Source organism: Tympanuchus pallidicinctus, unplaced genomic scaffold, assembly GCF_026119805.1.
Source record: "Tympanuchus pallidicinctus isolate F22 unplaced genomic scaffold, pur_lepc_1.0 scaffold7, whole genome shotgun sequence".
Taxonomy (NCBI): domain Eukaryota; kingdom Metazoa; phylum Chordata; class Aves; order Galliformes; family Phasianidae; genus Tympanuchus; species Tympanuchus pallidicinctus.
Window position 1 is genome coordinate 20,799,631 of NW_026294791.1, and position 576,716 is coordinate 21,376,346.

Sequence of the window (576,716 nt, forward strand, 5' to 3'; positions counted from 1 at the left end):
AGGCATCAAGATAAGTAAGAGATGAAGGGAGGGCATCGTGCACTTTTTAGGCTTAGGTTGTCAGTGAAGCTGCTAAGCGTGACAGGTTTTTGGTTCAGGTACTAGTTTCTAGGAAACACTTTGGTAAACAACTTTGAAGTCAAAATGAAAAATTACAGCCCGAGTGCTTTTTATTTTTTGCTTTTATCCCGCGTACCTTCATGACTGCACTAGTCCATTTAAATGGCAAAGCAGTGCTGAATGCAAACAGCCTCCTTCTGCAGGCTGTCTCCACAGTTCAATTACCAGTGCTTTAACAGTGCTAATTAGCATTCCTCAGAGCTAGATCTCTTTGAGTGACAGGTAACCATGGAGAGTCACAGTCCTGTAGGTGATCAGCAAGAGTCTGACTTTTCTTTTTAATTAAAAATTAGAAATGCCTTAAACAAAAATAATAATTCACTGATTTATGCTATTATCCCAGGGTTGCCAGGCTGGTGAGAATAACAATAGCGTTGTAAAAATGAAACAATCTTTAAATGAATAGACAGGGACGACAGAAAGGAGAGCGGGTTTATTATCAGCAACAAGAGAATGTACTCGTAATGATGGTACAAAATAGTAGACACTTCTCCAGAGAGTTGGCATGGAGACCAGAAGTAGGACACTTCCCTGAATGTGGGATGGGATTGCCCCACTTTATTTTAGTTTTTAATAAGACAGATAGATAAATGCTGAGTTTGTAGCACAAATAGAAATTTCACAGGGATATGCTTTCAGAAAAACTTCACCATGAGCTACATTGAGAGATAATATTGCATCTGGTACATGTGAGAGCCAAGACTGGAAATTGAATTAGCCAGCTAATCAATTAGTGAAAATTGTTTTCAATGCAGCTATGCCATTTTCCGCCCACTAATGATCTAACTCTTTCCAGAAATGGACTCTAGCAGCAAAAAAAAATTTAAAAAATCTTAGTCATATATTTGAAAATTGCTGTGGGTCCAGCAGTGTTGACCCAACCTAATTGTAATATTATTCATCAACAAATAATGATGAAAATTTTAGGCTGAGCTTGCCAAAGATGGGAGGTGGGATATATGCACATCCACAATTATGAAATACCTTCCAAGACCAAGTCATCTCAACACTTCTTAATTACCTGTAGACTCTTGATGACAGCGATCACCTGTCAGAAAATAAGGGATGACTGAGCAAAAATTGTTTAAACGATGAGCTCAGTTGAGAAAGATAACCACTGTTTGCCAGTATAATCATGACTGTAAACTCTGAAGCATTAATTACTCCTTTAAGGAGATTATTTAAACCTCCCCTATACATTTTTCTTTTCTATACACACACACAAAAAGCTGAATCATTATGGCTTTGTCTATTATACATGTCTTTACATCTTTATGAAAGAACCCTTGCTAGGAAAATTTATGTAGTATCTTTACAGAAAGGAACTAAAGTAATTAGCTGCCCCACAATAGTACTATTTTCTTTTAAAATCAGAACGGTAACCAAAAAGAGTTGATTTCTACAAATTTGTGGAGAAATATTTTCAAAAACAAATTGCAATTTAACACATCCGAGTTAGATTCTCATCTTACCATTTTTAAATGTAGAGAACTCACTAGTAACATCAGTATCTAATTTTCAGCTCATTTGCTAGATGTTTAAGCTTACAAATTGATAACAAAAAAAAATATCTATTTATGGTTGACAGGATGGGCACGTAGCCAGGGCTCATCACTTTTTTTGTGAAGTCTATAATACAGGCAAATAAAGGGAAAAATAAAAAGATTTTTTAAGAAAAGCGTCTCTGCACGGATCTGATATTATCTTTGTTTTCTACAATATTTATTACAACATCAACCAACGAGAGATACTTTTTTTTTTTCCAACTGCACTGACTGTCCTGAACTTGTTATTTTGGAAGGAGAAGTTCTGCAGGCAAAAGAATCAGGGAGCTGCCTTTGTGCCATCAGGAGATCGATCAGTGACCCAGTTTCTGCAAGGAAGCTTCTCAGCAGAGCTGGGATGACTGAGCTCATTCCGCCTCAGCCTGCCCTGACGGCTCTCAGTAGATGTGCTTCGATTCTACACTAGTTACCTACATGTTGTTTTTGTTGCTGATGTTGAGGTTTTTGTTTTGTTTTTTTTACGTCGTCATCTTCTTATCACCTTCATATTTCAAGGCAATAATAAACCACAATCAATAAAATCACTCAGAATTAAAGTCTGCCTTCAAGACCATATTCCTCACCTTGTTTTCTGCTTTCCTTCATCTCTACTGCAAGCAAGAGAAAGAGATGGCTTACACAGCAATGGCACAGGAAAACAAATTCACCAGTCTCTGAAGTAGTAACACTCTTGTCCTTGTTCATGGAATTAAACTCTATTCTTATGGATCTGCTAAACTATTGCTTAGTTAAACAGAACCTGGATTTCAGCAACTACAGAAATCACACCCCTGCCAGCAAGTTCTAAATTTGAAGATCAAAAAGCATGCAGTGTTGAGAGAAATAACCTTCTCCAAGTCTAAAGAACTTTCTACAAAAGGATTTCATTATTTTAAAGAAAATTAAACATCTTCAGTATTACGGTGTCCATTAATACAGTTTCTATCCTGCTCACTTCCCTCACGTAAATAACTACATCTCAGAAAGATTAGGTTTTCAACTATTAGTTATCCTCTAATCCTCTATCCATCCTTAGTTGTCTCAAGAATACTTTGCCTGCATGTTGGAAACTGTTGAAATATAATCGCTAAGAAGATACAATCCAGCTTTTACAGGATCAAATCCCATTCAAACAATGAAACAAGCTCCTGGATAACTCCTAGCTGAGGGATGCAGCCTGCTAACAGTGGAGCTGATAAATTCCCCTACAAACGGCTACCAGAATTTCTCAGCCAAGTCTCCTGATAGGACAGCCTCAATGGCTTGCCCTCTTACTGCACAGTAAGAAGCGTTGCTAGCTGTAATCTCTTGATTTCTTGTTCAAAATCTTTGATGAGATCATGATTGCTCTCATCCTTCCTGAAATCAATATAAGCAATCAGACTGCCTTCAATAGAACATGTACCAAGACTGAAATCTGCTCCTTTTACCAATTCAGTGATCGATTTTGTCAGATATTTCAGTATTAGTAAATATTTATAAAATTTCAGAGTTTTATGTAAGCTATTATTTCTCCTCTTCCCTGACAGGAACCCTCTGGCTACGAAACCGAGTGGCATTTTTCTGAAACCACACTCTGCTGCTTTTCTTTCAACTCTTACCTCAGTCAGCTTAAAAACACAACTAACCTCAGCCCAGACTGGTCTGTCCATTAGTCTACTTGTAGGCAGGCATCCAATTGTCAAAAAAACAACACTTCCTTTTTTTTCTTTTCCTCCCTCTTCCATTAAGGGATGCCCAAGTCTTCACCTGCATTAGACTGTGGAGAAGGCTCCCAAAGCAGGTGCCCTCACAGGTGGCAATTCACACAGCACCCCATCCCTGCTGGAAAGCTCATTTGGCTTTCATCATTTCTTCACTGTTTTGAAACATTTACCATTTGATACAGCTCATTTTCTGAATCACAATACTGAGAGTAGTGTAAGTCTGCTGTTTAGAGTCCCTCTGGATGAGTGGATAATTATATAGCTGAAAACATTTCCTTCAAGATAAAAAGCAAAACGCACTGAAACATTCAATTATTTAAGTGAAAAAAAATTGCTTCAGTGAAAAACAGTGCATGACAAAAAAAAACTAATAGGAAGCTACACACAGGTTTGTGGTTTACCACTGTTTACACAGCATGCGATTCCGAGCAGCATCTTTCTTCCCACACGTGAGGCCATGAGCCCAGCACGCAGAGCTGCACCAGTCAGTCCCCATCCCACAGTGCTGGCTGGCTGCCACACACCAGGGCAACTCTGCCACTTGCTGAAAGCAGTTTGGCTGCCGGGATCCAAAGAGCATAGCTGGCACATATACCTAGGCCCCTCAGGCTCAGCACTGAGCCATGCACCAGAATGGTCATCTCTTAACCTATGTTACACTGAGCGATACTTCCCTTAGCCTCAGGAGCATCTCAGAAGCAGATCTGCTGTGGGTGCAAAGCAATGGATTCACCTTGATCTCAACACAGATGCAACATGAGAGGCCACAAGTGAAGCGTGGCACTCTCTTATTCACCTTGCTGCTAAAATTCAGGTTAGGCCAATCTTTGAATTCTTTGAACGGTCACAAAGGTGACCAACAGAATGGATTAATGATCCACTCTTAGGCTCCTTTGTGAACACATGCACATCAGTCGTGCTGCGTTTTAGTGGCTGTTTAAACACACAGCAGGATGAAAGGAAGCAATACAAGTTAGACGTTCACAAAATAACTTCTCTCTCTCTTTTTGAAAGAAGTTCTTGGAAAAGCTGCTCTCCTATGCAGCAGCCCTACCTAGCTCAGCTACTTCCTTAAAACTCAGCATTACAACAGGAGATTACCATGCCGCCCAACGTCTGTGCTGCATCTCAACACTCATAAGAATGGAACAGGTGTTCATAATGACAGAAAGCATATTGAGCAGTTTCCTTCAGCAGCAAAGAGTACAAAACACATGTGAAAGCCTGTAACAAGTAGGACATCCTTCTTTTTTTTTTTTACCAAAAAAAACAATTATTCACAAATAAATGAGAGCTTCACAAGTTCACATATGGAATACTCACACAAGTAGCTGTGTACATACCACAAGAATTTCAAGTGCACAGAGGCTAAATCTGACTTCCAGTGATGTTAAAAAGGTGTTTGCTACTTATTTCAATGGGCCATAAGTGATTTGATATTCAGGAGAATGGAACAGAATGTTTTTCTCTCTCACATACCAATGGAGCATCCTGCAAAGAAAGGATGTATTGCTTTGTTCCAGCTAAAGGGAAATAGTTAATGAGTGAATAAGCATCATCTAAATGGACAGATCCTCGCTGACTTCTCCAGGCTTCTGATCAAGCCTCAAAAGAGCAGCTATTTCTCTCTGATAAAGCAAGGAATCAATGCCGTCTCCCAGCGGTACTCTAAATAATTCAATATTTTGTCTCAGATCATTTCCTAAGACAAACGATGAGGCTGTTGTTTAAGCGGGCAATCCCCCGAAGTGACAGCCCTTGCCACATCCCACCTCCCGTGCTGCACACAGCCAGTGTCCACACGACCCACAGGAGCCAAGGGCCCGCTCGCCCTACTCAGCACTGCATGCGGTGCGTTCCTCCCCCCGTGGGCTGAGGGACACGCAGGGACTGGGCTCCATCTAAAGAAATGTCTGCGCTGTGACATTTCTTTTAAGAAGCAAATTTTGTTTTTCTCTGCTTGAAATCACTCTTTTCTCCTTCTATTTGCATGACTCATTCTGGTGGGTGCAAACAGGCAACAGCTGCAATGCTGATTGTGTTGTTTACCTACAGCCAAGGGTACTCTCACTATTCTGCTATGTGGATGTTTTATAGAGCAAAACACAGCACGGAACGATCTTGTTTTTGAGCTCTTTCGTTTCGCATGAAAAACAAATTTTTAAGAAGCAGAGCAGCATTACACTGAGGAAGCATCCTCCAGACCAAAGCAAAACCTTGCTAATATTCCCTCCCATGATCAGGTGGCCTTCTGCACATTAATCCCTGGCTACTGCACACTGGAGGTTGCTATGAGCTGCATATGGACAGCTAAAGCATGAGCTGCTGTTTTAGCACCACCCCTACATCTCAGCAGCACCCAGCCCTGCCTGTGACCTCATTGGCTTTCAGCCACTGCAGAATACCAGGGATGCATTCTACCCATTTGCACCAAAGGACAACAATTTGCAATAAGCCTTTTTAAGGGTAGGGGGAAGAAAATGTGCTTCTTCACTCCCACCAGGCAGTTCCGCAGCCCCAGCTGCAGTTGGTGCAACTCTCCCATCCCTCTCACTTCTGATTGAGTTGCAGCCACGGGGAGCATCTCGCAGCAGCACCTCTGCTGAGTGCAGACGTGGCAGTTCCAGCACAGCCGCTCCCTTCCATTCCCAGCACAGCCTCATCTTTCCTCATTATCTATGCAGAAATACTCACCAATATTAAACACGCTCCTATTTCCAGGAGGCAGGCACAAGCAGGTCTCCCACCTTCGTTTGCTGCCTTTCCCCTGAGCAGCATTATGGAGATCATCACCTCCTAAGAGTAGGCAGAACCTCGTGTGCCAGTCCCAAGACCTCCTCTTGCTCCTCCACAAATCCTAGAGATCTCCCTACAAAGAGCAGGGCCCGGCTCCCACCGGCAGCTAGTCCCCAAGGGCAGAAAGCACATGGCTCAGCACTACCACAGACAGACAAAGGTCTTTTCTTCCATTCAAGTATTTCAGCATTTGAGATTATATTTGCTAAACTGAGCTGATACTTAGACAAAAAGACTCAGAATATTTCTGACTTTTCCTTGCCAAAAAGTGCTCTTTGGTTTTCGAAAGGTATCAGTACATTCAGGAATGAGGAAAGTTGAAGACAAACAATAACAGCCAACACCAACCAGAAACTTAGTCTGAGAAAAAAATATCACTAGAAAGATGAACATGCCAGGAATTTCCATTGTTACTTTTGCATAATGGTCAACTGAATCACCTGCATTTCTGGACAAGGCTCCCCACAAGGCCGTGGCACACCGCTAGCTTTGTCATTGCTTCCTGCAAGAACTCTCCCAAACCTTCCAGCTCCAATTCCTCCTCCCAAGCCAATTTTTCATTAAACAATGTATCACACTACCAAGGGGTATTTGGCAAAGTACCACCTTTAGCACTGACAGGACAAAAAAGATAAATCGCTCTGATTTGCTGCATGTATCTATGAAGATGACTTAATATTTAACATCACTCACTTGAATGGCCATAACAATGCTTCAGGAGTTCACTCTACAACTAAAGCAACAATGTGAATTCCTTGTTTTAATTAGCATTACATTAATTTATTGTAATAGAAATGCTCAGATCCCACAGGGAGCACACTTACCGGGGATGACATCGCATACAGCTCTCAGCCTCATCACCCCAGGCTGGGGGATGCTCAGCAGCCGGGTGCTTCTCCCCGAGCCAGCCCCACACGGGCACTCACAGTGCTGCCCATGCCAGTGCAGCTCTGCCATCGGGTCCCACGCAGGCAGGAGCTGTGCACGGGTCCTTGGATTACATGCTTGCTGTCGCTGCCTCCATAACTTTTCAGAAGCTGGAGGAGCCTTTGCAATTTAATTGGTGCTGACACCTTTTGAAGCAATGCCCGGAGGCGCAAGGTCATTGTCTGCTCTTCCCTGCCTTTCTGGGGCTGCCTGCATTCGGCTGCCCTGCAGCCCGCCGTGCTGCGCTGGCCCCTGCACTCTACATTCATGTTTGTGCTTGTACCGCATCCCCTTACAAGGACCCTTGTTAAACGCCCAGCAGGCAGCACTGAATAGAGATTTTGACTATCTGGGATTTGAAGGCCTCTAGCAATAACAGAGAAAGCCCTGAGCACACAAAAGTATCCCAGTAGCAGTGGGGCGTTAACGTAATCACGCATTTATACCACGGGACCTCAGGACCATGCTCCTCACTGTTGATTCACCAGCTATTAAGTGCTGGTAATTAGGTGGTTTCCCGTGACTTCTCTTTCCTGGGATTCACCAGTTATTCTCTTCCATATGTCCCTTTTTCCCAGAGCAGTTCTATATCCTCTCACGTGCAACAAGCTGGGCAGATGGCACCATGTGCCAGGTTCAGAGCAGCCAAAGCCCAATCAAGGCAAGTGAAAAGGTTTGGCATGGCATTCCTGGAGCTGCCTGGGAAACCTGGATTTCATAAATCTGTTGGGCTCCCCTGGCCACATGATGGCAATCGCACTTCTCCAGGCTCAGCCCCTAAGCACACTCCTAGGGAAAACGGATGGAATCACGTATTCATCCAGCACAGGAGGCAGCCACTGGCAGCTCTATAGAACCATCTCCCACAGTCAACCACAAGAATCACCCAAGTATGGAACATAAAGAGCATTCTGCATGCTGACAAAGCCACGCTCAGCATGAATAAAGGTCTCACCTTTCTTAATGCACTTCAAAATCCTTTTTCCATCATTCCAAATGCTTTTCCTCTGGCACAGCAGATGGATCTTCCTGGAAGTACTTCAAAGTCAAACAACGTGGGGAAAACAAGCCTTCAGGCACACTGCTGAGGCCAGGCTGGCCTGGGTACAGACACGGCAGAGTTACACAGAAACTACCATAGATGACAGGTATGTTGTTCCAGTGAGCTTAATGCAAATAATGCCCAGAAGAGCTTTCAGCCAGAACAAGTTCTTGCAGCACAGCAGGCTGTGCCAGGCTTCCTTTCAGATGGCATAGAAAAAGATCACCTGCAGAATAGGAATATCCTGGGGTTCCACCAGGGGTAAAAATTTGCTGCACTAAGTTGCTGGCCATCAGCTGACCACAGCCAGAGGTGTCTACAGTTGCCTGAAAGATCCCTGCAGCCGAACTAAGAGAACACATTGGAGCAGAACCCTGCCTGTCTTCCGTTTTAAACATCTTCCACACATGGAGCCAGCAGGAGCAGATAGCAACAGAAAAATAAAGCTACTCTAGACCAACAACTCTATCATGCAAGTTCAGTTCAAGCTGTTCCTTGCAATGATGAGGCTAAAATTAAGACCCTACACTCATGGAGGCAAGGACATTGCAGAGTTCATTACAAAGTTGAATACTAGGTTCCAACTGCCCTTGTGCCCTTTCATTTAGCAGCCTTCAGTAAAAGTTTTCTTCCATCATTGCATTCAGAGTTGGATCCATGCAAACTTTCGATATCATGTCAGTATCTGAAGGGGGCTGCAAGAAGGAATGGGACAGACTCTTCAGCAGAGTATGTTGTGATAGGGCACACTGAAGTGGTTTCAAACCACAAGAGAGGAGATTTACACTGGGTATCAGGAACAAGTTTCTCTACATTAAGAGCGGTGAGGCACCAGAAGGGGTTGCTCAGAGAGGTGGGAGATACCCAAGGTCAGGCTGGATGAGTGCCTGACAGAGTCAAAAGTGTCCCTGTTCACTGCAGGGAAATTAAACTAGATGACCTATAAGGATCCCTTCCCAACTCAAACTATTCTATGATATGTAGGAAAAGTTCTATTCCAGAAGCAAAATGGTCGTTTAAAGTATCTGCTGTTTCTTTAATCAATTAGCACAAAGCACCAGAACTGCTCCCACTGCTAGAAATGCGTTCTCACCTGAACACGATGCTCATCTGAAAATAAAAGGACATGGAGAAAAAAAAAAGCAGTTGTATTTCAGAAATTTTCACTATCTTCTTTCTGCAAATTATTTTATTACTGTCATTATTAATTTTAACTCTGCTGCCTTTTCTCTGAGATGGGAAGAGCACACACTATTTAAGGACTTCCACATCCAGGATTTGCTCAGCTGAAAGATGCTTCTATCCCTCCTTCCTCTGACACGCATTACTTGGGAGCTCTCATGCACTGAGAAAGATACTACCCTTCCCCCCCCTTGCCAAGCTCCAGGGAACAAAAAAGACTGGACCTGTTCTCTTTAGCAGCCAGCAAGGACAGATTATCTTTAGGTACAACCCACATCCAACATAGCACAAATGTTTCCCCAACATCTGCTACCCCTGCCTGTATCCCAGGGGCTAAATAGTTGTGCAAGATATGGTCATTTTAGGGAGACCAGGACTAAAGAAGTAAAACTAAACATTTTGGTGTATTTATAATACGGCTTAACTCTTGCCTGGGTCGGATTTACATCTGTCCCCATTGTCTTCTAGGAATTCACCTCTGATTTACAGTACAGTGAAGATGAAACCATCCATGTGAGGCTAATTATCAAAAGAGCAATGCTGATCCAGGCGTCAGAGCAGGGGATTAAAAATCCCCCAGCTGATTGGCCACATTTCAAAATCCTTTCCTCTCTGTACCCCACATTTGCTTTGTATTAAAGCACAAAATAAATAATAAAAAAATAATGCCATGTTTACTCAGCGCACAAGGTAGCTGTAAAATTTAATTAGTCACTGTAACTTAGCCTGCTGAGATTTTTAAATGAAAGCCCCATAAAAATGCAAAGTTTCCTACAAAGAAAGCCCCTCAAAACTGCCCAACTTCCTGCTTTTGTATTGTTCGTTATGGGATCAATGGCTGGACACTGCCTGCAGTTCTGATTCAGCAAATTACTTGGAAATACTTCAGCCAATGGACACCGAAGCATGCATCGATATGGCTGACTTGGGACAAACTTAAACTGGTGCCCTAAAGACTGTCTGCTTCTGTATTTCTCACCCCCTTTCCAAGCAAGTCCAAACTACCAAGCAACCCATCCTTTCCCATTCTCAGATTCCCAGTTGCAGCTCTAGTCAGTCAAACAAAGCACAAGCCCTACTTAGCCATATAGTCACAAGCCAATAATCCCCACAGATCCCACTCCTTTTAAATCAGATGAGCTAGATGAGAGCAAATACCCTCTTTGTCCTAAATTATAACCTTAAATAAAGATTGAGGACATAGGGTTGGGATGAGCACAGAACTATCTCGCTACGCGCACATTTTACTCCTCCAATCTCAACACAAACACCCACTGCTTAATTTGTCAGTTACAGGGCAAAGAAGACAAGGAAGAGAGCCCTCGGTGTGGCACAATAGCAGGGGTAGGTTTCTATGGATCAACTGCCAGCCACAACGCCGCGTCCTTTGGCTGGCAGGCATGAAGGACCACACGGCCTCCTCACCACCTGATGGACTGGGAACCTCGTGAGGGACTCAAGAGTGCAGGAGATGGAGTAGTGCATGCTTTCATCTTTCTCTTTTACAATCCTTCTCTCCCCGTTTACGTATGACGTTTTAGAGATTGAGCTTTGTTACAAACTGTTAGCCCAAGGCAGTGGATTTGGGAAGTGAGATTTAATGGAAAGACAGAGCACAAGAAAGTGCGAACAACTGAAACTACATGTGATATTAGTGGTTTGTTGTTGAAGGGATTTCTGTTTGGATTGTAGATCAGACAGTTGCCTTGATGTACCGCAATGAAAATCAGCACCCAATGTGCCTGGAGACAAACCACTGAACTGTCAAAAAACACTTTTTTCTTTTTATCTCCCAGAATGTGAAATGAAAAGTCCCCACTCACCCACCACACAAAAAACACAGCTCTGCAATCACAGTGCTGTGCAGTTCTGCACTACAGAAAATAACACCACTCCCCCCATAAGCACCAGTGTGAGTCATCTCCGTATCCAATTGTACAGATATATAGTCACACTTCTTGACACTGCAGAGCCTACTGCAAGCAATCCCATCACTGCTAATGACCAAGAGTCACAGAAGTACCCATTTGGATTGACCAGCTGTCAACCTACCCAGCAATTCTACTGAATTCTATTTTTATTCTGCATTTTCTTCCATGTAGTAGAGAAGAACAAGGCATTTGCTAAGTATATTGTGATCTGTATGTGACCGATTTGCTTAGCTGTGCTGAAGCATCCACTGGTGTCCATGTAAGCTCCCTACCCACCGGTACCCACACATTCACTCCAGCTGAGGGCAGGGACTGGGGCTTACACAGCATGCCATGATCTGAAAACGATATGATGCTTGTCCTGCTTACAGTGCTCATCTTTGGCAGAGCTTGTGCATGCAAATTGTGCAATGACTTCTCAGAAACCAACAAAACTGTTCATTTAAGCAGCATAAAACAATCTACAAGTGCCAAGAATTTCTCTAGTCTCCTAACTAGTTACAGCTCTTAACTACCGAGATGAGGAGACTGGAACAATGGAAATGTCTTCAAAAATCCACACAGAGAATACGGAAAGGAGAGCTGGGGACATTCAGAAACAGTCAATCTCTTTGATGGCATGCCAGTCTCACTCAAATGCTTCAGTTTGAATGAAGATGAGCAGTCATGCAATGCTATGAGATCCCGCATGGCACTTGTTCAAGTTTACTTCCAACACGCCAACGTGGGAACCACTGTGTTGCAATTAGTTTTGCAGGCAAATCATGAACTGCATTAGATGACTGACTAGTCTTGCAGGAGTTCTACAGCTGAACAAAATTAAAAATACTACCTACAACTTGTTAAAATAGCTCTTTTTGTCCCTTTAATTGTGAGAGGACTAGCTGTGAGGCTTGCTTCCTGTCAAATAAATTCTTTTCCACTCAGAGGCAAACCCAACTGTGTACCAGGAGAGCCTTGGAATGGAAACAGCTGAGGAACAGAAGTCCCAGTTGTGAGGAGCTGAGGACTTAAGCCAAATGGAAATGTTGTTTTCCTTATTAAATTAATCAGTTTACAAAATACAAGATTATAGAAGGAAAGCTGAGTTCTCCTTGTTAAATATTTACCATTAAATCTCTGCAGGGATTCCTACCATAAGTCCGATCCTGGCTGGAACTGAAGAATTAGAGAATTACAGTGAGATATTTCCTGCCCCACAGTACATGCAATGCCTCCAGGGAGGGACAGAAATCTCTGCCCTGAAGACAGCATTAAAGATGGAAGTGCCTTCTCTCTCTCTCTCTCTCTCTCTCTCTGAGTAGGTTCCTCTTCACCTCTACTTCATTGATTTTTATTGAATTACTTCACATGAAAACTGAAGTTCTTAGGGCAACGTTTTTAAAGATATTAAACTGAATTTGAATACACAACTTAATTTTCAAACTTACAGGCTACTTTTAATGTGCTTAAAAGTCCATTTCAACTTCTGCTAAAATTGTTTTTTGCAAGCCTTTTTAGGCCATTTGTAGAACTATTTCATATTTTGTCTCCCCATGTTTTCAATGACACAAAAATTCAGAATGAACTAAAGCAAGGCTTCTAAGGTCCTTAAAGCAGATAGAAGGGAACACACAAATAAAAATCACAATCACATCTGAGTAGAAAAGCATTTGAAAAAAAATGTTATAATTAATCCAGCATCCAAAAGGGCAGTTGTCAAACACTTAGGAGATGACTGAAAGATGGACAACTCCGTAAGGGTTCTCTGTAAGGATTTGCCAGATTTGAGGCAACCTGACAAGCTCACCAGTAGGCAACGAGGGTATTCACTTTGTCCACGACATACCTTTCTACTCTAGCTCAAGCAAAACACCACACCGTTAGAACACTGTCACATCACTTTCATGCTCAAAGCAAGAACTCATGGACCAGCTGCATTCCTCCAGGGCAGCAGCAACGAGAAAGAACCAAAACAAAAGGGCACTGGTGAAGACAACAGAGGAGGACTACAAAATCCAACAGCTCGGCTGACAAATTGTATGTCACGCTGTGTTCAGTAGGCTGATATTCTGAGCAGTCTGGGTCACCCAAAGCAAGTGTTTAATCTTTTTTATTTCTACAGGAAAATAATGTAAAGAAGGAACAAGTGTCTGAGAAGGCCAACAGGATGCCAGAGAGGATGACTAATGTTTTGGTTACTGCCACAGGTCGCTCTGGTAACCACGGCGGATTCCAGGAATGCCTTCACACACAGTTCTTGCACATTAACAAAGCTTAAACTTGTAGCATGTTTAGGTTTCATATAGTTCAGGCACACCTCTTTGTAAATAGGCCGTGTCACTTTTAGTAGAAATACTCGTTCTCAAAACAAGTCGAAATAAGGCTGTTAGCATGACTTCAAACACAAAAATAAAGCCTTCCCATCATTCCAGTAAATAGAGAATTTCTGTGGCTGTCAGACCTCACAGTGCAGCCCCCAAAACTATGTCCAAGCATTGCAGTCCTAGAACATGGACGTAGGAGGGAAGGGGTTTGGGGCCCCAAAGGTTTTAAGTGCCTTAAGAGCTTTTTCACAGCTAGTTTTAGATGGGTCCATCTGTTTCCATCTAGTCAAGGCTTCTACCCAACACAGAGTGAAATAATGCATTCAAAAGTGGCTCCTACACAAAAGCAGTATTACGCTTCAGAGTTGGTAGTGTTCACTGAAAGCAGGAGGTTGTAGCATCAGGAACCTAAGCAGTCATCTTTTTTTTTTTTTTTTCTTCTCCCAAGGTTGCCTTGCCTGCAGCACACTCTGCTTTCCTCCAGTCAACTAAGCACTGAAGTACTCAGACAACCCTGAAGTACTGTACACAAGGCAAGCATAAAAACTGGTGTAGGACTTGACCCACTGCCACCAACCTGACTTTTAATCTGGTGCCTGATACCATTCCAGGGACCAGGCAGAGTTCATTTCTGTTAATTAATGAGACAGCATCAGCAGGAGGAAAGAGGTACTCAGTGATCTTATGGTTCTCTTCATTACTGTGGCGCTACACACAGAAAGATTAGGGTCAGAACAGCATCAGAATCTAATTTCTGACCTTCAATTTAAAACATGCAATGGCCACTTTTTCTCCTCTATCTCTCCATCATTTCAAGCCAGCGCTGTCTGTTCTTCCTGCTTGACTGGTGCTACACGGAGTGAACAGAAATTCCTAATGAGCAAAGCCCATGTGCAGAATAACTTCAACTGCCTGGCCTAGACCCTGGATGTGGGAAATGCAACAGGAGCGCCCTTAAAGAGCATCAAAGGTTCATTCTACCAAAGCAAGGATAAAGCATGCTGAAAAATAACACTCGCTAAACTTATTTTAACAAGCAGAAGATACCAGACTTTGCACCATCAGTCCTGAATCTTTCACTAGCACTTGGAGGCGTAGCAGGAAAATGAAGCCCCAACTCAAACTTCCAGAATTAACCGCTCAATTTGCATGGCAATCCAATGATAGACATTTATCAACATTTCTTAGGGAAAGCACGATGATATAATGGAGAATCGATCACTGTTGAAAGTAAAACAGAAGGGCAAAATAAAAGGCCTCCACCTGCTTTTAATTTGAGCCCACACCACAAGGGAGAAGTTAAAACTCATAGGTATATATGCTCCTTTGAAAGGCTAGGTTTGTGCCTGAACAAAAGAAAGTGGCTTTTCACTTACCTCCTACGGTATCAAAGAGCCCATTAAAAACCAGTAAAATATTATGAAGCTTTTTCCCTTTGTGAGAAAGTGCAATTAATATCCTTCAGCAGATGATTATTGATTTTTATAAAGCAATTTACAGGCTTCTAAAGTCATGATTATTCAACCCTCTGGGTGCCAGAAAGGAAGAGTTTTCAGAAATAAGGATCGCATGCTCATTTCCACATCAGCACGGCCAGAATTTACAGACTTCTGATTTTTTTTTGCCCCCAGGATATTTTTTGCTATTGTTGATGCTGCAGTGCTCCAGCACAGGATTAACCCTTTTATTCCCTCCCACTCGAGTCAGATTTTTTTTGTGACCTGTTCTTGAAGTATATCGCCTGTCAGATATTCTTCCTCTACTGGCGGCTGGCGGGTTGGATGCTCAGCAGAGTAGACTTCATGTCAGAAAATCAGCAGCTGCTCATATATCACACTGGTCATTAGTAGAGGATCATTCTGGACCTTTGCCCACAGCACCTTGCTATGGCAAGAGAAGGGCTATAAAACCCTAGGCCCTGTCAGCTGTTGTCATTTAGGTGAGAATTTATCAGGTCTCAGAGTGCCCTCTGACTGGATTATTATGAATAATGAATGAAGCTTTATGCCACACTGAGGCGTTAATAAGACTGGGATGACTGGGAGAAATTCAGTACAGCATCATAGCGGTAACTTTCTGAGAGCAAGTACACAGCTGGTGGGCTCACTGGGTTTAGCTTATGGTGGATACTGCCACTGAAACGAGGAGCTCATTTAATTATTAAGCAAGCAGCACAATGCTCCTGGTGTAGCCGATGGCTGGTATTACTGACCCGCTCATGGAGAGCCTTCAACTAAAGGTTTTCAACCCTCTAACCAAATTCATTCTGCTTTTAAGTAGCTGAATTAGCAACAGCCCCCCAAACACAAATGCTAATCTTCATAATTATATTTAACCCACCTCGAAAAAAAAAGAAGTAACAATAATTCTCTAAAATCTCCTAGCACAGAAGAAGTCTATCCTGTTGGTGGTACTCCAGGGACGTTAATCAGGATTACTGATGTTCATCCTTACACTTCCTCAGTCCATTCAATACTTACCCCTACAGCACAAAAAATGAGAAGGAAGGAGACAAAAAGGCAGCCACCGACCTAACGAGGGGAAAAAGAAGGCAAAAAAAGGCAGATGCACAGCAGAGACGATTGGCAATAATCACCCTCCTGGTGCAGCAGTTCCAGCTGCACTCCTGAGGACCGAGACCACCAAGCTGACAAGCATTCAAGGCTGTCATTTATCTTGGTACCAGGATTGCAAGGAAAATGGTTTTATAGGGCAAGACATACTTTTACAGACTCTTTATTATCTTAGGTGCATAGTATCATTAAAACATTACGACTATCTCGTATTACCACGTCCTCAGCAAAAGTGGCACAGTCTGTTTCAAACAAAGATGTTGTCTCATAACTAATTTTCTTTTAGCTTTTTTTGCCTTTGATCTGGCATGCAGCCTCCAGGAAATCCTTGCTAATGCTGGGCAGGTCCCACTTCTTCTGAGCAGCCTCCGAGAGGAGCATGTAACACACGAGGAGCGCACTGGCTAATTACTCAGGCAGCTCTAGGGCTTGGCCTAACTCTGATACCAACTTCTCAATTACATGTTTTTGTACAATCAAACCACCACTGCTAAATTATTAGCAGAGAGAAACTTACTCTTTTTAGAAGAAAAAGGCTTTTGGCAAGGGCTGGATGCAGAAAACACTTTGCTGATAAAGGTCACTTTTCAGTTCAACAGCACAAGCAGAAGTGGAAGAGAGTAAGGGTGGCACAAGCCATGGCTCCCAGCAGGCTGAGAGCCAGGCACTGAGCTGCTGGGCAGCTCCCACACACAGCCAGTGTCCCAACCAACGTGGGCACGTGCTCACAGCAGCACCTCCACCTGACATACAGCCACAGTAGGTAGCACTGGAAGCTCCTGCTCCAACAGATCTGTCAACGCCACCATCCTAGATGTTAATCCTAATGCTAAACTTTTAAATATGGGCATAGGACAGCAGCCCTCCAAACAAATATTGGGTAAATTCAAAAGCCTTAGCTTGTCCTAGCTTAATGCTTTGGAAAGTGTTGCTCTTCCTGCTTCTTGGCCTTAGTTTTTTGGATCTGACCCTCAGAAAATTTGCTTATCAACACAGTATTCAAAATGTTAATTTGTTTACTTAAATTAAATTTGACCAAAATTTAAAGAAATAAGCCCACTCCAGATAATAAAGCTACCTGGATCCTTGCATATTTCCCTTTTCCCATATTTTTGCCAGTTTTTTTCCAAAAACAAAAATACAAAGATGACAACTCTAATTTCTTTAGCACATATATCTAAAAAATGTAATATATTTCCTTCTCATTTTTTATGGCTAGCTATCTCTTCTTCTAACAAAGCCTCACATCATCTCAAACTCTAAAACTGCACTGTGCAACTCCTAGTGAAACACTCCTACAGATTTTTCCTTTCACTAGATTTTAAATACTGACCATTAACATAACTCATCATATATTTAAAGGATTCAAATGTCTTTACATTTGTCCTGCTTCAATCTAGAACGCCTGATACTTGCATTCCATCATTTTTGTTAGGTGCAGGGAATTTACAGGCAGCATCATACCCACGACTGTTTTTTTTTTCAGAATTGAAGGCCTTTTCACTGATCAGCCCTTCTCACAATGAGTCAAAGAATGTAAATAATTTATGTTTGATTTCACATTGGTAAAATAAACTCTGAAAAGCTTAGAAAGCTGGGAATCAGAAAAACTGAGTTTTCACTCGTTTTTCATTCAATTACCTCTGACTTCAGATGATTTTCATAGAGGCAGGAAAATTTCTCTGTTCACACCACTTCTTAGAAAGCCTCCACTTTTGTTAAGAACAGACACAGTCCTGTGATGAGAGTGGGAGTAAAAAGCAAAGCTTCCACTCTCATTGCAAACTGAATCACCAAAGCCAGGGTTTGGGTCTTTCTACGTATATACATATATATTCATTTTTTAATTAATTAATTTTTTAAACAGGGCCTGTAGGAGTCAGCACAACAACAGGAACCAGGCATTCACCATCTTTCAGTTTCCTGTGTCACACTGTCCTTCTGGAGCTGGGCTGTTTGTCACGCTGATGGTTGATAACACCTCATTTCCACAGAAGTGTGCTGCGGGCTTCCCTATTCCTCTTCCTCATTTCCTATTACTGCCTCATCTGGCCCAGCTTCCCCACATGAAGCCCAGGCACAGTGAGCACTGCTCGGCCCATCTCAGACACACGGCGAGGTGCTGATGGCTGCCACAGGGTTTGGTTTGACCAAGGTCTTTGCTTTGAGACCTGAGTTACAGCAGCATCCTACAGTGCTCCAGCCTTGCACCTTCCTCTGTCCCCCTCACCTTCCAAGCCATCCTGCTTCCCCACAGCTTCATCTGTCTTCTACAGCAAATTCCATTCATGGATTCTACTTCATTCCATTGAAACTATGCTTACAAGGCAGGCCTGCAAACGTCCTGGGCACCATTGCTGACTGCACAGCACGGGGGGGCATCAGAGGCCCCACAGAGAACATAAGCACCTGCATCACCCTCCGCTTCCCAGCTTTCTAAAGAAGTGGCACTTTGGATACCAAGCATTTGCTTGGAGCTCACTTATAAATCCTGGAACATCTTAAGTTGGAAGGGAACCACAAAGATCAGAAACTCCAACCCCTGGCTCCACACGGCACCACCCAAAATCCAAACCCAACATCTGAGAGCGGTGACCAGACGACCCTTGAACTCTGGCACTTGGGGCCATGCCTGCTGGTACAGGACCTTCCCCTGACCCCCACCTGACCCTCCTGACACAGCTGCATTCCCTCGGGCCCAGTCGCTGTCACAGAGCAGAGCTCAGTGCTGCCCCTCCCCTCCCTGGGAGGAGCCGCAGCCGCCATGAGGCCTCCCCTCAGCTCCCCTGCTCTGGGCTGAGCAAACCCAGGAGCCTCAGCTGCTCCTCACACACCTCGTCCTCCAGAGCATTCTCCATCTTTACAGCCCCTCTTTGGACATTCTGAAATAGCTTTATGTTCTTCTTACACTGTTGTACTCACACTGCACCAAGTGTTTGAGGCGAGGCTGCACAGTGCAGAGCAGAGCGGGAAAACCCCTTCCTTCACCCCACAGCAGTGCTGAGCCTGGTGCTCTCCAGGACACAGCTGGCATCTGCTCTAGTTAAACTTCACATGGTTGGTATGGCCACTCTTATCCATTGAAATCTCTCTGCAAGGTTTCTCTTTCCCAGAGGGAGTCAGCAGCTCCTCCCAGTTCACTATCATACACAAGCTTACTTAGAATAACTTCACTAAATACATGAAAATTGAGTTACTCAAAGCACTCAGGTGCTCCCTGCCCACATGAGCAGTGCGCTGTGCAGAGTTCCTACCTAGGAGCAATCTCCCTTTGTCCTCGTGTGCCACCACTAGAATGGATCCAATACCTCTGAGAAAACAGCCGGCCCCCAGCTCATAGCTCACACACACATGCTGGGACACCTCTCCTTGGGAATAAGAGTGCCTGCGAGCACCCAGGACAATTGATCCAGCCAGGACCCACCATCCCTTTGGCAGGTAACTTCCACCAGTGACAACTAGGCAGATTCAGGACACAAAGCTTCCTGCCGTGCCCGGTGCCTTACAGCAGAGGCTATGCAGCTGTTTCTGGCAGGAGGGCTCAGCACTGCTCCACATGCAGGAGCTCTATGGCTCTCCCTGGACCAAGAGAGTAACAGAGATCAAGTTTAGCTGAGTTCTTCCCACTGCACACAGTGCTTTCAGGGCCTCAAAGCAGAAAGCACAATTATAAACTCTCATCCCAGAAGAAAAACATACTGCTGCAGCTCCACTGCAGTAGAAGAGGTCAAAGTCAGCACTTACTACATTTTTTGGCCGTTCGGAACTTTACTTTCTCCTGTTTGCTGGAGCTATTTCCTTAGTACATCTAGATTTTGTGAATGCAAATTCTTGTGCACTCTGCTGTTGGGCACACTTCGGTTTGTGCTAGGAATGAAGCTGCAGGCAGCCACGCTCACATCTCCCATTTTAGAACGGAGGGCTGTTCTGGCAGGGAGAAAGCACATTTTTTAACTTTGAGGCTGTGTGATACAGAAGCACTGATGTAACAGCCCTTTAATTGTAATTGAGCTAACAAATACATCTAAAAATACTAACACTAGCTAACCAGCTTTATTTTATTATCAGCAATAATGAGGAGCAACCCGTTCATTTTAAAACCTGAGGTATACACAGTGAAGTTAATAAGAACCCAGAGTTAATTAAAATAACAGTTAGAGCATCTTATCGATTTTCAGCTTCCTCCAGCTATTTTTTCTCTGCAGTAATTTTGTTGCACATACCGTAGTGATCTCGCAGCTTCTAAGGAGAGCGATCATTTCCATTTAAAAGCTGAATTTATTTTACTATGATTGAGCAAAACATGCTGCTTTAACTATCTCTCTGGTTTATTACTATTTTACGTCTCATTTATTTCATTTATGCTATTTTCTAAAGCTCGAAAACATTTTTCAAGCTTAAAATTTCTCCAAACTTGCATTAGGAGAGTCCAGGATAGATGGAAGAAAGGAATAGTCTTAACCAGCCTATATTTTGTATGTGCTAATTCAAGGTTCTGTTCTGGAAAAGAATTTTTTTTTTTTTTCCTAAATTTATTTCCAACTACTTTTGTTTTCCTTGTGGGACCTTTGAAACACTATATTGCTACTTTTCATGTTTTTTATTTGCCCTCTGGAACAATAAAGGCTCAAAGGTTCATAAATATGCATCCTGTAAATGTATTATGCTGACAAAGTGTTGCTCAGATAGCTGCTCTTGCCTTTAGGGAATGAATAAGTTTACAGCATGCTTAAACAACAGCATAAGGGAAAGACAGTGAGAGGGAGAGCTGTGTCAGCGTGTGGGCTGAAAATGGAACAAAAGAGATATCCCAAATGCACAGAGAGCACAGAAAACAAAGTTCGATAAGAAACCCACCTCGTGCTGTGGAGCAAGGTGTAGCGGGGGGCTGAAGGTATCAGTACTGCTTTGAAGGGGTATCACAGATTTTTTTCCAGGAAGACTAGCAGCCAAGTTATCATAAAGTACCCACTTGTGTTTGCTAATTTTGGCGTGTGAGTTCAGGATAACTCCTTTGTTCCTCTCCTGGAACAGGGCAGGGGTCCACGTCAGGGTTAATTCTCTTCCCACCAGACGCAGACCTAACTCTGCTTCATTCACCTCTGGCTTGCTGGAAGCTTAAGGCTTACGCTCATCAATATGGATGCTCTTGGTAGAAAGAAAACACTTACCAATGAAAAATATCACTTAAACACACCTCCAAATTGGCATATTGATTAGCATTGCTACGCTAGTAGGTTTTGACAGGTAAGTTTTGCGAATGGCTGAATTAGAAAGGATAAGCAATACACTTAGATGTGAAATAAAAGTCACTAACAACCCTTCCATCACATTCTTAATATCAGACATTTCTTAAATGCTGGGAGTTCACATTCAGGTTTAGGAGCAGGGGCAGCAGGGAGACATCACAAACAGCAAAATGTCACTTGCAGTGCTACACACCAAGCTGCCATAAACTTAGAGACAGAAACATTTCCCAGTGATGCTTCCCAATCCTGAACAGTCAACACACAGTCAACAGAGTTCAACTTACACCCATCTGCATTTGACAGTATGCATAGAGACAAGCTATGCCTCTGCTCTTCACAGGATGGTAACTTCTGCAGTTATATCTGCACTTACAGCTAAACAAACACACCAGTATCACAAGGCTACAGGTGGTCTCCTAGACCTACAGCTCTTATGTCCCTATGTTTTTGTACAGGTAAAATCCTCACTGATGAAGTAGCCAACTAGTTAGGATTTCTGATTTCCTCATAACCTTTGAGCTTCTGGCTTGATGTCTTTTCAACAAACATATTTTCCTGCTCTACCACGTAGCCTTGTGCCTGGTTCTTTTTTTGGCAGTGTTTTGGGATCGTCTGTCATGTGCGTCAATATGGCTGCAAAAATTCTTCTTTGTGGCCTGAGATTGTTCTCCAACTAATCATGTCCTTCAAAGCCTTGGTCTCCTTCATTCTTTTTACTCTTCCACTCTATACTGCACCTCTATTAGGCCAGGAGAAATATCGAAAGCTTCTCAATATTTCTTTCCTACAACCTTTACATTTTTATTTTGTTTTCTCTGCTCAACCATGAACAACCACCATTTCCAACGTAAGATTTAGGCGGCTGCTTTTAGTTATGTAAACATTTAATGATGCTCTCAACTGTTAAGCATTAACACTGCGTTACACAATTCTCAAAAACATTCCTAATTCAGTCAAAATCCAGCCAGAAAGTCCTTCGTTAATTGTGTAATATTAAGAAAACCACGTAAGTCTAATGTGAAGTTGTTCCCTCCAGAGAAGCCAGGGTTCTGCAAAATTTAAAATCAAGCTATGCACCACCAAAACCATCATGAATACTGCTGCCCAGTGCCCAGCAAAACCTCAGGCTGCAAAGCGGGTTTTGGTGTTTGAAAACCCAGCACTCAAATGCACCCTCAGACACCCCTAGCACTCATCCAACACTCCTCTGACACACATGTAAAGTTAGAAACACAACCACCACAAAAAAAGGTTTCTCTTATCTTTACAGTTGTTTTTTCTGCTCTGTTCACCAGGATTGTTTCCATCCTGATTTTTCTTTGCTGACACTTGCGTAAATTTTCCGTTTTCCTTAGTTAAAATGAACAAGTTTGCCATTTTTGATGTACTACACCTAAAACTGAAATGACGGCCCAGTACTTCGCAACCCTTTTCAGGCAGTGCTTTGGATTTCATGTACCACAGCCCCATAACCAACAGCCAGCCTGCAGAATGCTGAATAAAAACAGCATTCTCCTCGCTTAAGGGTAGAGCAACCATTCTCCTACTAAAGCAGGGCCAGTAAGTTTTCTTACAAGTTTATCCTGAAGTAATTAAAAGATAAACTTGCAAAATATAATAGCATATATCCAGAATAAGTTTGGGAAAAATAACACACGAAAAATCTCACTAGATAATATTAAAAGAGCTTTAATCTATGTTCTCAGAGCAAACCCCAACACCCATTCAACTGGCAAATTAACTTAGTAACTCCTACATGCTCTTGTGTAAATGAGTGTGATCCAGCAGGAGCCGAGCAGCTTCACACCACAGCATGTGCTTTGCTCCCCCTGGAATGGGGCTGACTGCAAATGAAGGATGAACTGCAGTCTTTCCACTAGTTCATTTATGCCCACCGCTTGTAAAAAAATCTTCCCAATATGGACAGGGCTAGATTTTACATTAAAGTCATATGGAAAAAATCCTTGTCAATCAAACTAGTATGAGGGAAGGGGAAATGTAATAACTTGTCTGGCAGCCAGGTTGCATTCAACAGCAGAAGAAAGGGAAGAGTCCTAGAACTAGGAGGGAGAAAAGAAGCAGGCTCTGGGGCTATTCAAGCCAGAGACAGACATACTGTGAGGGTTTCCAACAGAAAGATAACAGAACAAGACAGGGGATACAGATGCACATGCATTCTGCGTCTCTCCTATAGATCTAATTTAATAAAGCACAATTGATGATCATTTTTTCTTTTCCTTTTTTTTTTTTTTTTTTTTTTAATCTATTATTAGGTTTTTCAAGCGTGCAAGTGTTTCTTAATCAAAAGAACAGTTCCATACAGCTCTTGACATCAAAGGACAGCTTTTCCAAAGCTATTACAGTATCAAAGTAATATTCTGTGCAGAATCTAAGGTGAACCACTGGAATAATCCTTCTGGGATAGAGATAAAAAATGCTGCATTCAACGTTGCCCAGAAGCATCCAAAGCAATCTATCAAAAAGGCCATAAAAATATTGGGCCACACTTACTTGATGCATGTACTTGCCACTGCTATTATTTTCCTCCATTTTCCCTTTGTCTGCTTAGCCACTAATCTTGCCTTTGTCTGAAAGTTCCCGCTACATATATGAAAGTAACAGCACTGATTAGCAACTCACAGGAGGAAATGACCTCTGATGTGCTTCAAATCCATAAACCTTTTATATAGTTGAATCATATTATGAAGGAAAAAAAAAGGTGTTGCGGCAAAAACAGCAGTGTAGCAGTAGCACTAAGGTGAGACTGCCTGATATTAGCAATCCTTTTCATCTGCCCTTAACAGATTTTCAGCATGCTCAAGTCAGCTATTACTAACTTCTCTTCTGCTTATACTACGTGCATTTAATAGTAAACCTTACTCAACTGGAGGAGTTAGTTTGATCATTTCGCTAAGCTTGGTCAGCCGCCCCACCACCAACTTAACCACCCGCAGTGCGATGCGCAGACTTCTCCCTTCCACAGAAGTGAAATGCTGCTTTACTTGCACAACAGATGAGCGGTTTGGTTTCAGGGCAGTTGAGCAAAACTTGGGCTGGGGGAGCAGAGAGGAGGTAAAGAGCAGTAAAGAGAGGTTAGCAAGCACTTGCATCTGATAACAGCTCCCTGAACTTAACATCTGGGAACATTTTCATCCTTTGCAAACTTGTAAAACGTTATAGTATTTTAGACAGTGGGAGTTCATTTCCAAAAGAAATTTTAACAGTACAAAGAGACCACAAAATCCATTCCTTACTGGTACGTGGGGTTCTCTGATACTTAATTCCTAGTTTATTTCAATATTACCTTAGTGGTTCTCCATTTATTTGCTTACAATATTTTGAGAATATTTTAAACACCAAATTTTAGCAGGCTGAGTACACACATATGGAAAAGCTGTATCTAACAAATCCTCACAATTAAGGGATAAATTTGGGCAGTTGTTGGGAAGACACTGATGAGAAATGTTTTCCTTGACTGCCTAATGAGACCAGCATGAGAAGCAGAAAAAACTTCCCTGTGTGTGCCCAAGCCTGCTATCGAAACACGTCTAGGAAAAACATCTCACAGAGGAAGATGCAGTGCTTGCTGTTCCCACCCACAGGACTCTGGCTGGTGGTACAAGGGGGCTGCAGCATTCCCACTCTAGGAAGGCAGCAGGGGGGCTGGCAGCCTATGGGGTGGGATGCTGTGCTGTGGTGCCTTCCAAGCAGCCAGGACAACTAAGCTGGAGCACTGCATGCTTCCTCCTCCTTCTCTAGCAGGACAGCTCAAGCTGCATTGAAAAATGTTAAATGAGACCAGCAAAGGTTTGCAGCAGTAAGCAAGCAGTAAAAAATTCCAGCATGGGCAATATACAAGGAGCTGAGCCACAAAGACCAACACATTGATTGTGTTGTGAAAACTCTTTGTAACCAAGCTTCACTTAAAAACACAAATGGAAAAATACCCATATTTTTTTTAATACATTCATACATTACTGCATGAAGGCTGTCCACGATCTGGGCAATTAACAGCTGCTCCTGCTGCAAAGGACTATTTTTAAAAAGCAGTGTTAGCGATCAGATAAGTATACCTCTGTGACTGCTAGCCTTGCTAACACTGTTCCAAAGCCTAAAACAACCACATGATCACATGGAAAAATGCAACCCAAACCTGCTGCGACCCGCTTCTTAAAAATGGGCATGATACTGCCTTTCTTCCAGTCACCAAGGTCATCACCTGACTGCCATGATTTTTCAAATCTCACTGAGAGCAGCTTGGCAATCACATCAGCCAAAATCATGGAAAATACTGCTTTCTTATCCAGCTTCACTTTGTTCCCAAATTTATGAGTTAACTGCAGAAAGACATACCTGCAGAAAGACTTTTGACATTAAGCTTCTACATCAGATAAAGCAAATTCCAAAATACAAGAGTCAGCCTGCAGAGTTAACACTGCAGAGGCCATCTGGAAGACATCCTGCTCTATCTCAAGATCCCAACTTAGCATGCTTCATCCAAGTGTGAAGCAGAAGAGCAGCTCATCATCTGAGCAGCTCACAGGACGAGAACAAGCTGCAAGGGAGCTTCTGAGCCAGCTAGGTGAGCTAGGCTATTCCACCTCATAACTTCAGGAAAAAAAAAAAATACAGTAGTCCAGGGGAATAAATTGCTAAGGATTTGTTATCATGCAGTTCTAGAGGGATCAAAAATTGAGAAACTTATTCATTAATAGCTCTCTTTAAATCCATGCACAAGCATTTGTGCTTTTGAACAATATGAACTAAGTTATCCTTGTGCTTGAAACTAAGTACTGGAATCATATTGTGTAATCAAAAAAACAAGCCATCTAGGAAACTGTACTGAACTGAGCTGTTCTTTGTAAAAATACATATGCTTATTTACTTTGCATTTACTAGAGGCCACAGCACTAATCATCATCTGCATGCGTAGTGCCTCATATTTCATTCAAGAAAGCAATCAATCTTAAGTAACACATGGAATTATTTATCACAGGTAAAATGTTTCAGCCACAACATTCACAATACTTCAAATACAGCGTAGATTAAATAGTAAGAGGAAACCAAACAGCTCTGGGGAGAAGACAGAAGGAAGCAGTTACAGGAAGCGATTTCTATCCTATGGAAAATGCCATTTTGCCTCCTGTATATTTGAGAGACTCATGTATTCTCTTATTTCCTCTGCTTCACTTGTCTACACGATGACAAGTGATGCCCAACTACTTTGGCATATCATATTGCTTTGTGTCATTCCACCACCTGCCAATGCCAGTGGCCCATCAAGCCTGAGAAATCAAAAGAAGCCATTTCTGGAAACTGAGGAGGAGAAAAAAAGGAAATAGAAAAATAGAAAGTCATTTTGTATTAGTGAATAGACGGAGAAATATTGACCTGTAAAAGTAAGCAAGATTGAGCAAGTATAAATCTCATGTGCAGATTCAAGAATTTAAAGGCATTTCAGCGTATGTGTATTAAATGTCTATGTGGAAGATTCTATCTACGTAAGAATAAATATGATTCTGCAAAACACTGTTGTTCTTCACCCTGTTGTCTTATGTTTTGGAAAAAAAAGCAGAAGAAACAACACGTTTTAATAAGCAGATGTTACAAAAGCAAGCCGTTATCTTTGCTGGCAATAATAAAAAGAAGTGTCTCAAAATTAAAAAAAAAAAAAAAAAAAAGGAAAAAAATCTATGCTTGGGTCCCCATTTGTTCTTCAAGGTTAGTCCTGAATCAGAGAAATATACCTTATATAACCGTAGAAAAACTGTTCTATAGTCCACATCTATCAACAAAATTTCCTTTCAGAAAAAAAGAAAAATATTTGCTTTGTTCTGCAGTGAATATTAATGGACAAAATACTGACACAGCAAGTGCACCAGTACTCGCCACATGACAACAATTGCTGCAAGAGGTGCTATCCACTGGGTAGCTCTTCTGTAACTTGCAATGCTGTACAGGTATTCTTCCTCCTGATGCTGAGCCCTAATAGGTATCTCCACCCAGACAAATTTTTCCACTCCATGTCCTGCATACCATGGCTCTCAATGTCCTTGATAGCTTTCAGGTGCATGCTATGCTTTGTAATGCACTCTTCATGGCCCAGATCAGTAGCAAAAAACCCGCTTGTGACCGAGGCTCCCAGTTCAACTTCTGTGGAACTGGGACAGTAACTCAGTAGTTCTCGATGTTGCCAGACGCTCAGAATGGAAAGGGATTGTCACGTCTCACTGGGAGGTGAAGAGAAATCACGAAAGCCATCTCATCCTCAAGTTGCAGCAGAAGCACACAAGCACATGAGAAAAAAGCAGAAAATTACTAGGAGACCAAGTACAAGGTTACCAAGCCAGATGCTGCGAAAAGGGCATAACACTGAAAGGAAAGCTTGTCAAAGCGAAGAAAAAGCACAGGAAAAAAAAATAAAAAAAATCACAGAATGGAGCAGAGCCACGAGGCAAAAGGCAGAAATGAAAGTTGAGCACGGTGTGAAATGCAGAATCCCACAGAAATTGGGGACACTAAAAAAAACAAAAAACAAAAAATCCCAGAAGCACTGTAGGAACTGGCTACGCTCCAGAAACAGCAGAAACCAAAGCTACAAATACATAAGAGGAGGGCAGAATCTGCAGGGTTTGCATGCTGCTCCAAAGTAGCTGGACTCCTCTATGACTCCTGCTCACTTACACAATTTATTGTGAAGCACTACATCTGGGAACACCTGCCTGGTGTACAATGGAAATGCTTATCACATAAGTTGCACAGAAAAATAAAACGGAAACAAAATTAAGCAGGTCTGCATACCGAGAGCTGTTAAGGTAGAAAATGTTCACATTCCTCCACAAGGAATTAAAAACAGGCTTAAAAACAGCTTTCAAGCATTTTTTTCGCATCTCTGGTTTAAGAGCATCTACAATATCCATATCCAAACATTAAATGCTGAACGCATGTGAATCATCAGATCATTTACTGTGTCTAAATATGGGCATCCATAGGATCCAATAAAAAGATCCCCTACCTCAACTACATTTAGGACTTTTAGCTATTTTAGAAACGTAGAGTCACTGCAGTGATACAAGTAATTTTTCTCCTCTTCCCTTTCTGAACTGTCAGGATAACATTTGTTCAACAGAAGTATGTTTGCATGCTGCTCCAAAGTAGGCCAAAAGCTTACAAGAAGTGTTTGAGTCCAAAGTAATAACTTCTTATGGCTCTTAACAGAGTTCTGAATAAATAAAGTTCCTGCCCAAGTTGGTAATGCAGCCACTAATTAACTCCTACAAAGATGACCCCATGCTTCTGCTGTCACTACTGGCCTCAGCAACACCACTAACCCTGTACACTGCTACAGCTTATATTAGTAAACTGCAGCTTTAAGAAAAGAACATTTCAATTAAGGCTTATCTTATGAAAAAATCCCAACATAAGAAAAAAATATATATATGTATATAAAAAACACCTACAGTGCTTTACTATGCGAATAACAGAACAGTGACCTGTGAGCTGGAGCACAGCTGACAGAGCCCCCATGATGGCACTTCCACATTCAATATGCTTTGGCTGCTGACTTGTGTGTCAGGCAAAAATTGTCCTTGGCACACACTGCTCAGCTAGATGGCCACAGCTCTCCAAAACTGCTCATTCAGGAGTCGGTACCCTAGTAGCCAAACAGTAAGACCAACACTACAGGACAGACCTACACACCCATTGTACCTTAAAGTATCTGCAAGGAGTGAGCTCAGAAATACTACCTGCATCCATCTGTAAACTAACCACAGTGGATCCAATTAGCACAATGTTAGTTTGTGTTACAGTTTGATTCTGTACGTTTGTTTGCTGGTTTTTTTTGATAAATATTTCAACAGAAAATAGCCCCAAGACTAGAACATTTTTATTACATGGCAATTACATAAAATGGTCTGCAAAGAGGCACGTACATGCTTCCAACTCACATCCTTCAGCAGAGCAAAAACAATTCCGATACTACTCTACAGCAGTGTACACTCATCGCAAGGTACACAAACATTATATTAAGGGAATCATGCCTCTCCAAGGACGTTTTCATGGATTAAATGTCAGGAATGAAATATCGCATTTCAACTTTGTTAGGACCTTAAAGAATGAATATGAAGACAAATATTGAGAGGTCTGAAGAAAACAATCGATTCCATTTAATTTCAACTCTGAGGCACTTAATGCAGTCAAACAAAGAATTTGTACTTTAGTTTCTTATTAGATAAAACTAAGAAGTTACTTTAAGAAATAACATTGACCGTATTTTGAGTCTATGAGAATGGCAGAACTTATGGCTTAAAAGGAAGAAATGTTTTAAGATGGCATCTTAAAAACAGAAATTTCAGCTCCAGTACTGTATAACAAAATTCAGTTATAACATACCATTCTTTTCAGAGTTCCATAGATAGTCAGAACTGACCAGTCAGCAAGAACCAAGATGGGGAGAAGTCCAAGAGAAGCCCACAAAGCAGGCAGAAGTTACACACCTGGAAGGTGCTCTACTGCAGGCAAACCGCTGCCACAGTTCAGCACACCACAAAGGCTCTTCTATTAGATGATGGACTATACACCATACAGACAATGTCCTCATATAGATGTGCCATTTTGGTACAGTGAGATTCTGATCAGGATTATGGCATTTGATCCCCATTCTATTAATCAATTCTGATCACATTCAATTCAAAATTCTCACAGAAAAGAAATATAAATCATTAATGCAAAATACACACGAAGTTCCCATATCACACAGTACTAGAATATCTAAACTGTCTTTATAAAAGCTTACATAAGTTTTTAGATTCATCAATGCTATTAAGGAGAACATACAAGCCAAGACTGACAACAACAATAAAATGGGAAGAATTTCAAAAGAACTTGTTTCATTTTGTGGATATTAACTGAACGTCACCTGTTCCTGTCCATCTAGAACTATCATCACCAACCAGTGCAGGTCCTGAGAGACAAAAGAATTTTCATTAAAAATATAATTCCACAAATACATTGCTCAGAATCCTAAGCATTTCATTATTTAAAAAAAAAAACAAAAAACACTTAGAAAAACATTATGGCTCAAACCAACCCTCTGTGACATGACTGCTTTCCAAATAATGCACACTGCTGGAGTTTCACAAGGCTTGTCTGGGATGCCTTGCTGTGAGGGACATCCAAACGCTGCAGCAACAGAAAGCCAATGACAGAGATGGGTCACCTGCATGACCCTTTGCCCTCATAGCACGAACTGACAACTTGCATTGAACTGCCCACTGCTTCTGAAAACTCCAGGCAAATGGGTCATTTCTTCCAAGTGGTTATCCTCGGAGAGAAGTAAGCAATGGGGGAGGAAATGCTGTGGCCCAGAGGCCCTGTGCAGGCTGGTTGATCAATGGGCAGTGTCAGCAGGCTTCCATTTAATGATGCTCAAACTAGCACCAGCCGTGCTAACAGCCATGCTTACCACTGATACCCACACACAGGAAACAGCATTCTGGAAAGACCAAATAATTGCCTTATTTTTGCAGTATAAGGATTTTATTTACTTATTTATTTATTTTAAGGTGTAAGCCTTACATTTCATGTACGTAAAGATCAGTCCTTAGATTTTAACCATGAGAACATGAACACATTCACAACAGCACAATGCAGCAGTCAGGAACAGCAAGTACATCTGGGTCACTACTATAACTTACAAAGCCCTCCTATAAAGGAGCATGCAGCACTTTGCAAGCCTTGCTACTACATATACACAAGTGTATATAAAATTATCATTTTACATTAGGGGGTTTTAAGTATATTTTTAAATGAATAAGTTTTTGGTAAACTAACAGGGAAACATCATATATTCAAGCTCCTATTTAATTCATCCATTTATCTATGTAGAACTAAAAAGACAAGCAACAAAAGCAACTAATTATTGCTTTACTTGATGTAATTTTTTTTTTAAATCTCCAGTGCTTGTTTCCAAAAACTTATCTTGCTTTCCTCTATATTTAAACCACACTCATCAGATGAGTATTCATAAGTGGGACACAGCACAGTTGTAAGTACAGTTCCAGTGAAGATGATAAAGTAATTGGCAATACATGAGAGAGTGTTCTTTCTCCATCTTTTCTACTTCTGTAAGCAAGCAAAAAAATTCTCAAAAACAGCAACAAAAAAAAATAACACAGGAAAGTACAGAAACAGGACAGATTTTGTAGGTATGTCCTATGTCTACAATTATACCATGATTGAGCTGTTTAAGTCATCCTAAAATCAAACTAGCCCTGAATTGGAACACCTGGACATAGAAAACAAACACCTGGACTATAGAAAACAAACAACCGTTCATTGTTAATCAAATTACCAAATTGCTATTTAATCAACTGCCCATGCAAACTACCTACAAAAACCCCCATCTGAGGAAAGGTTTCTCAGTCATTCTACATTTTGGCCTCTCTCTTAAAAACCTGCTCCAAATAAAGGACAAGCAGCCATCCCTTGGAACTCTTAACTGTGTTAAGAGTGGGCTGTAGCTGGAGACTTTCGTATTTCCAAAGTCTGCTGCTACGGCACAGCACATAACACTAGAAAGCTCACTGCAATGTGAATGCTTTAAGAGCCCTTTCTCCCTGAAAGCCCATTAAAACTGATCATCAGAAAGCTGTCTTGTACCTGTCTAGCAGAGCTTCTGCCCTGGAAGAAACTCCCACCAGCTACAAGTGGAACCCTTACAGCTGTAACAGCAGGGTCTTCCTGACTTCTACAATAGACTTGGAATCCAGTTTCCTCCTCTCCAATGAGAGAAAGCACAGAAGGAACTATTTTAATCCTTCTGATAGATCACAGTATAGAAAAATTATGCTCTAATTTAACTGTGTTAGAATAAGCAAACAAAGAAGTATTATTGCTATGAATACATAATGAATACTGCATAATTATATATCCTTAAAAGATACTCTTCCATAAGAGTAAAGGTCTGAAACATTTGCAATTCCTTTATTTTTTAAGCTTTTGAACCACATCAAGTCACCACAAATAACTGAACATCAGCTGAAGTTCCACCACAGCCAACTTGACATACATAGAAATGCATGCTGACAAGGTCCCTCTAACTCTCTTCTATCTCACAACCAGAGGTTCTGACCTACACAGCTCATGCAGGCAAGCAGAGGGGCACATACAGCTTCACCTCAGACCAGTACCTGCCTGGAAGCAAATGCTGCACAGGGGATGCTGGGATAACACCTCCTTGTCCATCCACCTCTGCTTTCCTCTGCATTCCACGGCTGTGGAATGAGGTAAGAAAAGAACCCCAGCTGCCAGACAGCTGTGATGCTCCACTATCAAGTCAACAAGTCCATACCTTGTTAAGTAAAAGCTCCAGTACAAACGTGACACACAGACACCACCTCCATCCCATAAATCTATCTTTTTTTAAAGATCATCTCCTAAGATCAAGAAGGAATTATTGTTTTAAGGAAATCATCTCATTAAGAGTGATTTTTCCTGTCAAATTTGTAAGCATACATCATACATCATTTGCTTCCAAGAAATTTGTTGTCAGAAGTTTCACGCATTGCTATCCCATTGAACACCTGGGAAAATATGCCAAAACTCCCCTGAAAACCACCCTTCACCCACCCCAAAGTCATTCCAGCCCCAAATCTCAGATTTGATCCATCTCTTCAGGCAAGTTTCCAACCAGCACCTAAGGATAGAGAATAGAGTCCCCATAATCAATAATTATTCAGATGCACATTGACTTCTTTCTTTCTACCAGTGGTCCGTTACCTCTCCTGAGGGATGCTCCAGAAGACAGAAACACCAAGTTACATCCAGGATCTTGAATCCCCTGCTTCACCAAGATGGGCAGAACAATACTCTGTTGGGAAACATCTAGCAGGTTTAGAAATTAAGTACTGATGGCATCCAAGTAGTAAATGTCACAGAACATTCAAATTTTTACTGCCTCAAATTTTTATTTACACTCCAGGAAAATGAATACAGTGTACATGTCATACAGGATACATATTTACTACACACACATTTGTTAGCCATCCGAGAAAATGAAATACCACTGAATGAAATGAAGCAATTTGTTTCAGTATTTGACTTACCTGTTTTATAGTACAAATAACATTTGAAGAAAAGTATGAGAACAAACAGCCAAGATCCGAAACTGAGAAGTGTGACAAACTCAGGAAAACGACGCTTATGGTGAGGCTAGATAAGCTTTTGGCATGTGGCTCAGAGAAGCCACACAATCTCCATCTCTGGACATTTACAACCCATCTCCCAAGTGGTTGGGAGGTTTTAAAGACCTTAATGGCTGAAGCCCAGAGCCCTGTTCCAAACTCAGCACTGATCCTGCTCTTAGCAGGAGTCTGGACTAGGGACCTCTCCATCGTACCACAACAGTGAAACTATAAGGAAGGACTCCATGTACCTAATTTCTTATGCTTTTATTTCCACACATCAAAAGATTTCTATCACACAAAAATGGTAAGGCCTCCACACATTACTAAAGCAGTTGTAAAAGAACAAATTCAACACTAGTAGGACATAACACAAACTGGCAACAAAAAAGAAACAAGAACTCAACACACACTATAAAAGAACCTGCTTTTTGCCAACCAGAAACTGATCCTCTCTAAGTAAAGAAAATTTACTATGGTGCAAATAAGTAGTTACTACATAGGTTGCTTCAAAAGTAATGCCTCCTATTTACTTCCATGGACATAATAGATAGGAAGAGCACGATGATACTATCTGATAGAGGGGCCATATTTTCCACGTAGAGGAATTCAGTGACACATCTTTGATTCACACGCACTTTCATGTCAGACACCATTTTGCCCCACTGCTGTCACACAGCAACAAAATATCACAGAAAATCGCAGGGAAGTTTCAGCCATACCACCAACATCCACAACACAGAACAGCAACTAAGAGAAACCCCTGTAAGAGAGGGACAGCATCGAAGAGGAGCACCACACCATACACTCATACACTGCACCCAGCCAGTGAAGCTGTGAAGTACATTCTTACTTTAAAAACAAAGGTAAATGCACTGCAACCAGGCTGCTGTAACACAAGAGAATAACTGTTAGCTGTACGTGCAGAAATAGAACAAGATAGAGTTAGATAAGGTTCAGAAATGAAAGACAAAACCTGCAACTGAAGTGGTAGAAAACAAAATCATGGCCCAAACTTAAGAACCTTTGAGGTTCCAGCTCTGAAGTTGTAAAACAGGATCAAATTTGCAAAACTGATCCGCCATAAAAACACAAAACAGTTGGTAATGACACAGATTCCTTCTTCAGCACATGAAACAGCTAAAGGCCAAGGACCACTGTTTACTCTTGTCAATTTTGATACTTCGAAGGGTGGAACAGAAGTCCAAAATGACACAGAAGTTACAATGGTAAAGATAAAAGGACAGTGAAGAGAGGTGGAATCTGGTACTGCTGACTTGAGAGACATATGACCAGCAGACATATCAGAGAGAGAAAGACTGTGGTCTGAGAAGATAGAAATGCAAATAAAATCATCAGGGACGTTGGAAAATGTCTAGAGGGAGTTTGGAATAAAAATTAGATCTTTGAATCAACAGGTTAAAAACTGGCCAAAGAGTCAAGAAATCATCCAGGGATTAAATTGTGAGAGAATCTAACTGGGGAAGGGGGCACTGGATCTTTGGAATACTTGAATCACAGGGCAAAACAAAAGACATGAAAACAAAAACAGAGAGGACATTCAGATACATAAAATAAGGGGATGCTACATGGGGGACAAAGGAAAAAAGTATTAAACAGAGAAGTAGTTAAGATGAGGGGAGCCACACACTTCAAGATGAGAGTAGAAGAAATTTGGTTGCTTGTGAAGGAGTCATTCATGAAAGTCGATCAAGAAAAGAGTAAATGAAAAGAGCTGAAGAAATTAAAGGGACAAACTCTCACAGGTGAGAGGCAGAGGCCTGGTTCAGAAACAGATTCTAAGAAAGCAGAACAACTTGGGGAAGAAGAAAAACAAACACATAAAACCTAAAATGAAAAGCAAACCTGAAAGCAAACTCACCAAGAAAAAAAAGACGCGACCCAAGTGGTTAAAAAGTCCATTTGGAAGGAGAATTAGAACAGGTAAGGCGGAGCTCAGTCTTCAGCAATATTCAGAATAACAAGAATGGAAATTAAGAAATAACATGAAAAGATGTCTAGGGAAGGTATTAGAGACAGGGCATTGCGAGAAGCAACCAAAGAAACCACATACAGAGAAGCAGACAGAGATGAAAATAAAGACCAGTGAGTCAAAGGAGGTAAGGCCACTGAAGGAAGGAAGCAGCTGAGAAAAGTAAGAGTCAGAAAGGTTAATAGACTGGAGATCCCAAAAGGAGTGAGTGACAGGGTAAAGGAGAGACAAAGACAGATATGCTGAAAGAGAGCAGGTAGTGATCAGAGAAAAGGAATTTAAAAATGAGAGATAATAAAGCACACAATATTTAGTAAAGATGAGGTCATGGGAATGATGAAGGCTGTGAAAACATCTGTCTAAAACAAGAAATCAAAGTGGCAGCTAGAAAAACTGAATGAAGAACAATGGAGCTAAGCAGTGATCAAAACAAAAAAAACAACAGTGAGCTTGCCTATGGTTACAGATAAAATTTGAAAAGGCAAGAATGGGTGGATTTTAGCAAAGTCACAAAGAAAAAATGGAACTATTGGTCATTTGGAAAAAAAGAACTTCAAGTTTGAAAGAGAGAAGAAGAGACAACAGAGAAGATGAAGCAGAGGCAATGAATGAATACGAAAATCAACAACAAAAACCTGAGGAACAAGACTTATGGAAAGGAGTGAAGACTGGAAAAAATCCTTTAAAATCTCTATTTGAGTCACATTTGGCAATTAAGTAACACATCACTGGGTATGACCAGCACCTGTATTTCCCCCCTTCAGTGATCTCAGCAGGAAAATTTAGTTATTCATCCAGACCAAACCAAAGATCAGAACCCAGAAGATCAGCACTGTCACTGGCTATTAGCTGATATAGGGACGTGGCAGGATTGGAAAAACATCAGATTGCCAAAATGGTATTAAAATTATGGGGGGGGGGAAAGCTATTTCAACTCTGCTATTCAGCACCTATACTTCCAGACTGAATTATCCCTCCACAAAACACGAGCTGAAGGCCCTTGTTGTCTTCCTCTCACATAAACCTCTGGTTTCTAAAAGCACAAATACCTGACACAGCAATTGCCATCGGCATTCAAATTCAGCCATTAAGATTCTGTTCTCGCTGGCTAACTGCCAAGACAGAGACCGAGCGGATGGTTTGTTGAAAGCAAACATCACTGCACTTTTGGGTCCCATTCAGAGATAGCTGAGAACCACTGGCAACAGAAGTCCCTTTCCATTTCCAAGACTCTGTCAACAATTTCACTCTTTATGGCTGTCTTAATCGTGTGCATGAATAAAACACTAGCCTGCTCAGACACATCTAATGCTGCATTTCATCTTCCTGTATATTGGCATGTTTTTAAAGTTTCAGCTCATTACAAGAAGAACACATACTTCTACTGCCTGCTCATACAACGAGGAACTGGATCACTGAAGTTGAAGAGAACTGGGAAAAATACGTTAAGTCTGTCCTACCAAAACAAAGACATACAAAAAAAAAAGCACAGCACATGATTTATAGATACCTTACTGATTCCCACTTATTCATTGTGAGCAAACAAATTCACTCAAAATTACTGAAATTCCATAAAAAAAGAAATAATGCTTTCTAAACAGGAGCTGACAGGAGCTCAAAAAAGCTGGCGTCACAAATAGGAGCTCTTCCTTATTCTTAGCCCTTCTAGGTATTTCCATATTGTTTCAGAGTAATTTTAGATAAAAGCACAGTTTATAATTCATTATGAAAATATCTTCTGCAGTGTTTCTAGATACAATTTTTGACAAATGGTATGATAAAGTTTTTGGATGTACCTTCTACCATTACAATTCTAGAACACTCACCTATAATTAAATACTGGAAACAGTGAACTGCAGCAACTACAGTAGCATATCTGTAATAAGAAAAGTGGGAAAAATATCACAGAAGCACTGTTATTTTTACACTATAATTGATACCTCTATGCTTTATTTTTATTAGGCTACTGCACAGCAGGGGAGCTTTCAAGATAGTAGATGAGATTTTAATGCAATGTCATTCCAAGCACAAAGTTCAGTCATGAAACACATTAATACTGTAGTAGTACTGAAATAAAAGGGGGTGCAAGTCAGACCATTCTCCTTAGAAATATAACAGGTTCATTTTAAAGAAAACAAACATGTAATGGCATAGTTTTAAATAAATAGTGTCAAACCTCACCAACAACAAAGGATAAAAAATAGAATGACGTTTCTATAACAGGAAACATTTTATAAAATGTACACTACACATGGAATTATTACAAGATTGTTTTCATACATTACTAGGTGCTTATAGGATGGATTCTAGAACCTCGGTTACACCAGCAATTCTGTTAACCCACACAGACTTCTCAAATACAAACCTCGGTACCCGAGTCATTTGTACCATTTATTCTACAGTTTTAAAAACAGAAACAACTACTTCTTTTACTCAGCACAAAATTTAATCAGCAATACAAAAAATCTACATCCACACCAATGAAACATTTGCTAACTTTTAACTCATCGTTTCTTTATTCCGCATATCCTTCCAGAAAAGGAGAAAAAAAAAAAAAAATCTATCATTGGTTACTTTCAGGCAAAGTAATAATACTCGATGCATGATATTAGATGCAGATAGCCTGATTGAGTTGGTTTTTTGTCAGTGACTTTGCAATATTCTAGCCCATTTCAGAGAACGACTGGAGCACTTGTGCATCTTAAAAACTAATCGCAGCAGTCAAGCAAGCACTGTGCTGCCTTTGTCAATACAAACCATTTCACTCTGACATCTGAACTAGAATATAACCATCATTTGTTTAAAACACAGTTATCAGATAATACACAAATGGAAATATAGAGGTTTTTAAACACAAACCAAGGTTTCTGAAACACTTTCTTCCTGTACATTGTTCCACTGGAGTCCTACAAGACTGGATCAAGTAAATATGGCAGCAAGAAGGAAAATTAAAGACTTGTTCTACCAAGTCTGGAAATTAAAACAACAACAGAAAAACAATGTACTAAGATGAAGACGTGGCACACACTTTTTAAAAACTCCTACATTTTAGCATACAGAATTTCCACAGTATTTCTAATTAAAAAAAATAAAAATAAAAAAAACCCACCTACTCTAAGCACAGCTGACCTAACTCCAGATTTCCCACATTTGGATATTCTTTGGGCATTACATCTAATAAAACGCTGCACAGAGAAAAAAAAAAACAGAACAAAAAGTGTAGGGAACTGACTACATCTAGAAACTGTGTTGTGTGGATATACGTATTGCTATTTTCTCTAAACTAACTTCTTTTTACCCACATAAGAAAAAGGTTTAACTGTCAGTAGCAACTTCTTAGCAATCTCATTGGTAAGAACTCTGTTTTGACAGTTGTGTATTCTGAAAGCGTTTAGTCTTGATATTCAAGAAATTTGAGTCCTATCTCTATTTTTGAACTCCCTTTTTCCTTTAACAATGAAAACATTATTAAGCATACCAGAGAGGTTTTAACACAATACTGTGAATCTCCTTTTAAATAATGAAGTATTTTGCATCAATAATTATTTCCGAAATAAGTGGCAACTTTCTTTGAAACATAAATGCTAAAATTTACTTTTGCTAAATATAAAGCTACTTCTTAGGATACGATATACAAAATCTGATATCTGTGAAGAATATATTGTGCTTTAGTACACAGCCATATATTTTCCAAAAAGATTTTGGTATTTTAAAAGCATTTTTAAATACAGTATTGGAAAGTCAAATTATTTTAAATACAAAAGTCTACAAACAGTGACATTCACAGGAATAGAAACTGGTTACTTAAAGATCGCATCTTTTAATCAGATCTTCTAATACATGTTAGCCTCAAAAGAACGCTATCCACTACAAGCAGCATCTGCATGGTTTTAACACTCAGCTATGCACACTCACATTGCCCCAGGGCTGTGCTGTACAAGGCTATTGAAAATGATCAAACTGCAGAATCAACACCTTAAATTCTCCCATAAAACCTCCAACAGACGTTTTATGTGCATTATGACAGAATAGCAAAATGAAAAGGGACGTTAAAACAATTTCAGTGTATGGTTTTTTTCCACTAACTATTTTTGCGTCACATTTGGCAAGCACAGAACTAATCAGGTCATCTGTCTACTCACGTGCTGAGAACTGCAAACTATAATTCGGTATAAAATATACTAACCTTCTATAATAATTATACCCCCTTTAGAACTAAGATTAAAATAAACATAACTGTGCAGATTCATATTTCCTATAAATTACTAAAAAGGTGAGAGATTCAGACATTTTGCTTATACATAAGCCTAATATCTGTATCCTGTGCAAAAGTGCAACCGTGTTTTAGAACTGAGGCCCAACTGAACCCATTCATTGGTAAAGAAAACATCCTTAAACTCACTTAATGTGGAAAACAGCGGCTCTCAGTATCTTTTGAAGTTATGCTTTACATATTTAAATCTGTTAAAACTGCAAGTTGGTAAAAAGTAAAAAAAAAATAAAACATTGACGTTCGTATATAAATGGGTTTACAAAGCACAACAGTAAGCTTCAAATAATTACATTTCTGTAATGCAAAGAGGTGGGATGATTTATTTAAAATACTTGAACATTTCTGATCTTCGGGATCTGATGTCTGTTTAGCTGCTCGCAGTGTGTGCATGCATACGTTTCGCTACATCATAGACATAGGTTATGTCTGGTCGCTTCTCCGGATCCGGGTTGATGCACATATTAACTAATTGTCGCAGCTAGGAGAGGAAAATAACATGTAAGAAAGCCAACAATCCTGCCAAGTAGTATTTACGCATTCTCAAATTCAAATTGAAAAGACTGGCAACAATTAGCCCAGCACAGCAACTCTGCATGAACACACACTCAGCACTCTCTCTCAACACATACTGCACACAGTTTTATGCAAGCATGTATGCAAAACTCAATTTATTTTTTTAAAACATTTTATACTATTGCCAGAAAAAAATATGAACATAAAAAGTAATGAGGAGACCTAAGTTCAAATTCTTCCAACATATAACTTCAAATGTGCATGTAACTTCATTATACATCATTTAAATGGCAAGTCCTAATAAAGCCAGTGAAGACTTCTTAATTTAAAACGTCCACTTTTGACTCAGTAAAATTCTGAACTTAAAAATCAAAGTAGGGAAAGTATTTTGAGGAAATATCACATTATGTTGGCCTCGGAAACATGATGCTGAAGTAAATAACATTTGGACTAAGTCCTGGTTTTTATTTGTAGGGCTGAGTTGTTAATTCTTCTTTATAGGAAGAAACAATTAATATGTTCACAGAAGCATTCTTAGGTGTGATTACTGAGAAAACCTAGTTCCTGCAACTTACAGAGTGACCTCATCACCATGATTATTCAAAGGCAACACAGACAAGCATATTCAAATGTGCCATCAGAGAGTTCCCTTCCTGCTTTGTATAAAAAGATCAAGAAGGATTTTAAATTCTAATTATACTCTCAGTTTTTCTGAAGATGAATTTCAATGCACTAGAGTAGGAAGTCCTGAAGTTGAAGGAAGAAACATTACATACAATTATTTACAACTTTGTTTGCAGAAATTGCAAACAGCACACACTGTACAGGTTCCTCCACAATTAATAATACAAAAACTGTCACTAAAACACTCTACTTCTTTAGTGAAGTGAAATTAATACTTATATATGAGATGATGAATTCTGAAGACAGCGATCAGATTGCAGATTTTACTTTAATGTTTCTCCTTTTGATGGATGGCCAGATCCAGCAACAGACCTGCTATTTGAACCTCAAATACGTTGAGTTTATCTGACTAACGGATTTTAAAAGCTATCACATTCCTTCTGGCAGGCAATAAATAGAAATATCATCACTGACAGGAAAAATTATTAGTCCATAGTAACGCCCAATTATTTGGGGAATAGAACACTGGAAATTATGAACTACCATAAAAAATAATTGCCAAAATGTAATAGAAGAAGTACAATAAGCTTCTGGAGAAGCAGCAGCTGGGTGACAGTTACCAGCAGACACAGTATATTAGCAGAGCAACAGCTTGCCGTGCAACAGCTCATACAGCCTACATGACAAACAGGAAACACTTAACAACATCCAAAAACCCCAATCCTGAAATTAGCATCAAATATGTAAACATTTTAGAAAGAAAAAACAAATGTAATTTATCTGGGGAGTACAACATCGAATCTTGTACATATACACGTATCTTTATCTGTGAAGAGTTCCATCTGTTCAGTAGAACTGCATAGAGTAAATAAAGTCTTAGTAAAAGATTGTGAAGGACTGACACCTATAAAGCTATCATTAGAGGAATAACAGGATTCTCTCTTTTACCAGTAAATTGGCTGAAGGTAGAACAATACAAGTAGATCCTCCAATAAATTAACGTGCAAAAAGCTTGAGAAGTTGTATTTAGCTTCACTAGTCCACTTCACGTTTTTTAATTGCTGGCCTACAGTAACTGATTTTGTTTTCTAAACTGATCTTTTCCATTTTAAAAAATATTAAAACTAGTAAATAATTTGAGTCTGAAATTAAGTCATTAAACAGGATGCCTTCCTTTAGAGTTGCTTTGTTACTTCTGTTATAGAGCTTCAAAAGACAGCCATGGAGATTCAACGGTTACAAAGACACGAGCAAAATGGCATCGTTGCATTAGGAAAGGCTTTCATACCCTATTCATCTTTGTAAGCACACCTAAAGAGCCATCTACATGATGCCTTGACTGCAACTTGTGATTTACTAACCCTAACCAAAGTGATCATATAGCTGCTGCTGTCCAGATGCAAGAAAAGGTTTATGAGAATGTTATTAACAAGAGACAGCCGTGAATCTGTTTATTTAGAAATGCTTTTCTCAACACAGTACAAGAGATGAGCTCTATCAGTGGGGTAACAACCCCTTGCAATTATATCACAGTCAAATAAATGGCAGTCATCAATGTGGCTAACTTAAATGCTGCTCATTGCTAACACTGCTAAATCTCTTTCTCCCTCCCCTCCCCAGAATTTCAGTTGTAAGAGAGCATAGCAGAAAATAGTTACGCATGGAGATAGCCTTTCACAACTGAAAATGGGCTCCTGCTGGCTGCTAATGCTTGGCCATAGTATTACTTCTTAACTACCTACATGAGTAACTATCTGAATGAACCTGAGATCACTTGTCAGCCTCTCTAGTGCTAATGAAATTCTCATGAAGCAGAAAAGTATGACAGTACCACAGGAAGAGGCTCTGGGGTTCTCAAGTCAGACTACCACTACAGACAGAGTAATTTTTTTTAGCATTAACTAGCACAAACTGGCCAACAGGCAGAACAGACTTACGACTGAGCTGGAAGGAGCTCCTGTTGCATCCCCACATCCCCAAGCTGCAAACTTCTTTGGCTGCTTACTGTTCTTAACCTCCTCTGTGCACTTAGCACAATGACTGTGTTTAGCCTGGAGCTTAGCCTGACACTGGAGCAGTGGGATACACTTTCTTTAACTTTAGCAGGTTTTTCAGCTATGAAATAAACAATTATCGCTCAAGTCAGGAGAAGGGGAGGGGGAAACTCTAAGTACTGTGACAGGCAAGTGCTTGGCATTGTCACGCAACTGAGAAAGAAAACTTTTCGTATAAGAACTCTTGGATGACTAAAATAATAATAATAAACTCACCAACCTTACTCTGAATAAGAGACCTTCCTGAAACTCAGTGTTGGAAGGAATGCTGGCAACCCACACGGCAATTCTAGACCAGGGGCCTGGCTATGGACTTGTGAGGAAAAGCACCTCAGAGGGAAGACTGAAAGACTTCACCCACCATAAAAAGCAATGGAATGCTAATATTGGCTGACAGGATTTTATGAGTGTTGACTGGGGGCGGCAAGGGAGCCCCAGCTTTCAACTCCCTACAGTAAAACATATTTCTGTAAATACCGCTTACCCTGAACATCAGGGTTTCTTAAGGAATATTCAAGAACGGTGATACGTGAAGTTGTTAAAACATTCAAAAATCTTGGATAGTAACTCTTATTGCTCAACAAAGTTTGTGAAAACACTAGATTTCTAATCAAAAATTTATCTCATTAAAATTTACTTACGTTTACCCCAAAAAGCAATTGCCTAATACTTTGTAATGTGTTTACACTCCTACATCACAGGGTACAGCCATGAATGCTCAACAGAAGTGTTCTTTCAGAAAATTCTTCATTATAGAATATGTGAATATTATATAGATAGATATATAGATATAGAATATAGATTATAGAAGCTCCTGAACATTACTGCTCAGAATGTGCCCCCAGTTTGCTTAAAGAGTAGATCCCTAGCTTCCCAGTACAGATCATTTAGGAGAGTAAAACTATACAATAGACAATGCTTGCTCATTCCTTTCCTTTTAACTGTTTGTGCTAATAAAGCATTTTTCAGAAAAGACTTTTCTTCTTTTTAATTATACCTGGTGCAGTAACTAGCAAACATACATGGGCTTTTTTGCATACACTGTAGATAATGCAAGTTTTCACAGTGGAACAAAAGAAATGCTCTCAGTGCCATCTCTATAGCTCAGTTGATTACTTTTTTTAAGTTACTATTTCCACATCTATTACAGCTCTGAATCTCTCATTATATTTTAAAGTCGCTGGTGAATTTTATAACTACCTGGTTTACTCAAAGCATAGAAGTAAACGCCTGCTTTCAAATGAAGAAAATATAACCTGTGCTTTGCATATGCTTCCAACACTGAAAGCTACACAGAGGTAAGCAAAAGGTGGAACCTCTTTCCCTGTCCCAACTCCAAGACCTTCTATCTGGGCCAGGCTTTGATATCTGCCCCTTGGCTGGAAATCCGCATATCCAACTTCACACTTAGCTGCAGTGAAGTAGCCCCGCAGGCAGGCCAACTTCAACGAACCACTAGTGGTATCATCATTAAAATCCTGCTGAAGGTCACCATGGAAACCGCCTGCTGAGGTTTCACTGCTGCACTCGGCATCTCCTAATCAGCTACCATGTGAAATGCAAATGCAGACAGTCTGAAAATTAGTCAAGAAGAATAGAGGATGAGGATGCAGATATGTGAAATATTCATGCGCTTCATGGAAAAAGGAAGACAGCATGAATGACACAACAAAGAACGGCCCCTGACATTCTTGCTATCATTTTGCATTATTGTTCACACCCTACTGTATTTCTAGGCCTCCAGTTCTCGAGTTAGTTATAAGAACTGCCATATCTATGGTCTACAATAAATAGTAATTAAGAATGGCCAAGGTAAAATGACTAACTGGTAAACTCACAAAGCGGTTTATTGCACATATTACACAATAGATCAAAATCACCATCCTTCACAAAGTCATGGAATTATCTTTGTAGGTCCAGTTTTTGTTTCCCTAAACAGGAAAAATTGTCACTGTAAATACAACACAAAACACTGGGCAGTTATCTTTTATTAATAGTCCAATCACTGTCTTTGAAAGCAAAAAATTCAAGGTTCAGAATTACAATCCATATTCTGCAAGTGAAAATGCACAAAACCTTCTGTTTATTGGAAGGTATTTCAGTGCTGGTTTTTATTTGCGTTTTCCAAGTAACCTTTAATTCACATAGACTGAATTCAATTAGAATTGGTTACTAATATGCATCCTTTGCTTTACAGCTTCTATCAGTTCACCCTGTTCCTTTTAAAAGTGGGAAAGTTATTTCAAAACTAGCACGTTAGATCATTAACAAGCAAACATTTATGTTTTTTACTCTTGTTACTTTAAGAAAAATATTTAGTTTCTTTTCATTTTATTGCTTTAAAAAAAAGAGGAAGTATGCCCCTTAAATGCATTAATGACAGCAAAGAACTGCTATGCATCAACTTAAAACGTACCCCGCTGTGATATGCAGTTATATTATGCCTTGCTACATTTCTCTGAAATTTACTGTTAGTGCCCACCCTTTCTTGTAAAAGACCTGCCATTCAATCGTATCAAACAGTACTTCGTAGTTGTATAATGCAGATAAATGGGAACTAAATTCATTTTTACTAGTGAGCTAGATTGTATCGATTTTAATGTAAGCCTCTAGAGAAACAAAGTCAGTGCACTGATTGCTCAGCGTAAAAGTGTATGGTTGTGCTTTTAGAAAAGCATAATACATACGTAAGACTCAATCCCACTATGACGTGTAGTACATAATCATTGTGTATTTCCTTTTGAGCAAAGAAGCTCAATGAAATTAAGAAGCTAACAGGATGAAGTTTCCACCTTTAATCCCCCCAAAATTTTACACCATTTCAGGGAAATGTTTTGACAGAAACACTTCAGCAAGTTCAACAAGCAAACACTTACAGGCATCGTCTGCAAATAACATAAAACTACACAAGTTCATCACTACATTGGAAGCGTGCCAGCACTAAAATGAGCCCATAAAAAGGAAATTACTTACTTCTTCTGAATAGTGATCTGAAGGGAGAGGTGGATAGTCACACTGCTCTATCTTCTTGCACAGCGAGTACAAGTTCATTTTATCACCATAAAAGGGACTTTGCAGTGCAGCCATCTGTTTAAGGAAAATGTAGAGTTTTCTTTTGTGTTTTTAAGTGCACTTTTTGCCATAAAACCTGCAACACTAGCAAATCAACAGCAAATTTTAATGAATTCCTGTCACAGAGCTAAAATCAGAAGTTCCTTAACTATCAACGTAACCAGTCCACATACTTCCTCTGTGCTGTGCCTATCACAATCCTAATATTACAGTGCTTTAATTGTATACTGTAGCGACTGTATCAATAACGTATGTGGAAAAATTGGGTAATTCCACCTACTGCTGTCAGATAGGAAAGGCTTTGCACCACAGAAGGGGGACTTTCTTCTTTTGGAAGAAAACTTATCATTTATTAGAAAAACATTATCTGACCTAAAGCAATACTGCCTGGTAAGAATGCTGGATAACAATAGCAGGTTTTGCAGCATCTCACAGCTAGACCTGGGTAAAGTGCTGCAGGGCTCTGGTATTGTTTTGTGGGGTGGTTTTTCTTAATTAGAAGAGCTAACAAAGGTTACAAACATACCCTCATAATTCAATTTGTTATTCCACATCATTTCAAAAATTAATATTGCCACCCAAAACATCATTAGAGGTACAGAACGGACATCCATAGCTGTATTTTACAACTGTAATAGAAGAATGTAGGAATAGCTACTGGAGAACGCCTACACAAACAATCATCTTCTAAGCAGTATTAGTAAGCCTATGCTTGACTTCCAGACAACGTTAAAACTTGACATTTAAGGTGGAAACCAATGCTATGGCTAGCAGGATTACAAATCTTAAAATTCATTTAAAAACTCTCCATTCTGTTCAAAGCCTTCCAAGCCTTTGAACCGCAGCAGCATGAATGTTGCTTTGAGCACAGCGCTGCCCCAAAGTCAGTCACCCTTTTCTACATGTGCTAATAAGTTTGATTTTGGAAGGACAATGTGTACATTCCCCAGACAGGCAGAGTGTGTGTGAAACACGCTAGTCCATGCTGTGCTACTCAGTGAGCTTCAGCAGGGACAGGACAAGCTGAAAATGGCTCTCATCTGTCTTCTGGTCTTCCATATATCAGCTTAACTCTTTCATGTCTAAGCACCAATATCGCCGGGAAATACACGTGAAAAAAATGCCCGAATTCTCTAACCTTTGCCTGGTATCTAATAAAACATCTCACAAATAGTTTAGTACTTCTTCATACAAACTTCAAGTCAGAATAAATCGTATTAAAGCTCCCCAAGAGAACACAACGCTAACAGATCAATTCTACGCTCCGCCCAAACATTCTATAACCGTATTACCAAAACGCTGTTAATTTTGGGATTTACATGCTATTGTCTCTTACCTTAAAAAGAATGTTAAAAATGCAAGCTAAAGACCAAAAAAAGAAAGGAAAGAAAAGAAAAAAGAAAAGAAAAATCAACTGCAGGGTCTGTATGCATGCAGAAATTCTAAATAAATGCACAGATACTCATTTTTGTACTCTAGGTGTTCATTAAAAAGTACTTTTGTTTGAATGCTGCAGAGTGTTAAAAAAAATTCTGAATGTCCCCTAAGGAGTTAAAACAGGAATACTATATTTTCATGCATCTCCTGCTTTGACAGATGAAAAATGTCAACTGTCCTGTTTTTATTTTCAAGCTTTTGCACTATTCATCTGGTTCATTAGTGCATCTCGCTGCTGCCCCTGACAGCTGCTCGCCCTCTCCTCCCAGCAGCTGAATTTTTCAGGCTAATTTGATCCTCCACACTGAGACGATCGCTAGAATGATTGACTTGCTCCCTGACCTCCAGGGTCTGACTTTCCTGATTAGTATTCTGGGGGTGTCTGAGGGACGAAAGCCCACTGTCTGTCTTCAGGGCTGGTGGCAGCTCTCTCTCCTCTCTTTTTTTTTTCCTCCCTCTTTTTTTCTTTCTTTCTTTTTTTTTTTTGAACTGTAAGCCACCAACCTACAACCCTGTAAGGATGCAATTGCTACGCTGAACAATAAAAGGAAATGTGTAAAACCTACTTTTCCATGTAAAGGTCCATGTAGCAAAAGCACAGCATCTTGATTTTAATTAGTAAAGTCTACTTTGTTGCATATCAATTAAAACTCCAGTGGTAGTGTTTTTGAGGTTTCAAAACTACCAGGGGCTCTAAAATTCAGTCTAAAATATACTTTTTTGAGCTCCCACAGCTAGCACTGAATAACATACTGTTATGTGGGTTAGAAATAATGCTTTTAAAAAAAAAAATTATATGTTCTAGCAAATTAGCCTAATCTCAAGTGAAAACTTAAATGAAGAGAGTTTATCAGCAATTAAGCATTTATTCAGGTGATAAACATGCCACAGCTTTTCTCCAATTAAGCTAGAGAAAATACAGAGCACATAGCAAAATGAACAGAACGTGTTAAAACGCAAGCAGTAGATAAAACATGCATTGCAAAAAGAAACTGGTAATATACATCCTATGTATTGGACCATGCATGACTGAAGAACCTTAAGCAACTTCTTTTAAATAATAAAAAATTTAGCATATATTGAGATTAGTATACCTGAATTTCAAAATTACACCTCAGTGATAAACATCAAAACAAAATAAATAAAATCTGGGGTACTGCAGAACTAAACAGGATAAATATATCTCCAAAAATTTTAAAAACATAATAAAGATCTGTAGTATGAGACACTGCCATATATTAAATTACACAACACGTATCAATAGGAATTCTAATTGTTCTATTCTTAAAGAAAAAAAGTACCACATCAACTTAAATGCCACCCTGATGAAACATCAAAAAATAAGAACAGAAAGGTATTTGAAATGTTGAACTAGCAAATAAAATTAAGATGTTTAGTTATTTTGAAATTATTCTCTAGATCAAAGAACAAATTCATTTTTACATAGGTTTTTAACATGGTCTATCCAGCATCAAACAAAAAACCTGGGAAAAATAAAAAGAAATTTCAGAAAACGAGTACTGATTTCTGTCCAGCAGTTCCACAAAATTTCATGGAATGTAGAAGAAAATAATAACCCTAAAACATGCTTATCATATGTAATTTATTCCCTGAGATTTTCACTTCCTTCTAGATTAGAACAAAAACAACGTTGAAACCATTGAGGGGAAAAACCTGTAGCAATACTTAAAAATCCTCATTCACTTCTGTGCTACCTTTAGTCTTCTTACTTGTGCAAGTGTATAAAGTGGAACATGAAAATGGCAGTTGCACAGTCAGTGCTGGGGAACCTGAACACAGAATTATGTACCTGATTTTAACTCACCAGTACTTGGGCAAGTGTGATACTTAACTCTTGCAGATCGTCCCAGAGATCTACAGGCAACAGCCACACATGGATCTGTAAACTCTTCAGGACTGCAGTATGGCTATCCGCCCTTCTGGTCAACAAATGACACGCAAGTACTCTGAAGATGTAGTTGCCTTAGAAGCCTACCAGTTCTTCACACTTTCCTCTATTTGCATTTGCCCTATATATTGATTTCCCCAGAAGGTAACGAATATAACACCATTTATAATTATGGAAGCATCACCCACCAACCTCAACTGTGTTAGTGGAGGAATTACCCCATACTTCTGGTTTAGCTATATGGGAAGAAGTAGTTAGGAAAAAACAACACTGATTTTTGCACAGCGAAAGTAACTCCAAAGTTAAGTCAAGTTAGCAGATATAACTGTAGTCTACGCGATTTTTCATTTCTTTACTTAGGTTTCAAATCATTAAAAAAAAAATTACACGTTAGCTTTCAAAAGCATTAGTTGCATAGTTAAGTCAATCCCACTATTATTCAGAGCATTATTACCCAGACCATAAAATCCACACAGCCCACTGAAAGCATCTAAAAGAATTTTTACATCTGCTTGTCGTTATTCACTTCTTAACCCTTCAGTTATACCCAAAGAAATGGCTAAAAAAATCTTTGTAGCAAGCCCAGCCAAAGGACAGTCTCTAATAATACACAAATCTACTATTTCATATGTAGAAGTTACCATAAGAATTTCATTATTAAGGCAGATATTTAAGAGCTGACAAACATCTTTTCTAGAATACTATATACTTTTCTCAGCAGCAAAAAAATAGATCTTATAAGAGCATTCAGTATACTGGGGAAGGGTGCAGGGGGGAAAGTCTTATTACATTCACTCTATTATCAATATTACCTCATACAGCAGGCAGCCCAGAGACCAGATGTCAGATTTGAAGTTGTAACCATTTTCATGTATTCTCTCCGGAGACATATAATAAGGTGTACCAACTGCAATAAAAACCACAAGTATTTTTGAATAAAAAATTGTTATACAACAGTAAATGGTTTTCCTGATTAAGAAAGTAGGTTTTTTTTTTTTAAATTATCTTGCATAGTTTTCATTTCATACGTGCAATTTCAGCTCATAATTACAACTCTTCAGTTGGTGGAAATATCCACAAATTAGACTGGAATTTCATCCAGTGGAGCTTTACTTTCACTACAGATATCTAATTCTCAGAAATGTTCAGTTGCAGAATACTTACAAGTTATACCTTTAAAGAAGCATGAAAAGTTTCCAGAGTGAGGATTTTCTCCCAGGAAGATGCATAGTACACACACCTCCCTGCCTCGCTCCCCTTGAACCCATTGGCGCTGGCTAGAAATGAGAGCAGGTAGAAATTCTCTTCCATGGGCTTCGATATTTTTTTTTTCCTTTGGAGAATATATAAACCAGAAAAGGCTGCTTTTGAAACTACTAAGCACAGCTTAACTTGAATATCTGAAACCGAGCCCTGAAATCCAGACGTCCAGCATCCCAAAGAGAAAGGCTGGAAAACCTGGGGGCCAGCAGAAGCCGAGGGGCTGAGGAGCAACTTGGCCACCTGCCACAGATGCATGCTCTGCAAGGCATTTCCATCTCCCCAGCCCGTGGCTGCCCTGGCATAATCCTGCCTCAGAGCTGCAGGCCGCAGGGGCACATGGGCTGCTCTTGAAAAGCAGCGTTTCCTTGCTCTGTCTCAGAGCACATCTCCATTAGATGCTGCAGGACAGCTCTCCCCCTGCTTTTTATTAGCCCCTACCCAGCTGTGCCACAAGCTACCTGAAAAATAGCAATGGTGACAAATGTTTCAGTTCTCAAAAAAAAAAAAACACCTCAAAATATGAGCTTTGGTTTCTTACGTAACAGATCAGTACAAAAATAATTTTTAAGAAGTTGTGACAAATTACCTGGGTGGCAGCTTTCACGCACGGTCTCTAAACATTCTCCCTATATCCATCTCCAAAAAACAAACTACTCTCCAAAAGCAAAAAGAACACAGCTACAAAGGTTTTAATCTTCTGTGGAATATTTCCATAGGCACCAAATCTTGATGTTGAAATCCAAGTGAACTCGGTACAAATTGACCTTATTTCCCAATTTACCACCTGGCAACACAACCAGCAATTAACATCAACACTCTTACTGCAACCTACAGAAACAAATGCTATAACCTCGCACTGTTCTATTTAACACACATTATGAGGATTCCAATCTTTACAAGTTTCTGAATTAGCCTCATCTAGTCAGAATTTAACTCAAGGTGAATGACATGTAATGAATCTGTAATAGTTTGAAATCTGAATGATCTGACTAGAGCTTTAATCAGACTAATAACTATATTCTAATCATTTCCAAAAGATCACGGTTTTGACAACACATCCTACTGTTTATAAAGGCTGACATCTCAAAGCATACTATACTTTCTCAGGGGAAACAGAGCAGGAAAACTAAAAAGCAAACAACTTCCCCAGCTCATCCTGAGAAATGCAAAGCCATCTTCCCACAGCCCTGCCCACTGCTGCTGGAAAGCTGCAACTTCAACTGACACCCCTCATAGCACACTGGTGAAAGAGTCACTGAAAACTGATCTTGCAGCACAAAGGCAGGGACAGAGCTCATGCACTGCACCCTAGTGCTGACTTGGCTCCATAAACCTTTACAAGTAGAGGATGCAAGTCCCAGGAGAGCAGGTGTATCGCAGCCTCAAGCTCTGTGTTGGCGAGGCCGTGCTGTACAGCTGCTGGCTGAGACCAAGGGACATCAAGAGCTTAAAACAAGGAAGAGTGGGGAATGGCAACTCAAACTGATGGAGTGCTGCAAAACCATCCACTCTCGGGGGATTCTGGCATTTATCTACAGGCAAACAGCCTAGAGAGATGGCACTCTCCCACTGAAAGAACAGCCATTGGGATGGATGGTTTGCAACACTAATATAGCTCCAGAGCATCTAAAAGCAAAACAAAGCACTCAGCTATTCCAACGTATCAGCATTGGGAGTTTAAGAGATGTTTAATGACAGCTACCTTTAAACTGGAAACTAATTAAATCACATTTGGCTTGATACAGCTTTCACAGCTTTGCAGTCTGTACTGTACTCCTCCCTGGAAACCTTGCTTTTCCTCCTCCAGGGACTTGTAAGCCTGGGAACCTTTGAAAATTTTTTGCTGCATTCTGCACCTATTAATTAATGCACAATTTAGTGTATTCAGACGCTTTCCTGGCTGAATTCCTCTAATAAAGAACAAATGTAACAGTAATCTGGCTCCTAACTGGTTACAGAAGTAGTGCCTTCCTTGCGCTGAGCCATCAGCCAGGAACTGGCAGTGAGTAATGTGCCAGAAAGAGGCTTCACACGATCCACAGGGGGCAGCTGAAAACACGAAGGTTTGAAGGTTCAGAGCTTACCAAAAGCAAAGGTAATTTTAACCAGTAGCTCTGGGAAGCCTGCTGATACATTAGGGGTCTGATCTGACTGTGAAAGATTGATGATAGTGAAAAGGCTGAACAAATGCTATCATTTTACAGCGTTTAGCCTAGTGTAACACCTTAACTGCAACACAATCTGAAGCCCCCAATGACCAACAAGTGAAAGGAATAGAAATCACAGTTACGTAGCCACTGAAACCACAAAAACAACCTGAAGATCTACACATCATTACTACTTGTGAACTGTTTTGAAGAAAACACGGCACAAAAGATTCGTTACTCTGGCAGTCAGGAATTACTGAAGGCATTACAATGCCTCAGAACAGCAAGCAATCTGAGTACGAAGTGCAAGCGACCGCTTCATTTCATTACATGCTATTTTTCCTTCCTCAATCATTGCTGTGGGTTGTTCTTTTTCCTGTTAAGTAAAATACAGTATTACTATACAGTAAAGATGTAATTTTCTTTAGTGATCTAAAGAAACAAGTGGGATCACAGACAGAAAAAGAAGAGGTAACACATTAAGTTGCCGATGCTTCTAAAAAAGAAACCTGCAAACTTTAATACTCTGTTTACTGCATTTCTGCATCTCGAATAAACTACAGGTTTTAAATGTCATCTTGAAAATGACCAGATGAACTGCTTCCTCAGACCCTGCTGCTCCCTGCCTTTAAAGATGCTGCCGATCTCAAGAAATGTTTCTTGATGTAAGCCTACTGTTATCGAGATGGGGGATATAACAGAAACAGCGGTTATGAGGGACAAGGAAGCTGGATATGAGCAATCAGAGGCAAATAAACATTTATGAACAAGGGAGTTATGACAAACAGCCTATCACCTGCATGAATGCTTGAATCTAACATCTCAGTTAAAGGAGACTGCGTTCACTTGAAAAATAAATGCGTTGAGGAGGTGAAGCAAATACAGCAACTGGCTCCAAATACTATCAAACTTTTTTTTAACTGGGAGAAAAATCTGTCCAGCACATGCTAATATTATTTATGCAATGCAATGTAACAGCTGATTCAGAAGATGTTCACTAGATAAGCTCCATTGTCCTTAGTAATGAAATTTTGCTCATTGGAGAACATATCTGAGTTCAGGAAGGGGGCTGAAAACCACAAGAGTTACTGCAGTGATTTGACAGAACTGCAAAACAAGACTTCAGTTGAATGGATGGAAAAAAAACTAATTTCAGTAATCAAAACATAAATAAAACATAATAATCAAAACTTCATGTCCTGGAAGTCACAGGCATTTTATAATACATTCTTTTTCTTTCTTCTTTAAACATAGATAAAGTAGGCTTTTAAATCACAGAATCACAAGGTTGGAAATGACCTGCAAGACCATCTAGTCCAACCACCCTCCCATTCCTATTAGTACCACAAGCTACTAAACCAGATCTCAGAGCTCCTCATCCTGGTGCCTCTTGAACACTGCCAGGGATGGCGACTCCACCACCTCCTTGGGCAGGCAAAGTGCACTTAAAGCTCCTTTTCAACCACAGATACGAGGTCTAAAATAGCGCACTAATCCAAAGCAGTTTTGCAACCTAGCCTATATTATGCAAATAATCCAACTATAGAAATCATTACTGGATTATTTTATAGTGCAGAACTACAACATCACAACAACTCATCTTCAGCTTTCAGATTACAGTAGGAGACCTCAGGTTTTTGTACGTAAAATAGCGGCTGTTTTAATACAGCTTCTTAATGTGATGCTTCAGCTGGACATGTCCCCTGCTAGTGCTCCTGCACAAAGATGGTGCAAGTTGTCAGACCAGTGTGGCTTAGAATATGAAAGTGAGCTTCACAGCTAAATGGTGCTGCATGCCACCACCTCAGTAGGCTTTGACCACTCTGCTGAGTTAGAGGTCCACACATAAGAACAGTTCCTAATATTTTTACAAGGCGGTTGTTCTGTTGTTGCTTTTTATTCCCAATATCTTGCATGAGTTTACAATTAAATTTCTCATATCACATAAGGGCTGATCCTAAAGTAATGCCTCCTCTTTTATTCCATTGGCTCATGTTGGTGGCATGGCAACAGAGGTCAGATCTTCTCACCAATGTTCCATTACATACTGTTGCAATATGTAAAATGGTGCCCAACATGGAAGTAAAGGTGTGCCACTGAATTCTACACAGGGAACCCATCAGCATTCACTGACATTTACTGAACATGTCTGGAGACCAAGCAGGATGTGAGAGCAGAGAGGCAAGGGGTGGTGAGTTTCAACAGCGGGACAGCCATAAATATGAACTACTTTCAGAACAACCTACATAATTCCATGCTATTGACACAGGTACTATAGAAATGACAAGTTGCCAAGCCACTGATAGTCGTTTTCAATGACGTTGAGAGGATTACACATCTGTCTCTCTGCCCTGCAAGAAGGTATTCACATCATGGCAGTAGTGACAGCACACTGTGCAGTCATCTAACACTATCGCACCAGAGAACTGATTCTTTTTTTTTTCCCTATAAAGTGAACCACTGAAATATGGACTATTTTTAGATCCACTGAATGCTTAACAAAATTAAAAGCTACATTTTTCAAGTAATTCCATAAACTGCCCTGAGGATTGCCATTTCAAAGGGCATAAGGCCTGGCATTCAGCCACAAACAAAACCCACAACAAAAACCCACAATCATGGAGAAAGGTATAAGGACACGACTTACTGTATGTTTCTTTCTTACTTGGATTCTCTTCCTGACACTACTTTCCATGTAATGATTTCTGAAGCTAAGGAACTTGTCAAGCTCATAACAAATCAACAATACTAATCGTCTTCATTTCCTTGGCATTTTCATAGGAAAGATTTTTATTATTTTTATTATCAATAAGGTACGCACAAGCCATAACAGACTGCTTTGGTAGGCTGTACAGAAAGAGTTAAAAACACTGACAAACACTGTCCAGTTCAGGTTTTATTTTTTCCTCATCTGAATCAAATAGATTATCAGCAAGTATTTTAATTAACCAGTATTATTCATAATTAGCAGTTAGAAGCTGAAGCTAATGAAAATTTTAGTACATTTCTTTATTTCTGAAAGCCCGAATCTAGTTTGCTACTGAAATTTTTATAAAGCCAGTAAACAAGTATGAAGTGCTACACATGTTTGTAATTCACTATTTTCTGTGCACCAAAGGTTTATGGAACTGTAAAAAGATGCAGCTTCGGAAGACATTTCAGGAAAACCAGCATCAGAAACTGCATGAGAAAATAATTTGAAAGAACAGTCTCTCTAAGTGACATTATAAATCAGTGCAACTGTATCCATTGTAACCTAAGTCACGGCTCAACAAAACCTTTCTTCTAGGCTGAATTCTTATACTGGCTCATAATTAGGGGGGAAATGGGAAAAGAGATGAGGAAAAGGTAAATATAATAGTTCCTCTACCAAAGGCAGAACACAACATTAGGAAACAATGGCTTTTGTTGTTTGCTTGTTTCTCCCAGCTCCCTCCCTATATCAATGGATCCTGTATTCATAAGAGATGAATTTTAAGATATTTGGGTGGTTTCAGATTGTTGGTTTTTTTTTTTTTAAACAACCTCTCTTCTTTGCAACCGCTCCCCTGCAACAGGCCAAAATAAGCCATGGTTGAAGCAGATGGCTCCTCCTGAACTTCCTGACTTCTACCTCAGAACAGGTCTACACTTCTAACCTCACGCTGAATTCTACCTCAATTAGGATTTTCAGGTGCCTGCAAAATGTACTAAAAGAGCAGTTCCCTCTTCATGCTGCTCTTAATGCCCTTGTTTCATTAACAGGCAGTAGAAGGAGCCCAACTATGACAAATAAGAACTGCAGCCAGTGACAGCCACCAACCTGTCAGAGTAGCACAAACAGCAGCAGCACTTTCTCCATCATGCATTGAGCCACAGATTCATCTAAGATCTTTAGTGTTGGATCTGAACTTTTATGTGAAACTCAAATAACAAAAGCCTCATCACTGAATAATCACCTCCGTTTGTTAAAAAAAATCTCATTGAGCTGCATCTGATTTGATTTTACCTATCTGTATTCCACTGCTGATAAGGTCTTCTGTCTGCCTCCACGTCTTTTAAAATGATCAGGAAACAATTATAGACATTACCACCCATAGCGCTGCTCTTCCTGCATCTGGAAGTTCATTTCACACCCTCTGCAGTCAGTGTCCAAGGTTGAATTCAGCAATCATTAAGCAGGCAGCGCAGGGACAAAAAGCTAAAGATGCTACAAAACTACATAAGCAGACTGTAAACATTAAACCTAAAAAGATGCTGCTACTCCAGAAGAGAACAGGATCTTAAATTAAGGAAACCTCTTAGATTCCATCACTTGTTCATTCACTGTATTTAAAGCATCTGTCAAAGATTTCTTTCTCAGAAGCCACTCCAGACCCCAAATGCTCTCATACGTTATTCGAAAGATACAACAACTTCAACTAAATTTTTGCTTGGAAAATATACTGGAGTGTTTGTTTGAGGGTTTTTGTGTGTGTGTGTGTGTGTGTGCATGTGTGCGCACAACACAAAGAATAAATTTGGCATTTCAGAAACCTTTTGGATAGTTACAAAAATTTAATTTCTCCCTTTCAAAAATCATTATAGGACATAAAGTTCAATTCAGCACTCAACTTATTTAGCATAAATTGAGGAACTCCATCTTAAAATATTTTTTAAGAATTACCCTAACAAAAATAACAACATACAGTACCTGTAAAAATTAGATTAGTAGTCTTTCCACACGTCATTCTTAAGTTTGTAAGGATAAGAAGGAAGAAAATAAGAAGGCATTATGCACTGGACTTTTTGCCAAGCTGATCAGTAAATATTCAGTCAATTTCTGCAGACATTTGGAAGTTACCTATCATACGTTTTTATTTCTTTTAAGTTAGCAGGTGCTCCTCTTCCTGATTTTTCCAATTGCATCACCAACATGCCTTCAGTGCTATCCATACAATATACAAGCATAAGCAATTACCACATTCTTTTCATCAGTTTAAAGTTCCCTCAAATCAAAGAAACACGTATTGATTTTATTTTTTGCTATCATTTCTTAAAAAATGCTACTGAAATGGAGACTTATTTTGAGGCAGAAATTACTTTACATGATTCAAACAAACAGAAATAACTGTTTGCCTGAAAATGACAGCACCTCAGTGTTACAGCTTTCCTGTATTTAACATCTCTGCCCATTCTAGTTTTTCAGATAGCATTAGCTGCATCTAACACCTTTTTTTCTCCTCTCAGACGAATGGCCACAGCATTTTCACCATATCAAAATCCACCTTTTCTCCACCTGCCCCTCAGAAAAGCTTACCTAAAGAATGAGCAGCTGTGGTTTTCGAACTGAAAAATCGGCCAAGTCCAAGATCTCCAAGCTTTACTACTCCTGTAGCTGTAATGAACACATTAGCTGGCTTTATATCTGAAATAAATAAATACAAATAGAACTTTAACACTATGAAGTAGCAGAAAAAGCTATCGCTCTATTGATAATAAGCTGAATGACATCTTTCAGTATAGACAACACTATTTGACAGTGCTGCTCAGAAAAATTGAATCTCTTATTCCCAATTTCACAATAATCATTTTAGTTGTCCAAACAGCACGCAAGCAAAACATTTAAGAAAATGAAAAATATTAAAATCCAAAACTAACAAACAATAACACAACTCACCCGGTAAACACAGAAACATACACGAGTAAGTTGTGTTAACTTTATTCAATGAACTCCATTAGAACCATAAAAACTCTCATTTTGATCAAAATCACAGAAGAAAATGTTTCCATGAACATTTTTTTTGTCACTTTCGCCAGATTATCTGCAGCAGCAAGATGTTATTTAACTGAACAAAGGAACTCACTGATACTCTTTAACAGCCAACGTTAACAATAAATTAAAAAAAATAAAAAGATATACTCTGGAGAATGTTTATTTGAATTCTTCAGTGGAATTGGGCTAATCAAGTAGAAACAAAGAAAAATAATGATGTATTCCCCAGACAGTTTGTTTTTTTGTTTTTTACAAGCAATATTCTCTTTAAGTTTTCATCTAATCCTCTAGAGACAAGAGCAAAGATTTTTATTCTATGATTTTTAACTAAACTACCACCCTGTCAGCCTTTTAAATAAGGCCTATGCTTGTTTGGCAAGTGTCCTTAGCTCTTACCAAGCTCATAGGCACAACACACTGCAGCTCACAACTTAAAATCATGGAAGAGTGAGGACATTGCAGTTTGCATAAGATATAGGTGTAGTTAAAGTGACTGTTAATAACCATTCAAATGCCAGCACTCCAAGTTTCTAAAGTGGTAAAGTTCTCAGATTTAGAAAGGAAGACAAGAAATTTTGTTAAACTCCCTGACTTAATTTTCAGGACTCTAAGCCATGCTGGGCAAAACAGGTCAATAAAGACATCAGCTCGAGTTTAAAAACATTTCTGGTTTTGATGTATAATTATCTATAGATTTGCAAGAAAATCCAGTTAGTATTTCAGTTTAAAGAAACTCTTATTTTGAGCTGAAATAAACTCAAGTGAACTATTTTAGTCATAAAAGCATTAGAGAAAGATAGCTGTAACTTACAGAAAGAATCTACAGCTTTACATCCCCCCTCTAAAATTTGCACTTGCAGATACCCATACAAATGCACAGGGAAGAACAGAAGAACCACAAGGGAAAGCCATCTGGGGAGGGAGGTCCTGTGCATCTAAGTTCATCTTGCTAAAAGGTACAGCAACTTTGGCTGCAAGTGACGCAGCTCAGCAGTGATAGAAGGACAGGGCTTTTAGGCAGCTATCTGCATCCCAGGAGAAGGAAGACACCAAGTAAGGACATATAATTTCACCTCAAGTCCATACACAGCTTGTATGTCACAAACAGGAGGACTTCCAAGGCAAATTAAAAAAAAAAAAAAAAAAAAGTACATCTGAGAACCTGCTATACTACAATTTGTTTTCTTGGACTTGGACTTAGAAAGCAAAATGAAGACAACAAAAGGAGGAGACAGACAGCCATCCAGAGGCTTACAATGGGTAAAAGTGATTAAGAATCTGACAGGGATAACTGACAACTAGGAGCTGCTGGGACACACTACTTGACACAGAGACCACAAAGATCAGAGAGGAGCAGAGAAGAGGGGGAAAATGCTATTTGAAATTGCAGGTAAGTATACTTAGGAGAGAACTGGCAAACAGAGGACAGACAACATGAGCCAGCAAAATGAACTGAGCAAGAGAAGAGGCAGCAGCAGCAAGGTTTCCATTAGTTACAGAACTAGCACCGATTTTGAACGCTGAGTATCACAAGCTGCTGCTGCAAACAAATGCCCACCACAGCCAAGGAAACGCATGACTTCTGCCACACTTGGCTGTTCCTTACAAAACATTACAAAAACATACATTGTGTCAGCTGCTGATGATGATTCCACTGTGATTTTATTCAGTGTAACTTGCATAGAACCAGCTTAATTCCCCACACAGTAAAAGGCTTAGTTAAGACAAATGTTTGATCCTGTATTACCTCTATGCATAACACGACGAGAATGCATATGTTCCAACGCACTGCAAAGCTGGACAAAGTACTTCCAAACAGTTCTTTCAGGAATCAACCTCTTCTGTTTCTTAAAATGCTTAAAGAAAAAAAGATAGCGAATACCAGAATTTAAGATTGCATAAAGCAGCTGAACAAATACAAGTATAACATCCTTTATCTAAAACTCAAGTACAAAAGCAATTTAAAAGGTTTACTGAAAGATTTTTCCCTCAGTATTAAAGCATCTTTCATCGGTCTACACATTTAGAATCAGTAAACACGTATAACCATAACTACCATCAGCAGAATGGAACTGCTGCTCCCCCAGCCCTCCACATTCAGGACCAGTTAATAACAGTATTTGTGTGGCATGCCACAATTCTCAATGCAGAATGAAATGCGACCAGAACAGCCCAGCACTGAGTAAGTGACCACAGAACAAAGGTCTGATATAAAGGGAGGTGCACAGAACCTCCTGAATGAAATACTTCCTCACACCAACTTCCATTTCTCTGTCTTCCAAACGGCAGAAAAATAATGGTGGCACACAATCACAGAAAGATCACATTAGAGCAAATGAGGTTATCTAGTGCCGAAATAGAAAGGCGTACCAATCATTTCTGAAAATTCCACTGCAATCCAACTCTTGTTCAAATATTTCCCATCCCGTATGAACCACCATCACCAGTAATTGGTAACAGTTCAACAGCCCACTAGAACTTACAGGAAGTGCAATTATGCTCTGCCACACACATCTTCAGATATAATGCTCAGCAACTGAAGTAATACAGACCTCCAAAAACGCCTACTGAAAACCTGCAATTCAGACAGCACTACCTCATGTAAGTTTGGTCATTGTAATTTCTGCAGCTAAAGGTGAGAAGATTGGTAAACTGTTGCTCGCTTTGTCATTTTTTCAACAGAATCTAACAGATTGTACGCAGACAAAGAAAATATACAAACAGCATTAGTTAACTTACACGGAAATAAAAACACTCACATGTACTTTAATAGCTTGTATACACACATGTCACAATCACACACACCCTAAGTTGATACGACAAACATTTATTACCCTGGGAAAATAAAAATATTTTCATATACAATGTTAAAGTGTGCCACTGAGAAGTTGACAGCCGCATCTGCACATTACGGAGACGGGCACGAGTACAAGAAAAGCGTTTCTAAAGTAGCTGTTGTAAAATGCATCAGTCGTACAAAGGATCACAACATTTCACCAAAGTGGTGCTAGTTACAGGGATTATTTCAAAATGCATTTTCATTTAAATGAGGCAAAGAATATAAATCACTTGTTTAAATATAATTTTCTCAGTCTTGGACTGAATCCAAACAAACCCTGTGTATCTGTTCTCCCCATTGTAGGATTTGCATATCAGAAGATTGTTTGATGTCAACAGGAAGATGGAGACCAGGTTTCTTTTCATTTACAAACACGTACACAATACATGTAAGTGTATGCACATGAAAGCAAAGTTCCTTGATTTAAAATGCATTCTGAAATTACCATAATTATTATAACTAGTTATTTCATTTTAACATTCTCATTTTATTTATTTATTTTAACTGAAACCTAAGTAAAAGCAGTGATGAAACACCAATCACAACATGACTGAAACGGAAAGATCTTCCATTATGGATTTCTCTATCTATGTACTTAAAAAAAAAAGAAAAAAAAATACACTGATGGCTTTCAGGACAAGCAGCTGTACTCAGCCACCAACTGTAATGCTGTAGCTGACTGTACACCAAATCACCTGCTTCCATTCCCACAGTGCTGATGTGCAGTAAGTTGTTAAGATGCAGTCTCATCCTACAAAAGAGCTTAAAATCCTGTACAATTGTAATATCTTCTCTTTCTGAAAGCACCAATAATAATTTGTTAGCCCTGTAGATTGAGTCTTTACCGATATAAGATACCAGCACTGCTGAACAAGAAGAAAAAGGCATTTTCACTTGCATATATTGAAAAATAAAATTGTGCCTTTAAGATAAGCTGACTGAACACTGGTGAAAAGACTCCTCTATGAAGAACATACATTTTACAAAACTAGCAACTGAAACACATTGTATAGCTCCAGGAAACAGAGCTGGGAAAAAGAATCTCACTGTTGCTTGGAAGTTCACCTTCTAACAAGGAACATAAATCAATGAAATATGTGGTCAAATTTAAATGTATTTACACCAAACAGCATAATGAAATTTACTGCATGTGCTATCTGTAATCTAAGTAAGATCCTTTGCTCTCCTTTATTTAGGAAACAGTATGAAATGATAAACAGTTCTAATAGTTCTGTGCTCGGCCATTCTGTATAGGGAAGTCAAAAATACAGAAGACACATCAGCAAAAGATCAACATCCTTCACTGCAGCTGAGCACAGCAGCACCACAGGCAGTTTACTATTAAAACTAGCTTACTGCCCAGTGCTGTCATTTCCTAAGTCTAAGGTCCAAATATGCAAATAAGTCTCAACTTTTCCCTTCTCAGCACACGCACTGCTGTTACCCGCCCAAATTTCACCTCAGTAGAAAACACCCTGCCTGACACAAAGCCTTCAAGAAGCGCTCTTACGTCGACAGTCTATAGGCTGTTCTGTGTCCTACCTAAGGTTCAGAGGGCAGCCCTGCTGCCTCTCCAACCACACCTTACAGGGTGTAGCACAAATTAAGTAAAAAAACACAACCTAAAACCTTTGAGGTGAAAGAACTTTCTCAATATAGCAGAGACAGCAAAAAAGAGAACCACTGGTGCACGTGCACCAAAACCCTGGGCTCTGCTGCAAGCATCTGTTTTACCTGGTCAATAGAGAACAAAGGCACACTCAGGCAGCAGACTGCCCTCCCAGTAAGAATTTCTCATCTCAAAAGCTATAGCCCATATCTATACGTTTGAGAACAGAATCACACGGAACTACTTACAAGGTTTCTCAGAACGTTTGTAGAGATAAACCCACAATTCAGTCATTTCATAAAACAGGATTTTTTTTTTCTGGTGATAGATTTATTACTCAAATACCTTAAAAGAGCTTTAATGTAGGCATTTACATCTGGAGATTCTTCAGTCACATTCCCATGCCACTCCACCCCACTTTCTCCCTTTTTTATTTCTTTATTTAAAAAAAAAAAAAAAAAAGTCTTACTGAGCAGTTTCATCATGGGAAAAATGGAACTCTCTAGGTTTTCCCTAACAAACTGCTAAAAGCAAAAAAAGGAATACTCCCAAATGTTTCCAGCTAAATATAGCTACCTTGCACATAAACAGCATATGCCATTCAGTTTCTCGGAGACAAAGAAAAAAATCAAGCAAAGCATAGAAGGGGAATAAAAGTTTAGAGTCAGTACAAAAGCATGGAAGTATATTACACTGAGTTTCTAAAGTTGATCCTATAAAGGTCATATTCCAAAAGCTAAAGTAACAGCAACTAGCAAACGGTCTTATCTAGGCTCAGTGAGGGCAGTTCAGAGAATGAATACTTACGAAAGTGTGCTCAACTATGCTTCGTTTTTGTAAGAAAATTAAGAATTTCCTGCAGATGAACAAAGACAAGTGAGAACAGATGACTTCAACATAAGTGCAGATTTCAGGTATGCTTCGATATCAGTAGCCATACTTCTGAAGAAGTATTCAGTTCTGATGTTAGTGTGTCAAAGAATTTTAAAGGTGTGATTTAGGTTGCTTCAGACCTCACTAAACAGGAGGGTTTAAGAACCCAATTAGACTGAATTAGAAAGCAAGAGGCTTGTGAACATGTCTTGTAAAAAGACAATAAACTGATCGTGTGAACAGTTTTCGTCAAGTCAGTGTTAAAAAGTGTTCTGCTCCTAAATTACGTGAAACTAGTCTTCAAGATCATTCACTGCTCTTCTGCTGGGCATGCTCTAGGCTAGAGTTCTTAGCAACTTCTGCTCGCGATTCCTCAAGATTCTCTTAAAGTGCAGAATCACCTAGGTTGGAAAAGACCTTCAAGATCATCACATCCAGCCACCAACCTGACTCAACAAGTGCCATCACTAAACCATGTGCTTTAGTATCACATCCACAGATCTCTTAAATACCTCCAGGAACGGCAACTCCACTGCTTTATTGGTGCTAATGCTTGAACATCTTCTCCATGAAGAATTTCTTTCTCACACCCAATCGAAGCCTCCCCTGTTGCAACTTGCGACTATTTTCTCGTACCCTGTCATTTGTCATTTGAGAAAAGGGACTAACACCCTTCTTGCTGCAACCTGCTGCCACATAGCTGTAGGCAATGATTAGGCCTCCCCTAGCCCCAGTTCTCTCAGCAGCTCCTAATCTTTGTTTTCTAGTCCCTTTGCCAGTTTCTGCAGTCATTTGTGCACTAGCACTCCGAGGAACTGAGTAATATGATTTAGTGGGCATGGTGGTGATAGGCTGATGGTTTAATTACATGATCTCAGTGGTCTTTTCCAATCTTAACTAGCCTATATTTTAGCATCTCAGTATCCTTCTTGTAGTGAGGGACCCAAACATGAACATCACATTCAAGGTGCAGTCCTCACCTGTGCCACACACAAGGGGACAATCACTTCCCTAGGCTTGCTGGCCCCACTAGTTCTGATGCAGGCCAGGATGTCATCGGCCTTTTTGGCCACCTGGGCACACTGTCAGCTCCTGTAGAACAGTGGAAGTGGCAGGCTGGGCAGCTGAGATAGGTAATTCCAGAAGTACGGGCAGCAGTCTCACTGTGTAAATACAACAGACAAATCAGAACTGGCTAGGGTAGCTGTGTCACAATAGAAGGGTGAAGATTGATTCAAACATCTACGTGCTTCTGAGAGACTCATGTTTCTAGAAAGGGAGTTTCTACCTCTGTTATTTTCTATTTAAAAGGTCATATGGTTCTAGCAGGAAAGCAGTGTTCCAAAAGCCACTTTCAGCTCTGTTCACCAGAATGCCAGACTAGACAGGTCCTTCCTCTAAAAGAAATAACAATATCAAACACGAAAACCCACACAATTGAGATAGAAACATCTTCTCAAACACATTCTTCTTTCAAACACAGCTAAAACGAGGACAAGAACTTAAAAAAAAAAAAAAAAAAAAAAAAAAAAAAAAAAAAACCACAAATCTAGCACAAAAAAAGCACGTGTCAAAATTCAGGTGTTTCCACTTCTACTGTATATTTTTATGCTAATCATCTATTAATTGGACTGCTAATATGATTCCTGATTAAATTCCCTTGTGAGTTTGGACAAAAACCACTACAAACCCACCTTTGTACTCATCCAATCCTTTCCAAGGATTCATTTCATGTTTCCTTATAGTCTATCTATAATCACTGTGCTCTACCTAATATTATTGCTCACGCAAACAAAAAAAACCCCAAGAAGCTGCAGCATTCAGAGATAAAGATCACCTACAATAAGCAGGTCTACTTGCAGAGCCACTAAAATAAATTTCCAGTACTGAATCACTTTCATAGTCTCTGCAGTTACTGCTGAGCAGGGCTTCTTGAAACACGTACCTACATGTTTAAATCCAGCAGTATTTGTTTACGTACATTTCTCCCCAGTAAAAACCCTTGGGAAAACTGTTACTGCACGAAGAAGTGAAATTTGTGTTTGAATCATTATCTCTACCTCCTAATAAAAAGCAGTGGCGTGACACAGTAAATACAAAGGTTTCTTTTTTTCTTCATTCTACTACAATTACAGCAGACAAGTCTGAAATCTTTCCATGCTCAGCAAGTTACCTGCACAGCACAAACACTGACACTGCAAGTTTTGCAAATGAACTCAGTGAAAACCTAAAAAAAAAAAAAAGTCTTAAAGTATTGCTCGCAGGGCATCTCAAACAGGAAGAACACTAAAATCTATTTAGTTATCACCTTTCAATTCTCCCTTCTCTCTTAAGAAAAGTCAGGGAGACATGCAATTCTGATAGATAGCAGTGGGCAAAGGCAGAGATGAAACATCCCTAGCACTTCTGCTCCAGTCAGACCTACCTGAACAGCTTCATGCCATTTGACACCAAGTTAACTTTTTATTGATGACTGACACCATCACACTCCTTGAGAAAACCACCAGCATACACAACAGCTTCAGACGTGTGCTGTGAAGGGGACTGTTGCTAAGACAGAACAGTGCTGGTAGGCTCACCAGTTTAGCAGAAAATCTGCCCAATTACTGTCCCAGTGCACACACTGACAGCAGCTCTCCCTGTGCAGCACACACTGCAGGTTACATGAAGGTGGCAAGCTGCTGCTCCCCTTCCTGCTAACTGAGCACCTGCCAGACCACCCCATAATACACACGCATGTGGAGCAGGAGCTTACCAGAAACAGACTTCCTACCTCAGCAGGGCTCTGCTTTTTTTTTTTTTCTTCTCTATATTTTAATAGTATTTTGAAAAACGAATGCACAGAAGTACAAAAAAAGAAAAACCAAAGAACTTTAACTCCACGTTAAAGAACATGGAGAAAATAATACATGAATATTTGAGGCTTTTCTCAATGACATAATTCCAGGAGAATGCTGATCTGTTCTCTACCACAAAACAAAAGCATGTGCTAAACAGAAATACTACAACCTGCAGTCACTTCTTAAAACTGTTGTTTGCCAATCTTAATAAATCAGTATGGTGAAAAAAAAGTACAGAAACGTGCAAAAAAGAACAACTTACAGAAATACTATGTCCAATTCATGATGTCAGGCATTTGGAAATAAACACACCACACAAAAAATTAAAGCCAACATACTTTCTCCCTCTCAAGAACATTTGCAGTTACCAGTTTTTGTGCTGTTTGGTTTTTAACCATTATTTCAGAAGACCATTTTCTTGTTCATTCACGATACTCAGTTCATAAGCAAGTTCAACATGTCTGCAGGCTTTATTTAGTGCATCATTCAAACTCTGTTGTTGAGAAAAAAAGCTTCCTGCTATACAACCTTGGTGCATCAAAGTAATACAACAAACTTTGTGAAAGTTATCTTCACATATGGCCTTAAAAATGATCGCAGAATCATAGAATGGCCTGCGTTGAAAAAGGAGTACGATGATCATCGAGTTCCAACCCCCCTGCTGTGTGCAGGGTCGCCAACCACCAGACCAGGCAGCCCAGAGCCACATCCAGCCTGGCCTGGAAGATGATAAAATGGTAGCATCTCTGTTTTACTGATTAGAATAGGAAGAAACGAATCAAGATCAAAAGTGTTAATTACTTTTAGCACCAATCTTAAGCACCTACTTTTTGACATACTTTACACAACCGCTCAACTTCAAAGCAGTTTCTGCTCAGATCAGATGGAGCTGTGAACATTCAGTACTTATACAAAACAAACCCCAATTCTACCTTGATTATCAGAAATACAGAACAAGCAATTACAGTTCCCATCACAAAAGCAGCTCAAGCAGTTTATACAATATCCCTTATGAACAGCAGCACCAGAGGCCACGAGAAAGAACTGCCTCTGGAAAGCACTCAACTGTATTCACCACAAAACTTCTGTTTTCCTTGAATTCCCTGACTTGGAAACTACCACTGTAGCACAGGAGGCCGCACACAGAACTCATTACAGCACACACTGCACACAACCACAGTTCTCTCTAACAGTAGCTGCATCTGTAACACTGAATAGTGGTGCATCAAGGAAAAGCTAAACCTGTAAATTGCTGGAGCATAAAATATAGGTCATATTGTTTTCTAGCTTTGATTATTTGATTTTGCAGATTCCATGATGCTTCCTTAGGTTATATGCAATGCCCTCGATTTAAAATAAAAACAAAAAACACAAAAACAACAAAAAAGCAGGCTCTTCATCACACAGCAGCTCACCAGAGTTGGCACTTTTACAGCCACAGCTAGTGTAGGAGCTGACCAAGCAACTCGCGCAGCAAGTATCACCCCTCAGCAGGGAACAGCTGGGCACCACCAGCAGACATTTACATTTGCCAGCAGTAGCAGAACAGCCACGCTCCTCACCTGAAGGCCCATTCTGCTCCCCAGGTGGTGGTGCAGAGCAGGCTCCTCATGCCCCCATTACATTTGGACTACCTGTAACCCCTGCACAACCTGCCACTTCTCCACATCCCTCTCAGATCTGTCTCTTCATTTCTATCTCTTCATCCCATTTTCTCTGCTGTACGCAATCACTGCCCATTCCCAGCCAGGCTCTCTGTCTGCTGACAGCTTGTTTGTATCCCCAGGGTCCTTGCCCAGCCTGTCCCACTCTCTGGAAACACGCTACTCCTTCACTCAGCTGACTGGGTTCAACTCCAGAGTCCCATTTCTCCCAGTACATCACTCTTACTCCCACTGACATACTCAACAGTATCTCCCTAATGCCTTGTGCCATCATAACTGCCCAGTCTGCCTTTTCCCAAGAACTGCTCACCAGCTGCTCCCAGTTCACTTGCCTTCCCCAGTCTCAGTCTTAGTTGCTCTCTCCACTTCAGGAGAATTTGGTTGCTTTCCCAACCAACTCTCCTCTCCACCTGGTCTTTTGCCTTTCCCACGTTCAGCTCAGATTACTTTATGTTAGAAAGAATAAGTACCCTCTGAGAAATAGTGCAGTTTTAGCCTGTCCAGAACATCTGGAAAAGAGCTATTTCTGGCAAAGCAATTTCATTTCAGTCACCCATGCTATAGGTTGAAGCATTCATTCACTCAGGTGGTACGCAATGCTGTCAGCACTAGGAGATGCAAGAGGTCTGTGCAGCTCTCCATGGAGGGACGTCACCACCTTGGCTGCTGTGACCCAGCATTTCTGCAAAGCACATACAAACTCTTCTGTAAGTATTGAATTCAGGTGAGTTTTCACGGCCATTGTGGTAAGAAAAATCCACTTCTCAAGTTTTACATCTGATTCAATTCACAAGGGGCTACAGCATTTCAGACAAAATGCTTACTAGATTTTAAAACAAATAAACATCACATCTGGGCAGAATCATGGATTTTTCCTTAGTCTTCAACTAAATCACACTTTCTGGAAACACAGTCAGCTGGCATGGAACATTTTGGTATGAACTTGTTTTTGATTTGTCAGAACGAAACATGTTCACACACAGCTGGGTGGGCAGCACAATGCTGCAGCTGGAGCACTGCCACCCAAACTACACTGAAAACAGCACTGTTGTCCCACCAGTCTGCCAAACACAGAGGCCAACCATCTCCTACAACTGCTGCAACTGCCAATCAATACTCTGTATAAACAAGCAACAGCCAACCCATCTAGTCAGTTAGTAGCTGACAGTCTCCTGAGACACTAGGTCGTGCCCTGGGCAGAGGTAACAGCTGATCTGCTTTGTTCTGACCCTGCATCACTTCCTTCCACAACTGCTATCCCAGCTTTACACTCCCCTAAATCCTCCAATTAGCACAGCAAAAGAGATTTATCACTTTTGCAATTAAGGAAAAAAAAAAAAAAAAAAAATCAACTTATCACTAGCATGTGCTATCAGCATTCCCCATCACCTCACCCATACAGCATTCATGGTTGCAGTCATGGGGATTTGCAGCAGCTTCACGTTAGCAACATCAGCACTCTGGGCTGACAGAGCTGTCCGTGACTGAAGCAGCAATTCTGCTCCTCTTGAAATGAAAGCTGGCCCATAATGCTGTAGAAGCAAAGTAACAGACCAGCTCTGCTCTGAATCGTACCAAAAAGCCTGAGGTACGCCCTTAACACTGCAAATATGCTCCAAAACAGTTCATTCCCGATATATTTAGGCATGGGGAGAGGTGGAAAGGTGTGCATCCCAGGAGAGAACCTGCCTGATGCAATTTCACATAGCAAAGACCAAAATAACCGGAACAGGTGAAACGTCAAAATGATAATCAGCAAGACAAATAAAAAAGTCTAAACACAGATGAAGCCACGGCAACTCCACAAGCAGCAATTCAGACGTGCTACCTATGACTGTCACTGTTTTGATTGTCCTATTAAATATATAAATGCACACACACACCTTTGGTCAAGGACAAAGAACACACTGCCTCCAACTACAGAAACCTGAGAAATCAGTATGGAGCTCATACTGTTGAAGAATTTTATTATGTTTTAAAATATTTGTTTATTTTATTTAGATAGCAATGTTTATTTTCTTTAAATGTTACGTGGAAAAAAATACAACTGAATAATGGGTGAAGTGCACGGGTGACATTCGGTAGAATTTCATTTCTTTCTTTTTCTTAAGAAAGCTGCCAATGTTTTCAGCTTTTTAGATGAAAGCTTTCATGCTTGTTCCCAAAACATGATTAACTTCCTGAAGATCAGAATGATATATTCAGTTACCAGTTCGCTTTTTTTTTTTCCTGGAGCACTAAGATTTTTTGCCAGGAAATAGCTAAAAATATCTACAAAAGGGAAGCAGAGCTGAAAGTTCTTTACTTAAATTCTAAATAAAATATCCTAATTATTCTTCAATATTGTTCAAGTGCTATCATTTTAGCATCATCAGCACAGACTTTGCTCCCCAGTTCCAGTTACGTTTTTCTTTATTTTCTACTGATATATTCTGATACTGATACATTCTGATATATTTCCTTGGCTAATGCCATTAGGTTCGTTTATTTTTTTTTAATGGTATTTTCCTTATCCAATATATAGCAGCTGTTTTTTTAGTGGTTTCAAATTTATTTTTTCTTAAGTCCACAGTTTTGCCACCACAAAACAACCCTGTCACTGTGCTGTGCAGTCACTAACAGAACAGGAGATCAAGCCCCAAAGCTGCCTTACAACTTATTTTATATCACAACAAGAGGTGATGTTACATGGTAATACCAGGACTGTGACTACCCTTAACTCTGGGAGCAGTGTTATCTTAAGATTGCCACACTCCCCAGTAGAGATCACAGGTACTGACAGTCAGTAGATTGCAAGGAAGTGGAAGCAGACACAGCAGTTACTAATTACTTACTTTTAAAATCTTCAGTGCAACGCTATCCAGCAGTCAATCTTACAGACACAGAAGATTGGGACTTCTTCCTCCTTTCACCCTGCCTACACAAGGCTTGCTCAGCTTAGAGCTGTGTAAGTTTCAGTGCAATACCAATGCTAAGACAAACAACTGTTTCCCAAACTGACAGGGTCTGATTTTCTTCCCGTGTTGCTAACATGACATGTTCAAGAATGTGGCCATTAAAAACTAAGATAAAAAAACTCTCACTTTTGGACATTCTACTTTTGAGAAGAGAGGCTGTACAGAAATGCATCTATGTGAAAATGAGAGCAGGGTAATAAAGCAAAGCTCTTACTGAATTCCTGGATTAAATCGGAGTGGGGGGAGGAGGTAGAGGGAGAAAAGCAAATGTTCTTGTGATGCTCCTTATTTCATGATGAGATTTGTAAATGCCAATGCAGAGGTGTTTTTTTCCCTCCTCCATACATCAAATTCTATGAATTCTATTAGAATCCATTATTGGTCCCCAGTATGAATGCATCAAGTGATTTTCCTCAGTTGTCTACTCAATGGGGACAAAGAGAGTATTATTTACAGGTAACAAGAGGGACAGTACAAAAGCTGGACTGGGAGGACTTAGTTCATTAAGGGAAGAACTAAAGAATTCATTAAGGTGCCCTGTGAGCCACCACAGCTTTGCAAGCATTCTCTGATGTGCCAATAATGTAATAACAAATACCCAAGTAAACCAGTTAAGTAGTTTTCCTCATGTTAACACTAGTTTCAGTGTCATTCAAGCCACGGTCATTTACAATTATAAAAAACATGTTCCACCCCTGTTTCTACAAATCACACAGCAGCCAAATACCCAAACATTCCTCTGGGGGTGCCTCTACATCCTCTTGCAAACTTAGAGCAGCAGTCTAGCAATACTGGAAACCGAAGCACAGCTTGCTTGCTTAATAACACATTTACTTTAGTAACATGACAGGCAGACATTATGCTAGAAAGTTTTCTACATCATTACCTATTATTTATTTCTCGGGCAATTTTTACAATATTTTGTTCAAAAGACATTGTAACTGAAGCCCCCACACTTACACTGATATCATCCAAACAGTCTACCAATTCATTTTCTCCATAAGCAATATGAAGACTGAGCGCATTGTGACACCTCATACATATTTAATAATTGCCTGATAGGTTGTCATTAACATCAAACAGCAATCTAAGTTTGCTACATTAAACATGATCCTTGTGTTAAGAGGACAATCACAAACTGCCTCCAAGATGGAGCCGGTACGAAATACCCACTGACTTGGACAAGGGGTAACGAGGCCAACTGCACCGGAGGAGACATTATTCACACACTGGATTTAAACAACAAAAAAAAAATAAAGTGAAGGGGGAGAAAAAGCTTCAATGGGTCATAAGACCAGACATGCCATAAGGCAATCTCTCATGGAATACTCATATTAATAACTGTTGTGTCAAAACTGAACATTCAAAAGACAGACAAACCTGCCTTTATGTTTTATGAAATGTAACCCCACAAAATTAATAATTCATGAGACAAAGAAAAATATCAGATTCGTATACATATGAATACATATATATATACATATAAACAGAATACTGTCAACCTGTTTAGAACCAAATTTTGACTGTCCCACTGTACAGCTATCAATCTAGAAGACAACACTCTTCCAGAGTTCACAGAAATCAGCATGTAAGTCATTAAGAAAGAAAATAACATTCTCCCTTCATGTAGGTTCTCAAGGAAACAGGAGAACACTGCCTTGTACCCAGATGTTGCTGAAAAAATAGTAACTGACTGCTGTTATTCGTTCCCAGTGTTACGCTGTGTTGACAACAATAATGTTGGTACACTTTCTTGTGTGTGCACCAAGGGAACACAGTAAAACTGAGACTCAAAGGAAAAAGGGTAGGGAAGGAGGGGAGATGATTTTCAGATGACAATCAGATAAAAAAAGCTGGTTAAAACTTAATGTAAGTTTCAGCACATGAAGTTCAAACAACTTGGATAAACATTCTCAATCAGCCAGTGCTTAAGTAGAACAGAATAAAGCACTTAACCCATAATCCACAGCCACTACACATGATTTCAAGCAAATCATGAAATACATTTTCAAAACATTCGTTAGCCTCAAGATAAGTATTTAAGAAGACCTAGAAAACGATGTGGCCATTTCCATTTCAATCATTATTTTATTTGCTGAAGTGATTGGCAGTCAGAGCTGAAGATAAAGAAGCAACTACTTACTCCTTTTGACACCAGCCTTTTCTGCTTTCACGGCCATTATGAAGTATAGAAAAATGCAACTGTGCCAGAAATCAGGAAAGGCATCAAAAGGTACTGCTCAGAAAGGTGGTGACAGTGCTTTTCTTAAGGTTTTTCCTCTCCCCAGCTATAAGTGAAGTCTAGTTACCTGCACTTACATTGTGAGCAGCAGTGTTAAAAAAAACATACTTCCAAGCAAATCAATATAGGGTATGCACAAAAAAAAAACCAAAGGTCAGAATAACACTCCACATTTCTCCGCATTTCCTGCTATTTTTACCACATTCAACCCAGCAATGATCAGACAAAGAACAACCAAAGAAGTTCAGTATTGGTAAATTTTAGTAATTAAAAAAAAAAAAAAAAGTTAATTCCTACCTTTATCATTCTTGAGAGATCCCCAGCATCAGCTAATTCCAACACTATGTTCAGTTCGTTGTCTTCAATGAATGATGCATAGTACTTAATTACATTTGGATGATTCAGTTGCTAAGAAAGCAGATTTATAACGCACATCTTAGTGCCATGTCTTATCTCTTATCTCAGAATCTAACATTCTGATTTAGGCAAAAAAAAAAAAAAAAAACACCTAAAATTTACTACAGTAAGACATTTGTGCTTATAAGAAGCATTGACAGATAGGCACTTTGCGAGAACATGCAAGACTGCAAGAACATTGTGGCCATTTTAGGTTGACGTCGCACTGAAAGAAAAACAACTTCTTTAATTGCATCTATGCAACAGCATGCTAAAGCCATGTGAAACAGTCATTTTTTAAAAATCACTATGCACAAAACACTTATCTAGAATATTGTAATTTTAGTAATGTCTACATGAAAAGTTACATCATTTTCTTGGATTCACTTCTCAATGTTAACTCTCAAAGCAATTAAAGATTCCTGAAGTGAGACTTATAAAAGCTCTACTAAGTAGCAGTGGACACTTTCAAATATATCTGTAGAAAAAAAAAAAATGTACTTCAATGATAGCTGCAATTTTTTATTATTTTAAAACAAATCTTTTACCTTTAGAAGATCTATTTCTTTGATGCAGTCAGCACGGGCTTTGGCATCCATTAAATCAAATATCTGTGCATAAGAGATGAGATAAATTCATTAACTGATTAAATAGGACAATGAGTGATTTTTTTCTTTTTCTTTTTTTTTTTTTTTTTGTTTTTTTAACTCGCAGCATCTGCACAGCAGCTCAAGTTACACGCTCCATACATGACAAAAGGTAATACTGTAATCAGAAATACTCCAAATGCTCTCTGCGCAGTTGTTAACATTGCACTCCCCAAGTACTGATTTGCTGCTCTACCAATTCTTGCAGCCCCATTGTAGGAAACAGGAACATTGAAAGTACAAGTTTCCTGCCAGCTTAGCTGCCACCTCTACTCATCTGTTCAAATACATGGAAATAATTCAGCACCTATCCTTCAAGTCAGTTCTAATCCAGATGTCAGCTTCCTCTCCCATACCTCCCACACTATTATCAGAAACTGATTCTTTCTAAGGTTGAGCTAGCCCTTCTTCCCTAGTCGCTTGCTACAGCCTTCTGTCTCCATTTTAAAGACAGCATACACTTCTGTTCCCTCAGGATCAAAACTTCACTGTCACCTCTGATTCCTTCTCTTCCATTTCTTGCCCTTCAGCAAAGGAAGAAGTGATTTGAGTTCTGTAATTTGTTTACTACAGCGCTTTTTTCTAAACCCTTATCCGTCACCTTGGCTCTTACAGCCTTTTACAGTTCAGCATCTCTGTTCTTCATTTTTTTCCCCGCCTCCCATCTGCTTCAAATCACTCTGCAATCAATCTCATCTTTACTGAACAGTAAATTATGAACAAAACTGAGCAAAAATTTAAATTAACTTAACTGTGCAAGAGGTAATTTTTTTCCTGGCCATTAAGAATCCTTATGCACATTCTAGTGCCTACATTTGACATAAACTCCTTCTATCTTCACACCTGAAAACTTCCATGTACACAATCACAACTAATCCCAGATACAAAGAAAGAGACTAACAGTCCTTTGAGTACACAACACCCACACAAAAGCCCTACTGAAATGCCAAATCTGGAGATGGAAAAGAAGAAACGGGAGAGAAGGAAAGAAAACTACCAAGTGAGAAAGCAAATAAAAAAAATCTCACAACTACTTGTATACTGACACCAGGACAGTGGGTAATAAACATACTGAGCTGCATGTAACAAGAGCTCCTCCTCAAGCAGGAGGTTCTGGAGGCCATAACAGAAACAGCAGTGTAAGTCACAAGAAAGCAATGCTAACACTAAGAAATAAAGCAACTTCAGATGTAACAGGAAAGAGTACTGTATATGAAGCTATAGGTACAAGTATCAGAAGATAAACAACACATGGAAAAGACAGCAGAGTTTACTTATTAAGGTCAGGATCACATCTAGCCAAAGAGATGAAATCGTCTGCATCTGCTATAGATTGCAACTCTGAATAAAAAAACATCACCTTTTAATCATTTTGAAATATGCCAACAATCCTACCATTTGCTACAGTCGTGAAGGACTGTAATAACTTTCCTAGGAAGCTTGTAAATACTAGAGAAACATGTGACCCTCTAGTGACCCTCATTAACAGTGGGTCACTGGGAAGGCATGAGATCATAAATGGCTTTCCCAGCAAACTAAAAGACTAGCGAAAGGAAAAATGCACACATCTCTCCTCAAAACAATCCATTAAAGCATACTGGGTAGCAGGGGATGTAAAAGAGGATCAGTACAGGTGCATGTCTTGAAGTTCCACATGGAGCACTGGAACAGGCTGCCAAGGGCGGTTGTGGAGTCTCCTTCTCTGGAGATATTCAAGACTTGCCTGGACGCCTACCTCTGCGACCTGGTTTAGGGAATCTACTTTGGCACGGGGATTGGTCTCGATGATCTCCAGAGGTCCCTTCCAACCCCTACAATTCTGTGATTCTGTTGGCTAAGTTCTAGATACTGAGTTAAGAACATATCTTAAGAACGATGGAGGGATCCAGATGTGGGCATAGAGAACTCCAACACACTGGGGAGCCCTAATCAAAGCTGCAAACAGAATTTGGGACTGAAAACTGTACACAAGATCTACTCATAATGCTTAGAGGAATTATTCAAAGCACAATTTCAAAATTGAAAACCCAAAGATTGTCACTGTGTGAAGAAAGAAAAAAGGTAGTCTGCATCCACTAATGACTCTCTCAAGAAAACTCAATTCCTCACTCAATTCCTTATCTGACATTTCTGCTCCTTTTACCAAGAGCGTGCTTCATAAACTCTTTTCAGGGTGCAGAGTATTTCTAAGCAATTAAGCATCAATACTCTCTACTAAGTTTGCTTTGGAAACACACACTTCAATTTACTGTTCATGAATGTAGGATAACCAGCTCTATGCCAAACCTCTGCATGTTGCTATTCAACATTCCAAGCCCAGACATAACCCCAAAGGACTATAAGAATCACCTTCTAGAAATGCAGAAATCCGATTGCAAAGATATTAACTTCCTCCAATGAAAAGACTAAGAACAAAAACTAAGCAAACAAACAAACAAAAAAACAACCACCACGAGCCAGGTTAGCTCAAGAGAAGCTGCATGTGAGCACAACAAAAACCCTCTGCACTTCAACATCAGAAGGTAATTCAGCACTGAAGAACATCTCACGCCAGAAAACAGAAGCCCCAGTGAAAGAGGTTAAAAGCTTCAGAACATCCTTTCAAGCACAAGTCAAAACTAACATGAGGCACCTGGTAGGAATCAGAGCACCTGTTCTACAGGAATTGCAGGAGACAAGATTACAACACAGGTATCACTTCTCTCAGCTCTAACTTATTTTCTCTCTTTTAGCTATAGCAGCACACACCCAGCAGGCAAGTGACTGGTCTTCCCTGTACCTGCACTGTTACAGCTAGGTGACAGATTTGCACAACAAAGATCTAACAAAATTAAAGTGATTAATCTTTGGGACCATCAAAAAGCATTAATGACAGGCAGCCTGGAAGCATCCAGCACAGTGCAGTGGAGACGTGCTGAGGAGGAAAGAGCTGTCAGCCATCCTCCTCCTCCCAGCAAGGAGCTCTGGGCACTTGTGGTGGAAGTCTTTGAGGAGGTTTGCACAGGACTGCTGGGAGCCAGCAGTAACTACTGTAGTAATTACGCAGTGCTCACGCATGCAGTCTAGCTGGTCAGTAATAAATCCTGCTGCATCCTGATTAGATTATCAGGGCACTTGTTAGGCTAACAATAAATACTAGCTCTTAACTTCACTGACAACATCAGCATTAGCATAACTAAGGCTATAGGTGCGTTCTCACTAGTTTGTACAAACGGCACAAAGTGTAACCACAATGGTAGCTGGAATTTGTATTATTTTACCCTCATTTTCATTTTCAAGGACTATGGTAAGATTAACATTTCTACAAAGTAACTAACTGTTTGCTGTGGAAAACCTATTAAATACAACTTCTGCATATCAATATTTTTCCAATGCATCAGTTTTCACAGAGCATCATCAAAATGTCATTATGACAAGGGCTGTACCCTATTTAGCAATTCCTGAAAGCACTTCAGCAAACAGAGCTGGAGCAACGCGAGAGGACCTCTTCAAGCCCTCACCAAAACTGTTCCTTCCACATTCTAGAAGCATCAGCAGTACGGGCTGTCAGGAGATCCCAGTACTTACAGAACCACTCGTGATCTATTTTAAGGCACAGAACACAAACTGTTCCCTAGGCAGATGTGTAAACTAAACAAGGCGACTGCAATACGTGCAATCAGCTTCCTGAGTCCACTTCTTGCATGCAGGCTGACATACGCACCTACTGCTGCTCAAAGCTCTGTGCAAGGAGAAGGTTTCACAACTGCCACAAGAGAAAACATCAAGCCTTAGCTTCTAAGTGCAGACTGTATTTGCTCGATTACCAACTACCAATTTAACTCAACTTCTCAAGTAAAAATGAATGTGTCAGTGTCAATTTCAAATAGCACCACTTTCAAAACACGCTAAGATGGGAGCCTACTTCACTCCCCTGCTCTAGAAGAGGAATGCTTGCTCCTCCATCACTTCTGCAAGAAATCCTCTCCAGTACTAAGAAATGAATTTTTAGCCTCACTGTTTAAATGACTACTTAACCCATTTGTATCAAGTTTGATTTAAAATAGAAATACTTTAAAAGTATTTCTAAAGCAAAACACAAACATATCTGCTGCAACATAAACCTACAGACAAACAAGCAAAATAAAGACTCAAATGCACATAAATATTAAGAGAGAATACTGAACAGCAACAACGAGCATTACAGTATTTTGCCACTGCTGTGCTGAGACAATAGTGCTCCATAAAGTGTGAAATTACAAGTGCTTTCCTAAGATTAATTATCTCTAATTCAGGCCTGGAGTAGCAATCCACTGACAACCACAATGAATAATGAATGTTAGGCGCTGGATAAAAGGATGCATTGTTTACACCTCTAACATAGAGGTCTCCGATTTTTGAATGAAAGGGAAGAGAAGCCTAGGCAGAAACGTGAGGAATCTGCAATTCTGTTGAAACTCAGTTTCAGCAGATATTCTGAGTAGCTAAAGTTTATTTTTAAAAATACCACATTGAGCAAATATAACCTTACAGTCACTGCCCAGACACTTACATTCTTAAAATATACTATTTTAAGCAGTTTGTATTTAAGTTCATGCTAGTTTCACAGTTCACATCCCCATACAGCAAAACCAACTGTTCATCCACAGACCTGCCTGTATCGTAATGTACTGACCAATCACCAAGAGAACTGATATGCCATTCTAAGGACAGAGACTTAGTCAAACAGCAAAGAAACGGGGAGACTAGCAAAGGTTTACAGACACACAGACCCTTCCAATAGGGCTGAAATAGCTGGAGCATCTTACTAAGACCAATACCACTGAGAAGGATTGCCAAAAAAGTTAGTCCAGCCTAACACCCTTGAAGGAAAAGGTGGTATGTCAAGCAGTAGGGAAATCTAAGTGGAAAAGGTAACCATTTTAACTGATCAAGATCTTATCCTGTGGGACAAAGACTGCGTTTATAATGTGCCATAGAACCCATCATCTCCTCGCTGACTCCCATTTTTGGCATTCTGTAGCATTCTAAAATTTCATTTCCAGCCTTGGCTCTTGAGTATTTTTTGTAGGCTCCTGGCTAGAATGAAGACAAAAAGATCAGAGATAAAGCAAGTATAACTGTAGAACATCGCCTGTAGAACATCATCAGTAAATCACTGATAGCTGAGTAGGTTTTGTCCTTCAAGAACGAGATTTCTTCCAGAACCTAGCAGTTGCTTCCTTCCCTAAGGGACAGCTGGAGTTCTTACTGCCCACAATGTAGCTGTGATGATTCTTTGGTCAGGATTATTTACAGTAGTAGTAAACACATGCTGCTTCCCCATCAGGCTTGGCCTGTTCAGTCCACTTCAAACATCAGGCTGGAAAGTTACCAAGAAGCTCTTCAAATTTAGACTGTTGCATTCAAAACCTTCCATGTGGCTGATCTTCACCAATTTCTGTTTGGTTCAAAGTATTACTTCAACATTAAAGAAAGTGAAGCAATAAAGATTTGTCTTGTAATTCTAGTTTTACTTTGGTAATACTTCAACAGCATCTCAAAAACAGGGATCCATTGAAAAAGACAGAACCAGAATACTATATAAACCATCTCCTAATTACGAAGAGGCCAAGAACACACCAAGAAATGAAACAAAAAACAGTACAACCAGAAGAAAACACAACATTTTGTTGTTTTTTTAAGTTAATAGAAAGCAATTGCAAGTTCAACAGTTTTCACACTGCTACAGAATCAGCTGAAAACCAAACCAAGAATACTATTACTGCGTAGCATCTGGACTCAGAAGCAACAACGAATTCAGTGAGAGTGGTTTCTGTCACCATCTGCTTGTCCTTTCTCCCACAGCACGTTACCACCGCATGCTTCTGCACACACAGAGTTCTACGAATATCCGTTTCATAGATTAACATTTATATAACATTAATATAACATTTATCAACATTGTGCATACTGCAGCCAAATAAAATTTTAATAGCAGAAAATAAACATTCTTGTTGGAAAGCTTCATTAAAAATAAATAAATAATAATCAAAATTGGCAGTCTTATTGGAACAAATAGCATCCTGAGATCCAGTAACTCTAAGGCTAAGTGTAAGGTAGAGCAGAGCTTGTGGGCAAAGACAAACAGAGAACCACAGAAAGGGATTAACTATAGACTCAGCCTTGCCAGGAAAATGAAGCAGAGTTGGAGGTGCAAGACTTGCAAAAGTCAGAAATGCAGGCACGCAGTACTTAAGATGTGAGATGAAAAAGGAAGAAGAATGGGAAAAGTAGAAGAAAGCCCAGATCTCCATCTGGTTTTTGTTTGTTTGCTTTTCTAAACACAAAGTTAAAGGATTTAAGAGATATTGTCTCAATGGGGGAAAGTGGAAAAACCAAGCACAGGTCTAAAATACAGAGAAACAGAGTATGTCTCTCCTGATGAAAATAAGTTCTACTTTTCCCACTTGGTCTATACTAAGCTCTCATTAATGAAACACCAAACAAAGTGGTGTTTTAATTTTAAACAAGTGACTGAAATTTAAAGCATCATCATCATAGAGTAGACTGAGAGGAAATCCTCTAAAAAGCAATCACTTCTCACTAGAACTTCTATTAAAAACACATTTCATAACGAATTGACAGCGATTACCTAAAATAGCATTTCTAGGAAAATCTTAAGGAAAGCCACAAAAGCAGAGTAACAAGTTGGTCTCCTGTCCAAATAGAACCCCTTTAGATACCAACTACACAAGCCAACACAGCCATGCCAAACGATCAGTGACACATCTGACCTATCACCAAACATTTGAACTGCTGGTAACAATTCAAGATACGGTTAATATTTATTTTGCTTCCCCCTACAGGATACCCAAATCACACCTTCCATTCAAATAACTGTCTTCTACATGGAACCAGCCCTCATATGGAAAGTGATTTTACAGATCACATGGCATCAGCCCTCCTGATGTGCACTATTCAGGAACATTCACAGGATGCAGTTTGAAGGAAGCACAGTTTACATTGGATGCTTATAACTCTAGGATGAAGCCCTTGGAAAGAGCTGCAACACTTGACTCATTCCTTACTAGCCACCAATTCTACTTTTAGATATTTATTAGATGGTTTCTATAGCAGAGAAGCTACAAAGGTTGCGCTGAAAGTAATGCCTTCTGTTCTATTGTGTTGGCCCATGCAGTAAGAGGCAGCTAGTGGTGGGATTGCAATAGAGGCCAAACCTTCCCACCAATACTGTTCACTTTCATTGCCATGTGACAGAAGGCAGCAGATGGAACGTCTCACAATGGTGTCTGACATGGAAGTGCATATGAAACAGAGGTCTGTCACCAAATTCCTCCACATGGGAAAAACTGCACCCATTGATGTTGACCATTTCACAGAGACCAAACAGTGGATGCAGCAAAGTGAGGTGGTGGATGGTGTGCTTCAGAAGCAGGGCATAGCATGCATGCTGTTGATCATCACCAGTGAAAACACACAGGTTGTGGTGGGGACCGTATTGAAAGGAATGTTTTGTAGCTGAGAATTAGCTCTATCAAGTAGTATAAGTGTGCTCTCTCTCATCATTTCCATGTAAACTGATAGCAGGCATTACTTTCAGAGCAATCTACATAGTTCAGTCATCACCTAGGTAAGGACAGCACGATGTCTTCTTCATAGACAATTATTTATTTTTTTTCTGACATGAAAATTCAGCTTTATGCACTAACTTGAAATATCATTAATAGTACACACTATAATGTCTCTGTATTCTTAATGCAAACATTGTTATAAAAATTTCATAGTTAACAGTGAAAGGCTAGATTTTATGACTGTCTTCAAGCACCATGGCATTCACATCCTCCTTAATTGACATGCTTTTCAAGTCACATTTGACCTTTTCGGTTTCTCATGCACTGAAAATGAAGGAAGAATTAGCCTAATGTTTTAAGACTGTTGATCAAAGTTCTTAGAATATATTTCAGCTTTTGAAGTGGTATATATCTGGCAGTTTTCCCAGAAGGGGGAACCAAGCCTTTTTTTTTCCCCCCCTCTAAATGACCGCCCATTCTCACCCTGCGTCACAGTTCTGCAAAGCAGAAGAAATCATGGGAATGGAACAGAGAGTCAAGATATGGCAGGGAAATTTACAGCATACGCAACAGCACAGCAAAATAAAAATTATTACATTCCAAAAAGCACTAGAAAATGGTCTCTGAAACCTGACACACGTTGTTTGGCAATAAATTAATGTAACTAAATGTCCTTTGGGACCGATCGCAACCCTCCCTCAAGTAATAAGCTTGATATCTCTCAAGAGATCAGTACTGCAATGACAATTTAAGTTTCAATTTCAGAATTACACAAATTGCCAATGAATTTTTAAAGAAAACCCAGTAGAGTATTTTTAAGGGGAACAGTTTCAGAATAAAGATCAATAAGCCACTCCAAACAAAACACATTAGAAATAATACTTAACCCTCAGATCAAGCAATCTTTCATTTGCACGACAATAAAAAAGCAAGACTTTTTCCACTTAAATCATCACATAAAGTTGTTACTTTTTAAAAAAAAATAACTATCCACCAAGAACAAACTATCAGCCCTCCTAGTGCCTTATGCTAAGACTTACATGTTCATCATGTTTCCTGACATCAGTAACTTTATCAGTTTGCTGCTCTTCCGTCCTTTCCAACAGAACTGCTGTTGCACTACTATTTAAGCATTTAATCATGGAAACATTTGGGCCCTTAAGAACACAAAAATTCTGACCAATGTAATTCACTCAATTCCAATGTGCAGTTGCATTTATTTATTAACTACAGTCCTGAACATCGATGTATTATTCATGAAAAGATTAATTTGAACTCAGCTGTGTCCTGCAGTCTGAAGGAAGCACTGAGCTATGTCTTGAAGCACAGTTTCCGGTTCATTTATGTTCTATGCAATACTCAAGTCTTTTGAAACAAGAATTCATTTCAATTATGACAAGGTTGACTACGTATACACCTTGTTTGATTTAAGCACTTTTGGAGCATGATTGCTACCTGAAAATGACTTTCAAACAGCACCAGCTCTCAGCAACACTGAATCACGTTTTCAGTCTGTATAGTTCTGTATTGAGTCTTGTCATAAAATTTGAAAGCTCTTGATTTCTTATCTAGATTCTTCTAGATTCTTCTAGTATCTAGAAGTTAAGCATTTAGAAATTCATTAACGTCACAACCAAACAACGTACGCCTTTCAAATTTAACTGTATACTTTTGAGTACCTATAAATCACTGCTAGGCTTATACTTGACGTGTACTAAAAGTAAAGCAATCCTTACCTGAACCTTCTTCAGTGCTACCGGTACCCCATCCAACAGGCAGGTTGCTCTGTAAACTTCACTGAACTGGCCACGGCCAATCTTTTTCTCTATTCGGAAATTGGCAAGTGTATTATAGCCCATATCAGGTCGCAAGGCTTTCTAGAACAAACATTACAAAGAAGTTAGCATCACTTGCAGAAACAGATACCAGCTACACAGAGATCCCAATCCTCAAAAACACACAGTTCTAAGTGTTGTATTTAATTCAATAAGACAGGGGGGTTGGAGATTCATGATCCTTGAGGTCCCTTCCAACCCTGGCCATTCTGTGATTCTGTAATCACAGAAGGTGTAAAGAGCTGTTTGAAAATATACAGTTTGAATAATTAAATTTGCTTTATTCTATTATATTAGAACCTAAACTGTTCAAAGTAATAATACATTCTATGATACGTTCTTTCTAATGAAAGCATTCATTACTATTTTCTTTGACGAGAATTTAAAAGTGTTGCAATATATTTAAACAGGTAATAGAAGCAATAAGGGATCAGTTTGCATAACAGGATACTTATGCAGACACTTACGTAACTACACAATATGTTTTCATAGATACTTCTGTTGCTCCAGAAGTCAAAATATTAGGGCTCCTGTTTTGACAAAAGTGGTGTAGCATAACTGCACAAATGCACTCTACAACAAAAGACCTAGCTTAATGAGATATTTGTAGTGCTTTTAGGGAAAACATTGAAAGTTGCACACTGCTAAGATTTAAAATTCTCTACATAGAGCTGTAAGCTAGTGTTAAAACAGGCTTTATTTCAAAAGTATTGTGCACCTCCCATTTGAATCGGGAGTCGCAGCCTCTGTCTGCACAGTAACTTGACAAATATTAGCGTGAACCACTAAGGCAGTGTGACAACCGCATGCTGAGAGCAAAGTCTCACTAATGTGTTTTGGCATGCAGGTTTGTAATCACACATTTACATATGCAATGACCTACATTTGCATGTCAGATCACACACTGTCTTGCTTTATTAAGACCGGGCACCTCCCTGTGCTTGGCGGCCAGAGTGGCGAGAGAGGGCCAGAGGGCCGTGTTTTTTGGCAGTTGAGGGATGAACTGCCACCAAGGATTAGGCTGATATGGCCTGAGCATTAGACACTTCATTAGAGGTAATCTGTTTAACAGTGGGCAGTGTATGTAAACTTCACAGCCCATTTGCGGCACCTTTTCCCCCCCATGGCCTTTCTTCAAAGGGCAGCGTGGCTGAGTGACAGCTTGTCTCATCTGCTCCCTTGTCCTGTCATACAATTTAGATGTGGAGAGCTGACATGAGAAGCAACATAGCTGCACATCTCCAACCACCACTGGGTCTCGCCTGTCCGCAGTGCAATTTGTAGAGAAATGAGCCTGTGCAGGAGGAAGACTTCTTTCAGTCTGAGACCATAACAGAGCAGATTATGCACACTTCACTAATGATCACATTACACTTTATTCACTGAGTAAATCTGGGGACGCTTGGAATATCTCAACTCCCGTGCAAGAGATAATCTGTCTTACAACATCAAAATAATCTATGAGTCGCTTCCTCATCTCCAGTTTGTTTTCTAAACTTAAGCCAATCAGTGTACTAAAACTGCAAGAATATTTTCTTCTGTTTTGAGTACTCTTCAGTACATTTAATTTCTCAGCTATAATCTTGAGCATGGAAATAGCAGCAAGTAGGGAGAATATCAGTTTAAAATTTTCTGCAAGAAAGAATTAAGCGAAACAGGGTTATACACTAATTACTCAAGGCCCCGAGAGCTCATTTGTAGGACAAATAATTGAAGACAACCTTAAGCAGAGACTTTAGCACTCAGACCTGTTTCAGCCTCAGAAAAGCACCAGCACACACTTTTGCCAACAAGGCAAAGCGTACCTGGGTAAAGGCCGCGATAACGCAAGGATTCACTTAACTTCTGACACTATGCTAGACAGGAGCTCTCAAAGATGTGCTACATGGTATTTTTTCAAACTTGTGCACTTGTGTGCAATTGCCATCTCAATGATTCAAAAGCATCTAACTACCCAGAAAGTATCACTGAACTCCAGTAGTGAGCAAGGGAGGCAGACAATAAAATAGATGTCAAAAATCCAAGACTACTGAAAAAAACAGTGAAGTCTTTATTCACCAACTCTCACATCGTACAGCGCGCCCAGTGAACAATCCACACCAGCTCCTCTGGTGTGCAAGCCTCTGCAAGAGGTTCTCAACCTCCTTCGGAGAAGAAGCAGCTCAGGTGAGACCTTACTGGTCTCCATAACTCCTTGAAAGGAGGCTGTGGCAAGGCAGGGGGTGGCCTCTTCTCCAAGATAAAGCAAGATGGGAAAATGACCTTAAATAATGCCAGGGGAGGTTCAGGTTGGATATTATGAAAAACTTTGCTTAAAGAGCAATTGGACACTGGAATGGGCTGCCCAGGGAGGCGGTGGAGGTATTGAAGAAATGTTTGGATGCTGTATTAAGGGACATGGTTTAGTGGACAATATAGGCAGTAGGTGGATGATTGGACCATATGATCTCAGAAGTCTTTTCCAACCTTAACCATGATCCTGTGACTACTACAAGCTCCTCAACACTGCTCCATTTCTGTGTGTGGCAGAGCACTACAGCAAGACAAAGACTGATCTGGACTGAACAATAAATAAACAAATTCTATAAGACTTCCTATTATTTGCAGATTCAGCTTAAATGCAAAAAATTTCATCGCAGCAATTCAAATATTCCAATGATCAAGTAAGAGGGAAACTATTTCACGTAGACCAATTATACTCCTTGTAACAATAAAACTGAAAAGCTATTTTACTAGCATGAATTCCTAAACTGAATTTCTAGGTGAGAGCAGTATTTCCAAAGTGAACCAGTCCTCAAAAATGCATTTTTACAGGAATATCTGTAGTCATAGGGTAACTTGTGTACTTCACTGGCTATAATCTATGCTGTTAACGAGAACTACAAACATGGGCTTCAGCTTCAGAAAAAAAAACAGTACAGCTTTTATTTTTGAATTGTTGCCACAGTAAATAGTGTAAGTTACACCACCACAGGTTCTTGCAGTCTCGTACAAACATCTCCTAAAACTGTCAAACAGCAATATCCCAGTAATGTATGTCAACAGATCAGCTTTATCCTTCCTTCTACCAACAAATATTCCAAGACTGCATTTCTTACACATCTTCTTTCTAATAGAACTACATCTGCTGAGAATTTCTCCTGCCCAGTTTCAATAGGGAAAGGCACTAATTCACATCACTGGGAGATGTAAGAAAAGCAAGTTGAAGATATATCTGAAGTAAGTAAAGTAATTCAGTCCTTGTTTTGAAGCATGGAGTGTTTGACACTTAATCACCTCTCAGCAAAACTACTGCCTTTACCTTTCCCTCATTCTCCCTCTCCATGGTAGTGGAGTGGTAATGCAGTAAAACAAAAAAGTTTTCTATCAAACACAGGACTATCAACTGTATTTCAAGATCACCAAAATTACATTATACCTCTTCAAACCTTCCTTCCCTCTCCGTAAGGAATAATGTTTTCTAATTTCTCTATATAAGAACTGCTAGCCTCTGTTCTTGAGTAACTGTTCAGAAAAAAAAAAAAAAAGATACCTGTGGCTGAAATGGTGGAGCTGTGGGCCCCTGCATGCCTTGTGACTGCTCATCCATTCTATCAGGCAAAAGCGTCCTTTAAGACCTGAAAAGAGAAACATAAACAGTCATTACACTGTAATCCAATTATGCTGTAATTTACAAACAACAAAGCCAGCAGTAAAATTGAAGAACTAATATTCTCATTAGCATTCTTTAGTTTACCAACATCTAACTACTCCAGTTCTGCAGTTTGGAGAAGGAAGTTTACTTGTCTTCAGCTGTTCTATAAAACATATGTGAACATACTGGACAGGCTCCAAACACTTGGAAGACCAGAGCCATGCAAAGGCCCTGTCTGATGGAAGCTGCAACTCGCCACTCTTCAGAGGCACCAGGCCCTTGTCAAACTACAAACACCTGAGGCCAGCAGCTCAGACCTCTAGGAAGAGTAGGAGATAGCAGACCAGCAGAAGAGTTACAACTGCACACATGCTATTTAAGCTCTATTAATTTATCCACAGATTTTACATGGTAGGCAAGCAGAGGCAGGGAAGCAGGTGCAGCATCCAGCTTTACTGGTGCCTACAAGGAGCATCACGCTCTCTCTGCTCAGAAGAACACAATCACAGAATACAACAGAAACCTCACCAGCAGCCTTGAACACAAGCAATGGAATCAAGTCTTACGAAAGGAAGCCCCTCAACAACTGTTTCAACGCACACAAACACAAAGCACTGCTGTCTGCCACTTGATCAAACCTGGCAAGGCTTCCAGATTAATGAGAGAGACATCTGACTGCAAAACTATTCCAGCTTTTTGGTGTCCAACTGATTTACTTCCTGTTTCCAATCCTGGAAGTTCACTGCTGGTAACTCTTAAATCTTTACCACCAGGAAAATTCCTACGATAATTTTGATCAGATAAATCTGTATACTTCAAACACTGCAAGCATGCCTCCCTGCACACAGAGTTATTAATGTCCCACAAACCTTATTCTACAACTATCACACAAGATTTTCACCTAGCATTAAACTGAAGTTCAGCATGAAAGCATGCAAGCTGCTATCTCCTTTAAAACACAGACACAAAATAAATCTTCCCAGTAATTCCTTTTGACACTATTATAAGGGTTGAAATAGCTCCCAAGAGAAAACAGGGAACCTTAGACAAAGTTTTTTAAAGCTTATTGCAAAACATTTAAGAAATCCTAACAAACCACTCGTGTTCACAGCAACACCACTCTTACAGCATCACCCTGTTCACGCAGCTAATGGATCAAGTCATCACCGAGCAGCTTTGCAAAGTTTCTCGCCACACCGCAGCAGTGAGCTGAGCAGCAGGCAGGACGCACACAGCCAATCACTATTTGTCCTCTCTCCCATCAAAGCAGGCATCCCACCCATCTCAGTACCACTACCCACTCCCAGCAATCAGGGCTCACAGCAGCTTCCTCTTTGTATTCATAGTACTTCTTCATCAAGGATACAGTTTGGGGCTTTGGTTTCCCTATTAGCTGTAATTAATACAAAGATAAAAGAAATCCAAAGAAGCAATTTCAGGCGGGTCAGCAGAAAACGTGTGATCAAACTGATGCAGGAGGCAAAATAAACAAAGTAGAAATGGGAAGATTTCTAAAAATAATAGAGAGGAGACAAATAAGAAAACAGCTGGTGGACAGATGCTGCACAACTCTGCAACTTGCAACTTCCCAGCCAGCTGCAGGATGCCAGCGCTGACAGCCTCCTCCAGGCTCCACCACATCCCCTGGCAGCCTCCCTGCCACGGTGACACAACCACACTGAAAAACTTACTTAGCACAAGACTGCACCTCACTGCTTGCTTTTACAATGAAATAAAGAACTGAAAAGATAACAAACGTGTTCTACCACAGTGAGCAAGGAAGACATTAACTTCTGAGGTTTTTTGTTGCTTTTGTAGAGGAAAGGCAGAGATCAGTGATTCATGCCCATATACTGAAGTCCTTCTACATTTTTTTTTTTTTTTTTTTTTTTTTGACTGCATGACCGATTTGTATTATAGAGTAATCTGGCATTTTGATCACACAAAATGGTAAGGGTGCAAAACTCATCTCTTGTACCATTTCTCAATGCGGGCAAGAATTGGATTTTGCTGCTTGAAGACTGTTTTCACAGAGAGGCATGCCTTTCACCTTGACAATCAACCCATAACAGAGTAATACTTATTTGTATTTAAATTACAGATGATAATTTCTATTTTTCTGAAGATGTTTTTTCATGTTGTAATTTACTAGTGAAATGATGCTTGAAAATGCTGCCAAGTAGTTAGCACTCAAAACTAAAACGCTAATGCAAGCATTTAAACATAACAACATTCTCTTCTTGAAGCATGTCCCATGAGGATCTCCCTCTGCAAATCTACCACCTCCATACACAGTGGCTCCCGGAAAACCACCAACAGATGAAGTGAGAGGCAAAGCAGCTACACCACCAGCACCCAAAAAGCCAAATCTGACTAATATTACCAGATGTACTTAGGCTAATCATGCAGGAGTAAATGCCTCCCCGTCTTCACCACATGACTTATAAAGATGTATTCAATTAAAGAGTCTTCATCACCCTCAGAAGAGCAGGCCAGGGTGACAGAGCACTGCTGAATGTCATGCAGTGCAACGAAGAGGGGAATGGTATGCAGTGCGATAGACAAATACCCACAATCAGGAAAGCTGATTCAGACTGAACTGATGTAAATACGGGAAAACAACATAGGCAAGACAAAGAGGGAGACTGAGAATTTCCATTTTAATAAATACTCCAGAGTTCCTGAGAAATTAAACAAAACTGCAGGCAAATAATAGCTGGTGTAGCAGGAAGGCACACATACAGCCTCACCTTCTGCTTCAGCAGTACATGTCTTATGCTGTATGGCACAGCTACTCTTCCAGTTGGTGTGCCCTGGCCTCTAACTAAAGGTGAGACTACCAACGACTCTTAAAGAAACCAAAGCAGACAGCCTGCCCCTCTGCACCAACCACAGTTCTCTGCTACATCACGCTGGAGGATTGTTTTTAATTAACACTTGTAAAAAAGAAAAAGCTATCTGGGAAAAACGTGAAATCCTTGCAACTTTTTTCTTCACCACAACTAAGTCTTTACAAACAGGGAGAAGTTATCTCAGGAGACCAAGTGCTACACACCACCTAATTGCATGAAATGTGCCTTTTCAAATGCTATTTTCATAGCTCAAAGTCCATAAAAAATTGAAATGTATTTGCCAGAATTCAGACACTAACATCTTTGTCTTAACAGATGGCAGCACTACAACACAAAAATACACCACATTCCTGTAGAAAACATCACCATCAGCCATAGCAATACGTGGCTTCCATTACTACATGCTACAGACCATGATTTTTCAGTTTTGGACTTACCTGGAGACATTCAGTAATTGATGTCAAAGAATAAACAACATCTACACTTGAAAAATATAAATATACTTCAGTCAAAGGATTAATGAGTGTGGAAAATGTTAGTCATAGATTTAAGTACTCCACGTAACTGCTAACACGGCAGCACAAATTTACACTGCTCACAACGTGCTGGTCAGGTACAGTTACTTCAGTTTCTTTTCAAAAAGGATGCCATGTCCTTTGCTTAACTCTGGATTGCACTGTCAATCAAGGCAGGTATTTTTTAGGTTTTTTTTTTTTTTTTTTTTTAAATAATAAGTTCCCTTAGTTTTACTCATTGTTCGGTTTTGTTTGCTTGTTGTTCTCAAGGATGATTGCTTCTGGAGGGCCGAGGTCCATTTAACATCATATATACACTCTACTTTTAGGTCCGGAAGTTGGAGTCCTCTGCATCTAGTAAGCACTTCAAATGGCAAACCTTAGTGTCCTAAACTGGTCAGCCTGGTTGAAACCAAAGAACAGCACTCTGGAAACAACGGCTGTAGATTTCCAAACAGCCGCACCTTGCTGGGCCAGCCACACCGGCACGCCTTCCTCAGCACCCACCTACTGCTGACAGCATCAGAGGACACAGTGCAGCACACAGGCAGTACTCTCACAAGCTGCTCTTAGGACGCTGATGTGTCCCAAGCCCTCACGTCCTTGTTCCACCTCCAAAAGGCATAAGAAAACACCCTGGCAGTTTACCTAAAGGTCTGCTTTCTTACTTCAGATTGGGTGAGGTTTTGTTTGTTTTTTCCCTCCCTCTCCTCCAAATAGTGAACTGGAAGATGAAACCTAATGTGTTAACATACATTTCAAGAAGTTATTCACCCACCTCCATACCATTGGGATTCTAAGAATCATAATTAACATGGGTCTATTTAATGTGAAATGCAGGAGATCTTAATGAATTTTCTAGTGTCTTTTCATTAAATTATTCTTAACATAGGTCAAGAAAATGAAATTCAGTTATATATACACATGCTACTACACCATCCACTCAGAGTTGCACGGTCAGCTTTAAAAAAGCATTAAAAATTATTAAATATACTGGAACACTTGAAACGCTTAAAAAAAAAAAAAAAGGAAAAAAGCCAATCAATGCTGCTCCACTGCAGCTGGTTATGCTTGAGGCTTACAAACAGAGCACAATCAAAAAAGTATCTCCTGTTTCCTGCTCGAACACTACTGGACAGCAGCCAAGGCTTGCAAGACTTGCACAGGGCAGCTGATGCCAGGCTCACACAGAACTTAACAACCCCGAGCCAAACTGAAAGCTCAGGCTGTGATGCTGGAACAAGAAGTTTCAGCATTAGCTCGGGCACCAGAAGAACCAGGTGTGATGGAACTGAACAGCAGAGAGGGGGCTGCACTCCCACAGCCAGAGCTGGGGACTGGAAGGTGGGCAGGTGCTCACAGTACAGAAGGACCATTCAACTGCACTGAGGACTCTGCACTTCCTCTTGTAAAGACCAAAATACACAAACATTGCCTGTAACATGGGTTTTCACATACTCATATTTGCAATAAACTGATTAGGCTTCTGGACAAATTTATGCTCAGACAGCTTCAGTAAACAGCAAATTTTCCAAGGCTGACAGTGTAACATACAAACAGTGACACTGCACGTATCCATTGCTAACTAATTCTCCCTAGGACCTTTTTCATATGTTCCTACTTCCCTAGGAAGCATCTGAAAGATTAGAAGCATTTACAACAAGTACAATACTAAATAATTAGCAATAAACAGTTCTACCATCACCCACTCCTCTTTTCCAGGTCCTTTGCTCTGCCCAGCTCAAACTCACTGTACTTTTCACTGGTTTGCTACTATTAACAGAGTATGACAAACATACAGTCTGCAACATGCGTATTCTATGCTTATCATTTATTTAATGGCTTACTGATTATTTGAACTACTCATTCACTTGATGAATAAATATTTGACCACACCAATTTCTTTTTTTGCTAAGTTGGATATAAGTATTAATAAAGCAAAATGCATTTAAGTTGACACTCATTCAAACTCTGCCAAGAAGATCAAGGCCTTAATCAGCAAGGACTAAAGTCAACTCCACACTGGAAGAGCAAGTTAATCATGAGCACAGGGGGAGCCTGTAATTTACCCCAACTAACGTACATTATATACATGAACACACAGAGACACACATTATGCATATGCATCATAACATAAATACACACACATACACGTCTATCCATAATCATTTATAAATTATGCGTATAGACATACAGAATGATTACTATTACTAGCTAATGGTCATTAAAATGAAACATTTGTTTCACAATATAAAAAATGTCTACAGTGTGACAAAACCATATTCCTTGGTAAATTCTCTGCAAAAACATCAGTATCAGAAGAAAAACTGTGACCTCTTAAGTGGTAAATATGATTGAATATAGATGTATATATACACACAGGATTACCTTACAAAGTACTTCTGAAAGAGTTATACTTTGAATATACTATCAACTGAACTCTCCCCGTAGGATGGCAGCTCTGTGAGGACAAACTTGAAAGTGGAGGACAAAACTAATTATCAGCATTTGTTAAGTTAGAAGTAGTTATTAATTATCTACCTATGTGGAAGGAACTATTCTTTATTTTTACTTAAGGCAATCAACAAAATGAATTTGGGCTTAAATGTTTCGTTCCTTATGAGCTGTCCATTCCAAGCTCTACAGAAGCAGTCAAACATGCACAGTTAAGCTGGGTTAAGTGCTGGTTTTAGCAACAGCAATTTTAGCAGAAGCCAGCATACACAAATTATCTTTTTAATTACTTAAAAATAAAAATAAAAAAAATCAACAAATATAGTAAGTGATCACATACAGTTCTATCATCCATCCATCCACCCAGATTCATCAGGCACTCTTGTTTCTGACCCTGAAAGCACACGTTCCAGCCACTGCTGTTGCCCAGCCCCCAGGAGCTCCCAGTCAGTAGCCAGAAGAAAGGCCACACCTCACAGGCCCATCTCTCTTCCTCTCCCCCCACTGGCACAATGTAACAAGGATTTTCTATTCTCCTCCCTCTCCTTGCCAGTTGTGTCAGGCAGGCAGATTCCTTATCTTCCCAGCTGCTCCCAAAGGGAGCACTGCACTGACTCGCCCTTTTTCCAACTGTTGGCTATCTCATGACAACCAACTGAGGATGAGCCTCCATTTTCACTCGGTTTCTGTTCACCCACTAAGAAATCCAACTGCCGTTTCCTCATATGGAGTAGCCAGTTACAAAGAAATACTTCATTGCCTTCAAATGTTTTCCCCGTGACGCAATCTCAATTCATACACAGCCCTTGACCACACCACTACCAGCAGAACAGGCCCTTGGCACACACAGGGACAGCAGCCATCCCTGGGGCGCCTCCCTCCCTCCCCTCAGCCACACGCGCCAGGCCCTGCTCCCTGCCCTGGGAGGAACCAGTGTTCCTTTACTGGACCAGCCACAAACCAACCCTGTCAGGCAACTCCATTTTTTCTCCAGATCAGATCTAAAATCTTTCCCCTTGCAGACACAAGGATGGAATTGTGATAGCAGAAAAGAGACGGAAGATGCAGCTGGGGACAGAGCAGCCCTAATTTACATCAGTTAAACCTCTGGTCAAATCACTCCTCAAGCACAAAGCCAATCTAACAGCTCACAAGCACTTAAGGTCTTCCTTTCTTTTGCACACGATCCTGCTTAGCCATTCTGACCACCCCAGAACGTTTGCTGAGCTGGTTCAGCCCCAAATGCAGCCAGGCCCATGCTCCACAAGCAACACACGCTGAGCGAGGCACAGGGGAGGCTGCCAGAGCCTTCGGTCTGCTGAGCAAGAGCAGAGATAGGAAACAAGGGAGAGATCAGAGGGAAATGAACATCTTCCTTCTGGCAACAGTGAGTAACTGCATTAGCTCACATTTCATTTTAGTTCAGCCTTAGGTACAGATGATAAAAAGTATCAAATGATTAAAAAAAAAAAAAAAAAAAACAATAACAGGAAGGCAGCCGACACAGAGAGAACACAAGTTATTCAGTAGAAAGCCAAGAGTTTTGTCTGCAAAATACCATGCAGGTATGCAGGAGCGGGAAACAAAACATATGGTAACAAGTCCAAATGAAAAAAGAAAAAAAAAAAACCACAAGATTTTCAGAGAAAGGAAGTTAAGATGTGATTGGAAACCCTTAAAACCTAACCCTCCCCAGGCCAACACATGGGCAGGGTGATGAGATGGCCCTTCTCTTTAAAACATAACTTCAGTACACAATTTAAAACCTAAGCTACCTCCAAGATGATGAAATGAAGCAGCACACAGAATGGGAGCAGGAATACCAGCCAGACTCAAGAAGTTTTTCAGGATCCTCTCACACCGCCTCCTACTCCACAGCTCCCACAGCTGCAGTGACTGGTGTGAGATCCCCAGGCCCAGAAGCAGAGCACCAGCAGCCAGACACTTCACCTCTGCAGGACAATGCAAAGCTTCACAGCTGTTTCTGTATCTTACATTTAACCTCCGCCAGCAAAAATCTGCAAGATCCATTGCTGCTTTTGGAGTCTCCTCAATGACTAATTGTTTGTGCAGTGCGGTGTACGCAGGCTGCTCGCAGCTCCTGCTCCCAAGCCCCGGTTGTGTCCACAAACCTCACAAGCAGCCCACACACCTAACACAGAGTTCTGAATTCCACTCACGGCAAGTATTGGAAATTCACTGCTGTGAAGACAACTCCTTTTTTGGATCTGTTTTCAGATGAGGAAGAAAAGGGTACAGAAGAAGGGCCTCTACAGGCCAAACGCTATGCCTTTTCAAACTGCAAGCTTCTACTTCCTTATTATAGATTGAACATGAAGCTTACCTGTGATATTTTTGCCTTCCAGTTTTCAAGGAATCAATAGCTTTGTGACAGAGGATTAAAATGAACTGAAAAGGACCAGATCATCAACAGTGTAGCAGCTGGCTCCGCTTCTCCCAAAGACAAACATCTCAGCCACATGCTGAACTCCCAAGGCAATGTAAAGCAATTAATCTCGTCCAGCTACTAAATATAACAGTAATAACTGTGTTATAAATCATCCCAAGCAGATTAAAGCAAAGAGCCTTGAATGTAAGTTCCCAAATGCCACATGAATTAAATAGTCTATTTGAATTGGTACCTATAATCAGCAGTGAGAAGTCACTGGTATCAGAGAGCTAAACTATGCACAGTAAGACTCAAACATGCATACTATTTTCCTACAAGTTCTTCTTTTCAGAATCTTGTCGTTTTTTTTTTCTAACAAACTCCCATACATAAGCACATGTGTTCTGCCTGCCCCATAGGCAATAACGGCACTTGAAATACACTGCTTTCTAACTTCAGAAACAGAAGCTGAATTGTACTTACGTTTCAGACACACACGGGATTATCTTTAACAGAAAAGGTACATATTCTAGCAGTATTGCTTCTGTTCTGCTTTTTAGATAGCCTGACAAAAACAATCCTTTCAGTAAGTTTCTTAAGAAGGCAATGGAGAGTGATGCTGTACTGCACTGCAAGGCTGAAGTACTTCCTATGTGGCCAGCAGGGTTCAAACCAAGATAAATACAGGAAATGAGTGCTCTAAAGGCTGCCCCCATCACCACTTTGGAATTCCGACATTATTTTCATCTCTGGTGCACACTGTATACAACACAGCTGAACTGAACAATTTTTCTTGAACTTAATCACCGATAAACTCCTATGACTATTCACAGCGTTAACCTTTGCAAGCATATCTCCCCTCCTTGTCAGTTCTAAGCACTACTTCCTGGGAATCAGAAGGGACTTCCGGATAAGCTGCAAATAATGAACATTAGAAGTTACTACAGGTCACCCTTTCCCCAAAAAATTACCAAGATCAGGAGAATTCAACCATTCAGCACAGATGTTTGGAAGACTGTCAATCTTCCAAAGACAACAAGGGACCGATGGTGACGTGTCCAAATGCAGCAGAAACAAAGAAAAAGAACTGCTTACCTTTGAAAGGCCTCAGGTAGGCACAGATCTGTAGCAAGAGGTGCCCTTCCCTCCACTGCCAGCCCTTAAATGATGTCTGGGAAGGAGTGGATCCTGGCTCCAACCCTTCCAAGTCACCCAGGTACACTGCATGCACCTGAGCTCCCTTGGGTTGGCCCTGCCTTCCCACCAGGTGCTCAATCACCATCTCAGGCCATGACTTAGCATTTCCACTACAGCGATACAACCAAACGCAGAACTAATGTGAAGGCAAGATCCTATACTCAGTCTATTAAATATGCATTTTTCACATGCATGGGCAAACTGCCTCCCCAGAGCATCTCCATGAACAAATATAGCAGGCTAACTACATTCAGCTCAACTTTGGCACAATAAAAGGAAAATACAGGTGTACATCAGGCTCTGACAATTCAGAGGATACCACATGTTATAGCAAAACCACCGACTGACTTCATGTACTCTTTTTTGACTGTCTTAGGATAAATCTTTCACATGAGCTTCTCATATACTCATATGTCTTCAGCTAAACAACTCTAAACTTGTACTTATTCTTCCTTCTTTGGAAGGAATTTCCACTACAGTCATGAGACTCCATTTGCCTATTTCTTGTAGACCCTGGAAGGCACAACAGTAAGTCAATCAAAAACAGATTTTCAGTGGACTAAAGTTCCTGTTTTTTATTTCACATCCATTTTTTTTATTTTAGTTTTTATGTTGAATACAAGGTATCTACCATAAAAGCAGTATCTCTATCCTTCCACTGAAAGTCTCTGAGCATGCTTTGAAAATCCATCTACCCAAACATCAGATACTTCTAAATAAAACATCCTGAATACTTTGAAATTAAAGAACATGCAAGTGTGCTTTTGTGTTATTTCCTTCCAGTATCAAATATATATCACTGCAGGGCTTTAAATTCTTTCTTTAAAGCTGCTTGATGATACTTGCAAACTTCCCTCTTTCCACACAAGAAAAAACGATTTACCCTTCTTTTCTCCTGTTTTCCAGAGCACATGAACTAATCAGAGCATTCTACTGCATTTCATCCCTCTCGCAGCAGCACGAGTCAAAAACTTCAAATGCAGACACCTCTATAGTACTGCAACTCTAAGCTGTTTCCAAAGCAGCAACGAATGGAACATGTTTTAAAATTTCAGTCTTACAATTTAGTGGAGTTGCAAATATCCACATGACATCTATCTGACTGAAGTGCCTACCTTATGGAGCAATACGTTGTCCACTGTAACTTCAGACTAGTCACATAACTACATATAGGAAAGACATCCAGTCAATGAAGTTGCTACGCATGCATGACCTGAAAAATAACGCTACCATTCAATCTGAGAAAACAGTGCTGTGACAGTTACGTCGTGCAAGGCAGAATTGATGCCTCTCATGAAACTCAAAGCAGAAGCTCAAGTTCCAAAGAAGAGCATCTATTTTGAAGGGACAGTCTGTACAGACACAAGCCAAAGCTCGGAACAGGTGCACGCAGAACCAAAATCTGGCACTGTGCAAGGTAAACACGAAGCCACGGGGAAAAGATATTTACCGATCTAATTTTTATTATTATTATTATTTTATACTGACAGAGGATGCCCCGCTCCCAGCGCTTTTCAGCAGGCCTGCTTCTCCTGGTCTCACACAGCCACGCCGCCCACGCCCGGCAGCCTCAGCACAGCGCAGCCAACCCAAGGCGGAGCCGGCAGGCCGAGAGCAGCACCGCACCTGCGCCGTACACGGCCCGCAGCCAGGCGAGAGGAGCCAGGCGAGAGGGGACGGGCACCCGCAAGGAAACGCCGAGAGACACCACGAGCGGCTGCTCCTTCCGCGACACTACCCGAGGAGTCCAGCCCGAGGCGCACCGCCCCCGCCTCTCCCCGGCTCCCGAGTGACCCGGGAGCCGCTGCGGGACCTCGGCCCACCACGACCCCAGGGAGCCGCTTCCTCAAGAGCCGCCGCGACGCCCCTCGCCGCCCCGCAGGCGCCGACTGAGCGAAGGCGGCCCCGGGCCGGTTACTGCCCGCCACCATCCCGCCCCCGCCCGCAGAAAGTTTCTCTCCCCGGCCCACACCGCTCCCTCCCCGTACGACGGAGGGAGCGGCAGCCGCGCCGCCCAACGGCGCCGCGAGAACGAACCCCCACCGACCAATACGAGGCGGCGAGAGGCGGGACCCCGCGGTCCGCCCGCGCGACTCAGCGGGGGGAGCGCCTCCAGGCGGGCGGGCTCAGCCCCGCGCCTCCCGCCCCGGCCCCGCGGCGCCCCGCTCACCGGGAACCCGCCGCCGCCTTCGCCTGCTCCCGGCGCGGGGCTGGCCTCACCTCTTCCGGCTTCTCGGCAGCCGAAGCCGGGCCGCGGCTCGCGGCAGGCGCCTAGCGGGGCTGCTGGCCGCCGGCTCGGACGCCCGCTGCGGCCCCGACCTCCTCTCCGCCCCCCGCCGCTCCTGCCGGGCCCGTAAACATCCCGGCATCCCCGAGGATGGAGGCGGGGCGGCCGCCGGGCTCCGCCTCGCCCCGCCGCCCCCCTGCCGCCCGTGGCCGTGGGGCGCCCGGCGGCGGCTCGACGGGGCGGGCAGTGGTTTCCGTCGGACGCCTCACGGCCGGCCGGGCGGCTCTGCACCGCCGGCACTGGTGCGGTGCGGCTCGGCCCGGCGCAGCGGTAACGGGCTCGCGAAGGTTCTGAGGCACGGAGCGCTCGGACCTCGGTGGGCAGCGGCGCTGAAGGCACGGCGCTCGCCCGGCGAAGCCGCGCAGCAGAACAACATCAGTAGGCGCGCAGGCCTGTCTAATCAGGGCGCTGGTTCTGCGATCTGCCAGCAGCACCCGCCTGAAGCCTCGGCCCAGGCTGCTTTGGCGCACAATGGAAAGAGTACAAATTATACCGCACGATTTCTCAAGGAAGGTTACACGGCACTGTGATCAAATAGCTTCTTCCTAAGGTGAAGAAACCGTATGTAAAGGACAACTGTTTTTGTTTAAGTTGTACTGTATCAAAGTCTCTTGCAGAACAAATAAGGTATGGACCAGTGTGTCTGGAAAACGTCCATTCACCTCTCTGCAAAAGTACAGCCTGCTTGTGAGGTGGACCTCAGCCCTGAGACATCTGTGGGGTGTGCAAGGATAGAAACTCTCACAGTCAAAAAATACATTTTTCTTTACTGTCTCATTTCTCTGATGTTAGTACATTTATTAATGATTCTGCACATTTCCTCTTTATCATAGCAGTATGTCATCTGATGCTTTTAGCCACGTGGGTTTTTTGTTTTGTTTGAGCAAGATGTTATTTTTATATCCACTGCACTTACATTTTTACTCCTCAGTTTTCTCCATTTGTTATGTCACTGTAGCCACTGTTACTGCATTTCTACACTGTTCAGCTGTCTGAACCCAAACACTGTTTTAGGCTGATACTGCCAACTGCTGCATCTTCTTCTCTTTCCTGTATTCTAGCCTCATTTGGATAAAAAATGTCTGCTTCCATTTTCTTTTTGGTGCTTTGAGAACCCAAAGACTTAAAGCTGAATATGCTGCTTCAGTGAACCAAACATCATCATGGACATCAACAAGAGCCTTACAAAAAAAAAAAAAAAAAAAGGGGGGGGGGGGCTTTAATAAAATACTACACTTATTTTAAATAAAATACAAGTTTAAAATTTGCAGGGTGACAAAAACCTGCCATGTGCTATCAAAGTCAGTCTTCAGGCCTGTGCTGTACAAAGCTTTACTTGTAAAGGGATGTTTTCCTTTGCTTTTCAGTGCACATTTTCACTTTAATAAACCCATCTAACATTCCTGGTAATGGAGCCTTCACATCGTACAGAGTCAGAAGGGCAGAAAAGGCTCTGGAAGATTGACTAGCCTAAGGGGTTGTTAAGGAGCAGGCTCATCTCTGGTGATTCTCTTGGAGGCTGCAGGGGACACTGACTAACCAGCTAGCAAAGGCTTAGAGAAAACAGATGAAGACATTGGAATTAGGGGTCTGAGAGGAAGAACACAGCTCTTAGGTTTAGCCTTACCAGCTGCTGGAGGTGTGGCAAATGCTCCACACCTGGAATCAAGCAGGCCAGAGGCAGAAGGAAGGAGTTTAGCATACAGCTCCCTATACTGGAGCTAGTTAAGTTTGGTCCCTGCAGTTTGCCTTAGGTAATGTTTGTGGAGATAAAGGGCTCTCTTAGGACTGGCATTTTATTGGTATGTTAGTACCATCTTGTTCCACCTATTTTTTAATTATCCTTAGGTTAAAATTGCAAGTTAAGTGCACTGGTTTTGCATACTGAGAAAAAAGATAACTAAATAAGAGAGAATTGCAGAGATGGCAGAGAAAGATCCTGCGAATTACAGAAGGATCATAACCATATTTTCCCTAGGTATCATACTAGATGTGAGTTCTACAATATATATGGGAGAGTTATAGATGCCCCTCACTAATTCTAATTTGGGAGTTAATTTTGATCTTCCTTAACAGTCTGCAAGTAATGATATTGTAGCAATGCACATTCATCATTTACTGTTGAATTCGGTAGAGAAATATGTAACAACGTTGAACAGTTGGTAACTGCAGATTCTCATTTACAGATGCTTCCTAAGCTCTACTGGCAGATGTCACTGTCACTGATGCTGCGCTTCACCAGCCTCAGTATTGTTAATTAGTTAATCAACTTAAGAAAGCTCCATGAGTCTTTTTCTGGTCACTGAAATCTATTGGTATATATAAAAACTATAAACATGGCTACCATTCAGGGTATTATCTAAAATACCACATGATCATAAAAGGTATTATTTGCAATGGCAGTGTTGTGTGTTATTATCATTGAACCAGAAACGGTGGTCTTTGCCAGGATTTTGTTACCAGACTCGAAAGCAGTTAGAGACTTTTAGGCAATGACATTTAAGTCAAGCAAGGACTCAAACATTTAAACCTGCTCCCCAGGTGATTCCTTATGTGCTTCCTGCTACTCCTATTATCTAGGACTTCATCCATCGAGCTTCCTGAGATGTTCATTAACAGCATAAACTTTAGACTCAAGAAAAATACAGATTTCAAAACTTTAACAATTTCAGGCAAAAGAGCTCACTAGGGCAGAGAAGCTGGGAATAGATGTCGTTGGGGTCACAGATGTAAGAGGTAACATAACAGCTCAATGGTTAACAATTCTTCAGGTTCTTCAAATCAATAAACCGGAGGAAATTAATCAAAAGGAGCAACTGTTCACTCTAAAACCTTGAAGCCTGAATTTTCAGACTTAAAGTTTCCCTCTGTCCTGGTTCTTTGTTACTAATGGTAAAAAAGCTCATGTATCTACCTTTTTTGTGGCAGGGAAATTAGAAAGGTGTGATGGCCAGAGTGAAGAGAGATCAGTTCTCTCTGGGCTTGATAAATATTGCCATAGGATATTACGCCAATTTTAAATTCAATTCATTAGAGAAGCTCAGAGACCTCTTGGTTTGAATGAAGTAGGGCAGAAGGTTTCTGTATCAAAGAAGCATTCTAGAATCTTGATCACAATACATTCAAATTCAACGCCTTTGTAGAAGTGAAAGGGAACAAATAAATTTACCATAGGAACAGTGAACTTTGAAAAGATGGCTGCAAGACGTCAAGTAAGCTTGTCAGAAGCAAATTGAAAGTAAGAGCCAAAGGGGAAAGTGATCTGCGTTAGGATTGCTGAGCCTATCAACTGTGTCTATCAACTATCGAAGCTTCTGGAAGGAACGGCTGAAGACCAGTGGAGCTCTGCAGGAGAGTAACGGATAGTAGTAAAAAAGCACTCTTAAAATGTTGTGTTCAGATGAGGGAAACAGAAAGTAGCAAAAGCTCTGGCAATCTAAACGTAAAACTGTAAAAAGCAGGCCAAAAGCATTTCAAGGAAAATGTTGGTAATGGTATAAAAAGTAATTGTGAGACCTCTTCCAAAAACATCAGAAGCAGGAAACCTGCTGTGGTAGATGTTGTGAGGCCAAGTTTGACTGTGATTTAAAGACAAAGTTTTAAACAAGATAAGGCCAGAAAAAAAAACCTGGTGGCTTCAGTAAGTCTCATGAGACATTCCTGCTGGGGAGCCTGTCACACCGCACAGACATGCTGAAGCTTTTGGAAGGGTGAGGAATGGGGAAAGGGTGAGAAAACACAAGATGACTAAGTTTGCCAGTGATAAAAAATTGTACAGGAGATAATGTAGAAATGCAGGTACTTCAGAGAACTATGGACACAATCACTTAATGCTTTTTGCTCCAAATCCTTCAAGCATTTGGACAATACTGAGGAGGATTGAATTGCTTTTAACTGTTTTTTCCAAAGATGATTCTGCTCATCATTTTGAAGAGATGAACTCCATTCTAACGCAAATAGAGTTATTCCTTTTCATTTACCCATTACGGTTTTTAAAACATAGGATGATGGAACATGCAGTTATAAATCTAAAACGTGGAGGCTGACAACTCAGGTTTAAGGGCCATCAAAGAGCTCTGGACACTTAGCAGTATTGCTGTGCAGGGCTGTATAAACAAGTGTGAGAAACACTGAGTTTAAGGAACCTAAAGCTGTGGTGAAATTTCGCTTAGTAAGGAAATAGTGTTGTGAGCAAACAAAACACCTAAATTCTCCTGCTTTGCACACACACACCAAATTATTGTTTTAAATTTTAAATGCAGTAATTTGAAAGATTTTAGTCCTTCTTTCATTTAGGATCCCAAGACATTATTAATGCAGTGTGCTGTTTCTGATTTCTCCATAATTGTCACATGCAGAAAACTTTTGCCGCACAGACAGTACATGCACTAAAAGGAACAGTGAACTGAACCTTATTCTACTTTCAGATTGAGAACTACCCAAAATAGCATCTAAAATACATCCATCCAGTTTAAAAAAAAAATAAAAAAAAATCACAAAATATTTTTGTGAAATATCACAAAAATAAAGCACTGATATATGAGATTCAAACAACGAAGCCAAAAGAGGTCTTTTTTTAAGCAGGTCCTGGCGAGAATAGCAAGGCCTCACAAGGAGCCTAAATAACTCTTACTTGGAATATCTGTTCTGTTTAGAAATAACCATTGTGTACTCTAATGCATCAAGCTACTGTTGTTTAGTGGTTGGTTTTTTTTCCTTGTGTTTTGAATCTCACAAGATTGTTGGTCTCAGGAATTCTGTGGCAATGACAACATCGTATTCCCTTTAGGTATGTTTAAGTTTTTACCTTGGAAATGAATTGATTGCCCCGCTCTGAATGCCAGAGCCTGGCTGCTCGTACTTCTTGCAGCAGCACAAATTACCTAACTCATGTCCAGCAGCAGCCCTATGTGCATGAAGCTCTTTCACTGAAAACCAGAAACTTGTGTTATTCATATAAAAGGAACTCTTACAGAAGTTGTTAAGCCTTACAACTTTCAAATAACTGTTATGTCTGTTTGTATGAGGCAGTAGTGTTTACGATATGACACAGGATTAGAAACTGTCCCAAAGTCTATAAACATGCACTTGCCAATAAAAACTATAAACAGTACACTTGGTGTCACCAAGGCCCAGATTCTTAGTGTAAGTCAGTGTGGCTGCTCTGACTTTGGTGAAGTCACACTGATTTATGCAGTGGAAGAGTTGGGCCTTGGCTGTTGGATCCAGGAATGTTCTTTTAACCAGAAAAGAAAAAAAAAAAAATCACCTAAGTTTGTCCTTTCTTTCACTAAGTCATAGATTTCACAAAATGTGTTCTGCTTGAGTCATTATTACCATGAAGTTATAGTAAATTATTAATGAAAATCCAGATCTGCAACATTTTATGCCAAATAAAATAAATACCCGAGTGCTGAATCACATTAGCTTCGTTGGTGCCTAAACATTCAGACGCTGTGTCCAGAGAATGCACTGACACCTCAACCTTAACTTTTGTTGCTCCTCCCACCTGGCTAAATTCTTAGGTACACCAGCCATCCTCACCATTGTACACCTCAATGTCAAAGCCCTGAGGAGTTCATGGAAGATATATATGAAAATGATAGTACAGGTAAAATTTAGAACAAGCTCTGTAAAACATATGATATTTCCCAGTGGAAAATGATTGATAGGATAATGCATTTCCTGGCTGGTTAGCATACAAGTAAATCATGAAGCCACTGACCTCATGGAAGCTTTGCTGTTCTCCTCAGGGAGGTCACAACGTCATCCCAAACGTCCACCTGTAAAGCTGGCAAAATCAAACTGATGTCAATGAGTTTGGTTTAGGGCTGTTCTTTTTTGGCTTTTTTATCTCATCAGATAATATAGTCAGCAAGTGATAGGGGTATTGCTATTTAAAAAGCAGAGTGGGTTATAAAGGAGAATATTCAGACTTACTGCTAACCACTGCATCATGCCTGGTGATACAGCTGGACAGCTATTCAAAACACATATTGAGATCTTCTTTCTTACTGGAATTGAACAAAATTTACACCTTTGGAAAAGACAGCCTAAGGTTTGTAATTACTTAAACACCATTTAATTTTCATATTTAGTACCAATGCAAGATAAAAAGATTTCCATTTCTCTTGCAGGCTCTTTCCCCAGGAACTAATATAAATCTTTGCAAGTGTTCTGAACTGCAGCGTTACTTGATAAGCTTTGTTCAAGTAGCTTTATTCAGTCTTTCCATACAATCTTGATCAAGTTTCCTACTTCAGCTAGAAATAAAATGGAGAGAAAACAGCATTAGTTCTCCTAGCATCCTTCCTCTCAGCCTTTGTCACAACTAGTTAGAGTGTAATTCTACCAAACAGGAGTTGTCTCTCACCATGTCTTTGCACTTTGCCTAGTGGAATGGAGCCCACGCCTGCGCTGCAAAGTAAATGAATAATAATTTATGATGATGCTGGAAGGGTGTTGACAGAAGCAGAGCTAAAGGCACTAGTCGGGAATAACCACATTTATAGCAAAAATAACTATTGTCAGTCAAAAAAGCAAACTTAAGCTCCAGTGTTTAATCCTTATTAGCCAGAACTCCCAGTGGAAAGGACATGATTTTCTATAGTATTTTTTTTAGAATAGGGACTAGGGATTTTTCCCACCAACTTCAGTAGACTTTGAGCCAGATTTAGAAGAAAAAATCCACATAACAAGTGAAATAAATATTGCTGGCATTTTACAATAAAATGTAAGTGCATTTTATAGGTGGCTAGCAGCTTGTAATTACCCTTAGTAAAACTAATCCTTTCCCTGTGCTTATTAAAATGTTTCATGTTTCAACAAGCCGTGAAAAGGACTCGCTACCAATCTCTTTAACGCGCAGTGAAGCTGAGAAACATCCACCAGAGTCACAGTTCCCAGTGCCAGTCCTGCTTCCGTGCCTGCCGTTGGAATTCAAAGCCTCCAAGGGAATTAAAACTAACATATTAGTTCCTAATTAAATCCAAAAGGGGTGTGAAATGTAACCAAATAACTTTATGGTATTTCTTGGGAATACACTCTCAGGAGAATAAGGAAGGAGAAGTGGCTTTCATTAATAATTTTCCCTCTTCTAACACACAGAAAATATCTAATGTTCTCTTGACCCCCTTTTCATTTCTTCAAGGGGAGCATTTGACTCTTCAATCTTCCTGTTACAAATGTATTTTAAAAGTTGCTGCAGGTTTGTAATAATTCAGTAGGATAAGGAAGTACAGTCATCACTATTGCAGTCCTTTTTTCTTCAATTAGTATTTCTAATCACATTAGACGTGTTTTCAGTATCCAGAGAGGATGCCTGATCCCTACAGCTATCGTGAACCATTAGCTTTAATTAAAATTTACAAGTCTAATGTTGTTACATCTGCTAAAAGCATTAACTGCCATGTTAATTACCAAAATGTTAATGTTGCGTTAAAATATGAATGTTCCCTTTTGACAGTTCATCTGTGGCTTAATTATTTATTTTTGATAGAACATGTCCTAAAAAAAGGAAAAGGCATAAAAGTGGGTTGAAATAACAAGACATAATGGGATAACTACGTCTAAATGGAGAACTTACTACTTCAGAATACCAACTGTCAGCAGAAAATCAGCTGTATCTTCGCTAAGTGTCTCAAATAAATACATAGCACTCACGTCACGTCTGGGATATTATAGATAATCTGTGAAGTGTAAAACTTTAATCCCTGTAGTGAGCACCATCATCCTTGCAGCCCTACAATAGAAGCTTCCCCAAAACAGAATTTTACATCAAAAAGTTACGGAACCACTGAAGTTTCCACATAGAACTTTTTTCCAGAATATTCATCCATTTACAAAAGGAATTGTGTAGAATCCAGGCCCAAAGTTGCCGTATTCCCTCTACCAAGAAATCCGGATCACAGTGTAAGACTTCTAAAATTATTGTACTTAACAGATAATGCAAAACACTTGCAATGATTCATCTAAAGAAAAGTAAAACTGTGACTTGCTATATTTCATGGTAAGTTACTCCTCTACCGTAATATTCTCACAGACATACCTTGTCACTGAAATGAATAAATGAGAAAATCCTGTCAAACTGCGGTACTGATACTCTTTAGAATCTTTATCAGTGACACAGGTGATGAGATCAAATGCACCTTCAGCAAGTTTGCTGGTGACACCAAGCTGTGTGGTACAGCTGACGCCACAGAAGGAAGGGATGTCATCCAGAGGGAGCAGGACAGACTCAAAAAAGAGGCACGTGAAAACCTAATGAGGTTCAACAAGGCCAACTGCAAGGTGTTGCACTTGGCTTGGGGCAATCCCAGGTATGTGTGCAGACTGGGAGGAGAAGGCCCTGAGAGCAGCCCTGTTCAGAGGGACCTGGGGGTCCTGGTGGGTGAAAAGCTGAACATGACCAGCAGCATGCTCTTGCAGCCCAGAAGGCCAACTGTAACCTGGGCTGCATCAACAGGTTAGATGTTAGGAAAGAATTCTTCACTTAGGTGATGGTGCTGAGAATGCAGTATTTCAAATTATTACCCATTATTAACAGGTTTGATGGTTTTTCTCAGTTTTGGGCTTTTTGTTTGTTTGTTTTGCTGTTGTTTTGTTTTAAACAGCAGAAACTAGATATAAAGTTCCTTCTCATAACATGAAAAGGCCAGATTTGGGTAGATCACTGCAAGTTCTCAGTGGATTGCTGCCTGGAAGGACAGCAAGTGTGGAGTCACCTCCCTTGCTTCCTCCCAGCTAGCCCTTTTCTAATGCCTTACAATTACATTTCTAACGTAATGGATTTTCTCAGCTGTACGGGGAAGTCAGTAGCTTCACCCACAGAACAAGAGTTTTCTTGAAATATAACTGGAGCTCTTCCTTTAAGAGGTAGGCACTGTATCATTATTACTGGCTTCTCAGAGAAGTTGCATTCAGTTATCTTTTTTTCAAGCTGTCATGTAGGAAAGCTTACAGTGTTTGGAGAACTTCCTTGCTGTCCCCTTGCAGGACCATGGAAGCTATCAAGCAGACAGCAGGAATCTGTTCTCCAGCCACTGTCCCAACAGTAACAACAAAAAAAGACATTCAAGCTCTGAACAGCATTTTTTCCGAGATGGCTCTTCGGGTTACATTTTTTATTTATTCCTAAAGATTCTTCAGGGTCCAAAGTGATTGTAGAACAGCTGACTGGTCCTCAAAGGACTCCTTTTCTGCACATCTCTGCAACTGAAACACTGCCCGGCCCTCTTGCACCTGCTGCAGTTCTGCCCCACAAGGGGAGCTCTGCAACCACCTTTTGGTCTTTCTTTGCATCTTTAATTTTGTTTTCCCCTAAGAGCCAGGGGAGTGTGACCAGGTTGATAGCACTACTTTGCACAAGGCTCAGTCAGTACGAGACCCAAAGCTATGGCAGATTATGTTCCCAGAGGTGTGAGTCATATGGCACTGACATAAAGCAGGACTAAACATAGGAGTTACTCTGATTCCAAGGCTTTTGAAAACACTAGTTCAAACAGGAAATATTCCCAGTTAAAAATAATAGTTGTTATTTTGAAGAATTGTATGTTTGGAAGAAAATTCTTTCTAATAGTCTGCCAGAAGGCAACCCATCTCCTGGGCTTTATTTGCTTGTATAGATTACACTGCCTGCAGCAATACTTCTTAAAGTCAAGTTTACAGAAACTTCTGTTTCTCTTGGGGAGATGAATACCTTCCCAAGCTCATTATCTGGGAGCAATCAAACACCCCAGAAGAGACAACATATTTCAAACAATTGATTTGCAATTAATCTGATATTAACTGCTGTCTTGCAGGGCTCTAACAAAATACTTATTGCCAAGTTATGCATTTCTACCAGTCTTGGGACTGGAATTCCACCCCTCTTTTTGAAGTCTTCCAGTTCTTAACACATTTGAAAACTCCTTAACTTTTTTTTCCCCTAAGGAAAAACTGGAAACAGTTTTTATTTGGTTGCTTGTCATTATAAAGCAGAATGTGAAGGACTGCTGTACAACCACGGAAACACCAGGCCAACAAGGAGCTGCCCTGCTCATCTCTGCAGTAATCATAAATCCTCCTTATGAAATGGAAGTTAATCACACAGTATGATGCCCAGTAGTAGCTCCAGCACAAGTATTATCTTTTCTCAGGCATTCTGGCTAATGCAACTCAGGATTATTTTCAGGGATGTAGCATTAAAAAGCAGTGTCTGTACCCAGCAGGTTCCGATTTCTCAGGAAGTACACATCCTCTCAAAATTAGTAATATTTTGTTTAATAACAAAACCAACCTTAAAATTTGCAAGTGCCCTTTCTGTACTTTTTTTTTTTTTAACTGTGCATATACAGCTAGTTAAACGATAACTGAAGGATTTCTCTTGCTCCCTGCAGCTCCCTTTGGGTGGAGGATGCTTGTTAGAATGTGCTTTAATAGTGGCAACCAGCGTAGTGCACCATCCACCAAAAAAAAATTTAAAAAAAAAAAAAAAACACATTACTGAACTGTAAAAGCAGTGGGGTTTTAGTAATAGTTAATTAAAAGGCCAATGTAAAGGCATTATTTTATGGTCTCTTTCCAGATATGTTCACAAGAGTTTTTCCATCAGACAAAAACATCAAAAGGCAAGCTACACAGTTTTGCTGGGCATAACTTTTTGATAAATGTTTCTGAAAAGCAATGACAGCTTCAGCAATAAACCTTTCTTTGACCTTTCTTGTGAACATGCACACATTGTTGAATAAACACACTGCAAAGCACTGCACTCATAATTACAATGGAATTCATAAAATCTGTTACAAAATCACTTACTGCAAATCTAGATTTATTTTAATGAGAGCAAGACTGACTAACACACTGATTTGCCTACAGAGAAGTTCCACTTGATGGGTATGTTCATTCGTAGCACTGAGGACCTGATTTACATACCAGTGCACAATCCACATGTTTGATTTGGGCACAGGATTTATATCCCTTCCAGAAGAGTACCTGTCTGTTCATTATAGAGTATAGAGTATATGTTCGTTGTGTGTATTTATGTATCCTGTATGCATGTATGTATCTGCTTACATACTTGTGTACAATATCCTATGTGTAATTGTAATTAGCACAGCAGGTCAATCAATACTGAAAACAAAACTAAATAACTAACATTAAAGTTAATGGGAATTTTCATTCATTTCTGTAGACCAATGTTTCCCCTAAAAACTTGATTGTTACCTGGCACCACATTTCCTGTCCTAATTACTTATTCTTGTGCAATTACTTGAAGTAATGTTCTAGTGACACAAGCAGTGACACTGGACATTTAGCAGAAGTCTTCAATCATTCCCCAGATCTTAAGTTCATGCAAATCCATTGTAATTCTCAACTCTTGCAGTAACATAGCATCACCTGCACAAATCAGTGCCTTATTGTTTAGTGAACAAATCTTTTAGATCTTAAATCTTTGTTCTCCAGATCGTAAGCACTGAAATGCTTACAGCATCTCCTTATCTGCTCTACAATTCACAGCTCCTAAAGGCTAATGTGTAGGAATCATTTCATTTTTTCCTATGTTCTGCCTGAGGAGTATTAATCACTCCTCTATAAGTCTTATACTCACTGCATTCCAAAATACTTATTATCTCAAGGATTCCCATGAGCTATTTCATTCTCAAAAATTTAAGTATTTAATATTATTGCCCTATGCTATGTTAAAGTAAGTACTTGCATTAATTATTTCTTCCAGATATAGATGATTTAAGGTCACAGACTGCTACATATTCTGTACTTCATTTCTGGAGTTCCCAGAGCAGGCAATCCTGCAAGGACTTATAGTAGCTTCAGTGCTTCACATAAGAAAATAACCCTACATCCCATTTTAAAACTTAATGTTGTTTTGTGTATTTTACAGGATACCAAAGTACCTGCAGCATAGTGACAAAGTAGCCAACCACATGATAGAAACAGCAGACAGGAACACAGGTCATATGCAATTATGGCAATCTCTTACAGCGGGATTTAATGATAACATAGAAGCTGGATACTCTTTAAAAGAGTCACACACATCTGTACATGTATAATCTGCATGTCATTTACTGATGACAGGATTAGAGTAGCACAATGCTGCTATGCTTGCGCTGCTATTAGATGAGCCTGGACACACCAACTTACTACAAATCATAGGCAGATTTTTAGGACATGTGTTACTAAACATTCTAATTAAACATTCAAAACGCACCATCCTTGGCTATATGAACTTCACTCCTATGGATGGGCAAAAATATTCAAGACCCAACTCTAAAAGCCTTATGTTTCTTTTTTTAACCTTACAAGTCTCCCATTGCTTGGATTTGTTGTTCTAATCAGAGGAAAGTAGATACCTCCAGAGGGTTTTCCTTTATGAGGGAAAAAGTGGATCCACAGTTTTATTCCAGATATTTCCATGGACTGCTTTATGAGGCATAATACTACAGTTGAAAATGGATTTGGAGGCTTCGTGGTCCACACTCCTTAATAAAATATTTATGAATGGAATCTTCACCCCACAATATCTAATTCACATTAAACCAACAGTTACCTTCCTACTCCTCTTGCCACTCGCTTGCCTTTTTTTCCCCTAGTAAAAGTCATTTCAATTAGACCCAAGCAGCAGAATGAAATGCATATAGGTAGACTGACTATCCCCTGCTGTTCACTAATGACAATGTTCACAAAGCATGTTGTTCTTCTTTAACACCTTATTCCATCTGATTTCCTAAAGGCTGACAATTAAGTACTCTGAAAAACCTTGGTCTCCAAAGATAATTGTTGTAGCCTATTCACTTACTAAATATGGCTCTAAATACGTGGACCAAACCTTAATTATACAAACATCAAAGAATAGAACTCCAAAGAAACCAAACAAGGTACATTAATCTGCCCAGAAAAAAAATATTCTCTATTGTCAGTATTTCACACAAGTGAGGACAAATAGCTGCCAATTCAGAAAAAGTAAAAATCTGTTGTTCATATTTTTCTTATGAAAACATGGCTTGGCATCAGCATCACTGCTGCTTTATTATTTTCTATATCTGCTCCCTCCCCTATCATTCCTTACTAACTATAACCAGACTGCATCATAAAAATCTGTCTAATTCCTTATTCCTGTTGAAACTGGGAAAACAGGTCAGATTTTTTGACTAGATCTAAAAGATGCCCTCTTCCCCAGTACTATGTTTTGCAACAGTTCAAAACAAAAGTAGTTCAAAACAATTGAAGTATGGAAGAATTGGCCTTGTTTTCAGCTTGCACATTCTCCTGCAACAATAAATTTAAAGAAAGACAATTTGGCACTGAAAATCTGATTTTCTGACTTGGTCCTGATTGTCAGTGAAAAGGACAGTGTACACAGCCTTTAATAATGTGTTTTATGCAAGCGTGACAGAATAAAATTGTTTTCTCAAATATCTTTTAATTATTTCCCCACACAAACTACAGTTCACCGCTTATTTTCTCCCTAAAAAGAATACATGAGAACTCTTAGTTCTATTGAACAAACACTCAGTAAAAGGGGATACGACTCAGTAGTCTGGCATGGGAGGTATAAACACCAAGAACACCCATAAAATCTTGAGGAGCCTTGGTGGCTGCTATTACCTGAGAAGGAAAAGGGCTTCAGTTTGTCCCTTGGTTACAGAATGGCAGTCACCCAACACAATGATGCAGCACAGGAAGTCGTAAGGTAGCCTGAATGCATGGGGAACAGCGCATTCAGAGGTGGTAGCAATAGCCTTTTAATAAGTTAATGCAGCCTCAGGTGGAATATTGCAAGCTATTCCTTGTCATCCACTTTCAAGGAGGATTCATTGACCTAGATCAGAGACCACCAGTGTTACTAGGTGAGTGAATGCTTGGATGAAAGGGAGCAGCAAAAGTGAAAAATACATAAAATATCTAAGTATGTGTATGGGTTCTTGTCGCAAGAATTAAGTCTGGAAATCAAAAATGAGTAGGACTCTACTTCGAGTAATGGCATCATAAATTAAGAATTTAAAATACAGGCGTTGTGAAGGCTTTTAAAGCAACTGTGTGCTGTGATGCCATTCGGTCACTGATCCCAGATTCAGTAGCTCTTATGAACTTCAGTACTCAAACTCCCTCCGTTTAGCAGACCCTTAACAGAACCAGACTGAAATCCACTACTATAATCCTATATCAGCCTTACAGTTAATTAATCTTAGCAGTAATTAGAATGGCCATCAATAGTAGTAGGCTGCTCCTGCAACATAGGCCAAACTTCATAGTGCTTCACAAAAACCCACTCACCTGATAGGATGATACTCAAGACAAGGAAATACCAGGAGAGTTTATGATGAGAAGTGGTTATTAAATCATCTTTCTTAGTCTATATAACAAAGCAAATCAGAATGAGTTTCTTCCTCACAGACTGCTGGCTCTGAACTCCCTCTCCTGAACACTTGCCACTGCCTTAATAAATCCCAGAGACCATTGGGAGCAAGGTTTGGAAGCACTTCAGCAGATGAATTGCTTGCTAAAAATTGAAACCTCTGTTTGAAGAACATTCACGCCAATCTGACTCACGGAAGGACTGGAATCAGAGCCCCATTCTCTTTCCTGGACTCAGTTCAAATAGAGAGAAGTTGGAGAGAAAAGGTTTTCGTGGTTGGGGTACAAATCAACAGAACATGTGTGGAACATTGGTATGCATCTGCACAGATACAAGAAAAGAATTAACATTCATTCGAAGCTTCTTCTACTTTCTGACAGGTAATGATTGTTAATGGGGCTGACATTTCCTCTGTACAATCAAAACATATTCTTCAAAACCTATTGCATAATTAACATTACTTACACACATTTCACATCAAATAACATCAAATTAGAAAGACTTATGAGGCTAGAGAACAGCATCCTGAAAACATCTCATCCAGGTGTTACAAGTGACTGCTAATAACATACCCAGGAGCACACTGGCTTGTGTTTCTCAGACAGAGAGGTCCTCTCTCTGCTCCACCACTGCCAACAGAGAAAGGCTGCACACATGAGAGGAGTTACAGGGACATATCCTTTCTTCTTTCTGTCCTTTTGCCCAACAGAAATATTGAGTGTGCACAGAGAAAACACATTGCTGTGTTGGCCATCCATGGATGGCAGGAGAGGCAGGAGCAGGGTTCATCCACATTACTTTTAAATAAAAAGCTCCATCACTTGGTGATCATTACAACATGAGACAACGAGCCTCAGCCTTCTTGGCAAACCCAAAGGGGTGTGCACAGCTCTGAGGCTTGGAAGCAGGAGGCTGCCATCAAATAGTTGCTGGTATGCTAAATAAAAAAAGATCTAAATACAAAAATGAACCTTCCTCTTCTTGGAAACTTTGATGTTTCCAAACATCGATTCTGAATTAAACAAGGAAAAAAATAAAAGCGAGCTGAAAATACACTGTAGCGCCAAGCTTTTTTATGATTTTTTAATGCTCTGATGACAGATATATGAAAATGAGTGCAAACTGCACAGAAGAAAAAATAAAGCTTCAGTACAGAATTTGCATAGACAAAGAAGAAAGTATAATTTCATAGCACTGACAACAGCATAAGCACAGAATAACCTCCAGGAAAATTATTTTTGCAAAACACCAACATGTTTCACATGCTTCAGATTCTAATATGTCATTGTTAAATCAAAGAGCATTTTTTATTTTTTTTTCAAGCACATAGAAATGTTAAGGAACGTGAAGCAAATTATAACAGTATCAGCAAGGCTTGTAAAAAATATTAAATCACTTGTTTGCGTTATTTCTCGTTATCAAGCCAACAGATGAAATAGCCTATAGATTTCCACCACAGTACACAGCAATGCACAAAACAGGCTAATTGAACCTTGCATTAAGTTTTGAGTGTGCTTATACCTAATGTTTCAGATTATCCCTTTGTGAGGATCTCTGCGGATGGGTAGTATGCAGTCCTGTTTTCTTACAGTATCTGAGCAAGTCTTAATTTCACTTCATTCCATCTTGATTTCCTCTTCTAATTTTGCATTCCAAACATCAAAAAGCTTGAACTAAGTTTCAGGAGCTTTGCATGCTCGCAGGTTTTTAGTACTGAGGGTTTTTATACAGGATATTATTCGAGACTTGCTATAACATGTGAACTATGCAGGGATCTCAAGAACAGAAACACTATTAGGAAACTATTTAGGATTTTGATTATTTAAAATACTGCATTTACACTGCATAGAAATGGATCTTGACACAAGTTTTTATTTGGATATCTGCAATTGCATAGAAATTAAAGTCATTTTTGAACTTGATCAAAATATTGCAATATTTTTCACATACGTCAAATAGTTTTAAATAAGCTGCACATCATCCAGCTAGCAGCTGGGGCAGCATACTGTCACCGGCCATCGTGTATCCATACACTGTTAGGAGCACCATAATGAAAACAAAAATACAGTGCTCAGAATTGAACATTACAATTATATAGAAGATTGATCTCACGGAGTGAAGTTGCCATGTCTTACATTAGTGGAGCCACATCTTCCTTGTTTTTAGGTTTGCAGTGCAAACACACACCCTGTTCTCATCTGCCTTACTATATTCTCTTTCGAGTCTTCTCTATAGAGTGCTTTCCCTGCAGTACCATAGCACGTAGCAATACATTACTAGGCTGCCTCTGCTCTGAATTGACAATATTTGAAAGTGCTCTTAGTTACATTAGCTAACATGGGTAGAATCCTTGAAGATAAGCAGTGATATGAAGCTCACATGCAAGCAGCTTAGATGACTTCCCAAGTGGGCCACAGCCAACTGAGAAATAAGCAGTTTGTTGGGGTGTGTATGATAAAAGAAAAGAAAATACCACTTCTGTTGATACAAAGTCCCTACTTTTCTCATTTCCTTCCTGCTCCACAGTAGCTATACTTTGTTCCATAGGAGTTTCTCTGTTCACCTTTTATTTAGCACCAGAATTAGGGAATTTGGTATCCCTTAGAACATCCTGCAACATGTCACTGAGCAGCTACATTGTCTATTTCAGACCCACTGCCAGATGCATGCAGGGAAGTCTTGCTTTCCTTATATTTTATAAATTCTGCTTAATTTACCTAATCAGATCCAACCTGTGCAATCCCATTGAAAAATCCAGAAATGATTTTCGATAATCATGCAAGTGGGTTGATGGTTAACAGAAACGGAAGACAAAAGAGTGGTTTTCCTTGCTCTCCAAGCAAGGAAACATCCGTTAAGTTGTTACACCATGTGGTTTTTTTTGTTTTGTTTTGTTTTTTTTTTTTTTTTTAAGTCATGCTTTTTAGACTGCAATATTCTTTGATGGCTATTATGTTGCTATGGCAACTTGGAGTACTTCTTGTGGACCACTGTGCAAGGAACTACACACAACCAAAATGGTCCTTGCTGTAAATTTAGAAAATACTGAAAAGAGATGAGTAATTGGAAGAAAAAAGACAGATTATTGATCCACAGGATAGTACACAATATCACTCTATCAGACTAATAACTGACAGATGTATTGTAGATATCACAGTGAAGGAGAGATTTGAGGAAGGATGGAGCCTAAGGGCACAAAAGGGATTGTTTGAGTACGTTAGCTGGTGTCTGAACATGCATGTAGGGTTGTCAGAAGGCAGGAACTGCCATTTTTTAGTCATTAGCAAGATTGGTAGGATTGAACAATTTGCTAAAACCTGTGGCTAGTGCTGAATATTTGTGTTGTCGCTGACACTTTATCATTGGTTGTATTTTGTCAATTCCTTAACAACGCTACTTCCTTAGGAACTATTTTTTATAACTTTGCATCACTACGATCAAAACATCAGAAAGACTCCTACCAGACACCGATTCGCATGCTTGGCATTACATTTACCTGATTTCAGGTCTAGAATTTGGGTGTATTACTTCTCCACTTCAATGGTTGTCACCGCTTTCCTGAATATAAATTTCAGACTACAAAAAATCTGTCATTAAATTTTCAGATGTGCTTGGATTATTAAGTTTCAAAACCAAGCAGGAAGCAAATTAAGTGCTTCAAAAAAAAAAAAAAAAAACTATATCTGTCAGATTCAGAATTGTCAAATGCATTGCTAAAGACACTGTTTTTGCCATTTTCCTGTTTGCCTTTAATAACTTCTTTGAATAATGTTCAACTACATTTTCGTTCCTTGCTTTGTTTTTTTTCTGAGAGACAAATTAATCATTTATCTTGAATTTATGGGCACAAATCAAACAAATCTGTGCAAGCATGATACAGAGAGGAGGTTCTCAGCATTCCACAGCTGAACCCAGCAAGTGACAACTCACTACTTTTCTTGTGCTTCAGTATAATTTAGATACCTGTTCTGTAATTTTTGGCCCTATCCTATTACTGTGTGGAGAGTAGCCACACTTTCTGTATTTTTTCCTCAAACTTGTGTTAGAATAGCTGCCTCCCTAATCTGTACTGTTATTTTAAATATGATTTCTCAGAAGTAAATATGACAGAAGCAATGGTAAGAGAAAATCCATTTTCAAGCAGGCTTGTTGAGATTCTTGTGGCTGATCAACTTTACTGTCTTCCATTTTCTTTGAATATCAGCAATATAATCAACCTCTGCTAACAGGTGATCCATACTCATTTATCAGTTCATTGTTTATAGCCAGAATATGGTGGGATTTTTATTATCAAATACATTTGAGAATTGAAAGCACAAAGGCTGAAAATTGTCTTCCTGAAGGAAGCTGATCATGTTCTCCCAGCTGTTATGAGTTCATGATACTGACTCCAGCTAGAAGACATCAAGTCAGAACCACTCTTGCAGGCGGAGCACAGATGTTTTGCAGCAATGCCATTAGCAATATTATCAAGTCTGTTTTTGTGTTTAGCAAATATGAATGCTAGTATTTCAAAAGGGAAAAAGCAATATATTTTCTACTGCAAAAACATTCAATTCAGGGATGCAGTGAGGAATACACAGACCAAGTTGCAAAGTAGACCAAGAGGATTAATTTACAATTCTCAGACAACTTCTACGTGACTTCCACCACTGTTGATAAATGCATTTTTCATGAAATGTCTTAAACTCTTGCACAATCCTATCCAGTAGAAAGGCCTCAATAAAAGCTTCAGCTGAAGAACTGCAGGGTAGAACATCTGGGTGAGGAGGTCCTACATTTACTAGTTTCACTTTAAGAGGGGCATTTACATTAACCACAAAAGTCTCCTCAACACTGGTCCTTTCAAATACTTGTACTCCCAATCATTGTATATGAAATGCACAATTTCAGAGGTTGCTTATTGTTCCGGGACATCAGTGATTTATTTGTCAAATAAGAAAAAAAGGTTTCAGTTCAGAATATATAACAGGAATAAAACAGAACAGATCTCCCACAGAACAGCGGATATGCTGAATCTTTCAAAATAAATAAGTAAATAAATAACCCAGCAGCAAAATCTCCTCCTTGGCAAAAGGCTTAAGCATACTTCTATGGCACTGATTTGTCTGCTTATCTCCTGGCACTTTACAAGATACCAGTGATGGATGGCTGGTATTTCAGTGTCTGATTGCTCCTTCAGTTTCACAGTACACACACTAAGTGCAAAGTACTTGTTTCCTTCAGGTTCTTAAATTCTAATGTTTTCTCACTACCTGGTACCCTAATGATACTAATGATCTCTTCCCATAACTAGCTACCAGTTTTGAGTATATCACTAATAATCAATCCTCTCTCATTATTCCACCCACCCTGTTTGAAGTTTATCATATTGCAGAACATGAGAGTTCCTAAAATGCAACTCTGGATAACAAACTAAAATAAACACCAAAAAAGCTACATCTATTCATTTACATGTAATTAACAGGCTGCTTCTGTCACAGGAAATGATTACATGATATCCTACAGTGCTGAGAATTATCCAACCAAGCTTGCTGTTAGTGCAGGAACTTGAAAGTGATGGAAGCAGTTCATAAGTAAAGTAGGGGTAACACAGGAAATAAGTTCAAAGAATTGTGCAACGTGATCAGAATCATGAGAAAGAGAAACATTTTTAGCAGCTCCTTGGACAGATGTAAGAAAGGCAGAATTTCAGCAAGTATTTGCATAATCAAGGGATTTAACTGCAAGTTTCAGTTTTGTCAAAGAATAAAAATTTCAGTTAGTTGAGAAAAGATGTGCAAGACTCGTCCATCACTGAGGTGCTAGCATAGGAACACTGAGACAGTGATTGCTGTGTAATGGTTAATGACAGGCCAAAGGTTAATTTTTCTACAGTCATTGAAAAATGGAGAGAAGAACAGTATGATGAAAATACTAAGGGCTTGATTTTAGCCACCTGACACAAACTAAAATCCTAACAACCATAAGATTGTGTTAGAAAAGGCTAATGCTTTAGATTGGCTGAAGGGAAAGAGCTACAGAGTTGGAAGATATATCCACACATCACCTGCATAGCAGCTGTCCTTAAAATACAGGTCCCCAGTCACAAAAAGAGCTGAGAAAGAACAAAACCATTGAGGCGAGGTAGAACAAGTTTTAGGAGGAGCACCTACCAGTTTCAGAGACATTAACCACCATGAGATTCTGCTTGAATAAAGACCAGCAAATGCATTTTAGTTACAGGTAAGTTACAGAAGTGTACTGGAGAGGAAGCAGGATGAGACAAGTATTGTGTTCACATCTTCTCTTATAAGATAAAAGAAAAAACAAACACTTCGTATCCTTCCATATAAGATAATCATTCTCACTGACTGCCTCTCAGCTTCCTTAGTCTCATGACATTATATTGGTGCCTGAGGACCCAAGACTGATTATTGTTCAGTCCTACAATTTGAGAGCATTCATAACGAGCCCCAAAGCCCAACACTTAACATAGACCTATTTTCAGTGGAAGCACAGATGTGACAACTAAATGTGCTCTAAGACTTTTATTACAGGTTTTAATTTCTAATACTCTTCATGAGCTCATTTGCAGGTCTAGACCTATAATGCTTTGTTAGCTTGAACAGCTGTGTTTTTATGACTGGACTAGATCTGAATGAAAGTTTAAAGCTTGTGTGTAGTTATTGTATATGTCCAATTAATCTTCACTCTGCTAGAAAACGCCCCCCATCCCCTCTTTTGCTACCTCACAGTTCCCATGCTTGCTTTGGACTGAAGACCTGGCTCACACTTCAAGTTAACAAGGTTGAGGTACTGCACTAATAATCCCTAACATGTTTAAACAGATGTTTATAGCTGCTGGGGAGCATAAGCTCTTGTTTTAATTCATGAAGTTACTTGTTAAACTTGAGTAAGATATGTGGTTTCTGGTGATAAAGTATGATATTTGCTACATTTGATTGCTGGTATAAAAATGCCAACACCTGAAATGTCTCAAACTATTCAAAATGAATGACTGGCACACAAATAGGATTAAAACATCCATAGGAATACAGCAGAATCTTGTTCATGTTACATGTCCAAAAAAAAAGAGATCAGGACTTTGTGCCAGGTACCATACATGTTAGAACAAGGCATTTTCCCCAGCAATGGGCTAATAGTGCACAGCCAAAGACTCCTTCCATTAACAGGCAATAACTGAAACCTGGGCAGTCTACTTGTCTCATGCCACAGCTGATTGCAGACAGTACAGATCTGGGTGTATTCCAGGCCATTTCATCTTTCTGACACTCTGCCACACTTGGAACAGTATTCCCATTGTTCTTGAGCACACAGTTTATGTCAATAGACTTTAGGTTTTAGATTTGTATCTTCACTGCCCAATGCATACTTATATTGATGTTCAAAGGTTGCATGCTTGAAGCAGACCACTATCTGCTGATCAATCACAGCACAGTTGCCATAGTTGACATAGAGCAGCAGACTAGCACATATGCATTTCCCCATCAAATTATTTCTGTAAGATCACATCAGTATTCTTGAAATCTCATTACAAGTATTTGAGATACATATCAAATCAGAGCAAAGCATCAGAAAGGAATGTATACCAAAGATAGTAAGCATGTAACAATTTTCTGATAATTTGTCAGGGTAGATATATGAAAAAAAAAGTCCAACATTGGATTTGTAAAACCCGTATGAAGTTGTTTATTCAAAAAAGACCAATAAAAGAGTTCATTAACTCATTTGATTCATCAAATTGCTCTGCAGATGGCAATAACATTTATTTTCTATTTAAAGAGTGTCTCGCCTCATCATAATACTGCACGCTCCAACTTAACCAGAAACTTGGCAAGGAGAAAATGCTGTACTAGCACCAAGTAATCCCATATGAAATCCTGTCTCCCATCTTTCTTGCTTTTGCTATGCCAGAAATATTTTTAAAAGACCACAAAGTAGACTTGTCATATTTTACTATGAAACATTCACTCACTTTGGACACATGTGCCTGGAGACTACAGCAGCTGGCTCAGCCCAAGCAGCAGAACTTAGAGCTGCAGCAGTGGTTGCAGCTCTGCCCACCAGCAGTCACTGGCAGGTGGGATGTTTGCAGTACGTGTGTTCCTGCAGTGCCACAGGAACTCAGATGTGTTCCACACCTCCGGATGCAACTGCTTCTAAAGAATGTGATGGCCAGTGGACAGCAGACCCAGGGGACAGCAAGGAGCTGTGGATGGGCAAACAGCCCAAAAGAAAGATGAACTGCTTCAGCACAAAGACGAGGCTGCCCCTTCCTGGAAGCTCCTCTGAGCAGAACTGCAGGCAACCCTGAACCACGCACAGGTAACACTTAGGGTCTACAGGTTTGCTTCTTTTGCTTCCCAGCTGCCTTCCCAGGGTGAGCAGTTAGCAAAGGTAGGCTTTTTGTATGTGCTTACATGCTGTCCCTGTGGCAGCAAATTCAGAACAATCATCCTTCGACACTGTTTTAGCAAATCTGCAACTCCAGTTCTATTGCCATTGCTTTGAGCCAAAAAAGGAACTACCTTAACTTTTTGTGAAGCTCTCACTTCCCATAAACAGTCACTACACAAACATTTTCACAGTAAAATGTAATGGCCATTCAACATGCCTTCCCAAGATTCAAAATACATGCTGCTGCTAGGAACAAACCCCCTCGTGGAACAGAGCACAGGAGCTGAGAGGTTTGAAAAGAGACAAACATGCTCAGAATGGAGTTCAGTACATTTTCCCCTTCACAAGGAAGGGTCCTGAGGACAGCAGCCCAGATAATACACCATTTTTATAACGCACTAAAGCCTTACTTAACATGAGCACTGGGTGCCAGCACTCAGCAGCTCTCCTTGACCTGGCTTCTCTTCTAATTCAGTTGCTAAACAAATGCAAAATGACAATTCTTAACACAAAACTGAGATCACAGATGAAATTATTCCTTTGTTTAAGGTCTAGATGATAATAACTCTACCTCGTTTAAAATATCTTGAGAGATCATAGAAGCTTATGCCTGAGGCAGCAAAGAATAACAAAACTAAACATGATTCCTTCCTGTAAGGGTACTGGTGTAGTGCACCAGCAATGCCTCCATGGGACTGTTTTGTCATCAAAAATACATGCAAGAGCAAGTCCCCTGCTTGACTATACACAGCAATTTAACATCACCTCTCCCCCAGCAGTGACACAATCATAAACAGATTATCAAGTCCTGCGGTGTGATCAACAACAGATGTAAAATTAAGAGCTGACACCTTTAGCAGGTAGCTGAGCCTTACGGATCTTCTGCCAAACTTAATTTTTCACTTTCCAAAACCTTCCATACAACTCTTCTTAAACAGATATCACAAAGTTCTCTTTTCTATTCCTACCGTTAGTACTTGCGTTCTGTAAAAGTAGTATTCAGATGTTGTTTCGGTTAGAACAATTTGCCTTTTATACACCCTTGCCTTTGTTTCATTCTGTGCAGAACAATAGATCCATGAAACAGGTCGCCTTCATTTTTGTAGTCACAGCCTGATTTACAGCTCGCAACATGAACTAAGCCAAACACTTAAAACAGCAAATGAAGTTTTGTAACCGCCCTTTTCAGGAGATGTATCAGGAACAAAGACACACCCTAAAGGAACATTAAGGTCAAAAACCAGTAGCACAAGAAAGTGCAAAGGTAAAAGTCACATCTAAGGCATATCTGGTAGTAAAAGACATGTCACAGTGACTTAGTCCCCAGCTATTATCCAGGTAGCCTTACCAGGCTATTAACACAGAGAGGATGCTGCATGCAGTTCTTTCTCTTGGAGAAGCTCATTTGGTTTCACATTTCTGAATGATGAGAAAAGTAGGCTGAGCAGGAATTTAAACTGTCTCAACCGCAATGCTAGGCAGGCAAATATAAGTCTGTACCAAACAAATGCCCATCTAATCACTTTTCTTATGAAATAATACCAATCTAACAAAGCAAGAGGGATCGTGCATGGCTGTAAGGGTGCCTGTCAGCCCTTAAAGGCTTGTGTGTTGCAGGACATCTCAGAATACTTTGGAAGAATGACTGCTCTTTCTCCACCAGTACCAAGTTTTTAAATTGGTTCTTATATTCTGAAGACAACTTCATCCCCCAAGTTTAGAAGCAAACAGGGCTCAAATATTCTTTGTGAGTAATTCCAATTCTTCCGAAATAGACACGATGGGTAATGCACCTATTACACTGTGATGGCTAGCTCTTGTGGCATAGGGTACCAATGAATGCATCTATTCCCTTTGGGTGTAATTATATTTCATAAGCCACATCCTGGAGTTGCTGGTATAGATCCTCTTCAGATAAGTGTTTCTCTATCTTCCATGGGTTACAGTTGTATTTCTGCATTTTCTGAATTTTTGTATTTTTGGAAGAAAAAAAACAGGTATAGTATGACTGACAAGCATTGATGTGAGGATTTAGTTGTGCTATGTCAAGCTTCAAGTTTAGAGTTCAATCTAACCACAACATTATTGAAATATGACCCATCTTCCAAAACAAATTTCTTATCCTAAGTTTCTTTGCAGAATTTATACTTGACAGCTAAGTCTGTTAAAAACATATCTGTTCATTAAATTCTCTGTGGGGAGTAGAGTGCAAACCCATGTAAATCTCATTTGAATGTTAGAAACAAAGGTGGTACAATACCATATCTGTGTGTTTCATTGAAGATATTTAGTAGCTCCAGTATTAGAATAAACTTTCTTTTTTTTTAATAGCTGAAATAGCCTAATCACAAGCACAGGAAAAATTAAGGAAGGGCCAGAGAAAAGACAACAAAGTGAACAGTAATAAGATTGACTCCAAAATGACAGGAACATTGAGCCCTAGGCATCATGGTGGCCAAAACTTGACAGATAAGTTTTCATAATTGCATTGTTTGGAACACATAAAGTAAAATAGGTATCATCTGGCAGGGTTGCAGATGAATTCTATCTTGAAGTCACCTTCTCTCTCAATAACACTGAATTTCCACACCACTGTATGGCCAAGAAACAAGTAACAGAGCCATGCTGACAGCACAGTCATGTCAACCACATAAACCTATTATGCTACTTGGCTTTTTTTTTCTATAAAAAAAAAAAAAAGCATTTACTTTTCTTGTATTTTCTTCATAGATTGTTTTAATTGCTTTTTACTTTATATGGGAAAACTACTCTATAGGATTACTTGCTTGGAATCCTGTATTTAAATGTATTCTTCCTTGAAAATTTTTCTTTGTAATCTTGTTCCAGTCACTCCTCTGTACACACCTTTATACACCAATTTTGAACCTTGAAAATTCCTTAGATTTAACTGCAATTGAAGACTGTTCATGAAGTGGGCCATCAAGTCCAATGAATCTATAGATCATTTATATTAAAAAGAAATCAGAAACTGAAAACAAAACTGAGTTCCTTTGTAAGGAAAAATACAGTGGTGTTATAAAGTACAGTCAGTGAAGTACCATAGCAGATCAAAAGGTTATAAAATCAACCATTATAAAAAGGTGGCGATAACTATAGGCAAGTAGGAGAGAATATTGGAATGAAAAGGTGCTAATCCTTTTTAATATGCTTGGAACAAAAACTGGGAATTGCAATTAATGAATAAAACAGAATTGAGGGGAAAGGGGGAAGGCATAGCCATAAAAATCTCTTAACATGAGTTTGTCATTTCCTCTAGTGAATGATGGGGACCCAGACAAAAAGTGTTAGGTTTGATCTGTTTTGCTATACTTTTCCTTTGCAAAAACAAAAACAGAAATCTTGCTGACAGATTCAGGGCACACTTCACAGCAGTTGAAAGTGGTGACTGCTCTACTACTATTCCTTCCCATTCTGTTCTATTCACTTATGACTTCCATGACCTCTGTCTACACCTCCCAAAAACAATTCCAGTACACCTCACACAGGAAGGCAGTCCTAAACAAACTTATTTCCAGTTATTAAATAGCAGATAATCTAAAGCTGTCTCTTTTTTTAAACTGTTTTTCTGTACATTTATATGCTTTATCTGTTTGCTACTTATTTTCTTTTTCAATTAACCATTTTTTGTGTCACCTTCCACTCATCTCTAAGAAGTACTATACCCCAGTTACTCAAAATACTTTGGTAAGTCATAGCAGAAAGCTGCCACTAACCTTCAATCTTTCTGAGACATTTTACTCAGCGGGAATGAAATCATCTGTGCTTCTTCATTCATTAACAATTCCATGCAATGGCTGCCTACTAAGAATTATGCAGTGGTTTCCCTTCTCCAACCAGAGGCCTTAAAGTCAGTCCCAGAAATCTCATCTTCATTTGCATTATAGAATTGATCTCTGAAAAAGTACTTCCAATTCTCATCACTATTAGTTGCCATATTTCAACTGTTTCGTATCCTTTAGATGACAATAGACTCAGTTCACATTTCCAAAAGTCAGAACTACAAAATGCCTATATTTGGTAGAAAAGCATTACCAAACAGAATGAATCACAGATAAAAATGAAGTCAACTAATTGAGTTACTACTTCATTATCTTTGGGTCTTCCCAATTGTGATGGAAAAGAACATACTGATTCCAGATCTCATGATCTGCCAGTGGCTTTTATTTTTAATTCTCAAATTCTGTGCAGCATAAAGAAACAGCATGCTTCATAGCTGATCTGCGCATAAGGAGCTCTGTTCACTGAAGCAATGTATATGCAGACTGCCTTCTTTCAAGAAGCTTGAATACATTTAACTAGGAGTTTAAAAAACAGTAGAAAAATCACTTAATACTTTTGCACAGAATAAATTTATGCCAAGACTTGCACAGAACACTTCGAAGTCTTTTTAAAAACTCTCTCTCAGCACACTGAGAAAGGCTTCTCGTTTGAATGATCGATTTACTTTCACATTAGGGTATCAAGCAATGTGCTCTCCAGACTTGCTGTCTGGTACTAACGAGATTGAACAACTTAGTTTGCACCCCCAGGGCTGGAGACTTAACCACACTGAGGTTTTGGCCCACTTCCCTCAGTTTGTTATGATGGAGATGCAGCAGTCTGTCCTTCCTTCCCTCCATCTACCCCTAGCTGTTGCAGGCCTTGCTACCTCCCATGCACAGGAGAAGTACAAGTCATTGATTCTGGTGAAAAATAAGCCAAAGCTGTCATCATACAAAGGCAAGAGATGAGCCGAGCTCTATAGAAACTCCAGGGCTGAACTGCAAAAAAGTCTCATACCATTTCCTGTAAAGCAACAGGAAACAAAGCCACCCACCACCCCTGTCTGGCTGCTTCAACACCGTGTGCTGCGCTCCGGTGCCCGAGTGGGTCCAGTCCCCACAGCTGGGAACAACAGAAGGTGCAGTCACAAAGTGCTTCCATATGTTAATAATAACAGAGTAGCACTTCATCTTCCGTAAGTTGCTACCACAGCTTCTTGTCAAAAAAACTTTTTATATTTCACAAAATTTGAGTGCTTGGGCTGAACTGGGTAAGAAGCACAGTTTCAGTTGTCTGCCTCATGACTTCCGTATTCATTGCCTGGCAGAAAACAGAATCTTAAATCTTGCTAATTATGTGTAAATGCTGTAAAAACGGATTGACAAGTAGATGCCTCCCTCATGGAGAAGGCAGCCTGTGTATCTCAGTGTTTTAATTCCTACAAATCAGGTATTTACAGGCTGTTAATTCACACTCCTAAGTTTCTTATATCTTCACTCATATTCAAACTGGGTAAGAGTCTTCTTTAAGTACAGTAGCATTTTACCATCAGTAAGCCATAACATTACAGCCACAACATCTGCTTCCTGCAAAAAGCTCTAAAACATCTACATAGCACACATCTAATTCCAGGACTGCTACATAGTACACAACATTTAATAAAGGACCCTTACATATATTTCAGGTTTTTTACTTAATAATTCATCAAGTTTTGTATTAAGCTCAAAATTTAGTGCTCAAAACATGCTTCCTCTCCATCTAAGTCAGACCAGAGTCAACAGTTTACTGATTTGGAGAGAATAGAACGCTTCTAAGTTTTATTAAAAACCACAGAAGCATGTCTTATTTATAGTGGGAAGACTTACCTCTAGAAATGTTTTCTCGTCTTAACTACTTATTTAATTCTTTCTTCTGCCTGCATCAGGCAGGAATAAAACAGAATGAGAGCAAGAATTTGGTCCATTGAGCTTCAGTATCAGAGTAATTAGACAGATCAACACTATTGGAAAGTCATTACAACAGATTTGCAATGACAAAAGACCAATACAGTAGAAAGGAGCTACAAAAGAAAAGAAGAAGATTGCTCACCTGCATCAGAAGAGTCTAAGCCTGCAGGAGAACACTTCACCAAAGAGGAACCTCCAAAAAAAATCCTTCCCCTATAGCAGTCAGCCCTTAAATGAGCTCTAAGAGAGGCACAGCCAGTCTCCACCCCTTGCAGTCACACAGCTGAATTGCCTTCACCTGTGCTCCCAGAGCTGATCGGGGTCCTTTCCCCAGGTGCTCAATCAGTGCTTCAGCCCATGACTCAACAGTTACCATGCAAGTGTCATGCTTTAAAAGAACAAACAAATGAGAAGAAATAGATTTTGAAGTTCATCATGCGTAACCATTGGTGAGAATTTGGCCCACTGCTTTACCACCTATTTTACCATCTATTTGCTTCTGGCAATTGTCTACATCAGTGACTAAAGCATTTTTCCAGACTAATTATATGATGTGTATGTCTTTATAATGTTATAATATGACTCAAAAATATGTGATAAATTGAAGGATTGAGGCTCTCCCCTCTTCCCTCCCCCACCTTGTCTGATTCTTGTCATCCCGGTCGTTATCTTCTTATTTCTGAGATTTTTCGCTCTCCACCGAGCTCTTGGAAATTTCATAGCTGCTGGATAGATGCTATTGCCATATGACATGTTCAACCTTTAAAACAAATAATTTACTTTGAAAGTTGAACACTGTTAGAGTGATTAATTAGAGTGTTTACCACCAAGTTCTTCAAGCCTAAAATTGCTGTCATACTCTAAAACATGCAAGTGTAATAAAATTATGCTTATTTGCAAGGTCTCTAAAATGGACGGTATGGTTTTTCTGGCTTCTCATTCCTGTAGAAGCCTGTATGGATGGGTAGTTTGCAAAATAGCGCTCTCTGCTTTTACCTGACAGCTGCATTTGAAACAAGTAACAGATATCCACTGCATTGTTACCTGCCACTCCTATTTGTGTTTCTGTGGACAAGAATATCAGATCGGCAAACTCTGGTGGCCAAGCCACACAGGCAGGAAAGAAGCAAGCCAGACAGGGTGAGAAGTGTTCCTCAAGCCCCAGAGCAGGGAAGTGGCACCCTTCTGTTCCAAGACAGCTTGAGTCCATGTGGAGGGGGACACCAGATGAAAGGAAAACAGCATTCAAACAGCTGTTTCCTCCTGGCTGCAACAGTGCTACCCAAAACAATATAAACAGCTTTAGTTTACCAGTTTGAAAAGGGCTGAAAAAATGTAGAGCGTTGTGGCTCCACCAGATGTGCTGCAGTGAAAAGATGCATTCAGTCAGATCTAGTCTTGGGGAGATCATTTCCTCTGCTGGAGGCCCAAAGCCCCTCCGTCACTTATCCATATAAGCAGAGCTCTACTGCAGCACCAGAACGAGTAGACCAATAATACCAAAACTAGATCATAAGAATGAGCCATGCCAGAGCACTCTTCTCTCCCAAGCATCCTTTTTCCTTTAGGAATTTTATTACCATTTTTTCTGTTAATCAAGTTAGACACCACCAGCCCTCTCCTAACCAATTTCAAGCATCATACAAAAAAAGAATGTTTTGCTGCCTCAAGTATTTTCATTACAGAAGAGATAGGGAGAAAAAAAGCAGTGCCTTAGAAATTGCAACCAAGACTGGGCTTTTTAATCTCAATTTTTTCTTTAAGATCAAGTCACAACTCTTGCCTCTCAACTGAAAAGGCCTTTCTGTTAACAGTGTTTTGTGATTGAATTTGATAGTAAGTTTTTAAGTCATTTATCATGGCACCAGGCGTGGCTCTGAGCCTTAGAAACTAGTAGGCAGCTAACATCTACTGTTGGTGCTGTGACAATTTGAGATAAAAGCAGGAGAGACTTGCAGTTTTTCTGAGCTAGAACAGCTATGTTCCACTGTCAAAATAAAATAAAATTACAAAGTAAAATAATTGGTGTGATACATATTCTTGCAGCATATTTAAATAGCTACTAAGTACTTTTTAGCAGTTTGTACTTTATGTAATATCTAGAGTAGCAAAACAATGTTCTAGCTGAACATTGTTCCATATGATTTGATTTCTACCTCCCGGTAAAGCTTCTGGATAGGTTTGGGGTTCAAAATCTCTTCTGAAATGAAGAAAGCAGTCATTGCCTCCAACTATAAACGCTCTATTACTTCTATGGTATTTAGGACACTGAAAGAAAAGAGCCCATAGAAAAGGGCCAGGGTTTTTTAATGTCAGCGCAAGAGAATGTCATCATTTGTTTCACTTCAAATCTTTGAAAAATGAAGAATAGCCAACATTATCTCAATTATATATACCTTAAAAAAAAAAAAAAAGGAAAATTATTCTGTATTTTCTCTAAAATTATGTAAATATTGTGCAAGAATCACAAGTAAACTAACATATAAACAGCAGAGCAAGTTTCTATCTAACTTTGGCTTACTAATGATATTTACTTTGAGAAGATCCAACAAGGGTCAGTTTTGTGTCATAAGTATGCAGCCAATAAGCAGCTAAACCAGGCATGATAAGATTTCAGGCCAGAAAAATGCAAAATCCAACATGTAACTTCACAAACTCACCAGTTAATTTCCCTAAAAATTAAATGCTGTTGATAATCACAAAAAGTGATTTACAACCAATTTCTGATCCATCTGTTGCACTGAACTGTAATCGCCTAAACAAAGGTGGATGCTGCTTTTTTCTGACTAGAACTAGCATCTCGAAATGTCACTGTAATTCTTGTCACAGTCATCTTTCATTTAACATCAGATGAACTACTAAAGTCTCCTAGGCAATAGTTTAGAACTGCCTACAGTACTCTTCTTTGATTTTGTCTCTTTTACTACTGCTTAAAAAGACTCTTGGTTTTGTTTCTCCTGACCTCACACAAAACTTTTGTAGTATTTTTTGCAAGTTCAATATCAAAGTCTTTCTTCAGGAAAAAAAGAAGGAGGCTGAATTTGGACCTTCACATTGCCAAAGAAACAACAACATAGTAGCAAGACACAGGCACTGTCAAAGTATTTAAAGTTGGAATTCTTCAGAGACCTTTGTAAGAGAGAGAACAGAAAAATAACTTGATGTTACTGCACCCTGTGGGACTTCATTTTTGTTTTAAAACAGAAAATATTGTTCCTGAAGAAACAGCATATTGATTTGTATAATCTCTGAGTTATCAATCACTCTTTTATCAATTGAAAGTGAATGGTATACTTTTGGTGTCAGGGAAGCCTTCAGAGAAATATATCTTCTGAGAGACTGCAGGCATCAAAACTTATTTGTAAAATGTTTTGTCAAGAAACACGGGGCATGTTAGTAGGAACCAGTTCCAGTTTTCTGCCAGGACTACAAAACATGCGGCCATCCTAAACTACACAAAACAAAGATTTTGAAAGGTACACGGGGCAACTGCATCAGACTGTCTCATAGTGATAGGGAAAAAAAGTACTGCAGAAGTCAAACTGCAAGAAAACAACTAAGAAAGCCTTCAGTATAGACGGTATTGATCAAAGGGAATGAGGCAGAGAACTGTTTTTCAGATTTCTGACTATAAGGGAGGGAGGCATTCTAAGCCAAAAGTAGTTCTTTCTTGAAGCAGAACAGTTGATTCAACACTTGAATCAAGATCAGAATTTATTTTTGTAACTCTGCCTCTCAAGACCCAAAATCTATAGTCTAGACAGTAAGTCGTGTTCCACTGTTGTTCATTATGACAGATTGTTCCCATATTTCTTTTCAGCTCTGCATTGAAGCATGTGAAATCAACAGAAAAATACTTACTATGTCCACAGCATGCACCTTTCTGAAAATGAATAACCAAAGTATCACCTGAGGTACTGTCCTCGTGTTAATTTAGATTTGTACCCTCCTCAGAAAGGACTTAGGCTTCAGTACTTGGTTTGTAGTTGTCTCACCCTCTAGTGGTAGAGACGCCTTAGTTCTCACGGAGTAAGAAATGGGAGATTTTTTTTCCTTCAAGCTGACTGTGCTCAATTGCCTAATTACAGCACAGAACATAGAAATTGGTTTTTTTGTTTTTTTGTTTTTTATAGAGCTGCAGATCGTTGTCTTGTAAGTGTCCATCACTTCTAACAGAGTAATACAAAATGTGCTGTCCTGCAGGCACTGGGATGATTAAAAAGGTGTTAATGAAGGGTAGCTGTGTGCTCAGATGTACTTCTTCCGTTATGAGAATGACTGCTATTCAAACTTTCCTAGGCAACCACCATTAGTGGTAATATTATGCCACTGCCCAAAGGGTCTAATAGAAAGAGACGCTCTGCTTTCCTCTAAAAACTCAAATTCCTTATCGAATTATAATTTAATAACAGGAGGCAATATTTTATTTGGATCCTCTGGTAAATAAAGCACATTTTTAATGAAAATAGAATGTTGGCCAGATATCTGATGAAAATTTAATGTATTCAATCCTGCTTTTGAAAAAAATAAAAGAAACACCACAATTTTTGATAGCTTTAGCTCCCAGAGTAATTGATCTGGAGCTTTACAGGATTAGATCCTTTTAAAAGAATGGATTAAATCCTGACGGATTTCTGTTGGAAATAGTTTTTAATGTTTTTTTTATGTGTATGGTCAGACTGAAAGTAAACTGAGAAGACTTTGCTTTTTTCAAAGAAAATACAAGACATTGCCAATATTTAGTTACAAGCAGCCACTGACAGAATGGGAACTCTGGAGATGAGTCATCATTTCACAGTTAGTTCCAAGCATAATTTATTCTATTAAGAATCATAGAATTATTAAGGTTAGAGAAAAAGAAGTTCAGCCATCAACTCATCACCACCATGCCCACTAAGCTGTGTCCCCCAGTGCCATATTTAGAATTTCCTTGGATGCCTCCAGGGACAGTGACTCCACCACCTCCCTGTGCAGCCTGTTCCAATGCCTAACTAATAACTAATTAGTTAACTAATAACTAATAAATGTTTCCTAATATCCAACCTGAACTCCACGAGGCCACTACCTCTCATCCTATCACCTGGGAAAAGAGGCCAATCCCCACTTCGCTACCACGTCTTTTCAGGGAGTTGTAGAGAGTGATAAGGTCTCCCCTGAGCCTGTTCTCCATACTGAAAGATCTCAGTGCCCTCATCAAGAATGTCTTTTGTCGGTTTTGCTCCAGCTCAGGAGAGCCAAGAGTCCCATCACCAGTGCTCCATTCAATAAAACTCGGCAAGAGGGCAGTGTGTGGCTAACATAAGAGCTCCACCAGTAGCAAAGGCTACTCAGCAGCTCGTTGCAGTGCAGACTGAAAATGGAACATTAGATGCTAGGATAGGAAATCTGAGCATACTTCTCAAATCAAACATCCATATGCCAAGATGAAGATGGTAACATCCTGTTAAATCTGAACCAGAAATTGGCAAGCATACTGGTTTCAAAGAGGTACTGCTTAATCAACAGCTTAGATTACAGAAATGAGAGATCTTCAGTAAAAACTGAAGGCTTATCAAGTTTGCATAAAGTTGTCTAGAAGCAGATCAAAGAGGGAGCACTAGCTCTAGAAAGGTTCACAGGCAGAAACTAAGTCCCTACAGAAATGTGCCCAACAAAGTTATTAATGAATAAGTCTTCCTTTGGGAAATTATAAATATCTGTTTGCCTATTGGTTTAGGCAGCATAAACATCTGGAATCATATTTCCTTAATTAAAAAGTATGTCACTGCCACATTTTGCTAGCAGTCACCTGTCTGTGATGTCACTGTGGTGCAGCACAGTCACCATAGTGATGTTTCTGAATGTCCCAGTCCTCTCTTTGCTCCCCACACCACAGGAGCCACATGCTTCATCCTGCTGATGGCAGGACAAACCTCATAGTCTGGAGAAACACGGACAGAAATTCCTGAGTGAAGAATTGATCATTAAATTAATCATTAAATAATTAAACATTAAAATGGAGATATCTTTATCAGAAACACCAAGTGTTTCTGTTTCAGACATTAACTCGGCAGCCTCAGCTTTTTCTGTCCTTCAAGTACATGGTAAAGCAGATGCTCAGGATGCTGCCTTAGGATCTATAAAAGCAGAAAACACTTCTCAACGTTCATGTGAAGAAGCTTCCTCAAACAGACTACCTCTTAATCTCCCTGAGAAGTGCTCTGGCAAAGCCAATGACTTTGCATCCTTCTCCTTTCTGAAAAAACTCTGGGAAATTGTTGAAAGCAAGTACTTTCAGTCCATTTCGTGGGCTGATGATGGAAACTCTATAGTGATTGAGGAAACACTCTTCAAAAGGGAAGTGCTGGCAAGGAGAGGATGTCTGCAAATTTTCAGCATTGGCAGCATGAAAACTTTCATTCGTCAGCTTCATCTTCACGGATTCTTCATTATGGAAGGAGATTTGCCAAGATCTGCTTCACGTGCTAAATTCCAAGCAGACGAAGCAGCAGTTTCCACTTCTAGCAAGGTACATAGTCCACCTAGGGTCCCCCTACCCATGAAATACTCTTGGGACTAGTGGGATTGGGGATTGGTGGTCACTCAGTATAAATAAGATGCCTGAAAGTTGGTGGTATTTGGGTTTCTAAACCAACTGTTATGCTTTTGAAAATATTACATTTCTCTGCTGCTCTCAAATGTCAAGAGTTTAAGCAAGGGTAGTTACTACAATGGCTGCTCTGAAAGTAATGTCTCCCATTGAATTATGTTGCCCCGTAGTGTCAGAAGTGGGTTTACATGGTATGGCAGTAGAGGATGAACCTCCCACCCTGATATTCCATTAGACTTTCTTGTTATGTGACACATAACAGTAGACGGGCAGTCTGACAAAATGGCATCTGACGTGGACATGTATACGAAGCAATAGTGTGTCATTGAGTTCTTAAAGGCTGAAAAAATGGTTCTCCTTGACATTCATGGACACTTGCTCAACTTTTATGGAGACCAAACGCTGGATGTCAGCACAGCGTGTTGGTGGGTGGTGTGTTTCAGCAGTAGTAACAGAGACATGAATGAAGGCCTGGTTCTGGACAGCTGTGCAGATCTCTCCAAGCGTGGCAGTCAGGCTCTTGTTCATCTCAGGAAAAAAATACACCGATAATGGTGGTGGCTGTGTTGAAAGAGTGTTTTGTAGCTGAGAATTTATTCTATCAAATAGTTTTATTGTGCTTTATATCTGTTGTGGTTTCCAATGAAATAAACAGGAGGCATTACTTTCAGAGACCTTGTACTTAACAGAACTGTACCATAACATTTTATTCACAGGTATTCATGTCTAAAATGCCCCTGAGAGTCCTCTCTGCTTGTTTCTGGGATTCTAATTACTAGTTATTGTGTCTTTGTCTTTTCCAGTCTTGAAATGGTGGTGAGTAAATTTTCTCCTTTGCATTTTGTAGTTTCTCTACTATTACAACCCCTATTTCAAGAGAGATTATCCCCATCTGCTAAGAAGATTCAAGCGTAGTACTGGTATAAAAAAGAGAGCATCAGGTGCATTCTTGATGAACCTGGATTTGAAGGAGGGCCACCCGAGCAGAAGCCCTCTGAAGAAAAAAGCAGGCCCTGCTGCATCAGTGGGCACTGAGCTCCCTGGTAGCATCCACAATGCTGTTCTTGCTTCATCTGCTGCTTCTCTGTACCACATTGTGTCTTCTATACCAAACGGCCCTTTTCTACCAGGGCTGGGACCGGATACTGGAGCTGCAGGTGATGGGGTTGGACGTCAACACAATTTATTCTTCAGAAAGTATAGATGCTAAGTATCAAGTGAATATAGCAGTTCCAAAAATAAATTTTCTGAATATTTTCCAGTTGTCCTGTCCTGTTACTTCAGTTTGACAGTTACTCTCCCTGTGCCCAAGGACGGGGGCATGTCTTCAGGCAGTTTTCATTTCTCTGATCCTTTTAAAATAACCATTGTTATCCCTGCCCTCTAGGTTTTAGAAGACCTGCTAAATGCTATGCAGGCACTGTTTGAAGCAAGTCTGGTCCAAGGAATGATGCAAGCAGAGGGCATGCCAGTGGGCAGCTGGAGCTGTCTGAAATGCCTGATCCCCTTCCTTCTCTGCCCTTCCTCTCTGGGTAGATGCCATGATGGCACAGGGACAGGAGGCCTCTGATGAGCCATTCAGCTTGTGATGGTCCCTGGTGGTCACTGAGGTAAATTTAGCTACCTATGAGCAACACGTGCCTGGCACTGCCCTTCTGCTTACCAATCTGACCTCAGTGAGATTCTTGCAAATGAGTGGCTTCCAGCTGTGGGCAGCTTTTTGGTGCAAACATTCGTTTAATCTTGCTCCAACATAAGAGAGGTGAGCACTGATACCACACAGATGGGTGCTTTAGAAATATCAATAAAAAAAATTAAACAAGGGCATTTGAGCTGCTTGTGTCAAAACTTCCAACACTCAGAACGCCAGTCATCATGATTCTGGCTGACTTAAACTATACAAGAGTTAGCCAGTAGCCAAACTAATCCTTGCTTTGCATTCTGCAGAGCCACATTGCTGAGCACAACCAAGCATGGCCGTAGACCAAGACAGTTGAGCAACTGCTAATCAAATGAGCCAGAGGCCTTTGGCCATATTTTAGAGGAGGATGTATAAAGTACAAAACCACAGGAAGCAGTAGCTTACTTGCCAGTGTGCTAGCACATTTGCTAAAGCTGTTGTTTTACTATTCTTAAAAAGCTCTTAAAAAATCTTAATTCTTACTTGCGTGGCGATGCTGATATTCAGATACAGTTCAGATTCAGATACAGATACACATGAGAATGCATTTTTTCTTTTTTTTTTTTTTTTAATTAAGTATAGATAATTGTGCATTGTTATAATAGTCCATATTCCCCACTACCATGCTCCATTTCCTTTGTTCTTTGGAACTCGGCCTGACCTTGGCCAATTGGACTTCTTTCTTCACACCAGTACATGATAAATTTTTCTGAAGGTAAAATACAGAAAACTACAGCATTTTTATACATCCTGAAATTCTGCTGGCAAATGCGAACTCTTTCTAGTGGAGCAAATAAAAGTTTGCATCTATCACAGCTATAGGACTGTGAAGCATCCATAAGAAGCTTGACATTTTTTATGGTTGCTCCAGACACCCACGTCAGAACAACTAAGCAGGAATTGGAACAATGTGAAGAATCACTAAATCTAGAGAGCCCACATTGTAGACTTAGGAGGCGATATGGATTTAACAGCCCATGCAGCACATGATGCCAACACTACTATTTTAATTCCAAGTATTCTGTAGTATGTATACAGCTATCATCCAGGTCTTCAGAAACACTTCTGGAGAAAGCAAGCCTTCAGAGCATAACTGAAGGTCACAGAACCCAAGTTTAGGCTCTTACTGAATCTCTGACTTCGAAGCCAGAGTCTAACCTATTACCACACAGCTGGATGCAGTCGTTTCTGGCTATGTCTGAAATTGTGCAGCCACGTTGTCACACCATGTGATCTAGGGTGCAAATTCTGCCTTAGGTAAAACTAGTTCACTTAACCTACTGCCCTACTTGCTGAATACTTTCTCAATTTTCCTGTGTAGTTTAAAAGTGTCTAATAAAAATGTTTTACTTAATGTTTCCTCATATATAAGTCTCAAAGCTTAGATAATGGGAACCAGATGACAATAGCACATACAAGCGAACTCATTTTGTAGATACGAAGTAGCTTTTGGAAAAGTGATTGAATTCTTGTGAGTGGGATGGGTTTAATTACACCACAGACTTTGATCCTGTTTGCAATTCCAGTGTGAATTTGGGCAAAGCTTTACTGAAGTGATACAGTTACTGGCAAATTTAAAATAGGAAAAAGTGTTTCAAGATTCACAGCTGCAGCTGGAGGTCTCTGAGGAAAGAAGATGCTATAAGATAGGTGCTTAGAGCACACATGTTGTACCTGTGTATCAGACTCCCTCCTTTACTTTCTGCAGTCTACACAGTGAGTATTCCAGTCAAATAAGTCCATCAGAGAAGAACAGTGCAGTATCAGTGCACAGGGAACAAGCCATATAAAAGTTCAATATTATGCACTAATTTTAAGCATGTTTGATACATTTGCTATTGTACTAAGCATGTAAAAATATCCACATACTGGATTTCACTTTCAATAATGTCAAATTAATGATAATAGATGTACTGTAGCAACAGAATAGAAACACCCACATGCACGGGAGAGGTCTCCCAGCATCAGTGAGAGAACTGAAACAATTCCCTGCCTTTCAGAGCAGTAGACAGACACCTGATTAGTGCCTGTTGCACTGCTGCCTTTCATGAGCTACTGAACTTGAGGATTGCTGCAAGCAATGTTGAATAATTCCAATCATTTTCTTTCTCTGTGTAACAGCAGACACTCACCTATGATCTTATTTCCCTTCCAAACAATACATAGTGCAAAACCAGGATGAGGATCTGCTGATTGGAGTCTATAGGCCTGCTTGTCATGAAAGTTGCTCAAGTGTAATCACTGCCTAACTTGATTAATGACAGGAGTGGCATTGGTATGTGTATGGTCACAGTTAACAGACATTACGACAAAGGAACTTGCACACTGGACAGGACTATCTTCAGCAGAGCTGAGCCTCTGAACACTTCCACTCATTACTCACCATCACCTGAATTCAAGCATACAGCACTTCCTCCTGGGGAAGTCAGATATTTACCTGTTTGAGTTTCCTGTCATTATCATATCAGATCACAGAGGATTCGAGTTTACCTTGTACTAGGGTCAGAATAATTCTGCACATATTCTCAATTTCATCTGTATGTGACAGTGTAAGTAGAATGTTACAAAATATACTCTCCACGGCCACAGCTTCTGACATGAATGACTGGTCAGTTATCCAAATGGTTTTGCACAGGGGAAAAAAAAAAAGAAAAAAAGAAAAAAAGGAAAAAAAAAATAAAGGCTTTCTGGAAGATGTGAAAAGAAGCCTCTGTGAACAGGACTGCCATTAGTACTACAGGTGAAGAAGCACCTTAGGACACACTCTCCTATTAGCCAGGGAGGAGATGGTAGCCAGCATCCTGACACATGTCAGCATCAGCGTTGTGCAGGGAAGCAGTGATGCGGATATCAGCATGTGTTCCCACCACTGTTTGCTCTCACTGCATTTTACAGTTGGAGTCAATTGACAGTCACCACCCAAGGGAATTCATGCTCTGGGCAAGCCATTATTCTACTGAGGTGACCATGTGGAACTGCACAAGGAGGGTGGAACTGTGCTTTACATGCTGTTAGCATAGTTGTAAAAAGATTGTTGGATGCTGCTTCCCTTCAGAAGCCTTGAGTTGCTTGGATGTGTTTACCTAAAGGGAAGGAGCATGGAGCTCCTTTTGCTTGCGAGCAAGGAAATGAGGATTAAAAAAAAAAAAAAAAAACACAGAAATATTGGCTTCAGTTTGAAACCACAACCTTTTTGTACAATATTCAAAAAGCTGCCAAGGCTGGTTATTGCCCATTCTTTATAATGCTCAGACAAAAATAAATGAATAAATAAATAAATAAAAACTGTGCTTTGTATTCATACATCAGCAATAAATCCCAAAATCTTTTCATTCTTTTATCACTATCTGTCTCATACAACTACTTTAAAGTTGTGGTGAATGTTAAGCAACATAATTTAGAAGCACAGATGAAATAATGCCTGCTGTATCCTGGAATACCAGAATTAGGCCTTATCAGTGTATGTCAGTCAGCAAAATAAGCTGACATACGTACAGAATGTATTTCACATATATGACAGTGATGTATGTGCAAAACATTCAGGTTATAGTCTCCTCTTCTGACTATTTGTAGTCTTGACCATTTATACAGCAGCTTCCAACTATGCTAGTGCTAATTCCTAAGCGAATTTAAGCAACTGATAACAAAGCAAAATTCAGCAGCTATGCAGATTTAGCACCAGTACTCTAGCAACACGACGGAGAGCTTTTCTTTTAGAAAGAAACAGGGTTGCTAAAAACTATACATTAAACTGATTTTACAGTTTTATGCCTCTGTTCATCCTTAGTACTGCAAATAATTCCATTTAAATAAATTTCAGTAGTATCACAGAACAAGTTAAAGAAATGCATAAATATTTCCAGGATCGGGGTTATAGCATGTGGATGCAAGTTGGAAGAAGAAGAAGGAAGATAAGCTAGTTTTTCCATACGAGACTTCTACTGTGTGTTAGTATTATAGCGTGTTTCGTGAAGCTGCACAAGGCCAACAACTTTACCCAGCTTCCACAGCAAGCCATTCAAAGGTTTAGGACAGAAAGAAAGCTTCACCTCCTTGCTTTTGTCAGTTAATATTAGTAGTATGTGAACTTTAAAAAATATATTTAATGTATTTCAGGCTTGGGTTTTCTTGGTACCTGAGTGACACCTGGAAAGCAACGTGGCCTTGGCCTTGGAGAGTACGCCTCATGTGTGAGCACTGCAGTGTGTCAGCACCATGTGAGGGTTTTCCCTCAGTCCGCTGGAAGTGCTTTTCTCCCAGCCAAAGTGGAATCACATAACACTGGGAGAAGAAAATGTGTGTTACTTATTGCAGGTCATTCTAAATTGCCATTGTTCAGTTCACAACATTTCTACTCAGTGGACATAATCCCAGAAACTGTTTAATGTTCGCTGAATGACACCTCTGTGTGTTCCAGCGTTCCTCATTTAGCATCTCACTTGTATTTCCTTATCTCCTGGGCAACTATGAAGCTTTAAGCAGAAAGTGACTGACAAAGGCTTGGGGAAAAAAAGGCTTTTTCTTCTACTAGCATGTAGCTGCTTTTTTATTCTCAACTGGATAATTTTTTCCTCACAGTATAAAACTCAAAATACTTCGTACCTTTGAAGTTGTTTGTTTTGTTTTGTGTTTTACATGAAGAAGAATCCGTTCATCAGAGCAATTTCAGGAGAATGACCCCAAGTGACACCAGCTGGCCTCGGCAGTGACTGGCCCAGTGCCACACAGAGAAGAGCCAGGGGCAGCCAGCAGCACACCAAGGGACCTCAGGGGGCAGGAATCTTTTCTAGCATTTCCTCCTGAAGCAGCTTTCGTCAGCTTCATTAGCGCTGCCCTGAGAGGGAAAGTGAGGGGACTCGAGCTGCAGAAAGGAGCCATGAAGGAAAAAGAACTGACCAACCATTTAAGCCTTCCTTCTCTTACCTAAAGTCTGCCTCTCCCCGTCGTCGCCAGGCAGCAGTCGTGCTGGAGGCAGAGCCACAGGCAGGCTGAGGCACAGCGCAGCCCGCAGCGAGCAGTGAGGAGGCAGGCACTACAATGGCGCCTGGGCTGTGGGTGGTGATTTTGGCCTTTGCTGGTGTGTGAAATTTGGCTTAATACATAGTCGTGCCTCCCAAAAACTCTGATTGACATGGAAATAGTAGGGAAAGGGAGATGCAGGCAGCGGGCATTGGTTTGTGTGAAGACTCAGAATAAGAGCAGGAAACACAACTCAGGAGTGCTTCATTTTCTACTTTCTACCATTGTGGAGCTGCTTCTTTTTTCATCCTATGGAAGAGACAGTTTCTGAACAAAGGCTGTGTGAGGAAAGCAGCTGGGATAAGGTAAAGTCCATTTAGGGTGTGCTGGTGGCAACAGCTGTCACAGACCTGTGGTGCTGAGGTACTGCCTGTGGGATCCTGCGCAGACAGGATTACTTGTGTAAAAATGGTACAAATACTCCAGTACACTGAAAAATATACATATATATATTAGAGGATTCAACCGACTTGAGGTAAAAAAAAATCTGTAACAAAATATTTAACAGCAAAATTCTTCAGAGTGTGAAGGGAGAGGCCTGTCCGAACTGGTTCCTGGGGAGCCTAGTTTCCTCTGGTGCCTTTTGTTGTTCAAATAATCACAAAAAAATAAAACGTTACATACAAACAAAACCTTTGGGCATTTTCAGAACTGTTCTGAACTGAATCTGAGTTCTGCACAGCTGCTTTTTTTCTGTTTCGTTTTTCAGTTTTGCTAGAGGCTAAAAAGCACATTGAAAGACTCTATGATGAAATCCAAAGAAATTAATCATACTGCTCTTGATTTCACCAGATTTTATAAGTCAGTTCTTGAAATCACACTGAATTTAATACAGTTTGAAATAAGTTGCAGAGCCCAATTTTTAAGATTTTTACATTTGTACTTATGCTATGAGACAGCAGGATCTCAGTACTTGGGTGTCATTTGTAAATGATATAGGCACTCCAAGCCATATCGTATTTTATCACTTCCGTTTCAGTGGTAAGTTGTGATTTTGAGAGCTTGTCAATTTGAGTCCTTCCACAACCATTGCAGTAGTTTTAGGCTAGTGCTTTGAAGCGCTGATTTCTGATTATTACCTATAATAATCTGTGGCACATCAAATAGCAGAAGAAATTAACTCACTTGGAACAATTACATCATTGCTGTACTCAGAAAGTATTCCTGGGCAGATGATAACCTCTTTCTAATAGTTCACAATAAAAAGTAGCAGTAACTTCTTAATTTGTTCCAATGTGATTCACATTCCACACCATTAAAAAAAAAAAAAAAGAAAAAAAAAACCAACTTGTCCAAGGGTTTGATCATTAAGAAAAAAAATTACTAAATATGGTTAAAGATTATTTCAGTTAATATAGTGAAGGCTCAGGTAGCCTCACACTCAAAAAGAAAGGAATTTTCAAATAAAAATAAATAAGAAGCAAAAAGAAAGCAGTAAATTTTTTAAGACTGATATTAAGAGTCTGAATTGTGCAGTATTTCCTATCAAATATGCTTGCAGGCACACAGTGGCATTCATGCACTTCAGAGTGTCCATTTCAGTGCCTTCTCCAAAGCCCACTTTTTTTCATCAAGTCAAATAATACTGCACTGGGTAACCAGAAAAGAAGATGTGAGATACAGTCTATTCAATTGCAACAGCTGCATGACCAGTAATTATGAGAGTACCTTTGAAGATGAAAAGTATTCACCTGTGAGTGAATACTTTTTGGCTAGTTTCTAAGCTTATCTTGCCCCTTCTGCTAAGACTGCATACTTCGTTGGAGTGATGGGATATACATTTGTTTGGTCAAATCATCATATTAAGATACGATGCTGACGTTGTCAGTTTTCTTGCTGTTGTGTTTTATTTACTGTCATTAGGATATTGCATAAATAATATTTTGTTATTTTGCTGAGGTAATTATTCCTGAGAATTTCTTGTTATGGATTGTTCTCTACTGCATCTCAGTCATAGCACTGAGTTATATATGGCCACAGAAAGTGAGTTGGTCATTTATACTCAGCTGAGTACAAATTCCTGAAGGAAAAGGGTGAAGTAAGGATTCATAAGATGATAAATCACCACATTTCCCACTGTGACTGCTTACATTTCTAGTCCAATAACCATTTCTCAGGCTGTTCATTCCTGTGTTATTTATCTGCTGTATGCAGCAGTCTCATATACTCAAGACACTGTGCATCTGTTCAGACTCAGAAATCTGTATTGAAGTGCATAACCGAAGTACAAAAGAAAACATCTCACTTTTATTTTCTAGCACTAAAATAAGTACTGACATTTTTCTTAGCGTCACTTAAAGTCCAGTTGGAAGAGAGGGCAGAACAGAAAATAGCACTGATTTTTGTTAAGCTAGATTAGGACTTCAGTCTAGTCCCTCTGTTCCTAGCAGCAGCAAGTATCAGAAATTTCAAAGGACGCTTGCTCACAATTCCATTTCCAAAAGCAGAAACACACTTGTTCCAAAGCTGAGTGCAGCCAAGAAGGTATCATTTCTAATATTTATCACACTAGAAAAAATAGAATGCATTTAATATCATTTTTTATGATTAAAACTATTTGAAGAGTAAAACATTTATAGAGAAACATGCAGGCCACAAATTCAATGATTCCAGTGACTTTGCTTTTTTGGGTAATACAGGAAAAGCTGTATAGCAAAATAATCCATGCATGTAGATGTTTCAAGCACTAGTTTTTTGAACCAAAGCTATGGAAAAAAAAAAAAAAAAAAGCATACAAAAAAAGTGCAATTTCATAACCTAAAATTGCTTCGGATAAAATATTTTAGTTTGGAGGAACAACAAAATAAAAGTTATGACAACTGCTTTAGCTGAACGTGTAAGCCTGGAGAGTTACTTCCTATAGGTTTGAGTGACTTAAATAGATATGAAAGTACTAGTTATCTGAAGGCAAGACAAGGATATGTATATAGGTATGTGTCAAGATAAGTCTGCGTCAATTGAGAAGTGCAGGAGAATTGTTCAGCACTGCAGAATAACTGAATAAAGTCTCCAACACTATAATAGCTTCTGGAATTTCCAGTAGTATAATTTGTGTCCTGTATTTGGGTGAAGGAGGAAGAAATATTTTGAAGTCAATTGAATGCATGTGCCAGGTGCTTGCATTAGCAGCTCTCAAGAATGAAATCTAAAGAACAGAGCGGCATTGCTGTCCTATATATTCTATCTCATTCTGAAGGTTATGCTTTCTTAAGAGGCAAGAGAATAATTTAGTCTCTATGTTCATTCAGCTCCTGGCTCAAAGCCCGCAGGATCAGGGAGAGAAAATTCACCGATTCCAGTGAGCTCTGGTGTCAGCCTTCTGTCATTTGACCCAGCCCTGCAAACCATTCCTCTAGTGAATAATTCTGAGTCAGATGTTCTAGGAGTGCACAATTTGACTTCTTTTTTGAGACCAGAAGTGAAACGAAATGCTGCATCTAGCTGTGGGCATGCATCCACTAGGAAGAACCCTAGCACACTTCACTTCTGACAAGTGAAAGCTCAGGTTTGTCTTGTATTCTCTTAAATCTTGTCTGAAATTATTCCTTACTTTTCTTTCCGGTATAATGCTGCCCCTTCAACATGTTTACTCTCTAAATGCAAGGGACAGATATCGTTGTCTTGCAAAAAACCTTGGAATGGCAAATGCAGCTACTCATACGAATCAGAGCACTAAATGCAGGACTATCCCCAGACAAACAATAGCACTGTTAAGAAATGAAACCTTGATATCGTTAATCATCAAGGAGACACAAAATTCCCCTGGTTGCACTTTAATCAGTTAATTTAATTTTGCTGTTTACTTCAGTGGAGCTTGTTTTTCGTTGGGAGCGTTCAATTCATTTATTTTTCTAATTTAAATCAAATGAGAAAAGCAGCACATGGACAATAATTCAGATTGGAAATATGTTTGTAAGCATTAAAATGGTACAGAAGGATTCCAACTGACTAAAGAATGCAGTGATTTACAAAAGAAAAATTAGCAAGAGTAAGTTTTCTCAGTGCCCTAAACAACACCCTAGATCTTTACTGGGTTTAATAATTAATGTTCATAATATTTTCTTGTGGACAACACGGGGAAACCACATTATGGCTGAGATAGGAATGATCACTTTTCTGCATGGCCTCCTTTTCTGCAGCAATAAATGCACATAAGGCTCGGTTTAAGAATCTCACAGTATACTTAAATTTCTGATCAAGCTGATTTGAATTAAGTCCTCCATGCTAACCTTTTTAAACAGAACTTTACAACAGACTATAAAACTGTTGTTTAAACAATACTTCCCATAATTGCCACCAATAAATGATACCTTTTTATTGCCATTAGAACACTCTTGGTTACCAGTTTCCAGAGATCGCTGCAGTAATCTGTATGTAACTTTGTCTTATGTTGTTAATAACTGTATGGTTTTCTCTTTAGAATTCAGAAACTGGAAGAGCTTAAGAAAACATGCAAAATGCTGAGGATACACGTAAGTGAAATATTTAATGTCCATCATTCATAAAAGTTACATTGTTTACATAGGGTTCATTAGTATATAATAAAAATGTCATCTTAATGAAAGATTTTCTGGCAAGTTTTTATATGTTAATTTGTTTAACATACGCTTTGGCTATACAGCTAAATAGGAATATATTTTTAAAAAATCTTTCTGCAAATAGTTGCTTAACGCTTACAAAGCCTCATTACTAATAATTGGTTATTGTCACACTTGCTTGTCGCCTCGTAAAAATCATCTGCCTTTTAGACTGGGAATCTCAGGAGCAACTATTTGTAATGTACTTGCTCATTGCATAGTGACCTTGTAAACAGCTCAGGGATCCACAAATTATATCCATGTATTCTAAAAGTCATTGAGAGTTTTACATACTGCCTATGTTTTTGGATATGGAAGAAGAATTCGGGGTTGTTTTACTGCTGATGCCGATGGGATTTAAAAAAAAAAAAAAAAAAAGTGTCAGTTTTATACAGCAGGTTAAAAAAATAGAAGGTAAACACCAAAAGAAATACTTTTCGCTGTGTAACAGTATTGCTACCTCATTCTTTTTGATTTCATATATATAACGTGTTGGAACTGCGCTCTACTGCTTTTTTTTCAAAAGAAAAGTTTAAATTAGCTGGAACAATTAGCTAAGTGTTTACATAAAGTTAACTATGTTTGCATCAAATAAAATGTTTATTAATGAAAGCTATTATACAAGAAACATCAAAGAGAAATTCATCATACAGAAATGTACACTATATGTGACAGATGGAAAAGTGCATGCAGATTTGTCTCATTAAAAAAAAAAAAAGGATTCAGAAACAATAGTACTAAAGTTACTGGGTTTTGATTCCTATGATTTGGAATGAGTGAAAAGTTCTCTTTGAATTTACAAAAATCCATTCAACAGGTATGACTGGTACACACTAGCAAGCAAGTGGAATGAATGCACTCAGATTTTATTTTACAAGTACTTGTGCTTGACAAATGTGATATTTTTAAAGAAAAGTTTTCTTCGAATATGGGCTGGGTAGATTGCTGCCAGGTTGCTCTGGTTTTATACATAGTTTCTCTAAATTTGTTTTTAATACCACACAATTTGTTGAAGCCTCCAGTTCTGTTAATTAGACACCATAAAATAACATATGTTTTGTTAACATTCAGGAAATGACATCAAGTCTTTTATTTTTATTTTTTGGCTCGATAGATTTTTAAATGTATGATTATCATAACCTAATATTGTCTTTGTCTTCACTGCAGTGGATTTCCGATCAAACTTTTCCCCTTCTTTTAATACTTTAGGGAATTTTCAAACGTCGGGATGTTTGGCTGTAATGCCCCATGATTTGTTCTCCCTGAAAGAAATCATAGTGACAATTTATTAAACTACAGAGCAACCTGGCTTTTCGGGGTCTGCAATTCTAGTTTGTGTTCAATACACCTAGCATTAAATCTTGCTTCATTTCATCATACTATTTAGGTTATATTCGTCATGCAATTACTTTAGCTGCTAGCTTTCTGACTTTTTTAGAAGCCTATGCTGGGGTTTCCATATCAAATCAGTGGGGCATTACTTGGCATGTTCAAAAAAGGGGGTTAAGAGGCTAACATCTAAATCGCACCAGCAGTAGCACATACATTGAATAGGAAGAAATCAAAAACCTAAGAAGGGACCCTACTTTAGAATACTTAAAAGGCCGTGTTTGCATGTTTAATACCAATTGTTCGCAGGTACCGTAAAAGCAAAGAGACACTCCGGAACATGTAGGCTTTAAATTAAAAAATAATGATAATAAAAACTGATGGGAAATAATAACTCCTTAGATTCAAAATGGTTTATTCACACAAATTTAATAGGATATATCACAATTGTTTGGTCCATAAATATTTAGGGGAAATAGTTTCTATACAATGCATTTATCAATAAACAAAGAAACATGGACAATTTTGCTAGACCACTTACTGTACTATAAACACGAAGCTCAATATATAAGATTATTGGATTTATCAACTATATCTGAAAGAGTGCACAACTGCTTTCTATGACATGTTTGTCCCCTCTAACAGGATACACCATAAAAAGAGTTTCAGAAATAAGAGGTAAAACAGTACAAAACTAGTGAGGTGTCAAAAGGGCTTAAAACAGTTAATTTAACAAACAACACATATATCCTGATTTTTCACAAACTTACTCCCAAGGTATATCATAAGGCACATAGTAGAACTGAGTTTTAATTAGTCTACTTAATAAAGTAGATCTCTAGTACCATATATTGTTCTGTCAAAGAACAAAATTTATAAGTATCAATATTTTTACCTGTAAAAGTGTATTAATAAAGATCTCAGCCTTACCAAGGTTGTTTGGTCTGGTTAGTGGTAAATGCCCATAAGATAATAGAAATAGGAAAAGTCAAGATTTAATATCCGTAGAAGATGATAACCATACTTGCTAAATATATAATGGCAAACACACCTTTCCTCTATTACAGTGTTAACATCTCTTCCATCATCTTTTTTTTTTAAAAATAAGCTACTTTTCTGTGCTAATTTTCTAAAAACCCTGAGCAAAAATTACAATAATGCACTTTAATGTGGGCAGTGAACTGTCAATATGTAACCACACATTTATACAGCCAAAAAGGACACCTTTAAAATATATTAAATAGCCACTTTGACCACCAAAAAAGAGATTTGATGGTGTCTAAAAAGTGGGGTATATGTGCAAAGTTATTCTTAACAATCCACTAAAAGCAAGACATAGATCTTGACTGGTTTTTGTTCGGTTTTGTTTCTGAGACTCTCCACAATCTAATTGGTGTTCAACTACAATAAAAGGATACAAATGAACATTCACCACTGCCCAGACCATTCAGACTTTTAGCTTAAATAAAATTAAAAAAAAGAAAGTTTGCTATTGTAAACTAAGAAATGCATTGAGATCAGCATCCACAAGGCTTCTGAGTTTATCTGCTTCAAAATTATCTGCTGCCAATTCCCAATTTCGTAAGAATTTTTGCTAACATTTTTTTCCTTCTATACAAAGTTAAAAAAAAGTAAAGCGTATGTTAAAGATAGCAAGGAACTAAAGATTTTAATTTTGTGTGTTAAACAAAGAGTCTGATACAATCCCAGAAAACAGCTACAGTAAATTCAAAATAGTAATGAATAAATCGTACTAAAATCATGTTCCTTAAACATCTTAATAAATTATATTTTGCTTATTTCCATTTCCCTGAAAAACTGTGATTTATCAAAAGCTCCTTTAACAGTACACATGCTTGTGCATCGTTGGCAATCATTTCGGTGCTCGCTAAAGTAGCTGGACGACCCCTGTTTGCTTTAGTAGTACGGCACGGAGGCCGAGCAGCAAACTGTCCCCTTTTTTTTTTTAATTTAATTCTTAACCTGTGCCATTTGACTGCAGAGCAGAAGGAAAACCCCTCCCTGTGCAATATGTCAGATCAGAGGGACTCCCACCTCGAGCTGTTGCTCTGCTCTAACAATACCCTTACAGCAGCGAGCTCATTCCGCAAGGGCATTTCCCACCCTTGCCCTCCATAACTCGCAGAGGTGAGCTCGGAGACCCACATCCTCGGCTGTGCTGGATGGGCCCCACTCCAGGCCCCCACCAGGTGCAGCCCTCGGTGTGGGCTGGGTGCAGGGCTGAAGGGCAGCTCTGGGCCCCGTGGGGCTCCCAGCGTGCCCGGGGGGTCGGCCATGGCCCTAACGCGTTACAAAGAAGCACTGGGACTTGCGGTCTGGCTACGTCATCGATTTAATCCACGTTGTATTTATTTGTCTACATTTAAAAAATAAATCGTACAAAACTTTTAGATGTGTTATAAAAATAAAAGGAAATCTCGGGTTCTGGAAGTGAACATACAATCGTGAAAGCAGCATTCTTTTGTCTATGATTATACTGACTTTTAGCTGATTATCAGGGAGAGAAAAGAAACTTTTGGGCTTTGTAGTCGTAGTGGTATTCATGTTTTTTTCAAGATTGTGGAAATAAGTAACATACAATTTTAAGAGGCACTTATTAGAATGACTCAGAACTTCTCTTCGTTTGTCTGATGAATTAAAAAAATTTGAGTACAATTTATCAACAATAAATGTTCGTTTATTATAGCAACATATTACTTCAAACTCATTTGCCAAGTGGCTGCAGATGCTACACATCAAGCTGTTTATTTTCCCAAATATTTTGTGGGTTTGTTATTTTGTTTAAAAAAAAAAAAGGCTTGAAAATAATCAAAATAATAATAATAATAATAATAATAAAGAAGAAGAGTAAGAGTAAAAAAAAAAAAAAAAAAAAAAAAACGGCAATGTTAGAAAAGGTTCGTTAAGGTAGTTTGTGAGGGGCTCCCGGGTTCGTGGCTGTCCAAGTTAGAGGTCACTGATGTCACTACAGTGATAGTGGGATTGGTCAGGTCTGTTAAAGTGGTCGCAGTGCCGGGTGGAGTGAGAGCGCCGCTGTCTGCGGAGGGCGGTGCCGGAAGTGAGGTGCCGTCCGCTTTATCGACACCCCCATTCTCCTGCCGCAAAAGGTTCCTTCTGAATTTGGCTCTTGCGTTTTGAAACCAAACCTGCAAACCAATCCCAATGGATTTCTTTACCGATGCTTGTTTGTTTGTTTGATTGTTTGTATGTCTTTGTTCTTGCTTTTACGCCATCTTTTTGATGTTTGATTTGTGTGGCAAGTTGCCCACATCACTCTACAGCCTGGCTTGCTACTGGTGGTACCGGCTCACAGGCAGGCCCTGCACAAGGCCCGGGGCCCAGTGCCAAGTCCTGGGAAATCTGCTCGCTCACTCGCCCGACAGAGGCAACGTTTTGCATGGCCACTGGTGCTTGTTTCGCCTGGGGAGTTTTAGGGTCGAGACTCAAAGATGAAGGCAAAGGGTGAACGAGCAGATTTTGGCTAAGACTTAAAGTTTATCTTAATCATTTTAAAAGACTGACAAGGAAGGAGGGGAAATTACACTGTCCCTGTCATGCAGCTTGTTGATATCGGTTACCTAGTCCTTCTCTTTGGCAGGGTTCACTGAAAGTGTTTTAGGTGATTTGGAATACAGACAAGCAATCACTGCTAATAGATTCTCTTTGTCCCTAGATTAGTGCCCTTCTCTGCACACAGCTTACAACACATACCTCACTTTAACTTCTCTGAGCTAGCACACACCGTTACACAGATTTTGTTAATGTCATTTGCTGAGCTCTTTCACAGGGAAGTAACTTTGCTATGGAGGCCCTTGGTAGTACAAGGGAACAGGCTGATCCTGGAAGATCGTACTGGTCAAAGTTTGCCTCCTGTATATTGAGGATCTGCTCACTGAGGGGCCACGTTAACTGCCTCTCAAGAGCCCAAGGGCTTCACCCACTATGTGTAAAATGAGTAGATTTGCTACCTCTGTCCTTAATAAGATCAGCACATAGAGACTACAGATCCCAGGATGTCCCCCAGGTCATAGACTCTGGAGACAATTTCCTCATCTTGAGGATGCAACTACTTATAAATCACATTTCAGTATTTGGCTGCCTTCAGGTATACATTTGGCACTCCCGTCATGTAATACCACACCCCTCTGCACACCCACTAGGGACACACTAGCAAAAGTATTTATATATTGCTCTTGTTACACATATGGGAAATGCTATCGACTGGCAGCAGTAGGGGAAAATTCTGTCAAGCCTGCGATGGTGGCTTCTTACCTGCAAAACTCTCTTGGTCAGGCCTGTTTTCTGGGCAAGCTGCTTGAGGTCCTTGGCATCTGGGTTGTGGTTGATAGCAAAGTAGGACTTCATGGTACGAAGCTGGTGGTGTTTGAAGGAGGTGCGCATGCGCTTTGTCTTCTGGGATGGGGGATAAGGCTGCTGGTCTCTGTCCATGTGATCTGCCTCGTTCTCATTACAACCTGTTCAATAAATCAAGCAGTGAGTTAGTGGCTGTGCCGCATGGATGATAAAGGAATCAAGGCAACAATCATGGCTAAGGTACTATTTGGAGGGAAGGAAGCAAGCTAGAGAGCAAGAAAGGAAAGAAGCGCTAACATGGTGCAAGACTAAGTATAGATGTGATAATTAGATGAGACAAAAAAGAACTAGAAAATGACCTTTTCTTATACTTAAAACATGCTATGTCCCCTAGGCCGTTACCTACTAAGGACAGGCATAGAAAGTTATCTCTTCTTTGGCATTTATTTTCAAACAAGTCTTTTCCCTGTGGTGATGGTTTTGCTTTGGGCATCCAAAGAGTCATCTGAAATCTCATTGAGATTTTGAAATCTCACTCATTGAAACACTCTTAGCTTGAGAGAAGAATAAAGGTCAAGCCAGCATTCTGAATGTTCCTAAGCCTTCCTCCAAATCACAAGTACCTTTAAAAAAGATGTACAGCAGGAAAGTTTGTTATGACAGTTGATCAGGAAAGCAGAAAATCTGGATTTCTTTGCTGATAAAATAAATGGTTTCGGACTCTGCCTGAGATTTTAAGTGAATTTCTTGGAAACTTTTCCTCTGTAAAGCATCTCTAGAAAGTAGTTGGTCAAGGCTTGATTCAGGCCCTCCATCTCAGTCCCACCCAGCAGCAGCTCTTAGCTGATACTGATTAACAAGATTCCTGCAAGCAACCAAGTAAATAGTGGCTCCAAAATTTGAAAGACTTTCCCCAATTTCTCTGATTCCAGATTTCCAAAGCATCTGTGAAAGATTATTTTGTTCCAGATTGCACTTCTCTGGATGTGATTTTGTACCCTAGAGTGGCAGCTGTTCATGGACTTGTAGCATCACCACTCAGCACTGGGGAAAGACACGACAATATTGGAAAAAACAGAAGAAGAAGAAGAAAAACACCTGTTTTTTTTCTCTTTGGCTTAAAAACAATTGGATTACTTTCAGGATACCACTTTGTAATGATAGCTCACTTAAACAGGAGAAGATTGAACACACAATCATAGCAAGGAGTACTAATGACTGAACTGAATTGAAAAGAAGTCAGAATGTGTGTAAACTAGACCAAGATTCATTACTTGATCATTTGAATTTTTGAACAGCTCTTGGCTCTCAGATAGTGGATTATTTACTAGGGCAAGCTGATCCCAATTTCTCAAAAAAGAGAGGAGAGAAAGACGGAGAAGACAATAGAGAGACACTGATGTTGACAGAGCTAAAAACAGGCAAAACAACTTGAAACCAAGAGAAAATAGAAAGCTTCTTGAAGGTGTTTTCTCTTCTGAATTATAAGACAAGGCAACATGAACAGACACTGTTAAGACAACGCTTTGACAGAAAATCAGGTGAATATTTAATTATAGTTAGATTTGCTTCTAGTCTTTGTGAGAAGTCTGTCTGCACTTTCAAACAAAGCAAACTGACACTTCAGAAAGCACCAGGAGTCGAAATTTACCTTAAAAACAATTTCAGGATAGATTGGGATTTACATTTACTCCTTGTTTTCACAGGTAGTCACACTGCCTTCAGTCAAATTGTGTGGGTAGTAACTCATCAGCTGCCATAAAGCAGATCACCAGATTCAAACCTCAGGTTTTCCATCAGACATTTGTAAGCTGTTTGTGTGTTTCCTTTTCCTGGATCATGCAGGGGTATGGCAGCAAAGCAAACTTCCTCACGCTCCTCTGTCCTGCTTGCTGCTTTTTTTTCTTTTTTTTTTCTCTTTTCATCTGTGATCTACTTTGTTTGGACTTTCATTTTCAAGAGAAAGTAAGAATGGAGCTCGGAGCATTCTCAGACAACCCCTGTTCATGCAGTGATCAGATCCATCTCCCTTTTATAACAGCATTGTGTGGCTTTGCCACATCATCCTGCAGAACTTAATACCATTGCCTGGAGAACCAGGAGAAAGCAGAAAATTGGGCAAGATATTGTTGCTTATTTCATTGCAATGGGATCAGGGAGTTGCTAATTTAATTTTGCTTTGGAAAGAGCTAGAACTCTTTGCTTTCTACTGCCAAGAATTTTTCAAGTGAACTCTTCTTAGTTTTTCACACACACGTATTTATTATGAAGTAAAGTAAGCAGCTCTTGGAGCAACAGCTGTGTAAAATATTTTCCTAGGTAAATCTTCTTCACCCTCTCATTTCTATATCCTGTGAGCTGTAAGTCAACACAGTTGCCTCAAAATATATATCAATTCTATGATATAAGAGGTAATATAGAGAAAGCTTTGAATGTTTTAAGTAGTTTTGAATAGTTTCTTCCATTTTTTCACATTAATTGCAGACAGTTCACAAGCGCGAATGGCTTTAGCTCACAACATTTTGAGTTATTTATTGTTGTTTCCACTTTACAGCTGAGAAGCAGAAACCAAACTGCTAAACAACATGCAAAATAGAAAAGCTGTTGTAGGTGCCGCAGCAGAAGCCCATTTCCCACCCTGGCCCCATGCTTGGCTCCTCCACAACAAAACTCATGCACAGGTCTGAGCCTGATCATGGGGACTGTTTTTGACTATGCGGATTTTTGCGCACAGCTCTGTGGGGCTGTTGGCCTAATCAGGGTCAGCTGCACCAGTTGGCTTTAGAAGTCTGATTTGTTTCTGTAACGGCCTGCCATCCCAATGCAGCCAGCTTCGTCAGACCTCGCTTTACCTGGGGAGGGAAGTGCCCTGTTCCCAGGAAGCAGGGAGCTGTAGGAGCACACTTGGCATGAGCAGAGTCGGCTGGCGTGGAGCACACGGTCCAGGACAGACATGTGCTGGGGGCTGCAGGGTGTGAGGCATGCAGGGCTGTGCGGGCGTGCAGCAGGCTGCTATCCCTGGGAGATGGGATGTGGAAGGGAGGATGCCAGAGTGCAGGGCAAAGGATGGGAAACGCGTGTAGGAAGTGGCTGCCAATTATTGAGAAACTTTATCTTTCTCCTCTTTCAAGAAATAGTTCCATCCACTGCAACTCATTTCATAACTGTCAGAGGCTTGTTTTCCTCCCCTTGGATCTGCAGCACAGCAGGTCAATGGGCTGGACTCGTTTGCACCAGATGCATGCTTTTGCTGCAGGCTGTATTTTCTCAAGACCGTGTGTAAGCACTGGACACTGCTAGGTAATGCTTAAAGCAAAAAATACAGCCCAGCCAGATCAAATTCCTCAGCCATCTACATGAACCATAAGACATCAAATTAGAGCGGTCTTCTTTGTTTGTTTGTTCAAAATTAGGTGAGACCTCAATGAAATGGGCTATATTTTTATAGTGGGCAGTGGGTTTTAATCTCGCTTTGCAGTCAGTGAATCTTCCAACCGTTGTGGTTGTAATGAAGGAGACTTTCAGGACTCGCACCCAAAAACTGTGACCGCATTCACAAGTAATTCTCTGTTGAGTACGTCAGGGGTGTCTTATCATACCCACAACATTTCTGATCCTAATTCTAATGATAACTTATCCGTAGAAATAATTCTGTTTGGGGACCTGGGGAATTCGGGTGGCCAACTGAGAATTCGAGAGAGCGGGCAGATGGGGACCCCCCCTCCCCCCCCACCAGGGGCCGGCACTGAATGAACCGGGGCTGTGCCACAGGTTCGCTTTTCTTTAGCAGCTTTCAGGACTGATTGGAAACCGCTCCGTAGCCAGGGATTCCAATGTCATCTTCAATTAACAAGGAACAATTAGCGCAGTGATTACCCCAGCTCCAAGGTCTACGCATCAGAGGAGATGAAATAGCCTCGCACAGCCACCCCGTTCCCAGCCGCGGCCCGTCTCACAGCAGCCCCAGAGGACGTGCCGGGGAGGGCTGCAGTCTGCGCGGGGGGAGCCGTGGGCTGCTCACGGATCTCCGAGCAGCGGCCCGAACTGGGGCGGAGGGAGGGGGCTGAAACCGGCGCGGAGCTTCCCTGGCCGCCTGGGGCAGCCGCTGCCCGCTCCCTGCCCGCTGCCCCTTCCGGAGGCTGCTCTTCCTCCCCAAGCTTTTGGGGAGGCGGGGGCTTTCTGTTCGGGTTTGTCCTCTCTACTTTCGGCTTCCGTCTAACGAAACTCCTCTTAAAGCGCCTGATAGCGCGTAAATCTCCCTTCCCTCCAGCCCCTAGCACGGGGTGCTCGGGCACGGCGTGGGTACTGAAGTGGCGGAAAGAGAGGAAATTTAATAGAGTCTGACACTCGTTTCTTTCCTACCGTTAAGAGAGCAGAAACCGTTCCTGTTAATTACATTTGTTAAGGCTTCGTTATGGGGAACAACATTTATTCGTTGGCCTCTTGTGCAGTTTGATTGTTTATGTGCCAGTAAACCGGGATTGTTTCGCCTGGAGAGTTCAGTGCTATGAATCGGAGACCTGCTCTGACTGCCTGCACATCGTGCTGGCCACGTTCTAGCCTTCTTTTGCTCTACATTTTTTTTTTTTCTTCTGATCCTTTTGGACTCTTATACTTTGAAATCTAAATGATGACGTGTTTTCATTAATGAAACACAAATAATGGCAACGGTATCTCCAAGGTTTCTATAGAGAAAGGTGTGGTGTTTCTCTGCTTTTTCTGTTGTTTTTGTCTTTACCCTGGTAAGCGGCTAAGTTTGAGTGTTTGACATTAATGGGCACAGACAGCCTTTGAGGAGGGCTGCTGTTAGCTTTCCTGCAAAACTCCAACCCTCAGAGAGCCGTTGGTTTGATTTGCCAATAGTTACGCGAGCCGGGGCCCGGCTGAGCTCCCCACACACCACCCGGCCCAGGGGAAGCCCGAGAGCGTTCCGAGCCGAGGATGGGGTGGGGGGTAAGGGGGGGAAGCCGGGTGAGCTGCCCACCTGAGTTGTAGTTGACGATGTCCACTCCCAGGGCAGGGCTCTTTCGTTTCCTGGGCCTCCCCTTCTGCACAGTGCCCGTGCCGTTGAAGTAGGGCAGGGCCAGCCCTCCACTTTTGGCTGCCAACTCGGTGTAGCTCAGCTGAGGGGGGTATTCTCCTTGCAAAAGGGACTCGAAGTGGGCCCTGCAGTAAACCAGGTTGTCCTTCATGCCAAAGTGATCGCCCGTGGTCAGAGTCTTGTTACAGGTGGTGCAGGTGAAGCAGCTCAAGTGATAAACCGACTCCCTGGCTCTCATGACCATTTCAGAGGCTGAGATCCCAAGGTGGCAGCGGGCACATCTCTGCACGGAGAACCTTCTGAGGGAAACGAACGGTGGGCATCAACTAGAAAGGTCAAGGAAGACCTCGCCACGGCGCTGTCCGCCTCGCTCCTGCCGCGGGAGGTCGGCAAGGAGCCCGGGGCCGCGCACGTCCCTCCCCGCCCCGGGACGGCTCCCGCAGTCCCCGCAGACACCCGGCACCGCTGCCGTCGGGCAAACGCCTCGAGTTTTCTGCCCGGTTGACCTGTTCGCTTAGATCTTGCGGCGAGCAAAAGCTCCCCGCCGCCAGAGCGCGGAGAGAAACGCGGGAGGGGAGAAAACGAAGCGGCCCCATCCTTTCGGTCGTTTAGAGACCAGAAAGGCCGCGGAGGAGTGGAGGCTCCCTGGGGGAGCCGAAACGTTCGAGCGAACGGCCCCCGCTCAGCCCCAGCCGCCGTCTCCTCGGGGTTGGGCGAGGGGCATGGCTCCGCACGGTGCGGGCCTCGCCGCTGTCCGCCGCCCTTCGGCCGCTCCGCGCTGGGGATGCGGAGCTCGATGGTCGGAGGGAAAGTTTCCGCCGGGCCGCAGGCTGCGTTCCTGCGCTTACCCGGCGCGGCGGGAGCCCGAGGCTCGGCTCTTTCGTCCCTTCCCGTGCCGCCACGAGCTCGGCTCCCCCGGCCGCCCGCCCGGTGGGTAAACGCGCGAGACTTTTGTGAGGGGACGTGTGAGGGGGTAGCTGGCCGCAAAAAGCTATTTCGCGAGCATCCCGTGGGGAAGAAAAGAGCGGTTCGGTTCGTAATGCCTGGGGAGGGGACGTGATTTTGAACCCGTGAGAACTGATTGCTGTACCTGTAGTAATCCTCCTTGCAGTAAATACTGCCGTCCTTGGCAAAGCAGGTGAGTTCTGACTCCAAAGCCAGTTTACATTCACAGCACTTAAGACACCTGAGGTGCCATTGTTTGTCAACAGCCAGCAGGTAATATCTGTCTGAGATCTTCCCTCCACACCCGGCGCACAAAGCAGGCTTCTCGGGGCTCATAGGGGGCATGTTCTGCAAAACAACAGCGCAGGGATCAGACACGGAGCGGGGCGGCCTTGGGGCTGCACAAAGGGACCCTCTCGGGCCCGGGCCACCAAGTTCAGCTCACTGGGGTTCAGCTTTCGCGTTTGTCTCGTCACACCGCTCCTAACCAGCTCGTGTCTTTGCAGTATGTGAAAGCTGCTGATTAGGCCGCAGCGAGGGGAGAAAAGCAGATTCTTAGGGTTTCTGAAGTTTAAGTCAGTAGTTTCCCCATAGCTTTCACATTCTGATACTAGAATGCTCCCGAAGAATGGCGTTTTCAAGTAGAGAAACACCGTTTTGCCACACTAGAAGTTTATGGCAGAGGGTGCATGCTTGAATCAATTTTCTGGTAAATTTTCTCCATGCTTAGAACAGCCTAACCCTGTGCTAGGCAAAAGCAAACACTTTAAAGCAGAAATCAAAGAAAGATGACAGGTGGCGATGCGAGGGGCAGTGGTGGAGGACGCTCAGCGCCCCGCCGGGCAGGGACGCTGCCCGGGCTCAGCCCCACCGCGCGTCTCTCGGCCCGAAGCGGTGCGGGTTCCCGGGCAGCTCCGGGAGCGCCGCTCGGGACAAAGGCGGGTGGAGGAACCGCGGCAACAAAAGCTCGGCCGGGAGGCTCCGAGAGGCGCCTGCTGAGAAACGGACGGGAAAAAAACGCCCCGAACTTCTTGTTCGAAAGTCGCAACCGTTTTAAAGTTGCGACTCCGCGTTCATTTTTTAAATCTGAAGTCGTTTTCCTCGCCCCCTTTTACAGCAATTGAAAAAGCAAGTGGAATTTACATTGCAAATTCTCGCTGAACAAAGCGGGAGCTATTTAAGAGAGAGGAGAAGACCCCGCGGCTGAAGCGGCAAGGCGGGCTGCAGGCCGCTACTCTGTGCGCTGTTCCTCGTGCGCGGAGGGCGGAAGCCCCACAAAGTTGGGAAGAAAGGGATCCCGTTCTCCATCTGCCGTGACATTAATGAAAACCTCGGACCCGGCACTAGAAAGGGGAGATGCTACTAAACGGAATAACCGGCCGGTGCTGCGTTCGAAAAGAGCAGCACCTCCGTACCGGTCCCGCACTCGAGACCAAAAATGGTTACGAGCAACGAGCGGCCGCGGGTTGCGGGTCCGTCCGAAGGTGCCGGGGGGCACGGAGTGCGAGCAGCCTCGCAGCCTGCCTGCAGCCCCTCTCCCACGGGCACGGCGGCCGGACCGGGCTGCTGCTGCAGCGGCTTTACAAACGTCCCTGCTGCGATTTCACGCGTTGCCCCTTACTCCAGAAAGCACACGCGGCAGCAGTTGTGAAACAAACGACTAACGGAGCCCGGCACACGCAGCGCCCTGCGCTACAGCAACAGTGTCGGGGCTGTACAAGCGGGACAGGGGCAGGGCAGGACGGGGGCAGGCAAGCTCCCTTCCCCGAGGCCGAACTGCCCCGTGCGGGCCCACGCTCGCAGGGATCCCCCCTCCGGGAGGGCCGGCTGCTTTCTTACCGTTTCTCGGCCGTTCATCTGTCCCCCTTTAGCCAGGCGGGACTCGGTCTTGGATCGCCTCTCCATCTCCTCCATGATTCCTTGGATGTGGCCTCCGGAGATCCCGTGGAAAAGCATGGCTGGGGGACGGAAAGGACAAGTATTTTCTTCTGCTCTGCACCCCACTATTTCCATATACAGACCCCAGAGTCTTTAGATCATCCAAAATGTTTACACCGAGGCGCACGGCACAGGGAAGGAGGTTGCAATAGGAGCTTCTCTTTGCTCAAGCACCGAGGGCTTCCTGAAGGTGTGCGGAAAACAAACAAGGGGAAGAAAACGTAATAATAATTAGTTTGAAAAATCAAAGAAGAAAAACGAGCTAAAGGATCTGTTACTGTTCTGGAGAGCTGGGGCTCCTGACCGGAGAGACTCGGACCTGGGGCGGCAGAACCGGTCGGGAGAGGATATAGTTTTGAATACAAAGAAAGCAAAAAGAAGTGCTATTTTCAAGCAGTCCCTGGTTGCTTTAAAGTTCCCAGTGCCTGTAGGTTGGATTTGGGACTGCTGCCTTCCGGAGCTCTGTCCAATTTGTTAAGAGACTAAAGCCAGCCCATTTTTGATAATTTAGTAGGAGGAGTTCTCTCCCTTGAGCCGCCACTGATTTTTATTCAGACAACAAAGACCTGTCATACTCCTCTCAACCCCTAGTGATGGGCAAGCAGCGACAAACATCGCAGCCGGGCCTGTGGGTGGGGTGGGCTTTATTACCTCCCCCAAACGTCGAGTCCCGCGAGGCGGCGGCGGGGCCGGGCTCCCCGGGGCCACTCCGTACAGCGGGGACTCCGCGCCCGGGATCGGGGCTCCGAGAGCGGCTGCAGCCGGGGGCTCCGCTCGGGTCCCGAACGGTCCTCTGGCACAGCCCGCCCCACCGCCGCCGGGAGGCCCCCGCCCTCAGCCGAAACGGGACCTCGCCTCCCCCCGTCCCTCGCCACTCCGGCTGCCAGCGGTCATCGCGCGCAGGGGTCCGGGCGGCGCATTCCTTCCTGGCTAATCTCTCTCCTGCTCTCCCTCCTCTCCACTCCCCTTTTTCCTACTTACTTTTCACACTGCTCTTCCTCGCCTTTCCCTGGAACAGCTGCCGGCTGTTTCCTGACACCTCGATCCCTACCGAAGGATCTTCCTGGCGGCAGCTCCGCGCTCCCCGCTCCCTGGGGGACGCTCTACACCGAGCCCCAGCGCGGCCGCTGCAAGGAGTGCCCCAGCCCCCACTTCCTCTGCAAAGCATCCCATAGCCATCCTCGGGGGCTCCTCGAGTCACCTCTTCCCTGTAACCCAAGATCCAGGAGGCCGGTTTCCTCCCTTCTCTTTCTCCCTAAGTAGCTAAAATTAATGTTATTTGCAGATTGAATGTTGCTACATTCCTCCGAGTGCCAGAATACAGCTCATAAAACACAATTTCACACAAAGATGAAGTCAATCAAGTGAAATAAGCCGGGATTTTTTTTCTCTGTTGGCACACTAGACCCCGGACAGCAGGGCTGCTATTTACTGTAAGTAATGTAATTAGCCCTTTTGGATGGAAATCAATGCGTTGTATGTGCGTGTGTGTTTTAATAAGAGTAATAGCTATAAAATCGACGAAGCTCAAAGGGGTGAGGGAATCTCCCTTATAACGGGCAGAAACCCCCCACCAGCCGTGGAGTCCTGCAGAGCAGTCCCGGTTGAAGATGAAAAAGGGAAAAAAAAAAAAAAAAAAAAAAGAAAAGAAAAAAAAAAAAAAAAAAAAAAAAAAGAAGAAGAAGAAGAAAAAGAAAGAAAAGAAAGGGAAAAAAAAAAAAAACAAAAAACTGTAGAGGGGGAAAGAGGGGGGAGAAATGGGCTTTCCTTGGAGAAAACAAGTCAATTAGCACAATGAGCCATCAGGAAAAAATAAAGGAGGTGATTCGATCCGGGGGCCGGGAGCCGTTCCGGGCCCCCTCCCTCGCAGTGCCCCTCTGCCCTGCGGCCGAGCCCAGCCGGGCCGGGCCGGGCCGGGCCGCGCAGCCACTTCGTGGGAGCGGAGCGGCCCGGGAGGAAGGAGAGAGCGGGGAGCGCGGGCGGCCGGCGCCGGGGAGAGGGCTGGGAGCCCTCGGTAGGAGTTCTCGCCCGCGCACGGCCGTCCGGCTGCGCGCAGCCCTGCGCCTGCCCGGCGGGCGCCTGCGGTGAGGGCAACATCTCTTCTAGAGACGAGTTCAGTCATTGCGTGAAATATTTCCACTGTGGTGGCACGTTCAGGGTTTGGGTTGATTTGCTGCTAGCGTGTTTTTTTTCGTTTGTTTGTTTGTTTGTTTGTTTGTTATTTTTTTGTCCCAACGAAATGTTCCTTTATTCCCGTCCAGCTATTTTGTGGGGATCGCTGCCTGCCCCAGAGCAGAGAACAGTTTTGCGTTGTCTCCGCGCTTCCCCCCGCGCCGTGCAGCACAGGCGATGCTCGGGCATCCCCGAACCCCGTCCTCCCTGCGCGGTTCCTGCGTGTCCCTGCCGGTCCGGGCGCTCTGGGCAGCGACGTGCCGCAGGTGCGGGGCCGAGAGCCGCTCCTTGACAGCGCCGAGCCCGTCGGTACCGCATTGCCACCTCCGCCCGGGCTCGGCCGCTCCGTCAGGAATAATTGGGCAGGCTCGTAAGCAGTGTCAGGAACGACGGAACCTCCTCCAGGCGGGCGCGCTTAATTAATGAGAGGGCCCTTCCCTTCTGCTCCATCAGGTAGCGTTACGGATCCGCCGCTCCGCTAACGGAGGCCGGAGGTTTCTAAAGCTCTTACTGATGAATGTGTTGCTTACTTAAGGGGACATCAAAAGTTTGTTGCTAGCATCAGACGTGAGCTCTTCGTTTCCAAAAGCCCGCGGTAGCTCCCGGTACACCGGGCTCGCTGTCCTGGCACCGCTCCGCTGTGGGAGGGTGGTGAGGGCGCCCCGGGCCGGGCTCTGTGGGAGCCGCTGCCCTTCGAGCTGGGTAGGATAGCCCGCAACGGAGCATCTAAAGCCCAAATCGAGGTCTTCATCTCCTATGAAGCCATTCGCATTAGCACTTGGCCTCCGAACGCAGCTCCTCGTTGCGGCATGCAGCAGCGCTTTGGGAAGACATCAGATGGGCAACGTTCGAGGTGTTTCAGTCAGTGCAGGATTTTTCCTTCACTTAAGTACGTGCTCGGCCTTTGCAAAAGTCCCGAACAGTGAGATGGAGGGAGGGGGGGGGGTTCGGCCGTGGGACTCTGCAGACCGGGACAGCCCGCAGCCGCTCGGCCCGCCCTCCCCGGCCTGGCTTTGCCATCAGCTCCCCCCCTCCTCCGACACCCCCTCCCCCCCCCGCAGTCCCCCTGCGCTCCGGGCGGGCTGCGGCACGCGATGCCGGCACCGCTCCGCTATAGAGCTCTCATTCTTCTCGGCCACGGGCTCCAAGCTAAAGCCTATTACAGCGTGAACGATCCCGCGCTCAGTTCGGGGAATTTAGGACAACATCTACATGCGAATTAATAATTAACCAGCAATAATTAGAAGAGAGGGGAGGGCACTGCGGCGGGGAGGGAGCAGGGGACAGATTCAGCTCCCCCTCGTTGCGAGCCAGCGCCAGGAGCACGGCAGCGGGAGGGCACTGGGCTCTGTCCCGCTCGGGCACCTGAGCCCCGCTGACGCTGCCCGGCACATCGCGTCCGGAGGATCCGAACGCAGAAAAGGCGACAGCGAATGGCAGTGCTGCTGCCCGCGCCGGGCGCTGGGAGCCGGGTCTAGGTTCACAACCTATCGCTATTTTCTGCTCTGCCAGCTCGTTGCGGGGCACGGGGCTACTGCCGCTCCGCCTCGTCGCCCCGTGGAATCGGGCACACAAACAGAGAATTGGAGTAAAGTCGACTCTCTCGTAGGTGATACCAAAAGTAGCCAAGGTTGCTTTCTGCATTTAAATTGATTGCATTATATATATATATATATGTAATATCTTGGTACTGTTTCAAATTCCCCTCTGGCGCCCGTAATAACTTTTACCGTCACCGCCTCTCTCCAGTCCCGCACCCCCGGAGCAGAGCCGCTCGGGGTCAGCGCCGCGACACCCCGCACTGCTGCTCCTGGCCGGGCCGGTGCTGCTCGGGCACGTGTGGGGCTGCCCTACCAGCACAAAGCATCGGGCCGAAAAAAGCAAAACTCAGAGCGCCCGGTAATCCGAAAACGCGCACTGAGCCGCGTATTCATTTGCCGAAGGAGGTGATACTGAGATAACCGACCGCGATGAGCTTAGCGTGGCACTGCCAGGGACGCATCCCCGCGGCCAGGCAGCAGCGAGCAGGGCTGCGGATCGCGATGTGCGCGCAGCGGCTCTGCTCACCGCGGCGGAGCGCAGCCGGCAGCTCCTCGGCGGATTAACGGTAACCTCCATCGAACGCGCACTCCGGGTGTAATTTAGCCGTCGGAAAGTACCGTGTTTAGCTGCTTTTGGGAAGGATGCTCCTAAAGGCTACGTTCACGGACAGGTAAGGGGAGCCTTTCGTAGGAAGGAAAAAAATAAGATGAGAAAGAAAAAGGAATACAGAACACAGCTCCGTATTTATTAAAAAGAACGGCTCTGGCTTCCCACACTACTGTTTGTCCGGATTAAAACACCCGCACCGAACGCTGACTGCGAAAGCACCTGGGGTAACCACCATTCTGGGCTGTTGGTTTAAAAAAAAAAAAAAACACAACACGACGGCAAAGGAACACCCGCAAATGGCATCGTGAGGTCTGAATCGCCGCACCGCTTACAGGGGTTCATGCAGGACCTTACCTTGCGACCTTAGGAGCTTCTGCCCAAACTGTGCCCTCCTTTATGAGCGGCGAGGGCTGGGGTCTGGGTGGGGAGAGGCTCGGTGTTCAGCCGCGAGATGGAGGTGGGTCCTTCTCCCTGGCGGAGGATCCCTACGTTAATTAAAATAAACAAGCTGCTGCGTGGAAGGATTGTTTCCCTCTCCCCCTCTCGCCTCTCTCCCCCTCGCTACATCGCTTCTGATTCGGAATTGACGCGAATTTCTCACCTCTGACCCCCGCAGCACACGCGTTTACCTGCCTTTTCTTTGCTGCCCGCTTCAAAATATTTACTTCGAAACAAAACAAACAAATATTAATAAAAAGAACGAATGAAAACCAAACCGTCTCCCTCCCAGCTTTGGCCGCTTTGCTGGGTTTTCCTGCTTAGCTGTCTCAGCTCCTCAGTAATCAGGTGAGGTGTTAATGGGAGCCGGTTGTAAATAAAACTAATAAAGCAAAGAGCATATTAGGAAATTTAAAAAAGGCGAGGGCTGAGAGGCTGCTAAAAATATTGCGGTGAGTGGAGCGGTTCCCCATAGTGTCGCTTGCTTCGTTCTGTGCTTAATTCACTGCTGAGCGGCGAACCCCGTGTTGTTGCCATCTCGCTGCATTATTTTTTTTCCCCGAATCGTGCCGAACCAGCCGCGGACTGCAGCAACCCTTCCCACTTCTACAAAAAGCGACTCGAGAATGGAATCGCTAAACAGCAAACTTCAGCCTGATCTGATGTGATATGATATACGTACTCGCGGAGCAAGCTCGCTTTGCCAAACCCGATGAAACTGTGAGTTGTCATGCAATACTACGCAGTCAAACCTGGGATAATTGAAAAAGTGAACCCAATTTAACCCATTAGAATAAAATCAGATGCCAAGTTGAATCGGAATCATTGCTTCTTAGGTGACAGGACCGATGACAATTGATCCACCGACTCAAAACAACAGAAAAATAGAGGCTCGAGGCTCGCGTTTGACACCCGGAGCCGCTCTCCGCGCGGTTTGATGCCCGCCCGGCCTTCCCCGGGGCTTTTTCTGAGCTCCTGTGACAATCTCAGCTCCTCTCCCCTGAGCCGTGTGACCGCCAGGTCGATGTGGCCAGCTTGGTGATCTATTCATATAAAAAGAAAAGGGGGAAGGAAAAAAAAAAAAAAAAAAAAAAAAAAAAAGAGAGAAGGAAGAAGAAGGAAAGCCGGCAAGGGATGCTAACGATCTGCTCATGGAAAGGAACCGGGCGGAGGGCGGAGGCAGCACTCCGCTCCCTGGAAGCAGCGAGCGGGGCCCCTCCGGGAGCCGCGCCCGGAGCCCGCTCCGCCCCGCGGGTAGCAGAGGGGTCCCGCGGAGCGACAGCGCGCCCGGAGAAACACTCGTGGAGGTGTCGGAAGGGGAGAGGGGGGCAGCGCTGCTAGCGGAAGGAGAGCAGAGAAAGCCCCGCAGGGCGTGCCCAGTGCGCAGGTGACCTAGGGTGCGCTGTGCCGGCTGCGGGGCCGGGCCGGTTTGATCCCTCTGGTGACGGTAAATCGCTCCTCAGCGGGAAGTTTAAGCCGGGGCGGCCCTAGGGATAGAGCAGCCCGGGCTGGCGGCGGGGCGGCTGTTGCGTGGCGGCTCGGTGCCCGGCCCCGCTCCCTATAGCGCCCGAGGCGTCGACCCTGCTGCAGGGGCACGAGCCGGGCTATAGGAGAGCCACCTGCTGCCAGCGCCGTGCCCCTCACCGGAGGATCCCGCTGGCGACGGGAAGCGGGCCGAGGGTGCGGGCCCCGCGTTCGAGCACAGCCCCCAGTGCCCCTGGGAGTCCGGGCTCGCCTCGCCCGGCCTGCAGCCCCGTTGCTAACACGGCCGGGACAGACTTCAGCTCTAAAATGCACTTCTTTCCCGTCTGACGGACGTCAATATACAAACGAAATCCATTTGGATGTGTTCTGTTACCAGAAGGCTGCGCTGACGTTCAAATGATCTAAATCTTAGCATCTGGAAGCCTGTACGAGCTTCTTTTTGGAATTGGCTAAGAGACATTTCGTTCAATCGGAGCCGAGGCTGGAGCAAAATAGGACACCGAGCAACAGACAATAGTTTCCAGCCCAAACGAAACCTCCCGATTCGTCTGAAAGTACGCGGATGAAAAACGCCTCTCCGCGTAGCGCGGCCCGTCGTGCCCCCCGGCCAGTTCCGTAGCCGCGAGGTCGGGGCAGAGGGCCGGGGCCGCTCGGGGCTGGGCTTCTCCGCGGCTCTTGGAGCGCCGCCGCACATCAGCACCGCGGCGGGACGCGTCCCGGTGCCGCTCGGTCTGGGAGCTGATCTGAGGGAGATGCTGTGCCAGGCAGTAAGAGCAACAGCGCAGATAGCAGTGGCTGCAGTAAGAAATAGAGGGGCTGCCTTTTGCACGGAACAAAGGCGGGGGAGCGCCCGCTGAGGGTCTGTCCAACGCGCAGGAGGGCTCGGCACCTCCCGGCTGCTTGTAGATTTGTGTAGCATACTTTACACTTCGTATTATGCTTGCAAACAGAACATTTCTGTCTTCCAAAGCCTTTTACAAACTTGGACACTGATCAGATAGACGTTCAATCAAATACGAAGAATGTAAATCATTCAAGAACACAGTCCAATCTGCCCAGCCGGTCCTCCTCCCACCCCATCTCAGGGTAGGCGCTCAGCTCAGCACGGGTGTGTGGGGAAACCCAGGGCTGCCCCGGGTCAGACCCAGCTGGAAGCGTGGCCCAGCCCGGTCTGCTGCTCCCTGGTACCCGGTAGGGACGCAGCATCCTTGGGGAGCTGCGGGCTGGGCTCAGCCCTAGTAGCAAATCGCCCCTGGCGGCAGCTGTCCGTGAAAGCACTGCCTTCAGGTAGCACAGCACACAGTTCAGTATCGCTGTCCCTGACCCCTCCAAAAATCAACCCAAACTCCAGAGTGTACCCAAATTAGCAGTATTTCTTACATGTTGCACCGTACGCAATAGTGATGATAAATACACCCAAGGGATGTAAATTATCGCATACACCTGCTTTCCCGGCTTCTTTCCAAGTGAAATTCATGGTATGACCAGATACAATCCAACAAATGGATGAACCCGTTACTTGTAGTGCAAAAGAAAGAGGAGAGGTGATCAATAACGCTGTGCCAAAACACACGCACACACCGTTCAGTTGGTGCTTTATTGCAACAAAAGCGCAGTCACCGTGTGCCGGCTGCAGGCACGGCGCATGGCAGAGAGCTGGTGGTGGCAGCCACGTGGAGCTACAAGGTGTGCTCAGGTCCTGCAGCCGTTCTCGCTGAGTGCAGAGGCGTTCATGGTCACACATAGAAAAAAGAGTTGAAGCGCTTCTTTTTCGACTGGTCTCTTACGTTAACTTGCTCATATGGACACTGCAGAAGAAATAAAACAAGCCATTATTGCACTACTTAGTAATCAGTATGGAAAAGCCCGGCTCGGCTTATGGTTAACAGGAATTGTTAATGATATATAAATCATTTGATCTATTGTGCCCTCCAGACTAAAAGGAAAATAATGGCAACCCCAAGCAAATGGTCCTAATTAGCGTCCAAGAAACCACTTCCTAAATGTATCCTTCCAACTCATTCTAGTTTGACTGTCCAGAACAATCTTTTGTTCTTAAACTTCTTTATTTTGTATGTAACTGCAGAAATGCTGTGCATACTGCAGCTCCCAGAATAGCTCAGCTGAGAGCACAGCACGGCACTAGGAGCAGAGGGGAGAAAACACGATCCCGGGCTCTCAGTACATCTGTAACCATGTCCTGATCAATTGAAACTCTTTGTCCCCAAAGCCCTGTGTCCTGACAGTTCCCTTATAGGAAGAGAGAGATCTCACTGAAGAAACAAGTCTTTGCCACTCGGGCAGCAACTTTAAAAAGGAAAAGCTAAAGCAGAGCCACAATCAGCTCCACATATTTGAACTGTGTATCACATGCGCTCACTCCCTTTCTCCACTGCTCTCAGAGGGATCTTTAGGTTAAATGCACCATGGCCAGCCCCGTGTATACTGCACCCTGAGTGCTACCCACATGAAAGTTCAGGCACAGCTGTAACCAGAGCCTGCCTGGGGGATGATTGTGGCCTTGGCCTTGTCTGTACTGGAAGCGACAGAACTGGCGCTCCTTGGGTCTATGTATGTAAATCCACAGTTCTCATCAGATGGACCCTATTGCTTAATGACATTCACCCACTGTTCTACCAAATCCTGCACCTTATGTCACTTCTCCATCTTGCTACAAAACATAGCTTCTAAAGTTTGAAACAACATTCTGGAAAACCGAGCTATCTTTGAGACAAACCCCATCTCCCATCCCTGAAATGGGAATGCTTGTTGGACACAGGCTTTGTGATACGCTGCTTCTTGCCCTTGGCTGAGGGACTTGTGAAAGGGTACAGAACTTCCATAAACTAAGAGTCAGTCAAATAACTCCTGTGCAGGGCACTTCATGCTATTTCTAAGAGATAATGTCAATGGGAAATGCTCCAATATTTTAATTCTATGCCAATAACCTTCCCTGGACTTAACGTGTCTGAGATCCTCTCTAAGGCAGGGCAGAACACACATGTGCTACCAACTCCTGCTGCCCCAGCACCAATAACGTACAAGTCACAGGGATGGCGCCCAGGCGGGGCTGGGGGACACGGCTTGTACTCACATGTCTGCACGCAGAGCCACAGCATTTACCTCTCCGCAAGTGGGCGGCCTCGGTGAGCACCTGGTAGCCCGTGGCTGGGTCCACGTAGGTCTGCCGGCCCGCCTGGGGACAGACACACAGCTCAGCCCGGGCCGGATACAGGCAGCGCTTCCACTTCGGCTGCTTTCCCTTTCTGCGCTACTTCCTCTTCCCTTTCCGAATTCCAGCCTCTCGCATTTTACTTGTAAACCATCTCACGCAGTTATCGGACAGTGTCTAACATCTTTCACCGCTTAAGATCTCCTCGATCTGCAGCCTCGTCCGCTCCGAGCCCCGGGCCCCGCGCCGCACGCTTCCGCATGCAGAGCCCCCCGGGCCGGCCGTTGCCGGCCGCCACCGTCCGGGCCGCACTCGAGAGGCCCCGGAACGGCGCGGGGCGGACGCGGAGCCCCCACGGCGTCTGCGCGGCGCTGCCGAGAGGGGCGGCTCCTGCTCTGGGGCAGCGCTCTTCTTGGGCCCGTCGTCCGCGCGGCCTCCCTCGGCCCCAGTGCCACCCGCCCGGAGCCTCCGGCGGAGGGTCCTCGCGCACGCCCCGCTCTCACCGCAGCCGCCTCCCGGTGCAGCTCCACGATGCGCCACTCCAGCGCCGTCAGCTGCGGGGCCGGGGGACGCCCCGGAGGCGGCGGGCGGGCGGCGGCGGCCGCGGCGCTGCGAGCGGCTCCCGTGGCGGCTCCCGCGCCGGGCCGGGCGCTCAGGGACGGCCGCCGTGCGCTTCCGGGCACGGGGAGGGCGGGCGGGAGGCGAGTGGGGGCCTGTCCCGAGTCCCGGCTGTGCCCGGCGGGTGGCGGCTGCGAGAGGCGTGGAGGAGTTCGTGGGGCACGGCACGGGCAAGGCTGGTGGCAGTGTGTCCTTGTGCCCCTGTGTTTGGGTAACGTGTACAGATGGACGGTCACATCGTTCCCTTTCCGTGTTTCAGCACGGTCTCAGGTTGCACGTGGTGTTTGAGATCTGTGACGCACTCTCGCCTTTCACACCTCTCCTCGTGCTTTCAGCCCAGTCACCACCAAGCGCTTGCGGTTTCCCATATTCCTGTGCTGGGCTGCTTAGCTCTGGCCCCGAGGCCCTGGTTTCACCGAGCTCCTTCCCTCTGGCCACTGTCTCCGAGGAGCAGACCGCAAACCGGCAGTGCAGGAGCCCAGTGCCTCTCCCCGCCTTGTGCCTTTTGCTCGGCCTTCTCCAGTCTTGCGTACTATGTCCCATCTCTCCAGCCCCGAGGTCCCAGCTCCCCTCTTGCTTCCTTACCCATTTCCTTTCCAGGCAGCACTCGCCCTTTTGCACCCTTTTTTGGCCTTTCCAGACATGATAATTCTGGTGGGACCCCAACACAAACTGTTCAAAAGAAAAACTGGATGTGAAGTCACGTATTCCCCTGAATCTGGGCAGTCCAACTGAAATACCAGCTATCAAAGAGTTTGGCTGCACTTTCCAGCTGGCACAGCAGGATATAAGGATACATGGAAGCAGGGTTTGTTACCGTTTATGACTTGGCCAGTTCCAGAAATGTTTTCCCTTTGTGTGTGGCACAAGGCATACGCCCGAAGTATGTTGCTTTCAGTGTGTTGTCTCCTTGCCAAACATGCTGCTGCAGGGGACACGAGTGCTGCCTGAAGTCACTGCAATACTAATGTGATTCTCAGGAGCTCAGGGCAAGAGAGATGTAGGCTAGTTTTAAAGACAGTGCATTACTAGCTCCACCTTTGTGTCTATGGAAAAAGCTATTTCTCAGCAGCAGTAAATAATTCTAAGTAATTATTTTTAGGATGGAGTAACTGCGTTAAATCAAAATTTAATTTTATTTTTAAGTGCATGTAATGTTCTGTGGTACTTTCCAGGATCCAGAAGTGTACACAAACATAATGCCCAATCTGGGAGCTTGTTTTTTTTCCTAGGTCTGCCTTACATTCCATACAATAACTTATCACTCAAGAAAAACAATCCAGGAAGCCAGCAGCCGAACAACGCCATAATCTTAGTGCAGTAGAAGCTTAAATCTTCATGTATGACTGAATGTGCCACCTCTGTGTTTATGTGCCCAAGGCCTCACCAAGCTCAGTCCCACGTACCATGTCAGAAGAAGAGATGTCATTTACTGACCTCACAGCTCTGCAGCAGCCTTTGGGTGTCCAGCATAACTGCTTCTTGATGGCTGTGGAAATGGGAGCTTCCCACTAACTGGGAATCTAAATCTAAGCCCTTCATATCCTATTATTTGAATTACCCCCCAAAAAATAATCGTGGTATTCAGGATAGATATTTCAGTTGGGTTTGAATAATGACTGAGGAGGAACCATGGACAAGGAGTGCAGGATGACAGCTGCTTACTATGTTCTTACAGACTTAGTTGGTGGACAATGCAGTTTAGCACTTTTGACCATAAAAACCAATACTAATTTAACGAAATCTGTATTTACTAAAATCTCAGGAATGGAAGATGTGTTGTTTCTCAGCTTAGCAATGCATTTCACAGCTGGGTGAGCTGTACATTTCAGTTAACCAATGCAATGAAACAGGGCTTGTTTTGCAGATGTTGGTTCCAGTTCTTTAATCCTAGTCTCATGAAACTTCAGCAGCAGCTGACAATATCTCATTTTTCAAGGAAAAAAAAAAAAAAAGACAACACATTTGAAATGAGCAATCAATGGTATTTATTTATTCAAGACTGCCCTACATTCTGAGTGGGTAAGAAGGGACTGGTGAGCAAGGCCTTTGTCGTCCCCTTGGCTTGAAATGTCTGCAACTGGCAGACACTGTTCTGCTCTCACAGAATTGCCAGTGAGTGCTACTGAGATACAGAGCTTCGGATGGGCAATGCTGGCTGCTCGCTCTCAACACGTGGAAGGTCCTACCAGCAGACCTGGGGCTGGCTGGGAAATCCTGCATTTGTTGTGGCTTCTGCAGTGAGGGTCTTGAAGTCAGCTTCGATGACTGAATTCAAGGTGAAGTGTCACAACCAGAATCTGAAATGTGTATTTCGGTGGGAAGGAGTTGCCAAAGTTCGTTCTCAGCTGGCGGTACCTCCTGCTGGCTTTGTGTGTCTGAGCATGGTGATGGATTGTGCAGTGAGATGAGGGCTATGCCAATGGTCATATTTGCTATTGAGCATCTGGAGATTGTCAGGATATAAACTCCCCATTGCAGTGTAATGGTTCCTTTGAGATAATGGGAAGTTTTGAGGAGACAATGGGGAATTACATCCTCAAAGCTTTGGTGCACACAGAGATGTTGAGCTTATGTAGACGCATTGCAGAATGCACTATCTTGACAGCACGTTTTGGGGGGACTGGAAATGAGCATCACCTGTCAAGAATAATGTCCTCTGCATGGTTTCTTTTGTGGCATTTCAATGGAAATGTGTCTTTCTTTGCCACTTGGCCCCTTTGGACTCAGCACAGACAACCTGGACTTTGTATGTGTTTGTTTATGGGCTTCTCTTACATGTGACTTGAAAGCCACAGCACTAAGCATTTTTACCTCCTGTTCATTGTTTTCCCCTCAGTTGGCAGCCCTCCCAGCCCTGCAGTCCCTCAGTGGAGCCATGGTGACATCTTTTACATCACTCGGCCTTCTTCCTGGGGCTGCTGGGGGTTTTAGCCCTGAGTAATAGGAGTGCTCCCCACAGCTCTGCAATTTGCTCAGTGGAGCCTGTTCTCTTCTAGTGGCTGGCACTGACTTCTTTCTATATTTTTTCATGTGTTCTGTGGAAGACAGATCAGTATTTTCAAATCACACTTACAGACAGAAAACCATCTGCGACAGTCATTTGGAGAATACACAAAATATAGAGCTTATTGAGCATCTTTTAATAGACTCCGAGTTTTGTTATGAACTAACCTTTCTTTGAAAAGAATAAGAAAGTTTGGCTAAGTTTTTTAGTGAACCTTCTCACCATATCAGCTCTCTGTGCTAGACAATACAGGGGAGCATCGTGGGGGGCTGCGAAGCTGTCAGTGCAGCACTGAGTTCTCCCACTGCCGGTTTTGCAGGCAGCAATCAAGAAAAGGAAAGAGCGTGAAGGGAGATGCCGCTCAGTACATGCTCACTCACTGCTGCTCTTTTTTGCTCTCCTGATTTTTCCTTGTGTTATGTAAGCTTGTTGCCCGTGTCACTTGAATTCATGCACATTTATGGTGCTTAGTCGCTAATAGGAAAATACAGTTTTAGATCAGAGAGTAGCTAATGAATAAGAAGCACTTATTCAACAGTTGCTGATTGCAGTAATTTGTTATGTATGCTTGTGCAGTCAACAACAGACAAAATCATAGTATCAATACTAATTGAAATGCTGTATACAGTAGCATCCAGTGTGACTTGCTTCAGCCTTTGCTTTCTCCTGTGATTCATTGCTTTTTCCCTAGAACATATGGAGGGAGTCCATTGCAACCCATTTCTTTGCAAGGAGTCAGCAGTTTTGTTTGTATAAGGAACAAAGGAATGTAGAGGGCTCCACTTTGGAGGAGGGACTCTTTCATCTTCAAGTTGGATGAAGATTCTATTTCCTAGCTGAAAAAAGTCATCTTTTAAGACTTTTTCTTTAAATGTAGTAAATGAAAAAAAAAATAATTTGGGGGTACTTGTGGAAGACTTACAGATACCACATAATTTTAATTTAGTTTAATTAAGAAGGATGGAAGGAAGGAAGGAAGGAAGGAAGGAAGGAAGGAAGGAAGGAAGGAAGGAAGGAAGGAAGGAAGGAAGGAAGGAAGGAAGAGATGCAGTACTTCATAGGTATCTAGGACAATTTCTAGGACTAAAATAAGCAAAAAAAAAAAAAAAAAAAGTAACCTAGTAAAAACCTAATTCAGTCTACTTCAAACTAGTGTCAAATTTCTTATTTTCCTAAACCACAGCCTAAAGTAACATAAATCTGTTTTCTTCTAATATGCAGACAAATAAAATGATACAACTGTGCTTATCAGATAGGGTAATTCTGACAGCACTGACTTCTGCCAGGCTGGGAATATTATTTAGTGGTACATACATCAGAGATATAATCCATGTAACCTGGTATCTGTTGGCTGAAGCCACCTTCTTGGAGCCTATGAGAGTGTACATTTGTCTGTTGAGCCCTTTAAGCTCTGCAGAAGCAGGCAGGACTGTTCTATCACACCTAAAATCTCTTGCTTCTCAGCTGCTGCCTCCAGCAGTAGGTTGAGGTGTGGTAGCAGTTTGTTCACACTTGAGCACTTCTGAGATCTTCCTGCTGATTGTGTGGAGTTAGGTCTTTTCTAATGGGTTTCCACCTTATAAGATTGTCTTCCCCTTAATGCTTCTTGGTTACCTTTCTTGAAACCCTCAATCTCTGCTGGAATTGGGAAGGAAAAAGGTTGGAAGAAGCATGAAACAAGTCAGCTCTTCCATGTGAGCTGCTGCTGCTGCCTGCAGATGGCACAAGCCCGTGCAGTACCCAACCGAGCAGCACGTCTTGCTGCTCCTTCACAGTGTGGGGCAGCTGCTCCTGGACCTGCCAGGGTGCCTCTGCTCCTACATAATCCTTCCAATAATCTCTGTGCTTTCTTATCTTGAGGAGTTTCTTATCTTGAGAGTGGTTGCATTTAATTTTTTTCAAGCATTCACTGATAATATGGTGATTGAATTGATTTTTACATAGCATTCTTCAGAAGGGGATATCACTCTTGAAGCCTAAGGAATTATGAAATATAACTGTGGAGCCTTTCCTATACTTCTCTTTGCTCAGCCTGTGCCAAGCAGCAGCCCAGTGCTTTCATAGTCTGCCATGGAGCAGCTTCCTTTCAGCCCTCATTTGTTATGGCTTGGCAAGAGCTGGAAGCAATCCTCTTCATAGGATTTAAATGGTTAGTGTAAACATTAACAGACTAAGATATTTATTGCTTACACCTGGCAATAGTATATTAAGGAAAGTAGATTTTTTTTTTCCCCTACACTTAGAGCCATTTAGTAACAGAAATCCCCGTTAGCTTGGCTAATCCAGTGCCTTGTCTTCCTAACCTCTGCAGCCCCTGCTCCAGACCTGGTCTCCAGAGAGCTTTTCTCCCCTTCCTTGTTGCCGATGGGATGATAAGCCACCTGCCTGCCTGGATCAGTGAAATTCACTTAGTTCTCACTCAGAGGGATCAATATGTGCTAGTGGTGTATGGATTTCATGTGAAAACTGCCAGCTTGATACAGAAATATTTTTTTCCTTGGGGTAGTGCTCCAGGGTAGTATGCATCATGAGCTCTCTTGCTGGCTGTGTATATGGAAAAAAAAAACCAACAGCAGCCAACAATATTTTTGTATAGCAATAGTACTGTGTAACATAGGAAAGAAGAGTCTGTAATAGCAAGGTGAATGTTGTTATTTTCTTAAGGAGCACAGAGTGCATCTCTTACCTTTTTCTTGCCTTCCTAACTGCCTGTGCCTGCCTGTAACTGTTTAAAGACCTCATACCCTAGGGAAAGGTGTGAGATTTGAATTAAATGGATACCAAGGAACAATATTTTGTTTGTAACTATCTGTGACCTTCCTGCTTTTTCTCTGTCATTAGAAAAACAGAATAGAATTAGTTAAGTAGGAGTAAATGACTATTATCATAATATGTGGCAGATTAAGCGTCCTACGTCTTCCTACGTGCCTTAGAACTGCAGCGCTGGTTAGGGCAGTGCAAAATCACAAGAACACCAAAAGCACAGCAAAATAAGTAAGGCTGAAGACTTAGTCTCAGTTCAGTTAAAATTGCACAAGTGATTGTAAAAAAAAAAACATCTGAGTGGTATTTTCAGAGGTGAAATGCCTTTAGTTAGGAAAGTGCACTGTTGTGCTTGGGTTTTGACGGGAGAAAAAGGCTGATGGTATCAAGTGGGTGAATAGGAGAAATGGTATATCCTTCTTCTTGTTTTGTCTGGGCTTTGTACATACCAGTGATACAACTGGAAAGGAATAACCTACCTAAGCAAGCATTTTCCAGGCAAGGGGAACCTCTGGGGCATGAAGGTACTTGGAACAACGCAATCAAATCCCATTTGTGCCAAGGGTTTGGATGGGGTCAGTTGCTGGGCTTTCTGAACAGGTGCTTGAAAAATATGACAGTCTTCAGGAATCTGAAGGATACAAACAGCACACTTATTCTAAAAGGTTAAAAATAAGTGGGCAAAATAGCCAAAACCCGCTCTTCTCAGTATGAAAAAGTGTGGATACTTTCTAGATTTTTTTCCAGAAACTGAGCAGTGCACACTGTTTTTACTCCTTAGATACGATAGGTAAAAAATGTCCTAACTAATATGAATCCAAGCAGGACTTCGTGGTCAGGAGAAATGACATTTCAAAGTGCTGTGGAAACTGGCTGTGTTCCAGCCTGTTGCTCTTGAGTGCAGGATCAGTTGTTCCATGTTGGGCTACCTGCACTGTAGGTTCCCACATCTGAGCTGCCAGCTTGGCTTAGAATCAAGTTCTTGTAGTCTTCAACTACAGTTAATCTCTGTGAAACATCTGTCTTGCAATTTATGCTTTTAAAGTGATTATTTTCTGCATGGACTGTGGCCACTTCTGGCCCACTTACCTGTGGCTCTGGGATCTGCAGTTCAGGGGGTGCAGTGCCACCTTCCTCTTCCCTCCTGTTGTGCACAAAGTACACTGACAGCCTCATTTATGTGCATGGGATGTTTCACAATATACCACTTTGCTTCTGTAATTATAGTTTAACATTAAAAAGAATGCACTTTGCTCCCCATGCTTCTAGGGAGCTGTTCTGTGGCTGTGTTTCAGCCAGGCACTTCAGCCTTAGAATGAAAATATAATTATCTCAAAATAAGCAGCATTTCCTTAGCAGATGACATTTTGTGCATATGAGGTTGCTTGGTTTTCTGATGTTCACTGACCTGTGTACTTGCTTTCTTTTGTTGTTTGTCTGTTAGTAGCATGGCAGTGGCAATACACTTGGAGCACAGGTACAGTGGAGGGGAGGTGGATGGGCTGCCACAGGACTGGTGTCCTGTCACTGGAAGGGTTGGGAAGGGGCACAGCAACATGTGTGATAGGCTGGTAGCATTCAGCAAGGAGGAAAGGGAAGATTCATAATAGAAGAAGTGATGTTACCCAGTTGAAGTGAACTTATTAGGAGTGATTTTAAAATTCTGTGACGAACACACAGCTGCTGAAGCCAAGTGTAGGATTTCTTGCTGTGTAAGGGAGTCTTCCATGCTACGTTGGAACTGCTTGAGATGATAGGCTGGGTTCTGTGCATGTGTGTAGGGGCTCCCATAGGCTGTAGTGTTGGGACTGATGCAAGATGGAGGAGTGTACAGACTTAAAAGTTCACTCGTCTGTGGAAATCAAAGTCTAGCCTCTGGACTGTATGGATGGGATTTCAGAATGGTTTGACTATCAGATAGGATGAAGAAAAACAATGAATCAACACTAATATGCTATGGTTTTATATGCATCTGCTGACAGTAGTGGGTTTGGTCCTAAATTTTTATGTTGTAGGATCAGAATTAAGAAGAGTTTGTGCTTTAAATCTGAGCTTGTATACTCTATCAATTTGTATCACAAAGACTGTATTATTCAGACACAAGTTTTCACATTTAATATCATGTTACATATGTCCCTTGATGAACAAAGGACTGTAATGTAATTGGGTTCAACCATCACGTTAAACCCTCAAGAGAACAGAGTTCGAGCTGTTAATAAATTGCTCCCGAATTCCAGCATAAAATTGAAGGTTGGCAATTCCATCTGTTGTTTTAATAGAGATAGAGAATGATTACCTAAATATTTTAGCAAAGCTCAGCTGAGTAATGACCAAAGAGATGCGATGGGACATAATTATCTACAAAACTCAGCACTACTGACTCACTGTGATGGCACGATAAGACAAAAAAAACAGGGAATGATTCAAAAAACTTGGCTTTTTTTTTCCTGTCTACTTCCAGTCTTCCCCAGAAATCCTTCATTCTGGAGAAACCTACACACTGGATGGAGACTCTGTTTCATGTAAGGAGGTGTTACTGCTAAGACATGGCAAGGCCCAGCTGTGAGCTGAGCACCTCTCATCTCAAATATCTCGCTCTGAAGATGGTTATTTCAGAGCTTCCCCAGGTGTAGTGATGAGTGTACTTGGAGTAGCAATGGGATGAAGAAGATGGTAGCTGCTGCCTGGCTGTGCTTAAGGTGGGTGGTAGGAGGAGGGAGGAATAATTCGATAAGCAAGCAGAACTTGTACAGTAGGAGAGGTTTTTAATCAATAATACTTTCTTGTGATGTAAGTATTTCTCTTAGTCTTTCTTGGTTATTTTTTTTTAGTTCTTATTGAGGATTAACTTGCACTCATCTTAGTTTTTATAGGCACGCAGTACAGAAACTACAACTGCTGTGCTTGAAGCTGTAGTGTGGGTGAAGGCTGAGGGAGGATGGCGATGCTCTTTTTCACATGATTTTGCTGTGGGAGTGGTGGGAAGTGCTGAGCACTGACCGTGATTCCCCTTCTGCCTTTCCTTCTGGTGGCAGTGCCAGTGGCTCGGCTACCCTGGAAGAATGCTGGCTGTGATGACCATGAGCCATTTGCCTTTTGCTACAGCTGCAGAGCCTCTGCTTGCTACTGGGCTAAAGCTCAAGCAGGCAGCAGAGGATACCGCCCATCCAGGCGCATTCTGCCTGCATTACAAAGTACAAGCCTGCTTCCTAGGTGAGAGGATGGCAGGATTTCTTTCAATTAAAATTAAATTTGTGCTTCTATGCCAGGATGTACAACATTTTTGCATAACAGAAGGCTTCTTTGTTGAAGTGTATTCAAAGACTTTACAGTGTGAGGTTTAAAAATACATCGTATTGAATTTTCTAAAACCTCCACATTTTTGTAACTGGGTCAGCTATCCATTAATTCATACCCTTTATTGTAGAGATATTAGTATAGATTTTTTTTTTTCATAGCATTAATCTGCTGTAATGGGAATTTTTTTGCTTCTAAAATAAAAGCCCATTAAGCATTTTTTAGTTCATACAGAAATACAATAACGTGATAGCCTGATTAAAAGTTATTAAATCTGCTAATGGTGCACAGTGGCTAGGGGAGGACTGCTAGATAAACAAGGGAGAATTGCTCTATCAAATAACAATTAATTTATCCCCCCTCCCTGAATCTATCCTTAAGCAGACATCCCACTTCCTTGGCAGCATTTTTAGGAACAGATTAATGAAATGTGGGGAATGATTTACATATGAAAATTGCACATGTAATTTTTTTATATTTTGTAGTCATAGCAGACATAGGTGACAACCCAACTGCCTTTGAGTTTTTGCCAAAATGTAAATGTATCCTGTTGCGTTTGGTAAGTTAATGTGTGTCCAGAGGGAATGAGCAAGGATGGCAGAGAAATTCAGCTCTGTATACAACAGACTTGAACTGTTGGTTTCTGTGTCCCTTTTTTCTCCCTCCAGTGTTCCTGGGGCTGCAGATACACTGAGGCTGCACCACAGCCGCAGGAGCAGACCAAAAAATGAAAGTGCATTTTTTGACATGTCTTCTGCCATTGTGAGTGTTCCTATTCTGGTGGGGTTATAGCCAACGTCCCTTAAAGCATGCCAAGCCGCTCTCAGCCTTGGGTGCATCACTGCTGGACAGGAGATGGCATGGAGCAGCAGGGCTGTGGTGGCCCAGGCTGGCAGAGGGACATTCTGACTGAGGGCTGCACACCTGCAGCACCCAGTGCATGGGGGGGAAGTGCTGCAGATTTGAGCTGCATGGGAGAAGCAGTCTCCGCTCGGGAGCTCTGAGTGGTGTCAAGACAACTTCTGATTACAACCTAGCTTTTCCTCTGCAGAAAGACTTGCTGCTGTGGGAGGAAGCTGGGCTGGTATTTTGTCACCCATGGGTGGTGCCATTCCTGTGATAGAGATGGTGAATCTTCTCACATCACTTTAGGCTTCCTACAGAGAGCAGAGTCTGCGTGTCTGTACACATTGCCATACCTTGCTGGGGTCCCTTGCTGGTGCACATTGTGTGGCTACACTGCTGATCTCTACAGCAAATTGGATGTGCTTCAGTGGAGTTGCTCCAATTTATGCCTGAACAGAATTAGGCCTTCTACATGGGTTGGATTCAAATTATTGCTTGTCATGGCCACTGTGCAAAGTCATCTGATGTTAATTCATTGGGATACTGGGGATTGTCTGTGCTCTCAGCTTGTCTTTTACTATCAAAGAAATATCCCAAACTGAAACGTATCTGCTCTTGCGCAGCAGTTCCGGCCTCTTCCTGCAGCTCAGAGAAAGGGAGAATCTCTTGTAGCAAACAGTGAGCAGAAAAGAGGCTGCAAAGAGGATGTGAGTTGTAGAATGTTTAAAACTTATTCTGAGCAAAAGAAATAGCTTGTCAGTGCTTCTTGAAGATTATACGTACAACCATTTTGTGGGAGTTGCTGGGCTTAGGCAGCTGGAAAGCACTGTTTGGAGATATGTTTTCTATTGGCCAATTACTCTGCCTGTAAATGTCTTTTCATACCTTGTTTGCTGCAGCGTTACTTCTTACACTATGTTAGGGACCCTTTTGCTCTGTTTTGATTTTTCTTGGTCACCCGTGGGTGAAAATCTTAGAGAAAATGGTAACACAAGACTGTAACTTGGCTTGCAGGTCTAGAAGGGCTCTCCACAGAAAGCAAGATGAAACTTGGAATAGGGCTCACGAGTTCAACTTGATCCTGTCTATGACTCCTGTCACTCACTAAGGGAAATAAATGTGACTTATGAGTGACTGTATGTAACTGTTGAGTCATAGCCTGAACCACTGATTGAGCACCTGGGGAAAGGAACCATCCGCCCTGGGAGCACAGGTGAAGGCAGTTCAGCTGTGTGACTGCAAGGGGTGGAGCCTGGCTGCACCTCTCTTAGAGCTCATTTAAGGGCTGACTGGTAGTAGGGAAGGGTCTCTTGCTGGAGGTCTCCTCTTTGTGGGGTTTTCAACTGCGAGCCTAGGTATCCGGAGATGGGCAAGTTGTGCTTTTGTCTTTCCCTTGTAGTATCTTCCTATTGTGTTGTCCCCTTGTTTATTACTCTTTCTGTATTATCATTCCATTGTACTGATCTTTCTGATTGTTGCAGTGATGCTTCAAATAGTTTTTCTGAAGACAGAAATCATTTTGATGCTTTTTCTTTGTTATCAGATGGTGTAATACTGGAAGGTTAGATACACGTTATCAGTTACAAACTTCTGCTTTTGAAAGTTAATGAAAATTTTGGGGAAATTCTCCATATGAGCATTTTCAGACCTTCCTTCAGTCTGTGTTGTCATTTACGTGCTCCTGTCATGCTTTAAAGGACTGTTGTTTGAATTCTCTAAGAGCAGGAAAACTTCTAAATGGCTCAAGACATGTCAAAAGTGCACTTTTTCATACATAATGGCATAATTTATCTAAGACATGTATGTCGTGTAAAAATGTACTTACCAGAATACGTTGGTAAACAACAGTAATAATGTAAGACTTTTGCATTCTCTGTAAGAATTATTGTTTTTCTGATCCAATAATCTTAATAGTTTCTCCCCATTAAAGGAGGAAATGGAGGCTTCCAGTGGCTTCATTGTGCTCTTTTTCTCTTTGTTTCAGCCCTCAAGTCTTGGGGCTTGAGCAGGTTTGTAAGCTATGCTGCTGTTTTAACATTGGTGAATGATGAACTTCACTCATAGACTTCAGTAGGTGATCTCCTTTAAAATATTTGTAAAATTCAACATGTACCAGGAGTTGAAGCTTTATGAAGGCTGGTCAGTTTTTGTGAAGAGCTTTCAGGTTCTTCAGCATGGCACGCTGTAAAGATGCCTAGCATTCAGCAAGCAGGTCACAAAATCTAGTGTTGTAATTGAGTAATGACTCTAAAAATTCCAATGTTGCCTTTGCCTATTCCGGTCATCATCCCATTGACTCTCACTAGCCGTTCTGTCATTGATCTCTGGGGTTTTGTGGAGCAGTTAGTCATTCTGAATTAGCTAGCTCTGGCTTGCTTCAGGCTGAGGTAATGAATCTCAAGTTTTCTGAGTCCAGTCTAATGTGCTTGTAGGCTGTCTTTGCCACTGGTGGAAAGAATGAATCAAGAAGCTGACCTCCTTCTCTCTTTTTCTTTCTGTGGGCCTTTATGAATGTTGATTTTCTTCAATAAATGCAGGGGAGAGCCTGCAGTGAGCTTGAGTGCTATAGTAACTACTTAAGAAGTTGAATGCCTCCAGATTTGGATTGTTTAGTCAAGGCTGGAATCAAATCAGAAGCTTGCCTCAGGAGTGATTAAAATAAAAGTGAACTTCTGCTGTTAAGAAAATAAAAAACAACTGTTTTGAGTGATCTTCCACAGCAATGATCATCAAGGAAATGAGTGTTTCCAAGAGAATCTGTTTGGATGCACTCCCTGGAAATGGTGAGCTGTTACCTGTGTGCGGAGGCAGCTGAGTGCCTTGAGAAACTGGATGCTGCATGTCTGTGCCTTTATTCTCATCTGTAAAATGGTCTGGCAAAATCTGCTCAGCCCTAGAACTGACAAGCTTTGAAGCTTTTTGAAGCATTTAAGGTAACTTAATGTTGGAAGATAGAGAATGGTTGATATTGGGCTGTGGTTGTCCAGGTTAGATTAAGGTTTGGATGCCAGACTTCATCTGTAAGGTGAATTCCCATCCCATCTGGAATTAATGAATGCTGCAGAATGATAGATAAAATGTGTGCTTATACAGCATCACTGGATCTCTGCTCTATTAATAAAAATAGAAGGTGAGTGTAGAGGGCCCTGGCTTCTGGTTAGCATCTCAGCTGAATATGGGGTGGACAGGTAACCTTCTTTCTCCTGTGTCCATGGGAAGGGCAGATGAATCGCAGCCTGCCAGTGACACAGCTATGGAGTTAGTAGAAATGGGGATTATTCTGCTTCATAGTCGAGTTGAAGATCTGCTAGACAAAAATGTTTAGTTGAAAAATAAAAAGTGTAACACTAGTGCTAGAATCCTCCCTGAACCACTGCTAATCCTTCTAAAACTAAAAAAAGTTACCAAACAAGGAAGCCAAAAACAGAACCCAACATTTTAAGGCACACCCAGCCCTGGGCAAAACTGATTACAGCCTCAGCATCCGTTACACATTACAGGGTGCTCACTCTTATAGCTGCAGGTGATCTAGGAGCTCTATAGCAACAGCCTTGGAGCTTTTTCATTAAGTGTTGCACTATTTAAAAAAAAAAAAAAAAGTAGTTGCAGGGACCCACCGCGTATAAATGTAACTTCACAAAGTATTCAAAATTTTGGAACCTGAGCTTTTTTTGTGGTTAGACACTCTCCTGACAGATTTTTAGCAGGAAATGTTTTTTTCCTAGGTCCAGCTCCCAGCTGAAGGAGACAAGGAACAGTGGGTTACATGCAGTGCTCTGAGCAAAACAATTACACTGCACTGTGGCAGCTGGCAGCTGCCTATTGGCATGAGGGGAGCTGCCCAGCCTGGTAGTGCATTCAGGGCTCTCATACAAGAAATGAATTAGAGCTTATCAGATGTTCAAATTAATGTTTAGTTAGGGATGTCTGGGGATAAATCTCAACTGTATTTTCCATTCTGGGGGAAAATTGCTGCTGATATCACTATTAAAGCCACCAGCGCTTTTTACAGTGCTAGTGGTACTGAGCACCTTTTATAGCCCCCTTGGTGACATGGCAGCAGCAGGTTAGTTCTGCAGCCGTGCCCAGCCTGCTGAGATGGGATTTTGGTGCCCAGTGACATCCAGGCACTGCCCTGAGGGCAGTTACACAGCTCCTTGCTCTGTCAGCCGGTATGTAGGAAACTGACTGTGACATTTCTGCACTGGAACAGAATTAAGCGGTGAAATTTCAAAGCCGCCTGTGAAATACAGCGGTTTTTCAGCTTTGCTGTGTTATACGTGCAACTTAGCCTCCTTTTGGCCAGTGTGTGCTCCTTCTGAAGCAGGGGCTGGGCTGTATGTGTCTGTGCTGGGCCCAGCCTGGTAGCAAGGATGTCTATACCTTTCTCTGGAGCTCAGGAGACTGGTTTGGAAGGTGATGCCAGAGTGGAGTTCTGGTGATGCTCTGGGCGGTACTGCTGGGCCTTTCCCTTGCAGCTCCTCCCTCTGAGGACTGTTTTAGTCACATACAAAATAAGCTCCTCTTAAAACAGCAGCTCAGCTACTGCTTGGGCACTGTAATTTAACTGTTTTATGAAGAAACTACCAATAGAACTAATGCTTTCCTTTCAAGCCCACAGTTCTCAGCAGAGTCCCTTCCAACTCCTGTGGAAAACTCTCCTCACTCTGTGAGAATTGATCCTGCTGCTCCTCTGCCAGAGCTGGAAACTGCCTCCCTGGGTGGGTGCTGGCTCTGTTAAACAAGCTAACAAAAATCCTCTTGTTTTTATAAGCTTCTTCCATGTGAACATGCTCATTCACTATCAGGAAAAGTGCAGTTTACCTTTCTTCTCACCAGAACACCAGTGCTAGCACAAGGCTGCTAGGCTCCTCTTCCCTCCCCATGGTGGGATTAATTGAAGTCATGATACTTTGAGCTTTCTTCTTAAAAGGATCCCGATTGGTAAACATTAAGGTTTCTGAAAAGCTTATTAATTGGAGAATATGCCAGGACTCATAAAAATCACTTGTAATCCTTACCAACTTGAAAGGATGCTGGCTTGCAAGGTATGTGTAGGTGTGCTAAGAATCCTTGGTAATATGGAAGGTGAAATCTGGGCCTCTAAATCTGTGGAAAAAACTGCTGAATGCAATGCGAACCTTCCACTGTAAAATCAGAGGCATGCATTAAACTGTCAGGCTTTTGACACCTGGGGTTCATAAGAATTAACAGCAATTTGCTGGTGCAGAGTTGTTTTCCTGTTTTCTAGTGGCCATGAGAAGTACAAAGCCACTTACGCTATGTAGGTGCCTTTTTTTTTTTCCTTTTAAGCAATGAGAGATTTTGGGAATATGAATTCTGTATGTAGTGACAAAAGGAAGTGGTCACTCAGCCAGTGAAATGCTAAAACAAAAAGTAAATGATGACTTAAGGAAAGATTAAAGGCATGTAGTTCTCAAGCCATGTGGAGATTTCCATCTCTGTTGGAGTGATAACCCAATAGATAAGCCCAGTACTTGTGCAGGCTGCTTCCTTTCCTAGTTGGAAGAATCTGTCTCTGATTCTCCTGTCAGACCCTGGGGTAAGAAGTGCTTACCTGTGTCAGTTTTGTATTTACTTGCTTGTGTTGCAATCTAGAAAATGTGGCCTTGTTTCTAGTTGCTGAGCCTGAAATCCCAAGCTTGATCTTTGAGCTGGGCGGGCTGGCATGCCACGCAACCGCAGACACAGTGGTCAGTTTCACAGAGTCCCCCATGACAATGTAAATGTGAAAACCTTGCATAAGTTCTGAAATGTTGATTGGGTTGTTATTAAATAGGACACTGGAGACATCAGAGTCATTTGGCATTGACTTCATACTGGCATGTTTATACTCACAATTTTCTATTTATGATTATTTAGGAATAGGATCAGGAAATGGATATTGAAATATACTTGCCAAAAAGCAAGGATGACTGAAACAGATGACGTGATTCTTCAGAGTAATTTTGTGCAGTTGGGAAAATAAAGGAGTTATGTGTCAGTTATGTGAACTGAGGGATGAAAAGGCCAGAAAGCAGTATTATGAACAGCCTAATCCAGTCAGCAGCACTTGTGTACTGTGAGAGGTGGCAATGATAAACTTGGCTATGGAGAGCATAAAAAAAAAAAATTCTGCAGTGTAGAAGATGACGGTCCAGAATTACCAGGTTACTGGACTGAAATCAGAACTGAAGCTGGATGCCAGCAGGATCAGACACTTTGGCTCCACAGAAGAAAACTGGGCAAGCATAAAGATATTTTCATCCAAATGCCATGGCTTCAATCCCTGGATCTGGAAAAAAATAAGCTCAAGAACTCAGTTATTTTTTCCCCTGAAGATGTATTGTACAACTTGGTAAACTTGCAGGAAAGTGCATTTACTTATTAGGGTATTTAATGTAGGGCAGAGCAATAGGCTAAAGATAGGAGCCTGAGATGGAGGTCTGGAATGAACCTTTCTGTTGCTGTTTTGTGCTCTGTTTATCTCAAGCAACAACAATTGTTACCCTTTCATAGATAACAGAACTAGTTATGGATTTGCTCCCTCAGCCCCTAAAGCAAGGGCACTCAAATCTGTTCAAGAAAACTTACTTTCTCTCTAAACCTACATGAAGCCTGTTTGTTTTTAACCCATCTGCTTTGATGCTGGTTGTAGAAATTAAGGTAATAGCTGTCGTTACTACTGATTTCCAGGATAGTTGGGAAACTTGATCAACTGTTCTCACAGCCTTTGTTTTATTAAACTAGTTGGACTACTGACCTGTCTCTACTGGAAGGGCCTCACCTGGTATGGAACCACCTGTAAGTGGTTCTAGTTGTTGTTTTGACTACTTACAAAGCCCCTTTCTAAACTTTCCCCACTTACAAATTCCACTCAGATTTAGCACATTTCGTTTAAGCAGATTCTAAAACTCCTTTATGTATTTTTGCTTTCTTCAAGACAGCTTACTTAGCTTCTCTTCCTTACAGTTTGCTCCTTTGAAATACAAGTCATAGGTCTACGTTTGTTTCAATTTTCATTTAACCATTTTTAATTTATTTCCATTTGACTTCCAATTAATTAATTCAAAATGGTTTTGCATGTGCAACTTTTCTATAAAAACTTTTCAAATGTAAAGGTAAGGTAAATATAGCCTTGTTTGTCAACTCAATTATGATTTCATGAAGAAATTGGTCAGCTGCCATGTTTAGGAATAACTTTGACAGGTCACTAGAAGAAAATACTGGTTCTTATAAGCAAAGATGGCGCTTCATAGGGTTCTGTTGCTATCTGCTTTCTCATCATGAGAGAATGGATTTCAATGGCAGGTTATTTTGGTCATCTCTCTAGAACTTCTTGTACTTTTGTTTAAACAAAACTTTCAATTTCAATTGGTATCCTTATGTTTTCGTAGTTTATTTCAACATTGGTAGATAATTCTTAATAGTATTCTTTGACAAACACTATCTGTAGGTACATGGCTGAGTTAAGGTGACATGTTCCCCAGGTTTTCAATAACTGTATCTCGCATACGTCATCAGGAGGGACAGCACTGATCTCTGCTCTCTGGTGGCAGAGACAGGACCTGAGGTAATAACATGGAACTTTGAAAGGGAGAATCAGGTGGGAGATAGGGAAAGATTCTGCCCCAGAGGGCAGTGAGCATGGAATATGCTGCCCAGGGCCCCAAGCTGCTGGAGTTCAAGGAACATTTGGACGATGCTTGCAGACATAGGGTTCAGTTTTGGGTGGCCCTTTGTGGAGCCAGGGACTGGATTCAAAAATCTTTGTAGGTCCCTTCCAACTTGTGATTTTCTAAGATTTTGTGTTTAGTCACATTTTAGCAAGTTTTTCTTTACATTTCTTATATCATACAAATGACAGTAAAGACAGGCATTGATTTAAGCCACTGGAATCTTGATTTACAACCTGGGTGTTTAGTGTCAGTTAAGAAGTTAATCTTGATTGCTGTGCTTCTATGCATGGCAATCAAGTGGATCTGTCGGACGTGCAGCCTTGCTGACTGCAGAGTGAATATGTACTGCCAGAAGTTATCTATGGAAGTGAAGTCATTGGGTCAGGCCTCCAGCCATCACCAGTCATCTCTGCATGTGATCTGAAGTGGCCTTCGAATGACTTAAAATCTATTGGTGGTAATGAACTGTTTTAGACCATTGACCTAGTGGAAAGACCTACTAAACACTGAAGAGCAAGAGGAGTTACTTAAGTATTTACCGAAGTTCTGTTGAATTAAAATAAGCTGTTTTGCAGACAAAAAAAAAAAAGTAATTTTTTTGTGGTGGAGTTTGATGCTGACCTGAAACACTGGGGCAGAAATGGCATCAGTCTGGTCTGCAGTTGCCAGCATCTTGCCCTGTTCTGTACAATGAGTAGTTTAACCTCCCTGTTTTATGTTCTGTTTTTGGTGAATAAAATGTAATATTTGCTTTCTCATAAAGGTAGCATGTTGGGATTAGTTTCTGCAGGCGACTGAATTCAGCAGATGAGGAGCTTAATAAATCAGGCAACGTAGACGTGAATTGCAATCTGGACTCCTCCTTTGGGACTTCTTTGGAAGGCATGTACACTGAGATGTTTTCTCTTGGCTTATGGTACAGCAAAACTTCTGTATAAATATTAGCCAGTCTAACATTTTTAGCGTTTTTAATATGCCCTGTCTCTTACAGAGACTGATTGCTGACAAGATGATCAGAAAGTTGGGCTCTGAAGCATAGAATGCTTGTTCCCTATTGCTGTTGCTTAAGGTTAGTACTGATCTGCTGTTGTGATTATACATGTGGAGATGCAGCTGCAGGTTTACAGTGGAGCTCCTGTGCAGTGGTAGAAATCTCTTGGAATATATCTAATATATTAGTTTATTTCAAACAAAGAGGGCAGCTATTTGTGCTGCTTGTGGTCTTCATCATGGCTGTCAACTTGATATCCATTCAAATCAGCAGGGTAGAAAGGGTTCATAGCCTTGGGCATGCAGATGAAGCAGAGAAATCCAGACTTGGAGGCTGCCTGGCAGTGATGGGCTCCTCTGTGTGGCCACTGGAGAGTGGGAGCAAAGGCTGGGTGGTGAGTGGGAATTATGTCCAGATTTCCAGGCAGGGTTGCTTCTCTTTACCCATCTCTGCAGACCTGTAGTGTACTTCCTCACCATTAACAGTGAAAGTGAGCTGAGATGCACCTGAACTTGCCCTTGAGGATGATTTGTGTTGCATTGCATTGCCCTGGTCCACTTAGAAAAAGCTTTAATTACTGTGCCTAATTGGAGCCGATCTCTTGAGCCAAGATAAATGCTTAAGTTAAGATTCTAAGTGTGTAGTTATATTAGATAATTGGGATACTGGAGATATTCCTGAAAGTACTTATGCTTGTACTTGACCATAAGCTTGCGTGTAATTCCATTAACTGCGGTGGGACTGTATTTCTGAAGTGAACTACCACCTGTGTTTTTGGGAAGAGCAAACTACTAAGCTTTTCTGCATGCAGAATTTCATCCTGTGGCTTAGTCTTTGTGTATCATGCTGTAAATTTACCCTGAAGACTGCCATAAACTCAGTGCTTTTAAAGAGTATATTTGAAGAGCTCTAGTTGAGTCTCAAGGCAGTTATAATAGTGTGTGTTTGATTTACAGCATGCCATTGAATTAGAAGGGTATTTGAAAAAGGATTTATGTTAAAACAATGTAGACAGTGATTTAGAGTGTGGATTGTGGCCATAAGTATGGGCAAATCAGAAGAGTTTATTGCAGAAAACAGCTCGTTGCCTTCTGTGGAGAAAACACAAGAAGAAAACGTGGGAATTGTCAGCTTTGCTGACTATATCTGTCAACTAAAAATACTGGTCAACACATAGCTTCTCAAAGGAAAGTTGATTTTTCAGCAACATCGTGTGTAACCAGTACTGAATAGAATCATCAATGAGCTGGAACAGTGATTTGGAAGGGTGAGCCATAGAATCCAATCAGTCAGTTGGGACAAGGAGTCCAAGAAATATACTCTTGGAAAATGACAGAGCAGTCTGGCGAAAAGAGCTACAAAGTAGAGTAGAGCTGAGAATTTTGCCAAGTTCTTCATCAATACTGTGGTGGCTCCTGAATAGGCGCATGCCTTGACCCAGTAAGCGTTTGGGTTCTGTACAAAAATGCACATATGAAATCTTAAAATAATTCAAAATGTACTTTTTATAACTCTAGATCACTGTCAGTATTGTTTCTATAGTTTCTTATTGGAAGCTTAAAATGCAGAGCCAAAACATCATCTGGCATGGAACACCTGATTCCTGGGAAGATAGACTGATGGTAGTGATCTGGGGTTAGTAGATCTGGGGACAGGTCTTCAGCATTTTTCTGGCCTGCCTCTAAGTGCAGCCTGTTACCTTGAAATTAAGGTAATAAAAATAAAAACCACGAGACTGTTCTGAGAAATAGACAAAGGCTCAACATAACAGTTGGTTGTAATATTATCAGTGTTACAAGTGGATGTTAAAACATGCTTGTGTGTGCAAAGTGAAAACCGTGAAAACAGCAGACAAACTTGTGTCAGGAGAAAGAGGAAGGCCACAGTGACTCATTTGGTAACAAAGTGCATCTGAGCACAAACAGTTTCCTGTTGCTGCTTAAACACTTCAGTGTCTGAAGGTGCAGAGGATGGGAAGAGCGTTGCCATGTACAGCTTTCTGGTTTGGAATGCTCTCTGTTGCAAACAGCTAATTTTAGGGGTGCCAAATATAACAGTTGACCTCTTAGGTTTGGGGTTTTTTTTTCTTTCTTTTTTTTTTTTTTTTTTTTTTTTGGTGCTAGTGCTTAGGAAACAAACCATCAATGATCTTTGGCAGGAGCTTGGGTTGTGATTCCCTGCTGACATAACCTGGTCAGAAACCTTAGCCCACAAAAAGACCAGACATGAATGCTTACAGCCTACCGCCTCATCTTAAAATTCATCAGATTCACTGGGGAAGGCAGCCCTGCTGTGTAACAGCAGTGTCACGGGTGAAGTGTTTCACTCCCCAGGACTAGTCTGCAAGGATACAGTGAGCGAAAACTGATTCAAGACAAACTCTGAGGATAGAAATTTCTGTGCGGTGAAATGATGCATGGACTATGAAGGGGGTGGGGCAGCCTTAGCTAGGAGGCCAGGGGTAGCATTCTGAGCATCAAGAATGGGGTAAAGGTAACTGTCTCTTGGAAACCTGACAAAAAGACTTTTGTGTTCTCCTCTACTGTGCCCTGAAAGAGTGATGGCAGGAGCATTGGTGGCAGATTGAGGACAGGGAACTACCTGCAGGACTAATCTACCAACAGAAGAATATGGAAGAAATAAAAGCACTGAGGAAAATAATTCTGTCAGTATTTAGGGAAAAATGTCCCAAAATGGGATGCCTTGGGTAAGGCTGAATGGAATGTAGTCCAATCAAGATTCATTCTCTGAATGTCAAGATGGCTGAAGAAATGTAGTAGTATAAACCTCTTAACACAAAATGATTGCACAGTTTATGAACAAGAAAATATTCCATGAAGCATGAAATGCAGATTGGCTTTCTCTGGTAAATTTATTAACACTACAGGCAGAGAAGACACTTGGAGACTGCGAGTATTCCTTACACAGAAATAAATAGTGAAATCTGAATCATGGTAAGGACAGAAGAGTTCATTTAAAAAAAAAAAAAAAACACAATGTGGTGAATTTTCTACTTCTGCATATATTGCTGTTTTTTCTTGCCATATAAAAGCATACTGACTCTATTTTTTTGTCAGAAAGCTTTGACAAATTCCCCACTAGTTACTCTGTTTTCTTTCCCCAAGCACATGTTCTCACAGTGATGTTCCTGCAAGTTCCCTCTGTTAGAGGAAGGAGACAGCAAATGGCCAACATAGGAAGCAAGGCAGCAGAGAAAGAACTCATAAGCAGGTTGCAGGTCAGCTGTGCTGTCCCAGTTGCTCAGTATACTATTTGCCTTGCAGTACTGCTGTAGTACATATGTTTTCAATACAGCTTCTTCTAGAGCTGGGAGGAGATTGCAGATTTGGTTTTACAGCATCAAGGAAAAGCCTCTCTGTTGGCAGATACTTCCATCGCCTGGTTCTGCAAATACTTACTCTTGGATGCTTGACTGTGGAAACAGTTGCCAGGAAATGGGGGAGGGAATTATCTGAAGCCCCTTGCTTATCCCGAGTCAGTTGGCTGGTGTCAGTGGGTAACTTCTGGGGAAGTTCAGCAGAAATGCAGCTGTGGTAGCAGAGTCTGCAGTGCTGTGCCCCTTTAGCTGTGTTTCTGGGGCAGCATGCAGTTTGGGGGATATGAATCTCCTTGTAGGATAAAGGTGACTTGCATTGGTTCTCCTGAAAATGTCCAAATATGTCACAAATACTCACTGGCTTCCGTAGCAGGCCTGGGTTACTGGCTGATATGAATCTGTAACCACATGATAAGAGATGTAACTTACTCACTGATAACATGTAACGGAGGCGGTCTTTCAAAAGCAGCAGATGTGTAAGCACTTGGATCAGTTTGTGGACTCTACTGAGTATTTCAAGTGTCTCTTCCTGTGTCCACTATGAAATAGCTTATGTGACATGACAAGATTTATAACAGGGCATTTTGCACTGCATGTAGTTTGAATACACCAAAAACAAGCGGTGTTGCATCAGAATTGCAGTATGCCACATTTCAGGCAAAGCTAGAGGCTTTTGAAGGAGATCTTGCAGTTCCAGATGTGATTTTATTCGCTGATCTAGTGACTGGGAGTATCCTTCAGTTTTATTATGGAACAAAAGATAAATGAATTTTTCTCTCAGATTTCTTAATTATTTTGTTAACCATATTGAATGATAGATGAGACCTAATTGTTATTCCAAGTTTATAATTTGAAGAAAAAATTCTTTTGCAAAATTCTGCCTGCATTTTGTAACACATTTGAGGAACTCTCATATGGATTAGATCTCGTGAGTCTGCTAGTGGCTCATGTGCTCTCTGAGAAAGAAAAATGACACATTGTTTTGTAAAACTATTCTTTGTCTTCCCACTTGCCAAGCACAGTATATGTTACTTGAGGAAAAAATGAGTGCAAATAGTTTGTAGTTCAATAGGGAAAGTGGAACGAATGATTGAAATCGTGGTGTCGTGAGTCATTAATAGACGTGCTTATGTTAAGTGTAAATGATGGTACAGGGAATAGTTATTAAGCTATCAAAAATATTTTCACTTGGCAGATTTCAGATCAACTGATCCATACTCTGTGGAGCAGGCCCAACCCTGATGAACTTATACAAACTGAATGTTAATAATCAATGCCAGATGAGATGAGCAAACTGTGAGGCTCTGAATGATGAGCTTTTACAATGCTTTTTGAAATCACATAAATAATTCTTTGCCTTGGAAATAAGGTAAAGCCTGAACACAAAACTGTGTGTAACAGCTAGCATCAAAGGAGCTCAGGTGTTTGTAGAGCAGTATGAGCATGATGTTGGACCACTTGATACAATGCAGTAGTAATATGGACAAGATTCTAGGGTGTTTCTTGGGCTTTTTAGGATATTGCAAAAGAAAAAAAAAACAAAAAAAAAAAACAACAAAAACAGTTCTTGTAAATAAGCATTTTAAGATGATCCTTTAATGTAGCCAGTGAGTTGTCATGCACTGCTAAAGCTGGTTTTGGATAGTTCATTTAGAGATGAACTGCTTCAAGGATGGTAGTGATGAGAAGGATGTTGTGACCTTAATTCTTCAGAGCTAGAAACTCATGCAGGATGTAGAAGGGTGCTGCTTTCTTGACATCTCAAGGTCTTGCCATGAAGACTTGGTCTCATTGTGTCAGTCCCCACTGGTATGTTGGCAGCAGCTGTACAACAGTTTCTGCTGCGTGATGCTGTAGCATGTGCAATGAGTTCCATCTTCTCTTTCTCCTGAAGTGTTTGTGGGGCTATGGAGGTCTGACCGTGCAGCCTGTACCTCAGCTTCACTTGGGATGCAAATGCCAAGCCCTGCACTTGTGTGACTTCAGGAATGAGAAAGTGGGCTGTGCTGGGGAAGGCCAGATTGGGAGATGATGCCCTGCTGCTCGCTGCCACTTCAGGTCTGTGTTGGGGGCATGGAAGAAGTAACCAGAATCCGTTTCTGAACTGGTCAGCAGAGCAGGGTGGGGCTGAGAGAGTGATGCATGTGCATTGTTCCAGGAGCTGCTCCTGTTCTTCCTACTGGAGAGGAAGCTGTGGGGGAACCTCACTGCCATCTGCAGCGACCAAGAGAGGATGCAGGTCTTACAGAGCCAGACTTTCTTGAGCAGAGCACAGAGGTCATGAACGTAAGTTGAAACATGGGAAATTCCAGTGTGACACAGGAACCTTTTTTTCATGTGGAGGTGATAAAGCATTCAGTGGATAACCTGGCAGAGCTGCAGTATCTTTGCCTCTTGGGGTGCTTCCAACAGGATGAGGCCCTGAGCAGTTGCTCCACCAAAACATTCCCTTGGATGAGGTGACCTCTGGAGGTCCCTTTGCACCTGTGGCATTTAACATGGCAGGGAGATGTGTTGATGTGGTATGAGAGCTTAAGTATTACTAGATGTTTTCACTCAGTGATACTTCTAACTATCCCAGGAACACATAAGCATTCTGCTTCAGCATCTGTTAATAATATAGTAGAATATGAAGAAAATGACATTGTAATTGAATGATCGAGAAAAGCAACAGATGGAGAATTTTTGTGCAGAGTAAGAACAGTATGATTTAATTTCTATGCTTGTCTGGGCCCATGAGAACAAAACGGCCTGATTTTTGTGTGAGCCTTACAATGACATTTGAGAACTGCTGAGCAGCCTGTATTCCCAACAGTGAGGACTTGAAGCCCTACAAGATGGCGAGCAGGCTGGCTGCACTGAGGTATCTGCTGCCATCTTTCTGAATTCTCTCAAGCATATCTTCTCTAATGTCAAGTAGTGTAGAATATTACTGCTATTCTGCTCTTAAATTGGACCCATAGCTCCAGAGGTTTGAATAAGCAGCTGGACTTGTTCCAGTACTATCATCTGCTGCCCAAGGAAGTCCATTGGCTCTGCTTTGCTTGAGCTGTCATGCCCTTCTGACCGTCTTATTGTAGCCAGCTATTAACCTCAATCATCAGTAAGTATCCAGATAATCGTGGCAGTTTACTATATTAATTAACTACTGGAGATTACGCTCACATCTGCTGTGCTTTAGAATTGGGTATCTGATCCATTGCCATCTCAGTGATGACAAATAAATATGTAGGGATAAGTATATAGGGATCTAAAGCCATCTGTCTGAACTGTTTGTAGTTATCTTAGCATAAAGATAACTGGGTTGGTTGTCCTAGCGTGTATAAAGAAAGCCACAAAAGACATATGTCATATTCCAGTGATTTATTTGTGATCCAATTGCATGACTAAGAGTTACAGCAACAGAAGTGCAGGAAGTCTTCTCAGACACAGATTACACGGTGTCATGATTTTGTCTTCACGGAAACTATCTATGTTTATGTTACTGGAGGAAAGATTGCTTTTCCTAAGAAGAAACCTTGTTGCTAAATTATGTGATGCAATTAATTACAAATATAATACCTAAAGCAAAACACAAGTATCTCACCTAAGACACAGGCATCGTGGGCTCTATGTTCTGTCTGCTACATCACTAGCATGTAGGCTGGAGAGACTGCTGGACATTCTATAGGGAAAGCCTTAGAGTGCTTATGATTTTTTTTTCTGTATGCAAATAAATGTAACAGTTTGCCACATTGATTGGCTATTTAAGTCAAATGTTGCCTGTACATCTGGAAAACAGTGTTTTTTGGTGTAACAAATTTCCATACAAAACAGGCATCAATATACTGGTTTTCATAATGATGCGACTGCATACAGAAGGCCTTAATCCATGATAAACAAGCAGCTGGAAACAGTTGTTTTAATATTTGGAATTATCTGATTCACTGCTTTTTTTTTTTTTTTTTTTTTGTAGATACAACAGTATCTAAAATATCTTACACATTCCTTAGGTGCGTTTTAATGAAGCTCAGTTCCTAATCTTGTGTACATTTGGCCTTACTGCAAGAGGCCACATTCAAATTAAAGCAGAATTTTTTTATGGCTGCTAAAAGAAGTAAGTTTCACCAAATCACAGAATTGGAGGTGTTGGAAGAGGATCTGTGGTGATTGAGTCCAACCCTCTGCTAAGGCAGGTACCCTACAGCAGGTTACACAGGAGAGGACCGAGGCAAGTTTTCAATATTTCTTTAGAAGGAGACTCCACTGCCTCTCTGGGCAGCTTGTTCCAGTGCCCCATTATCCTAACTGTAAAGATGCTTTCCTCATGTTCATGAGGAACTTCCCATGTTCCAGTTTATGTTGATTACCCCCAGCCTGTAACTATGTGCATGGTTATTCCTCTCTTGGTGTAGGATTCTACTCTCGCTCTTGTGGAACCTCATCAGATTGCTCTGTGCCTAATTGTCCAGTCTTTCTAGGCCTTGTACGCCCTTCTAGTGTGTCAGGTTCAGGTTCATATCATTGTAGAAATTGCTGAGGTGTGTTCTATCCTTTCACCCAAGCCAGTAATGAAGATGTTGAGCAAGACCAGGTCCAGTACTGACCCCTGGGGAATGTCACTAGTTACAGTCCTCCATCTAGCCTCTGCCTCACTGATCACAACTCACTGAGCTGTGCTGGTCAGACGTTTCTCAATCCACCTCACCGCTTGCTCATCTGTTCCACACTTCATAACCTTATTTACAAGGAAGATGTGGAAGACACTGTTAAAAGCCTGGTCAAAGTCAGGGTACACAATTGCTGTCACTCTCACCTCATCTACGCATCTATCCTGCTTGTGAATTTGTAGAAGCCACCACATTGATCAAGCATGGCTTCTTCTTGGTAAATTCATGTTCACTACTTCTGATAACCATCTTCTCTTCCACTAGCATAGAAATGACCTCCAGAAAAAGCTGTTTCATTGCCCTCCCAGGGAAGGAGTCAAGTCTGACTGGCCTGTAGTTTTCTGGCTCCTTTTTCTTGCCTTTTTTGGAGACTGAAGTAACATTAGATTTGCTCAGGTAACTCCCTAGCCTCTGTGATGTTTCAAAAAAGACAGAGTGGTTCAGCAATCACTTCTGCCAACTCCCTCATCAGTTGTGAGTGTATCCTACCAGGGCCTATGGATTTGTTTGTATTGAGTTTGCCTAGATGATCGCTAGCCAGATCTTCCTCAACCAAGGACAAGAGTGCCTTTCTTGAATATAACTATAAAAACAGTTTTCAAATACAGCAAAAAAAATACCTTTCTCCATGGTAGTGCCAGATTAATCAGGTAGTGAACAACCCACAGCATTTAAAATACACATACAAAAAATGTGAGGAAATATTCTTGTCTAAAGAGAAAAATTGAATTAATTCAGCAAGAATATGTTCATGCTAAGAATGACCAGAATAAGTGATTTCCTTCTACACCACATGTTCTTGTTGAAAAGTACTGTCTGACCCCACTGCTCCACTGAAACATTCATGCTTTACTGGACATGCACATGACATCATCTGTAGACAGTGGAGCTAATAACAAAAGGTAATAAAGATCAGATTGAAGATTTAAAAGTACTATTTGCAAACAAACATTGAGTTAATATAGCTATATTGTAAACATTTAACCTTTTGAGCATGTTAGCTCTTCAAACTCAGGTCTGAGTGTACATTGATACAAATTTCCTCAGCCTCTCTGTTAAACTTACAATATGAAGTTTTGTTAATTACAATTTAAGTACGAGCTTATGATTTCAGAATCATAAGAAATGATATCGACACGCAGAAAATGCATAGAGGTCAGACTGCTGCTAAGCAGTGATTTTGTCTGTAACTAGTCATAGTGAAAGCACTCATTTTAAACTGGCTTGCTAATGCAATATGGCAAGTTTGACAGTTAGATCAGTTGGTCTGATTAAGAAGATTTGCTTTCTTGGGCTCTGTGTTAGGGCATATTGATTACAAAGCAGGGAGTCATTATTCCTATCTAAGTAGTGATCTCTCCCTGGGTGCTCACTGATTAATTAATGACTGTTTACCTGAGCAGCCTTGTTTGAGCAGGCTTTGCACGTAGCATTGCTGGGAGTCACTATCAAATACTGGGTTTTGGCATCCCTGCCTTTAAAGAAACTGTATTATGAAATGACTTGATGTAGATTTTTAAAATTTGTCTTCAGTACAATATTTTCTCTTAACTATTGTCTCCTACTAGTGTTATGGCTAAGAATTTTAATCAGTTTGTGAATTTGCGGGTTTAGAGGATTTTGCATGAGGAGATCACGTTGTCTCTGCATGTACAATTTGGGATGGGTATGCAACAAGATTCAGACAAAGGGGTGAGAAAATAACATCTGATCCTGTTAAATGAAAAGCATTCTCTGTGTGATTTTAGTACTCTGCTCTAAGAGATACTTTCCAAGTCTGTGAGATCTGATGAGATCATGACATCATTAGGAAATGTACTGGTAGCAGATGAGATAGCATTAAAACGAGTTAATCCTTGTGACGGCACGAAGACTAAAAGAGATCCCTGCATAGGCAGGCTCTGTGGCAAATGAAGAATTCTTGGTGCAAGATGCATGTTGTTCATCATACGAATTCGTGTCAGGAAATGTTTTGGTATAACCATACAATGGGAAATGTTATCTTTTCTGTTTTGCCACTTTTGACAAACTTGTTGATGTTCTCAGGGGGGACATTTTTTTTTTCACAAGCTCTGCTAACAGCGTTGTGTGAGAAATCCCTTTATTGGTTTCAGCAGCACATAAGAGGAAGGCTTTTTTTCTTTCTTTCTTTCTTTCCTTTTTTTCTCAGTAGTAATGTTTTACTATTGAATGAAGTGTACCTAACCAAGGAAGACTTCTGTAATACTTCAGATCCCTTGAGTAATGAAACACGTGTTCTGGCTTAGGGAGGTGATAAGAGATGATGGGAGCTCTCTTTTAACTCAGAACAGGATAGAGGGGGGAAAAAAAATCATGAAGCCATTAGGGATGGCAAATCTGACCTGACAGAGCTGGATTTAGGCAGTGATCCTTACCCCCCTCCCTGCCATTTCACAGGACTGCAGTAGTTTGTAGGGAAAAATCCTGTTCCCTACATTCCCTACAAGCTCCTCCCATGAAGCACACTTGCTTGCAGTTCATGTTGGGAGGATTAAATTCATCCCATGCTAAATGTCTAACAGAGAGCTTATTTCCTCAGGCTGTGATCTCTTCCCTTCTCTCTGTTCTCTTTACCCTGCCAAGATAAAATCACCAAATCTGTGTATGTAATGATTTCAGCTTTAAAAAAGTGGTGGGGTTCTCACGTAGCTCTTCTCACTTGCTCCATTCCCAAGTGGCACAATGTGTGGCCATTCCTTGTCTGTTTCTCATATCCCTTTTTGAGATCCAAACAGCACTCTGCACAACTTTTATAGACCCAAAGGCATGTGGTTTTGATTTGACAGAGGATGGCAGAGTGCTCCATATTAGAGAGGACGTGGATGCTTGTTTTTGAATTTTGTTTGGTGCTTTTCAACTATATCTCCTGTTGTTTCCATATTGAATTTGGTTGTAAACTAAAATACTTTAGGTTTGGGTATGTTGATCCTTGAGCGGGAGCGACCCTGACTCATTTCCATCCTCTCCTTATCTGATGCAGATGAATCAGGTTTTTGTCTGTTTTTCAGGCAAGCTCTTTCTTATTGAGATGCATTAATTAGTTTGGGAGAAAACTGAGTCTTGTTGGTCCAAATTGATTTATATCAGCACCTCTTTTTTTTCTGAGGGCATGGAAGAACTGAATTGTGGTTATATGTAGTTATATATCCATGACCTTTATGGCTACTCCTCTTCATTACAGCACTAAGAACATGAATAATTAGTATTCACTACTAGGTAACTACGGTTAAGGTTGAGGAGGAATCTGTATCTTTAAATCACAGTGCTTAGTTGCTCATACCTATAAAATCAATACTCATCCTCCCCCACCCTCTGCAAGTCCTCCTACAGCACTCCCTATGCTGACCTTTTAAGGAGAACTTAGGAGAGCTCAGCCATTATAAAGTTATACAAAATATAAAGGAAAATGCTTTGTATCTTCTGGGTTACCTGATAGAATGCTAACTCTGAAAAGCCTGAATATCGCTGGTTTTGTGTTCTAATTTGGAAAGGAAAAAAAAAACGTAAAGAAAAGTAAATGGGATGTTCAGAACTTCAGAGCATACTGCAGTCATACATTCTCTGCATAGCTATTCAAATTTTCTTTTGGTTTCTTCTTCTGCCTCAACCCTTCCCAGGGTTCAAACAAGGCAGGAAGAGGTGGTTTTGAACAGCAGCACTTCTCCTAAAACATGGTCTTTCATTAAGTAATTGTAATAAAGTAACTCTCTAGCTGCTGTGCCTGTAAGACAGTCTTGAAAACATGACCCAAGTGTAACCTGGGCATAGATGCCTCCTTCAGCTTTCAAGGAGTCTGAAAAAATGGCTCAGAGAGACGTGAGACTCATCTCCACAGTGGTCTGTCTCGTGTGCCCTCTCTTTGGCAGGTGCACTTTGCCTACTCTCACTGCTCTGGCAGACAAGGCATGAGGCCGAGTGGTGTCTTCTGAAGGTGCAGTCATTTTCCTCTCAGTGTCAAGGAGTCTATTTACTCTGGGAAAGAAACCCTACCTGTTTTCTTCCCAATTAAAGTAAGATACGTTCTGAGAGGTCTGACGATCATATCTGTGCAGACAGACACCCATCCTGTAGCTGCAGGGCCTCACCGCAGGTGCCCAACAGGCCTTCAGCCTCTCCTGTTGGAAGCAGCAGCAGCTTAGGAGGAGAGAGAAGGAAACTCAAAACAGCCTTAAAAAATATTTAATGTTATCTGAAATACTGAAGTCTTGGAAAACAGTCTGTAGTTGGAACACTTCAAAACTGAGATACTCTGTGAATAAAATGTCTTACTGTTTCAGTAATCACCAGATCCAAATTCATTTGAGCTAAATTGTTGGCTATTTCGGGCAGCAGTAACTTCTGAATTCTGCAAGCTTTGAAGGATGCACGGGGACTAAGACAGAGGGTGGAAGGGAGGCAAGAGGCACGTGCAGCAAGATTTGAGTCCTCTCCATCCCCACTTCCCTCTGGGCAGGATGTGGCCATCCTGTGCATCTGCACGTGAGTCCCAGCCTCCAACCTCCTATCTCCTTGCCTGAGAGTCCAGAGTCCTAGAAGACTTCTGCTAGTCCTAGCTGAGAAGCTGATTTTTACATCCGTGTGCCAAAGCTGCTTGCTGCAAGGGCCTCTCCTGTATGGTGCTGGGGTGATGATTTTTCTGAAAACAAGATGCTATATGAAATATATGATGATTTGTTAAGGATGGAAAACCCTGGACCCCTTCACGTACTTTAGCGGTTGTTGCAAATGCTGTCTGTTAAAGGTAGCCAAGAATTAATGTAAAATGGAGGCTGGAAAGTAAGTGCTTGAAAATCAAGGGAATCCCCACACTGAGATTTCTGCTGGAACTTCCAGTTGGTTTCACTCCACATTTTCTATGTTTTCTTATTATTTAGTCTATATCCTGTGAGGTGTGTAGGAAGTGCAATGAAGCCAAGACAATATTGCTTTGGAAAATCCAGTGCATGTAATTTCCTGGCTTTTGGTTTTTTTTTTTTTAATTTTTATTATATTTTTTTTTTCAGCCATAGTAACACATTAATGCTGTTTTATATGTTTAATATAGAATTGGCCCGAATTTTCCCTATTTTTTTTTTTCAACTGCCGGTGCAGGGATTGCTTTTTGGGGAGCAGTGCAGTGAGCAGCACTGTGCCTGTGGTCGGGCTGCGGGTGGTGTGCTGCTGGCTGCTGTGCTGCTGTGGGAGAGGCGGCGGTGGGAGTTTGACTCTCAGAGCATCGCAGGCAAACGCGGCTTGGAACGCACTCAAGGAGGATGTTATTTTTTTTTTTCTCCCTTTCCAAACTTACTGGGAGCGCCCGGGGGTATAAAGCTTTTCATGTGTGTTTACAGGGCAGTACGTTCTCTCCAATATTTCTTTCCACTGCATTACTTCTTCAGCAGTTTTGGAGAGCGTTTAGAACTCGGTAAAAAGCAAGGCCAAGCACATTACCGCGGGTTAAATTAAAATTTATGACCTTTAGCAAGACGAAATTAATTTTTCCTGTGAGTGGAGCGAATTCAAAGGGACAGGAAAGGAAGGGAAGGCAGCCGGGCAGGAGCGGAGCACGACCCCGGGCTCCCCTCGGGGCGCTGCCGTCCGCCGGCCCACGGGCTGCTGTTGCCCACGGGAGCAAAGGCCCCGGCAGCGAGGGAACACGGGGCAGCGTTCCGGAGCGCGGCGGCTCCGCGTGGAGCCCGTTCCGCACGCTCGCTCCGCACGCGGGGCCGGGCGGCACGGGGCTCGGGCGCGCGCCGAGGCGGCCGCACGTCCGGCCGACGGCGGCCTCGGTGGTTCCCCGGGCGGCCGCGGAGCTTCCTGGTTCCCAGAGGGTGCCGGAGCCGCGGCAACAGGAACTGAGAGACGGGGGGAGGAGGCGGTGCCGCCGCTCCGTGCAGTCGCGGCCCGAGCCGGGGGAGCGGAGCAGCCATGGGCCGCCGCCCGCCGCAGCAGCGCCGCCGCCCTCCGTGCTAAGGCGGCCCGGGCCGCAGGGAGAGGGCCGTCTCCTCCCCGCCGGGCGCGGGGCTTCTCCCTCGGGGGACGCCGGAGCGGCCGCCCGGGCCCGCGATGTGACCATGGACAGCAGGTTCAAGTGAGTGGGGGCGGCGGCGGGGGGCTCGGCGCAGCGGGTAGGCCTCGCGGGCCGCCGGGCGGGGGGGGAGGAGGCGCGGGGCAGCCCACCCGGCTGCGCGCGAGGGGCCGGGCGCGGCGCGGCCGCTGAGTGACAGCCGGGCGGGAGGCGGCGGGGCCGGGAGCTGGGGGCGAGGGCAGCAGGGTTGAGTGGCGGCGGCCCCGCTCCTGCCCCCGGCTCGCCCCGCCGCGGCCGCCGAAGGGAAGCGGCTCCGGGACGGGCGGGCGGCAGCCGGGGGCGGGTCGTGCCCTCGGGAGCCGCCCGCCGCGAGCGGCCGTGGAACGGTGGTGGTGCGGCGTGCCGCTGTACGGGCACAAAGGCCCCGCGCGCTGCCCGAGATCGATGCGCTCTGCGGCTTCGGCCTTTGTGCCGGCGCTGCGCTGCCGCAGGTGTGTGCGGCGGGCGAGAAACGGGCACGGGCCACCGTGCTGCCTCTCCGCTCCCTGCGCTGGAGCCGTCCCTTCACTAAGCGGGAGCTGAGAGATGTTACACGCGCATTCACGAACTGACAACAATCTGGATGCGGGGGGATGACGAATGAGTGGGCACAGAGTAGTAGCGGGGAAGGAAACGGCAGTCTGACAATTCTCAGATTACTCTAACACATTTTTGACACTTCTGAGCATAGTGGGATGTGAAGAGTAAACTTAGCAGTGGCTTTCTGGGGAGGCTGAGATGGTGTGGATGAGATGCTGCTGCATCCCTCGGTCTGCGCTTTGCGTGGTGGTGCTGCCCTGCCTCCTGCACCTGGCATGCTGTGGTGGGGCTGCCTGGAAACAAGGCAGGGGTAAATGACCTTAGCTTGGGAAACGTCACTTCTCCTAAAGGAAGGGTCTTGTGTCTGCTTTTCCAGACAGCCAGGCCTCATCAGTTCCACCGCAAACCTGCAGGGACAAAAGCTGGCTGTAGTACTGGAATACAGTGTTGAGATCCTGGGCTTGCGTTTCTGTAGCTCAGTGCAGGATCTGTCTGCATGATTTTCTCAACTAAATGCTTTAAAAAATGACACAAGTCTATAGGCAGGTTATGTTTCTCTAACCTCAGTTAGACTCTGACTGCGTATCCTAGTTGATGATGGTACTGAGGTCAGTAAAAGCGTGGCCTGAATCCATTAATTTGTGACAGCTGAGGTTTCCCCTCTAATCCTGAATTTCAGTCAGAACTCCCTTTAAAGAAACAACAGGGTATTAATTCACTGCACCCTTCAGTTTCAGTTCCAGAAACCTAGGCCCAAATTCTGTTTTTTTCACCTACCTCCAACCCTAGCTGACTTCAGTAGGGCATTACTCATGGAGGGAACTCAAGTGTGAGCTTTTAATGTGGTCAAATAGCTAATTGATATGGGTGCGGTTATACCACTTGTTTTTAATATAAATAGCAGTGCGCTGGGTAGAGAGAGAGCTCGATAGTACGGTCACGGCAGTTTGAGCTATTCCAATAACTGCTTGGTTTGGGATTAGGTTGGGCGTTCCTTGCAATTAGCGCTGCAGTTGTTACTGTCGGGTGTGTGCTGCTGCAAGGCGTTGGTGTGCGGGTGGGTGGCTGCTGCAGGGGTGGCTGGGGGATTAAGTGTGGTATGATGGAAACTCCAAAAAACCGTCTTGATGTATAAGGCAGTGGCATTATCATTAGACAAGCTAATCAGTATGTTTATCTTCCTTATGTTTGTTTTTTTTTCTTTTTTTAAGGCTGTACATGGCAGCATAGCTTGTTATTTCTAACCAATGCGGTTTCTAATTTTATTGACTTTTAATTTATTTTAATGTTTCCTGGAAAATTGAATAGAAAAAATGTAACGCTGTATGTGTGGTAACTGTTGAGTTACCTGAACTACTGACTGAGCACCTGGGGAAAGGACCCAGTCAGCCCTGGGAGCACAGGTGAAGGTAATTCACCTACGTGACTGGAGGGGGTGGAGCCTGGATGCACCCCTCTTAGAGTTCATTTAAGGGCTGACTGTCACTGGGGAAGGATCTCTGGTTGGAGGTCCTTCTCTTGTGGAGTTTTCCTTTGTGGCGCTCAATCTTTAAAGATGGGTGAGCAGTCCTTTCTTCTTTCCTTGTAACAGCTTCTTATTGTATTAGTCCCTTTGGCATTGAGCCTCTTGTATCACCTTTCCACCTTGTTGATCTTTCTGATTGCTATGCTGTGGAAAATGATTTATGTTGCCTGGAACAGCTATGTGAGTAATTGTTTGCTTTTTCTAGGGAGAATCCAGAACGTACCTTTGATTTGGTACTGAAGGTGAAATGCCAAGCATCTGAAAATGAAGGTAATAATGTACTGTGTTTGCCGATATCATAGAAATGAGATGGAAAAGGCTCATTTGTTTTTTTTCTCCAGTTATATTTAATGTTATGAAATGCTTTTGCTTTTGGATTGTGTTAGAAAATGACTGTGGTTGCCTTATTATTTTTTAAATCTACTAATATGTTAACTTAGTGCTGTCATCTTTTTATTGTTGTACGATCACTTTTGGTTGTCTGGTAGTAAAGCACTTTCATTCTGAGGGATTAACTTGCGAAACTTGGGCTCAAAGTGGAAATGGTACAGTTATTAAGGAAATGTGGATTTTATGACTTCATTTTATCAGAGAAATTGACCCCTGCCTGTCAGTGGACTGTTCATTTAGTCAGAGCTGTACTAGGAAGTAAGTTTTCTCTGGGATAACAGGAATAAACCTTTTCTGTAGCTTGCATTTGATAGATGCTTTGGCACAATACATGATGTAAGCAGCAGTGAGTTCTGACATGTGCTCATGTTAGCCACTGGTTTTGCATCTCTGCAGGTGTGCGGTGAGGAGCTCTTGTACTGTGGGATTTATCTGAGGGAAGCATTTTGCATCTCCTCTAAAGAGCTTGCTTGTGCTGAAATGGAAGTGACCTCTGTAACTTGCTTTGGGGGAATTCTGTTCATGTTATCGTCCAAGGTTGTTGGCCTTTTGGAAACACAGGGAGAGAAGTCTTGTTGGGGTCATGCTGTAGTCCTGTTAGCCTGTGACAGTTGTGTCTTAATCATGTTTGTAAGTACAATCAATTACACTTTCAAATTCCGTGTATTTATTATCCTGCTATGCTAATGGATGCTTTTTCCGGAGTTCACTACACTGAGTTAGAAGCCAACAGAAGCCCTTACATACTACACTTACATAACACCAAGCTACTCCTTTTTCCTTCTTCCTTCAAGCCAGCATTTCCATTAGTGGTGTAAAGGATACCTGCCTAATATGTCTATGAAGAATGTTTCTGTTGAAGCAAAACAGTTGGGGCTGTTTAGTTCTTTTCCTGGCAGTCCCAACAGGCTTTTCTGTACCTGCTGGATTGTATACTATCCATTATTGTTGTCTCAAGTTTCTCTGCTCTTTCCTCATAATACTGTTCTCATTCAGTTGTGGAATAACATTTCTGTCCTGCTGCAACCCTCAGTTATTTCCACATTTTTATGGTCAGTGACATCCTTCTGCTTATTGCCCGCCTCACTGATTTGCTGTTGGCACATCCATGGTTTGGGGGAGTTAAGTTGGCCTCCTTAGCTTGGATCATTCCTGTGTTGTGTTTTGTATCATGGTGTATGTCATCTTCCGCTTGCTTCCTTTTGTAATTTTTTATCTTGCTAAGTTCACAGGTTGCTTCTAGTCCCCATCTAGTACCCGTAGCAACACTGCTTCTTGCAGAGCGCCTTTAGCTGACATCCTTTCTTGGAGTCTCACTCAGGCTCAGTCTCTTCCTGAAGTTTTTTTTTTTTACTTGTCTTTTGCCCTTTCCTTCCTGAGAACCAATAACCCTCTGCCTCAACTGCTGTGTGGAACTGCCTTCTATTACTTGTGAGCTCTGGGTTGGATTGGTCCTCCTGTCTGCCCAGGCAAGCATGGTGTATTGGTTGTGGGCTGCCCTTCATGGAACAGCTTGGGCCTGCATGTGGCCATGAGCTGATCTGGCTTGGGGCTGCCTTTGTGGTTGTGAGTGGGTGCTTCATCTCTTACTCCACCTCTGATCACCATTCTCACAGCTCTGCTGGTTACTTGTGTTGGGGGGGTGGGGAGGGGTGGCGGCACAAGGAGGGATGCCAGCAACATCTGAGTCTGCGCTGTGTGACCAGAGAGAGGTTTGTAGGATTTCAGCAGCCTGGAGGTTGTATGGGTTCTTGTAAGAGTCCTCTGATGAGGACCTATGTGTGGTTTCTTTTTGCCAACCAGACCATGCTGGTGGAATGTTCTGGTTACCATTCTCGTGTACTTGGTGAGCCATGTGGAATTCTTAATTTATTTCACTTTATATCTAGTTCAGATAATGAACTTCCCAGTGAAGGCCTGACGTTACATTTACATGAGGTAGTGCAAGCACACTAATGTATGAAATCAATATATCCTAATGTTTTAACTGTTGAAGGGGATAGTGTAAGGGATACAAATGTTTTGTCTGCACTGCCCCTTCGGAAGCAAAGCACGAGGCTTGGTCATGCTAAACAGGGAGCTTTCAGCGCTGGTTTATTAGACGGCCTTACAAATTTGACAGTTACCCTGCATTGTAGGTCTTGCCTTTAAATAGATTTTCATGCTAGGATAATCTTTTGAATATATCATACTTGAAGACGTGATCCAGTCACCTGTTTCTTTGCTCGAGCCTTTATGTCTTATGAAAGAGATTTGTGTTTAAATAGGGGCTTTCTCCCTCGCATCCCATCTGCTCTTGTGCTTGATCCTGGAGCTATGTCAGGGCTGAGTTTGCGACATCACTGTCATCAGTGTTGCCGTGGAAATATTACAGCCATAAAATGATGATCTCTCCACATGAGCGAGCAGCAGGAGAAGCCGACTTAGTGGAGGGGAAGACCTTAACATGACCTATGTATCTTTGAGCCTTTTCTGTTCCAGCTTTGCTGTAATATGCATTCTCCTGAATTTTAATTTCCCTTTGCCAGCCTATAACTATTCTAACAAATAAAAATGGTGGTAGCTCTCCTGACTGTGAAGCTGTTAATAAGATGATGTTTTTATTAGCATGCAGTATGCCAGTGTTAATTGACACAGGGAAGAATTTTCTGGTTAAAATTAGTATGCTCTTTGGAAGAGTAATTTTAGGTAACTTCTTAATTAAAGCGGAGCTCTCAAAGAATGCTAATTTTTCCAGATCTGACAATGTCCCAGGGCTCTTCCTGCTCTAAAGGATCTTGCATACATGAAATGTAGCAGTGTTTATTTTTACTATGAAATGTGATCTTAAATCACTCCACTAATGATTTACTGCACTTTCTACTTGGTGTAGATGTTTAGACCTTGGATGTAGGTTAATATAAATGTATCTCTCCACATATGGCATGTAGCTATTGGCTAAAGGCTTAATGGTGCTACTGTGGCATTAGTTACAGTATTTCGGTGTCGGTTATCTGTTTTCTGCTGTGTAGGAGTTACTTAGTTGAGTATATATTTCTCAGTACCATGTTGTTGACTGAGCAGAAGATGCTTTGGGGCTGCTCTCTCTTGCTCTGCCTCTTTATGCTGTGGGAGAACACAATAATATTGCTAGACTTGAATGATTTTACTAGTTCTAAGCTTTTCTCATTTGTGGAGCTGTGGATAAGAGAGGGCTTCTTAAATATGCATTCCTGTGACTGAGGGCTACACTAAACTAGTAGTGTGGGTTTTGCTGTTGTTATAACCTTTGTTCTTTGCTTGTGTTACAGTAAAAAGGTAAGTTTATTAGGAGAGCTTAATGCTTTCTGCTCGCACGAAGCAGAACATGGTTCCCTTACCAGCTCAGGAGGTGGTGCTTACTCTATTTTCACTTTTGATATTACTCTGCTTCTAAGTATCTTCAAAGTTGCGTTTCAGCATAATGGTGAAGCATGTATTCCAAGGGGGGGAAATTAGACTTTGAGAAAGTCACATTGTAGCTCATGTCAAAGCTGCTAGTCCTCTGCAGCCTGGCCAGAATTGTAATCCTCAATTCAGGGCGTGTTGAAACATAGTAACTGAGCAGCCTGGCTTCTTTAGGGAATGCTTAAGGCAGCTCAGGGAGAAGTCAGGAGTGAGCTGAGCTCGGCTCCCCGTGCTTTGCTGTGTGGCAGGGAGGTGAGCTGCTCTAACAGCCCACTGCTTCAGCCACAGCTCTGGCCTGCAGTATCGGTAGTGCCGTACAGCAGAAGGTTGGATGTGGTCTCCCAGGCATCTGCAAGTTTTCATTAATGCTTTTCTTTGGGGGAACAACAAGCAAAATAACAGGTACAATATCTGCGTGTTCTAACATCAGCAGTTGGCCTTCTGTGTTAAACTGTGTCTGACAGAGCCTAAGGACCACTTGGAAGCAGATATAGAAACTAGAGTGCTTTAAGATTAGCATTGCTCTCTCTAGGCTGGGGAAAGAATTTACATGATCTTTGCTCTTTGGACTGAATGGTACTTCCTAAAAATCAGAAGTAATGCACTCTCATAGTTCTCTGGAGTGCATAGGCACGTGTGAGGCTGTTGGTCCATGATAGTACAGCAGCTGCACATAAAGCAGGATCATTCTGTAGCTGCCCTGTCTCTTTGAAGTGTTTTACTGCACCTGAGCTTAGGCATTGGCTAACCAAAGCAGCCTGCAGCTTTTTTTCTTTTATCATTACATTTTTAGTACGTGCCCTTCCGTAGTGGGAAGTAAATAACTTCTGGGAAATGGATGTTTCAGAGTTCTTTATATGGAATGTGCCCAGAGTAATAATTCCAGTGTTATATTTTGAATATTGCATCTTTATGCATATATAAGCATATGAATGTATATGCATGTGTACAACTGAAATTTTATTTTGGTTAAATATATATAAAGAGAAGTTTAGAGTTTAGAGTTGATAATACTACTAATTTTATACTCTCTACTGATTTAGTTGAAGCTGGCTTGCAGAAGCCCAACACAGACAATGCAAGTGGCACCTAGAAGTAGAAAGATGGCTCTAAGCAACAGTTGCTCTGAACAGAAAATTTTCTGCATTTTTGTCCATGGCTTCCCAAGAAGGAGTGACTCAAACTGGTTTTGGTTTATGTGGTTAAGAGCACAGTTTGCTGCACCATTTTCTTCAATTATAGCACGTACGCAAAGCAACAGAATTCTAGGCTTGAAAAGGCTCTGCTGAGAATGTGCTGTTAAGATTCAGGGAATTAAGGCACTGACGGTCTCAGTCTGAGTCCAGACTCTTTAGACCTGACTGAAGATGTTCAAATATTACTTGAAAACCATTTAGAAATAGTGGTTTGTTTTCTGTTAAACCTCGTTTGAACAAGGTTTGAAATTTGATTGCTTTACTTCTACTTCCTCTTTCAATGTTGTGGTGCCTCCTATACCTCTAGGGCTAGATGCACGATTTCTGGAGAAGGTGCCTTGATAGTTAGTGGTGAATTGCATGAATAACTCCTTGCCTGTACCAGAATGACAGTAAGTGTTAGTGATGCAAGATCTTTATGTTCTTTTTTCTTTAGTTGTTGTTCTTACGGCTTAATTTTCAAGGAAATGGGACATGGGTCCCATTTTCAAGGACACGGAAATGGGTTTAATTCTATACTGCTAGAGTTAAGAACTATCTGAATGAAATCCAGTAACTACAACAGAGATGCAGATGTCTTTGTATGGGGTTTTCAGTGGTTATCTATAAGGCACTAATATGACAGGTAGTTCCAGGAAGGTCCCAACTTTGGAGAATAAGTTTAATGTGGTTGGCAATGCTGTTTGTAGGTAACCTGTCTTACTTGGGTAGGGTTTTCATTAAGTGCCTTCCACAACTGATTGCAGGACTGTGGTAGAGCAAGCACTGTTTTAATTTTTGTTTTCAGTAGCTGTTTTCTTCACTCTAGAGAGGTGTTTACTAACCACAAACACTGTAAGCCTGTGGGTGTAATGTTCTGATCAGATAACTCTTTTCCTTTGCAGTATTTCTTTTATTATTTTTTTTTTTTCAGAGTATCACTTGAACCTGATTAGAAAGATAATTTTGTCACTTTAATGCATCACGAAGTCTGCAGGTTTGTTTTTTTTTTTTTAAAGCAGCCAGAACTTTTAATATAATCTTTCTGCATTGCCAACCCTCTTCACTGCTTTGGTCTACCCAAAGTTAGGCTCTCTAATATTGTTCAAGTATGTTTTGCTTTTCAAGAGATTATGGAGAGCAAATGCGCATTGCTATGAATTGTATAAACTTTCTTATAAGGCTCATATTTATTTGTAGTCTTGGACTTTCAAATATTTCATACCACATTAGAGTTCATTTGATGTTGATAGACGTTAAAGATGCTTAATTTGTACAGCGCCATTTTCCAACATGGGCTACCTGATGATAGTTCCAAATGCAGCTTTTGGATGTGAAAACTGAAGGCTTTCTTTCTGTACTCCGTAGCCATTTCATTAAATGTAACCACCCCAGTGACCCTGGTAACCTCATGTTGGATTTTCATGTTAGAGCCACTTCCACATAATGCTTTCTTATTTTGGCTGTTGAAATTTTCCAGTGGTGGTGCCCAAGAGGCTTGGAAGAGGGCACTTCATCTAGTCTGCTTTCTCCACAGGATTGTTGACTGGCCAGAGTGTTGCTCAGTCCATTGTTCAGCATGATACAGTTGTTTAGAGAGCAAATGCAGGTGTAATTATGGAGTTGGGGCTTTTTTTTTTTTTGTCAGTGCTAACAAAACCAGAGTATGTGAGCCTGAGTGTGGCTCAAGCTCCCTCATGTTCGTGCATGGAATGTCTGTGAAAGTTTAACAACTGGCAATCTTCTGTATAATTTAAAGCCCTCAGCTTGTGTCTAAATAAGTTTGTTAGACTCAAATTTCTTCCTTTTACTCTGAAGGTTCTTCAGAGTATGAACAGTGTTTTTGTGTATGCTTGGACTGTCACTAGTGAAGAGTGGGTGTTGTAGAATTGTGAGCAAAAGCAATTAAATCAACTTTGGTATTGCATGTATGATAAAGATAGGTGTTTTCATGTCTTTTCTCCTTTTCTTTCATTCCTCAGATGCTGAGAAAAGGAGGGCTAGTTACTCTAACCTTGTGCTTCTCACAGTAGCAAAAACGTGGAGGAAGCTCAATGCTGTTCTGTTTCATTTCCTATAGAATTTTTTTGCCAACTTAAAGAGATTCTTGAATGTATGCATAATGTGGAGGTGGGTGGAGATATGGACATGTGGGTGGAGGAATGGTGAGCGCGGCAGCAGGCCAAGGATGTGCTCCTCTTGCCTGTATGCCTTGCTGAGGAGAAGAGCCCTCGGAGCGGGTGGGTGGGCTGGGGCTGCAGGCAGTGTGGGGGGAGTTGGCAGCCTCCAGCTGTGGTGGCACAGATACTTATGTGCTGTAAGAATTTTGTATACAATGCAGTAGATTTGACATATAGTATTGAAAGTAAACATGAGCCCCAAATGGCAAATCATATTACGTGATGTAAGTCCATCAGTATAAAAGCTGAAACTCCTCTGCATTTCTCAATTTTGATTTTTTGTTTCATTTTGGTACTTCACTGCTTCAGACGGCTGCCTGGGGGGCAGTTTGCAGGCTTTTCAAATTGCCTGCATTCACAAGTGTTAAGAGTTCACAAATTTTTCTGGGCTCATGTCAGCGTGCCTCTGCCCTCCCACGCGCTGTGCAGTCCTGCTTGCACCAGTTTGTCATTTTTCTTGAGAAGATATGCTCTACTGATAGCTGTCCTTGTATGGAGTTAAATGGCTTGTCTTCTGTCTATGGGGGATTTGAAATCTCTAAAAACCTTTGTGAATTGGTTAAGCTTTCAAGGTTTGTAATGCTTTTTGCGAAGCCATACGCTACCTCTCTCTAGCAGTGACTTGACAAAGCTGAGGTGTGGGCTTTGTGTTTTGATTCACAGCTACGTTCTTTTTAGTTCTTTTTTCTTTCCCACTTGTAACTCTAGTAGCGGATGCGGTGTGTACATGCTCATCTTATAGCTTGGGAAAGATCATTCTGTTTGTAAATTCAGCAAAACGTGATCAGGACAATGAAGACAACTGCTCCATGGACTGCTAATAGAAAGCTTGAGAACAAGCAGCCCCCAAACAAAGGAAACTCTCTGAAGCCAAAGTAAGTTGTCCCAGGGAAGTGCTAGTTTTATTCTTTAAAATAACTCTGAGTAGTAAGGTAATCTGTGCATAGCACTTTTTTTTTTTTTTTTTTTTTTGCAATCAGTGTGTAAATAAACTCTTTTTTTTATATTAGTCGGCCTTGTAGTAACTCCAGGATCCAGGTAAAAGCATGGTATTTACTGGCACATACTAGAAATGGGAGCGTCTAAGTGTCAGGAAATAATAAAATGCTCTAAGCAGTAACTTCTATCTGCTTTTGATGTTTTCTGTGTGTTCTGGAGCTGTGGTTCTACATTTGGAACTAAACAAATTGTGCAGGCGAAGGCTTCTTATATCTCACGGTTCTAGTTTAGGAGAAGAGATTTAAAAACTTGATGGTGAACTTCATATGAAAGGAAGAGAAAAAGCAGAAGCGGTAAGGAGGGGAAAAGGTCTGAACAAGATTTGAGGTGTGGTGTTGGATTTCCTGAGCTAGGGAAGCCAAAGCAGCGCCTCAGTCAAGCTGTCTTCATCGGCAGACCTTGCAATCCTCGTATGAATGGTACTGTCCAAGTATGAAACTCTTAATTAGAAAAGGGACTTAAAGAACACCCTTGAATGACATTTGTTGCAGTTTGAACGCAGGTCTAATTTATTTTCAAGTTTGGGTGGGTATTCAGATGCAGATTATAATCTGGCTGAAAGTGCAAAATTGTTTCTGAAAAGATCACATGGGTTTCTAAGTTTACTTCAGATACGTCTCACTAACTTGCAAGGTTAATTTCAAGTTTTAACCATTATGAAGGAATAATCATCATAGCTAAGTATTTTGCTGTAGATATAACCTCTCACTGTTGTGTTTTTCCTTAAGCTCAGAAGGGGAAAGAGCAACAGGGATTAATTTTGCTTATATTCTAATAGGGAGTGAGAAATTCTTATTTATCTGACCTGAGATGCTGGTCATATAGAGGACTTATTGTGCCAATGGAATCTGTGTGCAACATGCACCCAGCAGCTGGTACAGCATGAGCAGGAAGCTGCTCACATGTGTTAAGGAAGCAGGAGCTGCTGGGCTTTCCAGGCTATCCAGTGGCTGTTATTTCATCTCCCAGCATTCATTTGAAATGGTTTAGTTTATTTATTAAAAATAAGCATATTACCAGATCTACAAACAAAATAAAATGCTTGAGTTGCTGTTGCTGTCTCCTGCCAGCTTCCCATAGCATGTTTCTGTGATGGCTTTTGGACCTGTGCTTACTTCAGAGTGCTGGAACTGTCTTTGTTCTTTGCTAAACTTCTGTCTATTATTTGAGGAGACGGATTCAACAGCGTAGCTGGAGCCTTCCAGTTCTCTGTTCATGCAGTAAAGCTCATCTCCTTGGGGGGAAACAGAACGGAAAGTTGGACCCCTGTCATTTGGGCTGATTATAAGGCATGGTGCATTTGGACATAAATTGTACGTGCAACATGAAAATACAAGATCCTGTGTAACGATACCAGATTGTTATCATGTGGTAACTTATAGATCTGAAAACAATTTATGATATCATATAATATGGGACATTCTGGAAAAAGACTTTGTCCAGGGAAGAGTTCATCTTCTGGATAGCTTCTTCCTGCTGTGGACGCTGCCTGACAAAAAGGGTCTTCCTTTCCTCAGAGTTGGTGAGTTGTTTGCTACTTCAGCTGTCCTGTCGCATCCCAGATAGCTGTGATGAGAAAGTGCTTGTATGCCAGGGCACATAAAATTAAATTGGTAAGTTGCTGAATATTCAGTTGCTGATGAGTAAATCCATTTTAGTCTGGTGGTGGGCCTGCCTCGTGTATTGGAGGTACATGCTCACATCTGTTTCTGTGTGGGGTCAGAGCCCTGCAATGCATTGCAAGAGCTGCCTTAATGATGCTGATGTATCAGCTGGGGAGACAAGTCAGCTCAAGTAAAACGTGTAGCTAGTAAGGAAGCTACTGGAAAAGAATTGCACATCATGATACAATATGCTGCATCTTATAGGAAGTTATTTATAATGTATTTGCTTGCATTTGGGTTATTATGATAGAAATCAGTGCTATGGAAACACAATGCGAATTAAAAAAAAAAAAAAACACAGAAAAGGAGCTTGGGTTAACTGCCTCTAAATGCCTGGTTGAAAAACATACATTGCTGTCTGAAAGCATTTTCTATTGTCAAATAAAAAAAAAAAAAAGAATTCAGCATGCCTTGAGTTCTCTGGCAAGCAGTGATGGTGACTATCTTCCTCTGCAATAAACAATTCTATGTGACATTGCTAGGTGCTGGCAGATTCAGCAAAAAAAAAAAAGCTTTGTCTTATGATATTTGTCAGACCTTGCAGTCCTTGGAGAAAATTTGCATTATTTATTCAACGATGAGCAAAACAGAAATGCTTTCAGCTCCTGTTATTGGGAAGAACGAAGAGCTCAACCAGATAAAACAATAGTAAAGGTAAGCTACTGGGAGTTTCATAGCCCCTGGAACCAGCTCAGGAGGTGAGCTGTTGCCAGCTATGGGACACTGCTCTCTGCAGCTCCCCTCTGGTGACAGCTATGCTCAGACAGAGCTGCCTGCAGGCTGCTGTGCCCAGCTTGGACTGGCACTGCTTTCCTGTGTGCTGCAAAATGCTCTGTGTGCTATCCTGCAACCTGATGGAGATGTTTTGTGATGAGTGCTTTCTTCAGCAGTGTTACCCAGCAGCCCTGTTGGCTTTTCAGTTTAATAGAGGATGCACTTCATGTACTGTCTCATGTTTAAGACCTCCTGTCGTTCAGCTGCAGGGAGTCAGTGTTCAGGATCACAGTTAGCCTGTGTCTGCAGTCACTTCAGAAAAGTGTGGCCTGGAGAGATCTTGTGGCTGTGTGGTGATCTGGTTGTGGGGTCTGTGCTGAGTAAATGTGTCTGTGTACAGGAGCTGCACGGTCTTAGTATGGGTGTTCTGGTTTGCTGTGGGAACTTAATGGGGCAGTGTAGGAGTCAGATTGTAGTGGCTCATGTTGTGCCTTAAAAGCCAGCAGAAGTGCATCCTGTACATTCTTCTTGTATCTTAATATAACAGGGCAACGAGGTGCTGATGGGTATTACTTCTGCTCCTGGGCCCATCAGCCCTAGGGGTTACCCAGCTGAGCACAAGCAGCGTGCTTTAGTTGTCAGCACACTTTGAAGCGTTTGTTCAGCAAGTGAGACACAAAGTCCTGCTAGGACAAAATGTGCCAGAAGAGCACAGACAATGGCTGCAAATGGAGTGATGTTTTGAAATGCTCTGCATGCAGTAAGACCAGTATGTCTTGGGTATTTTCTTTCTTGTTTTCTTTTTTTTAATTATGTTTATATATATATATATATATATATATATATATATATATATATATTTATATTTAGAACTATGTTTGGTAAATGTTGCTTTGGAGATGTGGAGGAGTGTATGTTCCTTAGCACAGCAGTTACTGCAGGCGCTCTGTGTCAGCAGGTCAGAACACAACATGAGTCATGGAGCAGATACAGACAGCCTGGCCTGAGATAGATGAGGAAGCAGCTAAGTGTTAGGGGAAGTGAGGAAGTACCTTTCTTGATGGATGTTTCAAAACCCCAATATATATCTTTTTTGAAGTCCCAGCAGTATGTATTTGATTAATCTATTTCACGGGGATATTAAAGTCATGTCATGTATGAAAATCAAATAGAAATTATAGCATTTGCGATGTGTTATCCTCAACTAATAATCCTGTGGCAGAATGCTAGTGATCCATTACAACAACATAATACATCATAGAAGGTGAAGAAAGCACATTTGAAACATAAATCAATAGTTCTAAAGTTTAATTACCCCATAATGCTCACTTTTATTCACCAAGATTTCTGGAGGTTTTTTTTAACTCTACAGTGTATCAACTAGACATAGTGGGATAATTTTCAATTTCATTAGGCTCTCCTAAAGGTAATGTTTACTATGTAACACTGATGGGAAAGTGGTTTGTTCAACAATAGAATCTGAAATTCTCAGGTGTCATAATTATTATATTCAAATGCAATGCATGGCAGTGAAACAATAATGTGCTTGCATGTACAACCCTGTTAAAAGTTACAGGTGTTGATTTTACATGCAGGTGTTTGGGTAACATCTACTTTTTGTATCATAAACTGCAGTCCTTGCTGTGGGCAATAGCGAATGATTCCTGTGCCCAGGAAGCTGATGATGTATCCCCAAGGCACAGTGGTACAGAATACCGTGTAACCCAGGGCATTGACCACCGTTGCTTTTGGAGGGTATTAAATAAATGGAGAAGTATTTTATAAGAGATGGATGAAATACCTTGTGAACTTGTAGGGTTAGGTACCTGAGTAAATATTAATAGGATACAAAATCTTCCAACTTTGGAGTATTTTTACAGAGCTGTCTCTGATTTTTTTATTTTTTTTTTCTTTTGAGTGTCCTGTTATTGTCCTTCCTTCCTCCTTGCATGTGGGAAGATTGATGTCTTCGTTTGGCTTAGCAACACCCGTGGGGAAAGGAAGAAAACACTCATTGTGAAGGCCAGGCATAATCTTATATGTCTGTTGAACACTAATGATGTTGATCTTCAGCCAAAGTGGGGGTGAAAAAAAAAAAATTGCAGAGAAGTAAAATGTATGTGTTACGGAGTGGTGGTGGTGCAAGCATCAGTGACCCCAGAAGAGGAAAAAAGAGGTAGGAAAGTTTATTTACAGTAAGGGTTGTGAGGCACTGAAGCACGTGGTGGATGTCCTGTCATTGGAGATACCCAAGGTCAGGTTGGATGGGCTCTGAGCACTTGATGGAGCTGTAGGTGTCCCTGTGCAGTGCAGAAGGGTTGGACTACATGTCTTTTAAGGATCCCTTCCAACTCAAATGATACTGTGAAAGAAAGCCACTATCCCATAGCTGAGAGTCAAAACTCAATAAGCTTCCCTGGTAACATGCGTCCAGGGGGAAATTTCAGATGAAAAGGGGGAAAAGCAGTGCTACATCTTTGAATAGCATTTTCCAGGAAATAGGTGCTTTGAGTTTGCACTGAGTGGCTAATAGCAATGTGTTTCTTGATAGTAGCTCTCTGGGACTGGCAGCACGTTCCTGTGCTCTGCTCTCTGAGCTAGCAGAAAGCAGCTGCTGGTGTTGTTGCTGCCCACATGCTGTGCTGGGGCAATGGAGTTACACTGCAGGCAACAGTTCCTGAAAGTGGTCTGGAGTAGTGGCTTGGGCTGGTTCTCCTTGCTTGGAAACTGAAATGCAAGTGTGTGACAGGAAAACTCGAGGTGTTCAGGGCTTACTGAAGAACTGTATTCAGTAACCTTTTTCTTCTTACAGTTAGCTAGGGGGCCTTGCAATGCTTGGAATGACTTGTGTTGTACCAGAGCTTAAAGTATTATGTCTTTGTAAATTTAGAATTCTAACTTCTGCTTTTATAAGCAGTTTTAGAGAGTATAACTGACTAGTTGAGATTAAAATGATTAAAGAGCCCCAAAAGAGATGGTAGTTAAGTAATACTTTGAGCATCTGTCAATCTTGACAAGGATTTTAGAGGTAAGACAATTAAATTCACCTAAACACCTGTGATGTTTCTAGCATGGTATGTGTATAATTAATTGCATCTAAGTAGATAATATGCTTGAACATGAAGTGTGAAAAAGCAACTGAAGTAATTCTATCTCTGAAGATAAGCAAAGCCGATGCTTAACAACATATGGATAAAGAAAGAGACAAAGTAGGCCAACCAAATCATATGTGCAGGGTGGCTCTTCAGTAAGAGTATGTTTGACTTGTAACTTTCTGTTGAAGAAATGTTCCTTATCACATTAGAAATGAGGTTTCAGCATTTTGCTCAGCAGCTTGGTGGAGTGCCCCCGTATCTTAGTGCGACTGGTTCCTCGTTTTTCCGTCTTCATGTTTTTGGTTTTAATTTTGGATGCAAGAGTACGTGGGAGGAAGTTGTGACTGGGGCTTTTTGTTAAAGATGCCGTGTAATTTGAAGGAAAACAAATCTATTCTTAAACTCGGCTTTTGTTTTGGCTTTGCTTAAAGATGAATTTTAATAGTGAATTGTCCTTGTATCCAACCTCAGTCTCCCTTGTTTTGCTTAGAAAGTGTTTCCCCTCGTCCTATCACAGCAGATCTTTCTCAAGAGTCTGTCCCCTTCTTTCTTCAAGCCCCTGTCTAGATATTGAAAGGTGTTGCTTCATATCACCTGAAAAAATAAAAGTTGCTTTTCTTTGCATGTGAGTTCTGTGGGCCTTTTTTTTTTTTCCTTAGCGTGTACACAGTCTCTCTATGAGTGTTATGTCTCTCTATGAATATTGTTACAGTGCCAGTCAATAAAAGCAGCTGAAGCCATGCAGTTGCAGTTCAGTGGTGTGGAGCATGGCCCCAGTTTGACAGAAATGTCTGGAAAACTTCTCCCATGGCATGGTGATCTCTGTCCTCCAGAAGTGACATCTAAATTACAGCTTGGACATGGCTGCTCCAACCTGTGAGCCCTTTTTGAAAGCAGGATTACCTGTCTGCAACAAAGTGCCTATGTCCACAGCTGAGGGTACCAGCCCACTCCTGCCCTGCTCCTCCCTGCTATGTTTGTGGTACCTGAGCACTTTTGTGCTCTCAGTTCCTATGGCAGCAGTGTGATGCTGTATAGTCTTTTGCCCTGTGCTTGAAAGCAAGTGTTCCATCCCTGTTACCCAAGGGAGAAGTGTGAGCTGCTGTTGAGTGGTACCCCCCTTTCTCATAGCAAGATGATCAATGTACAGAGCTGTGAAACAGGCACCACCAACCACAAACCACAGTTTTTTAGTTCTGTGTCTGTTTCTAAAGCTTCAAGTGAGTCGTTCATCTCATTGGCTATAGTGCATGTTTCCAGAACATTTTGTGCCTGTTTGGAGTCTGGCTATGGTGCTTATTGTGAGGTGAGTTATGGTGAGTAACTTCTGATCACTAGTTTTAGCTAGTTATTGCTAGAGGTGTTGGCAGCTGTCCTACCTAGCAGCCTTGTAGGTCTGATAGCAGCTATCCTTTGTGTGGTATGTGGTGCCCCATGGAAATGGAGAATGTTATCTCCCCTTTTCTTCCGTTCTTCCCAACACTTCTGCCTCCAGAGGTACTTGAGGCTCTTGCCATTCCCTTCCCATGGCAGTGCTGTGGTTTTGGTCCCAGGTTCTCCAGTCCTGCTGCTTTCCACTGATACTATGGCTGGGCCTGGGGGGTAGGTGGTAAGGGGCAGAAGTGACTTTTTTTTTCTATTATGATTTCCCAGTTTCTTGTTACGTCAAAAATGCATTAAAAAGCAAGTGTATGTAAGACAAGCAAACATCTTCATACTCCCCCATCAAACAACCCGCACCAGACAGCAATCCATCTGCCTCTTACTTTGGGGCATTCCATCTCTTTCCAAAATAGATTACTAAAACTGGTCGTGCGGATGTGTATCCTGTTGACTGTTCTCCTACCAAAGTGCAGTAAATTCTTGCTGGAATACACGTTCAAGAGAGCCTAAAAGAGATCCACAAAGATGCAAAAAACCCAATTTATCTGCAGTAATAAATTATTTCCAGTTTTCAAAGAATCACAAATGCATTTCCGTGTTTGAATGTTATTCAGAAATAGTTGTTTGGTTTTTTTTCCTGGCCTGCTTGTATGTTTTGTTTTGTTTTTTTTTTTAAGAGTGTGCTTCTATTTATTTTAGTCCACTTCAGCAGATTTCTTGTGTCTGTGTTATTTATGCAATAGAAATGGAAGTGTTATAAAGAAACAAAATATGAAAAAACACTGCAGTTATTTCCCAGAAAATGCCATGGTTTATTTGTACTCCATAGATTTTCTTTCTTGCTCAGTTCTTTTTTTATTTTTTTTTTTTTACAATGACAAGTAGTGTTGAGTGCTGTTCTGTATAGCAAAGTCCAAATAGTTCTGTTCTTTTAATTGCTGAAGAGAACTGAGACTGTGGGCAATACTGACGCAATGCTTTTGGTCCAGTCCAGAGAACACACTTGTCTTCCCATGTCTTAAGCTTCTTATTGGAGTGCTGCTAGTGAATATTAAGCTAAGCTCTGTAGATATCCATATGCTAGGTGCTGGATATAATTTAATAATCTGTGTATTATTTTAAAGACATGCATAAGCAATAGCTGCGTGCTAATAAAATGCAGTTACTGACCCATGAGTGAATTGATCCCTACAACTGTTTAAAGCTTAAGGCTCAAAGTTTTTCTCTTATCTTTCTGTTAAACAATGGAAAGTTTTACCGTATGTTCAAATAACGTCTTCATCAGGTTCCCTGCAGGATACCATAGTTAATTTTCAGTTGAGTGCTTTACAGGATTTTCTTTTTGCCGGCTGGTTGGGTGAAAGTCTAGACGCTGTGAGCCGGGGCGTTGGAGGCCTCACAATATAGTTATTGTGAATGGGAAGCAGGAGCAGCTTCCTCTGATGTACGGACTCGGTGCCCGAACCGGCCATACAAAGACACAGCTTTTGTTCTGGGGGATAGGGGCTAATCCGGGTGCTGCACACTGTGAAAAACCTTTTATAGAAGGGGGGGAAACTTGCCTTGGAGGTGAGAGGTCAGCAGTTTAACCTCTGACCATAGAATAAGAGACTGGGGAAGAATGGGATGAACAAGGGGAAAAAGTACTTCAAGTACTCTATTCTTTGTTTATCAAAAATGGGTCAAGCAAATGAGTGTCAGGAATGGTTACATGAGTTCTAATGGGACACAAGTGATTGTGGAGTTGTGCACCAGCTTAGCTGTGCCTTGCTGCAGTTTGTTGCTAGCATCTGTTCTCAGATGCCTGATCGAGACATCTCCATGTGAAAATCCGGTCACCAGCAAAGCACTACTGCTCTGCTCTCCAGCCTTGTGACCATTTTCTCTGCCTATGGAATGTTCTGGAACTGATGAAACAGCACAGTGCTTCTGGCCCTTCATGTTCGCGGTGCAATGCCTGCAGGTCGGCTTGTGACTGCAGGGCCTGGTGGGCAGCGGGGGAGCTGCTTCCCATCTCCACGCAAAGGGAGCATGCAGGCTTTCTCCTCTGATCTCACATTGGTATTATCAGTGCTGGGACTCCAGTTGCAATCCAATTAGAAATGATGGGAGTCATGTTAACTATAGTTAAGCCCTGTGTTTTCCCAGCTTTGCTGTTTGGGACCAATTGGTTCCGCTGCTCTTTAGATGGTCTGGCAGAGATACCAGCAGTGATTGGTGCCTTAATGCTCCCTGCCTGCTACACAGCCATTCCTTGTGCTTTACTATGTCCAGCCTGTGGGAAGCACGGCTTCCCTCCCTCCTGTCTCTCCCAGCACACCAAAAAAGCATGGAGGGCATAATGCCCTGCTGATGGAAGTTTTATACTTCACTGGCCAGAGACATGTTTTATATAAGAGTTAAATTCCAATTCCTGTTTCACACAAAGGGATTAAGCTCAGCTTTGTTGTTGACCCTCTTCATGTGTCACATCTTCAAACATTTGCTTATGACCTGGAGAGCTTAGGGCTCCTGCACTAAAGGAAGAGGCCAGCAAGGCCTGGCATTCCTGGCCAGCAGCTGCCTTCCCAGCACCCTGAGCTGCGTGGTGGTGAGTGCTGGGTGTCACTTGTGCCTGGGCACAGCTTCCTCTGACCCTTAGTAAGGCTCAGCCCTTTGGTTTGCAATGTCACAGGCATCTTTCTTCTTTCTTCTTTTTAATTATACTGGGGGTAAATGCCTCTGAAAGTTATTTCGTTCAGTGACTTGACGTGTCTTTGCATTCTTTAGAAATCATTTGGGTTTACCAACATCAAACTACAGTGTTTGTCAAATATGCAGAACAGTTTAATAACTCAATTTTAAAGGAAGTACTTTGGACTGAGCTGTTGCTGGGCATACCTTTGCTGTTTCTGTAGCTGGTTAGCGGAAGTAAAAGAACCCATTGTACTCTGCACTTTGTCTTGCTATGGTTAGTTCTGTGGCTTTTTCGACAATAAGCCTATGATACGATTTGCTGCGACCTGGGCTTTTCATATCTGATGGACTGAAATGATGTTCTCTGCTGACATGACTGCCATTTTTGCCTCTACAAAAGCAGCAGAAGTTTAAAAGGTCCATGCATTTGAGAGCAGGTGGCATTCCAGTGTTCTGTTTGAATTTGGAAAATGAGGTGCAGACTATTTTCCTATAATTATTTTTCCTGGAATAATTAAAAGCAATTTAAGCCTCTTCTGTACCCGTATGCAGGGTAATGCATTTCAGCTCCTTGTGCATTCTGTGTGTTGATGGCTGTTATTGCTATGCAGATATATAGGCATGTTCTGAAATATTAGCGTCAGATTTACTGGGTAAATTGATGGTTTTGTCGGAGACACAACCTTAATATATGCTGTTATTGATTTATGAAGAAATCATTCCTTATTCTTTCACATCAATAATAATACTAATATCTTTTTTTTTTTTTTGTGCTGGAGTTTTGACTAGTTGATATCTGGTGCATATTTATGCATTATGTATATTTTTCCCCTTCCTCCTGTCACTTTTTTTTTTTCAACTGACATCCTCTTTGGAAATTAAAATAAAGGCTTCCATTACTTAAGATGCAGAAACAGCCCCAACAGGTCGGTGTCCATCTTCGTATAGTCAGTGCTTCTCCATGTGCACAGATTGCCTCTGTCTTTGCTCTCAGTTCTGAGGGGCTTTGGGCACTGTGCTTTGCTTTGTGCCCAGCTGGCCAGCCCTGAATTGCTGCTCAGTGAGGGCCAGCTGTTTGCTTGGCAGGCTGCCTGGGCTGGAGAAGTTTCTCCTGATGCATGTTCTTATACTTCTAGGGCAGCTAGTTATAATGCAAACTGCTCAAAGCAGAGAGTTCTGGTGCTGCCTTCTGGAAAAGCCCAGTTTACAGAGGAGGTGCTGGGCTCTGACCCAATGTGGGACAAGTGTGTATTAGAGTTCTTTCTGTTCCCTGGACTGCCCAGTGCTGGTGTTCCAGTGCTGCTGCTCACACGGAGTCAGACATGCACAGCTGCTGGCTGGGTGACTTCCATGGAGAGCCTTTCTTAACATTTTCTTTGTTATCTATGGAAAAAAAAACACAAAACAAAACAGGGTTGGCAATTATCTGTAAGTGGCTTGGAAATGGCTGAAGTACCTTCAGTAGCTGCGCGCAGTGATCCTGAAGGAGACCTGTAGCTTCAGTGCGGGTGGGAAGGGGTTTTCATTTTTAGTTTGTTTTTCCTGGCCTTGGCTGCTGAGCTGTGAGCGCTTCATGACAGAGCGAGATCTCAGCTGATTGCAGGCCTGTTAGCTGCAGGAGTAATGCTGATCTCTGCGTAACAACCCCTTAACCTGCTTTTTGCCTTGTGTTCTTCTCCAAAGTTCAGTGTTGACTTTTAAAGATGGGTATGTGGAAAACGTCAAAACACTGATTTTCAGCAGTGTGCTGCCTGTCATGGAGCAGGGCTGAGTGCACTTGGGCCAGCCCTTGCATTTCGGTTGTTGTTGCTTCTTGCTTGCACAGGGCCTGTGGGACAGACGGCCCCTTGCTGTTGATAGTTCGATTACAGCACTCACCCACAGCTTCTGAGGAGTGCGAAGAGAAGAAATTGCTTTCTTAGGCAAGGTGTTTTCAATTCAATTCTCACCCATTAGCTCTGTTTGGTTAAGTTTTGAATTACTCCATCAGGTGACTGATGAGTTTATTTTTTTTTCTTCTCACAATGGTATTAAAATGGGCTTGGTATAAGACTGGGTGAAGGGGAAAAGTATAAAGATGAATACTTACCAGTGCTCTTTTTTTTTTTTTTTCTGTTCTAATGTATCAATGGCAATAAAGATAAAAAAAAAAATGAATACTGAATCAGAAGGGTCTAACAAACACCTATTTGACTACTTTGTGAGCTGCTTGTATACAAGATATAGGTAGTAGTTAAATGACATGATTCTTAGGATTTTTAGAGCTTTGTGTAGATGAGAATGTTTATGATTGTTTCAATTAAACTTCTAGCGTGGCTGCCTTGTAAAACTGAGATAGCTGGAGTAATGGAAGCTGCCATCCTTGGATGTGTTTGGGGTCACGAACCCAGGTGTGTGAGGAGTGGGGCACTGGCAGCCCTGAGCTGTGGGTGCTGCCCTGCTCTGCCCTGCCTGCTCCTCACCAGGAGCACATAGGAGGAACCTTGCTGTGCTGCTCAAGCAGGAAGTAGCACAAATAGTAACAAACAGAGGTGCTGATGACACCTTCTCCTGTTGTGAGGGAATTTCCAGGCACACTGCTTTTTTTCTTTAAGCAGAGGTTGCCCTCTTGTTTCTTTAGGGTGGGGGGGGAAGGGGGAAGGAGAAGAATCATAGAGATTTTGGTTTAATTCTTTGCTAATCTGTGCTTGAAGGGAGTTAGGAAGCAGTAACCCAGGCATCCATAAACTACTGGAGATATGGTTCACTTATGTAGCAGGAGTCATCTTGTTTTCCTCTGCGTGCAGTTTGTGGAGATTGCACACAGCAAGTCTAATGTGAGGCAAAACTGTGTGCCTGGGCAGCCAGCAGTGCCACAGCTGAGCAGTGTGGCTGTTATGCTGGGTCTTGCTGCTGCCTAGCTCACTGAGTAGGCCTGTTGTTTTGTGAGAAGGCACAGGGCCTTTGCTAGATCTTTCTCAAAATCAAGCTTGCAGCAGTAATACCACATAGCCTGCAGTATTTTCAAGTTCTTTGCCTTCATTTTAAAATAGGCAAGATGCTGCATGAAGTATCTGTTTTCAAGGAGGTGCAGAGTTACTTTCAAATCTGAGCTGGATGTAAAACTTGCAAATGTGAATGCTCTGAACCTTACTGTTTCCAGTTATTGCTCATCTCATGAGCTCACTACACCACATCTCTCACTGTCCAATTTTGAATACAGACTCTATGGCAGAAGAACAGAAACACCTTCTGTAAATGTGCCTTGAATGTTAGCAGTGACTTAAGGCAAACATGTTTCTTGTTCTTGTTCTTCTGCTACCACTTCAGTAAGTTCTTAGATCCTCAGTGATGTGAGCTGCAATTCACTCAGATTACATGGAAAAAATGGGAAAAGCAAGAATAATGCTGCAGGTCCAAATGACATGCAGTTGTTCCCACAATTCTAAGGACTTAGCAGGTAAAAGAAAGCCCTGCTTATTTTGCAAAAAGGCCAAATGGAAGCTGGACATATTCACTTGATCCGTGCACTGTCTGTGCAGTGAACTCTCACCCTGATTAAGGTCTTATCCCGAAGCATGGCTAATAGCATTGCAGCCTGGAGGACCCTTTCTTTCTATTCCTGGTAGCTGAAATGACTTTCCGCTCTGTCCTTCAGAAGTAACAAATTCTCGGGTAAAAAGGGATTGACCTGCAGCTTTGGAGGAGGTTTGAGTGGTGGCCAGACACTGGCCATCGATCTGATCATAAATGGGGAAAAAAAAAAAAACCTATCTTATTGCATGCTTTGAGTACTGGTGGGGAGTGCTGAGGAAATGCCAAGGAGCTGACAGGGCAGGCGCTTTGCAGAGTGGAGTGGGTATGCGTTGTGAGTTTTCCCATCCCGTTAGAAACAAGATTCTGAATTCCTGCAGATGTGACCCCACTGTCTTGAAGCTATCTAGTAAGATACTCATCTGACGAAAGACCTTGTTAAATCCTGAGCCATTTGTGAAATCACTGAGTAATTTGGTGCACTTGTATTATGGGGTATGTTGCAAGTGTAAGTCCTAGAGAAACTATTGTAAATCATGATAAAGTTTTCAACTTACTTGCAAGCCTACCTAACCCATGCTTGGCTACAGATAAAAGCAGCTTCTTTAGGAAAAGCTCCCCACTGGGAGGAAGGGATTTCCATCTTATCCACTTGGTAATTACTTGTCTGAGAGTCACTGGTACCAAACCATGCTGGCAAAGGCTTACAGGCACAACTGCTGGGAGGCAACTGCAGGAGGCTGCTGGCTTCTTCTTCCGTGTTTCCCTAGGACAGTGCTTAGTGTTTGTTAGTTGATGTTGTTTTCATTTAGAAAACACTTCAGTTTCCATGAGAGAAGTTAAAAGGAACTGCTGGAAGTCAGCTTTGAACAAGTCTTCTCTATCTCCAGTGGGAGTGAGGTACCTGTGCTGCCTGGGTGGCTCTGCAGTCAGTGGGAGGCAAGGCAGGAGCTGCTGGCTGGGCAGAGCTGAGGTGCTGGACCTTGTGTGGCAGGGCAGAACTCGGCACCTTGTGGAACGTGCTGCTGAGAACATGGCCTGGGTGCGCTTAAACACCTGGAAAAATCTCCATATATATTAACACATAGGTGCAAAAGGCAGCAGGTGTGGTGTGTGGAAGTGTGACCTGGGTGTGCCATGTCGGCACCTGGCTCATAGCTGCTTGCTGCAGTGCTGGGTGTTGCTGTGGGGGCACAGCAAGGGCAGTTTGGGGGATAAAGATCAGCGGCTGAAGGGGGGGGGGGGGGGGGGGGGGGAGGTAGAACTTGATACAACTTCCTAAGTGGGTTTCCTTTTGCTTTTTTTGAGAAGATGCTATGGGTATGGTTGCTTCTATAAGAAGTCCTCTATGAAACAGAGTGAGAAGAAACAGCATTCCGATGCAAGTTTACCTCCCCCCCGCAACATTTCTTTGATAAGCAAAAAATACCCAGACTATGAGGTCTGAATAGGAGCATACTTTCAAGTATTTTCTAGTGGCACCTTCATTTGCATGCTGTCTTTAATCTGTCAGGTTTCAAGTGCTGGGGAAGCTAGCGAGTGTTTCTTAGTTCTACTCCCCTATGAAGTTTCCTCAATGCATGCTGTCCTTGTTCTTTCTTTTGATGGCTGAGGCTCAGAAAACACTGCAGCTCCCTCACCATGTGTGCAGTGTCTCCCAACTCGCTGGCTGCAGCTGCTGGCTCCAGCTGGCCCCTGGTAGTGGGGGCTGAGCACTGCTGCCCCGTACTGTCCTTGAGCTGCACCCCATGTTTCTGCTGCCCTCCAGCCCTGTGCTTGCAGAGCTCTTGGTGAGTGGATTGGAAGCTGCTGTATGAGAGGGGTTTTTTCTGGAGATATCTCCACGCAAATGCTCTTTTTCTCCATCAGACTTCACGTGTGGGAAGGCTTGCATTGCACCTCATGTTTATCTGTTATTTTGTTTCTGAGTAACTTGTAGTTGTGAGATAATGTATTGATACAAAAGCATCATTGGAATTACTGTTGCCACTTACTGCCAAGCTGTTCTAAGCATGTGGCAGCCTTTTGACTTGGAAAAATCATGGCATTGCAAATTCAGAAAACTCTTTATTACTGACAACTACACTGTCTGTCAAAACCAGTTGTGCTCATAGCTCAGGTATGTTTATAAAGCAGTTCCCTGAGATCATGATAAATCATATTCAACTTTGTTAATTGTCTCCTATAAGCTTTACTTTGCTGCCTGCCTTTTTCTCCCTAAGTATTTTCCCAGCCCTGTGTCTCTTGACCCCATCTCTTCTTTCCCCTCTCAACGGATGGCTTTTTCCCCAGTGATTATCATTACAGCATCAGAGAAAATACAGCTGGAGGGATGCTGAGCAGTCATCTAGCCCCATCTTTCTGTCCCAAGACATGCCTATTTTTGCCTATCCTGCTCTGCAAAACCCACAGGGATGAAGGTTGTGCCTCTCCAGGCAGAATATTGAACTACTTAATTAATCTGTTTCATTTTTACTTCAAGTCTGTTTTTCTGTCTCAAATTATTCTGGGTTGTTATCAAGAGAATTACCTGAGATGATGTTTCTCAGCATGTGTTTGTAGTTTATGTTCCATTACCAAAAAGAATGTGTGCTAATTAGCTTACTCTGTTGTATTTTTGGATGATGCTTATAATCTATGATCTTAATGATGTTGAAGAGCATTCTTTAGATTATATTAACTGCTGAAACGTTGGGGAAAATTACCACTCGGTAAGCTTTGCCTCTTCTTATTTATTGTGGTTCTGAATACACTATGTTTCTGATTTACTCAGCCATAGAATCATTACTTAGATATTTTTTAGATTTGTTGCAAAAATTAAAATTTACTAAAAATGGCTTTCCTAATTACAAGGATCATCTAAAAATGCTTTTCTTTTTAAAAAGTGGGGGGAGGATTAGCTGTTTCTTGCTTCGCTCATGCTGCACATCTGCTTACTGAGAGATCTCTCTTGAAGCTGGCAAAGGTATGTTATCATCAAAATTAGATTACATTTAATTTTCATGACTGAGAATTTACAGCAGTGCTCATGTGAACATAGTGGAAGATTCGGATTGGAAAAAAATGCCTCAGTGTTTGCAGAACCATTGCTTTTCCTTTGGTTGCTGTTCCAGGTTGAGAAGCATGCTGCCCAGCCCAATCTCCTCTCTGTGCTACCCTTACAGGCTTTGGAGAGGAGCAGGACTATGGTGAGCTGCCCTTAGAGGCTTGTCTATTGTGGGCACAACACGCACTGATTCATGACTGCTAAATTTGAGAGCTCACTACATTTGTATCTGACTTAAACTTGGATCACTTGGGAAAGACACAGGACTTAATGTGACCAAAACAGAAAGTCCTCTGCACTGCTATGTACTATGAGGTTGGGGAACAAAATGATTTTTCCTACAGTCTGTAATGGCCTTTGCATACTTACTTACTGATACAGATAGTTTAGATGGCTACATGCGTCTTCTCATAGATTTCTGTGTAATCATGCAGGATCCCTCAAGCTCAGCTGCAGACATCTGCTCTGGTCTAGCAGTGCTGTGATACGGAGGACCTTGCTGTACCTGCACTGTTTACCCATTTCTGTGACTTATTGGCTTTGTAAGGAGACAGAGAAGGTGCAGCGTACCAAACTGTTATGGTAATTTAGACTGAATTCCTTTTTGAAAGTTGGGAGCTCTGTGTCATACCCGGCCATATCTAAAACATATTTGTTTTCAGGGCTGAGCATGAGGTACTGTAACTGTGCTGAGTGCTTGGTGAGCTTGCTTTTCCCTTCATTACTGTTAAGCATGTTCTGTTCTTCTGCTTTCCAGGATTCAGGAAAGTCTTTCTGCACTTCAGGAGAACTATTGCAGGGAAAAAGACCAGTGATTTAACCCATATTGCATTTCCTCCAGTAACATCAAGGCTTACTGAAGGTTATAGGGATGTTGGAGAGTGTACTGATAATTCAAAACGACAGAGAAATTGGAGGGCTGCATTTAGGATGTAATGCTGTTCTGTTGGGACAAGTATAACATACTGTGCTTCAACAGAAATAATGAGTATAAGGAGCAGAACAACTCATGGTGCAACAGTTCTCAGTAAGGAAATATATCAAATTACAGCTGACCACAAATGAGTAATCTCATGCTTGAAAAACAAAAAGTATTGCTGCAGTTTATTTAGATGAAACAGGAGAGGAAAAAAAAAAAAAAAAAAAAGCAATGTATCTTAGAGTAGCTGTGAAGTAATTCTGCTGTTCTGTTCATTTCTGATCCAAACCTTGGTTGAAAAGGTTCTGGAAAGTTATGAGATGTGGGGGCATTTGGTAGCAGTACATAGAAGGGTGAGACTGGTAGCTTATGGGGGGGGGGAGGGGGAAAACAAGCATTTTATGAAGAAAGCATAAAAGAATCTATGGTTGCTTAGCAATGGGCATAGAAGACTATGGAAGAGAGAGCATGACAGATCTCTGGAAGAAGAAAGCATAGTATTCTTCATGAGGAATAATGGCCTCAAATTGCACCTAGGAAGATTCTGGTTAGATTTTACTTAGAATTTTTGAATACTCAAGAGGAAGCTTTGGAACAGATTGCCTGGGAAAGCAGAGAGGTTGAAAATAAATAATCATATAGCATTCTTTCTAATGCTGAATTTTTAAATGCAGAACTGTATGACTTTAGACATCTACTGACCCCATATCCAAGTGGAGCAGACCCACAGGGTTCATTGAGTCCAACTCCTGGCTCCAAGCAGTGTGTGTTAGTCCATGCATCTGAGAGTGGTGTCCAAATGCTTTTTGAACTCTGGCATTTAGGGCCCAAGAGCTGGAGACACCTGAGCACCAGCCGTGCTTCCCAGCTCTGGTTTGGCAGGGTGGAGAGGGCAGATTTCTCTGGTGAGAGCAATGGATGGTTAGGAGGCACAGGGTGTGATCTGCTCACCAAATTAACTGTATTTACTGGGCTCACAGTAGGTATGATATTATCTATTCTATTGTTATATTTCTTAGTTAAAATGCTTTCTATTGAGCTTCTAAGATGGAATTATTCAACGTCTGATTTATTTGTATATGCTTAACCCAAATTTACTCACTGAAACTATTTATTTGCATAGGTGTTTGTGAGGGGAGGTTGTTCTGTGGTTATTATTCAGCATATGTACTTGAACTGACTGAAGCCTCATTTGATACTTAGAGTGAATTCTTTGTAACCTACTGTAGTAGTCTCCTTATTGTATGAGGACAAGATTTTTCCTGAAGCTTGCTGTAGGTATTGTAGCTCAGTGGGGTTTTTTTAGTCATCTTAAAGACTTTAAGTTACCTATTCTAAATGGATCCCTTTTCTCACGTTTTTAAACTAAACCTGGAGGTAAGGCACACGTGTGAGTCAAGGTTTTTCAAACTAAATGCTTTTTCTGGAGCCGAAACAACTTGCCAGCATTTCTTATTCTCCTCTCAAACTTAGATGAGATTATATGCAACTTTACTCTAGCATTGCTGAACTAGAAATTTTATGATAGCAAAATTTTAATTGCAACTCGTGACCTTTTAATTAAAACTTCAGAAATCAGAGGCTGTGTTGTGTCACTTCCTGCAGCCTTGTTGCAATGGTGTTCCACCTTGGAGGAGGGCTGAGGGCTGGAGCTGTCCTCTCAGTAACTACATAAAGATTCCATTAGATGCTCATGATTTATGAAGTAGCATGGAATGAGTGAATGCAGTGTGCAGCTGTGTGGGCTCTATTACCATACCATGCACTGCACGGCCACTCAGTACACCAAGTGATGCTCTTACAGGGCCCCACCAAGGAGTGGGTGATGCAAACAAAGAATGCTCAGGTTTTCCTAGCTTATGCTGAGTGTGGTCTGGTGTAAGAATAGTCAGTCTGGGTGCAGCAGACCTGAGAACTCTCGTATATGCTTACACACGCAGCGTATATACGCTTCATGTGTGCAGCCAACCATTTGTTCTTACCAGCACACTTGTGCAAAAATGGTGCCAAGTGCTTCTCCAAAGAAGTCTGGCAAAAGTGGGGAATAAGGAGAAATTTGGTTGTTCCTCAGCTGGCTGCAGCAACATCTATTTCTGAGTGATTCTCTTCCTCTCACCCGTAAAATGAACATAAAATTGTGACCTAACATTGCCAGATCAGATGGGGTATCTGGACAGTAATCCTCAGGGAAACAAGAATTCAGTCTTTGTAAACCTGCATTAAGTTGCAGAATTGGGTTTTGCTTACTCTTTTTATTTCTAAATCAGTACCATTTTGTTTATTCCTCTGTGGCACTTGTGCAAAGTTGACACAGATGTCAGATGCTGTCCGAGTCTGGTTCCAGATATAGAAACTAACATCAGCTTCCAAAACAAGCCCAGTCTCTGACTTGGGAAATTAAAAAGCTTCAGGATTTTATGATGGAGGTGCTACCGAGGGTTAAGGAACAGACAGAATGCAGTCACTTGAATTTTGAGGCACAAGCCCCACCAGATGTTCTAAAAAAGAAGTATTATGCATACTCGCTAAAATCACCAGCTGAATGCCAGTAATAACAGCCGCAAAACTCTGCTTGGGGCAGGTGGCAGATCTTGGAATATAGCTTTTGCTGGATATGCAGCACTGAATGAGTTTCTTGAGTTTAGGTAGGACTGTTTTCTTGAGTGTCGCCTGTTTTGTGCTTTCAGGAACCATGCAGAATGTTATCTTGATTATTATTTTCTGTTGACTTACCCAATTGTAATTGTACTGACGTGATACATAATGCCTTTTTGCCTGAAAGTAAAAGGAGAACACAGTGAAAATGAACATTGTACTTCAGTTCAGTGAAGGGGAATATACTTTCAGGTTCTTGTTTTTACTACTTCAAGAAGCACTGGGGAGCCCTCGTGTGAAATGAAGATTGCAAAAGGAGAGGACAGTGAGCTGTGGCCGTAGGTTTCGTGTCTGTTAGCAATTAGGGCTCCCAAAGAGGTAAGCGGAATTGCTGGCCTTGCTGCCAGTGTGCACAGCGTGCTCCAGTGAGACACTGCCCACTCCACAGGCATGTCATTGTGATGTGGAGACATGACTTATTTTCTGACCAAAAATAGTTACTTAGATCCAAGCTTTAGAAATTTCTGGGGTTATTCTTTGTTCCTGATTGTGACGTTCTAAAATCAAGCAGAGAGGTTTTAGTGTTGTAATTACTTCCTTTTCTGAAGATTGACGTTATGCTTCCACTGAGCAGTGAAAGGAATCCCCAAATTTCTCTTGAATTTTATGCAATAACTGTTTTGCAAACCAAAAGCATAAAAAATCCCCCACAACTCACCTTTGGTTTCATTATAATGTTGCTAAAATATTCAATAACTATTTATTATGGAAATGTTGTTAGCACCTGCCAAAACAATCTGCTCCGTGCCTAAGAAACACAGCTTTCAGCTGGCAATGTTTCGGCAGCCTTTCTCTCTGTGAGATGCTCAGCACACCTATTGGCTGAGAATAGCTCAGCGTTTCTCTATAGAAATTGCTATAGGTGGTAGAGAAGATCAGGGCAGAAGGAATGGGTAAAAACCAATAGGACCAACCACAGACCAAACTGGATTTCTGTGGCTGTAGCTTTCTGTCCCCCGTAATGCTTTGTCTCTCGCTTTTCTTTCTTGATTCTGCTCTCAAATGGAGGTTTTGGGGATACCGGTTTATTTGGTGCAGACCTGAAAAGGTTTCAATGGTTGGCATGAGCTTGGGGGGCTTCCTGGCCTGGTTTACTGCAGAAGAAAGGTGATTGCATGGCATCTGGAGCAAGGAGATGATTTACATCTAATAATTTTCTTTTTCATGGGGCTAAATCAGAACAAAAATGAGCTCACTAACGCTGAGGCCCTCAGCCTGGTTATTATCCAGATATGTCTGTGACTTATTTACATACAAGAAAAGTAAGGGGAAAAGCTTTTCTGTTCTAAGTGAGAACTGTATTTATTCTTTTAGTATACTTTTAGATGGAATGCTCTTCAGTTTTCTCTTGTTTCTAATCTTCCCCAGAAGTTTTTGTTCCCCCTTGTAGATGTAAGAAAGCTAATTGTCCAAATGCATGGATTTTCATAAAGAATGACTGTAGAACCTTTCTGTTGCTCTTAGGATTAAAAATGTGGCTATTTGACTGCTTATTGCAGAAACAGATTTTTACTAATTTTACTAAAATCTAAAATCTAAATTCAGTCTAAGTAAGGTTGAGTTGGTTGAGGTAAGTTTTAGATCATCTTCAGGGGCATTTTACGCTGTTGATTTGGCACCTGACCTGGAGCAAGGGGGGGATGCTTGTGGCCTGCTGTCCTCTGCAGCTGGCAAGTGTGGGCACTGCAGCTGTGAGCAGGGCAGCGGGATGTGAAAATATCATGTAGGGTATTTGTCCTTTAAAGCCTCAATTTGTAGCAGCAACCTTCTGTGTCTAGATGAAGATGAGTGGAAACCTCTGTACTTTGCCAGAAGTGGAGAAGTCTCCAGATCTGATGTGAAGTGCGGCACTCAGAAGGCTTCTGATTGATCAGGCAGTGCTAGCCGCAGAGACTGATGTGAGAAATAGAAATCTGGGTGTCTCACAGACATCAGCTCTTCCAAAGATGGGAATCCCAGGCCCCCTGCTGTAGCCTAAGGGCTTCCAAGCAGTTTCCTCTTGCTCAGGGCTTGCCCTGTTTTTTTGCCCCTGGAAACCTGGGGCTGCTGCCCACAGCACTGAGAGGGTCTGGAGTGTTCACCTGGCTTGCGCACGTGCACTGGTGGGAGTTGCAGAAATCACCCAGTTTCCAGGTGTTGTGGCTTGTGCCACACTGTTGGGAAGCAGGTAATTTCACTTCAGCATGGGAACAGCTAGTTGTGTTAATGGATGCTTCATGTGTGTATGTGATGCACTTTAGTGGGAGGGCATGAGGAAGATTTGGTATTGCAGGAGATGAGCAGCGTCTGGAAGATCAAGTGTATAATTCAGTGGTTGAGAAGTTGTGGTTCAGATTGCTGCGTTAGGTGCATTGACAATAATATTAATTACAGGTTAATGCATAGCCTGAACAGTAAGTGAGAGTTTTACTGTAATTAACAGTAAACATGAAACAATTGTAATAGATTAACGGAAGCTTTAAGGTATAATCTAAATGCTGTTTTTTAAATGGCTCGGAGTGGAAAAATATTCAAATGTGTCTTCTCTCCAATCTCTTCCTTGAGTCTTGGGTATGCTGGCACTGTCTTTAGATTTGCAAAGATCCCTATTCTGTACCTCACGGAGATGCTTGTTTTCCTCTTCATAGTACATAACTTTTTTTTTTTTTTTTTTTTTTTCAATGCTTGGATGAGACTTTGTATCATTTCATTTCTTAATTAAATTAAAATGTGAAAATTAAGTATGGGCTTAAAAACTGTAGTGGTCAGGTTGAAAAGAAGAGTTAAATATGGAAGCAGTTTGGTACATTGTACAACCTGCTCACCTGTGTGAAACAATAAACATAGTTTCATAAATATGAAATGCCTCTTTAATAATCCAGCATCTTCCGTAGTTTTCACCTACGTTTTTGTACTTGCCTCAGAGCTTGAAGCTAAGCTGACCCTCTCTTTAATATTAATGTACTCTGACTGTAATACTCTGTTCCTTTGCCTCTGATTAATGCTGTCTGTCAATTATTTACAGATCCAGTGGTACTGTGGAAGTTCCCGGAGGACTTTGGAGACCAGGTTGGAAACATGAGATTGAACTTTTTTTTTAATGTTAGAATAATGATAAAAATGCTCTCCTATTCAGCTACAGAAAGGCAGATGCTAATGATAGCGGTAAGGAAGTCTTCACCCAACTGGTGGCTCGGTGATTAGAATGCCTTTGTGACAGGAATACTCAATTGCAGTTTTCGAGCTCTGCATATTGTACTATTTCTATCACCCTGGTTTTTAGATAGCTCATTTTACAAGCTGTCTCTGTTGAGAGTGTGGTCTTGTTTAACCTGTCCTAATATTAAAAATGGGGGAAACGTATCAGACAAAACTTGTTAATATCAAGAAGCCAAATATTGTTATGAGCTTGTGTCAAAAGAACCCTATCAAAACAAGCAGGCAAAAAAGCTGAAGTCCTCCATAAGATTTGTTTTGTCATTTTAATGTCAGAACCGTTTCTCCCTTTAATCCTTGGCAATGCAGAATGGTGTATATTTGATGTTATTGTAGAGATGCCATAATTACTTAGTTTAAAAAAAGAATAAATTGTCAGCCCCTTATAAAAGTCAGTGCTCTACGCTTACTGAATTGGATAACACGAGTGCCCCAGCTTCTGGCTATGAATTAATCCTTATAGGAAAGTGTATACATGCAGGGCAGATGCATTGTTTCACTGTTCTAATAACAGCAATGCAGTTAACTAGGATTATTTTGCCTAGACTTTTCAAAATACTTGTATTTAAAATAAAAAAAAAAAGAAACTCTTAAGTTTGTATGTTCTGTGGTCTAAATTTCTATGTTATGATTATATGATTCTAAGTTTTTTATTATTTGAAAAACTTGGACATGAGTTTCTTCAATGGAAGTATTTGTTTTTCTAAAGAAAACGCATGAAAAGAATTAGAATGTGTCTGCATTTGCATTTGCATTTCTTTTAGACTGATACCAAATCCAACATATTCTTCATTGCTAGTGTCCCTGCAACAGATGATCTGAAAGATCATCAATTTTTTACACTAGATCTTGATTAATTGTTGACTTTTTTGTTTGTGTTTTTTTTTTTTTTTTAATCAATAATACAAGATTCTATATAGCCAGCCATAAGTTGATTCATGATGGAAAGGAATAAATATACAAGTGCAGAAGGTAGAATGTCTGGTTAGGGAATAGCATCAGTCAGAAATGTGTAGCTGTAAGATAGTGATAAATGGTATATGAGGAAAGTGTGCTCTAGTATGTTCTTAGCTTGACATTCAGTGAGTTTTGATAATTTTCCTAGCTGCAGGAGGATTGTCTTCATTGTGATTTAAATTCTTCTTTTCTGGTTTGTTTTATTATTTTTGTGTTGCTTAAGATAGACTTGATTTTAAAAAAAAAAAAAGTATGTATAAAGAGAAATGGAACTTATTCAGTGAGTCAAAGATTATTCAAAGAACAGCTGGTGTAGAAATATGATTAGAAGATGAAGCCCACTAAAAAATGGAAGGGAATCATATGGAGGTGCAATAGACATACCTAATCTGAAAAAAAAAAAGAGTCCTCAGGCAGTGATCTGCCTTTGAGCTCAGAAAAGCCTGTGCTTGCATGCTGAGTGGTATCAGGAATCCAGTACTTCAGGTAGATTGCTTCTCTTCCTGGAAAACAGTATGTTTTTCTCCTTTTCCTTACAAAGCAAATTTTTCTGCTGGAATTGCTGGATTTGAACAGAATGCATTGCAGCTTATGTAGTGAACCCTTGAGCTGAAAGATGGCTGTTCTGTGCGCATGTGTGCATATTGAAATCTGTAGGTTTGGACTGGAGATCTGTGCATCCACAGATATCATGGTTTTCTATAAATGAGCTGTCAGTAAAACTATCAAGAGTAATATCAATGGACATTTGGCAGAATATTTAAAAGAAAAAAGAGAATGTTCTCAACTCTATTTTTCTGTCATGTCTGTTTTAAATGTAAGATGCATGAGTTAGTTTTTGGATGTATCCCAAAGAATCGTCTTTCCTAAATCCAAGGGCTGTCTGTTTGCACAGTGATGTGATAACAGTGGGCAAAATATTTTCTTCTCTTCCTGCGTTTTTCTACAGTTTATCATGTCACCTTTTTGTTGCTTTCACAATGCAAAGAAAACTTGTCTATAACACTTTGATTTCTTCCTCTTCTTTCCCGCATTCTTCCTCTCAGTATGCCTCTCAGAACTTTCCAGTGCTTACTTGTTCCTATATCTGCCTTATTCTTGTGGCTAGTGTACGGTAGATCTTGATATGCTATCATACAGCAAAAGCTGAGTGAATGATGGAGGTGCAGGTTACTATTGCACTGGCATTAGACAAAAGTTGGAAAACACTGAAGAAATACTGAATAATCTTATTGTTGTAGGAAGAATGGAGGATTCTTGATTTGAGTGTATACAGGTTTTCAGTTTGAACGCTTAGTCCTCATCCCTATGTGAGATGTTGGGTTGTAGCTGTTTAATGTAATATTTTTATACTTCCCATGTGTATACCTACAGGTGTCTTGCATTTCCAAAACTCCTCTTGGAGTGGCTAGATGATAAGATGAATTTGTTTTAGTCTTGTAATTTTTGTGTTTATTCAAACAGCTTAGACCAGTATTTGATTTCAGCTCTGCAGGCTCACTTTCATAAGGAGGCCTACGCAGAGAAAACTAAAACATTACAATTTCTGGAAGAAAAAAAAATGAATTCTTAGAAATGAGGTACTTTTTAACGTGCTTTAGAGAAGCAGACCAAATTACAAGAAAAGCAAAAGAGAAGAAAACCCCCTTGCTTCCTGAATCAGATAGTTCATAACTATTTAAAAATGAAGTGTTACTGTGCAGAAAATGTCACCCAACACAGCTGAGATCTGCAAATGCTGCTGCGTTCACCTGGCAGTAGAGGTGGTAGCCAATGCCTTATTGATGTCTGATGTGCCTAGACACTACCAGTATGCCTCTGTTTGTAACTCTTCTGGAAATAAAAATACTCAAGCTCCTGGAAACTTCTGTGAGTTAAAATGTTTCTGGGCAAAGCATAGTACTGGCACCAGGAAAAGTCAAAAGAAGAGTGCTGAAAGTGCTGGGAGATGCTAGGAGTTCTTTCAGTTGCAGTGCATGTTTCTGATAGGTAAGTGGTGTGTGCAGCTGTGACTGTAGACACCAGTGTGGGGGACCAATCCTTAACTGTGAGGCAGCCGAGGGCAGTTTAGCACCGATGCACGGTGCATTTGGTAGTACCAGGAACAGCATGCTGACAGCCTGTTATAATGAGGAATTCAGTTCACTACTGTCATATGGGAGATAGTCCAAGCTTCTGTGTGTAATTTAAAAAAGAAAAATTGGTTTATTTTTCTTGAAAGATGGACAAAGATTAAGGAAAATCTGTACGCCAGGGTTTTCTGCCTCTTATGTTAGGCTTCATCCTTTTATCTTGTCTTAACCTGTAAGACATTTGAGGTTTAATGTTTCTTAGCAGCAGTAGTGCTTACAACTGTTTTAGCTGTGTAAAAACGCAGTAGCTTTTTTTAACCTTGCTGGTTACTCTCCCAAAATGATGTCTATCTGCAGTAAGTGCCAGAGTCTGTATATGGTTTATAGGAAAAACTGTTTCACTGAGTAGTTGTTTTTTTCCTCATTCAAGCTTCATAATAGCACAGTGATTTCTTTGGTCTGTGACTTCTCTGTTGGTGGAAAAAAGTCACACCTAAGAAGACAGTGCTAATAGCTAATATAGCAAGAAACTAGAGCCCACTTCCCTAATAAGGCTAGGAATGGTTGATTAATAAAGAGCTGAGGCTCTGCATTACATTGCTGTGTTGTAGACTTCATCCTTTCTGCTCCCACCCTTTGCTTCTCAGGTAAGGAAACTGAAACTGCTTTTTTGTGTCAGGCCTTTCCCATACCCTGCAGATGAGTAATCCATCTGGGTTAGGAATATTGCATCTCATCCGAGGCGTCTGTACTGTTTTCTACAAAGTTGCTGTAATTATCCTTGCATTGTTCTCTCATATCTTATGCATAGTTTTTATTTTTGTCATAGCTGATTATGTACAAGTAATTGCTGAAATGTGAGTAATAAGCCTTATTCCTTATCCTATGGTGAACCAGCTACTGAACACCCTTTTATTTGGATTTACATACATGTAAATCTATCCAGTGTAAATCAGATAATCCATGCAAATTACTGTATAAATATCTTTACTTATAAATGTGTGTCTGTAAATGCCAGTTGTTTAAGGACTAACTCTTGTCTTGTAAAGTTATATTTCAGTCTTCCTTCAACCGAAGAAATCTCACACTTTACTTTGAGTGTGTGTGTGAACTACTGAAAGTTAAGGCAAGTTTAAATGAATGTCTGGTCAGATTCCGAGTGTTCAGATTATTGCAGGACTGAAAATTCCATTGCATGGAGTATGATAGAAATTCTGTGAGCGAGGTAATCATGGAAAATACTGTATTATTCTTTGAAGGATTTAAAGTATAGCGTAAGTTTTACTAAAAAACTAAATCACAGCAAGTCTTGTTGTTTGGGGCAAAATAACTTGTGGAAGTCAGCTGTAATGATTCTGTGTTCCTGTATGCTGTCCTGAGAGAGCAGCGCCAGCCCAGCAGGTGTGAGGCCGTTGACATTCTTTTAAGGCTGCAAGCATGCTGTTAGGGGATGCATATCATGGTCTCCTTGCATTTGATGGCTTTGTTCTGTTATTCTGCTGAGGTACTAAATACGTTTCAAATGTTTATGTTAATTAGTTTGGTGCTTGTTTTTTTATTAGTAAATCATGGAAATGGTTTCAGGATTTTGTTGCTTGTGTATTAATAAACAGTTAGTATTTGGGTACGCTGGTATGAGAAAGGAGGAATCAATTACGTAGATTATTAATTTGCACAAGTACTTTTTTGTCTAAACATTACAAGTTCTTGCTTATTTTAGAATATCTATGGACTTGAATCCTGTAAATATCAGGAAAATGATTAACCCAACTGATGGCAACTTTGCGTGTTGCAAGTGAGCTCTGTCAAGTTAAAAGAACTTCCTGAGACTTTCTTACATTCATTTTTCCTGTTTGAAAAATACGTTCTTCTCCAGAGTATTGTGTCTGTATGGCAGCAATGATCTCCATATATGTGAATCAGTAGATAGACTACCAGCAGGAAAACATTCTGAGGTGTATTTAGAAATACAAGTGAACAGCTAAAACGTTTGAATGGAAGATATCTATCTTGTTCTGATAAATATTCTTCGGAATGACCACTCATCTAGGCATGCTGGGAACACCCAGAATTGCTGATACTTCAGCATCTCTCAAACTGTAAATATTCCTGAGTGACTTTAAAAAAAAAACAAACAAACAAAAAAAAAAAACAAAAAAAACCCATCCCAACAGACAGGATACGTCTTTACTGTGAGACTTTTATTTTTAAAAACGTAGCAGCCCAACACAGAAAACTTGAACTTTCTTGAAATTCTGAGAACAGGTGGCAACATCAAGTATACTTGTTGTCAGGATTGTAGCAGTTTGGTTTCATAGAGCTTTTAAGTTCAAGATGCTGATCAGCATATGGTACTGGCTAGCTGCATCTCTACCAGCTCTTTTGTTATCTTGTTATTGTTACAGGTCTTAATGACAGTTGTAAACCATAGTTCTGGATGCAGGGGTTAGTCCACCCTGGGGAGGAGAGGGAGAAACAGCAGTGTGGATTATGGAAATATGAATTGATCTAAAAAGCAGCTCTCTTGTAACAGAATGGGACTCAAAGAAAGACTGGGGAGAAGCTGGTGAAAAGACGATGGAATATGATGTGAAAATGATCATTTGAATGCTTTCCTTTTCATTCCCAGCTGCTGTGTTCTGGTGAAAAGACATGCATTTGTATATCTTAAGGCTGGGTGAAAAAGGGCCAGATGAATGGAATTACTTGTTAGATATGTTTTCATTTTGAGACAAATTATGTGCATTTTAATAGACTGTATGCATACGTTAGCCATTTTTGATCATACAGCTGTGATATTGGGGGACTACATTTTATTAAAAATGTTCCTTTCTGTTTGCTTAAATAAGTATAGTATTAATATTTGGCTGTCATTCAGATATAGCTTATCAGCTCACTGAAAATAACTGTTAGTGATTTGGCTTATTCTTGCCTTCTTCAGTGATGTGCCAAACCAAAGAAGAAAAGATTAATTGATGGCTGAAACAGTGATGACAATCATTTGGAACAGCCTCCAAAAAGGCTGCCAAACTGTCATGTATGATGTCATTGTTGACTGGCCTCGGTTGCCCTCAGAATATTCCAATCTTGTCACCTTATTTTGCATTATATGCTTACTTATATTCTCTCATCTACTTGCTTAGTTCCCTCAATGCATTTTATCTTCCTTATGGTGCTTCTGTTATACTTTTAGCATTGTTTTTGTCTGAAGCTTATTGCTGCTCTTTGAGGACTGTCCTAATTATCTCAGTCTCTTTTTATAGTAGGTACTGGATGTTATGTTCTTGAATCCAGCATTTAAGTCTTGAAGTGTTGCTTAAACTAATCAGTTTACATTTTGTGAAATGGAATAACTTCAATTTACTTTGTGTTTATATTAGGAAGGTGTCTGAGTCAAATATCGTGACCTAAGTGTGATGAAATCCAGGAACCAGTGCACTCTGGTCTCAAAGAAGGAGGCTGGTCACTGTCTTTGTCTGCAGCAAGACCAAGGGTTGTTGGTGGGCAGCTACTGAAGGGGTCCAGGCTGCAGCTCTGGGGCCATGGGCAAGGAATGAGGAAAGGTGAAGCGGCTCCAGGCCGGTGCTCAGGATGGAAGTCAACAATATATTTTTAAATTTTATGTAAGAATTATGTCTTGTGCTCTTTTTTTATGCGTGTATTTGCAAGGCTTTGTGAAATGGTGCACATGAATGAGTGAACTTCTTATTTGCTTTTTCTTACCTCAATTTGTTTCATCTGAGTCAGTCTGTGTACAGTTATTAGCAGAAATACAGTTGGTAATAGAAGATCACATCTGAGAAATAATCATCTCTGAAGTCATAGTGCATCCTGATGTCTGTTCTGTGTCCTTCAGTGGTAAGGCCACTGTTAGAGGAAACGCTGGGAAGTGCAATGCAGCTCTAGAGTGTTAGGCCAGTTAGGGTCAGGAACTGGGGAGAACTCCTTCAGTAGGAACGAGCAAGTGTGGTGTGGGGAATGTTTGAGTTAGGCCTGCGCACTCATGGTTCTGTCCTGCATGTAAGAGAAGCAGGCAGTGACTTTACTGCATGGGACAGCCTATGTTTCCTGGCCAGCTGTTGGATGTGGCTGCTTTCTCCTCAGAGCTGCTGGTGATGTTCTGCTGTGCTGCTGGCATTGGCTGAGCTGACCAAGTCTGTGTGCACTTGAGGAAATGATGAACTGATGGTGCTGCATTATGAACTATAGCAAAGGTGCAATGGCCCAGACTCAAATGATCCAGGCACTTCCAGCCACAGGTGAAATGAAATGAATGTGTACTACTCATTTCCTTGAGGAAAATTGCATGTACTTGTGTGTCAGTTGCTTTTATTTCTATGTGATCCATCTGTATCTGGTGCTACAAGAGAGATGCTATAGTTTGGTTGCTTTTTCTGTTCCTTCTTGTGGTTTTGTTGCTTCTTCTCTTTTGTTTTTTGATGCTGTCAATGACATTTGGATTTGTACTGAGTAACACTTTTTCTTGCAATTGTCTTTCATTGCTACTAGTGATTTTTGTTAAGCTGTTTTATAGTAAGCCTTAGAATTTGACCTGGAAAATGAGAAGTATGTTTCCTTCATGAAAATATCTCAAATAATAGTAATTATGAAACAATTCTCCCAGTGGTTCCTTAGAAACTGACTTCCTTTCCCAGTTCCTTTTCTTTTGGCCAAAGATCCTTCTAGCTTAGGAAATTCAGCCCATGTGCCAAATGGGTTTCACTACCCTTTTCACTACCATGTGGTTCATCTACTTCCGCTACTACACAGCAGTGAGCACTCCATTGTGCTTTAAATTTAGAGCCCGCTCAAGCGTTTAGCTCTTGGAACATCTCACATCATTTATCAGCATAAGTCACTGCTACAGATATTCTATTTGGATGCTATGCCAAGATCATTCATTCATTTATGTAGTACTTTGTATTAATTGCTTCTAAGGTTCTGAATTACAAAGAAAAATATAATTTCACCATAACTTGTGCTGTGCAGTGATTTTTTTGGGGGAAAATAAAAGATGGGAAGTTCTGATCCTAGAAGAGCATCACCTTTTTGCTGTGAGTCTAAGACAGCTGGTCTATTGAGCATTTAGGTAATGATGCTGTCACTGAAATTGTATACTAATAAAATGTCATTTATCTTATTCCCTACTATGTGATGATAGAAAACTTTCTGTCATACTTGTGTCATTTTTGTACAAAATGCAATGAACTTCAAGATAATGAATATTATCTTAAAAGTTAAATACACCCTCCATAGTATTTCATTTCAAGAGTGGAGATGGAAGAGCGCATTTCTTTTCCAATTTTCTCAGCTCTCTAACATGGTCTCTCTGTCCATGCATTTGATTGTTGCATGCCATACAACTGTTACACACCTAACATCAGAATGTATGCAGAAATATTTCTCTTGCTCACTTTCATCACCAGTTATTGGATAGATGGTAATATTTTAATCTATATTTACACGAACAAGAACTACCTTTGAGAAGAACAACATTGTTGATTTTTAGGTTCAGAGTTCCAGAAAAATTTAGGGTTCTTTAAGTGGGTAAATTAATCTGTGCTGAAGTTTTTATTGTCTTGGCTATTCTGTTATTTGTGACTGCACTCTCAATATCTGTATGCTACAGTGGACAGTAAGATATGACTTAGTTATAACTGGTTAATTGTTCCTGAACCTTATTGTGTAGATAAGTGGAGAATCCAAGGTTTTTTTAATTCAGTGAAAATCTCAGTTCTGAAACCTTAGGAAGCCTTATTCTTCAGTCTCTCAGTGTGGTAACGTCTTTTGAAGTACCAGAGTTAGTTAATGTATTTGTTCTTTTCTCCTTCTATAAAATGCCTTTGAGGGATGCTCTATACCCACTAGAATCTCAATACAGATCAACTGTGCCTGGATTGAATTAGGTGGCCAAAAATGTACACTATCTGCAACTTAATCTAAAAATCACAATTTAAAAAGCAGGTTTGTTCTGAGGGAGCTGGGATTGCCCATTGTGTTGTGGTGTTTTGTTTTTTTTTTTTAAATGTAGCACAGAAGTTCTTGTGTCATGCAGTTGGGTTACCCTGCCATTTTAAAACAGTTTTACTCATCCTTGGTGTTATGCTGTGAACGAAATGGTATTATATGCATATGACTTCCATGGGCCTACCCTATAATTACAACTAGCAAGCCAATTAGTAATAGCTATTAATTATTAATATCTCTTATGCTATTTCAGAGAGTTCTTCATAATTTGCCTTTAGACATAGAGGAAAATTTGAGAACTCCAAAGGAGAAAACCAATAAGGTTAACTACTTTGATCTTTCCAAGGTACAGAGTGGGACTCGTTTCTTAGCCTGGAAAATTTTGTTTCAAAGGATGTGTGAAAGTTGGAGAACGATGTTGCTTGTGCTTCAGAGACCTTGCACGAATCATACAGTGCTTTCCATTCTCTTTTTTACAAGAAACTTTGAAGTCCTGTAAATTCTGAGTCATATTTACACTTCATTTAACGAATGTAGAAGTGGTAGCTGAATTACTTCAAACTGGAGATTACTGAGTTTCACAGTTCAATGTTTTCAGAAAAGAAATATAAAAAGCATCCATGTAGTTGAATACAACCACGAAGTGCTGTACCTTAAGGTGCATTTTCTCAATTATTTCCCAAAAAGGTTTTGCACCTCCACCCTAAACTGTTTGCATTTGTCTTTTGTATTCTTTCCTTTATGTGTGTGTAAGAGGAATGTTCTGAAAGCAGCTGATAATTTTTTTTTTACTATGAAATTAGTAGATGATCAACAGAATGATGCATATTGCACATAAAGGTTAAAAATAGTTATGGAGGCCTGCTAGTAATTTCCATACTTTAAACTTGGATTTCTGTGAATGTGATTTAAGATGAAATTTTTTGTTATTCAAACCATTTGGGCCTTACTTTATTGTAGCTACTACTTTTTGATGAGATTTTTAGCAGTGGTAACAGCTAAGTCTTTGAAATATAACTACTGCTGCTAGCTTCACATGGGTCCCTGCTGTGGGTGTGTGCAGCTTCACAAAAAGGAAAAGGAAAAGTCAGCTGTGAGGACAGAGCAGCTTGCTTCTTCACGGACTGTTTTATGTAGGAGCATTAGAATTTCACCTTAGTAGAGCCATAATGATGAAGGGCTCAACGCTGCAAGATGCTAAGCAGTCTTACTTTGATTTAAGAATGAATCTAAATCTGTGCTTAACTTGAAGCATTTAAATATTCCCATTGAAGTTTCTGCTTTGAGTCAGAAATATGTCATGACAGTCTTAAATCTCAAGTAGATCACTTGTTTGTATGTTTGAACTGACATAAGGTAACTAAAAACCGTGGTACCAAATCGTGGGGAGAAAGTCCAAGAGAGTCAGTTGAGGATGCTAGGAGATGAACATGGAGATTGCAGTATGGAAGCTGGTAAGAGAGACTTTCTTCCCTGGATGGAAGACATTGAGAGAGAGGTGAATAGAGATAGGAGGTTCTTGGAAGAGTTTTGAAGGACAATTAGACGAAATACTAAAGCAGAATAGCAGCAGGTAGTTTTTTGTCAGTAAGGAAAGAAAGACAAACAGTGTTTAATAAAGTATATGCAATAAAGACAAGACAAAAAAAAAGAGAAGTTCCCCTTTTTGTGGGGGTGGAGGAGGGTCTTTAAAGAAGGAAGGTAGATAAATAAGGAGACAAGAACTAGGAAGTTATTGAGGAAGAAAACGTTTGAAGAAAAAGGATAGTGGGGGGGAAAAGGCACAAAAATGTTTTATCTAGGTTGATGACTATTTGATGTCTTAGAATTCAAGATAATAGACATAAGGATAAGTAGCTTTTTGAGCACTGATTAATGTGAATGTTTTTGTGCATCTTATTTGGATTGTGTCATTCCATAATTCAAATTGTATTGCATACTACCTATCTTATTTAGGCCTTTTCTTCCTGGGTATGCTGACATACCTATGGAGTGAACATGGTGTGACATAATCTTAGAAAGAGAATGTCCCCTTCTTGAGAGGTGCTGATGCAATAAGTAGAACAGATCTAGGTGGGGATCTAACTGCTTGGGGGTGGGTGTTATACTGCAGATAAATGCAGAAATAGTTGAAAGGAGGCAGGAGTTTTTCTGAAAGGCAGTGTCTAAATTGCCATTTTTGAAGTGATTCAGTATTCTGAATATCTTAAAATGTTCCAACTGGAGAATATCTTCAATCCCCTAACAGAGATTCACAAGAAAAAATTCAAGTTTCCTTTCCTCTTAAAAGTGAACTGCAGAATATTGCAAGCACAAAAAGTTACTGTGGAGAGTAGTTCCCCTGTCCTTCTAATTTCAGAAATTAATTATATTAAATGTCAATAATTAAATATTTCAGTAGTGTAGTATCTTGTAGTCAGCTTCATTTCTGGTGATTCATCAAGCTTTGTCTGCATTTAAAGAAAAAAGGAACCCGTTGAAGGGTGTAAGTTGAAGTGGGGGGGGAAAAAACTCATGAACTCACTCATACTTTTGTAGCGATGCACTAAATATGCTGGTCTGTAATATACATCAAGACTGGTGAAATCTTTCTAAAGAGACAGCTCTTCTACTTTCAGTTGCTGTGAGATACCCTCCAAAACTCACTGTACTTTACACAGCTACATGTTTGCAAATGGACCTGCCTGAGGTATCTGTTTCCATTTCCACTTAGCAAATTAACAGTCAGAGCCACATATGTGCTTGCTTCCCTAACCTGACGCAACCTCTGTGTGTGTGATGTCCTTTCTGCTTTGTGGGATGAAAACATAGAAAGGGAAACACATGGAGATTGTGGCTTCACTGAGTTAAGCAAGGCCTGTTGGGGGGGGTGGGGGTGGGGGGGGGCAGAATTCCTGCTGTTGCCTGACTAAGGGTACCAAGTTTTGAAATTCCAGTGCTTTGAAATTGCAGCCAGGGAAAGGTAAATTTGTTCTTAGCTGACGACTGCAGAGCATGAATCAAATAATTGTTTGCAGTTCTGATTATGAACTTCTGAAGATTTTCTTTTAGTTGAGTACGATATTAGAAATGAAAATGAGATTTTCCTCAGTGAGGAGTAAGGTGTGTATCTGGAATGTAATCTATCCATTAATTTTGCATAAGGGTAAGACTGAGTTGCTAGGACTTGTTTTCTAGGAAAATGGTGTGTGATTTTAGAAACATCATCTACTATCTTTTCCATTGCTTCTAAAATGATGATACACAGACCTTGCTGTTTGGGTTTAAAACAAACCGAGGAAAGCTGAATAAATCTGACTCTGTAAGTGTCTGTATTATCTCTGTGTGTAATCAGTGTGTAGGAACAGGCTTGGACTGTGTAGAGCAATTGGTGCAGTAATTAATAAACCCACTGGACCGTGAATGTGTGAGAGAGCAACTTGCTGCTGATATAGATAGCATATCTATTTTCTTAAATACTATTTTCTTAAATACTATTTCAATTTTTTTTTTTAAGCTTTGCGTCAGGGAAACAATATCATACCAACTGTAGTTGGTATGATATTGATTTTGTGGTTTTATTCTTTTCATTAGAGTTTGTGTAAGGAGTGAGATAGCAATCCTTTGACTTAGTAATTAAAATCAATTGTTTATATGACTGTATGTGTTTACTCAGTGCTTCAAAGCAAATACGTGCTCTTTAACTTGTTTTCTGCAGCATCTTTTTAGTTTCCTCTGTGCACACACCTTCCTTCCTGAAACAGTGGCTGTTTTCTTTTCTGAAACTAACACTGTGAGAGCCCAGAGTGGTGCTAATCATGAGGCAGTGTGAATGGAGGATAGCTTGCTTTCTGAAGATTTGACAACCTTTTGTTTTCAGATATTAACGCATGCTTTTATGAAGCTTTTAAAATAAAAGATGATAAATGCATTATGCTTTTTCAGAAGATGTGCGTTTTGACTCAAGAGTGAGTCCTGTCTGAGTTGTGGATCGGTGAAGACAATGGCTTGTTAGGAAGCAGAGCTCAATTCTGCTCAATAGAAAGGTTATTGACTTGAACTGCACACCGATAGTGACTGCTTATGTGGATATATGAATAACAGACATTTGCATTTTAAATCTGTCTGGAAGCATCTTGGGGGCATCTTATTTTTCCTCCATTTTAAAAATCTGGCTAACACCTGTAATTAAGGGGGAAAGCAGAGCCCTGGAAGCGAGGTAGGACTTGCAGCCATTGATCTGTGTAAACCCAGCTTACGCTGTCAGGGGAAAAGCAGTCAACTGCTGAGCTGCTTTGTCACTGACATAAGCTGGGAGAGGATTTTTTTTTTTGTCTGTGCTGTTTATACACCAGTCTATAGACCTGCTGGCTGCTTGAATTTTAAAGAGCGGAGAGGTTTAAAGACCGCTCCCTGAGGGATGCTGCCGCCAGTTGGGAAGCGAGCGGGGCCGCTCTGCAGGAGCTGAGCGTGTGCCGGGGGCGGCGTGAGGCCTTGCTGTCCTGTGGCCGGAGGCACGCGTCGTCTTTGGGTCACCGGCTGGGCTGCTGAGCTGCCCCTGGGCTTGGGGCTGGTTCTTCCTGTGGGATCGTTTATTCTGAGGGATGCGCTGGGAGGCTGGAGTGAATATGTTTCTGTAACCTGTTCTGAATCGTTTCTGAGATCAACAGGCAGCAAGCCCAACTCTCAGTAGTATGGAGAAAAGAACTTACTATAGTGTGATTATAGGTGCAGATTTGGAAGGAGAATTTGAGTTGAGATACTGAGGTCCCTTCCCAAAGCACACCGCGGTGTGCTCAGACCCCTCTCCTTCTGTGCTGGGGAAGCTGGATTCTCAAAGATTTCTTGAGCTCCCTTACGTGACATAGAAACTCTTGAAAATTGATTTCTTCATTCTGTACTATTAGTTCACATAGTGGAGCATCGTGTATCTTTAAGATGTTGCAGCTAACAATGTGTGTTGTATTTGAAGGATTCATTTCTGTCTCTTTCTTTCCCTGGACTTTTCAGCTCTCGCTGATTAACTTCCATGGGTTCTTTGTGTTTTACACTTACAACTGTTCCAGGCAGATGTTTGGAGCAAATAGTCATTGTGTGTGGGAATTTCAGTACATAGCTTCCCCTAATGGAAGCTGGCTGCTCAGCGCACAGTTGAACAGTGTTCAAGCAGGAGGGTACTAACATCCTTGATCCAGTTCTTAACCCCATCTGCATCTCTGCAGTCTGCTTGCCTTTTCCTGAGTGTGTGCACCTCGCAGGATGCCTTTATAAGCTCCAGCGTAGCCAGTATAGTCCTGTTGTTGGTCTCGTACAAAGAGAGAACCCTGTAGCTGTGCTGACCCATACAAATGCCATCTCTTGTCCCTTCTTAGCTCATGCGTGCCACAGAAGGTTTGTTTCCCAAGTTGAGTGTGACTGTTGGGAAAAACTGCTATTTCTGGGATCCTGTAAGATCGCTTTAATAATTTCTACTAACAAATCTGCAAATCACTTTTTCACCTAATGAAAAATTTTTACTAGCTTGGGAGCATTTTTATATCATAATTTATACCTTTATTTTTCACTAAACAACTTAGTAAATGCTGTGAGAGAGAGCAATGCTATTATATTATTGTACAAATATAGCTCCATCAGATTCCCTCCCTTTCCCTTTATGAACAGAGTTGCTTTCTTTTGAAAACCAAAGGGTTAATCATATAAATATCTCTCTTGGACCAGCAGAAGATTTCCACAATTTTCAGCGTTTGACCATGAGACATGTATAGAGTCGTTATACCTCTCTGTAATTCATTCTGCTGCCAACTTCATTCCCTTTTCTCTGCCTGCATTTTAATTGAAACAACATTTGTATTTTTGAGCCAGGATCTGTCAGAAGTCCCTGTGGCTAGTCTGTGGTACAAGTAGCAGCAGACGTGGCTTACCCATATGGTGTGGTGCTTCTTGTAAAATCCATATGGCCTTGTTGAGGGGAATCCCAGCGGGGATGTGAAGGGTGTTAATACCCTTCAGGCCAGGCCTTTCCCTCCTGGGGCTTCTACGGCATTGTCTTTGCAATCTGCCGAAGCACAAACTTAATTCCTTTTTAATAATCAATTATTTCAGTCCAGGAACGTGTACTGTATTTTTTTTTTTTTTTGCAATCATATGTTCCTCAAGTTTATTATTATTTTCTATGAATATTTCTGGATATTTGTTTTAAACCAATCTTCAGGGGAACTGCTAGCAAACAGAGATAAAAGCCTTTTCAAAATCCTAACCCTGTTTCCCTTGCATTTACAGGAAGTGCTGAACAGTGTTCCAAAGTTCTGCTTTCCTTTTGACGTCGAAAGGTATGTTGCAGTTATCATTGATTTAAACATTTTATAGGAAAGGGTATTTAGTGTGATAACAGGGAAATATTTAAAGGACAAATAAAAATACAGTACAGAAACATGCACCCATGGATGAACATCACAGCAAAACACAACTTTTCTGGAGTTGTAAGGGTATGTCTTTCAGGATAGAGCAATATTCCGCCTCTTGATTATATTTACTCCTGTAAATTATATATGCTCCTGTGTAATTGTTAACGTCTGTGTTACTATCAGCATATAATACAGTTTTGTTCAAGCAGCAGCCATCATAAAGTCACAAGTCTTTAGGATATAAATACCAGTACTGAAAATGTGTAGTTTGAGTTCAGAGAAATTAAAACTTTAATTACATGGAAGTAACTGAATGTGCAGCTGATTTTTCTTAGAGTAGACTTAAGAGCTAATTAATAATACATAATAATCTTACCTTTCTGGTATCCATTACAGTGTGGCATCCGTGTAATGATGCAATAATTTAAATGGTTTGTATAAAAATTTTATTAATTAAAACACTTATTTGAACTTGTCAAACTGATTAATGGTAATTAATCTATCACGCTCGCTTCTAAAACTTGCATTGTCCGAATCAGCAAAGATGGAGTTAAAAGCGTGATTTGCATAAGGAAGAAAGCTGCAGGCGGTAGGCAGGCTGAGCCGGCTGCAGGGCAGTGTTGGCAGCGCTGTGAGCGAGAGCCCTGCAACAGCGACTGGCAGTGTAGTGTCAGTAGTGTGGTGCAAGGCAGGGAGGGAGGCTTTACAGGAGAACATGGCACGTACAGACTGTCATAAGCACAACTTCTCTGAAGAAAACTAGGCTCATTTAGCCATATAGATGTTTAGTTGTTTGCATTTTGAACTGGCTAAACTTGCTGCCCTTCAAACTGTTTTGATGACCTAACCAGTGCTGTTCATGTTGGCTGTAAAACACTGAAGTCCTTAATGCGCTGGAGACATATGCAGTATATCTGTGTAAAGCTGATAAAGAAGATGAATAATGAAAATACAAATAGAGGATAACAGAAAAAGGTGAGGCTCCGCTGCTGCCATCCAGTGGCAAGAATTTTATCAGTGGCAGCAAATAATTATTTTCAAATAACTACTTCAGTGTTAGCTGTTTCTGTTTATTCATTCAGAAAGCACTTAGTTGCTTATATGAGGCTGATAAACTTAATCAGAATTCTGTGGGAATATATTACTTTAACTGAGTATCCAAATGATGGGGGGAAAAATGATACAAGTTATGTGATGTTTGTTGTTTGCCCTTTGTCCTTCTGCTTCCAAGTACTTTTTCACCTCCATATTTGACCAAAGAGCAGTGCTCTCAGACGGGAAACTTATATAATATCCATACACATTGGCAGTTGGACAGAAGCTGGGGTGATTTGTGGAAGCTGAGGTGCACGTTCCATTGACTGCTGACTGCTCAGCCTGCACGCAGCTGCCTCTGAAACCAGTTTCAGTACAAGTGGCTTCTGCTTGGCTGGGGTTGGGAGCTGGGCTGTTGGGACCTGTGAGGGAGTACAGGCAGTGTGGGGTCCTGGGAAGGGAAGGTACTTGGGCAGGGGAGGTGGGCTGAACTGCCGTGGGCAAAGAGACAGAAGTACTGGATGCCCATGCAAGAGTGTCTGCTGCTCTTAACTGTTTGGGAGGAATAATTTAGGGCTGTGTTGTGTTTATGCTATTCAGTTCAGACATTTTCTACTGTAAAGGCATGTTGCCACTTGAAAATAAACAATACAAAAACTGTATAGTTGTCTTTTACTTTCCTGGAGTTGGATATTTTTGTTTTGAAAAGTATGGGACCAATGCAGACAAGTATTGATAAATATGTTGCTGTAACTCCTTTCTGTGTTTGTTTTATTTTTAAAAGAATGCTGTAGGTGTGACAAACACCTAGTTTTTTTCTAGCCATAAACATGCTTTTCACTTGTCTGCTGAGCATTTATTTTCTCGCAGGGAGAACAACCACAGACCATACAGTGAGTGCCCCCAAGTATTTTACAGGCAGCTTCAGTGGCAAGTTCTGTACAGAAAGCTTTCATTGAAGAGAAAAGCCAAGTTTCTATTTCACAGGTTGAGCTCATTGTACTTTAGGGAATATAGTTTCTCAAACTGTATTGTGAGATCTATCAGTATATAAACCACTGAGAGCACTTTGTGATCCTTGTAAGAGCTAGGAAAGACTAGAGCAGAAGTGGTATTTCCACTGATGCTAGTGATTGAGGTATCTGGAATAAAAAAAAATGACTTCGTTCCATACTTTGCTTCTGGGCATTGTTGCATGCAGCGGAGTTTCAGGCAACAGTGTCCTTTTTATTAAATAGATAAACAAAACTCATTTAAATAATAAATCAATGTTCTTGAAATTATGAAAATAATGTAATTAAAGCCCTGTCAAATCCCAGTGGTAAGTCCATCGTCACATTTTCCTCTGCCTCACCTGTACTCAATTAGTGAATGAATTGAAAAGTGGATGAAGTGAGAATGTGTTTGATTTTGTTGTATTCACTATGCGGTGATCATGGACTAAGATCTGGATTTGATTCTATGTGATACTGCTTACATTATCTCACTAGAAATACAGACTTCCATTTGGATGTATGAAGTAGCCGTACACTATTTGTTTTAATTATCACAATTGCATACTGTGAATGGTGATTTAAAATCTGTGGGTAACTCCCATTAAATATAAGCTGAAAGTCAAGCCAAAAAGACACAATGGATGGCATGATGTGTTAACCATTACTTAAACTTTGAGATATATACATACATGTATATAAATAGAAAGCAAACACATAATTTTGTTACTAACACAGTACAGCTTACATTTTATGCTGAAGAGGATTAAGTACTGAATTCTGCCATAGAAGTTCTTGAGCATTTACCCCGAGAGCCTACATCTTTTTTTTTGCAACTAAATTGTTTTAGGATTCATGAATTACACAACTGCACAGTTTTTAAACTGTTCATTTGTTGATAGTCATGAATAAGTTCGCTTTTTCTCTGCTGTGGAATTCCTTTCTCTGTTTCTATTTGTAAGAAACAGGAGGATTGTACTTTTAAAAAATGTAGAGATTTTATCACTTCCTTCTAATATTTGCGAAGCTGATTTTTAAGTGTCAGAGAAAAACACCTTGTCTTTTTTGTTCTTTGTAACCTTCATGCAAACGCTACATGATTATTTTTCCTCTTCTTTCCCCTCAGTGATCTGTATTTTCACTCTCAACCTCAAACTCGTGTAACTTGCAGAGCCCCCACCTCACTCGCTAGCTGTGTTGGTAATTTTGTTGGATGATTGAGTGAGCATGCAGATGTTCTTCTCAGTCACAACTCAAAATCAATCTTAAATTTCACTGTCACAGTTTGACTCTTCAGTTTTTCTGCACTTTGATTCTCTTTCCTTTGTTCCCTCCTCCATAAATACTTCTGATCTCCCTTTCTTCTCCTCTGCTTTTTCCCCTTCAGGTTGTATTTCTTCTGTTGTTTGTGTAGTCCCTCTGTAGCCAAGACTTTGGAAGGTGTCTGTAGGACTAATATGGAGATAAGTGCCTTATTGATTTCACCTACTGTGCCCACCCAGTCACATGGTAAGGGCTATGTTGCAGAGCATAAGTGGCTCTGCTGCATGTGCTGTAGGAAGATTACTCGTTAGGTGTAGAGTATTGCTCAAGTACGTGAACTACTGTGCCTATTATTTAGCTCACAAACTATTCGAGTCAATGGCTAAACCATTTCTGTTGGTGTTTTGAGTAGCAATCTCTGGCTGTGGAGATGATTTGTGGCTTACAGAAATACTTAGTTAAAAAGTCAACAGATGAGAATAGAAAGTACTTAGCTAAGAATATATTTAACGTTTCAAGCTGTATAGATAAATTATAACATCTCCTGAACACTTGAGTCATTCCAGTCAATCTGCAGGATGAGTTAGAAACTCTGAAATGAAGTAGTAATCTTGTAAAACTGAGTTTTTTTTCACTCTATCTCATTGTATTATACACATATATGCCTACAATTTATATTATATATGAGAAAAATCTGTGTAAAGGCAGGAGGAACCCAAGTGGTGGAGTCATGATCACAGGGTGAGTTTAGAAGCAGAAACAATAGTTGTTGTTGGCGATAGTAATCAGTGGAAGAAAATGGCTCAAGCTGAGGTTGCAGAGTCCCCACTCCACCCCCATCAGCTGGTGCTTCCACCTTTACATCAATTCCAGCTTGAATCTCTTTCTCATTTTTCTCTGATTTGGGGAGAATTAGGGTCAGTGGTTGGTGTGCTTTACTTTTCAGTGTCAGATTTGGAGAAAAATACACTGAAATTTTTCAGTAGCAGTTGCCTGTAGTTAAGAACTGAGTAAGCTGAGTTAGTGAGTAAGAATTGTGCCTTGCTGGTCAAGCATATGTGTGTGACACACATAATTAATGTTACCTGTAACTTTGTGTTGTTTAAAAAATATTGACTGAAATCTTTTCTGCCATGCATGGTTTTTCATTGTTTGGAAACAGCAAAATCTCTCTGAAGTTCAAAGCCCTTTAGGAATTCCTAAGTGTGAAGGGCGATTCATTTCAAGCATACTGTGTCTCCTAAGTAGATAAATTTGGAAGAAGAGCAATTCTAATTAAGAATAAAGGATAAATGTGATGGTTAGACATATTGTTTTTCATTAGAAGAGATTTAATTCCTGCCTTAATCAGCTCTCTCAAGGCAGCCTTGAAATGCAGCCTGCACAATGGCTATAGTGTAAACAGAGTTCTTTAAAACAGCTCTTTACCTGCTCTGTGTGTACCAAAGAGCCTTTTCTGTATTCTGCTGATATTAGAAAATTTTTTAAAACTGCTTTTATTCATATAGTGAACTGTAATAGCCTTGAAAGAGCCCATTGTAGTCTGCAGAGTTAATAAGTGTTTACACACATTCTTTGCTACTGGTGATTTATTGTTGTTAAACTAAGATTAAATGTAAGCAGGCCATGCAGGAGCTGAAAGGAAGGGGGGGGGGGGGGGGGTGGGGGGAAGCAAGACAGAGGAATGAGGGAGGAGGAGGTCAGCGACAGTTTGCAGTAGCGTGCCTGTGCTGTCTCCCTGCAAGTGAGCAGGTTACTTGTTTTGAAGTAATCCACAGGCCTGAGTTCTGTTTAAAATAAATAAATTAAAAAAAATGTTGTGAATCTTGTTCAGTAGATCCTGTGCTCCATTGGAAAGTACGGGTAACATTTTGGTTGGGAAATTCTGGTAGGTAGGAATCGCGTTTATCTATGTTGATTTTCATCTTAAGGAAAATTGGTAGAAGCATCTTTGCTGTGATTTGGTAGTGTGGCCAAAGTCATGACTTGGCTTCAGAGGCATGGGACCTAAATACCATAGCTAAAACTTGTGCACATAAAAATATGCAACGGGTGTATTAAAACTATTGTGCTAGTGCTTCTTGAATGTTTTGTGTTGAGTTCAGACATTGACATTATCAATCTGTGTGGAAATACGCAGCCATCATTAGCTTGTTCTTCTATGGCTGGCATACAGTCAGTTTCAAGTCTGCTGAAGAGGGGCAAAAAAGCTGGCCTCCTTGCTGCCCTCAGGTCTTGCATGGAGCTTTTGAAGTAGCAACCTAGAGTGAAGTTGGTATTTGAAACTCTGATTAGAAAACATGCTGCAAATGACTGGTCTCTGGCTTTTGTTAGCTGTTCTTCTGAAGCAAATGAGACCAAATGCAAACTTGTTTGTGGAGGTTCAGCCTTGGAGCTTTTCTCATCTCGAGCATCCAGAATGTGCTGCTTGCAGCTCCTCCTAAAGTCTGTGGGATGCAGCTTTCAAGCTGGGCTGTTCTCACACCAACTGTGAAAATGCTGCATAGTCTCTCTTGAAGGGAAAATGTTGAGTTGGAGGTGGTGAGATGGCATTGGGATTGCCTCCTGCTGGACTGCCATAATTTGCCTGTGCTATTTTTAATAAAATCTCAGAATTAAATCATATTTGGTCTCATGCATTGAAATTTTTACATGTGCTTTAATTGCAGTACAGTATATTCTCCTTTGTCATCTTCCAGTGTTGAGAAGGGAGGAGATAAATGAAAGGAAGGGCTGCTTACTGGTGTTAGATTCTTTAGGCTAAGGAATTGTTTTTAAGCAATAGTGGAGCAGAGGCATACGGCATGTGTGTACACAGTACATAAAAAGCAAAGCCTGCATAGTGGGGCATCTATTAAGACAGCTTTTGTAAATAGCTTATCACATGTTTGACTGAGGTACTGTACCCTAGGTGGAGCACAGGGTGCTGGCAGTGCTGTTGCTGAGGGACTTTGCAACACTTGGCTGTGCGCAGACCTGAGGGTTTCAGTGGAGATTTGCCTCTTTATTCCTGAGAGTAATAGAGACTTGGATAGAAAATGGCTTTATTGGCATAGGAGTAATGAGACAATGTCACTGATGCTGTTGTGTCATATGTTATACGCAGGCAGCATCCTAGTTATCCTAAAGAACCTGAAAAAAAAATTAAGAGTGAGAGCCATCAAGCATTTACTAAAAGTAAAGAGCATACTAGGTTGGTTCAGTTGACTGAAGATATTTGAGGAAAATACTTGTAATGAATTGAGCTTTATTATCAAACTTATTCTTTAAAGTCTGTTAATGATGGTGGATTTCTAATGATCACATTGGACTAGATATATATTGTTCTGTTATTTGTGCTCAGGGCAGGCTTTTATTTCAGGCTAATCACTGTGGTTGGAAGGGATGTGTCCAAATGGAAGTAAGTGGGAGTTCGGAGAGTCTGGGCAGTGGCATCACTTGGCCGATCTTTGAGCTCTTCTCATCATCAATTAAGCATTTGCATGTGTCCCATTGTAAAAAACCCATTACCTTTGATCTCCTACCTTTTTTTCCTTCCCATGGGTAACTTTTTGCTTTTTATTTTGCTGAAGTTTTTTAAAAATAAACATATTGCAGGGGATAAATGGGGAAAAAAGTGCACTTGGTGGGAGATGAAAGATGGTTCTTAGATTCTGAAGGAATTCTTTTTCAGCCACAGGTGACATATGTTAACCATATTGCTCTCTAGCAGGTGCTTAGGCATTCTGCTGAAGATGATGTAAGAATGAGAAAATAAGATGGTAGAATTATAGTCAGAACTGCTGTGTTACCTTTCCAGAACTTCTACAGTGCCCATTAAAACTTAGCTGTATTTTACTTTTGACTATGCTATGCATTACCTCTCCCAATTGAAAATGCTGAGTCTACCTAAAGCTTATTTTTTTTTCTGGGAATTGTTGAAAAAGTGCAGTATGTTTTTCCGTGAATAAGGTTAAGATGTAATTTGTGTTCTTAAGTGCTTATATGGAATGCATTTCATGATTTCTATGAAAATGACCCAAGTTTGACCAGACTGAAAAGCCAGTTTTAAGCTTGCAATGTGCTTTGCTTTATGAACAGTTCTCTTCCCCTGTCTCTGTGATCTTGTAATGTTCTATTTTTTCTTTTTTTCCCCAAACTGAAGTCCCAACCATTCTAAATCTGTCTTTATAATTCAGCAGTTGCTTTCTCTCGTTCTTATTTTCCATACTCTGTACCTTCCATAACTCCTGCACCTTCTGTTCTGTGTTGTGGGGGTCTGAGCTACACACAGCCCTTGAAGCGTGGGCTCACTGAAGCGGAGGTGGCCAGGTCTGGGTGGTGCAAAGATGGCAGCAGGAGTCATGGATGAATGAGGGAATGGGGCTCTTCGGTGCCTGCAGAAGAGGTGGGATGAAGGAGGGAAGGAAAGGATAATCTGAGAGGAAGAGCAGTGAGGTTTAAGCATGAAAATGCTGGAGAGCAGTGACTAGAGACTAGAAAACACTGCTAGTGTTTTCTATCATCTGGTGTTCTTATGATCCGTATCTAATTTTTCAGGGTGTCCCAAAACCAAGTTGGACAGCATTTCACTTTTGTGCTCACCGACATTGAAAGTAAGCAACGGTTTGGATTTTGCCGTTTGACGTCTGGAGGCAAAGTCTGCCTCTGTATTCTGAGGTAAGCTGCATGTGAAAAATGGAGTAGAGAAGTGAATATAGGACAAATGTAATATCTCTTCAAATCTGTTAATACTTCTTCTCAACAGTTATTAATAATATTTACTATTATCAGTACACTGTTTCTTTTCAATGATGTTACATTGATTTCAGATGAAAAGTGGTCCCAAGTTCCATACGATGGTTTCAATTTGTATAACACAGGAATTTTACACTCTAGCTTTGCAGGCTTTGAGCATTATGTGGATATTTTTAATTTTTAATGGAGCCTTTGGCAAGTATCCAGTTAGTTTCATGATGAAATACACAATTCTATATTCCTGTACTTGGAAGCAATTTTCAGGTGTCTTCCACCTTTTACATGTAAGAAACTCCAGAATGAGATGAATCATCAATGTACAGCATGGCACTGTGGTACAAAATTGACACTGAGAATTAGGAAATTGACCTAATTTAAATATTTTTTTTTTCTTTCTGGTTATTCTTTATTTTTCTGTAAAGTAATAGGTTCAGTGATGAAGGGGGGGGGGGGGGGGGGGGAGGAGGGGGAGGGAAAGGTAAGCTAAAGTCTTTTTGTATTGTGCTTTATTTTAAAGCAAAATTGCCTTCAAGTATTCAAGTAATAATCTGTCAGCATGCAGTACCTATGGAGGAAATGGGGGCATCTTTTCTGGAACCCTTCTGACATCCAGAGTTTTAAACTGATTCCAATCTATTGTTTGGAGTGCTTGTGCAGTGGTTCTTCTGGGGTAAAGGAAAAATTTTGGGAGGGATCACATGGAGCCAATTAATTTCCAACAATACTTCTGTAATAATGCTGCATAATGATTTAGTTCAGGCATTTGGAGGATAAAATACTTAACCCTTTTTGTTGCGGCATTTTTTGTTGATGTGTCTTGTTAAGCACTGTAGAGAATGTATGCATATGCTTCTAGCTTTTTTTTTTTTTTTTTTTTTTTGAGTTAAATTTTTCTTCCTTCATCAAGCTAGAAACAAAATTTGATTCTTACTCCTAACCTTGCCTGTCTAGATTCTAATGCTGCAGTACCAATCACAGAATGGCCTGCATTGAACAGTATCACAACAATCATATAGTTTCAACCCTCCTGCCCACGGGCATGATTGCCAACCACTACACTGTGATGCCCAGAGCCATGTCCAGCCAGGCCTTGAGTGCATCCAGGGATGGGGCTCAAGTGTGCATATTTAATTACTGTCTATAGTACTGCAAAGAAAAAGGTGCATGTTCTCAGCTGGTGTAAACTAAGGTATTTCTTTTAACGTTTCCTCAGAGACATACATCAGAGATTAGCCAGTGGTCTGTTACTTGACAGGAATAAGTAGGAAAATGAAAAGTGGCAAGCTATAATTTTTCACTGAATCTTAATCAAAACATTGCCTTTATTGCTTTTATTGTGACAATTTCAAATTTACAATGCAACACTGAGTGCATAACAGCATTAGCTTCATGGAATTGTACTTCTAGATTGGTAGCCCTTTTCTCTCCAGTTTATATGTTAATTTGAAATAGTGTTTCTTGGACAGAAAGAATGAATTAATGTTTTCATTGGAGTGTCTTCATATCTGGTCTGGTTTCTCCAAGATTCGTTAGGAATGACCGAGTGAAAGAAGACCCACTAGCGTACTCCTATTGGCATTTATTCTGTCTCTGCCTTGTTCATATTTATCTTCAATTAACCAATATGAAAGACCTTTAAATGAAGGGTTGCTGTCTTAATATGTAAAGATTTTGTACACGTGTGCACAGTTGCTTCTTCCATATTTCAAAGTCTCATTAATGTACATTCAGTGTGTATATACACAAAGACACTTCTGTAAGAACAGTTCAAACTACATATGTCTGTCACACGTCTAGTAATATTGAAGTTTATATAAACACACAAATGTGGGTGTACAAAAATGCCATATCTAACTATCACCCATCTACATATGTACTTATTGTGTATCTCCACTAAGAAGAGGACTATGTTTAAACTGCTGGCTGAGGCTTTAACACAGACTAGAGGCAGTTGAGTTTAAAAAAACTTCACTGATAGTAGTAGGAAACTAAAATCCAAGTAAAAATATCTTAAAGGAATGGCAGGAACAAGCTAATCATAGTGATGAGAAAGAAATTCTATAAAAATTTGGGTAGTCTGATGAGTAGAGAACAGAATACAGCAAGTCTCTTGTGAATATCTTTTGTGGGTGGTATCAGTTCATGTGTTAACCTTTGCCAGGCTGGCGAAGTATAGGGTTTTCAACTGCAAAGTGAAGAAAAGGCTACTTGTCCTGAAACTGTATGCAATCAATATAAAGCTGCTCATGAAATTAGGTCTTGTAGCTTATCTCTCTATAATTCATTTTCTTTCCTTCTTATTTGAAATGCTAATTAAAGGAAATAATTTTTGAATTTTCTGCCATGTAGTGCTACATTAAACTGGAGAATTTTAAGCGGGACATTTACTTGGGTTGTAGATACAGGAATACTGTAGATGCTTCATGGTTTTGTACACTTGATATACACAGAATGTGAACAGAATTCTCTCTGAGGTCAGAGTAAGTGCTAATACAGTGAAACAACTACACCTAATGTGGTTATCCCAGGCATTTTCATCTGAAGAAATTACTAGTGCTACGGTATGGTCAAAAACAGTCAAGCAGAATTTGTCTGTATTTGCCAAATTCAATGTGCAAATGAGTGCAAAATCGTAGTAAGGTGAGAGAACAAATCTTGGATCGTTCTTCAGAAATGTAGAGGGATTCCTTTGCAACTCTTTTGACTTGTTTGGTTTCCTCTGTTTTTAAATGACGAGGCTACTTTGTGTGAAGCTCTGGGTGTGAGTCCTGCTGTGCCACTTCCTTCTCCACAAACCATTGAGCTCATGTAGCCCCTAAGAACTTGGGTACCACAACAGGAGTATTGTAATGTATTTTTGTTCTTATATACCGTACTGGATGTTTTCTTCTTGTTCAGTTTTCCATATGTTAATTTTGGCAGCTCAGAATTGAAGTGGCGCAATAGAAGTTTTATATAGAAACAATACCCAAAATAATTAAGTATCTGCTATTTATATCTCTGCTGTTTGTAGTAGGAATAATGCTTTGACTTTACAGTGAACTGATTTTGAATTACTTGAATGGTTTTAATATGTAATTTATGTAACTTTTCTTTATTAAAAATCTTGAAACTGTTGAATGTGGAGTTGACCTTATGTACCTAGAGAAATGCAAAATGCATCATTAAAATTTTCAGTCTTAGATTTCATTAATTTTTACGACTGTAAAATTGTCACCTATGTTTCCAAATGAAATGCTATAATAAAGAAGACAGGTTTATGTGGTAACTCTTTGTAGTTCTTCAGTTCAGGCCATTCTTGAAGCTTTCTCTCTCTTCCTTTAGGCAAATCCCTTAGAAGCAGAATGTTTCAATTTTACACATTTTGTGTCAATTTTCCAGACAGAAAAGTAGCCCCTAGACATTAGACATTTAGCTACGGAAAGGCAGTTTCCTTAGTTTTATTTGATTACTAGAAGTTAGATTCCTGCTGATAGTTCAAGACTGTTAGTGGTTACCTGACTATTTGACAGAAAACATTTCCTTTCCTTTATTTAACCTTTGACTCATGAATGTAAAAGTTTTATCAGAGTTATAGCAGAAGCACAAGTGAGGTGGAAGTCTACTTACTGCAACAAGGGTTATGCACGACTTTGGGTAAAGTCTGAGCTCCTGTCTTGTGGCTCATTTGGATTAAAAGAAAATGCTAAGTATGTTTCTAATTAGCCATGAAATATCTCATGCTTGTGTTTTCATGACAGGCAGTGGCTGTACTCTTAAAGACCACTGTATTCTAAAACAGGAAATAGTTATCTTTTAAAACAGTCGTGTGTATTTTGATATTCTTCTTTGTTGTGTGAAGGCAACTTCATAGGAGTTGGAGGTTTTCATACGTTTGTCTTGTACATTTGTTTCTCAAAGGAGTATTAGTTGTAACGTGCTGTCTGTGAAGGCAATGTGTACAATTAAAGAGCAATGAGAAAGCAGTAATCTCATTTGAGAATCTATGTTCTTTTTATTTGATGAAATCAGATCTTGATGGTCTTCGCTTTCATGCTGTAGATGTTTTGATTTGTCTTAAATTTTCAAGTTTAAGTAGCATGCTGAGATTATATTAACATAGTATCTACGGTACTTAAATGTTTAAAGCAATTCTTTATCTAGTTTTTCACCTCAGAAGGAAGTTGGTATTTTTAAACTATGTGCAAACAGTCTGGTTTTTTTTACAGTGTATGTGTCTGTGATTATGTGTAGATCTGAATGTGTATCATCTCCCTCATCTTGCTAAGAGAGCAAGCTCATGTAAGAGTACTTGGGTCAGCATGCCTTACCCTTCCCCGGTTTTGTGCTCGAGTTCATTAATTTCAAGTAATGAAATTGGCCTCATGTATCTATTCAAAAACTAAATTTTAGTTTTTGCAATAAGAGGGGAGCAGATATCATAGATACATGACAGAAATATTGTTCCTACTTCAATAAAATATTAACATTTAAAGCACGCTGATCATAAATGTTCGTTATGAAAAACAAACAATCAGATAAGATTTTAGAATATTCTACAATAACAAAAAAAATGATATGCTTGGATGATATAGCCTGCTACTGCTCAGGTGATGGCAAAACACTGGAAGGGTTTAAATGATGTAAACTATTCCTGTATCTATGCTTATAAAGGTGTTTTTTTTTTGCAGTTTGCACCTTGTAGTTTGACTTGGATGAAGTGGTTGAGCCACGCTCTGATCTCTGCTGCAGCTGGGGGCTGGCAGAGCAGTTTGCTAGCTGCGATGTCTGCGGGGACCCTGGCGGTTGTGCCCAGCAGTTTTGTTTTCATGTCCAGGATGAGGGAAATGTGATTTCAGAAGGTCATAGGTCAGGAGTTCCAAATGGAATAAAATTCCGAAACCAGTAGGCTTAGGAGCTACTGCAACAAGGATGCGCAATGTTCAGGCCCAGAAGCAGTGAGTGGTAGTATGGAGGTGTGGCTGTCCGCTTGTTCTTCACTCTAAGAACTGGAGTCTATTTCTAAAGCCTTACCAGCTGCTTACTGAGAATGGAGCTATTGCAAAGGAAGTGTAACACCTTGCTCTGCTCACTGGACAAAAGTAGCCTTGGCTTCTGAAACATCCAAGATTTCCCCTGGTGGATTCCACTTCTGTGTTAGGGAAAGCTTAGGGATAAAATGAAATAAAAATCTTTCAGTCTTTACTTCCTCTCCTGTCCCACATGAAAATATGAACAAGCCATATTAATCATGCTTTTTGTTTTAGTAATGTGTTTTTTATTTGTGGAAAAAACTCTAAGAAAGAAACTAGAAGGTATCTAATTTGTAAGTAAGGAATAATTTATACTTGTCTGGTGAACTACATATTGCATCTGTATCATAAGCTTAAGTAGAGACTATGGGAAGCTCTGATGTCACAGTTAAAGGTAAATAATCTGTAAATAGATGACAGAAAAAAAAGGCAATAATGATACTGAGCTTCTCTTCTCATACCCTTCAGTTATGTCACATTTATCTTGGATTCTATTTAACTAATCAAATATTGCACAAATATGGGTTGCAGACTTCTGGTAGGAGCCTTTGAAATAGTGGTATTATTGTGCTTGCAGTATCAGTAAATGCTCAGCTGTTTATAGAAATTGCTACTATGTATAGAAGTGGCTTCATAGAGGGAAGACTTCATATATTCTTGTATATATGTGGCATCTGTGCTATTCTGTAGCGATGCACGAATTGCCTGATATGGGGTACTGGCTCTGCCTAGGTAGATGGTTTGTGGCAGTCTGCCCAGGCACAGCAGAGTGTAGAATGTCAAAATAGCAAGTAAAATTACCAACACAACTACTGAAAGCTTTAATAGACAATGGGACTGTGATTTAAAGCTGTTTGACAGTGCTTAAAGAGATTTTTTTTTTTTTTTTGGGTGGGGGGGATGCATTTAGCGTAATGAGAAGCAAGAATATTATAAGCTAATCTACATGCACATGGGACTTAAAGTAGATTTCCACCTTACTGTGTAAAGTGAATTGGTATACATAATAGATCTGAAGTACTGAGGTGTCAGCTTTATAATAAAGCAAAACCCAAGTCTTACCAAATAGGTTTGGTTAGTAGATAGATTGTAAAGGAGTAGAGCTTTGCTACAACCTATCAGTGATGTACCATTAAGCTGAAGTTTGTGAGAAACAGGTTTATAAGCATTTTATTTACATGTAAAAATGCAAAAATGTACTAGTCATTTTATGGTAGGTTTCATAAACAGTGGAAAAGTACACTGATATCTTAATGTTTCTTTCTTTCCTCTCCCTTTTTAGTTACCTACCCTGGTTTGAAGTATACTATAAGCTTTTAAATACTCTGGCAGATTATTTGGCTAAAGAGCAGGTAATTTTACATTTTACATAGTCTACTTCTTTGTGTGAAAGATTTTGCAGCAGTAACAGTACCAAATAATGGTCACTACTTCAAGTGCCATAAAGTGATTCTTCACTGTTTAATTTTAAGTAAAACTTAGTGCAAGTAAAAGTCATTAAACTTGTTATACTGGAGTTCAATCAATGTGAATGTCGGGCCACAACTATCACTTGAATATCACATGAATCTTAGAAAGCTGCTGAGAATCTACCTTTCTGAAGTGTCAGTCTTGGTATAAACAAGTCCTGGGTGAAGTGTGAGCAAAGTGTTACATCACTGGAGAACTCTATGATGCATTGATTGTAAACTGTAGATTTCTGGAACTATCTGATTATCAGTTACAAACACTTTTTTTTCAGAACTGCATAAAATATGATGTACTGTTTCACCCTTCACATTAACTAAAAACTACCTCTCGTAATTCTGTCATCTCAACTAGCAAGACAAAATTGCTTGCAACATTTGGTGAAGAATCATGATAGTTTAGTTTGCATATTCATGAGCAATTAAACGTATTCCAGGATTATACAGGGAAGGAAGTAGTGGCATCTGTTTTTATGGAGAACACTGTAGCCATGTCTTTCTGATTTAACTGCATTAGACTACTAGATGGAAATTTAAAAAAGGAAAGACATCAATGGATGGCCATATGCTGATTGGAAAAGCTGATGTTGAAAAAACAGATGAACTATTTATTAAGCAGTTATTATGCACTACAGTAAATGGACTTCATGTAATAAATAGAAACATTATTCTAGATGTTGGATTAGTTAAATGTATTCTGTATGTGTAGTTTCATCACCAGTAGTTTGAATCTTTAAACTGAGCTTTGTATTTGTCTCTTATTTCACTATAGCAGTAAAATGGTTATTAAGGAGGTATTTGACCTCAATAGGAAAATGGGAATCATTTTCTCCTCTGCTTCTGCTCCACTGTTCAGTGGTTTTGGCATTGTACAATTGCTTTAAGTTGCTAGATTAGGCTTGTTGTGCTGTATACTGAGAATCTCAGTATTGATGATCAGAAAGTTTTAGCAGTGTGTGGAAGTATGTGCTTCATTGTACTGCTTCATACCGTATATGCAACTGAAGAGGCTGTCATGCTTTCCCAGGCACTGTGTGACCAAGAGTGTACAATTCAAGCATAGCTGCACATTTAACAAGGTTTTTTTGTTAGATGAATACCATGGCTAACTCTTTTAGGAAGACTAAATATCCATTTTAATGCTATTTTCAGTTGCAAATAATAACTAAAAAATAACTAATTTGTGGAGTATATGAGGAAAAATATAAGGATTTTTCTAACATAAATGAAGTTGGCTTGACTCATATTTAAATTATATTTAATTACTTCATGGGAAATTGCAGTTGTCTTTCTCACTAAATATGTGTATGATATAAGTTGTTTGACATGTAGTAAATTGTAATAATTCTTTTATGTAATGATTAATTACTTTTAAAAAATATTCCCTTTAGGAAAATGACTCAAAGGATTTGTTAAAATCTTTGTATAGCCAACCTGTGCCAAAGGCAAATGCTTTGGTCAGTTTAAGTGTGGTAAGTATTCTCTGCATTATTCCTAATTCTATTGCCTAATCCAAAATGCCTAATTATGGTTAAAACAATCCTTTTGTAAACTTTAATCTTAGATGGCTTTCCATCATTAACTGGCTTGGATAATCTTTTTAAGCTTTGATATTTTTTTTTCTGCGCAGAATAGTTTCTCTCTATCTGGAGTTGTTCTCTTAAAGTCAGTCAAAAAGAAACAAATTGGATTTTTCTCTGTGAATGAAAAAGGAAACTGAGGTGGATTGTGGGATCTAGTACTGCTAGAACTACTACTTTGTGTTTCTTGCTCTTTCTTGCAGATAATTTTACATTTTTTTCAATTGTCTATAGAGTCCTAGTATTTTCATTCTTCAAACAATAATAATCCACTGTGTCTTGAAGGCCTTGCAGTCTTGCATGGTGTTTCTCACCAGAACGTACAGCTGTTTTTTGAGGCTACAGTTTGATTTTTTTCAGTGTATTTGTGTATGTATGTGCATACGTATATTTGTTTTGTCCTTATAACAAATGTTATTTTTCAGTATGTAACAGAAATTAAAATCATTTGTTCAGAATGACATAATATTATATTATATGAACCTACAGTAGTACCCTCTGGTATATGGAATAATATTTTACTGTTGCTAACTGCAGTGTTATAAGCAGTTCTAATTTAGAAATCGTAAAACACTTAGTAACATCCTTTAAAAATCCTCCTGTGTTTCAGTAGGACATAAATTTTTAAGATTTTTTCCCTTTTGTTTCCTGGAAAGCTTTGCTGTCAGTGCTGTGTTTCATCTTGTACAGAGCTTTCCTATCTCAAATGAATGTTGTGGTGAACTTTGGAGTGGAGGATACAACCAGCAACATTGGGATGACAAATTGCTTGCAATTAAGTTGATGCTTGCTGGTTTTATTTCAATATTAGTTGACGTTTGAATTTATTTTTTCTCAGCTGTCTCTTGTTCCCAGTAGTTTGTTCCATGAAAGAGTTTTGTTATCTTTTTAGCTGAACAATGATAATCCAAATGTGGGCTGGTTGCCAAACGCTTGGCTGCAGGCACAGATGAGCAAGTACTGTGGGTTCAGGCAGGGAAAAGCAGGATGGAATAGGTTCCCTTGAATCAAAATGTGTTTTGGATCTTCAGGCATCTATTTTCATAAGCTCAGTGCTGCAGGGAGTAGGGAAATGTTTGTGGCCACTTTCAACTCTAACTTTGTGTGTCAATCTTTATATCAGTGTCTCTTTCTGTCTTCTTGTGTATTGTAAATAGGCAAGAGTGGAACAGTCAGCGGTCATAGACTTAAAAGAAGCTATAGTCTGAAAAATAATTGTAGGAATAACAGCATGAGGTTGTCTTTCATGGTGCCAGGATGAGTCTAGATCAAATTTCATGAAGCAGAATTAAAAAGATTCATCTCCCCAAATACTCAGATATGCAGAGTAAGGCTCCTAGACATTGAACTGGGGCTTAAATGGCAGACCATGATGGTACTTAAAATTATGTGTACATAATAATGCATAAAATATGCCAGTATCCAGATACATGGTTTTTCACAGTAAATTTCAGTAAGTAGGACACTAAAATGCCTTGATCTATTTAAGAACCATGTTCTTTCCTTGCACCTCTGTCTTGTTACAAGCAATCTTTGATTCTATGAAACTTCCTGTCTCTTCCATTTTACCCATGGAGGGCCAACAAGAGTGCTTTTTCTTTTGTTGGAAAAGTTAGCTAAGCATGAATTTAGATGGGGGTGAAACATACAAAATAAAGCATATTCTCAGAACACATTTTAGACATGGGAAGCATTGGAATCATCTTTGCTCTATTGAAAAGCTAAAAAAATCAATTCAATCTTTCTCTCATATTGCATAAGAACCAAGAGATGATTTTTGCGAGTAAGCAAGTTTTGAAAAAAGAGCCTTGCCTTGTGTCGGTGAGTTTAAAAGGCACTATCTAAAACCTATTGTAATTAAAGTAGTGATTACTTGCTATAGGATATGTTTTCTGATTTCAGGCTTATTTATACTAACCTTTTGGAAATTCTGCTCTAGTCTATAGCCTAAAAGAGCATTATTAACCTTCTGTTTAAACCAATCTAATTTCAGAGTATAACCAAAATCAAACACTTAAACTTAATGAAATTTGCATTTTCTAGTTTTCCTTTTTTACAGAAGACTTTATACAAGACAGCAACTATTAATTTAGTATGTTTTTCATGGTCATACGCACCCTCCTAAGGGAGTTCTAAAAGATATGCGAGGACTCCATACCATGTTATTTTTGCTGCTTTATGGTTCTTAATGGCTTCAGTAATGCATCTTTGCTTCTCATAGCTCTAACTTCCTTTTTTGTTCAGTGAGTGAAGTATTACTAACTTCTTAATTATGAATAATTACTAGTCCAAGTTATTAAATCCATTAATCAGAAAATGTGTCGTTGAATTTTCTGCACTCTTATTAAATATAGAAAACAATTTTCTCATCTAAGAATGTACTCTTTAAGAATGTACTGCATTAATCTGAGTATTTTCCTATTCCTGACTACAGAAAAGACTTGACTTTTTTTTTCCTGTTGATGTTTAAAAAAAATAAAATAAAATCCTGGAATGTCTCGTGCAAATGCAGTGATGCTTTTTTTTTTTTTTTAAGTTAGTGATGGTTTTTGGTTTTTTTGTTCTTGAGCTATTGACAATTGATCTAATATGTGGAGAAAATTTTCTATTCAATAGAAAAACCAGTATCAAAATGGTTTAATAAGATCCTCCTACACAGAGTATATTGTATTAATATATTTTTTTGCTTGAACACCAGACACTATCTTAGACTTATTTTTTTGTTCTGTTGTATCTTTCAAGTTTGACTTAAACTGTTTTTGTGTTGCTAATAATGATAAAAAAATCTGCAGTATAAAAGCAGAGATCTTAAGAAAATTTAAAAAAGCCTTAAAATAGCAAAAGCTAGAAATTCAATGGTTATTGCATTTACTTAATATCTACTTCAAGGTTTTTTGTCCTTCAAGTCTTAGACTAATTATGAAAAATATCTTAAAATTATGGAGTTAAATCTGTATTTGACTACTAAAAGCACTGGATTAAGGAGAACAATTTAAACTACATCTGTTTTCAGTTTAGTGCATTTTATGTTAACATTCTAACTGGCCTCAAACATAAGATTATAAAATTGTGGATGTTTTTCATAAATGATTGTGGAATGTCGAGCTGTCAGACCTTGGATTTCTATTAGCACATTTTGGATTTGAAGATGTTTGGAAAGAGACAAGCCTGCATATTAAGCAATAATATTACCGTTCTCATTAATTGTCATGTAAATGATTTTTCCTTACTCGTTGTAAATTTACATTTTGTTCTTTAACATTTATTTTTGTGCTTGAAATTTTTAAAACCAGTGCTGAAGCTACTCTGACATGAGACATTTAAAACTGGCTTAATTTCATTCTAACAGCACCACAGTGTTTTGTTCACTTGGTTTGTGTGCTGTATTAAGCCAGAAATTGTGATTTCAAGATGTGATTTGCTTAGTTATTTGTCTGGTAATAGTAAGAATCCTACTGGCAACCTGGCTATTTGCTTAAACAAAGATGGGGTTGGAAATCCTAAATGTGAGATATTTTAAAAATAATTTTGATTGCTGTGTATATAAATTATTCATTTTTTTTCCCATTGATTAGCACTTGTATTTCATTACTCCTGATATAACTGGATTGCCAACAATCCCTGAAAGTGTAAGTATGCAGTTTCTTTTTAAGAAATTTGGAAGTATAAGCCTCATTCTTTCAATAGGGCTGTACTCTGCTTTTATCAATAGGTGGATTTTTCTGTGACTGTTTTTAGAATATGATTGATGTCTATTATTATAACCTTTAGCTAGTAAAGTTACTCTTGCATGCATTGTTAAAGCGTTGTACATTTTTTGAGCATTACTGTCTGCCTTTTTTTCATAATTACTTTGTTTGCATTTATAGGGGTTATATATGCAAAACATTCTACTTACATAGCTAGTGTTGTTTGAATATCTGCCCTTTAAACGCTGCTTTGCTAAGCTGCAAATTTAGCTATCAAGATAGGCAGTTAATTTTTGTTTAAGAAGGCATTGTTTCAGGCTTTTGGAAAAACATACTGTACCTGCTCATATATGGATGATAACCAGAAATAATTACTGTTATTTTTTAATGAAGGCTTTTGTTCTGTAGAAGCTGATTTCTTGGTAGTGCTGCAGTACAAATGCAGAATGTCAGATCACGTCCTTGATGATGTGTTTAGATAGAAGGTATTTAATTGGCTACCTAACTTTCTGCTTTCTAGTTCTGCATTAAATTGGGAATTCAACAAGACTTTATAGGTTTGCATTTTTACACTTTCACATGGTGACTTTCTTCTGAAAGTTAGATGTTTTGGTGACTGTGGTGGGTAAACTGCAGTATAGACATTGTCCCTGGGATGCAGGAAAGGTTGGAGCTGAAAGGCAATGGGGCCGTACAAGCATAGGCTGAGAAGTTCAAACCTGCAGGTAGTGGGAGGTTATTCCTAGCAGGGCTTAGCCCAGTCCTAAGCTGGTGGCAGGGGACCCAGGGGGGATGCTGGAGTCTTGGGGTAACTCAGAAGTCTGTAGGAAGTTGCTGCATTGAGATGAAAGGGCCCAGGGTGGGGAGTGGCTCTTTTAGTCAGGACAAGGATTAGTTTTTAGATGTTTATTTTCATATTTCTCTCTTCAGATTGAATTCCACTGTTTGTAAGAAATCTTCTGTTTTAACATATTCTTTGGTCTCCTACTAAAGCATAGCTTTGGAGGTTGGGAGATATTTAGTATGTTCAACTTGAAGAAAATGGGGAGGTTTCATTTAGAGTTTCTGGGTGAGTGAGGTTCTTGCAGTGGTATTGCTGTGGATGTGCTCTGCTGATTCTGGGGAAAGCTGTAAAGTAATTGTCAAAGTGCCTTTCTATACTATTAATGTTTTTTTAACTCTGTTTATGAAATACCCGCTCTTCCAGTATCCTCAAAATGGCAGAGGGTAGAACATGTAGGAGTTAAGAGGTGAGATAGATACAGTAAATCAATAATACAGTGACTCTACCTTGTTCTTTGCTGTAAGTTTCACAAACTTCTGGAGCAATATCTTTTCAGCTCTAATGCAGACATAACTGTGACTGACTCTCAGAGAAATGTTGTTCTATACAAGATGGCCAACTTATTTACCATGGCATGTGCAGAACAGAATCAGCATGTCATTATCAACTAAAATATAAAGGCTGCCCTAGATAAGGGGGACTTAAATTACCTTTGCACATCAGCTTCTGACAGCCCATTAAAGGGATGCTTGGAGGACCAGAATCTTTCTAAATGCTGCATTTGTGGCCCTTAACACTCTCAATTCAGCTTCCAAATACCTATGCAGGATGGACCCAGAGTAACTCCATGCTCTGTGTCTTTGAATTAATAATACATTTACGAGTTTACATAAAACTGTTTAATTCATTGGATCGTCTGCCATTTCTTCTAAGAAATTCTCATTTAATATTGAAATGTATCTGAAAAGGAATTGAATCTCCTGGTCACCATCCAGGTTTTCTCTCAGGTTAGGTTTCCCTCGTTATGGCCTACAAGGAACTGGAGCAGCAGCTGCTCAGCAGTGGCTCTGGATCACACAGCATTCCCTGCATTGTTGGTGGCGGCTGTGTCACAGTTCTGAGCCTCAGGAGCATGTGCTGCCCTCAGGCCTTCATTCTTCTGTCATGCCCTCACTGTCTTTCTGGGATAAAAGCCCTTGCTGTCTCTGCTGACCCCACAGCTAGTGTAAGCTGAGTTTCACTGCTCCAGCTCCTGTCCTTGGGCTGGTAGATGCCAATGGTGGGCTCCTGTGTTAGCATTCAGGGGTATGCTGTTTCTGACAGGTCAATGGAGGTTCTGGTTGCAGGTGTGGTAATGGACATGCGAAATTAGGAAGTCAGATGTATATTTTGTATGTTGTGAGGTGAATTGGTATATTTTTGTACATATCCCCCAATAGTTATGTTTGCTGTTTTTCTATGCGTTTTTGCGGGTGGTCTTCAGACTAATTCAGAACCTGTATTTCTCTGGTTCTGTGCCACACAGAAATATTAAGTTCATCTGGAACACAGAGACCCACCCACCTGACACACCCCCCCTTTTTTTTTTTTTTTCCAGTTCCCCCACTTTTATATTATCTGACCTATGAATAAAATGTACTGGTGGCTTTATTTCTTGTTAAATTCCATAGAGGTACGCTCACAACCTTCTACTACAGCTGGCTGTTTTTTGCGCGTTTTTCTTCCCAACAAGCTGGTTTGTTTTCCTTGAAGTAGAATAACATGTGCTCACCTTGGGAGAGACTGGCAAAATATTGTGGTTTTATTGTCATAACTATGGCAGAGCAGTTATTGTGGTGCTGGGAGATCCGTTCCTGGCTGGAAGTTACAGTTGCTAGCATACATTGCTATTGATGTGCTATATATTCGGTTATTTAGATTCAGAAAGTGGACAACTCTAATTTCAGAAGCATTACCAAATAATCTTCAAATCATCAAAGTAATAGCTTGTTCCAAAGCTAGATCATCACTAGCTTTAAAATTCTATTTACTATTTTTAGAGCATATGCATTTTAATGTAGATTTCCTTAATATTTTTTTTCTACCAATTAATTGGTCAAATTTTCTGGTATACAGTGTATTAATGTTTTTCTTAGCTACCATTGGCACTATATTGTTAACATCTTATTTATTTAAACAGAGAAACCTCACTGAGTATTTTGTTGCTGTGGATGTGAACAACATGCTGCAACTTTATGCCAGTATGTTGCATGAGAGAAGAATCATTATTACCTCGAGCAAACTAAGCACTGTAAGTACTTCACACGTCTCCTTTTCAGTAGAATATATTGAGCATTTCACAAAATGACCTACAGACCTTTGTGGTTTTAGATATGTTCCATGTGTACTCATAAGACAATATCTACATACTTTTCTGATATATGGTTTTAGTCTGGCTCTTGAAGTACAAAAGTCTGATTTATATAAGACCTACTCAGATACATTAAGTCAGGTTAATTATTTTCCTTATCAGTAGATGAGAGTTCTTTAACTCTCCTGAGCTCATTTCTGTGCCTTCTAGCCTAAAAAGAATTCTTAAGGGCTATTATAAGATCTTTATTATTCACTTGTGGCTTATTCCATTGGAGCTACTTGAAAGAAATCAAGGGGCCATAATAATAGCTGCTATCCTAACCTGGTAATAGGTAGATTCATCTTTCTTAGAATGGCTTGGGAGTGCATACTGTAATAGCTCTGATTTGGAGCAGCTCTTCAGACTTATAATAGCATACAACTCAAAATAGCATTTTATTATTAATAAAGGATTTAGACTACTGCCACATTAGATGTTTTTTTTTCTTTCCTTTTACCTGTGTAGACTGCTTAATAAAAGCATGTTGCATTTCATTTTGAAACTAGATATAAATATTCAGGTGTTAATTTTGTTCTAATATTTTTCAGAATCTAATGAGGCTTTAGAATCCCCTATATTTTGAATATATACCAAATATTAACTTTGCGTTACTATGAGACTGTTGCTTTACAAGCTACTTTTGTCATTGGTTTTATTTGCTACACAAATTATTTGGCTTGTTAAGATCAGTCCTTAAAAATACCTTATATTTTTCAAAAGTATCCATAAAACACGTTGTTTTATGTTGTTTCTATGGTAGGAGACCAAAGTTCTATTTCTAAATGCTACTAATTCTACTACTCAATAAGCGAACAATTATTTTCAACATATACACACAAGTTTGGGTATAGTATTAAAAATTTGTATTTTCCAAGACATGTGGATGCTGATTTCCAGTAAATGTGTGTGTATAACGAGTGAGAAATGTTGGACTGTAAATAGTGGATTAAAAGCCTTTAACTTCTGAGTCTAAAGCAAACTCAACAGAGGATTAAGAACCATCATGAAAGGCTGAGAGTTTTTACAATTCTAGATATTAGCAATTGATTAACACATATATACATAAATAAATTTATATATTATATTCACTGTGATTCTTAATATTGTATATATCTAAATATATAGTACACATGCTATATACAGTATACATAATCCATAAACAAATATATACAGTATATGCTATGTATAAAATACTACATTAATGATAATTTGCAGAATGTGGAAATAATTAAGACTATTAATTAGGGAATGAAAGAAACATGAGGTCATATAATCAGAAGCCAAATGAACAACTGTAAAACCTGTAAAATGAGTAGTGAATGAATATATTCAGTCTTTAAATTAACGTACTGTGATATATCTTTTAGGCACCAAAGATTTTACTCTATCTTATGACATTTCCATATTCTTTCTATTATTTCCTGTGGAACTGGTCATGGGAAGAATTGAGCATTGCAGTAGAGTAATAAGGTGACCCTAGTGGGCATCAAGAATTTCAAGGGAAAGCCTCTTCAAAGAACCTGACTTGGTACAAGTTCAGGCAATGCAGTAAAAGGAAACATGTAATTGATTTGTTTTATTATTTTTTTGCCAGTTTGGGACACATCTTGGTATGAAAAATGAAAGAAAAAAATATGCCATAAAAAAATACCCTCAACTGTAACGATGCTTCAGCCAAACCCCTCTTACTGCTCCAGCAGTGAGAAAATAGGAATCATGATGGCAGCTCTGTGCCTGTGGAAGAGGGTCCTGCAGGTGGGCATGTGTCAATGTGCCTCACAGGATTTGCAGTTGTACTCTCAGCCTACATTTGGATCTTTTTAAGGCATATTGTTGTTCAGCTCAACATCTCAGCTGGCCTCTGTTCCTGTGATGTGACAACAGGAGAAATAGTACCAGAATTACACTGCGTTCATGTACACCACCTTATTTCCACTTTCAGATTCCAAACGACTTCATTCTGGTTATTTTTTCCAGTCTTCTAATATTATGTAAGTTGAATTTAAATGAAATTGCTGCTACATTGTGTAGCATTTTCAATACAGGGCTAGGCAAAATTTTTCTTACAGAAGTGAGATATAATAAAACAAGTGAGTAGTGCTGGCTTATCAGGAGTTTCAGAGAGAATCTGCTTAGCATTTTCATAAACAGAACAGGAGTGATGCTAGGCTTCCTTCCTTACAGAACAGTAGAATTTAAAAATCAAATAAAGCACTTCTCAGGATCTCCTGGAGGATTCAGTTGAATAGCTAAGAATCATTCAATATTTTTTACACGTTTCTTCTTTAAAATGTTGGAATGCCTTATACAGTACAGGTAAGCAAATGGCATGTATGCGAGCTCTATGCAGCAGATTGTTGTGCTGTGAGAGTTGCACTTCAATATTCCTGAAATACAGCTTGATATATATAGCACTCGTTTTGGAAGAATGATCTTTGCTAAGTGCAACTTTCTGTTAAGGGAGTTGTGCCTTATCTCTGAGGTTAACTGAATACCAAGTGTTTATGTCAGTTCATGGGGTTTGGGTTGTGATGTCACCTCCAGTTATCACTTCTGCTTTGGTTCGCTATCTCAGAACAGGGACTGATAAAGAGAAAGGCATAATTCAAGGCCATGCTTAGTTTTTCCTCATCCTTGTTGAGGGGAGGAGAGAAGTGTAGGGAGAGGGGTAGAGGACTACTCTGTAACTGTAGCATTGTTGCCCTGTGAATTTCATGCTTTCATTACTTCAAGTAAAGGATCAGTCCTGGGAAAAGACAAAAGGGAAAAAGAAGGATGCAAGGATGCTTTTTTAAAAAGGTATACTTCAGTGGAAAAGGGAAACAAGGAAAAAAAGTTTCTTGCATTTGGCTATTGAATAGTAATTTAAATTTTTTAAAAAAGGTAATTACCAATTTATCTAAGAGGCTTTGATTCAGTTGTCAGCTTATATTTTATTTCAGCTAAGCGTTTGTTCTTTTGTAAGCATTTCATATTTACAATTGCCATGTAGTTATTGCATCTGTCTTTAAACTCTGTATATCCCTTTAAATACTCCTTTGATGGAGATATTTGTCTACTTGCCATACCAATTACTACAAAGGTAGAAGTGGAAACTTCCCACTGCTCCTTCCTGTAATAGCTTCTGGGTCATTATTTGACCTAAGTGTTGGTTCTTTTATGAGCTTGACTTTCCAGCCCCTTTAGTAATGTGATTATCACCAACCTCACAGCTTGCTTTAGGCTCAGTGTTAGAGTGAGACAGATTCAGCTAGCCTGAGGATTATGCTCTCTAAGATACATTTGCAGCAAAAATTGCCATTTCTGGCTTTTGAATGGTAAACTCAGGAAGAGAAACAAATTATCTGCTTTGAAATATACGAAAGAATGAATGAAACAAAGGAATTGATTGATTTGCGGTGCGACTGTTGTTTCATTTTAACTGTAAAAGGAAGACGTTTCCTAGATGCCATACTGTATATTCTTGCACAGCACTGTTTCCTCACTCCTCACAACATCTGCATGTATTCTTGTTAGGTGCATGGAGCTGTGAGAGTTTCAGTACAAATAAGTTTTTAATTTAATCTCACTATAAATTATTAAAGTGCTGGGGAAGGCTTTTCCAGAAAGGCTGAACTACAACATTGATTTTATGCATGCTGGAGGCAGGCCCTAGATGTTGAGGCCCCAAGTGCACCTGCTGTGGTAGTCTACCAGAACATCATACCATACTCTCATGTATTCAAAGCAAAGGAATAAATCATGATTTTACAACAGTGCATCAGTTGACTTATTGCTGTTTTGTGACCGGAGGTAGGAAGGATTGCTGTTTAAAGCCATGTCATCGGTTCTCAAGTCACTCAAGCATGAAAGCTTGTCATATGCCTCTGTAATTGTACCTCACCAGCCTTTCTCTAACTAGTCAGCTGGGGCTGTGCGTTTTGTCTCAAACACCCAGCTGGCCAGTGTCTGACAGGAGCTTTCTCATCATCCTGTCAGTAATATGTTAACTAGAGTGTATCTTCTGTGGCCTACAGTGGCAGGTGGAAAGGATGCTACACTTTAAAGCAAATGTCTAAACGTTATCTCCATTTTGACCAATATTTGTTTTAGGTAATACGAGTCTGATGTGTCAGAGTACTGTGGCTGCAGTGTTCTGCTTTGTGCTGGCTTCATTGGTGCTCCCTGTAAGAAGGAATGTATATGTCAATAAAAGACAGATTTCTTTTTTTATGTGCTGAAAGAGCACTGAAAATCGCCTCCATGCAATGTACGCTTGTTGTAGTATTTTTACTGTTGCTTATATGTGAAGAGAACTTTGTGCAGTTCACTTGGTTGTGCTAGTTGGTCTGAGCAATAGTGTTCTTTGCCTCCGCTGCCTTTTTGGGTACAGTTGTGCTCTCTGTGGTTAATCAAGCAATGGGAAGTTGAGAATGCTCCTTGGAGAACGTGATGCAGGTGAACAGCTGAGTGGGGGGCCAAGCAATTCTCACTTGAACACGTTATTTTTGTGAGTCATATCACACCTTTTACATCTAACCCAAAATCTAAGACTCTGGAGTTGATTCCAAAATCCGTTTGTCCCAAAACAGCAATACTATCAACTGATTCAGAAGGCAACTGCAGTGTTTGTCTATTTCTCACATTTCATTTAAATTTTCTTTGTGGTGTATGTGTTGCAGATTGCTGGGTATACTTAAAAAATGAGCCAAGAAGTGCTTTGTGACTGGGCCAGATAGCTGAGGTGTGATTTTAGGAATGCAGTGCACATTAGTGTGGAGCCTAGCAAGATACAGTTCTTTTGTTTTGTTTTTAATTGGTGTACAAAGCTGGCTATTTATGGAGATGTTTCTCTGCTGCAAAGTAAAGATCCAAAACAGTGAAAGAATTGGCTCTCTACAAGCCTTCCAGGTTGGGAAAACAATGGCATTGTATTAGGAACTGTCATACAGCTTAGTGACAGCATCACGTTTCCTTATGCTGATGTGATACTCCCAGTTCTAATTCAACCACCTATAGCTATAATATTTTTTTCATTCTGCACTACAGCGTAGTTACAATTTTATCTGAAAATGTACATTGTTTCATAGATTGATTTCAAACAATGCTATCTGAGTAATTAAAAAGAATATAGACTTGAAGTGAAATTCTTATCTCAAGTTCTTGCGAGGTAGTACATTGTGGGCAGAAATGTGTTAAAGACTAAATTTATCACTTAGAAAATAGAAACGGATAGGAATTTATCACTAACTTGCCAAGCAGCACAGATATTCTGCTGATACTTATTGAGCTCCCAGAAGTATTGTTAGAATTCATTTTGAAACGTTAGGTCAATTAGATCATTCGGTTTGTGCACAGGAGGAGTGGTGGCATTTAATAATTAAGAGTTCAGGTTTAAGCAGTCTAAGATGAACTGACCAGAGGTGAGATAAGTTGGCCAGAGGTGGATGCTGTGAGCGCAGCTGGGGTCCTATCAGTGTGTGCTGCTAGCAGTGGAATTATGCGAACAGGGAAGGGAGATGTCAATATGGCATCAAAATGTGGCTAGGATCTACAGCAAGAATTAGGAACTGGAAAACTCTCTTTTTTTGGAAGTTCAGAAAACCTGCAGATTGCTATTACTTGTCACCTTGTGTAAAACACGCAGCACTGTATCACTGGCTGTCATTTAAACACAAATTCTGTGGAAGGAAAGCATTTTGTCATACAGAGTGATCTATACATTCATTTCAAAATAAAATTTTTAGTTTTTCAGAAAAAAAGAAGAAATCCAAGATTCAGATATAGGCAAGAGTTTCTTTCTCTTTCAATTCATGTGAACTTTGGCAATTCAGTAAATTCTACCAAACAAAATCTCATGTATAGCTGTGGGTTGGGCTGCATGAAAATGGGAATTGAAGGGGTCCATATGCTGCTATGGATGACCAGCACTGTCTCATGTGAGAAGAGGAAACATGAAGATGAGTTACAGAAGAGTATGTGATGTGCTGCTAGCTCTCTGTTCTGGTATGCCATTATGACAAGGTTTTTTCTTTTTCACATACTGCCTTATTGCTTTTTTTTCTGAAATTTGCCGTTGGTGAGATGAATTATAACATAGTGGTTATCTCTAGTCTTGCAGTAAATAAGTTGTCTGTCAGTTATTCACAAGGAAGCTGTTCCCTGCTGCTTCTTAATTAGTGTATGGCAGAAGAACATACCATGGAGTTACTCTGGGGGAGGAAATGTTAATAAAAACTATTTTCCTGGAAACTTTTCTTTCAGAAGCAAGGAACATTTGCAGAACTCCCTTATTTTATGAGAGGATAGCTCTTCCTATATAGAGAGTCATAAAATAGATGAAGGAAGAGAGGTAGAGTTATGAGATGGTCAGAAAAAAGACATAAAGATGTATAGATACATGTTCTTCTGTCTTTGAGAGAGAAGAGGTAAAGCAGGTAGGAAATGAATGTTAAAATGAGAACAAGTTATTAAGAATATACATAGATGCTTAAGAAAATGAGGGAACTGAAATTAACATGGTGAAAAAAAGCATAAATAGTTTGTTATAGAGAAAATGAGTATCAGTAGGAGGTGCGTCAGTTAACCTAATCTGTAATGTGGTGGTATCAAAGCTGATATGACTAACTTCCAAACATTTCTTTTTCTGCATAAAACATTAAAAAAAAAGAAAAAAAAGAAAAAAAAAACCAAAACCTTTGGAATGGTGAAACTGAGTAACTGAATAGTTACGTGGCTCTTCCTATGCAAACCACACCTACTTGTGCATATATGTACCTCAGATTATCCATAAAAATGCCTGTAGGTCCTCAATGTAAGCATAATATGCTTACACTGATGATGCTATTCCTTACTGAGTTTTCCTATGTCTACTACCACTTCGATTTTATTTTCTGCTCAGCTTCTGTTATTGAGAAATGTGTCATTCTTGAAGCCATAGGCAAGGAACAAACTGTGTCTTCAGTCTTTTCCTTTACAAACTAATGCACAGGAATGATGCCATAATGCTGCTTTGTGAATCAAGAATTGCAAGAAAAGAATGAAATTGATTGTATGTGAAGTGCTGTCAAATTCATGAGCAACACTCTTCCCTTTCCCTTTTCTAGAATAAGGATAAAAGGAAGTGAATAACACTAAAATAAAACACCAGAGACTAGCTTTTAATATTACTTTCTTCTCTGTATTTCATTTTTACAATGGATGAAGTTAAAATTTTCATCTGTGGTCTAGAAATGCTTCTCTGTTCTCTCCTCTATTTGAGGAAGAAGTGCTGGGGGCCTCAGGAGGAAAATACATTATGGCTCACTTAAGGCCTTCTCTTTTTTCTTCTTTGAGGTTATGGGTATGGCAGATGGGAAACTGTTAGCCAGGAGCTAAATTAAAGAAATGCATGAGAAGCGGCTTTGGTTATCATGGCTTGGATAGCACACTCTGGTCTCTTTTGCTGCTTAATTTTTATTTTTTTTTTAATCAGTGGCTTCTGTCTTCTTTCCAGTGCCAGCAGAATAGACTAAGTGTATGATTTAGTCTGACTATATATATTCTTTAGAGCTGGGGAGGGTTATATGTTCTGTACTACAAAATGGCCAAAGCAAGGGCTCCCTTCCCATTTTTAATTCCCAGCAGTCTTCACCTGCCCATTCAAGAAGTGGATGAGAAGACTTGTTTTAGCAAGCATTAAATATCTGTTTCAGATTGGGGCCTAATTTCATTCTTGACCAAACAAGATTTAAATATGGAGGTCACCTGTGACAAATTTGATGATCTTAGGGATTTTGATAAAGAAGAGATGCTTCCTTTCATCTGATGAAGGCTTCTTCAGAAAGAGCCTATTGCTTTCACAGGAATTTTAATGAGTGCGAGTGCTGGGGTAAGTGCAGTAAGAGTTGGTCCAGGTTGATGGCAGCTACCGAGTTAGGAATGGTGACCCTCTACATCTTATTGCTGTAGGTATAGCTAAGTAGATGAGTTAGCAGAATCTTTGACATCTTTCAACATATGTGTGGTCAAGGCAGTGGGAGGGAAACATTTCTTTAGCCCAGTGGCACTGTGAGGGAGGAGGGAGAGAGCACTCCAGTAGGCATTTCTGGACATGGTGTTGACAGAGATTGACAGTGTTTGAAGGCTTTTCAGGAAATGGTTTTATCACAGTAATTCTTTAGTTACTTACTGTAGATTTTGAAAGGTTGTACAGTGTCATGGGTTAATTTTACTTTGTCTAACTTCTGTTGCCATTTTTGGCTTTCAGACAAGATTCTGCTAATCAAATTCCATACTTCTAGCTTTTGCACTGCAATGTGTGCAAGCCTTGTCACCTGTGGTCTGCATCTCTTTCTACCTTGGGTTACTGAAACTGCTTTAAATAAAATTATTTTTTATAGGAAGTAAGAAGTAGATTAGAAGTAATACTTCTATACAGAATAATTGTTTTCATATTATTCAGTGAAATTGTGTAAGTAATGGGTGTAAAATAAACATGAGTGGAAAATCTTTGTTCTCGATATATTGCTCTGTTTTTTTAACAAAATAAGGTACTCATTTTAAAATCAACAGTTCATTAATAAATTGAGTATTGGAGTAGCAGATACACACACTAGAGTTATTACAGATACTTGGGGGGGAAGGTGGAGCTGCCCTGAAGTGGGTAAACCTGTTTTGATCAAGGCTTGAATTAAAGCTGTTCAGACTGTTCCTGTTCAGCGCTGTGTAAATTTTGAACAGTCTTTCCTGAGTTGCAGCTCAGTGCTGTGAGGAGAAAGGGAACTCCTTGGTCTCTTGGGGATTTGTGCATCATCTCAGCCTTGCTGGTAGTTGGTATTAATCAGTTAACTGTCACCCAATAATGAATTTTTCTTACAAACTTTGTAATGTGTTCTTCCACTGTTTGGAGAGACCATATTATCTGCTCACACTTAGTTCTGACATATTTATATATATATATATATATATATATATATATATATATATATATATATATATATATATATATATATATATATTTTTTTTTTAATGAGGAGAAAGGGAAAATGACTGTGCTGGAATCGCTGCAGAATTTTAGCAAAAACAATGCTTGCTTTCCTGGCCGTGTGGTGAAAGCTGAGATGGTGATGCTGACCACAGTTACCAGAAGAGACCTAAAGCTGAAATTTTCAGTTGTACTCTAATGTTAATAAATTAACTGATAGAATGGGACACAATTTTATTCTTCTCAAAACACAGGCAATTCAAAATTAAATTTTAATGGACTCAAGTTGTTTATGTGATTTAAAACCCTTTTGTTTCAACCCATTTTTAATATTACATTAAATAAAAGTTTCAATCTGGAAGAAATTGTTTGAAATAAAGAAAAATACTCTAAAGAAGTAACAAATGCTGGAGGTATACTGAAAGTTCTGTTCAATATTGACACATGGAGTTCAAAAGACAAAAGCTTCATTTAAAAATCTCCAGCCCATTTTGTAATGGGCACCTTACAATGCTGGTAGTATTCTCCAATGCAGTGGACTCTAGGTGTATATTCCAATGTCATTCACTGCTTCAAATCAGGTGATAAACTATATCAAATTTGCAATATGTAGGCCCTGCAGAAACATTCTGCTTTCAAAAATTTAAGAATGTTTAGCATATATAGAGTTGAGCACTGATTTGTGTTTGTGTGTATATAAATACAGCAAATTTTATGCAAGTTTTACTGTTAAAGCAGTCTGAGTTCCCTGCTGATGTAATCTCCAGTAGTCACAGGCTAAGTAGGAAAGGTTTTACAAAACTTTGAAGAGAATCTCGTGATTTAGGTTAATAACTGCCTGTCCTGAAAAGGAGATTTTTCAAATCTTTGCTGCTTCTCTGAATAATTTGTTTAAAAGTGGATCATGACTAAACAGGCTCCATGCAAGTACCTTTTTCCATGAACAGTGCAAAGGACTGTTTTCTGCAAAAGGCCTCAGCAGATGTGCTTCTTTCCACTCAGTCAAGTAACAGAGGCTGGTTTCTCCACTTGGAGCTTTCTGCCTTCCCTTCTCCTACATCGGCTCCCTGCAGGTGCCCGTTCCTGCTTGGCTCTTTTCCTAGGCATAGCAGCTGTCAGATATCTTCTCCCCAAATCCAGTGGTCATCTCTGTAGACCTCTGAGCACAGATAGAAGAATTTGGAAGCTCACTACCTGTGTGTTCACTTGAACTGGTTGCTTCGGACTTGCAACATTATTCTGAGATTTGCAATATTCTGTATCTCCTTCTCTTAATATGTGCGAAACTGACAGTTAAAAAGATACGTTACTTAAATAGCTGGTGCCTTTCACTGTTGAAACACTTAAAAAGAAAATTTGCCAGAAAATGTGTTTTGATATGAGATTGGTAATTATCATATCAGTATTTGCTTAAAGACTGAGTTGGCACAGTATTTAAAATGTCACACGGTTTGAAGAGTAGCAGAATCCCTTAGCCGCTTGTCTTGGGGGCTGTGTACAGCAGGAAACTGAAACATATTCCAGCCATGTTAAAATATTTGGAAACCTACTGCAGTAGCACAAATGGAAATTTGGAAAGGAGGTGTTAGATTGAAAATTATAGGAAATAAGGGTGAGGGCCACTAGAGCAAAATATTGATGCATAAGTAATCTTTACCATTCTTCCTAGAAATGCTGATTTTTATTTTTTGTTTTTGTTTAACATGCTAAATGTCAGTCTGAGTACTACACCAAAATACAGATTCTGAAACAAAAGTTAATAAAACTTCTATTATTTTAAATGGAATTGTTCCCTTTCTCTGCTAAAGCAAGAGCTAAAATACAATACAGGCATAAGACAGAAAAATATTTATTCAAATTGTATCGTCATGCTAATTCATAATTTAAAAACACTTATTAAGAGGAGGAGGTAGATGTATACATCAGGGGGATCACCCATGTAACCGTATGCTCAGCTTCATTTCGGTCTGTGATTGAATTACACCCTGATTTTTTATATATAAAGGTAGCATGTGTAGGTAGTCGTGATTTGAAATTTATATTCTGTAAAGACTATTATGCGGTCATTATGATTACTTGCAGTGAATATGGAATTATTAAAGGACCAAAACCCATGATATTGAGCTTGATTTACACTATTTGTAGTAGAAGTTAAACACAGGAGGGAAAGAATACGAAAATAAAGCTCATAAATCCCACCACATAGAGAAGGGGTAAGTGTTTATTAATTTCATCCCTCAAATCAATTAATTCTTAGTCACCAAGCTCTAATTATTAAAACAGCCTTTTTTGTAAGTCTGAACGGAGAGTAATTGCAGCTGTTTGCTGTGAAGCTAGGAAGCGAAATGTTAATACGAACCGACCAGTTTAAGTAGGGGATGATGATATCCTTGGCTTCCTGCAGCAGAGCTGTCAGGCGCGGGCCGTGCGCCGGTCAATGGTGACATCCCGTGTGTCAGCGAGCAGCCTCCCGTCGCCTTAACCCGCAGCTCACACCGCACTCAAGCTCCAACTGTCGAGCGCTCAGGTCCCTTGGTACTGCTGCAGCTTCCAGCTCTCCTGACTGGCTCATGTTTCATTCTTTGGCAATTTGCCCTAATGATATCCCTTAGGAGCTTTCAGACCCTCTTCTTTTCCATATTTAATCGTGTTATATTAATCTGAGTGCTGAGCAAACTGTGGTGCACAAATTGTAATTGTCCCTGATTTCTGCTGCGGTGTTCTTCTAATGATTTTTTTCTCCTTTTTAGTGTAAAAATATATATACAAAATTACAGCGTAATTTTTATTTACAGGAGTAACTGTCTAAGTCAGCCTGGGTGTGAAAGCTTTAACTGCTGATCTGTTTCACCAACAGGGATGTTTTTTCCTGTAAAATCCATAATATTTTAGCACTTGCTACATAGGCAGGATTTACATTTAATTTTTAGCTCTTCATTTTGTTACTGTAAAAGTACACATCTAATAAAGGGCAGCGATAATCAAGTTAACCTCAGACAGTAATTTTGTTGTGATGTAAAACATTAGGACAGTCTTGTCTTCTTCTATAAGCTTGGAGTCTTCTGTGTAGGGCATTTCCTTTGTGTGTGCTTCCATGCTCAGCCTTCATTAAGCGATGCTGGTAAGTAAAGCAGGAAAGCAGAAGGACAATATAGCATCAATAGCAGAAATTGCTCTCTGGGTGTGACCTGCCAAACCTGTGAGAGACTGTGTTAAATCTTATGGCTGAGTTTCTTATTTTTTGTTTCAAGCGCAGTTCTTACCCTAGTTGATCTCGTGTAAGGCTTTATTTATACATATGAGTATGTATATGAATATGTGTGTATATGTATATAATTTTCATCTTGTTTTTAGTATTGTATGTGGTGGTTATTGGCTGCCTAATTTTGAACATGATTTTGATATTTTCTCATTCTGTGGTTACCTACTAACATAAACAAAACAAACTGATTCCCTAATAATAATGCCGTACATGAGAGATGAAATCCAAGTTCTTAAGGTATTGCAGATTATTTTGTTTGCTCAAGAAGTGAACAAGGCTTAGCTCCTCATCAATTCTATAGTGATGCTTTGTTTAAAAATTAACCAGAAAACAAGCAAAAAACGAACTAAAAGCATACAGAAACCAACAGAAACCAGCTGTGCCTACGTGACCGTTTTGAATGGAAGCAGATTGTAACTTCTCCTTTCTTGGTCAAGGAGTTCTTCATCTTCTGGTGGTTCTGGCTGCCAGACTTGCCAGTTTCTGTTTTAGGAACCAGGGGAGAAAGGCAGAAGTTTTTGAAAGTTGTAACGCAGTTGCATTACCGTCACAAGGAACATTCTCTTTAGATTTATTTTATTTTTGCAAAAGTAGTTTGGAAATAGAGTGACAGATTTAGAATTGAATTCTTCTCGAGTGCAGCACACTTGCGTGGCTTCATGCATAATCAGTTCCCCTTGTTCCAAAGAGGAAGGTGGGTGAGTCCCCATGCTGCCTTTCCAGCCTGGCCCAGCTGGTGCAGCAGGGCTGCACTTGTGCTGTGTGTGTGTGGCTGCACCTGCAACTGTTGATCATGACAAGCATCAACAACTGCATGCTTATCTTTTTCAGATAAGCTGAGAAGAGCTGATTTGGAATTTGACTCATCAGTCTGACTTCTTGCGAATGTTGTGCATATATTAGGTTTTTTCATATATGTATTTAAGCAATTAAAGTAATTAAAAATGCTATCATATGTGGTTTGAGGACGTGAAGTTTCTTGCAGATACAAAAGTTATTTTAAAATGTTGTATTTTCTGTTTATTCTTCATCTTAGTTTTTGTTGCTAATTCTTTGTGTGGGTTTGTTTTTTTTTAGTTAACTGCTTGTGTTCATGCATCAGCTGCATTATTGTATCCCATGTATTGGCAGCACATTTACATCCCAGTGCTTCCTCCGCATCTCCTGGACTACTGCTGGTAAGCTATAACCTGTTATCTTCACTTCTGAGATTCTTACCTGTCTTACAATTCGAAGTAACTCATGAGAACGAGGTCTACTTAAGTGACTAAATGCGCAGGGTCTGATACATGAAAACACTTCAATCAGTGTCTTGAACAGAGATATTTCAGTATGCTTTTACATGGTTTTTGAATTGCTGTCCTGATTACTGTCAACAGAGCATCCGAGAATCATGCTTGTTATAACAGTTCATGTATCATTGGTAGAGTTGTCATGTTCAGTAAGTTAAATGTAACAGTTTTATAGTTTTCATTTATTTAATGTTTACATTAACTTGAGATAGGTGATACTGATAGCAGCATTCAAAAAACACTGACTGATCTTTCTGGAATTAAGCATTAGTGTTTTTAAGCATCAGTGTTTTTCTTAGGTGCAAGGAATAATTCTGTGTCTGTGCTTTAGGCTCATCCAGGATCAGGATCATATTTAGCACTTAGCCAAATTTGCTTTAAATCTCCTTTTTATACTTAAAACACTGGAAAAGGCCACTTTTTGAGTGGCATCTGATCCTTTAAGGGGTGATGTTTCCTTTCGGAAGGTCATTACTCATTATACCAGGCTAATTTGAGGTAATTTTCAATTCCAGGTATTTGGTTTTTAAGATTTCAGGCTAAAAAAGGATTTACTTCTGTTGACAGTAGTACTAGTGTTACCAAATGAGCTTTCCTTAGGGAACTAATATAAGAGTATCTCTCCGTGGAGGCCTTCACTTCAAATAGATGCTATGAATCTGTGGTGGATAAATGAACTGTTTAAAGCCATTTTAGAGATCAAGAATTATTATAGACAAAACTTGAGTCCAAGTCAGATGTGTACCAGCCTAATTCTTGTATTTCTGTTAACGTTTTTTCTTCACAGAAATAAATTATGTTTATGCGCTTATGGGCTTGCAGGGCTTTTTTTTTTTTTTTTCTGAAACCTGTAAATATTGATGTTCGATTGAACTCCACCCACTCCACTGAACTTGTTTTGAAAGAAATTCTCATTACATTTCCTCAAGTCTTTGATATTTTTCCTCTAGTTTTCAATGTTTGTCCATGGTATAACTTTGTCTAGGATGATTCCTATACTTCATCTGTATATTATTATTATTTTTTTTAACAAACACCCCTTCATGCTTTGCTTTCAACAGTAGCTAAGCCTTTCATCTTTAATGGTAGTTTTCTTCTGGAGAAACTCTGTTCCAATTTTTTCCTCCTAGCTTTGATAATATGCACCAAGATGAGGATATAGCTTGGATGTATTTGCTTAGTTTTTGTATTACTTGAACTTACTGCCAGAAGCTTTTTATTTTCTTCAGTATCATCCGTAAATGCTGTTCTCAGAAGGTAGATCAACACCCCTTATTTAAGTTGTACCCTGCCGAGTGCATCCTGAATGCTAGAAGATTTTTTTATTTGCCCTCCTAAGCACAGATGATGTTTTGAGAAATAATAATGTTAGATGCTGTATACAGCTCCCTGTGATGATGATAATACTTGAGACTCTAGGTCATTATGCCATGACCTGAGAATTTTTTTTACTCATTAGAGAGAAGCATGTTGTTTCTTAAACTTGTAAAACTCATTTATATCTTCTTTTCTCTTTTACTACGTGACAATTGAAGTGGAAAAAAAGTTTCCTTTTCTTCTTGTTGTTCGAATGGAAACATGAAGTTCACAGAAGGAAATGCACAATTGATGAATTTACTACAGTGGCTATAATTCAGACTTTTATTAGGTTGTTATGTTTTCATGATTCTCTGATCAAGTTTGGTTTGAATGGTTCTTTTCAGGGATAGATTGGAATAGTGTAATAGAAGCACAAAATACCTTTTTTCTTACTTCTCTGGTGTCTAACAGGAAATAAATGTTTTCCTCTTAGCTGTATACTATGCAAGGTTAGAAAAACTTGATGAATTTATAGAGTCAAAACATACATTAGACCAGACTTAGTGTGTGGTCCGAGATCAATTAAAAGTGAACAAAATAACTTTCTAAATGTTTTTTTTCATATTTTCGTTTTGATATTTTTGACAGAGTAATTTCTCTTATGAAAACCTTTTTTCCTCTTGAACATAATGTATTTCTCTGCTTAAAGACTATGTTGTTTAACTTGCACTTTGAGATGTCTCCCACTAACTCATTTTCTTAGCATTGTTCTGGAATGATAGTAAAATAAACAAAGTAGAGGATTATCACTTTGATAATGTTGGCCATTTGATGGGAGTATGAGCATGTTTAAACAAAGATAAAATACATTTAAATTTACTTCTCTAAGTAAAGGTCCTGATCCTGCAGTGTACTTTGCACGTTAATCATCTAACATGTTTTGTGAGAAATCCACCTTTTTTGTTTTTAATGAGTTGAACTATACACTTTTAAAATTTCCTGAAGATAAATGATGCAGTTTTATAGGGGTTAGAATTTAAGAAATTAAACTGCTTGGCTGATACGTTTTGTGGATGTGAGAAAAGCAAAGTGCATCTTTGAGTTAAATCTGCACTAAAACACTTAAATTCACCCACTTTCCTTTGTAATCAGAAAACCTCTTTGGTTCTATCAAGCAATTTCATGTGAAGACAGGTTTTAAATGTAATGACAGTCCACCAATGTGGAGTGTTACGTAATCCAGGTTGGTTAGAAATAAGTTTCCTACAACGTATTCTTGGGCAGCATGTTTTCTAAATACAGTTCTCTAAGTATTTTTTAAGATTACTTACTGAAGTATACAGAAGAAAAGATATTCTGAGGCATCCAACACAGGAGAGTAATGGAGCTTTGGAGGGAGTCCACAGAAGGGCCACATAGATGCTGGTGCTAGAGCACCTCTCCTATGATGGCAGGGTGAAGGAGCTGGGTTTGTTCAGTCTGGAGATGAGAAGGCTGCAGGAAGACCTCATTATGGCCTTCCGGTGTTTAAAGGGAGATTATAAGCAGGAGGGAAATCAGCTTTTAATAAAGTTAGATATTGATAGGACAAGGAGAAATGGTTGTAAACTGTGGGAGAGGAGATGGCGATGGGATTTCAGGGGGATGTTTATCACTGAGAGGTGCTGAAACAGGCTGCCCAGTGAGGTTTTGGGTACCCCATCATTAGAGGTGTTTAGGGCCAGGTTGGATGGGCCCCTGGGCAGCCTGGTCTAGTACTTGACCCAGTAGCTGGCAACACTGCCTCTGGCAGGGGCACTGGAGCATGATCATCCCTGACATCCTTTCCAACCCAAGCCATTGTATGATATGATTGCATTCATGCAGTGAAGGTCTGGCATTCAGGAGAGCCTTCAGAGGAATTAAGTTTGATCATTCTTATAGTAATTATATTTGAATAAAATCAATTTTTGTAAAGGGTAAAGCACGTTATATTGAATTTCTGTGTAATTTCTGGTCAAACTAAGTTGCTGATATGAGTGTATGACAGTTTAGTCTGTAGATGATAAAGTATCTGTTCTACTGATGCTGTGTGGAGAATATAATGCAATTAGAAAATTCAAGCTAGGACTGTAGCATTTCTTATGTGATTTGATATTTCCTGAGTTGGGGTATGTTCAAGTCTGTTTTCACGACAGTAGGACAATTATTTTCCAATTAACATGCATGTTTTGCGTAACATAGTAGTTATTTTAGGAAATGATGCTGTAGATTAATCACATTTTTTGTAATAACATGCATTAGCAAGTGGAAAAATTGTATAGCAGCTCCCAGTAGTACCACAATAAAGAACTTTATGTACGTTTTACAAAAGTATGGTGTTAGGGCTTCGGAGTCCAGCAATAACAAAACTAATTCTTTGCTGAAAATCAAGTTGACTTCCCCATGTATGCTTTTTTTATTTGATGCATTTTCAAGATATGTTTATCTAATTAGCTTTGTTCTGTTAACTTTGAAATTGGAACGGTGTAGCTGTTGCTTTGTTCTGCACGCTACCCTTTCTAATGACAGGTTTATTAATGGAGCAAATCATCAGCTATTACAAGTCAGTACAGGCCTGGTGAAGCTGCTAGAAAAGTGTGCATGAAATACATAGGTGATATAGCACTTCTTTTCATTGTAGTTTCTCCGGTTTGTGTCACTTGTAACACTGAGGTGCTCTGATGTGATGAACCTGGGGAAGATCTGTTTTGCTCAGCATTCAGCAGAAGAATCTGCACTTACGCGCCAGCCACAGTTGCTCACATTTGTTCACTCAAATATATTGCCTAGTGTCAGACACTCTTGAAATTATAGTGTCTTCAAGCTGTCTAATTCCTCACTGCATATGAATGTATGTGCATCTGCTCTGCGAGCACGTTCTTGGAGAGAAACCCATTTGTGTTTTCATGTAATTTGTGTTTAGTCTGGAAGGCATAAGGCCCTAGCCTGGCTGAAGCGGTCTCAGATTTTCAGTATCGGGCTAAGAATAAGACATTGCAAAGATGTGGGAGTCTTCATTTCCCTTTTTGGAAGTCTGCACACTACTGCCTGAGAGCCTTAAGCAATGAGATTTTGTGGTCTGTCCAAACCTCTGATTTTTGATAGTGTAGATATCTTGAAAACTCGTTTTGATCTGTCAGTTACTTTTTAGATCGTTTTGTTTTCATTTGTTTCAGTCAATATTCTCTTGTGGGACATTCCTAATGAGTACAGTTGGATTATCCATAGTGTGCCCAGTTTTTTCTACAATATCAGTGGCTGTAGCCAGCTGCATTTGCTCCTCTTGCAGAGCTGGACCTGCGCTGCTGAGGCCATGGGTAGTGGCCCAGGGGAGCCCCTCTTGGGCTTCAGGAAGTGGGTCCCTGAGTGGTCAGTGCCTTGTTAAGCTCAGCTAGGTGATCGGACTGATACACTGTTCATATCTGTGGTCTTGCTTTCAGATTATTTTTCAGTCTTGATTTTTCTCTCTGCTCTCTTAGTATTTCATTTCTTACAGACTTCCTTGAACTGATCTATCTATTACTCCCTTCTCTGGAGAGAATATTTTTAGTAATTTCAGAGCATAAAAAAGCACAATGATGATTATTTTTTTCTTTTAACACTAGATAGTGAATATATTTTTTATCAGATTAATAGACAAAAGAGAACATTATAGAAAACAGTGAAAATTGATCTGATTAGTTTACTTTCTTGCTTGCATACTGCAGGAGGTCTCATTGCAGAGGCTCTGTGAAGAATGATTCCTTGTCTCATGCAAATTGGAAATAATAAGCTTGCTGTCTTGGGTCATATAAGATATTACATGAGATATTATATGAGCACTGCAGAAGCTCACTGACACCACATTCTCCAGAATTTTAAAATTATTGTACTTCAGGCAGTAGACAATTTTCTCCAATGGGATAGGATTGCTTTCACTATAGTAACCATATAGTAGTCACTGAAGTTAGATATGCAGGAGGATGAAGCCTTACACACCATTTCATTCATAATTCCTCAGTTAGAACCAGTGTCATTTATTTTGTGGTCACCTTTACTACACTGTAATAATGATAATAATTTCTATCAGCTAGTAAAAATTTCAAGAGCACCTGTATACGTTTAATACAAGCTTACACAGTGAATATTTCCTGGAGACCAAATAAGCTAACTTTTTAAATGTTTAAAGCTACAAATGCTGCTGTGGCTAAAAGATAATTTGATTTTCTCTTTTTTCTTTAGTGCACCCATGCCTTATTTAATTGGCGTCCACTTAAGCTTAATAGAGGTAAGTTAACTATACACTTCTGAGTAGTGATAAGCATGAGATGTGTGTACCATAAATAATAATGTCAGTGAAAATGTTTCAGAAAAAAATCTCCTCTTATTAGGTCAGAATAACATATGTTAAGCTTCAACGTTTTAAAAAGTGAAGTTGTCCCTATTTGAAAGGATACTTTTCAAACACTAAATTGAAAAATACAAGCTCTACATCATGATTTGTTTCTGTGCATGTTAGCTATCTCAGTGACACTATTTTTTATGTTTTTGTTAGAGGTTCAGCAACATTTCAGATCTTTCCAGTAATAGTAATTAAATTTATTTCTGGGTTATTGCCAAGTGAAAGTCAGCATCCTTCTGATTCCTCAGCTGACTTGCGTTCTTCTTCCACTGTAAATCAGAATCCAGCATTCATCCAATAACATTTGACTTTTATTTTAGAAAACAGAAAATTTTGTCTAAAACCAAAAGCTTTTTCATACTTAAACATACAATAAAACAATGGATCTCACCCAAGTGATAAATAGAAAAATAAATTGTTTTGTCTCTATTAATTACTGTTTAATGACACATGTCAGTCTGTCTACATGTGTAGTATGATTATCATGCAGTGTAGGTAATTGATCCAGGAACTGTTTTATTCTTCTACTAGCACAATTTCTGATGAAGAATTCACATTTGCGAAACCAACAAGGTTCTCCTCCTATCTGAATCTCTGGCAAGTTTGTTCCCTAACTGTAGGCAGATATTCTTTTCTCATTGACCAAGCAGCTATAATCTATGTGCATTGATAGTAATATATTGACTAGGATCTTTATTTAGTCAGAAAACAACAAAACAAATACACTCTGTAAATGAAATTACCGAAATCCTGATATTATTTTCTGACCCATAATATTGCATATTATTGTAGGACCATACATAAAGAGTTTTATCTGCTTTTTTAAAAAAATGTTCTCTCAAAGGAATAAATTGTTTAATTCTTACTTGCTAGTCAAATCCATTGACAAAAGAGTATCTTTTGAAATGATAGTAGACGTCACATGGTCACATGAATGGGACTTACATAAATCTGAAAATAATTACTGTGCTCTATTTTCTTCTGGTTATATGATTATTATCCTATCTAATTTTCACAAATATGAAAGAATGAAATGTTTTTAAAAGATATGTATGTGTGGGTGTGTGTATATATATGTATAATATTGTACTTAACTGTTTTAAATAATTCTCTGTTTTCAGGAATTAATTTATTGAATACTCTTGTATTTCAGAGGTTATTAATATAACCATAGTGTTTGATGAGAAAAGTATTCTAATAATCTTTGACTCCTATGTCTAATTTACAGATCCTACATGTGAAAGCTCAACCTTGTCTTTGCTAGTATTATTCTTCAAAAGATCATAATTTCTATTCCAGATATTACAGTAAAAAGGCACTTCGAGGAGGATGCTGTAGTAAATTATTTTTTTTTTGTATTTTTTTCTCTTTGCAGAGAGTGAAAAATAGATCACTGGAAGATGTGGTTTTGCTAAACGTTGACACAAACAATCTAGAAAATCCTTTTAATGACCTGAGCAACTTACCCGGTGAAGTGGTGAGTCTTATAGATGTTTCTTGGAGTTTCTCTTTTGTATGGATGCTTTCTTTGCCTGATTTTGCTAACTGCTGTAAAAGAAATAGGGGGGGTAAAAAGCAGCAAATGTAATCCTCTGTTTGATATTTTACATTTCTGACAGTTGAGGAGATGTTGAATGGTACATCATATTCCTTATTGTAAAAGTAGGATCATAATTATAAAGCTAGCTGCATTCATTAGGCATAGCTGCTCTAAACGCAAGAGTCTCTTCATCTCATCTTAATCATTATATTACAAAGTAGGCATTTCTGTCTGCCTAGTGGCATGTCTTGCAAAAGAACGAGAGAGTTTTTGAAGGCAAAAAGAAGAAGGGGGCCAATTATCGGCTTCTTCTTCCCTGCCACCTGCCAGCGTTTTCCTTTTAATTAATGATCTGATGGCACTGGTCAATATAATAAGAAATGCTTGTACAGTTGGGGTCAGAAAATTCAGGCTTTGATCTTCTTCAACTTTGTGAAACATTTATTTGTTTTCTCTAAATTATTTCAGTTTTATTTTAATCTCTTCTATCCTGCTGAGGGCTGCACGAATGAAAACCTATACTGTTTGTCATTTGATTTGGCAGAGCAAAGACTGCTTACTTAGAATTCTATTTGTAAATTAAACTGCAAACCCAGTTTGTCATAAAAGACATCTGATCCTTTTGAAATGACGAAAACTGTCTTTTGTCTGTAAAGGATGATAAATTAAGTGCCAGTTCTTTCTGGACTTTGATCTTGCAGAGGGTCTCCCCCTCCTTTTTTTCCTATTGCCTATAGGGGAACATGTTCTGTATATCATTTTATATAGTCACAAAATTCACCTACCTTCAACAGAGCTCTGAAAAAAAATTATTTTAAAATCACTGTTTTGATTATTTACTTATAGATGCACAAACTGTTGTCAGCACAAAGAATTTTTTATCAAAATTTGAAATCAAAGAGCTACATTTTCTGAAATTGTAAAATCATAAAAACAAACTGTCATAATCGAAGAAAGGCACTGATGTAACATACTATTTTTGTCACTACATACTTTGTTTTTGCTGATAATTTGTATGTATTTGAAACAACAGAAATCCAACTCTTGATGATTTTATTGATGTAAGTTCCCTTTCATTATAATAGCATTTAAATGTAGACTTTGTGTAGCTCTTCTGGTCAGTATTCCTCTTGATTCAGTATCAACTACAGTTCAGTAATGTATAAGAAACTGATTATATAAAATATTCTGGAATTATGCAATTTTATGTTGATGTGTGAAAAAGTGTATACACATAGATGCACAGGAGTTTTGAATGTGTTGTATTTTATAAGAGCATATGTATTTTATGAGGGTAAACTTGCATTGTGTTGGTGATTTTACTTGACCTTGTATTCAGTGTAAAAGGTTGAGGTTATAATGTTATGGAGGTACGTGCCTCTTGTCAAATAATAGCTGGAGATGGAATTGAGAATTAGGCATCATCGTTGGTCACATACTAGAGTAGCTGGAGGTCCTCTGGACAAGTGGAAATGAATCTTCACTGAATGCAAGCTCTCATTTTACAGATGCATACCAAAGTGTTCTCTAAATGAATATGCTAGCATGAAAAAAGTAGAAGTTACAGTTCTTCGTACTTTTAGGAGTATTTTCTTCCTCAGGATACATATATAAAGAACTACTGTTAGTGAATTTTGTCTAATGTGCAGACTATACAGTAGACTTCACTGAAGAAAAGTGGGGAGAAAACAACAACAAAACAACAGTATTGTGTTTTATGCAAAATATACTCACAGAAGTTATTTTAGGATTTTATAATGAAGCTTCTGAATAATTTAATCTCCTTCTGTATTTCAATATATAAAACAATTTAATTAAAAATTAATGGAAAGCAAAAATTATAGCTAGAAAATCTGCAAACAAAAGACAGAGCTCAGGCTTTGGCACAAAAAATGGCAGAATGCTTATCCCTCTGTATTCATCAGGGACAATGCAACTGCTAACATCTGGGTTAAAATTGTAAGAGGTAGGAGTGTAGAGCCAAAATGACATGTTAGACTTGAAACATTAGAGCAAATGTCAGATGCTTACGTACATGAAATATTTTGGCCTATATAAATAAGACTCATAAGCTTATGTACAAAGGTGGTAAAACTTCTGATGAAAAAATATGATAAGCAGGAGTACCACTGAAGGGTGTTAAAATGGGATGAAGAACTGGAAATGTAAAAGAAACTCTAGTCTACCTATGCCTTTGAAAAATTGATTCCAGATAGATTAACAGTCTAACAAAAGAAACATAATATTCTCAAAGATTTTTATAAAACTATTTATTGTCTCTGATGAAAACTGGATAATTATTTTCTTGATCACTTTGCCTGGTAGCGTCCTTGTGCCATAGGTATTTAATAGTTTACCTTAGTAAAGTGTCTATGAAATGCTCCCGTTCTGAATTTTTAAAGAATAAATTTAAGATAGAAAAATATTGCTATATGACATTGTCTAATAAGCTGCATAATAAATTAACTGAGATTTAAAGGCATTTTTAAATCATTCTTTTAAGTATTTAAATTATAGTTACAGGCTGGATGACTTTCTATGCATGTGAACTCTATTATTCTGTCAGACTGACCAGTGGTCTTGACTATGCAGAGGTCAGTGGTCACAGTTGTCCTGAATTACCAGTCCTTTTTTCATGTGGACCCTCTGCTGTGTTGCATGCTGTAATCTTCTTAATGGCTTCATTCCAATATTCACACATAATATTTTAGATTTATTGACTGTTAGAAATACTACCATGCCAGTAGCAGTTCCGCTACTCCTAAGGTATTTAAAATTGGAAAAATAAATCAGTGCAAGACTTTCAGGAATCCTTTGTTTTCTTAGAAGGGGGAAAGACCCTCTTTTTCCTCTCTTCTGACAAGAACACTTGATTTTAAATTTTATCATTTCACTGTGAATTTATCTATTGTTTTTTAACCAAAAATAGATGAAAGTAAGTAGCTACTTCATTGAGAGTAAATTTCCTAATGCAATAATACTTTGATCACCACTTAACAGTGTAAGAGGGTAGCAAAAGAACGTTTGTATAAAAATTGATATAGACTATGGATGCGTAGCTGTTTGTAAACCTTGGGCCTGATTATGCAATACCTGCTTGCAGTTGACTGTTGAAAAAGGTGAGTCCTTTGCTCTACTTGAGCTCTTTTGGAAAAACCTCAGAGCGTGGAGGATAGCACGTTTAGCTACTAAGTCTTACTGAAATCGCTGTAGACTTGAAGCATAGCTTTTATAAATATGATCCTCAGAAAACAGTAGGCTTTATTGGTTTATTACATGTTCTGTGTTTGTTAGATATTGTCAACTGTAAAATCTACAGAGCTGTTGAAAGATGCATAGGCTTTATAGCACGTTGGACATACGCACTAAGATACAATACAGAATGCATTTTTTTTCAGTATTGGTTTTGAGGTAAGTCACGGTATTTAAACATTGTAACTTAGGCAATGAACATCGCTGTTTTAAAGGTAGCGTTTGAGAAGTAGGCTGTAATTCACATAGAAAATTTAACAGTTGCTTTGTAAGATAATTACTGAGACTGAAACTAATTGCTGAAAATATGATGCTGGAGAAAAGCATCTTCAGTGCATCAACATGCAATGAAAAAGACTCTTCTAAAATGTATCATGTATTATGCTTTTCCATGAGAAAATAGGTAAAATGTTTCTACTCTCTCATAAAAGCTAAGCAGCATGCAATATTTGAAATAGTATGAAATACATGTTTATGTTGAATCTCAAATGTGGTGCTTGAGATTCTCTTGAACCTAGATCTAATTTTAGAAGCTGGATTATCAGATTGAAAAATGCAATTATTTTGGAAAACATTTGCATTTGAATAGGTGAAGAGTATTTTTATTAAATTCTGAAGGACTGTCTGAGATGCTCTGTGTGTAGATAAGTATGTAGAAACCCTTTCTTTAACAATAGTGGTATAAATAAACTCAAATTCTATTTTCTTTTAGGAATTTTTTTGTTTCTCTTCTCGACCATCTTCTTACTTTCTTGCTACAGAAAGTGCTAGTCACCTGATCTGATGGAACACTGAGAAATGATGTATGGCCTGGCAAATGTCACACACTGAAGAAATACCCCTGTATCTCTTTTTCAGAGTGTGATTGTCATTGGGAAGTACAGTGCATGGCTCTGCATTAGGACACAAATCTTTCAAGTACTTCCATACATGCTTACATTTATATGCATGCTTAAGCTTTTGCAGGAGGAAAGGACTGCAAAATTAATAGTTGCATCAGTTTATGATTCTTTTAAACTTTTTTGTGCTGTTCTATTATTTCACTCACATGAATATTGAAGAGAGATTAGTCATGACTTGTTTCTGATCAGGTAACTGTGTTTGGAAACTTAAAGGATATATGGTGACTAGTTTGAAAAAAAAAAAAAAAGGCTTCTTTTCAGCGAGCGATACAATATGTTTTGGCATTTTTTAGTTACTTCATACATATGAGAGCAAAACCACATACCAACCTTATGACTTCCTAAAACTCTGAAAAACTATTCTATTGATTTAAACCTTCTGAAAGCTCTGATTGCTCTTCACTGGTAGTGTTTAACAGCCCAATGAAGTCACTTTCCTATGAGAAGCAGTTGCTAGGAGAAGATAAAAACAGTTTGCTTCTAGTGTGAATTAATAATGCCATTTCTGAGACAGATCATTAAGTGACTCCCAGAAAAAAATAAAAAATAAAAAAAAATAAAAAATAAAAAAATTATCATTCTAACTCTGTGATTTGTTTCTAGGTCTTTATTTTTAAACTTTTTAAAAGGCTTTTTCTGTTCGTCATGGAAAGAAAGGGAGAAAAAAAGTCTGGCATTTGTAATTATAGGTAAAAGAATAAAAACATATATAAGAAAAAAAAAAATGGTAAAGCTGCCACTAGGGCGTATTTTGGCTTTGTACCACTGCTGTGTATTTCCTTTGAAATTTTAGGAGTGATTTATTCTGGCATTATTGCATCACCCAAAGGAGTTTTAGGTTATAAGTGATCATAGACCTGCTGTGCACCAAACCCTTACAAGGAGTTCAAAGCACCCATTCTCATGTCTGTACCTGTGGTACCGAGTGCAGTAACTGCTCTGTCACTGTCTGTCTGGTTAAACTGTGGAACTGGGAGGATTTGCAGGTAACTACCCCAAGGGGCAGCCTGACTTTGCTGTCTCTTGGTTTGATAGCACATGGGTGTTTGATGACTTCAGCTTGCAGGAAACCTGGGCAAGCAGGCAGTGATGGTGCTTAGGAGTGCTTCAGCAAAGGACTCCAGCTGCGCTGCTTGAGAAATCAGGCTTGGAGAAATTTTTAAAACTCCAGTATAATCATTCTGAGGCCAGAACTCCCTCCAGGATGGCAGCTCAGTATTGCGCTCCTGACAGTGCAGTGTTCTTGCACATTTTTGTGCTGGAGCCCTCTGCCTTCAAGCCCAGTCCATTGGAATGTTCTTAGTGCTATTGGACTAATAATGTACTAATAATGCAGTGAAGTGGGAGATTTTTTGCTTTCTGGTGTTCTTGTAAATATGTGTTCACCTAAAGCATCCTGATAGTGTTTTATTTTAGGGCATATGGGTCCTGCCAGAAATGAAAAAATAAGACAGGCCCATTTTCCCTCACATTGTTATATAATTTCCCTCTTCTACATCTTCTTTTCTTCCTTTCTTTTCTTCCTTCCTCTTATCACCTGCTGAAATTTTCCCAATTCATCACTTTTGGTGTTCAGCATAGGACCTTTTTTCTTTCAGTTGAAATACACCCATTCCTTCTTCTTGATTTTTGTTAATTGCGTTCATTGTGCCCCTGCCTCCAAGAATGACACGAGGAGTGTTCAACTGTTTATCCATCTGGAGGGAAAGGCACTAAATGCTGATGAACATAGAAACAAGTGATCTCACACAAGTTGGAATGATGTCTGTTTTCTAACTGACTACTTTATTTTTGCTGTTTCCATTAATATTGATCCTTTAGAAGATTCTTTACTGACACAGGTAATGTACTGCTGGTTGGTGACACTACATGCATGTGTTCGCATCAGTGTATGCAAGTTATAATTTAGCATAGCGTAGACTTCCAAGAAAGTAGAGGGAAAAGGAAATTTTCACAAATTTAAGCATGCTTTGTGCTCTAAGGCTGAGAATTCTTTTCTCTGCTTTTGGTGAAACTGAGCTACCACTGATGGGTAGATTTCCCTTCAAAAAAGTATATTTCCCATTTATTTGCGCCAGAATTAAATAAATCTAATTTTTAACAATTTTAATGTAACAATATAGCCTGAAAAAAAGAAAATACATGCATTTGTTTTTCCGACCCTTGACCTTCCTAATTGATTTTGTACTAAGAACTGTACTCTTTTTTTTTTTTTTTTTTTTTTTTTTAAATTTCTTTTGAGGTGTAAGGGAAAAACATAAATGAGTCTTGGTGTATGCTTTCCATGGCCTAAATGAAGCGGGCTCTAAACTTTTATCTAGATCTGTGGAGCTTGGATATAAATTGAAAAGATCACAGCTATAGGGAAAAGACCTATACTGTAAAGGCCTTTCTGCATAGATTATGAACATCATAACTCAGTAATTCTTTTTTCAAAACTATAGTTATAATTGGACCCAATGGGGGTCTCTCTCTTTGATCAGATCACAGTAACTGTGACTTTACACTGGAAAATGTCACTACTGTGAAGGTTTATCACCTGTAGAGCCGGTCTTTTCTCTGATGCCATGTTCAGTTCTCATTAGCATTATTCAAAGTTTAGTTGTTAATTAGGTTGACACTTCAATTATAATCATCATCTACAAGAACAGTCGTGACTGCTTGCATAAAGAAACAAAAAGATATTCATTCTTGCATACATTTCTCAAAGAATGAAAGATGTTTTGCTGATGGTATGTGCTCATAATGTTCTGGTTAAAGAGTAAGTATATGTGTTACTTTGTGTAGCATTTAATGACATAAATATTGCTGCTACAGTTGTGTCAAAATACAAAGAGAGGCAGGAACTTGTATTCACAGCATAATTGAAGTTGGCTTATTTCTTCAGATATCCCTCATGGTTGTAATTAGGAAAATAAAACTATAATTGGGTGTTATTCCACATACCTTTAAAGAGTACTGCAACAATTCCAGATTGATAGAATATTTTTTTCTGTAATTTTTCCAAGTAATGACCATCTATACTAAGAAAAGATAGATCTTCTTAAGAAAAAGAAAAAAAAAAAAAAAAAGTCAAGCACAAAAATAAATATGATTTTTTTCTTTTTCTTCCTTTTTTTTAAAGCTACAAGTGCACTGTCAGAGTTATCTTTTTTTTTTCCCCCCTTTCACGCATTTTATTTTCAAGAACAATTCAAAAGGCAATATACCACTGAATTTCTGCAAACCTTTCCCATTGTTAGATGCTGGTAGCATCTACTCCTACGGTGCATGAGAAATGATGTAAGGTAGTAATTTGATATTTTAAAATAAAACAACTCAATAACTGAATTGCAAGTGAGCATTGGGAGTCCTTAAAAACAAACCTTTGAAATATAAATTAAGGAAAACCTCACAGTCTTTATTCAAAATGAGAAGACAAGATTTATGATTGAAAAAGATCTGCAGAAAAGTGGCTCACATGCAGTTTACTGTAAAATAATTAAGCTTATTTATGTCAAGAGGCCTTGGGAAAAAAGAGAGCATAACCAATTTGCATTAGCACTCTACCATCATCCCCTGCCTTCATTTCAATTAACAGACCAGCAGGTGCTCTTTGCAGTTAAAAAGATAAGCTATCAAGAAAGAGGATGAATTTTTGGCTGACCTGTAGACACCATGGTTTGCCTGCTGATTGGGTTCATACCTCACTGTACCAATTTCTGAGGTGTTAATTTAACTGCTCTACTCTGTCATGCAGGTCTCGGCCTTGAAAAATAAACTGAAAAAGCAGTCTACAGCTACGGGTGACGGAGTAGCCAAGGCATTTCTTCGGGCACAGGCATCACTGTTTGGATCCTACAGAGATGCACTGAGATACAAACCAGTAAGACAACTTTTTTTATTCCATTGATTTAGAAGAGCACAAGCAAGCTCATTCTTTTGCAAAGGAAATGGTGAAATATTATCCCAATCTGGAACATTGCAAACCAACTGTTTTAAGCCTTACTCTGAGCTCAAAATAAGTTGGCAATTCAGAGGACAATACTATTTCCTGATGGTGAATTGAACTGAAAAATGAATGCTTGTTCAGAGTCAACTTTATTCATGTAACTTCTGTAACTTATTTAGTATGAAATTTGATTATACTAATGAAAGTGTTTACAGCTCACCTTTTTAATGTACTGAAGAACTGAAAAGACTGTGCCTTTCAGAGACTCAGTCATTTTTCACTCTACAAGTCCAGATACTTTGCTGTGTTTGAGTCCAGAAGTTCTTTATTGTCTAGCAGATGCCAGATATGAAGATTCAAACGTGTATCTCTGCATTTATACACTTACCTTGATTCCACTGAGAAGATAGTACAAAGGAAAACTCAGTTCATCCCATGAGTGCTTCAGAAATTGTATTTCTGAAGTTTTGATGGCTAACGTGTTTCAGGCTTTCATCCTTCTGGTATATGTAGGTGGCACATATTGAGCCTTTTTGATGATAAAATTATTTATCAGGAACAACATGTGGATTAATTTCGAATTACTTTCCTGTGATATTTACAAACTCCATCCATCTGATAAAAGTACATCAACAGTGACTGAATCAACGTCTCAGAACATGGCTTTTCTACTGTTGTTTGTTTGTTTTTTATCAAGGCTGGACTAAGTTCAGAATGATTCAGACAAATACTGAGATTTGGCAGGTGAAAAATCATCATTTTTAAGGCATTAAATAGGGTCTGCCTCCTACCCAAGAGGTTCTCTTTCACATAGTCTTTATTGCCATTCCTTGCTGTCTATGCCACTAATAAGTTTTAGGCAACTATTGGGATTAAAAAGTGACCCATGTGAAAGCGTTTAAGGGTTTAGTGTAAGTATTTCTGTTTGACAGACATTATAGTTTTCTTTTTATATGAAAACTCAGTTTGTGTATGATACTTAAATTATTCTACCTGTTTTCAGAACTGCTGAAGAACAGCGAGGTGTGAATTACATGAAAATAGATGTTTTCTACAAAACAGACACAGTTTATTCCATATTGGCACTACTTAGCATTGCGCAGGAAGGGGTAATCTAATTTGTCCCTTAGTCCAAAGATTAAGACATTGGTCACTGTCAGCTTATGTTACAAGCAATTGCATCAAAAATTGTCTTAAACTACAGTCAATATATCCAAGCAAAATGATGTCAGTGTGGCTGATGTTTTTAACCTTACTTCTGATCATAAAGAGGATGGACTCAGTCCTTTATGGTGAGTTTGTTGAATGGAACGTGAGTTCTTCAGCATTCTGATTAGCATCTCCATTGAATTCTGCTTTCCATTTTGTTTTAATTTGCCTCTTGCTGTACCTGAGATGTCTGTATTTGCGTTGTATTGGAAGTAGTGCATCATACATCACTTCTCTTGGCACGCATGTCTAAATGACCTTTACTATCTTTGTTTCTGCATCTTTTTTTTTTTGAGTATTAATTAATTATTTTTTTTTAGCTCAACAATTCCATATAAGAGAAGATATTTATGAAATTCTTGTGGCCTGTTTATTTTTTTTAATATTTGTATGCAAGTGTCAGCATATCTTAGATTGGCATCAACTTGTCCAAAGACCATGTGTATATATATTAAAAAAATTTAAAAAAATAAAATAAAATTGGGCTATGTTCACACTGTATTAACTAATATAGTTTTTTACGGAATGTTTGCGATAGGAAAACTTACTAAGAGCTGAACTTGCTCCAGACTAGTAGAGACTAAAAGGAGCTGTTCTGTGATAGTTCAGCTCATTTTACATGAGCCTTTTGAACTAAGTTTAGTGCCTTGTAAATTAGAAGGTTCAAGAAATCCAGTCTCATTTGACTGTATTGGGAGCATTTGTCATGAGACTCAGGACATGTGAATTGTTATTGCAAAGAAAATATTTGTCTTGGAGTCTCTGTCATGCTAGATCTAATGAAGAAAATCTAACTCAGAGAGTTTATTTATACTCTTTTAGGACACAAGTAATATTCTCACCAAAACTTTGTGAGAGATATACTCAAAATATTTTCTAGATAATTTTGAAATACTTTTGCTGTAAATAAGCTTGTTGTATTTTCAGAATAAAGAAATGGGAGGCTTTAGGATACCATTTTTTAGGATCATAAGCATCCTAATGAAAAATAAAATAATGTTTGGATGGTTATCACTTGCCTATAAGTTTAAAAGTATGTTCAAGTGAACTACTTTATTTGCAGCAGGGTGCTCTGTATGATTTTAACTTGAAACATGGAACAACTGTCATTAATATTCACTTTGAGTAAAGAACAGCTTTGATAGTGTCTGTACTCATCCAACACTTCTCTTCATTCCAAGCGCTGTTCATCACACTGAACACTCATTCTGTGCAACTGTTTGTTTTCAGCATAGGACAGATTCTACTTGGTGTAGCAATATGTCTTGAACAAACGTCTAGCAATTATTGAAAATAATGTGATTGGTGAAAGGGAAAACGGGAAGCTTCAGGGGTCTTGAAAGGAGTTCATGGGACTCCAAAAGACCATATGGAAAATTTGACTACTTGAATACTGGCAGGAAACATGACGTGCAATAGATATAGGTGATAATAATTATTTTTGTGTCTGTAATAAATGATAAGAAAAATATCAATCCAGTAAAGTTTTCAAGTAAAGCAGAAATATGTTTTGTGTGATTTAATTGTGACACTGAATTAAAAAAAGATAAATCAGTCAAATCTAACTGCCAAAATTATTTTTTATAATATGTTGTGATTTACTTTAGCAACTATTGCATAATAGGAGTGGATCTGTAGAGCAAGTCAGTACAGCTGGTGATAAGGACCTGGCATCCACAGAGTGTGCATGTCTAGCTTTATGTGATTCTTTATTATTATTCATATTATTTATTTTAGTGTTGACTACTAAATGTCTACAATAGCTGAAGACCATTTTCTGATTTACCTTAATTCTGAGGGAATCCACTTCATGTGTGGTTGTTGAGGATTGTCTGAAAGTATTGCTTTTATTACCGGTTTTAATATCCCATCACGATTCCTAGATTTTGATAAGGAAGAGAAAAAGAAAATAAAACGGATTTTTATCTTTATTGGCTTCCTTATTTGAGAAATTTCTATGTATTCAAAAGAAAATCTCCTCAGTGAAATATCAGTGTCTTGTTGCGCTAGCCCAGCTAGAGGTTGCAGTAGTAGCCATTGTGTGATCTCTTATGTCAGTAACCATGAACAATTTTGGTTCCAAGAGTCTGCCCCCACTGTGACATTTCAAAGATCAGAGTATTGTGAGGTGTCCTTAAACCATGTAGATGCATGTACATATAGAAATTATTTTTATTTTGTATTTTTATTTTTATTGCTCTTATTTTCTTTAGGTAGTCCAACATTTGGGAATTTATTACAAAATAATATTTTGTGTTTCAGAGCATGCGAAGGTGGAAGTTAAATACAAAGATTACAATTATACTGTTTGTTTCACTTTATCAATCAGTGCATGTGCAATATTGTATTCCTTTCCAGCTATTTTACTTCACATATTCTTCCTAGGTATTTTTCAGACAGCCTTGCAGGTGTAAACCACACCAATCAAACATTTTAGCAATTTTAGCAATGCTATGGTGGCCAGGGAAAATGAACTTTACACATGAACTTATGCAAACTTTGTAGATAATAAGCAAAGACTAGATTTTTTTTTTCTCCATTAAATATATGCAATATAGTCAAAGATAACAAAACAGTGAGTGGTGTAAAAAAAAAAAAAAAAAAAAAAAAAAATCTTTAAAAGGCAGTATTTCACTGACTGTATCTAGAAAGAAAAAGGTAGGTGAGATTTTGGGGTTAGAAGAGGAAAAATAATAATGAATAATAAAAGAGAACTTTTATCATTGGGAAAAGGAGAAACCGGCTTTCCGGCTTTGCTTAAACTAGCAAACATCACGAAGAATTATAGGTATGATTTAAACAAGAAAAATGTAGTCCATCATGACAAGACAAATGCATTTCAAATGTATTTCAAAGAAACAAATCTTGGAGACGTGCGTGTTTGAAAACTAGGCGTTATAAACAACAATGTTATTTTCTGCTTTTGAAGAATTGGCTTTTCTTCAAGAATTAGCCAACAAAAGATAGTCGTTCAAGAAAATCATCTCCAGTTTTGGGGAAAAAATCATCAAAGCTATTAATGTTAAACCAAAAGAAATAAACTCAGCATATCTTTGTTTTAAGTTATGATGATTATAACATCATTCATCAGAAATTAGGAAAAGAAGAGCAAAGGCTAATGGCATGATTTGGAATTCTTGCCAGCAGGAGCTCATAGTCTGATTGGCATTCTAAGGGGATGGGATAGCCTCCGTATTGGAGATAACACAGCCTGTCAGACCTTGCTTTATTTGAATGCTTTTTCAAGTGCTTTAGCCTGCACATTTTTAAGTACACTTTAAGTAGTTATATTAACTTCCAAACAGACCCAGGTATTTTATTTACAATGATAGAAATTAGAATAATGCAATTAAGTATTATGATAGGGGAACTAAAGGATATTTTAAGATTCAGAGTGTTCCTGAATGTGTGAGAATGCTTAAGCAATAGTTGCTTATATTCGAATTTCAAAATGAAATCTTCTTTTGAGGACAAAACTACCTTGAGAAATGGGCATTGATTTGTTTGCCTTTTCCCCAAGTTAGGCATAAAAATTACAGTAGAGAAATGGAGAGTAGTAAAATGTCAGAATGTAGCTTGTGTTTAAATACCGAACCATCCTGTGTTAAACCTGTTATGTCTCTTCATTGTCCCTTCTCTAAGAACCTTTTTTTCGTGTTAAAAGCCATACTGTTGTAGTGGTTCTTTATTGAACATAGATGTTAATAGCAGTGTTAGAAAGGCCTAATTGTAATTTCAAGAAATACCAGCTCTTTTGAATCTTTGATGGCAAGAAATGGGCAAATCTTGCAGTAATTTGTTTGTAATTTTAAATGGTACCTTCATGAGTAGAACATATAGTTAAGTCATACTCAGTTATTTTCTGGATGGTTAACTGTCAGGCCAACAACTGAAATTTCATCTTTTTACTTCTTTGATTTTAAATAAAGGAATTTTCATATGACAGTCAGAATGATGTTTAAAAATGGACTTTTTTGATAAACGGTACAACGCTGAGGAATATTTACTTACCTTATATACTCATTTTATATTAAGCAAGAGTTGACATGTATATATATTATAGCAATAATATAAACAGTGTAAGAGTCACCTTGTTCTAAAAAGATATGAACGTTTCCTCAAACAGTTGAAATGCGAGTACATCTTGCTAAACATACCTTCTAATCTACACTAACTTTCCTTTTAAAACCCTTGCACAGTTTTAGATCACTACTTTCCCATTCTGTTGTGGTCAGCATAAGTAGCTTTCTTAAACTGCAAATGTAGCTTGGAGTGAAAAATACCTGCTGTGTGTGGCAAGCTATGAAAGGGGAAGAAAATTCTATAGCAACTGTTGTTAAAAGGACACATATCTTGTTTGGGCATAGGCTGTTTGGTCTGTTTGGTCTGAGTATTAGCTGTCTACTTTTCAGTATGGAGTCCCTACTGGGTTTTGATCGAACTGGTTTTGAAAGTACATTGTAGATCAATACGGAAGGGGCCATTTGATGCTGAAGTAGTTAAATATCAGTGGTGCATTCTTACAAAACTCAGAGTTTCTAACGGTACCCAGCTGTATTTGCAGAAACATGAATGTTACATGCTTCGTGTCCAAAAACTTCTGGAGCTTTTTTGTTTATATTAGATTAATAGCTTCATTTTTAAATAGCAATCCTAAACCTCTCAGGATTAGAGTAACAATCTTGAAGATTTGGCAAATCTTTATTAGGAAAACAATGTATTTATTCAGAGTATGAAACAAATGAAAGAAATAAGTGTTAACAGTTTGATATAACAGTTTGATATTTAATGTGATTTCAATAAAGTTACAGCAGATAATCTAAAACTGAAATCTGAAATTTCTACAGATTTCAAGAGATTTTTTTTCCCTTTGAAGTGATGAACTGGTAGGTGCTTTGTACCTATCAAATCAAGTTTTTAAAGCAATCTTACTATCAGTAGATTGCAATAATTGGATTGCTTTTGGATCTGAACCAAATTAGATCTAAATACATTTTCAACCTTGGCTATTCTTTTTCTGAACCTTATTGATGAGGCAATAAATGCACCAATGCATGAGTGCTTACTAAATATCTGATGTATCCACTGATAAAGAGAAATATTTAGGAGACTAGCACAGCTATACATTAAAAATGTGTGTTGAACTGCCATTTCCTGGTGTTCTGCTACATGGCTCAGGCTGGAGAGTTGCTACCAAGGAGAACTCTCACTGCTCTCTCTTCCTAGGCTGATATGAAGGCAAGAGCAGGATTGTTTTTTACTGGGAGATAACCTCTCCTTTCTGTCTTTCCCACAACTTTGGGGAAAGTAGCAGTAAAGGCTTTGCTTACTCTTAATTTTTCTAAAGAGCATGCCTGGAAAATTAAATCCTTTTCTTTCTTTGGTTCTAAATTTAAGGTTTCATAATCTGTTGTGAGTCATCACCAAGTCAATTCTGCACTCCCACATAGCCTCTGTATTTTCATAAATCATTTGTTGTGTAAAGAAATAAATAAATAAGGATTCTTTTTCTAATTTGCTGCCTTGAAATTTTTTTGGAAGAACAACAGAACTGAGAAGAGAGTCTGCCCTCAGGAACACCATGTCTTGTACCACCATATCTCACTGGAGACTGTTTCATTTGTTTTGAAGCACTTTGAATTTGCTAAGTAGCTTGAGGTCATCTTCCTAAGACAAGAGTCTTCAGGAGCTCAAGAAAAGCTAATGCAAAGTGGGTCAGGAAGGCAGTGCTATTTAAAGTGCCACAAACAGTTCAAGCTCTTTGACAGATTCAGCATGTCCTGCACGTGTACAGTGTTCACCAGTTATCTCTGGGGAAGCAGTAGGTGGAGTAACTGGAATGCTCATCTTGGAGATGTGATGGAGATGCTGTATCGAGATGGTTTTGTGTATCATTTCATGCCAGGTACTCTGTGAAAGGGAAAGGATTGTGTTAAGTAAATTTGCTTAAATATTGCTTCTAACTCTTCCTGGGAGATTTTTTTTCTAAAATCAGTGTTTCCTTAAAGATGTCAGAACATAAAGCTTAAAAGCAAGTTAAGCATGAACTTACATGCCTTTCTGAGTAGGATTGAACCTCTCTACAGCTTCTCAATACTTTCAATTTAAGTGCTGTGGTAAGATATCCAGAATTTGATTTCACCTATGGCAACATGCCCCTGCAAATTGAAAAAGAGGGAAGCTTTTCATAGGATTAGAATAGGATTTTAAAAGGACCTGAGGATGGTTTTACTGCTAGATTTCGTTGAATCATTCTTACATCATTTAAAAAGAAAATGCAAGGTATAAAAAAGCATTTGAAAGTGATTTAGAGCTACTCTGACAAACTCACAAAGGTCATGTGCCGAGAATACCCTGTTGTATTCTAGAATCATGGAAGGTCCCAGGAAGGCAGGAAAATGTATGAAGTACTATGTGTGATTACAATTAACCAGGGTATGGGGTGGAAAGCAGTGGTGGTCATGGGCATGAATACATTTGTCTTCAAAGTGGCTAACAGTTGGAGCCTGACAGAACTTCTATTTTATTGTCAGGAAGATCAATATAAGGAGGTGCCTTTGAACTCTTTTTTCTTTTGAGTGGCTGAGGTGTCTTAGTCCATCGTGGATATTTAGTTTTTTGGGTAGTAAATCATCATAGAGTCAGATTTAGGTACATAACTTTGTTTGACTCCAATTTTTCATCTTACTAATCATTTCTGAACTGATGACTTCTTTGTTCTGTATACTTGGATGGGAGGCCTCTTGGATTTGAGATGAAATCAATTAATGCCTTTATCACCACACAAATTTCTTAGTGTATGTATTACTATTCATTTAAATCTAACAGCTTCAAATATTTATCGCAAAGTATTGAAAAGAGTAACAATTTGAGAGAATGCCTGTCAGTAACTTCCAGTGCTCTGTGCGCTCTATGGATAGCAAATTATAAATCTAATTAAGGGATAACCTAGGAACCACTTCAACTGTTTCTAAAGAATCTTTATTTTAGAATGGGTGCTGTTTACAGTTAATAAGATTTCAACAGATACTTCATTTTCAATGAGTACTTGTTTATTTTTTATTTTTTTGTTTTGTTTTTATTTTATTTTATTTATTTATGGTGGGTTTTTTTTTGGTTTTTTTTTTTGTAGAGTGCTTGGTAAACTATGGACTATGTGCTTTCCTTGTGTTGTGATCATGTTTTATTTTACGAGATGTTAATCTGGTCCATTTAGATTTTTTTCTGAAAGCCAATGCTTGTGACTTTTGTTATAGTGGAAATAATGTCAAAATAAATTTAAATTTATTGCAAAATTTTCCTGTTAAATGAGAGTAATGACTGTTGAACTATTCAAAGCAAAGGACCTGCTATCCCTCAAACTTTGTACCACTTTTTTGAAATATTTAACGGAGAGTAGTTCAGAGGTAATATGAGCCAACTGTAAACCACTTGCCTTTTCCTTGCTATGTGTTTTTTGTAGACTAGCGTTAAAGTTTCATAAATAAAAGGTTCAACTGCAACATGTGTTCTGAGAGCTATTTAAAATGTATGAAGATTTCTTTGCTGTTGTCTGTGTTGTTGTTTTTTTTTATTTTATGCATATTTAGTGAGATCTTAAATCAACATCTTTGTATACTGTAGTTAACATCCAATATTTTCCATTTAAACTCTTTTAGGGAGAACCTATAACTTTCTGTGAGAATAGTTTTGTGAAGCATCGTTCCAGTACTACTAAACAGTTCCTGGAAACTGCTGTTAACCTTCAGCTGTTTAAACAGGTATGAGATGGTAAAAGACCCAAATTGAATTATTTGCTTTGGAAATGCATCCCTATTTAAATATATATCCCTTTCTGTCATCTTATGAAACTCCAGGGTAAAATAGAAGTGTTTGTGTACAGGAAGTCATCCTAGTTTTATTTTATTATTAAGATTTCATTTATAGTTTAAAAACAAACAAACAAAAAAAAAGAGCGGGGAAAAAAAAAAAGGGAAAATAACTCCAGGGTGCAGAACTGGGGCAGCACTTGTTCAGAGCCAGTCAGCAACTCATGTAGGCAACAGAAATTGTGGATCTCCCAGCTTAACAGTGGAACGTCATTTTCAGCTTCTTCAGCTCATGACCAAAGATCTGAACTAAGTGCTCACTTAAATTGGACTTCAGTAGCATTTTATTTAAAAACTGGATTCATACTGTAATTACAGCTTTCATTTCTAGGGTTTCTGAAGTAGGCATACAGAGATTGTTGCCAACCCAAGTCATAGGGGCAGAACAATACTGTAGGAAGTATACTGTAACTGATTAAGGAAAACCTGAGACTCAAAGTAGTTATTTTCCTTCAAATACCTAGAATGATTGAGGCATGAGAATTCATTTTGAAGTAATCTAATGGACCCCTGTGAAGGTAGATTACCATAATAGATAAGAGAAATTCATTATATATAGGATTTCCTGATTTTTCACAGAAATACTTGTTGCTAATCAGTAGTTCATGTCTGTAGTAAAGATTTATGTAGGGATGATAGGTCTTCAGTTGTAGGGAAAAGGTTTAACTTCACTGAAAGTATGGGCTTGTCGGTGTGGCTCTGAAATTACTCATTATGTTTTAATATGCTCAAGTAAAAATAATCAGTTGATTGTTTATAGCTAGTTTTTAATTTTATTCACACTAAAGGAAATAATATATTACAAAGGATTAGGAAATAGTAACAATTTTGATGATGTGTGTGGTTTAATAGTAAACATTTTTTTTCTTTGTTGCGATTGTTACTCCCACTTCAGTTAATCCTCAGCCCAGCTGCATCTTTTATAGCTTTTCCCACTGAAAATGAGCTGTTTTAAAGGTTCTTTTCAACAGAATAAACTGTTTCTATTATGTTCCTGAAAATGACTAATTGTTAAGCAGTAAATAATATTTTAGAAGCAGAAAATGAGTGTGTAAAATATGTTTGGGTGCTTTTTGTGTTGACTGACAAGTAAGCTTAACTCATGTCATTTGTTGCTGTGGGTTCTCTTTATTGTTGTTTTTGTTTGTTTGTTTTTGGGGGGGGGTATTTTTTTTTATTATTATTTTTTTTAAGTCTTCTCTCTCCCCTCCACCTCTATTCTTCTTGGAAGTTCATCAAATTACCAGGAAATCACGTTAGGATCATTTCCAGCTTCCTTTGTTTTTCAAGGAGTTGTACTGTTACTTGCTTCTGCTGTATTTCTGTCTTCAAGCATAAGGAATTAATAGTAACATGTGTCAAATTGTTCGAGTGTCCAGGGAAACTATTAATTCATTCCTAGAATTAGCATGAATACTAATGTTAGAATACTTTGTTAAACAATATAATTGTATGAATAATATACTTTGAGCTGCTATTGTTTGGAAATTCTTTACTCCACTAAAGTTCTTGTTCTTAGTAACTGTTGATTCACTTGGAATTTTTACTGCTTCCTACATTTATTTATATGTATGCGTTTGACTGACATATAGCATCCTCTGTCTTCCCTCTTTAGCAGTATGAAACCTTCACAGTTTCATACAGTCTGTCCTTTACTTTTAGAATTCAAAAACATTTAAGGAGTCTGAAGTTCTCTTTAGTCCTATAAAACCCAAGAGTAGCATCAGAGTTAGCATTTTTCATTAAAAGTGGTAGTCAGGAACAGTGTCTCTGGATCTGTAAGAGAATGCATTACTTGAGCTGATTTTCCAGGGACTATGGCTTTAAAAACGAGAGAAGAATGTGATATAAGGCATGCATGGTTCCAAATGCTATTTTTTTCATTTAGTAATTTAAATGCAACTCATAATTGTAAATGACTCAAAAGTATTGATTGCTAATACAGTTAGTAATGTTATCACTTCCTTTAAATAATTTCAGGGGTTGGTGTTTGCTTTTTTTTGTTTATTTGAATAGATCTATTTTTCAATATTTGCATTTAATACTCAATTGAACTAATCTTCTAAAAACTAAAATTCAGCCAGTGTCTCAGCCTGCTGTTGATAGAGTTTTACCAAATGTTGAGTATGTCCATAAATCTTTTGCTAGTCCATGGTATGGAATGAACTCATAACTTTCCCCAAAGAGATAATGCCTTACAGTTCAAAGTATGGCTGTTTTTTCTTTTTCTTTTTTTTCTCAGCAGTAGCTAAAGATGTTCTTATCTCTCTTCTCACTGTGAAATAATCCAGTGATCCCAAAGAGGAATGACCATGAACCCAACCTGTTTGGAAAAACGCCAACTTGGAGTGAAATGAAAAAACAAGCAGTTGAGACAGAAGAGAAAAAGGACTGCTTATCTTTGTGCTTGTCTCATTATTGCTGCTGGAATTTTACTATTCTTAGAATGTAATTTGTTTCATGAAGATATTGACAAGCATTAGATTGTCATTGACATTGTTTGGATAATCTGTAGTAATATATGACATAACCAAACAATTAATTTTGGTCAGTTCCTATGTACCATTTAGTAACAGTGAATAACTCATATTTCTTGTTAGGAGGCGAACTGTGTGTAATTAGGAAAGTGCTTTCTCCCTTTATCTCTCAGTTTTGAGTTAGCCTTTTCAAAATAAATAAGGAGGGGCTGTTCCTGAAAGGAATTTTGAACCTTTAAAAATATTCTTTGAAGCTTGTTAATTCCTGAAAACAATGTATTCATTTCCTCTGTGAGGTTTAATCATTAGTTATCTTCTTTTGACTCTTTCTGACCTGTCTGAATCATTTCATTCTTTATATATCCATAGAGATAGATTCAAATTCACATACTCATGCAACTGCAACCTGTACATAGGGATGATTATTGCAATATGTACCTGTAGTTGCAACTAAATAGGTGTTACTTGTGTTAGAACTTAAAAATCCCATGGTGTCAATCTGAAATGTGCTCAGTCAGATGGAGAGTCTGCCTTGGCATCATGCCCCACTTCATTTTTGCACTTGAGTGAAACGTCTTTCAAGTTAGTTTGTACACTGCTGATCAAATCCGTGCTGCTATGCCACCATTTCTGAAAACAAGCCACAGTGATTCTCTTCTCTTTCAGTACAGGCAGTTTTCTATGATGTCCCCACACTTACTGTCCTCATAAGATTACTTCCTGTAAAACATATCCATTGGATTTTTAGTGGGGCTTGATTAGACACTGTAGATTATCATTTCTTTGAAGTTCACGTGGTGAAATGTGTCCAGCTGTTTGTTCTGTGTACTTCAACTAGCTTTACTTTGGACCCATTGATGTGCAAAGCTGAAAGGGAGGTTTGTTTATCATTTTCTGTTTACGATAAGGGGTAACCTTAGGACTTCCAACATAAATCAAGGAATTCTTGTCTGTCTTTAATTGATTATGATAATACAGAGTTATCATAAACATATGCTAAAACTTTTTAATGCCATTAGGAAAGCAAGAAGAGCTTGAAAGCAATTGAAAGTAACTCTGAACAAACTGTTATAAGTTCACTGGCTATAAAATTTTACAAATTGTTTTTGTAAATTGTACATGTAATTTACTCAATATAAATAAAAGTAGCAGAAATTCAAAGGAAGTAAGTGATATTGATATTTTTTACAGTATTTTGACATTTCTGCTGTTCTTGGTTGAAAAGTCCATACAAAATTATGTATTATCCGTAGGCCATATGTTATCTTGAAGATAGAAATTCCATCATAACATACATACATACCATTATAGCATTGTAAAGAAATGTAAGGACCAACCAAGTGTGATTTTTTTGTTTTTTTTTGTTTTAGTTTATTGATGGTCGACTATCAAAATTAAATGCAGGAAGGGGATTCTCTGATGTCTTTGAAGAAGAAATCACAACAGGAGGATTTTGTGGAGGTACAGAATTAAAGCGTTTTACTTGGTGCTTTTTCTCTGAGAGCTGTTTAACATGATGCCCTTATACATTTTAGAAGTCATTAATGTTTGTACTGTTTCAACATTTCCATTCATTCCTGAAAGGTTTTAGCCTTCAACGAATGACTGCTGGGACGAATAATAGTATGCATCTAGTTGTGTCAATATAACAAAAGAGGATATTTTGTTTTAATCCAGTAAAACAATACTTAGGTTTTAAGATGTGATCAAATGTGTCACTATGTCAGTTGCATTTTGTCTGCACGTTTATACTACCTGTTAAATTCTGTGCTAACTTCTTAAAAACAATCTTCATCTTTGTGCTGCTGATTGTGTTCTGGATAGTTAGGTTTTAAAAAAACTTACCCAACTTTTTAACATCTAATTATTTCTGCAGTGCAAAAAGCAGTGGTTTTTGTTTAGATAAGTCAATTATCTCTACCAAATGTACTACTGAAGAAAAAGAAATTGAACCTTGATATTGAACAACTGTATATCATCTGAGAAGAAATATAGAAATACTTGCCTTCTTCATTAAAAAAGTATTTTTCGTGGTGATGTTTCCAACAATTGTGTTCACTGACAGTTATTTTAACGCTTTTCACATTCATCAGCTTACAAAGTTAACCAATATAGAAGATCGTGTGCTGAATCAATTTCTGATTATTGCAGGATTATTGCATGGTTCTCTGTTAGACATTTATATACCCTATCTGCTGTATTTCTTTTTGAGGCACTGTATCTGCTTTCAAAATGTTGGATCACAACATGCATGATAGCATGAGCACTATCTTATGAAAGCAAGGTAGAAGCTTCCTTGATAAATGGAGGCTCTACCAAATCCATTGAGTTGCAGATGGTAGCGACAGATGGGCTTTCTTTGCAGGACCATTCTTAGAGGGGCATGTTCCCAGGGCAGAGAGCATGAGATGGTGTATTAGTTCAGAGCCAGCCTCACCTTCTGCAAAATGCCCTCATTACACTCAGAGTACGTGTCCTTTAAAAGGTTTTCACTGCCTTCTCCTTCCCTCTGAGTCTTGTGCTGTATGGTCTAGCACGGTTGGTTTTTTTTTCCATGATTAAAGTGTGATTAAGTTAAACAGAGATTTGCTTCCTTTCTGTCAATGCAGCATAGCTTATGCTACTATGTATACAAATTTTGTATACATATTCAATATTGTATACAAATTTTAGCCATTGAGCATCTGTTAGTAAGATAGGTAATGTCAGTATTTAGTCTATTTGCTCACTGCAGTTAAGTGTCAAGAGTCCTCAATAAAACTCCATTAGAGCAGAGAGAAAGTTTGATTTTTGGCCATGTACTGCAGCTTGTGAACCACGTCACATCTGGGCAGGAGTGTTCGGCCTCAGGAGCCCTTCTCGCTTGGATTGCACTGTGTGGTGACTTTTCAAGTCTCTTGAGCTGTATATTGCCAGGTTGTGGACAAATTGCTTAGGGCATATATTCAGTATATATTCAGTATTTACATAACTGCTGTCTCATTATCATTATGAAGTGCAGGGCTAACAATATGTATGCAATTGAAGGTGACATTTTTGACGCTAATGGCGTAGAACTATGATCTTTTCACGGAGTTGAATCCCATGCATCTTATCAAATGGTCCAAAGTTTTAAACATGCAGACAAAAAAAAACAACCAAACAAAAAAACCACCAGAAAAACAAATCAATCAACCACCACTAACACCAACAAAAAAGGCCCATAGATGACACCCAGTCTTCAGGAAATTCATAGAACTTTAGAGAGCTATAAGCTGTCAGAAGGAGAGTTGAATGCATTTTAGAGAAAGTGTAATTTTAAAATTGCACATTCAAATGGAAAAGGTTTTTTTTTTTTCAGTTTTCATTTTCCCACATATGCACTAAATCAATAGAGAAAATTATACCGGAAATTGGAAAATATTTTTATAAATAATTTGTTTCTGTATGCTGATCAAATTTTATTGCCCTAAATGTGAAAAGACACTCAATAGCCATCTTTTTTTACGCTCATATCTTCTCATTCTCATATTGCATGCTTTTTCACACTACCTTCCCTGGTAGTTCCAGGGAGCCAAACAGAAGAAATAAAAACTTAGTAGTATTTGCTTTTGGTTTCTCTTTGACATTCTTAATGGAGTTTAGATCATAATAATCATCGATTTCTCTCATTTCTAAGCCTGTTTTGCTTTCACTCATGCTATCCTTCCTGAGAGTCTCTCTGTGTCAAAATGGCTTATGTGGATTTTAGCGTCATGGGTGAAAGTTGTACTGCTTGGTACAACTGCACACAGTTCAGTTTCTCCACCTCACTTGGCAAAGGAACTTGGGAATACCTCTTATTCAGTTAGTTCTCAGTCACATTTTAGGAACTGAGTGTGATTTGGTTTTCCATTAGCTCATGCAATAAATCTACCAAGGCTTTACGTTATTAATTTATTGCAAAGCTAAAGTTTTGTGATGTCATTTTAGAAGTCTGTATCATCACAGATATATCAATATGCTCCTTGAGAAACTTCCAGTCTACAAAATTTCATCATGTCAACACGAATGTCTTGGTTGCAGTAACTCACAGTACCAGAGTATTCAAGTGATTCATCTCTAAAACTCACACAGAGTGGGGATAGGTGTTCAGCGGAAGCATGTTTTGGAAATAGTATTCATTTCTTCAACAAGAGCTTGATAGAATTTAACCCTACGCTTGGTGGGATGGTAGCTCTACATAAACCAATAGCTATCACTTGCCTTATAGTTATTCTTTTTTCCCCTGTAGAAAAAAAAGGTAGATACAGTTAGCATGTTGCAGTGATTTTTCCTATGCGTAAGTACATGATGATGACATAATCTTCAGACTTTTCTCGAGTGCTTTTTTCCTTGGGATGGAACCATCTGCATTTCATGTCAGTGTCTTACTTGAAAGGTTACCCAGTGGGATCATTATTCTTGAACACAATTCATTTAGATATTCTTTGCTTCAATTTGGTGTTTTCTTTTCAGAATTTTTAACAGTATGTTATGCTTCTGTAGTTTTAATTTCTCTTTGCACTTCAATTGGAATTGAAAAAAACATTGTGAAAAGGTAGGAATTCACAAAGAAAACAGTAAACATTAAATAAGTTTTTTTTTTCCCCCTTACTATATACATATTCTTATCTTTAAGTTCTTTGTCTCTCTGGAAAGAACAAAATTAATGAATAATCCTCTAAGAGAATTTTTAATGTGGACTTTGAAGGGGGCTGAAACATTTAAGATGTTGAATATATATTTGATTTTGTTTTTTTCTTTTTTTTATATTTTCATTTCAGGAAATTCGAGATCTTACCAGCAATGGATGTATACTGTGAAGGTACAAATATATTGTTGGTTAAGTAATTGATTTTTGGAAATAAATAAATAAATGAAAATATGTATCCTTGACAGCTTGCTTTCTTCAAAACTTTGCCCTCTTCCTTATATGGATATAATAAAAAAGTTTATTTGTTTGGAAAGAAAACATGTAAATATAACATGTTTACTGTGGGAGTGAGACTCAGTACAGTTTGATATGAAGCTTCTCACTTCTGGTAAACAGCATATAGTTAATATGGGTTTGTGCAATTTGACTAACAGAAGATACTTGGTACAACCCTGTTATTCTGCAGGATTAGTCAAATATATTATTTTAGATAAATAAAATTCTTAGGTGATTAAACATGATAGTTATTTCAAGTTGAAGTATTTTGAAGTTACATAATTTAGGGTAGGAAAGCAAGATAAATAGCTGTAACTTCTGAATTGATTTTGATATGGTAGCAGTGAATAAAGAATGACAATACATCATCCTGTTAGAATGCATTGATAAAAGCGTCAGCTCTGATAATGACGTACTGTAACCCTTGTGTGTCTGCAGACAGTAGGCTGTGGAAGGAACACAGCTGTGGCTGTTCTTGCCTCTTTAAGCTGTTAATTCTTTTCAGCACACTCAAATTTTCCTGTTGTCTTAACTTTTAACTTAGGTCATAAATGTTATTAACATACCGTGTTTTGTTCGTTGCAGAAAGGCGGTGCACTGATCAACACAGCAATGACCAAAGCCACTCCGGCTGTGAAAACAGCATACAAAATTGTAAGATATCTATTTCAAATAAATTATATGTAAAAATGCCTTCTCTACCTATCATCTCTGATTCTTCCTGAATACTTAAAAACTTAAATGTTTTATAAATATATTGTAGAGAAACACTTCAGCCTGCCAAATACTTTCAGCTTCATTCATTTTCTCAGTGAGCACTGGCTTTTAGAATTGATTTGGTATCTCCCAGATAGGTTATACATAAAATCAGGCATTTTTGAAGAATCACTGTGCTGTTGTCACATTCATAGTACTTACTTGAATATCACTTAACAAATTGATGCACAGCTATAAAGTCTTTCTTTCATGGTGAGAATGTCATCAAAATATGGGCTCTGGAAATAGAAATCCTTGTTTGCACTGTGGTCTGCTGACGTAGGTCGTGCATTGCAAAGTTAACATGAGTCTAAAACATTTCATAAATGTTACATTTAATTGTAAATATGGACTCACAGTATGTAGTTATATAGCGTGTAGCTTTAACATGTGGTAGCAAGTCGTTTTAATTGAGAATGTTGTTCAGGACAAATGGAGTCCTGTCTTACACAGATGTGATTTCTATTTGGCAGTATGTGCTGCCCTATTGTAAAGGCATGGTGAAGCATCAGTAATGCTTTTGTCTTTTGTTTCATCTGCTGTTCTAAAAATTGTCAGAATACTCACACTTAGCTGGATTTATTGCTTTGAACTTAAAAATATCTTGTTTTAAAATCCTGTCTAAACAACAAAGCATATAAATTGTTAAGGTATAGCGAGCATGAAAAAATCCCATAAAACGAAGCAAAGCAGTAGTTTAAAATGAAATGGGAACTATTTAGGGGTTAGATTTTAAATACACGAGAAAAGACTTTTGGCTTCTTTTTTGCTTTTCCAAATGTTCCATTAGTCGAATGCATAATAAGTAGTGCTGAATAAATCAGATGATCAGTCTACACCAGTGTACTTTAAGTAAAGTTTTCAAAGAGAATTTTTAATTTACATTGGTTGAAAAAATAGCAGTCATGAAGTGAGAAACAGGTAAATAAATCTACATCATATCTTGAACTCATTCATAATTTAAGAAATGGTTCATTAACAGGTTATCTGGAAATTATTTTGTGGTTTTCATTAGCTTAGATTGTGATTACACAATCTTATCCCAGCATTCAATTTTGTTAAGATTTTTTTATCCTTGATAAGATTTTTTCAAATCGATCTTCTGTTCATTCCAGGGAGCTGGCAAATTTTTTGAGGATCTGTGTGCCTGCAGTATTGTCGTGTATTTTCTCACACACTTCCACTTTGTGGAGCCTACCACCAGAGAAATGGCATATGCATGTCCTATTTGCTAGATAACTGTCCTTGAGTAAATAATGTGATTTGTGCCACCCCTCAGAGTTAGAACAAAGTTGCTCCTAAATGCATCCAAAAGCTGTGAATGTGAGCTGGAAAGTTTAAAGTGGCTCTCAGGTTAGCATCTGCTACATGGCATCCCACTGTGCTCTTACTGAGCTTGTAGATGTATGATTTAAAGATGAAAACAACTCTCTGACCTCTTGAATCAAGAAGATGATTTTTTTTCATCCAAATTTCCATGTACTGAAAAACATAGAAAAATAGTTGATTTCTGCATATTTTGGCCACTAACTATATTTTATAGTGTTCTATTTTCAAGACAACCTTGAAAACTTTTCTGGCTTTTTTCCTATACGAGCTATATCCACGTAAGAACACACTTTCTATTAGGCTTAGATTTCTTTGTTGTTTTGTTCCCCTCCCCTATCTTTCTCTCCTTTTTTTTCCCCCCTCTGTCTTTCTCCCTCCCTCTTTCTCTTTTTTTTTTTTTTTTTTTTCCCCCATAAGAACACGGTATTCTGTATTGATAATTCATTTCTCTATTGAAGAACATTCTTGATTCTGTTTTCTATGCAACAGTGATCCTTAGCTGCCTATTTTAATACATACACAATTCTGCCCTAAATAGCAGCACTATTCTGTTCAGCAACACTGGGCAAAATCTCCATCTGCATATGAAATCACTTCATTTCTCTTAAGATTGATGTTGCCCTGCAAGTTGCCAGACTGGAACACTGTAGCAGTCATCTTGAAACATCTTAACATTTTTCCAATGTGCCTTACTGCTAAAAAAGCCTTTGAAATTTAAAGGACCGTTTCAAATAAAGGCGTGAGTAAAGGCCATTTTCAGCCTGTCTTTCGTAATACCGGAGAATTTTTGAGCATGTATGTTTTCACTGCATTGGCATGCATGTACTGAAAGAGCCCTGTATACACCGACAAAGCATGAATATATCAGATATCCTGACAAGGCACGCACAACATTTGTGAAACAGGTAATTGTCCTTTATAGCATCATGTGTAAAAAGGGAAATAGGCACAATAAGTGCGGCATCATAAAGTGTGTTGCATGGCTACAGAGTTACATGCGGCCTTTTAATTTTCTAGGCAAAAAATCACGCAAGGCAAGGAATAAAAGAAGTGAGGAGTAAGTTGAAACATAAGGTACGTAATACACTTTTGCACTCTTACCTTGCTTCCTGTATGCTTGAAGCACATACTTAACAAATCACACGAGATTTGTGTTTTTAATGACTTTTGAAATATGCTTAGCCCTTTGTTCAACAATACATTTTTCATAACGAGCCCTCTGGCAACTATCTGTCATTCTATGCATCCACTGAATAATCTCTTTATTGTTTGCATATTTTATCATAGAACAACAGAGGTTTTCAAAGATGCATTAACAGGATGTATGTTTTCATAAAGTTGATTGCTTTGATATCACAATTGTAGCCTTTGCTTCAAGCTGAGAATTTGCGATGGAAGAGCCTTGCAGTGCAGTGTATTTCAGAAGGTGTAGTTCTCTGGCTTTCATAGGATATGTGAACAATTGCAATGTTTAAAAATGAATGAACAGTTTCATTTTACAAAAGTAATGTTGCAGAAATATCAGAAAAGACGTTTTGGGCATTTTGCAGCTGCTTTTCCTACTGAAGATTTTGTTTCCGCTTGAGATTTTTCTGTGGAGAGAAGGAAACATTTTAAAAATATATTTTATTCTATTTTAAGAAAACTTTCAAAAATATTTCCTAGAGACTTGAACAATCCATCTTTTAAATGACGATGTTGATAATTTGGCTTCACAAATAGCTAAATTTGATTTTCTTACTACAGATGGTATTTTCATGACAGTAATAGATTGTGGCAAGATAATTTTGAATGCTTTCTGCATGCATAATATGGAGGACCATATTATGTGCAGATAATGATTATAAATGAAGGAATTTGAATCTGTTTTGTTGCATAGGAGAGTGAGGAAGATTATCGAACTTGTGGTGCTGTTGCAGTGCAGAGTGCTCCGGTCTACACAGTGCATAGCGAGAAAAGAGAGAACTCAGAAAAGCGAAGGCTTGCACAGGTAAGAGCCCTGGAACGTCTGTCCTACTTCACATGCATGTGAGGAAATTTTTTCCAGTTAGAGTAATGCATCAGTGAGTATAAGATTATTTCACTGTCTGTGTTTGAATAGCATGATTAAATCACAGTGTTTAAAGCAATACTTCTGTCATAGCATACTGCTCAGAAGGAGAAAAAATGCTATTCGTACTTCATCTCTGCTGAGAAGGGAAAACCCGGGAGATTTATCAATATAGATCTGAGATTTAATTTATCTTAAATCTGTTTTTGATAAAGGTTTCTTGTAGCAAATATGCTCTGCTCTATTCACAGACCTGTGTTAAGCCATCTATTTTAGTTTCTGGTAATGGAATACATCAATATTGTATTTGTAATAAATTGATCTGGCAGTTGCATGACTTTTAGCCCTGTTCAGAAAGTTATAATTTGTTATTTTATTAATGAGCCAAGTAGTTAATATGATGTCAATCTCATCCTTTTGTTCTCCAGTCTGCTCTAGTCCCAAATTGCAGTAACAGGTGTAACGTCCCAACTTTGGCAAGGGTTTTAATGGCTCTGTGTTCATTTTGACAATTTTATTCCAGACTTATCAAGAAAAGAGTTTTCATAATACTTTTTTACTTGCAAGGAATGTGCGTACGTATGTATTTTAATGTTTGGATATAGATTTTGTATTACAATGTTATCGCATGCTTTTAATGACACAATGAATTTTTACATGTGGGTTTTTAACACATATATCTTCCTCAGATACCAAGTATTGAAACTCAATCCAGCTGATTGTAATAGCATTTTCTTTTTGCTCTTGAGTGCAATGATAAAAACTGAATTGCCCTTGTAATCAATTGAGTTTCAAATTAGCTTTGTTTTATTCATAATGAATACAAAGTCAGTGAAGTTCAACACAGAATTGATGCAGATAATTGCTAAATAATGCTGAAATTGTATGTTAGCATTAAGTCATGATTTTTAGTGAGGTTATAAATAATACAATGATTTTCTGCATTGAATTATTTAGGCAGTTTTTAGTTTGTGCATGCTTTCATGATCCCTTTCAAGCTAGTGATAAAGTGTCAAACTGTGTGCCCTCACTGTATTTTTATGTACAGGCAGCTGGGGTGCCTCCCTTCTTTACAAAACTTGCCTGCAGCACATTCTCTTCACTCAGTATCCGAACAGAAGATATTCTGTGCTATACGTATGGCTCTAGTACTGTAGTATTAAAAACAAGAATGGGTTCTTAAAATATTTGCTGCTAATAGATAACTCCTTTTAAAATACAGCAACTTTTTTCCCCTGCACCAAAATAATTTGATAATGTGAGGTAGTAAAAAGCTTTTTGTACAGCATAAAGCAATATACAGATTTTATATATATATATATAAAATACAGATTAGTGTAGGTGAATCTACAATTGTATGTGTCTGTAAATATGTCACAAAATGCACTCTTGGAGGCACTGAATTCTTATAGGCTGTTTTTATTACAAAAATGTGCAGTAATTTGCTAGTGTGGTAGTCCTGCCTATTGCTAAGTGCAGGAGGCAAGAGATTACTTTATCTCTGTGCAATTTAGCATTTCTTTTGAGGGCCTGTTCTGACAGAACAATTAAACCTGTGTGTGTGTGATTGTTCGTACAGCTGCACACTGCTAAATCCCTCAATGTTATTGTTGTTATTCGTATCAGACATTTTCTGGTTTTGAGAGGAAGACAGAAGGTATATCATTCCATACGTTTCTATGCATATATAGTTAGAGATGTATGTAAATACATACATGCATACATAGATGCAGAAAAGGTTTGTTTACTGTAAAGCGTGGTAACTAACAGCCTCGTATTCTTGCCCTGCTGCAACCAGAATGTCCCTGGTCTTCTCCCCAGCTCTTGTCCACAACACCACCTGAGCCCGGGATTAGGGGAAGAGCGAGCGATGCTCGCTCACAAGAACTCAGATCTTGTGCTATTGCTTTTCCCTCCTCTTTACGCTGCTCCCCTTTTCTTCCTCTCCAAAGGCAAGTAAAAGCAAGTACTTTTTTTAAAAAAAAAGAAACAAAAAACGCACTACTTTCTACTTGGTTTAATTTTTGTTCTGTGGTAAGTCTTTAAGTAAAAATAAATGCATTGTTTTTATGATTAGGTGTTGATTTTAATCTTTACATCCAAATAAGTATAAATATGTGCATTGATAAGTGCACAAGAGAGCCAGTGTTTCAGAGCTGGTACTGAACCTACGGCATACAACAAATGAGTCTCTTTTCCTATTATTGCTTAATATTATATCTATAGCACTCTCTCTATGCTGGAGATGAATCTTTTCACCTAGATTTCTAAAAACGGTACCCATGAGTGTCAGCAGCAATATAATGGTACTGCTAATGTGGCAGTTCATGCATGTTGGTAGATGATTAATACAGGGACAAGGTATTGATTAAGTTGCAGCATGAATCTGTTTGAATATCCACCCTAAACCTAAACAAATAACAAGCAGAAGAGAGAGTGCTTTTTGATAATCTTCTTGCTTCCAAAGAAGAGGCACCCCTGCACTTTCTTGCTCTCTCTTCCATCTTACAACATTTAATAACTTAAGTATAAAGAATTTGTTGTTAGATCTTGACCTGTCAGATGCGTGCTGTGAGCCATTAATTCTCTTCTGCTTGGAAAGAATGCATATGAAAGTCATCTAATACTTACCTGAGATACTGTACAATATTGTACTGTTCATTTGTATCGTTGTGTATGACGCAAAAGTTTCCTTCACTGTGACAGACCATTTTAAATATTTGTTCACAACAGGGTTTTGGGGACTGCTGTTCTGAATATGCTTTTACCCCAATAAATAGTAGTTTGTATGTGGGTCTGCTAATTAGTATGGTTATTTCCTGTTTTGTTGATGAGGCTTTAATAAATGTCAAGAGTACATCCACGAAGATCTCCCAATTAAGCTTTGCGTTTGTAAAACCCAGCCCCTTTGCTTTTGTGTGAAGATGACAGTTCCAACTGCAGCCTCAGCCTAACAGGGCTCCAGGGAAAGGATACTTCTCTGGTTTTATTGAAAACAAGGCCAGTTTGGCCCGGGGAGAATACCAGCACTGGTCACAGCGCAGAGCTGTTTTTAACAATGAATATTTACTAAGCTATAGCACTGCTCTCACAGTGCTCTTATTTTTTCTTTTTTTTTTTTGCCAGATCAGCAATAGACTATCAGAAATATAATAACAAATCAAAGGAAATTCTAGCATGTAAAAAAGCTGTCAAAATCTAATTGGAGGATAAATAATTAAATGTGTTATTGCAATTGCTCGTGATCAGCTTCCCTCCTCTAATTGGCATTTTGAAAGTCTTTCCTAAAAAAATGAAATAACAGGAGCATGCTTGTGTGTGCCTTCGTGCACGCGTGCGCATACACACAATTAATCTTTGCCTAGGATGAATTGTTCTATCTCTGTAATATTCATTTGAGCTTATTCTTGCTTAGGTTAGCTGTTCTACACTTTTCTACGTGTATGTGATTAACTGTATTGCAAATCAACATTAACAGATGGATTGCCCTAAGCAAGGGAAAACCACAACAAAATCTAGGGAAAGTGGAGGGTTGAAGCTTTTTATTGTTAAGCCTTATTAAAACCTTGGCATGTGCACCACTGTTAACCGTTTCATGCCTTGATTGAATAAGTCTCTGTTTTATCTCCTACTTTAATTAGATATAAAAGTATATCTAAGAAATTACTGGCTATAAATTTTTAAAATAAAAATTAATGCAAGCATGAGATCTCTTCAACTCTGCTTGCAGTGTCTTGCCAATGATATTGCTGTGTTCCTGTAACTATTGATGAGGGGGTATTACGGTGCTGAGAATTCAGTTTTTGCATAATCTACTTTAATTCTGTTCCATTACATATGTGCAAGTAAAGCTGATTTCTGAGTAGACAAGGGTCTGTATGCAGTGAGAGTGCCGCAAAATTGCTAAAAAATAAGTAAATAATTGAAAAGACAACATGGCTATTATGAGCCCAGAAGATCTATTTGATTTCATGAATAAGATCTTTGTAATTTTACTGTTTTATCAGGTGATAGGGTAGCTTATTAAAAACAGAGCATTTGAGGATGTAAATAGTACTAACGTATTTAGTGGCTAATAAAATATCCTTGCAGGTTTGCAGAAAACCGAGTAAGAAGAAGGGGTTCATGGTATAATGAGTAAGTTAGCAATGCCCCCTTGTCTCTAAGGAAAGGTATGTAATACCTGGGCTGTTAGGCACGCACCGGCTTGCAGACGTAATGGAAACGTGGGCATTTGGGTTCGAAGTGTGGATTTACCAGGAATCCGTGAGTGTCAGCGCTACTTTGAATGCTCATATATTGAGAAGCTGAGAGAATGACTTCCCATGACTTTGCAAGATTTAAATGCAGTGTCTAAAAAAGTTTTAAAAAAAAAAACACTTTTGCGTGAGGTAATAAAAGCTATGCAAGTCTGAACTTGTTTTTTAGTATTCCGGAGCAGAATTAACTTTTTTTCCTTTAGCATATGACAAATGTAGCTTTTACAGCTTTGTTGTAGTGTATTAGCTAGAAAGTACGTAATTGAGATTGGAGTAGGTACTTGGCTTCAGTTCAACGGAGACATTGAGAGTCAGGGAGGAAGATGTGTTCAGAATAACCTCACCTTCAGGAGTGCCACATTTATCAATACCCCTACAATGACCAGGAAAATAAATGACATCATCATTAGCTACTGAAGGCCTGCGGTAAGTGATTACCCACCTAACCTGAAAAATGGTGAGAGTGGGCTGTTCTGAGGAGTTGTTTTTTTCCAAGAGCATGAAAGAGGAGTGAGAATGCCTGTGATAATGCAGTGCTGAATGTAGGTATTCTATATTAGGAGACTGAATGCTGAGAATGAACTTGAAAGAAAAAGAAAAAAAGAGGGGAAAAAAGCCTCACAGATAACTCGATAATAATTTCAGAACTATAGTAGCTCTCATTACAGAACTTTGTTTTTATTTGTACTCAGTTAATGTGCTTGAGATCACATCCATGCCTTATGTTCAAGGAAAATACTAGTTTTATACCTGGAGGTATCTTTACCCCTTATTGACTAAAAATATTTACGAATAGACAGATTTCATAACCAGTAACATGCATTTTTTTTAAAGGAAATTACATTTTGTTTCTGAGAAATAAGGTTTTGGAATAAGCTTTGGTTGGTTAGTAAATTCTGTTTCTTCAGCTAAATTGGCACAATTAAAAATGCTGTAAATATCATGAGCTTTCTTAACTTGGACAAAAATCTTTTGTCTTGGTGTGTCAAATAAGATCTCTTCATTCTGTGAAACAGATTTCCTTTTAATTAAAAATGAAAACCTAGGCAGCAAAAATTCAAATTGCAGATTACGAGAGTGCCCTCTCGTGGCTTCAAGGGTGTATCCTTTGCCATATAAAAGCCTTGCTTTTTGTGGCAGCAGATCATTTGGAAATCAAGCACCATTTCCTTGCATTATTATTATTATTAATAATTAAAATATTAGCAGTGTTTAATGTAACCTAAAGATTCAGGTGTTTCCATGTGTCTTGCATCCTTATATTGTCAGTATGAACAGCACAAGCAGAGCTGGTGTCCCCACATTGCTCAGAGCTTCCCCTCACCAGCTGATAGCAGTCACTGCCTCTGCTGTGATGGTGGCTGATTTTCATTTAGTCAGGGAACACATTTAAATGAAAAAAGAAAAAAAAAAAAAAATATATATATATATATATACACATATATATATATATGTATGTATGTATGTATATACCTTTGTAAAGTGTTTTTTGGTGTTTTTATTAGTGAGAGTCCTGTTCTCTTCTGTGCCCACTCTCTCCATGGGTTTCAGCAAAGGGCTGTTGCACCTCTCTGGCAGGATTCTGTCCATTGTTAACCCATGAAATGAAGTAATCCTTGCCTGTCCTTCTTTGGATTTTTCAATGAACATTCAAGAAATCTCTCCACTAATTACCATGATTCTTTTTAAAAAAGAAAATTCTTTAAAAAAAAAAAAAAAAAAAAAAAAAAAAAGGAAAGATAGTTTAATGATCAGGAAATTGCTCTGGAATTTTTTGTTGCCTGGTGGGACGTTTAATGGAACACTTAATTTTTCAGGGCAATATCACCAGTGCATCTAACTTTGATCTATCTGAGAGAGAAATTTAGGCAGTAAAAAGTTTGCAGATGCTTTTCCTGGCTATTAGATCTGACTACTAGAATTTACTTTGTCAGCAAACACAAGAGCAGCTTTTCGAAGGGCCTTTCTTCTACAAACAAATGGAAGAATCTAAAAGAAAAACGCTCTTTCACAAACAGGAGAGCTTATGGACATCTTAACATGTCAGTGCTATCTTCTGCTTAAATTACTGTTTCTTCTGTGCTCCTGAGGAGCAATCAGGCAGCATTCTGACCTATCCTGTCCAAAGCAGGGGGCCCAGGGGTCAGTCCACCTATGTCCCTTCCAGACTGCTTTTGCCTCCTGGCCTGAAAGTTCGGAGAGCACAACCTTGTATCTAAAGCTTCAGCTCTGTCACTGACTGTTCCCTAACCTTTTCTTTCTCTCTCTAATCCTGTAACTGAGTGGAGGAAAAAAAATGAATAAAGAAGTTCAATTGAAAGTAAAGTTTGCCCTGGAGGCTGAAGGAGGGAGAAGTAGAAGAAACAGAAAAAGCCTTTCCTGTAGGGATCTTAGTGTCTCTGAATGTGAGAGTCAGGATTAAACACAGATAATTTTAGACACTTCACTAAAATGTCGAAGTTACTCGCAATGGTATCTTGTGCTTTTTCCACAGTAAGTGGAGTAAGAGAGGCATGGCCAAAGGGCAATTCAGCCCATGTAGGATCAAGATTACATCCCAGTAATTCCACTTTCCTGCTGCTTGTTGTGTAATTTAGGCATGAGAGCAGCTGGGATTAGTGCAGGTACCCAACTCAGAGTGCCATCCATGTTCCTAGGTGCCTTGTAAAGATCCTGTGTGTCAAGCAGTATAGCCTTACTGGTGCCAAGTGGGTGGGTCGACTCCTCTAAGTGCCTAGTTCTGGCTGGGAGCCTTGGGCAGAAATGTATTTGGAGTCAATCTTATTGTATTAGGGCACAATCACTTTTCTTTGTGACTGTGTACTTAAATGTGACTGGTATCTATTGGCTCTTCAGTTGTCTGGAGGTTTGATGGACAGAGTTCAGTGCTGCTCAGGTTTTATGTAATTTTTTTTTTTTTTGTAATATTTGGGCTTCCCATTAAATTTTATGTCTAAAAAAACATGACTTTTCTGTTGAGGATCACACCTGCTTAATGCATTTTACCTTCAGTCACTTATATTATTGTCTTAACATGTTTGTGCTTTTGACAATTTTTCCTCTGAGAAAAGTTGTGTGTGATCTGCCGTGATTAATTCCAGAAGGGATTTTGCCACGTGATAGTTCTGCTGATGCAAGAATATGTCATATGTTTTAACTAAAAGATTGGCTTAACAAGTAATCTTGGTTTTACCTGCATAAGAATGATATCAAATAGATAACATATTCCAACCAGGTGAACCGTGTTTGCAACTCTTCTGAATCACTGAAGCTACACTGTGTGTTACATTCTGGTCTATGGGCTTTTATGCTTCCTCAGAAACACCCTTTCTTTCCTGCCTTTCACAGGCCTTTCTAGATGTGGATTAATTTTTCCATTCTGTTGTGTGCTCCCCTCATCTTTTTACTGGTCTCAGTGCTCCATCCTGCTGCTTCCCTTCAGTCAAACAATTGAATATTGTTACTATCAAGAAACAAAATAAATGGAATTTTTTGGTTAGTTTCTGTAACTAAAAATTCTGCCAGTAAATCTCATTCATAAAATTGCTCGCAAAAGAATCCTCACCAAACCAGAAAGAATTATTGTTGATAAAATAGCTGCTGCCTTTAGTTGTTGCAAATAGCACTGGCAATCTCAGATGATGATCTTGTAGGTTGTTTCCAACCTTGTGATTCTATGATTCTATGTCCAATTTTAAAAGGCTAATGCTTTTCCTTGCTGCCAACACAAGTTCAGGCAGGCTGCCTTCCTTTGCTGTGCTCTGTGTGCCCAGATGTCACAGCATGTCAGCTGCAAGTGGCCAGTTTCGCTAAGAATGGCCTGTGTGCCATGGAGAGGGATGAGACTGAGCTGACTGTGTAGGGCAATGCCAGCTGTGGGCAGCTTGGGGCCTCAGTCGGTGCACAGGGGTGGGACATGTCATGGGCTTCCCAAAAGAAACCACTCCAATTCATTAAAGGAGACTTGTTGTTTGGAAGATAAACAACTGTGTCTGAGAAAAGTGAGCAGAAGTGTATTTAATCTGTAAAAATGCAAAGCAGTATCTTATTTGAGTAAAATCCTCAAATAACATCTGTTCAGGAGTATGAATGTAGAAAGCTTAGAATTTGTTAATTTGTCAAGGTCCGAATTTGGAACAGAAATAATAAGAACATGCTTTCCATGACCATCTCTCTCAAGAGATGTCACTGCTGTGACAAATCCTGCCTCAGCGCTGATATTCCTGTTCATGTTGCCTTTGTCTTTAAACATACTTTGGGGACTTTCCTGCTGTGGCAGACTCTTTACTGCCACAGAAAGGATTTCTTTTTCTCATTGGGGACCTACTTTGTTGATTTCTTTTCCTGTGCCATTTCAATTATCAGGATCTCAGAATCAAGGACACTGTTGTCTCATGGCATACAGTTGTGTGTTTTCCAGCCACTTCACAATCTTTCAAATGCATTATCTATGCATCTCAATATGTTGAAGCGGAGAAGGTCTTTATCCTGGGAAAGATGAAGCTGTTTTTATGTTGCATTAAGAAGTCTGTAAAACTACCATTAAGTCCCATGTAATGCTACTACCTTTACTAATAAAAGGAAATTTGGCATCTTAGATGGTATCCATTTAGTTTATTCAAGGCAACTTCTATATATCAAACAGCACGGCATCACTATGTTATCTTACTTTATATGGGTAAAAGCATGCAAGGAATTTTTGAAGAGACCACTTCTAGAAATTCACCTGGAATTTTATTTCGCATCCATCTTGGTCTGGTGGCGGTGTAGCTAATTGGTATTCCAAGCACTACTTTCAGCTTGTCGGTGGTTATTTGTACCATACCCTTGAAAAAGGAAAGGCAACTAGGAAGATAAAGTTTAGTAACTGTACTTATGTTTTATCTCTGTTCTTCCCCTTCTCCCTATCAGTCCTGGCTCTTGTGGAGTGCAAGGTTAAGTATGCTTCCTTTGATTTCATTACCCATTGCTTCAGTTCTCAGTCTTTAACTGGAAAGGAGTGGGTTGTGGTTAAGTGGAAAGCTGGGCACTCTGGTCTTTTGCTTCCCTACTGGAGGTGAAACTGTAATTGCTTCTGTTACTGTGTCATAGAGGATAGGTGAAATGAAAAACTGAAGCAGAAGTAATAGTGGATTTCTGTTTATTTTACTTTCTCATACTGAATGAATTATCTTAAAATTATTAAGAAAAAGCAAACAGTACTTCATGTATTTGAAGTGTAGTAGATATTTTTCTTTACTTGAAATTCTACACGTGCTGATATATTGAGCAGGCAGTAAATGTGAAGTTATATATGCGCTGCCATTACTCAAAAGATTATTTGTTTCTTACGTCGAGGACAATTAATGGCAGCAGCCTGGTTAAACTTCCTGCCTCGCTGCTGATCAATAAGCACTCATTCCAGAAAGTTGTGCTTCTGAAAGGTCTGGTATTAAATAAAAAACTGGTATTTCAAAGATTGACTTTTGTGCCCAATCAAAAATGTAACCATCTTAAATTTAAATCCTTTAACATTCCTGTATTTTGTCTGCTTTTTTATGCCAAAGTTGTATATTTTGTGAGGCTACCAGCAAGCAGAATACAACAGTATAAGGACCCCTTCTCACTTGTTTGATTTTACCCACATTTATCCTGTCATCACCTTTTTCTGATTTTGGTGATCAGCATTTGTTGCAGTTGTATAGGTAACAAACCACTTGTGGAAAGGGATTTTGAAGTCAGAAGTCAGGCAGAAACCCAATGGTTTGAATCTTTAGCCAAATGCATCACCTTTATTATTGAAAGAATATACTTGGGATTAAAGGCAATTGCTTGCAGTCAGTGAAAAATGGAATGTATGGCAACAACGTTCCATTGTCCATAGTCAGGAGTGATCAGCTGCAGTCTTATGCTGCCACCAGAATGAATGAATGCAATTTCCAAACATCACTAGCAAAAAACCATTGCTCTCCATGGAGCTGTGTTGTCTGAACATAATCTCGTGCTGACTGTGGTTGATCCTTTGCTGTATTTTGCATGCAGGCTTGGGAGATGGTTCAACAGTGGTTTGTGGTGAGTGCAAGCTTGTTGTGTGATAAACAGCATGTGTTGAACTCTGCTATATTCTGAGAAAGGTGAGAGATGGGTTTCTGTGGTGCAAGGTGCTTGAAGATGGAAAAACATAAAATGCCAAGGCTGAATCTTAGCTAATATTTAGATATAAGGTAGAAATATTAAATAATATATTTATTATGTTAGCAGAACTAGTTCAAATAAGAAAAACAGCTAAGTAGTTCTTAAGAAATTTGTTTCTTCAGTTGGTAGAAAAAACATGACAGCAGTCTATTAAGACTTTATAAAGTTCTGGTGCAGCAAGAAAGGAGTGTTACAATATCATTTCTTGAGGTAATAAATTTAAATGGTCTGGTTGTTATTAGAATGCTGATCAGGAAGGAAACAGAAGTCTGTCCTTTTTTCATAAAATGGTATAAAAAAGGTTACACACTTCAAAATGCAGAAAAGACAAATTAAAAGCTTAAATAACTGCAAACAGCAGGGTACGTCAGTAATGGAAGGACTCCTTAAATGACTTTGACAGCTTTTGCAGGTGCACGTACTATGTCACTTTACCTAGTGGAGCACTGAAAAAGATTTATGGTTCTCTTTTTGCAATTTATTAAGAGTTTCTTTTTTTCTTTTTCTTTCTTTGCAAAAGAGTCTGGACATACCCCTCCCTTGCAGTAGTTTTTATTGCAGCTCCTAGAGGAAAGTCACCTATTCAAAAACATGTGTTGCTTGTTGTCTCAGTGGCCAGCTTGCAGAGCTGTAAACTCCGGAGAATGTTGTTATTTACAGACAGATATTTGCCTTTCTTTCTCCTTTTACATTTTCTTTCCGTATAGGGATCTGATTTAATTTGGATTAATCTTGAATTTTTTTCTTGTATGAAGCCTAAACATCTAATTTGATAGCAGAAATCCTTTCAGAGTCTGACCAACAGGACCTAGAAATTTTGTTTTTTTTTTTTTAAAGGTTTGTTGATGTTTGCTATGTTATACTCTTCATATACGATATTTTGCTTTCACTGATTTGTGTCTGTAATACTACCCTAAGATGCCTCAAGAAGCCAAATATGTGTAACTGCTATGTCTGTGCTGTTCGCTGGTTTTCAGTAATTTCATTCCTGTTTTTCAAAGGCACAACTTTTTTTATTGTTAAACTTGCAGACTTTTAAAAAGCTCTCTGAAAAATTACTTCCTATGTTGACATATCATGGAGTTACCTTGTAGGAATTTATTCAATTGACAGAGTTAACCCATCTGAGAATAAACAAGGGTTTGGTTTTCAGAAAATTCTCAACGTTTTTAAAGACTCTTTCCTGAAAAATCTCCTCTTTATGTTAATAGAGGTAAAAGAGGCAGCATCTAATTCTGATGCAAATTTCAAGCGAAAGAGGGTTTTGCCCTCCAAAAGTCAGTTCCAGGGTTAGAGCTTTAATGTAAGTGAATGTCACGTCAGTCAGAATTTTCCAGACCAGGTAGTGAATTTCCAGTCTTACAGAAATAAACTATTTTAATTGCCTCAGTGAAGACAAACTCTAAAATTTAAATCAGTGAGGTAGCCAATTAACAGTATCAATTAAGGCAAAGTAGTTAACCTTCCTTGTAGTTATTTGCAGTAGTGTGATTGATTTCAGTAATGATGGAAATAATTCAAAGAACTCTCAGAGCCTGGAAATAACTTGAATTTACAAAGGAAATTTAATTGACTGCTGCTAATGAAAGGAATAGATAAAATACTTCTACTTAGCATGGTGCAGTACAACTGCAGGTAACTACCCTGGTGTGTAGCTACCGAAAGACCAGTGGGCCATCTTTTAGCAATTTGCTTTCTTGCAATCTGTGCTGTGTTTAATAGATCTTGTCTGCATTCATTACTGTCTTTTTTTCTATTTCTAATTTCTATTTCTAAATGTTTTATTACATATTTTGATTCTTTGCATTAAAATAATTATAGTAAAACCATTCCTGCTCAAAGTTTTAAAATTATTCCTATTTCTGTCGTACTAACGAATAATAAAGTACTATTTTGTCATATAAGTTATATCTTATGATGGCTTACTCATTCAAAGCTGTTTTACCTGGTTTATCTGTAACATTTCCTAAACCTTCCCAGTTTTATATTTAATAAATAGTGCTTCAGAAAATGGTCCAAACATTTTAATATTGCGTTTGAGCACTATTTGTTTGTTCTGCTAAGCTAAGTCAAACCAGAGAGTGTTCTATAAGGTGTTTATCAGTAAAATATGTAGGTCACTCTGAGAGTAATGCCTCCTATTTATTTCCATGGAAACTACAATGGATACAAAGAACACAATAGCACTATCTCATAGAGCAAATTCTCAGCTACAAAATGATTTTTCAACATAGTCACCACCAGTAGCTGTGCGTTTTCACCAGCAGTTAAAAAGAGTCTGCACACCGCACAACCATCTGCACCAGAGAAGATGATCCACTGTCACAGTACTCTAACAGTGCTTACATCCACTGTTTGGTCTCTATCAACATTCAGAAAGCACTGATGAATATCAATGGGTGCCTTTTTTCCTGCCTGGAGGAATTCAATGGCACTGCTTTGCTTCATACGCGCTTCTATGTTGGAAACCATTTTGTCAGACAGTCCCTCTGCTGCCATCTGTCATCGTGGCAACAAAATGTGGTGGAATATTGGTAGGAAGGTTCAGCCTCTAATGCCACATTACAAACATCCATCCCTAATGTCACCAGGGGCTTGCAGGCATTTGGTGAACTGTATGATGAGATGTGGGTAGTAGCACTTCTTTATACTTGTGTATGATTTTCTTTAAAGTTAGCTAACATTGTTTTCCCTTTGCACAAATTCTGTCCATGTGTCTTTAAATTATGGCCAGTCTTACAAAGCTTGGAATCCCTTCTGTAGGCGGATTGTCCGCACTGTTAATTTTTTGTGGGGTTTTGATATGAAATGATTGTAAGAGATGCACAGACCTTCTGACTATCACTTGTGTTTCACAAATTTTTAACTTAAACATTCTGATCAAGATAGAGATTTTTTTCCAAGTGTAGTAAGAATCTTCAGCCTGGTCATGTTTGCCAAATAAAAATGTGATTAAACAGGTTACTCAGTATGATAATGTGTGAATTTACAGCTAACTGCTCTGTACAGGCTTCTAATAGGATGCTCTGAGTGTACACTAAACTTAAGTAAGTGTAATTTAAAATAAAGTATCTTGCACAAAGGCATCCTTGTTGTACAGCTTTCAAGCTGATGTAGTTTACTCTATCCTTCTTAACACTCAAATATAAATTCAATTGTGTAAAGAGACTCCAGGCTTCTTGCCACTTTCAGAAATCCATTCTTCTTCATGCTCAGTAGACCACATTAACTTCAGAACTTTGCAGATATTTCTGTCAGAAAACAATAAATTACAGTGCTTTGTCTTTATGAGAAAGGATAGGTAGTAGCTTGAGTGATGCTTTACATTGTATAGGCAGCCTTCTGCTAATCAAGGCTCTGCATAAATAATAATGCACTCCACAGACCATGAGGAAAAATGGTTTTCTAGCTCTTTAACTGATTACATCTGTGAATTTTGAGTTTTCTTATAACAACGTCTAGAAGACTGGGTCAATATGTGCCTTTCCTTATTGGGTGCTTTGGAAGTCTTTAACGAGTGTGGTAGCAGTTAGATTCCAAATAATGCTGGCATGCACTTGAGTTTTGTTTCCTTTGTTTAAAAAAGACAAGAAGTGTGTAATATTAGTTTTCTATCCTCCAGACACGTTTCAACCAGCACCTCAATAACCAGGATTTTACCTTGGATGAAGATGATGATGATGAAATAGAGAGAACAAGCAAGTAAGAGGCCTGTTGGGATATGTGTGTATGTATGGTGATTAGGAGAGTTTGGTATAATCCTGAATCTTTACAGGTCAGGATACAAAGAAGAGTGAAATTTTGTTTGTCAACATGGTGACCTCAGCTAACCTGGTCCTTGAGTTTTTGGCCATGGAAGGAGCTTTTTTAGAAGTATTCCAAATAGACAACGCTAGGGAAAGACTGCAGTAGCGTGGAGGTCAGAAGTAAGGTTGTTGCAGTGAGTGAAAGAGAAAATAAGAGACAAAAACACTGTTTGCAATTGCAGGTAAGCATTACTTGGGTAAATCTGCTCAGGTGACAGAAGAAGAGTTGCAGTATGAGAGCCTTGCCACTAGAACAAAAGATGTGGCTAGATCAGCTGGAGAGAGGTGTAGCAATGCTTACCTAAATATAAGGTATAGACAAGGCAAAAGTGGAACCAAATTTGGAATAACAATCAAATTCCTGGGAAGGTTTGGGATATCGTGTTAAGGATAACTTAATAGTTGAGTGGTTAAGGAAGAGCAAAGTGAAGAATCACCAAATGGCCACTGCCTCTGTGTGGATCTGTACATCTATCTTTAGGTAGGGTTGTTGACCTCGAAGAAAAGTGGGGCTTATATTCATTTTAAGTGTTTGAATGTATACTGCTACTTACTTTCAGGAGTGTCTGTAGTAATGTAGTTTTTGTGCTCCCAACTGATGCAAAAGATTTTGTCTTTAGGTTATCATCAGAAGACAGTGAAGAAGCTTCTGCTTGCTTTTATGATAGTGATGATTCCGGGGACACTGGAATTACTTCACAGCAACAAGGAGAAATGGACTTGCTTGGGGAGATTTTGGACACGCTGAGCACACACAGTTCAGATCAAGGAAAGCTTTCAGGAGCAAAGAGCCTGGACTTCTTTAGGTCGATGGATGACATTGATTACAAGACTACGGTTAGTTTCCTGGTTTCACTTGAACATAACCACAGTCCTTTATACTGGAATCCTGCACTGCTGAAATCAACAGCATGCAGACCAGTCACTACTGAATAGTCCTTACAATTGCTAGCATGTCATTCTGCTGCTGCAAAACAGCACACCCATGCTGGTAGCTTTGTGATGGATTTTCATGAGTCAAGATATTGGTTACACTTTTGTTCAGTTTGCCAAGTCATCTGGAAAACGGACTTTTTTCCCTTCTAACAGTAACCACATACAAAACTGTTAATAATGTAATAATTTACTTAATCAGATAATTTAGTATTATATTTAGCTGTCCAATCTTGAATTCCCAGAGCTAGTTTTAATCTATGTTATACGGTTTAGAAGGAATTTCCATTTTCACATTGCATCATTAAATTAGTCATATTGATACGAAGCCATCAGAAGTCCTGGAATCCACAAGCAAACCACTTTTTGGGTCAGAGCTCTTGCCTACAACTTTATAAACCCTTCCCAACCCACTGCCATGTTATTAGCTGAAAAAATACTGGTGTTTTTGAATTCTGGCTTATATCAGCTGTCCAACATTTATTTTGCTGAAAGGAATCTGATAGTCAGAGATTTGTCACTGAAACAACAAATTCTGACAAATGTTTAAAAAGCTTGTAAAATTTGATATTATGAATGTCACGCAGGGGTCACATTAATAAAATGCCCATTTTTGTTTGTTTAGCTAAAAGTTGGTATAATTAATTACTGAAGGAAAGAGGAAATACCATCTGGTTTTAGTTTTAGTCTAGCTCCTTCTCATATTTATGGTACAAACCAGCAAAGTGTCTTTGTTCACTGTCAAAACTGCTTGTGCAGAGACTGAAAGGACAGGGGATGCGGAATCTTTGTACAAAAGGTGATCCCTTGGATAAAAAACAGCATTCTGGAAAGAGAGCTTAAAAAAAAAAAAAAAAAAAAAAAAAAAGCCAACAAACCACAACCTTGCTCTTACGTTGTTTCGTTGTTTCTGGAACTGTTGCTTTGTAAGACTGAAACCAAAAGGCAATCCATGATTTAGGAGCCCACAAAATCCATTACAGCATTTCTGTTTTATAAGTGTTAGTGTTTCTTGTGACATTAAATATAAGCACATTCTTTCTTTCAGAACAAGTCGAATGCACCTAGTGAGAGCAACCTGACCCTGCTGTGCAGCAGTGCTAATGACCAAGCAGACTGGAATCTCGGTCAGGATGACAGTGTCCTCCATGGGAAACAACTCCCTCCATCTCCGAGAAAACAAGTTTCTTCTGGCAGCCATAGAGAATCACTCTCAAACCTGAAAGAGGAAAACAGAGAGAAAACCATTGTTACTGACAAGATGGACATCACTAGTGGCTGTATAGCATCCCCATCTCCAGTACGATCAAGTGACCATTTTGCTTCTCTAGAAGGTTTCAAAGTGGGCTATAAGTATGCGAAGCAGAATGAAACACTAAGCAATACCTCAGAAGATCCACTCGCAGCAAATCTTGCTCAACATCCATCCATTCTTGTCCCTTGGGAGAAAGATAGGAAGGAAGGAAGTGAAACTCCAGATGAGGGAGGGCTTCTTCAGGAAGTGGTATCTTTATGTAAGCTGAATTCTGCTTTTCATTATGGTTTAAATATTTCAAAGGATAGCTTATCCAGCAGTAGCAGTGGAAATAAAACGTAAGAGAACTACAAGAAGAGGAATTTTACTCCCATCAGAAGTTTAAAGGGAGACTACTCAGGACTCCATATAACGTGATAACCAAAATCTGAAAAAGGAATAAGAGATTTTCAATTATAAAAAACAATTCAATTCAGTATGCATCTTCTGCCACTGGGACATTTGCTTCTATGTTTACCCAGTTCTTTTGTTGGCTGTAGTTAGGTCCACAAAATGGAACTAAATATATAAATGCACTCTTAAATCAGGTACTAGTTAGTCTCTGTGCTACAAATACAGCAGGTGTATGGTGCTTCCTAGCGTTTACTTCCTCTAAGCAGCAGGAAAGTTATCACCTAATAGGTAACCAGGTTTTGAAGGTACTGTATTAATCCCATTAAGCAGGAAACGAACCAAACAATCTAGATTTGTTTGAAATGTACAAATGTTAATACTTTTAGTGAATGATAATTGCCTTAATCTTTTGAGAAGAGGTTTAACTATCTTAGAAGATGAATGCAAATGTACAAAACAGCAATAATGATACTCCATGACAAGAATTTTCTTCAGCAAAGAGGGGGAAAAGGAAGGGTTTTTTTAGATTGAGGAATCACTTGTGACTATAACTTGGAACTTACTGCAAACTTAAACTGTGGCTCTGTCTTCCAGATTTCAGAAAGGTAGCATGTGCTTTTCTCTTTTCTGTAAAGTACATGAAGTGCTGAATTATAATGTGAAGTTTATTAACTTCTGTTTACAACTAAGACACTTTAAAGGCATATTATCCAGTTTCTATACGTAGACTATTTCATCTACAAATTTTCAGAAAGGAAAGTGTAAGTGGAATTGATAGATTCCTTTTTTATTATTATTGTTATTTTCTACAATCTATTACAGTTTGGAAACTAATTTGTGCCTCTTCTGCAACGTTTTCTTTTGATTCGTAGTACTTGCTGAAAGTAGTTCGAGTTGCTGTTACTTGGAAATCATATTTAGTTAAACTATTAATACTCATCACTGGGAAAGTCATGTAACACTAGAAAATTAAAATTGCTGATTCAACCTAAGACAGCTTATACCCAACTTTCATCTTAGCCATTTTCTACACCTAAAAATCTTTTTAACAAACTTTGTGAAAGAGAATAAATGGGCATACTGCACACTGTATTTAGAACAAGTATTTGTCTTCCTCTGGAAGCATTCCTGAAGAATATTTACATATTTAAAGTCCAAAAATCACTCCTGTTATATGGGGCAACTCTCATTTTCACTTCCCTTTTTTTTTTTTTTGTTTTTAAATTCGTCACTTTTCTTTCTCTACCTCTCCATCTTACCTTACGTGCATTCTTTTTTCCAGGATAGCTCAGCATAGGAAAGGTGTGAAGTCAAGTTTCAATAGATTACCATTGTCAGCTTTGAAGGATATTTGTGATGCAGTTAACAGAAGTAACACGTGGGTTTTAAAATGAACTGTGCCTGAGACGAATGTTCTCCTGCTCTTCTAAACTGGTGCCAGAAATGTTTTTTTCTTTCTCATTTTGGCACGAATGTTTAGTCATAGCCTCGGCGTAGGCCTGAGTGAGCAACTTAATGAGGTCAGGAGTTGGATCAGATTGCTCTTTAATATCTTTCTAGTAGTTTGTAGCAAAATTTAATATCAGTCTCCACGCTGAGATTTATGAATGAATTTTCCTTCTAGCCAGCACAAATGGAAAGGGTTTTCTTGACTGCTTTATTGCAAGGCAGCTGACCTAAGGGAATGGATTGATCTCATTAGACAGGCAACGTTTGATGCTTTACTGAAGAGCTGCAAAGGCATCCCTGCATAAAGCTTTAAAGCAAAAGTTTCAATGATGTGTTCCAAAATTTTGGTTCGTTTGGGGAGAAGGGGAGACTCAGTACTTGTTGAGGATAAGGCTCCAGATACAATCAGTGCAAGGGAGGTAAAAGGTTGTAAAAGTGGAAATCTTAGGGAAACGTCTGCGTCTGATTAGAGCATGAGCATTCCTGAGGGCATCTGCAATATGTATTGCTGAAGAATCTCAGTGTTTCTGAGTTAGAGGTTTAATGTGCTGAGCTCTGTGCGCTGTCCTTTGGTTCATGGTAATGTGTAACAACATGCTGTATAAGCTGGAAATAGATTTTTAAAATTCATGTAAAAATGTTATCTAGCAAAATATTTTATACAGTCAAAAGGAGCTAAATAATTAAAAATTAAAATAATTAAATAATTTTTGTTGTAACCTTTCCAGGAAGGTCAGAGTGTTTGACTCAGATTCTGTTCAGATGAGAGCAGCAGGAAAACTTGATAGATGGATGCTTGTTGGGAGGTGATATTAATGACACAGTAGAGGACATTGTTCTTTACTGGTACTAAAGATTGTCCAAATGTAGTGCTTCTAAACGCATCTAAGGGAAGATAACCTATGCAAAGGTCTGTGTTCTTGTAGAATTTCTCACTTGTTCTCATCCACGTCCTCACAATTTCCAAAATTTGCATTTTGCATCCAATGCAGTGCTTCTGTCCATACTTCTATCTAAGATGATCTTGTTATCTTTGTTTATTAAAGATAATATTGATGTCTTATGCAGGAAAGTTTCAGAACTTCTGGCTATTGTTCCTTTCAAATCAATCAAACACGCAGGTCCAGGAATGCTGCCAGAAAATGGTTTTCAAAAATGTCTATCTGATAGAATAAATCCTGCTGACTTTACATGAGAGTTCGGCACTGAACTCCTATTATCACATAGATTGTCCTATTCTCACCTTTGTGGAAAAAATATGGAAGCCATATGAGGCTGGTAATATTCACATAGTTATTATAAGGAAAGTAAAATTGAAAACTTGCTAGTGGATCAAGATTGATGCGTCACAGTAATAATTCGCTGTTACATTGAGTGAAAAAAAAATAAAAAGAAATAAACAGCTGAGTTACAATAGATAGGAGATAAAATATAACTTAGAATTATTTTTTATTTCAGTTGCCATCAAAATGTTTCTGCTTTCTTTCCTTACTATTTATAAAGCTTGTGGGGTGCTTACAGTCACTAAGCTGTATGTCTTTTTGGTTTTGAACCCTGTATATATTCAAAAATCTCAGTCTTATATATCTACACTGAATTTAACTGTAGGTACCTATTTAGATGTGTAACGTTACAGAATCTTTTCCACTTAGTGTCAGTGATGTTTAAAAAGGCTAGTATTTGTGCCTTATTGAAATGTCATTACCAGTTACCAAATAGACACAAGTCCAGAATAATATTTTTGATTCAACACTCTTCTCCTCTGTCCTTGTGCTAATATAAAGCTGTCTATTGGCTACATATGCAGTATTTTTATTACCACATTGAGTTCTATATTTAGATAAATCGTTCAGGTCCAGTACTTTTTACAAGTTTTAGACTTGTATGCTTCTTATTTGTGGAAATTGTTCTAACGTCATTGAAAATCATCAGTGTTCCTCACCAGCTGCTGGTGAGAATTGAATGCTGTTTGGTCAGAGCTCCTGTGGTGGTTGTCAGAGTCCTCCTTTTTCCTAACACATCAAGATCTCAAAAAGCTTCCCATTCCTCGTGTTGTAGGGAGATATCAGGTTATGTGGTTAAGCTTTGTAGTCTGTTCTTAGACTTAGGAACAAATTTCTGACCTAAACAGACAGCACGAACATAGATGTCTGCCTGAAATGAGCTGTATTGTTTTGAGGGAAAAAGAAAATGCGGTAGAAAAAGATTGCTGAATTTTTCCAGTGAGATACTGAAGCAGAGCCTGGGAGTCCCCATGAGGGACTTTATGGAAATTCAGATTTCAGAATCCAGTTGTAGTGATTCCAACCGAATCATACAGGCAAAAATAGTTCTGCCTATGGGATAAATCCCCTCTGGGATTCTTGGAATGGATAATAATGTGTTGTCCCAGTCAAAGCCTTCCCATCCATGCATATAGCATTGCAACGCTGTGGAAAACAGCACAGTTTTCCCTGTGGAAAACAGGGAAGAGCAGTACTGTGGGCAATAAGGTGATTCTTGCCTACCCTCTAAGCATGCAGAGGGAAGGCAGTGGTGTGCTCTCCCATCCCACAGATTTGGAGATTATGCGGCTCCTAAAACTAGACTTGTTTTGAGGAAAAAATGTTGTTGTAGAAGTTCTCATATAACATTTTGACTGAAATCTTCATTGTCATTTAGCATTTCATTGGTAGTGCTGCTCTTTGGTGGAAGATGGGGTCCTCAAAATCCCATCAGTAGCTGAAGTCTCTCTCAGGCATGGTAATGCAGACTTCAGATGGAGCTTCAGACATGCTGGGAGCTTCTGAAAATCTCACCCAGTCTGTTAGAGAAATGTTATAGAGCTCAAAAATCTGTTTTAGATGTCTTTTTGGATTTTAGAATGAGCGTGTTACAGCTTTGTGTTCTTGTCAACTGTGTAAAGTTTTAGGCAAAAGAAAGCTAAGCCAGGTTTTTGAAACAGCTTTCATTTTTCAACCTCCAATCAGTCATATTCAGTCCTACAGAACAATCTTTCTTCGGTGCAACTGTCTAATCAGATTGCTAGGAGCATCTCAAAGCCTTTTTCTATGCATGTAATTTGAAGAAACATTTCATGCAATAAACAAAGTGCCAGTGCGAGGTCCTTTTGCAAACGCACCCCTGTGAAATCCTGCCTGTGGTACCCTGCCCAGCAGAAAGCCTCTGAATTGCTGTCTTCCCCAGCTGCGGGGAGAGACTGGGCTGCCCCTCATTCCCAAGAGAGATGTTTTCTCATCTCTTGGTGCCAGCCCTCCGTCCAGGTGCAGTGAGACTTCAGTTAGCTTGCTCCCAGCAGGCTAGAACTTCAGCCTAAATTACTGGGGCTACCAAAAATGGTGTCAGAGGTAAGCAGCTTCATTATTGCAAAGCCTAGAGTGGTAAAAGCTGCCTGCTCCCACAGTGAATCTTTGAAGTGTGAATGTAGGAATGCACCAGCAAAACCAGCGTGGATGGATGTGTGACTTGTCTTCTGTAACGTCATCTTTGCTGCTATTAGATGTGTGTGTCTGCCAAGTGTTGCTCACCTGCTAACAGAATCTGGGCTGGACAGAATATGTCCTTGTCCCCACCCCAAGGGTGTGGGCCATATCATGTTCTTCAGGGTGGATGAGAATAAAGGAATGAAAAAGGGATGGTATTTATTTATGTGTAAAACTTTCCTTGATTTGCTTTGTAATGTCTGTTTCATAGTTTCATCTGGTGGCCAGCTGAAAGTACTTAATTAAGGACTTTCCTGGAGGCTGCTTAACTTCCTCTGAATAGTTTCCTGAAAGGTACATGGCCAGCATGATGTGGAGGGCCAGGTAGTTGGCAGGGTTGCCATTTTCAGCTGAGTTGGAATATGAAGCAGGTGACACAGCTGAAAGTTATCCTCAGTTTCACTATAGTAAAGGGTACTCAGATTCACTTATACTATTCCCTAGGTCAATACTAAAGATATTAGTATTTAGAATCCAGTGACAGTATTAGCATTTGAAAATTGAGTTTGTTATGGTTCTACGTGAATTGACATTCTGTTAAAAATAAGGGAGCTACTTGGTTTCAGGGGGAATGTGTTGACTTTCAAATCTTCAGTGAATTTTGTGCAATATTTCTCCTTGTTTCAAAGTAATTTAGTAGTTTTGAATGTGCACATCTGCTTTTCAAGCAGGTCTTTGAAATTGTATTTTTAGAAAATGTGTAAAATTACATGTAGCACTGAAACATGGTTGTAAGATAAAAATATGAAGAATATATTCTAATGAGGCAAATGTATATTTCCAATGACCAGGAATAATTATGGATGTCACATTCTACAGAAATAATAAAGCTTGAGCCAGTGTTTATGTACAAGTGGGTAATCTTAAAACTGTATCCACTTCAGCTGAGATAGGATAAATATTAAAATTCGTAATCTTTAGTTATAATTTGATCACTTTTTCTTATAATGGTTAAAAATAAACAAGGAGTTAGGCACTGCTTTTCATTAGCACCAATGAGGGGACAGGTCAGGATGATGACCTGATAGTTATTATGAATTTAGTTTGTGACATCCCTAATTATCATCAGTCATTACTTAAAAAATCTACTAATGTTGCCAGTATCCTTTTAATTTTCTGTAAATTAATATCTTTATATACTGATGTACATTTTGTTTTAACCTTTGGTTTTCCCTGGAGAGCTTCTTTAAATTAATTTACTTGTATGAGGCAATAAAGCACTGTGGAACAGCTAGTCTTGGTGTAGCTAATGCACAAGAGCATTGCATCTGTTACTTTATGGTTTTTGAGAAGGAAATTTAAAATGCCTAGATGTTTAGCAAACTGGTCGTTTGTGTTTGTCTGCTTTTTTAAGACCCGTCTCAGTTATGATGAGAAATTCTCATTGTGGAAAGAGACACATTGTATATGCAATCACTTCTAATTTTTCCAGCACATTTTATTAGTGACTTTTGAAATCAATGTTAATGTCCTTATGTTTTTTAATACCTATAGAAAAGATATAAAATACAGTGCATTTTGAGGTTTTATTGACCATTTTTAATGATTTTGCAGACATAAAGAAGCCTAACCAGCATTATGCTAACAGGTTTAGCATTTTAGTTAATCACTGGCTGTTAATACAACTGGAACCAAACCTAAAAATGTATTCCATGCTTTTGCACCCTCTGGACTACTGTTCAAAATCATCTCAAGAATTGTATTTTAGACCTTAGACTACTCTTAGTAGTGCACTGTGTAATGTGTAGGAAAAGAGCTGTGAGTTTGTTTGGTTTTGTTTAATTTGGAGGGGAGGGGGCGGGCGTTTTCCAGGTTAATGGTTGTCAGTAGAAGTTGTTGGTGAAGTCCACGTTGCCATCAAGTGCCCAACACTGTATTATAAAATAAAACTTATCGATATTTAACAACTTGGGTGATCTTGTTTGATGGATTAGCATCAACAGCGTTTTCATACTTAACACATATGTAGAATAATAGAAAAGTACTTTATTTTGTTGGAAGCTTTTATCCGTTATTTCAGTTTGTCAAATGCAGAGAAAATTGTGTATTCTAATTTTAAGTATAGTTTAGTGTGAAAGTGAAATGCTGATGTCCTTTGTAATTCTAACGGCAGTTTAGTATCCTTTAAAAATTGGTTTGTGATTCACTCTTCTGAATTAAGAGCAAATCACCGTTAAGGGCAAACTGATGTCTTGTGCAGAAAAACCGTGAAGGCTGTGATTTCAGTACTGATGTACTCAATCTGCAACTGATAAAAATGCAAGTTACATTCATAGGAAACAATGAGGCTGTGATTTTAACACATGCTATCAGACTTGAACCAGCTTCCTCTAGATAGCAGATGATGCAAGTTGTAATGGTAATGTAGGATTTGTGACAGCAAGGTAAGGCAAGGCATATCTTTCAGTCATTTCTTCATTTTCCCAGTAGGTGTGCCCACGTATTTGTTCAGCTCTGAAAGCAGATGGCTGAGGTAAAGGAGCTTCTTCTCAGAGATCCAAATTACAAGTCAATGGAGGAAGTTACAAAAAATTAAAGCCCTTAATTTTTCTAGAGAGAAACAAGCAGAGTGAGCATGTGTGTGCATCACTGTTTTCAGGTTACGTTTACCCACTTTTTAAAGTCTGTTATCTCAGTGCTCTGAGGATGCATTTGCAGCTGGCTTTCAATGGGAGTAACAATTTTTCCAAAAGTGAGCATTGCAAAGGACTGAAGAAGAGCAGGTAATAAAACAAGCCAGTCTAAGTTGGGAAATTTTACACAGATGGCGCAGCAGGATTCTATTCCTGTCACTAAATCTATACCAGATATCTGTCAATGAAAAATGAACTACTTCAGAGGTCTTTTTGGTGTAAGTCGCACACGACCACCACGAGTATGAAAGTTGGTATCATGCGAAGAGTTGTGGCATTTGGGAGAAAAATGCAGCTCCAAGTACTATCACGTTTGGGACTGGATTAAGAGAAGAAGTCATAAACGCTTCTCTCCACTAGTGATTTCTCTGCTGCTTATGCTCCAAAGGCAGCTTTTGCAAGATACATTTATGCAGCAGTGCTGCAGCCATAGCAGGATGGTAGACAAAGCATTTCATTTTCTTTCCCAAACTCATTATGTGTTAGCTTCATGTTCACAAAAGAAAAAGTAACTTTATCAAATTCATGAATTTAGATTTTTATTTGATGTGACAAGCGGTAACAACAACAAAACCTTTTCAATGCCTGAAGTTATGTTGTGGGTTCACTGGTATTCAGCTAAAGGAAAGTAGAGTCAGTCTGTAGATTTTCATCAATCAGAAAAGAAAGCCAGCAGCTTCCTTCTTAAGCTTTAAAACCCAAATCCTGTTACAAATTCTATATGAAACATAAACAAGTACTTGTTCTTAGAGGGAAGTCTGGGAACTACATTTGGAGAATGCTGTGGGCTGTATATCATTTCCTTTCCATTGCTGCCTATCTCATGTTTCTTCTGCAAGTTGAAGGGCTAGAGTTCTGGCAGCATACTGCTTCTCTCATTTTCTTTTTCAAGTCTACCCACAGGTAATTGTCACAAGTCTGGGAACAGTGCAAGGGCAAAACCCAACAAAAATACTGAAAACTAAAGGGAAAACATGGGCTACAAAAACACCTACTGAACACCGGCTTTTTTTTCCTTTCAGCTTCGTTATCTATTTTTAACTGCTCCTACAAAGTACTCAGTATCATGGACATGTATAGTCCAAACACAACAGAAGTTTGTCAACAGAAGTTTGTTTTTCAGGTATGCACAGTTCCTGGAAGAGCTCAACTCACACACTCCCAAGGTGAGTGTTTTTATAGCAGCATTAAGTAACTTCAAATTTGTCACCTTTGGTTTGTCTTAATATGTTTCCTGAATGATAAAGAGGAATGTCTGTGCATGCTCACGTGCATCTATGAGTGCGAGAGTACTGCTTGAAGTTCAGACATTCATGAAAAACAAAACAAAATTGAGTTAGACGTATTGAGTGTTATGAGGGAGTCATATGATCAAAGTGGCCAGTTGACCTCTTACGTACCAGCTGCTGAGAGGGAGAAAATGTGGTGGAAAGGCTGAAGAATGACCATGAAGCACCAGATTGAGCAGCTGGCAGAGTGCAGATAAAGATGGTGAAGAACAGGCAATGAAGAACTGGGCAATGAAGAAGCATTGCGGGCTGAGATCTACAGTGCCAGGTGAAGAAGTCTACTGCAGAGCCATGAACATGGGCAAGCACTGTGAGGGGAGGGGGGGGGGGAATGTGAGCTCTATGTCTTTTATGTGGGTGCTCTGTGGGGCAGACAATGGCCCCGTCTAAGGGCAGAGAATTGTGCTAATGAAGGCAATGCAAGAGAGTGTAAAGCATGGTGGCAGAGCAGATTAAAACTTCTGGGTTATGAGCATGCTAAAGCTTGATTGTGTGCATCAGGATAGGAAGCCTGAATGGGTCAAAGGAGACCAGATCTTTTTTTTTTTAGAAAGAATGTCAACTTTGATTATTCAAACTAAAGTGTGGTAGATGACTTCTGAAACTGTGAAAATGACTTGCAGTGAGCCTTAGCAGTCAGAGATGCAGTAGAAAATTGCGGATCCCTGCAATCCCCAGTTCAGCTCTCTACTAGCACTGGCTCTGCATTCAATAATATCACATTTTGTAGCATCAGCAATTCTGTATGCACTGTTCCTTTTAAGAAAATTACCCGCTAACATAGTACCACCTGTTTAGCAGTGGGAAAGATTATGTACTTAAGATGTTCAGCTGAATAATACATACAAACGCCTGACATTTGGCCTGATCTGAGAAAAGGCGACATGCTTATTTAACAATTTTGAAAATGTTAAAATGACGAGGTAGAGATAAAATGTCATTTTAATATATTTGTATTTAACTTATCTGATTCAGCCATTTCCTGCTTTTCCCCTTGGCATATTTGAAGTGGGGGTCATGGCAGCAGTCTGACACTGTGGATACTTTGAACGATGCCCTGAACATTGTTGGCATTTCAGCCTAATTAGTTGCATCCTATTCTGTGATTTGTCTTTGGTCCTTTGGGTTGCTGGCCAAGGATATTTTTTTTTTTTTAACCATTTTTTATGCTCATCATTGTCTCATTTTAAATGTCAACAGACCAGTACTTGTGTAATTGGTTTATTTTCTCCTTATTTCTTTTCTCCCTGGTGTTGGAAAATTTGAAAATCCATTTCTAGATCTCAGACTATATTAGAAAAATCCGTCTCAGGTATGAGTGACAAATAGGACCTGATCATGTCAGTGCAGATCCTGGGTACGGCCATGTATTTTCCTGGATGGTATCCACCATTACCCATAGTTTTGGACTGGGATGATCTTGGCTCAGGCTGGTTTATTCACTTTTGCTGGCAATGGGCCATAATACAGAGTAGCATAGCTAAAGGACAGATCTGCATCTTCCCTTTAGGGCACAGTTCTCAAGCAGAAAGCCCTGACAGCTTTCCTTTTGCTGGGGTTCCCACTGAATATGCATGATGCTGGGGCAGCTCATTCTGAAAATGATTGCTGAGTTCAGCTGTGCATCAAAGGCTTATGCTTAAAGGAAGGAAGGTGTCACCATGCTCAGTTACAGAAAGACTGGCAAGCCTAGTGGGTGCACTGAGCAAAGATGGCCGCATGGAGCCGCCATGTCGGTCTGCTCTCACTCCTCCCATGCCTATGTTGCTGTCAAAGTTTTTGAATTTCTATCGCAATGTAAAGCCGAGCACCAGGTGCCAAATGAAACTAAGTGGCTTTAAATTGGAAACACACATTTTTGTCATCGCTATTTATTACAATACATGCCAATGAAAATTGCGCTTTTGCTGAAACTACGGGGGAAATCGGAAAGGTCATGCACAATATTGAGCTAAGAAAAATGTCATGCTTTAAACAGCACCGTGAAGAGCATAAAACCAGATGAAGGCCTGTGTAGTTTTTCTGTGATCAAAAAAGATGATTTAAAGTTATGACTGGGACGTGCCAGTCTTGCTGGTATCTGACACCATTAGATGAACTGCTGATAAATATAATAGCTTTGCCAAACAATCTCAGGGAAAGAAAACCTTCAGCCCAATAAAAAGAGAACTGAAAAGCAACTTCTGTGAAACCAACCAAAAATACAACCAAAAGTTGCTCATATTGGTTACAGTATAAAATAGCCAATACATTTTTATTCCATAAATATAATTTGAAAGAACCTAAACCCAGAAAAAATCACCACTGAGGTGAGAACTCTGTTTGGCCTTTAGGACTCCACCTGTGCCTTGATTCATAATTCATACTCTGACTTTTCTATGTGCAAGAGGCCTTCGCACCTCATGGCATGCATTATAGATGGAGGGGCTTAGGTTAAAGCATGCTTTTACTGTGAGGCGTAGGGTATCAGACATTATCCACATCAAATTCATGTGTGCAATTTCAACAAGACCTTACTCTGCTCCCTGTAAATACACACCAGATGTATGTTTTATAAATGTTAGGTTTTGCTCTATCTTTACACATGCCTGTAGTTTGAAGCCTACGCATGCTTCATTGTGGCAGGAAAGCCCCATCCACTCATCCATCTGTGATGTTTTGCAATAGGCAAAATTTCAGCGTTGGCAGCTACTCCTCGTTTGACTTTATTAACTTACGACGTCTCTGGTTTCAAGTTGTTTTCAAAGGAGTCAGTTTTCCTTAGCTGTGAGGTGACTGAATAGAATAGGAAAAGGAACTTCACCAAAATTCTCCAATTTGTGATTCCTGACATTATGTGACACCACAAATGTAAGACTTGTCCTGCCCTGAGACTTGGGGCTTAAGTTATACAAAACACAGCTCAGAAATTTTTGGCTGGAAAAAAGACTTGGCTGTCTCCTCTCTGAAGACAAGCTTTCTGCTGTGGGCCTGCACTATTAAGGTTGTTTTAAAAGTGTATCACTTATGTTCTTTAATTAAAACTGTAACTTTGATTATGTTCGTTATCAAATAGCGTCTGTTTGAACAACAGTCACTAGCCAGATTTCAGCACCACTTCACTTGGTGTTAGTGTTCATTTTCAAGAAAGTACAGAAAAGCAATGCTTCCTCTGTAAAAGCCTGCAGGCTCAGTTACGGCTGACAGTGTTAATTGCTTGGGAGAGCAAAGTTTTTCTGTGTCCAGCTACTAAAATATTGGCAAAGCACGAACATTAGCTTTGAGAGTTTCTCCAGTTCAGGCTTTAAGGAGTACTGCTGATTTAAACTTCTCGACTTGACGTACTTGAGTACTCAATCTCACAATAACTTGTGCATTTGAACAAAAGTACAGTTTTATTCAAACTTCTGAAGAACAAAATATTATTTCAGTTAGTTATAAACAAGTAGTGGTGTGTAACATAGCTCATAGAACAGAGCAGAGCAATTGGGGCCACTGCAGGTTTGGATGCAGGGGAGCTTGAAGTGCAGCAAGAAAAAAGAAACAACAAAATCCAGAGCACGAGAGTCTTGGCTTGTGTAAATTAGCTCTGTGCAAGCTGTTTTGATCCATGCCACCCTGGGCTGTGGCACAGTGCCTCTCCCTGGGATGAACACAATGCTGGCAGTGGTGCAGATGCCGACACAGAATGGGGGCAGTTCCTGTTCTCTGAGACACAAAGCACGTTCACCTTATTTCTGTGTAGGGAAAATGTTTCTTGATCACTTGATTCCAAACTGCAAATTGAACTTTTAAAATTGCAAATACAGTCCTGGTGTGAGAATAATTTCCTTTGTAAGTACATGATTAAATAAACTCATAAAACAAAAAATATAGGTCACATGGGGCTCAATATAATCCTTATTTATTAGTCATTTTTATATTGTACACAGAATGTAGTAATATACACCACCTAAGCTATAAATATACTATGTACACATGGAGAAGGAACAGTTAATTTTACATAAAATGGAGAGAAGGCACATAACATAATAATACACCGTGATCATTTGTAGCTGGCCAAATTGCAACCACAGTATTTATATTCTTTCTAACATAAACTTTCCTCTAACTGTCTGAAGGCTCTCCTCGCTGCTTCACAGGCTGGGTGTCACAGCTTTCGAAGAGGAAACAGGAGGGACTGCGAAAGAAGAGAGGAGTCAGTTGCTTAATTCTCTCCATGCTTCTGTGCATCTTCAGAGGGACATGGCACAGAGCAGGTCACATGCTTTAATTTAGCACCTTTTCCTTTACAAAAGACTGGTAGACATAAAGAGAAAATTAAAATGTGTAAGGTTTGGGACCATATTATGCATTTGTTTCCTGAATGGATAGGCTGCAAGTGATTATGAACAAGTTCTTTTACTTATGCCTTTTGAATCAAATAGAGATATTTAGAAAATCTCGAAATACTTTAGGTCTTTATGTGGAGTTGCAGGTGCTCTCAATGACTCTTAGATGTTATTGCTCCTCCTTGTGTGCTTCACTATGTATTTTAATATACACCTAGACTGAGAAGCAGTAAATAGCTTGGCACCTGCTTAATCCTTGGTTGAAATTTCAGCAAAAATTCTATTAGACACTCTCTGTGGTGTATTCCCCTTTGTTTTAACTGTTGTTTCTTGGCTGAAATATGGCCCAAAAGGGTCAGGCTTCTTCACTGTTGTCACTCCAGCTTGCTAAGTAGCCACAGCTTTGGGATTTTTTTTCTGCTTCTCCAGGTGCTGTGAGACTTTTCCAACTGCAGAGTCTGACTCCCTGCCCTTCTTGGAGTGCTGTTCTCTAATTCAGCTTTTCAAAAAGTACATTTAGAACAGAATTTGTGCTGCTGGGGCTTTTTCTTGTTTGTTTCTCTTAAGATCATAAATAGCAATTAATTTCACATTTTAATTTCCACTTTCAATAGAAGTCACTCCTTCTAATTTATCCTACATAGATCTGCCTTACTGGGTAGATCTCATTTCCTGACTCTCCATCAACCTCTCCATCCCTCTTCCACGACCTCACTGTAACGAACGCCCAGCTTTACCCTTGTTGTACTGGAAAGACTGTGATCCAGCTTTTGCCTTCACTTCATTCCCTTTTTCCTCTTACTTCTGCAAAAATTTTCATCATTCCCATTTTCACCATTTCCCCTCCACTGAGACAGACGTCAGTCACACCTGACTTATTCAAATCCTAGTTTAAGGGTTTTTCCTCTTGCTTTCTCCCTTCTTGATTTTCCTTCCACAAACCACGTTCATGTTCCACTGTGAGAATTTTCCAATTTTTATGCTTTTTAAATTCTTTTGTAATGTATTTCTCCAGAACTCTCTTTGGTCTTTATGAAAACTCTTCAGGCTTTCATCTTCCTTCTCTTCCTCTCTCTGTACCCTTTGCTGTGTATCTTTCTCAGCCCTGGAGATTCTCTGTGTGATAACGCTTTCCTGAATGTGTTATTACAGATTGTTTTCCCACTGTTTTCAAGATTTCATCCAGAAAGTCCATCCACTGAGCAGAGCAGAATGAGTTTCCAGCCACTTCCTCCTCCTTGCTGTGTCTTTCACTGTGAACAATAACGCTTTCCTTCACATTAGCTCTTCATGCAGACTGACCTCCATCTTCAGCTGCTTTCTCTCTGTTGTCCTTTTTCTTTGAATTGTGTAACAATTTAGGCTGGAAGAAGCCTCCTGAGGTCATCTACTCTAACCTCCTGCTCAAAGAAGGGTTGATTTCAAAGTTAGATCTTCATTACATCCCTCCACTGCTTTCACTTCTATTTTCTTTTCCCATCTCTGCTATTCACTTGAAAATCTTTATCATTTTTTTTCCTCCTTTTAGCCTATACAGCCATTATCATTGAACAGAAATTCAGGAATATAAAGCAGATATGTGGAAGCACATTCTGTGCATCTGCCTTACTGTTCCAAAGCCACTGCTGCTCTTTGCTCCCAATTCCTGCTTCTAGATTCCCCCTCACCTTCCAAGTGCTCTCTCCTCAGGCCCTTCCATCTCTTTTTTCCCCTTCTTTTTCACTCTCTTGTTCTCACAGCTTATGATGCATCTTCACCATCTGGAAAGTTGCTTTGACTTTGTATCCCTTGTAGCTTTTTTTGGTGAGCTTCAATCACACGTGTAAGTATCTGTACAAAATATTCCCGCTTCACTACACATCCTCAAACATAGTTCTTTGCTGTCTTTCTTGTTGTATACTCTTAGAGTCCAGCTCTTCTTTTTTCAAATATATATCCACTTCAAGAAATGATAATGCTGCACAAACTTTATAGCATTCCTTATTATTCCTTAGTAGTGGGAAAATGCTGGGCTGATTTTTGCCTAAAAGATTTGCAGCCATTCTTATATAATGCCATATTTCAAAAGAACTTCCTTGAATCTCTCTCTTTTACCATGATATTTTTTGTTAACTTATAAACTATTTTGTTAACTTTTGTTGACTTTCTTTCTTTACTTAGTTGCTATTTGCACTGTGGATTTAAACTGCAGTTATACAGCAGTGCTTGCATTCAAAATCATAAGCTTCAACAGTAAAGCTGTAAACTGGACTCAAGTAAAATCTGTTGTGCATTCATGCTGTCATGTCATTCCAACCTTAGCACCCTGTTCTTTTCACTCAATTTGAATCCCACCATCCACTCTCATTTAGTACAGTGCCTTGTTTTGAAAGACTGCAGAAATCCAGAATGTGCTTATTGTCAGAATTACTGATCAGAGCTAATAAGGAAGTAAATGTGATTGACATTGATATTCTGTAGTCCCCAGAGAGGTTAATTCAAAATGTATTATGAGTTGATTATTAGTTAAAACAATCACTTAAACTCTTGGATGCTGAGTATGTGTGCTCTATTATGCAACTCCTGGAATGTTTTATAATGGCAGGAACAGATAACCTGAGCTGCAGAAAGGACAAATTCCATAAAGAAGTTTCCACTCTGTTGCCTCTTTATTGTTGGCTCAATTTGTGTGGGAGCCATATCTTATTGCTTTAATTTTTTCACTACATGTGAAAGTTGGCTGGATGAGTTACTGTTATCTGCCTCTACAGATCAGAAAAACTTAACCTGAATGTATTTTTGGCACATTTTTTCCTCTCTATCACGAATCATTAAATGCTCTTGAAGATTTTCAAGTCTCTTTCATTACAATATATTTTCCAAACATTTGCAGTTATTCCACTCCTTTTTACATATTTGTTTCTTTTTCAACAAGCAGTTGTAATCATTTTGCTACCAAGGATTACAGTGGTATTATTGCTGTCTCAAAAGAGGAACATTCAGGCACAAAAATTTATTTTCCCTTGTTAACACGAAAGTCTGAACTCCATGAGAATCACCAAGGCTGTTTTCAGAGCTGAGTCACTCTTTCATTTCTAAGTAGGTGTGTTGCCTATAAGCTGCTGCTTGTATTTTCTGTAAGCTTTGGAAAACTTTTTGAGCACACTTGCCTTTTTGGCAACCAAAGGATGTTGGCAAGATGAGATACAATCATTTTATAAAATGACGCATCAAGTAATATCATAATGGGAAAATGGCAGTATATAGATTTGCAGAATTTGTTTAGGATGTTTTGGTTTTATGTCCTCTGTAAGGTCAGATTCTGTCTGCTGGATATTTTAAGAGATACCCTTTATATTCAGAGAAACATGGATTTGTCAGAGAGGTTAAGTGAAATTCTTTTCAGCAGAAGGTAGAGTGGCAGCAGAGAAAATGATAGAATTGAAGGAAAGAAAACCAACTAAATGGGAAACATTTATTTTGGAGAGTTTTTGCATGCTTCCTTTTAATCCCTGATCAACATATATGTTGAAACACAGTTATGGTGATAAACCCTTTAAGAACAAAATTATGCCTTTATTGATTAGGGTCTGCATTGTCTTCTGCAGCAGTGATTGCTAGGCAGGCAAAGCAAAACACAAACAAGAAACTGTTCCTCATTTTGAGTCTGAGACAGGCACTTACGAGTATCACAGAAGCCATTACTGTCTGTAATGCCTACTGCAGATTACCAAGGCGGAAGTTTCCAGTGCAAATAAAAATTGTCCTTTGAAAAAATGTCCCAAAATAGTGATAAATGGCATTGGTTCACTTAAATGCTAGAACATTTTAAATGTTATCGAACTTAAAAGGAAATTATTCAAAGTTCCAAGTCACTGTAGTTTTTACAACAGGTGCTCCCGGTAGTAGAATGCAAATGAACATATTTATCTTGTGTACATTGTCCACTTCCATTCATCTTCCAAGATGGAGGAGAGCCTTCCCCTAAATGAGTCTCTCTACTGGCGGTGGCTGCACAATGCTCCACATCTCAACGCGGGCGCCGTCCTTCTCCTGCCGGCTGGGGCTGTAGGTTCCTTGGGTCGACCTTTTATTGGCAGCAATGACTGAAACCACAACTGCCAAGAAGAGGATCAATAAAGCCAGCGTTACTGAGCCAAGGGAGGTGAATATGTTGGAGATCAAGTCAGTTGTCAACTGGAAGGATTGAAATAATTGCAATATAATTTATGTCAAGAGAGTACTGAGGCACACTTGAGCTACTACAGTGGAAGGAAAACAAAGACCGTTCTATGGCTAGAACTCTGCATAAAGAAGCTACTGCTGAAGCACCATTTATAGAAAGATAAGTAAATTAACCTCTCCAGTTTTTGTTCATTGGACTCTGGAAAATTACACACACATCATGGGGTATTTAACATACAAGGCAGGACTGGATGAATTTTAGCATAATGCCCCATTTCATTTGATAGCTTCCTGCTTGAAAATAGTCTATGAGCTACAGTTTTGTGGACTTTAGAAGTAACTCAGAAATCATGTAATCACTTCAATAGTAATTCATCTTCCTTCTTTTGCTCTGAATATATTACTACTAGTTTTCAGTACTGTGAGTTAAACATGAGCTACTCTGGCTGGCTATACAGACAGTCCCACTCCTGTTTCTCCTGCTGGAGAAGTCAACTTTCTGTGAATACTTGCATATAGAAAATTTGCTTACTGTAAATATTTGTGTAAACTGTAACTATTATACAACTATTCCTGCCAGTAAATTTTTCTACTAGCATGTTTGCTGGAAATAAGCACATAGAGACTGCACATGAGCACAGCTGAAATCTATTCAGTGAGAAATGAATATCAGTATATCCTCACAAATGTTTTCAAATATTCATCCAGCCCTTCTTCTGCACATACGCTTTGCAGCTAAGTCTACAGAAACACAGGCAGTACAGCATAAGATGAATGTAAGGATGCTGTGTCTTTTTTTCTGTTTTCATGTGGCAGTAGGAAATGTGATAATGTCAGAAGGTACAGCGCGCATAAACAAATCTGCCAGCTAAAATGTTTAAGACCAGATAAATTTTATAGAAGATGAATGTTATATATATACATCTACGTATGTGGGTTTAGTTTATAAAAAAATAGTTTGTGGTGAGGAAAGCCAGTGAAGAGATGCAGATGATGTAGCTAAGTGGTCACTGTGGACAGAATAACCCTGGAAGGAATGGAACTTCTGGGTAGATTCTGCTATCTATCATTCTGTGATTTGTATTACAAGTGACAGCTGAACTGCCATAGATAAATGTGTGCTTGAGGCTGAACTTTCAAATCCCCAAATATTTAGAAATAGAAAATAGCAGGTCAAAGCCCATTTTCCAGTGAGATACAGCATGTTTCAGGATATTGCAGTGACCTTCTTACTCGTCATTTCTAAAGAAGTGCCATTTCTGTCCTAGGAATGAGAATGTATGTTCAGTGACGGACCCACCGTCCATAGCGCTGTTTGTGTGGCAGTGCCCTGTGTGCAGTGCTAGAGCTCATGCTGCTCAGGTCAGCAATGCCAGAGGATGAACCATAAAACAATCCTGCCTCTTTTCTCTCCACCTCCATGCTGATGTAAAAGGTCCTGCTGTAACAATGAAAGCAAGTTTGGCTCAGGGAATCTCTCTAGGGAATACATGACCAGTTGGGCTATTATTTTCCTCTGTCCTTGATGACTCCATATACATTTCCAATGATTTTAAAAACATTTTTTGCAACAGAAATAATTCAGTGCAAGTGACAGATCACATGAATCCGGTCCTAAAAGAAGGAGACATTAAACATATTTGTCCTTTAAACTGTACCAAATTGAGAATGTCTCATTCTGAAATTATGCTGCAGGTATGTTCGAGATATGAGAATTTCTCTGCTCTGTTAGACTGTATGATCCTCATTCCTGTTGTTTCATTTATGTTGAGTTCATTGCATTTGGGTTGATCTGTGAGTGATTTGAACTTGAAAAAATCACTGAGAAGTGCACATATTGCCTATAACTAGCTGGACAAAATTCTTCCTCTTGAGCCAGTATGTTAGAAATAAAATAACATGCTCCACTGAATAAAATATTTTGAGGTGGGTTTTGTTTGTTTGTTTTGTTTTGTTTTTCTTTTAAAATAATCAGATACACAGTCTAACCTTATTTCTGTGTTGATGTTGCTTCTAATTTCCAAATACAAAGAAGTTGACCTTTATGCATTCATTTGGGTAGCTTCTACTAATCCAAAAAATCTACTGTCCAAGTTCTGCACCTTGGTTTATCAGCCTGCAGATCACTGCCCAAGTGTACAATGTAGGTAGACCCCTTAGGAAAGCAGGGAACTGATAGGAGAGTTGCCTGAAGGCTCTGAAGTCTGGTCCCGCCAAAATCAACTGCTTCTCTAGTAACTGATGGCTGAACAATTAATTTGGAAGATGAACTGAATTGTCTGGAGAAAGCATCAGGCAAGCTCTGTCTCTGATAGCTCAAGGATCTGCTCATCACAGTGTTTGGTGGTGATCACCAAAAGAATAATGTACTGAGCAGTTTTTTTAGAAACAAATTGCTGCTAAGACCTCTTGAGGGTTCTTTCAACTTGAGTGATGCTATGAGTCTTGTTAAAAGGTAACCAATGAATGACAGTTGTGAGCTCACCTGCTCTCTCTATATAGTTCCTGTTAGTAAAAGCTATATCCTTAACGGCCATGGATACAGATGGTAAGATGGCATCCTGTGTCATTGTAATACCAATAAAATTAAGTTGGCTAACAGTAGAAGGCCAATTTGCTTCTCTCTAGGGTATTTTATGTAGTATGTTCTATATGTTTTGGATGTCAGCAAAAGTAAGGTGAATCTATTATGGAAAAATTTCTAAACAAAAGAAGTTTAAGAAAAAACAGGTGTTGGTTTTGTTTTGTTTTGTTTTTTACTGTTGATTTCATTTTAAAGTTTATCCACTATTTAAGTTTTTAAATTGCTTAATCAAAGTTATTTTGAGTATTTAGATAAAATGATTTGATACAGTTAAACTCCACTGTAGTGCTGATATTTTCATTTGATGATTGTGATAGGCTGATTATTAAGCTTGTTCCTTGACTTGTTTTGCAGATGAACTGTTTGGATAAAAAATGCCCAGTTCATGAGTCAAAGCTCAGTAGCACATACCAATCTCATGTATGCGTGGTTATCTTTAAACAAGTTGTCTTCCAAACAGTTATTTTATGAGTGAAACGTTTGAGATTTGCTATATATATGAATGTTTCCACATGTGCCAAATGTCAAAGGCAAGTGGAATAGCACAAGGGAACCAGCAAAATACACAGTGCCTCTTCCTCTTGTGTGTTTTATATCAGCATGACTCAGCCAGTTTAATACTGCTTGCTGTATGGGGGATGAGAATTATGGTCCCAGACACAAGTGCTGAGCCAGAGCCAGGGAGGGAGGAGAGAGCTGTGCTGCCAAAGAAGCAACTCCCTCATGTCTAAGTGAAAAAGCACAAGATGCTTGGGACACTGTGATGTGGGCATGAGCTTGGCATAGGAAGTGTGACTGGGGCCACCGCTATGCGTCTTCAAGCTGTAAAAGGAATGGTGCATTGTGCACTGAAAGCAGATGTGTGTCTGCTGCTGGGCATTAAGAATTACTCAGCCTCATTCCAGCATGGATTCTGGATGCTTTACAAGACAGAGACATCATCAAAAATTTTAGAACATGGGAAATGCCAGCCTTGAGAATTCCCTTCTCTGGCACATGTGGTGCTTTCTGGGAATTCTGCAATTGCTTGTGTGCAGTAGAGCTCTCACTAGCAAAGTCTCCAGATCTCAAGTCCTGACACCAGCCATGAGGTTATCACTTCATTTGCAGTAAAAACATCTGATTGAAGACATCCAGATTTACTGCTCCCAGATCAAAACCTTTTGCTAAAGTAATTAGGGTTACTTTATGATTGGCTTGAATCATATTAGCCCATGTCAGAACTACTTTGAAAGGTTTTGGAAGTATATAGGGATAATAATGCGTAGCCAAAAAAAAGCCATTATGACTCTTAGAAAGCCCACAGATATGCTGAATTTGTTTCAGTGAGGGTTTACAATCACCTTATCAGCAAATAATTCTGTTCAAGGTTGATTTCATATAAGAAACCCAGTAGCTCTAGAAGAAATCCAATGAGTCATATAATAAGATGCATTGATAACCTCAGCTTGGGGGACTACAATTTTTCAAGAGCTGTAAAGTGACTTTAAATCCATAGATTGACTTTCTTCCAATTTAAATACTTTAAATGATGCATTCAGACTGCTTTTCCATTATTTGCTTTCCAGTTGCACAAGCAAGTACCTAGTATTCTGCCTAGCATCACGTTAGAAGTATCTGTTCTGTCTATGCTAAGCGCAAGCCACTGTGTCTTGTGAGCTGTGCTGTCCTGATTGTTAGGCTACAAAATTGAACCTATAAATTTTGAACACAGAAACAAGAAGTTCACGTTCAGTTAAGCCAAACACCGTACTGGCCATTGGGAATGACAAACTATTTTTCAATTCTAATTTTTAAATTAATACCCATTAGCTACTTCCTTTAACAGCTTTATCCTCTTTATCCTGGCTTTCTTTGTGCTGCTGTCCATGCAGGCACTCATCTCAGTTGAGTGTGCTTGTAACTGTTATTGGCCAGGTATGTGAATAATTCTGTACCTTTGGTAACATAGGTGGCAGCATCTAGAGTGTTTGTGGTGCACTTTGGCTGATCTTCCGCTGTTTATCACGGGTGAGGCCACTTCTTCCAACTCCTTTTCTCCCTGCCAGCTTATCTTATCAGCCTCAAAAATGCATTTTCTATGGCCATCATATTAGATAGCCATTATTTTCCATGTGAAGAAAGTTATTTTCTTTAAACCTGTAATATTTGATTTGCTTTAAAACTGATGCCTAACAGGCTTCAGGATTATTTGATAAGAAAACCGACCCAGAAACACTGCTGAAGAATTCCTTGCTAATTTTGCTTTCCTTATGAAAGCAAACAGAAAGAACAAGAAGGCTGTTTATAGAAGGCACAGATTCAGACTTGGAGTCATTGCTTAAAGGTGTGACTGCTTCTCTCTGCAACCAGCTGCCTCATAGCTCCAGATAAAGCTGCCCACATGTCCCATGTGCTTGGTTGCATTTAGCTCTGCCTTCTGCATGCAGATTATACCTGCACCATGCAAGGTAATCCAAGGAGACTATAACTTTCTCTCCAGATCTTGGGATTTTCTCCCTCTGCGCATCCACCAAGAGAAGACCGTCCTGTCATCCCGCACATATCACTGCAGTCCTCTGAAAATCTATGCTGCACATAGACTTGTAGAAAGTCTTGAATTTTCATAGATTGTTGTTGTTTTTTCTGCTTTCAGCATCTGAGGTATTTTTTGCAGGAAAATGCAATTCCATTGCTGGAGGGCCTGAACGAAATCCCCAAGTCTTATTTGTAATTGAACAGCCATTTCTGAATATAAAACCTGGATGAGCAACCTGGACATATACAGAAGATCCACAGTACAGACAGCCCACCTTGAAGATGAATGTTTGTAGGTAAGTAACTTTTAAAATTTTATTTCTTCATTTTCAGGTGAATATTTATATCTGAAAACAAAAACCCACAAACACCTTTTTATTTATTATACATCTGCTTATGGAGTGTAGTTTGAGTGGTTTGTCTTATTTGAAATATGACAGTCTGAATGAATTCCTTTCTGGAAAATGTCAGCTTTTAGTTGGCTGACATCTCTTCATGAAATCAAGGCATGAAAGCAGAGAGAATTAGTTTTAGCAGCTGCAATGATAAATTGATCATCTGGATTGTGCAGTTATGGATCAGGAAAAAATGCAATCTGTTTTATTAAGGAATAATTGCTTCTTTGGAGTCCTGTGAGAAAATGAAGAAGCTAGAAATGATTGAAATCTGTGATTTAGCTTCACTCACAGGGATTTATGTGCCTCCTAAGAAATTCTGACAGCCTCCCTCCTGACACGTGAAGTCTCACTGCTGTGACTCTACAGAATGTACCGAGGAAGCTTGTTCTACTTATAGTGGAACAAGAAATTAGAAAGTGATGGTGGAGATCTCAAAAACATTGCAACTAATTGTAAAGTAGCCTTTGATTAAAACAAGGGTATCACACGGGCCTTGATCTTACAGTCTGATCAGCACCCAGAGACCTCCTCCTTTTCACATTAGACTGCAAGATCATTTCTGGATCACATAGAGACCATGCTGCATTTAGACCAAAACAACTCACTCTCTACACAGATGCTATCACAAATGGCCGTGGTAGCTCTGTATATAGTATTAGCTTTTTGGATATAGCTTTTCAAACTCAAATGCCCACTTTTAGGAATCTAGCTCATAACAACAGACTATGTATAGTAATTGCATTTTCTTTTCACTCCTTGGAGTATTGATGCCTGGTGCATATCAACTGTTTAATGGAGGTGGCCCAGGCTCAAAAATGATAGTCTTTAAAAGGTCTGAGATGGTCTGTCTTAGGTAGAAGAAATAATACTTCTTTTTCTACCACTGTACTTTATGTGAGCTCAGCTACGGACCCAAGAAAACCTTTAAGTGCCTAAGCAGCTCCTTAAAATCTCCGTTAGATATTTTGGTGGATCAGCATCATGTGAGACAGTATTAAATGCCTTTTCTCTTAGACATCTGAGCATTGGTTACACACAGAGAAGTGATTTGGCTGGCAGTTTGGGAGGTAAGCTGTCATTAAGCTGTGGGCTTTCAGAAGACTCCCTGATAGCATTTCTGCAGCAATTGACAGTGCTAATTTTGTAAGTGTACTCCAGCTCTTTTTAAGATCATATTGCTGGTGCAGCACAGATTAAATGTGCAGCTCCAATGTGTTGTTATGAGATGCCTTTTAAAATTCTATTGACAGCCTCTGGTGTAGAAACTTAGCCATCTGCTGCCGTCTGAAAGCATAGGAGGGAAAATCTATAGCTGGTGTAAATCCAGGCAAATCTCACTGAGGAGGAGTTTGTCCCAAAGCTGCTAAATGGCAGACTAGACAAATACTATGACAGTGTTTTTGTGAAGATATCAGTCTCTGGGGTGCAACATCCCTTTCCAGCTTGGGAAATGCTTTGGAGTATAATACATAATTATTTTTCTACATAGTTAACAGTGAAGTATATCAGGTGTTGTTTCTCCATAGGGGATTATCTGCATTACAGCTTCAAGACAGTAGATTCTATACAGATAAATCTTGATGATGGACAAAAGCTTTACCAGGCAAGCATCTCGCAAGGAGGAGTAGGATAATATTTAAAATCAAAAGGCTATTGCAGAAAGCAGTAACTTTCTATCACTGTCCTGCATCTATCTGGTTTGAGTTTACTGCATCCATACAGTTGCCACAGTAGAAATGACTCCTGAAAAGAGATTTGGAACTATGAGCAGTAGTGGCTTTTTGGGGACTGTGCCTGCTGTCATAAGAGCATGAGGTGGGTGAAGGGGACCCAAAAGCTGGAGAAGAGTAAGAAAAGATGCTACAGTGCTGAAGATGAGAGCAGGACAGTTCTAGGGGAAAAGAGGTGAGGTTGTTATTTTGACTAGGCATGATTCGGTTGTGTTCTGCATTATTGACTTCAGTTAACTTTAATGGATTTGCAGAATGTGAATTGCAAACACAGAACTACTTCCTCAGAACCCCTGCTTCTCAGCTCACAACAGCTGAGGTAAAAGATCTCTTCTTTAATGAGCAAAGCTAGTGGCAGATGCTCTTTTATTTCTGAAATCAGATCCTTATGATCATCACCACTTAGCAACTGTCAAAGAATAGTGTCTCACACAGGGCAGCCACCTGCCATGGGTTCTGGACCCAACTGCTGTGATGTGAAGCAAGATCATCTAACCTGACTCCTAGCTCTTGGGAGGAACTGGTGCAACTTGTGCTGAACTTGGCAGACTTACCTCTTCCCACTTTCTATGGGAATAAGAAACTACTCTGTCCAATGGTGCACAGTAATGGGGTCAATGGAGTGCAGTGAAGCAGAAACAGAGTGAGGATTACTGTTATAGTGGATAATTTCCAGTTACTCTTCATCTCTACTTTTCTGCTGCACAGCTAGGCCTACAATCTCCTGAGCGTTTGATGAATTTCTTTCTCCTATTTGGTGCTAAGCTTCTGCAAAACAGCCATGTGTTGCTACCTAGCATTAATATTACGCTGTCAAGTGGTGATGAAGTTAGTAGCTATGTGAGTGTTTCACACTGTCAGACAAGAAGGTATCAAGTCAACAACAAGCCTTTGTTGGGTGCAGCACTTAGATTGCAGCCATCTCATGCTTCCAACTGTAAATATTAATGGTATAAGTTAGACCTTTATTGGCTACATAATTCTTGCCTTAGCACGCTACATGACACTGTCACATTACTTAGTTAATGATATTCCTTGATAAAAATTTCTAGTATGTTTATATCCTAGTGTTTGTTCTTTTTTCTACTAGATGATGATCAGAGAAGACTTACATCAGTACGTTTTATATTCAAGAAAGACTTTGGAAGAGATGCAATACTTGGAAAATGTAAATGAAATTCTTATAAAAATCTGTAGAGCTCTACATCAATAATCACTCCTTGAAATCTCATTTTAATTTTGATTCAGATGTTTGATAGTGAATTTACCATATTCTTACAGCCTTTTTTCTTTTTCATGTACTTTCTTGTTGACAGGAGTGTTTGAGTCTGACTCTCCCCACGAATTTAAATTCCAATCTTAGGGACTCTTGGATTAGTACTGCATACTTAGTGAAATACCTGGTCATTGTACTGATAGTTCAGCATTCAATACTGAATGTGATTTGGATGAAGCTTAATCTAGTAATTGCTTTTTATATTTCTGCTGAAGGTGCAAGAAGTTTATGAAGTCTCTTTTCATGTTATAGCCAGCACGGTACATGCGGGAGAGGTCTCTATAAATACATTAGAGATTTCTCTTAAGTTTTTTGCTCCGTGCTTTTACCTTACTGCCACCTAAGGATAACTGATAGAAAATACATTGTAGTTCACATTAGACGAATTTACTCTAATATGCTAGGATTTAATGGCAGCATTGTTAATGTCTTTCTTCAAAGATTTCCTACACTTTCAGAAGATTTTCTCAAAGTTCATACTTCTTACAAAAAAATATGCTGGCTCACCTAATTGCATTTATTTCTGGTCCTCCAACATAAGGCATATTGACTGTGAGTAACTCAGCTCTGCTTCAGTCAGATGATTAATTTGGATCCGTAGGTTTCTCAGTACGGGATGAAAGTAAGCATTTTATATAGTCTGCAGAGTCAGATCAAAATTCACCTTTATCTGCACATGCAAGCTCTTTTCACTACAGGAGCCCCTTGCTCTAATGGCTGTATGAGGGCTCTCTCATTCTACCCTGGTCCTAACACTCCCACCAGGAGCAAGACCAATTGAGGTCTGGCTAGGACTTACCCCCAGGTCTCCACCTTTGGCTGTCTGTCACATGTTGGTGTTTGTACAGCCCTGAACAAGAAAGCTAGAGTCTGATGGGTAGTCTTTTTGATAATATAATGAATATTATGGAGCTGTTGCAAGCTGGGATTGTTCCTGTACACTGTTTATTTTGGAGGAGAATATGACATTCTCCAGGAACAGAGCAGGTGCTGCTGTCCATCCTTAGGCACCTGAGCTCAGTTTGAAGTCTACAATGTTGTTATTTAAGGTGGGGAATTAATCGTGTTCAGAAATAAGCAAAAGATATTTAAAACTATCATAGAGTTACTGAAACTAAAGACTTCCTCATACTTCACCTTGCTCAGAGGAGTTATTGGTTTTGTCTTGAGCACTGCAGTAGCCAGGAGTTTGTACAAATGGGGTACTCAGGAATTCATTCCTGAATGCCAATATGTGACTTGTTAAGCACTGAAGCATCTGCCCTCGGAAATGATTTTTATGTGCTTTATTCAAGCAGTGTGGTTAACTTTCCATGTTAACATATATTAACATTAATAGAGTCTGTTGTAATTTGGTATATTCTCACATGAAATGGACCTCAAGTTCATTCTCCTTTGGAATTTAATGGTATGGACTTTGTTACACTTTAACTAAAGAAACTAAGTTAGGTCTAGCAACACAGAGCAGCCAAGGCAAGGCAATACAGTAACTTTTTAAATTTTTAAAGGTTCATTGTACTGTATCCAAGAAAGGCAGAACACATTGCCAAACAGATAATTGGTTATCCTGCTCATATAGTGCTTGAGATCCTTTTAACGCTACCATTCTCTTTTTCTTTTCTACCAACAACCAAAGCAGTTTGGAGTGGTGCAAAAGCTGCTCTAGTTAAATAATTGCAAAGGTTTCTAAAGGGCACCATTGCTGATTCCCCCTGTCCTTTCCACTGTGTTACAGCAGTACCACAGCAGTTTTTATTCTTCTTGAAAAGAGAATAAATAATGTTTGAATAAATTTGAGGAGTATTGTTTTTACAGTTTGGTACACAGAATGTAAAATATTTAAGTAACAAGCTTTTCCTCCCATGTAGATGACTCTGTTTGAAAACATGTAAGTGTTTCTGATCATTTGAACACAAAATATTTTTCAGATATTCAAGAATAGGATTTTTTTTATTGCTTTTTAGCGGACAAATATTCAAGAACTCTAATAAAGTGTGCAAAATATTTTCAGACACTGTTAGGAATGGAGTTTCATAACAAGAACTGAAAAGCACTCTGCACAAGAACATACTTCACATGCAGAACTCACCAAGAGATGCATAGGCAGATGAGCCTGCCACCCTTGCTTTATCTGGAAACATCATAACTCCATGGACCTTTCTGTAGTAATTGTAAGTATGTGAATCATTTCTGAGCACTATTCTGCCAGATGTATTTGTTATGCTGAGCTAGTATGTAGATAGGAGTAATGTGCTACAGGACTGCTGCTGTCTAAATAATGTAGTGGTTGCAGCCAAGGGCCGTGGTTCCTATTTAAGTACTGAATAAAAGTGAGGAGGTTTTTGTTAAAGTTCTTAATGGTGGTGGACAAGCTTTCCCTGAAGCCACCTTCCAATCTGGCAATAAATCCCATTTATAGCTTTGTACTTATCTCTCAATTCTGTTCATTTTAGTGAAGAGGACAAACATTGAATCCCAAGAGGTTGCTGCCAACTCCATATACATTATCTTTTCTGTTATGAACTCCTCAACTTCCGTCCAGTTTATTTTTCTTTTTAAAAGCAGTCAAGGACAAGACCAGGCTTTATTTTTCAATTTGAAGGTGAGGCTGGAATTTGTACTGTAGAAACTTCTAGTGAGTTCACTAATTTGGATTTAAGGAATTAAAATATATTTATTTTATTGTCTGTTTTCAGTCTGCTTTTGGCCAGACTGTTCAGTGACATCGAGCATTATTGTTTGAAAGTCACTGGAAGACAGAATTATTTGTTTCTGCTCTTACAAATGTATGTATATTATATATATATATACATACATAAATATACATATATATATATACACACACACACATATATACATGCACACACATATTTCTGAGTTAATTGTTCTAAAGAGCTGAAACAACTTTTAGTATATATTCTAGTATCACTGGAAGCCAGAAAAAATTTTTAAATAAATAAATAAATAAATAAAAGAGAGAGAGAAAAATAAAATTAAAAAAAAAAGAACATTAATTTTCATGAACCATATGATAAAAAGCATGTAAAATTTAGTATCTGAACAATGCAGGCATGGAGTGCTCGAATGTGTTTGGAAGTGAGCAATGACTGAAGTAAATGCCCATGTGATGTGACTGAGAGTCTACAAGGAAAACATCAGAAGGTGAGAAAAGGAAAACAATGCTTCTGCAACATAAAGGATGGTGTACAGACAAAACATGTTAGTCTGAACGTTAAATGTGTTATGTGAATACCCCATTTGAGCCGATTCCTACACTGTGGAGTGTTAGGCTGTCATATGTCATCTGGACTCCTTTTGCTGCTTATATTTACCACATACATTAAATATTCAGCTGCTTTGCACTGATGCATGCAGTAATGTCGGCCTCATGAGGAGTGTTCTTGTCTTTCCCAGCTAAGACACATCAGATAACCTTATCGTCTTTGCAACCTAATGTTTCTGTACCTTATGTTATGGCACATATTAAATGTGTTTCTTGCAATACTCTTTTAGAAGTTTTAGTTCAATCCTGTGTTTTGAAAGCAGACGAATAGAAAGTAGCAGAGGATATTAAGGAGCTCTGGAAAAAAAAGAAGAAAAACAGCTACAAAAATAGCAATGTGACATTTGCAATGACTTTCAGAGCAGAACCGTTCATTTTACAAATCTAAAGATGTTTGTTCTGACTCTGCATCTGACCTGGCACAGGAATGAATGTCCCCATACCATCAGCAGCAGCAAGTCTGCCTTTGTGGCTGACTTACACAATCGTGAGACTGCAGTGAGTTTATCTGTGCTGTGCTGCATTCCTCTCTGAGGAGCTGACAGTGCAGGGCTGCTCTGTAAGGCACCGCAGCAACAACTCACCAGCAGCCCACCTCCTCCTGCTGCCTGCCTGTCTCAGCTTCAGCAGCATCAGGAAAGCGGGCAGGTGTGCTGGGGAAGACAAAACCCCAGTAAGTGCCTGCATGCCCTGTGGCTAAAGCCTTGCCCTCAGTGTGCTGCCCGCCTCTGTGTCTCATTTGCTGTGCATGAGGAGCAATAGGTGAGTGCAGCTCCTCAGCCTGAACAGCAGCACTTTCCAGATCCGGTTGACTTTCCTGTCTTTGCTTCGTTTTGCCACATCCCTGGCCTAGCTGATGAGCAATACTGGCCTAGTGTTGAGCACTTGAACTTAGGCTAAGAACAAAAATGATAATGCTGCCTCAAAATAATCGCACGTGAGTGTGACTTAAAAACAAAACAAAATCTATCCTGTATTTCTGGCATGATGTGACTCTTTGGACCTTCTCCAAGCCTGATGAGAGTACTGACTGAGAACTGATGCAGTGTGAGAACTAGCCAGTATGGCTCTATTTGTGATGGTATTCCTCTTAGCTCTTCAAATACTTTCCATCTCTGTGGCTATTGGCAAGGAAGAAGTACGTAAGGCAAACAGGTAAAGCTATGGTGAAACTGAGAAAAACTAGTCTTGGTATTACATTCCTGATGTCCATGTCTTTTATGTGAATGATCATTATCCATTAATGGCTTCACAAGGATGAATAAGTAAATAGTTAGAGAATGCATTATTCATGAATCACTAGGCTTTAATTATTGTAATTAAGTATCATTTGCTACGTTCACATTACTAAGCCTTGTAGTTAATGAATACATTAGCTAATTGCTGCAGTGCCAATTCAATCAAAATTCTGTGTGCCTGTGCTATGGAAGCCTGAGAGAGCTTTACTGAATTCAGATTCAATATTGAACATACTTTACATGCTTATCAGTGTATTTTTAATGACACTAAATGTGAATTGTAATCTGCAGTGCATGACGCTTGTCCTTGTGCCCTGGAGGATCAGATGATACCAGTTGGAAGCAACAGCAGCACACATCAGAGAACACAGCATTAGCAGAACTTGTATTCTGGGATGTGAACTCTAGCACTGCTTTCAATATTCATGTATATTCACAAGTACAATAGGAGAGGGTATGCTTTGTGAGGAAGTGCTGTCCCAAAGGTGCAGCTGATGATAATGCTCAAAAAACAATTTTAAAGTACATCCTGAGCTGTTTGCCAGTCAGCATAGGGATGCCTTTTGCTATGCACAGCACAGGCAGAATGGACTTTGGGGCCTAATGGGACCTCGTAGTACTCCTGAAACACTAAGTAAAAGGATCACAAACTTTCCATTTATTTTATTTTACTCTCTGAAGATGTATTGCAGGTAATAGTTGTCTAAGTGTTACAGAATGATGTCCCGCTGGAGTTTTTTTGTGGCTATTTTTTCAGGTAATAGTAACCAGTGGTTCTTGAGGTAGTATTTTGAAGAACTTTTCATTGCAAACATTTATAGGGAAAATCACTACATCAAACTGCAAAAACTAGTTCAAGAGCTAAAAGATGATTTAGAGAACTAGAGTGTCCGTCCAGCTGGACCTCTGGGTGTCAGGCCAGGGAAAATATTTGCAATGGGGAAAAAAAAAAAAAAAAGAAAAAAAAAAAAAAGGAAACCTGATTTAATTCACTGTGAGTTTGAAGCATATTTTTTTTATATTATTTGTTTCACTAACTTATTATAATCACATAGCATATAGCACTGAGCAAACTGTGTATTGAATCTAGTTTCTTAAAAATTAAATTATCTGGGACTAAAAGAATTCAATAAGCATTCAGCACCAAGGATTCTTTCACAAACACTTGGGTTCTTTTTGGCTAAGACAGAATGCTGCCAGCAGAACTTGAATTGCAGTAGCAGAGGAGCATCACTCAGAACCTGTTTTTTTAAGGGTCAGAAGTAAGAACTATTGTCAGTACTGCAATTCTAAGTTTTCCATTCTCTATGCACACTTCCCCAGTGCAATACTGCTCCTTTGTTTCCCTCACTTGTTAAAGAATACCCTTTTGCTTCTCCCACAGCTGATGCAGATACTTTTGCTTCCCCTTTTAGTACCTCAACCACTGCTATCTTTCCCCTCTTTTCAGAAATCTTTCTTTTTTCTTCAAGCTCTATCACTGTTACTTCTCATTGCCCATATTTATGAATGACAGTTACTGAGATGAGAAAACATTTGAACCTTAGCGTCAAAATAGAGGGATCCGTTACTGCTAGTGTCAGTGTTCATAATCACAAGCCATGCCTCCCAATACAGTGAACTTGCTTGTTTGCTTCCATTCATCTATGAAGATCTTGCTGCTATATCTCAATTTTAAACATTAAAATCTTTAAGCTCTTAGATCCTAAAAAATCTTTGCAATTGGATGTACTTACAAAAAACTAGTGCTTAGCAAAGCTTTTTTTCATTTTTGCTTCTAAAGCTGTTTCCTTTAAAATGGCTTATCTTTCTGTGAAAGTATATATTCCAAAAAATAATTTTAATTAGTCTGGAATTTGTTTCCTTTTTCTGTTTAATGTTATAAACTAGAAATATGAAGTCTGTTCTCAACTAGAGATCTGTGCACAGGTCAGAACCAGCTTATAGGCTATGATGTAACTCAAAGGGAAGAAATGACCTGTCAGAATGTTAGCAGAGGCCTTCCAACGCCCAGCAGTTTTGTAAGTATTGACAGTACAAAAGGAGAAAGCAGGTAATAAGAGTCACTTTGAGCCCTGTAGACCCTTTAAGCGCTCCTTCTCTGAGTTGCTGATTTGGGTCTTGTCAGTTGGGTTGTGCTATGCAACTGCCCTTGGACACATAACAGAGCTGCAGCTGGGGAGGCACTGGCAGCTGAACAGTTGCCCCGGGCACTGCCAGCACTACTGCAGAGCAATGGGGAAATGCAGCCTCTGCTGGTGTGTGTAAGGTGGTAATATCAGAAGAAACGACACACTTGAAGCAAATGGAAAGAGCTGTCAGCAGGAAATGAGAAGCAGACATAGAGACAAAGGCAGAAGGTTTATTTTGTGCAATGACAGGAAAGTTCTGTACACGTACATGATGTAGTTGAACATATGAAAATATAGAGGGGAGAGGAGCACAGCTGAAGTCAGGAGATGTTTCATGATGACAAGGCATTAGAGGAAGGAAAGAATTAAATTGCAAGAACAGACAATATTTGTGTAGCATGTACTCAAAGACTGAACTGCTGCTCTGCAGGTAACAAACTCTAAATGTACGTGAAAGCTCACACGTTCCTTTAAATCCATTTAAAACTTTTGTGCAGTCACCACGTTTCTAGTATTGAATAGAAAAAGTTTTGAAATCTCCATACAGATATATTTGTTGATTTGCATGCTGCAATGATAGCTATTGCTTGTCAGGCATACAGTTAATACATGTACTTTTTCTAGCTTTCTTCAACGTTAATTACTTGCTTATAAAGAGGGAAGGACCTTTCATGTGAACAGCGCTTTTTTTTGTAAAGAGCAATAAACACAAAAACTACCCAAATCACTTTTTAAGATAAATATAACAAAGATATTATCCTAATAAATGTAGCTGTTATCATAATTACTATATTGTGCTGAAGTTTTCATACTAAGGCAAATGCTCAATGCAGGAATGTGTGGCATTTCACAGGGATGAATCATTGTATTTGCTGCAAATGCACAAAAGAATGTGAGGGTTTTCTGAAAATAGGAACCTTATTTAATAATACCAGTGTTGCTGCAATTATGCTTGGAATGAAGTTCAAAAAAAAATCAATCTGGGGACACTTCTGAAAGATGAGAAATAAAAGAGAGACTTGATTCTCAGGCAATGACTTCCACAAATTCAGATATTTTACATTTCCTACATTTTTTCTTTCCTTTTTTTTTTTTTTTTTTTAATCTCCCAATCTCCCAGTGTTCATAATTTTCATTATTTAAAGAATCCATGTACAACCACTCAACTGAAGTACCTTGGTTACTTCATGTGAAGGAACAAAAGGTTGTACTTTAGTCTATTGAGTCTACCTACTGATAGAGAGACTTTCTGAAATTTGAAGAAATCTTTGGAAAATACAGCAAATTTGTAATTTCAAAATCTAATATACTTCCTGGGCCTTACTTGACAGAGGAATTCTAATGAAAAATGAGATAGCCACAATTTATCTCAGAGTGATGCACTGGAGGTGTAGAGGCTAAAGGAGCAGAGGTGCAGGATTGCCACTAAACCAAGAGGATGTACAAGGGGCCCCATTGCTAATCCATAATGTTATTTATCCAAAAGCACCATACTTGGTATCGCAGGTGGGAGACCAAATGGCCAAATACTAGCAATGAAAGTATTATGTGGTGCAGAGATAGTGACACCAGTAAGATTTAATGGTAAAATTAACCTCTCTGAGGGCAACAAACCTTTGCCAGCCATTGCATAGTGCTTGAATGCTACCACAGGTGTATCTTAAAGTACCCCTTGTTATGTCTTACTTTCTGATCTCCTCCACTGTTTGTGCTGACAGCGTGCATGTAGTGAAATGGTCTATTGGTGTGGGGTTGAGACACTTTTTAAGATTTGCTAGCGCTTGTTCTAATATGAAGAAGTAAAAGCACTAACACAGATCCAAAGTAGTTCATCAAACAGGTAAGAACTCGGACCTGAGCACTGCATCACGAAGTTCCCATCATTCACTTTCTTATATCTTATAAAGTAACATGATATTACTGAAGGATTTGCTTCCACGTTACAACGAGAGTTGAAGAACATTTGTATAGAACTGAATGTTTCACATAAGTTCAAAAAACATATAAAATGATTTTTCAAACTCAGATGCTTGCATTGGTTTGCTAAGCTCTTTGGTCAAGGCATCTTCTGTTTTGCTAAACCAAGAGTCAAAGGGTTGCTAATAGTCTTCCTGGTCACCCCACTCGACTGCTGGATCATCATCCATTCTCAAAATAAGATAGGAGAGAAGCTGAAAGAGATTCTGCCACAACAGTAAAGAGACAAAGAAGGAGAGGTCGCTTACATCGATCTCACAGCGGTCCCCAGCATAGTTCACGTCGCAGAGGCAGTGGAATTTGTTGAGCAGGTTCTGGCAGAGGCCTCCGTTCAGGCATGGATCAGAGCTGCACTCATCAATGTCCTTTTCACACCTACAGAGAAGAGTGCAAAAAAGTGAGATCCTGAAATCAGGTACAAAATGCATAAAACTGGCACATTTTTAACTCAGAAACTTTTAATGAGGGGGCTGCTCCATTTGAAATCTGTAGTATATTTCCACATGTGTTTGTGGTCTTCAGAGAATCTTATTAATGACTTGATTATCCTCTCTTAAATCTTGAACTTCCTGTGTTACTTTCAAACATAGATAGTTAAGCCAGAAATTTCATTTCTGTGGAGCATTTCCTGGTTAACGGCGCTTAGCAAAGTGAAATGAAAGCTGGTGTGTGGTTTTAGAGCTGGATACAGCACAAGTCCTGCTGAGCACTTGCTGGTCCATTTTCATCGTTACTGCAAGCTGAGGGCACAATTTCCTTCTCGATAATTTAGATCTAAGTGAAACAAAAGCACATTATTTCACAACTGAATGCCCCTGGGAATGTTCACCCATTTCTTTTCTCAATTTGAAGTGTCAGTAGATGTCCAGCACTATCTCCTATAAGGACTCTCTGAGAGGGTGTGGGCACTGAGAATGTTAAGAAAGGCAGTTGCAGAATATGGTTTTTAAAAGCTTAAATTTTTATCATTGTATGCTTTTCAGTAATTCTGATGAGAAAGGAAATTTAAGTTCTAATAATTTCTTAAGGCAACCAACCATTAATAAAAAGCATTTGCAACTGTTTAAAAACTGGTAACAATTTGGTGATTCTCTGTCCTGACGAAGCTTCCCCTGAATTCTCTGCCTTCGTTTTTTCAAGTACTGATAATGGTCAATACTGTGTTTTTCCAGATTAAGAATCACATTTACTATTGAAGTAGGACGTGTGAAATTCACAGAAAATTTCCAGGAATTGTTTTGTTTAATTATATCCATTAGCACTCAAGATGTTGTTAAGTGTTACATTAGAGATGTGCTGCTCTTCGCATTAAACACTTAGCTGGTTTTCTTTATTAATCCATGAAAAAGTTCCATGGATTAATAAACTACATTTTTACATACATCAGAAAGCTGAAAATTAAGTATTAATTAAATCCATAAAAATTATATAGCTATGAACTTCCCCATGTAAAACTGAAAAACAAAGTACAGGAAGACTTTTACACCTCACTCTCTTTGGTGATTTTGAAAACTGCCTGATTTCAGTGAAATAATTGTTTTCAAGACACAGCTACATTTTCTTTTATTTAATCTTTTCAAGTTTTCATTTCCACTTATTATTTGCTATTTTTTCCCTTGTAATCCCAAGTCAATTGAATGACATAGAAATACACCCCCTTTTTTTTTTTTTTAAATTGTACATCATTAGTTTTCTTAGGGATGAAATACTGTCTTGAAACCAAAATGCCTGCTTTACTATTCTAATCAATAAATAGATTGAAGGGTTTTGTTTTGAATTTTCATGTTAACATTTGAAATTATTCTGAAAAAATGTTAACTGATTGAGGTGAAATTTTTTTTTCTTATGTATTAAGTTCTGCAAACAGAAATATTCCTGGTTTATGATGTGTCAGCCTGGAGGAAAAGAGGACAAATAGTCAATTTTAGACATTTGAGAAGAATGCCTTGCTTTGATTGTCAGTTATAGTGCAGCACGATTGGTGCAAGGCTGCTACTCAGTATGAGGATCACGGGAACTATAAAATAGACATTATTGCCAGCCAGTGGAGTGGATGTAAGCAAGGCTCATTCCCAGAGCTGCTTTTAGCAAGTTGCCTGGCAGGGGAAGGAAGAAGGAAAAAGCACTTTGACTTGTCTTGAAGTCCTGAAAAAAGTACACACTGAAGAAATGCCTGAGAACATGCTTTCATTATTTTATTATTTTATTTCTTTAGCTTTTTTTTTTTTTTTTTTTTTTTTTTTAGTGTGGCATGCAGGCCTTCTGGCTGAGTTAAAGAGTGCAGCGCAGATGTGTCAGCCAACTACATTGTGCAATGAGTGGGTGGAAATTTTCATTTCATCTGTCCTTTTTGGTCTACAGTGCAGGTTCCACGAAGTCAGTGAATTAAGCAGATTTTGAAAGAATGAAAACTATTTGTGGAAACACTGCTTTGTGTTTGCAAAGCCAGCACAGCTTGGTCCTGCTGAATGTTTGGATATTGCACTCTGATGTAATGTTAATTGCACTGCAAGCGAAAGTCATTAGTTTTCTGTTTATGTTCTGTGTACCTTGTCTTACTATTTAGAAATTTGCCATTACTTCAGGCTATATTATGACTGGGATGATTTCCTCTTATGTTTTTACAACACCTTATGCACTGAGACCTTCAGACCTCCCTGCTGCAGAGGTGTTTGTAGAGAATCAACAAGTGGTAAGAAATCATGCAGCAAACTGCTACAAGATACAAATTGGGATGTCCCCTTCTATTTCATACTATAATATGTAAGTAGTATTTCTCAACTTTTATTTCAAATAATAATTCTTTTTTCATATTTTGGCATTCGGTAAAGAAAATAACACTTCCACATATTTCGCATCATTTTATCCCTGTAGGAGAATAGATTGTTTATTTACAATGGATACATGTGAAAATAGGACAGCTTGGCTTATTTATGTGTCAGCATGTATTCTGGCTAATTTTTATACATACTTGAATAGGATATACGTGTTTATGTGTGCCTATAGATATACAGAAAAATAACACTCCAGTGTGCCTACATACAACTTTGGCATTGAATCCAAAGAGCAGGAGTTGCACAACACTCACTAAGAAATAAAGGCTTGTACTGGCATTAGTGGTGCTGTACTGGACTGACCCCTCTTGAGCTAATTTGTAATTTTTGCCTAAGTAAGACTGTTATACTTTCAGGCCCTCGGGCAAAGAACTACTACACTTGACAACCAGCTTTTTCTGTATTTCTGCAGGAGAGTAATTTCCCTATGGATGGCAAACCCTTGGAATGACTTTTGTAAGAACTGTTCCATAAAGTGAAGCATCTCACCGTTCTCCAACAAATCCTGGCAGGCACATGCAGGCCAGCTTGCCTCCAAGATCAGTACAGTTGCCATAATTGTAACAGGTGAGATTTCTGTCTTCATTCCCACAAACTGTATAGGGTAATCTTCGATACCTGGATAAATAGAAAGGCAATGACAGCTGTTATTTGCTCTCTCCTTGTTCACTTCTGAATGCCGTGTTCTCACTTTTCCTGAGTCTAGTCCATTGCGTTAGCGGAAAATGTTTAGATCTACCTTGCAAATTTGTTGTTTGAATGCAGAACTTACCACTGCTAGTATCTGAACAGTGAGAGCTGTGCTCCTGTTGGCAAATGCCATCCAGTGCAAACAGAGGAGGCATCATATTTTACCCATGGATGACCACACAGTTCTGGAGATGCACACACAACTTGTTGCCTCCCTGGTTCTTTCCCTCGTAGGAAAACCCCGTGCCTGTATGCACTCACAGGCAGGTGTCTGGGCCTGGCCATGCCTGCATGGTGAGGGATGGGCTGTGGAGGGTGGGTGCCAACACTACACAAAGGCAGAGCTGGTGTCTAGGACTGCACAGTGTGTTTGGGTCCACTTACTTAACTACCTGAATTTGAAGTTGCTTTCTCAAGGATGCACTAAGTTCTGCCACCAACCCCAGGGTCACAACAGCTTGGATGTCACGTTGCAGCATGTGGCTGCAAAGAGTAGAAGGATGTTTGAAAAACCAACACTTTTTCTTGAATCTAATCTCTTAAAAAAAAAAAAAATCCTTACATTCAGACCAACATGACTGTATGATGAAAATATGATGAAAATGGTAGTAGGTAAGAATATAAAAAGGTATCATTGTTTAGGGACTTTCACTTAAAAATTAAATTAGAGGAAAGAGATTCTTAGCTGTGGTAGCTGTAGAAATTAGCTGTTTAATATCTTTGCCCTCTCAGAAGGGAGAAACATACAGTGTGAAGAGAAGGGTAAGTGAAGGGAGGGCTTGCTCCCCTCAAAGTGGATTGTCTGGGAGGAACTGTAAGCAGTACAGTGAGATCAGCAGATGTGATGCATAGAGTGGGCAGTGTGGTGCCACAGCCAGCAGAACTGCTGGGCCGAGAGAAGCCTAGAAGGAAAAGACACGCCTAGCAAACATGCTATGGGTGGGGAAAAAAAGTTTTTTACAAACTCTTCTCTACTTGTTTCTCTTACCCACCCACTAAGACTTTCACTAGTTTGCTGTTATTCTGATAAAACATAGTTTCAGAGATTCAAAACGTTTTCAAAATCCTTGCAATGCATCTACCTCAGCTGTCCAGCTGACTTGTAATGCTGACAGTGAGAAGTTATATGTTTCAGGCTGGCAGCAGAGCTCTGTCTTGCTCCCCACCTCTCTGAAACCTGTCTGGTGCCTTTCCACTCTCTTTGTCCATATCTAACTGATCTATATGGCTTTCTGTACTGCAGACTTTTTACATCAATTGTACAGCCACAGTTAGTATATAACTAGATGCGTATCTTATAATGTACAGGTCTGTAATGTGCAGTTTATTAGATGTGCATTTAAATGGAAGCATCAGTAGTATAACAATCTCAGGTGAGACCTGAAAAAATTCATGTGGACCTACCTAGTCTGTATTACCTGCAAAGCTTTCCAGTAAAGTTACCAGCACACAGACATGAATATCCATTAATCCCATCTATGCAGGTGGCCCCATTCGCACACTGGTGGCCACGGCAGTAGTCTATGTCCTCTTCACAGTTCAACCCTGTGTAGCCGGGTTCACAGACACACTCATAAGAGCTGATCCCATCCGTGCAGTTTCCATGAATGCAGGGGTTGGAGAAGCACTCGTTGATGTTGGTCTCGCAATGGGTGTCTACCCACCCCGGGGGACACATGCAGCGATAGGAGGTGTACAAGTCTTCACACGTCCCCCCGTGCATACAGGGCTCTGAGCTGCAGGCATCCTCCTGCAAGCAGCCCGTAAGAACAGGGTTTGCAGATATTTTGAGAAATTGTTCCTCTTGAGGTTTTTTAGTCAGGACATCAGCATTTTCAAAGTAGGAGAGATAAATTCCACTAATCTCTATGGTGCTCATGCATCCTCGCAGGCCATCCAAATTGTCAAAAGCCTTGTCAGCCACATGGATATCTGCCTCTTCTCGTAGAAAGTTGAGACTTCCTGTAGCAGCTGTACTGGTTGCAGTGTCCTTGTTGTCAAGGTTCATGTGCCACCTCGAGAACTGAGACAGGGGCTCCAGCATGGAGACCATCACTTGGTGCCACTTCCCATCACTCACAGTCAGTGAGCTAGTGAGAGTCAACATGTAAAAGTTGTTGCCACTTTGCAGTTGGAAGACCAGTTTGGAGTTGTGAATGCTGATGATAACAAATTCAGGCTCCTTCTCCGCATACAGCAGTATCACATTTGTGTCCCTAGTTCGAAAGCCAAACACGATATTGGTGAGGCTTCTGCTGATTTTCCCGTTGCTTCTGTAAAATATAGCGCTGCTTCGGCCTCTAAACATTGCATTAGTGAGACCTGTGCAAAGATAATAATTGAGAAACCAGGCCAGCTTTAAACCAGTCCACCTGGACAGTATCTCTTCAGAGAGATGAAGATTCCATGATCCCCATCACTTAAATCCTTTTGTTTCTACTAAAAAGCAATTCAATTCCATGTGTCCCAGTTATCCTTGCTTGCCTCTTATGGCTGCAAAGACTACAGAGCAGTGCTACCTGAAATCCTAATCCTACAGCTTCCAGCTCATTTCCCTTTAGTGAGGAAAGGGGGACAGCGACCCTGATCCAATGACTTTGGCCTTATTTACTGTAGTGTAAATCAGAAGTAGGTCTACTAAAACCAGTGAGCTGATCTAAGTACACAGGCATAGATAAGAGTTGAACCTTGCTTCTTCTTGTGAGGGTAGACCAGAATAAGCACTTAGCAAAGAAATAATAGTTAAAGACCAGGTTACCAGCCAGTGGTGCTGCACTGCTTTGCCTTAGGTGCTCAATTGCTTTATACAGGCTTACAAACGTAGACAAATTTGACTTAATGTAACTGTACCAATGTTCTCTAGATAGTATTTGGGAAGAAGTTTTTACTGTCATTTGTGCCACTGGGTATAAGTTTTTGTTGTTATTAGACTCTCCCTGCATCAGCTTTTTGTAGAAGCTTTCTCTCTGTTTCTTCTTGTGTGATTTGTGTGTGTGTGTTTGTGTGTGTGTTTTATGATTAGGTTTTGGTTTGTTGCTCTGATTTTTTTTGTATAGTTGGAGTTCACATTTTCCTAAAATGCAAAAGTGAATTTTGAGAGAACATATTTGATGCCAGCATTAAATATGTGTATTTGGGAAGGCGTAATTATTTTAATTACAACTGTAAATATTTTCAAGTGCTGCAGTGCTGATTCTAACAATCTCAGTGAAAACAGCACCATATTGATCTGCATGCAAATTGCCCACGATAGTAATCTTCTGGTGACGAGCCTTCTCATTGCTAAGAATCAACCATTCTAGCAGAATCTGTGTATATTTCTCTTCCTTCATAGCATTGTTTGGACTTTGGTAGCAAAAAGAGAAAATGTGGCTTCAAAATCCCTACTTGCTTGTTATATTCTCCTCCAGTTCAGGGTGGTAAGGAGAAAGAAAGAGAAGGAAAGATGTGCAGGCTGGCTAATGTTCAGTCAGTTAATGGCTATCAGTTTTCAAACAAATAGACCACTTGGCATGCTGCTTCTTGCCAAGATACTAATTTAATAACCGTACAGCTGATGTTAAGGTGACTTTCTACAAAGGTATTAAACATTGGAGAATATCAAGTGATGCAATTTATGTAATGTAGCTTTTATCTTCAGGAGGATGGAGAACATCCTAAGTTGATCCAACACTGCATGTTGTCTTATCTGAGTGCAGGGATGTAGGGTACCCTTACAGTCAGGCAATGTAGCAATCTGTTCTACAACTTTGGCATGCTCTCGTGGATATGTCAAAAGCAAAGGTTATGTAAACATCAGTGCCTGCATCATTGGGTCTAGTTGAAAATTTCTGATGCTGATATGCCAGGATATTCTCGTTAATAGAACTTACAATTGTTATTATTATTTTCATTTCTGTTATTATACGAGGCTGCTCCGAAAGTAATGCCTCTTATTTTATTCCTTTTGCTAGTGATGTCAGAGGCAGATATTGATAATATCACTGTAGAGGTTGAAACTTCCTGCCCACATCCCATTACATTTTTTTTTTTTTCTGCGCAACAGACAGCAGCAGAGAGGAAGTCAGACAAAATGGCATCTGATATGGAAGTGTTTAGGAAGCAAAGGTGTGCCCCTGAATTCTTCCACGCAGGGAAAAAATGGCACCTACTGACATTCACTGATGTTTGCTGAACATTTATGTAGACCAAACAGTTGATGAGAGTGCAATGAAGTGGTGGTGCATTTCAGCAGTGGTGGCAGTGACAGTGGGTCACCTCAACTGGTGCAGATTTTCACAAGTGCATCATGCAGGCTCTTGTTCATCACTGGTGAAAATTCACAGCTACTGATGGTGACTGTGTTGAAGAATGGTGCTTTGTAGGCAAGAATTTGCTCTGTTAAATACTGTTACTATCCTCTGTTACTATCCTCTTTGTAGCTGTTGTCATTTCCATGAAAATAAAATAGGAGGCATTACATTCGAAGCAACCTACATAATATAGAAATACCATTGAATTTTTAAATAAGTGAATATTTAGTTTTAAGAAATACTGATCAATTGTTTCTAATTTCCAAAAATGACAGGAATAACTGAAATTTACCTACATTCAAATCCTTGGTGCACCAGCTTGCATTGTGCTTCATGAGGGCAGGGCCCAAGCTCACACCACTTAACTTCCTCACAAGCTTTTCCTGCAGTGTTAGGGGGGCATGTGCAAGTGAAGTCATCCCAGATTGAATAGCATACACCACCGTTGTGGCAAGGACTGGACTATGGGGAAAGAGAAGAGATAACCAAAGCGTGAATCAATCTTGGTGGACTCACAACTCTAGGAATGTAGACTTTTTGTCGAGAAAGAAAATTCTGTTTATATCCAATGGAAAGCAATTAGTACTAAGACTGCACAGAACATTTTAATAATTTGTGAACAATAGTATTGCAACCTTAAAATATTTTGATTTTCTTCTATGCCAGTACATTTTGCTGATACTATCCATCATATTTATCATAACTTTGCTATATCAAAACATATCAAAATCTGCTCTTTCTAGCATTTTTACATATTTTGCTAAGATATTATCATTACATATTGTACAAAAAATTATGTTGTTTTTTTGTTTTGTTTTGTCTTTTAATTCTCCACGACAAAAACATGAAAATGATATGAAAATGTCATTCTTACCTTGCAGAGATTGTCACCACTGCAGCCTTGGGTGACGTTGATCAGGGTTCGGTTGATAGAAGAATGCAGTGAATTGGTGAGGGGGAAGAATTCCAGCGGCTGGTTATTCGCTCTTACATCCTGGATGCAGCCTTTGAAATACCCACCATTTCTATCAGTTTCTCTGTTATTTGGTAGGCCTCCGATGTAAAGAAAGTCCTTACTTTGGGTGGTTAGTAGTGGAGTAGAAATAAAGCCTAAGTATTGAGAGGATTGGAATAATTCCAACATATTTGGTTCTATTTTTAATGTTATTAGGTAGAAATTTCCATCATTTATAGGATGTTTCCCTAAGAGCTTCATGGAATTTGGAGCTAACATCGTGAGTTTCCCATCTTCCAAGTAGACTCTTACATAGAGACAGGTACTGTTTCTCAAAGCCAGTAACAAGCCAGAAGATTTGCGAGTTCGGACAAACATTGATATGTTCAGATTTTCATTCTCAGTAGCATCAACAGAAAAAGCAGCATAGCCTGAGGAGTCCTCAGATCCAAATCGACCTGGAATATACTCTTGGGATTAGCAACAGGAGAAAAGGTGAAAAAGGAAAGGAAGAGGAAAAATAGAATAGTCAGGGCTAAACGACAAAGGAACCAGTATAATGATCAAATAGCTACTTCTGATTATATACTTTACTTATGGCAGTAAGATGTGCTGGTATTTATGGATGAATAAAGACTTGTTCTGGCCATAAATAGCTTCTATTCCAAAACTCCTGTCAGCTTCCATGGCTGTAACATTAGGCCCCAGTACAGGACCAGATGTTATGTTATTGTGCACAATTTTCCCCTTTATCAAGCTCCATGCGATACTGTGTTTGCAAACAGTTTAAGAAGGACAAATTTCTACATTTTCCAGGATTGGTCATCAGAAAAATCATTTAGAAAAGAAGCTAGTTCCTTTGATTCTCTGATGACAAGGGAAGTTTACATAATTCTTGAACTTCATTGATTTTTTATGTTGTATTGTCAGAAGCTGCTTAGCACAACCCTCTTGTATAAAACTTACAGATAGCACACCTATTTTGTCTTGCACAGGTTTTTCAACAGACTCAGTAAGTTCTAATATGAGTTCTGCTCACTTCTGAGTGCTTATAATGCTACTGTGTCATGGGGAAAAATGAGCTAGGATTGAGTGAGCCTTTTTATTTTTTGGGCTTATCAATTAAAATGATTAAACCAAAACCATCTGTCTCTCTGCCTTACTCTTTATTTTCAGTAATGATTTTCAGACTCGTAAGGATATAAAATATGTAGTCCAAAGCGTATTTTATTCTGATGAATCATCTCGTTAAAGCACAACAAAGTGTTTCTATTTTTATACTTCACGTTTCATGATCTTGTCCTTGGTATTATAGACTTCCTGCCTAAACACTTTCAAGAGCGATTTTTTAATATATCAAATTCATAGAAAGAATAAACCAAACTTTTTTTTTTTTAAATGCTCACATAGCTGAACAGTCAGTTCCCTTTTGCACTGTAAAACTCCTCGAGTGAGACCTCATAGGTCAAATTGCTGCCTGCAGCAGTACTTTTTTTAATTGACTACATTAAAAAAAGCCATGAAAATAGGGTCCTGAATGTGAAGATCCTAGCAGACCTTTAATAATCACACTGCACTACCATGTGGCACAGTAGTATTATTTGGCATTTATTTGGAAGCAATAAATCCCTTCATTGTTCATAAACAGTTTCATAAATCAAATTTCAAAAATTTTAGTACTAAGAGTAACATTACCTCTGTTTCTAAATCTATGTGTTGAAAAGTCTGGCCTATAGAAATAATTATTTGTTGCAATGGGTGTTTTGAGGCATGAAGCTTCTTCAGATATACCCTCTTGATAAGGTCATTCTACAGACTGAACTATGTTTTCATGTAGATAAAAATAAAATTTCTGCTGGAATTAGTTACCGTTAGTTCTCAAAAAGGTATTTCATGTTTGCAATCATTTTGTTGTATTTCTATTTATAAATACGTATATATACAGATGATATATATATACATATATATATCATCAGTCTGATCTTCTGCTTGATGAGATGGCTAGCATCACCTTGGTTAGCATTAACCTCTTGGGTCGCAACATCTGGATGCTGATCAAAATGAGTCAACATCTGTTTGTTATTTTGTGTATGTAGAGAAAATATTGCCTCTTGTCAATTAAATACTTGGCAGCAACTTTTCTTCAAAAAGACGCTAGCATTTCTTATGTTATCCTTTGCCACACGTCTCCCCCATTCTGCTTTTTAAGCTACCTGCCACAGTCTTTTAAAAATGGCGTATATCTAGAACCTATGTATCAAAGTGGCATGGTGCCACACATTGCAAAGAATGCTGTGGTCAGCAGAGAGGAAAAAAAAAAAAAAAAAAAAAAAAGCTTGCTTTCTAATCATTCTGAACAGTTGTAATGCCAGCGTAAGCCTCTCCTGGCCCTGACTGGTTTTAATTTCACTTCATATAAGAAGGCCAACATATTTACCAGATGTTGTCCTATACTCCAAAGTTGCTTTCCAAACCTTTGGATAAATTACAGCTAGACTTCAAAGAAGTCTGTTACAATTACCTCTCAGACTTTGTCATTTTGCAATAAGGGAAAAAAACGCTATTGAAAAGTATTGATACCTATCAAGTATAGCATACAAAATGAAACTGTCTTTAAACATTTTGAAGTGCATTTCAAGCCACAGTTTTCTGCAGCAGTGCCTCCGGCAAGCCCCTGGGCCCAGCCATTCAGCTGCGGTAAGGCAGTGGACTGTCTTGGCTGTGCCAGCCCACACCAGTACAGTCTGTCTGTTCTCATCTGACCACAGCACTGTTGGTGCTCCTGAGATGTGCTTTATTCAGCTCCAGAGGGCTACTTGCTGCTGCTCCAGCATGGATGTGGGATAGCAGGGGACCTGCTGGTGTCCTCCCGCTTTGTCTCAGCCCGTGCTTAGAACGATCACTTGTAGCAGGAAATGCGCTACAGGCACTGCCAGCTATTGAATCCCTGCTTCACTGCCAAAGAGGCTGTGTTCTGACATGTGCTCTTCTGCTCGCTAACACATGGGCACGTCTCCCTCTGGCCCTCAGCAGTTCTCTGGTAGCACAGCCCTCGTTAGTCACTGCCCGTCGTTAGTCACTGCCCGGAGCTGTGCAGGACCTGGCTGAGAAGGAACGGCCTCCGAGGACCTGGATTCTCCTCAGGCTAATCAGATTAAGTTAATAGGATAATCTTGTTCATTTTGTAAAATTGGAATCTGTATGTATTTTTTTTTTAACTTGCAGTGCTTTGCTGGCCTTTCATGGCCTTAAATGAGTTTCTTTATGTCAGCCTAGAGAGGATAAAATTCTGAAAGAATGCTTTGAAAATAAGACTTCGACTCCAAGTGACTCGGTTGCTTTCTAAATTTTACTCGGAGTGCATAACCTCCTGTGAACTGCAGTTTTCCAGAGTTTATGGAGTGCTAAGAGCGCTAAGAAGATTTAAAAACTGGATGAGTAGAATCCCCCAGTTTGGCCTGACTTTTTGTCAAGCTGAAAAGCAGCCTTCTTGGAAAATAACTAGAAAATAATGAGCATGTGCTACTGCTAACCCCTTGTGCCTTCTTACCGGTGGGCAATAAGTTCCAGAGATCCCTAGGGTCATGCTGGCTCACCCCCGAGGCCAGGTTATGTTTTCAACACCCCCTGACAGCGTTGACGGCATCACATGCTCTTACCTGCTCTGCAGCTCGGCCCCGCGTACGGCCGGTAGCAGTCACAGTGGTAACTCAGCCACAGGTTGGAACAGCGGCCCCTGTTCTGGCAGGGGTGGTTTTCACACCAGTCCTTCTTCCTGCATCCTGTCTCGACGTTTAAAGAGGATTCAGGTGATGCATTCTCTGGAGTAATAACATTCAAGTCTATTTCAATATCCTGAAGACAGCCTACAAATGAAGGTGTAGAATGTATATTACTGATGTTAAGCTGAGAGCTGCTGCTAATGTTCCCCACTGGTAAGCTGCCCAAAAATGTGCTCTGAAATGCAAGCCTCACGTGATCATTATCTATCATAGCAGAAGTTTTATTGACACATGATTCTGCACAAGAGCTGTCAAGTAAATTAAGAGTAACAGCTCTTGCCAAGGTTACCTCCACAGAATGCCATTCTCCATCACTGACATTATGTGAAATATGCAAAAGAGCCCGTGGCTGGTTTTTGACTTGCACGGACAAATGTAAGTAGCCATTCAGTAACTCCAGCTTCACAAATGTGTCTTTCTCTCCTCGATAAAATAGAAAGGCTGACGGTTGCACAGTCTGAAACCTCAGGTTTATATTATAGGAAAATTCCTCTTTAGTGGCTGTGGGATTCTTCAACCAAAGGAAACCATTTCCTTGAAAAGAAAATGTAGTTACAGTTTCACAGTGTATTCCAGTATATCCAGGTGAGCATATGCAGCTGAATCCATGATGGCCATTTTTTAAATGTGGGATACATATTCCATTATTTTGGCATTGTTGATCAGTACAGCCATGGAGGATTTCTGTGCAGTTCCAGCCGCCGTAAAAAATCCCTTCTTTGTCTGCAGGTGGGCAATGGCAAGTGTAATTCCCAGGAAAGTTCTCACAGATGCCACCATTTTGGCAAGGGTTCATGTGACATTCATTGATGTCTTCATCACAGTGAATACCTAAAGAACAAAGAATTGGAGATTCTGGATTGAGCAACTAGAGCCCAGAACGGTGCTTTTAAGAACGTGTGCTCTGTTAAATCATCTTTAACTTAAGAATGAAATTCACAGATTGAGCAGGGAGCTGCTGGAGCTTGACCCTGCATTCTATCAGAGATCTGGCTAAGATGCACCACATCCACAATGAATGTGCAGTTGTCACATTTCAGGAGTAGATGCATACTGTAGTTTTTCGCAAATGAACAATAGATCTCATATCTCCTAAAAAAAAAGAAAAGCAGAGGTGACTTCTGGCCCATCAGTTATGATCTCAGACTGAGACAAGAAGGATGTGAGAGAAGCAGTTGGAGGGATCTGAACCCATGTGATCCAGAAAAATATTCCTGGTATTGTGTATCTCCAGTGGAACATTCTTTACCCCTACTATTTTCAAACTGTAAAGTAAGAAAAGAGGAACAAATCATCTCTCCAAATACCCCAGAGATGGCAATTAAAGCATGAGTGATGCTGCCTCCTACTTCCTCTTCTCTCAGATGGTGCTTGGTTATTGGTATACAGGATAAAAGTAGAGCTCCTCATCTTACCTTCACTGAGATTTGATAGGTTGTGACCCAAGTACGTATACTGGGTCAGGCTGAACAAAGGAAGACAAATCTGTTTGCTCATCAGCTTATTAATCTGGACTACTGACCATCTACAAAATGATAACTATAGTAACTTTTCTCGGGAGCACTTGGATTGTTCACCCACTAATAGGGAACGTGAGCTGGGTTTAGACCATCGTGAGACAGGTTAGTTTTACTCTACTGATGATGTGTTGTTGTGCTAGTAAGTGTGAAATGAATCGGAGAAAACATCTTTCTTGTCTTGAAAGCATTCAAAATATATCCAACTGCTTTTTTGAAAACTTATGCAAAGTACAAACCTTAATATTTGCACTGTTCTAGATAAGAATATGAAATAGTAGCTTGAAAGATAACCGCAAATTCTCAACAGCATAAAGTAATTTATAAGCACAATGATGTCTGTCCCTGCAGCAGAATTGCCTTCAGCATCTTCTTGCTCGCTCACCATATGAGGTGCCTGCAGGTTACCTCAGTGGGTAAGATGAGGCTCACAGAGCCATAGCCAGGTACTAGGCACCACACCTAATTTTACTTACAGATTCACAGAGCTTTTATTTTTATAGCAAAATACAGTCATTTTTTCATGGAAAATTACAGAGCAGCATTCAGCCACAACGAATAGATTCAGATAGAAGCAGATAAATTTATCTACGAAGGCTAATTCCCTGCCTGTCCACTTTATTCAATCACAGCTGTAACTAGACCCATCTTAGAGAGAGGTAAGTTATGAGAGAGCCAGAAGGGAACTCAGAGTTGGCTGAGATTGTTTTAAAGATTAGGCAAAGTGAAGTGGTCACAGCACATATGTAAAAGGCCCTCTTAGCAGAGATCTTCCTCATTACAGCGTTCTCTTTTATTACAGCACACAGTTTCCGCTTGAAGCCTCAGAGTATCAAACACCACCGTGCCCTCCCTGGTCTGACAGCAGGGTTATACCGCAGCAGTCTCTCTGCTTTCCAGCCAGGCTTATATTTATTCCAACATGAGATGTCTGTATACCTTAATGTGTAGTGGCATCTGGCAGAAATATGAATCATCAGGACTGACTTTCCCAAAGTGATGTGCACTTCTCAAACCTGTTCTGACTGGGGGCCAGAACAATGCCTGCTTTGCCCGGTTTATGGCAATTTCTGTGTTAGCGACTTGTCCTGCTTTTACTGCTCTGGTATATGAAAAGTGAAGTCACCGTGAGCTGTTTCCTGTTTCAGTCAATGTTTTAGTACATCTCCTGCTTTGACATCCAGAGCAATGTGTCCACAGGTCTTGTAGACTGCTCGGTCTTACTGTGACAGCTGTAGAAATATGGGTCTCATTGGGTTTTTGTGTCAGAGAGAAAAAATAATTCCTAAAAGCACTAGGATCATGTTGGTACTTAGGTTTTCTATTGAGCCTCAGAGTGATCAGAGCGAATGTAAGGATTTATGGACCGGGGGCTACTGTTAAACTTTTCATAGACAAAAAAATATAAGCCATTTAAAAAGATCAACCAAGTGAATGGCATGCAGTGGTGCCTGCCCAGCAACTCTACTGCTGCATGTTCCACTCTGCATGCATTTGTTCAGTATTCCAAGCCCCAGCAAGGCAGCACTTCTGCCTGCAGCCCGTGCTCTGAGCTGCACGTTATAGGAGGGACTTGTCCACAGGCAGCTGAAACATGCATGGACCAAGCCCAATGCAAAGTTCAGCATCTGTGTCATTCTCTACCTCACCAAACTAGAAGTAAAATTAATGAGAAGTTTTCATGAATGTGCTAAACTTGTTTGGAAATCGTATACCTTTCTGTCTTTAAATTTAGATAACACTTTTATAACACGAATATTGGTGTCTAACAAAGACATAGCAGCAGTTTTTAAAATGGAGACACGCTATTTTTGGTGTGTTATTTTCCCACAGAATGTGAAAAAATCAGTTTCTAACTGCAAAGTGACTTTCACAGCATGACTTCATTACGTGCAATTTCATAAGTGTTTCAGTGTCAGAATACAAATGCTTGTTTTTTAAGTAATTACATTTATAATATGTTGTGAAATAATGATTTTGGAGGTACCTATATACATACTGTTTGTACATACATATAAACACAGATTCAAATGGCTGATATTTCATAAAAGGATTAACAGAAACGGAAACATAAATATAGGTCAGCAAAAAGTAAGCAAAACATTTTTTCTTATCAGGAATAAATAAATCAGCCGTTCTTACAAGCTGGGTGGTTGATACTGCTTGTTATCTGCCAACTGCTATGCAAGCAAAGACCACTGTCACTCAAGATAAAAGCACTCTAGATAAAAGGATTAGCCAATATTTATAGAGCTGTATAAGCAGTTCAAATAGCTCAGGTTGGAGGAGAAGATAGCATGTAAAAAAATGAATTCTGAAAAGCAACTGTGAGGAACTGGTTTTTTCAGAGTTGCATACATTTGCTCAGCTAAACGTATTTGTATTTTTAAAATGAAGTCATTCAGCATTTTCTCTTCTAAATATGTTACATGCCCACCTATATATGAAAATATAGGTGAATATAGGAAAATATATTGAGAATATTTTTTATCCTATTTCTATAGGTAATAAGTATTTCTTCCTCCTACGAAGTTTCATTCACAACAGAGGTGAAGCAGCCCCTTTGACTGTTGGAAAACAGCACTCATAGCTTTGTCACTTTGTTTCACCTACTACTACTACAGGGTAGCTGTTCTCTACCTATTAATCTCTTAAACTATCTGCCTCAAATTTAGCAGAAAAGCTTTTCTTACCGAAGCAGAATGACAAAAGCAATTTTTCAAGCCTGCTTTCTACTAAACACCTCCAATTTTCATTTCTACTAAACCGATATAGAACTGTTATCCTAATTACACTTTTCATACACACCTTTAGTTAGAAATTTCTTTCCTGTTCCTTGACACTTAATAAATACCACACAAGTACAAGCAAGCAGTCTGGACAGACAGCTGTGACGTGTTCTATACAGCCTAAGTGCACATACTAGTACACAAAAAGAAAATATTTACCTGTAAACATTGTCATTAAAGTGATGTAAACCTGTATCCTAGTTGCAACCATCTTTTTCTGAAGTAAAAAAAATTGGTTTAGCATTTATGCAGTCCACAAAGTAAGTTTCTGCAAAATTCAAAGCAGTGCTTGGTATAAAGGCGTCTGTTCCAGGATTAGCTTGCTCCACTTCTGTACCTGCTGATGTAGTCTGATGGTGTATTTTGCCCAAGCCAGATCAACAAGGCTTAAAGTAAGACTCATTAAAGTGCTTACGCAATAGATATGTATTCTACTTACATTCCTTTTCAGAACGTTCAGTCTGAGTATGCTCTCACTGAACTCTGGTGGTGTTTCAATGAGAGTCACATTTTGAGGTTCTATTCAAAACTGATTTGTCACTCTTTGATAGGACTTGTCCTTTTAAGGATCATATTTGCTTTGGTTTTCAGGTGATTTATAAAACCAGACCAATCTTTTTGCAGTCACTGTCATTCAGAAATCTGTCTATGTCCATAAGGAAACAGAAAAGACCTACGGTTTGTCTGGTTTCTTTGTTTTGTAAAGTGTTTTTGTTCCACTGACTTTCATTGTACCACTTACTAGAAATTAGCGTCTGCAGATTTTTGAATGTGCTGAAGACAGAAAAAAAACCCATTTATTGAAATATTTCTCTTCTTCAGCTCTTGAGCAAGACATTTTGATTTGGCCCTAATTTAATGAATGAAAAATAATTATAGAGCTTGGTAGATTGAAGTGTTTATATCTGTGACAACAGACTTTTTCATATCACTTTATTTATATTATGAATTGCATAAAATATTGCTAGAGCAGTAACCCTGTGCAGTTACTGGGATACTTCCAGAGCAAGATAGCTTTTTCCCAGGTTGCTGTTTATACCATCCAACTGACATATGACCAGTTATGCATTCAGATCTGTTTTTTTGATAGTTTCCCATTTTAAAACTTCAACAATGAATCCTGAAGTCTCTTTCTGACTTATTTACTCCAGAATATAAAAATAATTTTATCACTGAGTGAGAAATTATCTCTGTGGTCCAGATCTTTGTTCACAAAGGTTTGATCAAGTTGTGAAAGCTCCCAGGAAAATGTTTATTTTTTTGCAAACAGGTATTTACCAACTCCTTCCCCTCCCTCAACTAATTTCTTCATTAATTAGGAGATTCCTGACTCTGTGTTCCTGACTCTGCAGCTCTAGCTGTAGCACTAATAATGCTTTTTTATTTTGGAAATAACAAGAAAAATTTGGAAGTTCTCAGCCTCCTTTTACAACATGACACTGACAAATGTTCTGAGGTAAGATTATGAACATATGCTTTGTCACCAGGTTGGGGTAGACATATATTACTACAGCTCAGTGACAACATTGAGTTGCTGACACTCCAAGAATGAAAAGTCTCATACCAGGGTATTTAGCAAACTGCCTGAAGCCATGTCAGAACCATTAGCAGGTTATTTTGAACAAGTGTCATGAAAAAGTGAGTTATAGGAGATGGTAGAGTCGAGTAACTTACTCTAATTGCTGCAAGGTCTTTAACAAGAGTAATAAATACAGTATTTTCTTTGATATTTTCATATGCTAAACAAGGAAATTGATCTATATATAGCCACTATAAATTGGGCGTAAAAATTGTGTTTAATTCCAATCAGAAATTAATTGTTGTTCTGCTGAGTATTGTTTGAGATTGTCCTACATCTGCTCTGGTAATTTTCATAAAAGATGTGGATGATGGAACAGAAAGTTTGCTTATTAAGTTGTCTGTTAATGTAGAGTTAAAGACAAAATGTGAGTATTTTAAAGAAAAGGATTAGCTTTGTAGATGAATTTAAAATTGGAGTGATGGTCTGAAAAGTTCTGGATTAGACTGCGGAAGGACTTATTCAATTCAAATAGTCTTGGGTCAGAATAGCCACCAGTGAGGTGGAATAATCACACTTGTTTACAAAGTCCTGGTCATAGCTTAGCATGAACATCAAGTTCACTGGTAGCTCTACTGCACTGCAAGGAAGATTTGGATCAATTGGGAAGAGTTCACAGAAGAGCAATGAGAATAATCATAGTTTTAGAAAATATGGCTTGTGAGTAGAGACTGAAAAAATCATCCTATTCAAGACAAGAGAAGGAAAGGGGGTGTGGTTACAGTCTATTAGCACAAAAAAAAAAGAGATAAAAATAAAAAAGGAACACATTGTCTGTGATCGTAATAAACAAGTGGGAAGTCACAGTGCATCAAGGGGATTCAAGTCAGACTTTAGGAAAATATTTCGAATGCTAGTAAGGTAGCAAAGCCCTGCCATAAGGTATTCTGCCATGGCCATAGCATCCAGTTTGGGTCCTTAAAAATGGGTTAGTTAACAAAAGCACACAGTGTGACACATCTGCTTGTCTTATGCTAGATAGATAGGCTGAGCAATGTCTGCACATCTATTCCCTCCCAACTTTATCTACCTTAACTCAGTGATTTTCTTAAATAAAATAAATCCCAGCAACTGAGCCGTAGGTGTGTCAACTTTTTATAAATACAGATGTATGTATACACATCTAGGTGTAAAATAAAAGCGGGAGTAAATGTTAGAGAAACTTAAATAGTAGCATACCCTTTAGAATATGCTTTCTGGAAGATGAAGACAAAGAGTCTGCAATAATGCTTCTTCTACCTACATTTTACAGTTTTGGAAATGCTTGTTACAAAGTCCTGCTTTAGGCAGGATCAACTATTTTAGAGGGGGCTCATTAACACTGAACCCAGCAAAAAGATCTAGCAGTGCATATAATCCTCAGATCTCCAGGTCTTAGCAGACAATCATGGAAATTCTAACTTTGCCACAGCTATGCTGATAATTGCAAAGAGATAATTACTCTTTGCTGGAAGGAGGAAATGCATGTTCATCAGTGAGTAAGCACAAGGCAATAAATTGACCATCTCCATGTCATCAAATTAAAATTCATGCTTCTGAGCATAAATCAGTTGTCATGCAGGTCAGGAAGGAGGTTTTTCTCTTATGTACATCATGGCAGAGAAAGTGAGGGGTATTTAAATGGATTGTATTCTTCTATTTTTCTTCAGTTGGATACTGAACTTAATGCGACCAGTAATTTGACCTACTATGGCAATTTCTGTTACTGTCTTAGCAGGAAATACTCATTTGAAATGAAAGGCAGAATACAGGGCAGAGCTGGAGCATTTGGAAAACTGGATACTTTACAACAGGAGGATAATAAGCATCCTAATATTGTGATAACTTTCACGCAGATCTCTATTTTTTGTGAAGTTGTAAGACCTTCCTAGTTATTCCTTTATTGCAGACAAATTCACTATTCTTCTTTTTTCCTCTTGCCATTTGAAATGGACATATGAAGTTAATACTGGTTAGGAAAAAAACATTAAAATAGAAATAGAGTGCAATGACTTGGCTTAATCATTAAATATGTCACTCTAGCTGAGGAATATGGAATTCATAATGTGCCACATTCAGTATGGCATGCTGTAACTTAATCCTTTCAAATTTTGCTGGCCTGAACCTTCATAGACTAGTTTGAATTTTCAGTAAAAAATGCTTTCTTTTTTAAAGCAGTTAAAAAGCCCAATCCCTTAATCTCTTCAATCATTAAAGTTTTTTTGAGAGCAGAAGTACTTGGAAATGTTTTTCCACTTGTTTCACATGTTTTGTCACACCTAAAACAGTTTTCATTCAAAAAAAAAAAAAAAAAAAAAAAAAAAAAACGCCATGAAGGTGATTAGTTGTTTAGTGAGATTTGGTGTGTTTGTTTTATTTTATAAATATTGGAAACAGCCGACTGATTTAAGCATTGGCTTTAGTTTCTGAGTAGATCAGGCAGCCTTTTCCACGTGCCTGCTTTGCAGTGCTCCATACACAAGGCTGTGTGAGCAGCACAGCCAGAGGTCAGAAAAATATCGCCTGCGAATGGCACGGGGCCATGTCCTAGAAGGGCAGCATGGCAAAACTGCTGCTTGTAGCCTACACCTTCGTCCCATATTTTGATTAACACAGCCGGCCATGTGGATTCAATTGTAGGATTAGGGTCTGAATCTGGAGTAAAGAGAAACGTGGTGAAGAAATATGTCCCTGCATGGCACTCATTTTCCTTTAATTTCCCTATTTTTAGTCAGCTTTATATATTAGTAAAAGAAGCAGCTGCTGTTGTGGTTGACTGATGGAGGGAAGAATGAAAATGGAACAGTGGCAGCCTGGTTTTCCCGGGCAGCATCCTTCCTGAGCAGGGTTTCTGGCTGCACTAACAACGTGCATGCAGCTCATCGACATGAGCTAGGAAGGGCTGATGGGAGAGCAGCGACAGGCAGCACAGGGTGTGAAAGGCAACAGTGGAGAAAGATGATAGATTAAAAAAGAAGGGCAAATAAAAGAAGGAAGAAAAATTTCAGTGGAGAAAGATTATAGGGGATAATACTAAGAAACAAATTTCTCACTTAGTAAGTAAGATTTTGGAGAGCCAAGAATGCTAGAAATCTAGGCTTCCACTCAAGGTCAGGACATCATTCAGAAAATAAACTGGAATGGTTACTGAGTTTCATAGAATTTGATGATTTTATATCTGGTTATGTATTAAATATTTGGAAATGAAAATTATTTCTTGTTGTATTTCCAGACTGTTTTCTGTGTATTTTGTTCAGGCATTTTTCATGCTTTCAGAAGGCTGCAGTAAGATTTCTGAATTCAAATCATTAATTATCTGATTTGCATTTTTTGTAGTCTTACGAGCTTGTACATTCAGATTATGTGTGTGCATTTGAACTGAAGTGTATCCAGAGGGATCTTAAAGCAACCAATACCTTTGAGTTGTTTAATTAGATCATACAAGGTCATGTTTCATTGACTTAAAAATCTGTTTGGAGCATATGATTCACTCTGGAATTGGAAAACAAATGAATTTTCACCTTTACAAACACATAAGGGCTTTAAAAGAGTTGATGAACACTTCCATTGAGAAATTGTGACTGGTTCTCCCGTAAGAGGGATTTTCTACCTTGTCTCTTGTTGGCTGCTTCTATCTTGCTTTAACTGAGCTGGGCAAGCACAGCCACTGTGCTGCCTGGTGTGGCACAGCCTCTGCTTTGAAAATAATCAGCCATCTGCAAGGTTTTTCGTATTGCTAAAACAAGTCTCCACAATGCACAAAAGTGATTGTATTTACATAACTTCATTGTCAGTCAATATTAAGAGAATCTGAAAAAGCCAGCAAGCTAGAAAATCATGGTTTTAATTGGGCCTGTAGAACTTAACTGGGGATGGAGACCTGAGAACAGAAAAATATGAACTATGTATGTGTGAACATACATAGCATGTGCATACTGTGTGCATTTTAAGCTGTGGACTGAACAGCTGTATAAATTGTATAAAGATGATCTTTGTTTATAGTTTGTAAAATTATGTTTCTCTGTTCCTATAGGATGTATTTGTACATCCTTATCATTTTAAACGCAGAAGAACAATTACTTTACCTCAAACTATCCAATTCTACAATTTTTTTATAAGGCAATTACTCTATCTAGTGGATTTCCTTTCCTGTGTAAATAGCTGTGGCTTGCAGTAGATGTAGAAGACCTTAGATTGTTATCTGTCATCAAATTCAATAGTGATGGAAATGGCAGGAGATCATACTCCTTCGACTTTTTCATTTCTCTTATTCCATTCAATGTTAGTTCTTTTGAAGTGTGAAAACTCACCTAAACAACATATATAAATTGTTTATCTAAGATTTCATATATTTTTAATACGTCCTGAACCTGGGGAGCCTGACACCTAAACAAGTCATTTTCACCAGGTCACATAACCATCCCACTGGGAACATGATGGACGTCAGCTAAAATTGTATGAGCATGCTGTGGACTTTTGGCCATCATTTTTGAGGATGACCCGGTTCATGCTAGAGGTATGTGATATTGCTAGTCTTCCTATTGTTGTGCAGATATACTTGAAAGAAAACACTGAATTCATTTTCTCTATTTGTTACTACAGCTAATGACTGAACACAGTGTTCTGGCCTCACACACAGGCCCAGTAACAGATTCTTAATCCTCTCTGTAAAGAAAATATGGTGCCCATACTACAGCGACTAAAGCCATAAAAGCATTGATCATTATGATACTCTGAAATAGTGTTGTGTTTTTAAAACAGCCAGACTCTAAGAATCACAGCAGTGGGAGAGCAATCAGAATCAGATCCACCGAATCTACTTCCAGCAGTTAATTATCAGCACAAATTAGTTGTCTGTACTAGGCTTCTTTTCTTTTATGAGACTGTTTATAGAAAGTGCAGAGTTCAGTGTCAGCCAGAGAAAGTGTGCTTTCCTTAATCCATGTATTTCAAAAAATCAGCATAAGTCCTTTTCCAAGTAAATTCTTTTTATTTTTTTTCTAAATAAGGGTATAGACACCCAGATAATCAGTAAAAGGCTTGCTTATATTCTTTAAACTTCATGTAGCTGAAGAAATCGGTCAGAGTACCTAAACAGAAACAGTTTGTGACTTATTTTAGCCAGAGTTTATCTGAAACAGTGCAAATGAGCAGACATAAGAATACTAGGTTTTATCACTTCTGTTTCTCCCACTGGCAAGCCCTGAATAATTAAGAGCTAATTGCTACAGGGAACAATTTGTATAAAAGAGCTTTCACGTAGTATATAGTGTAAAATTAATTTTGGTGTTCACTTAACCAGCTTATTTTTATTATTCATTGTCCAAACATGCTTTTATTTCCCTGAGAAGACAGTAGACCTGGGTCTCATCAGTGATAACTAATTGCCAGCAAAGTATAATTCTCCCAAGTCTGATAAAAGAAAAAGCACTAGAGAGTTTTTAGTTGGAAATGGATTAAAACTGGGGTATGTATACATATATACATACATACATATATATACATATGCATGTGCATACACATATATAAAATTGGGAAGGGTGTTGGATACATCAAACGGTTGTGTTCCCGTTCAGAAGAACCTCAAACCAAAGAAATGTCAACCTTCAGAACCTCTAGAAGTTCAACGAAGGGAAGAGAAGTACAACACGCTGCACTTGCTGAGGAGCAGCCTCATGTACTGAACCACGCATAGGCTGAGGGGCTGCAGTGCTGGCTAACAAGTTGAATGGGATTCAACAATGTACTCTTGCAGCAAAGAGGACCAACAGCCTCCTGGGCTGTTAGGACATTAATTAGAACAAGAAAATTAGGACAAGAGTTGCCAGCAGGTAATGGAGATGACCCTTTGGCTCTGCTCGGCGACACTGAGATCGCATCAAGCTCCCCAGATAAAGAAACAAGTGGAAATACTGGAGCAAGTGCAGCAAAATATAATGACAATCTTCAATGGTTTGGAAAATATGTCTCTGAGAAAAGGCTGAGAGAGCTGAGGTTGTTCATCATAGAGAGGAGAAGGCTCAGGGGCATCTTCTCAGTGCATATAAATACCTGAAAGCAAGGGAGAAGACTTCACAGTAGAGCCCAGTGAAGATACAGTGTGCCTAAGTTTACCCTACTTTGAGCAAAAGGGTTGCATGAAATTATTTCAAGAGGTGTCTTCCAGTTTCAAAATTAAATGAAGAAAAGAAAAAAATTAAAGCTTCTGTTAACCTTCACGGTTTTTATCCATGAATGGTTGAAGAACCATTGAATGCTTGATCTTGCTGGCATGGCTGCCTGCAATAGAAGTCAACTTAAGACCAGATCACGTAAGTGTGAGACCCAGCTACAGTGATAACCTTCTTTTAAATGTAAAATGCTGTATGTTGTATGTAAGAGGTACAGGTGAGAAATCTGAGACATAGCTGCAGTGTAAAAATATAAGAATGTTTGGATTCTTTAATCCCTTCATCCTGTTTGTAGGCTTGTCAGTGTTAAATCAAGATGGTTTAGAAGATTGTATGTGCATGACAGCCCTGAGGATTTCCATCACTGTGATTTTCCTTCCAAATACTCTTTTTTTCTTTTTTTTTTTTTTTTTGAAGAGCGTAATGACCTATGACAAAAAAGCTTTATTCTCTGTGGAGTCTGACACTGCTTCTTTTTAATGGATCAGACAGTTTGTGATACATCAGTACAAGACACTTTCTTTCCCATGTCAACCTAGGGTACCTGTTCAATATTTCCCATCTGTGCTGACCTGTGTGATCAAGGGGTCGTGTCCTGAAGTCAAATCCAGAACCAAAACACTCACTTCTACCATGGGCCAGACTATTAATGTAACCTATTTAATTTACGTCAAGTTGGAACTTGACATTCAATTTCTCAGTCCAGAAGCAATTACTTCTAAAGGAACATGCCAACAATATAGCTTCACTTAGAATAGTGAAAGTTCAAAAGGGTAGAAAACGTTTCACACCATAAATAAAGAACTGATTATATTTGGAAACAAAGTTTGTAATTACTACTGACATTTCTGAGCCTAGATGAGGTGCCTTTTATGCTTTAAAAACTGATTTCATTTATGCCACTGGAATTATGGGAACCTTATGTAAGGGTTTATAAGTCTTTTGCTGGTGTTTTAAGGATAAAGAAGAAAACAAGAATATTTTGCACAACACTGGGGTAAAATGTATTTTTTGTCAAAGGAGGGTGCAGAATTCATGGTGAGTGTTTAACCTTTAGCAGGAGAGGAATTCCTCTGCCTACTTTCACTTAAATTGCTCCATCAGCAGGACCACTACTGCAATCAGCAAAACCCAGAACTTTGAGATGAAAAATGATGTAGTGACTCTTGTGTGAAAGCCAATCCTCCAAGACACTGGCAATTTTTAAGTAAGAGTATCCCTGATCTTCATCACCAAATTATTTTTCTGTATTTAATACCCAGGTGCTTGTTCTCTCCATAACTCTTACAGTTCTGAGTGGACTTTGTGTGATGGGATTCATCACAGATACTTTGAGCAATAGCATCTCTCAGAGAAGGCTCTGAGAGATATGCAGTATTTCATGGTCTCTTTTAGGCTAAGAGGTACAGGCAGAGTACAGAGAGCAACACTGGTACTAAAACCCTGATGCTAGTTCAAATAAACTGCATACTTTCACATAGAAGGGCAACTTACACATTTTGTGGGAAGTACATAGAACAGTTTACCAAATAACGTTCTCTACTGAGGGTGGACCGGAATACCATCTCTCTGCTACAAGTTATTTGGAGATGTTAACATGTAAGAAATGGTGTTTGAAAGGCATGTAAAACAAGCATGTAAAGAGAAAAGCTAAACTGTATAAAACCCGTGACCTTGACGAGAATTAAGTGATGGATGGTTTTGCACCATTTAAATTTAATGCCATAGCAAGACAATGGCAGCCTGCATACTTTAATCTGAAATAAATTTACTCAAGCATCTTGATTTTTTTCCCGAATATGGGCCAATATTGCTGGCATATCAAATATATACAGGTTTGGCATGCAAACATTACACATTTCCTACTGTCAGAAGACATGCAGTTAAAATAATTAATTAGTAATGAAGACCAACATAAACTCTGCTTGTTAATAAACATGCATGCTGCAAATCTTGACGAAAGGAGTAAAGACAAATTTTTCATTCTTGCTGCAAAACAAACCAGCCAGAAAACTGTGCACTTCAAAATAGAAAAGATGAAAGTTGTGGACCTTTTAAATTAGTGATCAAAGAAAGGCTTGCTCTAAGCAGAGCAATGAAGTACTCTGAAGAGCTGTAATGTATGCCTCTACAGAATTATATATATGTGTACGAGTGCATACATGCATGTGTACATGCGTATGTTGTTACATGTACAAGCATATCATTCAAAATTACTTGCCCATGTGCTATTTCTAAAGGAACTCCTTCAGCTTCTTTAATGTCACTCTTGATTTTCTCTGTTGTGGGGGAAAGAGAAGTAATGTCTTTTAAATGTTTGGCTGTATAATTTACTGTATTTCCAATAAACTAGATTTTAACGGGTTTCACAATGGTGAAATAATTAAGGCTGTTTTCAAAATCATCTATTGAGTAAAACGTTGAACTACTAAATCGGTTCATTTTGTTTATCACTTGACATTTGACCTTAAATGTTCTTTTAATTAGAATATATTGAGGAAGTAAAATACATTAGTCCCCTAACACAGATCTTCTCTGTACCATCTACTCATTGAACACTTTCTCCAGGTTAGTGAGGACTATACATGCAGATTTAGAGCTTGTTCCAGTTTGAAGAACAAGTTGTGCATCTGCTTGACTTTGTAATTTAAGTGTAATTTGACCAAATTGATGTCTCTCAATAGGATACAGTGCTTAAAAGTAGTTCCTGAGATGGAGAGTCAAATTTTTAGGAGGATGCATAAAGTTCTGCTATCAGCTTAGTCTGCCCAGTTCCTTTAGTTTCACAGAGTTTGTGTGCAGTTATAACTCAGATCATACTTGAAACTCTGCTTTCAGTAGTGGTTGTGTTTGTCTCCACTCTGCATACATCCACAGGGGAGCTATGTGTGTATGCAAGAAAAAACTCATTTGAGGAAGCATATAGGGTTAACTGTAATGCCAGTGATTGAAAGACATGTAGAACATTCTACATTCTATCAGCACACAGAGCAGGAGATACATGGCAGTTTCTGTTTGTAACAGGGAAATATTACTGCATTTTCAGTAGTAGAAAGGGTATGGCAAAAGGAATACTGTGTTTGGTTCCAGGCTGCATAAGATATTGCCTGTTATGCTCAGGCCAAGCAAGCAAGAAACAAAAAGGCTGGAGAGACTCAAGGACTTCAGCAGGGAAAGATGGAACTGAGCGAGTTCATAAGCTCACCCAAGAGGTGGCTAAACGGGCTTGTAGGAGACTATAAATATCAGAGATGTACCAATTAAAAAGGCTAGGAAGAGTTTATTCTCAGTATTCAGAAAGAAACTAAGTAGGCACAAATCCCCAGAAGGAAAATTCTCACTGAATATTTGGACTATTTTTAGCAGTCCTATAATAGAATGACCCATTAGGAATAAGTGCCACAAAAATAATGAGTGCTTGAAAAGCATTATCCCTGCTGCCAAATAATACACAACTGTCTTTTTCTCTTTACCTATATTTCTATATATGTATTTTTTTTTCTTTTTTCTTTTTAAAGTAAGAGCACTTTCTGCAAGTATTCCTTAAATCTAAGGATGCTTTCTGCAAGACCTGGGAGCTTATGGCTGAAAATCCATCCGTCCCCTCCTCCTCCCCTTCGAGGAAGAAAGCTCTTCATGCTAAAAAGTGTTTATGTGCAACAATGTTTAACGCAGAGAGATGTGCCAGATTTCAAAATATCAACTGCTCCCAGGCTCTATCAATCATGTCCAACTACATTATACAGTTTAACATATCGGCATAACCAGAGAAAATAGATCATAGTAATGAAGGGTCAGCTGTGAAATTTTAAGGTATAAAATTGTATACATGTTCAGAAAATAACATTGGTAGATAGATGCTTTCTAGCACTTCATTTTCTATATTTCTAACTAACAGACAAACCCTTGATATTTGTGTGTTCTTCCAGTTCTGAATAATGCAGAAATCTTTTTGCATTTCCAATGCAACTTGCAACAAGGAGAGTTATTTCTGAGAGTCGTTTTCATTCCTCGTGAAAAAATATGCATTACTATATTAGGGTGCTGAGAATAACTCTCAGAGTTGCAAACAAATTGTCAGATCTGGGGCTAGTTCTGAAAATTTTTGCCACGAAGTGTTCCAGAGCTCATTTCTTAAAGATGATAGTTCAGCTTTAACATTCTGGGAGGTTCAGGTTGGATATTAGGAAAAATGTATTCTCTGAAAGAGTGGTTGGGCACAGGCAGTCTGCCCGTGGAGGTGGTGGAGTCACCATCCCTGGAGGTGTTCAAGAAGAGGGTGGATATGGCACTGAGGGATATGGAATAGTGGGTATGGTGGAGATGGATTGATAGTTGATGATCTTAGTGGTCTTTCCTTCCTTTACGATTCTATGATTATTCATTAATAGATCACAGCCAGTAGAAATACTCTTCTGCAAAAAGGTTCCTTCCTACAGCAGGAAGAATAGGAACAAGCTAAAGCTTTCAACAAAGCTTCATTTTTTCTCATTAATAGGAGACCTCTGCATAGCTGGTGCCTATGGTAAGTTCACAGTGTGTATCTAGAACCTGAAACTATTTCACTGTCAACTTAGCATCAAATATGGTAGCTGGATCTGATACTGATACACAAGTAAACAAGTCAGTCTTAGCTGCTTAGGTATATATGGTTGGAGCATGTGGAAATTATGCTTGCTTGCCCTAAATGGTATTTCTTGCAGTGACTTAAGGGCAGCACTAGCTGCAGATAGGAATATCCCATGAGTTCTGGATTGGAAACTGGTTGGAGAAAGGCAAATTCATAACTTTCTCCAATAATAACCAAACTTCCAGTATGCTGTGGATGTTTTGAGGTATGCTTCCATCTTACAGCCAGTATGGTGCTGTGTGCAATCTGAAAGTGCAGCCTCAGACTTCCTTCTGGGGGCTATCCAGTGAGATGCTCATCACATCACATGTGCAATGAGTTGGGGCGGGAAGCTAAGCACATGAGAAGTGAATAGTGCATATTGCAAAGAGAACAGCTTGATGAATAGTGAAACAAGGTGTGAGGATGCTGTGAATGCGCTGTGTCCTGGATTCTGCAACTGTTTACAAAGCTCTGCATTTTTCCCTGGAGCTGTGCACAGGACAGGGCTAAAGGATACATACTGTGATTCAAGAGAATATCCTGACCAGTTCCAAAGACCAGGAAAAAAGGGGTGACAGAAGAACTCGGTGACAAAAGTAGAGGAGAGGGGAAACTCAAATGATCAATTCTGATGAAAATGAGAACAGCTACTTACCAAGATGCTGTAGATTGAAGAAAGGTTACAAAGTATTAGAGGACAGGATCATTAAAGCCTGTCCAAATGTTCTTTCAAGATCAGAGACTTAGGAGAAATTGAAAAAGTACTTTAAAGTGCTAATTGTCTTTTTCCCTGTTGGGTTTTCACAGGCAGCAAGTGCCTGCCAGGCCCTGAGGGCATCCTGTGTTGATACAGGGTTGCTACACTGGTCCTGTAGTGCTGGGGCTGTAGGGGTCGATGGGGAGTAGAGAGGGAAAATCCCTCCTTCCTATGGTTCTGAGCACAGGAGTGTAGAAAGGAGTTCACAGTCCAAAACAGAGATGGGGCAGAACTGCAGTTAGGTCTAGGTAAACAGGAACTACTTTCCCATGCTCAGAAAATGGCAGTATATTTCCCCATTTTGCTGCACAGCTGATCAATGCCAGCAAGCCCCCTAAAGGTCTCACTTTTCAGCGATCCCTTCACAGCAATCTAATGGTATAGTTAGAGTGAATGAATTGTGTCTGGGTGAAAAATATGTACGTTTGCACTCCCTTTACAGCCTCTCTACAATTCCAGAATGCTACCTTCCTGACTTTGTACTGGGGATGAGATCACGAATGCAGTGCACAGAACCCATGTGCTGACCATGACTTTCTCACTCTGGAAGAAATGGGTGCTGCTGTGACCCACCCAACCACAGCTGTCTGTAAACCTGCATGCACAGCCATCATCTCCATCAGCACTTCCAGCTGACTTTCTGCTTTGCCAACCCCACTGCCAAGCCATTTTGAGACACATCAGAAAAGTGCCACCTCGGTCTCCAGGACCATTTCTTTGTTTGACAAGGCATAAAGCAAAGCTGATGTGACCAAGCGCACTGACCACAGCACAGGAAGGAATCTGACCTAACCTGCTGTAGTGCCAACAGGTTTGCGTGACTGCTTTTATCCATTTTTGGCCCACAAAAGACTGGGAGAAGGTGCAGCCCACAGCTTTCCTTCCTGATCAGTGGAAAAGCCCCGTCAGAGACAAAGAACTGCAGTAATCAGGAAGGACGTCTCCTTTGCCCTAGGACCTTGAAGAATTTTGCATTAGGAGGGATCCTAAAGATTATTTTCACAAAGGAGGATTGGGAAGGGAGAAGAAAAAGCCTTCCAGTTCAAGCCAGCCCAGCTTCTCTCTTCTTTTGTCTCCTTGCAGTGAAAAAAGAGTCTCATTTTTTCTTTGTATTTTCTTTTTTCTCCTGATCCTTTCCTTGGACATAGAAAAAGAAAGCTGGTGAATGCCCCTTGAATAGTCTTGTCTTCTGTCTCCAGAATAAAGAGAAAATAACCTTTTAAACTGTGATGATGGCCCATGAAACACAGTTAATTAACCTGCTGTGATGGAGGAAGGCTTGACTGCTGTGGTGTGAACAGCTGAAGGATAGATGAGGAAATAGAGAAAAACACTGGAGTTTGGGGACAAGATGAGAACACAGCTATTTATCTGCTTGATTTCCTTTTTGGAAGACTCACATCATTTATGTTTTGTGTAATACTGTCACACATAGAAAGGAGGCTAGAGAAGTATGTCTGGCTGAGACACAGACAGCCCTATTACCTGCTGAGTGCCCTGCCCGCAGCAACATCTGAAGATGTGCAGGGAAATGGAAGCCTAATGCTCTGTGTATGCCTGTGCTTCTTACACCCTGGCTGTGCAAACTGAGAGTTTAAATGAACCATTTTTAAGACCAGTCCCATCTGTCCAGGTTGAGGTTTTCTTTAGTTAGTTGAGTGTTCAGTATTCTGGCTGCACTGCACTGGCTGGCTATTTATCTGCCTCATCTTCAGGCTCCAGGAGGCAGTTTCTTTCCCCCACATCTATGCCAGAAATTCAACACACATATGACTCCAGTCTGATCGTATCATTTTCTCTTGCAGCAGTCCAAAATGCTGGGAAAAAGGCCAAGGAGATTTACAAGGGAAAAACAGAAAACACGACAAATAAAAAGGCCAAAAAAAACCACTTAGGATCTCACGATGCCAAAGTGAGCAGCAGTGCTGCTGGCACAGCTGGTCCACAGTGGATAACAACACACCAGAAGTGATCAGAACCTCGTCAGCCAGCACATTTCTGCATGTCAGCAGGCAGTAGGCACTCTGCCTACAGACTGGTTGGTGGCTCTGCTCCTCACACTGCTACTTCAGCTGCATGAACAGCCCCATCCCTGCTAGTGGCACGTCCCCTGGCAGCCCACAGCCACATAGGCAGCTCTATCCCTGCTGGTGGCACGTCCCCTGGCAGCCCATGCTACTTCCTCTCCCTCCTCGGGTTCCAGTCAGTGCTGGAATGTGACATTTGACAGAGCCTGCAGGTTCAAGACTCCTTAATTCTGACACGGTGTTAAGTTTATTACAACCTGGTGAAATGCATCACTACCAAATTCATAGCTCTGCTCTCCTCCTTTCCCACATGTTTTCATGAGGAAAGTGAGAAGCTGGACCTTTCAAATAACACTCTTTTTAAAAAGTGTGATGCCAGAGCAATACAATGTATGCACAATATGAAAGGATGAAGTTCCAGGATAACTGCTGCCTGTAGCCAGCAGTAACAAATCACAAGACTTTTAAATGAAAGCCCAGTCTATTAAAAGTGCTTCTGTGCTAGGGGGCCAGCAGACCAAGGTAATATCAAAAATGTTGGGCTTACTATTGCAGAGTACTGAGACCTCTTGAAATCCGAGCGTCCCCAGACTCTCTGACTTAGAAGGGAGCTGGAGAACTTTAACCCTTCGTAGAACCTGCTCACAAATTTTCTGTCTTTGATGTGGGACAAGGCAAATATCTAATGGGCTCCAAAAATCACAGGCTGGGAAAAATTTGCCACACCAGGATTTTTGTTCCTTAGAATCAAATTGCATGAATAAGTCTGGTTGCAAATGAGTTATTTGAGTTACCAAATGGGGCAGATTTGATCCTCTCAGGACTTCCAGTAGTCTACTGATTATTTTTCAGTTCAGCTGAATAATCACCATCTGCAACAAGAAATAGCAGGCGGTATTTCTTCCCCTCTCCCAGCTGGGTGGGGCAATACTTTGTCCCTGACATAGGCTCCATTATCTCCTGCCCTTGGGGCTGAAGACTGCAGCCCAGTTTTTCAACTGACTTACAGTAATGTGCCATCTTATCCAATAAGACAACGGTGCCATTTTATACTCGTTACAAAAATCGACAAACATCCCCAGATGTGATGACACCTTTCCACTGATTTCAGCGACTTCTGGATATGGCCCTCATGACACAGACCACATGGATTATTATTTCTTCACAATACTCAGAGCAGCGTAGTATGCTTAGAATCTTCTGTTAATGCTTTACTGAGGAAGGAAGCATAATAAAATATTGAGTGCCATATATTAAAGAAAATCTTTGTCTGTTTCAGCAGGAACCTGAAGTTTTACACCTAAAACACATATGGATGTTCAGATGCGGAGGCCAGAAGAACTGGCCCTTGGCTGCAGAAATGCAAGACTTTGGCATCGATGAGATGTGTTGATACCCAGGTGAGAGGATCTGACTTTTTGTCTTGCAGAAGGGCAGTTGGCTTAGTTCGTATACACGAGATAGCACCCATAAACCCAGTAATCCTGATAGGGGATTCATCTGCTACCCAGAATCATACTACTGCCATACTCCTGCAGTCAACTCCAGTCCTTTGTATTCCTTAACTCCCATTAGAATGTGCTTAATTTATCACAAATTTGGCTATAATTGGAGAAAGTGAACTTTTCAGCATCAGAAGTGAATGTTTCCATTCCATCTTACAGGCTCTTTGCTTAGAAATAGAAGAGTTAAATTGGAAGGGACATACAAAGACTGACTAGTCCACCTATGTGACCACTTCATGGATACTCACAAATTCAAGCCACAGCTTCAGCAGCCAGGTCATGTTCAGCTGCACAGCCCAGGGTGCCAAGCATGCTCACCACCCACTAGAGCAATACTGCTGTTTTCTCTACAGATATCTGTTACCTGAGTGCCTCATACTTCACAGAGGTTAGGAAGAAAACAGTTTAAAATGTAACCCATACAGATGCTTGCAGGCAGCGAGTGAGCCGACCACTAGCACAATACCCTTGTCCTGACATCAGTTTGCAGCCAGGTGATGAAAGGCATTTCACCAGCAGCTTTTAGAGCCACCTCTATTAAAGGCTGCTCCTGACCTTAGCTGTCTGAGTGCACTCTTTGCTAAGAATAATTATTTTGGGGTTGTTGTTTTGTGTTTATTTGTTTGTTTTTCCTAATTAATTGTACACTGAGCATCCAACAGGGATATCAATAACTGAACTTACACAAAGGCTTCAGGTGAAATCATTTGCACAAAGCATTAGCAGGAGTGTCAGAGTCCTCAAGACTTGGAGCAATGCTATCTCCAAAGAGCTTTGCAGCTTGATTTAGAAGGTTAGCTATTGACAAAATGGATTTAAGACTGATAATAGATTCTGACACTTCTTTGTCTTTCAGACTGATCAGAGCCTGCCTGCACGTGGGTCCATTGACTCCTGGGGAGCGAGAGAGTCCCTAGCATGACTGAAAGCAGTGGAACCCTAACCAGACCAGAACGATGCAGGTGAGGGCAATAGATGGGGACGTGGGTGGATAAAGGACTAAGTCTAACGAAGGGCCCACCTCCCCAGCTGTCTCACAGAGCAGGGGAAATGTTAAAGAGCAGGAGAGGGAGCAAAAGAAGCCCGGCAGCTGGGCGTCCCTGGAAGGAAGCAGAGAGCACGAAGCAGCCTCCAAAGGGGAGCGCGGAGAGGTAACGGCTGTAACCGGCACGGCTGGGAGCGCCGCGCTGCGCTGCAGAACAGCGGTGCAACAGCAGCGCGCAGTGACGGGACGGGGAAGGACAGCTTGGGGGAGCGGAACGGAGCCAAGAGCTCCGCTGCCTCTCCGGAGGGAAAGCCGTTGGGATTTCCAAATGCGAGTTGTGTTCTTCGTCTGCTGCTGTGTCTGCTGAGCTGCAGCGATCAGTGATGCGAGCCAGCGGGACGCAGAGGGTTGGGAACTGCGCAGGCAGTGAATGAGGAAGGGAAGCCTGGTTCCATAAGTTTAGCTACAGATGTTTTCTGTTTAGAGTAAGGGCACGGAAAGGTAGAAGCAGACTTTAGGCCCAGTTGCACAACTCAAAGCCAGCGTGTTAGTGGCTGTGCTGAACAGTACAGCTGTGTTAGACACAGACCTCAGCAAGTCGTCATTTGTAGGATTGAGTCTCTCTTCTTAGGAGCATGGCTGTATGCACCATTTATTTTTAATATCAGCTGTAGCATATCACCACATAACAGGCTGCGTTTATAAGAAACTGGGTGTTATGCTTCCAGGGAGAAATGTTCCTTGCAGTCCCAGTGTATCTCTGTAGAGTGTTGGGAGGAGTGCAGGGATGAGAACACTGGGTCCCGGGCACCACCACTCGGTAAATATTCTCTGGTTATTGCTTGTTTCTGTGGGGTTTTTTTGTTTTATTTTTTTTCACGCGTACAACACAGCAACCGTGCACACTGAGTTTCAAACTTGTGCCGCTAACAGAAGTTCGTGTTTTAACCCAAACGTGGTTACCAACAACAGACCCACAGCCCCATGGAACGGCCGCCAGAGGGACCCCCGCGCCGCCCGGACACGCGTCCCGCACCTCCCGCCCCGGCTCCCCATCTCGCAGTGCTCACCGCGGACGCCCGGCGGGCAGACGCACACGTAGCCCTCGGCGCGGTCGTGGCGGAAGGGCGGCGGCAGCTCGGGCTCGTGGCCGTAGCGGGCCGACCAGGAGCGCTCCAGGCAACGGCCCGAGGTGCACGGCGCGCTGCTGCACTCGCTGATGTCGGTCTCGCAGTGGGAGCCGGTGTAGCCTGCAAAGGCGAGCAGAGAAGGAAAAGACCCACCGGTCAGGTCCCTCAGTGCCACTTCTCCTCGGTTCTTGAACGCCTCCAGGGACAATGACCCCACCACCTCACCGGGCAGCCTGTTCCAGCACCACAGCTCTAGGCAGGGCAAGCACCTCCCCCAGGCTCGCGGTGAGGAACAAAGCCTAGCGGGCACTGAGCTCGTGGATGGCTTTTATGGCCATGTGGCTTCACGCTTTATATCTGCAAAAAAGGTGAACTTTTCTAACTGAGAGGGGTAAGGGGGTGTTACAGGAGAACCTGGGGCTTACCTGGCCAGCAGTGACAGATGACTCCATCAGCACTGTCCTCACATGTGGCGTTGTTGTAGCACGGCTGTGACCAGCACGGGGGTACATGGGTCTCACAGTGCGGGCCCATGAACCCGGTGCCAGTGCAGTTGCAGCTGTACCTGTACACAGGAAAAGGCAGTCACTGCAGGAGCCCAGTCTCTGTTCCCAAACATGCCCAGAGCTTGCATGCTTTTCTTAGGTTTCAATACAGAAATGTCAATTACTGGTGGAATTCCAATAGTAACAGTAATGTTAGCTTCTTTTTGATAGCAACGCTGTTGCTATGGGTTTAGACATGAACAAACTGGATAATATATACAAATACTAGAAATTGTGCATCTGAAATCATGGGGAATCTTCCTGAGCAACAGGCAAGAGTATACTTCTTTGGTAATTTCTGCGTTTAGTACCTAAATCTCAGACCTGCAGTAAATGCATCAAGGGAGCTGCATGCTGGATTTGATGAAGTGCCTGGGATCTGCTGGCCCCTGGGTCTGGCAGTCATGTACAAACTTTTCAGTGTCCTGTTTAAGTGTAAGTAGGCGAAAACATATGGCAGGGCAGCGTGTCACTTGTGTGGGGATTGTGCTTAAATTTAGAGGTGACACAGTCCAAGTAGCATTCGGATCTAAGATATAAAATGTATCAATATGAAAGTTATTTTTCTGATTCACATCCTCATCATTACATTTTCAAACTTTAAAAATCATGTGCTGATCCCAGTGAACAAAGGCAAACCAGAGCTCTGGCTGCCTGGGCTGTGCTGAACTTCTGTGCAGGGTGAACATCTGGTCACGTTGGGTGAAGCAGCTTCCTTGCCCTGAATTCTCTTCATTTACTACACTTTTGTGAACTGACTGCAGGTAGTTTTGCATCAGGAGCAGTTGCTCTACATGGCTGTTAAGTATCAGACAGGTGGGCTAATGGAGCCTATTGCTATGGCTACTCTGATCAGTTTGCCTCTTCTCCAATGTGTCTGCTTATCTGCTGTTCGCAGATTCTGTTTTGTCCTGGTTTCAGCTGGGAGATCATTGTTTTGGTTTTTTTTGGTTTTTTTTCTTCATAGTGCCTGGCACGACGCTGTGTTGCGGCTGTAGGACAGCAGCACTGTTGGTAACGCGCAGATGCCTTAGCTGTGGCTGAGCAGTGCCGCGCAGAGCCAAGAGCATTTTAACTTCTTGCCGCCCTGCCAGCGAGGGGAGGGGACAGTGAGCAAAGGGCTGCGCGGTCACCTCCCCTGACCCCCCCCGCTCCCCCCTCCGCTCTCCGCGCGTCCCCACGCGCACCCCCCGGGCAGGTCGGCGCAGCGCGCTCCGTGCAGGCAGGGGCTGCTGGCGCACTCGTCCACGTCCGTCTGGCAGAGGGCGCCGCGGAAACCGGGCGGGCAGGAGCAGGAGAAGGCGGCCGGAGCGTCGCGGCAGGTGGCGCCGTTCTGGCACGGCAGCGACTGGCACTCGTCCACGTCCAGCTCGCAGTTGGCGCCTGCGGGGAGAGGGGGGGAGGAGGGTAAGCGCGAGGCTCACGTGCTGGTTTGTTGTTTTGGTGTGTGGTTGGTTGGTCATTTCTCCCAGGAAACGGCAGGTTTCGCGTGGAAGTGTCTCAGTGTGCAGCCTTTTGGGTTTTTTTGTTTGTTTTTTTTTGTTTGTTTGGTTGTGTTTTTTTGTTTGTTTTTTTTTGCAAGGATTGGGGGAATTCACCAAAACCTGAAATTAGCTTGGAAAGCAAATGGTATCCTGGGCTCCATCAGAAGAGGGGAGGCCAGCAAATACAGGAAGGTGTATGTCCACCTCTACTCTGCTCTTGTGAGGCCCCATCTGAAGTACTGCGTCCAGGTCTGGAACCCCCAGTACAAGGAGCTGTTGGAGGGGGTCCAAAGGAGAGCCACTAGAGCACCTCCCTTACGAAGACAGGCTGAGGGAGCTGCCTTGTTCAGTCTGGAGAATAAAACGCTGCAGGGTGATCTGATTGCAGCTTTCTAGTACCTAAAGGGAGCCTACAAACAGGAAGGGAGTCAACTCTTTGAAAGGCTAGATAACAACAGGACAAGGGGAAATGGCTTTAAGTTGAGGGAGGAAAGATTTGGGTTGGATGTCAGGGGGAAGCTCTTTACTCTGAGAGTGATGAGGTGCTGGAACAGGCTGCCTAGAGATGTTGTGGATGCCCCATCCCTAGAGGTTTTCAAGGCCAGATTGGATGGGGCCCTGGGCAGCCTGGTATTAAATGTAGAGGTTGGTGGCCCTGCATGTAGCAGAGGGGTTGGAGATTCATGATCGTTGACGTCCCTTTCAACCCTGGCCATTCTGTGATTCTGTGATAATTCACAAGAGCAGGCCTTTTATCGTTAGCACAAACACAGAAACAAGTTAAACAAATTTTTGCTCATTCAAACCTACTATGCTACTATCATATTTATATGATTAGCAACTTAATATCATCAAAGCTGCACCAGTAGCTGAACCCAAGATTACTGACTGGTCAGCTGTGCTTTGATGCTTAGTGTGTGTTTGCTCCTCATAGTAAGGTGCAAACAGCCCAGCCTTGGGTGCTCGGAAGGCTGCGGTCCTGGAGCTCCTCTGCGGAGATAACCAATGAGAACGCAGCAGTGCTAATGGCAGTTCACAGCTCTTGATGACTGCTGGCAGGTTACATGCATGCTCCTTTTCCTTATCTCTACTATAGTTCAGGAGATTTTTTTTTTAAAAAAAAAGGACTGTTAATGTCCTGCATTTCCCACTTCGGTCATTCCGGCATTCTGCATGTTTATCTACTTATTTCATGCATTGGGTAAAAAGAAATGATTTGTATTTTAATAACTTCCACCTGCCAAGTCAGCTTATTTTAGCAGCCATATCAGCCTCAAAATACATTGGCACATTGTAGTGAAAAAGCTGCTTTTAAGCTGACCTGCCTGTCTGTCCTTCAGCAGCAAAGGAGGAGCAATATTGTGAACAGTTCTCAAGGGCATTTCCTGATTGGGAGGGAATCTTCAGCAGGGGAGAAACTGCAGGGACTTTGGGCCCTTTCTGGGGGCTGGAACTTCATCCCTCTCAGGTGAAGGGCAGGCTTCCAAAAGATGCAATGAACACAGGTTGTTTATTGAGACTATCTTAGCGGTTCATTTAAGAGCTCATCTTTAGCTCTTTCCTGATGCTGCTTTTCCTGTACTGTTCTGAAATTAGTACATTTAACTAGGAACTTTTTGTTTCTTCTGAAAACACTGATATTACTGTTATTTAGCACTGTTTCTTGATATCTCATTTATTTTGTCCCTCTGAATGTAGCATGCTCATCTAAAAAAGAATAAAAATCCATAGAATGGATAAATATCTGAAAATACCTTAAAATATCAAGACAAATTGGAAAGGTGTTAGCTCATAACTATTTTCACTGCGTTTAAACTTAATTCTCATCCAAATACATGCACTTTTTTAAATCTTCCTGGGTAGTTACAAAGCACAGTTACCATAATTTTATGAGATGTACTCTTAAAACTTCTTGAGGCCGCACATAAAGCGCGAGATAGGTAACGTTCCCAGTCTGTACCCCCAGCCTGTGCCTCGGGGATTTGGCTGCCAGTGGGAGCACCGCAGTGATCCTGCGCGGATTTATGGTAATGCGCATCGCATCCAGACATAGTGAGCGATCGCTCTGCAGTCATTGCCCTGTGAATCCACTGTAATTGTAAGCAATGTGTTTGCAGAAGTGTGTCTAGTGACCGTAAATCTGCCAGAGCATGTTAACAGCTCACTGCAAGCACTGTGAGCCATGTGACAAAACAAGCCCCGCTCAGCGGAGCCGCGGCCCGGCCGGCTTTCAGACCGTGGCGATTAGCAGGAGAGCTCAACGTTGTTTTGTGCTTCACGTCTTTTAATCTATCAGCCCAGCAACCTGCCTTCGGCAATGCTGCCTCAGAAGAAAACTTCCCTCCCTGATGTGCCCAGCCGACGTGATGTGCCGCACGAACGGGGATTCCTTCCCAGCCCAGGCGAGTCTGCTGTCAGATTTTCTCAGATGCGAGGAAGAGAGATGAAAAGATTGGATCTGCGTTTGCACCTCAGTCTTATGTTTTGTCATGAATATGCTGAGTGCCAAACATCATGTGCCAGAAGGCAGGAAAGGAGAGCAGTGCCAGGCACTCCTTGGCCACTCCACAGGGCCAGGAGTTAGGGAGGGGTGGCAGTGCCATGTGTACCTAGCCACACCGGTGCTTGGGATTGGGAAGATGGATATAAGTGATGTTTATAAATTTTGTGGTTTCTTCAGTTACTTTATACTGCTTGCTTTCTAGCTAAGTCCTGCAATGCTCTTCTTTGATAATAATAATAATAATAAAAAAAAGGCAGGTGAAGGTGAAAGGTCTGTGGCCCCTATTTCCAACTCACTGCCTGTGGGCAGGGTTGGACAGAGGAATGTGTGGGCCCTGTGCAGACCAAAGGGGGAATCCAGGCCCTCTCCCCTCCTGCACTGCATTGTGGAGCTCAGGCACCCTGGGAAGGGGAGGGCTTCTTAGAATTCTTCTATCTGTATGGAGTGAGGTTGTGTCCCACCACCCAGATGGGGTGTGTTAGATAGCCTTCCTGTTTTTCCTAATCACTAGATTTAAAAGAGCAGGCAAAGAGCTCGCACCTTCCCTTCAGCAGAACTCATAGAAGAATCCCTACTTGGAAGGAAGTGTTTGGTTTTATGGGGTGAAGTGTGAAGTGATGTTTCGGCACAACGAGGCTGAGTGCAGGCAGGCACAAGGACAGCAGCAGTGGCACTTTGATTCAACAAGATTTTTTTTGCCACTTAGCAGTTTTCCTATGTTTTTTGGCATGGCACCGGTTTGAATAGCAGTGTGATGATTTGTACCAACAACTAGCTTGTGGGATAGATGTTCTATGCTGGTAGTCTGACAACTGGGTGCCTAAAGGCTTTGGGAGTGTTTCTTTTAGTGCCTAAGGCATACAGTGCATCTGGTGTAAATATTTGCATGGTGCATATTTACTGCTAAGAATACTGAGTGAGAACTAGGATTCATCAGTTAATAATTTCCTCGTATTGTACAGTCTGTTTCAGTTGCGTCATAGTAAAAGTTCTTGCACGAAGAATGGATGTAGTCTGTTGCACCTATCTCGTCTGACCCTGAAGAGCATTCCCTATGCTAAAGGGGACTGTCTTGGGCTCGGGCTGGTTTTTGGAGCAGAAGTCCTGGGTAGTTCGCAGCAAAGCATTTGAGAGGACTGGCTTCCTTAAGCAGAGTGCAGCTTGGTAATTAGCATCCCCGGCTGTGGGCAGCCAACAGGCGCCATCGCCCGGCTCTGCTGGGGTGAATTAAAGCAAGTGTAATTAGGCCAATGGAGGGAAAGAGGCATTTGATTAAGGTAGCCAGCAAAACTTCGACGAGGCAATTGGGCTTCATTATTTAACAGCTGCATGACACATGTCTTGTAAATAATTTCACACATGTAGAACATTATCATAGAAACTGCAGATTTCATGCTAAATTTTCCAGTCTTGGGCTCTTGGTGCGTTCTAACCTCTTCCATTTGTGTAAGAATTATGTGTGACATTTCTCAGCTATTTTAGGAAGTGCTGCAGCATAGCAATTGTACAGAATACCAGTCGTAGTCCACGAAGCAAGTAGCAACTGCAGCCTGTAACTCAGGCATTTGGTTAACATTACTGCTGTAGAATTTACTGTGCATTCTCTACCTCCATATCAGGAGATATCACCTTTTTAACATCTTAGGGAAATGAGATGAGGCTGGATGACTTCCCGCAGTAATTCATGGTGTCAGGCTGGGATACTAATGGTTGGCAAGATCCCCCGGTGGAGTAAATGAGGGTTTTTATTACCAGTGGGGACACCTCGGGGCTTTCATCCAATAATCCCCCTGGCTTGTGCATTTAGCACAACTCACAGCAAGGTGCAGAAAACAACAAAAAAGAGTGCTTCTGATAAATCATTTGGTTAAGTAGCCTTTAAAAGCTGCTGTTTTACTGCTAAAGGAGCAGCCTGCCACTTCTGTATGGAGCAGTGGTGATTCATCTCTGAGCTGCTGAGAGGGACGTCAGAGCCATGTGTCAAAGCACTACAGCTCCTTCTCCTTTGTGTTTTAGACATCTTTTCCTTCCTTGGCTCTCTAATCTCCTAACTCTGCTTATTCTGAGTGCTCTGCACTCAGAGTGACTCTGCTTGTTTTTGGCAAGACCTAACAGCATCCACCTAGAAACCTGCAGAATTTTCTGATGAAAGCAGGGCAACTCCAGCAGGATGAGCTCCCTCCAGCAGTTTATTTTGGTCTAAATCTTTACTCCTCTGTCTGGGCTTTTATTATTTTATTATGTTTTTTCCTTCTGTCTCTAAGGTGTAGATTCTGTCTCTCAAGCTGAGTTCTTGGTCTACGAATCCAGGCCTGGGCCTCACTGACAGCACAGGTTAAACAAATACAGTTTCCTGAATACCACAGGAGGTCTGGGCTGAGTCTAATCATTGCAGAGTAGCCATGCTGATTGTTAATAGGCTTCTCCTTCCTCCTGCTTTCCCCTGGTTATGCAGTTTTCCCCTCGCCTGGCCCGGGCTCAGACACCCGCTGGTAGCAGCAGGGTGGCAGGAAGGTAACAAGCTTCCTTCAAACAACATTCACCCTGCTCATGAGGGATGCTAACTGAGGGCCGGCTTCCAACAAGAGCTGCGTCAGAGCTGGAAAGCTGCTTTTTACCTCTGACTTCCCTTCCTGCATGGGGATTTTGGGATGGAGCTGTAAACCGCATCTCTTATTTCTTATTCATTTGAATCACTTGAAGCAAGAGCTATACTTTTTCCCTTTCTTTTGCTGTGTGATTCTTTTTTTCTTTGTTTACCTAGTTGGCAATCTATTGCTAAAACACATCCCCTTTTTGCTCTTTAATGATTCACTGTGCACTCTCTTGCTATCCTATCTGTGAATTCATCTTTGAAATTTGAAGGGAACAGCCCCCTGCAGCTATTTTGTGCTCTCCAGTAGAGGAAGTAGGCAAGAAAAATCACACCAAAACCTTAAAAATGGGACCAGATAAAATGGGAATTTATCCCAAACCTGATCACACCAGGTTTGGGAACCTAGTCACACTTTTTCTTCTGTGTAAACTTCTGTGATGTTGTAGTTCCACAGGAATCCTCTGTTTCTGGTAAGGCAGGGGCGAGAAAATCAATACAATTAGTCAAGGTTAAGTCTACCTAAGGTAAGTGGTGAGTTCAGGGTATGTATGACTTATGGGCACGGGGAGGGATGGCTGTTGCAGATGTAGTGGCACTTTTTTGATTTTCCTGATTCTGTTTGGAAAGCTAAAATTTGGCTGTAAAATATCTATTTTTCTCTGTCAGCAAGACATTTTTATCCTAGTCCTCACTTTCTTACCCATTTCTGATCCTGCAAATCTTTCTAGGCTTTTGTATTCTGCCTGTCTTTCTGTCTGCCTGTCTTTCAGCATTGCTCATAGCTCACATTGATACCAAGCTTTCTCACTCAACTGGGAAGGCCACTATATGGCCATGTAAAATTTCATCAACTTCGAACTGCTAAAAATCTGAACAGTAAGAATTGTGTCTAAGGATAATTGTTTTTGATTCAAACTGATAAACTTCCTTCTTGACAAATGTCCATTCTTCTAGAATATCCAGCTGCAATTTTCTGTATCAAGTGGTCAGCAGATGTACTCTATAGAGGAAGGCATACTTTTTTTTGAATGCCTGGAACTCACTGCAGTATTGCTGCTTTCCTTCTCAGATAAGAAGCCTGAAATGAGTTTTGGAAACTTTTCCTCTGGCAAAAAGAAAAGAAATCTATCTGTGGATTCAGCCAGGCTAAATCAGAAAAATAATAGAAGAGGAAAATTTGAGTTATAATACGTGACATCAGTAGGACATATAGCTTAGGAAAACTTACCAGAATGAAACCAGAAAGGCATAGCCATTCTGAGCATTGATGTTGAGGGAAAGTGATAGAATAATCTATTTGGCCTTGAGGTCCAGTAAAATAGAAGAAGAGAAAGAGGCCTGTTAGCGAGGGTGGAAAAGGGAAATCCATTAGAAGAGAAAGAAAGTCTGAATTGGATGTTTTTGAAAGTTGCTGAAAAAGATACCTTTGTTCATAAAGCAGGGGAAAATGAAAGAGAATGTTTTAAAAGGCTCCCACAAAGCAAATGCCTAATTTTAAGAATACTCTTTATTGTAATTAGCAAATCAACCAAGTCAAATTAAGTCTAGTTTTATCACTATCAAACATAAGTTTTGTCTGTGGATGAAAAAGGACTTGTATTTTGAGAATATTTCTGTTAAGACAAAAGTTAACTGGGGCTGTGATGTTTGATGTTTGTTAGAGTGCTCTGTAGCTTGTAGAAGATGTGAAATTTCTTTATGTATTATCACTAGTCAACTATGATAAGGTGTAGCCTGTAAGATGCAGCCGCTGGTGCTGAGGCTGAAGGCCATGTAGTAAGATAGGTATGACTAAATGTGTGTCTGTGTGCGTTTGTATAGGGATAGATCTTAGAACATGGAGTATGGTAGTTCTCCATGACATAAATAAATGATTGTTTAAAACAGTGCTTACCTGTGTACCCAAGTGGACATATGCAGTAATACCTCCCTATAAGGTTAAGACACGTTGCCCCATTCAGGCATGGGTCTGACACGCATTCATTCACCTCCAGGTCACAGTGCTTGCCTTGGTAGCCTGGGACACAGTAGCAGGAGTATTCATCAATCCCATCCCTGCACACTGCTCCGTTGTGGCACGGTTCCGAGCTGCACTCATCAACATCCATTTCACAGCGTGTACCTGTGAATCCTGTGCGACAGAGGCAGGTGGGCCTGGCCAGGCCATCGAGGCACGTGCCTCCGTGTTCGCAGGGGTTGCTGTCACACATACTGATGGCTATTTCACAAGTGGTCCCATTGTACCCATCCGGGCACTCGCAAGTGAAATTGAGGTTTCCAGCAGAACTTGAACAGGTAGCATTTTGAAGACAAGGGTTTGAGAAGCAAGGATCGGAGGTGTTATTGCAGAGTTCCTCCAAGCGTTCCTCAAGTGACATGTCCGCACAACGGCAAATATTGTCTCTGTGACCAGTAATGCATGTGGAGTTCTTTTGGCAGGAGTTCGGTGGGCACCTGGAATCATTTCTCATGGGAAGTGACTCTAGAAAGGAAAGAAAAACGATCCTGAGGGACTTCCCCAGTAAACCAGAAAGAACTGCAAGTCTTACCACAAATCTATATCTTGTAGAAGTGGTCATCAACGGCTATGCAATTATCAAACTGAGTGGCATGAAGTTTACAATGGCATCCTATGATTATTACTATTTTTTAACAAAAGTCATGTTACTAAATCATGTGTGCTTCAGAAAATCCTTGAAGCTTGGATTCATAGTTCAAGAATCTATTTTCCACATGTTTTCCCCTCTGTGACAAACAGGTTGTTTAGAGCACCTCCCTATCTCCCCTGCAGACACTCAGTTTCCTTGCTGTTATGGAGTGATGTGGAAGGATGGATTTGGAAACTGTGTGGCTACTGAGAGCCACACGGAAACAGCAGAGGAAGAAGATAAAAACATGTGGAAACAAACACCCCTGTGCTCTGTGATGTGATGTGGCAGGCTGTGTTGGTGTCTGATGTGAAGTCTGACTCAGCAAATAATTAAAGAATATTTTCCACTGCTTTTGCGAAAGGGGTTGCAAGGGAAATAAATGTTTTGATAAAGGCTTGTTTTTTAATAAAGTTGCACGAGGTTAATCGGGAAAGCCTGACACGTGATGGCTCTGGTAGGCAGAAAAGTCATTTTCATTCTTACGCAATTAAGATCACTTTGTGACTTGTTCTGACAGACTTTCTTAAAATTTGTATGTTGCATCAGAAAAATAGAAACCAAATGCTGATCACTTTGGATTTACGTTGGCTGACACTTGAGTTAATTATCAGTCTCTTCATAAACATTGATACATTAATCTAATTACTAGAGGAATTTGTGCCAAGCATTTCAATGATTAAATCCTTTTCATGTAGCTGAGGCATTTGGCAGTAAAATTCCTTGCAGTAAAGCTTGCCATCTACTGGGAAACCGCCAGTACTGCCAGAAACGTGTCAGTACTTTGCATCTTTTAGAAATACTGGAGTTATTAAACGTAAGAAATGCTGAGAAAGACAAAGAAAGTTTCTTTTTCCTCTTGAATAAGTTTGCTTAAGTTAGTGATGCTCTTGATAATATAATCTCAATTTTTCGTATACCAGTCAGTACTTTAAAAGCACGATTTTGCTGTTTTTTTTTTTCCCCAGCTCTTTTCTTAGACACCAGAAACTGTAGGAATCATAGAATTATAGAATCCCCGAGGTTGGAAAAGAACTCCAAGATCATCAGGTCCAACCATCCACCTGCCACCCACTAAGCCATCTACCTTAGTGCAGCGTCTAAATGTTTCTTGAGCACCTCCTGTGGCAATGACTCTATGATGTAATACAGAGTGGTTTGGGATGTTGGAACTGCATGGAAATGAACACAATAGGGCAAAATTAAGTTAGGGGGAAAGGTAAAATAAGTAGGGCAGGAGTTGTGAGAAAGCTGAAACTATTTGGCTCCTTACTCTCCTGTCAAGGAGACTAATGCTCTTCAGTTAAGCAAGTGATACTGAGGAGCCTGATCTCAAATTTTTCCTGAGGATTGGATGGAGTTTTTTCTAGGTTCTGTTTGAATCAAAGCTAGAATCTTCTTGCATGCTTTTCAAAACGCTCTGCTTTCTTAAATGGGTGCAATTTAAAGTAAATCACCAGTTTTCCCTATTCTGTGAATCAGATTAGCAATCAGCCATTCAGTCTGCATCAACAAAACCTTGCAAACTATGTTGATCTGTTTTTAGCAGAAATGTATTTCAGCAAAGGTTTGTTCTTCCTGCAGGTGACTCTTCCCACAAGTTAGTGAAACATGTTAATCAGCAGTGTCATTTAAAATCAGATTTCAATCACCACCAATCACATTGGTATGAGTTTGGGTTCACTTCAGTGCGGTTATGCCTGCACTTTGCTAATCATCACTAATCATCTCATCATGCCTGGGGGCTCCTTGTGATTTGCAAGGCTGTTCTTCAAATGTGCCTTTTCTTCCCTGAAGGGAGGACTCTAAAGCTGTACAGAGGCTCTTAGCACTAACAGCTTCAGGGCCTTTTTTACATACGCTGCAGAGATTTTTCTGAGCTTCTTAACAGAGGCAGTCAATTTTCTAAGGAGGAAAACAAAAATACTACGAGGAGATACTAACTTCTTGATGTCCATAGTCGTCAACAATACTTTTACTGTGCTTCGGGCTTTGAGGAGGACTGTTTTTTAGAAAGAAGTTTTGAATATAACATGAGGGTAGCAAGGGCTCAGATAGTTCGACATCTGGATTAACATATTTGTATTGTTTTCTCGTTTAAAATTTGTCCTTGAGATTTTAAAACTAATCTTTTGATGAAATATCAAGATATGCAACTTCAGTGTGGCGTTGAAGTAGTTAGCTTGTAACTAGAAATATTTAAATGTATTTCAAAGCATTGAGTGCTGCATAGAATAGCACTTGGCTCTGGTGTAATTCAGCATCTATCTTCATTTATGTACAGTATACTGTAAAATGGAAAATACAGTTCACAATGACAATAACTTGCTTGCAAGGATAGTCTTAGAAAATTGTGGATACGCATATATATTAAATCTTGAAGAACTAACAGTGAGGTGAATGCATCTGCATAATCTAAAGAGTAAGAGTTTGGGTTCACATACATTCATTGTAGACTGAAAAGCAGAGATGCCATTCAAGGATCAGCATTTGGCAAATATTGAAGAAAAGGACATAAAAACATGCCATTGTGGATTAAGCACTGCTAGGTAAGGGGGCTGTTTTAGCCCTCAAAATAGCATTTCCATCAAGATTGTGAGTAGGTCACTTTTTTTCTTTCCACACCATTCTGATTTACAAACTGACATCGCAAACTTCCAAAACATTGCACTGACATTATTGCATCCCTATGCAGCCCATCTCCCAATATGCTTGTCTGCTGTCCTAATAATTGAAAGCAATGAGCAGCTTGTAGATACCGTGATACTGTTTCTCCTTGTCAAACTTCATTGGGGATGGAAATGCCACTCTCTAGGACTTCCCCTGTGCTATCCATGGTCAGAATTACGGCTCCATCTGCTCAGTGAGAAAGCATACCTTGGGAAAGTAGGAGGGAACCTGTAACAAACAAGCAGGAGCTTGTCACTGTGGCCATAAAGAGTTAATCCTGACTTCAGCTGTGTGTCCAAAATGTCCTAGCATGTTGTTATAGAAACCGCTTTCAGGCTTTAAATCTTGAATCATGGTTATAACCATGGTAACCGCCACCACACACAGGCACGAAAGAAAAAGGGCAGTTAATTGAAATGTTCTATTTTATATTGAAAATGTTTCAGATACGTTTGTATCCAAAGCCCAAGAAAAGTAAATTAATAACATATCTGAAGGAGAAGTATTCCATATTGTAATGATATTCAGTTGTCATTCTTACGCCTATTTTAAAATGTTGTTTAGGAAGCACTTTAAGATTGAAGCTATTTGTGATTCAAATTACAGTGCATGTTATTTACATGAGTGTCTCTGTGCTGATCACTTCTGCAAGCTCATGCTTGCTGATTTGTGCTGCTCCCCAGGAACAAAGGATGCTACCATTTGCTGTCATTTTTCCTTGCCATCTTGTTCTTGTTGTGCCAGCCCAGACTTGTCTGTTTGCTGTATGTTCTAGCAGGCTGTACTGCCACAGCAAGGTGTGTTCTCTCAAAGGCACTGGCTTGGCACACTGTCCAACTAGTGTGAGAGAGGGGTGGCTGCAGCCCATCAGCTGGTGAGGTGTTGTCAGCAACAGGCAAACCAATCATCTCCAAAATGAGATAAATGTTTTCTTCTCAAAGCTCCTCTTCACTTCTATCCTAAACGATGTTAGCATTGATTAGAAACTGAGTTTATTGCTGCTGTGCAATCTCTGCTGCTGTACACACTGTTGAATATAACATTCCTCTTTCACGGTTTCAAAGTGTATCTGCAAGCCCTTGTCTCCTAAGTCTAGAGAAGAGTAAAGATGGGTGTGCAATTCAAGTCTGTGGCCAAGTAATGAAAACCTTTTTTTTAGTTTAATTAATGTAGCAGAATTTATTCTTAACACAGTAGTGCTGGATTCCTTCATACAAGGGCATGGGGATATGTGGGCAGGTGATGAACAACTTCAGTACATGATGGAGGAAACCCAGCAGCCAGCTTCGGATCAGCTTTTCTATTATTTTTTCAGAGGCAAAAAACAGAGATAATCAGGAGTGTTCAAAATCTAAAACAATTTTAACTAGATGCTAGGGATGAAATCAGTGCCTTTCCTGCTTGCAGTGCTTTTGGATCTTCAATAAAGCTGGGGACATTCTCAGCATATGCCTTGAGATACAAAGCCGTGTGTTTCCAAACTTGTCTTGTGAACCAGGGAAAAATGAGAGCAATGTTTGCAGCTGCATTCACCTGCATTCACAGCTTTCCAAAAAAAAAAAAAAAAAAAAAAAAAAAGAAGAAGGCAAAGGCATACACCTTGGAAGCAAGTATGGAGCAAACTAAGAAGGGAAACAGTGCCAGAACCCAGAGGGGCTGCAGGAAGCATGGTCATGCTTCCCTGCAAAACACAGACTGCAAAATTGACTTCAGGTTCAAATTCTGTCCCTGTGTGTTTGCTTTTGAAAGCCACTAGGAGGCATCTTCTTTACCTTTGATTCTACTATCCACTCCATTGCCCCTTATTTTATTTTGTTTTATTTTTAATAAGAGAAATGCATACAGCAATGATTTTGATGCACATTAACATATACAGGTGCTGTGATTTTAAAATGTGACTGCAAATGTTTGTAGCAGTGACACAGGTCTGATTTCTTTTTCCAAGTCAAAATTAGATATGTTTAAAGCCCTTGGTGTAAGAAATGCATCAAAACAATCTGCAACAAAGGACAAAAATTTTTTTTCATGCAAGTAACATTTTCACATTCACTTTGTTAGTCACCAATTCAGAATCTTTGATTTTCATTTCTTTACATCCTGGTTAAATTTTGGCTTCAAGAAGACATGTATGAGCTCATTGTTCAAACATACAATGGTGATAAATCATGGGGAAGATGGTGTGGCCAGGTGTGTCACATAGGCATATGCTGATGATTCCCAGTTCAATGTGGTCTCCATAAGCACTTGTCTTGTAGCATCTGATAACCAGGAGATGCCATCAAGGCACATTATATCAGACATGCCATATCCTTTCTGCACAGCCAAACCTCCAGCAACAAAATGCATATTTAGAAAATGATGTTTTTTAACATGCACTAGAACAGGGGCAAAAACTATGACAAAATGCATAAGGCTTTCATAGATCTGTTCCTTTCTCCAGCCGGCTTACTGTGCTCCGCTTTGAAGTCCGTAAGGAAGCAAATGATTTAAAGTTTGTAAGTGCAAAGCTGCGTAGTGATGTGTACAGATGCTGGGATTGCCTCCAGTGGGTTCTCAATAACACAGCTGAGAATTAAACTTTGCTGAAGCCAGCAAAATGCAGCAGAACAGCAAGATCAGCTCCAACTGTGTGTGCTGTCCCTCTGAGCTCCCTGTGTTCACAGTCCTTTTCTCACACAATTTGTTTCATACAATGTAACAGTACTTTTGTATCAAAATCATGATGCTGCTTCTCCAGTCTGGCCAGACTTTAAAAAAACAATCAGCTCTGTAGCAGATTGACATTGTTTTGCTAGATGTATTGTGCACTCTGATTTCAATACAGAGCACAGGGAAATCGGTCCGTCTTTTTCAGAGTGGTGAACTCGTGGAGGAGTTCACTTTCCTGCCCTTTCTGTTATTTACTGAAGAACCCTTTGGTTCAGAAATCAGCTATTTCTTCCCTGTGTGAGTTCATCACCAACAGGGATTTAGAAACTGTGTGGGGAAAATGGCAACTCCTGTACTGCTGACCAGGCTAGAGACAGTTGTGTAAAGGGTGCAACCAGAGGCTCCACCTGCTCTGCTTCTGCAGAGCTCTGGTGCTGAGGGCTGCAACTGGTGGAGCCGAAGCCACAACACTGAGATTGGTGAAGGACAACAATGTGGTCATCATCTGCACCAGCTGCCCTCATTGACCTCTCACAGGTAAAACTCAGTCAGAGACCCAATAGAAGGATGCTATAAGGAGGCTTCCAGTGAGTGAGAATGCTACAGTTTCACATAGCGATGAAGCTCCACCATTGGTGCTGCGCCATGGTCACTTCTGCCTGCAAGAGCAACAGGCTACAGACAATATTGTGGCATCCTGAAAGTCTTCTGACTTATAACAGGGGAAGAATTTGGTTTATGGCTTTGTATGAGGAAAAAATATTTCAATTCCAGAGTAGGTTCAGAAACGGAAATTAAGAAGGCTGGGAGCTACGTGAAATAAAAGTTCAGATTAGTCTAGCTGTGCAGACTACCATGGTTTCCTCTCTGGTTTTAAGAACTGTTTGCTGATTAAGGGTAAAACTGTACATGGACCCCCATGTAGTCCGTAGGGCTGTTGTTCCAGCTTTCTCTAAAAGCAACCACCCTCTCTTGTTCACACTACAGTCCTAGAGAGTTCTGGCCAGGCTCTTCCTTGAGGATCAGGTCTTAGTAGGACTTGTTGGAAAGGCAATGTGAACAAACTAAATTAAAAAAAAAAATGAATGATACAAATTAAATAAAACTCGTATTGTGGTTGAGGGAGAAGAGGAACTGCTTTCCTGCAGAGAGAGATGCATGAGACTTTGGAGGCTGCGAGGAAAATTAGGATTCTTACTAGACTGAAATCCCTGTCTTGACATCTACTATCCCATACAGATAAAGAGCTGGCTTTATCACATGGCTGTTTGTGCAGCTCATTATTCTGCCTTTTTCTTCAGAGCAGAGCATGATGTCTGCTCTGTGTCGTGATGTTCACAGCGAAGTGCAACGAGCTTGTGCCACTGCCAGGCCAGTTACAGCCTCTGCTCTCATCAGCTCTGGCTTGTTTCTGTGCAGTAGCACTTGCCTGCCTGGCTGAGTCACCTGGTGTTCTCAGAGTTCATGGCTGTGTATGTCACACTGCTTCAGATATGCTACTGAGAGGACAGTTCTCCTGGCTTCACTCCTACATGATAACATACAGTGCAGATGTTTTCTGCCACTTGTTGTCTGCTGGGCCCCAAGCTTACTCTCCCTGCTGGAAATCTGACTGCCGGGGCTCAGAGTTTACATGCACAGAAGGAGCGTGAGCCAGAGCAGTAGCAAGGATAGGAATTGAAAATCCTCTCAGCAATTAGGGATGTCTTTCTCTGAAACCTTTGCAAGATGCTGCATTGTAACAGTAAGGAAAAACAGAAGATTAATCAATGCCAGGGCATGACCAGGAGCCTTCTGTGGGGAGACCTAACCAATAAGCCCCTCATATTGGAGGAATATCACTAAAAGGCAAATTGTTTAAACAAACCTAATGTGGTGGTGTGCTTTAGAATAAAAGAGCTGCCCAGAAAAAAAAAAAACATGACAGATTTGATGGCAATAATTGTGATAAATATTTAGTGACTGGATATCTGCTCTCACTGGGAGCATTTTTGGCAGAGAGCTCCATGACAGGCCTTGCTTTATGATCCCAAAGGGCACCATGCAGCGTACTGTGCTGCGAGGCTGCAGAACGGATTGGAAAGTAATTCTCAGTACTTGGCACCTGGGAATTCTGAAAAGCCATTTTCTCTTAGGATTCATTTCCTTTGGTCAGAGAGATTATTAATTATGGATAGCCTTGAACAGAAAAAGGCACTGTTACTTAGCTCCTAAAACAGTGTCTCATTTAAAATGTATAAAATATATTTAATTAGAGGGTCAACTGTGGTGTCTTTTCAAGACAATTTGATATTAATTGGACGATGGTAGCCCTCTGTAACAAATATCCTTCCATTAGTAATCAAGGGAGTTCATAAGCAGAACAGCATAGGAAGGAAGCACTAAAGCATTTATTCTTCAGCTTGCCAGGGCAGTTGGATCATCACCATCCATATAGACTATGGATCGTATAGTTCAAAAGTTGTTGTGTTTGCATGGAGCTGTCTCCTTTGTGCCCTGTTTCTCAGTGGGATACAAGCTTAGTAAAGTCATCTTGTTCACTTAACTAAGTGAATAACTGCATTTCAAGCTGAATTTTACCTCTGGATAAATGGAAGCATATTGTTCTTGCTAATAACTATTTAGACTAATTTTGCCTCTGCCCTGTTTTTGTCTGAACTGTGCTTTACTCATTGTGTTTGAACATATGCAGATTGCCACAAAATTGCTGGCAGTTGCGGCAGATGAGCACAAACTTATGATCATCAGCTTGTAGAAGTGCACGCCTAGTTTACTCTTAGCATGGTATATCTGTAAGTACGTGTTGATTTGTTTCTGTCATCTATTATCAACATAAATTATATTTGTTGACTGGAAGAGGTTTATTTCTGTAAATTCTGTTGCAAGACTTAACATTTCCCTTATCCTGCAACATTAAATATTCCTGCTATAGTTTGATGCAGTAGTTGCTATATTTTCCACGTACAGCAATTATGAATTACATCTGTGAAACAGAAAGCTTAGCTCCTAAGCAAGGTAGGACAGGTTCCTGTTGGGGTGGTTACACAGAGACAGCTGCAGGGCAGTCAGCAGATTACAAATTAGCACCTTCAGTCCCTTGCTCCTCCTTGGTTCTTTAGGAAGCTAATGAGGTGGAGGCTGAGCTTTCTTCTAGCTCTGGAGCCTAAGCCTGTATCAGATCATTTAGGCATCCGTCTTCAGGCTAGTCCTGCAGACTGGGAGGCTTTGGTAAAGCACCAGTGCTCTGTAAGAAGTCAGTACCTAGCTGCCAGTATTGCTGTCCCAGGGGTTGTAGTGCTATTCTCTACACATGGCTGCTTCTGGTTCACCTGGGCTGACTGGCACAGTGCTTCTTTGGTAAAGGCCTGAGGCTCTGCAGCAAAGGAAATGATGCTTCAGACTGCTTTCCCTCCCTTGTTCCCTTAAGGTGAGAAGGCAAGATGCAATAAAGGAACAGAACACAGAGAGCTCTGTCCTTCCTTGAGCACAAGGAAGCCTAGTGCATCACCTGCAGAGTGATGCAGTCTGCCCCGTTGGCGAGCTGAGCTCTGCTCTGCTTTGCCTTGGATATGCTTTCACTACACTTTTCAGGTAAGGTTCAAAATGAATGCGTGCAAGTATAATATCGATTTATAAAGTGAAATCTATGTTACCTAGGTGTTGTTCTAAGAATGGATACTTTGGATTAGTATCAAATTTGCACATGTGCAGAGATTTTTTTTTTAAGGGAGGAATAATGTGATTCCTATTGATCAGAATTCCCATTCATATCAGTAGTTATTTTGTCAAATGGCTGATATGCAAAGCTTTATTTGTCAAATACACACGTGGACCTGAGCTCTCAGCACTGAGAGGGCTGTCACTGGAACACCTGAACTTCAGCTGCAAAGCCTATCACAAGTACCTCAAACATGTCCCTACTACCTCTGAAGCAGTTCACAAATTGCTGTGAAGCTCAACTGCAGGAGCACTAGTGTTTTGCACATGCCTGTGGTGGCTGACTTGTCTGCGGCGTGGTTCTGGAGTGAGCTGGCAGAAGTCAGTTAATGTTCTCTGCATTTGGAGTTGCTATAGTGACAATTTTTTTGGTTTTTTGTTTGTTTGTTTTTTTTAAGGTGTGTAGGTTAAGCATTGCCTTCTGTGAGCGTTGAGGGCTTTGTCTGTGAGTACAAAAGATGCTGAGACACTGGAGGGCTTGTTATATGCCTGCCCTTCAATTTTTTTTTCTCTTTTCTTTGCACGTAGTTTCAGTAAAAGCAGAGACTGCTTTTCTTCTCCTCTCCTGGATTATTCAGCATGTAACTCTTACTGAACCTAACTCCATGCATGTTGTTATCCTGCTAGCATAATATTAAGCATTTGTTAAATCAATGCTAGATGATGCTTTCTTTCTAGGCTGCTTCTGTAAGTTGTGAAATAACAATGTGCGTTTCTGCTTTATTTGTAGCAAAGGGCAATAATGCTCCAGGCTCTCTTCTGCTGTCATCTTTCTTTCCTGACTGTCTCAAAAAAAAGGCTGCAAATTAGTTTCTGGGGAGATCCTCATGTCAACACCTTGCAGTGCTCAACACACTGTGCTTGCCAGGCAATGCTACTCAAAGGACCTGAGCTCTCTGCACTGAGAGGGCTGTCACTGGAATACCTGAACTTCAGCTGCAGAGTCCATCACTCTTTGAGCTGGCTTTTGCCAGACTTGGCTGAAGTTTTTAGAAAGCAGCTTTTATTAAAACCTACTCGGAATATGAATTTGAAAAAGCAAGGTCTTGTTTTCTCTAAGCTGCTGTCTTTCACAGTTTTTTAACAATCTTTTTAATGCTTCTCTGCTTCTCTTGGCAGCTGGCTACAGTGATTGAGTTTTTGTAAGTGTCAGAACAATATCAAGACGATGTGAAGACAGTGTCAAGACAAATATATAGAGGTGATGCTTTGAAGGTGGGAAAGCACTGTCAGTGCTCCACAGTGAAAATGCTTAGGTGATAAAACCATTGCTACCTTGAGCAAAAGCAAGTGGAGCTCTCTAGATTATTGCACTATGAATGTGTCTGGTTGACAACCCTGCAGTTAAACTGAAAAAAACAATTAGCAAGGATGTCTTGTCCCATGTCTTCTAGACTACATTCCAATTCCTAATACCCTATCAATAGGATGCCATTCTAATATATGCATGTGCTGCACTGATTTGTAACAAGCACACTTCATTAGAAGCCAGAGAACAGGAATTCCGAAAGACTTTCAGGGTGAGGTGCAATTCACCTTCAGGGCAGTTTCCAAGTTAAGCACTGATCTCACAGTGAGCCTGTGAATTTGTTGTGTTTGTGTGCTGTGCTTTGTCTCATTTCTGTTCTGAGGGGAAAAAAAGGCCGTTTAGTGATTTCTAAATCCCACTGAAGGGATTTAAAAAATAAAAACAATTCCTAAGTAGCTTCCAGGGAATAATGTACTACAAACCCTTCAAAATATTTTGGGTGTTGTCTTCAGATATAAGAGTTAGTAGTGAACTATTTGAAGGTGAAAATGCTCGGTACTTCCTACCTTCTAAATAGCATGTTCGTATACATGTTATTATTTTATTTCAAGAGAAGAGGTTGAATAGTTAGATTTGTTTTACTTGTATCCTGTGAAATAACTGAAAGTAGTCATGGAAAAACTTTCTATTTTAAAGTCACACTATTCCTGTGTTGTGTATTTGCTATGTGTAACAGCTTTAAATCTGTAAACATCAACCTTGTGTGACTTTATTGAGATGAATTACAACTTTTACCATAGCAACAGAAGCAACACTCTAAGTAAGCTGCTTACTCTGCTTTTAGTCTAAGTTTTGTGTTGCAGAAGGTTGACTTTTCCCCCTTGCCCATGCAAGTTTCTTTAACCTGAAAATAATCTGCTATCTTGAATTGAATAACAGCTGGAGAAGAGCTTTTCTTGCCTAAGGCTCAGATGCCTTCTCCTACCAGTGCTCACACCTCAGCCATCATGTGCCTCTAGAAATTGCTGCGTCTAATACTCCCAGACCAAAGCCTATAGGATGGCATGTTAGTGACTACAGAGAGTGTGTTGATCCTTTTGTAGAAGAAGGCTGAAAGTTATCAAATAAAGTGACATACAAAGGAAGCCCTTCCAGTTAGCAACTGAAAATCTACTCTAGGTTTGCCTGTACTAAATGTAAGAATGAATAAATAATCATTTTATATATATTTGCTGTGGATGTCTCAGGCTCCTTACAAATCTGGAAAAGTGTGTCTTCCTTCCTCTGTATGTATAGGTATGTGTGTATAACATGAAGTGAAAAATGTAAGGTCTACATTAGTAGAGCATGGAACAGGGAGACTGTACTCAGCTGTCCCACTGCAGGAGACGTATTTGCCTTGCCCTTCTGTAACTCAGCTTTTCCATTCCTAAAATTGAGATGCTGCCAGTTTACATGTAGTGGCACTCAATCTGCTTATGCTTTGTAAAACACATGAAACCCTTCATGAGGAGAAGTCTGAAAGTGCTCTTTTTGGGAAAAAATAAAATTCAGCACATTTGCAAGGAGAGGAAAGGAACCTATTCCTCTGCCCTCTCATGAGCGTGTTGGCTTTTGGCATGTTCACAACTTCAATAACTTGAAAGTTAGGAAAATTCTTTGAGAGAGTTTAAGCTTAAAACTCAATGTACAATTGCAAGTGCTGGGAGAACAAATGAGTTTTACAGGGTGAAATGGCAGTCCAATCTTGAACATGAAAGCAAAGCCCTCGCTATTAGCACAGGAAAACATTAAGATTCCAAGATTTCACTTGAGAAGCAGAACTAATTAGAGAAGATTAACAGAAATGAGGCATGTAATAGCTGGAATAGGGCATGACTGCACTATGAAAGGCTGACTCGCAGGACCTCTCATCAAGGTTAAGATCTGAAGAATGCTAGACTTTTTTCAAAGGCAAGTGGCAAGTTTTGCAGATGTTCCCGAGGCAGCTGAACAGTCATTGCTCTGTTCTGCACTTCCCCTGTCTCAACTGCCAGCCTTGATGTCAGGGTATGTTTCTGACTGTGGGGATTTATTTCAGGTGTACATTTGTATTCCTATTGCTCTCCAGTGGATCTGAAGAGGTATTGTCACCAAGTCTGTATTAGATTGGTAACACAGTGGAGATCTGAGATGTTTATATGAAGCTAGTAACTGATTTTTCTTGCACTATTTTTTTTTTTTTTTTTAAGTTGGGATCTGAAATATACTCTGAATTCTTCTTTTCCCATCTTACTTTCCATCTCTCAATCTTTCTGTCACTAACTGGCTTCCTACAAGCTCTAATAATCTCTTAATTACTGAATGGTAATTGTCATTCCAGAATTGGTTGGATGCATTTTCTGATGTAGTCCCGTAAATGACTGACACACAACTACTGTAGTAACAGGCTCAGATAAACTGAGAACATTTCACAGAACAGAATCATGGAACAGATGAGATTGGAGGGGGCTTCTGGAAGTCATCTGGTTCAACCTACTTGCTCAAAGAAGTATCAGCTAGAGCAGAAAGCTTTCTTTAAAAATTCCTTATTTTTCGGAAGCCAGACTTACTGTAAGCATGCGTAACCTCATGCCTGTGGTTAATGGAAGTGCTGGTGCTTGTGAGTGATTGCAGAAAAGATGCAGTCATCCATGAGGAACCAGCATTCCTTAGCCTGATTCAGAGGCACAGTATAAAAGATGTGCAGGGTTAGAAGAAGACAGGAGAATCTGTTCCTCTGTTGCCTGGATGTTTATGGTTAATAAAAGTAAGGAAAGAGTTCTTCTGTCTGTAGTAAAGATGACACCACGAGTCTCAAGGAGGCATAATTAAATAGCACTGGCAAGTTGTCCTGTGGGTTTCCGCTAGAATGGCTTGTTTCTATGCAAACCCAAAGAAGAAATGATGCAACTCAGGATGCAAACACGTTTCCAACTGGTTGCTATGCATGTTATACAGAAATCTCTGTGAATTGCAATGACAGTGTCTTCCTGATTTTAGTAGTAGTGGTGATTTTTCCCTCAAAGTTAGATTTAAGAGCTGAGATCTAATGAACAAAGCCTCATTGTCACAAGCAAGTTAAGCCTTAGTGAAGATTAAATAATGTAGTGCTGTATATGATCTCAGGTATCTCAAAGAACACCATTCTCAGTCAGCTTGAAGTGAAGCCATTCTTGACAGCAGCCACAAATCCCTGGTGCTGTAAAGCAGAGCCACGCAGGCCCTACTGGACAGCACAGCAGCATCTATACTGAAGCCAGAAGGCTTTTAAAGTTAAGCTAGAATAATCAGAACTGTAATCAACTCTGTTGGATGCTGTACGTGGAATATAAGAAGTCTGAAAACATATGCAACTCTTACTGGAGTAAGATGACTGGGAGGCAGGGATGAAGGTTGGGGATACAGCAGCTCCACTGTCAGCCATTTCCACTGGGCAGCAAGAATGCTTGCAGAGGTCTTCAAGAACAGAAAGTGCCCATGTGAATGTCATCAGGCGTTTCCCCAGACAAAGTGCAATATCTGAAGGTTCTTATATGGCTGGCAGACTGTAATGATTCATTTGGTCTAATTCTGCTACATGTGTAGAGTTACGACCTCTTCCTTCTTTCCATTACTTGTCGGATCACTAGGTCAGTCTGATGAAAAGATTTCTATCCAGATTCCTATAAGGTTTTTAGAGCCAATCCTTTCTTATGTTTAATCCTATTCAAGACTTCCCCCTAAACACATCTGTTTCTTCACTATCATGGACAAAGGCAGAAGGTCTGGGATGTCTACTTTTTCTTTGGGAAATTCAGTGTTCTTTGGAAACAGCCAATTGAATACAGAAATAGAAATAGTTTTAGGCATCTTACTCTACTTGCACTTGTCCACGCGTTCCAGAATGCGTAGATGTAAGACTAAATTGAATCAGACATTTAAGACGTACTTAAGAGAGAACAGTACAGATAGTCACATCAAGCAGAGGGCATTTTTACACGCACTGAGGTATGCAAAATGTTCAATACCATTAGTAGTGAATAAAGAAATACAAATGTCAGCAGTGTTTAATGTGAGAGAAGGGATGTGTTCAGCTGGAAAGTCTGAAATGGTGTTTCTTGCAAAACGTGTGCCAGGTATTTTCTTTTTGCAGTTGCATTGTAGAGAAACCTATTTTCTTTCAGCTCTCATGGGATATATGTTCCAAATAACTACACAGGTAGTGAGCAAAGAGTTTTGGGATTATTGTTCCTACCAACACATTTCTTACATTTTCCAATATTTTAGGATAGAAACAACATGGAGATTTAATTTCAACTTCATTTTAATTACTGTTTTGTAGGCTGTACTGTTTTGTAGGGACAGAGCCTACAGGAGCCACATGCATCTTATTACTTGATATCTCTGATGTAATCTCACGTACATTGATGTCATTCTCTGGCTTGGTGCATCCTTTCTCTGCACCATAGCTACCCAAGGAAGGCAAGGGGCTGCTGGAGAAGCTACAGTTGCACTGCTGTACATTATATCAGACATCTCCAGTGTTTTTGCCCTTCTTGCAATTATGGGAGTCAGCTGACTCTAAGGAGAACTGTGAGCCCCATGGCCTATAGACTTGTCCATTGCAATCAAATTGCATCTCATGTGGCCCATATTCTACACTATGCATGTAATCCTCAGCTCTGCTATACTTCTTTATCCTATCAAGAGAATTACATGCATAGTTCTGCAGACTTGTTGCTGATAACAGACCCTGTTCTCTTTTTTCTGCAGTGTGGGCACTTGACTATGATCAGTTCAGGTTCATGTATGGCCAGCTACAGCAAGAACACTGCTACAGTTGCCCCTACAAATTGTAACAAAGCTTAGTAAAATACATTTCAGGGTATTACTGCATACAGATGTCTTCTCAAGAGCAGATTTTTATAATGGGACTTCTGGATTCCGTGCTGTGATTAGTTCATCAGTGGAGGTTACTAGTGGAGGTTACTTAACTTGCAGTTATTGGATCCTTACAGGCTGATGGCTGTCTAGTTTTCTCCATCCTTGCCTTGACTCTCTGTCAAATTGTTGTTTTCAAAGTTTTCATGTCACAATCTAATTCTGGGGCTTCCTTGTGGAAGGAGAGCTAGTGAAGTGCTCTGCACTATCCCTGCTAGGATTGTCAACAAGGGAGAATGGGAAGCTGTCAAGGACAGTGTGAGCAATATGCACTGCCTTTCATCTACTCCTATAGCTCCCTGGGCAGCCTGGATGTGAATCAGAGCAGTTCTGAGCTTAACTACTTTAGAGAGCAGTTGTGGCATTCCCACAACAGAGAAAACACAGCAGTACCTCTGAGAAATAAAGTAAGGGGAATTTCAAGCCGTGCTGTCCCTAGCCAAGTCCTTAGGCTGGGCTATGCCAGTTAGTGTGCCTCCCACAGTCTTGCTCTCAATCACTGTGATTGAGAACACTTTAAAGGAACGCATCCTGTTCTCAGACTTCCTGAATAATGCAATTGAAGATGCTTTGTCTGTCTCTGCTCCAGGAAAGGTTAAGGGAATAGGATCCTAGTATTCGGAGCCTTGGGCAGCCAAGCAAGAGCAGTGAAAAAAAACAAGGACTTCTCCCCAAAGCATCCATCCAGGCCACAATTATTCCAGCACAGCATTTCCCAACAAAGGCTGTACCAGGCAAGAGCCCTGCCTGGGCACTGCCTCTGAGCCTTGTCTGCTGGAGCAGGGACGTCGCACACAGCGGGTTAGCATCCCATGCCCCTTTTCTACCCACAGAAATATTTAGCCTTAGAAATATTTTGCTTTCTGTCCCCGTTGATGAGGTTTCAGGCAGGCAGAAGCTGCCCTAACCCTGAAGTTGCAGCAGCCACCGTGGCAGACTTGTTTTGTTGATGCCTGGAGAGGAGAGCGTGCTGCCTCGGCCCCAGGAGCCCCGTGGAGCTGCAGTGGCAGCTGCGTGGTGCGTCACTGCCTGCCAGGCTGCCCGCAGAGTGCCTTGTCGCTCGGCGTCTTTGTCAAAGGGCTGGGGTGGTTTCTGCTGACCCATTTTATGGGTGAACAAAATATAATCAATATGAAGTAAACAGAAGAGTCTCGTTGGGAAAAGGTTTATCTGAGTGTTTTGCTGTTTGCTGGACTGTCGACTTTCACGTATTATCACACTGTGAATGGCTGAAAAACAACAGAAAACTACAGTGGGAACTGATTGGTGAAACATGTTGGTTTCTAAAACCAACGGATTAATCTGTAATATCAATCTAGAAAATAATATCCATACCTTGTCTGTTTGCTGCCTACCCTCTGTGACTCCAGATGAGTCAATTACATTTAAAGGCTTTCTGTAGAAAGTAATGTTAATACCAGGGCCTTTCTTTCTCTTCTTAGCACCGCAAAGAGTAAAAGGAATAATTAGGGTTGCTTGGAGATGGAGGCAATCAAATTGTTTCTATTTATTTATTTATTTATTTAATACTGGGATGTGAATTATAAAGGAAACAAAAAGAAATACTCTTGAGTCCCTGGCCGCAACCTCCTGTGGTAGGATCAAAGGCACTTAGACTGCTGTTTCTCAGTTGTATTATTGGAGGGAATATGATGTGTATCCAGGGTCTAGGAGAACAGTCTAATGTGTATTGCTTGGTAGCTGATGCAATAGATATATTTGTTTGTTTGTTTTCTAAACTTCAGTTTTTAAAAATATGAGTTTATTGTTTAAAAATTAAGCTTTTCTCAAATGAAACATCATAGTGAAGAATTCCAGAATGATTATTTATTATTGCATGTCAGGAAATGCTATTTGAGTTTCCTAGGAGTATTCCTGGTATCTGTTTTGCTGCAGTAGATTCTGGTCTTGAATCACGTATTTATAAGGAATAAGGAGCTGCAAAATTAAGGTTCAGAGGGCAGTCAGTTTTCTATTCCTCTATAGGCTTCTTGCCATAAAAAAATGTTTTATTGGTAATCTATTTATTAGTCTTTCCTTGCATGGTATTGTGAATTTATTCAGTGTCCTTAAATTGCAAGTAAAAGGATAAATAATTTGATTAAAAAATCTGGAAGTCACGGTGTATGGTTTCTAGCACCAAGGCTATCTACCCCCATAGAAATGAGTGCTTTTGATATTTGAAGTGCCAGTTTAAATACCAGAAAATTAAGAGTAGATACTTGCTATCTCAAAGGCTGGGAGTGAACTAATTCCTTGCTGAAATTTCAAAGTGATGTTGTAGACCGTGCACTGAGCAAGGCTGGCACAGGGCTGCCCCTGCTTGGATCAGCACTAATCCTCGGTGCAGTGCCATCTGCTCACCCTGTCCAGGAGCTGTGCCCAGCTGGGTCTGGCCATGGCACGGCTTGTGTGTCCTGGGGCTGTAGTGCACTGGGTTCCTATAGACACCCAAGTTGGTGCTGACTGCCCCGTCTGTGTCACATCAGCTTTAATCAACAGTCTGGACACTCTCTGACAGATATTTACCTAATCTATTCATCAAAAAGCTCTGATAGGGAGATTTGATTATCCTGCAATTGGAAAAGTTCACTGCAATCTCACCACTGCTTGTGGAATCTATGGCTGCAGAGTGCCTGCCCTTCGGAAGGTCGTGGCAGCAGCTGATAGATGTTGATTACTATTGTCTTTGGTTTAGGAAACACTGTAATCACACCCTCTGCCAGGCTTCTCTTGCTATGACCCTTTCTTACAGGTGACATCTTTCTAAATGTCTCCCTACTTCTGCTGTCCCTCTTCAGCATTTCCCTAATTGCTTTTCTTTCTTACAAGCTGGATGTAGTCAGTACTGAAGGGTGCGCTGATTGCTCACCCTTGTCTTGCATGTCATTTTCCTGTTATCACATAGTGGTAATATATTTGCCTTTTCATACAGTTTTTCAGTAGGAAAGTATTTGATGTGGTCACAAAGACTGTTTGTTCAAACAATTCAGTTTTGCAGTACTTTAAAGAAATACTATCATTACAGATGTGGAAAAGTTCCAAAATCTAACAGTAGTTAATGACTGCAGATTCCTGTCTCTCAGTTCTGTAACTGAGACAAGGTAATAGGCAGGAAAGAAGCAATCCACCTATACCAGAAACATGCACTTTAATCCCAAAATTAACTAATAAAGCTAAAAAATTTTAGAAAACCAAGTGCCTCAAGACTGATGTTGGCTCACTCTTGCTCCCACTGAGATAAGAGATGCCAACAGAGCCATGCTGTTTAAGCTGACTGAGCTGACTGAGCTGTGTTCTGGTCATGGCTAAAACCTGCCCCACTGCAGAACTGGAAGAGTCTGGCTGACTTCTCAGTCTGCAGAACAGATCTGTCTTTATGTGTCTATGGTAACATTGGATTTAGAGACCTCTACACCTCTTAAGGACAGCTTTTTTTTTCTTCTTTTTTTTTTAAAAGAAACAATAAAATAACATCTGGGCCATCTGTAGAATGAATTAAAGAACAACTTGGGTTGGAAGGAATTTCAAAGTTCACCTAGTTACAAACCCCTAGCTGAGGGGCTGTTGCCAGCTATCAAATCAGGCTGCCCAGGCCTCATCCAACCTGGCCTTGGCACCTCCAGGGATGGGTCAACCACAGCTCTCAGGGCAGCATGTGCCAGGGCCTCACCACCCTCTCTGTGAAAAACTTACCCAACATCTAATCTGAATTTCCATCCTTAATGAACTTTCCAAATTATTTAAAAAAAAACAAAAACTGGGAACCGAAGGTCACCAAATCCCCATGCCAGTGCTCCTGGGGCTAACTAGTTGTAGCTGTAAAATTTGGCTGGGCGGACCTTTTGAATAGTTTATGTGTCTATTAAAACATTGTTTATGTCTTCTGTTCACATGGCACTTGAAGTGCCTGGCACCAGTTTCTCCTGTACAGTGATGCTGTATCAGTGTTTCAAGATCAGCTGTGGAGTCTGTGCAGCTAGCTGAGCACAACTGACACACACCCTTTTGCCCAAGCTCTTTTCTTTCCCATCTATCCCTTCCCTAGTAGATCGGTCACAGGGAGCATTCAACTTGGAAGCTGCTCTGTTGTTGAAATGGTAGATCTAGCCTTAAGGATGCCTGTAAGAACTGGAATTAAAAGGCTCAAAAATGAGCGTGGTTGGGAGGTTTTTAAGGTCATGTTTATGCAAGTGGAACAAGGTTGAAGAAGTTAATTCCTTGTTGAAAAATGATAGGGCATTAATCTCACTTAGGATGATAGCAGGCCTCTAAATAAGATTTCCTTTTCTTACATAATATGGGAACAATGTACAACAGCTAGAACAGGGGGAAAGCTGTAGTGCTGCTGGTGCTCAGATATTAGAGGCTGTGGCCCTGGTGCAACACTCCTCAGTGCAATAATGAGGACCTGCAGAAGTACAGCATCTGCTATGAATGCATTGACTGCATCTTAACAATAATCCATTGGAAAGCTACTTGCATCATTGATTGTGCAGGAGGGACTAGTGGTATGAGCAAAACCACAAATCTCTTTATATGAAGAGCTTTATTCCTAACATAGTAATTAAGCATTAATTGGAAGTTTAGTGAGTAATGGGAATAGTTGCAGGAAACTAAAAGAACTTGTCCACGGGGAAAAATTGCATAGTGCCAGCATCTCTGGGGAGCAGAAAAGAATTGCAGAGAAAGCTTGGATGTTTTTTTCACATTAATCTCAGATGAAATTCCATTCCTAATTTATTAACATTTTGGGGAAAAATTATGAACGTGTATTGAAGGCTTACATCCAGTACACAGAACTCATAACCATGGGAACAAGGCACAAATGAATTTATAGGGTTGTAGCATCGTTCTGACACTAAGGGAATGGGAAGGACTACTTCACAATGGCATTTTAGACATTACGTGAAAGTAAAGTCTTTCCAGGCATACCGCTAATCAGTATTCCAACTGAAGTAAGAGATGCTTGAGAACCTTAACTTCCAGGAAGATGCATTCTCCTCTACAAGAACCTTTAAACAACCTTATTAGAGATAAGTCAGCATTGTGATGTTCTCTAGGACTTGACTATTACTTCCTTAAATCCAGAAGTTGACCATTACTTCCTTTTTTCACAAATCTGATTTATTGATTGTCAAAAGCGGACACAAATAGCAGCTGAAAAAAAGGGCAAAATTAAATCAATTCTCTGGTGCATCAGGCAGCAGGAATTGTATCTGGTGTAAATTCACTTCCAAGAAGCTAACAAGATGAAATTTAAGATGGCCAGAACCCATTTTCTTTAACACCACAGCAAACAGGAATCTTATAGTGATACCTTAGAAAGAGGGTTGATATTTCAGGATGTAATTCTGCGTCACAATTAAATGTCAAATGTTTTAATACATGTATAATTAAGGAGGAGGAATTACTGCTTTCAGACACCATTGGGTTTATGCCTGACACTTCATTTGAAACACTAGCACAGTTATGATTGTTACACTGTCCTTAAGAGACAAGAAGGCCAGTGTCTCTCTCTAATAAAGGTGTTGCAACAAGGCAGTTTACTGCTCACATCTATTAATCTGTTGTTGGGGGTACCTGGGACAAGTCAGTGTCATAAAAGCCTACATCCAGATGTGAATTCAGTCTTGGGTTTTCCTATGCATACTTCAAAGCTCTTCTATAATAAAACAAGAACAAGTAAAACCTGAAACTTTCTTCTTAATATATTTCTTAGGACATATTGCTTTCCCTTTTTGATAACTTCACTTAGAGGAATGGGTTTGGAACCAGCTGACTTTAGTTCCATCCCTGCAAAATTCTGTTTAGTCAAGCACAAGTATTTCTGGGAACTTATACTTGTTGCACCTGACAGCATCATGCTGGGGCTCTGGGAGGCTAAACTTAACGAGTGGCCTTTCTAAAAGCATTTTAGATAATTAGAATTAAAGAAAAAAAAAACTGTATTGCTTGTTGGAAGACTTTCCAGGTTGAAATCCTGTCACTGTACAGTTTGATGTTGTGTCACATAAATGTAAGATATTTTTACACAACTTGTGTTTTCAAAAGGAACCATGTGTGACAGTGCTGTTATAGAAGCATTTATAGAAGCATTATTTGCAACCAGAAGTCTCTAATAAAAGCTTATAGTCTATTTAATGCTTAATATTGTACAGAAATTAAAGAACATTTTCTCATAATATACACCTGGGTACACATGAACTATTCTGATTGGACAATTTGTTCAAATTTCTTTAGTTCAACCTATTATATTTTTGCTATATTACTTAGAATATTTTGGCTTAATGTAAGAGCTTTCCCTCAAAATGCTTTAATTTCATTGCAACTGTTATGGAATGACCTATCACTCTGTAGTGTCCTATCTGTATGGGACACCTCATTTCTGTGTACCATTTTTCATCTCAGGAGTGTGGATGAGAAGGAAGAAATGTTATAAACCTATATGAAAATGTTTTAGATAGTCTTACCTTCTAAATGCCATTTATTTCCAGAGTCATTTAAAATAGATTATGATGAGAGACTTAAGATGCACCTGTGATTAGAATTTTTTTGGGAAAAAACTAGTCCAGTCAATTGACTTGCAAAAAAAAAAAAATCTAAAAAATAACAGCTTATATGATGTTTATACACATCATAAAAACATCTCTGTTCTGCTCCACATCTTTCTCAGCCTTTCTCAGCTTCTCAAATAATATTTTCTAAATAAGTAAGTAATAACAATCAATTCTTCTGCATAGACCTGCTTGGTCTGTTCCCAATTAAATTTTTATTAGCAGAAACTCAGCACTTTCATGTAACATACAGATTCTTGAGAGAGAATACCTATTAAGGTGATTATGTGCACTGCACAGATACAGATGCTCCTGAGCTTGATTCTGGCTGCTGCTGTAGCTGCTCTATGCTGGTATATCAAGTTGTATTACATCAGTTTGCAACAGGCATGAATGTACCTGGGGAAAAGTGAGTCCTCAAGAGTGAAAAGCCTGTAGCTGGAGACTGGCCATATGGCCATATACCAGAGACAAAACTCATGCCACCTCTGAAATGTCACCTAGCCAGCTCCTGTGTTAAGGAAAAGGCGTAATACAACATATCATTACTTTCTCTCCTTTGATATCCTGTGTTTAGCAAACCTCAACCAAAGCCAAGACCTGTAGTTACCATTTTTTGTTCACTGGTGCCTGGGGGGCTTTTTTCTTGTTTACATCCTAGCAATGTCTTCTTTGTGTCTGATGTTTTCAATGCGAGCTTTTCAATTTTATAAACATCTAATTTGTTACCTTCCTTCCCATGGCCTTTATTTTGTTCAAAATTCCATGCCTCGTTTATAAATGAAATTTAATTATCACCGTTCCTGCTTGTAATTAGACAGCAGAATTTGCTTCAGACTTTCCAGTTGTTCATCTTATAGAAGACTGATTTTTAAAATTGCTATTTATTAGTGCAGGATCTATTCTCTCTTTCCAGAAAATATCCTCTTGTGAGATAACTCAGAACATTTTGGCTTAACAGATTCATATCAGTGTATCTCTAAAGAAAAGTGCAAGAATAAAGCCATTTTTCTGTGACATCTCATATGTCATTTTTACTACATTTTAAAGTAGGTATTTTTTCAGTGCCTGTTGATCTAACTGCATCTGTTTGCTTTTCATCCTCTAATTTAGCTCAGGCTGTAAACTGTCCAAGTAACAATTTGAGTGATGCAGCAACAGAAGGTGACCCAGATTACACAACACTGTACGCTAATGCCAAGTCTTCTTGTCTAATGGCAGCTGCTCAAAGCTTTGTCTTATTGCAATTCACATTCAGCATACACAAATCAAACAGCCTCCTCAGACAGACACGCATCCCGCCTGTCTTCATTTTAAGCATGTTTAAGAGCTGCTGCTTTACATAAACATACACCAGCTGAGGCCACTTAGCCTCCTTGGATTTGATTTAGCCAACATCTCTCAGCCCTCTGAGAAAATTGCCAAGGAAACCCGCTGCCATTCCCAGCACTTTGCATGCTTCTCTTTTTGTGGAAGTTTGCTGTAAATATTTTCTCTATTAAAAGTAGTTGAGTTTTCATACTCTCTCAAATATATTAGTTGTTTAGCAACTGATTCCTTTTGTTTTAATCAAAAAGTCAACATTTATATCATAAAATAATGTGTACTGCTAAAATACGTAACTTGTACAGATGTAGTAAAATATTATGTATTTAAAACAGCTAAGTTTACGTATACTGAGTGAATGGTAACAAAATGCAGACTTCATAGCTAAAATTTTATCAGAACATTTTACTACTACGCTTTCAGTATGTGAAACAAAATAATAAAAAATGCCTTTGTTCTTCTTTTAAGGCAAAATATTAGTATGAAAATCAGGAAAGCCAACGCACAGTGAATTTATGCGACTTAGCTTTCTAGAACCAAATCTTTTTGGCATCTCCATCAAATGTTTAAAGTCTTCTGACAACAGAAGCTTCCTGCTGGAAGCGCACGTCTTCCAGTCTACCCAGAGGACATGTCAGAACAATAAGAAAAAGAACCAATCTTACTTTTTAAGTGGAGGAGCAGGAAAAAACTGAGGTAGAAGACGAATAGAGAGTTAATTCTTGAATGAGCCATGTTCATCCTGATAGGACATCCTCTGACAAGTTGTCTCTTCTCCAAAAGGCTGGTGCTGATCCTCACAGCTTTCTCCTCATCTCCAGCACTAAGGTGCCACCAGCAGCACCAAGCCCACCACAGCCCATCGTTGCCCGTGGCCCTCAGCAGCCCGCTCCCTGCAGACTTTGATTTGGAAGGCAGTTGTTCTTGCTAAGGTTTTACTTCAGCAGGTCCGAGTGATTTTTCAAACCTGGTGCAGATTTGTGTGCGAGCTGGACTGGAGTCTTGCCCGGCTGTCAGCAGCGGGAGTGTCACAGTCTGTGCGGTGTGTGGCTGGCAGGGCAGGCAGCACTCTGTGCATGGAAAGATAAAGAGCCTCCTGCATCATCTTCTGAAGCTCCATTACATCACGTTCCTTCTGATTCAGAGTATAAACCCTTCGTGCCTTTTCACATGAAGTCTGCTAACAAAAACTTTGTGTTTTCTGCATTTTTTTTTTCTGTGTCATACCTCATTAGCAGACAAAGTAAAAAGATGAAACACTCCCACTTTCAGTCTTTTTGTAGTCATTTATTACTTGATTCTCTTCCAGAATCTTAGTTACTTAGTTAATTTGTTTGTTGGGGAGGAGGGGAAGGGTCGTTGTGGTTTTCTTGTTTGTCTTTTAAACTGCTTTTAGTTTGTTTAGGGGTTTTGTTGAGATTTTCTTGTTTATTTTGTCTTTTAAGCTGGTTTTAGTTACTACTGTCATCTTTTTTTTTTTTTTTTTTAACAAAATGATATAAAAACTTGGAGGCGCTATCAGGACCTGCTCTCTCACTGTAATTTTGAAGTAGGAAGGCCTTTCATTTGCAAAGTCAGGGAAAGATGGAGTTAGATGGATAAGAAAAGGGGATGGTGCCAGGGGCCAGACCACTTCTTTCTGGCCACATCTGCCTTCAGTAAGCCCAGTGATGCAGCAGGAGCCTCCCCCCAGGCTGCTATTCCTTCCTTGCTGCACTGCACAGGCACAGGCAATGCCCTTTCTGCTCAAAGGTGCCTCCATGTCTGATGCTCATCAGCTGACCTGCAGCTTTGTTCACAGAACGCAACAATATCGTGTAAATGTGTATGCTGATGTTTAAGTTCAATAGTTGCCTTTAGGATAGCCAAAAGAGGATGCCAAAAGAGCTGCTTTTTCATCCTGTTTGAAACTTCATTCTGCCTTTCTCAATGCCTATTTCAAATTTTTCTTCTTTCTGATGAGCGATTCATATCCCAACATTTAATGATGAGCAGATTAAATTAACTTACCACTGCTCCAGAAGTTGCTGAAAGAGAAGGGTTTGAATTTCTGTGGTGTTGGTACTTTGTGAACGTCATTTGCATGCAGTGAAATGTAACATCCGAATGTATTTTTGATACTTTCTCAGTATCTCTTCATTTTGATGAGATTCTGCAGTTAAATAAGTTGTAGGCTGTGCCACTTTCTCGGAGAAAAGGTCTTGTGTTGAACATTCTACTTTACCTAAGCGCTGTCCTTTCTGTTCTGATTGCTCCTTTACAATAATTACAGTGCAGTGTGGTATCAGACTATACACACCAGTGTCATGTCCTCTAAAATATTTTGCTGCGTCTCTGGCAGGCAAACTTCATCACCTAACATCTTTTGTTGCCTGATACAAGCACAGTTTTCAACTTTCAGATGACAGCAGCACTAATTAATGGCGTGTCTTTTGCCTGTCACTGCTAGATGGTGAGACTGTTTACTCATCCAATTTAAAGTGCAATTTTTATTAATGTGATTCTGTGCCAAATACAATTACAGGTGATTTTCTTAAGTAATTAATCTTTTCTAGTCTGCAAAATGCTGCAGTATTTTTTAATCTAAACTCTAAAGTGAACAGAACTAGAGAAGCTAAATATTCCATATAAAATGTAAAATTCCCTTGAAAGTAGTTGATGCAAATTTACAAACCATTTGTAGCTGATTAACCTGAACTTTTTTTTAGTACGTGCTTTTTGGTCATTGGCAATGAAAGCACAGGTAAATAGTCAGAAGCAGATGGATGATTTCATGGAAGAGTGAAACCATGATACAGATAATGTTGCCTAGAGAGACGCTGTGGATATGCAAAACTTGGTGGCACAAGGTCCTTCCTGGGCAGACTGTTTGAGCTGAGCCTACTTTGAGCAAGTGGATGGACCAAAGATCTCTGGAGATCCTTTCCTACGCATATCATCCCGTGATTTTCTCAGCATTAGATTTTCTGCACAAGCTCCAGCCTGTTTTAGATCAGTTCCCAGTTTTGTATTCCTAATGTAGAAAATCTTCTGCTTTATAATAAGCTCTTGTCATTGTTTTTTTGTTTGTTTTACTAGAGTCTTTGGTTTTCTTGCTAGTATTCAGCCACACTCTTTATTTTCATCTTCTGTTAAGTACTTGCCAAATTTCATCACAGTTATGTGCTGCTGTTCACCTTTTGTAGAATTTCACTTTCTGAAAAATCTATGAAACATGAGGCATGAAATCATCTCACAACTCAGTTGTGATGTCCGTTGGGCCTTCAAACCACTAGCAGACTTCTCAGCCTACACTGATTCTCTCATTCAAGCTGTCCTGTTGAATTCAGATAAACATATGGAAGATGCTTTGACACTTGTATGAGAAAAATGAGCAGAATTTGATCTATAGAACTATAGCTGTGTCTAAGGTACATTGTAACAGATTCATTTTAAACCACACATTTTTAAGAGAAAAGCAATAGAATTATATTTATCTCCAGCTAAATGCAGGTGCCCCCTGTATGAATTTAACAGCATGCATAGATACTGTCATCATGATTTGGGCATTAGAACATATTTCTTATGAACTTCTTGGGAACTCAGGATAATGGAGCCTGTTAGAACAATGGATCTAACAGTCCATCTTTCTGTTCATGATATTGATACCATCTTTAATAAGCACAGCTTACATTATGTTTAGATTGCAGTTCTTAGGATGATTATGAATGGACAAACCAACATGAATAAGGCTAAAGAGAGAGTTGCATTGTAATAGGAAGTTGTTTACTTCATTAACAAAACTGCTACAGATTCATTTGCATTTTAATTAGGCATCTTGCATCAAGAACAATTCTATGTGTGTGAATTTCACACAACACTTTCAAAGTTTACTGTCTTTAAGATACGTTAGGAAATTTCTTTGGCCAGAGAAGCTTTTCCACAGATAAATTCTTTATAATTACATTTACCTTAGGTTAGTTTGTGAATATTAGCTTTGAGCTTCCCTTTCTCTGTTGTTAGCATGTACCATTATTTTTTATCCCCTTTGTGAAGTCTTGCTTTGCTCTTTTGCTCCTCCTTGGCCTGAGCAGAACACATCCTACCAGAAGGCCCAGGCAGAGCATGGGCTTTCTGTTTTACCAATCTGCAGACTATAAATGGCTTGCTGAAACTAAAGGGTTGTATTTTACAATGCAAAATTATTTTGCAAGCTCTGCCTAGCCTTTTGCTTCCTTAAACACAATATGCGTTTTGATGTTATGAGCACTTTATTGCTTTTCTGTTTTCCACATAGCCATTTTCCAGCAAAGTAATCTGGGATTTCTACCTGCTAACATAGAACATGAATGAACTGGAGATTACAGAATTGTCAAGCCAATTCACTCAGATAAATCTTGTTTAGGCTGTGACAGAAATGGTGGGAGCAATGATCCAGCCTCTGCTCTAACAGTGCATTCAGCCACAGAACTACAAGCTGTGGTTGCTGGCAGCAGTACATGCTCTGGGTCAGCCACTAGTCCAGGTCCTGCTGTTCAAATCATTGCATTTCTGGAGAGGATTTTAAGCTGCTTTATTTGGGTTGGTTTGTTCGTTTGTTTACATACAGAACCTCTCCTGAGTATTTTACACTAAGCCAAAACAAACGATTCTGTAAGGAACTGCAGGATTCTCCTGGGACTTGCGGAGCTCTGTAGCGTGTGATTCACTTACCTCCATCTTTGATGAAATTTGCCAAATAACATCTATTTATTGTATAGTGTGTGGCTAATACCACCAGGGAAGCAGTTTCACTGGCAGATGAATGCAAGGTCGGGCCTTGTCAACGCAGATGAAAATTTGCAATTAGTATTCTGTATCTTACTGCTAATGGACCGTCTAATCAGGAAGTTTGTCAGTACCAATAATCTTCCTGTGAGCTCCACGGTTACAGGACTACTTGAAAAATGAAGCAAACGATGTTTTTACAACAGCACTGATATGTTAAGCGCTAAACAGTTTGCAAATTTAAATTTCTCCTCTGTGCTTTTCACTCTAGCAGAATAGATATGTTGACTACTGTAATTTGCAGGTAGTGCAGTTTGCAATGGAAATGCAGAACACAGTACTCATCAAAGAGAATCAGTTGTAACAGGGAAATAGAGAAGTTTCTTAATTTTTTCCAATCTCTAATATCAATTTTTCCCCTTTTTTTCCATTCAGTTATTGTATTGCCTATTTGCATCAACATTTTTAAAAATGTCTGATGATTTGAGGCTTTTTAATTTACAGGTTACCAGTTGAAGGATGTGACTTCCAGAAAGTGCAAAGCAAAACTTCCCTGCAGGCATCTCTGAAGTATCTCAGCATGGGTCTTGGCAAGTATTAAATTCCTCTTGAAAATGTTGGCCTCTGTGCTAAAGCATTGGAGAATATTGTAGTAACAGTAGGTAGTAGTAAGTGCCCCAAAGGGATATCAAGTTCCTACTAAGTATTGGTTAAGACAGCATTCATCTTAATGCCAATGCACTTCTTATATGGCTGCATTTCTGTACCAAACTACATTCTGAAAGACTGTCAGTTTGAATTATATTGTTCACAAGGTAAAAATGAAATATTCTGGCTTCCAAACTTGTGTTGATTTAGAATATTTCACACCTATTTTATTCACTAAGTGTGACTCTGACTTCAGTGACGAGGACATACATGTAGGTGACATGATGTCACCCTGTTCCCATACCACTCAAAGGAAAATATCCCCTGGATGTAGATGGCACAGCTGGACCTCTGAGCATCATGTTGAATGTGATGGGGCAAAGAGTGGGTATTACTGTTATAATTTATCTATGTTCTTGCAGTATCCAGAGGCCAACTTATATCACCAGGCGGTTTGCTGCTGACTTCAGTCCCTTAACTGCATCTTAAATTTTCTGGGGGGGAAGGGAGGATAAGCTGATATCTTTGCACATGCTGAACTTTATCTTGTTTTAGGTATCAAGATTTCTTTTGGTAAAAAACAAAACAAAACAAAACAACCATTTTTATTAGTAACTTCTTCCAAAACAGCTGTGGTTATGTTTTTTTTGTGCCACCAATAGCTGCTGAGAGATTTTTTGTCTTAGAATCCGTGACTTTAGCAGCTGTGTTCACCACACACTGCTTTGTGGAAATCGGACTTCTCACTACAGGACTTTTGAAGACTTTTGCCTCAGGTCCTCAGCTAACCTTCAGGAATAACTCACATGCTTAAATAATGGTAAGTGCTGAATTTAGGGGGAAGTTCTTTACAAGGAGAGTAGTTAGGCCTTGGAACCGGCTGCCCAGGGAGGTTGTGGATGCCCCGTCCTTGGATGTGTTCAAGGCCAGGTTGGATGGGGTCCTGGGCAACCTGATCTGAATGTGTATGTTTGGTGGCCCTGCTAGGCAGGGGGGTTGGAACTATGTGATCCTTGAGGTCTCTTCCAACCCAGGTGATTCTGTGATTCTGTGTGATTCTGTGCTGAGCTCTTCTGAAGACACTGTCCTGAATGTTGCTAAAGAATAGAAATGAACTGTAGCTTGAAGACACAGTTCATGCAGCTCTCTCTTTTCTTAAATAAGATTAATCAGAATGAGTGATGAGTGGCAGAATCTGACCATTGAAGAAGGGGTCAAATGAGCCGTGTCAACCCTGACCAACTCCACTCAAGTCAGACTTCAGTATTAATTTAATGAAGTAGATTATTAAAATATATCTGTACACAATGCTCTCTTTAAGTAAGGCGAGAAATCAATATCTCAAAGTAAATTATTACTCTGAATTGCATTTTGATATGATCATCGCAGCTGGCTAACTCGTTAAGCTATGGAATAAATTTTCTGAGGGCCATGCATGCAGAACTTAACGTACATGTTGTTTATTAGCAGCTGTGCAGACCAGTAGTCTGATAGACTGCACCATTTGTGACCGATTAATGTGATTCTGTAAGAGATTCTGTAGCTATTTGGCATTTATCTAAGACTATATTCTTCTACGTTTCAGAAGTCCCACTGATTCTGAAAGTAGTTGTTTCACTTGTAATTCGAAACGGGGAAAAAAAAAAAACTTTTGTACGTGGCCAAAATAGATGCAAATCTCACAGGTTCTCTACTGATAATAAGTAAAATGTATCCATCCACATTTATGCACAAAAGTAAGCACAAGTAGTTTGGGCTGTATGCTACTGTAAATGGGAGCTGTTTTCCAAAAACTGAGCAACAGTATGAACATATGCTCATCTCTCTCAACAATACAGTCTTTGAAGCAGAGCTGATGAGGGATTTTTGGAGCCTTTTAGAAGGAAGAGGTGGGTTTTGCTTGTTTGTTTTAATGGTCTTCTATTCAGAATTATCTGGAAAAATGTTTTGGCAACTTTAAAAATATAACCTTCTGGCTCATTGTTTTTTCCCTTTTGGGCAAGTAAAATAATTTTTCAAGTGCTTTCAAAAATTTGAAAACTAAGTTAAGATTCCTCCAACCAAACCTTTCAGTTAATCCAAATCACTTCTTATGTGAAATATTTTCAAGGTAATAAAGATTTCACTCTTTGGTTTAACAACAGGAAAGTATTTTCAGAAAGAAAGAGAAGCATCTCACTTTTATTTGGAAGTATCTTCTCCCTGTCTTGCTTCAAATGCTCTACTGTAAGCCAAATTTAAAAAATGCTCATAAGAAGAAAGGCGTTAGCTGTAGGTCTTTAAGAAGGGCACCCAGGCATCTGTCAGCCCTTTCACCCCCAGAACAGCATCTATAGTCATTGTGGGTGGGACTGGTAACACAGCACTATTGTTAACAACAGAAGTGTTGCACAAAATTTTGCACTTCAAAATGATCTGAGAGAATTCACATTCACTCTTCCAGAAGAAATGTTGCTGGCCTTTTATTTAGAAGTGATACAGTGCTGTGTGAATTTTTCCTAATAAAATAAAACTAAAACCTGGTTGTCCCCATCAGCTTTTTTACTGGGGAAGTATGCTTTCTGAAGTGAAATAACATCAACCGTGGGAAAATAAGTAGCCACAGTGAAAGAGACATGTACAGCTATCCTGAAAACCAGAATGCACTGAAATGGATTTAGACTCAGCATGCCGTGTTGGTACATTCTTGTTTGTTTCATTCTTATTTTTATTTTAATTTAGGAATGTCATTGTAACAAGGTGATTCTTACTGAACTGTTCCATAGTGTTGTGCTTTGGAATGACAAAATGATGCCATTATACTGCTACTGCATCCATTTTCACATTTTACAAACTCTGCTGTTATGTGTCTTGTTTAGGTTATTTTTTTAAATACCTTTTCTGTAGAGATTTTGTGTGCAAACTGCTTTGACTACTGGATGCATATTGGATTGCTATCTAAGCAGAATAAATTAACATTTTTCTTCTATACTGCTTGCTTGCACAATGCATATGGTAACTACTCCTTTTTGACTCAAAGCAGATTTGCTTTTTTAGGTTTTTGGATCCTCACTTATACCCTAGTGATGCTTCAGAAACAAATGTAATACATTCATTATGTGGCTATTTTTTTTTTTTTAATCATAATGAGCAAAGTAATACAAGGCATAAGCTTTCTAACAGCAGCCTTTCATCCTGACTGTAAATGCACTGGCAGTGCATCATAGCTTATGTAAGTTGGGCTCGGGTGAATGAACACACACAGCTAGAAACACTCATATAATCCTAAAACATTCTTCAGTTTTTAGAATTGGATGTCTCTTGGGGGAAAAAAATGTGTTGTAAATTATACATAGCCTTAACTTTATAATTCAATATAAAAAACATGTAAAAATTATATGGATCGTGATTAGGGAGAGTACAGAATAGCACTGTAATCTCCTTCTACACCTTGAAACACCTTGCTTCTATAACAGAGATGGATCTGGATTGCTTGACAACTGTAACCATGTGAGGGCTCAAGACAAAGGAAACAAGAAGGGATCTGAAAAGCCCCAGTCAGCACTGAGCTGATAGGCCTGTCTGACTACATTTTACTTCTAGCTGTCCTTGTAATTACATATTGGACATTATCAGGGGACAAAAGGGCTTAAATAATGTTGGTAATTTTGTCAGTTTCACGTGCTGCACTTCTAACAACATACCACTGTTGTCCTTCTCTTTTTTTTTGCCCCAAATTCTGTTTTCTGCCAGGCAATGCAAGTGTGGTGCAACTGTGTGACTGAGTGGTTCAAATACCACAAAGCATCTGTCACATCCAGGCCAAGCAGCCACAAGCTGGCTCTCATTGCACAACAGGTGCTGCGTTACTTGTATAGCAAAAGTCATTGTGGAGACTGTAAAGGAATTCTGTTCTGATATCATGGATAGGCATGTGAAAGAGCTGCTTTGTGGAAAGAAGCATTACTATTTTATTTGTAATTCAACATGTTTATGTCCAGGCATAAGTAAACTGCGTGTGTTGCTACATTCTCTAAACAAGTTATGCTGGATAACTGATGTGGGGTATTTAGCTCACTTGAAACTTAGCATTAACATGGATAGATTGCTTATAACATTAAAGACAGGGCTAATTTAATCTTATTATAAACTTGGTTATTCAAAATTAGTTCTGTACCTTTTCCTTCTCCTATCATAAGCAATGCACTCTTTAGACCCCGGAGGGCCACAACTCGGTAATAATCTGAACAAGAATTGGCCTCGGCACACTCAATTATTCAGCTCTGAATCCTTACAGTAAAATATTTAATCCTTCGGAGCATCAGTCTAATTCTGTGTTAAATATGCCCTCAAGTTTCAAAGTAACGTAAGAAACTCCCTATGTCTTTGCAAGAGTACTAGATAAAGGACCTGGGATCCTAAGTGTAAATCAGCACAAGACCTTCACATGAGGCTTTTCCTGGCAGAACTCCTAACTTCATGTTCTCTATAAATCTGAAGGCTAGTCTGACCCTCAGGTTTCCACAATGAGAGAGAATATATATAGTAAAAGATTACTAATTTTTAAAGAAAAGCAACTACTTTTCTTAGGGGTGAAAAGCAATGTCTATGGACAGCATGGAGAGACAGAGACCAGAAAGGCTCTGACTCTTATTCTATGGCCCAACAAACACCAACCAGGTCTGACTGCAAAAAACCCCGCTCCAATTACCTAGCACTTCTACCCAATGATTTAATTGGGCCTGTCAACTAGGGATAATTGGTTTCTGGTTGACTGAAAAAAGTGACAGTGACAACAGCTCTCTGCTTCCCTTCATTACTGAAATTCTTGTACTATATCAGGGCCTCACCACACAGGGCATTCCTGCAGCATTTACAGGTCCCTTGTTGTGCAGGGCAATGAAAACACAGCAATGTCAGACATGCAGAAAACATTTTAAGCTGTTTACCACATAGTTTTTCATGATGCAAGGATTTTTGAGCCAAGATTGTTTCTGTAGAGTGAAGTCTGGTTTTGCTTGTTTTACTGGAAATTTGATAGTACTGTTGCAGCTGTGACAGTCCAAGGCTATAAACAAAGCAAAGTTTATAGGGAGAGGCAATACCTTCCATTAATCCAGCTGATATCACTGGAAAAATAAAGATAATTTGGAGCACATTAACTCTTCCTGAGGTCATATACCCAAAGCTGGTCTGGTTTTACTTCAGATGGTCAAGTATACTATCTGAACTAATAAAAGTTGTTGCATTTCTCCCCAATTCTTGCCTTGCTTATAGGAAAATAAGACTTTGATACTAGTGATGAATTAGCACAGAAGCTCTAATTTGTTCTTTTGAAAAAATGGTTAAAACAATTGATGTAAATCCTTGCTTCTTTTCACGGCTTCAGAATGGGGACCACAGCCTTAAACGACGGCAATTTTTGTAGCAATGCTTGAAGTTTTCCATCAGCAGAGGAGAATACCAGGTATTTCTTCTGCTGAGATTTTCTCTCATTCAGCTTTTCACAAACTCTCCTCCTTTCCTGTAGGCTGTCAGGCACCAGAGGAGCTGGTGGAGCAGGGAAAGGCAGCAGTGCCACAAGTACATATACAGGTGATTTCTCTTTATCTTAAGGCTTCTATGACTGGTGTATTTTTCAAAGTGCAAATGGAATGCAGCAAATCCTTACATCTTCCTGTAGACTTTGAATCCATTGGTTGCTTAGTTTTCCAATGGGCTGACTTTAGGTTTTCTCAGTTTCATAGTTCCACATACAAATCTTAAGTGTAAACAACAGTGGAGCTATGATGATGATGAGTCCTAGTCATGCATTGGCGTATACAACTACTATTCTTCCACAGCATAGCTCTAAACAGAAACTGAGAACAAGCCTAATGTTGAGAAACATTTCAGTACAGACTTTAAACTTCTGCCTTATTCTGACAGCTCTGAATTTCTTGTTCCTTCTCCATAATAATGGTGTAAGGTCTGTGCTGGATCAGAGTTCCATGAGGAATTCTGCTTGGTGGGGTCTGTAATAGCTTTCTGCCACGTCCATACTGCACTGACCCCTCACAAGAAAAAAAAAAAAAAAAAAGAAAGGAAAAGAAAAAAAGACAGCAAAAGCCAAGTCCGTTGTTATTAAACCCATACTTTTGATAACACATTTGAGAGTGAAGTCTCCCTTCTCAGCAGAATCTGGAGAGAGCCCAAACAGGGGTACTGCTCTGCCCTTCTCTGATTCAGCTCCTTGGATGGAGTGAGGCAGGCTAATAGAGTAGGAGGCAAATCTGACCTCCTCCTCTACACATTTCAGTTGTTGCTCTTTGAAGAGGAGATGAGGAGAAGCCTGATCAACTGGATTTGCATTCCAAACACCTCTAACAGTATGACAAGCCTCCAGTTGATTAGCACCACACAGAGACCTGAATTGAGAGATTGGGGTGGTAGTTTCATGGCCTACTTGATCTTTCTTGGCAATGGTTCCAGCTTTATTCAGCACTGTTGGCTAGAAAAACTCTTGGAGTCTCTAGACAGTCTCATAACCCTTTCACTTCAAGACTAATTTAAAACATTTGTGTGTACGTGGTGGCTGTCGATAAAATACAGAAAAATTTCAGACTAGAGGAAATATAGGTTTTGTGGGTTTCCCGTAGCCCACACATTACTGCTGAAAGGAAGGGAGAGAAGACATCTCTGGGGTACAAAAAGCATGACTGACAGTCTGGGTCATGTTTCAGTAATGTCATAGGAAATGAACCCACAGCAAAGTAGCTCTAAAATTCCCAGTGAAATAGGCACTTGCCTAAATGAATGTCACAGCCAAAGTGAAGGCAGCAGTTTAGAATGTTTATGCTGCTAGATTTATAACTGGGTATTTGCAGTGGATAGCTGTTAAAGAATATGTTGGAAATAAATGGGAATTTCTTAGTGAGGTCTTAAAACTTGTAGCTAGATTCTTGAAATCAGAGATGATTCTCTTTACGCTTGTTGTTTAAATTGCACTTGATTCAAGTATCTGTCATAGTTTCGTATCTTAGAAATGAAGATTTTGAGCTGAACAACAGGTATTTTAAGATGAAATTTCATCTTCTAACATCAAACTGTCTTGCACAAAGCTACTTCACAATTTCCAATATTTTAAGAATGTTTGTGATTAAAATACTATTTTCTTGGAGAAATCTATGCGTGTATTTGCAAATCACAGCCTCACAGACGTGAGTGAATGCTTTTTCTTTGACACTGTTTCTCTTTATTTAACATAAAAGCCAGTCTTTTTGTCTATGTGAATATTCCAGTAAGTAGCAAGAATATTCAGCATGAATAGGTATTGGGACAAAAAGGATTAATACACTTAAATTTTGCCCTTATCATTTTAACTGTAAAAGAATTCATGCTGAAAGTACCACCATGACCTGAAAGTTCAAGAACATTTTGTTTCCAGAAGATAATTACTGTAGCAATGCCAGCCGCTGTAATGGATCACTTAGCACTGCGTATTTTTCTTTGAACTAAATCCTTCAGGTAGCATAAAACAGGAAAAAAGAAAAAGTATTATCTATATTTCAGCTAAGTCAGAACTTCTGCTGACAATTAGTCTGGATGCTCTGCAGACTTCCAAGAACCCATATCGTGTTCAGCACAAAGTAAATAATACTAGCAACCAATATCTGAGAAGGTAGTTATCTAGAGGAAAAACAAGGCAGAAGCACATGCTAAAGGCATTGAATTTAATTATTAAAGTTGAATGGGAAGAACTTTTTCTGACTTTTGGCCAAAGTCAGAGGTCCAACTTCTGCTTTAAGGAAAACACTGGAAGCCAACTCTGAATTCTGCTGGTGAAAGGAATCATGCTCACAGTATTTTTGGTTGGCCATAATTCTTTATGTTTACCTCTCAAACCAGGCACTAGTATTGCTTTCAAATGAGAATATTACTGTAAATGACCTCCAGTAACAATCTGACTTTTTGCCATTGAAACATCTCCCAGGTATACGCAGAAATATAAAATCTTACGTAGAAATAAGGATGTTGACTATCCGCATGAATATTTCCACACCAGGCAACAGGAATGGAAAATTCTGGTCCTTGATAATTCAGTAAAGACTGAAAAACACCAGAATCCCACTACCACAGGCACTGACAAGCAAGCATAGCTCAGACCTGCTCTGCACAAGTCTCCGGCCTGGTTACTCCTCAAGGAAACATACTGCTATTGGCTGCTCTTACAACTTAACGATGCTTGTTTTTATTCATTTCAGAAGCAGCCTTTGAAAGAACTGACAGATGAAATAATTAAAAAACTGACTTTACTGTACAATTACAGTGAGAAACGAATTTGAGTGTTGGATAATTCTAGACTTCAATTACAAAGCGAGCACAGCACAACAGCCACGAGGTGACGAATACTTTGAGAATGTCCGGTATTTATATTGGAAGAAAGAAAGCAGTGTGAGAAGGTCAAGTACAGCTCCTGGGTGCCACCCACGGCTGATGAACAGCTGCTGCGGAGCGGGACAGCTGTTGGGCCCCAGGTTCGGATCCCGCGCCCCCGTCTCCTTCGTGGTAGCTCGTGATAGCGGTGCCGCTCCTACAAGCTGCAGCCAGCCGCTGCCCCCCGCTTCTAGCCCAGGAGAGCCGTGAAGGAGTGCTTAGGAACGCGTAGGAGACGCTGTAGCCGCCAAGTGATGTTACAGAGAAAACGCTATTTGTAGTGTGGAAGTTTCAAGTCACGCGCGCGGGGCAGCTGTTGAAGCAGAACGCCACTCGCTTTTTCACGGTATTTGAACGCTGGGGCTCCCCGCTGTCGGAGCAGCTGTTTGAGATGTCACCGCGCCCACAGCAGCCCACCAACCCAGCGCCGCCAGCAGCGCGCACCGCAGCCCGGCCGGCAGGGGGCGCCGCGCGATAGATGGCATCGGCGCACGCTCGATAGCGGCAGCGTCGCTGCCTCCCGCCCGCTGGCGCTGGGAGCGCGGCTGCGCGCTGGGCCGGGACCCGGAAGCGGCGGAAGCGGTCGCGGGGCGGTGCGGTGCGGGAGCAGCGGCGTTCAGCGGCCGAGCGCGTCCACGGAGCGCCCGGCGTCGCGCTGGTGCGTAGGGCCGCGGCGGCGCGGAGGGGGCGCGCCGGAGGGCGAGGGAGGGCGCGGCCATTTTGTGACTCGCTCGGCGGGCTGGGAGAGCCGGTGAGGGGGGCGGGCCCGAAGCGCCCTCTTTGCTCCCGGGCGCGGTGCCTTAGGGCTCCGTCGCCGTCCTTCGGGCGAGGAACCTCGGCCCGAACCGGGGCTTCGCTGCGGGTTTGCCGGAGGGGAACAAAGGCGGCGGGCCGGGTGGGGCCTGGCGAGGCGGGGAGCGGCCTGGCGTTGGCGGTGACAGGCGCGGGGACGGGGCCGCGCCCGGCGGGACGGTGTTGGAGGCTGCACTCCGTGCGGGGCTGTAATAATAATAGCGCACTTGGTGCGGTAAGAATAGCGCGCTGCCGTCGCGCAGTATTTCACGGGCTATAAGCGTCTGCGAGGCTGCGAGCTGGCCGCGTCGCCTCCCGCTTCTAATAATAGGCGGCAGCAGCGCTCTCGCTCGGAGCCGTGCGGTGTGGCGGCCTGCAGTGGGACGGGGCCGTCCGGGCTCCGAAAGTGCTTCAAGTGCATTTAGAGCTGAGTGCGGTGTGGAGGGCCTGAACCTGAAGGGAGTTATAGCTGAGTGCCAAATATTGTTGTTGTAATTCTTTTGCAGATTATGAAATTGCTGTTAGGAATTTTCTCGAGGAGGTCTGGCGTGGAAGCAAGTCTCCAGGGGAATTCTTTGTCAGTCACCTATGAAGCTCCTGGTTTTAAAGTTGTGCTTCTGCAATGAAGAAAAGGAGACGGCTCGCTGCAAATGTAAACGAGAAGGTTCGCCTCGGCCATGAGAAAGTTGCTTCAGATCAGATTCTTGTAGTAGACTGTGCCCAGGAAATTGTCTCCAAGTCTGCAGAAACAGCTCCTGCAGATCAGCTTGAATCTGCCCCAGAACTTTCACCCTCGTCCGAACAAAGGAAGCTCCTAAGCTCCTTACAGTACAACAAAAACCTGCTCAAGTACCTAAATGACGATAGACAGAAGCGTCCGTCATTTTGTGATTTGCTCATAATCGTAGAAGGAAAAGAATTTAGTGCGCACAAAGTTGTAGTGGCTGTTGGGAGTAGTTATTTTCACGCCTGCTTAAGCAAAAATCCAAGCACTGACGTCGTCACGTTAGATCACGTAACTCATTCTGTCTTTCAGCATTTGTTGGAGTTTCTGTACACCTCTGAGTTCTTTGTATATAAAAATGAAATTCCGCTGGTGCTGGAAGCGGCGAAATTTTTAGATATTATAGATGCAGTGAAGTTGCTGAATAACGAGAGTGTTTCTAGCATACAGTCCGATGTGGTAACTGACACACCTACACCTGTAGAAACGCTAACCGAGCTGACTGGTAAACTGTTGAATAGTCATCAGTGCACTTTCTGTGGTCGAAGTTTCTGTTACAAGAAGTCTTTAGAAAATCATTTGGCTAAAGCCCACAGATCCCTTTCACTGGAGAGAAAACATGGGCTAAAAATGGTTGAGAAAGCAGGCTTTTCCACTCGACGGTCCACGAGAAACCGTAAGTGTCCGGTTAAATTTGACGATAGCGATAGTGAAAGTGATGATGCATCTGACAGCAATTTGGAAAAAGTCAGTTCTGACAAGGAAACATCTGATAGAAGTGAATTTGAAGACAGTGGAAGTGAATGCAATGCTGATGAAGAAGGACAGGAGGAAGAAATGTCAGGTGAAGATTCAGACACTGAAGAGCAAAGTGAAAAAGAACATGATACTGAGGAGGGTTCCGAGGTAGCTGATTCCGTGGGAAGTATTCCTGAAGGCTTAGCTCCGGTCATCATTCAGAGCAGTAACAAAAAACTGCTGCAGTGTCCCAAGTGTGACAAAAAGTTTGATCGAATAGGTAAGAACATGCAAGTTGGGTAGCTCTCTTTCCATTATTCCATGTGGGAATGCTAATTGTACAGGGGATAAACAGAGCTGTTTCACAGGGGGTGAAGATCTGAAGTTCTGGGTGACACCCTTTAGATCACGGTAAGTGGGAAAAGGACCGTTCCTCCTAGCAGCAGGACTTTTTTTCTTATAATAGCCACGTTGTTTCTTTCATCATTTTGAAAGTTTATGCAACGGGAGGTTTGTGGTGTGTGTTAGTTCCTACTTAGAGCAGTGTGTTTAGCTTGCTCTTGTTCTAAAAGTTGTTTGATGCAACTCTTAGAACTGATTTGTTGTCCTGATCTGTTTGTTTGCTTTTAAATTGACTATAGCATAAAAAACATACTTGTGAATTATTTTGACTCTTCTGTGCAACCTGTCATTTTGAAAGTACTTTGGTTAGTTGAGTTTATAAACAGTTGTGTCATTACTGTTACCCACATTTTATAGAGGGGCTACTGCAACTGAGGTGAAATTAATTTCCCAAATCCTAAGTTACATAATAATAGCTGTTCAGTATTGGAACGTCAAGACTTAACCTGTACTTCAAATGCCATGTCTTAAAATTAAAGGAAATCAGGAAAATTTCTTGAGATGACACGTTTTCTTTAAATACTCAGAAGCTATTGTGCAGAAATAAATGGCTTGTGAAGATGTAGTGTTGTCTGTTTTGAACTTTCGTGCATTGGAGGCTCTTTCTGCCCTTTTGTGACTAAAAATTCTAGGTTTTCTGCTCAAAAAAAAAAAAAAAAAAGCATGAGAAATAACATTAACTCATGGGATATATACAGTACTTCTTTGTAAGCTTGTATTTCCATAGGTTTTATTACTTGAAAATGCCTTTCTTAAAAATACCAGTTTGCTGGTAAGGTGTTTCTTGTTCTGAAAAGGCACTTCACAGTCAATGTAATGAAAGTACTCAGAATGTCTGGTGCTTGGGGAGTAGAGTAGGCTGTAGGGTTGAACTGGTGGGATTCAAAATTCTTGCACGTGTTTAACAGTAATACAGAGCAATTGTATTTTTACTCTTAGTTTTACAAATAGCTATGATGGAAGTGTATGGAGGAACCTTGCATGAAATCCATAAGTGATCATCGTGCAGCTTTCAGTGGCGTAAACCAATAGAAATCTGTAGATGTGTGTGGATGTGTACCTAGACCTTGACTGAATTATTCTAGAATTTAGAATCAACCCCCAAGCTTTTGTACTGTACATGATACCTCTTATATTTATGCTAATAAATATATATATTTTTTCTGTTGTTATGTAGGCAAATATGAGAGCCATACTCGTGTACACACGGGTGAGAAGCCTTTTGAGTGTGATATATGTCATCAGCGCTATTCAACGAAGTCCAACCTGACCGTGCACAGAAAGAAACACTCTAGTGATACAGACTTTCATAAAAAGGAACACAAGTGTCCCTACTGCAATAAGCTGCATGCAAGCAAGAAGACGTTAGCCAAACACGTGAAGAGGCAAGTATGAGCTAATTTGACACGTTTCTGAGGAATTGTTTGTGCAAACAGCATTTTTTTGCTTTATTTATATAATTGATTCTAAGTATCTTTTCAAAGGCCCTAGGGATTAGCAATGTCAAACTAACTTGCCACGTAGACTGCATGAGAACTGATTAAATAGCAGTTCCACAGCAGTTCTGTAACTATTACAGTACCATAGGTTTTTAGGTAAGTATTAGAATGCTCAGATTAGCTATTAGAGTCAGTCAGAACACAAGTCTTCATAATTATCTGTTTGGTTTTTTTTTTTTTAATTTGAAGGAAGGATGAAAGGCCGTTGATTTTATATGTTAATACTGTACTGTTGGTGATAATAGGTGGATAAACAATTTCTCCCCAAATTCTTTTAGATTAATAAATTGTTTATGACAAGTCTAATTAAAGGTGTTCATATTTATGTATCACTTTTTTCTCTTTCTTTGTAAATATCCACAAAGTGTTCTAGTTTAGATGTCCTTTGTATCACCAATTGTCCTATGAGATTCTAAAGGAGTCTACGGCCAGCACTGTTTTCAAGATACTTGTGCTTTTAGAGCTGCTTAATTATGATTGTCCTGTTCTGCTGTTTGGTCAACTTTTATGGCATGCAGAGTTTAGGAATTGATATTTAGTACTTGGGTGATCTTCATCTTACAAAGTTAAGAATGCTTTCTGCTGCTGTCCTTTCCCTAGGTTTCATCCAGAGAATGTGCAAGAATTTCTTTCTATTAAAAAGACTAAGAGTGAAGGTTGGAAATGCGATGTAAGTAGTACTGTAGTTTTTTCCTGTAGGTACTAAGCTGTTTTGTGACCTGAATGCTGAAGTGAAAATAAGGTACATGTTTCTCTGAAATTTCAGCAAGCTTTATAAGTATAAGCTTCTTCTTTATGTGTGGATTTAGAGGCTGAATTTTGTTCTTTGTGTTCAGTTTGTGTCTAAATAGAGCACCAAGCTGAATTCTAAAATAGTTTGAAGGGCCTATTTTTTCATGTGATTAGCTATAATTTTTATTGAAGTACATCAATTTGCGGATGATTAAACTTGAGAGTTATGAATACTTAAACAATGGAGTATTTGTTCTTCTGTTAATTACACTCTTCAAGCACTGACCTTAAAGTATATGTTTTAGGAATGCTTTGAAGGTGTACGTTAAGTATAAGATGCTTTTTCATTTAGCTGCACATGCATGTCAAGAGAATTGTAAATTTGTGTGAAATCTATTTCTAGATTTAAAATCATAGGATACTTTCCATCATTTTCTGCAAAAGTGTGTGTATGTGAAATGATATCTACTGTAAAAAGGAAAGTGCAGAATTTCCATTCATTTTCTATCTGCTGCAGATAACGTTTTAAGGTTTTAAATGTGGTTTTCTGTATCTAAGGTAATCAGTATGCGTTCATTTTTGGTCAGGACAGTTGTTTTTGTTCAGCTAGCTGCTGTAAGCATCTATATGTCTAATACTAGGTGCTGTAACACGATAGAATTACTAGTCTTGCTTTGTTTATGAACTTTGGCTTAAACATACTGGAGAAGGTTGGGAGATGTTAGCTGTAAGGATGAGTAGTGTTCATTCTGCTAGTGACTGCAGCATGGTTGGAGGTATTACATGGCTGCCTGAGGGTGTGCTCTTCCAGACAAAGTTATGTTGTATGAACATATTACAGATTCCATTTGCTCCTAAATAAGAAACGTTTTAAGAGCAGGAATTAATCGTACAACTGCGTACGGGGAGATGACTGCCTATCTCTGCTCTGCCCTCGTGAGCCCCCATCTGTAGTACTGTGTCAAGCTCTGAGGCCCCCAGTGCAGGAAAGATGTGGCGCTATTGGAGAGTGTCCAGCGGAGGGCCATGGAGATGATCAGAGGGCTGGAGCACTTCTCCTGCAAATGACAGGCTAAGGGAGCTGGGTTTGTTCAGCGTGGAGAAGAGAATGCTGTGAGGAGATCTCACTGCTGCCTTCTAGTATTTACAAGGGGATCATAGAAAGGAGGGAAATAAACTTTTTACTAGGGTAGTCAGTGATAGGATAAGGGGGAATGGTTTCAAGCTCAGGGAGGGAAGGTTCAGATTAGATGTTGGGGAAGTTCTTTACTGTGGGAGTGGTGAGGTGCTGGAACAGGCTATCCAGAGAGGCTGTGGATGCCCCATCCCTGGAGGTGTTCAAGGCCAGGTTGGATGGCGCCCAGGGCAGCCTGGTCTTGCACCAGATCTGGACATTGGTGGACCTGCCTGCAGCAGGGGATTGAAACTTAATGATCCTCGGGATCTCTTAGAACCCAAACCATTCTATAATTCTATTCTATGATTCTGTGAGTTTTACTTTAATAACAGGTAATAATTCTTACTCCTTTAGGCTTTGATTATTTTAAAGTTGCAGATATTCTGTGTCTCTAATGCATATTTTGAGGTTATATTTTTCTGTTGGGATTTGTGTTCTCTCTTTAAAAACATGCTATCAGACAATTTCCCAGTCGAAATAGGGAACAGGTATGACACTAGTTCTACAGTGGCTTATGCTGCAGAAGAAGCTTTTATCACTGTCCCACATAGGTGTGTGTTTTATTGTCTGAAAACAAACCAAAACTGTTTGTTTTGTGTATATATATATAAAATTTTTTTTTAGTAGAGTTGATTTCTTTTCAGGAAAAAGAGTGCTAAACATTAGAGTTTGTAGAAAGAGGGGAGGGCAGAGTGTGTGCCTGTTTACAGGATACCAATATGTTAGTTTGATTTAATTTGATCTATGTCCTAATTTGCATAGCGTAATATATTAGGATTTATGTAGACTCAGGTTTTTCTCTGCAGAGAGCAGGTGGAGTAAACTGTTAAAAGTTGATAAATAAGGAAAAATCCTGATGATAGTGGAAGAATTTTTGATAAAATATATTATCGTTTTAGATTTGTAAGAAGTCCTTCACTCGCAGACCTCATTTAGAAGAGCATATGATCCTTCACTCTCAGGATAAACCATTTAAGTGTACCTACTGCGAAGAGCACTTTAAATCCCGATTTGCAAGACTGAAACATCAAGAAAAATTCCATCTCGGTATAGAAACCTCCTTCTGACATGTAAACAATAGATTTAAAGTAAAACTTCCTCCACCACTGTATGTCCTGATCAGTTTGGTTTCTAATTCATCCACCCCTTTCTTTTCCAATTCCTTCTCTTTTGGATTTTATTTTTTTAACTTTCCGTTCAGCTGTCTTTTTGAGATGTTGTATTGTATCTACATCATTTCTATTGGGGGGGAGGATTAAGTTTTCTTCTGGTTTTAAGAGTGCTTTGTTTATATTGGTTCTCGGCTGCTGAGTCAGATTCTCTCTGAAGTTTTCCAGAGACCTTCTTCTTACTACCAGATATTTACACCAGCTAGGAACTAGGGAATACATGGTGATAGCAATGGGAATTTGGGTTTTGGAGCAGTTAAAGTGAGCTTGAATATTTTGACTAATCATTCTAATTTTTGCTTTACAGTCATGATACTTTCAAAATAACTGGTATTAGGAATAAAGGGGTAATTCAAAGAAGTTTAATTAAACTGCACTGACTGTGCTAAACATCAATCAATTTATTAAAGAATTTTTTTCTTTGATTTGTAAATTGATCAGGGTTTTTACGAGTCACTAATGTGTGTATTTTGTTTGGTTTAACTGACAGATAACAATACTGTGTGTGTCTGTTTACCATTAGGGCCTTTTCCCTGTGACATTTGTGGGCGACAGTTTAATGATACAGGAAATCTGAAACGCCACATAGAATGTACTCACGGAGGAAAGAGAAAATGGACATGTTTCATCTGTGGAAAATCTGTTAGGGAACGGTAAGGAAGTGCATGACATTACAGAAATACACAGCATAAGTTCTAGCTTTGACTTTTTAATGTAAAGGAAGCCATGTCAGAGGGCTAGTAGGTCAAAACTCAGTGTAAGAGGCACAGGTAAAACGATTTACTGATGACCAGTGACAACTGTGTGTAATGTAGTTGTGAAGCAGAATTTTATTAAAGATGTTTTACCTCTCACCCACTTCAGTTAGGGATCCTGTATTGGCCAGAACATCTTGCATTTGTTTGGGAAGAGTTTTCTGCCATAGATCTCTTGGTAAATGCAGTGATGAGGACAGGAAGGCAATGAGCACTGGTGAGAGTGGCTGAGAAGGAATTGGACTTCTGCAAAGAGTTTCAAGGAAGATGGTATAATAAACTGCAAAACCTTTGCTACTGTTTCTCTCAGTGGAGAAGAATGTTGTTAGTTTGGCTGTTTAGCAACACTGAAGTCCCAAATGTTGACTAATAAATTCTATTTTTGTTCACATGTATAAGTAGCATGTAGTAGCAAATGCCATAAACTTTTAAATGCAGCGCAGTCCCTCAGTGCCTTGTTTCCACTTGGAAACCATTGAAATTAAACACGCATTTCTGTTCCAGGTATGTGAATTTAAAAATGTAAGTGTTCATTAGTCGTTATCATTGCTTCAGTGCAGGTATTAATCAGTGCAGTTTTCTATGAAAGGATGTCATCTTCAAACGTTTCCAAATAGTGACTTACTTGGGTTCTGAAACCAGTCAACTGGTGTTTTTTTCATTTGAAAAAAGCGAGCTTCATGTCAGTGAATAAGATTCCAGTGAGTTTTCCATAGAGAATATCTATTGAAAAGATTGAAGTTTATCTATGCTGGAGCCTGTTTTCTTGATTTATTTTCTTAATGTCTGATAAAGTTGTCTGGAATAATTACAAGAAGAATGTTTGTCCCTAACAGATTTTTGTGATGGTGTGTGTTATCTAGTACTTTAATCAGTAGGGTATACACATGTTAAAACATTCTAATGCAGTAATGAAACAGTGAACAAGCTGTGAAAGACAGTCTTACAATTCTGTGAAGTTCAATTTGAACTGCAAGAGTTTGTTTTTTTTTATAAAAAAAAAGTCAATATGTATTTATACATTTGAAGTTTCATTTAAGTTATGCAATGCAGTTGAATATTGAAACATTACTGCTTTAATTAGAAATAACTTTTTTGTGTAAAATGTAGAATATCCTAGACTAATAACATTTTTAGTAGGAACTGTAATAGATTGAAGAACTTTCTTTTTTTGTTTAATTCATACACAGACCAGTTCTGTATACTGAATTTTATTTTTCAATTCCTTTGCTGAAGAAGGATTGCTACCGGCATGCACTTGCTGTTCTTTGCTCTTTGCAAAGACAATAGTAAAATAAACCTGCAAACATATGTACTTACCTATATACACAGAGTAACTCTGTATGTTTAAACAAGCTCTGTGAGGAATTAAGTTAATAGATTTCCATGATTTGGATGTCCTTCCATTTTGATAATAAAGCTTAGAGATACGTAGTGACATATTACTTAGAAGATACTGTCAAAATTGATGTTTTTTTTCAAAGTAGGTTGCCCAAGCATATGCTGGGATGATGTTTTGTTTCTGTGGTGATATTGTGTCCAAACTCAGATGCTTCAGCAAACTGTAGAGGTCTGGGATACTATCTTTGGATGTATGCGTGTGTGTATTTGCATAAATTGAGACAGTTATTTGGGTATGTTTTGATCTATGCGAACTAAACTGAGAAAATGAAGACCTATTTTACTTCAAAGTGGCAGTGACATTGCTTAAAATTGAATTCCACTGCCTTTTTAAAACAGAACAACTTTGAAAGAGCATCTGAGAATTCACAGTGGAGAGAAGCCTCATCTTTGCAGTATTTGTGGGCAGAGTTTTCGTCATGGAAGCTCTTACAGGTACAGATTTTTATCAGATACAATGCTGAAGTGTCTCATCTGGTGATTTATTCACTTTGTCAGCATAATAAGTTATACCGTGTTCTGATGTATTCTAAGAGCATTAGTACATGCTTTAATCGTGCTTAAATTTTGAGTGTGCATTAATAATATGTGAGGAATCATTCATTTTTTAAAATACAAAACATCTGAGTGGTTTCAGCACAGAATCCCATACGAATTTTGCATTAAAGTTGAGTATTGTGCATTTGTGAAAACACTTGAATCTTTGTTAATTGGAGAGAAATTAAGTGGAGGACTGAAATGTTGTGTTAATTAATTTTGAATGTGAGAGTTGAGCTCTGTCCTCTGTTGTCATTAAGAATATTTCAACTAATTATTATTACCTGGTATTTATTATTTCAAAATAATATGTAGTCATTAAGAATATTTCAACTAAATGTTATTTCCTGGTATTTGCAAGAAGCTTTAAAAAATGAATTTTCTGATAATTCTGCATTGAAGTAGCAGGATGGATTATATTAACAAAGTTGTGTTTGGTGGCCGTATACCTATAAGTTTCCTAATTTTGAGCAGCGACATGAAAGTAAATTTGTTTCCGTTGTAATACAGACTTCACCTAAGAGTTCATCACGATGACAAGAGATATGAATGTGAAGAATGTGGGAAAACATTTATTCGGCATGACCATCTGACAAAACACAAAAAAATACACTCAGGTAGGCATGTGCTTTGAAGATAGTCTCAGAAACAGCTACTTTCAACTGAATGTATTACAGATTCTCTTCAGTGTAAATCTATGTGGTGATTTTGACCAAGTGCTTTTAAGGTCTGCTTCAGTAGGGTTAGCCTTACGTGTTCTCCAAGTTTATATGCTAAATGTTTCCTCCATGTTAACCTAGAAAGCCAAGGGACAGTCAAAAACATGTAACACCAAATTGCTTTAAACTATAATAATAATAAAAAAAGCAAAAGTGAAAAAGGAGGATTTTTTTTTTTAATGTGTTCAGATTTCTTTTTTTTAATAGCAATTTTGTGAAACTTTAATACCACAACAAAGAAGCTGTCACAGTCTCTATCATAGTTTGCACGCTGATCACTTTAATGTAAAAGCATCCAAGAGGTGTTTCTAAAGTTCTCTGTTGTGGAGAAGGAGGAAGAAAGGAAAGTGGTGGTTGTCAACCCTGAGAACAGCCAGAAAGAGATTATCTGAAGGAAGAAATAGAAATAAAAATAAAAATAAAAACATCTCCCAAATGTATTAAGTCGGGAAATGTTACAGAATGTATAGGCAGAGCAAAAATTCACTAGGCACTTCCTTAAAACGGAGTCCAAAGGGAACATGGCCTTTTACTAGGCAAAATAATTCATAGGCAGCATGAAAATATGAAAGTGATCAGAGTCCAAGCTTCCTGAGCCTTTTCTTTGAAGGACAGCTTCTTTTTTAGTGTTCAAAATCATAATGTTTGCTATAAAATAAAGAAATCTTTTTGAAAACTCGAGTACAAAAAAAAAAAATCCTCTTTTCTACTCTATTTGCTTTTTCCCCCTCTAGAAAGTTACATTCTTTGACTGTCCACACTCCTCCTACTTACATGAGAAGAAACATTCTGCCACTATTTGGAAGATCTCAAGATGACTAAAAAGAATCAAGATTCTTTTAAGCAGCAGAATAAAAGAAAAAGGTAACTATGTAAATCAGGATAATAAGATAAATGCTGTGAAGCAATCTAAGTTCTGAAAATTAGCGGCTGAAAATACGTTTAAATAAGCTTTTGTAGCTTCTGAGGTATTGAATATACTACATTTCCAACTGTAAAGAAGAGAGTAGATTCCTAGTCATTCGTTCGTACCTCTTGTACAATGAGGTGAAGTGTCCCTTAACTCATGAAAATGAATTTGTATGTAGGAATGAGGGTATGGTCAGTTATACTCACAAACAAGAAATGGTAAAAATCTTTGCTCTGATAGAAATATCCTACTTTTTGAACTTCGTTCTTTGATAACAGATAATCCTTTGGTATAAAAATCAAGGAAGGTATGGAAGAGTTTGATGTGGATCTAGTCTATTTGTTACAACTATAACTCTTGGACAGTCAGTAAGTTCCAGAAGGTTTAACCAAAATGTATTGAATTTTGCCTTTAAAGGTGAAAAAGCACACCAATGTGAAGAATGTGGGAAATGTTTTGGCCGTAGAGATCACCTCACTGTTCATTATAAAAGCGTTCATCTAGGAGAAAAAGTTTGGCAGAAGTAAGTGTTGGCAATTCTAATAACTGCATAAAAGCTTCTGTAACATAACTGGTTTTGTTAAGACTTGCATGTTTGTGCAGAACTGTAGTTATCTATGTGTCTGTTATGGCCATTACCTTTGTCCTTGGTAAAGATACCATTATAGTTTGAAATGGATGTCAGAAAATTGCCTTTGCAATTGAAGTGAGTCCTTTTCTTTGTAGTGTAATGAAGTGTTAAAAAAAAATAATAAATAAAAAAAATTTTAAAAATCAAATTATAATTCCATAGAAGTGTATCAGATAATTGTTGTTTCGGTGGTGTTCTAAATTCTAAATGAATGGTTTGTTGTAATATTTCTCACTATCATTACATACTAATTAAGAGTGAATTATTAGACATCGTTTAAGCACTGTAATAACTTCCAGTCTGACCTATCTAAGAAGCTGGAAGTAGACTGCTGATTCTGAAAGGAGGTAAATACTTCGAAAACCTACATATTTCTATACATTTAAAATGCAGCAGGGTTTTTAAATTATTATTGAGTTCCAAAAATGAGCTTTTCAAAGATGTCCAAGTAAACTGAAGTTATTTGTTTTTCAAATAATGTATTTCAACTGCTTGTACGCAGCAGTGTGTGGAAGCCTTTATGTCTGTGTTGGAAGCACAGTAAATTGTCCTATCATTTTATGCTTTTTTTGTGAGGAGTTTTTTGGTCTTTTTTTGTTTTTCTTGGTAGCCTGTAGGCTGAACCATTCCTAATAATTAATTTATGGCATAATTGTACCAGAGTGAAAGCCTCGAGTGGGTGTCAAAAATGGTACTGAAGGATGTATTTGGGAAAAGGAAAAAAGTTTTAGTAGTCTTTGCTCCTTGAATGTTAGTTGTCAATCCCAGGAGAGAATATGAGTTTTAGTTTGGGAGAGCTAATTGGCTTTACTGTCACTCAGGTGATGAAAAATATGAAAATAATATAATATGAATGTAAGGAAGTTTGGAAACCTGGATTTCCATCTGTTTTGCAGTTAAAGACTTCACAAAGGACTGTGCACATAGTTTTTTCCAGAACTACTAACAGTAAAGCTATCTAACATGAAATATATATTTTTCTTTAAAGATATAAAGCAACGTTTCACCAATGTGAAGTCTGTAAGAAAGTTTTTAAAGGAAAATCAAGTTTGGAAATGCATTTTAGGACACATTCAGGTAAAAAACAAAAATGCATGGGAACTTATTTTTGTACTTCAAAATTAATGGTATTGCTTTAACTTACTACAGTTGTTAAGCATTCAGAGTAAGAGTAGCAGAATGCTGCCACACTTATTCTTCATCATATGTGTTGGCTCTTTCTGAGTACTGCCTTCTGAATACGTGTAACTTGAAATGTTGAGAATTGTCAGCACAGGTTTGTGGTATGTCTCCACACCCAGACTGCCTGATCAGTTTAGGGGTACAGAGAATACTGTGTTTCTAATGGTAATCTGAACAAGGATCTGAAATCCATTTGTGGAAGGGTTTATGTCTTCAGAGAAAGTCATCGTCCTTTCAAAATGTGAAGTATAAACTAAGCTTATTTAGTAGTGGTGCTATAACTTTCGAAAGACAGGTTTTTTGGTTTGTTCTATTTTTTCTTCTGTAGTTTGCTTTATATTCTGATTGTTTTTATGACAGAAATCCCAAATATTGGGAGAAGGGTTTGTCAGTATAACTTCCAAACTTTCAAGGGCTCCCTTGATTTCTGAATTGTTGTTGAAATATGCTCTTTGTTTTCAGCACGCTCATTTTATGCTGGGTTCCTATGCTACGTACAGCTCATCTATTTATGTATGAGGTGGAGTTATTCAGAGTCAATTATCTTTACATCTTTTCTTTGCTTCTTTGTAGGTGAGAAACCATACAAATGTCAAATCTGTAATCAGTCTTTTAGAATTAAGAAGACATTAACAAAGCACATGGTTATTCATTCAGATGCTCGACCATTTAATTGCCAACACTGCAATGCAACATTTAAGCGAAAAGACAAGCTGAAATACCATATTGACCACGTTCACGGAACAAAGGCAGCAGAAGAGGCACTGACATCTTCTTCAGAAGAAAAACTAGTCTCTTTACCAGTACAGTACACTTCCGATGACAAAGTTTATCAAACTGAGGCTAAACAGTATGTGGAACAGTCCAAAACATATCAGTCGGAAGCCAAAACTTTGTTACAGAATGTATCTACAGAAGTATGTGTGCCAGTGACTCTGGTACCTGTTCAGATGCCTGATCCTCAAGCTGATCTAGTACAGCATACTACTCAGTCACATGGCATTCTTCCTCCACAGCATGAGCAGGCAGATTATCAGCGTGCGACAGATCTGTCATTTCTAGAGAAATATACTCTTACTCCACAGCCTGCAAATATTGTTCATCCTGTAAGACCTGAGCAAATGTTGGATCCTAGAGACCAGTCATATCTTGGAACTTTACTGGGGCTGGATACAGCTCCTACTGTACAGAACATTTCAAACAATGAACATTCGTGATCAGAGCATAACATTCCACCTAATTTACTAAGCCATTAGCCAACAGGAGGCTGATATGGCAATTAAGATTTATATTTTGTATTTTATTTGGACTCGTGAGTCTTCTGCATAGTTTTTGGAAAAACAGGTTTGTTTACATGATATTTGAACATTTAGGCACACTGATGTATACAGAGAGTGTTTCTTGTGATTTTAAGAGTTTATAAAATATTATAGATGGTCTTTTAAAAATTATGCTCTGAAATATCTTTTAAGGATAGTTGCTGAGAAAATGTAATTATGTACCTGCCTATTAATTTAAATTTTTTTTTTTTTGCCTTTCAGCATCTCACTGAGTTAAAGTTATAAGTGTAATAGAAAGCATACTGGAAGAAAAAGGATTGTATCAAATTCATTAGAAATGGTAAGCGTAGGCAGTAATACAAAACACAAACTTCAAATTATGTTTCACGTGTAAATTAAAATTGAATCCTCAGGCATCTTTGGAGAGTTTTTAAATTTCTAAAGACTCTGCAGCCTTTAAGTTATTGGAGGGAGCTAGATAATTCTGGAAATTGATTTAGATGTTTCAAGAACACAAAACATGGAACTGTAAAGAACACCAGAAGTATAATTAGGCTACCTACATTTGGTCTGTTACTTGTTCCTTGGTCTTAATATTGACTTATGTATGAAGATTCAGACAATACTTTTGTCTCATTTTCTGCCGTTAGCCCTATGCAATTTTAGTATACATTTTTCTTTTTCAGTCATATTTGTTTTCTAAAATGTATCCCACACTCTTAAGTTTGAAAGAAATGTCATGTAGCCAATGGACAGTCATAAAGAACTGGCATGACTTATCCTTGTTAGAGCATCAGTTGTACCAGGATCCCCCATGTTCATTTTCAAATTATCTGTGATGAAGAAGTTTAAAGACAGTTATTTCCAGTACAGCACTCAATTGTTTTCTTTTAAAAAGAGATAATCACCAATCATAAATCTTTTGTGAGTTGCTAGTGATTTTTTTCCACTGTTTTATGTTGTTTATAAAGCAAAATCAAGCTCTAGAGAGTATGCTATTTCTTCAGTTATTTTTAGCTTTTTCTTTACTAGAAGTAAGGTTAAAAAAAAATAACCTATTTTTTAACTATAAAGTCTAGTGTAATTTACCATGAAATCTAGTATAATTTAATCTAGTGTAATTTAAGATCATTAAGCTTTCTATTTTAAGCCTAATTTAAGTCTTTCTTCTTTGTTTGTATTGTGAAAATTATGCCAAAGAAGATATTGGATATCATTTTATAACCTTCATTATTGCTCACAAGAATTACAGTCTAAGGTAAATTTTTCCCCAGCCTCCCCAGTAATCTGCTATTATTAAATTATTATATTAAAGTATCTTTAAAGTGGGTAACTGGATCTATATGAATTATTGTAACTGTTGGATTTTTCCAGTGACCTGAACACAACCAGTCTGTGTTGAAAAGCTCTTCTATCATCCTTTTTCTGTAAACTGTAAACACTGAACCTTTCAAGTCCTATTTAAATACTTTGGTGTGAGATTATTTTAGTTCCCATTTACTTCAGTGTTGAGCAGTTTGCAGGAGAGGGGCCAGAGCTGCCTGAATGTTCATACTTTGAAGCTTGTGCCCTATCGGATTCTTAACACACCAAAGATTTCTGTTAGCTGTTAAGTAGTGGCAGAGTTATAGTATTTTAAGTGTTACCGATACTTAAATAGGACTTAGCCAAAGAAGCACAATAAAAGTCCTAAACTTTAAAAAGTTCAGTTTTTGAAACAGGACTATGTATGTTTAACTGTTCTATGTTTGTATCTCTGAAGTAAAATGTGGAGCTGTGCTCTGGGAATGTTCAGACTGACGTGCTGTAAATATATCTGGTAAGAATCGGAATACTGGCAAATATACAGCAATAATGAGGCCTTTGAATGCCACTTTCTGAAAGGACACTATCAAGTACTATACTTCCTGCTTTCTAACTCCACCTTTATCTCCTTTCCTAAACAAATCATTTTTCATCTTTACACTCCATGACTTGGAAACTACTGTTTTATCTGTAGTTTTCAAGTTTACATGTATATGTCATATTACCATGTGTTGTGCAACATGAGTTCCATCATTTGTAATTGTACGATTAAAAGTAAACTGACATCAGTGGGGTCAGTGCAGTTCTCATAGTTAGAAGCCTGTTTATTATTTCTTGTCTCTTCTGGCCTACTATAGAAGTAGGTATGTAGGATTTCGATAAAACTGACTTAAAATTGGTTGGTAACTAATTTGTTTTCTTTCGAAGTCCAGTTCTTTTGCAAGGTGTTCCAGTAAAATATTAAAAGAGAATTTAGAGCACGTTTACTTGATAATGTCCTTTTAATTTGGTTTGTTTTGTTTTTTGGTGATTGTGCCTTTTACGTATATTCTGCTAATGGCTTTTTTCTGTAATTAGTTGATCATTCAGAAGGAGTTAAGGTCAATATCTTCTGAAGGGCTTCATGTTTTTGGATGCCCAGCAAGGAACAGATTATAAAAATGACTTACTTTTCAGGAAAAAACGAGCTCTGTCTTCACTGTTTGGATGGCCAGAAATACTAGTCATTCATGGAAAAGAAAAAACAACACAATATACTAGTTCTTTGACATTCTTTTGTTTGCAGATAATCAGACTAGTTAATGTTTTAACCTGCTGGTCAGGCTGATTGTTGCCAGTTGACAGTGAATAAAAATAGGAACTATTGCATTGTTTTTATTTTTAATATCATTAGCTGCAACTCTTACGGCTTTACATCTATTCATATGTATAAGCTGTGTAAATTATCATGGACTGGTACTTCATGTGGTGGATGGAAGTAGCTGATCTCTAATGGCAGATGGTTCCATTTGTTCTGGAGTTGAAGGACAGAGCTCTAACTTCACGTCTGTGTGGGTCAAAACTCCTTAGGTATGTAGTACCTCCATTTTAATACGTGTGTGTACTCTTAACAGTAGTCATATCCTATTAACCTGGAGAGCATTTTTACAATACAAGCTGTGTTGTATCTGACAGTAATTGATTCAGTTGACTGTTAATTGCCAAAGAAGGAAGCAGGTCTCTCAAAATGTCTAAAGAATGATGAGTGGCACATAGAAAGATGTTGGTCTTTTCCACATGCTGACCTTTGGGGAGTGGTATTGGACTCCACAGCAGTGCTCCAAACTCGTACGTAGTTCTGAGAACTTAACTGCACTCATTCTCTAAACACTGAATTATGTGCATTTTGCTAGACAAATTTAGTAATTTTTAGCTGTTGACTGGATTGCTGTCCTTTTCTTAAAGTGATTTGTCTATTCAGTTTTATTTATTTATATTGAAATTTACTGCTTGAGCACTGACACTTTTCCTACAGAGGTATCGTTGTCATGGCTTGTTTTTGTTTTTGTTTTTTTGAGCATCAGTAATTGTAATGGTGATGATACATCTTCTGTAAGGTTCTGGTTTCCTTAAAATATTTAGTGCTACTTCAGTCCACATTGTTATTTGGGTAGCTATTTTTAAAGATGGGTCAGGCCAAAACACTACTGCAAAAGATGGACTTGCCGTCATTAAAGAGCTAAACTTATTTTCATAGTAATAAATATGAAAGAGTATTTGGAACGCTGAGGAATGACTCTTCAGTTCAATTAAAAATGGTAATAGTTATATCAGTGTAGAAACTCGCACAAAGCAAAATGACTGAATTTTGAGAAGGTTAATGGTGGCGATTTTTTTTTTTGCCCCATGAAAACAACTGCAAAAAATGTTATGGTTTTTTTTCCTATGTTGAGCATACACACATACTAGATTGCACTCCACACGTAGTACATTTATCATAGCATATTAGTGCATTGTCCCTTTTTTTTTTTTTTTTTTTTTTTTGACTTTATCATCTCACAGTGATTCAGTTGTTTCATCGTATGCATCAAAGAAGAAACTTGCAGAACATAGTGCAGGGCAGTCACTGTGTTAAGTCCATAGCGATCCTTCGCATAGTTTGTAAGAAATGGTTTGGTATAAAGGGATTTGAAGCATTAAATGACTTTTTATTTTATTTTATTTTATTTTATTTTATTTTATTTTAATCCCCCGGTACCATTTTGCTCATATTTAAATGTTGGTTCTTTTATATGAAACAATAAGGTGAAAGAAGCTCAATATTTTGTCACTGGTATATGAAATACTGTGTTTTAAATGTGGTCTGTATAGGTTGGTAATTTAGGTGGAAGTCTTTAAAGTTGTCTTTTTAGGAGAAATTATTTGCTGTAAGGAAAAGTTAGAAAGTGTACTGTAAATGGTAGGGGTACTCAGTCCAACGTGTAATTTTGTTTGTTATGGAAAAGTAAAGTTCCTTTGTCTTAACATTGCTCGCTTCACAGGGCTTCTTGCAGTGGTGCTTGCTCTGTTTTGCTTTCTGCCTTTTCACTTTGAGCAGCGTAGGAACACAGTATGGAAACAATGCTCTGCGTGTCTTTTTACTTTTACAACTCCTGGAAGATAAACAGAGATGAGGCAACGTTTTTGTCACTCTTGTGTGTGTTACTTTTTATTTTAAAATATTTTGTAAATTAAATTTATTTAAAAAAAAAAAAAAAAAAAAAAAGCTTCTGTTTGTTCGTATGGAGGAAGCGGGGGATACTTTAATGTAATGTTTTGTCGATTTATTTCTGTTACTGTCCCATTTTTAATTAACCCCCGGCGCTGGGTCCGCTCTGTCCCCACGAGGAGGCGCCCTGAGGAGCCTCCCTCGCGCCGCGCTGACCGGCGCTGTCGGCCGTTTAAATAAAACGCCCGGCGCTCATTGGCGGAGCGGCGGGAAGGGCGGCGATTGGCTGACGCGCCGGATTTGAACCGGCGGGCGGAGGTGCGGCGGTTGGGGTGGTGACGCAGCGCGGCGTCCCGTCCCCGGCTGTGAGGGGAGCCGCAGCCCGGTCCCGCTGCGTGACCCGCGCAGGGCATGGCCGCGCGCTCGTTCCCCGAAGCGGCGACTTGGCAGCTGAGCCCCGCCGGGAACCCCCGGAGGCGGCGCTGGGCCGTACCGCGGCCCGAGGATGACTCGGACGAGGAGCCCGCCGTGCTGGTCCTCAGCCACTTCTCGCGGCCGCCGTACCTCAGTTTCGGCAGTCTGCGCGTCGGCTCCTCGCGTACTCGGCTCCTGGGGATCGACAACCCCAATGCGGAGCGCGTCGAGGTGCTCGTCGATCGCTTCCCGGCCTCCGCCATGGGCTTCAGCCTTGAGCGCCGCCGCTTCTCTGTGGAGGTACGGGGCTGCGGGGGGCACGCGGGGGTTCCGAGCCGTGCTCGCGGGCGGCTGCAGGCGGAGCGGGCCGGGCTTCTCTTCACGGGAGCCTCCGGTCGGCGTGAGGTGCTCCTGCGAGTCGTGGACTCGTGCTGCCCAGGGAAGAGCTTCTTTTCCCACTCGTCATAGAATGGGTTCGATTGGAAGGGGTCTTAAGAGTATCGAGCTCCGATCTGCTTGCCGTCTGCAGGGTTGCCAGCCCTCGGGCTGCCCAGGGCCCCATTCAACCTTGAACAGCTCCAGGGATGGGTTTTCCATTGCTTCCCTGGGCAGCCTGTGCCAGGGCCTCACTGTAATTCTATGTCAAAATGTAGGATGTATTCTGTATTCTGTCTGTCTGCAAGATGCACAGATTGTTGATTTCGGAGAATGTGGCTTTTAAGACAGAAAAGACCCCTAACGTCATCACATCCAAATGTCCACCTATCACCAATGTTTCCTCACTAAACCATGTCCTTTAGTACACATCTAAAAGTTTCTTGAATGCCTCCAGGGATGGTGACTCCACCACCTCCCTGGTGAGTCTCTTCCAGTGACCTGCCCACTCACTCCTTGTGAGAGAAGGAGGTAGCTCTCTGAAGATCACCTGCAACAAGAAGCTTACAAAAGCAGACTGAAATCTTGCTGTGAAGTATTTAAAAGATCCTGTTGAAATTAATAAGTATTAACTATTCATAGAATCATAGAATGGCCTGGTTTGAAAAGGACCATAACGATAATCAAGTTTCAACCCCCTGTTATGTGCAGGGGTGCCAACAACCACATCAGGCTGCTCAGAACCACATCCAGCCTGGCCTTGAATGCTTCCAGGGATGGGGCATCCACAACCTCCTTGGGCAACCTGTTCCAGTGCGTCACCACCCTCTGAGTGAAAAACTTCTCCTAATCTCTAACCTAAACATCCTCTGTCTCCATTTAAAATCGTTCCCCTTGTCCTATCACTATCCACCCTCTTAAACATCCGTTCCCTCTCCTGTTTATATATTCCCTTTAAGTATTGGAAGGCTGCAATGAGGTCTCCCTGGAGCCTTCTCTAAGCCAGATGTGCCCAGTTCCCTCAACCTTTCTTCACAGGAGAGGTGCTCCAGCCTCATCTTAGTGGTCCTCTTCTGGATCCATTCCAAGAGCTCTGCATCTTTCTTGTACTGGAGGCTCCAGGCCTGGATGCAGTACTGCAGATGTGGCCTCTCTTCCCAAGCAGAGAAAGACAATCATCTCCCTCTCCCTGCTGGCCACCCCTCCTTTAATGCAGCCCAGAACAGAGTAGGCCTTACAGTCTGCACGCGCACACTGCTGGCTCATGTCCAGCTTCTCGTCTGTCAGGACCCCCAAGTCCTTCTCCGCAGGGCTGCTCTCAAGGAGATCTTCCCCTAGTTTGTATAAACCTGAGATTGCCCTGGCCCCATCATCAGGTTTACATGGGCCCACTTCTCCAGCTTGTCTAGGTCTCTCTGGATGACTTCTCTTCCTTCCAATGTATCAGCTGCATTTCTCTGCATGGTGTCATCTGCAAACTTGCTGAGAGGTCACTCGGTGCCGTCTTCTATGTCATTGATGAACATGTTGAAGAGCACTGGTCCCAAGACTGACCCCTGAGGGACACTGCTTGTGACTGGCCTCCACCCTGACATAGAATGATTGATGACAGCTCTTGAGCTGCAACCAGACAGCCAATTCCTAATCCATTGAACAGTTCATCCTTCAAATCCGCATCTCTCCAATTTAGAGAGAAGGATGTGGTGAGAGACCATGTCAGAGGTTTTGCGTAAGTCCAGAATAGATGACATCTGTCGCCCTTCCCCTGTCCATTGATGCAGTCACTCCATCATAGAAGGCCATCAGATTGGACAGGCATGCCCTTAGTGAAGCCATGTTGGCTGTCTCGAATCACTTCTTTATCTCATGTGTGCATTAACGTAGCTTCTAGGAGGATCTGCTCCATGCTCTTTCCCAGGCACAGAGGCCAGTAGTTCCCCTGGTCTTCCTTTCTACCTTTTTTAAAAACAGGAGTAATATTTCTCTTTTTCCAATCACCAGGGACTTCACCGGACAGCCATGATTTTTCAAATATGACGGACAGCTGCTCAGCAACCACGTCAGCCATATTGTTGACAGATCTTGCAGTATAAGCATGTGTTGAATTAGTGTGTTTTCCGGAAATGGATCTGCTTAAAGAGGCAGAACTCCTTGTTCAAATGCTCTAAAGATTGGTAGCTTTCACACTGTTTTTGAATTTGGCAGTGGTATAAAAATGTTTTGATCTGTTTGTATCGATACCTGCACAGAAGTGATTTGGTAGGGCACTCTGCATGAGCAATCTTTACAGCACACACAGAGCTCTGTGGCTTTCTTCTTTATTTGCAGATCAGACCCTCAGTGTTTTTGCTTTTATTCAATGAATTATTCAATGAACTTGTCTGTGTAATCATATCTCTGCAGATCGTTTGACTTAAAAAAAATGATGATTGTGTTTACATTCAGCTAAGGTCCTGAAACTTAGCCTCGGATTACAAGTCCAAATACCATTCTCAGAAAATGGCCTTATTAGATTAATATGTGCAAAAACATCATGTAATCTCTTCCATCTACCTTTACCCTAGTATTATCCTTTCTATTGTGTTTTACATTTATGTGTGTTCTTGCTTGCTTTCCATTATAATTTCTTCAAGAATCATATGCCTCTTGAATAAAATGACAGTTTTGGTTGTTTACTTCAATTAATATAATATATTAGAATATATAAGGGTGAGCAGCTGACATTTAGAGATGGATTATCACTTCATAGTGTCAAAGCATGCGTTTCTTCTATATTGTGCTTTCATTTGGTTTGATTTTTCTTATATTTGATGATAAAAAAGTTTGCATAAGCGCTTTACATCAAGCGTTTCTTTCCATTAGTCAGGACAAAGAATATTTGTTTGTGTAACATGGACCCCGTCAGAAGAAGGCAAGGTCAGAGAACTGGTAACATTTGTTGTCAATGGCATTGTAAAGCATCAGGCTGTGCTTTTGGGCGTTGCTGAACAACCTGTGAAAAAAAAGGTGAGTATGTTTTTATTGTCTTATCTAATTTCATTACTTTAATGTAGCTGAAACATACTGTTTTCAGTAGTCAAAATTCAATGAAGGATTAAAAATTCTTATTTGTTATTTGTGGGAGGCCACATTGTATTTCATTTTTTTCAGCAGGTTTGAAAAATAGGTACTGATGTATTGCTGTTTAGAGAATAAAACCCTATTTTCGATCATGGAAATAAATTATAGTGAATTCTGGACTAAATGTGTTGACTTTGCCTTCTTTTTTGGACTATTTTCTTGTTGGTACTTTTAGTACAGTGATGTATTTAGCTGCTTATTTTATGGCAATCACAAAAAGGTTTTGATTGGAAGTGGTGAAAATTTTCTGTTCCAATCTTCTGCTAAAGGAAAGCTTTAGTCTAGCTTGTGTCGAGCCTTGAGCATTTGCGGTGAGGGAGATTGTAGCTCTACTGTGGACATCCTATTCCTATGTTTAATTTTCTTCATCATGAAGATACGTGCTTTCCCCTACACATATACATAAACAGATTCAATCTTCCTCATAAGCAACTTGTGCCTGCTGCCTCTTGCTGTACTACCATAGGTTCTTACCTCAGAATCATAGAAATATCTTGAGATAGAAGCGACCTTAAAGAGCATCTAGCTCCAATTTGCCTGCCATGTGCAGGGTTGCCAGCCACTGGCTCAGGCTGCCCATGGCCCCATCCAACCTGGCCTTAAATGCTTCCAGGGATGGGGCATTCACAGCTTCTGTAATACCTTCTTCTTAGGTGTTAGAAAACTGCAAGTAGATCCCTCAAGCTTTCTCCTTGCTAGCCTAAATGTTCCCCTTTCATCATGTCTGTGTCATATGCCTAGGTATTCTTTTTTGTAATTTTAGACTTTAAAAGAAGGTACTAATGTTCACTTCTATGCATAAATGTACGCGGAAAGCCAGCATACTAACATTTATTTATGGTTCTTTTTCAGAAGAGTCTTTGGGATACTATAAAAAAGAAGAACAGTTCAGAAACATCCGTTCCAAGGAAAATTAATAAAAGAAATTCAAAAGCTAAAAACGTTAATAAAACCTTTCAAGTTTCCCAGGAGGCAGATAGACTGAGAAGCCCACTTCAATCATGTGAAAATCAGAATACAGTGCAAAACAGTACATCGCCAGTAAATGAATCTCCTGTTGGCTCAGAAAATAAATTGCCTATCTCTCCTATTGTACCAGTGCTAGAGGAACTTCGTACTACTGCTGGCACACCCCTTTCAATGAGGAGATCTACTACATTCTCAGATATTGCTGCTGCCGTAAATGAGGGGTTATTGCCTGTAATGGACAGCCACAACTTCAATAAATCAGTTGATGACCACAATGAACTGAAATCTGGAAGTGCATGCAGCTCTCCTGGATTAGGAAAACCACTGATTTCAAATGATGAAGTAATTCTCAATTGCACGCTCTCACCTGTTTGTACTCCAGAACATTCATCATCTGTGCCCTTTTTAAGTACAAGGAGATTTTTAAGTCCAGATTCTTTTGTAAATGACAATTATCAAGTTGATGGAGATATAGTAGAGCCACCCGTTCCAATTCTGTCACCTGATCAGTTTGTGAAAGACATGCAATTGTATATGCAGTCAAAGACTCCCAAACCAGAGGAAGCTTTATTATCTTGTACAACAGAGACTTATGTTGTGAAGCAATGTGTCCCCTCAAAATGGAAAAAAAATGGAGACAGACGGACAAGAACAGAGGTTCATGTAGAACGTGTGTTAAATGAAGCCTTTGAGGTGCATAGCATAGATTCCCAAGGGCTTCATCATAACAAATCCAAAGAAAATCACACCACTTGTCCTTCTATGGGGGAATTTCAAACACATTCTTCTCAGATAGAGCAACCAAAAAAGCGCCCAGTTCTGTCTGCCACTGTCATCAAAAGTAAGCCCAATGCTGATGAGAGGAAAAAAATGGGAATGCTTCCGCCCAAATCTAAGAAATGCCTTAATAGCGCAATAATGACATGTGAAAATATGGCGCCATTATACACAAAGGCTGAAATATCTGAACACCTTCCAGTCATAGGTCCAGTTTCAGCTGGAAATAAGTGTCCCAGCGACAAAATAAGCTCATCTACTGAATCAACGTCTTTGTGTCGTAAGAGGAAAAATGAATTATCTATGGAAAAAAATAGAGTTGTAGGCCCGGTGCACGTGGAAGAAGTGGAAAGAAAAAGAGCTCTTACATCCAGCATGGACAGTAAAAAGCACGCTACCGTGAGACCGTCAGCCTTCAAACGTACAACCCGAGAGAGAACAGGGCAGAACAAGAAAGCTGGTGAGCTGTACTTTCATTTATCATTTTTGGAAAATGCTTTTGTTTATAACATTTGCATAGTAAACGGAACTGTCTAGCAACAGTCAAGGATATTTCGTATGTCTGAAATGTGGGTCTTTGTAATTTCTTTCTGAGAAATTATCTGCACTGTACAAATTTGAAAACTAGATCTTTGATTATACTATTGGATTCAGATTTACTTCATTCTTTTCTAAATCTTGGTAATGACAAAAACTGGAAAAGTATTTGGCAATTCCTGAGCATGGTAATTCAAATTTACTAGAAACGTGCTCACTATGCAATGTTGCTGTTATGTGTACGCTTACCAGTGTGAATATTTGAATCCCTTTCTGCTGTAATGCACTTTCAAATAGTTCCTAGGTCTTACTTGTGCTGCCTGTTTTTTTACTGTCTGCACTGAGTATGATATCAGCTTTCTCCCCAGCTTACCAATACTTTGTTGCTGGAAGATCAGAGCAAGCTGACTTCTTGTGTTTCAGTGTGCTCTTATGGTTTCAAAGGGTTCCGCTCCCAGATACATTTTGGAGTATGAGAGGAGTGGTAACTAAAAGAAGCATTTCATTTGCGAATCTTCCTGCAGTCTCTGTAATATAACTACCAGGAAAAAAAATTATCATGGCTTTGAGATTAAAATAGCATATGCTGTTTTCTTCAGTTCTTCAGACGACCCATTCTGTGATCTGGAATTAGTTTGAGGCTTTCAGTAATGTGGTTTGAGTTCAGGCTCTTTAAGACAGCCTTCATAAAAAGCCACCAGGTTCATGTCCAGCAGGAAAAAGCAATGCTACCCACCAGATTATTTCTATTCATCCACAGGTGTAATTGTAGATGACATAATTTTTGAATTGCGTTCTTTTTACTACAGTTTATTTCAAAATATAACCTGTTATTTTAATTGCACGTGTAGATAGTGTAGTAGGTGCTGCTTCACAAAGAAAAATCATATTTCACTATAAAAGTTACCTTTGCAACCAGCCTCAGAATAATCCACGTTAAACCCATTTTTCTTAACAACCAAAATATGCTTAAAACTTATCAGAATAATAGGAGAGGTTGGAATAAGCACAAAAAAACCCACTTCAGCTAAACATATTGACACAGTCTGTAAACTAGCCTCTTTTTTTCTTCCAAGATAACACCTTGTCATTGGGTGTAAGCCGGGAACCAAAGTTCATTTGCAGCGTGATACTTTTTTTAATCCTTCATTTGATGTCACCATGACGAAGAGTTAGCTCTGAAAGTGTTTGTTTTCATATGTTCAGAAAATCTAGGTCTCTTAACCCTAGGTCACTTCATCTGTCAAAGCTCCATCAGGATCCGTTAGGATCAATTTTAACAGTACATTTCTTTGATGTTCTGAAGAACTGTGAAATCAAATCACCCTTCCATGCTCTTAACAGTTCTTCCCTTATTGATTGTAGGTTAGATACTCTGCTTAACTTTCTTCATCATCGAGAGATTACTGCTATCTTATAGGGGTTGGGGGGAAATTACTCCAGTTCTGTACTGTTTTAAGAATTACGAATCCTAATATGGTAAGTTTCACTGACATTTGTAATTGATATTTGTGTGCTCTTTTTAGGTTCTTCCCTTCAGAAAGCATCAAAAACTACCAATAGAATTAACAAGCCCATTGCTGGATTGGCTCAGTCTCACCTGACATTTGTGAAACCGCTGAAAACAGGTAAACAGAATTCTGATATTCAGTAAATCCATTTCCATTGAACTAATTGCTCAATTGCTGCTGCTTGTAGTTGAGACCAACTGGGTAGAGTTGGGATGAAATAGAAGATTGTACGCACAATTAAATAACTAGTAGAAAATTTTGTTCCTTTTATGATGCATCTCATAGGAAACCTGTTGTAACACATGGTCCTTTCCTCCTGTTTTGAATACAAGAAGTAAATGTAAAAGGTACTTTATAAGTGTGTTCCCTGTATTGATTTAGCAAATCTGGTACTAGTAAGTTGATCTGGTCAGAAAAAAAACGTGTGTATGAAATGGTTGTTCCTGAAGGTAATATAACTCAACTGGATTTTGTCCTGAGATATGTGCCAAAAATAACCTATGTTCCAGAAATCATGTCTTTGTCACAGTGCTCTGACTTTATCCATGTTTTGTGACTGAAATTTATCCACTGGTGGCTGATTCACAAGTCACTGGAAATTCTGAAAACCTAGTTTTTTTCTGCTGTAGTGCTAGATGGAGTATCAGACATTAATCTTTTCCATCACTTGCTTGTCATACATTTCAAGAACTGCTATTCTTTAAATACTGATTGAAGGAGAGACTGACGTTTGGATTTTATTTATTTCTTTTAAGTCATTCCTAGGCACCCAATGCCTTTTGCTGCTCAAAACATGTTTTACGATGAACGTTGGAAGGAGAAGCAACAACGAGGTTTCACTTGGTGGTTAAATTTTGTGCTCACCCCTGATGACTTTAGTGTAAAAACAAACACCTCACAAGGTAAGTGCAGGATTTTCACTTTTAAAGTTCTCAAATTTTTTGTTCATATTAATGAATATCTTAACACTAGTCTTACTTGTCATTTTACTTTGCATTACCTTAGCTCTTATACAAAGAGTAGATCTTGTTATTTCACAGTTCTTATATTTACCTGCGTTTTAAACAGTAAATGCAGCTGCTCTTATCTTGGGAGAAGAGAACCATCATAAAACCAGTGTTCCTAAAGCACCAACAAAAGAGGAAGCATCTCTAAAAGCATATACTGCTCGTCGTAGACTGAACAAGTTGCGTCGGGATGCTTGTCGCCTGTTTACATCTGACGCAATGGTTAAAGCTATTAAGAAGCTGGAGGTTGAGATTGAAACTCGACGTTTGCTAGTTCGTCGAGACAGGCATCTTTGGAAAGATGTAGGTAAGAATACTATAAATTTTCACACTCTCCTGTTCTGTGAGTAGGGAAATGATTGCTCATAATCTTAGTTGGTTTAAACTAAAAGCAATTGTTAGTACGTTTTTCTATAATATGAAGTATTTACTGAATGTAATATCACAAAATGCTCTTTCGCAGGAGAGAGGCAGAAAGTCCTTAACTGGCTTTTATCTTACAATCCCTTGTGGCTGCGTATAGGACTGGAGGTAAGTGCAGAACTTACTATCTGTAATCAAAATATTTAGAGAATCTAGCAAGCTTTCTAGAAGAGAGTATTTCAGGTTTCTCTTTTATTTTCTATTTTATTAGTCTAAGTGGATTTGATTAAGTTATAGCACATTTTCTTTCTTTCTGCTTTACTATAACCAACTTGCATTAAAAGATGTTTATTAAAAAGGAAAATATTTAATCAAGGAAAGTTGAACTAATAACAGAAGAGCAGATTGCAGTTAGTTTCACTCCTCAGTGACCTATAGGAAGATGCCTCTAAGTGCAGATTCTCAAACATGTTTTTATATAAGACAGAATGTTCTGAAATTTCCTTTCGTGTAATCTTTTAGTCACTGTTTTAAAAAATGATTTTTAGAGATTAGCTACCACTTGCTGTTACAGAATGCCAGTACTATTTCCATAGTGTATGACATTCACAAGAGCATATAGCTTTTAAGGCCATTTTTAATGGTTTTGTTTTTTTTCTTCTTTCCTTCATATTAGACTGTTTATGGGGAACTGATAACTTTGGAGAGCAATAGTGACTTTATGGGTTTGGCAGTATTTATTCTTAATCGCTTGCTTTGGAACCCTGACATTGCAGCTGAATATAGACATCCCACTGTGCCTCACCTTTACCGAGAAGGTAACTAGTATTTCCAAAAATAGGCCATCTTAGCAATTAATTTTTGAACTGCCACTTAATTAGTTCTGTCATTTTAGGCCATGAAGAAGCCTTGTCGAAATTTACACTGAAAAAATTGCTGTTGTTAGTTTGCTTTCTGGATCGTGCTAAACAGTCCAGATTGATTGGCCATGACCCTTGCCTCTTTTGTAAGGACGCAGAATTCAAGGTAAGAGAGATAAGGTTTGATGTCTGAGTCAAGCATTGTTCTACATATGAACATTCTGTGACTGAACGTATGTGTGTTTGTTTTTTTTAATATCATGTATTTTTCTATAATGAGTCTTGGCTCTTCGTGCTTGTGCTTTTACCTATGCTTTTATTCTCAGTGCATGACTTCATGGTTCTGAAAAAGATTTCCTATGAACGTTTTGTGTTGCTTCTTTAGGAAGGACTCTTGTTATGTTGCATTACCTTGCTTCCCTTTCTAAAGCTAAGCTGCTGCACTGCTCTTAAGTATTGCTCTAGCGTACTGTACTGCAGCTGGTCTTAAACCAGTTTGTGGGTTTCCTGATTTTTCTTCTGTTATTTTGCTGTGATAAGGGAATATACAACATCTGTCATACAGAATCTAATAAATGTCTTTGCTACATTTAATTTCCTGTAGTTTTGTACTGCGCAGACAAGCTGTGCAAGACATTTATCTTTTTAAATATTTGTATCTAACGTATATCTGTGTCTGTTTATTTTAAGACAAGTAAAGACATTCTGCTGGCTATTTCTCGTGACTTCCTGAGTGGTGAAGGTGATCTTTCCCGCCATCTTGGTTTCCTGGGACTACCCGTCAGCCACATTCAAACTCCACTTGATGAATTTGATTTTGCTGTAACAAATCTGGCTGTGGACCTACAGTGCGGCATTCGTCTTGTGTATGTTGATACCGTATTGTTTTGAACCGTTCATTTTCCTTATAAAATACTTTATTTGAGCTAAGTTAAGGTATTAAGCTGTGAAATTCCCTTTGTTAGGAGAGCAATGGAACTTCTAACCAGAGACTGGAATCTTTCAAAACAGCTGAGAGTTCCAGCAATTAGTCGTCTACAGAAGATGCATAATGTTGATATTGTTCTCAGTGTTCTTAAACAGCGAGGAATTCACTTGAAAGATGACAGCGGTAAGGCCTAGAAATCAGTTATTCTAAGCCCATTGCAGGAGTAGTGCATGTTTTATTTCTTTCTTTTATTTAATAGGTGCTTCAATTGACTGTAGGGATATTGTGGACAGACACAGGGAACGAACATTAGCTCTGCTGTGGAAAATTGTCTTTGCTTTCCAGGTATTACTTCTTTGTGTTTGTTGGGGTTTTTTTTCCACTAATTTGAGGTGAAAGGTAATGAAGATATCAGTCCTTTAGCAACTATTTGTTGTCTGTGTAGGCAGACCATAGAACTATTTACACTGTAAATTCTAAGTGTCATAGAAATGCTATCTAATAGCCCTAACGGTATATTTTAACATTTTTATGCACGTTTTTTTTCTTGTATACAGTCATAAAAGTTTTTGGAGGAAAAAAACCACACAGATACTTCTGAGCATATGGTGTTAGGCTGTCGGAATTGATAATTAGACTAAAATAACTTTGGTTTCCAAAAGCTGGTAAGATCTTATTAACTGGAAAGTGAGAGGAGAATCGAATTTTCAATTAGCTTCTGAGGTTAGTCTGACAGGCAGTATAGAGTATTTAATGATATTTAATGAAGTTGTAAACATTCTTCGCTACTGTCTTCTGCTTGCTCCATTGCCCGACTCCAGCACCCACTTCTGCTAAACTGCTCTGTAACCTTTTGCCATGAAAAGGCTGAGCGTGGGTTTAAGTTCTCTGCTTCTTAAGTTCTTTACTTGGTGGAGGATGTTGCCACCTATGTTGGCAAGTCCATATTAATCACTACTGACTTAGTGTGGCAGGTAGTAGAGTAGTTTCTCTTTCTTTAAAAGGCAATACCTACAGCTTCTGCATCCATTCAGCTGTTTTAATGATTACATAAATAAATTCTTTTTTTTTTGTCTTCCATAATAGGTGGATGTTCTTCTTAACGTGGAACAGCTAAAAGAAGAAATCAAATTTTTAAAGAATGCGCGTAAGATAAAAATGCAGCTGGGTGCTCTCAAGCTTTTTTCAAGTTGTTGCAGAATACAAGAAGATAACAGCAGTAGCCCCTCACCTCAAAGTCATGGTGAAAATGTGAAGCTGCTGATGGCATGGGTTAATGCTGTTTGTGGATTTTACAGTATTAAGGTAAAATGCTTATTCTTTAGAGAGCAGAATTCTTTAAGCTATAGAATAACGTCGTTACAGGCAATACTAATTAGTTTTAAATATCCTTCTCAACTTTACATAGTCTGATTGGGAATAACCATCTGTCTGTGGATTGACCTGCAGCTCAGCTCTCCTTTTTAAAAAATATGAGCGAAAGCATACTGCCTTCTTGCTAGTCTCATGCATAAAAATGCCTTTTAGGAATATAACATTTTAGTTGCAGTGGGTTTTTTTGTTATTATCTTCTGTTTTTTTTAAATGAGTATTCATCCTAAATGTATTTGTGCATAAATTTTTTACTGTTCACAGTAACTGTGAGAATTAAACTAACGTTCAGGCCAAGAAGGATTCCTCTCTTCAGAGGTGTCTGTTTAGAAGGATAATGTTACCAGCTGTTCTCTCTGAGAACAACTCTCTGAGAAGCCCTGTTAAGGCACTTGACTTCACTCCGAATCCTGTCATACCTGATAATCTCTCTGAAGGGCAAATTACAGTCTTTGAAGCTCATGCAAGTTCATTTCTGCTCTGAAGACCTACATGAGAGCCATCTGTAGAAGTTTCCAGAGATCCTCCTGTAGAAACAGTGCTTTCTTTTTGAAGCGTTTCCCTTGGAGTTTCACTGTACAGTAATTCACACTTGTTGCAGGTTTCTTACAGCTATATGACAATGCATAGTGAATGTTCAAAGGAAGCAATAGTTTCTGTTCAAAATAAGCGATCAGAATTCATGTCTCATCTAGGGCCAGATGTACTGGTTGGCAGCCCCAACCACAGCAGGGAGTTGGAACTAGATGATCTTTGTGGTCCTTCTAATCCAGGCCATTCTGTGATTGATTACTTTCAAAAGTACAAGATATAAACTGAGTGTAGGATTTTCTATCAATGAAATGGTATTGAAAAACCAAGGAAACTGTATCTTACTGTATTTTATTAAACAGGTGGAAAATTTCACAGTCTGTTTCTCAGATGGAAGAGTGCTGTGTCATTTAATTCATCATTACCACCCGTGTTATGTGCCTTTGGAAGCTGTGTGCCAGCGTACAACTCAAACAGTAGAGTGCTCAAGAACTCATAAGGTGGGACTGAATTGTTCCTCCTCATCCTCTTCAGAGTCTGATACTTCTCTAAATGTTATGGAAGGACCATTTGACCAAAGTAAGTTACTTAATGTTTGGAAGCACTTGTAAAATCCATTACTCTTATGCTTGATCTAATTTGACAAATATTTTCTCTTTGCAAAGCTGTAACTGCTTCAGTCTTGTACAAGGAACTGCTGGAAAATGAAAAGAAGAACTTCCAGCTGATCAATAACGCAGTTTCTGACCTAGGTGGAATACCAGCAATGATTCATCACTCAGACATGTCAAATACAATTCCTGATGAGAAGGTGAGATAGCTGTCTTTAGTTAGAGTTGATGTAAATGTGCCCAGCTCTCTTTACTCGGTCCTTAACTCGGCTATGTTCTGTGTTTGAATAGGTTGTTATTACCTACCTGTCGTTTCTGTGCTCACGGCTTCTAGATCTACGGCAGGAAACTCGAGCCGCTCGTTTAATTCAGTCTGCTTGGAGGAAATTCAGGCTGAAAAGGGAACTGAAACTTTTTCAGGTACTCTATCTGTGCAATGCGTGGAACTTGTACTTTGAGAAGTACTAAGTAAAGAATATAAATTCACTGTTAATAGAGTACACAGGTTTATTGGAATAATATTGGCACTAAAATTCATACAAGCAATATTATTATCAAATTATATGGACTTCTTGGTAGCATAATCTACTAAAGATTAGTTGAAAACCATTCTAAATTAGTTACATGTTAAGCGAAGTGGATGCTCCTTAAAAATTCATGTCCTTCGGGAATTATTTTGTGTTCTAACTGAAATGCAGTTCCCCTTAAATCCTTTTCCGAAGTCAGGTGTGAAGTTGCTGCACTGCTTCCTTGAACTGAAAAGAGCTGTTCCTTTTAAATTTCTATTCATTGTTATTTTGTTTAATTACGCTTTATGGCTTGTAAAATTAAACTTCCACATGGTTTTACTATTTCTGTAGATGCTAAACTGCTAGACTTCCCCACAGTGTTCTGAGTCAAGTTGTGTATTATTTTGTTTCTTGCTTTTCTAGTAGTTATGCCAGAACTTGTGATGATTGTGAAACTATTGATACCATTAAGATTGATAAACACCTTACATGTATCTGAGATCGATATTAGAAAATCGAGCAGTGTCCAAATTTAAGAATCTGTGGCATACGATGGGGAATTTTTCATCTCCAACTTCTTTACCTTATTAAAAGAATCAATCTCGATGCTAAGATAGAAGAGTTTCCTTTATAAATAACTTTTAAAATACTTTATAGCAAAGCTGATTGTGGGCGGGCGGTGTCAAAAACAAAACCCACAGGCACTGCAGATGTTATTTTGAATTTAATCTTGCAGTATGAGCAACTCTGCTCTGTTGTAGTGCAGTACGGATAGGCTACTAGTTAGGATTCTGACTGTATGGGCTTTTTACTTAGGTATTACATTGACAACTTCCTTTTCTTGTTGCCCTGATGTATACAAGTCTGTTAGTACTGTCACTGGGGTACTGTAAAAACACTGCTCGGTCTATGCAGACAAAACTCTGGCTAGATGGACATGATCTGGTGAGGCCGGTTTTGTAATTTTATGTTATTTCAGTATAGCTGGATACCATTATTATGAATATCTTGAACTCTTGTGAATGAGAACTAAAATCGAGGCTTAAAAACAGATTACTTGAGGAGCAGTAAAAAACTGTAACAGACGTGATGTACTGTCATGGCAGAAAGATATGTGTACAAAAAACTTGGTGCTGAAGTAAGCATTCTGTCTCAGAAAATTTTTTGAAATAGGATAAAGAAAAGCAGTGGAATCGACAAGCCTAATTTTTATAAGATAGTTTTTTAACGCATCCAAAATATGAGCAGAATTCTCAGTCCTGACTGTTCAGTGCAAATTCACTCTTTGTAGGAAAGAGACAGAGCTGCTCGGATAATTCAAAAATACGCAATAAACTTCTTGTCTCACCGACGCCTCGTGAAGAAACACAACGCAGCAGTCATCATCCAGAAGCACTGGAGAAGACACTTAGCAAGGACGATTTTTTTAAATCTAAAAAAGACAAAATGGGAGGAAGCCAGAAGTAAATCTGCCACAGTAATTCAGGTAATTTGTTTTAAAGTGAGATTACGCAGCAGCAAGGAAACCCTCTGAAACCTGGAAGAAACAGTATTGCTCAGCGTCATTTGTTCTGCTTACAGCAACAGATATTCAGAGCGAAATGGTAATATGGCTTTAAATCTCTCATTGTTCTTTCTTAGTAAATATTTTGTACCGGTATATCACAAGTAAGCCCACACTGGGCCTTAAACCAGACAGGACCTATCAGATAATTCTGCTTTGCTTTTCTGCAGCTGTTGAAGCTAGAGATGGTTTGTCTCCTAATGTTATGACACTTGCAGTTGGCACTTTCAGAATAGCGGAAATTAGTTACCAGTTCATAGCTAGTGATTGCATAGTTATTTCTGAGTATATGTTCCCCACTGTTACCCAAAGCATTCTTAAGATTCTTTGGAATGGATGTTAAAGAGTCACTGATGCATTACATATTTTAACACGTAATCTTTCGTTGACAGGGCAATTTTTTAATTTTTTTTTTCTCCCAGAATATAAAGCGCTTAAAATAGCGAAGATGGAAGTAATTAGCTGTTTAAAATTGCTTGTTTTTAATATACATATCTGGGCATTGGAGAATCACGCGGATAGGAAGTGACCTCTGGAGATTCCTGATCCTCCAGTCCAACTGCCATGCTAAGATATGTTCCCTGGAGCAGGTTGCACAGAAAAGCATCCAGGTGGATTTTGAATGTCTCCATAGAAAGAAACTCCACTGGGCAGCTTGCTCCAGTACTATGTGGGTTAAGTAGGAATACAGAAACTTTAAAACATCTGAGGTCAAGAGTCATCAAATTTAGACTTAAGTCAAGCTAATTTACTATACTGATACACTAAGAATGTGCTAAATTTTCTATTTTTTCCCTATAGGCTTATTGGAGGAGATACTCTGCAAGGAAAAGTTATTTACAGCTAAGATACTATGTCATTTTTGTACAAGCAAGGATAAGGATGTTGTTATCCGTTGCTGCATATAAACGAATTCTTTGGGCTACAGTTACAATTCAGAATCGTCTGCGTGCAACTAAACTGGCAAAGGAACATCGGCAAAGATATGAAATCTTAAGGTCTTCAGTACTTACTATACAGTCTGCTTTCAGAAAATGGAGAAAACACAAAATTCAAGAGAGAATTAGAGCTGCTTTAGTGCTCCAGAGGTATTTCAGAAAATGGCAATCTTCAAAACTGACTAAAAGAGAGGGAGCTGCCCTTGTCATTCAGTCTTGGTATAGGATGCACAGAGATATGAAACAGTATCTACGTATTAAGCAAAGCGTTGTCAAGATTCAGGCTTGGTACAGGTGTCAGATAGCTAGACGTATTTACCAGGAATGCAGGGCACAAATAGTGACCATTCAGCAGTATTACAGAGCTTATAAATTAGGAAAAAAAGAGAGAGAGAATTATTTGCAAAAGCGTGCAGCGGTAGTAGTTCTCCAAGCTGCTTTTAAAGGCAAGAAAGCACGTATGCTATACAGGCAAACAAAAGCAGCTTGTGTTGTTCAATCACTGTGGAGAATGAGACAAGCAAAACTAAGATTTCTACTATTAAAAAAATCTGTTACTTTATTGCAGTCGCACGTGAGAAAATACCAACAGGTGAAAAAATACAAAGAGATGAAAAACGCTGCTTCTGTAATTCAAGCTTGGTATAGGGCACGTGTCACTTCTAAAAAAGCCGCCTCATCTTTCCAGAGGATGCGTCTGGCTGCCGTTGTCCTTCAGTCTGCCTATAGAGGAAGGAAAGCCAGGAAAGAAGTTCACATATTGAGATCTGTGATAAAAATTCAGTCAAGTTTCCGCGCTTATGTCATCCGAAAGAGATTTAAAGACTTGAGAAATGCTACAGTGAAAATTCAAGCTTGTGTAAAGATGAGACAAGCTCGTAGGTATTACCGTGCCTTAAGGGAAGCAACGCTTTATGTCCAGCAAAGGTATCGGTCTCGTAGATGTGCTCTTCAACTTAAAGAAGATTATAGGAAATTGAAGGGAGCCTGCATAAGAATTCAAGCTGCAGTTCGAGGCTATCTTGTCAGGAAGCAAATAAAAAGGTGGACGGAGACTGCAGTATTTCTCCAGGCACAGTACAGAATGAGGAGGACCAGGGCACGTTATTTAATTATGTACAGTGCTGCTGTTGTCATTCAGAAACACTATCGTGCATATCACATGCAACTCTGTCAGAGGCAGGAGTTCCTGCAATCTAGAAAAGCAGCAGTGTGCATACAGGCAGGCTACAGGGGTTATAAGGCGCGCAAAAAGCTCAAGCTGGAACACAGAGCTGCTGTCAAAATTCAGACGGCTTTTAGAGCTCATGCTACAAGAAAAAAATATCAGGCAATGATTCAAGCTTCTCTTGTGATTCAGAGATGGTACAGAACTTGCAAGACTAGTAACAGGCAAAGACTGGCCTTCCTGAAAACAAGAGCAGCTGCGCTTACTTTACAAGCAGCTTTTCGCGGTTACCAGGTTCGAAAGCAAATTCGAAGACAATGTGCTGCTGCAACTGCAATACAATCTGCCTTCAGGAAATTCATGGCTCTGAAAACGTTCAGACTTATGAACCATGCTGCACTCACTATCCAAAGGCGTTACAGAGCCAGCGTCATAAGCCAAAAACAACGGCAGGAGTACGTTGAGCTGCGGAACTGTGTAGTACGTCTTCAGACGATATGGCGGGGAAAAGCAGCGAGAAAAAAGATTCAAAAGAGGCACAGTCTTGCCACAATTATTCAGTCCTACTACAGAATGCACGTCAATCAATTAAAATTTAAAAAACTAAGGCGATCCACTCTGGTGATTCAGAGGTACTTTAGAGCTTACCGTATGAAAAAAAAACAGCGTGCACTTTATCTAAAGACAAAGGCGGCTGTGCTAGTCTTGCAGTCTGCATACCGTGGAATGACTGTGAGGAAACAACTGAGGGAATTAAGCAAAGCTGCAACGACAATACAAGCAGCCTTCAAATCGTACCTGGTAAAGAAGGACTATGTAAGACTTAGATCTGCAGCAGTAGTAATTCAGAGGCGCTATCGTGCAGTTATTCACGCTAAATGGCAAAGGCAAAAGTACTTATCTTTAAAAACAGCTGCAATCAAAATGCAAGCAATTTACAGAGGCATAAAAGTCAGACGAGAAATTCATTCTATGCATCAAGCAGCTATTCGTATTCAAGCCATGTTTAAGATGCATCGCATAAATATTAGATACCAGGCAATTCGAATGGCAGCAATTATAATTCAAAGACAGTATAGAGCATTTTGTTTAGGCAGAGTAGAACGTAAGAAGTACTTGGAGCTCAAGAAGTCTTCCATTGTCCTTCAGGCTGCTTTTAGAGGCATGAAAGTTCGACAAGACTTAAAAATGATGCATCAGTCAGCAGCACTGATACAGTCTTATTATCGAGTGCACAAACAACAGAGGGATTTCAGAAACTTGTTGCTGGCAACCAGACAGATTCAGCAATGGTATCGTGCTTGTAAGGAGAGAAATAGGCAAGTTCACAACTATATGACTGTGAGAAGTGCTGCGCTTTGTCTCCAGGCTGCGTTTCGTGGCATGAAAACAAGAAGACATTTAAGAACTATGAATAAATCTGCTGAGCTTATTCAAAGAAGATTCAGAACTTTTCTCCAAAGAAAATGTTTTATTTCCCTTAGAACAGCCACTGTTGTAATTCAGAGAAGATACCGAGCAACAAAACTAGCAAAAATTCAACGTCAACAATATCTCTCGTTGTTTAATGCTGCTGTTATTATCCAGTCAGCCTATAGAGGCTTTTTGGCAAGGCAAAAAATGAGGCAGATGCATCAAGCTGCTACGGTCATCCAAGCAACGCTAAGAATGCGAAAAATTTACATTTCTTACCAAGTTCTCAGACTTGCTTCAGTAATCATACAGCAACGTTATCGTGCTTACAGGGAAGGGAAGCGTGTCAGAGAAATGTACTTAAAAACATACAAATCTGTTTTAGTTCTTCAGGCTGCCTATAGAGGAATGAAAACAAGATGCTTCTTGAAGAAAAGGCATGAGGCAGCACTTATAATACAGAGAAACTACCGAATGTACAGGCAGTACCACCGCTACAGACGAGTTCAGTGGGCAACCCAGCTAATACAGAGGAAATTCAGAGCGAATAACCTAAGGAATATTGCAGTACAGCGTTACTCCTCATTGAAGAGAGCAGCAATTTGTATTCAGAGGGCTTTTCGGGACATGCGCTTGAAAAAACAACATCAAGAAATGCACCGTGCCGCTACTGTGGTTCAGAAAAATTATAGAGCTTTTCGAGAACATCAAAGATTTCTCTCTCTTAAAGCAGCTGCTCTTGTCTTTCAGAGAAGATACAGAGCTTTGATTCTGTCTAGGCAGCACGCTCAGGAGTATCTGTATCTTCGCAGAGCAACTATTCGTCTACAGGCTGTGTACAGAGGAATCAGAGTGCGCAAGAGCATTGAGCACATGCATTTAGCTGCTCGTACAATACAATCAGCCTATAAAATGCACAGAAATAGAAGCGCTTATCAAAAGATGAGAACTGCGGCTATTGTTATACAGTACTACTACCGTTCCTACGTTAAAGCAAAGAATCAACAAAAGGAATATCTGATGATTAAGAAATCTGCTCTTCTTATTCAGGCATCTTACAGAGGCATGAAGGAACGACAGAAGTTGAAAATGATGCATGCTTCAGCAATTGTAATACAGTCTAATTATCGAATGTACATACAGCACAAATATTATAAACAGTTGTGCTGGGCCGCCAGAGTTATACAGCAAAGGTTCAGAGCCAAAATAGCAAAAGAAACTGATATGGAAAACTATGCGAAAATAAGGAAGGCCATCGTTTGCCTTCAGTCTTCTTTTCGTGCTAAAAAGGCAAGGCAATTGCATAAAACCAATGCTGCTGCACTATTCATCCAATCATTCTTACGAATGCGTGTGGAAAGAAGGCATTTTCTTGTGAAAAGAGCAGCAGCAATAACGATCCAGTCAGCGTTTCGATGCCAGAGAGCTAGGGCCCGCTATAAATCCGTTCAGAATTCAATAGTTGCTATTCAGAGGTGGTATAGAGCGTGTCACGCTGCTCGTTTACAGAAAGCAGAGTATTCTCTTCAAAGGCAAGCGATAATAATTATTCAGTCTGCCTACCGTGGTATGAAAGCAAGAAAACTAGCAAGACAGATACGTGCCACAAGGAAGATTCAGTCTTTTCTTCAGATGGCTGTGCAACGTAGAAGATTTATTCAACTTAAAACAGCAGCTGTTACATTACAAGCCTGTTACTTAATGCACAAAGCTAAATCACAGTATGTGAGCTATAAAAAAGCAGCTGTTGTCTTACAGCGATGGTACCGATCCCACTTGATTGTAAAACGCCAAAGAATGACCTACTTGCAAACCCAGAAAAAAATTATCCTTGTGCAGGCTGTCGTCAGAAGATTCATTGTAAGGAAGAGGTTCCAGAAAATGAAAGAAAGCGCAATAAAAATTCAGGTACTTATACACGCATAATATTGTTTGTTCTTCTCTGCTTACTTATTTGTTTTGGAGAACTGCTACGATTTCAAACGATGGTTTAAAACCATATATCTTAGAACAGAATCATGTTCTGCAGTGTATTAAGTGTAAAGGTAACCACAGCGGGGCTCAGAAATGAATCTGACTCCGTTTTGTCTTTCCTTGCTGAGGCATTCGTCTGAAAAGTCATATTCCTTTTTTCCTTATGTTTCCCCTTAAATGGTACGGCTTAAAATTTGATCTCTGATATTTGTGTGTGTTTCCGTTGTTCTTTTAAGAACCTTTTTGTCCTAACTGGCTTTCACCTGCTGAAATATTAATAGCTTAATGAATATTTTCTTTGGAATGCAAATGAAAGCCATTTAGATGTGTTGAAATAAGTGAGTTCAAGTACTGGATATCAGGTGAAGTAAAGGAGGAGGGGTGTGACTGCTGTGATTTCTAAGACTTTGATTTACCTGTGCCTTCCTAAATACTCCACATTAAGATTTTGGTGCTTGCTTTTTTTGTTTATACCTGTTAAATAGCTCCAGACTAATTTTGGTGCCTAGATAAAAATATTTTGAAGTGGAATATGAGGAGACATATTTCATTCTTATTGCATGCCACAGCTGGTACACTGGGTGTGAAACTGTAGTCTGTGATGTCTCAGACGTGCTCTAGGAAGGTGAAGTTTTGACACTTTTTCCTTCCTTCTTTACTGTATAAAATATCAGCAGGGTTGGCAAGAAGTAATCGAGAGTTAGAATTGCTTTCCATCTCTGACGTGTTTTTTTTTTTGTCTTGTTTTTGAGGGTAAAGGAGGGAAAGTTTCTCCCTGTTATTTATATTGATTACAATTTGTATGTATACTGAGAACACTGTATTTCCTTCTGAGAAAAGCTTTACATGACTTCTCGTGGTGTTCTTAGTTATTTTACCCTAAGGGAAAACGAAAGGAGTCTTTCTTCAGGGTATGACTGAAATGAAGGGAGTTTCAATTCAGAAAAGAAAAGGAAATAATCTCTCGTAATTCTTCACTGCTGTTTGCAGACAAGAAAACAGCTGTGCCTTCCTTGCCTCCCTTTTTGAGGAGAGGGTGCAAGTGGCAGCTTTTTAGTAATTAACTTTATCTTTGTATGTCCTAAACAAGGTGATGATTTTGCTTAAAAAGTAGAAATAAGAATTAACTGGGGAATCAAAGCTGTTTTAAAATTAATTGTATTGTTAATTTTAAAAACAAGTTAGTGACTATAGCAGTACTTAAAAATATGCAGTCGTGTTTCCTGTCAATACTGTGCAAGTGGGGAAATAGTCCGAAATTTGTCTTTGTCTTTCGAGGCACTTTTTCGTGGATTTCCTCAGAGACAACGATACCTTCAGTGCAGGTTTGCTGCTGTAGTAATACAGCAACGCTACAGAGCGCATCAGATGCGAAATGTTGAACAACAAAGATTCAACCGAAAGAAAAGAGCTGCTATCAAAATTCAGGTAATCCAGGAAGGTATTTTGTTTTTGGAGGAGGAGGAGTTGGTTTTGGTTTTTTTTTTCCTTCATGTTTCTTGGGCTTATTTTTTTGTGACATAACAATTTTTACAGGTGTGAGTGGCATTTGTAGTATTTCTCTAGCTGCTTTTTCTGTTTCTTAGAAAACAACTTCCAGATATGAGGAACTCATAGCTACTTCTAATATTGTACAGATAGGAATCCTTTTGTGCTAAAGGGACTTTGTCTTTTAAATTGGTTTGCTCCGTTATAAAAGAAATAGAGCTGACATTTTTGTTTTTGGTTTTTATATTTAATAGGCCTCATATAGAGGATTTAAAGCCAGGCAGTTGGCTAACAAAGTGAGAGCAGCCCAAGTAATTCAAGCCTGGTTTCGAGGCTGCAAAGCACGGAAGGAATATGCATCTATGGTAGAAGCTGTGCGCATTTTTAAGAGTCACTTCAGAACAAAACGGCAGAGGACCTGGTAATGCTCAATTTGACATAGTTTTCTCTACTTCTAAAAACTGTTGTTGTCTTATTACTTTGTACTGCTTTGCACTCTGGCAAACACTTACAGATTCTCAGACGTTGTCCCTCAAGTGTGTATATAATGTACTTGAGTGTAATCGTGTTGATGTCAGTGGAATTATTCTTTTGCAAAGGATTTTTCTTTTGTTTGAATATTTTTCTGGACTAGAAGCTACTGCGTAATCCTAAATGTTATGAATTAGGGATCTGGACGGAGTAGGGCTTGATCTTTTTTATTTATCTTTTTTATTGTCAATTTCTTTTTGTCATTTAAACGGTGCTGGAACAGGCTGCCCAGGGAGGCGGTGGAGTCACTGCTCCTGGAAACGTTCAAGAAACGTTCAGATGTACTGAGGGACGTGGTTTAGCAGGAGATGTTGGTGTTTGGTGGATGGTTGGACTGGATGATCCTAAAGGTTTTTACAACCTTGGTGATTCTATGATTCTATGAAAAATCCAGCATGATGATAACAGGATAGGATAATAGGACAGACTTTTTCTTCATAATGTGTGTTGAAATAGTTAAACTGGTGTTCGTTTATTTTACGGGAATGGTTTGACAAGAAACACTCTACTAGATCAGACTGTTGTTTGATCCCATTCAGATCTGTGTCCTGTCAGAAACAGTGAAAAACAGTTATGTGAACCTGAGCAGTTACTGAGTTCCTCCCTCAGCATCAGTGTTCACTAGACTATGAATGTTAAAGCTTATATCCTTGCTATCCTTGCTCTTTGTTATCCTTCTGACCTGTTGAGTGTCAACTTGCCTTTTTAAACCCACTGCTGCCTCCACAGACTCATTTTGCAGCAAGTTCTGGGAGTGCCTACTGTGGGAAAACAGAACCTATCTATTCTAAACCAGTTGTTTTTGCATTGAAGGATTAGGCTGAAAACAGCTTTGCTTTCGGCACATCTATCTAAATGATTTTGTGAACCTGCTCTAGGCCTCTCTCATCTGAAGCACCCAGTTCTTCTAAGTTTTACTGTCTAATTCTGTTGCTCTATCTTCTCTGTTTTAGTCATTCTTCCCTGACTTTGCTGTATCCTGTCTGAAATGTAGAGATCGGAATCACGTATTGTCCTTATGATTATTTTAAGTAGCAGCAAAATTATGTCCTCTGAATTGTTCTTGGTGTTTTTCACCATGATGCCTCGACCGGTTTTTGGCTTCCATTGTGCATGGGACATAAAATAAAAAGATTTAACCTGATGTAGGGAACTTTTTTTTTCTCTTCTATTTAGTGTTTCTGTGTTTTCTAAGACATTGTTATTATGTGAGTGATTGCTATTTAGTTGTTGGATTTTTTAATAGAGCTTGTACCTGCATGTTCTTTGAATACAATGTCTTATGTAAGCTGTCTCTTTCATTGCCTCGCTTCCTATATCCAGAAGCTTCATGTTCCACTTAAACTTAAAAAGGTAAGCGTTCTCAACTTTTAGAAAAACCTAAAATGCATTTTCTTGTCAGGTTTTTGAAAATGAAGTTCTGCGTACTTACTATTCAAAGAAGATGGAGAGCAACCCTTGTTGCAAGAATGGTTCGGCTTCAGTTTCTGGCAACTAGGAATGCAGTACTCAAGATTCAGTCAGCATACAGACAGTACAGGGCTAGAAGACTTTTAAGAAAGGTATGTTTTCACTTGCACTGTATGTCATGGCTGTGTTGAGTTTGCATTGCTTTTGAGTGAGTTTTGTCATCAATAGGTTGATGGTTTTGAGCAATTGAATTGTCCACTTATGCCGAAGAAATGAAACGTATAAATGACCTACTGGCTTTCTTGCTTACAAAGGATTAAGTTAAAGCAATAGCTTGACCCCACTTAGGCAAGGGAAAGACCTTCCCAATTGTGAAAGTGTTTTTTTTTGTAGAGTATTGCGATGTTCGTTTGCTTGTACTTCCTATATGTTTACTTTTAAGTTTCATTTCTAGTAAAAAATTTCCATCCTAAGATAAAACTAAGACATATATGGATAGCAACAGGAATGAACCCCATTTCAATTATCAGCAAACTCTTTAAAATCTTTTCTAGAAGCACGAAGCTGCATGTTTGATCCAAGCAACATATAGGCGTTTTAAGGAGAGGAGGAAACTTGATCGACAAAAAGCTGCCGCTGTGACTATCCAAAAACATCTGAGGGCTTGGCAAGAGGGCAGGCTTCAATTTATGAAATACAACAAAGTCAGAAGAGCTGTCATTAAACTGCAAGCGTTTATACGGGGTTATTTAGTCAGAAAAAAGGTTAGTTTACTTCACTTTAAAACTACGCTTGATGTAAAGTATCTCCAGAGCAATTCTGGCATTAATTTTGGCTGGCAAGAAAAGAGCTCATATCATTAAACTCTGATTCCTGTTGACTGCTTTGAGAATTATGTGGGCCGGGGGTCAGGTTATTGTTGCCTACAATGAAACTGTTCTGGCAAACACTTTGCTGTGCCTCAGTTCAGATTAGAGACCCAGCACTGAGGAAAGGTAGCGGCGTACTTAGTTCTGAGGTATTGACTTCGGAGGGCATTGAATACATTGCTGTGTGCTATGTTCTCTGCCTAAATCGGCTGTCTCTGGGTATGAAAATTAATGATACTCTTTGAACTGTTTTCTTCCGACAGTTTTTGGAACAGAAGCAAAAGAAGAGACTACTTTATTTTATAGCAGCTGCATATCATCATGTTTCTGCGATTAAAATTCAAAGGGCTTATAGGATGCACCTCACCTATAAGCTAGCAGAAAACCACATCTCATCAGTTCTTGTAATACAGGTTAGTCTAATTAATTTATCTAATTATGGATGAATAGTTTTGTGTAATGTAGACTGCTGAGCTGCAGCACTGCAACACAGTAGTTCCTTAATTTGTAGTAATAAAGCCAATATAGAGATGACAATTTATTAAACAGTGCTGCTTATACTCAGCTAAGCATAATAGAGTGGGTGTTAGCAGACAGTAGAGGCTTTATCAGCTCAAAGCTGAGGGTGGATAGGAAAGTTTGTTTTCTTTTGTCCCCCAGACTTGCTAAGATAATCTAAGTGCTGTCTTAGTGTAGTGGAAGTAAGAAAGATCAGACACAACCACCTGTAATGCTCATGAAGTGTGTCTACTTAAAGAAACAGCCCTCGGGATGGATTTGCAGGACCGTAGCGTGGTTGAAATTACAAGGGACCTCTGGAGGTCAGCTAGTCCAACTCTACCTAGTAGGTCCATCCAGGAGCGTGTCTAGTTGGCTTTTGATAGTCTCCGAGGAGGGAGATCTACAGCCTCTTTGGGCAGCCTGTTCCAACGAGTAGTCACCTGCACGTAGCGTTTCATGTCATTCAGAGTGACCATCTTTTGTTCCACTTCGGGCTCATTTTCTCCTGTCTGTCACTGGGCAGCAGAGAAAAGAGCCTGGCTCAGTCTACTTTCCACCCTACCTTTAGTTTTATGTCGACAATGATAAGATCTCCCCGTAGCATCCACTTTTCTTAGGCTGAACATCCCAGCTCTCTAAGCTTCCTTTCGTAGGAGATGTGTTCCCGTTCTTTTATCATCTTGGTGGTCTTATGGTGGACTCTCCAGCATGACCGGGTCTTTCTGTTGCTGGGGGGTGCAGAATTGGACTCTGTACTCCAGATGCGGGCTGGCAATGCTGAGTAGAGAGGAAGGATCATCCTACTGGTGATACTTTCCCTGATGCAGCCAGCAGTGCTGTTAGCTTTCTTAGCAACGAGGACATGTTGCCGAATGATGTTCATTCAGCTAGGTGTCCTGAGGCACTCCTAGGTCCCCTTCTGCAAAGCTGCTTTCCACTTGAGTAGCTCCCAGCATGTACTGGTGCCTGAGTCACTCCTCCCCAAGTCCAGGACTTTTCACTTCTCCTCGTTGAACTTCATGGAGTTCCTGTCAACCTACATCCCCAGCCTGCTCAGGCTTATTTGACTGACAGCATGACCCTCTAATGAATTAATCACTCCCAGTCAGTTTTGTGTCATCGGCAGTGCTTTGTTTGGTCAGATTTTTCTGACTTGTCAGTGGCAACTAAACATGCCTAAGTTGCAGTGTCTGTAATATAAGCAAGTTTAATTTTTCTAAAAAGCAGTGTTAAAAAATCAGATCTGTAGTGCAGCATAGCCACGTAGTAAAAATTACATTCAGGATTCCAAATCAGTCACTTACTTAGTTCCACTGATGGAAGGAGTGCAGGGTTAAATAAATGGGGAGTCTGAAACGTGATTCCTGAAATAGCTATTATTTAGTCAAGGATATTTTATCACACATTTCTGCATCCACTAGGCCAGTCACAGCTGAGATGTGTGGTGAATATTAGGGATTTCTAAAAGTTATGTCAAAAGTTATGTTACAGTAATTTTTCACTTCATAAACAGTGCTTGTTTTGGAAGAGAAATGGGGGTTTAGGGAGAGGTCTTAACTAAATATGAAGCTATTTTAATTTTAAACAGAAATGGTTCCGAGCAAAAATGCAACAGAAAAGACTTCAAAGAGATTTGCAAAGAATCATTCAATGTCAACGTACGATCCGAGGCTGGCTAAATCGCAGAAATGACGCAGCAACCGTAATCCAGCGACATGTACGGAGATTCCTTGCCTGCAGGCGTAAGAGAAAAATCGCAGTTGGAGTAATTAAATTCCAGGTGAACACCTCTTACAAGAGAACAGATCTCTTTTGGTCGTTGTTTTTTTTTGTTGTTCTTGTCATTTTCTCAGAAAAGTTTACTTTGGTTTGTGAATTTGTCAGTTAAATTACAAGCCAAATCAGTTTCAATTCAATTAAATACAAGCAGACCATGAAGTAATATTAAGCAGGTACCGTCTGAGGTAACTTAGGAGGCAGTGTTTTTTGGGGGTATACTGCATACCTGCTGGTATGCTTTGCTCTTCCATCTTGCAGATCAAGTGTTTGGAAGACTAAACACTGAATGTGATTATTAGGCAATTATCTAAAAATGAAGAACCAAAGTATTTAAATACTTGATTAGACTTACGTAACATTGATTTGGAACGCTAGTAGAAGTTCTTTTATCCGTTCTACTTAGTTACAATTTTTTTTTTGGTCTTTGTGAAATTCCTTTTCTGTAGGCACTGTGGAGAGGATACTCTTGGAGAAAGAATAATGACACAGCGAAAACTAAAGCTTTAAGGCTCAGCTTGGAAAAGGCTAACAGAAAGAGCAAAGAAGAAAACAAATTGTGCAACAGAACCTCAATTGCTATTGAATATCTTCTAAAATACAAACATATTTCTTACATTCTTGCAGCATTAAAGCATCTAGGTCAGTATTTCACTTTATTACAGAACCATAGGATGGTTTGGGTTGGAAGTGAACTTCAAAGTTTCAATCTCACTGCCGTGGGTCGGGGTCATCTTCCTCTAGATTAGGTGGGCCACAGTCCCATCTAATCTGAGTTTGACCACTTCTGGCGAGCCACATCTCTGGGCAACCTGTTCCATTGCCTCACAGTAAAGATTTTCTTCCTTATTTCTAATCTAAACCTATTTACTTTTAGTTTGAAACTGTTATTCTCTTGTCCTGTCACTACAGCCTGTGGTGTAACCAATAGATTTCCAGGATGACAGTTAGGAATTTTTCTGCTGGGAGATGTTCATAATGACATTTATGCTTTCTGTATGATTTTGAAAAGCGAGTGAGTTGTATGTGATAAAATAGATGCGATTTGTTTTTCAAGACTAAAATTAGATGACTCTGTTATGAGCAATATTAAAAGGCTTTTGTAGGGAAAGGAAGTCCTGTGCAATCGCTCTGATTTACAGGCGGTCCTTGTAACGTGTTACTGTAAAGTCAGCTGTATTTACTGTCAGTAAATGTTCTGTTTGGATTGTTTTGTGTGCTTAAATTTTAGTCTGGAACGCTACAACTGTTCTTCTGGAAATACTTGCTTAAATCAAAGTTATGGTTCTTACTTCCTTGCAAGTTCAATTTAAACATAGAAAGAAAGCACAGTTACTTAGAAAACGAATCGCGTGCGCTTCATAGTCTTTTGCAATTTATTTGTAGATTTTTTTTTTTGCAATTTGTTGTAGAGGTTGTTACCAGGCTCTCCCCTCTCTGTTGTGAAAATATGGCCCAGAGCAGAGCGATCTTCACGATTTTTGTTCTGATTCGAAGCTGCAACCGGAGCGTTCCATGTATGGATGTGATCAGATATTCAGTTCAAGTTCTACTTAATGTTTCGAAGGTAATTTTTTTTTTTTCTTTAGAGGGTTTATAAGCAGCAGCCTACTTCAGTGCAGTTTTTACTTTTCTGCAAAATTTCTGAATGAATTTAAAATAAAATTTATAATTTTGCAGAACAAAACAATATCCAAGTTGTAATTACTTCCTGGAGAAAATTAAATCATAATAATTACATCTGGTAACAGAAAACGTTTTCATGGGCAGAAAGTAATGAAATTTACTTTTAAGAGATTACATGGCAGGACATCCCCTGCTTTGCACGAAACCGTGGAAATGTGTAAAATTTTGTACAAATGGGATAGGATTTGTATGCACTGTGTAATTTTTAAAGAAAAAAGTATATGTTGCAGAAGGTACACTACCTTTTCATGTCCATATCATAGAATAGATAATTTACAGATCTGATTATTTTCATAAATAATAAAGCTGGAGTAATTTCAATTTTGAAATTAAAAGTAAAGTTGTCAAATATAGGTTTTCAATCTCATATCCATCCTACAGAAATTTATGTTCAAATTCTTTTTTTCTTATATCAGGACAGAATAGAATATTGCAGCTAAACTTATTCCTAAAGTATTTTACACCCACACTGATTTGTTGTTGTTATTATGTCAAATGTAGAATCCATTTCTGGGGATTTTTACTTAAGGGGCTGGGAAGCAAAAAGAGTAGCTTTTTGTGACCTGTTAGAATAGCGTAACGCGCAAAAGTGATTTTTGTCACTTAGATGCCAGACAAGCCACAGACTTAATCAAGGGAAGAATATGGATTTTGCTTTTTCCTCTAGTTGGGAAATTAATTTGAGAATTGGTGTATATGAGACCTCTTATTTCTTTCCGATATAACAGTATGAAAGAACCACTCAAGCGGTATATGAAGTAGATAATTGTATAGATACATTACTAGACCTACTGCAAATGTACAGAGGGAAAGCTGGGGACAAAATTTCGGAAAAAGGAGGAAGTATTTTCACGAAGACTTGTTGTTTGTTGGCCATCCTTTCAAAGGACTCAAAGAGAGCTTTGGTAAGACCCGGCATCTTCTTTTTGATAGTTTGACTTACACTTGCCTTTTGCTTTTCTTATATGTTTTGGCATCATTTGTATTTGTGGGTGATTTTTTTCTTCTCCATCTTGCCTAATACCCTTTAGCTGTTGTAACTAAACTTCGTTGGCAGGAAAATGCATTTCAAGGTGGTAAAAGCAGTCATTAGCCAACAGCGTTTGACTTTGTCACTCAGAGTATGACACCGAGTTTTTGATCCCACGACATCTGCAAGATGATGAGGTCGTGTTTGTTACTTGAAAAAGTTTTTTGATGAATTTCTATCGTTAGTTTTCAGAAATCTGATATTTCTGAATATCAGATATTTCTGAATATCATCAGAATTTCAGTTTCTTCGCAGTACATGAAGTTTAGCTGTTTAAAAAAAATAGAAGACATGAATTTACTTTTTTCCCCCTATTTCTGAGAGGTTGCCATTACTTTTCAGATGAAGTTAAAATCTTTATTGCCAGTTAAAAATAGCAATACTGTGTATGCCTTCGCGTGACGTACTTTATCGTAACAGAAACAGCCTGGTTTTGAAAAAAAACCAACTTGTATTCGTTCATACTTCTGGATGAAATGGCCAACAAGAGCAGTCTGGGTTCCATGCTATAAATAGGCTTCATCAGATTTATTCTGGTTTATCCATCAGATATGAGCACTTTGGTTGTTCAGTCACTTCCAACCACGGTGTTATTTTGTTTTGATATGAAGATGCACAAAAACACTGATTTGTCTTTCTGTACCGCTTGTTAGAGACACGCACCTCTGACATAACAAAACTACCTGAAATGAGAAATTATTACCTTCTGAATTGCACTTCTAGAATGTTCTGAAATCTCAGGTAGTGTTCCATATATATATTTTGATAGCAGTAGTAGTCTGCATGCTGGTTTTAAAAAAGCATTGCCGTACTTTGAGGTAGAAGTTTGGTTTTCAAAAAAGATTTCTACGTTTAAGGTAGTTTTAAGTTTGCAGTATTAACAACGTATTGTTTTCACCTTTTCTCAGGAAATCCGAAGCATGCCAAGAGTTGTTACGTGCATTCAAAGCCTCTATAAGCTCACGGCTCGTAAGTGCAAAATGGATGCAGAGAGAACGCTTGTGAAACAGAAGACAAACACTTTAATTAGCGGAATTTCCTTCATTCCAGTAACTCCTCTAAGAATAAAGACAGTTTCAAGGTACGTGCCTAAAAAGTACTCTGCAGTTTTTACAGTGGCAATACACTGTTGTAATGATAAAACACTGTTATTTCCGCAGAATTAAACCGGACTGGGTTTTGAGAAAAGATAACATGCAAGAAGTAGTGGATCCGCTCCAAGCCATCGTGATGGTGATGGATACGCTTGGCATTGCCTGCTACTGAAATGTAAATTAACGTATTTGTACAGTAGGTATGCAGCAGGCAGCTGAATGATTTTAAAATGGAACAAATAATTGTCAAGCTGCCCTTGAACATGTTTTTGTAATTATCTTTTTGGTATTGCATAGCTTTTGAAATCCTGCCAAAATCAATTGTACAATAAAATCAATATGTCCTTTTCTATTTTACTGTTGCATTGACGTGTCATTCTTGTACAGCTCTGAATCTTACCAGTATTGTGGTATTTCTCACCCTGACCAACTGTTGCGTAGCTGTTTGCATGCGACAGTTATGTTGGCCTGCCTGATGTGGAAGGGTGTGGGAAGAAGAGAGAGCGTGCCGACTTGAAAAGTGGCTTGTGATTTCCTGGGGCTAGAGATCGCCTTCTGGCGAGCTTTGAGGGATCCCGCGTGACTGTAGGAAACCTTAAAAAAATTTGTTTTTCAAACTACAGGATTATGATGGAACAAAGGGTTCTTATAAGGATGAATCTTATAAGAAACTCTGACCTGCTATTTTAAGGGAGGTAGTTTTGTGAGATTTTACTGTCATATCATCACTACATAATAGCGTGCATCCCATCCAGCTGAACAGACTCTGTTCATCACCGCATCTCCCTGAAATTCAGTTCTGCCATGCCTGGCAATTGCGTTTTCTTAGAGCACGGTCAAGAAAACCAAACCCATAAACCAATAACCTCCCACTCTGTTACCAGATGGATGCATTCCACGTTTTGACATGCTGAGAAGCGAACACTGAAAATTCACCTGTGGAATGTTGATGCTAAAGATTCCCGAGCAGCTGCACTCACGGTCTTTTTGTATTCCCTTCTATTTCCTGATAAACGTACATCAGTGTCACCAAAGCGTTCCGCTTAGAGGGCGTAACGGAAACACTGTACCCAAAAAACTGAACGCAGTTTCTCAAAGTTATCTCGCCTAGGCCTCACGAGCAGAACAGAGAATATCATCACTACTAATGTTTTACTCGTTTCTACCAAGTGCAGCCACATTTCCTTCCAAGCAGAAAAGTGCAAAGGTGGAAAAGAGGCACACTGCAATTAAGCAGACAAGTCCAATGAAAAGCATTTCATCGATACTAAGACAGACTTTCCGGTCCTTCTAACGTGTTCCTGAAGTAACTGTAAAGGCAGCCTACATAATTGCAATAGCAGCTTCCAGGCCATCAGATAATGCGTGCACGTCTATGACCGTGATGAAGTAATACTGTAGAAAATGGCTCTGAAATGAGAGCCGAGACCAGGAAACTCAAGCGCTTTCATTTAGGAGCTTACATCTTAAGTGTAATTAGTACTGCGTATTAGAAAATTTAAAATCGGTACTAATTGTCAATATTAACTTGCTTGTTTTGATGTAAAGCTGTGAAATAGTAGTGTGGAGCTTTCTTTTCCTTTGGCATTTCATTTCTGTCTCCCAAAGCTATTGTAAGCCTGCTGGTACCCTGCTTAGACGAGCGCTAAGAGAAAAGCCTCTCTCCTGCATGGAATTGAATGCAATCCGCCTCATTTTAGTTACAAACTTCAAAATGCAGCTATCCAAGGGAAGAAGGGAAATGAAAACAGTTTCCTAACTATCTGTTACGAGCAGGCACATTAGTGAAATTCCAATTATAGGGTCAGTGTAATTAGACAGGGAATTGAACACGAGCATCCAAGTGCTACGATATCACAAAGAAGCTCGTTCTCATTTTATACAGTCCAAAAATCATCAGATGCAAATTGAAACAAATTGAGGAAGTGATGGTAGTATATTACTTAGATGCACTCAAACTCCTAGTCTGACCGATAATGGTCAGATTTATGAAACCATTTATAATGCTTCAAGCATAGCAAGCACAGGTACAAAACTTTGTGCTGCATATTCCAGATCCACAATTTTGACTGAGGCGCAGGTCAAGATTTGTCGTCGGCACGGTCATTTCTGTATTAACAACACGGCAGCCTTACGCCCACCTCTTGCTAGAAGTATAACAGACGATACCTGTAAGGGTATTGTTTGGATTGCATGGAGGAAAACAGTTCGCACGGAAGAGAAGGAAAGCAGCGCTCCGCTTCTCCTTTATCGACTTCAAAGCAGCTACCTCAGCAGCTGGATTAGCTCAGCGCTTCCGAGCGGCTTTTGACCACTAAGGGAAGACCAGTGTCTACAAATCACATTGCTTATGCCTTCATCATCATGAATTCATGAACCTAGGTACAGCCACACTCTTCCCCTCTATACTTTTTGTCCTCAACCTGAACACAGCTGTGATTTACTGAGGCAGAAGCAAGAACAGAGCCGGTTATTTTGTGTGTCCCAAGACAAGCTGAGGTTAAATTACTTCAACAGCCTGCGTCATTAAGCCCTTCATAAAAATGAGCGCTTGCTTCTGGAAACAGAGGGACACGCTTTTTCATTCAGTAATGAAGTGTTCCGATTTAAAGAATTCAACGAGTAGAAACCGAATAGCAAAGCTCATTAAGCACTTAACCAAAATGAGTTTTGAGCTCGCTGCTCAAAACAGGGACATGCTTTTTCATTCAGTAGTGCGGTGTTCTGATTTAAAGAATTCAAAGAGAAGAAACTGATCCGCAAAGTTTTGTTACCATTCTATTACACGAAAGGCACTTGTTGACTCACCCTCGGCATGCATTAATCGTAACTCAGAGTTCCATTCCTCCTATCTTCTTACCATCTGACCGTTAGAAAAGAGATGCAAGGTGCATCTTCTGAGTCCAGCAAAGGGCTCTCTCTAAGAAATACCAGGTCTTCTCGCAGTGTACTGCAGCTAGTTCAACGAAGTTTGTTGTGTTGTTTACTCACACAAATAGCTGTAAGCCCTGTGCTACGATGCTTTTCGTCTCCCAGGGCAATTCTCTTATAACATTTGAGTAAATTGAAGCCTTTTGCACAGCTGCAAGACGACCCATCACCGAACCCTGCTCCTTCTCCCAGAGCACGTCGCAACATATCGCACAGACTCAGCGAGATCTCTCACCTTGCTCATGGCACAACGCCGCTGTTGGCTGTGAAAATACATCTATAACAATGCGCAGTAAAAACATTTGCAGTTCTGCAAATATAAATAATACAAATGAACACAGTCCCACTCTTGGGGTTTAAACGTAAGAATAAAACTGCTACGCAAGGTGAACTTCATCACTGAAGCCTTTTCGTAGCACTTGTGTCCATTACTGGAGATAGCTAAAATCTCACAGAAAGTCATCCTGCCGATTTATAGGACACGGGAACGTAACTCGGAGCAGCGCAGCACAGAACTGTTTGCAACGCTCCCTTTCTAATCCACCAGCCCGCAATTGTTTTCGCTAACCCATGCGGCCACCGGTCACGTTGCCGGTCCCTTATTTCCACTGCCATTTATTGTGGACGAGGGGCGAGAGAAACCGGAGCGCAAACCGTCACGGCCGGGGCGTTCTGCGGAGCGTCATTCTGTCACGTCATTCACGTCAAATTCCAAGCGAGCCGTTTGAATTAGGTACAACTACTGAACTTAGTAACAAACCCAACAACGAGGCGAGGAGAAGCGCGTAGCAAACTGCAATCTGAAGCACAAATTAAGTCCGTGATTCAGATCCGGAACGCACGTGTCGAGCCGTCAGAGCCCCGGGCCGGCCCTAACGAGACCCAGCCTCGCTAACGAGCGCCAGGTGCCGCAGGGCCGCGCCCGCCCGCGCACAGCCGCGCCTCGTCGGGAGCTCGGGGGCGGAGCCCGCCGCAAAGCTTCTTAAGCTCCGCCGGAGGCGGCTGGGAGGCACGAGGAGCTTCGCGGAGATCCTCCGCCGCGAGAGCCGGTTCCGTTCCTTCATGCTGCCGGGGCCGAAAAGCTATGCCAGGGGCTGCTTTTAGAAGGAAACGTTGGGATTCTACGTAACGTTCTCTGTTGTTTTGTTTCAGGTTATAGCGAGACCGCGCGCATTGAGGATCAGCCCGACCCGGTGAGAAGTTCCGGAGGTAGCGAGACGAGGGAGGCGGCGAGCCGTCCGGCTGCCCTTACCGCCGTTTAGGGGGCCGGCGTAGGACTGCCGCTGGGCTCTGCCAGCTTTTCAGAGCCGGGGTACCGTCGCCGCCCGGTTTCCATCGCACCTTCGGGAGGTGCCGCCGCTCGCTTCCTCGAGTCCCGAGGCGGCGTTCTCAGCCGCGTCGGGCTTTTGGGCGGTCGCTTCGGTTCCTTCCGCCGTCATCGGCGGGAGCGAGCGGGACGGGGCCGTACTGTTCCAGCCTTTGTGCTGGTGAGGGTGACACGCGACGCGAAGGTTTGCTAACACTTAAGTTTACGTTTTCGCAGGCGGACCGAGGGCCGCGGCGGAGCCTCTTGTCGGCCCAATCCGGCGAGCGTTCGGGGTGCCAGGTAAGCGCTCTGCGCTCGGGGTTTGCGTAGCGCCGCTGCTCGGCTACCTCAATTTCTTAGGCTCGGCACGGTGCCGTTGCCAGGCTCTTGCACAGCTTTTTAGAAGGATCGGCTCTGGGCCGCCGCGGTCCCCGCGGAGGGTTTCGAAGGCACTTCAGCACATCCCGCGTCCAGTGTTAGCAGCGAGTAGGACGGGACCGTGCGTGCCCTCCTTCCTCTCCTCCAGTTAAGCGTAACTTCAGGAATACTATTCGTGGCAGCTCGTGTGGCTGGCGATGTTCTTTTCAGGACAGACAGACGCAGCGGTTCACGCGAGGAAGCCGAACGGACCGTACTGCGCCCGGGGGCGAGCGGAGGAGCGCTCGGCAGCGGGTAATGCGGCAAACGTCCTAGGGGCGTCTGTTACAGAGCGGGTCGAGAAAGTCAGTAAGACCTTCTTCACGCAGCTGGAGTTGGCCTCACCGTTGCGGGGAAGAACCGTACGACAGGAGCGGCACCCGAAGACTGCGCGGTCCCGGCGGGGGAGAGGTACCGCGGGCCGGCCGCGCGCCCTCGTGGCCGATGTTATCCCGGGGTGAGTTAAAAGGAGCGCGGGCGGCAGGGCGAGGGAGGGGTCCGTCCTTCTTCCACGTGCCCCGGCGGGGCCGTATCTGCTTCTGGACTCTGCAGGTCGAGGAAGACGGGACGTTTGCGGAGTCTGGCAGAGAGCGGTGAAGACGATGGGGGTGCGGGAGCATTGTCTTTCTGAGGAACGGATGAGAGATCAACGACTGCCTAGCGTCCTTCTCTGGGAGTACGGTGATCTCCAGAGAGCCCTTTTCAGTCCTACAGCTCTGGTTCTGATCTTGCTGTGGGGTGAGGGCAGCGGTGAAGCCGTTTTTGCTGGCGATTGGCCTGAATATGCGAGTGGTTTCTTCAGCATTGGAATGAAAGATGTGAGCCTTCAAACCTGAGTGTTGTCTGCTTTGGTGTGGGGCCTCCCACCCGGGTGGCCCCTCGGTGCCCTTCCTGCATGTTTAGGGCTGGAGAAGGGTGCTATGGAGGGATGGACTGAGGTGAGTTGTGTCCTTTTATGTCTGACCTGTATTCCTGGGATGGAATTGAAGGGTAGGACTGGGTGCTAACAGACAAAAGCCCCTTCTGTTTGGGTCCTTGCTTGAGGTGAAGCTTCACTGTGCTTTCCTTTCAGCCTGGTGGTGTGTGGCAGGTCCTCTCCTGGAGGGATGGAATTGATGGAGGGGGAGAGGTGAGAAGTTCTGCCTGTCCTCCCGTGTGGGGAATCTGGAGTCCGTGGTTCTATTTCCTGTACTGGGGTAACCTGTTGTCTGCCTTGGTGAGTTCCAACACTGCAGAGCTCTTTTTTTCTTCAGGTCCTGATGCAGCTGGTGTTCTGGGAGGATATTCAACATCCTCGGTTGGTAGCTGGGCTCCTGTGAAACTGCAGAGGTGGAAGCAGAGAAGCTGTCTCGAGAGGTAAGCCTTGGGTGTTGCTGCGTGCCCTGTAGGTTGTGTGTTAGCTGTAGCAAACCCCGCCTCCCCCCACTGGATTCTTTGAGTGCTGATATAAGTTGCGGTTTCTCTGGAGGTACAGATTGTAATTTTGTATCAGTGTGGTTTATTGGCCAGTGAGGTTAAGGTGGACCTGAGTTGTGGTCTGTGTCACTTGGTTTATTTGCTCTTTGTTTGTGGTGGCTTATTTGTGGTCTTCACTTGGTTTACTTTTTTGTGGCTGTAGTAGTTTTGCTTATTTTTCTGTGAAGTGATGGTGAGTTGTTACTGAGGTTTTTTGTTTTTTTTTTTTGTGGTTATAATTCTACCTCTAATTGTGTCATTGTGTTTTAGATGGCTTATGTTGATGCAGAGATGAGTTGTGGTCTGCCAGTTGCCTTTTTTTTGTGGTGCTTTGACTGGCTCTAATTGTGTAAGCAAGCTTGAAATGAAGGTGCCTTATGTGGTGGTGTGACTTTGGCTTTAATTGTGTATTCATAATTGTGTATTCATATTTGAGATTGAGGTGGCTTATGTGGATGGACTTGTGGTCTTCACTTGGTTTACTTGACTTTTTTTTCTGGTGGTAGTAGTTTTGCTTATTTGTGGTTATATAATGCTAGCTCTAATTGTGTATTCATGCTTGAGATGAGTTTTATGTTACTCTTGTTTATTTGTGTGCCTGTTTGTTTTTTGAGTGCTAGAGTCCAGGGTTTGTACTATCTCTGAAGATAGTACAAACTTTTTTTTTTGGGTGGTGGGTAGGGTGCACTGGTTGGCATTGGAAACTTTTTGGGAGAGGGGAGCCCTGCTGAGCCATAGGAGGTTCACCCTGCATGGAAGAGCCCTACCTGGCTATAGGGGCTCCCCTGAGTGGTGGTCTGAGGGGATACCCTACCTGGGTGCTGGAGTGGCTCCTGTGTGATAATGATCCTTCTAGGCTGGAAGGGAGGTGGAAGCCAGTGAAGCCAGCTCTTCTTGGCCCTGTGTTCTGCCTGAAGGTAAAGTACAGTTCACTTTATCTCTTGGGTAAAGTGTGTTTGAATGAAGCCTTTGTCTGGGGCTTAAGTTACTCTGCGCAGTCACTTAACGCGCGCTACAGAGTGTAGAGGGTTTTACCTTCTGAAAGGGCTTGGGTAAGCAGCTGGAGGTGAAATGTTCCTGTAGTGAGTGTCCATCCAAGTATGTCCTGTATACACTAGGGCTGTTTTGCAGTACCTGCAACCTCAACAGACAGTCAAAAAGGAGTAATGTAGGTGCTCTTGGTGACCTTTGCCAATTATTCATGGGGGGAAAAAGTGTAATAGGAAACTAACAAATGAAAATCTTAGCTTTTACTTTCACAGAAATGCAGGAAACTATCTCCTTATGGGGATAAGGCTTTACTTCGTTTGTATTTAAGGCAATGCCTCAACATGCCTACTTACTAACTCAATTTGGTGCAACTTAAATTGTATGTTTTAAAATTAGTAAAATAGGCTTTTTTATAGGCCTGCCTTTCACTTTATCACCTTGCTGAAGCAAAACTGTGTAGGAGGACTTGTAACCGACTCTGTTTGCATTTCAAGGTATGTCCCAAAGATATTGGTAGCAACCATGTTTACTTCTGTGGGGTGGGAAGCAAGTGATGCATCAGTTTTGCAGAGGAATGATTAGCTCAGTACGGTTACTTTTTTTATAAAGACTGTTCTGACTAAGGCAGAAGTGCTCTGTGGTACACGTAGCCATGAGCACGCCAACGTGTCTTCAACGTAACTGAAAAAAATCTTACCACAAAGAAAGGGATGTACCTGCTCTTCATGTGCTCCTGCCTTATTCCCTTGCCGCATATGTTAGCTTATTAATCACGGGGAACAGGGAAGGGGAGAAAAAGTTCCCCTCTTGCGATCGGCCACTTGGGTGTTCTGTAAAAGATTCAAAAGCAAGACTTGATTACAAATTCTACTTATCTACTTCAAAGCCACAATTCATCAGACTTGCTTTACTCGCTGACTGGAATCATAAGTATGTTTCCAGTGTTTGTATTGTTACAGCTGAATTTCAGAATATCAGTGTTTCTCAAATTTGGTAGAGTCTTACTGAGCTTGAAGGCAGGTGTGCTGTCTCAAAAATAGAGTGGCATTGAGTGTCTTGCAATAAAACCTTGTTTCCTTTCTATAAAGTCAGCTCACTGAAACTTATCTGGTTTCTTGCTAGGTAACTCCAACTAACGTTTCTTGGTGAAGGCCTTTGTGTCAAATCTTAGTAAGTTAGCTTCTGCAAACCTTCATCCCATACTGAGTCCAAACTCTAATGCAAACAACATTGTCCTATTCCACATTTACCTTTTTACAAGAAGAAATGGAACTGCGTTTGGATTCTGCCATTGCATTAAATGTTGGTCCAGGCTCTCTGTATATGTGCATTCCTCCACTGGTGAATAGTAGAAAAGGTTTTCTTTTTTGGATTAACTCTTATGGAAAAATCAAGTAGGAGCCCTAATCTTAAATTTACATGGGCTCTGTGACAAAGAGTGTGTCCTTGTTCCTTTTTTGTTTATACATAGCACTGATTTCCACTCACACAGTGCATGATAAAACTCCAACCTTCTCCACTTACCATATTTCGGTGTTGTAATTGTACATGGTGAACTTGCTTATGCATTGACTCAGGTTGCTGTGCTGAAAAGATAAATCCCTCCCTGTAAGCCTGTACGGTACATGTCAAACTATGTTTTTTAATTTGAAAACAAAAATAAACTACAGTAACAATGTATGTTGCTTTGACTTCACTAACTTTGGTTTGCGGGTTCTTAAGTACTTGATGTGACAAAAAGCAGTGGTAGAAGGAAGAAAAGAGCAAGGTTTTAGATGGGGTCTCAAAAAACTTACTGCTTATGCTATGAGCTATTCATACTACTTAGGCACACTAACCTCAGATAAGTCAGGTGGAAGTGCTTACCCTTCCAACTATATTTCTAAGAGACAAGATCCTGTAAGCTATGTGAGCCTAGCAAAAAAGCACAAGAATGGGCCAAATGACTCCTGTAGAAGAAAGAATGAGCCTGGGGGATGGAAATGCTGGGGTGAAAGCCAGGCTGGCATGCTGTTACATAATGTTTTTTTTTTAACTGGAATTTAATAAAATCAAGTGATCAAGGAGGTAAGTGCGTGCATGAAGTCCTTGTGTGACTTGCTGAACCCTCATCTCAGTTATTTATGGTGAGTTAGGATGCCAAATCTGAGGTTTTGCATATAAAAACTGCAGGCCCAGTTTGCACAATTCCAAGAAGGGGCAGTAATCTATCTTGTGAAAGGCATTTAATTACTGTGTACTTAAAAACAAACCACCTCCAAAGCCTGTCAAGAATTTCAGAAGTTTTTAGAAAAGTGGATTTATCTTTAAGATTTACCAGGCATCGTGAGAATAAATTTTTTTCCCTATTAAATGTCTTAGAATTAGACTGATGCTCTCCCATGAAGTTGGAAGTAACCATGCGCTCAGATAAGTGGCTGTTTAATGACATCACTGTGCCATCACAATGCCCCACGTGCTTTCTTCACTTTGCAAAGCAATTACCGTGTTCTCCAGGCAGCATTTATTGCTAACAGTAACTCTGTAGAATGTTAGCTTTTAAGAACAGAGCGCATTGCTAACAATTAAATAACCACCCGGGGAAAGAAGAGATATTTCAGCTCTTTGCTTTCCCACGTGCTTTTGCAGAACATTTGAGCTCTTTTAATTTCAAATTCAGAAGCCCTGTGTTGAAGTGCTTAAGTTCTCTGTGAGGTGTAAAGCCCCTCAGATTGCCAGTATTTTCTGTCTTCCACAGACTGCTCTAATTGTGATTCCAGGTGTATATCCTACAGGGGCAGAACCTAACATTCTATTCACATCATTCTCTGTGGCCCCCAGATAACTTCATGAACGGGCAACTGGCCAACTATGGAATGGGGGGAGCTAAAAATTGAATCTACTGAGAAAAGAAAGGAAATAAACATGTTTCACCGCTGTGCTAAAACTCACTCACTTGTACACGTTCCTTTTGTCTCTGTGTCGAAAGCAAACCTCTGCCTCTCTCCTCCAGTTTCGCAAAAGGCAAGGAGACTGAAGCGAGCACTCTGAATGGGGCTTTCCAAATGCTGACTTACCGTATCAGCTTAGTTCTCTATCAAGCTAAAGACAGTCAGATCTACATTTTTCCCCTGTCTAGAAGAATACCTCATCTACCTTCCCAGTAACTTATAGGAATTTTAACCAAGCGGAGAAAGCATTCACCTTTGGAGGACAAATCTTACCCTTTGAAGTGTCCTTAATCTCAATGAGGTGATTAAGTACAAACTGAGTGCCTACAAGTGCAAAGCCTGTCAGAAGTGGCCGCAGAGGGACCGGGTACCACCACACTTACCTGTCAAGACTTCACAGGGAATGAAAGATTCTCCCATAAGGAGAGAACTGCTCCTCTGAGCAATTGTTCTTAAATCCAGAACACACATAGAATCCTCAATACAATAAACAACAACAACAACACCTAAGTAGAAACTGAGTTCTGATATTAAAATCCCCTTCATTATGAAATCTACCAAAAAACCAAAATTCTAACACTCCTTGGCTCTTTTTTTCCCCACACCAAGAAGGAATAATGCCAGCCCAGCAGCGTTACTTCAGACGGGTTCCATTTCTGCAACATCGGATATGTTTCAGAGCTTTCAGTTACCTCACGCTGAGGAGGCTATGAAATTACTAGAGAAAATAATACAGCAGACCATGTGTGGAAGAAAAAAAATACATGTAGATTAGCAAATGCTGAGATAGAAAGAAGCAGAAGAGGAACTCTTTAAGGATGCCTTTCTGAGAGTGCTAGAGTTCTCCAGCCCCTGTGCTAGACAGCAAGCAGAGGGGGCACAAGACCAGGGTGTGACAGAGCAATCACCTTCTGGGGAAAAAACAAGGCAAAAGAAGGAAAACAAAATGAACAGGCTGAGGAAACAGGGACGTGTAACCTGGAAAGAATACATGGATGCTTTCCAGATGAGCGGAGATGAGTAAACTGACAGGCAGATGAAACTGAAGTTGGCACGAGACTTAACAAAAAGCAATTTCTTTGTGTCAGAAAGACAAAAGCCAAGGAAAGTGTACTCCCTCTGATAAGCGAGAAGGGAGAAAAGGCAAGGACAGACATAAGGAAGGCTGAGGTGCTCAGCGAGTCCTTCGCCTCAATCTTGGATGGCAGTCAGCCTTTCCGTATCTCTCAGGTCCCTAAACCTCTGGATGGTGAAGGGGGGACTTAATCCCTCCAGCCGTAAGAGAAGAACGAGTCCGAGCCCACCTGAAGAGACTGAATGCCTACAAGTCTATGAGGCACGATAACATGCACCCCAGGGTCCTGAGGGGACTGCCTGATGCAACTGCTGTGCTACTCTCCAGCATATTAGATAAGCCGGGGCTGTCAGGTAAGTCCCCGGTGACTGGAAGAATATCACAGCAAAGCAGATGAATGCCGAGCTGTAACCTCGATGAAGAACCATCACCTGTGCCACGTCCAAATGGACTGACACAACCAGGGGAGTATCCTGCACCGCTCTCGAATTGAGAACAACTTTACTGAGAACAACCTTACTGAGAACAACTGATTTTACAAGCTGTAAAAAAGAGCTCGCTGACAGACCGAGAGGCTTGGGCTCAGTCGGTTCAAACCAGCTCTCCTTCACAAGCCTACAGTAAACACGTGGAGAGGGTTGGTGATTTCCCAGTACCTACAGTACTGTGCAGCACGGGTGGTTTTCCAGAAGAGAAGCCTACGATGTCCACTGCAGCACATAAGGTGACTAAGCGTTCAACCCGCAATGAACTACTCCCGTTCTTTGGCTTTACTCTAATCTTTACACAATACAAACAATAAAAACAAACAAAAAAACCAAAATGCTACCACAAAAAGTTACCTAATACGTGTTCCCATGATTTTCGGTGTCTGCATTTCCAGGATGACCTTTGCCACCACCGAAATCCCAGGCAGAGTAAGGCGCAGTGGGAAACCCTCTGTTCCCTGTGTTGACAGCTCCCGCAGGTGCTTGAGCCTCTGCAGATCCCACTTGTGCTTGACAATGGCATCCACATAAATACAAACCTGAAAAAGCAGTGATTGCCTTTCACTGAGTGCTGTGATGCTGTCAAAGTAACTGCCCGAGCTTTAACGCACCACTGTTACTTTGACCTTTCATCCCTCTCCCTTTATGCTCTATTTCATCCTGCTTTGAGAATAGGAGCAGTAACTGCCCTCCACTGAAACTGCCCTTTTGTAAGGCTGGCATGGGGTGATAATAGCAGGGTGGGAAAGTCTTTGGTTAAAGCAGACAAGAATGAACTCAAATGCAGCAGACACAGAAAGGAAGGGAGCTGCTCAGCTTTAGAAGAGCTCAGGCAGGCAGGAATCTCTGGAAAGTGATGCCCTCACCTCCCCTGCCAACCCTTAAATGAGGTCTGGGAAGGGGTGGATCCTGGCTCCACCCCTGCAGGCCTCTCAGCTGCATTGATTGCACCTGAGCACCCCTGAATCTGCCCTGCTGAGCACCAGGTGCTCGATTACTGCTTCAGGCCGTGACTTAGTTTTTTCTCTACACCTCAGTGTATCAATTACAGATTTTCCAGACGCTTACTCCAACACTGCTGCTTCTGGTCACCTTGACTCTGAACTCCTTTTTATTGTCTGATCGACTGCAGATCTTGTCGCTGATAGGCTGGTATCTTTCTCCACATTAGACATAATGTTTTATCGCTGCCACTGATTTCAGCGCACAGAATCACGGTCGAGCTCATTTCTTGTTTAGCTAATGCAGCTAAAGAACATCTTACTATTGACATTAGATCTTATAGGTTGCACACTTTTGATAAAATGTATGGAGCATCTTCAGCTTCCGTAGACTGCCATCTTTCTTTTAGGTCCTTGTAGGATTTGTGACTCGAACATGTTAAAAAAAAATTGGGAGTGTCCGAGTCATACTGGCTATGCAGTTTCAGACCATCATCATCATTTATACCTCCCGTTACCATTTAGACATTTCGAATTTCAGAATCAGAGTCTGAATTCTTATCTTTTTAAAGTTGACTGAATTTTTACGTTTATTTCAATGCCGCAAATTACATCCCAAATGAAATTTCCAGGTGGATTAGTGCCACGAGGCCCAAAAAACTGAGGCATTTTTCGTTTCAGGGAACACTCGCAGTCACATTAGATATTCAAGTTACAATTACTGAATCTCGACAGCGTTTCATATCAAGGCTGCAGGGTGCTCGGCACTATCCGAAGCAAAATGCTGCTTTAAGTTGGAGGACTGAGCGTATGCTGAGAACTGAGTGTCCCTGTAAAAATATGCATGTCAAGTCAACTCAAGAAAATAAAAAGATTGCCTCCTGATAAATGAAAGACTTGGCTCCTGCAGAAAACCATTCAGTATTTAGATCTTTCAGCTCATCTACAATTGCCTTCGCATGCCCTGGCTACGTACGCTTGGCAGCGTCAATCCGGAACCCAGCCACACCAATGTCTGTGGGGTACTTCAGGTATTCTGCCATTCTGGAGTGCAAGCAGTTCTTCTCCAGGGCCAAATCAAGGAGATTAACAAAGTCGAGCAGCTTTCAAAGCTTACGTTAGGCTACTTGGGATCTCATTTTGTGCCCTTCATGTTTAGAAAGCAGAACGATAAAGAAATGCTACCACAGGGATCTGCCACACACAAAAGGTCGAACTATTACTTTCAGCAAGTAACAGAACAAAATATTACTATTTCCCCCTAAGTACCCATTCATCGTAAAAATCTCTCACGACTCAGAAACGATACAGGACAAGGAGGGAATAAGGAGGTTCCTGGTCAGTTTCGCCTGGGAAACATACATAGCTCTGGTGAATGCTTAAAGCGCCCTCTGGTTTGCTACGTTTTCCTAACGTAATGAAGCCACTGAGCCTTACCGGCAGGGAAACTGCTCCATGCCTTTCGTTACTCAAATAAGAAAATCAAGCGTCAGATAAATTTCCCAAAGCGGTAGGAATAATATATTTCGACCCAAACAGCGTCAGGCCTAGCGTTTAAGGCGAAGACTGAATGCAGGGTCTCATTCCTTTGAAATAAGGCTTGCGGCTGCTCCAGCTTCAGCGCGAGCAATAACAACGCAAGGGCCACGTGAAATCCCCAACGCGCTCGGAAGCTTCCAAACGGTTATTTTCCACGCTTCAAGACAGGTCGAGAAACAGCAGCCACCCCCCAGCTCCCCCGCGGTGCTTACCGGGCCGTACGGGACTCTGCCACGCGCTCCTGCCCGGCTCGCGGCGCCGCTCCCGGCAGCTGCGAGGCGCCGCCCCTCGCGCGACTCCGAGCGGCCGCAGCGCCGAGCGCGCCCCGCAGCCGTGCGCGTGCCTGAGGGGCTGCGCCGCGGCGGGAACGGGGTGGCGGCGGGAGCGTCTCAAGAGCGGGTCATCTGCGCGTTCTTTTTGTTCCTTTGTAATTTAAATGAAGTATTTCGGCTTTTCAGTCTCGCAGCGTCGTCCTTTTCTCCCGGTCCGGCGCTCCTCCCCGCAGGTAGGGCACGCGGCAGCGGCAAGGCTCGCGCAGCATGCTCGCACAAGCGGTTTATGCAAAGGCGCCCGAGACCGAGAACGTGACAGACTAAACCGTGTCCTGCTCAGGGACAGCGGAAGGCCACCGGGCGATCTGCCGCCAGGAGATCTAGGGAGCTACCCGAAATGTAATGTAAGTGCCCTTCGTGTACCGCACCGACTCGTCAGTCACACCCAGCACGTGGCCCCAGTCCCGCGGGCTGCTCCGCAAAGATGGGCTGTGACCCTGGGACGTGGTCCCGAGTAAACCGCGGTGGTAATTACAAAGGAGACCGGAATCATACAGCAAAAACTCATTCCGGTGCACTGGTACTGTTTGGTCTCTAAGACAAGTAAAAGCATTTACACTGAAATGCGATTGTCCTTGGGTTTACTTGCCATCTTACCCCGAGCTATTAAGACCCGAACATCAGACTTAAGGAAGTTCATACTGGTGCCTGTGAACGTACACCCCGAATCAAGTCAAACACGTTGTCCACAATGACAGCAAAGGTTGAGCAAAAGGTAAAAAAAAAACAAACAAGCCCTAAATCTCAAAGAATTGCAACAAAATATTTGTGTCTTGCTCCTCCTTCCTGTTCACAAACCTCATAACAACAGGAAAACGTAGCATTAAGAGAAAGGAAATGATTCATTAGAGATTTCAAAAGCAAACTAACATACATGTATCATGTAAGTCTTCTGACCACATTACGTAACATACGTGGAGTCTTTAAGATGAGGAAGTTTCTACTCTGCCTCAAATACTTTAGAAATGCTCTAGACACAGATCCGGAGTCCTGATGGTGGTACTGCTTCCTCCCCAGGCTTGGGAACTCTTGTGTGGGATGGAACGCAAAAAGGAACCTGGAACATCACAAAGGCGTGTTGCCAGCGTGAACAACCAGAACCTAGCAGTGCTTTCTTTTGACAACCGAATTGGAAGATGGTTAATGTGATAAGATCTCTGAGTATCTGAAAAAAAAACTCAGCGGGTATAGGCTGTATTAATTTTATATTTCAATAAATGAAAAATGATAATGTAATACTAAATCCACACACACACACACAAAAAGTCGCTGTTACCTCATTGAAGAGAGTGATGGAAAGAACGACAGAAAAGTAACAGTGACTAATAGTTCCGTTCTGAACTCTGTTCCTGCGTTGTGAGACACTGTTGGATTTTGGTCTGCTCAAAAACAAAAAAATGTACAAACAGAAAATCGACACAGGCAGTTGCTCATTTGATTGATTCTATGCATTCTATTTTGAATGATTCTGTGATTCTGTAATTCATATGGTAGGACAACAGTGATCAAACACATCCTAAAAACATCCAGCCTTTAATAACATTAATAATGGCTTTGTGACGTATTTTAAACCAACATATTATTCTAATGGTTTATTTAAAGAAAAGGACGACGTCCTCAGTGTGAGCCCATACAGCTCCACACACATCCGTGAAACACTTCTAGCTCAGACAAGCTAAGGAGTTGTATTGAAAATTAAATAAATTATATGACCTTTGAAGAGAAAGGTGAAAGCTGCCTTTTCAGATTAGGAACAGGAACGCTCGTTGCAACTGCTCACCCAATTGATAGCTCCTCTTTTTTTTTCCCTTGAAAAAGTGCTACTTTTTAAATCAATAGATTAATTCAGGCTCTAAAATGCATGAGCTCTTCCCCAAAAGGAATAAGAAAAAGAAGGGAACGCTTTTGCACACCCTTGTTCCTAACAGCTTAAAGTCGAGGCTCATTCGTCTGCTTTCAACAAACAGTACAGAACGCCTGTAAAAACAACTCATTTAATCTAACTAATTTAATCTAACTTCTTTAGACAACAGTGTTGTTCCATTTTTCTTTGCTTGAAAGAAAGGTGGATGGCTATGCTATGGAACATAAGGACAGGAAAGAGCAGAGGCTATGTGGTTATGTTCTCATAAATATTAGGGCCTCCAGAATGAATTACAGATAGAACGCAAAGGAGTGTGTGGGAGGGAATTTTTTATTTCTTCTTGCTGCAGCCAAGGTAAATAATAAACTGATAACAGAATGCCCTTTAAACCTGGAATTCAAGCGGTTCTAATGGGAACAGTGTTCAACTGGTTAAAATTGTTCCATTTGGTTTGTCGCCTAGTTTAACTGTTATATAACAAGTTCAGTCCCATTTACTGATATACAGCATGTCCAGTGGGAGCAGAGTTCTGCACGTCTATTTGTGGTTTGTGGAGAATTAAAACAAAATTAAAGTTTTCGAGGAAGTAACTTGAGTTACAAACCACTCTGGGCATTACAGCGTTTGTGAGTAGCATTGAAAATTCAGTTAATCATTTACAGAAGTGATAGTCGGGGAGTTTTTGCAGATGATGGAAACTATTGATGGGGACGGTAATGAAGATGAGATTTAAAAGCTGTCTTTTCTTCCTAGTTATGATGAATTCAGGCAAACTCTTTGCAGAAGGTAAAAAAAACGAATTCTTTTGCTGATTAATATGCACTGAACGTAGAACGTGCAGTTTAGGTTTCTAAGGCAGGGTGTCTTTCGTATCTTAAACGAGAATGAAGCCTGCTTTTTAAATACAGTTCTGTTGCGAGATGGCTGATAATCGTGGATCGGTTGTTGCTGCTTGTCAGAGCTACAGATTCACACGTTGAAGCTGTATAATGGAAAGATCCAGCTTTCTATTCAGAAGAGTTTCCTCGGGAAATGTATCTGAGCTACTTTGGGGCATTATACGAATGGAAATTTGCCCTCCTAGACATTAAGTATGCTGGCACGTCTCAGTAATTGGGCTGTTCTGGCTAACCATCAAGCACAAGAGCAGAAGTTAAATGGTGCCTGCAGAGGTTAGCCTTGGGTGGTGTTTCACATTTCCTATCCCTGTTTTCAGTACTGTTTGAAATTCCTGGGTCTGTCTAGAATGCGTCCTGCTTGAACTGCGACTTCTGTTCTTAACCTCCCTTCCTTCAGCGAATCGTCTTCTGTGTTACCTCCTGTTGGTTTGTCGTGCTGAATGAGCAGCTATTGCATAGCTAATTCTTGACGCTGTTTCCATTTCACTTCGGTCTGTGCATCAGAATGGTTTTTCAGTAGAAGGTGCTCGTTTCATTCCACTGATTGCATTTCTGTGAACCTAAAGAACGTAGTCAGATATATTTTCGATGTATTGTAATTTCAGTGCGTGTTATAAGACTCTTCATGCCAAGGATGAGATTTAGTAAAAACGCATAGTAAGTATGATAACTTTAGAATAATACTATTTTCATTTAACAGTGACTGCAAATACACAGCTTGCACCTTGTAAGTAGTGTTTTGTTCCCTTTGTAAGCCTGAATCACTCCAACTGTTTTTAAACAAATACGTTCTTAGATGGGGTGAGATTTTTAGTGAGCAATACACATGTTATGTCTTTGCAGATAAACTCTGTGATTTGCCACATGTAGAAAATGGAAGGATTGCCCCATATTATTACAGCTTCAAAGATTACTATTTCCCTACGCGTAAAGGAAAAAGCCTTTCCTATTCTTGTGTGGCTGGTTATACAACTGAAACCGGGACTCAAGACGGAAGAATAATTTGTACAGCAAAAGGATGGTCTCCAGTGCCACAATGCTACAGTGAGCTCGCTTCTTCATTTCATCTGCCTCTAGCAGAAAACTATTTTAGCTCAGTTTCCTAAGTATTATGGGGACAAAAGGTGCAGAATAGTAGAGATAAAAATGCCTAAGTTAGGTCGAGGTGAAGTCCGCTATGTATATTCATACGTTGAACTGTTTAACTCTAGTGTATGTTCTAAGGACTCTTACCACATATGCTTTTTAAGAATTTCAAGAAAGCTGCCTAGCATAACTTAACCAGGGAAGAATAATTGACATCTGAACCTCCTTAGCTCCAGATTGACATATTCTGTGGTACTACTATCTGTTCAATGATTACGGTAGCTTTTCGGTAAAACGAGAAAATGAAATGAGATGGAGATTATTTAAAAACCCCACTTTCTTGCCCATCAGAGACTATATTACCTTAGTTATTTATTCCTAACCAAACCGTCTCTTTTCATTTAGAAAAATGTAATAAACCTCTTCTGGAACATGGCATTTTTTACGGTACAGAAACGTACTTCAAAATACATGAGAAATTACAATACAAATGTAATCAAGGTTACCACACTCCCAGTGGTGGCACTGAAGATACAGTACAATGTCAATCAGATGGATGGTCTTCCCAGGCAAGCTGTACTAAGAAAGTTGGTAGGATTGTGTTTCTCTCCTTTTTATTTCATATATGTTTATAAAATTCTGCTGTCTTTCCCGTACCTGTAAGGTCAAACTGCCTTTATTAGGTTATTTGAATATTCTTGAAGTAAGTTCCCGGCTGTACCTCATACGATGAAGTTGTCAGATGTTTCACGCTGCTTGTTTTGTGAATTGGTATAGATAAAATTGTGGAATCGGTATAGGTGAGATAATTTTGTTTCAAATAAACCCATTTCTGTCCAAACTTCGCACCCAAATGAACGCTAGAAAACCTATGTAAACTGTTGCGTTTTTAATTGTTCATTATTTCCAAAGACTGCCTCAAATACAATCACTTTAAAGGGAAATTTTAGATAAGTAAGTTTACAGGGAAAAAAAAAACCCATGGCAATATTACATGTCTTATTCACTTAAGAGTCATGCCAAGTACCCGAGTTACATCATGGCAACTACCTAACGACCCAGCGAGAGCTCCGAGTGAATCAAGCGCTGCTATATACATGCGATGAGGGATACCACACTGCAGGAGGAAACACTACCGAAGAAGCAGTTTGTCTTGCTCATGGATGGTCCCTTACTCCAAACTGCTCGAGTACGTAGTGGACTTGAAATGAATTCTTTTTGAAATGTGACACAGCCTACAACTGAATAAAAAATTTATGTTTTTTAAACTGTAGGGATAAAAAAGTTTTTTATGTTTTCTCCCTAGAAAAAACCTGCCCCTCCTTGGGTGTAATAGAACATGGAGGTTTCTATCCTGCGAAGAAGATCTATGAAGAAGGAGATGTTGTTCATTTTTTCTGTGAGGAAAATTATTCTTTTCGTGAATTTGACCTGATTCAATGTTATTACTTTGGTTGGTATCCAGATCCTCCAGTGTGTGAAGGTACCCTTATTTTTACATTTGTGATATGTAAAATTCTCCCGCGCTTTCATGAAATGAAATGCCTTCTTTATGAACACAAAATAAAAATAAGCTCTTGTACCAGTTTTACAACCTGAGTAGAAATAAAGTGTTAGCAGAAGAGCACGAAGCCTAAATGGTGGGGAAGAGGAAATGGCGATTGTAATTAAGCTGCTTCCGCCTGTTCTAGGTGGAATCTAACAATCGAGTGGGTACTGTTACCTGCTGCTTCTTCATGTGTTGTTTCTTGGAAAAGCAGGAAGAAGCAATAGAGGGGAAGCTGCTCAGCCTTAGAGTTCAAGGTAAACTGTGTTCAGATTATTTGAAGGATTATTCGAGCATGGCTTCCTGAGATGAGAGCATGCCTCTCGAGGTACTAAGAACAGTTATTTTACAGCATTTCTTTCTGATGCTCGAGGAAGAAAGAATATATAACTATTTCTCCTTAAAAAAACAAACAAACAAACAAAAACCCCAGAATACCCCACTACTGTCTTAAGTGCATTTTTAAATAAAATTGATGTTTTTGAATCATTTAGGTTGGAAGAAAGACCCTTAAGATCGTTGAGTCCAACCGTTCACCTAATGCTACATGTCCATCCGTGTCCCTAAGCAGCATACCCACACATCTCTCAAATACCTCCAGGGGCTGTGACTCCACCACATCCCTGGTGCAGTGTCTTCCAAAACCTAACTGCTCTTTCCATGAAGAAATTATTCTTGATGTGCAATATAAACCTCCTGTTCTGCAACTCGAGGCTGTTCTCTCACTTTCTATCACTTGTCACATGAGAAGAGAAACGGACAATGTCTTTGCTGTAGCCTGCTCTCAGGTGGTTGTACAGAGTGATGAGGTATCCCCTCAGCCTCCTCTTCTCCAGAAAACAACCCCAATTCCATCAGCCATTTCTCATATGTCTTGTTTCCCAGTCTCTTTACCAGCTTTCCATTTACTCAGTATCCTTCTTGTAGTGAGGAGCCCAAAGCTGAGCACAGTACTCCTTCGTAGCCGATCTTGTAGAAAGTAATGTGATTGGTACAAAGATGAAATTTATGTTCCTTTCCTAGCAGTTATGCTTGGGTTTAAAATGCAATAAAATCTCTCTCAAAAAAATGACACCTTAGTACATTCCTCAGCCCTGCATTTGTTCAGAACTGTTTCCTGGGTGAGCGCAAAGAAAGAGCAGTGCTCAGAAGAAATGAAAATGTGGCCTAAATCTAGTTTTGAGGCAATACTGATTACAAACTTCATGTGAGGATGGGAAATGAGTCACTGCTTTCACTGCTTGTGTAGTATTAGAATTGCTACATCGGCTGTGTTAAGTACTGTATTAATGGAGGGTGTGGAAAATCTCTGTTACCTGCATACTTTGAAAGGACATTTTACTGAGTATACAAGAGATTACTAGTTTGTTTATAACAGTGCTTATAGCAGTGTTATAGCAGTGTTTATAACATAATACCTCTCTTTTATATTTGCTGAAAGTAAAATCCCATTTTTGTTCTAAATCTTCATTTTAGAAAATGAGTTGTGAAGCTAAGAGGTTCCTCTGGTTAACCAGAAATGCCTTCTAAAAACATAGACTCGCACACTATATGGTTAAATGAATTGCTCTGCTTACAGGTTTGCTTAGTGGGAAAAAGAACGCGCTTTTTATTTTCAGATGTAAGAAATAAATGTCCTCCACCACCACTGCCTCCTCACGCCCATACCGTCGCAGTTAGGAGAACGTATCGCAATGGCGACAGAGTTCGTATACAGTGTCAGAGTGAATATGAAATAAGAGGATCTGGGGAAATCCAGTGTGAAAAAGGAAAATGGACGTCACCTCCTATCTGTATGGGTTAGTACCTCTGGCAGCTGAAGAGAAATAATTCTTAAACAGTATCTTAATGTTGTTAATAGTCACAGTTTCCATACCTCCAAAGCTATTTGTCCTCCTCTGATAAATGCTTGAGAGTTTAAGTGCTGCACATTAAGAAAGAGGATGAGCTAGATTATTTCTTAGTGGTTTTTTTCTGTTTTTGTTTTGTTTTGTTGTTTGTTTGTTTGTTAATAATTGAAAATGAATTATTTTCAAGGAATCCGGTTCTAAGTTTCTGCTGTGATTTTAGGATCTATGGATAAAAGGGAATCTGAGACACCAGCATTCGAGGCAGATGCATCGATAAGGGCAAGCAAAACATATCACAGTGAAGAAATGAGTAGGTGCTTTTCTATTTAATAAGAAATCCAATGCTCTCTAGTACTGTTACAGGTATTTTATGACTAACCTTATTACTCTTTTGCTACTCTACCATTCCTTACTCTTGAGGATGTTTGCGTATTCTTTGTGTATTGTTTTAGCAGTATGCCTGAAGGAAAGAACATTCTTATTTCCAGAGACTCTGAACTAAAACGATATTTCAGTGCTGTATATGTAATTTTTTTACATGCATTAGCATTTAACTGCAATCACTTTGCATTGCTTCTGTTTCTATTGTCTGAATGTGCAAATTCAGGAGTATTTTGCTGATCCTATTTAACAGTTCACCGAGGTTTATTTTGAACTCCATGTAGGTTTAACATTTCAAGCAACAAATCAAGATGGTCTCAGCACACCCAAACAGCTAGTCCGTACCGACTGTAAACCAGCAGGAGTTAAGAGTGGACATAGATGAGAAGTGTAGAATGAATAAAAATTGCCTGCACTTCAGTAGGGGAATTATGGACCTTGTCAGACACTTTATTTGTATGCAAATTTTGGATCAAACTCCATCGCTATTCAAATACTTCACAGTACTGACATCATTTTAAAGATTTAATTACGTATCTTCTTACCTTGTATTAGAAATACAGCAAAACTGTACCTCTCCACCTGTGATTAAAAATGGTGTTCTCCTTGGCCCTTTATTACCAAGTTACAAAAATGGCAGCTCAGTAGAATACAGTTGCCAGCGTTACCATTTTTTGGATGGACCCAGTACTGTTTACTGCGAACAAGGAAACTGGACAGAACAGCCTACTTGCTTGGGTAAGCCTTGCAGGAAAAAAATACAATAGATGTATCCTTCTTTCCTTCTTGTAAAAAAAATGATCATTTTTCCACTAGGATCCATTGTTAAAAGGTATTTACTTTAGGTTTTTAATCTACTGTGATAATGCAAATAAATAACGTGTCTAAGATTTAGTTATTTATTTCAAAATGAAGCGTGCCAGATGTTTAAAAATATTTGTAGAAAACGTATCAGAAGTTTGTGTTTTCTGGGAATTACTGTTCTGAGTTGTTTTGTTTTTTTTGCATATTAGTTTTGTTACTTTGGTCCATTTCTTTACTTTTGTATTCTTTTCCTTTTTTTAATATATTCAAAATGTTATTTCTCACAGAATTCCAAAATATTTTAGTACCATGGGTTTATTTTCTTTTTTTTCCCAACTCCTACAAAAAGGAGTTAAGAAATCGCTTGATTGTTTTTATTTCCTAGATCCATGCATTCTTAATGTAACTGATATGAATAGTAACAATATAGAGTTGAAATGGAGACAGGAAGAATTCGTCTTCCTACACGGTGATCTCATTGAGTTTGAATGTAAGCGAGGATACAGATTTCCCCATGCTACCATGCCATCCCCTGGGAGAACTTGGTGTGACCGTGGAAGGCTGAAATACCCCAAATGTGTTTTGCAAGGTAAAACCGTCCTTTCCATTTGTCTTTTTGATTTCATCAATCTCAGACCTATTCAGAAACTTTTGCTTCAGCAGTACAGGCCTAGAAAGTATTATTAATAGTAATAAAAGTTTAGTATCTGACTGATATCTTTACCCAATACAGATAAATTGTTAAATTTGTGTTGAATATAGTTGTTAAATATATACAAGCATAATAAAAACAATATGCCTTCCTCTGGTGGGAAGGCAATAGAAGGGAGGGAGGAGCTGTTCTTCAAGCTGAGGGAAGTGAAAGCTCTGCTGTAGAAAGAAAGCTGTAGAAAGCTCTGCTGTAAACACTGAACCTCATACAACAGGTTTCTCATGGTTTAGAAAGAACTCAGATTTCATTCCGATTTGAGACGTAATGTAGAAGTATTGAGAATAAACTGGGTTAATATTTATGTAGTGCTGACAGCAATTTAAAGCTGCTGACTTGCTAGTTTCTTTGGTAGCTGAATTTTTCACAAAGATTTTTGACATTATTCCAGTTCCCACGGAAAAATGTGACTCTCCACCGTCTATTGCAAATGGAGCTCTTACTCTCCCGCCTCTGACCCAGTATGACAATGGCTCTTCAGTTCAGTATAGTTGCTCTGATTATTACTTCTTGCAAGGATCTGAAAGAATTTATTGTTCCGAAGGCCAGTGGACTTCACCACCACTTTGTATAGGTAGGCACAAGAAGATATATATGAGCATTTATTTCTGGTTGTTAGATGTGAACCATTTATAGATTGATGCTCAGTATTTATAGATTTTGAGTGTTGTCAGCTGGAACATTATTAAGATCTCGACTGTATTTTTCAGTTAGAGAGGAATGGCCTGTTTTAATAGAAGCAAGTAAAACCTCGATTGGCTTTTTTAAAGTAAGTACATCTTACGTGCCAGCTGTGTCCAAAATACAGTGATTTCATGTATAATATCTTAAGAGAATGGGGAATAACCTGCCTTTTGAGCATCAACTCTAGTCACAACAATCTGATTTCAAAAATAATTGATTTCTTAACACTGAATATATCTCTATTCGTTAGAGCCATGCACTTTGTCAAAGAATGAGATGGAAAAAAATAACGTGCTGCTGGAAAGTTTTTATGAGAGCCAAGTTTACTTTTACCATGGAGATTATGTCGGATTTTACTGCAGACAGAACCATGTTGGAGCAGAATCTGGTGCGACTTTATTTCAAGTGCAGTGCAAGAGAGGACAGCTAGCGTATCCAAGATGTGTTGAAAGGAGAGAATAGGTAAGTATGACTTTAAAAAAATGTATTGGACAGATATGTATGTATGTGTTCTTTATCTAGTGTTGATTAAGGTGGCCTCCTACCTTCAAGATGACTACAGTTGACTTTGAGAAAGGAGTGTTCAGTGGCATTGTTGAATCTGAGTCGAAAAGAGAAGGAAATGAGAAAATGTTCTATAGACTGAGGACTGAGTATATAGCAGTACAATGCAATATTAACAGACTGTGTGTGCAAATGTTAGGAAGAAGAATTCTATGAGGCTTCTGCCAATGCATCTGTACACAAGAGAATGTCAAAAGGAGTATTTGTGTTTGTGGAACTTGGATTTTAGTTACTTTGTGTAGGCAGTACAGGTGATGAATCGTACATCACTGTATTCAGCTTATCGCTGCATTTTCACTAGGACTGTTTTCATAATACTGGTTACTATTATTAATGTTGCTCACATATTGCCAAGATTTCTTCTCATTCTGTTGCTGTCATTGCATTCAACGTTATGCATTTGTTTTTCTACCAGATCTTCAGCCCTGGCTGAAGCCGGGGGGGAGGAAGAAATCCCCTTTAGTAACAATACATGGCAGATGAATGCCATTTTGCAAGGCTGCGAAGATGAGCACATAAAGTAAATAATAATGCGATGCAGTAGCCTATCGCTTTGCACTGAAAGTACTGGCAGTGCTTTTCCTGTCATCTGGATAAGGTTTTGAAACAAGAGGCTTCATCAAAGTTGATAAACAAACAAACAAACAAGCCCAACATGCACTTCTTCTCAATATGAACGTTTAAAATACACTGTCTACCTCTCTCATTCCCACAGTCCAGACAGCTAAATGGAACCCCTCCGCAATATGGAGCACCAGCTCTTCCCCCAGGACACTTCCCTGCCTTATATGATCCGTGGTCCTCTAACAGAGTAACTGAGTGAGATCACCGCTGTCAAATCTGTACATTAAATGGCATTAAAGCTCAATTTCTTCTCTTTTCTTTTTCTTTCTTTTTTTTTTTTTTTTTTTTTTTTGATAGTCTAAACAGAAGCTTTAATAGCTTCTTGCTACTCTCAATGGATTTATCTTGTGCAGGGGTACTTGCACCCTACCCTGGAGCCCTACTGTTCTATTGGACCTTCAGCATTGATTCATCCCAGTCTTCAGCTGAAAGATTCCCTCTTCTCCAAGTTCCTGCAACAAAAGACCTGTCTGTGCAAGGGGAGTCAGCAGGCCTTTGTTCCCTTGAGATCTTATCCCAAGAAATCATGTCCAATTATTTGGTGACCAAAGCAAGGTTTTAGCTGTCCTGCAATTTCCCTCATCAGTAAAAGCAACATCAGGAAAATCAGGTACTACTTACTTGCTCTATTTTCTTAGAACTCAACTCATGTTTATACCCCTCTTGAATACCGAGACTGTGAGACTCCATTAACAGTACACAAATGCAGCATATTGCGTTGGTTAATTTTCATGAGCTTGGCTGAATGAATTCGGTGAAGTTAAATAAAAATCTCTCTGTACTGAAGGCATCTCAAGGTCAAAGAATCATCCCTTGCTGCACCGAGCTGCGTGTGCTGTGCACACTACCTTTCAAAAAATTCTTAGAAAAGTGAACTTCAAGAAAAATGAAGAGCGTATCTTCTATGAAGCTCTATCAAGAAAGGCAGTAAAAATGCTCCCCAGCGAGCAGTACACCAATGCCACATAAACACACTAGCTGTTCCTATCCATCAGCTGCAATATGTCACCATTGGATCAATTACCAAAAAAATAAATAAAGCGCAAGCGTATCAGATCCATCAGGACAGCAACGCAAGCTCACCAAAAAATGAAAAGGATGGCAGGTCTCATTTCAGGACCTGGACTGAAGGAGTTGTGCCTAACTACATCCAGAAATCCCAGTTAGTCATTTGCATCCCAGCATCTTGCCTTTCCACCAAATAACATGGAAGCTCAGGTCCTGAGTAGGAATTGGGTTCTGTGATCCAGAGATTCCCCGAGTTGTTTAAAAAAGACTCACCCTGACTCACCCTGCCTCTGCCGTCATTCCCAGGCTAAGTTCCAGGCATGTTCATGGAGGAAAAGCTAGAAGCAGATGAGGCAAAACACACTGATAATCAAATTACCTGCAGGCTTTTTAATTCTTGACTCAATATGCCACTGAAGCCAGCCTACTTCAGGATGACAATGTAAATAAAAGTAACAGGGATCAATGCAGAATAGGCAAGAGGCAAGTAAGTACACTCAGGTGGATGAAATGTAAACACAATTACAGAATGTAAATAAATTTACAAAAAATGGTTAAATTTAAACAAAATCATCCAATAGTATAAAGAAAATGAATTAGCACATTCCAGCAGAGAACACTGTCTAAGCTATAAAGCACAATAAAGCAGGAAACTCTGGGAAAACTTGAGCTCAAATCACTGGATTTGTTGAAGGAGAGTTCATTTCTCCAGCTGGACTCAGTCATGTCATTTCCATATATCCAGATGCTCCTGCATTGTAAAGAGACAGAAGGGGAAATAGAGATCTGGCTGATATATTTTCACGTTTCCCCAGAGCAGAGAAAAGCAGTTGCCAACCACGCTCCCTGTTGAATTCAATTCCCCAGGTCCCTTGGAACAGGAGCAGCTCCTCCATGACAGATGCAGGCTGGTATGGGATTAAAGGAATCTGACCCTCTGTTTACAACAGTCCTTCTTGGCTGTTGCTTACAGTTCTTTTACAGCCCCCTGTGTCCTCCCATATGAGCTACTTACTGTGCATTGAGGGTACTCAATTACTCCATCCAGACACTGTGGGTTAAATTTCTCCGGTCTTGAAACTGCCCTATGAAGCCACTTGCATGTAAAGGAAATACGTTCCTTAGAGCGATAGGTGTAAGGCTTTCTCCATTCTAGTTTAATGTTGTTCTTATCCATTTCTGACTCAAGCACTGTGCAGTCACCTGGAAAACAAAAAGCTCCGCTAACCACGTGAAGTATTCTCACGATTTGCCTGTAGATCTCACACTGGCAGCCAAGTCTCTGAAGAAGTTGGTACCAATTAGTGCCTCAAACACTTATTCTGCTTCCCTTTTGTGAAATATAATGCAGACTGTGAAGGAAAAAAGCTCATTTCATACTCTTTAGCAATGATCCAGTAAGGCCTGCTCATGGAAACTGTAGAAGGGGACAAGCAGAGATTTCCCTTCTGAGAAGCCTACAAAGGCTTGCAATGGGCACGAGCTGCTGTCTCTACACATATCAGAACATGGTATGAGCAGAGAGGAGCTGAAAAGGCCACAGAGGTACAAAGGGGGTCACAGCATGGCAGCAACCCAGGAGAGAAGCTCACTGGAGCAAAACCCTGCCTAAACAGGCAGGCTTGGGAGAGACTGCAATGAAATTGTTTGCTGTCCCACCACGGTCGGGGAAACAATTTCAGGGATATCACTTTCAGGGAACTCACGAGCTCTTCAGTCCTCCCTGGAATTAGACAGGCAGTCAAAGAACAAATTACCCTAGCGTGCAACTTGGTGATTCCCTTCCTCTCAGATACTCCTGTCAGCAGCACCTGAAACATAACCCACCATGGCCTACAGCTTTATGGGATTTCCCACACCCTGGTTCTCTGTTATTACTTCCCCAGGCACACTTGCTAAAGGCTTCCCTTTCAGTTTCTGCACTAACTATGCAAAAAACAGCAGCCAAACAATGGCAAATGGAGAAGACTTACGTCCTGGATTGCACCATGGATATTTAAATGTGCCATTAATACATTGTACTCTGAATGGAGAAGAAGTTGGGTCTTTCACATTTCCTATTTTACAATCAAATTCGATAAAATCACCCGATTCGGAATACAGCTTTTTCTCGTCCCTCCATCTCAGCTCAATGTTGTTATTGTTCATATCTTCTTCAGCTGCTGTACAGGCCGCTGGGAAAAGGAAAGAGAACATTGTCACCAATTCATACAGATGCACCACATGTAATTTTTTTGTCCCTACAGAGGTTCTTCACATCATAAAATGTTTCCAGGACTTTGCTCTGAGCCTCTGCTTTTTGCAACAGGAAAGATATCTTCATCAAAAATGAAGGGGAAAAAAGATGATGGTTGAATCAATGTGCAGTGCTGCGGAGAGGCCATTTCAGTCTGAGAGTCACACGGGGCAAAGGGGAAGCAGAGCCTGGGGCAGGGGAACTCAGCAGGCAGCATTCAGCTTTCCTGTACCTTTTTTCAGAATCCTCCTTGTCCCAGCATGTCTTTAAATTCATTTTCTCATGGTCACATCACCCCTGGATTTACCGCATTCAGACAGACCCAACCTCCCCATTGCAGCCTGCAGACTGTGGCAGTGTCCTCAACGTGGGAGCCCGGCACACTGATGGAGATCTCCTCACATGGGCAGCTCAGCCAAACTCCCCTCCTTCTGTGGGTGAGAGGAGGCAAGGAGAGGCTGCAGGCAGCAGTGGGGACCACACAAGCTGACATTGAGAAGAAATTCCTTCTAGATAAAAGGAAGACTTGTTGCTGTCAACCACAGCAGAAGTGCTGTTTCACAAGGGAAGTGCATTGGAAACACCTTCAGGATCTGAGAAAAAGTCAGCGTGAGCAGTAACACAGCTTTTGGCCATGTAGCACATGCTTTAAACCTACCTAAGCAAACCGGTGGATTTGTCCACTGCCCATTAATACATCTGATCAGCGAAGATCCTTCCAGGATGTAGAGATTAGGGCATTTATATTGCAGAGTTTCACCTTGTGAATATTCTGACTTTGGGAAGGAAAGAATATCTCCATTTTCAATATCTGGAGGTGGGCCACATTTTCCACTCTTTCCTGGAAGAACGTTAACGCTTAGAGAAAAATGCATCAGAGTTTAATTGCAGGAGCAGCCTAGCCTTGAATATTTTGGTAAACTACCTTGCCCATACTTAGAGACACTCAGAGGAAAGCAGAGAAAATTGCCACCTTGACACCAAATATCTGGCAGATGGAGAAGAGTGAGAGTTTCCCATTTTTCCACTGCTGGGACTCATAACTACCAGTTCATCCATCTGTCATCTCTGGAGCATTTGCTGCTTTCTGGAAGACTTTCACTGGTCCTACACAATAGTGCAGGATGTTTGGCACAGCTCTTTCTGCAGAACTGGATGCCCACCAGCTCTCTGTAATGCCTGAGCAGGGACAAGTGTGAACCTCTCTGTACACTAGAACAAATGACACTGGAAGATACAATTTCAGTTAATGGCAGGGCAGACCTCGGGCTCTGGGGAGTCCTTACGTGACAGATGCATCGCATTGCACTTGCTTGCAGCTCAGAGACTGAAATTTGGAGAAGTAAATACCTCTGAGCCAGCTCGATAGCAGTCTCACCAACAGGCTACTGTATGGAAAGACAGGAAAAGTACCTCTGCACGTGGGCAGCTCTGTCCAGTTCCCATTCTGACAGCTTATGGTGGAAGCTCCAGTCATACGAAAACCTTTCCAGCACTCATATTTAGCTGTCTCCCCAGGCAAATACTTGGACTTCTTAACACCTTGAACTTTACCACCAGCGATTTCTGGAGGAGGTCCACACCTCATATCTGAAAAGAGATACTTGTACAGTTGCAGTTATAGTCATTGAGGTGTTTCCCTATGCCAATTTTAGGTAAGGGAATTGATCTCGTTACTCCCTAGCTCACACAATTTCTGTCCAGAGCTTCTAATGCCTTCATAATAATTTTTTCATATTTTTCCTCCTGGCCACAAGAGCGTACCGGGGTAAAACACTGTGAACACCAGGAATGTGGGCAGGAGTGTTACTTCAAATGACAGCAGCAGCAGAACGCTTATTTGTGGACTCTCAGGAGATGGCAGTGTCAATGAGAGAGTCTAAAAAAAGCCAGCATTTCTGTAGCTATACCTTATGGCACAAAAGTTCTTTTAGTTAAGCCACAGCTCTCCCCAGAGAACCCTGGCATTTCTGAAAAATCACAGATGTAGCAGCCAAGCTGGCCCTCTGATGAACTGCAGAGCTCTGGAAGAAGTCGTCAGCCTGCACTGCATGGGCAGATATGTGCAGTCAACTCCTCAGAAGTATGTGAAAGCCAAATAGCAGCAGTTCACCCTCCAGCCACAGATTTTGTCAGGTAAAGGAAGACAGCACATTGCCTTTTTGTGGGAACGTTCTTGCCATTTCAAGATTCTAGCAGATCTGCAGTTTTTACATCCTGAGATTCTAGTGGAATCTCTATCAGTTAGAGCTGACCCTCAGAAAAAATGGCTAGATCTCTCCCCCACTACTTCCATTCAGACAGTTATATTTTTCTAGAGAAGGCCAATAACACAGTGTATTTTGGGGAATAACAAGTATCATAGTGGAAAATGAAAAATCATCATTTTTTTTAATGCCCTTTTTCTTTAAGAGGTTTTTGCTTTCAATGAAAATGTACATAGTATTTCCAGAAGCAATAAGTTCAAGTGCTGTGCAAGAAAGCAGTAGTAGGTACAAAGCTGCGGTACAAAATGAAAATATCAAGTTTTCAAGTATTTAGGTAAACAGACCCACTCCTCTATACTAAGGGGCAAGATGAAAGCACGGATTCCTACCTTTGCAAGTTGGTGTTTGCGACCATTGTCCATTTGTACAAGTGACATAATTTACATCTGTAATCTGAAAATTTCTGTCACATTCATACTGTACCCGAGCACCAGGCAGATACTTCCGCTGTTGAGTGCTGATAATATTAGCACTATGAATTTCAGGTGGGGCTTCACAGGTAACATCTGAAAAGAGAGGCACATTTAAGAATACTCGGGCAGTAATGTGATGACCGTAGAATATTGCGTTCAGAGGCAGCATTATTCACGATGAGGACAGGCAGTTTGCATAAGGCAGGTTTTCCACAGGTAGGAAAGAAAGATACTGTGGTCTTTATTCTGCAGTGCTTCACCTGACAGTATACTTTTTGCCTAACGTGACTGAAAAGCAGAAAGGAGTTGTAGAGATTAGCAGAACATGGAGGCTGGTGCTCTACAGCATAGTGCACCAAAGGATCAGAGAGTGTTCTTTTCAATATTTTGAAGGTAACTTTCATAATGAAAGTCACATTCCTAGCGATGTAAAAATAAGTACGTTAGCTTACCAGTTATCCCTTTGCAGTTAGCACCCTTTCCTCCATAACCTTCTGTCTGTTAGATCTAAGAAACGAGTTCAGTTGCATCTACTAGCTTCAGCCCAGAAGGGGAAAAGATTTCAGTTCTACTTAATGGTTCTCAGGAACCAGACAAAAGGTGTTGTAGCATCCCATTCAAATCAATCCAGCGATTGACTCTATTGTTTTGACTCTATTGTTTTGACTCTATTGTTTTGACTGTGTGGGTGGGTATTATTTTAATGAATGTCTTAAAAGACTAAAAGGATTACAGACTTTAGAAATAGAACACGCACCTTCACATAATGGGGGTCTTGACCAATTTCCTTTTCTGCAAATAATTTCTGGGAGACCAACAGCCTCGAATCCTTCATCACACTGGTAGCGAATTGTTTCGCCAGGCTCATACACTTCCTTGTTTCTGCCTTCAATTGCAGAATTTAGAACATTTGGAATACTTCCACAGGACATTTCTGAAAAGATATGCAAATCTGATGCTTATGGTAATATGATACACACAGGATGAGATTATTTTTCTGACCAAACAGATGCTTTTTCTAACTAGCACAGTCAATAACAGCAGATTTTGTATAGAAGAGAGCATGAAGAAACTTCCATGTTAGTCTCCTAAATAGGCATACACTTGAGTCACTGTAAAGATTTAGATTCTCTTCCTATCAATGCCAGAAAAGTTTGGTAAAGTCTTCTGTCCCTTGCTACACAGAAGTGATATCCATCGCTGAAGCATCAAAGCAACTCCCAGTCACTAGTGGACCCTGTAGAAAACAGGTCCTTGTGTGATAAGGATGCGCCGATGACTTATCTGGTAGAGATAAACAATGAAGATTGCAAAAATACCACAGGAGTGCTTAAAATACTAAACTGTTGTTACTAGTCAACTCCAGTTTAAAAGTATTTCAAATTCACTGCTAAGCACATTTCAGGAAAAGTATTATTTGACGTTACCTGAACACATAGGAGATGAACTCCAGTTTCCCATTGAACAACTTATCTCTGATGGTCCTTCTAACTCAAATCCAGATTGACAAATGAACTTCACTATAGCACCAGATAGATAAACTGTTTTCCCTTCTTTTTCCAGTTTTAAGTTTTGATTTACCAGCCTGAAATCTTCAGCATGTTCTATAAGTTGTGGTGGTGAACAGGGTTTTTCTTTAAAACACAAAGATAAACAGTAAGAGAAAACAATTAATATTACAAAGATATATGCAGTCTAAGACTGAAAAAAAAATCCAAATGAAAATGAAGTGTCTTGAAAGACAGATAAATAAATATAAATGGTTCACAAAGCAAAACTCCTTTCCTTTCTCCGTCCTGCAAGGGTTTTTTGTCTTTTGATTTGACCCAAGTTAGAGCCATATGCCACTTCATACAAAGAAGACACAGTTAAAACTTAGTAACAAGAACAGGTTAAAAATCTTAGGCAGAGAAGCAAAAGAAACTGTCACATTTTTGGGATACTGAATGTGAGTTTCTAGAATTTTAACTAAGTTAAGTTTGTCCACAACTCACAGAATTGTACCAATATCCTGGAGATTTTCTTGCCGAAATGGGGGAAAAAAAAAGGAGAGCATCAGAGCTTATTAAGAACTGCAAACTACTTTCCCAGATATACAATGGATCAAACATCTACTAAGCCTTCCTGAGTCAAGATTGTGCTCATACTTTATTCACTTGCAGAGTGAACATAAATTATCCATTTTCAGTTACCAGTAAATTAGATTTATTAATTGATGCGTCAAGTTGAAAGCATACATTTCTACTCAATTCTACGAGACAAGGATCTAATAATAATCAAACTTCCTGTTCAGCAACTGGGACTGAAAATTTTATTGCAGAACATTTATTTTATGAACAGCTCAAACATTTTTCTCTATTCTTCTCTATGTCTGCCACTTATCAGCAGAAGTGGAAACTCACAAGCATGAACAGAGAAAAAAAAACAGCACGATGCACCAAAATTTTTCAGTTTAAAGACTCACTTGGCACGTTGTGCACATGAGGTGCAAGATACACCTCATTTGTCCCGTATTTCTATTTCCTATCCACTTCTGAAGACACTTTCTTCTATCTCTTAATGAACTTCTGCTCGTAAGAGATTATCTGTATTGGTAATGTTTTAACAATTGGCCTACAGATTCCTCAGCATATGAAGCACAAATACAGGCTAAGTGGAGAACAGATTGAGAGCAGCCCTGAAGAGAAGTATTGGAGGTGCTGGTTAATGAAAAACTTGGCAACGTGCGCTTAAAGTCCAGACAGCCAACAGTATTCTGGGCTGCATCAAAAGAAGAGTGGCCAGCAAGGCAAGGGAGGTGATTGTCCTGCTCTACTCTGTTACTGCATTCAGCCCACTGCATTCAGCTCTGAGGCCCCCAGCACAAAAAGGACATGAACATGTTGGAGCAGGTCCAGAGGAGGCCACGAGGATAATCAGAGGGCTGCAGCATCTCCTGTGAAGACAGGCTGAAGGAATTGGGCTTGTTCAGCCTGGAGGAGGCTCCAAGGAGCTCTCAGTATGGCCTTCCAATTCTTAGAGGAGGAGCTGGGGAAGGGCTCTTTATCAGAGAATGGAGAGATAATGAAAGTGCCGTAATGGCTTTAAACTAAAAGAGGGGAAATTTAGATCAGATATTAGAAACAAATTCTTTACAATAGAGGTGATGAGATACTGTACAGTTTGCTCGGAGAAGTGGTGGGTGCCCTATCCTCAGTAACGCTGAAGGCCAGGCTGGATTTGGCTTTGGGGAACCTGACTTAGTGGGTGATATCTCTGCCCACGGCAGGGAGTTAAAACTCAATGATTCTTAAGATCTCTTCCAACAAAAAACATTCTGTGATTCCTAAGGACAGACATACAGAGTTATGTCATATTGCTTATGCCTGTATTTCAAGAAGAAGACACAAAAAAATAGAAGAAAAAAACAAGAGTAAAGACAGCAAAAAAGAAAGTGCTACCACTCCATCCAAAATTCTCAATTGATTCACCAGGACACAATTTAAAAGCTCCTGCTCAACAGACACTCCACACTGAAGTACGCTACACAAATAAACACACAGCTCTTGAGGAATTGCCTGAAAATGTTATGTGCCATCTCAGGTACATCTGTCTGAATAAAAAAGCCTACAGCTTAACAGTTTAACTCCATTTTTTTTTCAACCAACTTACATTCCATTGCTTATCTGTACAATTACCTGTTTGTGACAGTCCTAACAAAAACAACAGCATCTTTTTGCTAATGATGACTGCAAGTACACAACACAGAAGTTCATTATAAAATAAAAACAAATACTACTGACCAACGCAGTATGGTGGTGACTGCCATTTCCCATTTATACATGTTATTTCACTTGCACCGATGAGATGGAAACCCTCCAGACATGAAAAAGCTATTTTACTCCCATTCTTGTAATTTCTTCCGATCTGTATCTTCTTAGCATTAGGCAGCTGTGGTGGAGGTGGGCATGTATTCTCATCTAAAGATATGCATTCATTTCATAACAGAACAGAAGATGAAGCATAACAGTTTGTCATAGATTGCAGTAGTAACCAACAGCTAAGAAAACAATAGCAGTAGACATCTCTTCAGTAGCTGTCTCAAGTTTTAATTAGTACTATGATCATTTTGCTCTGCTTGAAAAACACTAGAGCTGCTCTCAGATGCTTACAATGCTTTCAACATGTTTTCACAGAAAGCGTGCTCAGAAAAATATACACCATGGGTGTCTTTTTCTATCTCTTTTGCCTTCCTATCATAAACCGGTAACCTCTCTTTTCCGTTTCACTGGGAGAGGAGTGGGAAAGGGGAAGGAAAAAAAACTCAGCAATATAAGATCTTTGAACTTTTCTCACATCAAAAGTGACAGTGATGATGATTCCACTGTCAGAGTAGATACTATTAAGTCTGCTTCACTAAATAGAGTTCCTAAATTTAATTTGCTGTTCAAAGGATTTCCTTAATTAGTTCACATGACTATGTAATTATATATATATACATACATATATACATACATACATACATACATACATATATATATATATATATATACATACATATATATACACAAGAATGTAAGCATTTCTGTTACTGATCATGGCACAGAGATGCTAAGAATCTTCAATAACGAGCATTTACCATGCCTACAAAAAAGAAGAAATTGTATGCAAATCTAAAATCATACCTGTACACTGAATCTCTGGAGACCATTTTCCGGACACACAAGTTGCCCGTTTAAATTGTCTGTCAGCTGGCTTACATTTATATGTTAAATGCAGCCCAGTCTCCTTTGTTTTCCTGGGAGAACCGGTGCGTACAACCACAATATCCTCTGGACGTACACACTGTTGAAATGGGGCTGAAGAAAATCAACATAAGCAGTTAAAGAACAGATTTGGTTCAGATAATATGTATATACGCATTCATAATGAATAAGTCACCATTTTCCTAATACTTATCTATATGAAAAATTTTTATGTGTGTGTGTTTTTGTTTTTTGTTTCACTATTGTGGTTTGAAGTAACTCTTAAGACTCCTTCAGAGGTGGAGCATCTCTTCTATGAAGAAAGGTTGAGGGAACTGGGCTTGTTTAGCTTGGAGAAGAGAAGGCTCTAAGGATCAGCGTGTGAAAGCTGAGCAGATTGTGTTTTGTGCCAGACACAGTCCTCAAAATAATTGTAAATAAAGTTACAATGTATTCAAACCACCAATAAATTTTAAAAAATCACTTCTAAAGAAAGGGAGTACTAATAATATAATATCATAAATGAATATGATGCCCAATAATATAATGCTACTAATACTAATAATACATAATAATACTATAGTACTAATAATATCATATCAATCTTTGTTAAAGTCCCAGAGTAATTTAAGCAGCCAAGACACTTTCTTATAAAATATCACTTTTTATCACTTTTTTTTTTTTTTTTTTTTTTTTTTTAAATAAACAAAATCACTGACTCCAATGCATCTTTTCCTCTTAAGGCATAAAGTTTGTTTTAGACAGCTTGCTTTTAAAAGTTTATACACTGTGAAACTGTATGAGAAAAAAAGAGAGAAAACCACTGACCAGAAATGGACTAATCTACATAAAAATGACAAGGATAAGGTAAAACCAGTGCACTGAGGCTATTAATATTATTTCTAATTTCCAGAGATACAAATCTTCATTTAATTAACACAACATGCACGTGACTTTTTTGCTGGTATGTCTGAAGTTTCTGAAGGGTCCTTATTGCTGGGAAATACAGGCGAATGAGTACAAAACTACTGCTGTAGGGTGAAAGACATGCAGAGCAGCCATATTGGATTTTAACCACTGTGTAACCATCCATTCCCTTCCCCAAAACTACTCAGTGTTTACAAATTTGTAGCTCCATAGTCTTTCCAGGATGAAGGATGTGTTATGTTAACTTTTAAAAGAGAAGGAAATGAAAAAAACCTTTTGTTGAGACGTGAGAAACTATAGTACCTCAAGTTACCTATTGATTCCCAAAGTCCTTGAAACCATGACTATAACAATGTTAAACTCATAACTGAAGTAGAAGATTACCGTTACAAAGAGGTGAAGGCTTCCATTCCCCATTAAGACATTTTGTTCTCATTCTGCTAGCATTCCCAGAGCCTTGCTTACATCCATAGGTTACTTCATCGCCATGAGAAAACTGGACTCGATCTTGCTGGTGAAGAACAACATTCAAGAAAGAAGAAGGTGATCCACATGGCATTTTGTCTTCTGTTGAAAAGAACAGAAATATTCCACAAAGTATTGATGTCACATATGAGTGTCCAAAAGAATTTAGATAAAATAATTCATTTTGCATTTGGTGAGTAAAACCTGCTCCCATTAATTAAACATCTTGAATAATCTTCTACACAGCTGGGGTACATCTTTAATTTAGTCAGTTGACTAAATTTCTTTCCATCACTGAGATAACTCCAGAGTGTACTCAATGAGTCATTTTGGCTAAGGTTAATTTCCCAAACAGTTTTACAAAGGTGCATGAATCCTAAAGTGTAAGAAAACCTTCAGTTAATCCAACTCATCTGGATCCTTTATTCTGGTCAATCAAAAATTACATTCAATCATATACCTACACATTCGTAATGTACAATTTCAATTAGCATTACTACAAGAACTGTCTAATATCACTTAGAATTAATTAGAGGGGCTGTAGAGTTGTCTCCTCTCTGTGATAACTGTAGTTTGTGCTGCGGGCTGCCATCATTGCCATGCTAGGGACAGCGAAGGTTGGTGGCTTGCAAAGATGAGTGCAGTGTATGAGTAGTCCTTGTGAGGAAGGAAAAGGGGGATGTAAATAGAACAGATGCATAAAACTGTCTTCCATCGGAGGAAAGGGAAGACCCAGGGCAAACTTAGAAACTGGACTTGAAAAGTTCTGCACTCAAGCTTGGATCACACACTTCTCAGCTTGTGCACAAAACTTGTTCTGTGCGGATCAAGTATTGAAAAAATGTGAGCAGTCATACAGTTTTTAAACATCAGTGTTGCTTTTGGAAGATGTGTCAGAATCCAGAAGCCAGAGATTACCAGATTTCCCAAGGGAGTTGCAAGACTTTCAAGACCTCTGTAATACTGAAGCAGTTTGCTAATGGATTCTAGCTCCGTTTCTAAGGAAAGATATCCATGTGATGGCACATTCCTCTCTGCCTGTTTCCAGATTTTCACCACAGTTAGCTTCAGAATCTCCTGAACAGTTCAATAAAATAAATACTTGCGGAAGTGATTATGTTCTCACAAGCTCTGTGAAAAACAGGGGCAGCTGTATCAGGGGAATCCTCCACTGAAGAAGTTTCCACAACAGCTATACAAGGTTTTTCTTGTTTTTACTGTAGAAGCAATTTTTTTTTTTTTCTAGTGAACAGATGGCTATAGTTAATTCACATTTGATTATCTTCATATTGTATCACCATGGTTTTATATACATAGTAGAAGGTAGATTACCAATGCAAGAAGGAGGAGGTGACCACTGCCCATCCAAACATTCTATTTCCTTTGATCCAACCAATTTGAATTGAGTGTCACATTCATATTCCATTCTGTTCCCATGTGGATACCATTCCAGAAAGCTGCCAGTAACATTTCCATTGGTGATTTCAGGTGGAGGTCCACAGCCTCTGGGATTCTCTGAAATCAAGAGATCAAAAATATACACTGCAATCAGGACTATTAGCACACTTACATATTAAGTGCAACAACAACAGCAACTAATTTATTGCTTAAAATTAAAAAAGAGATATAGAGAAGGTTGAACAGGTCATTATTTTATGCCTATGTCTGTTTAGATACATGCTGGGGTGGAGCTCACAGAGATGAGTTACACTGGCTCAATCTTCTCTCTTACTTCTGTGCACAATCAGTTTCCAGCTATGATAAAATAAGTGGTTCGTGAAATCAATCCATTTTTAATGGAAGAAAAGCATCACATGGGCATTGACTCCACTTACCTGTGTTACACTATTCTCATGGAATAAAAAAGCAAATATTCTACAAGTAACAGTGAAACGCTATTCATCCATGCAGTGCTGTGCACTGTATATTAAAGGAATTCACATCTGATGGAGTGAACGCCTGCCAAGAGAGCTTAATATGTTTTGAGCTAAAGAGTCAACTACATAAAAAAACACTTGCTTTCAAATGCAAAAATTTGAGTGAAAAGAAGAATGAGGGCATGAAAGGCAACAACATAAATGACTGAGTAAGCAGGAAGGAAGAGGGATGAGAAATTTGAAATGCCCTTGTCATTTTGATCTTTCTCATGGAAAGCATGGTCTAAAAAAATTATTTTCGGATTCCATCTTTGTCATCAGCATGGTGAGAAGAGTAGGGGCATACATCTTCCCTTCTGCAGGAAACTGTTAATCCTACAGGATGAAATTGAGGAAATTTGTAATAAAAAACTTTCACCGAGTTTCTTTCCCTTGGGTTCATCTGTGTGTCATCTCCAAAATAATTTTTTCCCCTTTAAATGTCACATGATCAGAGAAAACAGCATAGAAAAAAAGTCTTTGATGAGTATCAATGCTAGGCAGTGGCAAAAGTTATTTAGGGTGCAGGAAGAGATGGTTGTACTCAAATAATTTCTGACAGCCATATCGCACCCTATTTATGCCTTTCTGGATAAGCAGTATTTTACACTTAATAATCTGAGTGAAGTTTTGTGCAAACCATTTAAGTGAAGCTAAGAGGATAAAGACAACAAGAAAAACATGTGGCCTGATTATCAGAATCAGACAGATGTTCTAGATACATTCCATGTTTTGATATGCTGAAAAGCGAACACTGAAAATTCAACTGTTTGGTTTCTTCCACATAAAACAGCAGAACACAAACAAATGATCTGAGGAAAACCAGTGCTTGCCTTTTTAGAGATAACAATGCAATAATTGTTCCTGGGTGTGAGACTGACTTACAGAACGTGCCCACAAAAGTCTTCAGGACCGAAGTATTCGCATACGTATCCTACCACAATAAAGTCAACAGAGGAATTACCTTTACATGTTGGCGGTGATGGGAACCATCCAAAGTAATAGCACTGAGCAGAAGCAGGGCCCACTCTTACATAATTATGTACACAGCTGAATTTCACAACATCTCCATTGTAGTATCTGCTCTTTGCAGGATCAACATCTCTATTGGAGATTACTGGCAGTTCACATTCTATTGCTGCGAAGAAAGAATATTCCATGGTATATTGCAAAACCTACAAAAAATATATGAGCTACTACTAATGGAAAAGTGGGAAACAAACTAAATATACAGAAACACAGATCTAACAAAACAAGCATGGAGGCAATGACAAGAAACTTGCCTCCCAGTTACATTAATTGATTGGATATCAGGAAAATACAGGCACCGCTTTTGGGACGATCAATCTAGACTTTGCAGCTGATAAGACCCTGAGCTAGGGGGACCCCAGATAAGGAGCAGTGTGGAAATCAGCACAGCTATGCAAGTCCATGAAGGGTCACGCAGAGGGATCCCAACAAGTGGAATAAACAGAAAAAGGCATTGAAGTGTCAAGTAAACTGTGCAGGTCAGTATGCTCATCTAGTTGAGCCCTGAACCTGACGACCACAGTGCACACCTTTTATCTTCTCATTACATCTTTTCTTGTCTATCTTGCTGCATACTCTCACTTTCAACTCCATGTGTTTGCATGCAGCAAGGTCTGGGTGCAGGCTACTGGTGAAACCTGTATATGTGTCAGTGAAAAAATGTTGACAGCTCCTTAAATCAGACCAAGGGTGTAGGCACTCCTGGATTCAGGTGCCAGATATCTCACCCAGTGGGAGTCTTTAAATTCCAGCTACTGTGGCATCCCAAAAACCAGCCACTAGAGAAACACTGGTGTGAGGGAGGCGAGCAAACGCATGCATGCTTGAGAACCCAGAGTGCTGCATTTGTGCCTTTGCTGGTAAACTTCTGTCTCCTTCATCTGGCAAGGAGGAAGAAAGAGGACATAGCTGGTCTATATTTATGTTTTACTTGAGTCCCATATGTAAGCATTGTAGAAGGCAGCCTCCTGTCTGTGGCATCCTGTGTGGCTGTGTCAGAGCCCCATGTCTGTGAGCCTTTGGGGCTTGTGCTCAGCTTCAGTAGTAGTTGAACCCACTAAGATGGAAGTGACACCTGCAGCCCTTGGGTCTGGGCAGAGGCCCCCTCTCCCTGGGTCGCTGGGCTGCACTACAGCAGCCAGGCAGGAGAGGCGGGAGGAGGCAGCCACACTTTTATCGTCACTTAACACTAATTAGAACAAAAGCACAGGAATGAATAAAGCTTCACAGTGTGCGCAGTTACAATGGTTAGTGAGTACAAATGTATTTACCAACACATTGCACTGCTGGCTTCCATTCACCATTTACATCACACCTGGTAGTACCAGTTGGCATGTTATCTGCAGTCTGAAATTGCTCATGACACGCATACTCAATTATATCTCCAGGCAGGTATATATTTTTCCTTGCATAGTCAGTCAAAATGTGAGTTTGTGGCGTTTTACAGGATTCTGTAAAATGAAACAAAGTTAGTGGATTTGGAGATCCTGAAATTTGCTCTTTGGAGCCATCATTTCTATACTGCAGTGGGTGCTGGTTCTATGGAATGACTGGGGATATTCAAAACAATCAAAGTTCTGCAATGTCAGTACATAAATGTAGAATATCATGGGTAGTGTATTCACATAATATTTATTGTATTCATCTTCTTTTCCTTCTACTATTTCTTCTTATTTTAATGATGTAAAATCAAATAGTTTTACTTATTTTGCCCATGAACATTTGTGAGGGCATAATAAATAAATAAATAAAATTCTGGGTAAACATAGTCTGAAACTAAAATATAAGGCAAAATATTAGCTAAAGTTGGTCAACATGGCAACATGGTAACACTGGAAGATCAATTATCTTCTTTTTTATCCTATACTCCTGTTCAGGAGAGGATAGGGCTTCTAACAGAAAGTCAACAAGAACAAAACTATTTTCATAAGAAAGTACTCCAGTCTTTTTTAAAAATGTAGTTTCTAGCATTGGAGTAGAAAGTACAGCCTAACCTTTTTTTATGCACAATGATAATATCTCTTCAAATAATGAAACATGTTTCTCACTAGTCTGCTGACTTGTTCTTGGCATGATTGCTTGGCTGATAGGCATTTCTTCATAAATTGTCCCTGACAAGTGTGAAAGGTGTTCATCTTCTTGTCAACAAAATGAAAGAACTGGGATTAAGTTTGTGTGCATGCACCTAAAATCACTGGAAAGGTCAGTGAAACATACTTTATGCCACTGAGGGTCCAAAAAGGTAGCTCACCTAGAAGACAGGAGATACTTTTTCCTGCTTACTCACTTTTGCTTTCTGTCTTTATTTCTTGGAGCCTCAGAAAAGTTCCTCTCTGGAGGCTCAGTCCTCTTTTTGACTCTCCTTCCATTCAGTAAGAAAACTATACCAGTATGGATGAAGAAAATCAGAGTGCGTAGGAAATCTCATTTTTACCAGCGGCAGCAGCAGGGAACTCTGAAGCTTGAGTGCTACTCACGGATGCACTTTGGAGGCGGAGACCAGCCACTCTTTTGACATTGTATCTCTCCTGTTTCTTGTCTTTCTGGAGTTACAAAGCCACTGTAACAGATATAGGTGACTGTTTCCCCTATATCAAATGTTGCCTTTCTCTTCATGAAATAGCCGTTCGTCAGATCAATCCGCTGGCACATTTCTGAAAGAGAAAGACAGAATTCCTTCTCGTTGCTAAATGGCATACATGTAATATCTAGAATAAGGAGGACAAATGAAGACAGCAGTAGGACTTAGAAGATTTTTAAGAACATGATTATTTCTGCCTCTGCATTAAGGTCCCTTTCTGGGATCCAACCAAAGCGTGTAAAGTCAGAATTCAGTGTTACCAACTGGTGCAAGGCTGGGCAGGGATTTCATTTGTAACTGTTCTTTGAGATTCCAAGACAATATGGCTGCATTTGGTTTTCAGCAGAAACAAAATTCTTAGGCATGCATTTTGCATGCATCAGGAGGACGTTATGCCCCTATTGCAAGTGGGACACTCCAGACATTATCATCATGTGCAACTAAGATCTTAGTTCTACTAAAGAGAAATCCCTCAGAGTGCACAGACTGCAGGACTAAGCAAACTCACATCAAAGGATTCCATCTTGCACAACAAACCACCACTGCAGATGGACTTGGTGTTGTGCCTGATCTCACATCACTTGGAATACCTTGTTTGAGCCAATCTAACTGGGTGGAAATGCGTCCTCTTGTTTAGAAGTTATGGCCTTGTATCTGGGAGAAAACTTCTGTAGTATACTGAATTGTGCACTAATAAATCATTCTGCAAAGAGTTCCTTCATTTCAAGAAATGAACACAATAAGAAATGGCAACAATGGCACATTAGAGTCAAGTAAATAAAGATAAAGTTAAGGTGTACAAAGCCTTTGAGAAATGCTACAAGATGAATTTGAGTGTTGGGAGCAGAGTTAATGATACTTCAGTGTAACCATTTCAAAAGTTTAAGTTCCATTGATAATTTGTTAATGTTTATTGCAGTAATGTCCACTACTGGCTAACAAAAGGAATCATAGTTTTATTTTGCTTTCTCACTGCTATGCCAAAATATTAGCGAGTGTTGAAAACCTTCTATCACAGGTGTCTCTTTCATGCTGGAGTTGTTTTCTAAAAAAATGCTCTGGCAGTCTGAGAGATGGAATTCGTGCGCATAAAATCATTATCTAAGGAACTCATAATTCTGGTCAGGCATTCTAGCAATTTCAGGCTTGGCTCAAGTCAGGTTCAAAAGCTGGAAACAGTTCTAGAAGAGGTAACTTTCCCGTTCCTCCCTCCTTCCAATATGATACCAACTGGATAGCAAACAAGAGATACAGGGATCAAGTGGCATAGCTAGAGACTGAAAAGAGACAAGAAATTACAGATAAGCTGTACAGAGGCACCTAGACTTAGAGTTTCACTAATTAGTGGTGAGGAATTAAAATGGGTAATGTAATCATAGATTTATTGGTTTCAGTTAGAAACTGTGACAAAAAGTAAGCACACTCACCTTTACGGATACATCTTGGAGTAGGTGACCAGCCATTCTTTGTGCACATAATTTCACCATCTTCATTGTCAGTACGATAATTTGTATTGCAGAAATATCTAGCTCTTTCGCCTTCTTTGTAATAACTTCTCCGATTATTTTGGATAACACCATTTTCCACACGCTTGACATTACATATTTCTAAAGAAGAAAAGTAAGTACATTTAACCACATCAATAAGAACAGCCAAAACTGCAGTAAAATAATTCCTACGAAGAGATTTACCAAAAAAGCCTCCTTCTACCCTTGTGTCTATCCCCAAAAGAACATCAGTTTTCAAATCTGAATCAAAGCATGTTTCCTTTCACTGCCCTGTAATCACTGTATCACAAAAACAGGAGCTTCATAAAGCACTAAGAACTGGCCTAGTAAACTAAAGTCTTTACTGTAGTTAATAAGCAAGGCTAGCTAACTTCACTGCCTCTAGTGTCACGTACAACAACTCTGGTATACTCTGCTAAGTCTCTCAAATTTTGATGTCTGTGCTGAGACATATTAGGCATTTGATCCCAGGCAATTTTACTATCCCTGTGCAAGTGCATCAGCCTCTCAAACCGGCTCTAGAGAATTTATCAACAGCTAAGCATGCTGTCCCTACAGCATCCTGTATCCCAAGAGCTTAGACAGATGGAAGGAATGTTGTGGCAGTGTTACTGGAGTAACTGGTTGTTTCCACTGGGCACAACTCTGCTCATTCCCTGCATTGATTTCCTGTCCACCGAGGACAAGAGAAGAAAATTCAACTTTTAGTTGATCCTTCAGGTTCTACTGGTAGGTAGGAACTGCACTGAGACTGAAGATCTGCGTTGTGAGAGTTATGGGTTATGGGTAAGTCCTCAGCTCACTGGTTTAAATTTGTTTCCCATAGTTGAATGATAATTCAGTGCATCTTGATCTCTTATTTGCAGACATTCTTACTCTCAGCTTATTTCAAAAGTGTTCCACCTTTCTCCAAAGATTATCCCAAAGGACAAGGCAGTGGATTCCAGATAATAACCTCTAGACACTGCACTCAAGCCACTGAAGGAATAATACATTTACATGGAAAAGAATGTATCTGTATCTGTCACCGTGTGTACAAAAGAAAGCAGATGCATGCGTGTGACCTGGACTCTAGAGAGGAAAAGCATATCCTAATTCTTACTCTCCTTAATTTTTCTAAATCTCAGGGATAGCTGCAGGTGTAAAGAATGACCCAAATCCAAATGTTTAATTTCAAACTGTCACGGAGTTGATCAGATCAATCTATGTCCGTGACAGGGGTGGCAGGCCTCTGCCCTCCCCCCCCACCCCAGTCCCACAAAAATGGGAAGGAAGGAAGGGAGGAAAAGAGCAGCGGCAACAATCTATGAAGGAAAACTTATTTTACTATAATATTGGAATACAAGATAACACAATATATACAATTTAATTGAAATTGAGATTAATAAATCAGACAAGATGAGAGAGAGAGTTCCCGGGACCGATTCAAACCTGAACAGCTTGGAACGGCTAGGAAAGCACCTCCAGCACCCCTGCAAGGCAGCAAGAGAGCGCCCCCCCACCCGGAAGGGCCAGATCCCGTGACTGCTGTAATGTACAGGGATAGGCACTTGGAATTGGGGCAGTGACACTTTAATGCCCCGTACACTACATGATGTTTTGATGTGGAATACTGAAACCATAAAAAAAAAAAAAAAAAAAACAAAAAAAACAAAAAAAAAAAACCCAAAAACATAGAACCATGACATTCCACCCCTTATTCTACATCGTTACATCATGGTTAGAATATATATATATATATATACATATATACAAACAAACAAACAAAAAAAATGATTAAAATGCACACATGACTATATACATATACATAGAATTAGTAACTGCACTCCCCCGGCATCAAGTTTCCTTGTGGTACACATTGAACATCCCCATTCTTCTGCATTACCCACCAAGTGGATCCTGGTCCCTGGGCAAAAACTGTACCACGGAGAGGTTTGCCCTTTCCAGAAGCTGGAAGAACCCAAACTGCCTTTCCTAACATGTTCTTTACATGTACAACAGGGACTTTATCTCCCTCTACGGTATGTAGGGAACTGGATTGGTTAGGACCATCACGATTGATAGATCCTCTGGTATTGACTAACCAGGTGGCTTCTGCCAAATGCTTCTCCCAGTGCTTAAATGTTCCGCCACCCAGTGCTTTTAGCATCGTTTTTAACAATCCATTGTATCGTTCAATTTTACCAGAGGCTGGTGCATGGTAGGGAATATGGTAAATCCACTCGATGCCATGATCTTTGGCCCAAGTATTTACAAGAGAATTTTTGAAATGAGTCCCATTATCTGACTCAATCCTTTCTGGGGTGCCATGTCGCCACAGGACTTGTTTCTCGAGACCCAGTATGGTGTTTCGGGCGGTAGCATGGGGTACTGCATATGTTTCAAGCCACCCAGTGGTTGCCTCCACCATAGTAAGCACATAATGCTTACCATTGCGAGATCGTGGCAAGGTGATATAATCAACCTGCCATGCCTCCCCATATTTGTACTTTTGCCATCGCCCTTCCTCCCACAGAGGTTTCATCCTCTTGGCTTATTTGATGATGGCACATGTTTCACAGTTATGAATAACCTGTGCAATGGCATCCATAGTTAAGTCCACCCCTCGGTCTCCAGCCCATTTGTATGTTGCATCTCTCCCTTGATGACCTGAGGTCTCATGGGCCCACCGAGCCAGAAATAATTCACCCTTGTTCTGCCAGTCCAGGTCTATTTGAGCCACCTCAATTCTGGCAGCTCGGTCTACCTGATGGTTATTTTGCTGTTCTTCGGTAGCCCGACTCTTGGGCACATGAGCATCTACATGGCGCACCTTTACAACTATAGTCTTTGTTCGGGCAGCAATGTCTTTCCACAGTTCAGCAGCCCAAATAGGTTTACCCCTTCTTTGCCAGTTATTTTGCTCCCACTGCTGTAACCACCCCCATAAGGCATTTGCCACCATCCATGAGTCAGTGTAGAGATAGAGCATTGGCCACCTCTCCCGTTCAGCAATATCTAAGGCCAGTTGGACAGCCTTTACCTCTGCAAATTGGCTTGATTCTCCTTTCCCTTCAGTGGCCTCTGCAACTTGTCGTGTGGGGCTCCACACAGCAGATTTCCATCTGCGATGCTTTCCCACAATACGACACGATCCATCTGTGAACAGGGCATATTTCTTTTCATTCTCTGGTAGTTCATTGTATGGTGGGGCTTCTTTAGCACGTGATACTTCTTCTCCTGGTGGTGTTCCAAACTTTTTACCTTCAGGCCAGTCCATGATGACCTCTAGGATTCCTGGACGGCTGAGGTTCCCCATCCGTGCTCGTTGTGTAATCAGTGCAATCCACTTACTCCAAGTGGCATCAGTAGCATGATGGGTGGAGGGAACCTTTCCTTTAAACATCCAGTTCAGCACTGGCAGTCGAGGTGCCAGAAGAAGCTGTGTTTCAGTACCAACTACTTCGGAAGCAGCCCGAACCCCCTCATATGCAGCTAAAATCTCCTTCTCAGTTGGAGTGTAGTGCTCTTCAGACCCTCTGTACGCCCAACTCCAGAATCCCAGGGGTCGACCTCGGGTCTCTCCCGAGGCTCTTTGCCACAAACTCCAAGTGGGACCGTTCTCTCCGGCAGCGGTATAGAGGATGTTCTTTATACCCTGTCCCGTCCGTACTGGCCCTAGGGCCACGGCACGGGCTATCTCCTGTTTAATCTGTTCAAAAGCCTGCTGCTGCTCAGGGCCCCATGTAAACTCATTTCTCATTCGTGTCACATGATAAAGGGGGCTTACAATGAGGCTGTAGTTTGGAACATGCATTCTCCAAAAGCCCACTGCACCCAGAAAAGATTGTGTCTCTCTTTTGCTAGTGGGTGGAGACATGGCAGTGATTTTGTTGATCACATCTGTTGGGATGTGACGACGGCCATCTTGCCACTTTATACCTAGGAACTGAATCTCCTGGGCAGGTCCTTTCACTTTGCTTCGCTTAATAGCAAAACCAGCACTCAGAAGAATTTGGATCGTTCGCTCTCCTTTTGTAAAGACTTCTTCTGCTGTATCGCCCCACACAATGATATCATCAATGTACTGCAGGTGCTCAGGAGCACTGCCCTGTTCCAATACAGTTTGGATCAGCCCATGGCAAATGGTCGGGCTGTGTTTCCACCCCTGGGGCAAACGGTTCCAGGTATACTGAATGCCCCTCCAGGTGAAAGCAAACTGTGGCTTACATTCTTTGGCCAAAGGAATGGAAAAGAAGGCATTAGCAATGTCAATGGTGGCATATCATTTGGCTGCTTTTGACTCCAGTTCATATTGGAGTTCTAACATGTCCAGCACAGCAGCACTCAGTGGGGGTGTGACTTCATTCAGGCCACAGTAGTCCACCGTCAGCCTCCATTCTCCATTGGCTTTACGCACTGGCCATATGGGGCTGTTAAAAGGCAAGTGAGTTTTGCTGATCACTCCCTGGCTCTCTAGTTGATGAATTAACTTATGAATGGGGAGCAAAGAATCCCTGTTGGTGCGGTACTGCCGCCTGTGCACCGTTTTTGTAGCAATCGGTACCTGTTGCTCTTTTACTCGCAGCAGCCCCACAACAGATGGATCTTCTGACAGGCCAGGCAAAACAGACAGCTGCTTAATGTTGTCTGTGTCCACAGCAGCTATTCCAAAGGCCCATCGATACCCCTTAGGGTCCTTGAAATGCCCCCTTCTGAGATAATCAATACCTAGTATACATGGAGCCCCTGGGCCCGTCACAATAGGATGTTTTTGCCAGTCCTTACCAGTGAGGCTTATCTCAGCCTCCAACACAGTCAATTCTTGAGAGCCCCCGGTCACTCCAGAAATATGGATTAATTCTGTCCCTTGGTGACCAGAGGGCATCAGAGTGCACTGTGCACCTGTGTCCACCAGTGCCTTATATTTCAGTGGTTCTGATGTGCCAGGCCATCGAATCCACACAGTCCAATATACTCTATTATCCCTTTCCCCCTCCTGACTGAGAGCAGGGCCCCCCTATTCATTACCTGTGGTAACTGGAGCAACTGCACTGGTGGTTGATCTGCTTTGTAATTCTTTCACCCGGGCTCGTAGTACAGGAGTAGGCTGACCGTGCCACTTCCCCATGTCTTCTCCATGGTCACGTAGGTAATACCATAAGGCAATTCGCGGTGTACTACCCCTTACTTGAGCCGGAGAGCGTTTGCTTCTAACAGCTGAGATCTTTGATGGTGCACGTGAGAAGGAAGGTTCTTCGTCTTTAGTTAGGTGGGCTCGCAAAAATTTCACCGTCTCCTTCACCTCCTTCATCTCCTTCATTAGACTCATTTGATTATCCTGATCTTCATCAAGCGTTTCTGATACTGCTACAGGTTTGTCGCGGTTAATCAGTTGAGACATTTGCTCCGTCATCATTTTTGATATCGCAGCAACGGCAGCATGAATTGGGGACAGCAATTGTTCGTAGTTTTGGAGCGTAACAATTAATTCATAAACTAAAGGCGTTCTCTGTTGTTCGTTGAATCTGTCACACGCTGACATCAGTGTAGAGGCATATTTGTCTGGCGCTGTTGTCACGATTTTCTGCCATATCTCAGGCGTTGTCCTCACTTTTTCAGGGTCGCGGTTTTGGTGTGGGTCATTAGGAACAAAGTCAGGGTCATACAACATTTCCACCACGCCTATCTCCCTCAAATACTGGATCCCCTTTTCAACTGTATCCCATTTTTTCATTGCAATCTTCAAGCCATTTTTGAAGGGATACTTTTCCTTCACGGCTGTTAACACTCGTTCCCAGAGGGAGGCAGCCTCATCCGAACATCGACTAATTCCTCTATCAATAGCTGGATCTCTGGCAATGGCACCTAGTTGGCGAGCTTCATTACCATCCAGAGATAAGCTATGGGCCCCACTGTCCCAACAGCGAACCAACCAGGAAACAAGAGTTTCATTCGGGCGCCGTGTAAACTCCTTTCTTGAACCTTGGATTTCAGTCATCTTTAGAGGCCGGCGAGTAGTAATAGAGACTTCCTCTTCATCACTCTCTTCTGCACGTCTCTTAGTTTTCCCTTTTGCCTTTCGCGATGGTGGTGGTGCTGAGGAGGGCCCCTCGCCTGGATCTTCCTCCACCTCCTCCTCCTCTTCTTCTCTTTTTCGTTCAAGACGCGAAGACACTTGTTTCCATTTCTTGCCCTCCACAGGAGCAACTGGTATTGTTACTGGTGTCTCCTGTGATTGATTAGATTTGACTTGCGGATTTTCCCCTTTAGCTTGAACCTCAGCTCGGAAACTCTCTCTCTCCAGAATGGTATTATATAGGGCACGGTAAGCACAAGCCAAACCCCAAATAAGTTGTACCTCCTTAGATTTATGTAAGCTGCATAGTCCCTGACTCAAATACTGGCTTAGTTTCTCAGGATCCCACAGGTGTTCAAGGGTAAAATCCCATGACACTGCAGGTCCCCATGCTTCTAAGACCTTTCCTAAACCTCTCCATATTCCCTGCCAATCATCATTCTCTAGTTTTGGAGAAGACTCCTTATTACAAATGCGTATCACAAATGCATTCAGGAGAATTGATGACACGCACACCAATATGAGTATTAATTCAAGATTTGAAAAACGTTTAACAAACCGAAAAGAAAACCCGGAGACTGGTCTGAACATCGTGTTGTTTGTAAAATTAGCTATTCCATTTGGGACGTAACTGTTTGTGAAATTAGCCATTCCATTTGGGATGTAGTTGTTTGTGAAATTAGCCATTCCTTCCGGGATGTAAATGTCAAAATTCAAATCATACCACATTGCAAGTAGGTGAAACATAGGTGTCTCCATCAGTGCCATTAGGTACCTATATACGGTTGCAATTCCAACACACGTAAGTGCAAGATGGATTATTGGCCAGTAGGTTGTGAGTAACACCATTGCTTTAAATCCTTTACACAGCACCCCCACGATAACAAGTGGGTTCATCAGAGGTGCCTGCTAAAAAGGGGTTAATGAATTGAAGCTAATAAGAGCAGGGAAAAAAAAGGAAAAAAAAGGCACTACCCAGACTAAGTAGTGCTCAAGGTTTACAAAATATCCCAGAACACTGGCAGTACGCCTAATCTTTCAAGGTCAGGTTTTCCAGCACAGAAACCTGAACTACTGATAACGCTCCCTAACGAAGCTCTCTAAGAGCAGAGAGAAAAAGAAATTCGTTCTAACAGCTAAAAAGCAGCTCGTGCCCCACGTTGGGCGCCAAAATCTGTCACGGAGTTGATCAGATCAATCTATGTCCGTGACAGGGGCGGCAGGCCTCTGCCCTCCCCCCCCACCCCAGTCCCACAAAAATGGGAAGGAAGGAAGGGAGGAAAAGAGCAGCGGCAACAATCTATGAAGGAAAACTTATTTTACTATAATATTGGAATACAAGATAACACAATATATACAATTTAATTGAAATTGAGATTAATAAATCAGACAAGATGAGAGAGAGAGTTCCCGGGACCGATTCAAACCTGAACAGCTTGGAACGGCCAGGAAAGCACCTCCAGCACCCCTGCAAGGCAGCAAGAGAGCGCCCCCCCACCCGGAAGGGCCAGATCCCGTGACTGCTGTAATGTACAGGGATAGGCACTTGGAATTGGGGCAGTGACACTTTAATGCCCCGTACACTACATGATGTTTTGATGTGGAATACTGAAACCATAAAAAAAAAAAAAAAAAAAAAAAAAAAAAAAACAAAACAAAAAAAAAAACCAAAAACATAGAACCATGACACAAACTTATTCACTTTGTAGTGTCACTTTATCCGGTGATTTTTTAAGCCAAGAAGATGGGAAAACAGTCTGAGTGCAGTTCCAAGGATCAGCTAAAGAAGTTACAATTTAATAAGCTGTTAAGCTGTACAGTACAATTTCTCCTGCACAGACCATTAATAACCAAAATAGAATTAAGCATATTTTATAAATGTACTTACTGAGGCATTGTGGCTCTGGCTTCCAGCCCCCTTGAGAACAGACAATCTGAACCCAGTATTGTTCAGTTGGGGTGAAGTAGCCTTCACGACAGCGGTAGTAAATAGTCTGCCCAATCCTCATTGGAAAGTAATTCTGTCGCCAACTTGTACTCAATATGATATTATCTACAGCTGGGTAGTCACATGGTTTCTCTTTAAAAAGAATTTAATTGCAACAATATCAACATATGCATGTCAAAAAACGTGGCATACAAAGTTCTAAATATTAGTCCAGATATGATTCCATGGAATGCTTCCTGTAACTAACAGAACAGGGACTACATACACTGGTAGATTCCATGGAGTACAGGAACAACTGCACAGTGCTTCTGAATTCTTTCTCAGTGTCGATAGCTAGGCAGAGTTTCCTCCTGAAATGCCCTGGCCTAAAGCACAAATGCTGGAGGAAGAGGGGTCATCCTGTGAACAGACCACTCAACACTGAATGAGGTGGTCTGAGAAAAATAACTCAGTTTCAGAACACGCAAATAGAGAAATGATTAATCTCTATAAGACCAGTGTACTTTTCTTGAATAGATCTTATCCAAATGTTCATATATATGACTGACTTCACCAGAGATTCTCTTTGTGTTTTCTACACTTTTAAAAAATATATTATTTTTAATGACAAAAGATCAAAGATTAACAAATTATGAAATTAATTGCTGAGTTTTGCTTTTATACTGCACATATTGGGCAAAAATATAATTGTAGTTATGAGAAAGTGAAGCAAAAAAAAAAAAAAAAAAAAAAAAAAAAAGCTCAACCTCATAATCAATTGAGAATATTTTGTTTTGCTGTCTGACAGATTGTAATGAAGTTCTTTACATACTAACACACAACTGCAAGTAAATAACTAAAACTACGGTAACCACGTTAAACATACCTTGCAATCTGTACTTTGGTTTAGATACTTTAACACTCATTGCATCTTGGTAACTTGGCTGGCCCACTAATCTGCAGGTGTACCACAAATCTTCCTGTCTGGGAACCCACTATTGCAAATTAACAGAGTTTCACAGATACAGTGACAAATAATACTCATGCTCATAAACACAGTGTGAATTTAGATTATACCAATATTTTTTAAGTGCTCCTTCCACATCATCACATTAAGCTTCATAACACTAAGAAACACAACAAAGAGGCATTTTTATTTCCTATGTTTCTTAAGATTTTTCTCTTGAGTTCTTTTTTCACTGAGACATTTCCAAAATAACAATTCTGTGTGTTGTGTCTTTGTTCATGAGAGCTACTTACCAACACAACCTGGAGCAGGTACCCAGCCACTGCTGGTGCATTTTGCTACGCTTTTGGCAGTCAATGTGCTAAAATGATATCCAAAATCACAGTCTATTGTGATTGTAGCTCCTTCTATGTACCTGTCTTTTTGAGGTCTAAAGTTTCCATTGCGAAATGTTGGAGGAAAGCATACAACTTCTACATGGAAAGAGAAAAATAGGCGCCAATTGAAAGAATGCCTTTATGTAGTTCTTATTTACATAGTACATTGACTAAAACTGCATACATTAACAGTCAAATACAGATTTCTTAGGGCAAAGATAAGGTTACACTTCTCTCCTACTCTTAGAAACGCACAGCTCTGTAAGAACAGACTACCGCAGAATGACCTTTGAGAGATCTTATGTTTGAATATAGTCCACTATGTCAGTTCGTAACTATAGGAAATGAATATTAATTAGTATAATTACAAATCTTGAAACAGAAATTTCAAGGACCAAATGAGCATTAGGGCTGACTACTTTTTACTTCTAAAGAAGTCCTGGAAGAGATCCCAGGAAGGTGGGCAGTACATAATATCCTATAACACTGCCCTAGTGCCAATGTATTTTTTCAGTTTAAAGCATCCTTTGTCAAATCCTTGAACATGAGTTAAGCACTAAAGATTTTCCCCATTTTTACATCAAATTAATTTAGCTAGGACATGGTTACAAGTTCCTATCTGTGGAATTTAGAGTTCTAATTGAATTCTTTAAGTGCTGTAGCGAAATGATACTAAACTGAACTTTCACTAGTTAACATGTTAACGTTAAACCCCATAAACAGATTTCACTGAAAATGTCTTCATGTGAAGAAAGGAGGACTTCAATAATCATTATCATTACTCTGAGAAGCTGATTTCAAATTTTCCCATGCTGTTAAAAATTTCAGATTCTTCCTTTAGCTTAAATTTTCCCAATATGAACACTTTTTCCCCACCCTGCTTGCTTAAAAATTGTTTTTAGTGTCTGATTTTTTCCATTCCTTTGCTAAAATATTTCCACTGCATTTTGTAGGAGGCAGTGAGATTCAGTATTATCCTTTCTATTTGTTCAAGTTAGGAATTCTTTCTAACTCAAGATTTTATGTGCTATGTTTTGTCCACTAGTCCAGATTTCCAGAATAAAAAAGAACACAGTACCTTTCTGCAACTGCTAATGCTCCAGTATTTCAGCATCAATCTATTTATGCGGTATACACAAGAAATTCTACTTTCCTAGTCCCATGCACCTAAGTTTGAGTAATGAAAGGCTGAATTAACTATTTTTGCCATGTCCCTTAATGAAAAATGAATATCAGGATCTTTGGCTGTTTTAACCCTTAGTCCTGCCAGATCTTCATGGTGTATTAGTCAGATGCCAATGAAATTATTATTTTTATGAACAAACTAACATTTGGCAGTACTAATCTCAGAAATTACTCCCAAAACAACTTAAGGAAATGGCTGACCGGTGCAGTAGGGGGTTGGATACCATCCAGATTCCGTACACTGTACATCTGCTCGTTCACCATACGTGTATCCTTTGTTACAGACATAATGCAGTTGCTCAGACTCCCTGTAAGTCTTCTGCGGGGAATATACAGTTCCATTTGGAATTGGTGGCACGCTACAAATAATATCTGAAGTTGAAAAAAACAAAATCCATAAATTCATATAATTTTATACGGTTTTATTTGCTGAGAATAAATCTCTACTGGAATAAAAATTAGTGGGATTTTTTTTCCCTTTTGAATTTATTGAAATTATATCAATAAAAACACTTGCACTCAGAAGCTGTGTGGAACTTAACTGAGAACTCTTCAGTGACATGGTTGTGGGTGCCAAGTATGCTGTAGCACAGCAGGAGTAACAAACTGATTCATAAGACAGCTTTCAGGACTATGATTAATTTTTTAATTGCTTTTAGAATTGTCTACAAGATAAGGGATTTTCTAAACAAAGCAACTAGGCTAGCTGAAATTTAAGATTTTTTTCATTTTTCTCATAATTTCATTTCCTTGTAATTTCCAGCAAATCTAAAGCTCTCCCATATTCAGCAGATACTCAATAAAATTATAGCATTACCAGAAAAAAAAAAACAGCATTAAAATACATGGTGAACTGACACTAGGATACCTAACTAGCTATAGAAAAACTCAACATTCTCAGTTTCTTGCCAAACTCAGAATATCACCAAGATTTTGCACTTTCTAAAATCTGCATTCATAAAGCCAGATAAAATATAAGATTTTGTTTCCTAGGTCATAGAGCAAGACACCAGAGGGTTGTCTTAGATTTTTTGCTGGATTTATTTTATAATTAGAATGAAATAAATCTCAGCGGAATTGTCTTTGTTTAATAAAAATCACTGTATTCTACAAATAGTGTTAGCACGTGTGATTTAGTTCACTTTATCCTTGCACTCTACTCAGCACTGGTGAAACTGCATGTAGAGTATTCTGTCCAGGTCTAACCTCCCCAGTAGAAGAAAGTCATAGACATTCTGGAGTTGGTCCAGTGATAGGCCAAGAAGATAATTAATTTGCTTAAATAAACACTGAAGTGACTAAATCTTTTATAGATTATTATATTATACATCATATATATACATATATATATATATATATATATAAAATATTTTATATTGAAGTTAGTTTCAAAGAAATTGAGTGCAGCCTGGAAAAACACAGTTTGCAGTGAAAACGTGGAACAAACAGGTGTGGTCCGCTATGACTGTACTGATACATACAATGCTCTCAGATTTTACTTTCTTATCCTATTTCTGCAAATATACAATGGAGACTGTTTAGAGGCAACCTATGCTTAATTGCTGTGGAATAAATTTAAAGCTTTGTAACAGTTCCTAGAAGTCCACGAGAATAAAGTTTCTTATGGATAATAGTATTTTACCTTGGCACTGAGGTACATCACTGTCCCATTTTCCGTTAGAAGAGCAATGTATTGCTTTAGATCCAACAAGCTTGTAATGTTCATTACATTGAAACTCTATGACCTGGCCAAAGGAATACTCTCGGTTTAGCTCAAATGCACCACTCACAACTATTCTTCCATTTTCTGGTGCTTTTACGGGTAAACACTTTGCAACTGGAAAACAAAACAAAACAAAACAAAACAAATAAACCAAAGGGAAAAACAATCACTTTGAGGCCTATCACTAAAATAAATTGATACACACAGCAAGTTAAAATATAGATAGATCACTGAGATTACCTTAAACATTTTTTACAAGTGTTCAGACTTATTATGCATTCTAATACTATTTGCTCGCTTTCAACTGAATAAAAACTTGTCAGTCACAAAGGAAGAAGTTTATGAGGACTTAGGAATTGCAGTACTTTGGCGACATGTAACGAAAAATAATGAAGCCATTGCTCTGAATTAAGCAGAGAGCTAGGTGTATGCCTAAATTTAAGGACACTCAAATTCCAGTAAATTGAATGTGGAATACCTGAGACCAGCTGTTAGGAAACATCAAAACTCACATATCTAATATTAAAAATTACTTTTAAAAAGTTAAAAGTTATCTCTGGGGAGAAAGGATGATTACTTCCATAATCGTACAGGTTTGAAACTGGTGAAAAGGTTTCCAAATTCAGTAACTAGTACTATCTAAGCCATCCAGTCTATTCAGGTCTGAGGACTAGGTCTTTTATTCCCTTTATTTCTTACTAATGTCAAACTTCTAACAAAATCTTAGTGGACACAATATTCATTAGGACAGAGGAGAAAATAAGCTACAAATACACGTATAAATATACATGTAAAATGTCTTATCCCAGCTGACTTTTATAACTATGTTTTGCAGATACTTACTCTGCATACAGAGTCTGTACATGAGGTAGAGCTTTAAGCCGTCTGGGAGTGACAAGACTCAATTTTGTGAGAGATTTTTGGTAAAAGTTTGAATAATTATTGGATTAAAAAAGCTGAGTGGATATTGTATGAGTTTCACTGCTGCATAATTTGAGTTTAGACATACGTACATCTGTGCAAATTAATATTAGAAGTTTGATCAGTGAATATTCTTGAGTAGTTATTTACAACATAAGCAATCATAGTAATCACAATAGACAATAGAAGTGCCACAGAGAGTAGTGAGATCACAGACAAATTCTAGATAGTATCAGACAGATAAAAAGTCAGTTTCATAAGGAATGAAATGTCAATTTCTCTTTACCTTCACAGTGGGGGATGTCATTGCTCCATCCCTCTGCAAGACACTCACGGTAATTTTTCTGGCTAAGCATTCGGTATCTTACAAAATAAAGTGAACAAAAAATTACAGTCTTAGCAATACTGCTGCTTTGGAAACAAGGGAAGTAGGTTTCAGATGTTCTAGCATAGACTAACCAAAACATGATTAAAAAAAAAACAAAAAAACACAGTTTTCCTGCCCATCTTCCCTATTTTTGTTTCTTTTTCTTGCATATGGTAAAAATACAAAAAAATAACACTCATAAAGTAGCTTTCTAATAGGTAAAACATTAACTTCATTACAGAGGCATCAAACTCTACATAATAAGTAACCTAAGGGTGATTTACACAGTCATTAGCAAGGAGATTAAATTTCTTGTTGCCTGTGTTCCACTAAGACTAAAAGCCATGGGACAGCATCAAAATCAGACATAACCCAAGCCATATGCATCCCATGCTTCACTGAATTAGTATCATCTTAGGCTTGAGGGCACCGTAGACACAATGACACAGCTTCTGCCTAGTCTGGAATGTATTCAGAAGATTACAGCTAGTCTAGAATGACTATGAAGAACTGTCTGCACTTAAGAGATTAAGGAGAATATTGATTTCCTAACTTATATATGTACATCTTCCAGCAACACAAAGTCTTCAAAAACATGGCTAAAACACTGTACTACGGTTATAGCTGATTTGCATTTCATGAAGAAATAATCCAATTATCAGCATACTTACCTAAACACAACACTACACATCTGCCTTGCTGCAGCTTTCATTGGAGAAGATGAACAGAGAGAGATAAGAGAATTTCTTCCAAGTAGTAAGTAAAGAGATGTTACTCAATCTACCAGAAACATCTTCCTTCAGTAACTCTCTCCTTTCATAACTCACAGAAATGATTTAAGGAGGTTTGATGTGTTGTAGTTTAGAATGGATGATTCCATTGTACAGCCTAATGACTTATCCAACATAACTGCATAACGACTGCCTACCGAGAGTACTAATGGCAGTGAGTGGATCTGCATTTCCATCTGAACTGGCTACTTTGTCAAGTCGTTAGCCAGCTTTGAGGCAGAAAATTCGTTTTGCTTTCTACTCAGGCAGCCATAATTTCAAGTGAGCTACAACCTTATCTGAGACTTGGGATGACAGCTCTGTTTGTGTGAGGTACAGTTGTTCCAATACCACTAAACTTCTGACCAGACATAGGAAAAAGTTACGTTTAGTATTGTAATTACAGTATTTTCAGTTAAACAACAATTTCTTATTCTTAACTATGAGCAATTTGGCAGCTGCTTTACAGACAACAAATTTATAACCAGTACTTCTATTAATATTAAACCTTAACTCCTAATATTGAGTTAAATAATATTACCCATCATTACATCTGTATTCAACTCTGGCACCAAAGACAAACTCGTTTCCAGCAGTAAGCTGAAAGGAACCAAACTCAGTATCTCCAGGATGTCCACAGGGCTTACCTGGTGAGAAAGAAATAGTTAAAAAGCAAGTACTTAACCAAACACAGAGAAATGAAAGTGTGAAAGGTAGCACTTTTCTTTTAATTAATAGAGCGTGTTTTGAACTATTCAATGCAAAATGTTCAGCATTACCTTGATTAACCTTCTTTTCTTTTAGTCATTGTTTTCAATAAGAACATAGTAGAATGAGTTTTTTTTCTTTCTTTCTTTTAATCTAAATAGCAAATTAGGAGCCTTTGCTCCTTTAAAAAAGACTAATCCCATTTTAAGCTTTATGACACATTTTAAAGACAGAATGTAACATCAGTTTTTCATATAACTTCTGACACAGACCATTCCAAACCTTCCACTACAGAAGCCATCCATGACTGGCATTTAAATATCCTCAGTCTGACGGGAATTGTGCTGAAAAAAGAGTGATTATCTGAAGCCACAGGAGTAATGTGGCTCAAGTTTCCCCTAGGACTGCTTTATGGTCTGGCCTCAATTGGATTCCAAAACAGAATTGCAAAAATGAGCACACGGTCTCTGTCATAGTGACCTGAATACAGAACTTGAAGGCATATGTGTAAGTTTACAAATAACACTTAACTGGGAGGAGCTGTTGACCCCTTTGAGGAAAGAGAGGCCTTGAAGAGACATCTTTGTCAACTGAAGAGTTGAGCAGTCCTCAACCCTTTGAAGTTTAACAAGAGCAAATGCTGGCCAGGGCAATGAACGTGGCACCAAACTGTCAGAGTTCAAGGAGCTCTGGGCACCTCTCTCAGACACAGCATTTAGATTTTGTGTGGTTCCGCATGGAGCCAGAAGTTGGATTCTGATTTTTGTGGGTCCTTCCATGTCAGACTATTCTATGATCCTATAATTCTCATTTATCTCCCTTAGATATTATAATAAGGACTGCAAAATAGATTGCACGGCTAAATTTTACTAGGCATCGTCAGAAGAAATCCTTCCTAGTCTCTATCAAACAAGGCATTTTCATTTCTTGCTACACATCAGCATCCCTGTTTTTTTATTTGTTTTGTTTGCTTGTTTGCTTTTTAATCCAAATAAGAGATGTTTGAATAGGCCCTAAATTTCTTTCAGTGTGATTCAAAGAAAATAGATCTCTCCATTGTAAATTTTGCTACCTAGTGTGATCTGTCATGAAAAGTGAATATGAGCACATTATCTGTACCAAATCATCCTCTTTTTTCCTCCACATGTACCTTACCAGTTTCTGCATCAGTTCACAGGGTGGCAGTATTCACTAAAGTATGTAACTAAAAAAACTACACTAATTTTAGTATAATTGGAAAGATTTCTGTGCACCAAGTATTTATGCAAATGTATTTAGAAGTAAGAAAGTAACAAAAAAAACCCCACCCCAATTTGAAATATAAAAGAAACTACCAACAAGTCTATTAATTATTTTCTACTTAAAATATCTACTGATCTCTGAAACTTAATTTTGTATGATTAAGCCAAGTAGTTGTATTGAGATAGACAAAATTTCTATGAAATACACTGGAGAAAAAAGCTCAAATGCCTAATATTTATTTGTGTTTAGTACTCATTCATTATAGAAAGTATCTTCTGACTAACAATAATTAAGTTCCACTTCCTCAGTGAAATCAGTATGAAAGTGTCAGACACTTCTAAACTCTTAACATGGTACAACAGAAATAATAAGCAGCAGCTTTTATTCTCACCTGAGTTTTCCTTTATAGTTTAAAAGAAATGGCATGGGAAAATAAATTCTATAACTTTTTAATGCCAAAAAGTCCAATCAACTTCCAAGAAGCTGTATCCTTTAAAACAAGTTGAATAAACTAAAGAGAAAAAAATAATTTCTTTGACTTGCATTCAGAAGACAGGTTAGTGCTTTATTTTGCTTAGACTTGAAGTTTCATCAACATTAGACTTGTAAAATTCCAGAAGTGATCTCTCAGTACTTACTCCTGCATTCCGTGTTGCCTTGTTGCTTCCACTCTCCATCAGCACACTTGACCACAATTCGTCCTATTTTCATATATCCAGGCCGACATCTGTATGTTACTAGAGTATCATGTGGATAGGGAGGGTTGTCCCATGCTTCAGTAGGTATTTCTTTAACTCTCCTTGGAGGAGGTTGTTCGCAAGCTAGAAATTATAAATAAAAATATTGGTGATTGAGACACATGCTACATCTCCAAAATAGTTTTACAATAGAAAATCTAGCAAGAAATCCTGGGTATATTTGTGATCAAATGCACATATCTTTTCTATTTCGTTATGAAACGGGAAACTGTTAAGAATCCACATTTTGTGGGGTACGAACAGTCATTTTGTAGGACAGGATGGAAAAACAGTCAAGCCAATGGAAAATGCAAACACACACTGGGCAGCCATCATTCAAAATAAATTTCAGTTACAAAGACTGCAACCAGAGATTAGCGCCTCAGTTCAAACCAAAAACATCTGCTACCCCTGCATCTGCAGAAGCTCCTCCATGCCAGTCCTTCTGCTGTCAGTACTCTTTTCCAGCTATTTTATTCTGCAGCCACCACCACCACCTTTACTGACGGTAAGCTCATGCTCCACTTGGTCAAGATCTGTCAGACTTCCGTTTTAGATCCCCTAAATTTTCTGTTTGGCTAAAGTTATGATCTCCTAAAGCATTCTATAAGGTTCTTATGACATGCTACTTGTTACACGGTGTAATTAATTCTGAATATTCACTTTAATCTTCGTAAGCTTTAAAGTATTTTGATTCAGTTTGGGTTGTGGAGTAGGTGATATCTGATGTTTTTCATTAACTCAATATTATGCAGTCTTCCCCAAAAGCTCCTTATGAAGCTTTCTTTGGTGTCTGTGAAATGTACAGCCCATATGAATTTTTAAAAATGGACCTGAATTAATTTTATTAAGAGTTTTTTCAACAATTTAAGAATAAGAAAAGTGAGACTGAAGGGGGAAAATAATAAAAAAAAAAAAAAAAGGGAAGTTGTTAAGAAACATAACCTCATGTCAAGAATGTTAAAAAATATTTTTTGTGTGTGTATTTGTAATCATTAACTTAATTTCATTGACCTAGTTTCAATCTCTCTGCCTAGATGACTGAAATGCACTTTAAAGACCGAAGTTTTACCTACAGTAACAGACTCTGGACAGTGTAGCTGATTAGTTATAATGCTGTCTATTTTACATCTGAACATCAAAAGTGAGAACTGATGAAAAGTGATCTCTGAGAAATTAAAACTTAGAAAAGAAATGGGAAATGTCTGCTAGAAATAGTAGTTTCTTGATGGAATGAGATTCATTGCTAAATATAGAGCTGGAACCAAAACTTAAACCAGTTTAGTTATAGGACTCCTGGTCTGAGAAAGCAGCAGTGCTGATGGTCCAAGGGCTGCCTGAAAGTGAGAGTACAGGAAAAATATTTAGGAACTTAAGGGGATAGAAGGGCCATCACAGTCAGAGATTAAGTAGCGCGATTTCTAATACAAAGTGAGCAGAAAAAATCCTAATTCTTCTACATCAAAGTGTAAAAATTTTAAAAAGTGTAATTATGTAGCTGTGGCATTTCGAAAGTATAAAGAAAAAGAATGCTCACTGTGAGATCTAATAACTTTCTTTTGACTGGCATAAGTAGGTGGGAGAGGTTGGCAAGCTTTGAGGACACCGCTGAGGTGATAAAGGAAGTGTCAGACCTCCCACAGGTTCATCATCTTCCCAACTATTTCAGTTACTCTAAAAACAATGATGTTCTTTCCAACCAACCGTCCTGAGAAGATAGCTCTGTCCACTAGAGGGTACTCTACCAACAAAAAATGTGGCAGGGACTTCTCTCATTTGCAAGATACATTCACATTCTAATACCTTTTTTTTTTCCTCCAAAAATCTAGGAGTAAGTTAAATGAAGAGTATTCCTCTAGGTGGCTTCATCTTGCAAATGTGTAAAAAGTGGTCATTTTGCCCAAGAAAGACTGTCTGCAGAGGTGGAACAAGGGATTTTTTCTGGTTCTGCATAGAAGCAGCTCTTTAGAGCTTGTTAAGCTTGTTAATACCAATGCTTTCAGTTTGTGTGTAGAGAAAGCACAGTCCAAATTCTATGATTTCAAGAACAGCTTAATAGTTATAAATGTAACTAACTTTTCTTGTCTTCTATGCATACACCTGCTTGTTAGCAACTGCAAGACTATTCAGACAACAAATCAACATCTCAATCATCTCACATTCAAACCAACACACCAATTTTAGATCCCATTTATAAAAAGTTCAGAGAGAAATTGCACACGGGTGTCTTAGCTGTCTCTTATTCAGACATCTAAATTTGTTGCTTTCAACCTCATTTGTTTAAAAAAAAAAAAAAAAACTTATTTTTTTCAGGTTTTATACCTCATCATTTGACCTATTAGCCTATTTTTCATTTCGTACCTACAATAAATGGTATGTAAGAATTTGTTCCAGGAATCGACATTTTGAATGTACCGTAATGTCCTCCATTGTACATTTGAGTACTTGCTTAAAAAACAACCACACACACAAACAAAATCCATACAGTTTATCATGACATAGAATGCTGTGACATAATGACATCATTGAATTTGAAGATGTTATCATTTCTCCGAACTGCAAAAAATTTTTCATATGACAGCAAGTCAGTCAGGCTGAAATTGAAGATAATATGGGGCAATGTTGGATGTCCAGACTGAACTGACTTCTGCAAGGACAGAATTCTGCAACAGTGCACATCTTGCACATCCATAGGCTAGGCAGTGGTTTTCAGCAGAAGAGAGCTTCTCTGCTGTATTCTCCTCTTATTTCTGATTTATATTTTCATTGTCTGTTGTGCAGAGTGGGGATTCTACACCTCCTTGTTTATGTTAAAAAACAAACAAAACAAAAATGATCTCCTGACAGTCTCTTAACCACTACATTATGTTTCTCCCTGGATTTCATTTCAACTCTCTGATTGTTCTTCACTATACTGCACTGATATCAGTCTATGTGACAGCAAGTGTTACTGCCAAGTGCTGTAGTATGCACATGTATTTCTGACTACAATTAGTTAATATTCTTTTTAAATGTGGTTTCTTAGTAGTTTGAGCTGGCAAGATGTACTTCAAAATTATATCAATTACATCATGCACTTTGATCTGTGTACTCAACAAAATTGGGATTTATTTACTTTTACATTAGCACGTACAGCTTAAATGCATTCCTTCAAACACTTCAGTGGGAAACCAGAACAGCTGTAATTAATCATTTATTAAACACATGTGACTTGATCATGATTAGAAATAGCTCAAATTACTTTCCCACCATTATTATGCTGGTAGCAACTTCCAGAACGCCCAGCACAAACTGCAAATTCAGGTAGAAGTACTCAAGCAATAATCCAGCTCTCAAATGACTCACAAAGTCTTCCAGTATGAAGATTGAAATAAGAAAGCTGCAGGACACATGGTAAGAGGTGCCCCAAAACAAATCAAATGTTGCTAAACTGCTGCCATTCCTTTGCAAACTTCTTGAGCTAAAGAAAGCACCGCGAAAAGGAAGTGCAAATTCAAGCAAACTCCCTTTACAAGTTCCAGAATCTTTCTAGACTAATTTGCAAATGAAATAGGCTTTTGTAGTTGCTTTAGAGCAGTATTTATACACTTTAAGTCCATATTAAAAATATGCTAAATTTCAGTAACGTCCTGGGTTGTTTTTTTTTGGTTTTTTTTTTTTTTCATTTTCAAAGTAAAATGCATCATATTGTTTTGATTAATAAAGTCTTCATAATCTTCACCCAAAGTTAACAACAACCTGAACTGAACTAAGATATACTAGCTCAAAAGCACATGGTGCCTTTTCCCCAGTCTTTGTAAAAGAAAACAAACAGATAAAGCAAAACAAATTATTAAAAATCATATTAAGCAATATAAATACAATGTCAAGGAAAATAAATTCAACAGTGAAGCAGAAAATATTACTGCAGCCTTCTGGAAAGATACCCAGAATAGAAGCTACCTCTTTAAACAAGTCCCAGAGTGTATCTGCATGCATTTATCTTTTCAGTGGATGAAAAATACCACAGACCAAACCTGTCATTTAATGGATATTTTATAAGCTTTTCAGTCAATCTAGTAACAGCTTCTTTTTCTCAGATTATCACACAGACTGTTTCATACAGACAGAAATACGTATTTATTGAATATAATCTATTTTAACCTACCAATTTTTTACAAGTTTTACATCTTAGAATAATTAACAAACTGAGCAAACAAATAATTCATCCAACTGTAGTTTATAGGGGTAATCACCATTTAAAAAGATATGCAACAGTTTAGTAATAGCAGTAGTTATCCGACAAACAGATGAAATAATACCCATGACAAAATACTAAATACTGGAGGTACTAAATACTACCAGATGAAACCTCAATTATTGTTGTCAGAAGTTCAGTAAAATAGGCTTCAATTCAAGCGGTTTATTTACAAATTGGTTTAATAACTATCTTTCCATACACTTTGTTGTCTTTCTTTTTTCTTTTTTCTTTTTTTTCTCAGATTAAAGCTTACCTCTCTCTGCAGTACAATACATCCAACATAGCAGGAGAACTGCATAGCCCAGGAAAGGCATACTAGTGATTCAGGAACTCAGAAGTAAGTGCATTTAGTACTGTAGCCAATTTTTTTTTTTAATTACTTTGTGTTATGTGCACTCCTAATTTACTCACTGACTGCCTCCAGGGACTGACCTTGCCCCATTTATACTGAGTGATTTCAGCCGTCACTTCCCCTAATCCTCTTGCAACACACACTTGCTGCTTTTTTTTCCCCTTTCCAAACTTTACTAAATAAATAAATAAATGTCTAACAATTTGGGTTGACATTGTTCCTCCCTGCAGTCTGCTTATTCTTGCATCATAACTTAAAAAAAATAAAAATAAAAAAAATTAATGCCTTCCATGCTCAGATAAACTTTCTTTTACTACTCAGAAGTTGTACAACTATATACATATTTTTATTGCCTGTCTTTTATATGCTTTGTCAAAAAAATCTCATTCACACTAAACGCAGATGCTGGGTCTGGTCTTGTTCAATATCTTGAATATAATGTCCGCCCTGATTAAGTATGCCAATGATACACAGCTGGGAGGAATGGTTGACACTCAGCAAGACCTGGAGAGACTGGTGAACTGAACAACAATAAACCAGATGAGGTTTAACAAAGTCTTGCAGCTGGGAAGGAATAACCACGAGTATCAGTACAGGTTGTGACATGACCTGCTGGAAAGGATCTTTGTGGCGAAGGTCCTGGCGGATGACAGGTTGGTGATGAGCCAGCAGTGTGCCCTGGTAGCTAAGAAGGCCAAGGGATCCTAGGGTGCATTAAAAGGAATGTGGCCAGGAGGTTGAAGGAATTGATCCTCCCTCTCTACTCTGCCCTGGTCTGGTCAGGCCTCACCTGGAGTATTGTATCCGGTTACAATATCCAGCACAAGGAAAACAAGGATCTCCTGGAGAGAGTCCAGTGGAGGGCCACAAAGATGACATGGCCAATCTCTTTTCTGCAGTCTGTGGGGACAGGACAAAGGGAAACAGTCATAAACTGGAATACAGAAAGTTCTGCACCAATATGGAAAGGAATTTCTTCACAGTAAGGGTGACGGAGCACTGGAGCAGGCTGCCAGGGGAGGTTATGGATTCTATTTCTCTAGAGATATTCAGGACCTGCCCGGACACTTGCGTGTGCACAGCCTGCATGAGGGAGCCTGGACTCAATCTCTGGAGGTCTCTTCCAGCCCCTACAATTCTGCGATCCTTTGAAAAATACAAACTGATTTACTAACCCTTTGGTTCATGCTTAAGACAGCCAACCACCCAGAGAAAAGGAAACATACTCAACCACGTAATCCTTGGTGACATTGAAGCATTTGTTTCAGTATCACATGCAAAATTTTATGATGTAGGAGATACGAATGAATATAATAATTGTAATAAGAATAAGGAAGCATCAAAAAGAATAATACAAACTGCAGAAAAAGAGGAACTATGCGGCAAACTGAACTAGCAGAGGAAATCTTTGTGAATTTATATTAGCAACAGTCTTACTAATATCTTCCTTAAAATGCCTTGGCTTTAAAAGTGCACTGCATTGGAAATGTGGGCAATTATTTGACACTTGAGAATTTGGGAAAAAGTGTAAGAGGGTGAAGTGTTCTTGAGAGCTGGATACAAAACAGCTGACCTCATATTCTGTATTGGTGGCATCTGACTCACATGCAAAATACACTGATTCGTCTTCTGTATGCTCCCAAAAGACCACATAAGAGACCCTTAAGATCACTGGCTTGGTTAGCCTACTGATGTAGGTTAAAATTGAGTATGTTTAGAAGACAGATCTCAAATCAAACCTGAAATCCAAATCAGTGATTTTTTTTTTTTTCTTCTCAAAATATGGGAAGAATAGATTTGTTTTTACCTAGACCATGTTTGCAGTTACTGATTCAAAGCAGTAGTCTTCATGAAAAATAGCTTCCAGCTGTCTCACCTACAAGAAATCTACCAGGTATTAAAACATCTCTTTCCTTTCCCTCCCTCTTTCTCTTGTCAAATGACTCATAAGTGGAAGATGAACTCTTGCCCTGCTCCATGTCTCTGTGATGAGCACACTGAATCAATTTTGGACCTATTAGTACACATTTGATCAGTCAAGATAAATGTTTATGCACCTAAGTTAAGATTTATGAAATAGCTTGTCACAGGACAGTACTGAACAAATCTTAAATTCCTGTTGTTCTGTGATACAGAAAAAGGTCCTTCTGCAGACAGCAATGCTCTTAACTGCACCAGAACACTTCCATTTTTCTTCTCTGCACCAACCTTACTGCATGCATTTATGCGTTTCAGTACCAGGAAATTGTTAAGTACAAAAGCAAGTTTGCTTATGGTGAGAAGAAATGACATCACTACAGACTGGGTGATGAGTTGATTGAAAGCAGCACTGCAGAGAGGGACTGGAATACTGGTTGATGAAAAACTAGATGCAAACCAGCAATGTGCACTTGCGGCCCAGAAAGCCAAACAGGCTACATGAAAACAAATGTGGCTAGAAGGTTGAGGAAGAAAGCTCTGGGGAGAATTTACTGTGGCCTCTCAGTACATAAAGGGGGCTTATAAGAAAAGTGGAGAAGGACTAACTTCCAGGCTCATAGTGACAGAGCAAGGGCAATGGTTTTAAAGTGAGAGACTATATTTAGATTGGTTACAAGGAAGACATTTTTATGATGAGACACTGGTATGGGTTGCCCTAAGAAATTGTGAATGTCCCGAAACTGGATATTGTGGATGAATTGAAAGTGTTTAAAGTCAAGCTGGAGGGGCTTCAAAGTCGAGTGAGCCAACTTAGGAATGGATGTCCCTACACACTGTGGGAGTGTTGAAAATTAACAGTCTCTTCCAAAATAAACTATTCAGTGATTCTATTCTAAGAACTTAAGATGGTTTCCAGTCACAGCTGCAGTAATAACTGCTTTTCAAATGTAGTGGCGTCACTGCTGTTTCCTAATTCCTTCACCTCTGTAGAAAGCTCAGAGAGCTGGAAATATGTTGAGACAGAGTGCTGGGAGACACTCACTTCCATCCTAGAGACTGTGGTTCAAACCAATTACATGTAAAAATCTATGAGGGAGGCATAGGTTCTATCATTTCTGCAGCTTTGATGCTGTATCTTCTGATGTCAAAAATTTAAAGAAGATCAAGTTTATCAAACTGCTTTTGGGTTACTAGCTAAAGTATTATGGGTATGAACCACAGTCAGACAGGGATACTTTGACCTAAAGCTGAACTGAACCTGGAACTAAATTGAAAATTTACCATAAATTCATCACTTGCTCTCTATGAACACTGTGAATGTTAAAATATTTAAACTGAAAGATAAAATCAACACATAAAAGACAAGTATAAACTTACTACAAAAACATTTAAGCTAAAAATTTGAAGAAACACCTTAAAAGTGAGGCTCTGAAGTATTTTTCATAGAGGAATAATGTAGACAAAAGAATCAACTAATCACAAATTGGAGAATGAGACTCAATTCTTTCCAGTCTCATGCTCATGAACTCTGTGGGTTACTGATTAATCTTATCCTAACCAAGTGGAAATAAAAATTAGGAACTGAATCCTTCTTCTTTTCCTCACTCCTCTATAGTATATCTATTGATTTAAAAGCAACTTCTTTTATCGTATCTGACTTACAGTCATCTCTGGCCTTTAAGAAGGTTGAATTGAATAAGCAAACACACTAACAAAGAAGTATCAGCAGGACCTCTACAGTAAAGAGAATTAATCTCTAAAGTACACTTACCTCCTGTTGATAACAAAGGCAGAAACATTCAAGTAATTAGTCAATCAAAGGCAGCTGGATCTTACCTCTAGAAGAACAACTATTGCTAGGAGAACTTCCGT

The 576,716-nt window shown here is 40.0% G+C and overlaps 11 protein-coding genes and 4 long non-coding RNA genes across 44 annotated transcripts; 8 read left to right on the plus strand and 7 right to left on the minus strand.

Annotated features, from left to right (window-relative positions):
* Positions 1–37,537: 37,537 nt before the first annotated feature.
* NEK7 (NIMA related kinase 7) lies at positions 37,538–99,446 on the minus strand. 5 transcript variants are annotated; one of them, XM_052666940.1, is made up of 11 exons: positions 99,297–99,444; positions 87,568–87,652; positions 83,937–84,077; positions 74,549–74,611; positions 73,902–74,012; positions 66,075–66,128; positions 60,328–60,436; positions 58,125–58,232; positions 50,249–50,343; positions 45,992–46,105; positions 37,538–40,305 (listed from the first exon to the last, which is right to left on the minus strand). In XM_052666940.1, the coding sequence occupies exons 2-11, from the start codon at positions 87,622–87,624 to the stop codon at positions 40,195–40,197; spliced, it is 963 nt and encodes a 320-aa protein (XP_052522900.1). In that variant the 5' UTR covers positions 87,625–87,652; positions 99,297–99,444; the 3' UTR covers positions 37,538–40,194. The 5 variants fall into 5 exon arrangements, with proteins under 5 accessions (XP_052522900.1, XP_052522901.1, XP_052522902.1 ...); XM_052666941.1 differs by having other exon boundaries at positions 99,247–99,444; XM_052666942.1 differs by lacking the exon at positions 66,075–66,128 and having other exon boundaries at positions 99,297–99,441.
* A 34,394-nt stretch (positions 99,447–133,840) lies between these two features.
* On the plus strand, positions 133,841–135,644 carry LOC128072793 (heat shock transcription factor, Y-linked-like). The gene is made up of 2 exons (XM_052666945.1): positions 133,841–134,353; positions 135,282–135,644. Exons 1-2 carry the CDS (start codon positions 133,841–133,843, stop codon positions 135,642–135,644), a joined length of 876 nt encoding a protein of 291 aa, XP_052522905.1.
* An 8,245-nt stretch (positions 135,645–143,889) lies between these two features.
* LHX9 (LIM homeobox 9) lies at positions 143,890–165,075 on the minus strand. Of its 4 annotated transcripts, none has more exons than XM_052666938.1 (6): positions 163,977–165,075; positions 159,201–159,319; positions 157,507–157,709; positions 156,360–156,715; positions 151,334–151,536; positions 147,439–150,207 (listed from the first exon to the last, which is right to left on the minus strand). In XM_052666938.1, the coding sequence occupies exons 2-6, from the start codon at positions 159,315–159,317 to the stop codon at positions 149,950–149,952; spliced, it is 1,137 nt and encodes a 378-aa protein (XP_052522898.1). In that variant the 5' UTR covers positions 159,318–159,319; positions 163,977–165,075; the 3' UTR covers positions 147,439–149,949. The 4 variants fall into 4 exon arrangements, with proteins under 4 accessions (XP_052522899.1, XP_052522898.1, XP_052522896.1 ...); XM_052666936.1 differs by lacking the exon at positions 163,977–165,075 and adding an exon at positions 159,619–159,868 and having other exon boundaries at positions 159,201–159,483; XM_052666939.1 differs by lacking the exons at positions 147,439–150,207; positions 163,977–165,075 and adding an exon at positions 143,890–146,973 and having other exon boundaries at positions 159,201–159,866.
* Positions 165,076–167,123: 2,048 nt separating this feature from the next.
* On the minus strand, positions 167,124–169,924 carry CUNH1orf53 (chromosome unknown C1orf53 homolog). Its single transcript, XM_052666763.1, has 4 exons — positions 169,921–169,924; positions 169,221–169,600; positions 168,640–168,741; positions 167,124–167,353 (listed from the first exon to the last, which is right to left on the minus strand). The coding sequence occupies exons 1-4, from the start codon at positions 169,922–169,924 to the stop codon at positions 167,282–167,284; spliced, it is 558 nt and encodes a 185-aa protein (XP_052522723.1). The 3' UTR covers positions 167,124–167,281.
* A 1,375-nt stretch (positions 169,925–171,299) lies between these two features.
* On the minus strand, positions 171,300–176,348 carry LOC128072795 (uncharacterized). The gene is made up of 2 exons (XR_008202442.1): positions 175,555–176,348; positions 171,300–173,178 (listed from the first exon to the last, which is right to left on the minus strand). It is a non-coding gene; the product is annotated as an uncharacterized LOC128072795 (long non-coding RNA).
* A 25,340-nt stretch (positions 176,349–201,688) lies between these two features.
* On the plus strand, positions 201,689–346,496 carry DENND1B (DENN domain containing 1B). Of its 3 annotated transcripts, XM_052666935.1 has the most exons (24): positions 201,689–201,995; positions 204,242–204,306; positions 234,876–234,919; positions 250,321–250,370; positions 258,275–258,394; positions 264,767–264,836; positions 266,342–266,422; positions 268,292–268,351; positions 270,106–270,159; positions 273,183–273,293; positions 286,679–286,779; positions 292,435–292,480; positions 293,970–294,071; positions 302,028–302,153; positions 311,087–311,188; positions 315,144–315,234; positions 318,558–318,598; positions 319,289–319,357; positions 321,806–321,862; positions 322,668–322,778; positions 331,463–331,592; positions 336,892–336,973; positions 337,698–337,914; positions 339,059–346,496. In XM_052666935.1, exons 1-24 carry the CDS (start codon positions 201,979–201,981, stop codon positions 339,605–339,607), a joined length of 2,496 nt encoding a protein of 831 aa, XP_052522895.1. In that variant the 5' UTR covers positions 201,689–201,978; the 3' UTR covers positions 339,608–346,496. The 3 variants fall into 3 exon arrangements, with proteins under 3 accessions (XP_052522895.1, XP_052522893.1, XP_052522894.1); XM_052666933.1 differs by lacking the exon at positions 331,463–331,592 and having other exon boundaries at positions 201,695–201,995; positions 336,894–336,973; XM_052666934.1 differs by lacking the exons at positions 268,292–268,351; positions 331,463–331,592 and having other exon boundaries at positions 201,698–201,995; positions 336,894–336,973.
* A 10,280-nt stretch (positions 346,497–356,776) lies between these two features.
* Positions 356,777–443,790, minus strand: CRB1 (crumbs cell polarity complex component 1). The gene is made up of 12 exons (XM_052666947.1): positions 443,274–443,790; positions 418,746–419,333; positions 411,456–411,651; positions 410,149–410,288; positions 409,664–409,843; positions 386,551–387,504; positions 382,811–383,361; positions 382,233–382,398; positions 379,063–379,966; positions 377,444–377,572; positions 374,369–374,495; positions 356,777–356,997 (listed from the first exon to the last, which is right to left on the minus strand). The coding sequence occupies exons 1-12, from the start codon at positions 443,347–443,349 to the stop codon at positions 356,785–356,787; spliced, it is 4,224 nt and encodes a 1,407-aa protein (XP_052522907.1). The 5' UTR covers positions 443,350–443,790; the 3' UTR covers positions 356,777–356,784.
* Positions 361,701–364,508, plus strand: LOC128072796 (uncharacterized). Its single transcript, XR_008202443.1, has 4 exons — positions 361,701–362,019; positions 362,226–362,382; positions 364,011–364,389; positions 364,469–364,508. It is a non-coding gene; the product is annotated as an uncharacterized LOC128072796 (long non-coding RNA).
* A 13,143-nt stretch (positions 443,791–456,933) lies between the features above and the next one.
* ZBTB41 (zinc finger and BTB domain containing 41) lies at positions 456,934–475,352 on the plus strand. Of its 12 annotated transcripts, none has more exons than XR_008202322.1 (13): positions 456,934–457,054; positions 457,695–458,930; positions 460,230–460,437; positions 461,152–461,221; positions 463,360–463,507; positions 464,153–464,282; positions 466,125–466,220; positions 466,833–466,939; positions 468,369–468,474; positions 469,571–469,659; positions 470,338–472,302; positions 472,807–472,863; positions 473,743–475,352. XR_008202322.1 is itself a non-coding variant. In XM_052666366.1 (11 exons), the coding sequence occupies exons 2-11, from the start codon at positions 457,811–457,813 to the stop codon at positions 470,979–470,981; spliced, it is 2,718 nt and encodes a 905-aa protein (XP_052522326.1). In that variant the 5' UTR covers positions 456,934–457,054; positions 457,695–457,810; the 3' UTR covers positions 470,982–475,352. The 12 variants fall into 12 exon arrangements, 3 of the variants coding, with proteins under 3 accessions (XP_052522326.1, XP_052522328.1, XP_052522327.1); XR_008202321.1 differs by having other exon boundaries at positions 470,338–471,384; positions 472,245–472,302; positions 472,807–475,352; XR_008202320.1 differs by having other exon boundaries at positions 470,338–471,384; positions 472,248–472,302; positions 472,807–475,352.
* A 511-nt stretch (positions 475,353–475,863) lies between these two features.
* ASPM (assembly factor for spindle microtubules) lies at positions 475,864–507,185 on the plus strand. Its single transcript, XM_052666305.1, has 29 exons — positions 475,864–476,250; positions 479,188–479,331; positions 480,298–481,651; positions 483,255–483,356; positions 483,995–484,141; positions 484,308–484,553; positions 484,710–484,777; positions 485,286–485,427; positions 485,505–485,635; positions 486,160–486,335; positions 486,435–486,580; positions 486,657–486,742; positions 487,484–487,702; positions 488,662–488,878; positions 488,965–489,110; positions 489,202–489,330; positions 490,711–490,905; positions 491,785–496,410; positions 497,755–497,904; positions 498,219–498,385; positions 499,898–500,057; positions 500,460–500,669; positions 501,038–501,187; positions 502,864–503,055; positions 503,501–503,693; positions 504,464–504,618; positions 505,466–505,642; positions 506,676–506,848; positions 506,928–507,185. The coding sequence occupies exons 1-29, from the start codon at positions 475,948–475,950 to the stop codon at positions 507,031–507,033; spliced, it is 10,410 nt and encodes a 3,469-aa protein (XP_052522265.1). The 5' UTR covers positions 475,864–475,947; the 3' UTR covers positions 507,034–507,185.
* Positions 507,186–511,871: 4,686 nt separating this feature from the next.
* LOC128072470 (uncharacterized) lies at positions 511,872–514,619 on the plus strand. 6 transcript variants are annotated; one of them, XM_052666306.1, is made up of 5 exons: positions 511,872–511,972; positions 512,068–512,333; positions 512,588–512,871; positions 513,827–513,887; positions 514,377–514,619. In XM_052666306.1, exons 1-5 carry the CDS (start codon positions 511,960–511,962, stop codon positions 514,512–514,514), a joined length of 762 nt encoding a protein of 253 aa, XP_052522266.1. In that variant the 5' UTR covers positions 511,872–511,959; the 3' UTR covers positions 514,515–514,619. The 6 variants fall into 6 exon arrangements, 5 of the variants coding, with proteins under 5 accessions (XP_052522266.1, XP_052522268.1, XP_052522271.1 ...); XM_052666308.1 differs by having other exon boundaries at positions 514,455–514,619; XM_052666311.1 differs by having other exon boundaries at positions 513,835–513,887.
* On the minus strand, positions 512,717–521,236 carry LOC128072471 (uncharacterized). The gene is made up of 5 exons (XR_008202268.1): positions 521,146–521,236; positions 518,808–520,224; positions 514,658–514,790; positions 514,006–514,111; positions 512,717–512,836 (listed from the first exon to the last, which is right to left on the minus strand). It is a non-coding gene; the product is annotated as an uncharacterized LOC128072471 (long non-coding RNA).
* LOC128072472 (uncharacterized) lies at positions 514,787–515,604 on the plus strand. The gene is made up of 2 exons (XR_008202269.1): positions 514,787–515,134; positions 515,225–515,604. It is a non-coding gene; the product is annotated as an uncharacterized LOC128072472 (long non-coding RNA).
* A 2,376-nt stretch (positions 521,237–523,612) lies between the features above and the next one.
* LOC128072849 (coagulation factor XIII B chain-like) lies at positions 523,613–533,066 on the plus strand. Of its 4 annotated transcripts, none has more exons than XM_052667077.1 (12): positions 523,614–523,915; positions 524,872–525,072; positions 525,520–525,705; positions 526,127–526,303; positions 526,421–526,597; positions 528,280–528,459; positions 528,731–528,820; positions 529,447–529,629; positions 530,081–530,284; positions 530,796–530,978; positions 531,339–531,550; positions 532,574–533,066. In XM_052667077.1, exons 1-11 carry the CDS (start codon positions 523,834–523,836, stop codon positions 531,548–531,550), a joined length of 1,875 nt encoding a protein of 624 aa, XP_052523037.1. In that variant the 5' UTR covers positions 523,614–523,833; the 3' UTR covers positions 532,574–533,066. The 4 variants fall into 4 exon arrangements, with proteins under 4 accessions (XP_052523038.1, XP_052523037.1, XP_052523035.1 ...); XM_052667075.1 differs by lacking the exon at positions 532,574–533,066 and adding an exon at positions 532,068–532,520; XM_052667074.1 differs by lacking the exon at positions 532,574–533,066 and adding an exon at positions 532,368–532,520.
* Positions 533,067–533,654: 588 nt separating this feature from the next.
* CFH (complement factor H) lies at positions 533,655–573,001 on the minus strand. Of its 2 annotated transcripts, none has more exons than XM_052667066.1 (24): positions 572,826–573,001; positions 568,234–568,416; positions 566,187–566,292; positions 564,795–564,871; positions 563,507–563,701; positions 562,066–562,236; positions 560,596–560,775; positions 559,297–559,488; positions 551,270–551,449; positions 549,739–549,915; positions 548,533–548,712; positions 547,197–547,370; positions 545,649–545,831; positions 544,236–544,418; positions 542,865–543,038; positions 541,983–542,159; positions 539,628–539,834; positions 538,958–539,134; positions 538,117–538,293; positions 536,934–537,110; positions 536,179–536,361; positions 535,258–535,458; positions 534,300–534,487; positions 533,655–534,035 (listed from the first exon to the last, which is right to left on the minus strand). In XM_052667066.1, exons 1-24 carry the CDS (start codon positions 572,884–572,886, stop codon positions 534,012–534,014), a joined length of 3,927 nt encoding a protein of 1,308 aa, XP_052523026.1. In that variant the 5' UTR covers positions 572,887–573,001; the 3' UTR covers positions 533,655–534,011. The 2 variants fall into 2 exon arrangements, with proteins under 2 accessions (XP_052523026.1, XP_052523025.1); XM_052667065.1 differs by having other exon boundaries at positions 534,296–534,487.
* Positions 573,002–576,716: the final 3,715 nt, after the last annotated feature.

Excerpts from the sequence above, each read along its gene's own strand:
- NEK7 (XM_052666940.1), bottom strand. The coding sequence starts at position 87,624 with ATGGATGAGCAGTCACAAGGCATGCAGGGGCCCACAGCTCCACCATTT. Across the intron at positions 74,612-83,936 it reads TAGCACTGAAGAAGGTTCAG|ATATTTGATTTAATGGATGC; the intron begins GTAAGGATTGCT and ends TCTTATGCACAG. Across the intron at positions 58,233-60,327 it reads TCGTCGTGTTATGCATAGAG|ATATAAAGCCAGCTAATGTG; the intron begins GTAATACAGGAT and ends TATTTATTTCAG.
- LOC128072793 (XM_052666945.1), top strand. The coding sequence starts at position 133,841 with ATGGAGATATCTTTATCAGAAACACCAAGTGTTTCTGTTTCAGACATT. Across the intron at positions 134,354-135,281 it reads CAGTTTCCACTTCTAGCAAG|TTTCTCTACTATTACAACCC; the intron begins GTACATAGTCCA and ends TGCATTTTGTAG.
- LHX9 (XM_052666936.1), bottom strand. The coding sequence starts at position 159,374 with ATGGAAATAGTGGGGTGCAGAGCAGAAGAAAATACTTGTCCTTTCCGT. Across the intron at positions 156,716-157,506 it reads TGCAAGGAGGATTACTACAG|AAGGTTCTCCGTGCAGAGAT; the intron begins GTACAGCAATCA and ends CGTTTCCCTCAG. Across the intron at positions 150,208-151,333 it reads TGACCAAGAGAGTTTTGCAG|GTTTGGTTTCAAAACGCAAG; the intron begins GTAAGAAGCCAC and ends ATTGGTTTGCAG.
- CUNH1orf53 (XM_052666763.1), bottom strand. Across the intron at positions 168,742-169,220 it reads TGCACCGGGAGGCGGCTGCG|GCGGGCCGGCAGACCTACGT; the intron begins GTGAGAGCGGGG and ends GTCTGTCCCCAG. Across the intron at positions 167,354-168,639 it reads GTGGCTCTGCGTGCAGACAT|TGTCCATATGAGCAAGTTAA; the intron begins GTGAGTACAAGC and ends TTTCTTCTGCAG.
- DENND1B (XM_052666935.1), top strand. Across the intron at positions 266,423-268,291 it reads CTTTGGTCAGTTTAAGTGTG|AACCAAGAGATGATTTTTGC; the intron begins GTAAGTATTCTC and ends ATATTGCATAAG. Across the intron at positions 292,481-293,969 it reads TCCACTTAAGCTTAATAGAG|AGAGTGAAAAATAGATCACT; the intron begins GTAAGTTAACTA and ends TTCTCTTTGCAG.
- CRB1 (XM_052666947.1), bottom strand. The coding sequence starts at position 443,349 with ATGAACATGGCTCATTCAAGAATTAACTCTCTATTCGTCTTCTACCTC. Across the intron at positions 419,334-443,273 it reads CCTGCTCCTCCACTTAAAAA|AGTCACTTCCCATGAGAAAT; the intron begins GTAAGATTGGTT and ends TTTCCTTTCTAG. Across the intron at positions 387,505-409,663 it reads CTGCCCGCCGGGCGTCCGCG|GTATTCACTGTGATGAAGAC; the intron begins GTGAGCACTGCG and ends TTTGTTCTTTAG.
- ZBTB41 (XM_052666366.1), top strand. The coding sequence starts at position 457,811 with ATGAAGAAAAGGAGACGGCTCGCTGCAAATGTAAACGAGAAGGTTCGC. Across the intron at positions 466,940-468,368 it reads ACACAAAAAAATACACTCAG|GTGAAAAAGCACACCAATGT; the intron begins GTAGGCATGTGC and ends TTGCCTTTAAAG. Across the intron at positions 468,475-469,570 it reads GGAGAAAAAGTTTGGCAGAA|ATATAAAGCAACGTTTCACC; the intron begins GTAAGTGTTGGC and ends TTTTCTTTAAAG.
- ASPM (XM_052666305.1), top strand. The coding sequence starts at position 475,948 with ATGGCCGCGCGCTCGTTCCCCGAAGCGGCGACTTGGCAGCTGAGCCCC. Across the intron at positions 476,251-479,187 it reads GCCGCCGCTTCTCTGTGGAG|TCAGGACAAAGAATATTTGT; the intron begins GTACGGGGCTGC and ends TCTTTCCATTAG. Across the intron at positions 486,336-486,434 it reads CAGTGCGGCATTCGTCTTGT|GAGAGCAATGGAACTTCTAA; the intron begins GTATGTTGATAC and ends TCCCTTTGTTAG.
- LOC128072470 (XM_052666306.1), top strand. Across the intron at positions 512,334-512,587 it reads TCAGCATTGGAATGAAAGAT|CCTGGTGGTGTGTGGCAGGT; the intron begins GTGAGCCTTCAA and ends CTTTCCTTTCAG. Across the intron at positions 513,888-514,376 it reads GCCCTGTGTTCTGCCTGAAG|GCCTGCCTTTCACTTTATCA; the intron begins GTAAAGTACAGT and ends GCTTTTTTATAG.
- LOC128072849 (XM_052667077.1), top strand. The coding sequence starts at position 523,834 with ATGGGGACGGTAATGAAGATGAGATTTAAAAGCTGTCTTTTCTTCCTA. Across the intron at positions 525,706-526,126 it reads AAGCTGTACTAAGAAAGTTG|AGTCATGCCAAGTACCCGAG; the intron begins GTAGGATTGTGT and ends TATTCACTTAAG. Across the intron at positions 526,304-526,420 it reads CCTTACTCCAAACTGCTCGA|AAAAAACCTGCCCCTCCTTG; the intron begins GTACGTAGTGGA and ends TTTTCTCCCTAG.
- CFH (XM_052667065.1), bottom strand. The coding sequence starts at position 572,886 with ATGCCTTTCCTGGGCTATGCAGTTCTCCTGCTATGTTGGATGTATTGT. Across the intron at positions 564,872-566,186 it reads GAATACAGATGTAATGATGG|ATACCGAATGCTTAGCCAGA; the intron begins GTAATATTATTT and ends TTATTTTGTAAG. Across the intron at positions 536,362-536,933 it reads AGAGCTGCCCACGTGCAGAG|GAAAGAGTGGAAAATGTGGC; the intron begins GTACTTTTCCTG and ends ACGTTCTTCCAG.